General features: G+C 39.2%; 2 protein-coding genes and 1 long non-coding RNA gene across 12 annotated transcripts; all 3 read right to left on the bottom strand.

Annotated features, from left to right (window-relative positions):
- Positions 1–47,134: 47,134 nt before the first annotated feature.
- LOC140845755 (uncharacterized) lies at positions 47,135–181,711 on the bottom strand. Of its 6 annotated transcripts, XR_012124627.1 has the most exons (9): positions 181,610–181,711; positions 158,168–158,355; positions 117,875–117,986; positions 104,603–104,676; positions 75,931–76,075; positions 75,038–75,351; positions 69,337–69,503; positions 51,219–51,347; positions 47,135–47,407 (listed from the first exon to the last, which is right to left on the bottom strand). It is a non-coding gene; the product is annotated as an uncharacterized lncRNA (long non-coding RNA). The 6 variants fall into 6 exon arrangements; XR_012124626.1 differs by lacking the exon at positions 117,875–117,986; XR_012124631.1 differs by lacking the exons at positions 75,038–75,351; positions 75,931–76,075.
- Positions 181,712–186,680: 4,969 nt separating this feature from the next.
- Positions 186,681–251,976, bottom strand: SIM1 (SIM bHLH transcription factor 1). 2 transcript variants are annotated; one of them, XM_037012318.2, is made up of 12 exons: positions 251,301–251,976; positions 250,173–250,780; positions 241,110–241,192; positions 237,561–237,650; positions 236,895–237,003; positions 236,680–236,765; positions 235,763–235,962; positions 235,475–235,581; positions 234,698–234,845; positions 212,324–212,492; positions 193,780–194,146; positions 186,681–191,780 (listed from the first exon to the last, which is right to left on the bottom strand). In XM_037012318.2, exons 2-12 carry the CDS (start codon positions 250,345–250,347, stop codon positions 191,050–191,052), a joined length of 2,265 nt encoding a protein of 754 aa, XP_036868213.1. In that variant the 5' UTR covers positions 250,348–250,780; positions 251,301–251,976; the 3' UTR covers positions 186,681–191,049. The 2 variants fall into 2 exon arrangements, with proteins under 2 accessions (XP_036868213.1, XP_073077018.1); XM_073220917.1 differs by lacking the exon at positions 251,301–251,976 and adding an exon at positions 251,112–251,201.
- A 35,721-nt stretch (positions 251,977–287,697) lies between these two features.
- On the bottom strand, positions 287,698–572,977 carry ASCC3 (activating signal cointegrator 1 complex subunit 3). Of its 4 annotated transcripts, none has more exons than XM_073220915.1 (42): positions 572,701–572,977; positions 558,986–559,109; positions 556,873–557,023; positions 550,484–551,043; positions 526,467–526,587; positions 515,777–515,981; positions 514,903–515,044; positions 514,181–514,306; positions 494,118–494,318; positions 493,520–493,660; positions 475,743–475,907; positions 467,365–467,541; positions 460,945–461,016; positions 428,295–428,429; positions 411,586–411,777; positions 411,055–411,279; positions 405,749–405,868; positions 402,979–403,143; positions 401,230–401,316; positions 400,198–400,374; positions 396,994–397,219; positions 395,314–395,468; positions 392,809–392,907; positions 391,673–391,841; positions 388,734–388,954; positions 387,217–387,302; positions 385,649–385,815; positions 385,392–385,537; positions 385,144–385,264; positions 382,921–383,063; positions 368,633–368,770; positions 368,422–368,542; positions 366,925–367,057; positions 363,860–363,985; positions 352,905–353,016; positions 352,578–352,712; positions 314,320–314,544; positions 295,873–296,024; positions 294,045–294,192; positions 290,565–290,774; positions 288,600–288,775; positions 287,698–288,504 (listed from the first exon to the last, which is right to left on the bottom strand). In XM_073220915.1, exons 2-42 carry the CDS (start codon positions 559,073–559,075, stop codon positions 288,357–288,359), a joined length of 6,609 nt encoding a protein of 2,202 aa, XP_073077016.1. In that variant the 5' UTR covers positions 559,076–559,109; positions 572,701–572,977; the 3' UTR covers positions 287,698–288,356. The 4 variants fall into 4 exon arrangements, with proteins under 4 accessions (XP_073077016.1, XP_073077015.1, XP_073077017.1 ...); XM_073220914.1 differs by having other exon boundaries at positions 558,986–559,117; positions 572,702–572,977; XM_073220916.1 differs by having other exon boundaries at positions 391,673–391,775; positions 558,986–559,117; positions 572,702–572,977.
- Between the last annotated feature and the right edge of the window lie 3,739 nt (positions 572,978–576,716).

Here is a 576,716-nt window from a genome sequence, read left to right as displayed (position 1 = left end):
CACTGGCAATATAAGACCTTATGATATCCAAAAAAAAATAAAATAAAATCAGTGAATTATAAATTTATGACATAATCTAGGATGAAGTACATTTCACAAGCAAAGACCTATGCAAGAATGCCAGCGATGATGGACTCACTAGAGACTAGCCAGCTCTTTCACTCTCGATATATGGCCTTGAATCAGTACCCTTGAGCCAATATGGACTCTCTGTCCCCGCTGTAGACTTACTGAATCCAAATCTGAATTTAATATAAGGCCCGGGAGATTCATGTGCACATTAAAATTTGAGAACACTGGCCTAGTCTTTCATATGTTTTTACACATGTGGCAATGAATGAAAAGGAAGACAAGAATTGTTCAACGTGGCAAAAATGAACTCTCAAGTGTCTCTAAGGCTGAAAGCTACAGTGCTTAAAGTATGATGCTAAATAGCTCCCGATAATGGATTAGGTCTAGAATGCCAAGGTCACAGTAACTTTGCTGGTAGTTGGGTGCTGGCTGGCTACCAGCCAGCTTTGGGAAGTGCTTGCCACGGTTATAAAGAGCATGTTGGAGAGTGTGTTGAGGGATTAGTGCTAGCATGCACCCCTCCACGCACAATTACCCTACACCTCTGCTGCTCAGGATCCTTCCATCAGTCCAGTCCATGAGCAGGTGCCAGTATCCCCCCATTCCAAGCCCTTTCTGTACAGAAATTGCAAAAGAAAGGAGATAGCTGTCTCCTCAATTTACCTATTCACTGAACAAAGAGTGAAAATCAGATGTGACGTATCTGTCAATATTTTGAGGAATTTTTAGTGTGGCTACCTACAGCTAAGTGAGGGTTAGGCAAGTAAACAATGGCCCAGTATAGACACAGCTGAGGGCACTTAATTAGTGACAATTCCAACATTGTTCTAAGCTGCCTGCAACCTTGCTCTTTCCCTTTAGATAAACTCTTTTAAGTAAATACAGTGTCAAGAAAATGGACAAGCCCTTTGGCTTGTTCGGGATCCACGCAAGTGGTATATTCTTTTATCAATTGAAACGTGCTTTTTTCAACTGGACTGAATAAGGGGAATTAGACCTAATATACTAAAAATTCATACAGCCTATAATCCCCACATTACTTACATTAGTCATTTAGTGTTAAGTGTGAAGCAAATAGTCTTTCCTTAAAAAAAATTATTATCACATACCAAATCTTATGGTTAGCGCCTTTCAGAGAACAAATACCTATAAATGTGTTTTGAGAAATAGTTTTCAATTCAGTGATGTTTAATCATTTATAAAGGAATAAACAGTTCGGATGCTTTTCTAATTATCATTTTAAGTAAGAATAGTGTCCAGGAAATGTTTTTATCAGAGCATTGTAAAATCCAATAGCGCATGACAAACCTAAAAAGTTTAGCTCCCGTGGATATTATCTCATGTAGCAGTTGTAACAGGTTATATATGCATTTACATTTAAGGCAGTGTTCATATCTGACATGAGAAAAGGAGTGCTAAAAAATAATATTAACAGGAAATTAAAGTTGTGGGTAAGAAAAGGAGTCTAAATGATTTGGAGATAGGGCAGATTTTACAGGATTTACAAAGAAACTTCAAACATTAGTCAAACAATGTGTGTGTGTGTGTGTGAGTGTTTTGTTTTGGAAAAGGGGCTTGAAATAGTTTCAGGTTAGCAGAATGAGACCCCATTTTCCTGGTACCTGGGCCTCATAAGGCCAAGTCCTTTCATAAAACAATAATCAAAGATAAGGTAAATGGTTAGGGCACAGTCCTTAGCTTAACAAACACAGTTATTACTATTTATAATAATATGGATTAAAGAAAATCCATAGTTTCTGGTATGCTTTGGAAAAGTCTCAAATGAATACCTTTATTAGTTCTTTCATTCAAAGAACATTTATTCAGAACCCAGTATATGATTCTTAGTTATTCAACAGCCTTGTCTGGGAATGAATGCATACTAGGTGTTGTAAGGAATAAGACATGTCTCAGCCCTCAGTGAGACAGTCAATAAGAAACGTTACCGTACAAGGAAGAAGGCAACACACACTGTGCATGTGATATACAAGAGCAACTTCATCAGTGAAGCCAACAGCGCTCACAAATCCTAAGGGCCGAGTGTTTTCTCCTCTACCGCCTGCATCAGCACAATTCCCACATCACCTGTCAGAGGCAGGCTGGAGATGGCACGTCCCCGGCCGAGCAGAACCACCCACGCGGGGCAGACACCCCAACCAATGTGTGTCTTGTATCTGTTAGCTTTTCCAGGAACTGTGGTGTCTGTCAACTGACTCTGCTTCCGTTTTGGGTGTTAGGCATTGGAAGTGGGGGAGTAGGAAATGGTTGATTTTTTAAAACATTAAGTATACAAGTTCATTTCTTCCCAACTATGTGTAGAAAAAGCTTCTTTTATTTAACTTGGCGTAAGACCCCAGGTCACACCAGGCACACTCAAGAACTTGAAAATAAATGCTGTGCTGATGGGGCTGATTATTCCCTTCTGGCCTCATGGAGGAAAGGCATTAAAACCCAAGAAAGCCTTTAGGACTCAGTGTTTATTTTTCATGGAACTAGATTTTTACAGTCTCTTCAGAGTAGTCATTTAATGAATGCAGAGACTAACTGAAGTGACTTCAAGCTAGAATTTTACTGCCCTACTATCATATTAAGAAAGGAACATTTTTCTGCCTTTCAGGGTTAGAGAGAAGTCCTCTCCTACTAGTTACCACCTTAAAAATTACCTCACCTCACAGTGAAAGGCTGCTCCAGATACCGCTGCATTAACTCTCCGTTACCAGCATGATCTCACTCTCCATGAAGTTTCCTTATTGATGACAAGCCCCGAGAGCCATCCTCCAAGCTCTGATTCCCCGCTGAGTTACGTGCGGCCCTGGAGCTGAGGGAGGCCCTGGGTCCCTGGCACCGGGCTTCCTCATCCACACACCTCAGGGCTGGAGTGCATGAGTCCGCAGCTCCATTGCGAGCAGAACAGAGAATGAAACTTTCCCTCCAGGGGCTTGTCTGCTTCGTGCCTACCACTTACCTCGTTGAAACCATGGTAAAGCCACAGCAGGCAGGCTGTTCTTGAACTCTCCTAAGCAGGCAATGTAAGAATTGTGGTTTTTCACATCCCTCACAACCAGCAGAGGGGGTGAGAGTGCACAGCAAATCAACTTTAACAAAATGCAGAGTATCTTTTAAATCCTATTTTAACAAAATAAAATTTGCCATTGTGTCTGGGTGAAGAAATGTGACACGTGTGTGGTCTATTTGCTGGCTGGCTGTTAATGTCAGTATGGGAGGTCAAAATTAGGAAGCTCTAAAAGGAAAGAGAGAAAGTCCACCTACCCGCAATATTTTACTGTAAAAAGATAAGCAAAAGGTCGGGTGGCTGCACGAAAGTACAGGAGGGTATCAATGTCCTGGCTGGGAACCTGGCTGGCAAGTCTCCTAATGGGACCGATCCTAGTTTATTATTTCACTCATCCTCCTGAAAGAGGTTTAGGGCTAATTGATAAGCTTCCAAACAGAAGAAAATCAGATCAACCAACCAAGTTCTCGCTGACCTCCATACTGGTCCTTCCATCCAGCTAACTTGGCCCCTGCCAGCTGCTACCTTCCATGAAGAGAGCATGCTCCTCATCTCAGAGGAGGCTGCAGCCTTTCACATGGCCTCCACCACCTAGCCCACCATCCCCTTTCTGACCCCTCTATTACTAGTTTCTCCCATCTCGTTCTTCTACAGCCCCGCTGGCCTCAGTGCATTCCTTGAACACGTCCAATTTGTTCCCAGCTCGAGGTCTTTGCACTTGCTGGTCCCTCTGACTAGAATTTTACTCCCAGACATGCTGTGTGACTTACTCCCTTTTCTTCTGTTTGTCTCCCAGATGTCAACTTCCCTGACCTCCTTCTTTTCATTGCAAACCATCCCTTTTCCACTTTCCCTTTTGCCTTATTTTTCCCCATCTGACATACTATTTTCTATGTCTTACTATCTCTGTGTTTACTGTCCTCATAAGGCCTTTGTTCAACTACTGTTGAATGAATGAATAAAAGAGTGAATGCGTTTTTTGTGTAATTATGTATTCAGCATTTAAAAGAAACATTAGTTTCCTCTAATGAGAGTGGTATGATGTGCATGTTGTGTTTTTTTCAGGCTTATGTAAAAATGATGTGGCTCAGTTGGTAGCTTCAAGGTTGCTAGATTGATCGAAGTTCTTATTATTTGGCTCTAAGAGCAAATGTATTCATAACTTTATCATATGGCCACAAATACCAGTTCCGTGGTAAGATAATGCTCCAGTCACCTCTTTCCACCATAATGTCTAATTACCTCTCTTGGGGTCTCACATTCCTCTGTGGAAAGCTAACATTAGTTGATATATAACACTCATTCATAGTCTTTGCATGTTTGGTATGTGTGACCAAATGCCCTTTAATCTCTTCCATACTAATATTATATGAATATTAGTGAGTAGTCTACTATAAATTTCTACAGGGCCTCATAAGTAAATATGTATTTAGTTGGTTATGTTTTATGCATATTTAGAATTTGTTTGAATTATCCAGCTTCACATGCATTATTTACCTGGTGGGAATATTTAGCTTTGGCCACTCTCCTTTATCCTATGGATAAATTCACATATGTTTTACAACATGCATAACATTGCCACTAAATCATCCTGATGTCTTGTATATTTGTCATTTTTTATGAGGTGCTTATCTACAGCGAGACATTTACTTAATCACTCGTTTTTTTCGTTTGCTCTTTGCTTTTCTTCACTAAAGACAAGTATCTGCTGAAAAAAAAAAGATGGGTGAGAATCCCCAGAAAGCAAGCTTTGCAAGGAAATTCATAGCAGACTTTTCCGGAAGAAAAATGAATGTGTCAAAAATCAGTAAAGCATAATTAATTTCTTGAAAGTTTTGTTTGTTTCCCCAGTTTATAGAAAGAAACCTCTCCTGGATAGTGGCCACAGTAAGTGCAACTGCATAATCTTTATTATTTCCTTCTCAATTTTAATTGAAGTAATTAAAGTTGGTATGTGTGGTGTAATTGCTTTCCATTTTCACATTCTAAAGATCCGGTCATAGATGGTTAAAAGTTAAGTCCAAAGAACTAAAATTGGGAATGATTTTAGAAGCAAAAGGGGGTGGATGGATTATTTAGTTACATTTTCCTGTTCAATCAGCATCTCATGGGAATGTAGAAATAATTCTATTTATTTGTCTTTCTCCTGTGAGGCTAACATAGGTGACCTACCACAGGCCATTATATCCAGCTCATTTGCTGGTTTGTTTGCAGACTATTTGATTATGTTCTTATTTTTCATTAAAATCTTTATGAAGACTAAGTGGCAATTTCATGTTTGAGAAATAAAGCAGTGAAAAATCACTATGATATACCTATCATCTAAACAGATGCATATTAACCACCACAGCTTAATATGCCAACACTTCCAGCCAGTTAAAAAATCTTTAACTAGGGACTTTCTATGGTGCTTAACCTAAAGGAATACACGTGATTGCTGTTAAAATTGCAGAAAATTTTTCTATTTGTTTGAAATTCAAAGAAATTAATTTTTATGGGTTCTCTGTCTTGGAAGACAGATATATAGGATGTTTTTAATTTTATTTTGAAAAGTCTATAGCTCACAAGAAGTTGCCAAAATTGAGAGGTCCTGTGTATACTCAACCCAGTTTCTTCCATGGAAAAAATATGATTACAGAACTTGAATGGGTTTCTTAAGTGAAGAGATTTTTGATGGGCCTCAGCCCTCAGAGGAAGGCCTGTTATAAAGACACAAAATCAAGCTTCACTGACTGCCTCTAAGAGCCAGAAACCAAATGCCATGATTCGCTGGGAAGCACCGGGACTCTCATGGCAATGCCCTGTATTTCTATCTGGTTTACTTATATGAGTCCAGCCTACAATTTGACATATTAGCAATAGAAAAAAGCAGAAAGAAACAAAATACAGGTGCTTCCCTCCCATCCTCACCCCCATATCTGTTCACCTTACCAAAAAGAGCACTTAAGGGCAGATGTTTCTGAGACCTATAATTTCTGAAGGTTATGAAGGATATTAATTTGTGAGTTTCTGGGCTCTTATTCTCCTTGTCCTTCAGAATGGGCTCATTAGGAGCACAGAGACCAAGACTGTCACAGATCTGTCCATCACCTAAGGATTCTTTTGAATTTTATAATCAAGTATTTCTGTGGCCATTTCTTTAGTAAAGTCTGCATATTTTTTAAAAAATCTATTCTTATTTTTCTATCTGAGAAGATGGATTCCACTTTGTCTGATGAACTGCTGTCGGGGGGAGGATAAAAGTGATTCAAAAGTAATCTTTCTGCCCTCTTTTATTTTTCCTCTTTGGTTCTAAGTCCTTCTTGAACGTTTCTGTTCTCTTGGAACAAATGTGGTCTCTTGTCTCATCCTGTGTATAATTTCCTGGGTAGCCCACTCCTGGCGTTGGCATCAGACATGACATCAAAACCCTGTGACTGCTGCAATTAAAAACAAGGCAGCCTCAAGGAAATATGTTAAACCACATTCAATATATATCCATCAGAATAGTATTTCGATGAAAGGAAAAAGGCAGAAAAGGCCGCCTGTTGGTGAGGAGGTAGATAGAGCTCTCATCCATTGCTGGTGTGAGTTTAAGTACGTACGGCCACCCTGGAAACAGGCTTAGCTACCCAGTCTGAACATAGGCACACCTCATCCCCCACAAATTCTACTCCTAGCTCGATGTCCAACAGGAATACGTGTGTGTGCCTGTGGGTATATATCCATATGTATATATATACTTTCAGCAAAAGAGATGTACTAGAATGTTCATCACACACTGTTCAGGATAGCAGGAAGGGAAACTGTTCATTGCCTGTTGGCCGCAGAATGAATGTCCCCACTGAGGACAGGAAGGGGCCACAAGCAGAGACTCTGGGGTGCTGGTCATGTTCTGCTTCCCGATCTCAGTAGCAGCTACACAGGGGTGTTCAGTTTGTGAAAGTTCATCTTGTTATTCACAAGCTTTGTGCACTTGCTCTGAGGCTATTACCCCTGAAGAAAAAGTTAAAACAGAAACGAAAAGAGGGTAGAGTCTGCTGCCTGCTTTTCCCTGATTCCTCACCCCCCTTCCGACTGGCTCCTAGCCTTCTTCTTCCTTTATCCAAGGAGCAGGTGTGGCTCCAGGCTTGATCTCTTTCCAGTGGGCACTTCCCTGCCCTCTGCGACCGCCTGCTGGCCCAGGAAGAGGGCAGTGCCATTGGGGAAGCGACAGGGAAGCCGGAGCAGTGACCTTCTCGGCCCGAGTGTGGAGGTCTCCCCAGGCTTCCAACGTGAAACACAGACTTGACAAGGGAAGAGAAAGAGCCTTCTGTGTGTAGGATTTAAATTATGATAACTTGTGAGAATCTGCTTCAAAATGAAATTTCCCCCAGTGAAAGTTCAAAGGATAAAAATAATCTTTACCAGAAACTCATGTAAAGTCTCCTTGTAATACATCTTTTAACTCCTTAACCAAGTTAGCAATACCATCTCCCTTTCCCTTCATTTTCTCCTCTCTTTAAAAACTGGATTTTAAAAAATGATTTCTCTCCATGTCTTTTCAGGCATAACACTTTTAAGGAGTCTTCTGTTTTCCTTTAAAAGCAGTGGATAGGGCTGTTGAAGTCTTTTTGCCCTTGTGGTATAAAATAGTGTGGCTTGTAAAGCATTTCTCAGTGTCATTTGCCCGGGAGAGGTGCCTCTCTCTTCAGTTTTGTACCAGTTTTGTGTCTCTTCACCGTGACTAGACAGCAAAAGCAGCTTAGAGCACATACCCAGTCAGTACTTCCTTTCCGAGCACCTCTTCAGTGGCAGGCACCATTGTTGCACTGAGGACATAGCGGTGACAAAACATTGGACAGAGCTTATGCTGTACTTGGGACAAAATAAATATGTGTCTGAACAGTAAGCAAGATACTATCCGAAATAAATTGGGATCATGCAGAAAATGAATCAAAATAATACCACAGAGCATACGGGAGTAAGGAGACCAGAGACTTCTTTAGTTGGGTGCAGAGGGCGGGCCTCCTGAGCATGTAACCTGAGCTGAGTCCTAGGGGACAAGGACTGAGAAGCCACGAGATGACTTGCATCTGACAGAGGCTGCAAAAAACATCACGGACCTGCTTTCTTCAGACCAGCCATTTCCCCACCAATAGAGATGCCGGGGCATACATATTGTCTTGCTGACTATTTTCCAAGCAGAGAATTTGACAATTCTATGTCTACATTTTATCTATGGCTACATTTCTATAGATTGATACAAATTTGGATATGTATGTGAATCAGTGAAAAATACTTCTGACAGGCCAACACTTAAGATGATCAGTTACATTGAAGGGAGATATAAAATAAATGAAGAAAATAAGAAATTGTAACAGGGTTAAAATAATCTTACTTGATTAACACTGTGTTCCTATGTTAAATGAAAAGAAAAATATTTCCATTTATAATTACTAGGTACATAAACATAAATACATAGAGGGTAGTAAGCTATCACAGTATTAACTAAGGAGAACCATGAGGGCTATACCTGGATAATAACACAAATTCATAAGTTGGTGACTTTTCTAATTCTCAGTTATACATGCTAACTCAGCTGATTTCTACAGGGGGCATCTGGAAATCAAAAGAAATATTCCCATTTGCAGGGGCAAGACATAATCAACTGGCTAATTGCTTAACAAAACCTTGTGGTTTATTAAAAATCACTAGGAAATAGATCGATGATGAAAAAGGAGTGATGTTTTCCCCCAAATCTCATTTTTTCCGAAAAATAGTTTCATCATCACTATCTGTAACAAATGTGATTTTAAAAAATCCCTTCTTTTTCTCTGAGCTGTGAATTAGAGAAAATGAAATATTGTGGCCTTGGGAGGAACTTCATTCTTGGCCAAGAGGATTGTGAAGCAGAGAAGTAGCACGAGAAAGGAAGTGGGGGTGAATGAAGGCCTCAAACCAAACGTGGCAGAAGAAAGAGACCAACTAGTTGTGACAAAAAGAGGGAGGGCAGCTGCCGGCCGGGCCTCTGACCTTATTTATTACCTGGGGAGGAGGGCTGGCCAATGGCCGAAAGAAGGAAAACCATATCCTCCCTTGGGGACAAGGTATAAAGATCAAGGGCCCCGTGAAGTCTTGCATGTCCCGCGATGATGATGCCGGTGATAATGACCCCAGCAGGCCCTGGAGTGTGACACCAGAGAGAAGGGGAGGGAAGGCATACCCACACGGAAACGAGGGGCATTTTGCAGCAGATGGAAAGCCTCCACTTGATTTCCTGGATTAGAATGGTCTCCCTTCTTGGCATATCCCTGGGGTTTGAACAGAAGTTAGGGACCGTGCATTGGATTTTCTTTAAGGGTCTTAATACATCAGCAGCTCTTCCTGCTACCCTGTGAAATTATACCATCTCTCTCACTCTCTTTCAAAAAAAAAAAAAAAGGCAGAGGAGGGGAGAAGAGAGAGAGTTTAGGCAGAAGTTATCACCAGAATGTGAAAAATATCCTGAGCAAAAGGGAAGTCCACCCTAGAAGTATTTTCTCTTAACTCTACAAGGAGCCAGAGGAAACAGCCGCTCTGCCATTCAATCTTACAGTCTCACCCTCTCTCCTTGTTATCATCTCCATCACTTCTCGGTTGTGAAGTAATGACAGCACTGACCACATTTTACTGTGTTTTGAATTCGTTTCCATGGATCCGTTTGAATAAATATTCTCTGATATATATCATCTTGCACAGAAAAGACTTTCTAAAAATATAAAACCTGAAGCGCAAGACGCAGAAAGGCATGTGGAGAATTTGGGTTCCAGGAATAAAGCTCTTATTTTGCAGTCTCCCAAAAGAAGCTGAGCCACACACACCTCAAGGCAGATTTGGGGTTCATTCTTTTAGATTTTTGCCAAAAAAGTTAACTGTGAAACTGGGTAAAAATTCTTCTCTTGTTTTGGAAACAAGTGTAGCCATAAAGCACGCCAAGTGTGGATGACAGAAGGCCACCCACGCGGTGGGGTATTTTATGAAATGAAGACCCCACAACAAGAGAGAAACTGCAAACGCAAGGGCATAAACAATGGCTGCTGAAAAACTCTCTTGTCCGTAAGGTTTTTAGGACTCAAGATGCTGCTGAGATAAAGAGTTTAAGAAAGACGATCAGAACAGTTTTCTGTTGCCCATAGCAGCTGCCACTGAGTCTCTGTCTGTAGGTGTGAAAGCAAAGCTCACACATGGCTTCCATACTCAGAGCCTCCCTGAAGGGCAGCAGTTGACAGCCAGTGGCATCTGTGCAAATGAAGTGACTCGCGCTGAGCAGAAACAGGGAGACCATGACTCACTGGTCCCTCTCAGGCCCCCTGGCCTCCTTCTTCCCCCTCCCAAGGTAAACCATTTGGAAAAATCTGGGTGTTTTCTCAGTATGAATTAACCTCACAAAAATAGAAAATTTAATTTATCTTTCTATTGTCATTCCATTTACTCTTAGAGGCTGTTATTTTTGGATACCACATTGCCGAAGCCATTCAGAGTCCCCAAATAGAGAATGTCTTTGGAGCTAAGGCACAATTCTACTTAAGTACCATTTCATTTGAATACTAGTCAGATTTTACTGTATTCTCTGCAATAACATTGGGTTTGAGAAGCCCGAAAGCATAGATTTTATTTTCGGATCACATATTAGACATACAACATCGACTATGTCATTTAACCCACATCTCTGTTTCCTGATTTGTGATATAAGGATAATCATGTTTGCCCTGATTACCTACCAGGACTGTTGTGGGTACCACATTGGATAATGTGGAAAGCATCAAGCTAGGTGGTGAAAGCTACTTATAATTAGAGAGATTCACATGAGACTTGCCTATAATAGTGAGATAAATAAAGGGGAGGGAGACGAAAAGAGGGATGAGGGGAGAAAGAGGAAGGAGCCAGGGAGGGTGAGGAAGGAAGGCTGGTTCAGCAATAGGGAAAGGATGGTGTATCTACCATGATGGAATGTTATTCTGTCCTTTCAGTCTAACAGTAGGGGACCTGTTTTGCCTCCTCAAACCAGTCCCTCTGCTTGTCCTTTGGATTTGATATTGTCTAATCCCTCAGACACCTTCCCTTACCAGTAACACCGTCTCTCATAAATTCAATCATATCCTCTCAGATAGACCCTTCCCTTGGCATTTAAACACCTCAGTTCTCACCTTCCTGTAAACAGCTTCTGCCTTGAAGCCTCCTCCAGATCCCTGCTGCCTCCGAGCCAACCGTACTGAAGACGCTCCACACTCAGTCTCCATTTTCCCACCACTATTTATGGTTCCACACGACCAGGGAAGAGAAGCCCCTGGGAGTCAGGGACTCGGCATCTGCTTTGGGGAAGTATTCCCAGCTTCTCAACCATAAATGTCTTCACTTGGAAGATAGGGTAAATCAAAGAGTTAAAACTGAAAGCATTCTCAAAGAGGCAAGACTTCTGTCGTCTCATTTAGTGGGATGATGGGTGATTGAGGTCAGTATTCGCCACATCTGAGCCTCGTGTGCTCAATTCTTGAACCACACTTTGGATGGCTTCATCCAGTCATCCAGACCCCTGGCATTAAATAACATCTATATGATAATGAGTCCCAAGTTTATATATGCAGTCCCAGCCTCCCTGGAGTTCTGGAAGAGTGTATTCAGTTGCCCACTTGACATCTTCTGTTTGGCGTTCCAGGTTTCCAAAACTGAACTCTTAATTTTCTTCTGCAAACCTCCTTCTCTCACAGTAAGTGGCAACTCCACCTTTGTAAGTTGATTTAGCCAAAAATATCAGCCTCATTCTTGGTTTCTTCTCATGGTTTCATCACTATTGACCTGGTCCAGGCCACTGTCATGTCTCCTGCTACACTACTGCAATGATCTACCCGCTTTCCCTCTTTCTGCTCTTTCCTCTACCTCCTTCAATCTAGTCTCTGCACAGCAGCCTTATCAAAACAAAATTCTTGTCACAACATTTCTTTGCTCAAAATCTTACAGTGGCTCCTTATCTCACTTGGAGTAAAATGTAAAATCCTTTGCTACAAGCCCCTGTATGATTTGGCTCCTAGTTACTCATTTTATCTGTCCCTTACATTGCTTTGGTTATTCTGACTTTCCTAATCTTTGGAAACAAAACATCATTATGCTGCTGCTTCCCAGAACCTCCCCCAGATACTGGCAGGCTCACATCTTCAGATCCTTCAGGGCTCTGCTGAACCCTATATAAATGTCCCACACGTATCCCCATTCAGGCTCTAGCACCCATCTTTTTTATAACACGTATCACCACCTTGCTTTTCTTTTCCCTGCTGTATCTCCAATTCTTGGATTCACCTAGTACATAAATATTCTTGAATGCATTAATGAATTAGTGCATTTCTATCTTTAGGGCTCCTTTATGCCATTTCTTGTTTAGCAGTGTGTTTACATTTAATATTCTTAATAGATAAATGTGTTCATCTTATGTCTAACCGTTGCAGAGTAGGAAAAAGCAATACCTTAAAATAGCTGAGGTTGGAATTTCTTTGAAGGATGTACCTGTTTTGGCAAATACTTTATAAGCTGATTGAGTTGAAAAATGGAACCATGGCAGCAAGAATTGTCGGAAGACAAACAACAAAAGGAATGAAATCGTTATGCATTTGAAATGTGGAGCAATGAAAAGACAACAATAAAAAAATAGCAGGAAGAAAAGCGGAGAGAGTAGGAATAAAGGATAGGCGAGTACATTGGCAGGCTGTGTTCTTCAATAAGGGTTTGTGTTCTTCAAAATCTTCAGTAAAATCTGCCGCTTCCAAGCAGGGTCTTTCATTAGAGGATGGAGTCCATATGTGTAAGTGTGTGTGTGTATCTAGATAAGGAAACACACATTCTGTATCTGGGCCACTATAATGTCAGGATGGAGGTAAAGAAGGACACACATGTTGGGAGGACAAGAATGCACCTCAACACAGGGAATGCAGCCAATAATAATGTAAAATCTTGGCATAGTGTCAGAGCATAACTACACTTACTGTGTGAGCCTTCAGTGTGGTATATAATTGTCAAAACACTATGTGGTACATCTGAAGCCAATATAATACTGCATATCGACTATAGTCCAGTAAAAAAGTAGAGAAAAAGGAACACAGTAAAGGCAGGAGGTCAACACCAAAGATGACCTAAGTGAGTGAGACCTTGGGGGTCGGCAAGCCCTTTCATGAGGACGCTGGGGCCTGACTCCATCTTCATGGTACTTAGAGGGAGAGTGGCTCAGTGGTCCTCTGTGTTACGGACCAAACTCCCCTGGCATGTAAAGCCTTGCTTAGTGTTAATCTTTATGGAAATGTAGTGACTTGAAGACAGATATTCCATAGTCACTCTTGAATCCTTTCCAGACTAAAAGAAAAAAGAAAAAGCCAATTTCACCCTGGTCATCTAGAAAGTTCTTCCCTCCTTTCTGTTAAAAAGAGTATTTTTCCCTCTGCTTTTGCTTCTGTACCTTCATGTTCCTTCTATTTTTCTTAAAAAGAAAAGAAAGCTAGAGTTAATGTACCAAAGTTGGTCTAAAACTAAGTACATGAAGAAATAAATGTTCCTCATTGTCTACTTATCTTCCTCCTAATTAAAGGATAACAATGAACTTGATATATATATATATATATATATATATTAAAAATAGATTCACCTTGCCAATTCATACATAACTTTTAGTATTACTCTGATTATTACACCTTTTTCTACTTACAAGTTCAAAGAATTGTTTTCATGAAAATTGGAAGGTGTGAACCATATTAATTTTGCTACCTAACCCATAGCAATGGTTTTCAGCTAGTAACTTCATAGCAACTGCATGGGAAATGTATGGGTGATTCAAACCTCAGGGCAGCAAACTCTAGTTACTGTTTGTAACCTCCCTGTAGCAATATGGTAGGAAACGTTAGTTGAAACATGCATATCATGGTCTGGAGCTAAATCTATTATAGATTTATATAATAGATTTCAGTGTAAAATATTTTGATACCCTAATAGTTTAAGTCATAGTTAAATACATTTAAACACATCACACATCTCAGAATTAGTCTTTATACAGCACGGTTATGCTACTGTTTAAAATACACAGCACAAGTTGCAGAACTCTAAGGCCTAAAGGGGAGCCCCTTGTCTCGGCGCTAATGGTGCTGTCGGGTATCTTCTCTCACTGGGCCAAGAAAGGTCATCACTTAATGTTAGGGACCCCAGAACTTCAGGAGGACTTGACATGCACGTCCTGGGTTCTGGCCATGCCAGACTCGTGCCCTATTGAAGCTGCTGCCCCTTATGCTGTCTGCTCTAGGTTTGGAAATGAAGGAGATGGAGGCTGAGGAAAGGAGGTTTGGGTCATAATATCTCTTTCATCAGACCTTCCACTTCATGTCACGCTAGCCACTGAAGTACCCTCAACCAAAGAAAAGTGATTATTTGAATTACTTAAAGCAGCATCTGGATTTTCCTCATTTGTCTTTATTCTGCAATTGGATTCTTCCCTGATCTGATGTTGGACTGGAACTTTCTGCCCGCCAAATAAGATCAGATTTGATTACCGAATTAGGTTATATGATCATAGAAATAATCACACTTGTTTTTACAGGCAGGCCCTCAAATGTCCAAATGTTAATTTGCAAAGTGTATCTCTTTAATAAATGTTTGTTGATTTGTTTTAAACGGAATGTAATGAGGAAATGCAAACGGTTGTTTACTTATTGCTGCCATCTGTAAACTATTTAGTGTATTACTAAGAGAAAGAGAAAACACACATTCATCATTCTTTTGCCCATTATTTGAAGGGCAAAAGACTTTATTAGTTTATTGTGAACTTTATTATTCCCAAGTAGAAAGATTTGAGTCATATCCAACAAACACATAATCCCACAAATAAAAATTAGTAGGCACAAAAGAAAACTCGATAGTCCGTAGACCCTTCAGATCTTCTAATCAGAAGTTCAAAGAAAAATTTTGTGCAAATTAGAAGCATAAGCAATTTTCCTTTTGCTGCCTAGCTTGGATTTTTTCAGGGACACAAAATAAGGAACAGTCCCACCCATAAGAAGACTCAAGTTATTTAGTGTTTTAGGATGATGAGAGAGAGAAGAATATGCAATTTAAAAAATGGGTTGCCAGCTTCAAATAGGTGTGTAACTGTAACGACCCCAGGGATGCTAGTGCTTCGAAGCAATGTGGCAGCAGGTTTCCTCTGATAATATGCAATGGAATTTGCCAGACTATGTCAACCTGGGGAATAAACTGAAGAGGTGGCATATTAATATAATTCTTTTTAAACCTTTTCATAGTTTCCATACTCACATGTCCCATAATAAAATCACTAAAGCTTCAGCCCTCGCGTCCCTCCCATTCTTGGGAGTAGCTTCCACAATGAGCATTACCCTTTATCCGCTATCCATCCCTTCGATGCTACAGGAACTTAGAGGGCGGCCTTCCTGACTGTCGCCTCTTCAGCAGCATCCTATCCGTCCTTTGACATCGCCTGTTGGTCCCTAGTCTTAATCCATCTCTCCAGGAATGATACTAGTGACCCCTCCTCTCCACTGGGCACTGCTCCAATGAGAACAAGAGCTTTACCCCAACCAGGGGTGAAATTCTCTTACTCAGAGAACATGGAGCAGCTGAGGGTTTTCAGTCTTCTGCAGAGGTGCTATCATTAAAACCCTTTTATTTGGTTCATTCTTTCCATTTATTACAGCAAACCATTTCCCTAGAGATTTATATAGTTCTCTGCAAGGGCCATATCAGAGGATCATTCATTCAATCTGCAACATTTATTTAGAACCTACTATGTGCCAAGCCCTTGCTCACGCCGTTGAAGATTGACAGACACGGACTCTCCTCTAAAGCCAATCTTCTAATGAAGAGAGGCAAATAGGAAACAAACACATGAATTCCAATAGTGATATGGGCAATGCAGGAAACAAATCTAAGTATGGACAGGGAACAGTGGGGGAGTTGTGCCTTTAAATAGATGGACAGGGAAGGCTTCTCTGAGCCCCATCAGCACAGTGGCCTGGAGAAGAGCTGTGTTTGAGAACCTGAAAGTAGGTAGTGTGGCTGGAGGCAGGGTGCAAAATGAGATCGGAGTGGTGGGCCCAGACCGGATTTTGCAGGGTCTGGGAGATCACGGCAGGGAGTCTGATGCCCAACTCTTCTCTCTCACCATTGAAAAAGAAGAGAAAACACAGACACTAAAATCTGGATGTTTATATCACTAATTCATTTGAAAACAGAATTTTCTGCTAGGTGTTCATACCAATGCATGGGTGCAGTTAATGCCACCCCAGAGCAGTTGTCAACGTTAGCAATGGTGACACATTAACAAATTTAAAAAAATATACAGAGATAATTTCAAGCACAGATCAGTTGCTATTCTTATAGAAAAAAAAAAGCAAGGGAAAACATCAAAATGAAGTTACATCATTTTTCAATTTTTTGTTTGTGCAAAAAGATAACATATTAGTTTTTCAGAAGCGATGTCACATTCATCAGTCTATGAATTGGTATATGAAAGGGATTCCTACAAAAGGTGTCATATGAAGTGAGAGTTTCAGTTTAATTAAGCAACACATGTTAATATCACTGAAAGAAGTATACCAACATGTAATGACAGAATATACTCTAACCAAGAAAGCCCTGGGTTATCTCCTCAAAATAAGTAAATCATGATTTCAACTATTCTAACTTGATTAAGAAATAGAGTTTCTAAATAAAGCATGTCATTGGGCAACTTTTGTCCCATTAACTGGTACATATGTCTATGTATAAATGCCTACATATGAACTATTCTTCAAACGTTTGGGAGTAATTAGGGAAAGGGTTCAAAATCGTAAGTTAGTATTTCCTCCATGACATTATGGCTCTTTGGGAAGTCAGTAAGTAACCACAAATACACTGAGGCAGCCTAAGAAACTCTCCCACAATATTAAACCCATGGGTATTTAGGAGGAGAAATGTAATCCACATGTCCTGATTAATTGACAGTTAACTAATCATTTGTAAGAGCCATTTGATGTCCAAAATGTCTCGTAAGATTTTTATAAGCTTTGTTTCTTTGAAGCAAAAAAGATCTATTATTGTAAAGAGTAAACAAAACTTAACCACACATCTACTTTAACAAAACAAACAACAAAGCAACAAAGGGGAAAACCATTCAACAACACGATGAAAATGTTTCACTACTGAACTCTTTCAAATGGTGCACAGCACCCCAAAAGGAGATCATATACCCATTGGAGAACTGTGCACACTGGCAATTCCCTAAAGCTGGCTTGCTGGCCAATCACATCTCAGAGACTCCTTTATGATCTGGTGGGTAGGATATGGAACAGAAACACTGTTTTATGGAACAGAAACGCTGTTTAATGCAAACAGCTGCTATGACCTACCCACCCTGAAATAACTGCACAACTCCTACTCTCAGACCTTGCTTTGACCCTAGATCATAGCGGTAAGGCTAAGAAATGTCTAACAGACAGCTAGATTTCATTTTTCCCAAACAGATATGTAGTAAAAATAGAGTTCATGTTCCCTTTAAACTATATGAAACAAAGTGGGAAGTATTAACTTCACTAAGCAGAGGACTTCACAGTGGATGGGCCTAACCAGCCCTAAAATGTAATAATCTTCTTGTGACCAGTTTACAAATGGGAAGAACATCTTACAGTTGGCACGTAAGTGAACTTGGGCCAAGAAACAGGTATGGATATAAAGTAAGCTAGTTGAATCTTTAACAAATATAAAGAACATGACTGCCAAATGTTTCATGAGTCAACATGTAGAATCTAATGATTACATATGTTTTTTGGTAAAAGATAAATATGAAATGTCTAAATATTCCTGTTTTTTTAAATAAGGCATATAAAAAGGTGCCTTTAAGACCAAAATTTATATGGTATGTGCTGAAAGTATTCACAACCCATTAGAAATCTAATTATTTTCAAAAATTGTTATAGAACAAATTCTTATTCACCATAGAAAAATTAGAAGTTACAAATGAATTTAAAGAAATTCAGATCACCCACAATTTCTACCTCCCTAGAGTAACCATTATTAATGTATGTATACATATACATAGATATGTCTAGACTTTCCATTCATATTTATAAATATAGTTTTCTTACGAGAATAAGATGGTATTATAAATTCTGTTTATAATTTGAATGTGTTTTCCATTTATTCTATAGTCTTTCCACAAATATGATGACTGGAGGCTACCCCAAGCCAGGCACCATACTGAAGAATAAGGTAGATGTAAAAAGTACATAAAATAGACATAATAGTTGTACTGTTATTGCTTAGATAATATCACACACACAGGTAAAGAGTAAATGAAATAGACATAATAGCTGTACTGTTATTGCTTATATAATATCACACACACACACACAGAAAAATCACTGCAATAATTACAAATAAGACTAACTGTTTTTAAGGAATCAAACAAGGAACTTAGGTGGGAAATGCAGGATTTGGGATGGAAATACTTCTTTTAGAAAGATGATCAGGTTAACAGAAGAACTCTATTGATACCCCCACTGAGATCAGATTTCTATATCAATAAACACAATTCTACAATATCACTCTACATATTGCTGGATGACTTGTAAAATTGTACAACACTTTATTTAGTATTAAGATGTCTCTGACTTGTTCATCTTTGTAGCACTGTTTTGTGTGCTTGTCTGATCCTTTCCTTAGGGCAAATTCCTTATGCTACAAGGTCATTCATTACCTTACTACAACTTAGGTGCATAAAAAAATATTAACTTTCTTATTTCCTACTCCTCATGTTAATTTTCTTATTCTTATTTAGCCCTCTTAGAATCGATATGATCTTGCTGAGAATCTCTATTCCCACTCAATAGTTGAAAAACTTTAAATTAGCTAATCAAAGATAATAACCTAGTCACCACTTTAACTCAGTCCTTTTCAAGCATAAATATACTCAACTCAGAAGTCAAGCCACTTACCTAGGCAATATCTCTTGAGGTTTTAAAACTTTCCTTCCTCCTCCCCAAGATAGCATTTGGGTGCAAGGGTAGCTTGCGTACGGGGAGAGCTGCCTGGGAGAAGGTCCTCATCCTACTGGTCTGCGCACCACCAGCACTCGGCATACCCATCTGTGGGGTCTGCAGCTAATAAAACCCTTGCTCTCTTCTTCCGCATGGACCATTTCCAGGGACAGGTCAGGGAGCTCATCCATGCCCCAGCCTCAACTTCTGAGTCCACCGTCGGGTTGTCCTTTGCCTGCTAGGTGTGATGCCCTGGCAGAAGTGTGACGTTCATTCTCAGCTATGCCCGGCATCTTCCCTGGGCTATGACCTATGTTAAGTACAGCCCGTGGAGACCTAACCTCTGTTTTAAGCAAGCCCTGGTGCCATTCCTACCGCCTGTGGGCGCAGGGCAATTTCCTGAGAAGGTAGCAAATGGAAAAAGCAGGGCGCCTGCTTTGGTTTCCCATGCAAAGCACCCCCTTTCTGTTTTTGCAAGGATATTCGCATTCAACTCCTCCCCTTCCCTCCCCTGCCCTCTGGTTTCTCCTCTCTGGCCATAGGAAAGGCTTACATAATATTCTAGATTTTTTCCCTGCTTTATCATCTCTTCTGTGGTCAATCCTTTCAGCTCTGACTCACTGAAATGTACAAACTTCTCTCGTTTCTCATTAAAGTCTGGCTTTTGAAAATCAAAAATACTTGCTTTTAGGCTATTAGTTCACTATGGATTCAATACCCTCTGTTTTGAATTTTAAAATCAAGCCATGATTCCTTTGGTCTTGGCAGCTTCCCATGCCACATCCACATGGCGATGAATTCCATTGATCCATTGGGTGGGCAGCCACCAAACAACACTACAAAGGGGATTGCCAGATAAAACATGGGTTTGCTGGCTCAAATATGCATTCCTGATACCACCAGAAGTGGAATTGTTGAGTCACAGGACATGTATGTTTTATCTTTTGCTTGTAAACTTGCAGGTGTTTTAGCTCTAATCATTTCCTTCCTAATCTTAACCTTCCCCAAAGACTTTTAATACATGTTATTAAATTATCCTCTAGTAGCATGAGATGAGCTCCTCTTAAAATCTCAAAACATTTTAATATAAAAAAAGGATTTAATGTTTTAATAGTTGTCACATTTATAAATAATAAACAGCATCTCAAAGATTTAATTGCTAAAAAAACTGTGAACAAATTTTGTAGACAATGTGATAGTCATATTCATTCATTTATTTGATCAACATGAATAGGGTTCCACATGTATTAGTCAATGGGAAAAAATCCACAAGACATAACTCTTTGATTCATACTCAAGAGGCTCACAGTCTAATGAGAGACAGCTTGTAAATAAATAATTACTTCTGAGCACCAACATGGAGAATGACGGAAATAGACAGCAACATATTGATGCTTTCAAAAAGTTTACGAGTCCAAATTGATATATTAAAAGTTTTTTTTTAGAAAGAAGAAAACAAAAAGCTTTCTTTATTAAAAATCAAAACCCCAGCTCATAAATGTAAAAGGAATAATAGAAACAGAAAGTCATCATTTTACTAGCACTATAAAAATAATTTATTCAGTTAGGATCATCTTCAGATGCTAGAATTATTGGATGAAAGCTTGTTGGGAGCAGTATATGGAGGAATTGAGTTAAGAGATACTATCTTACTATATTATCAAATTTAACAACATTAATAGGAAAAAATGAAACCATGAATTTGATGTGATTCAATAAGGGATATCCAATGTCATCTGTGCAATATTCTTGCCCCAAATTTTAACCTAAATTAATCCTAAAGAAACATTCTAAAAATCAGACACATTCAAATGGAAGGACATCCTGAAAACAACTGTCCATCAAAACATATGTCAACAACACAAAAGCTCCCCCTCTATATACTCCCACCCCCTCAAAAAAGACTAAGAAACTGTTCTAGATTAAAGATGACAAAGAGATACAAGAACTAAATGCAACAAGTTACTGTTGGTTGGATCCCAAATCCAAAAAACAAAAAAAGCTATGAAACAAGGCATTGGGCTATAGGGAGATATTTTAATAGGGACAAGTGTATTCTATAACAGCGTCAATATTCATGTTTTTTCTGATTGTGGTTGTGAAGGAAAATATCTTTATCATCAGGAGATGCATGTTGAAATATCGAAGGGTGAAACTCAGTGGTGTCTGCAAATAATTCTCAAAGGGTAGAGAGAGAGATGGGGATGGAGGGAAGAGAAAGAAAATACGGCAAAGCGTTAACAGTCCACCGATCTAGGCAAAGTGTATGTGACTGTTCATTGTACCATTTGGCAACCGTTTGAGTCATTTGGAAATACATACTTGGGAAAAATATTTTTAGTGATTGTAAGAAGAAAAATAAATAGCTGCCATATATCATGCAAAGGCCTCAAGGAAGGCAAATGGGAATGCTCAGTCATGGCACAAAAAATGGGGGGGAGGCACAAACTCCTTTTTTTCTTCACACACACTCTGTCTCTTGGTGACAGTCCCCATCCTGTGGCTTAAATACCATCTGATGCTAATGACTGCCAAATTTGTGTCCCTAGCCCATTCTCTCCCCTGAACTTTTACAGCTGAATCCCCGTTTCCTGGCATCCAGTAGGTACTCAGTAAATACCTGAAGGTGGATGAGTATACTCTGCATGGAAGAGCGTGGGGCAACGGCATAGAGTAGATTCTTGATCTAGACCTTTTACAATGAGTAGATATTATAATAAGGTAAATGGGAATGTGGCCCGGCACATCCTTGTCCTGCTCTTTCTCCAATACCTTTCGGCCTAGACAGCAAACTGGATCATCAGCACAAGCTGGGGCAGAGGGGAAGGGCAGGTGGTGACGGGGAGCAGGCCCACCTTGTGTCACAGCAATAGCAGACCTTCAGCTGATTCTTGTCTGTGGTAAAGCAGACTACATATTGTCAACTCTGGTTATGTAGAAGAAACTGGAAATCTACAGCTTTCTGTAAAATTGCCCAATTTTTAAAACAGTCTTCATGATCAGATGAAACACATCTGCTAGCTGAATTATGCAGTCTGAGGTCCCAGTTCCAGAGCATGATATAGTAATAAGGGATGAGAATTGGGGCCAGAGGAAAGAGTCAGATTTTGGAGACTTTTGTGCAAGATGTGCTAAAGATAATTGGGTTTTAGAAGAAAATTACATGTGTTTGACAAGAGGGAAACTAGAAATGATCTCTAGTCAAGCAAGAATAAGGGAGACAAAAGGACACCATCAGCAGAACAAAATGGCATCCTACAGTATGGGAGAATATATGTGCAAATGACATATCTGACAAGGGGTTAACATCCAAAATATAGAAAGAACTCATATGCCTCAACACCCAAAAAGCAAATAACCCTATTAAAAAATGGGCAGCAGATATGAACAGACACTTCTCCAAAGAAGAAATTCAGGTGGCCAACCAGCACTTGAAAAGATGCTTCACACTGCTAATTATCAGGGAAATGCAAATTCAAACTCCAATGAGATGTCACCTCACACCAGTTAGGAAGGCCAACATGGAAAACACTAGGAACAACAAATGCTGGTGAGGATGCAGAGAAAGGGGAACCCTCCTACACTGCTGGTGGGAGTAAGCTAGTTCAACCATTGTGGAAAGCAGTATGGAGGTTCCTCAAAAAACTAAAAACAGAAATACCATTTGACCCAGGAATTCCACTCCTGGGAATTTACCCTAAAAGACAGATGCACCTCTATGTTTATCGCAGCACTGTTTACAATAGCCAAGAAATGGAAGCAACCTAAATATCCATCAGTAGATGAATGGATAAAGAAGATGTGGTACATATACACAATGGAATATTATTCAGCCATAAGAAGAAAACAAATCCTACCATTTGCAACAACATGGATGGAGCTACAGGGTATTATGCTCAGTGAGATAAGCCAGGTGGTGAAAGACAAGTACCAAATGATTTCAGTCATCTGTGGAGTATAGGAACAAAGTAAAAACTGAAGAAACAAAACAGCAGCAGAATCACAGAACCCAAGAATGGACTAATAGTTACCAAAGGGAAAGGGACTGGGGAGGATGGGTGGGAAGGGAGGGAGAAGGGGAACAAGGGGCATTACGATTAGCACACATAATGTAGGGATGGGGAGCACGGGGAAGGCAGTACAGCACAGAGAAGACAGTAGTGACTCTATAGCATCTTACTAGGCTGACGGACAGTGACTGTAATGGGGTATGTGGTGGGGACTTGATAATAGGGGGAAACTAGTAACCACAATGTTGCTCATGTGATTGTTGTATATTAATGATACCAAAATAAAAAATAAAAAATAAGGGACAAAAGTCCTAAGCAAGAAGAAAATATATATGTAAGTTCAACAGACACTCAAGATAGCTTCCCCTGCAGCACTGAGCACAGTGCCTTTCCAGCTTTGGGAGGCCCTCTGCACTGGCTGTGCCTGGGCATGTGGTGAAGGCTGGCAGAAGGGGCTCTGCAGCAGGGATTGCGTGGTGGGGCCTGTCTAAGTGGATCTGGGGCATAAACATCGTGTTGACCCTCTGTGGGTTCTTACAGATTGTTCTAGGAGTCCTGCCTTCCTAGGTGAGGACAAGAACCCCAAAGCATAGGTCATGGGTACCAAAGCTACTGATACTGACAACATATTTCCAACTCTGTACTCTTTCTTCAGTTACCTGTTTCACCCCCTTCACATGTTTTTCTACTAAGAAACATAAGACATTTGCTAGCTTGAGGAAGCATTGATAGCTTCCTCATTGATAAATATTTACATATACATATAATTTGCATCATTTTGTTTCTCACGATTTTTTGTCTCCATATTCACGATTATGCAACAGCTGTTCCCTGTCCCAGGACTATCCTTGGTGCTTGAGATACAGTGAAGAACAAAGTGGACAAAACCACAATTCTGCCCCCTGCCCCACCCCGACCCTCATGGAGCTTGGATTCCATCGGACCATATAACAAGTAAGTGAATGATGCTGTAGAAAGTGATAGACGCTATGAAGAGAAATCCAGCAGAGGTGGGGGAGAGCAGGAGCTGGGCGGGGAAGGAAGGCTCCCTAGCTTCCCGGGGCCCTACAGTCCCACTTTGCTAGTAGAGGCTGCTTCCTAGGTGTCTGATGAGTCCAGGACTCTAAATGAAATTTCAATAAGTCTACCCACTTATTTATCCTTTTAGAATTTGAAAATCAATATTAATCTTTCTCAGAATGAGAAATAACTAATTTTTGCAAATGTCTGACTTGCAGCTTTTGAAACTTGTGTCTCTGTTCACGGACGCTGACCAACTGGCGCTCAGGGCTATTTACTGAGTGTATTAAACATACAACCTGATCTAAGCCTGGGAGTTGACAGAAATTAAAGACGAGACTGCAGGGAGGGCCTAGGACAGACAGCACAGAACATGGTCATGGCGCTGATCGTGGAAAACTTGGTGGCCGAAATGGACAGGACTCTGAAATCCACGGGGTCTTCCCCTGACCTCATTCTCTTTTACAAGCCGATGTGTTATGAAGGGTGCTGAGTAGTGTAGCTTGACTCTCTTCTAGCTCACATGGCTGTGTGGTGGACATGGTAAGAAATGAAAATGAGGTGTAAAAAATAAGAGAAACAAACAGTCCAGAAATCCCATGAAAAAGATCATCCATTTCTTGGAAAATCTGGCAAGGCACCAGTTCAGGGTCCCTTGGCATCACACAGTCCAGTGAAAGGTTTTTCTATTCTTTTCCCTTGTCCTCTTGAGTAACCAAAAAAAAAAAGAAAAAGAAACAAAACATAGATGTGTTGTTTGTGACTTTCGAGAGATCATTTTTGTCCAGATCATCCAAAGCAGTTATCACCTCCTCACCACCACCAATAAAAGGACCTTTCCTCTGCTATATATTAATTGTGTATACATCTATTAATAAAAATTTTTTAAATATAATTTTGTTCCTTGTTTTCTTTATCCTGAAATAATCATCTTGGTAAAAGAATGCAGCTTTAAATCAGCAACTTCTGACAAAATATGCTATTTCCTCTTCTACCCATCATTTGGAGTATGTTGTGTGATGAAGACTGTTACAAAATGAAGACTTGTCACTTTCACTGGCATCATTTCTTTGAATCAGCACAATGGGGTGTGGGACAGATGCCAGAAACTAAGATCGCAAGAGGTTAAACAATCAGCTTAAGATCACACTGCTAGTACTGACTTGAAAACGCATCTCACCATTAGACACTGAATGGGGTAACCTAAAGTAAGAAGTGACAATTTCCCATTACATTTTGTGTTCTTCTCTTATTCTTTCTCTTCCTATATCAATTTTAACATTTTCCATTCCTATAACCTTACTTCTAAGATTACTACAATTCCTAATAAGCTTCCATCATTTTAGATTCGCTTTCCTTTCTAATCCATAGACTAACATTACTAAAATATTGCCTTTCGTCTTATCACCCTCTTCAAATATGTATAGTATGTAAGAAAAAAATCAAACCACTTAACTTCATTTAAGAATCTCCAAAATCTGAACCCATTTTACATAGTCCACTATTGGGAACAGAATTCCTTCACCACCAAACAATACCCATTTTTCAGGTACTGCTCTAATCCTATTTCTTAATGAAATACTATCCTTATTTTCTGTCAAAAGGTGTAAAGGCCCTAAGATGTTACCATGCAAGCTAACAAATTAGCTTGCCATAATTTCATAGATACTGGCAAAAGACATGAGACTCTGGGATCAGAGATGAAGGACTGTATTATTCATGACCCAGCAAGCATTGTATTTGCATTAGTCTTCTCGTCCCCAGGTTCCCACCAGGGTCCCCCAGGTTCTCCCAAGAGAAATGGATGCCTCATCGTGCAGTGGGTTACATGAGTGAAATCTCGAGTTTAGGAAACCCAAATCTTTTAATAGGTGTAAAGCATGTCTGCCCTTTGCCCCAGAGGAAGACAGTAGCTTTATCTCCCAAGGGTGTTCACTAGCCACACATCTTTGAAAAGACAATTCAGAACAAAGTCAGTCAATGCCTCTGCTTGCAAGACATGCAGAAGCTTCAGGGACCATAGAGAATCTTCTCCCAACACTCTCTGGTCCAGGGTAGTACAAAGTACCTGTACCACGTGACTTAATACTCTTCTCCTCTCCTGCATTGTTCTCAAATCATTCCCTACATGTGCCTCTTGTAACTAGAAGTATTATTAGCCTTGTGGGAAGACTACATCTTGCATTATTTCACATTTCATAGCTTCGAATTGATGCTGTGTCTGTGGCTATTTCTTCAGGAAAATGTTCAGATGATAATAATCACTCAAGTATATCACAAATAAAGACCGGGCGTGGCACTTTCTCCTGAAATGTATTACCAGAAAAATACAAAGCCTCTGTCAATGAATAAGCAAGACCTATGAACAAAGAGTATTCATCTTAAACAAAATATGATTTTTGCATTCAAATGCATTATGCCTTAAATACCTGTGAGAAAAAAATATGTGTTTTCTTGGTCAAATCAGCCAACATTGTGGTCTTTTGTGTTCTGGTTCATTTCCTCTCTCTAATTCTTACGTGAGTCAGTAGTTGCTGTTACTTGATTTCAAAAGCATGAAATGACTTGTACCAATCAGTACCATTTTGGGTGCTGTACTACATCCAAGCTTCTGATTGGCAGGGACTCAACAGTTCTGACCCCACTGCAGGTAAATGAGTGGAATATTTACATGACAGGACAAAAATGTAAATAAATCATATATAAGCCAATCTGTGATTTTTTGAGGAAAAATGGGAGTGTATTTGGAAAAAAATCTACAGCACAAGAAGATTGCAGTTAGTCTCAGACAACACCAACTTATATCTTCATTCATTTATTCATTATTTTCACAGTCATTTATTAATCACCAGCTATGTCTCACGCTATATAAGATGTTGGAGAGAGAGAGAGAAAAGTGTTTCTTAGAGTTCACATCTTAGGGAAAGATCAGAATTTATATATGAGAAGTAATTATGATAGTTATGACAAAACCTACAGGTGTTAGAGCAAAATGTTTGGAATGTCAGTGAAGGAAGGAGGTAATTCTCACTAGGCTTTCTGGGAAGACATCTCTGAAAAGTAGATTGAGGAGTTGGGATTTGTTTGATGAAATCTGGATTTGTTTGTTGTACTAAGAAGCTAACATAAATTATAAATACAGAAGAATACATTCCAATGATGCAAGAGAAAATATATGAGAGAGAGCTGCAAAAATTAAAAACTGGAGAGGGGTGGTTCTGTGATGCATATAACGAGGAAGGAAAGAGGATGTAGTTGCCAGAGGTTGGGGATGAGGGGAAGACAGGGAAAATTAATACATGTGTGAGGTGGCAGATGTGCTAATTAACTAGATTATGGGAATGTTTTCATACTGCATATGTATATCAAATCACTACAATATATACTTTAAATATCTTACCATTTTATTTTAAGCATTCCTCAATAAAGCTGAAAAGTCACATTATTACCTACCTGCAAACTTCTCTAGTAAAGACATGAAGCAACTGTATATCAAACGCTGTGGGCCAAAGAAACAGAGTTTAGCACTTTCCCGAACATGGGTGTCTTCAGACAACTTCTTGGTTTCCTAGAACTCATAGACTCAAAAGTGAGAGTGAGGAGGCGAACTCATAAAAATTAGAGATTTAGTGGAACCTGAGGATGAAAATTTTGTAAACACCGGCAAATCCCTTTGTAAAACTCTCCCATGTAAATAGAAGATGTAAGAGATGCCCTCGAATAACTCAAGTTATTATGATGATACAACTCGCTCTATTTCTTGCTGATTGTAGGTACTTTTTAATCATAGGAGGGAATTCAGGGATCCTTTGCATCGGTGAGAATGCTTCAGTAAATCACTCATGTGAACTGTAACAGACTGAAGGGGGACGGAGGAGGGACAGAGTTGGATGCACAGCTGCACTTCATCCTCAGGGAAGGGCATCCAGAAAGCTCCGTAGGCTGTACTTCCCATCACAACTTAACACTCTCGTGGACATGTTCCTGTGTTCTGTGTCTGGCCACTTGTAGCAACTACTGGGGATTATTAGTCAACTCAAAACACTTCCAAAGGTATAGTTAAAGTTTGCAAGATGTGCTTTCAAAATTTGCCTTCCTAAGGGAGAAAAGAAGCAAGAACAAGTAACAATTGTCTATGGCCCTATTTAAGAGCTGTTTTCTGTCACTAGTTACATGCAGCCTTGAACGGACAGCTTTGCTTTGTCAGTACACCCCATGACTTAGGTGTGCATTCTACTTGAAGAAATATAGTTAAATACTGGCAACCAACCCATTTTGATTTTTTCCATCACTGAAACTTCTCGATCATTCTTAATTCAAGGGTCCTGGGTTGCTGCTGTCACTCTACTACTAAGAATAATAACACCAGTAATGCATGCCACAGTTTTAGACAGTTTTTAATGTATTTAGGTAAATAGTCTCCTCCCCCAGACTCCCTAGAATAGAACTGGAAGTGATACTTCAGGTAATCAGACCTGGAGATACACATATTGAACCGCATGTGCTTCTACTCCCACACCAACAGCAGACATTACTAATCACTCTTTTCCACTAAGCACGGATGCCCCTGGGGTCTTTCTGAATTTTCAATGGATGTTTAGGAAGCTGCTATCAGGGTTGGCATAACAAGGAAGAGACATTGCTCTCCCTGAGATAGCACCACCCATTCTCCTACAAAGAAATGCTCACAACATGATCGCACAGCAAATCAGCAGCAGAGTTCGGAGGAGGCCGTCCATCTCCTGTGCCTGCTTCTCAGCCCAGCGCTTTTCACTGCTCCATGTGTAGTTTGCAGGAATATACCACTCAAATGACTAATCGGATTCTGATTTCAAAATTACAAAGCTAACACTGACTTTCAAATTTCATCATTCAGACAGCTATTCTAATAAAGAGACAATATACTTACTGCCTCAGCTGGCCACCATTCTTTACATAGCAAGTATGATCCGTTATCTCTGGGGGGGCACAGGGTGACTTCAGCAGTTGCTGAAATCCATGTGTCTATGAAGACTGCTAGCATGTTCACATCCTACAAAAATGCATGCAATCAATCTCAAAACATCACCAGCCCTTCAGATGGAAGGATGCTAGCTACACATGAGGGGTAACCGAGCAGAGTCAGCTAAGGCTAATAAATATGAACAAGACTCAAAGAGAAAGGCAGATGCCACAAGCACTTCTTACCACCGAAAACAACTTATAATTCTAACCATTCAGCTAAAAACAGATGACGGACTGATTGCTATTGTTTTACTGATTAACTATTCTCTCTGCTTTTTCCCAAAAGGCACCCTGGCAAACTTTGCTTAGTAAATATTGACACCTGTAAACCAAGCTGCCTAATGCTTCTGGTTCTCCAGCTATCTTCCCATCTGTTGCCTGAGAATTTTAAGCAACGTATTTTGGGACTCCCACTCTCCTTCCATTGTAAACTGTAAAAAATGCTACCCAGAAGCTAATCCGCAAGCCACATGGCCCTAATAGGGGCTTGTGGTGAGTAAAGGGAAATGTAGTCTAATATGTAAAATGCGTATCCCAGTGGCCTCCTCGGCCACCCCGTCTTTAGTTAATGGCATGCCGGGGTAATCTGCTTAGTTACCAAGAGGGGGTTTTTCCCCTCTTCCCCATGAGATCAGCCAGACCACGATCAAAGCCCAAACACACTCTCTGCCAGCTCTATTGTCCCCCAGAGTGGGATTAGTGACTAATTATGTCAGGTCACTCATCCAGATGGCCTCTCAGATGTGCCTTTGTCATTGTCTGACCTTCCATATGCCCCTTTGACCTTGAGGTTTATTTCCATGGAAACATGAAGCCTCAGTTTCCTTGCTGAGATTGCCAAGAATTGGCCAAAAGGAGGGCTATGGGATAATCTACCCATACTTTGTATTCTGCTTCCATCTCATGCCTTGTTAAATCCAATGAATAGATAAAAAATGCTATCTGGTCCCAGCTGAGTGATGACCATGGTCATGATTCTATGTTACATGCTATGTTTTTTAAATTAGCAGACAGCTTTGTACAGGAAAACGTGCATTCAATTTGGAGAACATCAATCGCCATAATGTGATCTTTTTATCTCATTAATGTTAAGCAAGGGTAATAGAATGGAATTACAAAATATCACTGTGAAAGGAATACAATTCAGAGAATTATAGATATCCCCCATTAAAGCCCTAGAGATGCTTGGATAAGTCAACTTGTTCAGTTTCATAAATTAAAGATTCTTTACTTACTACCTTTTCTGGGCTTTAATTTCTAGCCTCAGATGTTGATCTTAATTTGAGGAAGGATTTTAAAGTGGTTAGTGAAATGGAGACATTTCCTTCAGAACTACCAAATAAGTAAATAAAAATAGGAGACTGACTCATGAACTCAATTAAATAAAAAAGGTTGAATGTATATTTGCATGCGATGAAAAGTATGTCCATTTATAGTTTAAAGAAGACTACAGAATAATTCAAATGTCTCAAACGTGGAGGCTAATACACCTCTTCTGAGTGCATCCGAGAAGAAACGTTTCTGCTCTCTACGTGAATTCACACGGGCACAGAGGTCTCCCAGGAAATGCAAGCAGCGTGGGAGGTATTCAGATGTGCCCAACCTTCCCTGGCAGTGTGGCAACTTATAAATCTTCCCTCACCAATAATTAGGAGGCTGCAGATTCAGCCTGAGAAGGATCAGTTTATTTAAGAAGGAGATTAGAGAGGTAGGCACATGAAAGGGTTTTGTTCCTTGTATTGTGTTTGATGGGCCATTTTGCCTTCTGAATTCAGAAAGGAGGGCTTGGGTCCAGAGGAGAACTCACCTAACGGTAACTAGCCCTATGGCTCTAAGGCATTTTGGATCCTCACCACAGTATCCACAGCATCTCCAGCGCCAGGCACTGTGCCTGGCATAATCTAAGTTTCTAAAACCTTGTTGAATGAATGAATGTGGAAGGAACATTAGTGCCAGCCTACGTACGTACCAGATAGCTTGGCCTTTCTCTTTTGTTTTCTTCCAATAATACAATCAGGAATTGTGTGCTTTAAAAAGCATACGGTATATGCAAATGCAGCTTCAAGGAACACAAATTCAACATACAACGGAGAACTTCTTTCCTTCCACCCCCAGAGGAACAATTTCAAGGGTGATAGTTGCATAGTAGATTTCCACAAGTATAAAAAGGCCAGCAAGTTCCTCATCCTTCGAGAATGTGGCCAGAAACCTCCTGCCACGTTGCAGACAATGTTCCAGGCCTTCTGCAGTGGCTCCATTCCACACGAGACACTCATTACATCTACTAGGTTTGCCATCACCACTCCCAGGCAAACAGCCTCTCCCTTCTCAGCGTGGAACTGCTCAGAGACTTGGCCCACTGATGGCCCACACCGTGGACACGGAGGGGTGGCAGCTAATAGCAGCAGTGGTAGCTATAAATCTACTTACCTTCCAGATTATGCAATAATGTGATTAAGTGTTTATTATTTCCATTGCTAGAAGACAGGTTTTTCCTAGGAATGAATCTAGTTATATAATTTTTTTTTAATTCTGAGAAATGCTTTGTCTTTCTTAAGACTCCTAGACAAAGAATCTTAATTAGCAACTTTCCCCAAATGTCGATATTCTGTCTCAGTGGAAATAGAATCTGATCATAAATTCCAATCTCCCATTAACTGAGGCTTTTCCCAATGGCATCTGACACCCATCTGCAGGTGAGGTTGTAGTTACCTCACCTGCAAATCACACTGCTTTATCCCATGAGTCCTTTTGCAATAATAGGAATGGAAATAAGTCTCCTGGCAGGAGGGACTTGGAATTCTCACGTACCAGAACTCAGATTCTCATGGTTGCCTGAAAGATTCATGAGAGTCAGCTAGCATGTTGAGAATATTGCATCAAGAGGGAAGTCACTGCATCAAAGACCAGGAAACTGGAGATCAGTGTCATCTAAGTGCTGCTTGTTTGGTTTTTACGGTCCTTGTAAATTGCCTTGTAAGCAGTTTGAAATCAATGAAAAAATACTTGTTAAGAGTCTACAATGTGCCAGGTCCTAGCTTTGCTTCTGGAGATACAGTGATGAAGGCCTCAAATTGCTCTTAGTGTAGTACGGAGTCTGAGGAGAAACCTGGAGTACCTTGGGGAAGCCCAGGCCAGCTTCCTGGAGGAGGTGCTGTCTAAGTTGAGCTCTAAGTAAGGGAAGACCCAGAAAACAGGGGAAGAATGAGAGAAAAGGTATACACATGGAGGGAGCAATTTACGTCAAGTCCTGCAGGAAAAAAGCAGACAGGCTAAATTCAGAGATATGCACGTTGTTCCTTGTGAGGAGGTGTAGGGTGTGAGGGTGAAGCTGGAGGTGAACAGGAGTCCCATCATCAAAGGCCTTGGGCACCGTGTTAGGGAATCTGCAGCCCCAAGGGGTCCAAACAGGCAATGCTAGGAAATCCCCCATGAACTGCGTCGTCAGGTAGCTGGGCCCCAGACTCCCGGCTGGAGTTCACAGGAAGGATTCCAGTCCAGAAAAAGAGGTGACCAGGGCAAGCTGGGGCTCCAGCCTCAGAGGGACTAGGTGATGAGACAGTCCAGGCAGGACCTGGGCTCTGGGAACACGAGGTCGAAGATTATCATGTGCAGACTAGTTTTAGGGATGAGAAAGAAACCCAGAACGCTTTCGTTTCTCCCAATCAAGAGTTGGAGGCAACATGGGGCTGCGTTTCAAAGTGCTGCACAAGAGTTTCTTGAATTCCTTTTTGGAGGGAGGGATTGGCGGGGTTGGTGGGACATGCGGAGCCTTTCAGAGTGAGGGGCCTGCCTGGGCTTTGGAATGAGAAGAGGGGCAGAGGCGGGAGCTCAGGAGGCCTTTCTCAGGCAGCAGAGAGACGGTAACAGATCTGGGGCTGAGTAGCTGGAACGACTTTGAGAACATCTCCCTCTTAACCTCTCTGAGCCTCTCTGTTTCTTCATCTATAAAATAGGAACAATGATGCTTTCCTTGCTGGACTGCTGTGTGAATTAGAAATAACAGAAGCCAAGTACCTGACACCTAGAAGGGTCGCTGGTTATTGGTAGTGAGGTATTTATTTCTCCACTTACTCCACACATATTTACAGAGTAACAATTTGTACCAGGTGTTGTGTCAGGTCACCCTACCCATTACTGATCCCTAATTCTTGTATGAAAGCTGTCAGGATTTGTTTTTATTTTATTTTGCTTTTCACTAATGCTGATTCCAAGGAAAGACCAGTTTGTGGATTTTTTTTCAATATGCACTTGTTAGAAACAGCCACAAAGGCATCCCTAATCTTAGCTGTAAAAGTAAAGAAAGGATAGAAAAGTGTCTCCTTGGGGTGCTATCATATGAACCCCAATGGCATGGGACATCAGGGATGTAAGCAACCCATGAAAACTCTTAGGCAATGAGCGTTTCCCAGCACTCAGCTCACTGACCTTGTCAGGGTAGTATCTTTGCTTCAGATTCTTTAAATTTGCTCTATCACAAGCTCAGAACGTAGCCCAGAATAATTGTTTAATGAACTGACTTTCCGAAGGGTCAGAACAAGAACAATCAGCCCAATAAGGCACATTAAGAGACATACATTTCATTCCATATTAAAATACCGATGTCCTTCATCAATGCGGGAGGTGTTTTTAAGATGTAATACAATTTCATAAAAATCCTCATTAGTAAGATAAAAAGTATATAAGCAAATACTAACTTAAAAATACATTCACCAAGTTAAAAAAAATGCAAAGTATCCAGGATGGTCTTTTGTTTGATGTAGTAAAATACTAAAGGAAATATGATTACATATTGCTGAGCTATCTTTTTTTTTTTTTTTTTTAGTCTATTTTCTCATCTTCAACAGTAGGGTAACTTTTGAACTCTCCACAGCTTCCCAGACTCTTAATTGGTACATTATTTGCTCTTCTGTCTAATCTAAATAAACAGATTAACTTGTATTTGAGAGAAGAGGAGATGGAGAAATAGCAGAAAGAATGATTCAAAAGTAAGCTTTAAATATACAAATGGGATAGTTCCTTTATGAAAGCATTTCCATTCATAGCTTTGCTAAAGCCCACATGCAAAGATGCCCAAAATGCAATACGATAAGTTTTGCTGCTGTGTATGTAATCAACTTGCCGATTTGTTATATCTGTAACCACCATGAACCATACCCAACAGCACCTACCATTGACTGGATTTCTGTTAAACAAAGTTTGCCTCTGACATAGAAAGCAACTAATGAGCAACCTAATTACTGAGTATTTCTTTGCTTTTCAGGTTCTTGTTTTTTCAGGATACAGCTTTGATTAGTTAAAGACAAATGCCATGTTTTAATGGTAACACCTTTAGTGACTATAAACATTTAATACAAAAGAAGAAATAGAGGAATGAATGGCCGTCAAAGCCTCAAGTAGAAAAGAATCTGTGAATTTAATATTCTAGAGCCTAGAGATAGGTAACACATGACTAGCATGTTTAAGCTAAACAGCTTAATAAATTCCACCACATTCCACGCTGAAGGGGGGAAAAAAAACTTGGAATGTTAAAAATAAAACATGTGAAATTTCAAAGGAAAAGAACTATAAGCTGGACAAAATTGATTATTTGGCAAACTTATCATCATATCTTTCATTGAAATGTGCAAAACTTGCAGATAGTTTTTTTCTTTCAGGAGTAAGACTATCAAATGAGCTGTTGATCATCAGGAAATTTTAATATTTTCTAAGATGAGCTGAAAGCAATGTGTTGCAATTAAACATGTGCTTATGAAAGGATAACTCTTCCCTTACCACCTTCTTGTCTCTGCTCTGCTCCTTCAGTCACATCTGCTTTCCTTGGGCTAAAGAAATAAGCCTGTGAAACAGAGGAGCTTATACAGCTGTGGAGGAGAAGTGCATTCCTTTTTGTCTGACGCATCACCCACCGACCTGTCGGCCACATTCCGAATGCAGAATCTCTACTTTGCACGATGATTCTAGGAGGCAGAAAGCACAGCTTGGCTGACTGAGCCCAGGTGGAGTTTGAAGTGCTGACAGCAAGAGAACTAATGTTTAGACTTACAAACTGAGTGAAGCTTCTGTGGAAATCATTGCAAATGAATAAATATAGAGCATTGCATTATCATTTTTATCAACTCTCTTTGCTCACTATAACCCTTCCTATGTAATTACTTGCAATGAATGTGACCTGTACCTACAGCAGACATACGTACCTACAACTGCCACACATGTATGAAATACGTAGTCTCTCCAAGGGAAAAAACACACCAATTTATTCAGCATACAGATTGCAAATACAAAAGGCAAGCCAGCATCCTATGTAATAGGGAAGGAAAAGTCCACTGCTGGTATAATCCAGCTGGCATAATCCATACCCTTAACTGAGTCAAGCAGTATTCATACCCAGAAGTGAAGATAAAACCTGTATCTTATTTATGACATTTTATAAATGTTAAAATGTATGTATTTCATATACTAAAAAAGGATAAGTAAAAGCTAAATCAAAGAAAAACTGGGTTGTTCGTATAGTGCTTTATCTTTCATATCGCCTGAAATATATATTAAGCTGAGCTATTGAAATTACACTGACATTACTAAAGCGGGCACATTTGAGCAAAATACGTATTTACTAATATGAATAGGTTTTATCTGTTGATGGTTGTCAGTCTTATCTCTCATTTGTATCTTTTGTTTCCATGAATTAGTATATATTTTATTCTTACAAAATTTCAGTATGACTAGTTTTCTATTTTTTCATGCCTGGATAAAGTCACTGGTGACCAGACTTCATCAACAGCCCTTTTGGCGTGAGAACAGAATCTAAGCATAGAGGACAACACCATTCAGATGCCACTGGATCTCTGCCACTCACCTTGTGCCCATTTTTGTTGCTCTCCCTTGGCGACTCCTGGTTGGGAATGTCATGGCCAGAGTGCCTGATAGCATGTGGCTATTAGGGGCAGATGCTAAGTGCCCCAGCCTTCCTGAAAAGTGCTTGTAGGTTGTTTGAAGGTACATCCAGGGACATACTTTGTATACACTAAATGCATACATAAATGCATGTGTAAAAAATCACTTCTTTTTTTTAATGCATGGAAATAGTAAGCAGAAATATTTAAAACATTCATAACATTTTAATATAAAACACTCTAATTCACTTAGGATGACATAAGCTTTTATAGATAGATAGAATCTTATATATGAAATATATATGTTTTTTCATGGCATATTATCAAAGGATCTCAATACTTTATGAGTGGCATAAAAGAATTTTATAGAATTTCCTACATAACTCATTAAAATGAAATGCATGTTGTTTCCTGAGGCATCCCTTGCTAGTTTTTTTTTCCATTTTTTATAGGTACCATTATTGTATATTTCTAATATTGTAAGTTTCACCAAAGTTTGTACTAAGAAACTGTAATTACTAATAATGCATTAATATGAATAACATTATAACTTATTTATTTGAAAGTGATATAATACTTAATAGTCACTTTCTGGAGAATGAGAATATATTTGTTTTTTCTCCTTAACTAAATTAAATTTCTTTCCTGGTTTTCAAATTATAAAATCCTACTGGATTTCATACTGTTGTGTCAAAAGAAAATAATGTCACACCAGTTAGGAAGGCCAACATAGAAAACACTAGGAACAACAAATGCTGGTGAGGATGTAGAGAAAGGTGAACCCTCCTACACTGCTGGTGGAAATGTAAACTAGTTCAACCATTGTGGAAAGCTGTATGGAGGTTCCTCAAAAAACTAAAAATAGAAATACCATTTGACCCAGGAATTCCACTCCTGGGAATTTACCCTAAGAATGTAGGATCCCAGTTTTAAAAAGACATATGCACCCCTATGTTTATTGCAGCACTATTTACAATAGCCAAGAAATGGAAGCAACCTAAAAGTCCATCAGTAGATAAATGGATAAAGAAGATGTGGTACATATACACAATGGAATATTATTCAGCCATAAGAAGAAAACAAATCCTACCATTTGCAACAACATGGATGGAGCTAGAGGGTATTATGCTCAGTGAGATAAGCCAGGTGGTGAAAGACAAGTACCAAATGATTTCAGTCATCTGTGGAGCATAAGAACAAAGTAAAAACTGAAGAAACAAAACAGCAGCAGAATCACAGAACCCAAGAATGGACTAATAGTTACCAAAGGGAAAGGGACTGGGGAGGATGGGTGGGAAGGGAGGGAGAAGGGGAACAAGGGGCATTACGATTAGCACACATAATGTAGGGGGAGCACAGGGAAGGCAGTACAGCACAGAGAAGACAAGTAGTGACTGTATAGCATCTACTATGCTGATGGACAGTGACTGTAATGGGGTATGCGGTGGGGACTTGATAATGGGGGGAATCTAGTAACTACAGTGTTGCCCATGTGATTTTATATTAATGATACCAAAATAAAAAATAAACAAACAAACAAACAAAAATAATGTGATATCTTAAAGGTTTTTTCCCATTCCAAAAAACCAAGTCAAGTGGGTCCAATGCTTATTTATCCAGTTCAACATGGAGCTAGACCAAAATCTAGGATGCTTTTCATTTCTAAGACCTAAAAAAAAGAAAACTGGTTCAGTGAGTCATCTGTAGGTTTTTCTGATTCTAGAGATAAGTCCAAGATCAATGAGGGATGCAGTAATGAAATGTAATGGAAGAAAGTTCTACTAGCCTGAAAGGGAAGACATTACAGTCCTTCTCCAGGTTTATTTAAGAATGTGACTTTGGGTAAATGCTTGAACCTTCAGTGTCTCAGTTGCCCTTGTATAAATGTAAAAGCTGATAAAACTGTGGTCTTCTTCTTCTTCACAAGGTTTTAGCAACATTTAAATCAAAATACTGTGTAATTACGAAGCATTGATGTCTTTAAACAACTCAGAATATTTCTCAGTTAAGAGTCTGGGTAGTAAATTAAAACTCAAGCCAGAAACCTAAAAGTCTCCTTAACCCTTTCCTCGTCTTCACCTTCCTCCCACATATGACCAGTCCCCAAGTCTGGTTGGTTTCAGCTTCTCAGACCATCTTAAACATATCCAGTCTTCTCCATCCCTTTATCCACCCCCTGGGCCGTATCCTGTCCTCTCCCACTGTAATAGAACTCTTAATAGATCTCTCCACTCCTAACAATTGCCCCCTTGAATATATTCTCCATATAGCTATCAGATAGTAGATTTAAAACATTAATTTTATCAGGTCATTCTGCTGATCTTAGAGGAAAAAAGCCAAAACATTTCAGTGTTCTTGAAATCATTTGTGACCTAACCCCTGCCTACCTTCTCAAAACCATCTCACTCCTCACTCCTAAAGCTCTTTAGGGCTTTAAGTGACTCTCTCAACTGGGACTGGTCCCCCCACCTACCACCCTCAGCCCCTCTAACCTGGGTGGCCATCCCACATCCTGCAGGTCTCAACTGAGTGTCCTTTCTCTTGAGAAGGCCTCCTTCCCTGATCCGCAGCCTTGGTTGGCCGCCCACCACGCTGTCTGAAAGCACGTTGCATTTCTCTTGAAATCGATCACATTTAGTTCTTACCTGTTTTTTGGATCATGCCTGTTTTGTTCCTTGCTGTGTCCCCAGTAGTTAGCACACTACCCATCGCAGGGGGAGCACTTCATAAATACAGATTGATTAAGTGAATGAAAAACCTAATTGAAATACTGATGTTTTTAACTCTTGGCTAGAATATCTGTAGGTTGCATTAAATATGCTGCACATTTTTAAATTATTTCTTTTTCATATTAATTATATTCAGTAGAAGTACTAAAGTAGTGCTTAGCAGTTAGAACTAATTAGTTTCCAAAAAGCCTGGAAATATTCCATTCACAAGCTTTGGGAGAGTTGGGGGTGGGGAACAGAGGATGGGAATTGCCTCCAGTTGGGCTTGAAGATCAACTGGAAATGTACAGTCTGGGGAGGCAGGCCTCTCTTATAGGACAAATAGTCAAAGACTAGGTTGGAAAAGCATTTCTTTGGAGTAAAGGGAGGCACCACAGTATATAAAAGGTAAACTAAAGGGACTGTAAATAAAAACCTAGGGAAACAGATTAGAAGTGGTACATGTGTGGTGAAGAGTAGAAGTTAGTTTCCAGTTGTTTCATCTTTAAAAGGAAAAAAAAACAGGTATCTGACATTAACATGACTTACAGCACCTTCTCACTGCACCTTAGAAAAACTTTTGCACGGTGCACCAGAAGGCAGACATCAGTGTTCAGAGTAGCAAAAGAAAAAGGAACACTGGAAACAACATAAATTTCCATCCACAAGAGAATGGATAAACACACTGCGGTGTAGTCGTATGAAATACTTGTACATCAGTGAAAATGAATGGAACTGTAGCTACCCATGTCAAAAAGATGAGTTTCATAAACATAATATGTAAAGCAAGTTTCAGACAATACATTTAACATAACACCACTTTCAATATTCAAAACCAAAGGAAATACATTGCTTAGGAATATATACATACATAGAAAAAAGGAAGCCAGTGTTTTTCAAAATTAGGTCACTGTTACTTCTTGAGCACATACATGGGACCCAAGAGAAGTACAAAGATTGTTTAAACCATACTGGGATCATTCTATTCCTTAACTTGACACTCATTTCATTATTAATGCTCCATAATTTACACATGCATTATATATATCCTTTTGAACATGTTGAATACTTCATACTTTTTAAGTGATTAAAAACCAAGAAACTCCAATGTATAAAGATTAGACCCAAAATTTCTGACATAAAATATATGAATAAGAACACCAAATCTCAAAATGTAAAAATAGAGGATTGCCAGTTTAGCATAGTAGATAAAATTGCTACTTATAAATTCCAAGTGCTATAGTGCATTGAGGAAGTGATATCTATCATGATCATTCAATAATATTTATAACTAATGAAACTTTTGCCCCCCTATAAAGCCAATGCAAAAAGTATAAATAAGATTCAAAAAAAATTTAGAAAACTCAGAAGCAATGACATGTCTTTAAAGGACACTGGTTTGTAGGAGTTACAGCTCTAACCACTGACACAGACATTTACCATTATCATGGCAATCTGTGTGGACAGCAACCACTTAGTAAATATTTGTTGAATGAAGGTTAAAAAGTAGAAGTTGCGACTTTTCTTACTGTGGACCCCCAAAGCAGTAGAGGAAGCTTCTAGTAGGCAGAACCCACCTGTGCGCATTGGAAACCTTACTCTGGAAAACTGACTGAGGTCAGCATGACCAGTTCAACTCCTTGCTCATCATTCCCTTCCAACCTTGCCCCCAGGCTGCCAAGAGCAGTATGGGAACAAAAATATTTCCTCTGGTCTGAGCCTCCAAAAAAAGGAGCAAAAATGCACCATACATTCTCTCAAAACCATATGAAGCTCATTGATATCTCTGGGTCATTGAAATCTCAGTGATATTAAGGATATTCACACTGTTGTGCAACCATTGCCACCATCCATCTCCAGAACTTTTCTCATAGTCCCGAACTGAAATTCTGTACCCATTAAAAAATAATTCCCCATTTCCCCCTCCTCCCAGCCGCTGGCGCCACCATGCTGCTTTCCATCTCTATGAATCTGGCTACTCTAGGGACTTCATATAAGTAAAACCATATAATATTTGTCCTTTTGCAACTGGCTTGTTTCACTCAGCTTATTTAACCTCAGGATTCATCCATGTGATAGCCAGTGTCAGAATTCCTCCCTTTTGGGGGCTGAATAATATTCCATAGTGTGTATGTACCACATTTTGTTTATCCACTCATCCATCAATAGACCCTTGGGTTGCTTACACCTTTTGGCTACTGTGAGTAATGCTGCTATCAACACAGGTGTACAAATATCTGTTGGAGTCCTTACTTCCAGGTCTTTTGGGTCCATGTAGAGAAGTAGAATTGCTGGATGGTATTTTAATTCTATTTTTAACTTTTTGAGAAACTGTCACACTGTTTTCCATAGCGGCTGCACCATTTACATGCCTACCAGCAGTGTACAACTCTCCCAATTTTTCCACATCCTTGCCAGCACTTGTTATTTTCTGATATGTTTTTAGTACCATTCTAAGGGATGTGAAGTGATTACTTTAAGTAATAGCCAATCTGATAGGTGTGAAGACTCCTAACCAGTATTCTGTAACATTTCCTCATCAGAACCCGTTCCCTTCTTGTAAGCATATAAATTACGCACGTATGCTTCAGCTAATGACTCATCTCTGCCTTTTCATCCTGATTAATCACCCGTCCTTCACGGGATAACGGTTAAACCATCTACTTGAACCAAGTCATAGTCCGCCTGCTTCAGCCTTCAAGAATGTAACCACTTCTGAAGGTCTGGGGCAGATGAAGCCCCTGAGTGTGAAAGCAGATAAAAGGACGTCTTTCACCCCCACACAGATGAGGGGCCCTATCAGGCTCTACAAGTTTGGTTAAAGCCAAAGGAGATTCTAAAACACATTCCCTTCCAGCCTCACCCAACTTCAAACTGAGGCCAAACATCAGATTAAGTCTTTAGTATTAACTGTCATTAAATTTAACATGAGGCAAAATAAAACAGGTTAGAAACTAAGTTGATTAGAATATGTATATCCTTTAGTTGATGTTCAGGGTGTAATATACTCTAACAATTATGTTCATCAAATCACTTAAGATTTTGTTTCCTTTCCCAAGAGAAATAGCCACAAATTCCTGAATGAAATAGCCACAAATGGCTGAACATGGGCAATTTCTTTTTTTGCCCGTTATCTTTCACTCTTTTTCTCAGTTCTCCCTGCAAACCGAATATACAAAATCAGACACAGTAACAAGCAAGAAGCTTGCCCTCCAATGGTTTCTATTTTAAATCGTAATGATCATTATCATTCAGAGCCATGCAGCTGGTTCTTCCTGGAGAAATACTTGTGGTGCTATCATGTAAAGCGTCAAATTAACAACACCGCAGAAGAGTGGAACAATGTCAGAGGCGTTAAGGAGCCACACTGCAATAGGGGGTTTATAGCATTATAGTGACCTGTCTTGCATTTATGAGATGTGGGATATTCTTAACTGTTCTAGTTAAGTTTGGGATGAGCATGGAGATTAATGAGATGGACTTTACTGCATGTTGCTCCTTACCATGGGTGGAGGTAATCCCTGATGACTGAAAGAATTAATTTTATAGCATAGACTATTATGTCATTACACTCTACGTCACTGTAGGGTGGGCTTTCGGCTTCATCAGATCCCAAAGATCTGTCATTTACCTTCAAACTCTCACACCGGTGAAGTGTTGGGTTAGAGTCCATCAACAATACATGTGTGACTTCATAGTTTCATATGCTGCGATACTTAGAGAGAGCTTAGCTCTTTCACTGTATATCGCTGGCTTCCTGGGCACACCCCCGCCCCCCCAAAGTACCTAAGAACACAGAGCAGGACTTCCCACCGGGCAACACGGTGAAGGAACGGGTCTGAGAGGACTGACATCGCTGTCATCATTGCAAATCAGCGGCTTCCTCCAAATGGAAAAGTAGTTGTGGTGAAAACAGCATTCGGGGTTCTCCATGGCATTGAATTCGCTTTTTGCAGAAACTAACGTATTAAGGTGTACAAATGGACACGCACGAAAATGCATGTCAAAGGGGAAGATCTGCCTATGGCCCCGGTGCCCACGCGACCCTGGGGCACCACACAGGGCGTCCCAGCAGACGCTGCGCTCCCTGCCTGCGCCTCCGCGGAGTGGCCGCCCGCGTCGCCCTGCAGCCCGGCTCGCCTGCGCCCCGGGGGCCCCCTCGCGGCCGTGGGGCTCCGCCAGCGGCCCCGCCTCCCCTCGCCGCCGGCTGCCGCCCTGCCTCCGGCCGGGAGACCTTTCCGGGCGAAAAGTGACACTGGAGAATTCAGACTAATCGGTTCAGCCTCCCTGAGGCGCCGGGAAAAAAGGGTTTCTTAAAAGGAAAAGGATTAAGAGGGAAAGTGAGCCGGGCTTGCCCGGCCCCCACTTAGGGAATCAGAAAAGAGCATAATCACTGGGAGAAATGGCTCCTCTGATCAGGGGGAAAGCAGGGCAGGAGAACCCTCGGCGTGTGTGTGCGTGCGTGTGTGTGCGTGTGTGCGTGTGTGTGTGCGTGCGCGTGCGTGTGTGCGTGCGTGTGTGTGCGTGTGCGCGTGTGTGTGCGTGTGCGCGCGTGTGTGCATGTGCGTGTGTGTGCGTGTGCGTGTGTGTGCGTGCACGTGTGCGCGTGTGCGTGTGTGTGTGCATGTGTGTGCGTGTGTGTGCGTGTGTGTGCGTGCGCGCGTGCGCGTGTGCGTGTGCATGTGTGTGCGCGTGTGTGCGTGTGTGTGCGTGTGTGCGTGTGCGTGTGTGCGTGTGCATGTGTGTGCGCGTGTGTGCGTGTGTACGTGTGTGCATGTACGTGTGCTTGTGTGTGCGTGTGCATGTGTGTGCGTGTGTGTGCGTGTGTGTGTGCGTGTGTGCGTGTGTGTGCGCGGGTGTGCGTGCGGGTGTGCGCGCGCGCGTGTGCGTGTGCGTGTGTGTGCGTGTGTGTGCGTGTGTGTGTGTGCGTGTGTGTGCGCGTGTGTGTGTGCGTGTGAGGGCTAGAAAGTGGAGGGTACTGTCTTCACCGCATCCTGGTCTGTAATTTTCTTTTTCCTTTTTTTATGAAACTGCCCTTTTCGTTGCTAGCCACTATCCTGCACTCTGTGTGCATATGCACGCGCACACACACACACACACACACACACACACGCCGATGTAGCTCATTGTTCACCCATTCTGAGTCTGAAATAAGTAAAAAAGTAAGTTACCTGAAGCAAAAACCTTAATTATAAGTTCTCTTAAAACAAAAGTGGGATCTGGGAAGACATACATGGTTTTAATAAAGCTCAAGCACCATTAGATTCTATTCTGAAAGAGCTCAGGTTGGGAATCTATTTACCAGAATTTTATTGGAGAAATATTAGTGACTATTCTGGCATTCTTTGTGGCTGCTCTTTTTGATATTTACCTGGGTCTTTCTAAAACTTCTCCAAGCTGTTTATCTCAACTACCCACACACCTGCTTCCTCCTGAATGAAATCTGCTTGGAAATTAGTGTCCCAGTGCAATTGCTTGCTAATTGTAATTTAATTTGTATCTCACTTAAAAAAGTATTTTCTTTGTGTGGGGGAGAACTCTTCAACAAAAAAAATTACTTTCAGGTCTTGATTTGTGTAACTAACCCTTTGCACTTGGCGGGTCATTAGATCCCACTAGTTTGTAATGTAATCAGACTCAGCATTCTGCTCTTAAGGGCTGCTCAGTAATTTGCTTGTTAATATATTAGCACACAGCATTGATAAAATGGCTAATCCAATCACATGCTTGTTATTGATCCCTTATTGATTACCGGGCCTGGTGATCACTTTCATTGGGTTCAGTCAATAGCGGATGCCAAGTCGCCTTTCACACACCTAATTAGCTTATGAAATAAACCAAACATTTTGCTTGGCCCCGAAAGGGAAGATCAATGGAAAGCTTTGGGGCTGAATGCAGGTGATTTTTCCATCGACATTTCTTCTCCTCTTCTGCAGCCCCTCAAGTTCACATTAACACTCTCCCTCCGGTTCTAAGACATCTGAAAAGCAGCTGCCACGTCTGAGACGCCGAGGCAGCTGTAAGCCATAAATCACAGGGGTGAGGGATTCTGGGTCCCACATTGGCATGTGGTCTGTCAGGCCAGAAAAATAGAGACATGAAAGAGCCAGAGGTCAGAGGCATGTAGAGTTTGAACTCGTGCTGTATTTCAAGCAAGGAAACCTTGGCATTGGCGGTGCTTGCCGAATGCTCGTTGGCTTTACCTTGCTGCCGGGGGACTGGATTCCACCCTCATTCATCTGCATGAGCTGACTCTGGCTTCCTGCAACCCACCCTGCTATTATCAATCTGATCATGTGCTCCCGTGCCAGCATCCAGGGGGCATGCCAGCCTCCAGTCCCTCCAAGGGAAACGGGGACCGATGACAGCTTTCCAATTGCATCAAAAAACTCCGACCCTTCCAAAACAATGCACGCACTCCCTTAAACTCAAAATGTAACAGTATTTGAGATGCTTTGGCAGGTGCTTGTCACATGCCTCTAAAGAATCTGCTGTCATGAGCCCAGTCCTATGCTTCCCAGGCTGGGCCTCATCATAGAGACATATGACAGGTGCCTTAGTAATGACAGACCTGTTTATAGGTTCAGAGCAGGGACGGGAGTAGAATGGCTTTCCTGGAAAACTACTAAGACAGATACAGAGTTGATTTCCCAGAGCAATATCTGGCAATGACTCCCAGTGCTGGGCAGTTCCAAGTTACAAAACACACCACCAGGTTGGGGGAGGGTGACCAATCTCTACTGGCGAAGTCAAGTATGGAACTGAAGCATCATCCTAAATTCCATCGCAAAATGTTTCTGTCTTAAGTTGGCATTTTTACCAAAGAGAATTTACCAATTTCTTTCAGTTTAAAAAGAAAAGCAAATTTCCAGAAGCTTCAGTTGGCTTAAATGCTCTTGGCACATTTTCCTGAGGATTTAGGAGAACAATAGATTTTCAGTCCAAAAATCAATCAATCAATCAATCAATCAATCAAAGAAACCCACATACATGGTGGGACAGACTAAGCATGCGTGTCCTTTTTTGTCCGGGCACATGGACACAAGTATCTTTCCTTAGGAATTATCTGGATAATTTCACCAACTTTTCACTTTGTCGTGAAGATAAGATCTACAAAAACAACAATGAAAGTGGTTGTTTAAAAGTTTACCTGTTTTTAAAGGATGTTTTTAATTTCCTTCTCCACACACTTTTTATTTAGTTTTATTTGGACCTACTTAGCTTTTTTGGTTGTTTCCATATTAAACAAAAAACAGTTTTCAAACCAATGGTATGTACCATCACACAGAATGATTACTTCATATTTAAAAGTATTTATGCTCCTTTATGTTCTTTTGTAGAACCAATTTATTTGTAACTTAGTCCAAGATAGAGAGAAAAGATAAACTTATCCCAAATGGCAAGACTTAGAGCTGAAATAAAACACAGATTCCTGCTTCTGGGAGAGGGCATGAGATCAAGACTTTCTCCTCCATGAACAGATCGTGAAAACTGATCTGAAGCGAAATTGAAATTTGTCATTTAGCTTCTGCAGCTCCTACAGTTCTTTTCTGGGTGCGTCCCCCCTGGAGGCTTCCACCCCCAGGTCTTCATTGTAAGAAACCAGGTGATTAAACGGTATTGCTTAAGCTCTGGAACCAGGCTAGCTGGGTTCTAATTCCCAGTCTGTCACTTATTGTGACCTTGGGTTATTTAACTTTGTGTCAGTTTCATCATCTCTAGAGGGGGAATCATTGTCGAATGTACTTTATAAGGTTTCTAGGAGAATTAAATAAGCTGGTATATGTAAAAACCCTGAGGACAGTGCTAGGCACCTAGTAAGCACTCTAGGATTCTGGCTGTTATTCTCTGTTTAAAGTGATCCCCTCCTGATATTTCTTTAACCCCTCATGTTACCCCCCTCAGGATCCCCTGAAGGTAGATCATCCCCATCCAGTGCCACCAACAGGGCTTCAAATTATCTGACAGTTTATCTAGGGAACTCCACTTTAAGGAAAAGATGACCTCTGAACAGCTCAATGTGGCATCCCCTCCAGGACTATCTGTGAAGCAGTTGTGAAGCCCCTTTACATTCCTAAATTGAACAGGTATGGATGTAACTATTCAATGCCTGGTCTCAAGCCTGACCATCGTTAGGGCTGAAATTTGGCATCAGTGCATTGGGGCGCTTGTGGGAGAGCTGCAGACTCATCTATCGCGGACTGTATAACCTCCTTCATCTTAATGCCATGTTCCTCTGAAAAATGGCCCACTTCTGGAGTGAGGAGAAAGTACTGGATGTAATAAAGGGATGGATTTTCACTCCTCCAAAAACAGTCTTACAGGGCAACTGTTGTATTTTGTCCAGACTAGGGGAAGCCAAGCGGCAAAGAGTCTGTGATTGGATGGTTCTGTACCCAGTTTTTCCCGCACTGAAATCAGAGTGGACATAAGCAAGTCCGATATAATTGTTAGTCTTGTTGGCACTTTAATTTTAGTCAGTGTCACCGGAAGGAGTAAGTTATATGATCTGTTTCTGTTGGGATCTGTAAAAATAGGACAGAGCACTAGCTTTTGGAGCCTCGCATAGCTAAAACAGGCCCGACAGGTTTCTGGGGCTTGTATCTCCTTGGGCTGTAAGTCTGTGTTTCTGTCATTTACAGGTTTTGTTCTTCCAGTTTTTCATTCACTGCACTGGTGAATATTCAAGCTAGGAAAAAAAAGAAAAAGCACACTACCTTTTACGACTATTTACGACATTTAACCACCCAGCACTAGCCGTAAGTGAAGTTGTAAGGGTGTTTCATCCTGTAATCACAGCCTGCAGACCACTGGAAATAATTGCTGATTCTTTGGTAAATTACATGTTATTTCCCTCACGTGGAAATACCATTCTCATAGACCACAAGCTCCTAGAGTATAAGAACAGCCAGTCATTTGTAAAAATATCAACAAAATTTAGTGAGCCTGTCAGAGATAACAGGATCATGAAAATCTGTTTCCCTGATTTGTAGAATCAAAGATATTGTGGCTTCTCAAATGTTCTTTTATACACAAAATAAATATAGAGGCTTTTTGTGGTTGTTTCCAAGTTTGAGTTAGATTCTTTTGAAATGTAACTACTACTGGTGGATTTTAACTAATTTGGTTCATGATAAATTTAGACAATCACTTAAATACACTCAGGAAAATCAGTAAACTTGAAAAGCATAATATTTGTAATCCCAATGCCAAAACTTACATGTTGTATAAATACTTCTTTTTAAATGACATAATTTACAGATATGAAGTATATACAGTATACTTGATAATTATGAATGACTAGAAGAATGTATAAAATACATACTATACATTTACACACCAGTTATCAAATTATAGTTTCAATCATTTTTTAAAAATTAAGAGTGTGAATGTCTTTCTCTTCCATAAATATAAATGAAAAGTAAATCATGAGATCTGTGTATATTAACTACAAAATGCTTTATCATCTAGTTTGAGTTTTTGGGGGGAGGTGCTTTGTTTTTTGTTGTATTATTAATAAGTTAGCTCTGAAGTTAAATGATGGAAGCATATCTTAACTATTAATTGAAATGCAAAGAAATAAGCATTAGAATGTTCTAAAAGTTAAAAGCAAAACATTTTGTATTCATTTTAGTGAAGCGGTATACCCTTGTGTATTTAAGTTGTAAGCGGTATACCCTTGTGTATTTAATAAGATTAAAGCAAACACTTTCAAAGCAATAAAAACTGGCTTTTAAGTGGGCAAAACATAAACTTGATGTTTATATGCGTCAACTCTTTGATCAAACTGTAGACTTCTTTCACTCAATGAAATTCAAATAGGCTTCCTAAATAAGTTCGTTACAGAGAACGTTCATGAACTGTAATCTTGTTTTAGTGCATTATTTAAATATCATATGCTAACAAGGAGCAAGTCAGTGAATTCTAGGTTTCTGCTGTGCTACTGTATCGCAAATATAATTTCAACTTTTAAGAAAGAAAATTCTTGAAATCGGACTGGAAACATACTTCGACCCTCCTATAGTGCTTGCTTCTAAAGAGCACATATTTTAACCAAGAAGGAGGTGGCACACAGCATCTAGTTGGCCAGATCAAAAGTTCATAAAAGTGACACCTGATCTGGTGGCACTCTCTGGAAAAGTGATTTGGCTGTGAGGTCAGAGTGTTTATGGTAGGGGCCTTGGAAGGTGACCTTTGTACATCGACCTTCCACCATGGAGGAGATGGCCAAAGACTGGGACCAGAGTGGACAGATTAGCCTTTTCCTATTACCTTCTGCATGCCCATCTAGGGGAAGAAGGTAGAAAATGAGAAACAAGCAGACCATCAAATTAGGTGCAAACTTCAGCCATCAGCCACTTCACTCTGCAAAGCCATTTAAATAGCAATGCAGATCATTATTAAGGCGCTTGTTAATCCAAAACAGGTATTTGAAATTCCTATTGTTGAGTGAGCCAACCGGTCTGCCTTATGTTTACAGATGCTTTCATCAAACCAAACCAAGTTATTTTTGCTCTCCATAACGTAACTATTACATCTGTTAAATTTCACAATATGTTTTATGTGTCTCTAGTCCAGAGCTAGCCTGCTACAGTAGTTTTTCCTGTGCCACAGTTAAATTCTCTTCAAAAGAAAAAAGGAAATGGCAAGAAAACAATTTGATTTACGTGGTATTTACCCAAAGGAAAGCAATATGCTGAGTATAGGCAGAGGTCGGCAAACACTGAAAGTTAAAGAAGGCGTGCTGTTAATGATAGCTAAGACTTCCTCAGGACTCGCATTCTGGTGCTGAGATGGGATGCTGAGACAATAATGTGCATCAACTTGTCTAATTTTCACAACGCCCCTTTGAGGTAGTTATTATTCTTTTTGCAGATGTAAAAACTGAGGCCCAGAGAAAAAAAGGCATTGCCCCAGATCAAATAGTATGTAAGAAGATGGAATTGGAACCCAAGTAAGGAAGGACCCAGAGAGGCCAGGCAGAGGATAGTCCAGCTGTCAGTTTGCACATTTCTCCCCAGGAGCTCGTTGGGCTAAGGAACTCGGCCCCGAGTTGCATTACTTTGCATATGCTGCATTCACACATCACTTTTTAAAAAAGATTGCTCCGTTACTTAACCAAAAGGCTTCCCGCACTAACTCTAGATTAATCAGAACATTGGCTTAATCAGAAGCCCTCTTCCTCAACCATTCTTACAATACAAGACTTGGTTGCTTAAGAACTCAGTAAAACAGTATGGGGAGAAAGAATACTTTATGCACTTGGAATACTTTTCAAAGTTGTAAGCGAACAGTTTCAGCAGATGGAGTATAGTTACCTTAGCTAAAATGTAATGCCACGTAGCATTCCCCTACATAGACAAAATGCTTTGTAAATACAAATGCTGCTAATTGCAGGTGGAAGGGAACACCCTGGCACCCTTTAGCACTGAGCTGGGACAGCAGTTCTACGCCAGCTTTAGGAAGAGAGGCCCATGGGTAGTCCTGATGAGACCTTCTGTTACAGAGAAGTCATTATTCATGAAATCAAAGGCAGTTGAAATATGGGCACAAAATAGTTTGTTCTCTCTGAGACAAAAGATTAAAGTTGGCTATAAATTTGAGGATGGGAATAAGAAGGGTAGGTGGGAGAACATGACCCGGATCACGCTATTAACAGATTTTCATATTTTAAATGAAATTTCAACATCTTTAACCACAGCTATTCCAGTTTGTAAAAGATAAAGTGCTGGCAAGTTTATTCTTGCTCAGTAATGAAATGCAGGCACAGTCAAAGCAGGGTGTTTGGTGGGCATCGCGGTGGGACGTGGCTGGGAGACCCAGCCAAGTGCAGTTTGAGAGCCTTCCCACAGTGCTGGCCTGACTGAAGCAAGCCCCTCTGGGGCAAGCAGCTGGGCTTGACTGACTAACATAGGGCAAATTTCATGCTGGCTTGAACCTAATCCCTCTCTGTTTGTATTGCACTTTTTATTTACAAAGAGACTTGTGCAAAAAACCGAGAATAAGAGTTCAAAGTTTTCTGAAGGGTGAGGGTTTGGCTACAAGTTGTCAGAGGAATGGAAAACCCAACACACAAGGCTTGGCCTCATTCTGAGTAATTTCAGAAGAAAACAGGCCCTCTTGGAAATGGATGCTGGTAACAGGCCCGGCTGCCATGCTGGTGACATGGATTTGCAGGACCTGCTGGAACCAGGCAAAACACACCTGAGTGCCTGGCACACTTCTGCTCTTTGTTGTGTAACCTTGGAACATCTCTGCATTCTTTCATTTCCCCCACCTTAAATGGGCTTAATGAGACCGATTACTTCATAGAAGAGGGATAATAGTGACACAAGGTGTGGAAGGCACTTCCTGCAGGGCCTATAAGGTAGTACAACAAATGCCAAATATTGTTCTAATTGTTTTATAAAATTGGCAATCTGGTTGAATTTCATGAAGATTCCAAAAGATTCTCTCCCTCTTTCTCTCCCTCCTCTTTCCCTCCTTTCTGTCTCTCTCACCTGTTCCAGTTCTATTCTTTACCACCGTATGGAGAATTTGACAGCACGGATTCCAGCCCGCTTCACAAAAGGATGCATAAGGGATTCTGGGAAGCTGAAGTGGTAATCCCATCAGAACTGGCATGTTCACTGGAAAAATGAAAAAACTAAAAGATAAGAGATTTGAGGGAAATATGCAATGGAATTTGAATTCTTAATGGGATCAAGCCATTTTAAGTGTTTTCATAAGTTAGTTTCAGGCGTGACTTGGAAAAGAGTAAAGACAAATTTAATAAAATTAAGGTGTGCCACTCGCAAAAAATGTTTTTTGCTTTGAGACATTTAAAATGATCTCATGAAAAGATTTTTGGATTTTACGTTACATTATTGCTCACGAATTTGCAAGTAAAAGGGAGATGGGATGAAAATATAATTTTCTGTAGAGTGAAAATTAATACAAATTAAAGAGTTAAATTCTTAGGAAATGTGCTTGACTTCAAAAGAGTTGTGTGATTCACTCACATACCCACATTTATTCAATGAAATGTAACATGCTACAGAAACATTGCTTTCCAACCAATACTTTCTGCCAGAGTTCAAGAAAAGCTGAGGATTAATAGCTGAGAAAAACGGCTTTCTGTTTGGCTGAATAAACATTGTGCAAACACTGAACTCTGCGTGGGATCATCGGTTTTTTCATCATACTATTTCTAGAATTGAAAAATCACAAATCCCTCTCCAGCTTAGTTATTTTATGCAATGAAAGCATTACCCAGGCCAGCTAAGATGTGTTCTTCAAGATTCTAACATCTCTGGAATGTCAAACAGGTTCAGTAGACACCAAATACAGATTCTGTCTTTCATATGGAAAGGTTAAGTAAGAAAAGACTTCATGTGAGGAAACTGCCCCATAATTCAAGGTTATTTTTAATTTAATCGGAGTGTGTTTCAATTTACATATAGACCGGAATGCAGTCTCAGAGAAAAAAAAAATCTATTTTGAGTAAATCAACATTTGGAGGGAATAAAACTAACCATTTTTAAAACTGATGCACATTTCAAAACTCTATATGTAGCATCAATAAAATGTAAGATTGGCATTATTTTTAAATGAACTATCCATAAAAACATTATGAGGATATTCTTTGATTAAAAAATTGGTTCTTCAACTTTCTGAAATTTTGAAAGACTTATGGTCTTTAATATGCTTTTAAAAGCTTTTAACCAGACAAGCATGTTCTTCTGGAAGATATTCCTTCAGAAGACTATAAATTAACCACAGACACAATGAAATGGTCAGAGCTGGCAAGAATGGGAAAGAGCTGGATGACATTAGAAATTAAATGAATAAAGTATGGTGGACCTTTATCAACAAACATTTAACCGTAAAGTTATTTTTTATTGTAACCTTGAAAGAGGAGAAGATGCTAAGCAATATTTATATATCTGTTCCTTCTTAATTACAATTATTTAGACTTCACCTCATTGACATGTAGCAATGAATGTAACATCATATATTTCCTGCACCTCTTTAAGAAATGATTGTAGGCACATTGCTTGAAAGTTTCATTCAAATCCGGACTAATTATTTCAGTCCCTTTGAGAAGTCTATATTAAATGACTGTATTTAATTTAACCTTTAGCACAATTTGTGCTGATTCATCATAAGCAGAAGTCCAGAGAGCACTATAATTAATATTTAGGACATAAATATCTGGATAGAGAAGATGAGGGGTTTTTTTTTTGGTTGTTTTCTTTTTCCACAAGGTCTGAAGTCAGCTTCAGGCACAGGTTAATTTAGCATCTACTTTCACAAATCATACCAGTGAGGCACCTTCCCAATGTCCCCCTGGGACTTCCTTAACATTTGAAAGTCCATCATTAAGACTTTATTTCTTTTTCTGTATTTGCAGATTACTTGATTGTCCATGCAGAAAATTCTAAGAAATGTAGTAGAATTAATAAGTGAATTTAGCAAGTTCACATGATCCAGGGTCAATACAAAAATCAGTGGTATTTCTATATATTAACACTGAACAATTGTAAGTTGGAAGAAGGAAACAATACTGTTAATGATGACATCATCAGAAAGTAAGAACTACTTAGGAAATATTCTTTTAAATATGTACAGGACATCTGTATTGAAAAACTGCTACGTAACATTACTAAGTGACATTAGATAAGAACTAAATAAATGGAGAAGCAAACTGTATTCATGCTTGGAAGCTCAACATTGTTAAGATGTCAATTATTTGAGATTGGTGGACAGATTCAATGCGTTTCCAATCAAAATCCTTAGAGGTTTTTAAATTAAAAGTGACTAACTGATTCTACAATTTATACAGAAATCCAAAAAACTTAGAATCACTTAAATAACTTTGGGATGGGGGATGGGAAGACAAAGTTGAAGAACTTCCATTGCCTGATTTCAAGATTACTTTAGTAAGCAAGCTAATGTGGTAGTGGTATTAGCATAAACATACAGACAATGGAACAGAATAAAAAATCCAGAAAGAAATCCAGACCACTATGGCAAATGAGTTTTCAGCAAAAGCATCAAGGTAGTTTCAATGGAAAAATGATAAAATTTTCAAAAATGAGTGATTGGGTATCTATATGCAAAAATTAATATATTTCATGTGGTAAACAAAACCATTGCAAAGTATCTCAGCAACACTATACGACTTCTAGATAAAAATGGAGAACAAAAAATCTTTGTGACTTTGGGTTAAGCAAAGATTTCTTAGAACACAAAAAGTATGAACCCAAAAGGAAAAAAAAAACAATAAATACAACTACATTAATATTAAAATATCTTGCCTTTCAAAAGATACTGGGAAGAAAATGAAAAGGCAAGCCACAGACCAGGAGAAAATATTTGTGAAGCATATATGTGATAGATTTCCATTGAGAATATATAAAACCCTTTCAATTCAGCAAGAAAACAATCAAATTTTTTGGGGTGTATAGCAAAAGATTTGAACACACACTTGACCGAAGAATAGATATTTATGGCAAAAAAAGCATGTGAAAAATGCTTAAAATGCTTACCATCATTAGTTACTAAAGAAATGCAAATTAAACCAGAATGAAATACCACACTACAGACCTATTAGAATAGCTCCATTTTAAAGATAAGAACAAAACCAAAGACCAAGAATATTATATCTTATTCTTGAGTATGCATAAGTAACTGCAACTTTCAGAAACTCTTGGTGGAATGCAGAGTAACTGGAACTTTGGTGGAAATAGAAATGCTATGGCCCCTCTAGAAAACAGTTTGGTATTCATGATAAAGTTAAACTTGCCCTTACCTTGTAGCCCAGCCATTTCACTCTTAATAACTTATTTAAGAGAAATGAAACATATATTCATGTATTGATGATACTTAGATTTTTAAAACAGTATGTTTTGTAAAAGCCCCAGACTGCAAACAGCCCAAATATCCAACATCTGGCAAATGGGATAAATAAATTTTGACATATCCATTTGGGGTAAGAATACTTAGAAATCAGAAGGAATAAGCATGCAAATATGTGGCTGAATCTCATTAACATTAGGCTGAGCAAAAGAAGCCAGTTGCAAAACATTTACACTATATGATTCCATTTATATGAAATTCTGGAAAGGCAAAACTAAGCCCTGGTGTACTTTGCAAAAGAAAGGTAAACACATAAAAGCAAAAACATCTTGTTCTTTATTGGAGTTATTAATACTAGGCGCTATAAGAGATGATCCCTGAAATTTCAGTGCATTAGCCCAAGCAACGTACATTTCTTCCTCACACAGAGTCTAAAGCAGTCCACAAGTGCCCTCAGCTACTCTACTAGTCAGAGTCAGTTTCTCTTCACCGTGGATGTTGCCATACCAACACATGGTTTCCAAGGTCCCTGGAGCAGAGGAAGAAAGCATGCCAGCTTGTAAGTGCCTGGTCCCAGAAGTCATCCATGCCACTTCCATTCAGATTCCATTGGTCAGCCCTAGTCATCCAACCCTTAACTCCAGGGAAGGCTGGGAAACTTAGGGGCCACAGTGGAATATTGGGTGAACACTGACTGCTACATAATTTTACCAAATTCAAGACATGGGAAAGGGTGAAGGAAGCTTAAAACTTGAGGCAAGAAGAAAAGGGCAGAGCTCTACATAGGAAACTGGAAGGCAAGGAGGTCAAGTAGGAGAGCATTGAGGACAGTCTCAAAACTGCCCTCCATTATGCCCAGTTCACCCCCAATTCACCCCCAATCCCGTCTCTTCTTGGAACAGGTACTGACCATCTCTCTACTCAGTTTCCTCATCTGCAACATAGTAACAACTCATTATTCTACTAACATATTTGAGCAAACATAATAGTAGCACCACAGGGATAAGCTGGCATTAACCTCCCCATGGTGCTATAAATGAGATCTGAAAAATGCAACCCCGGAAACTTGGTATCATGATTTTAAGACTAAAGAACTGATCAGGATAAGCCTGCTGTGAAGGAGCTGATTGGCCATTGTATCAAAGCCAAATTTGTGTTATAACAGGATATGTGCACCAGGATCCTCTGTATGTAAATGAAATGATTATCACCATTGATTTTTGTGGGGAAGAAGCCAGTCTATGAAAGATCATTTTCTGATGTCATATTTTTGGATATATTGACTTAGAACAAACTATGGGATGTGCCATGATACAAAGCTATGTCCGTGCAAATTCAATTCAAATAATTAACTCTCAGTAAACTTAGTATTCAAATTCAACAAACATTTATTGCATGCTAATAAAGTTCCAAGTATCATACTAAATGTTCACATGTGCTATCTCATTTAGGTGCCACAACTCTTGGAGTTAGACATGACTCTCTCTTGTTTCCCTTTTTGTACAACCAAGACTAGGAGAAATTATTTGCCAGTAGCTCAGAAATAACAGAGATAAGCTTTGAAACCAGATCTTCTCACACTTGCACTGTGTCTACCACACCTGTAACCTCAGGTGAAATAATGAAAAGGTCTTTCTTTTTTAATGACCTCTTTTGACCTTCTCATTGTGTTCTTGATTTTTACTAAAAGTAACATATCTGTAAGGAATTGCTAAGTAGCAGAGGAAAGTGTGTTGGGGTAAACTGGAAAAGGTATTCAGGATAAAGTACATTCCTCACAAAACAGGTACTTTGACCCATTTTGCAGAAACGAAGACTCAGAGAATTTAAGTGACTGACTTAAGATGACACTTACTCCCTAGACTAGCCAGGATTTGAACCCATCTGTCTGAACCAGTTCCATTTTTGTGGTACCCAGAGCCTCTTATTAGTGATAAAGAAAAAGAGAACAGCCTATACGGCCTCCACTTACATATCTGATAGAATTATCTCTGGGAGGGGTTAAATTTTATGACAACACAATTAGCTAAAATGATGCATAGGCTCACGTAAGACATGTCATCACATTCATCCCTTACACCGTGACCTCACACATTCGGGCACCACTGAAGTATGACACTACGACATAAACAAGAAAATAGTGTGAATAAGAGAAAAATTCTCCCTAATCAAACAACTGTAAAAATAGTCACGTAATTATTATAATAAAAAGAAAAGTTTCTTTAATAGATGGATATTAGCAGAATATTCTATTAGCATTCATCAAATGTTCCTAAAATATGGAAGGTTGTACATGTTTTGCAGAAGACTGTCAGCCAGAGATGAGGTCAGCCGCCAGCAATTGACTTCTCTTCATATCAGGCTGACCTGGCCTTAGCTACAATTTCTGATGAAAGAACCAGAATCATATCCAGTCATTTAGATACTTGGCAATCCTGTCTAGTCACTAGGAACATCAAGGCAGCTAAATGATCCCGGGGCAGGATGCCCCAGGGGAATTCACTGCATTCTGCATCTCACCCAGTACCCCATGACGTCCTGCTGGCTTGTGAGGGGCCGGGGTGGGGGGCAGCTCCAGAATTTCCATGCAGGATGGCTTAGGGGCAATGGGGGTCTTGGTCTGCTGCACTGGCGTTTGCCTGCATTTCACATTCGATTGAGGAAGTGTTGGCTGTCCACATCAGAGGAAGGGTGGAGTCGGGGACCAAGACTTGTGGAAATTATAATGAAAGGGGCAGGGCCAAGTTTTCTACCAAGAGAACAATTCTCTTCCACCTGAGACTAGAGATTCCCCCCCCCCCGCCCTCCCACAAGGTTTTGTGATGCCCCAGTATGGCAGGAAATGAGTCTGTGCCCTCTGGCATGTTGGTGGGACCTGCAGGAGCCTTGTGCCTGGGGATAAGCGGTGGCTCTACAGAAATCAAGAGGCCGCCTGGAGGACAGACTGGACTGAGGGTAACTCAGCAGACACCACTGTGAACACATGGGCTCATGCCAGATGCCCCCCCACACCCTGCTCCTTCCCCTGGCCCACCATGGCCCAGGTATTATCACACCACATGGAGCTTAAATGTTTTGCCACCCGGCAGGGGATCATCACAGCAATCTAAATTATATTGAATATGATTTATAAAAATAATAAAAAACTACCTTTCATGCACATTTGTGCTTGTGGAGTGAGTTTTGTCCCCACACATTCGTGTTAACCTGACAGTCTATCAGCTGCACACCTAGAGCTGATGCACACGGGTCCTGCCTGCTTCTGCCCTGCTCTCAGGAATGCTGACATGCTCACCTCTTCCCGGGCCCTTCCTGTAAGTCCAGCCCACAGCTCTGTCACTCAGAGGCTGTGAAACCGCTAACTAGTCAATCTCTCTTGGTCTTCGTTTCCTTTTTGAAAAATATAAATAGTGTTAAGTCCCCTCTCCTCCTGAAACTCAAGTGCCAGTGTTAATCCTGGTTTGGCTCTAAACCAGCCCTACCTGCCCACACAATAATCCACCTCCAGAAAGGCAAACACAGACTTCCACTACGGTTTTGAGAACACGTCCTGAGCCTCACCTCTGGCCCTCAGTCTTAAGCTGCTTCCCTCTGGCTCCTTTGCTCCAATCTCATCCCCATCTGGTCTCAAACTCTTGACCTCTGACCTGGCCTCAATCATACCTCTGGCATTGTGGACTTAATGTTTCTACATGGTCCCCCTGGGTGTGACCTTTGACCTTTTCCGATGGACTTTGACTTGACCTGCGCTGCCTGCTCTCTGGGTCTTATGCTGCCCCAGGTATAAAATTCCCCACTCCAAGTTCAGCCCTACTGAATGCAAGCCTTCACCCTGGCACTTCAACAAATGTCTAGTCTGGCCAGGCTTGGACTCACTCTAAATGGTGGAGTTTGGCAGATAAAATAGAGAGGAAATTGCTTTGAAAGGTTTTGAAAATAAAGGCACGCTGTTAGGGGTCACCATTTCTCCAGTAAATATCCTACACCTAGAAATGGCCCACTGCCTGTCTCTTCCCATTGCTGCTCTAAAATCCTTGGACTGCCACCCACTCTGATCTTCTTCCAGTCTCTCTGTTTACAGTCATGTCTCCATATAGTAGCTCCTAGAGTTCAAGAAGTTATTTTAGGCATGGATATCTTATGACTAATATGTGGTAAAAGGATACCATGGACTCCAGGGGGAGTTCAAATATTATCTCCACAACTTAAAAATTATGAGCTGTGAAGCCAAGAAACAGAAGCAACCTAAGTGTCCATCAGCAGATGAATGGATAAAGAAGATGTGGTACATATACACAATGGAGTATTATTCAGCCATAAGAAGAAAACAAATCCTACCATTTGCAACAACATGGATGGAGCTAGAGGGTATTATGCTCAGTGAAATAAGCCAGGCAAAGAAAGACAAGTACCAAATGATTTCACTCATCTGTGGAGCATAAGAACAAAGCAAAAACTGAAGGAACAAAACAGCAGCAGATTCACAGAACCCAAGAATGGACTAACAGTTACCAAAGGGAAAGGGACTGGGGAGGATGGGTGGGAAGGGAGGGGTAAGGGGGAAAAGGGGCATTACAATTAGCATACATAATGTGGCGGGGGACACAGGGAAGGCTGTATAGCACAGAGAAGACAAGTAGTGACTCTATAGCATCTTACTATGCTGATGGTCAGTGACTGTAATGGTGTATGTAGTGGGGACTTGATAATGGGGGGAGTCTAGTAACCATAATGTTGCTCATGTAATTGTAGATAGATGATACCAAAAAAAATTATGAGCTGCAATTTCTTCATCTAGAAAGCAGGATGATAATGTCACTCACAGGGTTACTCTTGAGTATCTGTATATGTAAAACACTTGACCCAAGGCAGGTACCCAGTAGACAGTCAGCATTTGTTTTTCTCTATTCCCACTGTCCTTCACGTGGTCTTAACAATTGGGTCACTTGGGTCTGGAAGGTCTCAGTCTGGAAGGCTCTATTTTGGAGAGAACCGAGCTGGATGGGTGACATCAGCGGGCAGGTAAGGACAGCCACATCTCAGTGATTCGCTGTACCCCTTTAATCAATCCACTACTGCCTGTCTGTGAAGTAGCCCATGGGTTGGGCTGGGCAGTCACGGGAGGCCAGTCACAAAGGCCAGGTATCGACCAGGCCTACTTGGGTGCCCCAGCTCTGAGATGACAAGCAAGCAATGACTTTGTTGAAAAGAAAAACAAAAATCAACTGAGTAAATCTGAAGATCTAATTGACTTCATTGAGCGATTCATGAATTGGCGTATCTCATCTACAAAGTAGATGCTCTGAGGAACTATAGAAATGGAAGATTTTTATAGGAAGGAGGGTGGGGTAAGAAGTTACTAGCAAAAGAAGAAGTATTATTTCCAGCAAAGTCATTTTCCCATAGGGGGAAGACCAAGGGGTCTTACTGTGGAGAATACTCTTTGCAGGAGGATGGAGTGGGTCCTGGTGGCAGACTACCTTACAGGTACTGACCAGAAAATTTGGGGGGCAAATGACTATTTGGGTTCGCTTTTTTTAACAACGTGAAAAACCTCCCTGTCCTTTAGTTCAGACTTGGATGGGCTATTGTATGGCTGATAACTGGTCCTCCCAGCTCTCCCACACAGAGGGAACCTAACACCCAAATACAATAGACTATTGAGTCACGGCCACATCCAGAAAGCAGGGCAAAGGGAAACGGGTTTGATGTTCTTCTGAGGTCACGTTACCAGTGTACCTACTGAACAGCTGCAAGGGGATTCATTGTATTTATGCGACCAAAAATGCAGTAAATGAAGAAAAGCACAGGCTGGCTTATCAGCCCCAGAGAGATTAAGAAGCAACATTGTGCTCCTGAAAATTCAGAATGAAGCCTTCTTTCTAGTTTCCCCAGTTTGGGGACAAAAGGTCAATCTCTCTTCCCCATCTCTGGGGGCTGGAGTGTTTGCCTTTAGTCAACACAAAGAATCACCTCGAGGTGATTATTATCACACTTTTATCACCTCGGACAGCTGCCTACTACTTAGGGGACAGGAACCCCCAGGGGTGACAAGGAGCTGGACCATCACAGAGAAGGAATGTGAGATGGTTGGAGGAGAGAATTGAAATGATTCCAACACTTCTATCAGTTAGAGAAAACTCCGAAATAGTTCCTTGCTACTCTTGTTCTAAGGGTGTATCTGACATATTTTGGTTTGGTTTGACGGTCTTGTAAAAAAAAAAAAACAACTTCCAATTTCTGAAGATGGAAAGAACCCAGTCTATAAGTGTATGAGACCTCAGCTGAGCATATGGGAGGGAAAAAAAAGTATATCTTTAAAAACATTGTATATCTTTAAAAACTAATTGTAACCAAAAAATATAGTGTGAAGTATAGCAAAGTTCCTGTGGCCATGTCCTGAAAGGTTGAAATCACCTAAATTATAAAGTGATAGAGGTCCCTATCGAGAGTAGATAATTTATGGTGTTTGTACAGGGAGAAACATTCGGCAACTGCAATTCATGCTAAGGAGGATTTTGAACAAAGTCCAGATGGTGTTTCAGCAGTAAAATGCAGTTATTCCGGGACCCTCTGGTGAACAACAGAATCATTGAAGTCAAGCTCACTGTCCCTTTCAAGAATCAAGTTCAACAGAAACAGAGACAGAAGAAACAATGGGTGACAGCTGTATGATATTTTCATGTTAGGAATGGAACTGTTATCTTTATTGCAATACCTAATTTTGATTTAATGCACAAATCATATTTTTACTGTAAGGAAAGGCAACAAAAGGGGGAAATTCCACAGGCCCATCATCTTCATACACATAATTACAAGCACACGAAACTCAACACACAGAAATCAAAGCACAGCTTCACTCTGTCCTTTGTTTTTTTCCATTTACCTAAATATTAAATATCCTTATATATCATTATTTTTGGCAGCTCCGTAACATTCTGCCTAATTTATGGACCATAGGATGCTATTCAAGTCCCCTCTAAATTTGCCAAGCAGGTTGCCCGCAGATATTTTTGTTCTTAGAAGTAAAACTACAAAGACCGTCTCAAGCAAGTGACTATTGTCCCTTTCAGAATTTTTTTCTCAGGCACCATAGACATTGTATTGTCAGTTTTCAAAATGTGACAATGTAACTCCAGTATTTCCTTCAAATGAATTTTGGAACTTTTAAAGAAAGACAAATTGTTGGTTTTATGTTTAGTGTCTCTCCACATCTGTGCTAATCTTTTCCACCTTAAAATTTTACATTTCATAAAGCTGTTCCCAAATTCTACTGAGCTCAAATGACTGCTCACAGCAAGTTCCATTTTACTTGGCTCCAATCAATTACAGGAATATACATGATTTACAATCCAAATCATTTAGACTCATACATTTCACATAGGGTAAAACGGGGTAGACAACCTCACTTGACAAATGTTAAAAGGGTGGTCCATGTTTTCATGCTCTAGCAAGTGATTTCTCAGTTAAATATGAATGAATTTGAATATGTAATACAGCCAAAATAGCACACGGGTCTGGATTTGTGAGATGCACAGCATGGAATCATTTTTATACTGAGATTAAACATTTCATTAATTAGCCAAGTCTCATATCTATTTTCCCTTTTTATTCTTGATCCAGAAACAGGCTACTGCTTCTCTTCTAGAAAGAGGAAGAGAGAGGAATATTTTTCTAGAAAAATACTAACAGGTTTATTTTAAAACTGCTAAAAGAAACCTGCTTGTGACAATACCGTATAATTTCTGGATTGTCTGACAATTCATCGCCTCCTTAAATTTCTTTTCCCCCTGTCCTCTCCTGTGACTGTTTACTGAAGGAGGGTGTAGGCAGTCAGAACACACCTTGTTACTCAGGATAAAGGGATTGGGGCCACTCTGGGAGAGATCAGGCACCACAAGACAACCTCTTCTGTGTAACTGATGAGCTGACTCAATTCATACGGGTATTAAAGAGGAGTTCATACTGAAGACCTTATGAAAACAATTCATGCCAGAATCATTATAGAGTCCTCAATTTCCCTAGCAAAGCATGGTATGGGAATGATGAAACTGAGTTTTTAAATATTAAAAAACATCATATAAGACATACTTCCAGGAAGGTGGGGTGTTAGGAGAGAGGCTTTGGGTTTTAATTTGGAGTAGAAAGAACAAAGGAATTCAATCAATGGTCACAAATAAACTTATAGTTCAAAATCAGTCATTAGAATAAAACTCACTAGAATGAGAGGAAGAAAAAAAGATAAACACATTATACCACACATTCCAGAGCTAGATGGGAATATCATTTACTAATGTGGGCTGATGTTAGTCTAATCTTTATGATTTTATTCTCTACGATGCTGTCTTACGTGAACTAGAAGACTGAGCGAAATCAGATTCAGGAAGAAATGTGCCTAACAGGCCAATCACTTGAAGAAATATATATCATTTCACATTAAAAATGTAATGCTGGCTCATTCTACCCCAAAATGAGAAGGAAACAACTGGCTTCACTCAGTGGCAAGTTAACAAGTACCATGAGAGCATTACGAATAGCAAAGTGCTTTAGGAAAGACTAAAAAATATATATATATACATATATATATACATATATATGTATATATATATGTATGTATATAAGCTTATATTCTCTGACTTTCTCTTAGTATATACTTTTAGCTGCTTCATTTTTGTTTTTTAAGGAAACAATAGGTAAATACACTACAGAAAGGTGACATGTGACATGCCTAAACTGATCTAAAAGGCTGATCTTGGTTTTGTAGATTTCCAACAAACTTAATGACTTCCAATAAGAATTAAAGATCAATAGGTGTTTATTAATTCCCAAGCTTGGGTGTGGAAAGAACTGTGCTAGTCCTATGGGGAATAGAGAAGTTTAAGACACAGTCGCTCTCTCAAGATGAAGACTGAGCTCCTCTGAGTTTCTAGAAAGAGAGATAACACTTGGAAAGGTAGGCTGGCAATTTTGATCGACACATGGCTGGGGCTGGTTGCTACTGGCATCTAGAACCCCAAAGCCAGAGGTACACAATGTCCTCAAGGTCCCAGATGACTGTACACACCAAAGAATTGCTCGGCAGAAGCAAGGAAAGAGGTCCAGGGAAAACCCTTAATTCAGCAAGTTTTGCCTAAACCTGTAATTCATTTGGGGATTATTACAAAATGTTTCCAAGAAGAGATAACACCTAAGAGCATGCGCATCCAATGTTCACTTATTTCTTCACAAATATGTGATGAGTGGCACACTGTGCTACACACTGGAATCGGAGCCCTGAGCAAGACAGAGATGGTCCCTGACTGCATGGAGCATATATTTCAGTAGGCTTGATAGTCAATCAAGCGTTAATGGTGTGATAAATGTCACAGGTGAAGTCAGTTGTTCTGGTAGAAAATACTAGGGGTGACTGTGGAACTACTCTGAAAATATGGTTCCAGAATGCTTGTCTAAAAAGGTGGTATTTGAGCTGCGCATAAAGGATGAGAAAGAGTCAAGTGAGGTGGTGAAGGTGGAAAGGATTCCAGAGAGAAGCAACTGCAGGTAACGGAAAACAGCTTGGCCGGTCTTAGGCGGTGAAAGGCGGTCCGAGCAAACTGCGGCGCACTGGTAGGAGAGAAGAGTGAGGCGATTTGGGGAAGGGAGGTCCTTTGGGGCATTCATCTGATTTGCTTTTCTAAAATGTTATTTTGGTTGCTATTTGGAGACCAAATTATAAAGAGGCAGAAGTGGAAGCAGGGAAGCCTGGTGAGAGGCTATTTCACGAAGACACAGGAAAGAAGATACGGGTTGAAGCAGGAGGGCAGAAGGGCAGCGAGAGGCACTGCAGACCCGAGGTGCACTTCGGAGGTAAAGCCAAGGACACCTGTTGATGGGTTAGAAGCAAGAGATGGTTCAAACCATGGTTGATTTCCGGCTCCCACCCTGGGTGGTCAGTGGTGCCTCCTACTGGGGTGGGAAAGAAAGAAGCGGCAGCAGAGAGAAAAAGGAGGAGTTTGAGATGTTCCGCTTTGGACCGGCTCAGTTAAGAAGCCAGGGACACCCAAATGGGACATGCCAAAGGGGCATCAGCTGGAGATAAGCGTCGCAGCCATCAGCGGATGGTGCTGCGGCATAAAGCCGTGGAACCGGGTGAGGTCTGCAGGAGAGAACTTAAAGAGAGTGCCAAGCCTTGAACAGCACCAAGGAGGAGGGGAGAGCAAAGAAGCCTGGGGAGGAGCAGTCCCAGGAGGCTGAGTGACACCTGCGGGAGGCCGAGGGAGAACAGACCAGGACAGTGTTTCCAGGGAGAGAAAGGGCGTGGAGAGGAGGCGGCAAGGGGAAGATATCTCAAGCAGAGACAGGAGATACGACAGAGGGAAGGGCAGGTTTGGGGGTTCAAACTAGCCCAGCAGTGCTGAAGGAAAGGGTACATTCGAGGAGATTCTGGAGATACCTGGGGCAAGGTGAAGAGGCCTCAGACGACGATGGACCATATTTTACATCCCAAAGAGTTTGAAACTTTTTCATGATGGCATTAGGCATCTAACAGAGGATTGGAGGCGAGGAGGTGACATAGTTTTGATGTATGTTTTAGAACAAACCCTCTAGAAGCAGAGAGGAAGAGGGGGATGAAAGGACAGGAAGGAAGCCCAATTTTAGGAATTTGGTTTAGTGACTCTTTAGGAAGACTCAAATTAGAGAGGAGAGAAATGATTGTGGGTGTTTAGGAAGTAGAAAGGAAAGGATTTGGAAATGGGGGTTAATGGGGGAAGTCTAGGATGATTTTTCAGTTTTAGCTTATCAATGATTCCAAGATTTCTGCTGCTGTTGGGGGTTGTTGTATATTTTCCTTGGTTCTTATCCCCACCTCAACAAAGAATTGAAGGGCAGAGACATAGTAGTGAAGCTGAGTAAAAGTTTTATTTAAAGTTACTTAAAGAGAGAAAATGTACAGGTGAGCTCAGGAAGGAGAGGCACCCTGAAAAGCTGGAGAAAGGAAGTTTAAGGCTACACACTTAAAAAGCGTGGGGAACCTCAGAGAGGTGCGCTCAGAAAGACTGAGAAAAAGTCAGTTACCCATTTACAAAGTGCCGGTGACCCCAGAGAGAGGTGTGTGCTGAAAGATTGGGGGTTCCCTCCTTTAAGGATTTTTCAGGAATGTGACAAAGGGGTGTGGACTTGTTTAGTGGTCTCAAGATGTTTATCTTTGATGAGACATTAAGTTTCTTATCAGTCCTCCGGGTAATTCTGCAAAAATTAGCTTAACACAAGAAATTTACTGCTCTGGTTTCCTCCCAGGACAGCAGCTTCCTGGTCTGGGAGCATATCAATCAAGACCGCCTGTCCTGCCTCCAAGGTGGGCTGAGTTACTGTCCATTTGCTAAACAGTATGTTAAGAATCTTCTTAACTTCTTGGGTTTTAAAATGCAGTTTTAGCTTTAAGGTGCAATCCTCCTGTGTTTACTGGGCTGTTTATAGCTGGGCCTTTTAGCAGGCCGAAGTGAATCTTATAATGGCACGATCTAATTGACACAATGAAGACATAGGCTGTGCTCAGATACTTCTCTTTGGGGAATATTCAAACATTCCAGGCCAAGTTGCTCCTGGCCCTTTTAGCTTCAATGGATTAACTAATGAACTCTGAGTCTTTTCTGGCTTTCTAGTTTTAACTGGTTAATATTTGGAGTCCCTTTTAGTGGGCTTTTCTGGCCCTACTCTTTCCAGCCCGCTTATACGTATTTTCCTGCCCAACAGTGCCATTAACAGCTCAAGAGGAGCAGATGTGCTGGAGGAAGATGATACACTTGGTACATGTGAGTTTGAGGTGCCAATGGCATATCCCCTTGGAAACACAGACCCAAAGCAAAGGCAGGTGGCCTGAGGTAGATGTTCCGTTTAAGAATCCTGGGCTCATGGGTGGTACGGAAAACCTTGAAAGAGGATAAGAAAGGAAAAAAATCCAGAACTCAACATTAGGTCATCCTGCATTCAAAGGGTGAGTTAAGGAAGGACTGGTCAGTAATGTTGGAGAAGTGTCAAGAAAAGAATGTCATAGAAGTTAAGGAAAGAGAGAAAGGAGTGGCCCATAGTATTAAATGCTACAGAAAGGCCAAGAGAGAATGGGTATGAATGTACGTGGATGTACACATGAGAGATGGATATGATTAATGTATGGATATAGATATACACTGTTATGGATTGAACGTTTGCGTTGCCTGCCCCTCAAATTTTATGTTGAAAGCCTACACCCACTGTGATGGTATTAGGAGGTGGGGCCTTGGGAAGGTGTTTAGGATTAGATGAGGTAATTAGGTCACGTGAGTATCAGTGCCCTTTTGAGAGTCACAAGACAGCTTGCTTTCTCTCCCTGCTCTCTGCCAGGTGAGGACTCTGTGGAGAGACAGCCATCTTTGAAGCAGGAAGCTGGCCTTCACCAGACACAGAATCAGCCTGCATCTCCATCTTGGACTTCTCAGCCTCCAGAACTGTGAGAAATGAATTCCTGTTTATAAACCACCCAGTCTATGGTATTTTGTTGTAACAGCTCAAAGGGACACACACACACACACACACACACACATACACACACACACAAACACCCCTCCATTGTTCCATTAACATGTCTTTGGAAATAAATGACCTTCCAGGTTGTAGAAAATAAAGTAGGAGCCGAGCACAGATGATTTCAAGCATGGGCAAGGGAAAATAAAGACACTGTGTGTGGGAGTCAGCTTCCTGCATTGCTGTCATTTAATGAATATGAGTCTGGAAGTTTTTTAGTATGTGATATGAATATTGTATTATTGTATCAAGGAAAATCAAACATTGCTGCCTATAAACTACCAAATAACAGAGAAAAAGAGAGCAGCTATTGTGATCTGCTAACCATTTCATCTATAAAACAAAATTATTTTGAGTAATGATTATGTAATAATCAGTAATCATTATTTTGTTAGTTCTTCTTTAATTGTAAGGCAAATAATTTTAAAAGGATAAATTTAAATTTTAAATGTGTAGGTTAAACTGCAGTATTTCCAGAATATCTCAGCGGGCCTTAGTACATCTCCATGCCAGTAGGTGTTTCCAAGGAGTAGAGGTGGCCATCTCCATATCAATAGGTAATTACATGGGTGCGCAAGCCTTATTTGGACCAGAAAGGTGGGGTGGAGTCCCTTTTTTCTGCAGCCAGGTTGTGAGAGCCGTGGAAAAGCAGAAGTGGATGATGGCTTGTAAGTAATATATGGGTTTCTCCCACTTTATTTTTCCCTTTGACTGATTTTGGTGGTATTTTGCCCTGGGATTTCCCCTGGAGTTACAAAATGTTATTAACATTCAACGAAATACTGCATGCATGAGCTAACATTTTTACTGACCAAACAAAAATATCACACTTCATTGTTCAAACTCGGTTGTACTCTTAAGTTTTAAACAGAAATAAGAACTCCAAGGAGCCAGTTAATATGACAGAATTGAAGTGTCTTACCGTCGCTGGCTGACTGTGAATTTTCTATGTAAATACAGGACTACACCCAGACTGGAGACGCTAACTGCTCCTGGGGTGAGCTCAAAGGTTTGGGAACAATTTTGAGCTTACTCCCTAAAAGAAGCTGTACAGTAGCCAAGTTGGGGAGTCAGGTGACTGTATAAAAGGGGAGCTCTTCAAATTAACTTTCATGTAGACTACAATGTGTATTAAAGAATAAATACTTAAAATGTCCTAATTGGAAGGTTAGACATATAGTTAAAACTCAATAATAATCACAATGCTGTTTAGAAGATAGATAACGAAGGAAATTTTTTGAGGAGTATGAGTATCTACTGATCGTATTTAGAATCGCTAGCACATGGTGGTAATAAAAAGCAGGTTGACTTCTATTCAGTTGTCTTATTGTTTTAAAATTCTATACTGAATACGAACACCCTTACTGTTTGCCCCCCAGGGCAGACCACAGCCACCCACTCTGGAGAGGGTAACACCTGGCCTACCTAGTTTGGTAAAGGTCCCTGATTACGACCACCATGCTTCACCCCACCCTAAGATAGCCCTTCTGGGAACCGGTGTGTGACAGGGCTTCAGAGAGTGAAATATCCAAATTAGTGACTGTGGGTAAAATTGCAGTATTTCCAGAATCTCTAGCCTGGCTTTAGTGCATCTCCATATCAACAGGTAATTACAAGGGCCAGGAGGGCATATATGGGCCAGAGAGCTTGGGTGGAGGCCCTTCTTCTGCCGCTGGGAAGGTGAGAGATATGGGAGAGCAGAAGGGGACAAGTGTGTGTGAGCAATAAACGGATTTCTCCCACTTTATTTCTCCCTTTGACTGATTTTGGTTTCAAAGGTATTTTGCCTGGGGAATCATTCACCCGCCCACCCCGCCCGAGTTATAGGCACATAGACAAAGTGGGCTCCCAGGAGGGCACTGGTGACAGGTCAGGTGAAGTCGGAGGACTCAAATAACTAGAGACTTGTTGTGTAAGCAGAGGGAACGTTTCACAGCTGTGGAACTTGGAAATAATACAAGTTGCAGTCACAGAAGTATTAATTTCAAGATCATGGAACTAGAGCCAACATCAGCTGGTGATCTGGCCAGAGGGGATTCCCAGCCCTAAGAAACATCTGCATTTGAAGGCTGTGATTAGGCAAATGAGTAAGTGCTCCAGAGATAGGCTGATGAATCAAGCTAGCAGTCGGAGCCTAAGGTTGCATCTGATAGCACACTTCTGAAGAGGGTGCGGTGAAGGGCTTTTCAGATGTCTGCTAGACTATGTATGGGATTTTGAATATGGCTATTGTTATACCTTAAATAGAGGATATGTAGAGTTCAAGGTAGTTTTCAGTGAGATGCAGGTGTCCAAGTCCTCAACGCTTTTTCCTTATTATCTTTAGCGTAACTACTTCTGCTGGAGATGAGATGAGGTTTTCAGGATGAAACAACACCCCAGAGGTGGACCAGAATTCATGAAGCCTAGAAGGAAGGCACTTACTATAATTAACTTTGCCAAGGAGTTTTTCCTTATTTTTCTCTAATTATAAAAATAAGGCAATCTCAATGAATAAATTTTGGGAAAATATACAAAAATGTAATAAGACGAAAACAAGACTTTTCCTTAACTTCACTGCTTAGAGCCCAACATTACTCATATTTTGCTAGAGATGTGTGTGTGTGCGTGTGTGTGTCTGTTTTAAAGATGATGGCTTTGGAAAATCATGGTACTTTGCTTGGTAGGCCTTAGAATCTCCTCTAAATACAGATATGAAAAAAATTGGTAAGGGAAACAAGAATTCTACTCCTTGTCCTCTTGATTTGTAAATTTCTGGGTTTTAACTTAGTTTGCATAGATACTGTCTATAATTGAAATCGAAAAGTTTGGTTATCATCTTATATTGCTTCTGATTTCCAGGCATTAATACTTTAAATGCTATTTAGTGTTCAAATTATGGGAAGACGGATAAACTTTTCAAAACCCTTAGAAAACTAGTTTAGGGATAGATAGCTAGTGACCAGAAAGAATTAATGAAGATTTTCAAAGGATCCAACTTAATGTTTACTTTTCTCATTGTTATAAGAAGAAAAATATCATTAAAACAAAGGTGAAAATAGGTGAGTTCCCTTGGAAATCAGGAACAGCCCCAAAGCAAACTGGAACAGACAGGAGCAAGGCCAGAGATCCTCAACTCATCAAGGTCCACAGATTAAAACACTGAGCACTATTTTAAGCAATAATACTGCATTTTTGGTTAATGAGCACAATGGGTAAACTTGCAACAAAAAAATCCCCATAACTTCTCAATTCCTCCTACCTTAAGTGAACAAGTGTGAGTATGTTGCATAAAGCAAAATGCACAGACAGTGCAGTTATATGAGTTACTCAGGAAGGGAACGCTAGAGGGAAAATTTGCACCCGGTGAGCTACAGAAACAGAGACAGAGGAGAGGATTTAGTCTAAGGGGTTGTCAAAGTGGTTACCCAAACTCAACTCATCAGAATTAACATGGAATATTTTATTTTTATTTTTAATCCATTATTCTCCATCACACATCAAAATAACATCAGGCATTTACTTTTACTATTTTGATGAAGTGCGAAAATCTGAGTCCATGGGAAATGTTATCAATAAAACCTTTTAACTCAAATTGGAAGAAGTAGACCGACCTTCATTTTATTTCATGTTAACAGCACTGGCTAGCAAAATTTATAGCTAAAAAAACTGGCTTGTTCCTTCAGACCGGATCTCACCATTCCTGGAATAAAGCTAACCACCCATGTGCTGTCCAGGCTGCCTGACTTCAGCTGTTTATTTCACAGGTAATTAGTAGAGATCTTTTATATTCTGCTAAAAGGTTCATTCCAAGAAGAAAAAGAAAAACATCGGACAAAGAAAATATGAGTTGATCTTGTCAGCATGAAGGATTTCTCTGCAGGAGATCCTGCTGTGGCTTCATTACAACGACTGATAGATGTTGCTATAGAAACTATACTATTAACAAGCTAACCTAGCAAGGAAGAGCCAGAAAAACGATGAGACTGAAAAAAAAAAAAAGAGGAGAAAGAAAAGACTTGCAGATTTGGTTCTTGTAAATGAGTCTCTTGCTTTACAACTGTACATTATCTCTCCTGGTATTCCCATTATGCTGCATGGATAATATATGGCCAGTAACAGGAACAGTCTAATAAATTCATACAGCCCTCTTTAAGCAAGGTCTCAGAGAGCTTTATAATTCAAAATGAAATTAAAAGCAACAATAAACCAATACCTTTAAAAATTAGAACTTTAAAGTCCAAAGAGATCCAGGCAAGTAATGAGGTGTCTCATAGCCCTCAAGGATAGACTTACTACATATTCATTACCTATGCATGCCAAAGGTATTTGAGAAATCTAGTCAACCAGGCAAAAGCAAAATACAGCATCTCCGTGCAATTGTTAATTAGGTTATCAAAGAAGAAAATGATTCAAGGATTTTTTTTAAGTATATCTACTTGGACTAAAATGTTATAAAAATCCATGTGAAACCTCAGTCTCAGAGAGTATAAAGATGTTTGAATTTGACCTCTCCCCTCCCCCGACTCTTAACATTCAGGTTAGACAAAAGGTAAGGAATTAAATCTAAAATATAGATGAAGTACAGTTTTATAAATCAAGTCCTCTGGGATTGCCAGCTGAAATTCTTTCCACATTTCTATTCTATAATTGCTTCCTTATCAAGCCAAAAACACTCCCAGCAGAATTTTCCACTTTCCGAAAGATTTCTGTGTGTAAGGACAGGAAGAAACCAGCCATTCCTTTTTAACCCTGTTCCTCAAAGGAAAAAAGAAAACAGCTAGCCAGCTGCCAAGCTTCACCAGCACAAGTCCTTCAACAGCCTGTGAATGTCATTAAGGTTGTATTAATGCTCAATGTCCAAATCCTAATGTCTCCTCCCCTGACTGATTTTTGTGCCCCCACAAAGTGTCTCCCAGTTTCTGGAAGTGTCCAAAGAGGTGATCATGAGTGCTGAACAAAGGTTCACCCCCATCACAGGCAGAGGGCTGCCTCTGCCCTCTTGTTTTCTATTTTTCTGGGTCTCCCTGCCCTCCAGCTCCCAAGTCAAAAGGAATCCTTACCATGTAGCTCCTGTAAATCAGTCTCTTCATAAGACCCATGAGGTCTTATGGAAAGTCCATGAGGTGTGGAAAGTCCATGAGGAGGTGGAAAGAATGTCCTAGGCCCAGGCTCCCGGCCTGCTTTCATTGATTCAACAGATAATTTTTTTAGCAACCACGCCCTAGAGTAGCCCTACTGTGGCCAGAGCTGCACAAAGTGCTTTTAAGGGAACAACTTCAGCTTCCATGTCTAAGCTCTAGCTGGACAGTCCCTGCCTTTTAAAAATGTTACCTGTTTCTACAAGTAGTGACAACATTATTTAGGCACAAAACAGTCTCAATGCTGCTTAGAAAATAAAATCAACCCAGAAGCAGTATTTGCAGAGATGTGACTCTCCTTATCACTCAGACAATACGGTATGTTTTTATCTGGAGCTCCTTGGAGCCACTGATCTCAAGCAATAGGATTGATAGTAAACACTACTTTGCAAAACTAGTGGTGGCCCAGTTTCTCTTTCCTCTCTTCTCTCTTGAGAAGCAACAGCAGCCTTCTCTGCTTAGGCCCCTTGTTGTCTTACTCGCTTCTCCACTTCCTTCTGATCTTTCAGAGCAAAATCCCAAATGCCAGAGACACACTCTTCTTTGGAGGGTAAAAGATGGAAAGAGACTGAACCCAGCACAAAGGAAAGGAAGCCTGAGCTCTGAATGCAATACATTGCACCCCACCCCTACCTAAAAGAAGCAGCTGTTTCATTTTGCAAAACTGAGACTCTATACCCATTAAACGAGGACTCCCCTTTCCCTCCTCCCCACAACCTTTGGCAGCCACCATTCTTCTTTCTGTTCCCATGAGACTGACTCCTTTAGGCATCTCATGGGAATGGAGTCATGCAGTAGTTGTCTCTTGGGGCTTGGCTTATTTCCCTTAGCCTAATGTCCTCAGAGTTCATTCATGTTGTTGCACATGGCAGGGTTTCCTTTTTGGTGGCTGAATAATATTTCATCACACACACACACACACACTTTCTTTAACCACTCCTCCAACAATATGCATGCAGTTTCCTTCTACCTCTTGGCTATTGTGACTACTGCAGTGAATGTAGAAGTGCATATATCTTTCCTGTGTCTTGTTTTCATTTCCTTTAGATATAGACCCAGAAGTGGGATTGCTGGAGCATATGGTAGTTCTATTTTTTAACTTTTTGAGGACCATCCATCTTCTGTTCCATAGCAGCTCCATCATTTTACATTCCCACCTGAAAGCTATTTTTTAAGATACTTAAAGAGCATGTTGTTTTTGCAAGGACTGACCCTCTTCTCCCAGGACAGGAGTGACTGAAGAGAACACAGGCCCCTCCACGCCTGCCCTGGTAGAGGGAAAAGCTGGAAGGAGCACAGAACGTCTGAACCCCAGGGGTGACCAGCAGTCTAGGAAAAAGGAGAGAATCACTTCCCAAACATGAGAAAGTCCAGTTTTCATCACCCTCGGGCCAGAACCTAGCAGTTCCCTTAACATCCCTACTCTGAGCAACAAACCTTTTGCGGGCTGTTCCCCAGCACCCGACTCCACAGCCAGCCCTAGCTGAGAGCCAGCCACTCTGGGGACAACGGCCATGCGCAGGCACGGACCTCAGGGAGGACCATGGCACGGACACTGGGAAGAAATCCTTTCCTGCCTTCCTCCACTTGATCCCTTACACTGCCAGTCTGCTCAGGGAGAATTTGGCCAGTGGTGGAGACACAGCAATAAGGCTTTCCTTCTAATAGTCTTATATTTGAACAACAGCAAAAATTTTGTGTGGCAATATTCAAAAATATATTTGAGTTAAGAAAAACCTGGTTATGTGTGTGTTGGGTTTTAGACTCCCAAGTAGGCAGAAAGATTTGATTTATTGTGCCCGTCAGGACCCCCTTTGCCAGGGCGGGAAATCTCTAAATCCCAGCTTAAGAAGAGAGGGAAGGAACGAAGGGGGGGCGGGAGGAATAGAAAGAGGAGAGAAGAAAGGAAGTCAGCCGACACAACCCCGAAGGAGGGACAGTGGAAGCACGGAGTTGGGAAGTCCCCCTCTCGGCTCTCTGGCTGCTTCTGTCAGCCTCACTCTCCCTTCCGCGCTCCCACTTTGGGCACACGGTGGGAGGCATGCCTGGCGTAGCTGGCACGCTCCTATCCTCGAAGCTTCATGGGCAAAGAGGGAGAGCTTTCTTGCCTCAATTGTAGTTTGAAAGAATCTCACAGAAGAACCTTGACCCAGATAAACCAATCACGGTTGGCAGGCAGGTAAGATGTGGTTATAATTCGCTTGCCTGGGTTGTGTGCATCCTGCATGACAAAGCATAGTGGTTAAATAATAGGGTGATCTAATAAAGAGTGTCAGAGAAAAACACAGGAATAGAGTGGAGGAGGAGTGTATTCTTAAAGACTGGGTCCCAGATAAAGTCATTGCAGAATCCCTGTGAGTCGATCAGCGAAGGCAGAGTAAGTCTACTCCACCCGAATTATTTTTTTTCTAGTAGAGGCCATGCCATGTGAAAAATCTAAATGCAGTAGGCCTAGCAAGAAAGTATGAGGAAAGTTCTTGAACAATTGACTTGTTTGACATACATTTGTTTTTGGCAGCAGGGAGAAAGACTGTTTATTTAGAATATAGTTTTAAACCTATTCTTTTTAAGGATGGACACTTCAAACATAAAAAGGAAAGAATGAATTCCTCCACATACGAAGTGCAGAATGAAGACTGCTTTCTGTGGAAATGCAACTTTCTTTATATTAACTTTCTATTTCCTGTAGATATATGCATGGAGTCCTTTTCCTTTACTGCCCTGAATACTGGGATCCATGTTTCAGAAGGAATATTCTAAGGATCTGAGTTACGGAAATTGGGCCACTCTCCACAAAAGCATACCTGAGTTTTTCTTACCATAAGGTTTGAAGAAAAATCAAGACTGGAAAATTTCTTGGAGCCATTGTGACACTAGATCCACAGGCATCCCCCGAACACCCCCAGTGCGAAAGAAGACACAGGCTTGCTGCTCAGTCTCCCTACAAACCTTAAGTTTCATGGAGGTAAAAAATGCAAAATAAATGCAAGTACATGCTCATTTTCTTTTGTTTTTTTTCCTTCTCAAGTTATCTCTACATTATTACTCAAAGAAGATGGGCTAAAAAGCAGAGGAGCTGAGTTGTAGTTCTGGCTTGGGCGGGCCACTCTATCCTCCTCGACAGTGTGTTTGTCTACAGCAAAGATGGAAAAATAAATTGTAAATGACTTCCAACTTTTTATTTGATAATCCTATATGGTAGGAGATCAAAGTGCATAAGTAGTGTCTACACAGAGCCAGGATTCTCACGTCCAAGAGGGTGTCAGTGTCAGCAGAAGATTCCAGTCTTTAAGACTTTATGTGATAACATGGACAGACCTAGAGGGTATTATGCTAAGTGAAATAAGTCAAACAGGGAAAGAGAAATACCATATAATTTCATTTATACATGGAATCTAGAAAATAAAACAAATGAACAAACAAAATAAATAGCCTCATAAACATGGAGAACAAACTGGTGGTTGCCATGGGTGTGGGTAGGGAGTGGATGAAACAGGTGAAGGAGGTAAAGAGGAACAAACTTCCAGTTATAAAATACATAAGTCATGGGGATGAAAAGTACAGCACAGGGAATATTGCCGATAATATTGTAATACCTTTGTATGATGACAGATGGTAAGACTCACTTATCACTATAAGAATTTTTTAATGTATGTAACTGTCAAATCACTATGCTGTGTATCTGAAACCAGGATGATGTATATCAACTTACATGAGAAAAAAAAGACTGTGGGACTCATAGATAAAGCCTTGCCTCTCCAGGTGGTAGAGCTCAGGTCCGCAGGTAGATGGTGGACAGGAGGACCTGAAGCAGGACCACGAGGTCTGAACATTCACTTGCAACATAACCGGATTCACTGTAGGATTCCAAGGACACATTGATCAGAAATGGATTTCAAAGCAACCTCAAAAGTCAGAAATGTAGCCTAGCTCACCCAGGGGATCTTTTAGATGGCCTTTTATGGGACTTCACTTTGTCACTGTTCAATTATGATTGAATTTTCTCCTTAGCCTTAGCTGTCTCCTCAACCTCTCCCCCATCACCCTCCACCTCCAACAATTTCCCATTTTGCTTTCTGAACGCCAAAAGTATAGGATAGAAGCAGTCATTGGACCAGTTTGTTTGCATCTACAGAATAAGCCAAATATGGTTTTGGAGTAAAAAACACAGCAAAACGGTGAAGCCATTGATTGATTCATTCATTCAACAATTATCCATGTGCCACGTACTTTCCGAGGACACACTGACAGCAAGAGTCCTTCTCATCATGGAGGTTTACATCCTAGTCAAGTGAATTAACAACAATCAGATAATATTATAATAATAGAGTGTATGATATCATAGTGCTATGGAGAAACATAAGAAGGGCGAGGGGAATTGAGAGAGCTGGGGCTTAGGGGGAGAGTTCTGTAATTTTGAAAGAGCTGATCACTGGATTTACTGTGAAAATATTAGATGAGGCCTCTAGACTCCTCCGTCCTATGAGCCCTTTCCAATACTTTGGTAAAATTTGCAAATGCATGAAGTTGTAACTGAAACTGGTTAGGCAGCTAAAACCACTCCAGCTGCCCCTGCATCACACTGTGTCTTGTGTTGGGTGGTGCTGGGGTGGGTCTTGGGCATGTTTAGCACATAGCTGAGGGGGAAACTGAGCACAATGTGTTTGGTTTGGGTTTCATGAGATGTAGTTATGTGGTCCACTGCCGTGTCTGCTTATAGTATTGGCTAAGAAAGTTCACAGACCAGGAAGCATTAGAGCTAGGATTGAAATTGAGGCTTTGTTCAACCCCCATACCAATTTCAGTTTCAGCTCAATGCATATCACTTTTTATATGCTTAATTTTCCATTAGGAAGCCTTCCATTTCTTAAAGGAATCAAACTTAAAATATTTCTCAGCCATTTACCAGAATTTGACAATTGTCCCGCCTGACACCAAGACATCTTTCTAGTCTTCTCTCCTGCCGCAGCACCACCTGTCCACTGCACTCCCCCTCACTGGGCTCCTTGCCCTTACTGAACCCCACATCTGCCCATGACCTTCTCTCAGCCTGTTACAGCCTTATTGATTACTTGATAACAGGAAATAAAAAGCTGATATTCACAAAGACAATATAAAACTGTATACAGTAGTTCCCCCAAATCCATGGGTGATACATCCCCAAATCCTGGTGAATAAACCCCAAAACCACAGATCCCCTGAAAACACAGATAGTATTGAAAACTATTTATACTATGATTTTTCCCATACATGCATATCTATGAAAAAGTTTAATTTATAAATTAGGTACAGTAAGAGAACAACAAGATAATAAGAAAGAACAATGATAACAATATACTGTAATAAAAGTTATGTGAATGTGGTCTCTCTCTCTCAAATTACCTTACTGTGCTGTACTTACCCTTCCTCTTGTGACAGTGTGAGATGCTGGAATGCCTATGTGATAAGAAGTGAGGTGAATGATGTAGGCATTGCGATGTGGTGTTAGGGAACTATTGAATAAGTCAGGAGGATCATCTGCTTCCAGACCAAGCAGACAACTGAAACCATGGAAAGTGAAACCTTGGCTAAGAGAGGACCACTGTGTAATACTCCACTACAATAAGGACATCAATGAGAAACAAGTTAATGAGTGTTTCTTTTTTTTTTCAGAAGCTATGTTTAATTATCATTTGATCAGCAAATGACTGATATTTTTAATTTCCCTTGCATTGCATCTTTTTTAATGAAAAATCTTTACACCATTTTTGTACGATTGAGTAAGATTGCTCAGATTTTACTTCTGTAATTTAGTGTGAGTCTCTCATACTTATTTTAACATTGTTTAGTGCAGTGTCCTATATTTAGCACCTGTTACATAGCTCTGGCATCTTCATTTTCCATAATGAGTTTTTCAATTAAAGACTACTAAGTAACTCTTAGTCAAGGCATAAGAAAATTTGATATTGCCTAAAATCTTAGAGGGTCAAATGTTAAAAAAAACTTCATAGATGTCTTCCCAGATTTGACAACAATCTTAAAATCTTCATGATATTACCAGTACAAGTTGTTTAGAAGCTGAAAGGAACTTTTCAAGACTACAGACATACCTCAGAGATATTGTGTGTTTGGTTCTATTCCAGACCACAGCAATAAAGCAAATATCATAATCAAGTGAGTCAAATCAATGTTTTGGCTTCCCAGTGCATATAAAGGTTATGTTCACCCTATACTGTATTCTATTAAGTGTGCAAGGCCTTATACCTCAAAAACAATGTGCAAACCTTAATTTAAAAGTACTTTATTGCTAAAAAATGCTAACCGTCATCTGAATTTTCAGCAAGTTGTAATTTTTTTTGCTGGTAGTATATATGTCTTGCCCTAATTTTAATGGCTGCTGATGGGGCAGGGTGGTGGTTGTTGAAGGGTGGGGTGGCTGTGGCAATTTCTTAAAACAGGACAACAATGAAGTTTGCTGCCTTGAGTGACTCTTTCTTTTGCAGATGATTTCTCTGTAGCCTGGGATGCTTTTTGCCTACAGTAGATTTTAGGATGAGAGTCATTCTTCCCAAACCTACTACAGCTTTATCAATGAAGTTCACATAATAATATGAATCCTTTGTTGTGATTTCAACAGTCTTCACAGATTCTTCATCAGGAGTAGATTCCATCTCAAGAAACCACTCTCTTGCGTATTCATAAGAAACAGCTCCTCATCCATTCGAGTTTTATCATGAAATGCAGCAATTCAGTCACAGCTTCAGGCTCCACTCCAAATCCCAGTTCTCTTGTTGTTTTACCTCATCTGCAGTTACTTCTGCAACTGAAGTCTTGAATCCCTCAAAGTCATCAATGAGGGTTGAAATAAATTTCTTCCAAATTCTTATCAATATTGGTATTTTGGCCTCTTTCCATGAATCATACATATTCTCAGTGGTGAATCTAGAGTGGTGAATCCTTTTCAGAAGGTTTTTAACTTACTTTGCCAATTCAATCAGAAGAATCACTGTCTATGGCAGTTATATCCTTACAAAATATTTTTCTTAAAAAATAAGACTTAAATGTTGAAATTGCTCCTTGATCCATAAGTTGCTGCAGAATGGGTGCTGCAGGCATGAAACAACACCAACCTCATTGTCCATCTCCATCAAAGCTCTTGGGTGACCAGACACTGTCAATGAGCAGTAATATCTTGAGAAGAATCTTTTTTCCCTCTGGACAGTAGGTCTCAATAGTGGGCTTAAAATATTCAGTAAACCTTGTTGTAAACAGACATGCTATCATCCAGGCTTTGTTGTTCCATTTAGAGAAACAGGCAGAGTACATTTAGCATAATTCTTAAAGGCCCTAGGATTTTTGGAATGGGTCGATGAGCAGTGGCTTCAGCTCAAAGTCAGCAGCTGTATTAGCCTCCAACAAGAGCGTCTGCCAGTCCTTTGAAACTGCAGCCAGCAATTGATTTCTCCTCTGTAGCTATAACAATCTTAGATGGTGTATTCTTCCAATGTGAGGCTGTTTTCTCTACACTGAAAATCTGTTGTTTAGTGTAGTTGCCTTTGTTAATTATCTTAGCTTCCAACTTTCAACTTTTCTTCTGCAGCTTCCTTACCTCTCTCAGCCTTCATAGACTTGAAGAGAGTTAAGGCCTTGCTCAGGATTTGGCTTTGGCTTAAGGGAATGTTGTGGCTGGTTTGATCTTCTTTCCAGACCACTAACACTTTCCGTACCAACATTAAGGCTGTTTTGCATTCTTATCATGTATGTGTTCACTGGAGCAGCACTTTCAATTTCCTTCAAGAACTTTTTCTTTGCATTCACAACTTGGCCAACTGCTTGGTACAAGAGGCTTAGCTTTCAGTCTGCCCCAGCTTTTGACATGCCCTCCTCACTAACTTAATCATTCCTAGCTTTTGATTTAAAGGAAGAGGTGCCTTTCATTTGAACACTTAGAGCTCCTTGTAGGGTTATTAATTGGCCTGATTTCAACAGGTTGTGCCTCAGGAAATAGGGAGAACTGAAGAGAGGAAGAGAGAAAGAGTACGGCCAGCATGGCAATCAGAATACATACAACATTTACTGATAAAGTTCACTCCCATATACAGTTGCAGTCTATGTTGTCCAAAACAATTACAACAGTAACATTAAAGATCACCAATCATAGATTACCATAACAAATAATGGAAAAGTCTGAAATATTGCAAGTTACAAAAATGGCGCTGATAGACTTGCCTGACACAGGGTTGTCATAAACTTCAATTTGTAAAGAAAAAAACACAATATCTGCAGAGTACAATAAAGCCAAATGCAGTCCAACAAGATATGATCATATCAATGACTTTAAAGAATGGTTTATAAACCATACTACCAGAAAGACTGGGATCATTTTCCTACCCTCTTACAGAAAATATAAAATTGTTAGTTGAAGAGGGGATCAATGAATGTACGGTCAAAAAACTGAGGGAAAAAATCTTTAAAGAGGTGTGTCTAATCACTAATTAACAAAACATGTTATTCTTCAGGATTTTACGATATTTGTAGTAGTTATAAGCCTCTCAGTTGTACAACTTGTGGCTTCTCATGGGAATATTCACTTTCCTATGGAAGTATCCAATTTGGTATTTACAAATTTTTACAGAAATATTTGATATTTTTAAAGAGGCCTCCCAAATTGTTTAAGCTTCAGACTTTGCAAAACAGGGTCCATGCCCTGGTGTCAGGGAAGACCTCACTGATGAAATAAAATTTAAGCAGAGACCTGAATAAAAGTGCAACACCCTGGGAGAAGTGCTTTCCTAGCAAAGGGAACAGAAAGGGCAGAGGTCTCTAGAAAGGAGCACACTGAGCAGTCACATTTCCTAGTGTGTCCTCGGAGAAGTTAAAATTACCCTAAAAGACACCTGCACTATGTAAAACGCTACCCTCTGGGCTTGGCACTCTACTGTCATTTGTGCCTTATAAACCACAGCTGTGGCAAAAAGCACTAACTTGTCTATTCAAGGGTTCTTATTAACAACCCCCTGATATTATTTGTATTCAATGTGCCTAGCTAAAAATCTGTTTTTCCCAGCCTCCTTTGCAGCAGGTCATGTGACAAGTTCTTGTCGATGAGATCTAAGTGGTAGCCGCTGGGTGGCGCTGCCGGGCAAGCCCTTGAAAGGGGCTGACTCAGTTGGAAAACTTCTTGGCCTCAATATTCTTGCCTGAAACTCAGCTGTGAGGCTGGAGCACGGGCAGCCGTCCTGAGCATGTGTGAGAAGAACCACACTGCCTACGTAAGGACGGCGGAACAGCCAGCTAGAAGGGTCCTGGGTCCTTGGAGACACAAGGGAGCCACCACACTAGCCCTAAACTTTGAACTTCAGGAATTCTTTTACATGACAAAGAAAAAAAGCTCTGATTTATGTCATTCTTTTGGTCAGCTCACTGTTACAACTGGCTAGATGCAATTCCTAACTGAAATGCTAAGTAACACAACAAAGAGTGTGTGTGTGTGTGTGTGTGTACGTGTGTGTGTGTGATGTATATATAGTACAGTTACAACCAAATTAAGTAATACATTATAATAAATAATTTCTAATAATATAATATTGTATAGTAATATTCAATATATGTATATATAGTGTACATATTTATTAGTATTAAAAACATAAAATGCAGTGCAAACTTGCACTTCCTAGTCACATACTGCTCTAATGAAAAACATTTTCTTCCACACGTACTTGTTTAAAACAGTCCCATAGTTTCCACGGAAGCCTTGGTTTGAAAATTTTAGTTGAACTTTTAGTGCAGGCAGTGAAGTAAGATGTTTCATCAGATCGCTGAATAGAAAAATGCTGATACCCAAGAATTGTAAACATTGGTCCCCTTTTGCAAAGAATGCAGAAGTATTTATCATTCATATTACCTTAGACAACAGCATTATCCAAAAAGAAACAATGTGCATTTTATTTGCTTAGTTGCTTATAAACAGTTCTTGCTGTTTGAGATTTAATTATTGATGCTTAAAAAATTTAGCTACAAAAGAATGTCCCTGTTATCCCAATGCAGAGCTAACAGTAAAGGCATTTCTACTGAGCAGTCATAAGTAGGCAACACACAGAGAGAACTAAGCCTGGGAATGGATAAGTATTTCTGGATGCCAACACCAAAAAGAGATAAAGAACAGGTTTCACAGAGGGATTAAAGATGGCGGTGTGAGAGGTGAGACAGAGACCTCCTCCTAAAACCACATGTAATACGAAAATACAATTAATGCAACCAATCCTGAAAGGACAGGCTTCACGCATACACAGCAGAGAACGAGACTTGCTTTCATCCACCACTGATCAGTAACATAACAGTGAAGAGAATCAGTGGTCATAAGGAGCATGTCTGATAGCTTCTAGAGAACCGCAGACCCAAACACCTGTATGGCAGAAAATGTCTCCCTGTCTTAAGCTGTAAAGTAACTAAATACCATTTATTGTGAGAGCTAGGGAGCTGGCCAACGATATGCCTTAAGTGACATGCCTTATGAGACACCCTCTCCCTGCTGAGGAGGAGTGCCTTCCCCAGGAGCAATCCCGGCTGCCGGGCCTCTCACATATGGTGTCCTGAAACGGTTAAGGAAAAATGAGAAGCGCTGTGAAAATACATTTTTGGCTCAGCATAAACCAGTCATTGATTTGTGGGCCGCAAGTCCTCCAGGGGGTGTTACGAATCCATATGATAGCTAGATTTCTGCATTTGGATCTTTTCTTTAGCTGATAGATGTGTGAAATTTCATGTTAGCCTGGTTACCCCCTATTGGCTACACATCTGAGGAGGTTCAAGTGTATGAGTTATTTCTTCCAAAGTCAATTGTAATTTACACTCACTAAATTGCCTCCAGATCCACCTTTTAAAGATAGTAGACTCCAAATTGCATTCATTTTGGCCCGCACTGCCCATTTGTGTTTGAACCACAGCTCTGCTTTGGAGAGCCGCCATCGCTAATGGAAAGACATTATGTGGCAGAAGAGCCACATTTTCCAGAGGAGAGCAGGATGCTGGCAAGTCAAATGGCCAATGTACAAGCAGTTTTCAGTCCAGTGAAAACTCTGCTTTAACCAGGAGCAGGCAGGCTAGGGGTCCGTGGGGATGGGAGCCCAGGAGATCAGGACTGTAGTCTAGAAAGTGAAAAGCTCCGCAGTTTCACACAAGGAAAAGATTTGCCTCTGGCCTGAAAATGGTCTTGAGATGAAGGAGCATTTTACTTTTCTTTGTGCCCTTTTGCATTGTTTAGTGTATGCTTCTCTGTGCAACACACTCATGAGCTTTATTTTACTGCGCAGTTTAATGCATCTTACTGACTGGCCTTTGAAATTAGCACTGCTCACGGTTCTCCATGTCTTTGCAGTTGCACCCAGAAAATAATCCAAGCAGCACACCTTCCTTCCCTCAAAAGCCCAAACGCCAAACTACCACTGTGAGGAACGTTTATAATCCTTAGCTGCTCTCACCAATTTCTTCAGTGAGGTTTTAGCAGAATCTGAAATAGGAGTGTAGAGGGCTCGCTAGAAAGGACTGTCTGTGTTTCAAGACCAAAAAAAATAAAATTATGGAAACAGCCATGGATTAATAAATCATCAACCTAAAGCAACTGCACTAAGCTCAGATGTAAGCCAGTGTGTACTTGAGGAGATTAATTCATACCACGGCATTGACCCCGAGGCCCACATACCACTAAGATGGGATGAGGCTGTGAAAGGATTGGTTTTCAAAAATTCTGATTCCGTCAATGGCTTTTGAAGTAGGCTTTCTCATTTTAAAACCAGCACTTGCTGACTGAGCTCCAAATGCACATTTGGGATGGCGAGCAGAGTAAATGAGATCAACAATGAACTTCATCAAACCCAACACCTGATGACTCTCTCCACCAGCCTTCCGTTTTTTTCTCCTGGCCGAGTCTCTATTATGAGTCCTCTTTAATTCAATTAGGTACCATCAGTTTCGTACTGCAGGCTCCCCATAACCTCCTTCTCCTCCCCAGCCAATTTTTAAAATGCATCTTACTGATAAGAATACCTCCATGCGTTCATCGGCCAGAGTTTTCAGTGTTAAAATTCACGTGACCCGCTTACAGCATCATATAGAATATGTTTTCTAAATGTACTTACATTTCTGACTGCTTTCCCTGGCAGTGCAAGTTGATGCTCTGGATCTGTGAGACCTTCTGCCTCTGAGGGACCCATGATTAAATTTTTGGCAGTGCCATGAGGTTAAAATTTTGTTTCCAACATGAAGAGGACAGGACCTACCACTCAACCGTGCTGACATTTACTCCTGGGAGGTCCAATAGTCTTGAAAAGAAGTAGAAACATCTGGAATCTCATGGTCAGCTTGTTTGTTATGTTCAACAGCAGGGGACCCCGGATCCGCACCCAGCCCCACTGTTAAAGGAGCCAGCAGTCAACAGTCACTCTTCAATTCAGGATTGGGGGAGGGGAGACATTCCATGTTGTATATAAGGCATTGTATGAAAAGAGGAAAAATTGTAGCCAAAGCCATCACATTATTTCAGCGAAATTCAGAACTGAAAACTCCATTTTCATTTTGGAAATTCAATAAAAATTATTTCCTTCTAATGTTTCATTATTAAATGTAATTATAATTTGTATTCAATGTTCCTAAGATATAATTCACTTATTGTACAGACACATACACATCCTATGTCACATGGGATCTTATGTGAAAGGTCAATTGGAATAATATTATGAATGGAAGTGCTTTGGATATTTTAAAGTGCATTACAAATATTTTTTATTCATTAGTATTATTATTAAGAAATCTGACAGCATTACAGCATAAAATGTGATTCTTGTTCTTTACTAACGTATCATTGATTTGCCCTGGCCGAATGATTGTATAGGTATACTAAACAGTTCATTTGATGGGTGGTATACTACAATGGATGGAGAAGCTGTCATATATCTATTTTCTTTCTCTTTTTTTCCAGCATAAACAGAATTTTGACATCCCAGAGTGTCCTGGGATTTTTATCTTTCTGCCAAATGAGCTGGAATTTATCAAATTATCCAGATTTGTCCTTTGTCAATTAATTTTTCAACGTCTACCTGGTTTGGCATGTAAAGTTGCAGTTTAAATGCTTCCTAATCTTAGTAACAACACTGCTCTTACCAAATGGGGTCTAGTCTCAAAGGAGGAGGAACATGTGATAGTGCCTAAGAATGTAAAGTATGAAATCTTGAAGACCCGAGATAAACACAGAAATCAGTACAGCCATAGCAAACGGAGAGACCGCTAAGGCTGGGAAAGGGCAATGGAAAAAGAAAGAAAAATAAAAACACTCAAAATTGTTTTTTTGGACTTGCTTCACTTGGTATCAAACTATACTATAAACTTATAGTAATTAGGATAGTGTGATACTGCCACAAAAAATACAAATATATCAGTGGAACAGTATGGAGAGCCCAGAAAAAGAACGGTGAATATATGTAAATTTATAAATATAAAAGCAGCATTTTAAAACGTGGGAATAATATGGATTTATTTAATTGACATAAAATTATATTTGTTTACTAAGAATAAATAGATAAATGGAGATCCCTACTTCAAAAGACACACAAAATAAATTCTAGTTAAATTAAATTGCCAAATGAAAATAAATCTAAGACTGTCCTAAAAGATAAAACTTTAGAATTCTTTTTGTCTTTTGGGATAAGAAAAGACCCAAGTCTTAGAAAGTCATAAAGGAAAGATTGACAGACTTAATAACATAAATATTTTAAGCTGCTATGTAGTTGAAAGGTACTATAAACAAGTCAAAAGACAAATGACAGACTGAAAACTTTTGCAACCCATTTAACTAGCAAAGAGATACTATCTAATATGTAAAAAGAAAATAATCCATTAGAAAAAATAGTAAAAGGCTCAAATCAACAATTTATAGAATAAATATACATAGCCATAATCCAGTATAAAAGCACTCAGTTTGACTACCAGTCAGGGAATGCTAAATAAAGAGAACACTTTAAGCCATAAGACTGGCAAATAGTGAAACACCGAGTGCTTGTAAAGGTGTGGAGAATAGGCAGGGGCTGACAATCTTAAAAGTGGTGGAAATGGGTACGACCTTTTTAGAGGACGTGTTGGCAGACCACTTTAAAAACTCTTTAAATGTACATATCTTTGAAGAACTCTCTCTATGGAAAGACTAGCATGAATACCCACATTCCTACATGCAAGATGTTTGTAAGAGAAAAATTTGAAACAGCATAAATGCCCATCAACAAATGATGGCACACGGAATCAAAACTATGCATTTATTAAAAAGAAAAACCAATGCACTGACTTGGAAAGATGAACAAGCTATATGAAGTGATATCTATATATACATATTCAAATATGTATCTTTGAGTAATCACAGAGGAACATCAGGAAGAAAGCATATCAAATGAACTCCAGTGATTTTCTCCAGGGAAATGTGTGAGGGCAACTGACAGATGTTCTCTTCTTATTCTACACACTTCTATTTTGTTTGATTTTGCTACTATAAGCATATGTTACTCTTATAATAAGAAACACCAATCAAGAATTTTTAGTTGTTTTTTTTTTTTTGAGAGGGCATCTCTCATTTATTGATCAAATGGTTATTAACAACAATAAAATTCTGTATAGGGGCCTCAATGCATAATCATTAATCAACCGCAAGCTTAAAGGAATTTTTAGTTTTTAATGTGAAGGTATTACCTTTGTCAGATATAAAGATTCATTTTCACAGACAGCCATTCATTCAATTAACAAATTGTACTCAAGCATTTGGGGTGCATCAGGCAGCAAAATGGACACAAATCCTTGCCCTGATGAGTTCACACTCTAGTGCAACACCAACAATAAAAAATAACCACAATAAGTAAAGTAAATTATAAGGAGTTCCCAAAACAGGACTGGTGGGTGGTAGGTAGTTAGTACCTACTACCTATTTTCAAATTTCAAAATAGCTGAAATTTGAAATAGGATGGCCAAGGTAGGTTCACTGAGGAGAATCTGAGCAAAGACTTACAGAACGGAGGGAGTTAGCCTTGTGGCTATGTGGGGGAAGACAGTACCAGGTAGGAAAAGCCGAGAGGACAAATGTTCTTTGGAGAAAACACAGGAAAGCAAAGATGAGGGAGTCATGAGATGGAGAGCAGAAGGGGCTCAGCAGGTAAGGGGCCAGAGTCGGGGCCAGGTCAGAGGCACAGATACCACTGCAAGGACTTGGTAAGGACGTGCTGTATTCTTCGAGTACATCTCAACAGACTCTCTATCTAACCTACGACTTACCACCATCACAATTATTCGCCACCAACATCCCTGCCCAGCCCCCTGAAGTTTAGCATCGGAAGGGACTATGTAATTTTAAGCTTTCTTTTCCTGTAAAAGCTTTTTTTACGTTTTCTGGGGAGTCTTATGGGCATGTATCTGTACTTGTAACACCCTTTTCTGAGAGGTTAAAGTATGGCAACTGGGACTATTTGCAAGAAAACTAGTTTCTCACATGTGATACATAGCAGAGACAAGGTCGCCACCGACTGCCGTGTCTTCTCACGCCAGAGAACGACCTTCCCCGTGGGCCCGCCAGTCACCCCGACATGCAAACTCGTGTGGCTCCAACATATGACTTTGAAATGAGCTTTTAAGACAACTTTCATCCAAGGTCCTTGCCAGGCGAAGGGACCTAACAGAGAGAGAGATGCACCTGCTCCCTCAGCAGTTACCAGATGGTGAACGTTAAGCTCTTCAGCAGAAGAGATTCAGGTCTCCTGAAGACATCGTTTATTCTGGTCAAGCTTGTAGGGGGTTTCTGTTTACATAAAAACATTTACCCTGGTTTTATTGAGATACATAATTGACATGTAACATTACATGTGTTTAAGTTACACACTGATATGTGTATATATTGCAAAATGATTATCACAATAAGTTTACTTAATATCCATCAAACCACATAGGAAGCACAGTTTATTTTTCTCATGATGTGTATGTTTAAGATCTACTCTCTTAGCAACTTTCAAATATACAATACAATGCAATATTTTCTTAAGGTATGATTCTGAGATTCTTAGCCTCTAAAATGTGCATGTGTGTGTGTGTGTGTGTGTGTGTGTGTGTGTGTGTGTGTGTATTGTAATAAAAAAGCAAGACAGAAAATTAGGGAACTGTGTGCTGGTCCTAGCACTTGCCTCTAATTTCTGACATCTTAAGGAACTCTGAAACTCAGTTTCTCAGCAAAAATTATAGGACCAGCATCCTGCCTACAGTGTACACCTGCTGTAAGGATAAATGAAATAACGTGGAAGAGCTCTGCACAAACTATAGTACAGGCGTAGAGTATTCTAATCATCAGAACCCACAGAGGCAGCTGCTAGCCCATCTACCTTAGTTTTCTTTTTTAAATGTCTTTTAATTTTCATTTTATTTACTCTTTTAATTTTCCTTTAAATTTGTTTGTCATAAGACCTAAGTAAAATACACTGCACACAATTGTATAATCTAATTACCCGAAGCTTTTATAAATGTATTGTGAGCCTGGCAATAGAACGTGGAAAAATGTGATCATGTTAGAAGCAGTTGCATTTTAAAATGAAACGAGCCGACGCACGTGGCGTCACTAACCCATCCTGATTTGCCCGGGACTTCCCCGATTTTAGCTCTGAATGTCCCACATCGCAGCGAGCTCATCGGTCCTGGGGAGACTAGACTGGGGGGTCATCCTTGATGCACAAATTAAGAAAATCTCAAAAAGGGATGTAACTCAGATTACGGAATTTTAGAGAGGAATGATAGTAATTTCTCTCAAAGATTTAAAGAGAATTTAGTATGTTGAAAATTTTCTGTGAATGAGACAGAGAATATAGACTGAAAGCCATGCTCACTTCTTGGAATATTTCTTCGTGTCAGAGAGAAAGAAAGTGTTCAAAGACAGATGGAGACAGGCCGGACATTTACAGGAGCCAGCCTAATGCAGGACAATGTGACCACCACAAATAATGAAGATGGTGATGGATTATAGAACATTTGATTCCTTTTCATCTATAGCTTCTAGGATAGTAACAAGTAAAAAATTGGTGTTGGGGGTAGAAGGTCTGTGAGGAGAAGCACAGGAATGCTAATAAATTGGAAGGAATGATAGAATTTATGAAATCACCAATTTATACCCACTTGTGTAATAATTGATTCAGGCAAGGACGGCTACTTGACGCTAAAACAATTAGTTGCAAGTTTGCTGGGAAAGTCACTTGCTGAAGTCACAGTGCCACCCCACACAATACTTGCTAATTACAGAGGGAAAGGTACGTGTGTGTTATAGACAGACACCAGCCTGAAGACAGAACTGAGGACCACCAGCCACTGACACTTCGGGCCTCCTAAGAAGGAGCACAAACATTATCTAGGCAGTGCCCTTGACAAAAATGTTTAATCTGAATCTAATCATGAGGAAAAAATAGATGAATCTAGCTTGTGACAGTTCTGCTGGACCACTGGCCTGGGCTCTTCCAAAATGTCAATGTCCTGAAAGACATTTAAAAAGGAAAACGAAACCAAACAGAACATAAAAAGAAATGACAGTGCGTATTCTCTAGGGACGGTCGCCAACAACTCGCCCTCCCAGGATTGTGGGCTGCTCCTCCCATCAGGAGGTAAGTCTGTTCTGCATCCTGGGCTGGCGCTCTGACCTGCTCGCACCCGCGGCAGCCAGGGCACTTGGGCGGGTCACCGGGCTGGACCCTAAGAGGTGTGCCTGCTACTGCTTTTCACCCCTGGAGACCCCAGCTTCCCTGTCACATGACAGTCCCTGCTGCTGGGGCAAGAGGCCACGTACAGAGGCCGCGAAGGATGAGGCGCACGTGGAGAGAGAACACACAGAGGAAAGAACTGAGAGGCTGAGCTGCCAGCACCCATGTCTCAGGCACGGGAGGGGGCTCCTTGGACCGACCCAGCTGCCTGCTGCTGTAGTTAAATGAGCAACCCCTGCCGATTCCACGTGGAGAGCTGCCTTCTCAGCTCACAGAGAGCCACGAAGTAAATAAATATGTAGTTATCATGTTAAGCTGCAAAATCTCTAGTTGCTTTGTTACACATTGATAGGTAATTGGCACACAAACGGAATAAACCTATAGACATAAAGGATATTCTCCGACAGTGGGGAACTATGAAAGGGACTGGATATAAGACAATATTATTATGCCAATGTTAAATTCCTTAGCTGTAATAATGGTATTGAAGTTATGTAAGGCACTATGTTTGCTTTTAGGAAATGCATGCTAAATACTTGGAGATCATGATGTCTACAACTGTCACATGGTTCAGGAAAAAAGTATCTCTCTCTGCTCTCAGACATACATACATACATACATACCTGCATTATGTACTATATAAGCAAATACGGCAAAACAATTGATTAATGTAGGTAAAGGGTTATACAGGTATTCATTGTGCTATTCTTTCAACATTTCTATAAGGTTAGAGATTTATGAAGAATTTTGTAGTTTTAGATATGACTTTATTTTCAAATGAAAAAATGCTCCCTTAATTAATAATCTAAATGAATCTTGAAGACAGAATTTTAAATGGCCTGGATATGCAAGAATAATGGTTTGGAACAAATGGCGTGCAGCTCAGTAGGACGCAGTTAAGACGGAGCAGTGGGTCTGCAGGTCAGGAGCGGTGGGCCAACAATTAGCTGTGGGACTTCGGCAAAGTTACTCCCCCTCTCTGAACCTCAGCTTCCTTTTTGCAAAATAAGAACTAATGGATGTTTACAGCTGTTTTTAGGTTTACAGATCTCCAAATTGTTACAGTGTAATTTACTTAAGCTTCAAGAAGAAAGGAATAAAATTTCTAACAGAATTGTAATATATATATATATATATCAAGAACAAGCTTCTTAAGAATAAAGAAGGAATAACAATCTCAGGACACAATTTTCCCAAACATGAGTGTCCTTGGAAGAATGCAATGTCATACAGAGGCAACTGGTTAACACAGCAATTCATGCTGATGGGAAATGTAATAAATGTGGCACAGCAGGGTATGAGTCAGCAGAGGGGGTCAAGGACATGGAATTGAGGACACCCAGAAAGAAGCCTCATTGAAATTCACCTCTCATGTCCAATACTAACCAGATTCTTCTGGGTGAACTTTACTCAAAAGCTTACTGACAAAATGTCTATCAAAGTTTATTCAAAGGAATTCTGTAACAATTCCTACAGTAAGATACATCACACACCTGCTTTATACCAGTGTAATGCTTCCTATGACAGCTTTACTGTAAAGGCATCTAAAACATGGCCCTGGCATTTATAGAGTGCCAGACTTTATACCAGGCACTCTCACACATTACTTCATCTTCACCAGCCCTGAGAGGTAGGTGCCAGTCATCTCATTTGGAGTCAGGAAAACATAGAAAACAGGGTAAGACTTGATAGTCAGCAAAACAAATTATACCAGAGACTCTATGTCCTACTAAGGAACCTTGGTAGAAACAAAACAAAAACCAAATAGTCTTTAATTGTGACCCAAGAGGGGTTGGTTACATTGTATGTATTAAAGAATTTCTGTGGGCATCACCAGGTACTAGAATTGGCTTCTACAGAGGTTACAGATGTCCTGAGGTCTTCACAGGCAGGACCGCAAAGGTCAAGGGGCAAAATGGGAGGCAGTGGGTAGGAGGAGAAGTTCCCTTGGGCTGAGTTAGGAACCAGGATCCTCCTTGTGACTCTCACCTATGAACTGAGGGACCCAGAGCATGTCAGGCGGCCTCCCTGGGCCTGTTTCCTGTTCCTACAGACGGAGTTAGGACTTGTGTCCTTGATCCCCCTTCCATGTCTAATGAATTCCACTGCCTCTTGGGCGTGGCCCACACCCCTCCATTTATGAGCCATTGGTAGTTCAGTTTTGCTTTCAAATTTTTTTAATAACACTGGGTTTTGCAAGTATAAGTAGGTTACATAAAATTAACATTGGAAATTATTTTTCTTCATGGGAATTCCAATCCCAAAGAAAGGAGACAGCCGATAGGTAGGAAAGAGCAGTTTTGAGGAACCTCATTAAGAAATTAAGATCAAGGCCTGAGCCCCCAGTCATACATTCACTCCACACACTCACCTCTCTCTCTCCAGAGCCCCCTCTCACTAGGAGTAAAGGGACAAGGACACTATAAACTGTTAAGTACACAGAGAGCTAGAGGAGTGTTCTGTACACAAGGGCTTTCCGTGAATATGTGCAAGATGAAAAGCAGAGCAGAGGGGATACCAATGGGAAGCCAGCCAGTTCACCCAGGGACCCCAGAGGCTCAGGGATCAGCAGTGGGGTGAGACACATGGGTTGGAAGGATGCACGTGTACAGAGCAGCTGGGTCCCAAGTGCCTTCTCAAGCCCCACACAGCTTTAGCCAAACAGGGAGCCAGCAGAGAACAGGATGACATGGGATCCAGGGGACAGGGGCTCTGACACAGAGGCACACTGAAGGAATGTTCCAGTAAGACAGCTGTGCAGCAGATTTGAGGGTACCCCTCCAGACTGAAGGAGGAAGAGAGAAGGCCTATAAAGAAGGTTTCCAGAACAAAAGGGGTAAACATTTGACCTGATACATTTGTGTGTGAGAGAAAGAAATTCAATGATTGCTGTGTATCTGCTCTGAAGAAACACATAGAAAAAAGTAAGGTTGGACAAAGAGGAAAGGATACAAGTAAAATTAAATGGAAGCTATATGAATATTCATAACATTATTCACAAAGTCAAAAAGTAAAAACAACCCAAATGTCTATCAGCTGATGAATGGGTATTTACATGTATCTGCATGATGGAGTATTATATGGCAATAAAAAGGAAGGAAGTGCTGACACATGCTATGACCTGAATGAACCTTGAAAACATTATGCTAAGTAAAAGCAGCCAGACACAAAAGGTCACATACTTTGTGCTTTCATTTATAAGAAATGTCCAGAATAGGCAAATCTATAGAGATAGAATTGATTAGTGTTTGCCTGGGGCAGGTGGGGTGGAAGGGGAGAATGCACAGAGACTGTTAATGAGTTCTGAGTTTATTTTGGGGGTTGAGGGGGTTATTTTGGGGAGTGTGCAGTGATGAAAATGTGACAAAATTAGACTAAGGTGATGGTTGGGAAACACTGTAAGTCTATTAAAAACAAATTGTATGCTTTATTTGGGTGAACTTTGTGTTATAGCTAAATAAACCTATGAAAACAAATACACAAAAAGGAAAATCAAGGAAATCTTGACTCCAAGTTAAAAAACGAGGCATTCAAGAGAGCAAAAATAACTGAACCACACGAATATAGATGAACATGCGCAGTTATCATAATGTATGTTACTGATTTAACCAAAAATGTCTGTATAGTAGGAGAGAGCATGGGGATGCGGAAGTCAGGAGAGGTGTAAGATACTCTCTCATCTTCCATAACAAGAAGTTCATAATGGATTGTACCTAAAACTGGCAAATCAAGAAAGATGAGAGAGAGAGTGTATTTCTTAGAAATTGGAGGACACTATGCCGACGAAGCTCTAGAATCCAAGCGGTTGCCTCTGGAAAGCAGAAATTTGGACAGGCTCAGAAGGAGCAGCAACTATCAGTACAAGCTTTTTAGTGCTGTCTTTTAACTATATGCTCTATTATTTTAATTCAAATTGAAGTTAAACGTAGGCCAAGTCCCTTTTTTTTTTCCTGCCAGCCTAGCCTGTAAGTCACCCCTGCTGCAGCCTTTACCTGGAAGCAAAGCGACCACCTCCCTCCACGTGGCCCCAGAGCCGCAGTAAACGCGTGTCCCGGGCAGATCCCGGCACCGACGCACCTGATGGGGCGGAAGCCAGAGCAGGATGACGTGATACGTGTGCCTTCAGTGGGAAATTGAGGAGGACCTGATCTCTCTTGGGCTTTGAAGAGCAATGTGGCCGGGACACAGAGTGTAAAATTATGGGTCCTCCCAGAAAAGAGATGAAATAGATGAAAAAAACCATTTTGACCTTTTCATCCCACATCATGTTGATGGTGGTGGATCATTCTTGGTCCTGCTGTTTCTAAAGATAAGAAATGGAGGCCTGGGAAGCTGAATGGTTTATCCAAGGCCACAAAGTAAAGAGGAAGCAGGACCCAGATAAACTCTAAAGACTTAAACTGCTGCCCCCACCCCCCACCCCAGCACAGCTCGGCACTGTGAGCGCCTACACTCCGACACCACGAAATGTACACCACGTGCTCCTAGGCGGGAAAAGTAGCTGGTGCCCAGCCTATTTCACTCACTTCCTGCATATCTTAAAATACGTAGGGGAATGTTTTCTAGATCCTTTCCAACTCTGAAATAAAATATCGAAATAAAATTGAGCCAATCCTAAATCATTTTATGTATCCTCTTCTCATCTCTTTCTCTCTCCCCCTAATTAGTTTTGATCGCCATGTCATGTAAAACCACATTTGTGTGAATTAGATACAGGTGTGGAGAATTTGTCGCCAAAAAATGAGTTATTAAGTAAAAAATTTTAAGCAATGTTCGAGCTTAGAAAAACTCACACATCAATTCCTTGAGTTCCAAGATCCTGCCTGATACGTTACTGTATCAATTTCACAATGACATACTCTTTTGATATCGCCAGAATGAGTTGTTAGCATCCACAGAATAGTATTTAGTCTGAGTCACGTAAGGAACATCAGCTATGTGTCTACAGATGTGCCTGTATCAGCTCCATAGATAAGGATCCCCATTTAGCGGAGGAAGAAGCAGGCACAGGAGATGATGGATAAATGAATGCACACTGACTCCGACTGAGGCACCTCTCCACACAGCTTACATTTGCATGTCTTTATTTCAAGCAGCCTTCAGAAGGATGCCGAAAAATGCTGTACAGACCCAGTGTTCTGAAATGACTCTGAGCAGCAACGCACGTCCATTTACACGCACAACAGAAACAACTCAATTTTAGATGCTAACTTTGTGCGCATCTGCAGCGATAACTACCTTTTTTTTTTTTTTCTGTTGACAGGTGGCTGATTAAGGAGGAGGAATGTGTCTTTAAGTTTGCTATCAGGAAAAAAAAAATACCCGCCACCCTCTCCAGCGGTTCCGCACCTCGTGATTCCTCGTGGTGCTCTACCTTCTGAGCAGTTCAATTAGCGGGAAATCTCTGTGTGATGGGCTGAAGCAGCTTGAGTGAACGCCCGAGCGCTCAGCCAATTAGGCTCATTTGAAGTTGCAGAATTGCCTTCTTTGGTGTTAAAACCCCATGTCAAACACTGGGTCTAAGATCATTTGTGCTTCAAAATGAGATTGACAGAGCAGCTGCAACAGGGGGCATGCCTGCTGGACGACTTAATTGTGCAGCCTGAAGGGCCATCATGAACCGGCGTGCGGAGAGCGCCTCACCACCGCTGCATTACAAATGCTCTTTATTAACAGCGATCTGTAATCAATGGGCTCAGGCTTTTTGCCAGAGCCCCCAAATCAGCCCGGCGGGCCTCTGCGTCAAGGTGGGTGGAGCCACGGGGCCGGCTCTAAGCCTGTGGAGAGAGAGCTGGGGTCCCCGCCTGACTGCGGGGCGCCTGCTAAATCAGAGGGAACCCTCGTGACCATGCCAGCGGCACCCTCCTCTCACCGCTGCTTTAATATTCATTAGCCCGGGTGAGCGTGGCTCCCTATAGCTACGATTACACGTTATTGATGTGAATGGAAAGTATTGCTTTTGTTTCCACAAAGGCAAATGTTCTCAATTAATTGCACATTATGTGGAAGGGTAACTTTTGATCAGAAATCTAAAGCCTTAGAAATATGCATCCATAGGCAGATACATAGATGGGGACCCACAATTCGTAGGTGCCAGGAGACAGGAGTTAGGAGGGCTTTTGTTAAATAAACAATAGGTTAATTTTAAATCTGTTTATTTGGAAACAATCTATAAATTCCAGTACGGGTTTCCTTTCCTTTAAAAGAAATGACAGTGACATTCTTTGTGACAGTGTACAATGGGGAAAACACTAGGCTAGAAGTCAGAGACCTGTGAGCTAGACCAAGCGCCACTGCCAGCAAGCTGTGTGATCTTGGGCAAATCATCGAACCTCTCTGGCCTGCCTAGCCTCATCTGGACTATGTGAGAGATGAGTTGTAACACCCACAGAGTTCATTTTCTATGCACCTCCTCCTTATTGCATTAGTATTACTTCTTTCACTCTGTACTCCAAGAAAGCCACTTATCCTATTATTAAAAGCAGAAGAAAAGAAGAATACAAATGGGGTGGTCAAACCAACTGGCCAAGTCCCCTCACCTTATTCTCAAAGAAATACCTTTCGCAGATATTCTTGCTGCAAAGTCCTGTGTTAATTGCTATGCAAGAGAGGGCAGGACCGGCTCCACCTGCTTGCCAGGAACAGTCTACCAGAGGAAAACAGACCCACATAAACAACTCCCTAGTCCCTGTGTAAGGCTGCTGTCCAGGCTGGTAAGAGATTCAACTGCATTTTATCCAGGGCCAGTGCATATGCCCACCCTATCTGTGCACAGCACAACTGCAGGGGGCCCCATTCACATCACCACCAGTCAAACGGATACCCTCGGTAGTTGTGCAACATGACAGCTCTGATCCTATTAGATCAAATCAACTCGCATCACATTCTCCCAAGTTCTGAGCAAAATAGTGCTAGTTCCCTGATCTCTGGTTGTTATACTTTAGGAATAAGCTCATGGAAAGTATGTGAAAAAAATGCAAAACTGATTATGTAAAGAAGATAGAAATTCTAAAAGGAATAACTGAAGACAGCAATGAAGAAAGTCAAAAGCAGTAGGTGACTATTATTAAGATTAAGCCATGGTCTGAAATGAAATGAACTCATATATGCAAAGTGCCTAAATTATGCCTGGTATGTATGCAGCTTTTAAAATGTTAGTTTTTCTCCCATCACTTGTGCAGTTTTTGCTGCAGTGATAATACTTGCTGAAAGGGAGAGATTGTTTTAGTTCGGGATACTCAAGGATTTCTAGAGAAAGCTGGGTTTGAATTGAATCTTACAGGGTAGGGGAGATTCAAATAAGCAATATACTAAATGATGGTTTGAATTCAGAGTCCCACAAAGTCTGCCTGAAACAGTGGGACATCCAGTTGAAACACCTTGAAATGTTGAGAAATGTTGGCCATTTCACACGGTGAGATTCTAAAGGGTTTAAAGCGCCACATGCATCACCGTTTACCCAGTTGCCAATAGCCTCTATTGCAACAGCTTGTCGCAAGTGTCCATGTCACCCTCATCTGCCCCATTTTATCTTCAGCCAATTCCAGTCCTTCAGACCAGAAGGCCCCACCAAGCTGATTCTAAATCTTCAAAATCACCGACAAGTTTCCTTTAAGCTGACTTGACTGCTAGCCCATGTTCTCAAAAGTAGATGGAAGAATTTTGAGTCGAAGACTAGAATATTATGCTTTCCGCTGGAACCTCTGTTCCCGTGGCTGACCACTGCTTAGCAGATCTGTCAGGTCCAACTAGAACAAAATAAAACCACCACACTGCAACCAATAGACCATGGAGATCCCAGCGTAGCGCACTGGGGAGGAACAATAAAGATGTCATTGTGGCCTATATAGCAGTTTTGGTGACTTGCCCATCAGCATTTCAGTCCAGCCCCGTGATGAACCTGACCACTGCATCTAATTGCCTACTGGAACCCTGACCTTTCTTGCTCCTGCCAATGTCAGCACATTCAAATAGAGCTCACTGTCTCCCTACTCTTCCCATCACCACCCTTCTAACCTGCTCCCCTCCAGAACCTCCAAGCTCAGGGAACGGAACCAGAATCAACCAAAGCCAGAACTCAAGAGTTATTCAAAATGTTTCCTTCCCACATTCTCCAACCAGGTGCCAGAATGAAACATTCATAGCTGAGCATGTTACTCCCCTCCTCGAAATGCAAAACATGCTCTTACTTCCGGGATGTAATCTAATCGCCTTGCAAAGCATACAAGATTTTGCATGATTTGATCCCAGTCTCCCTGCATATCCAACTCTGTGCTCCAGACCACGATGGCCCCCTGTGTATAATCCCTAGCATGCCATCTTTGCTCATAGCCCTCTTCTCTGGCTTCCCTGTCTAGCCAGTTACCCCCTCACCTGCCTGCTGACCAATGCTTCCTCATCCTTCCAGTCTCCGTGCAGTGTCCTCCTTGACACTCCCCTGCACGCACCAACTCTTACAGGCAGATTAGTTGTCTTGCTGCCTTTTGTATGTGATCCCTGTGCAGAGCCGTGAGAGTATACTACAGTTCCTCTCTCTCCACTAGCACAATGTGTTTTAATTCCCAGCATCTAACCCCTCTAACTCTTTCATGTGCTCTTGGTTTTCATACTCAAAAAGCATTTGCTACATGAATGAACTGGGATTTCTAGAACTTTAAATTGTGATAAATACCTTTGTCCTCAATTTATCTTAGAATATAAATAATATAGGTAATAGTACTCCGTCAATGGGGAAAGCATGATAATGAAGTAAAATATTATTACTGCATCCCCTGATGAATATATTATAGCTTTTTCACAAGTACTTGAAGAAGAGACTTGTGGTTCTATTCTTAAAATTGGGCTAAGAAATTGGAATCCAAGAGAAAACCAACCATCTGGGATTTTATTCTATTCAAATGAATTTTTTCTATGAAGTGTATATTTAACATTATATTAGTTTCTAAAAATAGGCCATGTAAATGAGGATGTTTTTCTTTCAAATAATTTTCATTTTAACAGAAGACTTCAACTCTCTAATTCCTTAGAAGTCCCCAAAATTAATATTGAACTTTTTTTTGTTCATCTTGCATCATCATTTGTGCTAAAACATGTGGTTCTGCCAAGGAGTGAAGGTAACTAGGCTTCTTTGGAAATAAATTCTTTTAGCCTGTGATCACCAAAATGAGCAAATTTGTTTTGTAAGACACATGGAACAATTTCTAAATGTTACATTCTGATTTTATTCAACAGCTGCATCCTCTGTAATTTTGCACAAGCAGAAGAAATCTGTGATTGGACATATAGCTGTCATTTTTCTAGAACTCTCTAGAACTTTCTCCTCTCCAAGGACACACCTTAGCTGATTACATAGCTGTTTTTCAATCTCTTATATCTATCACCTAAAATAGTTGAATGATTGCTGTTCCCAAATTATGTCACAGTAACAAGAGAATTAGCACTGATACTTGACACTGTTCATGCTAATATTCTACGCTCTGGATTTTTCCACAGTATGAAACCAAACTGCGCATCCTGAGAGAAATGCACACATGCCATATTGTCATGCACAGCAGATCAAACTAATGTAGTAAAAACCCTAAATGGAAACCTTCTAAGGAATTTTAAATACACAAGCTACATCTGCAAGATATTTAACTATTGTGCTTTCACTAAAAATTAGTGAGATTTAAATTCGGCTTGAACAATAGAACAACCAGAGTTTAAACTGCATGCTCAATTTGCATGTGGGTTGGTCCCTCAGGACTCGACACAGGCTGCTTTGGACAGAATATTGCAAGTTTGGAATAATGGTGGGTGGGGGTAGAGACCCAAACTTCACTCTTTTATTTGCTTATGACCTCAACACAATTCTATATGCCTTTCGAGCAATGTATTAAATATCTTGGCTTATTTGTAAGGCATACATGAAAGGGGAGATTAGCACAGCTACAGGGTACTGGTCTAGTCTCACACGCGTGATGCACACTTGGAATTTGTCAGCTACGAGAGAATACGGGCAAGACCGGTAAGACTAGCAAACCCGGGGCTGCTCCACTTTAACTCATGCGCACTTAGGTCATGAAACTCTGTCACAGGGGTTTTATCCCATATGGCTACCAAAATCACTTCAATATCTACCTCCAGAACCTTAGACATTAAAGGAACAACTTCTAAGTATGCATACTAAATTATATTTATATCTGTGTTTAGAAGTGAGAGCCGAATAAGTGTATTTATCCCCCTTGCTCCATAGCATCTTTTCTGTTCTTGGAGGAAGCAACTGAAACTACAGTCATCCCTTTTGGAGAATTCCTGTAATTGCAACTAAACACTAAAGAATACACAGGCTCGCCAAGAAATCCACCAAAATATTCAGCTGCGCTCTTATTTCTTTGGCAGCTGGTGTTTAATAATTTAATTCAATTCCAGTAGCTCAGTTCCTGGCAACACCTTTTTTTGAACAGCAAACTGTGTGACTGTGACATGGAAGTTGTAATGGAGTATGCGTTTGCATGCTGAGGTATCATTTTCTTAAAACGGCATTTTCACTAGGGGCGTACAAGACAAAGCAGTGTCTTCAGATCTGATACTGAACAGTCATCAGCCATCAACTCATTACAATGCTATTTTTCTATCGAGGCAAATTATGACTTGCAAAAAATACAGAAAACGGGTTTACATCCAAGACTGTTAAACAGGGGCACTAGAATTTAAAAGCTACTAAAATACCAAATAAATACAATTTTCGGGCTGAGCATCCTTAGACATATCCACAGGTGTGAGCGTTTTCAGTTACTGACATTTTTAAGATAAGACAAAGCCACAGGGAATGAAAATGAAATATATTCTTAAAAATGACGCTTTGGCCTATTTCTGTTCAATGTAAAAAGGCCTATGCATAAAGTCAAAAAGACCATGTTTCATTGACTTATTAGTGTCATAAGTCTGCATCCTATTTATCATAATAAATGGAGGGTAAAACATATAATAATCACTTACAGAAAAATCTTTTCACGTTCTCTTTTCATGTGCCCTAGGCAGAACAGCGCATTGAATCAGTGTTCTTTTTAAACCATTTGTAATGCCCAGCACCTGAATGAAACATCTATGTGATGTTGACTGCAGCGATCCCGACCAGCCTTTATCACCGGCTATTTCCAAAGCCTTCACTCACTGTGTTCCCCTTTGTCAATATCGCCTGGCAGTGGCCAATATCTGGTCTCCTTCTGACCTCGAGAGGCCCCTGCGAGAGGGTGGGGGCAGGGGGGTAGGAATAAAAATGGCTGTTCGCCCAGATGACTGGAATGGAAGCCAAGACATTAGCTGCTCAGAGGAAGTATCTTTTAAAGCAACTCATGGCCTCTCGTTTTTCTTTTGTTTTGTTGGTTTTAATGATTCACATGTGCGAAAATGCTGGCACTGATTTACCAGTGCGATATAAGGAATGCCCTTTTTTTTTTTAAGCGCTAAGCTTGTATCTGGGGAAGCTACCCATTTGTTGCGATGGTAATTGTTTTGACTTTGATGTCCCTTCCTTTGCACATCTGTTTCTGCTCTTCCACCAGCCGCACACACGGATGTTTCATCTCTGCGTATGCTGCTGGGTGAGGACTGCCTTAGTGACAAGGGTACGTCAGGAAGTCCCACTGCTGTGTTAAGTTTGTTCCTGGGTTTGTCATTAAGAAGAGTGGTTATTACCTGACCAGCTCACACTTACAGAATGACGAGATCCTAACATAGCAGCGTTTGGCACTGATCTTCCAGCCCACGCCAGCCCGGGTGTTCCCTCCTCAGTTCCGTACTTTACTGTGTTATCAAGCACATTGTTTATTACTTTTTGTCTGGAAGCCTCAGCCCTTTGATTATATAGGATATGGCTAGAAGCATGTCAGAATACGGCTCATTGTTGCATGAATTCATCTCTACTGTGGATTAAGTATTACTTTTCAGATCTCACTATGTACAGTAAAGGCCTGATGAGCTCTGAGTCATTCCTCTTAACATGGGCATGTTTTATAAAGGACACTACATTGATCCCAATAAATACTAGGTTCAAACCTTGATTCTATTAATTACTGCTCGTATAGGTAGCATACAATTGTCTTTTGTAAAATGGGCAAAAATCATACCAACCCTTCAAAATTCTGCTGAGCAACTCCCACAGAGTAGTATTTGGTGTCCTTGAGCAAATTATGTCCATATTGAGTTCTTAAATTTTTGAGGCTTTTAATTAAAGAAAAACTGTGTGTCTATGACATGAAGGTCATAATGGAGTAGAAATTTACATGCTAGGAGTCAGTGTCATAAAACAGCACTTTCAATAGGACCAGACAATGCAAAAGCAGTCTTTGTTGTCAAAAAGAATAAACATTATAGAAGAGTATAAGACAAAAATTCCTCCTCCCCAGTCTCCTTTTCCAGAGTTCCCTAGTATAAGAATGTTTATCTTTCTGGATCTTTCCTATACCATTAAAGTTATTTTAGACATATATGTATATGATTATTTTATAATTTTGCAAATATCGAACACTTTTGTTCTGTACCTTGCATGTCTTCATTCACTATATTGTAGACATCTCTCTGTGTTGGTACATGTAGATGGGGCTACATTATTTGTATAATAACAGAATCATAGTGTACTTAGTCTGTTCCTGACAGACATGCAGGTTGTTTTAATGTTTTGCTGTCACAGGGAATGCTGCATCTGTGTATGGCCATCTCCGAACACTTACAGGCATCCTTCTATATGACATATGATTGCAGATCAAATAGTATGTGCATTTTTGTATTTACATGTACTGTTAAACTACCATGAAAAAAGTTTGTACCAATTTATATTCCTCGAAACAATGTAGGACCACCTGTTTGTCCAAATATTAGCCAATACTCAATATCATCAAACTTTTAAACTTTTAATTTGATCAATAAAGCAATAATTGCATTGTCATTTTAATTTGCATGATCACTATTGAGATTAAACATTTTTCCCATTGTTTGAGTTTATTCTTATTCAGGGAATTGCCAATTCATCTCCTTTCCTATTATCTGAGTGGCTTGATTCTTTCTTATTGACTATTTAGCATCTCATAGTTTATTATTTCTGTTAGCACTTTGAGATATAGATCTGTTAATACTTTGAGATGAAGGAGATCATAGATTAGATAAATAGATGACAGATATATGAATATATGGATTATATAAAGATGGGAAGATAGGTAATATTTTCTCAAAGTTGCTTTTGTAACATGTATTTATTACTGTCTTTTCCATACACTTTTTAATTTTTAAGTAATTAAAGCTGCCAATCTTTTCTTTCATAATTTCTGGTTGAGAAAAATTTTCCCTACTCTACGATTATTAAAACATTCTACTCTGCTTTTTCTAATAATATGGAGGGTATTTATTAAACTTTCAATCTTTGATTTGCTAAGAATTTTACCAAGGGCCTCAATACATAATTTCATCAACTAGGCATAATATGGAACTGACTTCTGTAAATAGAAATTATTTTTTGCAAGTGATCTCACTAGCTCCTGATAACATGACAGCTGTGTCAAATGAGGTAATGCAGGTGAGAATTAGTAAATGGCAAGGCACAGAGAGGTTTTTTATTAATAATACTAGTAAAAAGTGCTAAATGCACAACGTGACATTTAGAGATCCTGCTATAAAGGGAGATTTCAAGAGTAATTTGAGATATCTTTATAATGTGGAACACTGCTACTAAAGAGAGCCACTTTTGTACATAAATAATGTTTAATCCTACTGTATGTAAATATGACTTTAATCTTCTATTCCTGTAATTATGCCTTGATGCATATCATGCTGAACTCTACTCTTTAGCTTGTATATTGCCAAAGTAATAATATTTATACTTTTGGTAACAGCACTGGAAAACCAATTCTGATGTACAAATTGAAATCAGGTAAGTGTGTTTTATTAAGAAGTCCTTTGGCACCAATTTAATGAAGTACCTCTCCCCCGAGGACTGATTGTTTCACTATTTTACTTTGTTTTTGCCATAATATTGTTACCTGAAATGCTTACAACAGGACTAGTGGGTGCCAGTCTTGTGGTATTCATTGTGTTTTTTTATGGAATAAATATGTCTATGTGCCTCCCATATGTAAAGCTCTAGGATGGGTTCCTGAGGAATGTAGAGATGAAGACAATCCAGCTCTGCTCTTCAAAGGCACTTGGGGGTCTGTAGTGGGCAAACATACATGCACAAACTCCTCAAGGAAGAGGTGATAGTTTATGTGCAGAGCTGTATGAAAAGTAGCCAGCTCAGGTTCCAAATTATAATTGTATGAAGCTATGACCTTTAAACCTCCTATCAATGTCAGAAGCCTAAATGGGAAGATTATAGCTGACTATGAACTACAGATGTGATTTGTTTCTCATCACTGTGTTTTTTTTAAAATTTGATTAGTTACCAACATTCTAAATGTCAAGTATTTTACATTAAAATATATTAAAATTTCAGGCTTATCAAGTTAAAAATGAGAAGATCTGGCAACATTTGGCTCCCATTAAAACTTGGTAATAAATCAGATGGTGTTGAGTATTGGCATTCTCTTTTAGACAAAGTATATACCCTCCAGTTTACCACAGTCCGCACCACTCCCTGTTGTCTTACCTGCTCCTCATGTTTCCGTTACTTACCAGCTCCCTATAGTCATTTAGGTGTGTAACCTTTGAAATACAGGGTCAGGGTTTATACTGGAGGGACCTGGAGACTGAGAAAGAAATAATCTATGGAGTGGTATGGATCAAAATGTACAAATCAAATGAATTTTGAACAGAACACTGATTAAAATGACCTTGACCAGTGGGTTTTTGATCGTGACTGCTTAGCAAAACTTAAAATGTCATTTTGTAGGGAAAAAATACACAAATGAAACAACATATCCTGAGTGTTGCACCTTTCCATCAAATATACATCTTTGCCAATTAGAACACTTTAGGACAGTAAGCCAAAAGGAAGGATTTTGCCTGAAATTCTTATCATCTTAATATAAGCTGTGATCACCGCTCCCGTGCAGGGGACAGAGTTGACTTACCAAAGACCTCAATCTATTCCAGGGGGCTCTGGTGCTAGGATGGCCTTTCAGGGCTTCACTGTCTTAAGACAAAGGAGTTTGCTCTTTATAACCACTTGTTCACCAGTCACTGGACGTGGGCTGCACTCAGCTATGACCTTGGTCACGGGATTAGCTTTCTGAAGGCAATTCCATGAGAGTTTCTCGGTGAGAGTTGTCAGCCAGCAGCTCACCCCAAGCTGCAGGAACACGCACCTTGGACTTGAGTGGGGACAGGGGGACATCCACAGTAATTGCTATAGTCTTTTGAGGAAGGCCTTCCTTAGCCACTTTAACCAAATTTTAGTAATTTCACCTTGCAATATTTTGTATTTTTTGTTACTCTCTCATTTTTTCTCTTTAGCTCTTATTGCTAACATGTTATGTACTTTCTTGTTTATCTTATTTATGGGGTCTCCTCCACCAGGACATCAGCTCCTTGTGCCTGTTTTACTCTCTGATACATGCCCACTGATTGGAAGATGGCCTGCCTTGCACAGAGGAGAGCAAATGAAGGGTCCCCCTACCCTGGCAGGGGAGCGTGCAGAGCTCCGGTCTGGAGTGTTTCTGTGTTCTGAGAGCTCTTCTAGAACTGAGAGTGATGCCCTCTTGAGGAGGATCTAACGGTGGGTCATGTCGGGCACTTCCAACAGCTGAGACCCTGTCCCCCGCGGCAAGTCAGGAACTGCAGAGAGAACTCACTTGCTCTGAAGGAAAGCCACATTATGACATATCCTTCAGAGGTCATCTCAGTTTAAAGGCAGATTGTATCACCTAATAACCCAGAGATGAGAGACACATGAGGAGGGATTGTTAAGTGGCTTTGTTTCCAAATATCTTAACGAGTCCTTAGTAATTTAGTCCTCTCACAAAAGAAGCTGCATTAAAATGAAGGCATGTGAGACCCAAATAACACACTTGCAGTCACCATATCCTAAATCTACAGGGAGAGAAACTTCCATGGAGATCAGATCAGGTCTTTCAGTCATGCTGAGGCAAGAAATCTGAGGAGGTGGAGGGCACTGGCAGGTGTCTTCACAGCTGTACAGCTAAAACCTGCAAGTTACATGTTGTCTGCAAGTGTTAGATAACATTACATGTTGGGCCTAATTCTTAATGGGGCCCCAACCTTCCTTCCCAGATTTGTGACAGCCTGGGTGGAAGCAAACATATTCTCATGGTTTTATCCTTCCTGTACCACCCAAATTTTTAAATTCTTCTTTTCTTCGCCTTGTCTTCTCCTTTCCCCTTCCCTCCCAAGGTCCTTGCTGTTCCAATGTGAATACCCTGATTGGCATAAAAGAATGGAAACTACTTAAGGAATTTTTTCTCCCATCTTAGATAAATAAATGACTTGTCTCAGTTGTTACACATCATAATTTTTTTAATTGTCCAAAGGACTTGGGATTCACATCTGCCTCCAAAGTGGACAGCTACCAGCATGCAGAATAAAGCCACCCCTTTGCATATTTTTTTCATTGAACAAAATTGATTTATCTTGGCAATTTCAATGCAGGGCTTCATATTATCTTTTGTAATCTGCTTAGTCGTTCCTAATATTTCTTGACATTTCACATTTAAATAGGAATTTGAGAATACAATGAATGTTAAACATGTTCAAGCCCTCTTACCCACTCCATAAATAAAAGAAAACATTTGGAGTTTTTATCATATTCTAATACTATTGTTGTTATATTTCGAAGTTATAACCAAACACACACACACACACACACACACACACACACACACATCAGATGTGACTACTCCATCCAGGCTCTACGACAATCTGCTATTATATTAATTTTAATTCGTTGTTCTCTTGAACTAACTCTTGAAACCTCAAATCATATCCTCCTTGAGTAACTTCTCATCTCTGCAGAGCCACTATTTCCTCAGAACTCCATAACCGGCAAAACAACCCAGAATATGTTTTTTCCTGGTGAAATCATTAGTGCTCCATTTGCAAACTAGAAGGCTCAGCTCCCTGTAGGTGATGAGCTATGGACACTGTAGTGTGGTAAAACCAAAGAACCTTCATTGTTGGCAAGGGTGTTTGGCATTTCACTGAGAGGGGGCACAGAGCATGGTTTGAGTCTGTGGCGTCACAGCCCCCTTCCACGGAGGTGCCTCCTAAATGTTTTAGCCTTCTCACCCTTGTGTTTCAGGTAGTCAGCCCCAGGGAAAGGACCCCAGGTGCCCTTTTTCTTGATTTCTAGATTACGCTCAGTGCACATCAATTTCCTCTCCCTCTCTGGGAATGACTCTGCCATGTAAGCTCCAGATTTATAAATATTCAAAAGTCTTTGAACCATTAAACCAGGAGCAGGAGCTGGGACCACTTTCCCCACATCTCCAGGGTCATTGGCATAGAGAAATAATTAAGAATTGATCTATATATCTTTTTCTTAGAAAGATATAAAACATTCAGCTCATCTGCTTTCTAAATAAAGGCTAACAAAACAAAAATTTATTCAAGGAGGATATTCAAGTAAAAGCAATATTTTTAGAAGTCCTCTCAGGCCCATTTTATGTCCAGTTTGGGGCAAAGAGAATGGCGGGAAGTGATAGTGAAGAAAAAGGTGGTGGGGCAGCAGGGAGGGGAGAGGCTACATGAAGAGTGAAATTGGGATGGAGTAAGAAGGACAAAGGGAAACGATAGAAAAAGAAGGACAAAGGGGAAAACATAGAAAAAGCAAAGCAGTCGCTAGGGGACAGAGAAAATAGAAGGCTTAGTGGGTCGTGAAGTAGAAATTACAAGCTGCCTCTCACTTAGACCCTAGATTCCAGAATACCATCATCGTGTACTTAATAACTCACTCACTGGGCACCTGCTGCACAGCAGGCCTTCTTCTAGGCACAGGGTGTACGGTACTGAACAAAATAAAACAAGCATCTCTCTTCTGAAACATACACATGATAAACAGGAAAATACCTGTTAAACATATTCTATTAAGATAAAAAACAAACCGATGTTTAGGACTGAACCAGCTATTTTAGACTGTGTGGTCAGGAAAGTCTCTGAGGAGGTGGAATTTAAGCTGAGATCTAAGTGGCGAGAAGGAGCCAATTGCACGATGATAGGACGATCATTCCAGGCCAAGGAGATGGTGATACAAAGTCCTTATGACAGTTAGGAGCTTATCAAATTCCAGGAACAGACCAAAGGTGAGTGGGGCAGCAGGGAGAGGCTGGGGCATAAGGAACAAGGGTGGGTCATACGGGGTAAAGCAGAGGGATAGACAGAGCCTAGATCATGAACTAGTGCAGAAAAGAGTCAATTAACTGGCTGCCGGATTGTATATGGATGAGGAGACAAAAAGAGGAATCAGAGATGTTTACTGGGATTTGGGGTTGAGGATTAGGTGGCTGAAGATGCCATTTACTGAGCTGAGGAAGCATAGGGAGGGTGGAGGTTTTCAGTTTTTGACAAATGTCAAAATGTTGCATGTGCTATTGGGGTGGGTGGAAATCAGGAGGTCTTTTTTGGATATCATAAGTCTACAGTGCCTAGTAGGCACCCAAGTGGTGATTTTTAGCAGATAGTTGGATATAACACTCTAGAGTTCTTATTCAAATTCCTTAGTACTGAAATTGCCTTCTCTATAGATTTTTACAACTCAGATACCTTAACAGGAAGAAAAGGAACAGGAAAACTGGTGGAAGAGGCTCTGGGCACTATCATGTCAGCAACCAAAACAATGACCAGCCACAGCATCCAGAAGAAACCAAATTTAGGGTCAAACCAACCACTGATTCCAGTGGTCCCTTGTCGCAGCAGAAAGGAAATGCATTCCATCTGGAAAGCTGAGACACTGGGACACTGCTAATGCCCAAGATCCTGTCAGTATAAATCCACCCAAGTGAAGGAAAATAGAAAAGGAGGTACCTTAATTTGAATTAATTAACTTTGGAAATACTCTTCTCAAGGATAAATATTTTCTGTATTGCCTCAGAATTTAGAGCACTAATTATTAGTTACAAAATGTAGAGATGTCAAGCATATTTATCATTTTGGTCACATTGATACACAAAGCTGATGTATATTTCTGGTGAATTATTTTATTAATATACAATATTGAAACTATGGGAGGAAACTCAAAGTCACAAAATTTTATTGTGAAAAAGTTACCTATATCTGATTCATAGAACATTTCACATCAATAGCATCTGATCTCTACAAGGTCAATTACACATGTGATTGACAGATACAGCTTGTGCCCAATGTACAATGTCCAGCTTAAGACAGAATATTCTTTTCCTAGTCATATTGTCTTAGCAGTCAAAATAAAATATTAACATACTAATAGCAGCTAAAACAGGTCTATTTTATTTCTTTGGTAGAAATGCTACTCCACGTTATTGGATTTAAGATGACTTTTGTAAGCTTTAAAATAAATTTTCAAAATTTTCCCCCAACACTCCACTTCATTGAGAAACTTTGCAGTTATGAGAAATGCAACGCCTAGTAACCTTAATACCTTGTTTAATGTCTATATTAAAACAACCCAAAACAAAAAAACAGGCAATTTTTGGCAGTCAACATGCATATAGTCAAAAATAATTTCCTTAAATGCAGGGAGAAAGTGTTTCAAGGTATTTGAAATGAGATTAGTTTGTTTGAGTTGAAAATAGTTAACTTAAAAAATTTATTTCATTGCATTCAAATCTCTTCCATTCAATTGTTCCTAAGTTGTATCCATTTTAGCAAATCAGTAAATGTAAGCAAAGTATTATTCTGGGTCTTATGAGTTGTTAGAGGGAATTATCTAAGGAGCGGGTTGTGGGAACCTTCTCAGATTTGTAGGAGGCTAGGCAGTTGTACGGGAAACTTGGGCATCCCATTTGCAGCTGGTGTCTGAAGTGGGACAGTCATATGTGACTGAGACCTTAACCTGTGGAGTGTGTTAACTCCAACTAATTGGTGGCAGAATTGAATTGAATTATTGGATACTCAGTTGGTGCCAAAGAATAGAACAGCCTTTTATATTTACTATCATTTGTATGGATTTGATGTAGGAAAGGGAGATTATAGCATTTGTCCTCAATATGCCTTAAATCCACAATTAATTTTTCCTGTATATAGTTTACTATAATTTGATTTATTTTTAATGGAAAGATTTTTGCAAATTACTTGTATAAATGAATGATTGAACAAATCGCTGTGTGGTCAAGACTTTTTAATGTAGTATTAGTTTGCCGAAGCCAAAATTAAAAATCAACCCAATACGTAATACACACATGCATATATACATATATACATACCTAAGTCAATGCCATCCCTATCTAAAATATGCATTTGAAAACTAAAGAAAAAAGCAAAAATCTGCCTTTGCCTTCAGCCAGTCCCCATTCTCCTCTCCTCAGATAACTACTATTATTGATATGGTATCTATCATTTCAGACTTTTTCCCTGTATGTTTATATGCTTTTGATTGATTGTTGAGGATAGAGATAGGGAATAGATAGAATCTAGAACCACAGAGCATTGTTTTGTGACAAGGAATAGATGTGACTGAGTTCATAACTATATAAATTATTCCACAATTTTATTTAACAATATATTTTGAAGCTCTTTCCATGCCAGGATACCATGATCTTATTCTTTTTAGCTGATAAGTAGTATTTCATAACATGGTTATGCCATATTTTTTCAGCCATTTCCCCATTGACAGAAATGTAGGTTGTGACTATATGGTTCAGTGTTATAAACAAACCTTTCAGTCTCTTTCAAAGATACTTAAAATGCCTCTTTACATACATATCTAAGTAATTTTATAATCTAAAGATCTAGATATAAACTAAAATTGCTAGGTTGAAATACATATTCATCTTTAATTCACATAGATGGGATTATGAAAATGCTTTCCAAAAATGACTGTTCCAGTTTATATACCCAATAAAGTTACGGAAGTACTGTAACAAATTTTGCCAAATTGATGAAGATAAAATATATTTTTATTTTAACTTGCAATTCCTTAATTACCCATGACTGAGTGTATTTCATTTGTTCACTAGTCATTTTCATTCTTTTATCTATGAAGTGTCTTCTCCTAACTTTTGCTCATTTTACTGCTTGGTTATTTATCTTTTTTACTGATTCACAGGAGGACTTCACATATTCTGAATATTAAATCTTTGTATTATACATTATTATATATTCTTTTGATCTTGTCTTGCTTTTTAACTCTGGTAACCTTCCTTATACCAAAGTGTTTTTTAATTTTGATATTAAAATTTCTTTAATTTAAAAAGATTTTGCAAGGCCTTTAATAATATTCCAAGACATGCTTTCAGCACGCTACTCATCAGTAAAACGCCAAAATTAATTTGCTCATGTTTTAGGAAGACTAAATTACATATTTTCTAAAAGTTATGAAGGCATTCAAATTGTTTCAGTTTCAATAATAACAATAGCTAAATTTGTATATGTTGTGTTTAGAGGTAAAGAGGCACCAGGAATTAGTTTGAAAGTCAGGAACAGTTACATGCCAATGAGAGAAAATTCTATTTAGATCTTTGCCTCACACCATATCCAGACATACATTCAGAAAAATTAACAAATTAAAAGTGTAAAAAGTATCAAACCATAAAAACATTATAAAACAGATTAGTATTTATCCAATCTTGGAATAGGGTAGGATTTTCTAGGATTAAAAGCTATGGGACAAATTACCAAAAAAGAAAAAAAAATTAAGACTAATAAATTTGACTTATAAATGACTCTTAAAATATTAAAGTAAACTAAAAATTTTAGTAACTATAATAGATGAAAGAGTAACATTGGCTTATAAAAACCCATGTAAACTGATAAAAAGATAAAACAACACCCAAGGGATAACTGGGCAAGAACTTATACATATATATAATTCACACAGGAGAAAGCACAAATAATGAGAGATTTCTACTTAAAGTAACCAAAGATGTTAAATTAAAACAGCACTATCCCAATTTTTGCTGGACGTAGTTTAAAAATGAACCAGTCCTGGTTGGAATGAGAATTGTAGTTGAGATAAGTCAGAAAAGCAAACTCCTTCACAATTAATATAAATGAAACAACCTTTCCCAGGAGCCAAATTGCTTGTGTCCAGAATCTTAAAAAGTAAAAGCCCTCTGGCCTGAGAGTTTTGGCCTAGGAGTTTTCTTTCTGATAACCAATTTCAAGGAGATAATCTAAAATGCAGATAAAAATGCAAGCACAAAAATTTTTTCATAAGATTATTAACAGAAATAATAAAGAAGGCAAAAGAAACAACCTAAAGGTTTGATGATATTATTAATTCATTTGATAAATATTTATTGACCACCTACAATGTCCCAGACCTATTAAAGGAACTGGAGAGTTAGTGTGAAACCAGACAGACAAGGAGCTCTTGTTCCAGCAGGACCTGGGCAAAAAGTGAATGAATGACTCCACCAGTCATTGCCCCCAAAAACCTACCTAGGGCCTGACTCTGCAGATCTGTGGGAAGAGATCTGTGGGCATAGGAGATGGACATGCAAAGGTCCTGCATCCCAGGACGGAACTTGATTTTCGAGTATTTGCACAAAAAGAAAAAGAAAGAAAGGGAGGGATAGAGAAAAGAGAGAGAGAGAGGGAGGGAGAAATGAAAGAAAGGATGGAGGGAAAAAGGGAGGAAGACAGAAAAGAAAAAACAAAAGCCTATGTGCCTGAGTAGAGTAGCAGGACAGTGACCTAAGAGTACACAGCTGCCGTGAAACACTGTTTAGCACCAGAAAGAATGTATGATTGCTAAGCGTGTTTAGTAATATGAGATATGCTTATGATATAAAGTTAGGCCAAAGAGAAGGCACAAAATTGTATGTATATATTATATTGCACAACTGTGGAAGAAAGTGCATAGAAGACCCACTGGAAAGAAAACCAGTGTTAAGAATAATGGCTTCTAAGAGATGATGGTAGGATTTTTTTCCTCTTTTTTGGATTGTATTTTATTCTCTTCAAATTCAGCGTAAGGAGAACACTTTCATTTAATAAGCCAGGAATGCTTAAAACTGGAGAATAAAGAAAATATACCCAGTGAGTATTTCATTCCACTCACCAAGAATCAGCTTAAAGCTACTTCTCAGCATTCCTTCATGTAGACTACAGAGATTTTCATTACCTTGTGTTAGTAGAACACCATTTCACTACTTCTAACTGCATGGCTTTTTTATCTTGCTGCCTTATTGATATATTTTACTAAAGTCAGATTTACAGAGGTTTTGAAACAAGATATTTAGCAGATTTCCCACCACTATGTCCCATCTCACTCCCATCTATCCTGCTCCCACCCCACTAAATTTAATATGCTGAAATATGAGGGAATTTGGGTGCCAGCTTTGCTCAGATGATGGAAGATCTTGACAGCAGCTCCATCCCCTTGTAAAAACTCTCAGTCAACGTGAAACCTGCTTAGCATAATAAGCACCACAGCAGGAACTATTTTTGCAGGTGAGCGGTCCTGTGGGCAGCCCACCCATAAATTAAGAGGACCGGCTAAAACAAGAAAAGTGGCTTCAACAAGATGGGGATATGGAGTCTGGCCTCGAACCCCCCACCAACCGCAGGTCACGGGACCTGTTGAGACTGACAATTCATTTTAATTTATTAGTGAGAGCATTTTTCCTTAAACCAGCAGGAGCATTTGAACCTGACAAGTTACTTTTAAAAACTCAGTAGAAACTAAGAAGGATTTCGGAGGATATGAAATGTATAGAGGACCAGGAAGGGGGGAAAAGTTTATGGCCTGTCAACCAGACTGATTTTCTCAGGAGCAAAAGAACTTTCACAATGTTATTAGTGGAGGTGATAACAGTGAAATTGTAAGGCAGCAGGAGCCCTCCTTTTACAGTTGATATTCAGAGTTTCTAGCGTTAGTTACAAAACATTCAGCAAAGATTAATAGCTTTTATCATTCTTAATGTGAGTGGGTCCGAATCCTATTTTCAAATCCCAATTTGAACCCACTCCACTATAATCTGATTTTAATCTGGTGACTATTCAACAGATCTTCAAAGAGCATTCTTAGAAAGGTATCCCTTGTAATTCTGATATCTGGATGGCATTCTGCACAGGAAGAAAAAGGATTCTATGGTCAAATGAAATTGGGGAGCTGCTGAGTACTATACCTCCGTCCCTGTCCTTCCCCCCAATTCTCAATGCACATTAGCATATTAAAGGCTTTCGGGAACCCAGAAGTAAAGGAAACTGCTTAACTTTGTTTAAACCGCGACTAACTCTCTGGAATGTGTTTGTACAAGCTATCTTTTAACATGAATGCCCCAGAGACATTTGAAATAAACTTTCTTAGAACAACTCTGCCTGCTTATCAGAATTACAGTGAAGGAATAAAAACGTTTCTAAGGCATGCATGGCCCAAATACCAGGTGGCTGAGAAGACAACGGAGGGTATGTGTACTATTCTTCCGTGGTATTTGTGTTCCTCCCAGGGACACCAACGTTTGTTGGTTCTAAACGTGACTGGGGCCGCGAGGTAAGATGCAGGAGGGCTGAAGGCTCTTCTCTGCCTCTCCTTCCCGTCCATAGGAGGCCACATGAAGTAGAAGGGCACTCCGACCTAGTGCAGCGGGCTCCGTGATGCTCGACATGAGCTTCCTTGCCAGGGTGCCCCTCATAGCTGATCAGTGAGACCAACAACCCATCCATTATTTTATTTCAGAATTCTAGAGTTCCTACGATATGCAAAGTCCAATGAGAACCTGCTAAATTTTGGACATTTTAGTTCCTCTGGCTGATTTTAACCTGACTTGACCCACATGACCTTTGAACTTTTACCAGGATTAATAATGGTTCTTGGTTCTTTCTGAATTAAAATGGAAATACAGTTGTGGTGACACAGAGCAGAGGCAGAAATGTGATCCAAGGACGAGAATCATTCATAATGTGAGAATAGTCAGCTTGTGAGTCAATGAGATGTGATTTCCTAGTTCCGCTTTCAAAGGACATTGATGAAATCTTTTTAATATGAGGCTATAGTACACTGCCTACAAGAAAACGGACTGGAGGGGAAACACATGAAAGCATTTAAATATACTATAATTATTCCAATTAGTAGAATGATTGTTAGTGTTCTAGAGTTTGCTCAACACTAGAGCCAGTTTGTTTTCCTTGTTGTCCTTTCTAGGTTTAATACATCACCACGATTCCTAAAGTATTTCCCTCCTTAAGGCCCTGAATAGCCTCAAGGGCTTCCTCACTTGTGGGTCTGCTGAGCTGTGGCCATAGATTAGGGGAAAGTAACATCTAGAACTTGTTCTAAAATGTAATATACTTTCCCTGATGACAAAGAAGGAAGAAAACCTCAATTCTGGATCAGCAAAGCGTTTGACAAAGCCTCAGGCAAGGAGAGAGACAGAATGGGGCCCAAAGACGGCTGACTGATGGCTTGATTTTATACATAGCAGGAGGCACATGCTCATCTTTCTCCTGAGAGAGAAAAAGGGAAAAGAAGAGGTGACAACATAGACTGCTGTGAGCCTGACTTCAAACCCTGCCTCAGCCTCTCACTGGCCGCGTGGTCACTACTTACTCTAAGATTCAGTTAGTGAGGGCACTTATGGGAACTAGCTAGTAAGATTACTGCTAATGGATGCGGCCATTCACGTAAGCAAAGAATGGAGACTGGCAGGTGGTTGGTCTTCAATTAATATTCTTTACCATTAAGAGAACCCAGTCCTTTTTCACATGTTCTGTGGAAGGGGGTGTAGGTTCTGCTCGGTACCTCTAAAGGCAAAACTTGGACTAGTAAATCGGGTTACAAAGAGGCAGAGGACATTCAAAAGAAGAAAGAAATCCATCAAGTTTGAAAGTAAATTTGTGAATGAAGAGTAGAATGTGTCTTTTCTGTTTCCAACTCCAGTTGGTGTCGTCTGCCTCTGGAACGTGGTGTCTGCCAAGCAGCGTGACAGAGATATCCCAGCGGAAGATGGCACTTGCATAAATGGATGTAAAGGAAATTTCTCCATTTGTTAGTGCATTGGCTCTGCGTTCTACTCTAAGGTTTTATGAGCAATCAACATCTCTGCATTCTAAAATCACTTCTGAAATCAGTACCTCCAGATTCCTCAGAGGGGACGAAAGCACAAAAATGTTATTAGCAGACAGGTTTGATGTGATTCACTAACAAGTGCAACAAACACACCCACAGCCAGACTCAAATGACTTAGAAATGTCTTGCTCTCTCCCCTATGAGCCCCGCTGTAAGCATCCAGCCCGGCTTTGCTTGGTCCTTCCCGCCTGGGGTTCCCACATCCACGAAACTTCCAGCTCGTGGTCTCAGACCCAGATCACTAGAGCCACTGCGCACCTTTGCAACACAAGTTGTAACAAGATCTTTCAGGAGTTCAAGCTCTTACTGTTGCTAAAATACTGAGCATTCTGCAGAGACATGGCTCTAAAAGACTATCCTATGTCTTTCCCTGGTATCCACATTTCTATCCATTTTTGGGGATTCAGAGGTAGAGGCAGAATGACTAAGACTGATGTGAAAAGGAAAAACAAAGTTCGGGAGAGGATGAATAATTGGTCCACTAAACACAATATTTGAGGTCAGGTTTGGAACCTGAGGCTTCAGAATCCTTCTGCGGTCAGAGACGTCCTCTCAAAGCCCCAGGCTGCCTCGGCTCTCTCATCAGCCTCACTGTGGGGACACCTACCACCCATGGTCTAAGTTTCAAGAAGCACCAGCCTTCACCAAAAGACTCTAATGGATAAAACTGTCTCCAGGCAGCTGTAAGCAGCTGCCCGCTCGACATAAAATAAGACATGTGGCAGCTGGGAAGACTGAATAGTCAAAATAATGCATTTGACTTTCATTGCAAGAGGTACCTCTCCATCAAGAGGGATTATGTAATAGGGGCCCCTATCATGCTCAGAGCCAAGGCAAAGCCTAATATGGAAGTCCTGTTGGTCTGCAAGCTATTGCATAGGTTTCCCAGGTTCTTCTCAGAACACCCAGGGTGTCATATAAATGAGATTCTACAGTAATCTGTATTGACTGCCCTTGAAATCCTGGCTTGAAGTGTTACACACATTCTGGCAAAGGATGCAAAGGGAAGCAGGTGTGTTCTCAGTTCAAAAGCAGGCCAGTGGCCTGGATGGCTATTACTCAGGATTAAGCGTAGCCGCATTACCTCTTTGTATTCGGACACACTTAAATATTTACTATACTGTCCTGATGCAAGCAGACTATATTGCTATCTCCAGCCCACATTTCTAAATGCCCAAGAAAATAACCAAGACACTCTCTCAAATGGCTTTAATGCCCAGTTTAGCATAAGACCACTTCTGGAAAGCAAATCATTAATTCCATGTGAGATTGTCCTAGATCTGCATAGGGCCAAGTTTCCAATGCAATGCAATTTTATCACTTAATCTTACACAGATATGAAATGGGAGACCAACACTTATACATGGCTCAGATAATTTCATTTCAGTTTAATCCAAGTGATATTAGTATTGGTCAATATGATTTGGATATTCTTTTATTCCCTAAGGAAATGTCAGGGGCAAAATATCAGGTAACTAATGGCTCCTTACAGGAAAATTATATTGAGAAAAAAAATTAATGCTATTTTCCACTAAGACCAGACATCCCTAAAACATTGCCCTATTAGGGCAAAAGCAAGGAGAATCTCTTAACAACAAGGCATTTCAGAGAGAAGAAATACATAAAATTCCAGATAATTTTTATAAACACATTTCATCGTTATGTAAAGAGAGATTTTTTAATATATAAAATGATACCTTTAGAAATCAGATTTTCTAAAATATTCAAAGTCACAATAGCCTAAAAGTAAAATCTTTTAAACAGGTGGAACAGAAGCTGCTGCTTACCAGCAACACCGGTGGCTTTTATTGACGTCTAGCATCTCCAAGTGACACCTCTCACGGTGTCGCTACCAGCCAGTCCCACTATACCGCATCATCACAAAGCATTTCTCTCCAGCTAAGAGAAGAAGATGAGTTTAGTTACCTAGGGTCTGGAAGTATAATTAAGAAGGTAGTTTGAAATACAAAGTTAGCATGCAACTCTTAAAACACTTGAAGTAGTCAACTTGAGCTTTTCAAAAAGTCACACAGTTGCATTTTGGGACTGAGCTTAGAAATCTCTTCCAGCCTGAAAATTTGGTAGTTCTGATTTGTACAAGGTCATCTTTGGGCAGATCTGTTGTACCCTAACAACTATGATGCCAGTTGGGAGCTAGAGGGTGCCTGCTTCATAAGCATAAAAATATAGTTGATGCAGGTAAATGTATAAAACTTATTCTTTTAAGATCATTAGGAGTTAAATGTGGAAAGCAAAATTTTCCAACTTTTGGAAGAAAGAAAAGGAGGGTACATTTATGATCTGGAAAAGAAAGGATTTCTGAATGCTCACAGTCTGCAGACCATAAAGGAAAAAAATTGATGATTTCAGCCAAGTAAAATAACTTCTTTTCATCAGAAGACACCACAAGGAGATAAAAACAAATAACAAACTGGGGAAAGGTTTTGCAACACATATAACCAAGCAGAGAGAAAGCTGCATCCCAAAAATATTTTTTAAAAATCAAAAACTCACACAAATCAGTAAGAAATAAATAACCCAATAGAAAATGAACACAAGTCACGAACAGGCATTTCCAAGGGGAGAAAATCTGAAAATTAGAAAATGACTAATCGATATATAACATATACTAAAATATATGTAATGAAATATATTACAACTTCACTAGAATTAAAGTCACATTAAGATACCATTTAACACTCACAAGTTTGGCAAAAATTTTAAAAGGGTGAATATATGTGGAGCAAGCAGGGTGAGAATTCACTTCAGTGAGAGAGAAACTGGTGCAGTCACTTTGGGGAACTACTTAGCCTTACTGCAAAAAGCTGAATTTTAAATAACTGCCCGGAGTCACACAGTCAGAATTCACCCTAAGTGGTGTGATGTAGTGCTTGGGCCGGTCTTTTGTTTTTCTCTTGATTGAGAAGATATTTAACATGTGTTTTAGTTTATTAACCACAAGAGCATCTGCTTACATTTGCAGCTTATCAGCACACGTTTGTGATGCCAAATAGTCAGCAGAGGGCTTGCAGCCTTTTTAAATAAAGTTTATTTCATTTATTCCACAGTTCCTCCAGGGCCTCCTGCCTACAGGTGGGAGCTCCCCTTTGTGCCAACCTTTGGGGAACTGACACCGAAGAATGTCATTGTTTCCCTACTCTCCCTAAAGGGGAGGGAAAGAAAAAGAGTGAGAGATCGTTCATCCACTCACTAGGAGCTAATGTACCTGATAAATTAATAGTCTACATGCCATGAAGTCAAATGAGAGTGGATGTCAGAAGAAATATTTCAGTAAACACTCCCAAGAACATGAAACTTTCTTTCCCATGTTCCCTCCCTGGTCGATCTTATAAATACCCACCTGATTTTTTCCATGTTGTATGAAACTTTCAAAAATATACACCTTCATTTCAGCTGCAAAATTTCTCTTCCTCCGACAACCACACTTACTTAGTATTCATTTCTCTTCCTATGTTACATGTTAAGCATGTAAGTGGTGATATTTAAAAACAATTTAAAGTTTTTGCACTAAAGCTTTCAGCAGAAAGTTAGATGGGTAACGACATAAATGCATAATACAAAGTGTGGCAAGTTCCATAAAAGAAGCCACAGACACAGTAACAAAGCCACACCTCCAGGGAGGTCGGATCCACCCCGTGATGCAGTCTCTGAGGACGAGCCCTATAATCTGAAATCTAAACGGTGAGGAGACGTCACCTGGTTCAGGGGCGTTCAGAAAACCTGCAGCTCGGCTTGGTTTCCTGATGGCTCTTAAATAAACGTATCGGGACATCGCTCAGGGCTTGCTGTGGACGTCTCATCTGATGCTTTCCTCTGTAAGGTAGCATCAGGAATGGAGGGCTAACTTTCTGTCCTTTAATTGTGATAAAATTTAATATTTTCATAACAAAAAATAGGGACCCATTATTTCATTAAGCAAATTAACACCCCCCGACTTTCCCTCAGACACCCTCCTCTTCCCAGCTCCTCAGAATTCCCCCTCACTCCCCACAGGCGCCAAGCCCTGTGGATCTCTTTTCCTAGATCTCTCACATCCACCCTCTCCGTCATTCCTGCCATTAAGTCCACTCTCTCCCCGAAGGCCGTGGCTTGTCTCCTAACTGGTCCCTTAACCCCCATCTCTTCCATTGTGCAGGAATCATTTAGGTTTCTGCGTCCATCTTCTGCAGTCACATCTCTTATCCTACCATTCCGCTGATGGCATTTGTGAAAATTAATTAGAGGAAGCCTCGCTGACATGGTGTCGGGAGGCCTGCATCACTCATAACCCTTAGATCCCTTGCAAGAGACGGATGCCACACTGTTTTAGCTCCTGTACCACCCAGCAGGAAGAAGGCTTTGCCCCTCTGCTTCCCCACTACACCCCAGCCAGTGGGAGACCGCCTTAACTCAGCCAATGAGAAGCCAGGATCTGTGGGACTCCCAGTTTGCTCCACTGGAATTTTTGCTTGAAACAATCCTTCCAACTCTGCATTTTCCTCTATAAACGCACATTCCCCCCTCCATTCTCTGGACAGGCTCATGGTTCTGCTTGTAACTTGCACGTCCCAGATTTCAATTTTCTGCTACTCCCAAATAAACCTGTGTTTGCTGGTGAGATAACTGTTTTCTATTTTTTTTTTTTTTTTTTTTTTTTTTTTTTTTTTTTTTTTTTTTTTGAGAGGGCATCTCTCATATTTATTGATCAAATGGTTGTTAACAACAATAAAATTCAGTATAGGGGGGTCAATGCTCAATGTACAATCATTAATCCATCTCAAGCCTAATTCTCGTCAGTCTCCAATCTTCTGAAGCATAACGAACAAGTTCTTACATGGTGAACGAATTCTTACAGAGTGAATAAATTCTTACATGGTGAACAGTACAAGGGCAGTCATCACAGAAACTTTCGGTTTTGATCATGCAATATGACCTATAAACCATCAGGTCAAATATGAATATTCATTTGATTTTTGTACTTGATTTATATGTTGATCCCACATTTCTCCTATTATTATTATTATTTTTATTTTTAATAAAATGCTGAAGTGGTAGGTAGATGCAAGATAAAGGTAGAAAACATAGTTTAGTGCTGTAAGAAGGCAAATGTAGATGATCAGATGATCAGGTGTGTGCCTATGGACTAAGTATTAATCCAGGCTAGACAAGGGCAGCAAAACATCCACGGATGCAGAAGATTTCTCTCAAAGCAGGGGGGGTGAGGTTCTGAGCCTCACCTCTGTTGATCCCCAAATTCTCACCTGATGGCCCCCCTGCGACTGTGCCTGTCTTAGGTTGTTCCTCCCTTGAGGAATCTTACCCGTCTCTGGCTAACCAGTCATCTTCCGGGGCCATACAGGGAAATGTAAAGTTGGTAAGTGAGAGAGAAGCCATATTGTTTGCAAAGGTTAGCTTTTTACTTCTTTGCAGATTTATGCCCTGTGGCTTCTATGCCCAGCACTTGTCTCGAGGTATCTTTACCACCTGGAGGAATTATGATACTCGGTAAATTCGATATGAGGCACGAATTCTATTTAAAGTTTGTAATTAGGAAGGAAGAAGAAAAGCTATAGATGTAGCATATGAAGGAAACTTGGGAGGATTGATTATTTCTTTGACATATCTTCTTGTATAGTACCTTAAGTATGTATAGGTTTTAAACTACTAACTAATTTGCACACACATATTGACATAATAGGAATACAGTGACATAAACAAAGCAAATCTATAATTACCAACCATCTCCAGTGAAGCCAAGAAAACCATTTAGGCACCCTAGGCATTTGTGAAAATTTATCTATGATATGATGGATATTTTCCAACTGTACTTGAACCATCAGACAAATTAAAGCAGCCCATTTCTGGGATCTGTTCACATCCCATATGTTCTTTTAACCATAGATAGTCTATAGTCATGAGATTTTGGGGTGCTACAACTTGCACCCCTCCCAACTCCTGGTTGAGTTCCAACAGTACAGATCCAGTCAAATTCGTTGTCTCACTGTATGCACATGCCAGCCTAGACATCTCCCTCCTCCTTCTCATGGCAAGTCCAGGAGATGGTGGGCTGGATGCAGCCACAACCGCAGCATCGTCCGGATCCCTGTGGAGGCTTTTTGATGATCATCCCCCGGCACGAGTCCTCCAGAGAGTGCTGATGCCGGAAGCTCCTCCTCATATCGTATCTTAGTTCATTTTCTGGGTATCCAAGCTAGGCCTTGATCTTCTGCGTAGAAACAAACAGACCCTTTGCCCACACTTTGACATGCCCTCTATACCACTGTGCAGAACTCATTGGAGGTCAGCACACAGTAACTGCTTTTTTTTTTTCTTTTAATTAAGAGAAAGGAATATTATCAGAAAAGAGTACCTCCATAGCTGATCATCTGACACCCTTTAAGTGATCAACATTAAGGATATTTAAAGCATGCGTTGATCTTTGATTTACCAATAGTTTTATCCTGTTAAGGAGTAATCCCCCTTTTTTTTCTTTCTTTCTTTTTTTTTTTTTTTTAAATATTTAATCTACACTTACCTGAAGAATACTATGTTTACTATGCTCTCCCCTATATCAGGTCCCCCCTAACAACCACATTACGGTTACTGTCCATCAGCTTAGCAAAATGTTGTAGAGTCACTACTTGTCCTCTTTGTGTTGTGCAGCCCACCCTCCCCTTTCTCCCTCCCCCCCATGCATGCTAATCTTAATACCCCCCTTCTTCTTCCCCCCCCTTATCCCTCCCTGCCCACCCATCCTCCCCAGTTCCTTTCCCTTTGGTACCTGTTAGTCCATTTTTGGGTTCTGTAATTCTGCTGCTGTTTTGTTCCTTCAGTTTTTCCTTTGTTCCTATACTCCTCAGATGAGTGAAATCATTTGGTATTTCTCTTTCTCCGCTTGGCTTATTTCACTGAGCATAATACTCTCCAGCTCCATCCATGTTGCTGCAAATGGTTGGATTTTTCCACTTCTTATGGCTGAGTAGTATTCCATTGTGTATATGTACCACATCTTCTTTATCCATTCATCTACAGATGGACATTTAGGTTGCTTCCAATTCTTGGCTATTGTAAATAGTGCTGCGATAAACATAGGAGTGCATCTGTCTTTCTCAAACTTGATTGCTGCGTTCTTAGGGTAAATTCCTAGGAGTGGAATTCCTGGGTCAAATGGTAGGTCTGTTTTGAGCATTTTGATGCACCTCCATACTGCTTTCCACAATGGTTGAACTAATTTACATTCCCACCAGCAGTGTAGGAGGGTTCCCCTTTCTCCACAGCCTCGCCAACATTTGTTGTTGTTTGTCTTTTGGATGGCAGCTATCCTTACTGGTGTGAGGTGATACCTCATTGTAGTTTTAATTTGCATTTCTCTGATAATTAGCGATGTGGAGCATCTTTTCATGTGTCTCTTGGCCATCTGTATTTCTTTTTTGGAGAACTGTCTGTTCAGTTCCTCTGCCCATTTTTTAATTGGGTTATTTGTTTTTTGTTTGTTGAGGCGTGTGAGCTCTTTATATATTCTGGACGTCAAGCCTTTATCAGATCTGTCATTTTCAAATATATTCTCCCATACTGTAGGGTTCCTTTTTGTTCTATTGATGGTGTCTTTCGCTGTACAGAAGCTTTTCAGCTTAATGTAGTCCCACTTGCTCATTTTTGCTGTTGTTTTCCTTGCCCGGGGAGATATGTTCAAGAGGAGATCACTCATGTTTATGTCTAAGAGGTTTTTGCCTATGTTTTTTTCCAAGAGTTTAATGGTTTCGTGACTTACATTCAGGTCTTTGATCCATTTTGAGTTTACCTTTGTATATGGGGTTAGACAATGGTCCAGTTTCATTCTCCTACATGTAGCTGTCCAGTTTTGCCAGCACCATCTGTTGAAGAGACTGTCATTTTGCCATTGTATGTCCATGGCTCCTTTATCAAATATTAATTGACCATATATGTTTGGGTTAATTTCTGGGGTCTCTAATCTGTTCCACTGGTCTGTGGCTCTGTTCTTGTGCCAGTACCAAATTGTCTTGATTACTATGGCTTTGTAGTAGAGCTTGAAGTTGGGGAGTGAGATCCCCCCTACTTTATTCTTCTTTTTCAGGATTGCTTTGGCTATTCGGGGTCTTTGGTGTTTCCATATGAATTTTTGAATTATTTGTTCCAATTCATTGAAGAATGTTGCTGGTAATTTGAGAGGGATTGCATCAAATTTGTATATTGCTTTTGGCAGGATGGCCATTTTGACGATATTAATTCTTCCTAGCCATGAGCATGGGATGAGTTTCCATTTATTAGTGTCCCCTTTAATTTCTCTTAAGAGTGACTTGTAGTTTTCAGAGTATAAGTCTTTCACTTCCTTGGTTAGGTTTATTCCTAGGTATTTTATTCTTTTTGATGCAATGGTGAATGGAATTGTTTTCCTGATTTCTCTTTCTATTGATTCGTTGTTAGTGTATAGGAAAGCTACAGATTTCTGTGTGTTGATTTTGTATCCTGCAACTTTGCTGTATTCCGATATCAGTTCTAGTAGTTTTGGAGTGGAGTCTTTAGGGTTTTTTATGTACAGTATCATATCATCTGCAAATAGTGACAGTTTAACTTCTTCTTTACCAATCTGGATTCCTTGTATTTCTTTGTTTTGTCTGATTGCCGTGGCTAGGACCTCCAGTACTATGTTAAATAACAGTGGGGAGAGTGGGCATCCCTGTCTGGTTCCCGATCTCAGTGGAAATGCTTTCAGCTTCTCGCTGTTCAGTATAATGCTGGCTGTGGGTTTATCATATATGGCCTTTATTATGTTGAGGTACTTGCCCTCTATTCCCATTTTGCTGAGAGTTTTTATCATGAATGGATGTTGAATTTTGTCAAATGCTTTTTCAGCATCTATGGAGATGATCATGTGGTTTTTGTCTTTCTTTTTGTTGATGTGGTGGATGATGTTGATGGATTTTCGAATGTTGTACCATCCTTGCATCCCTGGGATGAACCCCACTTGGTCATGGTGTATGATCCTTTTGATATACTGTTGAATTCTGTTTGCTAATATTTTATTGAGTATTTTTGCATCTACGTTCATCAGGGATATTGGTCTGTAATTTTCTTTTTTGGTGGGGTCTTTTCCTGGTTTTGGTATTAGGGTGATGTTGGCTTCATAGAATGAGTTTGGGAGTATTCCCTCTTCTTCTATTTTGTGGAACACTTTAAGGAGAATGGGTATTATGTCTTCTCTGTGTGTCTGATAAAATTCCGAGGTAAATCCGTCCGGCCCCGGGGTTTTGTTCTTGGGTAGTTTTTTGATTACTGTTTCAATTTCTTTGCTTGTAATTGGTTTGTTTAACTTTTGTGTTTCTTCCTTGGTCAGTCTTGGGAGGTTGTATTTTTCTAGGAAGTTGTCCATTTCTTCTAGGTTTTCCAGCTTGTTGGCATATAGGTTTTCATAGTAGTCTTTAATAATTCTTTGTATTTCTGTGGAGTCTGTCGTGATTTTTCCATTCTCATTTCTGATTATGTTGATTTGTGTTGACTCTCTTTTTCTCTTAATAAGTTGGGCTAGAGGCTTATCTATTTTGTTTATTTTCTCAAAGAACCAGCTCTTGGTTTCGTTGATTTTTGCTATTGTTTTATTCTTCTCAATTTTGTTTATTTCTTCTCTGATCTTTATTATGTCCCTCCTTCTGCTGACTTTAGGCCTCATTTGTTCTTCTTTTTCCAGTTTTAATAATTGTGATGTTAGACTATTCATTTGGGATTGTTCTTCCTTCTTCAAGTGTGCCTGGATTGCTATATACTTTCCTCTTAAGACTGCTTTCGCTGCATCCCACAGAAGTTGGGGCTTAGTGTTGTTGTTGTCATTTGTTTCTATATATTCCTTGATCTCTATTTTGATTTGTTCATTGATCCATTGATTATTTAGTAGCATGTTGTTAAGCCTCCATGTGTTTGTGAGCCTTTTTGTTTTCTTTGTAGAATTTATTTCTACTTTCATACCTTTGTGGTCTGAAAAATTGGTTGGTAGAATTTCAATATTGTGGAATTTACTGAGGCTCTTTTTGTGAGCTAGTATGTGGTCTATTCTAGAGAATGTTCCATGTGCACTTGAGAAGAATGTATATCCTGTTGCTTTTGGATGTAAAGTTCTATAGATGTCTATTAGGTCCATCTGTTCTAGTGTGTTGTTCAGTGCCTGTGTGTCTTTACTTATTTTCTGCCCGGTGGATCTATCCTTTGGGGTGAGTGGTGTGTTGAAGTCTCCTACAATGAATGCATTGCAGTCTATTTCCCTCTTTAGTTCTGTTAGTATTTGCTTCACATATGCTGGTGCTCCTGTATTGGGTGCATATATATTTAGAATGGTTATATCCTCTTGTTGGACTAAGCCCTTTATCATTATGTAGTGGCCTTCTTTATCTCTTGTTACTTTCTTTGTTTTGAAGTCTATTTTGTCTGATATTAGTACTGCAACCCCTGCTTTCTTCTCACTGTTGTTTGCCTGAAATATGTTTTTCCATCCCTTGACTTTTAGTCTATGCTTATCTTTGGGTTTAAGGTGAGTTTCTTGTAAGCAGCATATAGATGGGTCTTGCTTTTTTATCCATTCTATTACTCTATGTCTTTTGATTGGTGCATTAAGTCCATTTACATTTAGGGTGACTATTGAAAGATATGTACTTATTGCCATTGCAGGCTTTAGATTCGTGGTTACCAAAGGTTCAAGGTTAGCTTCTTTAGTATCTTACTGCCTAACTTAGCTCGCTTATTGAGCTGTTATATACACTGTCTGGAGAGTCTTTTCTTCTCTCCCTTCTTATTCCTCCTCCTCCCTTCTTCATATGTTGTGTGTTTTGTTCTGTGCTCTTTTTAGGGGTGCTCCCATCTAGAGCAGTCCCTGTAGGATGCCCTGTAGAGGTGGTTTGTGGGAAGCAAATTCCCTCAGCTTTTGCTTGTCTGGGAATTGTTTGATCCCACCATCATATTTAAATGATAGTCGTGCTGGATACAGTATCCTTGGTTCAAGGCCCTTCTGTTTCATTGCATTAAGTATATCATGCCATTCTCTTCTGGCCTGTAGGGTTTCTGTTGAGAAGTCTGATGTTAGCCTGATTGGTTTTCCTTTATAGGTGACCTTTTTCTCTCTAGCTGCCTTTAAAACTCTTTCCTTGTCCTTGATCCTTGCCATTTTAATTATTATGTGTCTTGGTGTTGTCCTCCTTGGATCCTTTCTGTTGGGGGTTCTGTATAATTCCATGGTCTGTTCGATTATTTCCTCCCCCAGTTTGGGGAAGTTTTCAGCAATTATTTCTTCAAAGACACTTTCTATCCCTTTTCCTCTTTCTTCCTCTTCTGGTATCCCTATAATACGAATGTTTTTCCTTTTGTATTGGTCACATATTTCTCTTAGTGTTGTTTCATTCCTGGAGATCCTTTTATCTCTCTCTATGTCAGCTTCTATACGTTCCTGTTCTCTGGCTTCTATTCCTTCAATGGCCTCTTGCATCTTATCCATTCTGCTTATAAATCCTTCCAGGGATTGTTTCACTTCTGTGATCTCTTTCCTGACATCTGTGATCTCCTTCCGGACTTCATCCCACTGCTCTTGCATTTTTCTCTGCATCTCATCCCACTGCTCTTGCATTTTTCTCTGCATCTCATCCCATTGCTCTTGCATTTTTTTCTGCATCTCTGTCAGCATGTTCATGATTTTTATTTTGAATTCTTTTTCAGGAGGACTAGTTAGGTCTGTCTCCTTCTCAGGTGTTGTCTCTGTGATCTTTGTCTGCCTGTAGTTTTGCCTTTTCATGGTGATAGAGATAGTCTGCAGAGCTGGTACAAGTGACCGCTGGAAGAGCTTCCCTTCTTGTTGGTTTGTAGCCTTTTCCTGGGAGAATAGCGACCTCTAGTGGCTTGTGCTGGGCAGCTGTGCGCAGATAGGGCTTCTGCTTCCTGCCCAGTTGCTTTGGGGTTTATCTCCACTGTTGCTGTGGGCTTGGCCTGGCTGGGGCTGTTCCTCTAAAATGGTGGAGCCCCGTTAGAGGGGGAGCAGCCAGGAGACTATTTATCTCCGTAAGGGGCCTCTGTGCTCCCTGCTGCCCAGGGGGTTAGAGTGCCCAGAGATCCCCAGATTCCCTGCTTCTGGTCTAAGTGACCTGTCCTGCCCCTTTAAGATTTCCAAAAAGCACTCTCCAAACCAAAACAACAACAGCAACAATGAGAGAGGGAACAGAAAGGAAAAAAAAAAGAAAAAACACGCGATTTTTTTTTTTTTTTCCTCAGGTGCCGGTCCCAGGCACCCGCGCACTGGTCCTGCTGCCCTGTCTCCCTAGCACCAGGGTCCCTGTCCTTTCAAGGCTTCCAAAAAGCACCCACCCACCGGTCCCGCAGGGAAGGAACGCTCAATATTCTTTGTCCTCAGGCACTGGTCCCACGCACCCGCTCACCAGTCCTGCCGCCCTGCCTCCCTAGCACCGGGGTCCCTGTCCCTTTTAGGCTTCCAAAAAGCACTCGCAGAAAAGAGAAAAAAAAAAGGGGAAAAACGCGCGATTTCCTCTGTCCTCAAGTGCCGGTCTCAGGCACCCGCCCACCGGTCCCGCAGGGAAAAACGGGGGATATTCTTTGTCCTCAGGCGCCGGTCCCAGCCACCCGCTCACCAGTCCCGCCACCGTGCCTCCCTAGCACTGGGGTCCCTGTCCCTTCAAGGCTTCCAAAAAGCGCTTGCCATAAAGAGAAAAAAAAAAGGGGGAAAAACGCGCGACCTCCTCCGTCCTCAGGCACCGGTCTCAGGCACCCGCCCCCAGGTCTCGCAGGGAGAAACGCGGGATATTCTTTGTCCTCCGGCGCTGTTCCCAGGCACCTCCTCACCGGTCCCGCCACCCTGCCTCCCCAGCAACGGGGGCCCGTCCCTCTAAGGCTTCCAAAAAGCGCTCGCCAAAAAAAAAAACTGCTCCGGTTTCTCTCCACCCGCCGGGAGCCGGGGGGAGGGGCGCTCGGGTCCCGCCGGGCTGGGGCTTGTATCTTACCCCCTTCACAAGGCGCTGGGTTCTTGCAGGTGTGGATGTGGTCTGGATGTTGTCCTGTGTCCTGTGGTCTCTATTTTAGGAAGATTTTTCTTTGTTATATTTTCATAGCTCTATGTGTTTTTGGGAGGAGATTTCCACTGCTCTACTCACGCCGCCATCTTGGCTCCCTGAGAGATGGTAGCAACGGCATTCCTGGAAGCAGAGGCCTGGACCAAACCATCTTTTAAAGGAAAATTCACCAACGACTTTCTTACCAGCCAAAAAGAGAGAGAGAGAAGAAAAACCTTTTCTAAAAACTTTCTCCCTAAAGCCTCTATGCCAGCGACGAAGCTTTGATGACAGCTGACACCCTGCGTCTTCTGCAGCAGCTGTCCTTACTCAACTGTTTTCATTTTAAGGTCCACACTTTCAGTGAATCTCTACAGCATGTCCAGCGAAGTTCAAGCTCTGTACTCTGGCCTTCAGAGAGGCCTTCAGTGACCCGGCTCCTCTCCCCGAAGAGGTCCACACTCATGTCCCCCATGACTGCTGCTCAGTTCTCTGCACACAACTCCCTCGCACACGCCATCTCTGCCTACCGTCTCTGCACAGACAGGCTCAGATGCAGAAGCTAATAGCAGAATTTGTGGGAACCTCCAGGGCACTCGATTTGTACTTTGTAGTATTTATCACATTCCCCCTTCCAGTTTACTCATCTGTATGTAAATCCTGTTAGTTCTACTGGACTGTGATTTTCAAGGGAGCAGAGATGGTGCCTTCTCACCTGTTCATCACAGAGCTTATTTCTGTGACTTTTTTGCAAGCATAGAAACCTTGACTGAACCAAGGTTGTAAGTTAAAAAAAAAATTGCGTTTCTCAGATTCAAGATTTCAGTGCACTTGAATAGGGGGGCATCTTGAAATATAAAATCTATTTCTATCTGAGCATTTCTGTAGTTATATGTGTCTTTTGAATTAAAAAAAAGGACAATAGCTACTTTTTCTCTAGGAATTTTCCTCTGAGAATATACTAAAGGTAAGACTTCTCCTAGTAATTATCTTTACCTATGGGAAATGTGCATATCACCTTTCACACAATAAATATTCAATAAATGTTGTTAACTCAAAGTTTCTATGTACTAAATATTGATGGTGTGTTCTTCTCCAATGACATAAACACACAAGTTGCACAAAAGGTCAAACACAAAGAGCACAGGGTGGAGAATGAGTTATGTGGGGGGTAACTGACTTAACTTTTACTTTTTATGCATTCTTTTAGAAACACTGTCAGAAAAGTGTCTCGTGCATAGTCAGCATATGCTACACTTGCGACACACCAAAGAACCCTGGGTATAGTAGGTTTGTTGTTCAATTACCCACTGATTCCAGGTTGTTAGTGTACTATTCCAAAGGTATACGAGTGAGATATTAAAAGTAGAAGTAGAGGAGAAAAAAGAACAAAAACATCTATGGATAAAAACATAGGTATTAGTAAGAGAGTGAGGTGGAAATGGAAAGATACTAAAAGAGAAAAAATATGAAGAGAAATCTGAGGTACGTCAGCCTCTTATCCCTTCTATAATTCTCTTCCACATCTTAGGCTCAGTAGCTAAGCTGTAGATACTGTTTTCATTTTCCCTCTTTCTTTTCATCACAACTATGCCTCAAGCTCTGGGTCACTGTTATATTTCTTTGTTCTTTTCCTAAGTTATTTCAGGCATCATTAGCAATGAGCAGTCCGGCCCCAAGAACACTTCCTTCCCATCAGGTGTTCATCTGGGACAACTGGGCTCATGGTGCCAAAGGGGTTGCTGCTCAGTCTCTTTTATCCCTCATTCTTCCCCATGCAGTGTGCAAGGAACCATCAAGCTAGCTCCCATTTTCTGCTGCCCAGCACCTCCTCCCTGTAACAGAGCATGCTTTCATTACTAATATTTCTGATGTGCTCAGAAAGTATATGCAATGGTCCTATAAGAAAAAGAGGCTCTTTTCAAGCAACTATTAATCATGGAATCATTGCAATATTTGTGCATCTTTCAAAAAGGAAGTCTCTTTACAGTAAGATTAGGTCTCCCTGGGCCAAGTGATGTTTCTAAATTAATGGTACAGACAAGGCTAACTTCAAAATACACCAACCCATGCTGGTTGTGGCTAGAACTCCTGCAATTGTTTGATTAATGTTCTTATTCCTCATTAGGTGATAAATAAAAGAAAAACAGAGACAAAGTCTGTTTTGCTCACCGTTATGTGCTTCCAGCATCTAATATATTGATTGACATGTAGAAATTACTCAATGAAAAATGTGTCAGATAATGAATGAATGAATAAGAGAAAGTGTAAAGTGCAGATTGTCCTGAGATGTATAAAGCATTGACCTAAAGACCTGGATTGGTAATACCAGAAAACCTTATCAGAGCTGAGTTTGGAAGGGAGGGAAAGGAAAATGCAAAAAAGACCCTAGAAGGTTGATTAAAAGAAAGAACAAAGAAAGCTGACTCCAAGGGAACTAAAATCAAACTCACAGATTTTAAAATCTAATTGGTGGGGCCTATGCTGCATAAAATCCCATGAAATAAATATTATTCTGGGACTAGACCATTAAGAAGTGATTTATGAAAGAAAAAATGTCCTTGTTACTGAAAACCATTATAGACTGGGTGTTAGTACATTTGAGTGGGCTTTCAACTTCCCCCACATAGAGAATATATTGATTTTCCAAAAAGGTCATTGAAACACTCTAACTTGCCAAGTCTTCGTTTAATTTCTCAGGTCACTGACTTCCTGCATTCATCCCAAACTTCATTATTTAAAGTCAACATAACTTAGTTATTTCACAGCTTTTTAAGGAATTTTTCTCATTAAATGTTAGGTGAAAATCCTAGTAACAGTATTACTTCTATCTGTGGCAAGCTAATTTGCTGAGATATTAATTTCCATTTTGCTACCTCTCTATTCTTTTCACATTTCCGAGGAGGTGGGGAGATCTTTTGAGACCATTAAAGGAGAGAGCAGAGCAGCCTATACTGGAAAGAGTAGCTAGAGCAAGCGACATGGTATATTAGTTTTCTACTCTATGTGGAAAATCGAACATAGTGGCTTACTGTCTACACTTGAACCACCTATGCTTGTTATCCCACAGTTGCTGCGGGCCCTGCTCAGCATCTCATGAGGCTATAGTCCTGGTGTCAGTTGGACTATGTTCTCTTTGGCTCAGCTTTGAAGAATCCGCCTGCAAGCGCATTCAGATTATTGGCAGAATTCATTTCCTTGCACAGGGATTGAAGGCCTCAGCTCACCGGTTGTGTACAGAAGGTTGCTCTCTGCTCCTCGAGGCTACCCCCAGCTCCCCGCCACGTGGCCTTCTCACCTGCCCTCACACAACACGGCGCCTTCTTCCTTCAAGGCCAGTCAGTGGGAGAACCTCTTTCACTCCAGTCTGCTGAGACAGAGTTTAGTCTGTTCATCCAACTAAACAGAATTATCCAAACTAAATTCATGGGAGTGAGAGCCAGTCACCTTTGCCATTAGCAAGCAAATAAGTTCCCTCTATTCAAAGGAAGGGAGTTATGTAAGGGCATCATTCATTGGAGGTCACTTTAGGGTGTGTCTGCGACAACTACCTAATTTCACCTGATGCCAAAATTTTCAAGCTGAATATACAAATTCCTCTGGGGAAGACATGTTCTTATAGTCATTGACAATTAACCATTATAGTGACTTTAAATCCCAATCCTAAAGTTCCCGCATTGTGACCCAATTTTTTGACTAACTCTAGAGTTTCTTTGCATCTTCTGAGATAAGAGAACACCTAGGAAAGGGGAGGAATGATAAAGACAATTTGGCCAAATGGCTAGGAGCAGCAGTCATGGCGGAGGGGGTCATCAATGCCAATCTTTTACGAAGTAGTGGGGATTACAGCCTTCTGTATTCTATAAGCAGTGTGCCATTAATAATGTGGGGGTTTTTTTTTAGATTATTCCCAACCTAAATCTAATTTTTTTATATTTTTTCTGCTTTAAAATTTTTGGGGTTATGGTTCCCTTCTTCTACAACTATTTTCTCTGAATTCAAACAATAGGGAAAGTCAATTATCATCTGCTCTTCCTATGGACTTTATCCAAATAGAAAAAGTTCTTCAACTTCCATGAAACAGAGTAGTTAGGCAGTAGACTCAAAACCCAGGAAACAGACGAGCCCCTAAAAATCCTACCCCATTACCAGACCACCACCCCCAGCTTCTGTAATTCATTTTTTTCTCTTTCTAATGCTAAAAATCCTTTTACCAATGTTTCACTAGTTTTATTCCATTGTTTAAATACTGTTTTGACACACAGTCTTACCCCATTATATTTTGAAATTTGGGCAATAGGCAGGGAATGCGAGAGAAGGCATTTTGGGTAAAATCAACATTAGAAAAGGGAAACAAACTCATCAGACATCTTAGACTTGCTTCTAGCTTTTGAACTTGTTGAAATCTAGAATAAATTTTCTTCAAGTATGCTTCCCTTATTTAGAATCAAGATCTGTTTTCTTGAAGATGAGTTCTATATGTTTTATTCACTTATGCTTAGCTTGTTGGAAATACTGTAAAGATTATTTGAGCTCAAGTCTTGTTTGAGTCTTTTTGAAATTTGTTAAACTTTCAGGCCACAAGTTAAAAAGAAGAGCAGCAAACGACTTTCTTCCTTGACCCTGAACACCGCACTCTGGGCGGGACTATTTTATTCCACACAGAACTGGACAAATTGGTTTGCCAGCCAGAATCATCATCAAGGCAGAAAGTATTTGAATAAAACTGCTTGATTTCATTTTAATATTAGAATTTTTAAATAGTACAGAAATGGAATTAGGAAAACTTTTGGTATAAGGCTTCTCCATAGAAAGAGCAAAGCACATTGTTTCAATATGATTAGGATGCTTCCATGAAAGGGCTTCATGCTTAGCCAGTATCTTTAAGGAACTTTCGGTGCCCTTACTCCTCATCTCACAGAAATTCCTCAAGTTTCTGTAGCGGCATTAGAAAAATCTGGTGATGATCAGACTTTGATAATGTGTGCGTAAGACCTCAACTCCTGAAGAAGTACATTGGCGTCATATGTCCCCATAGCTGGACGTACACTGGTCAGTACGTCTTTGACACACTCCGTCTTTGCCTCCGTTAAACGAGTGCTCTGGAAATGTGGCCAACAGGAGGGACCCTACAGGAGGGAAGAGATAGCAAGCCGGCCACTGTTGCTACCCACACTTTCTCAGAGAACCTCTTTGTTTCCTGAAAGCTTCACCATCACCCAAGACTTCAGTTTGAGACATATCTGCACAGATCTCAGTGAGATGAAATCTTCCCGTAGCAAATATTCTAAAAGCAAAGGGGTGGTGAACTCTATAGAGGGTAATCCACCATAGATCAACTCATTCTCCTTCTGGTAATTAGAACTATATAGCTGAACAGTTTCACAAGTTGGAATATGGCCCAGTGTAGGAAGAGGTCCTATGAAACATTTTAACTCCTGGATCGTCTGTGATCAGTCATCTTTGATGTTACTACTGCAATTGTTTTGGGGCACCATGAATTGCACCCACATAAGACAGCAAACTCATTCCATGAATGTGTGTGTTCTGACCGCTCCACAGACCAGCCACTACCCCATCCCCCTCCCTAGCCCTGGGCCTTCCTCTACCCCGAAACATGACAATATTGAAAGTAGACCAATTCATAACCTCACAATGGCCTCTAAGTGTTCAAGTGAAAGGAAGAAACATGTCTCTTACTTTAAATCAAAAGCTAGAAATGATTAAACTTAGGGCAAAGGAAATTCAAAACCTTCTGAGAAAACCATTAGAGATGCCATTAAGAACATTTGTGATTCATGAGAAGAGGTCAAAATATCAACATTCACAGGAGTCATGGAAAAGCCAATTCCAACCCTCATGGCTGAATTTGAGGGGTTCAACTTCCGTGGAGGAATGAATTGAAGGTGTGGTGGGGATAACAAGAGAACAGGAGCAGGAGGCGACTGAACTGCTGCCGTCTCGTAATAAAACTTGAATGGATGAGAAGTTGTTTCTTGTGAATGAGCAAAGAGAGTGGTCTCTTGGGATGGAAACGCCTCCTGGTGAAGATTCTGTGAAGACTGTCGAAATGACAACAAAGAATTTAGAATATGACATGACCTCAGTTGAGAAAGCAGTGGTAGGGTTTGAGAAGAATGACTCCAAATGTGAAAGAAGTTTCCCTGTAATAAGGTATTTTTAAATAACATTTGTATATTGTTTTTTAGACATAATACTATTACACAATTAATAGACCACAGTATAGTGTAAATATAACTTTTATAGGTCCTGGGTGACCAAAACATTCATCTGATGCACTTTACTCCAACATCTGCTTTATTGTCATGTTCTAGAACCAAATTCACAGTATCTCCAAGGTAGGCCTGTAAACAGAATTCAGAAATCCCAAGGCTTTTTGTTTGCTTGTTTTTTGAGTTTGTGCGAAGAGGGGTGCTTTCATGAATGACTTTTCAAAATTTACCATTTGTGTCAATAACAAATTATTGAACTTTTCCTACCGATTGTTTTAAATTTAATCCATTATTTCAAACATCCTCACAAGTTCCAAATTTATATCCAAATATCTTCCTCATATACATCATCTCAAGTATATACCTTAACTGGGGCAAGCCTTAGATTTTCTGACCATACTTACAACTCTAAGTACAATCCTAGAAACAGCATTTCCCCTATTCCAGCAACTGTTTCCTCTCTTATCAAAGTGTTTAAAATTAATTCAATAAATCTCAGGGTATTAGGCATTCAGTCTCTGGAGACAGACTTCTGCATTTGAACTCCGCAATGTACTCATTTAGGTAAGTTACTTACCTTGTCTAAGCCTCAGCTTTTCTCCTGTAAGACAGAGATAAGAAGGGCACCTCCCTTCTAGGGGTCGATGGGTGCTCAGTAATGTCATCAACAAGGTGCAGAGCCCCATGTGCTCTGCTACAAAGCCATCCAGTGCACGCTGTGTTTGTATGGCTGTCATTAGGAGCTCTACCCTCTAGCTTGCCCAGAATCAAACTCTCCTAGAGCTGAGGCTAAGTAAAACGAGCCTGTCTGACTACAAAGTTCCAGAGCTTTGGAGAGCATGTGCCGTATCTGTGGTTTCCAATTCAATTTCTTTTTCACAGTAAAGCCTACCATAGTGGCCAGAGCAATGAGAAGAGTCTGGGAGGTCCAGTGATGCCCTTGGCCATGAAGCAGGACAGAGCCTTAACCAGCAAGGTAAGCCTATGACCAACCAATATCCCTGGAGAAAGGGATCTTGTCAGACATGAGTACGGATAAAGCGTTCCTGATACTTTGAAACTCACTCTTCTCCGATCAGTTCCTCTCTGACCCAGCCCACCTTCCTCTGCCCTACACATGGTCTCAGTCTTGAGTAATCAGATGGGGATCAGACCCTACTTGCCGTGGAATACTTTATCCTCATTTACTTCATTTGGCCACCTTACAAATAATGAGGAAATTTGGAACTTAGCTGGCTAGTATCCAGCGCAAACCCTTTTGGACCACATCTTATTTGCAGCCCCATGACTCAGTCACTTAATTCACAAATCCCTCCTCACAATTTTATTTGTTTGTGCGTGGTGCCAACCACTCACAGCATTTCCTAGCTTTAAAGATGCAGTTAAAGATAGGTCAATAAATAAATAAAAGAGGAAGATACGTTTAGAGAGAACGGAGGAAATTCTAACTTGCACAATGCTCCCCCAACTAACACTTTTCATTTAACTACCGCACTTGGTCATGACTACGTCCCTAGTGGATTTGCTTTGGAAGTGTTTTTAGGAGTATGTTTTGTTGTAGGTGAAATTTATAAAAAAAGATTTGTCAAATTAGATATGTTCATATATTATAGGTTTACCTCACTCTACTATCTATAAGGATAATAAAGGCATTAACTAAGAAATGTTAAGTTCAGTTGAAGAATGAAGATGATGCCAGAGAGAAAATGACCTACAGGGCTAAGTTTAAGACCACCTGTGAAGACAGAGGCTTGGTTATTTGATGGAATGGGTGGGGATCCCCACAGCCAGATGGGTTAACAAAGCTATGAAGTGAGGAAACAACCTTTTAAAGAAGACTTTGGATTCTTTCTCAGATTTCATCTCTAAGACACTGGGGAAAACCCTGTGTGTTAAGAAGGAAAATAGGAAGAACATGAACTCTGATATTGGAAATTCCATCCCAACACATTTTATAAGAGTGTTTCTTGCAAAACAGTATAAGGCACAGCTGCCCAAAAGTGTGACCAAGATGTGCTGGTGGCATAAGAAGGAACTATCTATTTTGTCCTATAATCTAGGACAACAGTAAGAATGAATATATGTGTGGTCCTTTGTCTAGCATAGTAGCTATACTTCATACTTCTTTTCTTGAAAAGAGAGATACCCAAAGACAAAGATTAATCCACAGAGTTTAGACAAAATGCCTTTTTGCCAAACTACAGAGTTTAAATTCTAGTAAAGCAACCAAATGGGAAATGGATCTGCTCACTTGGTAAATGAATTAATAGAACATGTCCAGATTCTCCAACAGGGGGGATACAATTGTTTTTGTTTTATTTTATTTTCAGGCAAGAAATCATAGATTAATTGGTCTACAGTCTAGCAAATTGCCATTGTAGAGATTTAATAGATACAACTGGTAACACAACTGACCTGGACAGAGAGAAGAAAAATTCAAGAACAACATAAAACTAGCAGGAGGGAGAAAAGCTATAACTGTGTGTGGTTCCACAGTATCTGCCTGGAATACACAGCCCTCTTCAGGATGGCAGCCCTATCATTCTGTGTGCTTTGTGATCATAATGACACATGTGGACTGCCATTTGTCAAACTGCCTGGTAAATTCAGTGTTCAAATACCAAGGCATTGTATTCATGGTGGCTTTACCAGTGCTCCAAGCTGGGAAGTGACTTTCCATTGTGTGTGAATTACCAAATGAGTCTAAGGCCTGTTCGGGAGTCCTGTCTTCAGAGACCTGTTCACTTCTCATCTTCCCCAGCTTCTCTCTCCACCAGTATCAGCAGCTTCTGTAAGATACTTTCACAAGCCTAGACATGTGTCATGGAGACCCCAACTGAGCAACTGATCCCAGCTAATCCCAAAACATCAGATCGCAGAGTGAAATGTGACATGAATTGTTATGTGCAGTCCCCTCCTCCTTGCCATCTGCTTCAGCTCAGCCCTGACCACTTATCAGACAGCATATGCACTAACCGTTGCATCTTTAACACCTTCGTCTTAATTCCAAGCACTCCTTATTCCAAAGCCTTCTCTCTGCCAAAAGAATAAAAAAAAAAAAGACTGCTCCCAACTTCTCTCAGCAGAGATTACACGTTGCTGTATTGAGATTTCAGGATCTACATCCCATCTGCTGCCTGGCAGAAAAAGACCCTTCAGAACGTGTGACATCATCTGGAGTGAAGTCCCACTACCCTGGACAAATGTAATGGTGATTGTAGGTGATGTGTTTATCACCCAGTCTTCCCAGTTCTGCTAATGTTCTGGCCGCTCACCTTCCATCTCCACTTTATTCTGCTATGCAAATTTATCTTGCACCTTATAATCAACAAAACTGATGGTTAGCCTGAATCTTCAATACCAGCATTCCACACTCTAACCACAACATCCTAGCCTCAGAATGTCCTATTCTCTCATATGCTCACTTTGGACCAGATTGAAATCCTCAACTCTTTGAGCCTCCATTTCCTTCCAATCTACCTTAGCATTCTAGTCTTCATTTCTTTCGCTATTTCGACTTTGTTGACCCTTGTCCTTCTGCTGCACCACCAGTAAAATTTCAACCATAGATCACTCCAAACATCTACTTTCTCTGTTTCAAACCTTGGCATAATAAGTGGGACATACACACACACACACACAAATACGGTATTGTTCCATTATAAATTTCTTAGCAAGCACTTTATCAATTTTAAGTAATGTTGAAGATACACAAACTATAAATCCTAAAATTCTATCAGTACCCTTGAACATATAGACAAGGAGACATTCAACAGAGTTCAGTAGAGCTCTTTTTTATAATGACAGAAAGGCAGAAACCACCCATTTGTCTTTCAGGGGCATGGATTAATTCTGTTGATATATTCAAACAATGTAATACTATATAGAAGCTAAAATAAATAATCTAGATGCATCAACATGATATACCTAAAATATAAAAATTTATGCTTACAAGTTATTAAATGATAGAGTATAACATGTATGAAAAATTCAAACACAAAGGCAATAACATGTAGTGTTCATTAATAGATACATTTTAATAACACTTCAAATCTCTATCACAATGATGTACACTGTATATAGAAAAATGAAGAGGGAAGAAAAGGAGGATAGTGGGAAGAGAAAATGGTTAGCATTCCAGTAAAATTTTATCTCTCAGAGATCTTATACAAATACGGGAAAATAATTACAACTCACACTAGACGGGGCATATTTAGGCTTCTAGAGGGTGTGTGTTATGTTAATATACATAGTTTCTATATATCTGAAATATGTCATGATTGAAAATAAAACTAGATTAGATTCAATCTGTGAGGCAGCGCTAATAGCCATGGTAAGTCCCCTCTGATCCCAGCATCCTTCACCACTCACTGCTTTCCTCCCGAGAAAATCAAATAACAAATCCCTCGACTCCCTGCCCCATTTCACACATCTACAACTGTAGGCTTGCACCTCCTCATTTCCATCTTTCCTGCTCAGTGGAATAAGGGTGATCTCCCTGCATCGACGTCTCTTCTCTTACCTTTATCTTCATCAGCTCCAGTTAAGTCTCTCGTTTGACAGATAAATACTGAATGTTCTAGTCCTCTGTTAAGTACTAAGGACTCAGCTAATCACCATACAGCTGCGACCCCTGCCCTCACGGGACTCCAGCACGACGTCGTATTCTCTGACGGCACTTCCCTTTCAGTCTGTACAGATGCTCAAGTCCTCCCCTTCACTCTCCTGAGAGCCAAGCTTCTCAGACAGTTTGCACTTGCTCTGCTCTTTAACCTACTGCCCTCTGACTTCTAAAATCTATCTCGCCAAAGTCACTCGTGAATTTTTCATTTGATACAATGGACATTTGGGAAATTTCTTCTTTCGTTTTGACTTTTTTTGAACGGCTGACACTCCAACCTTTCTTTGAACTCTTTCCTTACTGTTATGGATATTATCGTTTCCTGTGTCTCCTTCAACATTGACGGCCACTCTGTTGCCCTGCTTACCCCCAAAATGTGGTAAGTGCAAGATGACCTCCTCAGCTGTTTTTGCCCCTCCCATATTTTCCTTGGGCAACTCATTCACTCTCATAATCTCTAGGAGCCCCTGTGTTATACTGACTATTACTCCATGGCCCTAATATAAATCCCAGTCCTGAATTCCCTCCTTATATATATACTGCCTAGTAGACATCTCCACTCAAATCAACATATCCAGGCTAAGCCAGTAACCCTCCCACTGGTAATAGTTATAACAATCAAGAAAATACCCCAAAGAAGTTATAAAATAACTAAGAACAACCAAAGCAGCCAGGATTTGGGGTGACAAGGTCCTGAAGAGAAGGGTAGGATATTGAAGTGAACCCTGTGTTCACAGCAGCTTTCCTTGGGGGATCAAGATCCTGGAAAGGGGGCGACAGGCAAGCATAAACAATCGTTGGCAGTAAGTGTGAATACGCATGTGCAGGGGAATCTCTGGGAAGCCAAGCAGAAAGCAACTCGGAAGAGGCTTAAAAGCTAGGCAGACATTTGTGGCACTGGTTAGAAAGGTAAAACTTGGAGCTCAGGGCTCTCCAAAGGAGTGTTCTGCTTTTGTTTTCTTTTGTTTTTAAGATCTCTGAGAGGCTTACCCACTGACTAAAGGCAAACTGGAAATAGTTCAACCTTAACTAGGTAATCTCTTACTGCATCATCCTTCTGAAGAAATATAAATCATCTTTGAAGGAAGATAACATCATGCAAAATCTCTACAATTTGTCATAGATAACATACATCATTTAATAAAACAGTACAAGTAGGAAACAAAACAGAACTCAATGACTGAAAACCAAGAATTAAAAGCAAGCAATAAAAATGAATTGAGAGGCAATACAAATATTCGAGTTAAATAAAACAGACATTAAAATAATTATGATTAGAATTCTTATTGAAAAAAAAATGAGATGGACAGTTTCACCAGAGTACTGACATCTATAAGAAAAGAGTAAAACAAAATTTGTATAACTGAAAAATACAGTTGAAAAAATAAGAATTCAGTAGATGATTCCTGAAGACAAATAGGCAAAATAAAAGAGGGGAGTTGATCAGTGAAAATAAGATATCAGGATTGATACTCAGAGGGGAAAAAAGAATAAAAATGCATATAAAAAATAAGAGATCTATATGACATCAGTAACATACATATAATTGGATTCTTAAAAGGAGAAGAAAGAAGGGTGCAAAAGCAATATTTGTAGGAATACCTGGATAAGAATTTACCCACAGCTTCCAGAAACTCCATGAAGGATAAAACATCCAAGCAAGAAAAATGCCAACAGAATCACATCTAGGCAATCAAACACAAAGGGAAAAATCTAAAAAGAGTCCAAAGAAAAAAAAGACACATTTTCAGAGAGGACCCCGGGACTGAAAGCTGAGGTTCTAGCAGAATCAGCGGAAACCAATGCCGAAGGGAAATAACCCCAAGCAAGAATTCTATGACCAGTGAAAACAGTCATCTAAAGGGAAGACAAAGATGTCTTCAGACAAAAAAAAAAAAAAGCCTGAGAAAATGTACAGTCAGCAAGTCTGAACTCAGAGAAATACCAAAAGGAAGAATACAATTTCATATGCAAGTGTGGTAATGCAAGGAGGAAGGAGAAGCTCCCAGAAGAGGTAAGCATGTGGCTGATTCTAAGTGAATTTTGATTGTTAAAAGCAGTAATACCAATATACCAAGGTTTGTAACAAAGGTAGAGCTAAAACATATGATAACATCACAGAACACAGGAATGTGGTAAGTGAAATTAAAGTATTTAAGGTCTTTGCATTGCTTGGAAAATTATAGCCTAATTAAAACTTATACTAAGGTAGGCTCTAAGAAGATAGGAATATATGCTAGAGGCTAGACTAACCATTTAGCAATGTATTACTAACAAGCTAAAACAGAGGAAATGGCATAATAAAATTCATTAGTAATCTAAATAAATGCAAAAGAAAAGAAAAAGAGCAGAGGAAACATATAGAAAATGTGTATAAAAATGGAAGACAACCCAAACTATGCTAGCAATTACACTGAATACCCCAATTAAAATGCAATGATTGTGTTTAGTATATATATATATATATATATATATATATATATATATATATATATATATATATATACACATACATCATATGCACAAATATATATAATATACATTATACTTAACAAAAGTCATACTTTAAATATGACACAAAAAGTGTCAAAGTATATGGACTAAGAAAGATATATCATGCAAGTTTCAATCAAAATGAAGTTCTGTAGCTATAATTATATCAGATAAAGTAAGCTTTAGGACAACAAGTATTATAAGAGATAAAGAAGGATACTTCATAATGATAAACGGGTCAATTTAACAAGATGTAACAATCCAAAGTTTGTAAGTGCCTAACAACGTATCATCAAAACATGTAAAGCAAAAGCTAACATTAAAAGGAAAAATAAACCCATGATCAGCAATGAGATAGTTTACATGCCTCTCAATGATTTATAGAAAAAACAGGAAAAGAAATGATTAAAGCTGTAGATTTGAACATCATTAACCAAAGAGACTTCCTTAAATGTAAAATGCACAAGAAATATTTACCAGAATGGGCCAAACACTAGGCCATAAAGCAAGTTCAGTGAATTTCAAAGTATTGAAATGCAGAGAGTATCCTACCAGACTAGATTATAATCAAGCAAGAAATCAATAGCACATGTGTAGAATTTAAACAATTTTCTTCTCAATACCGTGGTCAAAGGAGAAATTGCATTGAAAATTAGAATCTACCTTAACTGGAATATCATGGAAATGCAACACAATATAAGAAACATGAAGGAAGCTATAAAAACTATGTCTGTATCTGGAATTCTTAATCCACGACTAAAATTCAGGAGATCCATAAAATTGGAAGGGAAAAATATAGTTTATTTTACTAAACCCAGATTGAAAGAGAGAAGTTATTTCTGTTATTTCCGCAACAACCTATATTAGTAATAGTTGGTTTGAGGAAACTTACTAGATGATTATAAAATTTATATGGAAGTGTTTAAGTGCAGAATGATTAAGAAGAAAATTTGGAGGACATATGCAACTAGCTATCAAGATGTAAATCCACAGTAGTAAAATAGTGTGGTATTGGAACAAAGATACCCAAAAGACTAATGGATAAAAATGGCAAGAAAATAGACCTACACCTGTATGGCCATCTGATTTATGATAAAGGTGACACTGTGATGTGATGAGGAAAGGACAGCGTTTTCAATAAATGGGCTGGATCCACTGGATATATATATATATATATTAAAAAAGAAACAGAGGGGAGGGGAGGGAAGGGAGGAATCTGATCCCAACCTTACAATATAGAGAAAAAGCAATTCCAGGTTATCACAGATGATGTTATAGAGGGAAATATAGGAAAATAGAAGTTACAGAAGAAAGAAATAGTAAAAAGTAATTGAGATAGGCAAATATTTTTTAAACAGAACACAAAAATCATTAACCACAAAGGAATAAATTGATAAAGCAGACTCTATTAAAATTCAGAACTTCTGTTATTCAAAAGACATTAAGAGAATGAAAGGCAATCCACAAACCAGGAAAAAGATATTCCCAACATAAGACCAATAAAGTATTTTCCAATAAGGGACTCATATCTAGAATATAAAATCAATCTTCCCAGAAATCAATTAGCAAAACATGGACAACACTATCTTTAAAAAATGGGCAAGAAATTGAACAATTACTTCACAAGAGAAGATCTCTAAATGGCCAGCAAGCATAGGGAAACGTGGTCAGAATCAGAAGTCATCAGTGAAATGCAAAATAACACTATGAGATACCACAACACAGCCATCAGATTGGTTAAAATGAAAGAATCTGAAAATCCCAACAACTGGTGAGAGTACAGAGCATCTGTATCGCTTCTTGATCAGTATTGATAGCCATGAAAGCTGATGCAATAACTTTGGGAAAACTGATATTTCTACTAATGCTGAACATACTTAGAACCCATTTCTAATAAAAATGCATGTATATGTTCACCAAAAAATACATACGAGAAATATTCATGCACCATTAATTAAATTAACACAAAAAATTAAGAAAACCCAAGGGTCAATCAATGAGACTAAATTGTGACATATTCACACAAGGAAATAAAATTATAGCAATGAATAAAGAACAACTTACTGCTACATGCAACAACATAAATTTTGAGTAGAAGAAACCAGACCAAGAAACAAACAAACAAAAAAGGATACTGTATGATTTTATATAAACTTCAAAAACAACCAAAACTAACCAGTAGTAACAGAAATCAGAATAACTGTTACCTTTGGGAGATATGTAACTGATCACTCACGTCATCTCCAAAGTAGCTTTTAAACCTATCCTCTCTTCTCTGTTTCCATTTCCTTTGCTTTAATTCAAGTTCTGATTATATCTCACCAGATTTTTACAGTCATGTACAACCACCTCCTACCTCCACTGCATTGCTCCACTACATTAAAACTTCCGTTATGCGGTTGAAGCAATCCTTCTAAAACACAAATCCAATTCCGTTTTCTCCCCTGCTTAAAGTCTTTAAATGATTCTCCATGACCTTCAAGATAAAATCCTACGTCCTAGAACAGTATACAAGGCAGTTTATTTTACAGGGTCTGTTTCCCCAGTTTCATTTCCTATGCTCCATAGCCCATGCCCTAGACGTGAATTTCCAAACCACACCCTGTTATACAACTCTGTAATTTTGAATATGTTGTTCCTATGTCTTCAAGGTCCTCCACTCCACCCCTTCTCTGCCTGGAAAAGTTTTACACATTTTTTACAATTTATACAGCTCAAGGATCACCTCCTCCTGGAAGCCTTCCCACTCTCCCTCAAACTAAGGAAAGTAAGTGATCCTTTTCTGTGAACTTTTCTGTGAATTTGCCTCTGACCTAATCCTTCTCATACTACATCTAATTATGTATTTACTCAGCTAATTCCACAAACAAATTGTAAGGAATTAAGAGCAAGAGGTATGCCCTTTGCTTCTAGATATGATAGATCACACAATGCGAGCAATAAAGAAATGAAAAAGGATTCATCTCTATTTGTTTAATCATGCCTCAGTTAGTTACCAACTGCTTCTTTATTAAATCAAAATAAATCACACAATTTTTTCTCTTTAAATGTAAATGAGTACCTCTAAAAAGAAAAAAAAATTAACCAAAATCATTTTTCAAAATTTTGTATTTTTTGCTCATAAAATCACATTATTCTATAAATCAAAACTAAAATGGAAATCCAAAGTCTCAGATTGATTTGAATCCCATATCTATGGATGTTAAGGCACAGGCTCTGGCATCAGGCCACCCTAGCCCCCGGTCCCGACACTGTCACCAGCTAGTTATGGAACAATGGCTACGTTACTCAGCCTCTCTCTGCGTCTTGGTTTCCCCATCTGTAAAATGAGGTAGGGGTCTCTGTCTCATTCACTTGATTAAAGTATTAAATGGGATAATACATATAATATAGTAAGCATAATACCTGGAAAAATTTAAGTGTTTGATATTGTACTGGTAGCAATAATAGCTACAGCAGTAGTAGTAATTTAGACAAATGCCTTTTTTCAAAATGGAAATGTTCTAAAAAATGTATGATAGAAATTTGTGGTTATACAATAAGAAAAAACACTCTGTTGATGCATTACTTTCCGAAAAAGCTCCAACCAAACGGTCAGTGCTTTTAAAATCTGAGAACGATGTTCTTGTAAAATTTGTTGACTCGCTGGCACAGTAATTATGCAAAGCAAGATACAGATGTCTCAAAAATAATAACTTATGCTTTAAAAAAAAAGATGATGGTGCCAATTTACCTTCATAGATTTTTGACTATTGTGTTTTCAAACATTTAAGTCAGTACCTATCTTTCTCAGTAGCATAACATCAAAGTTTTGGAAAATATAAAACCCATTATTGATTTGAAATTAAGACAATGCTAAAAATGCTACTCCACAACTTTGATTCTTTAAGAATAAAAATTATTTTACTTAAAAAATTACTTCCCATGGTGCTTGATTAAAGGGATTGGCAAATAACTTTCTAAATCCTGAATCATAAATGCCTTTTCCCTCCTGCACTTAACAGTAAGCTTTGTGTCTCTATATTGAATAGCATTTTCAAAGACCAAAAAATCTTATGGCAGTTACAGCAACTGAGGAGCTGGACTTCATTTATCATTAGGAATGCATAATAGTAAGAAAAAAGCAATCTTGGTGACACCATAGTGTCTTCTTAATGGTAAATAGCCTTAAGTTTTCACTGTCTGAATCTCTGTCGTAACGTCATCTGTCAGATGTGTAAAGGACAGAGTGGAGCATTGTTGTAAGGGAAGCAGAAAGACTTCATAAAATTTTCAACAAAAATGCATGAAAAAATGAACCTGTTTTGATGACCTTGAATTTGATCTGTTTATTATTTCCCGGGGCTTTTTATGACATACAAAAAGTTGAGTACAAGATACAAATTTAATCTTTGACATCCTCATGATATCTATACACTGAAAAGCAAATCTTCTGTCTCAAAATCCAAGTAACAATTTTACCACACCCTCGTCATCTAGGATATGTGAAATTCTTCCACCAACTATTTTCTGTGTTTGGACTGAGACAAAAATAATTATCTTATTTTCACTCATTTTGTAGTGCAGATTAATATGGAAACATTATTTATTTGTTTTATTATTGCTTCAATGTGTAATACCAGAAAAACTCCTTAAAAATTGAAATATTCAATGGGTCAATTGTTTTGACTACAATTTTTCGGACAGTTGTTTTAAATGATTTTGTTATTAAACTTACTGTTTCCGCATTTTTTAGACACAAGCTAAGACTACATAATTCTGTTCTTTTTTGACAGCAGCAGAATATATCTTGCAAGTAGATGAATTATCATCTCATGTGTACAGTTCTAGCTGTAGGAGTTAATGAGTATTATCTTTGAAAGTTGACATTGCTTTCAATTTTTAAAAAATCCCATTTCAGTGTATGGCAAAATTAAACATTCCTTCCAGATACTAAAAATATAAGTATGAAATGGAGAAAACAAGAAACAATAGTACACGTTATTTAATTACACCCGAAAGGATGTTTAGAACTGAAAGACACTTTATGGCATCCACTACAGACCTATCATATTGCATGCAGGGTCAGAGTAGAGTGAAATGCCAAGAAACATCAAATTCCAAATGAAACGAGGTTGAGAGGGAAAATCCTATCTCTTTGAAGAATCCAGAATACAGGCAATTCCTACGGACTTACACATGACATTCCACTTCCGCCTGGCAGTGAATTCACAAACTCGTGACTGGCAACTAGACAATGTCACAGAAATATCTCCATATTTTTTTCTGAGAATATCAACAAAAAAGCAGCTAACTCTGAGTTTAGCAAAGCTCTGATCATCCACATATCCAGATACGGAACTTTATAGAAAGAAATAGCACTTCAGCAAGTGACAAAATTAATTTGAAACATATTTTGGACTGAGTGTAACTTTTCTTTAGCCTGGTCCTAAAAGCCAACTAACAAGGCTGCTTTATTTGAAGCGTTTTCTTAATGTGCTTAAACCTCGCTTATTAAAAATAAAAATAGTCAAAAAAAAATTTAACATGGGAAAAAATGAAGAAAAAAGTAGCACATAATTGCATCTAGCATATTTATTTACATCATTCACTTTAAAAAATGAGAGTAGAACACACAGAAAATTCCAACTGTTCAGAAGGACATGAAACAGAAAGGTAGAAATCTGCTTCCTTTCACCACCACTTGCCTCAGTCTCTATCTAAAATTATTAAAACTTTTTAATATATACATCCAGAAATGAATGTTCATATTTGTAACCACATGTTGCATATACTCACCTACCATTATACACACATGTTTATAATGTTCTTCCATTTCAAAACACAATGCAAAACCGATTCCACTCCAATTGTTAGAATACCGGTATAGAAGAACTCAAACATTATCTTGACGATATCTCCACTACATTTTATAAGAAGCATGATTTTGAAATCAGCTCATCGATTGTATCAGTTCATCAACAAACTGTATCTGTTTCATGTTGTCTCCAGTCCCTGTAACTATTTTTAATGACCCATAATTTGCAACACATCCAATTCTCCCCAACGTGATAGGGAGAAATATCCACCTAATTCTACAGAGGCCCAAAGGAAAATGGAACAACGACAACAAAAAAGCTCCAAATATTCAGATTAAAAAAAATAATAAAAACCTTAAAAAAGAAGTAAAAAAAAAAAATCCTAACCTAATTGTAGGATATAAAATTTCTTTTATAAACTACTACTTAAAAATCTAAAAAACCTTACTTCATCCACCACTGCTTAGATTGAACATAAAAAAGGTACAGAAATTAGGTAAGAGATGCAAACTTTTAAAATTCGATATTCTAACATTCACATCTATTTTATACCACAAATACATGAAAATAAGTAAAACTCTTTCAAGTTCTACATAGATTCTTCTCAAAAATCAACCGAGATTAGTAAAATGTCTCAATTTTGTAATTTGTTTTGAAATCTTATCAAACTGAAACTTTAATATCTACCTGCTAAATCTGAACATATTTTTAGTGTTTGTTATTAAACTAATCCACAGCTCGGTTCCTTATTTTTACATCCTTAAAAAAGAGTCTCAATTCTGTTAATTTACATGAATAAGAAACTGTTCCTTCATCTCAACATATTCTGACCTGAAATAGAATACTGACCTATCAAAAATTTCATTTTTAATTAGATATAAATCATATCATTTCATTTTAATTCTTTTACAATACAATTTAGCTCATATGAAAAAATACTCTCCAAGCAGATCTGTAATTATTAAGTCAGAATTATTGATCAAGGCATCTCATAACCCTGTTGCAGATCTTGTCAGTATCAGTCATGTGACTCATCACGGAGGGATGGATAATCAAACATTATTGGCGCTGATTAAGAATCGCTTGGACAGGAAGTTATCATTCAAACTGATCATGTCATGGATGAGACAACTTCTGTCAGAGAAGGATACAACTCTTCACTTGGAAGAGATCCTCTGAAATTTATCATAAACAGACAATCAAAATAAAAACACTGTTTTGTAGAGATTTTTAGGAAGTAGGTTGTGTGCATTTGCTCTGCATAGTTCAGAAAGAGACTTTGAAATCTCTTTCATGATTAGTATGGCTTGCCTTCTGTTAAAATGCTGTTGCGGTTTGAATACAAGCACATTTGAAAATCAGAACGCTTTTAAGAGTGCTTTTTCTCTCCTCTGCCTCGTTTCTTTGATAGCCAGATCCAGCAGTTCCCTCTCATCCCTCCGGTTGCTGCCATGGGGGGCCACAGGGAAGAAGGAAAACACAATAGGCCAAATTATTCTATCAACTTGATTCCTCTAGACACATTCATCATTCTGAGTCCTGACAACCTCATATAATTAACGTTGTCATTTGTGGTCAATGAAATCAATTCTTTCACCACCTTCAAAACCTTACAAAAAGAAGACCAAGGGATATACAGGCTTTGGGAGGTAATTTGTCTTTTAAAATTTATAGAAGTGACGAAGAAATTTAGCAGAAGACAGGAAATATTTACCAGTAAGTTAGGGGGCTTCTGTTATAAGGCAAATTGCATCAGCGGGTATTCACAAGTCCCACACTGATTCTGACTAGTTCATGCCAAAATATTTCCAATTTGACCCCGTCTCATGCAGATTCCCTGCTGTATCTTACTGCTCACGTTTCTGGTCACGTTTCTGGTCAATTCAGAGACTCTGCTAATTATTTGTAATGAGCTGTATGCTGTGCGTAATTTGTCGTCATAGTTTAAAGACATCAAATTCCTTGGCTTCTTTTGAGTAGCATTTCGAGTTGAGAGAAAAATCTCTCACACCATAAACCAGTGTTCTTTGCTGATCATGTGTTTGTTAGTTAAACTAATAACAATAAAGCTTAGTGACCCAAAGAAAACAACTTCTCCACTTGTAAAATTAACTTCCCCTCTCACCTCGGATTCTTCTTTGGGGACATAAAAATCTTCTCTCAGCTTTAGAGTTGTTCTCAGAAATCAGCCCTTAGCTTTATTCCTTTGCCTTTTCTCCTTTTTTGGCCTGAGTGAAAAATTCCTCTGGAAAACGACATTTTCTGCCTGAATTGATAGCCCAAGCTTTTAATTCTAACATTTCAACCCATGGTCTAAGGGAGATTATATATGTGTCTTGTGTTTCATGGACTTAGGGTTGTGATAATTTAGGTCTAGATTGCTGGTAATATTGGGGCATTGTACAATATATAGTCTGACAGTGGCCATAAAATGGACATTTGTTACTGCACGGTGCTTCGCGTTTCTTAATGGTGTCCACAGATATTTGCAAAACATAAAAAATACTGATATTTTAATGATGCAGTAGGGTTACATCAAATAAAAAGCACTTTAGCTATCGCTGTGTGACAACAGAATTTATTGCACCACAATGGCAACAGAATTTAAATGAAAAGTTCTTTGGAAAAAAAACAAAACAAAACAGAGCCTGCTTTCCTGAGGTTTATACGTGTGTGTGTTTTTATTGGTGTGCTAAATTGATTCTGTACAGTAAATGGCATCATTGCCTTTACATAGCATGTTGATCATTTCCAGATGGTCTGTGTTTTCATTTTACATTGGGAATTATGAACATAGAATCATTTTCCAAAGTTTTCAAGTGTGACAGGTGTCAAACCTAGGTGAAACACCATGACTAGGTGAGAACACTTTTTCCATATAAATGTACCATTTGTAGGCAGATTCTCTATCCAGTGTACAAAATCACTTTGTCCCTCAACTAATGCGGCTGTTGGAGAAAACCACCCTCAGTCGGGCCGTTGGTGGTCGGCCGCCTATGTCACACCCAACCCATCACTATCTCTTTGATCAAAGCGAAAACTGCAAGACTTGTTCTCTCTCATTCTTTATGCTCTTCCTTCTCCACACAGGGCTCTCGGCCTGCAAGGACTTTTCCCTGTTGCATCTGGCTTCCCAGAGGTCCACCTCCACAGCGTATCATTTGATACTGAATCGCAGTGTTTCTCCTGCCCACCCCGCCCGTGGCGACCCTGTCCCAGCTGGCCGCACCGCCTGCATGGCCGTCCATTCGCCACGCATGTCCTCCTGGGAATCCTGCGTGGCGGGCAGCTCGGCCACAGCGCAGGCCACCGGCGCAGGTCCGGGGGGCAGTGTGGGGATCCCGCGGAGCCTTCACGTGGGGCAGGGGGCGTGGGTGATGCTGCAGGGAGCGCTCGAGAGGCCAGATGCGACATGTAGCAAAGGCTGGACGCTGCCGTCCTGCCGGAGGAATTCCGTTCTGCATGGCACTGGATGCCATATACTGCTGTCTCACCATCTCCTGTCTCACAGAACACTGGTAGCTCCAGCTCTTGATGTGCTTGTCTTTGCAGAGGAAACTAATCCAGGTAGTAAAATTCACACCGTGTCTGTAATATGCTAAATAAAAGCATTTGTTCCATATTTGCATTTTAAGTCATAAAAAGCCTCTGCTTCCAACAAAGCAAAAACATTTATTCAACTAATTCTTCTTGAACCCCTGCTTTATGTTGGACTGGTGCTAAGCAGGAGGGATGGAGCAGAGAGGAGAGGCAGCCTACAGTTTGTCACTTGCCACTGGATCCTGTCTGTATTTATTTACTGTTTCGGTGAATTGTCTTGGCATTAGAGAACTGATTCCAGAACAGTCTTCCCTGGAAATTTTACAGACTTAGGTAAATACCAGTATCATATAATAACGTTGAGCTGGCTGAAGAGGCATTCAAACCATTTCTTTTCTTGTTTGGGGTACTATCATACACCTCAATACAGATTTATAAAATATTCAGACACAAAGAATCACAAAAGGACAAAACATGTTAATTACTGGTCCGCTGCTTCTCATGCCACCTGCCAAACACACATACACATTCCCACACACATGCACATGCTCACACACTCACCTACTCCCCCCAAGAAGTAACCTCTGTCAATAGTTTGGTACTCATGTCACGCATCCACATACGTGTATGTTCATATCACAGCTAAACTCCATATCTTTTTTGTATACATGAGATCATATAACATTATTGTCCCGTGCATTTTTTCACTAAAAATACATTGAAGAAACCTTGGCAAATCAGTATGTGCAAGTCCACCTCTTTCAACAGCCGATTAGTATTCTTTACAAAGAAGAGCCCATATTGGATGTAAACCAGGTCCCTCCCTATTGATGCACTATGGAATCTCCTCAGCTTGAAAAAATAGCACTTTATTGCCGTTTTTTTCCCTTTTAAGGAATTTTTGCAGAAAAGCTACACCATACATATGATCTCCATTTTCAATACGCTATTCTTCAGTGTTTGAAATGTATCAAAGCTCCATAAGAAAATTCTGGGTCTAATTCTCTCAACAGCTTCTCTGAAGTACTCCTTGCCCGGAGACTTAAGTTTCAAGTTACACATTTGGTGGCATCAGGAACCTTACAATTGTTTCACACTTTGCATATTTTTAAGAAAATTAATTAGTTTATAGTATTACAAACCTAGCGTTGGAATTTAAAACCAAACTTGGGACAAAAAAGATAAAGTGGCCTTCATGTTTTTGTAAGTCTTCATTTAGATGACTCGGAAAAGAGCGTATATCACAAAAAACTGAGAAGCATGGTACAATGCATTATTCATTTGATGGAATTTTGAAAATCTGGTCCCAGTAGGAACATAGGATGGGCTGGGATCAAATCTATGTGCTTTGACTATAACCTTCACATAGACCAAGACATAATTTGACCCCTCAAATTCCATTCTGGCAAAGATTAATCCTTTCATCCGTACTGGCTGTTAACTAGTTGAACTTTGTCCCCTATCACAGATGATAAGTTGCTGAAAATCTCAATTCTTTGAGAATCTCTCTCAGGTTGTGAGTTGCTGATATCCTGTCAGGATGAAATAAATAGATCAGTACACATATAGGCCCGGGTGATGTTCAGAAGATGGGAGTATTACTGGTTTAGTGAGAATTTCTAAATTGAATGTTGTTGGGTTTTTTTTATCATCTTGTGCTTATCTTTAAAAGATCACCTTACTGAAGTTATATCCCCTACATGTCTCTACATATTTTACCAAGTTCTGCATCAGGAATAAATTTAATTTCCATAGCATGGTAGGTTAATGTCAAAAGGTTTTGTACTGGTGAATAAGCCCCTGACTGTGTATGAAGCACAGGAGAGACCAAGGGCTTTGGGCATCATCAGTGTTGACCCAGGAGTACCATCCTTCCCTTCACTGCTGCTCAGGTGAGCCATTAGGCCAGGGTTGACCTGTCTATGATAATGCTGTATCTATGGTAATGCCATCTCAGCACACCGAAGCCCAATCAGAAATGGAAGGTGATGTAAATGTGCACTTCCATCCCCTTTGTCCCTGGGTTTAGGAAGCAAAACAGTGAGTAGTCAACCTGGGAAGTGGCATTTTAGGTTCATGAAGGCAACCCCTCTCCGCACGGTGAGAAAAGCAATCCTTCAGCCTCAGGGCACTTTCTGAGGAATGCCTGCCTGTGTCTACAGGCTAACAGTGGGCGCTCTGCCAGTATCAAGGCTTCTAAGCAGCTCGTGACCCCAATCTGCCTCCATGGCTCCACCTGATGATGTCTGGGGATCTCCTCATTAAAAACCAATCAAAATATCCATACTTCATGAAATCAGAGTATGTAATAAAGTCTATTTAATGTCTACAAAGTATGGTTTATTTTCAGTTCCTTCAACCTCCCTTTATTTTCATTATAATCAGAGAGCCTAAGTTTCTACTATTTTTTTATTCCATTTATCCTTATTTTCCATATAAACTATAAATTATATTTTATGGCCTGGTTTTTACTCAAAAGTTGTATTTAATGCTCATATCAAATTAAATGACTTGTCACAACAAAATACCAGTTCACACCCAGTAGCAGAGTTAAAATTAAAAAGACTGACAACACCAAGTGTTGGCAAAGAAATGGAGCAATTAGAGCTCCCCCCTGTGGCTAGTGGGAATATAAATTGGTAAAACTGCTTTGGGAAATAGTTTAGCAGTTTTCTACTTTGCATATGACCCAACAATCCTACTTGCCCAAGAGAGATGAAAGCATTATTTATCCAAGAGAAATGAGAACATATGTCCACACATAGACTATAGGCAAATGTTTAGATCAGCTTTATTCATAACACCCCAACTCTAGAGTCAACCCACATATTCAACAACATGTAAGCCAACTGAGAAACAAATTCTGATATATATACACAAGGGAATCCTACCCAGGAATACAAAGAACCAGACCACTGATACACACAATACCATGGCTTATTCTCATAATCTCAAAAATATTATGCTGAGCAAAGTAAGGCAGACACAAAAAGTACAGACCATATGATTCCATTTATATGAGATTCTAAGTAAAACTAGCAAAACTAATTTACCAAAAGCAGATCAGCGGTTGTGTGGGGCCAAGATGGGGGTAGACTAACTGCTAAGGGGTAAAAGAACATTTTGAGGAGTGATGGAAGTGTATTATAGCTTGATTGTGGTAGTTACACAGATGTGTACAATTGCCGAGATTTACTGACTTATACACAGAAGTGTACATAAAAAATGTACATGAAAGTGCATTTTATTAGATGTAATTATACCTTGATAAAGCTGATTCTTAAAAAAATCAAATGCCCAGCATTTTAAAAAGAGAATTCCTGAAGCTAGCAAGAGGACCCTAAAATGAATAAACAAACAGCCACTCTCACTGCTGGTGGGGATGTACATTGGCAACATTTGGGGGAAACAATTAGATTCAAAGAAATGTTTATGCCTTCAAGTCAATAATCCTATTTCTGCAAAGACATCCTAAGAACATTATGTGATCATTAAAAAAATTCATAAACAGAAAAAATGTTAACTCTGCAGCAAAAATAAATGTTATTTACCATAGCAGAAGCAAACATGTTTAAAAGGGATCATCTAAATGCCCAACCATGGGAAAATTATTATAGAAATTTTAACACAACTCAATAAGATAGTATTCAATCATTAAAAATAACTGTGAAGACCATGTGACAACATGAAAAACATGCTGATCATGTAACGTTAAATAATACAAGACTATGTCTATGCAATATGTGTCAAAAATATTTTGTTTATATGTCGACAAGAATTGAAGGGAAAAAATTGAAGGGACAAAAAAGAACAGAAACATGGAAAAATAAAGAGTCATATTTGTAGAGGTAGAATATCACAGAAGGCTATTTAGTTCTGTTAATGTTACCATGATATTCTTAGAAAAAGTGACAAGCACGCTAGACGGTCCGGGAGCACCTTCTATGTGTCCTAAAGGCATCGTAAACTACTCTGGACTCCGTGCTGCTCAGAAAGCTGAGAAAGAGACAAATCAATGTCCGAAGGAGATTCGGGTACAACTGCTGCACATTCACCTGTGAGGGAGGGTGTAAGTCAGCCCCCTCTCTCCATGGAGTCTGCTATCAATACTTAATACCTCTCTTGTTTCTTATTTCTCTTCTCTCGTTTATGATTTAATGGTAATTGTATTCACTTTCTTTTGCCCCATGACAAATTATCAAACATTTGCCAGTTTAAAACAGCACATATCTATTATCTCTATTATCTCGTAGTTTCCATGGGTCAAGGGCATGGCTTAGCTGGTTCTCTGCTCAGTCTTACAAGATGGTGATCTAGGTGTCGGTGAACCGTCTATCAGGATCCACCATAACACTTGTGTCCTTCATGAAGTCTTTTTGAGTAACTAAGTTTAGATGTGGACGATGTCGACCGCAGCTAACCCTCATACCTCTTATGTTGTCCGAGCCATCTATCAATGAAATATTTATAGGACACACAAAGTATTTTCCTTTCTGGAGTTGGGATCCTCCTCCAGCCTCGTGTGTGTTGGCAGAACTCATTTCCTTGAGATTGTAGGACTGAGGTCCCCACTTTCCTGCTGGCTCTCATTTGGGGCCACGCATGGCTCCTAGAGGATGCATCACTTCCTTCCCCGGGGACCTGGCACAACAAAGTGACTTCCTTCTCCGAGGTCAACGGGAGAGTGTCTCTCTGCAGGGAAGGTCCAGTATATCTTTTGAAAAAATGAGAACCCAACCCAGATGGTGTCTCTTTGGATTAATTCTATCAACTGAATTTTTTTTTTTTTAAGCCTAGATCACTGGCTCTGACTCTCTTTATAAAGATTTTTTGTACAATCATGTTACTTTTATAAAAAGTTGTACATGATGAAATAAGCAGAAGGCATATGATATTCCAAAAATGGCATGAAAAAGTTGTGAATGGCACCAGCTGGGTACATCCAGTGCCTGGGAGACACAGAGAGGTTTGCCGAGCAGCCAGATACACTGAACAGCGCTCCGTGCACTGCAGGGAGAGAGGTGTGTTCAACTCTGGACATTTTTTCTTCCTTGGCATATGGACTTTGAAGAAAAAAGCAGAGAGGAGCAAAAAGAATGTCAATTGTTCCAATAATTGTCATGAGTGTGGGAAATCCTGCATTTGTGATAGCCCCGCCAGTGGAGGGACGTACAGCATATACCATACAAACTGCCATACAAAACTGATTTGGATCCTTGATTACATCAGCCAAATCCCTTCATCCTTGCCAAAATGTAACATAATCACCAGAACGATGCCCCTCGTGTTCAGTCCTGCCCACTCGATTACACAGGGGCATGTGCACCCAGGGGTTCTGCCCACCACGGTGCCTGGTACCATTACTTTATATCTGCTTATTTATATTGCTATGCTATATTCCTACATTACATATATTTATTATGGTAAAAAGATAATCCCTACAGATATTAAACCTACCCTATATGTGTTCACTATATTTCCCAGAAGAAATATGCAAAATACGCACATAGGAGAAAGCAAGCCAACCAACAAGAAGTGTTCCCCTTGCAGGGCTGACTTACACATAAGCGGGGCAGCCACTCCCCTTCACATGTGAACATAACCGGCCTCCAGGGAACTTCCAAGTCCTTCCATGCAGGTGATGTGTTCTTGGGTTAAGGTGAGGATGACTGCTGCCAACAGTAATTTCTCCAGCCCCTACCCCGTGTCTCTGACTGCGTTGCTGGTAGCTACAGCGTCCTCTCACACTACGCCCAGATGTGGTGATCCCTCCGACCTCTGGCTCAGTGTTCACATTGCCTTCTTTCTCTTTCCTCATCCTGCTTCCCTCTTACATGGACCCTTGTGATTATCCTGGGCCCCCTCATCTAATCCAGGATTATCTGATCATCTCAAGATCCTTAACTTAATCACATAAAAAAAAAGTCCCTTTTGCCATGTAAGGTAACGGATTCCTGGTTCCAGGAACTTCAATGTAGCTGCCTTTGAGGAACCAATTATTCAGCCTACCCCACCCCAACTCCACCACCATCAGAGCCCGTCCTTGGGTCTGACACAAGAATTCTGAAAAGGCCCTTTTCTGTATGGGAAGCCTATTGCCCCTTAATTCTTCTGTTGAAATCCATCTTGGAGACTAAATCACAAACTGGATTGCAAGATGAGACCCCTGGGCTGGGTGTGGCTCCACCCTTCCAGTAAGTACCCAGGGTCCATGTAATTTAAGAGATTGCTCTGTTCCATTTACGTCACTTTAGATTTTCATTTAAAACATGTCACATTTTTATTTGTTGTTTATAATTATACCCCAATGCTGCTAAATATTATTGAGTCGAGAGAGTACCTGTAGCATGCACGGATCTGGGGCCAGATGCTAGGTTCAGGTAGAGCTGGGAAGCGGAGCTTGGTCTCCAGTGGCTCACAGGGTGAGTGTTCATTTCATTCTCTGAGACTGTGTTAGGATGAGAGAGTCAGCTCCTACCCTGTGCAGCCACGTTTCGTCTTACGGTCATCATCAATGCTTTGCTGCTGCTGCAGGGGAATGTATAAATAAATATTAATAAACATTTAAATGGGTAATAGACTCTTTCTTGCAACTAAAAAGTATATGACCCATGTGTATGGTTTTCTTCTGCTCATATTTAGAGTGTATGAATAACAAATGAAGAAGTGATAGTTCTTGCTTTAAAGGAAGAAAAACATTGCTCCTTATTGGTGCCAGGTTCTAACAGGTTATTAGTCTATATGTTAATCTACAATCTATATAAATGCTGTTGCCACTTAATGTTCTGTTCAACTCCAGGACAGCAGGTGGAGTGTGCTTTCCCTCTTCCCCACCCACACTCACACCTGCATGCAGTAAGGTCCCAAGTGCCCTTAGCAGCAAACACACTCTCTGTTTGAAAGATGATAACTCAGTTATTCCAAGATAGGAAGCTCTCCTTTCCCCTCAACACCTGCATAAACGTGCCAGGGGTATTTAAAACCAGTGGCCTGGTATTTATTTGCAAATACCAACAGTATTACTGCTGCAGCTAGATAAATATCACACGGCATGAGGGATAACAAACATTCTGCCACACCTTCCATACATCTGAGTTAACAGAGATGAAGGCAGACAATGCTGAGAAAATCAGGCAACCAAGGAACTAAACGTGTGACTTCATCCCAACCATGTAAAAAGCAGTGGAAATTTTTTTTTTAAGTGAACATCGGAAGCTTTATAAAAAGAACCTATAGAAAATACTAGTATGGCTATCAGTATTGAAACATTTCTGGAAGTGGATTTTGACTCAGACAATGAGCAGAAGTGGATTTTGAAACTGAGGTCCTCAAGACCAGTATTTCAAATGACCAATCTTTAAACTGGCAGTAGCAGGCTTGGGGCTTGTGAAATTCCAGGGGCATTGCTGGCTAAAAGGACCTCCCTCATTTGCTGATAAGTAAAATTTTTCTATCACAGCTTTATTTCTATGGCTTATAGTTTGTCTCTTATCAAAGGGCCTATGCCCTGAGGAAAGCATTATTTACACTTCAGTGAAACTCATATTGTTATTTCTTCAAGATAACTTTCAATGCAGATATGGAAAAAAAAGCAGGAAACCTTGAGAGCTGTTATTTAAGTAAAAAATATGTCTATTTTTACATAGAAGTCCCCCAATAACCACCATAGTGTAATTATGGAAACCTATTTCCACCAAAGTTTCAGTTCTTACTAGAGATACATCCACAATTTCCACTACCACTGGGAAGATATAATATTTAATGGAATGTAAGTGCAGAAGGGAACGAAAAAGGCAAGAATACATTTGCTAGAGCTCTCAGATCGTCAGAGGACCACAACACAATTTAAGGGGGGGAAAATTCAACATTGGCAGTTGGGGCTCCTGGTCCCCAATTCCAGCTTTGTCTCAAGATGTAACCACAGGAAAGGTTTTTTATCTCTCTGAGGCAGAACCCTCTCTGTTTAAAAGAGAGAGAGAATCACATGTCTTATCTGCCAAGCCTCCCTCACAGGATTGCTGTGAGAATAAAAATACAGGATCACAAACTTTGAAAAATTAAGAATACTATCCACATAAACATGACTTTTACTGAAGTCCAAAAACCATGAGTTGGAGATCGTGCCCCTCACACTGTTCTAGAAGGAGATTTCGCCTTTCCTGTTCATTCCTTATTGCCCAAAGACAAAGATAACAATAGTTGCATTTCAATGAATTTTCATCTATACTTATAAGAAAACTGAGGCCCATATTTTCAGAACATTTAGAGATGGTTCTCTTTTTGAATCTGTATGACCAGAAAATCTAAGATACTATTTTTGACTCAAACTCTTGCAATGTTTTAATTTACATCAAAAATCTATACAGAGCACGGCTTTCATTCTTTCAATAAATATTTTCTGAATGCCTCCTGTGTGCCAGCCTTGATGCTGGGCACTGGAAACTCAAAGCTGGTGTAAGAGGCAGTCAATGAGTATTTTTGTTGCCAACTATTTGAATCAAATTGGAATGAAATGGGGGTAAGAGATTCTGTTAGTAAAAGTCTTCATTGCAGACTACTTGGAAAAATGTTTCACTGTTTTCAAATGGGACAGTAACTCAGCCTAAGCTAACAAAATTAACTGTTAACAAAATTAAAACAGAGAGTATACCTAATTAGGGGCTTTATTTTTTCATGTACATATGTGCTTCTGAAATACTCATTTTTCTCTCAACCACTTTACTCTTCTGGCATTTTGTTCACACTTCAAGTTTCACTGTTTTAATTGGCTAAATAAAGAAAATTTGCAACTGTTTCTATCTAAATAATCAAAATGTCTATACAAGGAAAGCCCAAATCCACAGATTTTGTTGGGCCACTGTGGCACTTCTACGTGCTGCTATTCGATGTCATTCATATCACATTTAGAACTTTCTTCTTCTAGGTACGGTCACAGTTAACCCCGAAGCTCCCTGACATGAGAAGTGTACAGACATTCACTGCTCCCATTGGAAGGTTCCCTCACAGGCCAAATTTTAAACACCAACATTCTTACTTGGAAAAATAGAAGACCAACAGTGGGGAATGCAGCTGATAGTAACTCAATGCTTTCGGGGATTTTTAAATGTTTAGGAGTTTCAATCATTATGTTAACAGAAATCTGTAAATTACATTTACTTCACACCAAAGGAAATCCTGCCCTATAACATCGTTATCCTTTTATTAATAAACTTCTGTTTCTTGGAACTTTTTGTGTACAAGTAATTGAGACACCGCAGGCCATTCTTGATATTAACAAAATTATTGTGCTGGTAGGAGCTTCTGCCAGGATGTTACCTGCATGTAAACCACAAATGCATTTTTTGTTACTAAAGGAAGAAGAACAGACACCATGCTAGGATCACCTTCTTAGAGAGCGCAAATAAAATACTTCTCTGTGGCCTTAGCAATTTGAATGCTGGTGAAACACGCTTTGCACTCCCCAAAACACTCTTCTTGTTTAGAATACTATGCAATTCAAATTTGCTTCCCAGAATATAAAATCAGATCATTTAAGAGGTGGGGGGAAACAATGCAAGGAAAAAAGACTGAAGGCAGCCATGTGTCATTAATTCGGTTATAAATTATTAGCCAAAAGCAGCCTCTCAGCATTTGTATTTGATGAACAAAAATTGATTGCTTCAAGGGCATTCCAGCCCTTTTGATGTTCCCATCTTTTAGGCCACCACAAATCTGAATCCTTAACAGAATGATTATAGCATTATAGTAATCCTGAGGGCCAATACTAAAGGATTTGCAAGAGCAACAGAGATCAATAGTTTGAAAAAAAGAATGTCTTTTTGAATTGACAGCGCTGTCTCGCCTGATCTTGAACCTGAACAAAATAAGTGAGGCCTGAGTACACAAGCAATCGCGCAGGCCAAGCCGAGCTACTGCGAGAGGCCGGGGCTTGGCGCGCCTGAATAGGCCTGAGCGCTGAATATTTCTGAAGGATTAAACCCCAGCTAATGGCAACCCAAAGATATTTTGCAAACAATCAGCCTCTCTCCCCAAATAGTTAAGATAATACATTATGGGTCTCGGTTTGGTATTCAAAAGACTGGATTCAGCTACACGTTCAACATTTGCTTTTGCACAGTTTGAGATTATGGGAAATTGGATTAGAGGTACCGTTGTCTTAATGGCTATCTCCTTTGGGCCACTTTGAAATTGAGAACCTGCCACAATATTTCAGGACGGACTGGAGAGAACCACGTCCTTAACATATAACATAGTAGAAAACTCAATGTGCCAGAATTGTTTAAAGACACAGTCGCCCACGTCTATGGGATTTCCAAGTTGTAACATCATTAGATACCTCAAAAGACGGAGAAAGGCAGCTGACTGGTAAAGGCTCCTTGAACAATTCGAGGATTAGCATAAAATTATACACAAAGGACGGTACCTACGGCCGAGGTACTTGCTCTCCACAGTAGGGGCATTGTTAGGAGACACAAATGGACTCCGTCAAAGTGTGAAGGCATCTTAACATTGTCTGAGGACCCGCATGCTTTAACATTGATGTATATATTTTCCAGGTCTTTGTTTCCTCAGCAAGCAGCCAGCTTATCCGCTGCAGAGAGGCGTCCGGAGGCATCAGATGGCACACATCTGGAGAACATCCCACGGAAAATCGTGAATGGCTAAGTAATCTCTTTCAGTACCAAGACAAGGAGCGGTAATTTATGGCTTAACAGACTACAAAACCTGCCATTAATTCTAACATAACAAACTTTAAACCAAATGACTTGGGAGGGTAAAATATCCAACCGCAATTAACAGAAGGAAAACAAGGATTCCGAAGGACAGGAGTTTCACGCGGTCTTTCAAAGATGAAACAAACTTCTCTCCGACAGAGCTTGTATTTTCGGCCACTTCGTGGGATAGCCTTTCGCTGGCATCACACCGCTGTGGGGGGCGCTGATCCTCACATTTCTGGCATCTCAAAAAGTGGCCCAAATTAAAAGCATGTTAAAGTCACGATCCTAGAGAGTTGTGCTGGAGCAGATTAAACATTTTATTTGGAGGCTATGCCTGATAGCATGTGAGCCTTAAAGTTAACCTTTTTCTCAAGCTGTTTAAGATGTTTTGTAGCTGTTCTTGTCTAAACGAATCAAAAGAAGGATAAGCAGGAACTGGCATAAATAATAGCTCCCTTAAAAGCAGGGCAGCAAAATTGATGGCTCTACAAATGGCAGCCACCTGTACCAGGAAAACACAAAGAAAGAGAGTATTTGAAGAGAAAGAATAATTGGAGATGTGACAGCAAAGAATAGAAATCACTCCCCAGAAGGTGTTTAAAAGGCTCGTCTCTCTCCTACTTAATCATTGTTCCCTTAAGCCCATAAATTAAAATGCAATGTGTATGTTATATGCATTATGAGTATGAATACTCATGTTATCTAAAGCATCTTAACTTCACCCAGCTTGTTTTCATATTGCCAGAATCAATTTCATTAATGATATAAGAACAACAAGATCTTACAGTGGAACCGCTCTGTATCACATTTTCTTACACATTTATTAAATTATTGTATTGATGGTCTGTTACTTACGGCCTTCTTATTAGTGCCTAACTAAAATCTTGATTTCTCTGTCTAATAACATTTTATCAGGCTTTCCTTTAGCAGAGGTAGAACAGATAATTCAGTACATTTGGAAGAAACTTACAAAAGATAAGGCACTTGCTGCCAATTTATCCCTGAGAATTAAAATGGTGCCACTTGATGTAGCCATTCACTTGTTAGCTTTGTTTCATTAACATAAATGATTTAAATGGGTCTATTGTTGGAGAAAGAAGTGCATGGCTTCCCAGCTGTTACAAGAATGAAAAACATTTCATTCTAACTCTTCAGCAAGTTCAGTTCATCCAATATGCTTGGCATCCACAGGCCTCTGAAGACAAATGAGGCGCTGAGGATTCTGTGACGGTAGGGGTAATCTATGTGCCCCAAAATGTGCCATTCATAGTGTTGTTTCCTTACTGCCAACATCATCAGAAAGCTGGTGCTGATAAAAATACCTGTAATTCCTAAGGGATTTTTGGCATCATTTATAAATTAAAGAGCCATACGTAAGCAGTAAGAGAGCAGGCAAGCCAAGCGACAGCAGTCACACTGACCTTCCCCAAGGTCTTCTCTTAGGACAATACACCCAAAGTATGTTCCACAGAACACTTGTCCCAAAACATGTTCTCTGCAGAAAACAGATTCTATGGTCAATTAGTTTAGGAATTGCCACAATGGTACACAAATTGGAGAATCACATAGTGTATCATTGTATGAAGTCTTAAAAAAAATGCTTCAATAATGAAAACAGTTGAACTGAGCTTAAATTCAGTTTTTTATGGTATATTTGAGCACAGAACCCCTTTATTCATTACACTCATCAGCATCTCTGCAAATAAGAGCTCTAAGGAACACACTTTGGGAAATTCTTCTCTGGGCCATCCTCAGGGACTAGATTCTAGGCTAGACCAAAGTGAGGATTCCTCCGCTCTGAGATTCAACTTCAACTGATACCAGAAACATTACACAGTTTCTTTCATAAACATAAGTCAGCACTAACTATTAAAAATAGTCTTTATAGATTTTGAGGTCCCTCTCAAACACTGGGTTAGAAATAAATGAGTTTGATCAATCATTTCCTAAACTGTCAGCACCATTATAACATTCGACTACTTCCAAATTCACAGAACTAAATCAGATGAAGTACTCCATGTTCCAAGTGCTTAAAAACTTAACTGTTCGAAACACACATGGCTCTCAAGTACCGCTGCATACAAAACAAGAGAATGACACAAGTCGTGGGGGCATGGCAGGGGGATGGCAGTGGAGCTGGGAGCTTAATTTGAAGTCATCACTGATCAGAATCAGAAATTCGAAATCGTCACTTGGCAGAGTCTTTAAGGTATTTGGTTGCTACTTTGCCACCTTAAGTAAAAACAGAGAACTAAATATATAGACAGAAGATGCTTCATGAAACTGAAAGGCAGGAATGCGGCCGGGGCTGCCAAGTCACCAGGACTCCTATAGGTCAGCTCTCTTCAAATCTCTATGCATTGTACCTTGGCTTCTCCTGTCTGCACCATTTTTTCTCTTTCTGCAGACAGACCTTCTCTACTTCTCTGCACCAGCAGCCCAATATGGCAGCCCTCTGGCCACCAGATTCACGTTATGGTACCAGCCATCGGCAACCAGTCCCAAAGCCAAATTATTGGGAGAAAGAATGCAACTGATCCATGTGAGGTCAGGTGTCCTAACAGACTTGGCTAAAGAGACAAGTAACCACACATAAAGGTGAGTTCCCCCAAACCCATAGAGAGCTCGGGGGGTTAGGAGACTCTGCAAAAGTGTCCGCTGCTGGCATTGTGACTGCGGCTCAGCAACCTGTGTCTCGAGGAAACAGGTTTACAGGCCTACAGATGCAGATGTGGGAAGATTGGCCAGTACTGCTGCTGACACTGAGAGTGCAGTGACCCTGGGAGCCCATGAGCAGGGCAGACCCGCAGTGGCTTGGAGAGTTTCAGTCTTGCTGCAGACTCTTCAGACAAAGAAGACTTTTTCCCTTCTTGTCTGACTACCTGGGTTCGTTTTTTAATAAGGAAAACACTTTTCAGATTATCTTTCAGATACTATCCCACTTTATAATACTCGCTAATGTTTTCTGAGATGCCGTTCTAGGTTTTTTAGGTGTGCGTCTCCATTAACAGTCTTAAGAACCCTACAGTCGGGTACTGGTTTCATTCCCACTTTACAAACTGTGGAGCTGAGGCTCAGAAAGGGGAAGCAAAGTTTTAAAGATCACACAGCTAGTAAAAGGCAGAGGCGGGGTTTTGACAGAAAGAGTCACAGTGGAGCCCTCAGTCATTAGCCTGCCCAGCCAAGAGCCCAGGAGGTGGGTAAAGTGCCCTGCAAGGGCTGCACTGTCCCCAGCACTGAGCACCGACTCAGGGCCACGTAAGTATCACCCACCTTTCGTAGGGGATAAAATAAACATATTCGAACTTAAAACTGCACTGTAAATTCATGCAAATGCGGGGAAGGTTGAAGTTCACTAACAACATACGACTTCAAAAATTACTGCCTCCAAAGACAGTCGGGCACACATCCTGCGCACCATATGTAGAGAGATGCTCAGTCCACACAGATCCCGGGAATTACATTTTTTCCTTGGTTCATAAGAATGGAGAAAGAATTAAAAGAGTTCGTTTTGGGGGTAAAAAGCTTTCCAAACTGGTTTGCTCACTGGAGTTAAAAGACAGTCGATTTTAAAATATGTGCACTTAAGGACAGCGTTTGATCTGCCAGCAAGTAAACCAAGAATTCTCAATAAAATGGAAAAAGTTTTAGAGTCTGGAAGTGATATAAAATTGTCATGAAACAGAAAATGTTTCAGTTGTGCGATAGCAGCTTGGTGCCGGGTCTGGGAGGCACAGTAGGGTCCAGGGCTTCCAAACCAGGCACGTGGGGCAGAACTGCTACGTACGCCGGCGGGTCTGATACTCCAGCAGCCTTTCAAGATGCAGCAGTGAGCAGATAATGAGGATCCGTTTCCATTCAGCCTTGGCTGGAAGGGAGGGAAGTCCAGGCGGTCCCAGCGTGGTACCGGCGGTGCTCTCCTCCGTGTTTTCCAGTCCTCGTTGCTACCTCGGGACACACACCAACAGGTGACTGGGGCGAGTTCTCTCCTGGACGGCCTTGTGTTGCTCTCAAGCAGCACAGACCCTCTCAGTTAATGCAATGATTTTCAAAGAGGTGAATCTGCTCTCAGCTGCACGGTTCTGTTTATGGGGATGCAGAGACTGAGAAAGCTTCAACGGGAAAACAAAAGTTGAAAGATGAGGCGAAGCTAGAGCCGGCAACCAGCTCCAGGAGAGTCGCGTAGACCTCAGCACGACCATCAGGTGCGGGCAGAAACCTGAATGGGATCTTCACAGGTTTCCTAAGGCAGGAGCCTGGCTGGACCTGCAAGGAGAAGAATGCGCAAACAGAAACCCTAAAACATCCGCTTCCTCCCTGGCCCTCAGCAAGCTGGCCTCCACGTCCACCAGAGACCCTAACTAAGTACCCCAAAAATGTCCACTTCAAGGCAAAAAGAATACGAGTTAGAGAAACTCAGAGATCGTGGAGTATAAACGATTCACAGCCTTTTTAGAAATGAAATGTCCTGGTGGATAAAATACTGTTTTTACATATGCCATATATGGATTATCCGTTTTCAAAGAAATGGACACAAAATATTAAACTCACTGCTTTCAGTGAGACAACCTTACTTCCGCTCATGGTGGGGGAGGCCCCGGAGGATGGTCCTCTGCTTCAGGCGCAACCTAGTATAACACTATTTATCATTCAGCTGGAGATGTGTGAAATTGCTAGTTAACACAATTCCCTTTGACAGTCTGTCAGCTTAAAAACCAGCTTTTACTGTTTGCAATATGTGCTCTATCTATAAATTAGTATATTATAACTGAAGTCAAAACCACAGTGAATACTGACATGGCCGTGTCATTAGGCAAAGGTGCATTACGTGGTCAGGAACTCTAGATTACAGCCTGGCGCAGATGACATTCCCGTTAACCAGCCCCACAGTCCCTTCCTCTCTTGTCCTTCCTCTTCATGAGTGACCCTTTGAGCACTTGGCTATTTTACTTCTTTTTCACTTGGCTTGCTTTCCTTATGATGTCTTTCTTACATCTTCCAGGATTGTGGCACATATTCTCCAAACCTGAATGTAAAAAATCAGTCCAGAAAGAGTCGTTGGGTAGAATTTGATGGAATTACTACTGGAAAGCCCAGAGGTTGGGGCAGGGGAGGGGGATGATTTAATGCTTTGCAGAAATAGCATCCTCTACAACAGAGAGCATAACCCATTAGCATTCCAAACAGGCTGTTCAAAGCTTGCAGAGGGCCGGGCTGAGCGGGCCTTGCCCTCTCCCCAGGCGTACACATCCCGGGGTGCCTCAGACCTGGAGCCCCCACCCAGGCGGCTGGCACAGCATCTAGGATTTTATCACCACTGCCGAGAGTGAGTCAGGACAGACCCACTGCTGGTTCCTCCAAATTTTTTTCGTGACTGAACAGTTTGATATGCATTAGCTCACACGGTATTCTTTGTAGCTGTTTTTTGCAGATATTTGCTCTTTCGACACATTTGTATTACAAAGAGGAACATATGGCCCCCAAAAACCTATTTTTACATGTACAGGTTCCAGAGTTTCAGATCTTTTTGTTTCTAATTCAACTTAAAAAAAAAACAAAAAAAAAACCTTTTTTTTTTCCAGTTTAAAGGTGATTTTCTACAAGGACCACGTACAATCATACTTAAAATTCCTAAAAGGTCAATGGAGTTTGAATGTGTACATTTTACTTAGGAGACACAATGATCTTCAGGAGGCTTAACAAAAAAAGAAATGCAAGGAATAGATCCCCATGGAACAAAAATGTCCCATCCCACGTCTCGTCTGGCCTTTCTCCTCACCCCTACCCACCAAACTCACACAGATGACCTCCACCACAGCTAGGACTTACCACTGGGATTCAGACGCTATACTCCCTTGCCAGCTGGCGTGCAGAGAATAATGATGGCGATGTGAAACTAATGGAATAAAAAGTCATCCTGCCAAATCAAAAACAGAAAAGTGGGTAGGCCTGTTGTGTCATTCTGACCCCGCTGGGAAAGAAAACTATAAAGATGATGCATATCTGTTTATATTATTCTAAGTGCAGTAATAGGTACACAATGACCTAAGGCCTGAGATCTTCAGCTAGGAAAGTTATAGTTACTTCTAGCTACTTATTACAACATTTCTTTAAATGACAACTAGAGCAAACATCTAGTTGAAGCTCCCTTCACCCCATGATTTACTTCTATAAGGCAAAAATAATGGTACTCAATGCCATCTTTCATAGACAAACACCAAAACAAAATGATTAAGTGCATGAACTTCAAGGTCATTCTGCCCAGCTTTCCATCCTGGTTCTATCACTCATTAGCTTGTGACCTTGGTCTGGTGATGCATCTTCTCTAAGTTTTGGTCTTTGCATTTAATTAATATTTGCTGGAGGCTAGTAACTCATCATTTTAAGTCATTTCTGTGTTAGTAAACAAGCATTATGCTAACCCTTTTAAGCAGGGGAAGCAATGTTAGTGGCTATAAAAACTCCAATGTTCTGGTGATTTTAATACAACAGTGTTTTTCATTCATGTCGCAGGGCAAAGTGTGTGTAGGGGGTACTTTGCTCACCAGCATGGGACCCTGATTCTCCTGTCTAGTAACTTCTCCATAATCTATGGCTTTGGAGCCATCACTGGGCCCCCTCCACCCAGCCTGCAGAAAGAGAGCTCAGGAGATTCAGAAGCCAGGCCTCAAAGCAGCCTACATTATTTCCACTGGATGGCCACTGTGTGGCCCCACTTAGAGGCAAGGAGGCTGGAAATTGTCGTCTGGCAGCATGCTCCAAGGAGAGGAGGACATGGTTCTGTAGTTAGAAGACGTCCTCATTCTTGCTTGGCCTCCTTGACACAAAGGGCATTTGTAGGAGTGTTACTTGAGAAGTAACGATGAAAAGAGAAAGTAACAATGAAAAGTCCATCCAAGCAAGGATGATGTAGCATTTCGTAAGCACTAAATAAAAGAGTACACGTAAATCACTTGGCCCTTAGTAGATGTTCATAATTGTTAGCTCTTTCATTATTCTATATGAATTTACAAATCTTAGGCATATTATACACCAAATACCCTGTGTGAGACCACAAAATATCCTTTCCACAGGCCTTTCAAAAACTGTGTATATATTTCACACTCTCCCTTTACTTGACTCAAAGGAATACAGAATATCCTTTGCAATCAGAAGACAAAATCAAAGCCCCAAAGCAACCTCAAGTTCTGTAGTGTCTAATAATCCTCCTACTTATTTCACCTAGACCTCATCTCAGCTTCTCTTACTTAATTTTCTCAGATTGTAAGAAGGGAAACGAGTAATGGTGTAAGGATATCCATAGAACCTGATAACGATATCATGTCATCCATCAAGACCACGATCTTCCTCACAATTTCTCCAACTCATTTAAAAGTGATCTAGAATTCCACATATTTTGCAGAAGTTCCTGAGAACCAGTCAAATTAAGAGTAGCATTCTGTGGCATCTTGCTGCACTGATGGACAGTGACTGCACTGGGGTATGGGTGGGGACTTGATAATATGGGTGAGTGTAGTAACCTCATTGTTTTTTCATGTGAAACCTTCATAAGAGTGTATATCAATAATATCTTAATTTTAGAAATTTGGAAAAAAATTTACATTAAAAAAAATTAAGAGTATCATTTTAAAGAGTAATATACTTTGTGCTAACTCACCTTCACAAAAAAATAGGCCAGTTAAAGAGAAACAAAATATGTAATTCAAATCTAAAGCGGGGTTGCATCTGTCAGGCTACTGAAATACACTAGCATATCATTTCTTCCATGGTGATATCCTATGAGGTAAGTTAGAAATATCACAGGAATCATGTTTATTTTACAGAAGTCATAGTTATGAATGGGGGGGAAAGAATTCGCTCCAAAAAAAAAAAGCACAAGTTGGCTTTTGTAGAAAATTGTACTTTTTGAGTTTAAGAGAATTTGTTCAATTTTCTGGCAAGAACAAGCTACCTATATAATGCTGACAAAATAAAATCACAAAATAAAATGAAATAAAGTTTCCTAATAGCTTATGATGAGAAAATAGCAAAGAACACATTTTGAATATTTACAACGCACCAGATGGTGTTCTAGACCCTTTGAAGTAGTTTCTATTATTATCCCCATTTTACAGATGGGAAAATGGATGCCCAGAGAAGTTAAGTAACTTATCTAAAGGTCATGCTAGTTTGCGGTAAAGCTGAAATTTGAATAGGGAAACTTCTGCAAAGTCCAAGTTCTTAACCCCTTCCAGGCCTTAACAAACAAGAAGTGGTAAACTCTGCGAACCTGAGGTCCAGTGAGATGTTTCTCTGCCTTTCCTGTGTAAATGAATAACCACTCGGTATTCCAAGCCAATGGCCGGTGCCCAGTCCTGAACGGAGGGAAAAGGGGCAGGGGCGAGGAAAGGCAGAAAATTGTTTACGATGTATCTCTCGTCCCCTCTCCTCACCAAAAACACCTCCCTCTGAAAGGGACTGTGTGTTACCAGCATCAGTTTGAGCAGACAGCATGGAAAGCTGGTGAGGGCAAACAGAACCCGAGAAGCCAGCAGTGTGGTCCCCCAAAGGGGGCAGGAGAGGATGACGGCCCCAGCGCCTCCGAAGTTCATTGTCACATGCATCTGGAAAACAGCCTCTCCTGCCCAGATTCGTGGTCCTGATTCCCCTGGGGGGGAGCTGGCTTTGCAGTGAAGCTGCCTCGCAAACAGCCCAGGGTAGGAGCCCCGCACAGCCGGCCTCCTGGAGGGCCGGGGTGGGGGGGTGCCGCTCCACGGGGCATGCTGTCCTCCTCGCACCCCAAGTGTGAGCAGCGCGCGGGGGTACTGGGAGCCCCGAGGGGACATAGCCACTCCAGCCCGCGCAGTGCGGGATAAAGGGGTCACGCGCGGATGCAGGAGAGGATGTTCAAGGGTCCTCGGTCCTTCTGGCGCTGCTCAGTGGGTGTGTGCCCCGCAAAGGGTGGAAACGTGCTCCTTTTTTGTACAGTAAACGGTTCACGGGGAGGAGGCGGCTCGGGCTTTTTGAAGTGCTTGCTTTGCTGTTATCGTTCCGAGATCAGTTCCGCGGTCAGCGGGGCTCTCAGGGTGACCTGGGAGGCCAACGGGGCGTCACGTTCCCCCTTCCCGAGCTCCAGACCCAGCCAAGAGAAAGTCGGGGACAGCTCAGGTCCGCGGGGCGCCGCGGCGGGCCCGCAGCGCGGACGGCACCCGAGGTACCGCTGCGGCCCGGGGCTGGACGGGCGCCGCGCGGAGGGGCCCAGGCTCCGGGGGACGCAGGTGGGCGGCAGGGAGGCGAGGCCCCGGCCGCACGGGGCCCGCCGCCTCCACTCGGCCCTGCCCCATTGCCGTGGGATGGGGACACCGGGAAACCGCGTCCCCAACGCGCCGGGCCCGCAGGAGGGGTAAGCGCCGGCCCCATCGGCCTTCTCACCCCACCTGCAGGCTGAGCACCCGAAGCTCCCCGAGGAGACCCGGACGCGCCCGGTCCCCCTCCCGCACCCCCCACCCCCAGGACACCCCCGCTGTGGACTTTCTCTTCGTGGCAGTTGCACAGCTACTGGTCTCTGGGCTCACCCAGGTTCTCCCAGCGCGTTCAGGGCACAGAGGGCCGCGCCCCTGATACAGGCCCTTCACCAGGTCGCCATACTTCGTCTGTACCACAGAACGGAAAGCCTGGCTCTGCCCCACCTTCCCTAGAGAAAACCATTAAAAAATATCCGAGTAATTTCCAACAGAAACATCTCGGCCAAGGCCCCAGGCCTGCTGCAGGGCCTCTGCGCCCATGGCCTGGTGCTGACCGTCATGCTCTGAGCGCAGTGGGGTTCTCCCCGCACCCCGACAGTAATCCAGCCCCAAGGGTTTGGAGCCACGAAAGACACGCCACAAATCACACATGTTCATACGAACCTAACTGTTTGCTCTTACATCTCTTACAGGTTATTATTTCAGCAATAGAGGAATAAATAATGCAAAGATGGAAAATGGGCTGAAGACAACATTACGCCAAACTTTACCCCCTCAAAGGTTTTATGCAGTGATGGCCTCTTGACCAAAGAACAATGCGTCCTTCAGAGCATCAAAGAGAGAAAAGGGGAAACTACTAAGTGATGCACTGCCACCTCGCCACTTTTCCTGCAGGGTGGCCCCCTGTCCAGCTTTGGGTAGGAAGCTCCTCTGGGACCTCGAGTCAAACCCTTCCAGTAGAGTTCGAAAACAGTAAATTTCTGTCTCCATCCTGGGCAACAGAACAGCATATTTTATAGTGGGCTACAGATGCTAAATTATTTGAATCTTCGTTCAGATGTTCCTAATTTACATTGTCTGTGGCAAATAAAAAGATAAGTACAATCCATATTGCAAATGCATCAGACCATGATAAATCTGTAGCCTTCTCTCTGTGGGTCTTCTCCACCTCGTGGAATTTATATTGCAGTCATAATAATGTCAGGCCTACACTATGAATATCTTCCTGCTAATTATGCCTAGTTTTTAAAACAGTGCCCATTTATGAAGACAGTATTATGGTATTCTTGATTATACCCTAAATAATTCTGTAAACATAAAACATGCTGAATAATATTGGCATTCCACTAAAGAACTACAATAAAAATAAAACTATCACATACATTCCAGCATTTTTTTTCTTTTTACGAAGAATGCTTTTGATGAGATGCACAATCCTTTAAAACCTCCTGAACTAAAACTATCCATAAATATTAATTCTGACTTCACTTTAATCCTAGAAACAGAATTACAGAATATAGCTCAAAGAGTGATATTAAAATACTAATGATTATAATAGAGTACTAATCATAGCAAATAGTATTTACTGAGTACTGAGCTAATTATGTCCTACGTCCTAGGCTTCCATGATTGGAAAACATTAATTTTTTAATCCTTTTACCAACCCTTTGAAGTTGGGACCCTTCTATTCCCCATTTTATAGTTGAGGATACCAAGGCTTAGAGAGATCAAGTACTTTGCTCAAGGCCACACTGCTGGTGTGATGGAGTGTGATTAACAAGGCTTTGGCTCTGAGGTCACATTTAAACCACTTGCTTTTATGAGTTCCCAGATTCCAAAAAGCCAGAAGCAGAAATGGCAGAAAATTTCTCCAGTGAGTCTTCCAGCCTATCTCACCAACTCTTTTTTTTGCATGCCTGTGAAGACCTACAAGGCCGACTGCTGTTGGTGGGTCCTGCAGACAAACTCCCAGTAGCTGTGTAATGTCAATGTCCAACCATCACTCGGGTTGGAGGTCAGGTGTGTCGGTACACGGGACATGACTGGTTTCCTCCTAACACTCCGGACAGCCCGGCCCTGCCTTCCTTCACACCCCGTGACTGTGTTCACAGCTTCTCCGCTGAAAGAGCTTCTCAGAACCATGACAGTAACAACAGGTTCCCCTTTTTAAAAATGGCCTTAGCAAAAACCTCTTAGACATAAACATGAGTGACCTCTTCTTGAACATATCTCCCCAGGCAAGGAAAACAACAGCAAAAATGAGCAAGTGGGACTACATTAAGCTGAAAAGCTTCTGTACAGTGAAAGACACCATCAATAGAACAAAAAGGAACCCTACAGTATGGGAGAATATATTTGAAAATGACAGATCCGATAAAGGCTTGACGTCCAGAATATATAAAGAGCTCACAAGCCTCAACAAACAAAAAACAAATAACCCAATTAAAAAATGGGCAGAGGAACTGAACAGACAGTTCTCTAAAAAAGAAATACAGATGGCCAACAGACACATGAAAAGATGCTCCACATCGCTAATTATCAGAGAAATGTAAATTAAAACTACAATGAGGTATCACCTCACACTAGTAAGGATGGCTGCCATCCAAAAGACAAACAACAACAAATGTTGGCGAGGCTGTGGAGAAAGGGGAACCCTCCTACACTGCTGGTGGGAATGTAAATTAGTTCAACCATTGTGGAAAGCAGTTTGGAGGTTCATCAAAATGCTCAAAACAGATCTACCATTTGACCCAGGAATTCCACTCCTAGGAATTTACCCCTAAGAATGCAGCAATCAAGTTTGAGAAAGACAGATGCACCTCTATGTTTATCACAGCACTATTTACAATAGCCAAGAATTGGAAGCAACCTAAATGTCCATTGGTAGATGAATGGATAAAGAAGATGTGGTACATATACACAATGGAATACTACTCAGCCATAAGAAGTGGAAAAATCCAACCATTTGCAGCAACATGGATGGAGCTGGAGAGTATTATGCTCAGTGAAATAAGCCAAGTGGAGAAAGAGAAATACCAAATGATTTCACTCATCTGAGGAGTATAAGAACAAAGGAAAAACTGAAGGAACAAAACAGCAGCGGAATTACAGAACCCAAAAATGGACTAACAGGTACCAAAGGGAAAGGAACTGGGGAGGATGGGTGGGCAGGGAGGGATAAGGGGGGGTAAGAAGAAGGGGGGTATTAAGATTAGCATGCATGGGGGGGAGGGAGAAAGGGGAGGGTGGGCGGCACAACACAGAGAGGACAAGTAGTGACTCTACAACATTTTGCTAAGCTGATGGACAGTAACCGTAATGTGGTTGTTAGGGGGGACCTGATATAGGGGAGAGCATAATAAACATAGTACTCTTCATGTAAGTGTAGATTAAAGATTAAAAAAAAAAGAAAGAAAGAAAGAAAGAAAAGGGGGATTACTCCTTGATAGGATAAAACTATTGGTAAATCAAAGATCAACGCATGCTTTAAATATCCTTAATGTTGACCACTTAAAGGGTGTCAGATGATCAGCTATGGAGGTACTCTTTTCTGATTATATTCCTTTCTCTTAATAAAAAAAAAAAAAAAAAAAGCAATCCCTGTGGGCTGACCTCCAGTGAGTTTGCACAGTGGTATAGAGGGCATGTCAAAGTGTGGGCAAAGGGTCTGTTTGTTTCTATGCAGAAGATCAAGGCCTAGCTTGGATACCCAGAAAATCAACTAAGATACGATATGAGGAGGAGCTCCCGGCATCAGCACTCTCTGGAGGACTCATGCCAGGGGATGATCATCAAAAAGCCTCAACAGGGATCCGGGCGATGCTGCGGTCGTGGCTGCGTCCACCCCACCGTTTCCTGGACTTGCCAATGGAATGAGGAGGGAGATGTCTAGGCTGGCATGTGCATACAGTGAGACAGCGAATTTGACCGGATCTGTACTGTTGGAACTCAACCAGGAGTTGGGAGGGGTGCAAGTTGTAGCGCTCCAAAATCTCATGACTATAGACTATCTATGGTTAAAAGGACATATGGGAGGTGAACAGATCCCAGAAATGGGCTGCTTTAATTTGTCTGATTTCTCTCAGACTGTTCAAGTACAGTTGGACAATATCCATCATATCATAGACAAATTTTCACAAATGCCTAGGGTGCCTAAATGGTTTTCTTGGCTTCACTGGAGGTGGCTGGTAATTATAGATTTGCTTTATGTCACTGTATTCCTATTATGTTAATATGTGTGTACAAATTAGTTAGTAGTTTAAAACCTATATATACTTAAGGTACTCTACAAGAAGATATGTCAAAGAAATGATCAATCCTCCCATGTTTTCTTCCATATGCTACATCTATAGCTTTTCTTCTTCCTTCCTAATTACAACCCTTAAATAGAATTCGTGCCTCATATCGAAGTTACCGAGTATCATAATTCCTCCAGGTGGTAAAGATACCTCGAGACAAGTGCTGGGCATAGAAACCACAGGGAATAAATCTGCAAAGAAGTAAAAAGCTAACCCTTTCAAACAATATGGCTTCTCTCTCACTTACCAAGTTTACATTTCCCTGTATGGCCCCGGAAGATGACTGGTTAGCCAGAGACGGGTAAGATTCCTCAAGGGAGGAACAACCTAAGACAGGCACAGTCGCAGGGGGGCCATCAGGTGAGAAATTGGGGATCAACAGAGGTGAGGCTCAGAACCTCATCCCCCCTGCTTTGAGAGAAATCTTCTGCATCTGTGGATGGTTTATTGCCCTTGTCTAGCTTGGATTAACACATAGTCTACAGGCACACACCTGATCATCTGCAATTGCTCTCCTACAACACTAAACTATGTTTTCTACCTTTATCTTGCATCTACCTACCACTTCAGCATTTTATTAAAAATAAAAATAATAATAATAAAGGGAGAAATGTGGGATCAACATATAAATCAAGTATAAAAATCAAATGAATATTCATATTTGACCTGATTGTTTATAGTTCATAATGCGTGATCAAAACTGAAAGTTTCTGTGATGACTGCCCTTGTACTGTTCACCATGTAAGAACTTATTCACTATGTAAGAATTCTTTCACCAAGAACTTGTTCGTTATGCTTCAGAAGATTGGAGACTGACGAGAGTTAGCCTTGAGATGGATTAATGATTGTACATTGAGCATTGACCCCCCCTATACTGAATTTTATTGTTGTTAACAACCATTTGATCAATAAATATGAGAGATGCCCTCTCAAAAAAAAAAATGGCCTTAGAAGCCAAGGAAGCTGGTGGGACAAGGTGGCATTCCAAACTGTTCTTCTGACACTTTGAAACCTTGGTTGAGTCCAAAGCTTAAGCATGTGACAGAGTCAGTGGCGTGGGGATGAAGATTGTTATTCCTGTGTTTATGATGGTTTCCTGTACCTCTGCCATGCACGTGAATCTGGAAAAGACCCATGGGTTGGTGGGAAGGTGGAAAGCTGGGTTCAGAGTACTTGAAATAAAAGTATTCTATTTTATTCAAATGAACAATCCGAAACATATTGAACAAAGTTAATAATTAAGATACACATGTGCTAGGGACACTGAAATATGATTTACTCATTCTGACATGCAAAAGCAGACAGATCAAATTTCCCCATAATTTAAACTTCAAAATCTAATGCTATAAAAAGCAGAAAAGCTAATAGTTCATTAGAAACCACACTTCTCTCCACAAAAAATCATCTCAAATCTTAGTATAATTAAGTGATCTGGCAACATTATATGAAGCAATCTGAAATTGCATGAATAGGCTCTGTGTTACCCCCACACTCCAGGACATCACCACCAACACAATCTCACACTTAACAAAAAGAAAATGACTCCATGTGCCTTGGAGAAAATTGGAAACATTAGCAGAGATCTGTGCAAATGAGTATTTCCTGATCAATTATTACTTATTAAATGGCACTTGGTCTGAAATGAATATTGCAAGGTTTGGGGTACACTGATCTATTTAATATTTAAAAGGTTTCTATTCTTTACATCCTTCACAGACTCTTTTTTCCAGGGATAAATATAAAGGAAAATTCAGTTCAATTCATTTCCTCCAATACAGCACCCTAGGACTTACTCATTTAAACCGCAGACAATGTCCCCCTGCTTCCTCCGCCCCTGAGCCTGAATGGAGGGATACTCTCTCAATGTATGCTCAGCCACCAGCTATCACAAGTCACTTAAGTAAACACAGAGGCACCTTGGTGAAAGCAATTGCATGGTCTGAATACCATCAACGGACACTTCTACTCAGTGACCCTCTCAGGTCTCAGAAATGGTCTTTTCAAATTCCAGGTCTTGAGGTATTGATTTCAATCAGCAGCTTTTCCTAAGAGCATCATTTCAAAAATAGCCCTGTCACAATTTCTACTATCTCATCTTAGTTCCATCTGCGCTTTGTATTCCTATTTGAAACCATTCAGCGAACTGACACCAGAGCGTTTTACTGAAGCATTGATTCAACGTCATGCGTAGGCAATGGAATTTGTTCTCCTGTATATGAGAATACATTACTACTTAAGTGTGGTGGAAGGAGGTGTCATGTGTAAATAGTCCAGTTACTTTTTCCCCCTCTTCTGGTAGAAATGAAAAGCCCAATTAGGCCACTCTCATCAGAAAATTCTCAAGCTTACTGCTAAACTGCTGACAAAAAAATTGGCATCGATTCCAACCAGATTAGGAATCGACTTAAAAAAAAGTGTACATTTTACAGTATGTATCTCAATATAAAAAAATTTTAAATATAATATAATAAATTAAATTTCAAAAGAAAATTTAATTTAATTTTCCCCAAATCTTGTATGGTGATCTAGCATCGGGGAAGTAAGCATTACCTACTTAGTTGAGGTTCTCCATTGTCCCTACTAAGAATAGATCAAAATAAAAGATGAGAAGGGTCAAAAGAACTATTCATAAAAATGAGAGAAATTATTTTTAAAAAGGATATGTGGCACGTGTGTACACATGTGGTTAAAGAAGAAAATATGAAATAATGAACTAGGATTCCATTATAAATTTCTTAACTAATTGACCCCTGATATCTACATGCTATTTCCTCAAGTTGTAACCATAGGCTACCTAACAGATACTTAATGCCAGTGATCTAAAGAAGGCTGACATCCATATTTCACTTTGCAGTGAAAATGTGGAGTCCACAGTTACAATCTCATCTGTTAAAAAATTCTTGGATTCCCATGACAGATAAATTCAGGTTTTCTATGTCAAAGGGAATAGAAAGGGAACGAACCTTAATTACTTTCTATGCCCTAAACACTGTAATAAATACTTCTCAATGTTCTTTCATTTAACCCTTACATAAGCCCTTTGAGAAAGTAATATTTTACAAATGAAGAAACATGACTGATATTAAGTGACTTGTTCCCATCCTTAGTGAGAAGCAGAATTGGGATTTAAATTCAGGTCTTCAGAGCACTAATACAGGCATAGTTCTAACATCTAATATATTCCAGGTGTTATGTGAGATGAGGGGCATTTGCAGAAACATCCTGTGGTTTCTGACTTCAAAGAGCATGTACTCAAATAGGGACAAACAAGAAAAATTGGTTACAACTGAAAATGTAAAGGAAAAGATCTGAAGTTAAACATCAACACACCAAATAGAGTACATTGAAAGAATAACTTGACTGAGCAGGTTTTGGCCAGGAATGCAAGGATGTTTCAGCATTAGGGAAGAATGTTTCAAATTAGGAAATTAGGAAAGAAATGTACTATAATCTTGAACACTAAAAGAGCATTTGATAACATTGAATATCTGTTATTGATGTGGTAAAAGTTACTAACATAGAACTCAAAAAAGAAATGATTGCAAATATTGGAAAGTATTATTGTGTACCCAGAAAATCCAAAGGAATCAACTAAAAACTACTACAAATAACAAGAGCTAAATAAAAGATAATCAGCCTAAGATAAACATAACTAAACCATGGCACATCCATACAAAAAAGTATCACACATCCATTAAAAAGAATTTAAAAAAATACAGAAACTGAGATTTAAGGACACCCATGATACATTGCTGATGAAAAAAGAGACCTGGTAGGATCATATGTATTCTCTTCGTCACTGCACGCAGTTCTGTATTCTGTCCATTTTTAAACCAGACTATTGTTTTTATAATTTAAAAAAGGATCCTACAACTCACAGTACCCTTTATAAATATTATAACAGAAACATGAACCAAGTACTGTGAAGCGGTCAGAAAGGAAATGTAAAACTTTCCCAAAGGGAGTTGGGCTTCAGGCATCATGTGAGGACTCTGTGCCGTGAAGTCATGATGAAGAGGGATTTTCCCACTGAAGAATGGCTGTGGAGCAAGTGCTTCAAACGGAGAGCACCCCCCTGACAAGGCCTAGGAGAGAGGGAGGGATGACACATTCCAGAAGAGAGCAAACTTTAGCGCAGCAGAAGCCTGGGGAGCCTGGGGTGGGGGGGGACCAAACGGAGGGAGGCCAAGGCGCTGGTGCGCAGCTCAGATGTGAAGCACCTGACGTGACAAGCTAAGGGATCTCAATCTCCCTCGGATGCGACAGTGACACAAAAGGGCTTTTTAGCAGATAAATGGCATCAATTCTGTGGGAAGAAGATCCCGCCCACAGTGTGGGGGATGTATCAAACAGGAGGAGGGAAATTTGAGGGGAAGAGAGGGATTTGGGGAAGAAAGGAAGGAAGTCAAATTTGTGGTGGTATCTCACACGATGACAGGGTAAGATCTGGAAAAACTATTTTTGAAAAATGGATCTGCTATAATACAATTTAGAAATATAGAATACGCATTGGAAATGCAGAAAGACACTTAGGGGTAAATTGGGGGACAAGGTGGATTTGAGAGGGGAGGTGAGATGGGGCACAGAGCTGCTCACACCTGCCATAAGCCAGGAACTTCCCGAAAGCATCACGAGCAGATCACGTCCTTTAGTACAAGTAACGGGGGAAAACCGTTAACATGGGTGTGAAATCAGAAGGTTGAAAGCAAGTCGCAACCCCTCCCCAAAAAAGACAACATGAAGCGACTATCGTAACTCTTATAGAATCCAGAGTGTTGCCTGCAGTAGCACAAGACAACAGGAAGTTTTATAAACTGACCGGAGAATAAGATGAAATGACCTAAAACACAGCGTCATCGCTGATGAGGGACGAGCACTCATTCATCCGACATGTATTTGTCATGTTTCCGTCATGCATCGGGCAATGACGTAGTGGGGGCTGGAGGTAACAGAAGGACAGGGAACAGTCCCTGCTTTGAGGGTCTTTGCTGCTAAAAAGAGAGTCCAGAAAGACATTAGCGGACAGGGAGGAGCAGAGGCCAAGCTGGCTCAGAACATCCACATGGGGAGCTGAGAAAACTTGAGTCCAGAGGCAGCAGGAGGAGGTCCGCCCAGGGGAGGCCGCCAGAGGGGGCTTCTCAGGAGGAGCGGGGGGGCCTCTGAGGTCACCGTCCCCTCCCCCAACCGCGAAGCTCCCAAGTCAGGGGCCACAGGTGTCTTTGCCTTACCAGGGGCTGGCGGAGTGTGGGGACATGGAGGCACCGGAGAAGTGGTCCCTGACGGGGAGGGGAGGTGGAAACTGCGTGGCCGTCCCAGAGGCCCGTAACACCGAAGGCCAACGTCTATGGAGCACTTGCTAAACCCTGAGGCACTGCTTCACTGAACACTCACAACAGCTCTTTGAGATACGAAGCCTTAGCACGTTCACTTGACAAAGGAAAACTGTCTCACCTGAGGGTTTCCGCCCCCGGGGAAGTTCACTACGGATTCAGAAAGACTGAGAAACGGCAATGGAACGTTCTTGGGGTAAAAGGGTCTATACCTGGCTTTGATCTCCCGGGGACAGGTGGAGCACTAGAAGCATGTCTGCAGCCTGCAGCCTGCAGGACCGTCATCCTTGTCTCGGCCTCGGCCCAGAGCACTGGGCGGAGCTCTTCACATAGTGACTCAGTCATAATAGCTCATTGCCCACGGGTGTGGAAGAGGTTGCCTAGCAGCAGGCCAGTGACATCATCAAGGAGTTTAGGGTCCGTGAGGATGCTGGCCACAGGAACTTCCATTTTCCCCGCAGAAAGTCACCTGGTTCCTGAGGCAATGAGGCAGAAAAGAAGTGCAAAGAGAGAGAAATATTTTGAGATGTTGGGAAGATACAGAGATTGTTAGGGAAACACAGACCGCCGGGCAGTCAGTCTGCAGCTCAGGGTAGGATTCCTGCCGCTGTCAGGAGCTGGACCAGGAGCTGTGAGGATCGAGTCAAGAGTGAGCAGAAGCGAAGGCTGATGATGACCTGGAGGCGGGGCACAGCTGGGGCTGTGTGTGTGCACGTGTGTGTGTGCACGTGTGTACCTAAGTATGTGTCAAAGGAACACCCGTGTACTTAGAAATCGCAAAGGAACACAGAGGAATCAAGAAGGAGCAGAAGGGGATGGAAGAGAGCTGTGGAAGGGCTGAAGGCTGGGGATGTCCCAACAGAGGCATCAGGACTTTAGCGCACAGGACAAACTTCATGCCTGATCTCAACCTCCTCGTTTGAAAAAAGCATCACACCTTAGATTACAAGAAATTATTGTTAATACTTGTGGGGTAGGAGTGGCACAGTGGTTATATATACATATTTCTTTAAGTCCTTCCCATTTAGAGATGGCCACTAAAGTAAAATGACATGATATCTGCAGGAGGAGGGGAGCTTGAGAAAAAAGTAAACTTTTGGAGTAACGCAGTATGACAGCATCTCTAATGAAGGAGAGCTGGTGGGGATAAAGTGAAGGTTCCTGCGGCCAGGATTCTCACCTGGCCCTGGTGGGCTAGCTCACTACACACATGTGGGCAATACATTTTTATTGACTCTATATAAAGAGCCCCACTCAGTGCTCTGGGCAACACGGAGGCCTAGCTGCAAGGCCGCAGGAGAGCAGAGACGAGACTGGAGTGGTGGCGGCGCCAAGGACAGAGGCCTAGAGGTGGAGACCAGCTTGCTGCGTGCAGACTCGCTCTGAGTGGACGGGACTCTAGTGATTGACCTGCCACCATGGGAATAAAGTTGGGTATAACCTTTTCACCCCAAGGACGTTCTACTGTCATTTCTTTGGGCACATTGAACCCATAGTGAATTTGTCTGGGGCTGAAACCCATTTGCAAGACAGCTGGCCATAAACCAACCAAATGGGATATGGGAGAGTGGTAGAATTCTTTAGCCATCTTATTTCCTTTTGGGGCATTATGTAGAACAACAGGAGTGTCTGGGGAAGGAAAATGAATTTCAAAAATAAAACATCCTGTCTTCCAAAACACACCTCCTATATATTTAATTTTATGCAGAAAAAAAATCAGGGTTAATTATATAACAGGTGTGGGTATTTAAACACCGTGACTGAAAGATGCATTTGAGTAAAAATCTTCTAGCCTTCCCACCTCTTCTCCCTACCCTGAAAAGAATTTTCTTGGCTATTGATAACCTTTAATTATATAACTGAATTGCGAATGTTTTTAAAAATGTGTCTCTGCAAGTAATGACTCTATCGCATCTTACTACGCTGATGGACAGTGACTGCAATAGGGGGTGAAGGGGAGGACTTGATAATATGGGTGAATGTTGAAACCACAATGTTGTTCATGTGAAACCTTTATAAGATTGCATATCAATGATACTTTAGTTAAAAAAAATGTGTCTCTGACCTTTTAAATTAAAAAACAGGTTTGCATGGCACCATAGACAAACCCCACCTAGCCTAACTAACGGGGCATGTGACTAACACAATGGCTGAAATGAGAAATGTAGAAATGCACCGAAAAATGAATTGTAATTACTGTCTGGATGCTTCTCCTCCCATTAGACCCCAATTACCCCCTCCCAAGTGACTGGAGATCTTACCCATAAAGAAAGTCTTCAGGTTCAGGTTTGGAGTTATTTTTTATTTTTTGTAAATATGTATGCCACACAAAGCTATCAGAAAATCCTCACCACAAACCGAGAATTAGTTCCTTATGGTTCAGGGGATACTGCCAAGAATCCTGGTTTACTTAGATGGCCCTCAAATAAGATTCCCATATGGAATTACTCCCCACACAGGAGCCTGACCTGGGGGTAGCTGAACAAAAGAGAGATTATTCACAAGCTCCCAAAGCAGGGGCTGTTTTATATTTCTCCCACCCTGGATCTAATTCTATCGGCAAATACAGCACATGGGAAGTTATAAAGCATAATTATGAAAAGACCAAGAAGTGCTGCAGAGGATGGACTCTCCTGACGCTGTGAGCCAGCGTCCAGGGGCCCGGATGGCTGCGCAGCTGGCTGGGTAACTCCGGGAGTTACCTGCTCACGGAGCAGCCGGAGGCCGACTGATCCCAGCAGGCTCCTGCCTTCGCTCAAAGGCACCTTCTAGGAAGCGTCTGTGTTCCCAGGGGCAGCCTTCCTGTCAAATGACTTTCCTTCAGATGAGAAAGACATGATGTGGTGGTTTTAGCAACCACCTGAGCCCCTCCTGCAGAGCATCCCGGTAACCGGGCCTGAAAGAATACAGGCTGTCCTGACACAGGGCATTTCTCTGTGGGGTGACTTTGGTCAGTCTTTATCCAAAGAAGGAAGGAAGTTTTCCCTGAAACAAAGCAGTTTTTGATGACTGTCATGAAAAAGGAATACGTTTGTTTTGTATCATGTCCTGAAAATGTTGAGTGAAAGATGCATAGTTTTTAATTACGATTTAAACCACGTGTCTTTCGCTAATCCAGAAAGCCTCAGAAATGTTTCCAGTACCATGGGGCTGCTGTTGGGTTAATTTGCTGGTAGCTTATTGTGCCCTAGACTCCTCCTGGTATCATGTGCATGTGAAATCCTCATGCTCCCTCAGCAGGAAGGCAGTAGCATGTGAGGGGGTAGCAGGCTGTCTCCCTCGGGCTGGCCAGCACCGGTCCGGGTTAAGAATGGAGAAATAGCAACCCCTGCCCTCCAGATGTGTATGGGCTCCCGGAGCCACCCTTGACTGGACTGAGGGATCTGTCTTACACAACCACCATTCAGACAATGTTTTCTTTCCTTCAATTATGTCTTACTACAAAAAGGAAGCAGAATGAATAGAGGTAAAGTTCTGGAGTAGACCTGCCTGGGTTTCAAATTTTGTCTCCACTACTTTCTAGCTGTGTCGCCAAGTTGCCTAACTGCTGAGTCTCTTTCCTTCTTAATGAAATGGGGCCTGTTGGTGTCCTCTCTGTCATGCCCTCCACGCAGATTTCAGTGATAATCCGAGCTTGATTCAATGCCTGGCACATGATGATTCAATAAATGCTTGTCATTTTTATGATTTTCTGAAGAATTTACACTTCCAAAGCACATACGGGAAGCCAAGACTCTCTGTATGTGCTTTCTATAACCTCCTATAATGAGCAAGATTCCCATTTGGGGCATATAAGAAGTATTCCATAAATGTGGTGGATTAACTTGGAAGGGCACATATTTTGAAGGATAAATTAGGTGAAAACAACTTTACTTTCCAAAACAAAAGCACTCCAAGTACCTAAAGAATCATGTTGGAAAATATCTGAGAAATGCCATATTATTAAGGGCAATGATATTTTGTGCAGCTTTGTTTTAAAAGTTCATTGAATACAAACTGCATTTCCACTGAATTAAAAATATGTAATGTTGATTTGCTGAATTGGTTAAGGGTCGACAATTTCTGGGATGTATCCAAGTAAATCAGAAATCCCTGGAGAAAAAATACAAATACGTTGGGTGCTTCAAAAATGTTTAACAGAGAACCACGTGGAAATCTAGTTTTAAGATTTTGACTTTAATTCCTAAATCTAAATTTAAAAAATACTTGGGATTCCAAAATAAAAACTATGCAAGATGTGTTTTTGAAAGAGAGTAAACTAAATAATCTCTGTATTGTTGGTTTTCGTTCCCCTTGGGCACCAAAAATGTAATCTATATTTTCAGATATCTTGCTTTATTTTAACAAAATGCAGACCCAAGGAGTCCTACTTAAGATGTTCTAAGGAAAAATTGAGGAACCATTTTCCAGTGTCTAATGAAAATCAGACTCATTATTTAATAGTTCAGTGCATATATGTAAGCTTCGCTTGCTAGGTCTCTTACAGTGTGCGAGTGTGTATGTGTGAATTCCAACACAACCCAGAGCTAAAAAGATCCTTATTTCTTTACAGTTCTAGTTTTCTAGTTGTCAGTGTTTTATTCTACAGAGATTTTTCTTTCAATGAGTAATTCGGACTCAAGCTGTATATTGGTAACTGTATTTTAAACCAAAAAATTCCTCACATAATAAATACATTTTATGCACATTAACTTCAAATTTACTTCAGAAAGCTATTTACAATATAAATAATTATAAATGGGAACACTTTGCAAGATATCATTGACATAGCTAGTATTTTCTACTTTACATTCCAAAGTAAAACTTCAAATTACAGATTTATACTACGATGTCACTAAAAACTATACATTGCAAGATGGTATTTGAAATATTGGCAATCATTATCTTCTTTCACAAATATAATCCTTTTTATAGCATGTCAGTCAAAAGACAAACATAAAATATTTTCTCTTTTTTGAAGTGCCTACTTATAGTTTCATTTTTTGAAATATTTCCTCTTGGAAAAGAGGGTACAGTACCTCTTAAAGTTTTCCCATGTCAATTTCATGTCTTTTGTAATGTAACTACACCAGGGTTGTTGGGTGTAAATTCAACTGTGATTAGATGTGTTCCAGATCAGTAAATTAGGACAAATTCACCACTGTATAGGTTTATGAAAGCAAAGTCCCATGCAGCAAAACTGCAATAAATAAAACTATGAATGTTTGGTTTAAAATTATTAATTAGGATTTCCTGTGTGAACCACCAGTTTTTAAGGAGCATAGCAGAAAATAATCTTGTTCCTTTCTTTACAATCTGTGTGTGTGTGTGTGTGTGTGTGTGTGTGTGTGTGTGTGTACACATACAATCTTTCTGCTTACAGCCCTAGAGAAGGAAATCAGAACAAACCCGTTTGGATATGCGCACAGTCACACCTTCTGATTAAGCACTACCCGTTCAACTCTTATGCACAAGAAATGAGCACCACACAGAAATTCCCCCCAGAACGTTTTCTATGTGAGATGCTCTTCGCGTATGTCCACAGTTGCTGTCCCCCATTTAAAGTCTAGAATGACAATGAGTATTTTATCCACAATACATTTCCCAGTAAGAACCAACCAACAGATTTTGATGTCTTAGAGTCAAATTGCTATTCCCCAAAACTGGCATGTACCTTAAAACGGAATCATTTATTTGGAGAACCAGAAGATTGACATTCTTTAGTCATTTGGAAAATAGGTTGCATGTTTGAGTCCTCTGATTGGAGTGAACTGGGGATCCAGATCTGGGCATCAAACTTTATAAATCAAAGAAAGCATATTAAAGTGTAAGTGATTCCACAGGGCAAGGTTAAGTGAACCCAAAATGGCCACTTGGTTTTCCAAATATCGGCGTTCACTTGGTCACTTCCAAATTCCACTAGTATTAAGAGAATTGCACTGAATACCTTAGTAATGTCCTGCTCTTGGAAGAGGGAGAGAGACATGTATAAAATACCATATTTGTATCCAGAGTGTCTCTATAGCTCTGATACTCTTCGATCAAACTTATTTGGTGTAGGTCTTGGGGGGAAAAAGCCTTTCTATGCATTTTTTCCAAATGACCTTTTATTGAATAGATCTTTATCCTCCATTAAAAAAAGAAAAGAAAATGGAGCACATTATCCTTTTCTAAAAGATCCCATTAAAGCGTATTTTAAGTGGGGTTCTCTGCCTAGAAGTAGCATATGGCAACAGGGTGTAGAGAGAATTAAGAATAGTGCCCAGTGGAAATAATCTAGTCCTATACAATACAATCAAGAATAGTGCACTTGCTGTATGAACACTGAAGGCAAGTCACTTGTTGCACCTTGTCTCATTTTGAATGTCACATCAGGACTATGTCCTATTATCCTAAATCAGGCAATTATAGTTTAGAAAAGCTAGCCCATTACATTCAGCAGAGTATGCCAGAAGACTTGTGGAGCGGAAGCATACCTCAATGTCTGACGTGTCATGACTGTGACATTAATATTATGCATCCAAAAATAATACATCAAATCCATATATTCTCCATAATAGTTTTTTAACAAAAATTTTCCAAAGAATGTTGGAGAAATACTCATTGATTTCTTTGGTCATCCAAATTTTTTAATTGGATAGGGCAGGCAGGTAAAATGGGCAAGAAAGATATTCTTACTAGGAGGCTTTAGCTTTGTACCATCTAATGAATTGCTACATATCATCTGAGTAACTGGATATGAAGCCCCAAGATGATATAAAAATCATGATACAAATATCATGACGCTCAGCATTTAGCAAAGTTATGGAAATCAGGGATTACAACTAAAGCCAATTTTAACCAATGAAGTTTTGGGGAACATACACATTTTATATCCTATATTTTAAAAAGACACAGCAAGATCTTCATTATGAGGAAATATGTTCTTGCACAGAACAAAATAATGTAGATTACAAATACATTTTAACACATCTATGTGTACATTAAAAAGGTACCTTGTCATAAACTGTCTCAACTTATACTGGGTCCTTTTGTAATCATCATGCCACATTGCAAAAAAAACACATAAGCTATATAATACTGTGGGCCTGTAAGGCATTATATGTAAGGTAATAAGTCTGCTACTATAAAATGATTGACATGTACATCAAATGAATGGTTTGTATTTAAAACTGGGTCGATCTACCCAAATTTTTGAGATATGATTTAGTTAAACCTGTCTTCACTTAAAAATACTGGTCATTTAAATCTTTTAAAGAGCATTGTTTTCCTTCCAAATACTCCCTATTCGTAGAGTTCATAATTTATTTCCTTCATCAATTAACTAGCTTCCATATAAAATTTCTGCTGAAATTTCTTTAGTGAGTCTCTTCCTTCACACCAATTCATTTTCTTTTATTCTTAAGATGCTATTTCTTTTATAGCATCTGTCCCCAGCATTTTTGACAGACCGTATGTCCATCAGTAAAACCCATCTATATAGATTTCCTTTCCAAAATATACCATGAATTCTTCAGATATTTGTCTATGAACAATTTATCCATCCAGAGAATTCCGCTGAAACTTCGGCACTCCTAAAACCTTACTTACTCCATGTTGCAAATTGACCAAAAATCCATTTTAAGTATTCTAGGGGTTTCTCATTAACATTTTTCTCAAAATTTCTGAATACTTTCGCTTGTAGAGTTCAAAATTCAATTTTTATTGTTCTTTGAGCTTTCCTGAAGGTATATGTGGAAATCACTAACTTTCTCACTTACTTGCACTTTTTCCATTTACGGCACAAGTGTTACTCTGCCCTTCCCAAGAAATAGTTATTTAATTTTATGCGGCCTCTTTTCTCATGCACAACAACCCAGTATTCATCTCTCAGATTATCATCATTCATTGTCACCTCCCTATGGACTGCCAAATAACTGTGATAAACCATGAAAATATCATCGTAATCCCTGAGTGTTCAATGTCATGTTCTGCCTTCAAAATGATAAGTCAAGTCCTTCGATACATTCCCCTCCGTGAATACAGCAGGTTTCGGGTATAGGGACTCCCAAGAAATATTATCTATGAAACTTCATATGTCACTTTGCTTTGATTACTAGAAGACGGTGTATGAAATAAATCCTACTTATTTTTCTTCTCCCTCATCAGTTTCCACCATCTACATTCTGGCTGAACTAGAAAGTTGACTGTAATTGTACAAGCCTAAAAATCGCCCATGCACTTGCATAAGTTACAAAGCATCTAGATGTCTGCATGAGGGCAGAGAGGCCAGAACGATCAGTCTTGACAACTCACAGCAGAGCGTTACCTGGTTAACAAGTCCAGGTCTGTAGCACCCATGACCGCTGAACCCTGGAACATTAGAACTGCCATACAGATGAAGAAACTGGGGCCTCGGCTGGTGAGGGACACATCTTTGTTCCCAAAATAAGTTTCAGGCTACGGCAGAACTGGAACCCAGAGACCTTGACTTCTAGTCTGCTGGTTTCTCTGCTCTATCACATGACAACCAAATTCGTTGTTTTCTTGTTTACAAGGAAGGACAATGAGCTCCTTGCCCATTCCTTCTGTCAGAGTATTATTATTCTTGCCCTTTTAACAACTTGTCTGTCAGCTCAAGCTTTTCCCCTTAGACATTCTTCTGAGGCTCTCCACATGTCACACTTGCACATGTGTGCTTTGAAGTGTTTTCAAACACGCTGCTGTCATGGAGTACTTCACTAGTTTTCCTTAGTTAATTTTGCACTGATCAACCATTTTTCATGGTGAATTGATTGAAATTTTTTTAGTTTGTTTCATAAGCCCCCAGTATACTTAGTACATATTCTGAGCCTTAAATTGTTTGTTTTGAGATGTCATCTCATTTCTCCCTGTTCTGGTCTTTCCATCTTCACTAAACTATTTCCAGTTGGCCACACCAGGTTTTTGATGTGTGTCCCAACACCTCAGTGCTTTTGCTTAGAAAACCTTTACTGCTATGTCAGGGTGATCCCGTTCCTTGTGTAACTCAAAAGTAAGGTGAAAAACCACCACTTTCTGACTGCTTATAATGGATACCAGGTGAAAACTCATTCTTGTACCGTATCCAGAAACATTTCCCTAAGTCATGCCTGAAACCAAATGAACTGACTGGTTGAAACCACAAAGAAGAAACCAATTTACAAGACATATCTCTGTCTTTCTAAGTTATTTTGGGAATGGAAATTTCTTTGAATTGCTAGGGTAAGGCACGTTATCCATTTGGGGTGTATTTATGCCATATAGTCTGTATTTCAGCATGTAAAGTATGGACAGCCGTTTGTGGATATTTAAGCAGGGGTGGTGTGTGTGAGGCTCACTGCATCATCCCTGCAAGCTGGTCATCCATCCATCTTTTCATGTGGTGTCTCTGCTCACTTAATCTATACGAGTATTTTTCAATTCCACATTTACCTATGCTGGTTTCCATCTCACTTGAGGGGCAATCTGTGCATTCACTTCCGCTCCATTACCTGTGTAATACCCTGAATGCTAGTGCTAATTGGTGTGATTTCACAGGAACACGTGCATCAAATACCCAGTAACTTAAATTATCCTCTCCCATAATCTGTGGTATAGTAAATGCTGGCAATGGGGCATTAAACTATAAATATGTTTCAGAGATCTTTAACGAACAAACTATTTTAGAAAACCATCAGCTTCCATTGGTGATTATAACAGACGTTCCCTTGTGTCCTTGTGCCGGGTCTGGCTGCATCCTCAGGTGGGAAGTTACATCAAAGTGTGAGCCATTACAGCCCAACGAATAGTTCCTCATGGCTTCACTGTCGTAGAAGTGCTCCAGGGCATATCCAGTTAACGTGTAAGCATGCTTATCAAAATACTGCCGGTGAGAGCTGAAGCAGTTTGGAGAGATGGCAGGATGGTCTCCTGCTGTCTGGTGAGGAGATATCTCAGAATGTAGATAGTCTTTCGCTAGGATCAAACTCGATTTTGAAATGCGATCCGAACTGGGACTGCTTATCCGAGACAGTGCAGTGGGGCTGTTGTCGTAATCGTTCTCGTGGGGGCTCAGCATCTTGCCCTCCCTGGGCTGGATGCGGTCACACGGGGAGCTGTTGGCAACGACAGAGACGTGGCAGGCTTCGCCCGTCGGTGGGGGCTGCTGGTAGTTGGCAAAACAGAGGGAGTGTTTTTTCCCAGCTCCATTGATGGAAGCCAATTGATCTTGGGGGGCTTTCCTTAGCTGCAATCTGTTCTCTTCTTCTTTAATCATCTGCTGGGTGGCTCTTATCAGAGTTTCAATTTTGCTCGGTTCGTGTGGGCTACTTTGATACTGCTCAGTGCGATAGCGGTCGCCTGATTCGCTGGCAGACCCGGGGTCTGGAGAGCTGACCACACTGTCTTCATCCCAGTGACCTCGCCCTGGAAATTACAAAACGTAGAAGTAAAGTGGTCTCAAAATTCACCGCATCCCAAATGTGAAGACGTTTCTTTTTCCTACTAAAAGAAACCTTTTATCTTTCATTTTTAATATGTGCACCAATATTTGAAACAGACACAGGCTCACGTGTCAGTGTCAACATATTATAACTGGATTTCATAGTTCTAAGTGGCTTTTAAGTGCAGACGAAGTTTATTACAGAATTTTTAGGAGGCAGACCTTGTTCATGGGCTGTGAATGCCAATTAGCAAACAGGTACAGTGTTTACACTTCTCCATGTATGCACATCATGGACCTGCCTGGCTGGAAACAAGAGGAAAATGTGTAACATTTGGTCTCTGTTATTTTCTGGAGAAGTGTTATGTTAAATTGATGCTAGAAAGTGCTTTCAATTGGGCTTGAGGAAGACAATGATAGAGGCAGGACTATTTTCTCGATTCCAAACAAATCATCTAAAATATTAAAATTGCTAAAACTTAGAGTTACAATAGAGCTCTGATAATTCGTTTTTAATTATTTGAGGGCTAAATACATATGTATGTGTATATATTTATAGAGAGGTATATTGTATTGCATAGGTATGCATGGCTATATATGTACACACACACCTCTACCCCATGTATGATATATATATAGAATATTGTCTTATCAAATGTAGTAGTAAAAAATCTCAGTTTCACACATATCATATAGTAACTCAGGTATCTTAAATTGTTTCTAAAATAAGGTGAAGAATATTTTAAATGTTAATAACAATCTGTTCTGAACCAAGGAGAGATTTAATGTGGAAGAACAGTGCATCCAAAATATATTCCATAAACTACATTATTCTTGAAACAGTCTGAAGTCAATATAAAAAGAGACGTGCAAAGCAGGAAGGCACCTATCAAAGCTGTAAACTACTTAGTGCAGCAGACAAGCCCTGGATCACACTAGTCATTGCTTTCCTTTTCCCTTTTCTTCTTATTTTATTTCTAATATCTTCTTCCAGACCATGTAGGTTAAGCCAGGATTTCACTTCACTCCATCCTTTGAGGCAAGCCATTGCCCTTTGCCCTGGGTTTCCACTACCAGTCCATAAAACTAGGGAAAAAACTCCCAGTAAAGGCAGAAAAATGAAAAGCAAAAATGGAAACAAATTCAAATCACTCCTGGAAGGCAGGCAGTGCGGGGGCGGGGGGGGGGGGGAGGCGGGGGGTGCATTTGCCAGGGCATGCTGGGTGCACATAGAACGCACAGCAGGAAGAGAAATGCCTCGGCTGTTGGATCAGTCTTAGTAACACTGACTTTTAATGAAATAGGGAGGGTTTCAAAGACCTGCCTGGACCGAGCTTGGAACGGACAGAGTGGCCTCTCCTTGACCGGTTTAGTTGGCAGGCAACAAAGGGCGTTGCTAACAGATGAGGCTTTAACTGCAAGGCCTGTTTATGCGTGTTCGTAAAACCACCTACTAATCCCCAGATCTCCGTGGGTCCTACACGTCACCCCATGCCTTACTCACGGGGGCACTGTGGCTTGCCATCATGATGGAGCAAAGTTATGGGGGTCAGGGAGGTCAAGCTACCTGTGATGGGAGCCACAGCCCAGAAGCAAAGACTGGCTTCCCCGCGGGCCCGCCGGCCCGCCACCCGGGGGCATTGCTAAATGAGCCCTGAAACTGTTTCAGTCCGCAGCTGAAGCCCAGGAATACAGAAGGTAATAAAGGTACATGCGCAAGAAATGTTCCGTGCACACACACACCACAGGTTCAGTGCGCTCACGCAACCATTCGCTTTAATTTGCATCCTTTCTGCGAGGTTTACAACGGGAATCATTTCACTCACCTGTCCAAAATGAACGCATCTGGCCACCATCAGCCAAGTCAACGCCCCTGACAGAAGCGGGGTGCGCACGCTCCGAGGGGCGCGCGGCCTGCCCGGCTCCCCCCAACCCCGCCCACCCGGGCCCCCCCGCCCCGCCCCCGGGGGCGCCCCGCCTCACCGTGCATCCCGCGGGCCGCGGCGAGGAGGGGCGCGCCGCCCTCGTAGGCTGCTCTGCTCTCCGGGGACGCCTTGGGCGCGGGCGGCGCCGCGCGGGGGCCCCACCACGGCTCCCTGCCGGCCGGCGGCGCGCCCAGGAAGTACCGGCCCGCCTCGCAGCGGCCGCGCGCGCAGGCCTGCGGGGGCGGGGGCCGCTCCCCGGGCGCGAGGCCGTAGCAGAGCGGCCGGTAGGCGCACGCGGCCTCGGGCGGGGCGCCCGGCTCGGCGGCGTCCAGCAGCAGCGGCGGCGACGCGGCGTCGGGCAGCGGGCTGCCGCCCCACTGGCTCTCAGCGTCCGACTCCGCTCTCTCCGTGGGGAAGCCCGCGTACTGGAACCGACAGGGGGACAGAGGCACTGCTCAGAGACCGCGCGCCTGCGGCCTGTTCGCTCCGCGAGCCCCCGGGGGCCGTACTGGGGCCCAGGGCACCAAAAGGAGCCTCGGCCCAGCGCCAGGCCGGGCGCCCCTCTGACTCGGGGTCACTCGGTCGTGAGGCCCCCAGGGGAAATCCGTTGGGCTGCCCAAAGGAGGAGATGAAGTAGTGACAGCAAACGGACTGAACTAAAGGCGAGGCCCAGCTGGCACTCCTTGATGGGAATTACCCCACGATGGTCCTTGTTGCTGTATCAGCCCTTTCATGGGGCTATTAGCAAGCAGCCCCTTGCACGGGCAGAGAAACTAAGGCCCCCAACAGGAAAATGACTTGCCCAAGGCCACAGGTTAGCAAGTGGCAGAGACAAGATTCAAACCCGGGCCCTCCAGCACTGCTCAGTGGTGCTGCCCAAGGGACGGTCTAAGAAAGCTCCGGGTTTGTTTCTGTTTGCCTTTCACACCGTTTCTTATTTCAAAAACAAAATGTTTAAGGCACCACCGTGTTGCACCTTAATGCTTCTCACAGGACTGCCGGCTCTGAGGGCCGTGCCGGAGTCACGGCCGGATAGTTAACGATTGCTGACCTAGTTCAACAGAAATATAACTTGTAAAAGAAAACCCTTGCCCCATATAACTGGCCCTATTCACTAGGATGTATTTCTTGCTTCCTGAAGTATAACCTCAAATATGCAGAGGGTCACCGTGACAAGAGAGCTGCGGCAACACCATGCCCGGGAATCGTGCTGTTCGCCTGCGGCCAGCATATTCGGTCTGGCGCTGAAAGTGTAGAAGGCCTGGCAGGCCTCTAGGGTTCCGCTCAGTTTGGAGTCAGTCATGAGCCACCAAAATCAGTAACATAATTTCTACCAGTTTTTCTTTACCTAATGCCAAACACAAGTCTAGGTAATATATACAGATTACCTGCTATGATGGTAATAGATGCCACTTGTTGAGAACTTATATGTGCCTGGCAATTGCTAATGGTTGTGCATATATCACTGAATTTTCACGTGATCCTGGACAGTAACACGTCTTGGTTTTACAGATGTGGAAGCTGCATCACTGAGTTTTAATAAGATATGTTGATAAGTTTGGTGAGATGGTATGGCTACCCCACAGTCTTATTTGGTCTCAAAGCCTGCCCTCCACTCTGTTTTACCCTTGAGAGAAAAAACACAATGTAGGAAGAGAGAAGACGGGGGGATTCCCAGGAAAGCAGCAGAAACTACTTGACTGTCTCAGGAAGCAAAATATAAGTCCATTTACATTTTCTTAGCCCAGAATAAAGAAGGATGGGTGTGTGAGATGGTATGGGGGAAAAGAGGAGAGATTCCTAGGCTCTGTTGTCCACTTGTTACACACTGGCTGAGCAAATTTTACCCACGATAAGAGTTTGTGAGGATAAACAAACTCTCCCCTTCACACCAGGCCCACCCTGAGCAGAGGAAGAACCTGACTGCTCCGGAGCCAGTGCTGGCACACGGCTCCTGCGTGTGGCTCTCGGAGGTGGGGGTAGGGGGTGTGGAGTGTAGCAGCTCCTTGGAGGGCAAAGCATGCTCAGGGCAGAGTTCCATGCAAATTCCACGTTCAAGATTTTTCTGTCACCATTTTTCTAATTATTCTCCAAATGTATATAGGGACTATCAGTATATTCCATCAAGAAAAATAATAGTCAATCAAACTTCTCTCCGTGCCAGACTGTAAGACGGGCACAACAGGGCACCCTGAGCTGCTTTTTCCTGCATCACACCAGCAGATGCCATCAGCCTTTTCTCCCTGTGAACACCAGCCTCTTTTCACGAGAAAGTCTCTTTCCCTTCCCCGAGCAATGGCTGGCACCCCCTCCTCTTACGGAGTGGGGATCGGAGGGCTATACATCTGCCCTTTGGTAACGCCATCCATGTGCTTGCCTAGGAAGAACTCAGATCATCGGTACATTCCAAGCTAGGAATTGCCCAGGCTCTGCTTGTTTTGATAAAAGTATAAACTAGGCCTATTTCTGAAGTACTCTAGTCAAGACTTTTGAGCCCTGTTGAGAGGGAAAAAGCTTTCTCTGAGTGTATATGGGAAAGTGTTATTGGCGCAGCAGAGAAGAACATTCTGTCCTTGGCTCACAAAGAAAATTCAACATAAGGCAACCCTGGCATAGACGAGGTACACATTTCAAGAGCACCCAAAGAAGAATTTGATAGATAAGCCTCTTGTCAATAGTCAGGCATCTACTGCAACAAGCACCCTGCCCTTCAAGCGGGCCGAAGTTGGGTGGGAGAGTTAGACCAAGACCTCACACTGCTTTGGGGGTACAAATGCAAAGCCTCTCTGGAAACCTCTGTTTTTCAGGCCCTGTAAACTTGCACCTCTCTGCTCCCTCAACCTCTGAGCCACATGCATCCCTTTAAAATGAACTGCACTAGATGTGAAGTCTGCTGGGAACACCGCAACCCCATAACTTGGCCGGAAGTGTTTCAGGTGTTCATTAAGTATTAGTAGAAAGAGAGCAGAGAGCAAGCAGGGCAGGCGGCCGATACATGCGGCCTGAGCAACACAGTGAGTGGCGACTGCAGAAGGCTGCTTCTGGCTGGCCTCACACCAGCTTTTGGTTCTTACTGCAGGTGCAATTGGGGGCAAGCGATTTCATTTCTTTTGTCCCCACAGGAAAAGGTCATGATGATATTTAAGCTACCAAAGGCTGAACCAGAATTGGGGCCCTTTAGGACCCAAGGGCAGGGAGCCAAGGGAACTTGGGCACAGGACCATCCCTGCTTGTAACTTTTACCCATGATGAGACTTTGTGAGGACAAGGTCTCATCTGTGGAACGACATATTGGATTAGATTAGACTGCCTCTAACTTCTTTCAGCTCTAAAATTCCATATGATACAATTAGGATTTGAGATCCTTCTTAGTATTGAAACATAGGATTTCTATGCCTGTCCCTATATATTACTTATTTAAAGTAGATGAATTATTTAAAACTATAATCCAAGTGCAAGAATTTCTATTGTCATTGATGATAAAAAAGAAAGTTTCTTTATATAAAAGTTGTAATTTAACTGTAATGTCTGTTTTTCCCCAAATATCCCACAATGGCACAGATTTTATAGGGATTCCATGATGCTTTTTGCTCAATAAATTATCACATTCTATAGATTTCTGAGTATGAAGGATAATGGCAGCCATTTGAACCTGTATCTTTAACACATCTTCCCCACAGAACCTATAATGTCATCAAGCAGCACGAATTAAATTACCCGTGACCACCCATGCCATTGGCATTACTAGGAGGCAGAGAATATGCCAAACTTCACATTATTCATAAGTAAAAAAATAAATCCAACGGCAGCTGCTATGGGCCCACTATGTGGGCGCGGGAAGTAGGGTAAGCTTCCGTGGAAAAGAAAAAGAGAGAAGGACTTCACGACAACACGGGCAAAACAGACAAAACCATGCCTAGAGACAAAAAGTACAATATGAGTCAGTGCCAGAATATGACCATAAATCAGTCCCTGGGGGTTCCGGGCACAGGCACAGGAAAGGAGCTCAGAATCAAGCCAAATTCCAAGTGGCAGCCTCAGGCAAGGGTCATTTCCCCAGGAGAAAACTCAACTGAGCACAGGTTGTGTCCTTCAGAGACACAGCAGGGAGAGTAAAGAAGGAAGAAGGGGACGTTAAGGATCCAGCAGACAGGAAAGCAAACAAGAGGTAGGCGAATCCAGTCTTTCCTCCTTCCCCTCTCCACCACCATCATCAAATGCTTGCAAAACACTATCTCACAAAGGAGACAGGCAAGGGTGCTCTTTAAGTCATAATCAGCCCATGAAACACCAAGGAATTGGGAAAAGATTAAACTTCCAATAAAACTCCTGTAGAGAAAAAAGACCACATGAAAATGGAGATACAGTCATCTTAGTTGATATGAAATCCTCACCAAATAAGCAATCATGAGAGAGGAAAATTGTAAGACAATACTCTGAAGTGAAGTAAATATCCTCGACCAGCATTTATATACACACACACCTGGTATCAGAAATTTTAAAACTAAGAAATGGACAAGACCTACCCAAGAACAACAGAAAGGAAAAAATGCAGTAACAAATGACCCCATTCAAAGAAATTGAGTAAATGAGAAATAAATTATAAATTGAAAATAGACTTGAATGAAAATTTAATAAGGGAAATTGAAGAATGGCTGGAAGACATGTAAGGAAACAAAAAATTGGATAGAGGATCAAAGAAAATGATTTAAAGAAGATAAAAAAGGTTTATTATGTGTGTTATATTTATAGGGAAGGCAAAGAAACCAGAATTGTTCATTTTGATTTTATAATTTTATTTGAAAAAGAAGAATAAAGTGGGAGAATCCGTCTACTGAACTTTAAGACTTACTATAAAGCTATAGTAATCATAACTGTGTGTTATTGATGAAAAAATAGATGCATAGATCTTTCAGAAAACAACAAAGAACCCAGAAATAGACCCACACAAATATGCCCAACTGATTTTTGACAAAGGTGCAAAAGCAATGCAATAAAGGAAAAGCAATTTCTCAACAAATGGTGCTGGAGCAACCAGGTTTCTATAGGCAAAAATTAAATGAACCTCAACCTAAGTCTCAAATCTAATATAAAAATTAATTGAAGCAGGTCACAGATTTCAATGTAAAAGGTAAAATAGTAAAACTTTTAGAAAATAGAAGAAAATCTTCAGGATCTGGACCCATGTAAAGAGTTCTTAGACTTGACACCAAAAGCACAATAGATAAAAGAAAAATACTGATGAACTAGACTTGATCAAAATTAAAAACTTTTGCTCTGTGAAAGACCTTTTTAAGAGGATGAAAAGACAAGCTCCAATAGATAGCGAGAAAACATCTGCAAACCACATATCCAGCAAAGGACTAGTATATAGAATATATAAAGAACTACCAAAACTCAATCATAAAGAAAACAAAATGAGCGAAGGACATGAAGAGACATTTCACCAAAAAGATATGCAGATGACAAATAATAATGTGAAAAGATGTTCAACATCGTTAGCATTTAGGCATAGCAAAATAACACCACAGTGAACTATCACTACATCCCTATTAGACTGGTAAAGACTGAAAAAATAGTGACACCACTAAATGCTAACAAAGATACAACAAACTGGATCACTCATATTGCTGGAAGGATTGTAAAATGGTACAGCCACTCTAGAAAACAGTTTGGCAGTTTCTAAAAAACCAAAATGTTGGAACTACCATATGCAATCTTGGAGATTTTTTTCAGGTGAATGAAAAATAGTCTCATAAAAACTATAGGTAACCCTATACCTATGTACTACTAAGTGACTTGTACAAAAGAACACTTTCCCTGGCCCTTGATTTTTCCATCTGCAAAATTGAAACAAACTACCTGCATTACAGGATTGCAGTAGGGATCAAGTGACTAATGTATATCAATGCATCCTTAAAAATGCAAACATGTTACAGATGTGTATGTATCATATAAAGGTCCTTAATTAATGGCTTTCATTTGGGTAAACAGAAATGGTTATCATATCACCATCTTATGAAAATGATTTTTTGCCCTTCACTCTATTATGTAGAGGTCATATTTCTAGTCCCATCCTACAGGCATGTTAGAGATAAAACATACATGTTAAAGGAAAGAAATCAATACCCCAATGGCTAAAAGAGATCAGGCCACTGGCCAATCACGTAAACACTAGGAAGAAAAGACCTTTTCTCCCAAATAATCTGAGTTTCAAAGCTGAAATGCACTGAGATACCATGGATTCTCACCACTTAAACTTTGAGTAAAAGTTCACATATGTGTTTTAAGGGTGGAGAGAGAGTGAGAATCATGATGGACTGGAATATACGTGAGTCCTGTGGATGGTCCCCCAGTGATCGCTGGTATCCATACTATCTTCAAGTAAAGCAAAATCATGTCTCAGGAGCTATCAAGTATCTGGTCTTCTTTCTTTACCAAGGTAACAACACTTTCTTTTCTATTTGAAACTAAGAAACTGAATGATTTAATTCCCTACTTTAATCAGGTTATATCAGTCAACTAAAGAAAGTTCACTGAAAACTAATTTTTGGTTAATTTTGCTGAAACGTGTGTGTTTCTTTCTTAGAAAATTTGTTGTCATTTTGAATACTCCGCACTTAATTTACCCCTGTTTCTTATATAAAACTTAAGTTTCAAAAAACGCATTCATGTTGGCAACTTAAAAAATGAGTCAGATGGAGGAAGCCCTTGTTTTCCTAAACATCAAACCAAATACCACCCACCAAAGGTGGGTAAAGGGGGCAGGCAAAGAGCTTGGGTGCCCGCCAGAAATGGGTGTCGGGTGCTGTCCACATCCCCCACCTCCCCTTTCGGATCATCTCTTGGAAGAACCATTCCTTCTGGAAGAGGCTGATACCTCATCTGAGCCATCAGCTGGGGGCTTACAATGCATCCAGTGGGAATTATTTGCAGCGATTCATTCTGTTATTCATTCTAATATTTATTGAGTACCTACTATTTGCAGGGCAGCGTGCCCACTAATATGAGAACTACAGCCCTACCTTCAAGGTGTTCACATTAGGAGGGGTATACATACAAAGGCTTGAAGAGAAAACCAGCACAGTTTTGGAGTTCAAAGAAGGGAGCCATTACTCTCTCTTTTAACACTGTAGTTGCTTAGGGGGAAATTAACTCTGCCTGATTAAGAAGCAATTTATTCTATGATCTGTATATGCTCAGTAATACCCATAGCAACAATAGCTACCATTATCAAATACTTGCTGTGTGCTAGTCTCTCTGCTGAGATCCCACAAATATTATCTAATTAAATGCTAAATCTTAAAAGTATTACTAATTTCTTTACAGATGTAGCAAATGAAGCTCAAAAAAAAAAATCTGCCCGAGCTCACACGATTATGAAGTTTAAAAGGGGAGATGCAATTCCAGCGCCCTCAGTCCTTTCGGTACCCCAGACTCATCTGGACTTAGGTATTTAGGTGACAAAGACCAGCAGTGTCCTCCCCTCTCAACAGTAATGGACGCCAGGTCCCCAAGTTTGTTTTCACAAAGGGGCTTTCTCCAAACTCCACTCTCCAGTGGAGCTATCCTCACGCAACCCTGGGTGATGTCTTTGCATCCCTGGAACGCCCCTCCAGTCCAATAACCCCCACCAATATTCTCCTTTTGATAACAGTCATGAGATTCATTCTTGCCTCAAGAGCATGTTCCTGACAGGTGCTCTACATTCATCTGGACGTGGCAGCAAACAGCCCGACTCAGGAAAAATGCCAGATGTTCCAGCTGTAGATATTACAATTATCTATTTTTATTCTGGCAGCTCATTGAGGTTTTTATCATTTTAGCTGTAAAATATAGAGAGAGACCCTCTTGTGGTAAAGTCCTGTTTTCCATGAAAAACTTTCGCTCTATCAGCCATGAGCAGGTTTCCTCTTGATTTGTGTCTGAACCATGAGAAAAACCATCACAGATGCGGACAGCGCTGTACACAGAACATATGCATGCTTTTAAATCACTTTTATCTTAGTTTTTACTAATGTAACCCTGAAACATAAAATATGTTCTCTTTTTCATTCACTGCTATGGGAAGAGCAGATGGTAAAAGGGTTAGATTAAAGTAATATGCATGCCCACTAAAATAACCCTCACTGCTGGGGATGCTTCCCTCAAACGGGAGTCGCGTTTACTGTAAAGAACGGCTCTGGCTTACACGAATGGGAAATTGCCAGGAGTTTTCTCCAGGATAAACGTATGGGTAGGAGAAAAACTAACGTTAGAATCAAATGCACTTTAAATGACAATTATGCAAGTTATTTTGCTAATCTCAGAGGCTGACTAAACACATGTGCCTCTGATAATGTAACTGAGCAGCAGTCGAATAATAGAATCTATTTCTAACTTGAAAAGTTTTGCTATGCAGAAATCACAACTGAAACTGCAAAGAAGATACCAAGTAGGCATTATCTTCCACATTCCTGCACTCCTGCTAATGGTAGGTAGGAGTTCTTGGCTGCCATTTCCTTTGACATGTATTGTTTTATTTATCAGCAGCAAGAATAATTCTCTATAGACGATACATTAAGAAATTTTAAGTATAAAGTGATTTCTACACAAAACTCATTTAGCATGGAAAAGAAGCCTCATGAAATTCTTAAATGAAATTCAGTTTAATTACAGATAGCTTCAAAAGAGTTAAGCTTTTAAAAACCTCAAGAAAAATGAGAGAATGCATTTTAGAAGGAAAAAAATTCATCTCGAGTCACATTCCAGAGTTGAGCACATTTTCGCTAAACAAACGGAGCAATAAATATTTCCATTTGCGCTATAAATAATTAGAAAGCAAATACTGAGTGAAAACACAATTATGAGAAATTTTAAATATTTGGGCCATTTCTTTCTTCACTTAAAAAAATGATATCAATTGTCAGCTTCTTAAAATCAATGTTTAAGAACGTGTTCACAAGATTTTTACTCATTATTATTATGATTTGCTCTGCTTATAACCTCTTCATTGTGACCATGTTTTTAGCTTTAATTGATATATTAGTTACTTTTAGTTCAAAGAAACTTCTGGTGAGAAATTTTTCATATGTGTAAGCTCCTCGATATGTATCATGAAGGAGAAAATGGGAAGTTTGTAATGTGCCTCAAATGTGGTTGGAAATGTCAGAGGTCTTCTCTCAGTCCACCGCCAATAGTTACAAAAATGTTTTGGGGATTTGGTTCACCTATTTTTCTCACAGAAGAGTGACCATAGTTGGCATCGCACTGGCTGTTAGAGCGAAGTGCCGCTGACACAGCGTCGGCGGCCAGGTTTCCCCCAGGGTGACTCTATGAGGAACCTCCCGTAGGTTCCATACGGAGATGCTGTTCCCAGACCGGGAAATCCTTGAAGCGCATCCTTCTATAAATCCAGAGGCGGAGTCCTAAAGACTTGCAGCCATTTTCATGGCGCTGAAGATTTTAAACAGGTAATGAACATAGAATAAACATTTAACTAAGCCCTTTATGTCATGGAATACACACAGGCGTAAGGGAACAAGAATATCCCAACTTGCATAGACAATACAGATACAACCCTAGCCCACTGGGTAAATCCTGGGGTTCCAGGACCAACAGCTCTAGTTTGAGGGATACTTTTCTTCTGTGATGGGCTCCGAGCATGAGCCAGACCGCTGCCCTCCTTTCACTGATGCCCCGACTCCCTGTCTGATTTTCACACGGGCATGAATTAGATGGGTACAGCAGAGCCCCCACTTGCCCTGAGCCCTTACTGCAGCTTTCTTTGGTCTCCCACTGGTTGATTCTGGGCCTGGACAATGGACAGGCTGCCCTGGCTGCTCTTGGCAGTGTCCTAGAACTGGGCCAAGTTGGGCAGGCGTACTACCAGCCCTCCACATGCTGAAAGAGATTCATAAGATTTGTAATTATGTGGGGAAAAAAAATAGAAACTTGAAGTCCCTCTACGAAGTTAGTAAATTCTAAACAAATGTCTGTAAATGGAAGGATGAATCTACCTTTTGTTCTTCTAAGCCAGGTGCAGTGAAATACTGAGGAAAACTAAAACAGCATAAACTATCTATTAAACAATCCACATCAGAACTTTGACCTTCTAAGAAAACACAGCAATTTGATGCACTGTAATATTGTAAAGGAGTGTCCTAAAAATCTGTGAAAGAAGAAAGAGTTAACAAAATCTTGATTTCTTAGATATCCAAATCTAACTTTCTTAACCTTAGAAGGTTCCCACTGTGAGTGGGTCAGATCCCACAGTGAATGGTCCAATAAGGCGATGTTCACTTTAATTTCACTATTTAGTTTTAATAAAATTTGATTTTATAGATTTTGTTAAAATAAATTTTCCTGAATACATTTTGAAGGTAGATTCAGCCATTCCCCTCTTTTCCTCTGTGCAGGTTGTACGGCAAAATCCAAATTACAGCCATCTTGTCCCTTAAGCCAGAAGCAGACGCTTTCCATTTGATTGAGCATAGTTGCTTCACCTGCTGCCCAATTTCTTTTGTGACACTACCTCTCCCCCAGCTCCAAACCAGCCTATGCCATGGAATAGAGACAAGTTTAACAGGAACTAGGCTGTATAGACAGGAGTCTGTGGGGATGAGGGGCAGACCAGCAGCCATGTTTTGTGGGTGGGTAAGATTTCAGAGGCTCAACCGGAAAGGTATCCTCAAGTAGCATATACAGCAGATTCTGGTTAGAGTCAAGAGCTGATGGGGGGGGGGAGCTGGAGAGAGTGGGGGCAAGGCAGGCAGAGATGTAGTCTGGGCCACACTGTGGAGACTGGACATCATACTATAGCCAAAGGAGCTTCTGCAAGTTTTTAAGTATGTCCAGGGCTGGGGGTTGATGAGGGGGCTACGTGGTGAAAATGGTATTTCTGGCAGGAATGATCAGAGACTGAAAGATCAGTAAGGAAGCAGATAAAGCACCCTAAATGTGATCTATCCCAGAGAGACTCGAACTGAACAAAGACAGGGGGAACAGGGAGAAGAGAGATCCTCCCAAGGCTTTTTGTGTCCAGAAGATGAAAAACCAAACCAAGCAAGACAGTATTTTAAGAGACTTCCCCCCTTTCTTATCGAAGAAATCTTCCACTCATATAGCACAACACTTCTAAAGGTACAGGACAAAAAAATGCATATGGGTTATTAAAAAAAAAAACAAGAGAGCGATCTAGAAAGTGGCTACTGATCATAGGAACCGAACTCTGGGACTAGGGCTGAATCTATAAATGATGACAGGTTCTGGGGATGGCAGACAGAGCCAAGCGGAACTTCTTGCACAGACATTCAAAGGTCAATGCACTTATTTTGTAATTAAAAAACACCCACAGCAAATACCTGCTGTGAGATCTGTCCATTGCAGTACTGCAGATGACAGTGGGGACATGAAGACTGGAAAGCCCACTTCAGATGTGGGTGCTTCTCTGCCCCTCCAGTGAGACGCAGAGAGTGTTTGTTCAAAAGTTTACTCTTAAAAGAGCCTGTAGTTTCTACCACATCTCGTTCTCCTTCAGCACCTAGATATTTGATTTGCCTGGCAAGATTTTGCATTTGTGAAACCACCCTGGATTGTTTTGCTTGCATACCTTTTGTCTCTTTACATAGATGATAAATTCCTTAGTAGAAGAATTTTCTTCCTCCTTGGGGTTTTTATATCTCTACAGACAACTGACAAAGTATTCCACCCCTTCTAATGTAATTACTTACTTATTTAGTCATTCTATTAACATTTAGTAAGTAAATATATGGAAGACACCTCCTGGATGTTGGGGTGGGGTGCAAGGTAGATAAGAAATAGACATGGTTACTACTTTCAAAGAGATTATAATCTGAGAGAAGAGATCAACATACAGAGAAGCCAGTTGAAGATAAATTATTCTAAATCGGGGTCAAAAGGAGAAACAGCTCAGTTATATTTCATGCAGTGGGCAGCATTCATCTAAGCCTTAGAAGACTGGCAAAATGTTGAAAAGTAGAGGCAGTGCAGGCAGAAATGAATGCCTGAGCACAAGCATGGAGGCGGAGAAGGACAAGGCCTTCAGCAAATAGCAGACAGGTCTGGTGGTGTCACAGTGCCCGGTAATTTAGGGCCCAGTTATAAGTGACCTTGAGTGACAGCAGGGGCCATGGCAGGTCTCCAAGCACTGACATGATCAGCGGTCTCTTAAGGTCAATCTGGGCAGCAGAGCAGACTGGAAAGGGAAATTTCCCAAAGTGAGGAGGAAATGAAGAGGCTGTTGTGATTCTGCAGAGTGAAGGGCTTCACCAACGGCATCCCAGAGCCCCACCGCGGACCTTGCAAATGGAGTAAGTTTGAGCCCACTAAAAACTCCCATGGCATGCGAGGTCTCCAAGCCCGAAGGCCACTGGTTCTCTCCCTGTGAGCCCCCAAGTCTCACCTCCAGCCCAGGGCTGAGCGGGCAGGGCAGCCCCAACACACACCACCACCAGTTACTCCCACTGCCACCACCACATGCCTTTGTCACATGCATATGACACTGTGTTTAAATGATCTGTTTACATTCCCACCCCCCCCACCCACTGAATCTGTAAGCCCTCTGGGGCAAGGACTTATTCCCCAGGACTTAACACATCTGTCTCATCACACCCCTATTTCTTTCTTCACCTATACTATCACCTTCCTGGGCTCATCCATGCCTTAATTCATGCACTCATTCAATATCTACAAAGGACTTTCGGGTGCCCAGGGCAATCTGTTATCAAGAGCAACATCTTCTGTCCTTGTGGACCTCAGAGTCCCCCTTTACTGACCCCAATTTTCTCCCTTTCACCTTCTCATTTTTGCTGACCTCATTTATGCCTTTCTTCTTCTCATTGGTCTTTTCTTATTCAATAATATCCTGCTGCCATATTAACAAGTCCAGGGTGACTAACTCCAGCCATCTGCTCATTTAAATTTTTGCGAGGTTTGTCGTCATTCGTTTTTCACTCCTGGGAATGTGACATATGTCACCGTGTGTTGTAATGTCATAAGGTAGTAAACATCAATGAAACAGTCTACTCAAGTTATCCACCCACTTGGGTAACCTATTTAGCAGAAAAGCATACGGTCCTATTTCTAATCCCACATACCCAGTTTATCCACCATAAATACCTACCTTTCCTTTATCCCTATTTTATACTATTACCATGCTTTGAAGCAGGGTGAAGGACAAAGGTATTCCCTACCAGGTCTCAGGCAGACTGTGCAGCCGCCTCAGCCTCTCCCCGCTGTGACTTCTCTTCCACCTCATGGTCCGTCTGTCCGGCCTATCTCCTAAAACATCCTCTTTTCCTGTGCACTCCCTTCATTAGTGTGCTCCTTTACCCTGACATCCCCTCAGCACGCGTGCGTCCTGCACAGCGGATCTCACTAGCTTACTTCAGATACGGCCCCCGGGCTCTGAATGAGGATGGAGAAGCCAGGAAGTGACTGGAAAATCTGCGAGTGTAAGGAAGGTGACTGATGGGGAGTGCATGGCTAGAGCGATCCCCTGGAATGATAACGGAGAATCAATTTGTGATCGCGGAAGGACGGGCACCAGCCAGCAGACTCGGATGCCACTGTCTGCCCTCCTCCAACCACGAGCCAAGGGACTGGAAAGACAGAAGCTGTGGCCTTGAGGGCCCTGACTGGCCGCGTCTCACGATTCCTCTCTGAAATGTTGATCTTGCCTCCCCAATAAGAGATGGGCTCCTTAAGGACCTACCTTTAGCATTTTAGTGCATGTAATAGGTATTTAACTATGTGAGAATTAGTAAAAATATATATATATATATAAATCTGTAACACAGAGGTCTCGCCTTACTGAGCTAAATATTTTCTCAAATAACACTCAGAGGTTCACGTATGAAGACAATCTAAAAGGAGCATACAGGCCCACTCTAATAACCTCCAGAAATTTCTATAGGAGCAGGAGACTAATCCCAAATTTACATGTGGCCAGAAAATATAAACAAGCTTATATAGTGTAAGAATTTCTAAGAAGATAATCTCATTTTTCTTTTTGCAAGATCCATTAAAAATGCTTTGTTGTTAATGGTCAAGGATTATAGTTTTCATGTTACGTATAAAACCTGAAATAATGGGATGTCAATCCTGGTGATAAGAACACTAGGCTCCAGAGATCCTCGGGCCTTCTCTTCTCCAGAACTGACCAAGTCAGGCTGTTGTGCGGCAGACCCTGGTGTATTTCTGAGGCCAGAAAGAACTTTTGCAGAGTTTCTTCCTTCACCCAAAGGAAGCCAGATTGTTGGCAGTGAAAATTAAGAGGGTTGTGTGGGATTAGTTAAGGTAACAGATGTGGAGTAAAACCCGCAAGTATTACAACATTATCTGTAGCCAGTGATTAAATACTTTCAGATTTCATAAGCATATAGGGCTTATGCATGCACTGTTGTTAAAGAATTAACATAGTGCATTGGTTATTAGTGGCTAGGGAAAAATCAAGAGGAGGGCAGGACGATGCAATAAAAAAAGGGGGCACGCACTGCCTGTAATAAACGTAACAACCATAAACATGCCAACATGAGAAGTTTAAGAGGAAACTGGAACTGGAAGGCAATTTATTCATGATTGACATGACTAAACCTTGGCGCAATAACTGCTAGCTGTGTTAGAGTAGCCATGCCTGGTCCCTAAGAATAGGTGGAAAATAGCACAGCAGTCACTAGCAGAGAAGGTCTGAAAAATAAATTCTGTAAACTCAATATTTCTAATTCAACAGAACTATGAAAAAAATGAGTTGTCATCTTCCTGAATATAAATGCAACAACAATAACACACAACTGTCATTATGTATCCCCAGGACCTAAGGGCGTTGCTGCTCTACAGCAGCTCGGTAGCTATGCACAGAATCTTTGCACGGTACCTATAATACTTTTTGCAATTTTTCCAAAACCATTCAAAACAATTCTACTTTTGACCTGGGTAATATATAGAGGTACAAAGGTGACTGAGTCATTCATTAAGTGACTATAATGTAATCAAGTCTAAAATCATTCCCAAGCGTATCGCATACCAGGAGAGGACCTGAAGGTTCATCTGCTACTGCAGGCCGACTGGGTGGTGGCAGCGAATTACAATGTATGTGTGCCTCACGCGTTCAAAGAAGAGGGCCTGGACACCTCCAGAAAGCCGTGCTGTGGCTTGCTGCTCAGCACACATCTGCTAGAAATTTCTAGATATGCCTAATATATAATGAAGAGCCTAATAAATCTATTAATAAAATTGTTAAGTAACCATTTGCATAACTCAAAAGAAGGACAAAACATTACCCTGCAAGCTCAGCTTTGCCCTGGAAACTCCCTCTTGAAAAATCTAACAGGGATTGACCTGCTAAAAATATGTAACCAAGGAAACACCAAAAAGAAGCTTTCTTTTTTTTTTCTTTTTTGAGAAAAGAGGCAGAAGGATTTAAAATGAAATACGATTAAAAGCCTGATCATTCAGTAACTAAAAATACATTTATTATGCATCTATTAATATATAAAGGGAAATCCAACCAAGTGTGTCATTAATCACAAAAAGTAAGCTTGTGATATAATTTCGAATAAACCTATAATGGTCAAGATATATCTATAATGATGAGAGGTGCAAGCCACCGAGGATTAATAGAATTGTACTCATCGTTCCTCTATAATGCCTTTTACGTCAGTAGAGAACTTTAGTTCAGACGTGCATAGATTCAGAGCAGGGCTGTGAAATGAGTAGCCGGCCCTGCTTCAGCCACACTCATGCTCTCATTTCCTGTTCAAAAATCTTTACTTGTTCCCATAAAACAAACTCTAAACTCCTCGGCCTAGCAGATATTTGGCACCAATCAATCCTTTCAAACTCACTGCTCTTGGTCCTCATTCACAGGGACCGACCCTGCCCCAGTTCCAATCACACTAACAATCCGTTCACGCATTTCTTCATCATCTTGTGCTCCTCGAAGTGCCTTCTCCTTTCCCTGCTGCCCATATACCTGAAATCCACCCTCATAGCAGGTCAGCTTCCCTAACCATCCAGACTAGAGTCGCTGCTGCTGACATCACTCATAAAGCCCTTTGCATACACCATCTCCTACACACTATTATTCTACTGCGTAATATGCCACTTCTTTATATTCTAGCGCCTTCTACCCAACTCCTACCCTCATTTACCACAATGGCCAGTGTAGCATCTTTTCAATGCAACACTTGGCTATCAGCTACTGAATCAAAAGACATCTCATGGCAATGATGCATGAAAATTAAAAAGCTAAGTGTCGCTTAATAATACAATGACAATTTGGACCAAATAGTACTTTTGAGAAGCTAATTACTTTTCTCTTTAAAATGTCTGAGGATTTACTATCCATGGCGATGGTACTGTGGTTTTCCTTCAGCAGAAACACTGGTGACTTTGCCCTGGAGGCCGTGCTGGTCTGGTGTGACCCCAGAGGGCCCTCTGCTCACCCCACGCCAGTTCACCACAAGTGCCTGTTCCCTTGTCTGTCGACATCAGTAACTCCTCAGAAGCAAAGACAGGGTTTTCCATTTCTGATCCCTACATAGCAGTAGCCCATGTAGTAGGAACTCAGTCAATGGTTGACCTGGCACCATGATTATCTAAAGTAAACACAATTAAAAAATAACCTTTACCTGGCACATAAATGTTAAGTACTTAATTCATGACTGTGTGATTTCAAATGGCACAGATGGCCAAAATTCTAAGGACTACATTTATATAAGTATTAACCACAAAAATGAACACACAAACATCAAGATAAATCCTATGTGGATATATATGCGTACATGTACATGATTTTTATACGTCATAGAATACTTCTAGAAGAAAATACAATTTTGGAGAGGGAACATGAGAAAATGGTGGTTTTCTACTTTCCACACTTCTGTCTTGCTTTTTTTAAGAACTTTGGAACATGTAGAACTTTCAGATTAATTCCTCGCCCCCCCCCCACCCACACACACACAAGCAATCTAATGGCAGTTAAAATATTTTTTTAAATAAGTAATGTTAGTCTACCATTAGAATAAACTAATAGAAATTTTAGACATTATAAGTTGTGCCTGAAAGAAAACAGACTCAGGCAGCGAGGTTTTGGAAGTCCAATGGGGAGATTTTGTTTTTGAGGATTAATTTCTATATATAGATCGGTTAAACTCCTTCTTAACTTAGTATTTCCTAATTTAAATTATTCTTTCATTTAGCATCCAACATTCCTATATATTTAGGGATAAAATTACCCCAAGGAGTAATCCATCTTTTCAAGTAGTTGAAAGAGATAGTAAAACTCTTTGCAAGATCTGAAATTGTAACATGAAAAGCTTCTCAGATGTTCAACAGGAACTTTAACTAAGGTGCACTTTTGAAGTGCTCAATCCTCATAACAAAAGGTGTGCATTGAAAAATGTCAAGGCATCACACATCTGCTCCCCTCCCTTTTGCCAGAATAAGGAACCCTGGTCTCCTGTGGGAGATCGCAGACCATGTGGCCTTACGCCCTCAGGTCCACGGTCTGCCCACCCTCATATACCACGCCACTGAAATAATCCAGCAAACAGCAGCTACTCAGTGAACCCTTAGTTCAATGAGTGCCACTTGCTCAAACGATACACCCCTGCAGAAATCAACAGAATAACACAGCTCTAATAAGTAAGGAAACATTTGCCATGTCCTTAAAAAAATATCAGCTTTCATGAAATGACTCCTAGTCCAGTTTGGTTTTATACGAGCCCAGGACTCATCTGCTGAGCTACTCCAATTAATGAACCGCAGGAAGTTTGGTGTGGAGGCCTTCAAGAAAAGGATGGAGGTGAGGTGGTCACAGGCTATTGGGAGTGAGGAATCCCCAGTTCTGTCCTACTTTCTTCAGGCCAGGACAGATGGGTGCACACACTTTGAGATGGTCTAGTTTTTTGTGTTGGTTTTTTTTTTTTTTTAATCTCAGGGATTGGTTAGGAAAAAAGCTTTTTCCTTTCAAGAATCAGAACTCATCTTTGTACCTTGCAGTGTTTCTGGAATACCTCCTCTGGGTCTCATCAGCTCACCACCTTGCAAAGATGAGAAGAGAGTTGCTTTTTCTACTATTCCTGCCATCTGGAAGACCCGCTCTATTTCATGCCTCCCCATAAACAGTCCATCTGTGCTCAAATCTCATGTCGAAATGCATCCTTGATCCTTTACCTCCACCTTTTAATTTCCTTCTACTTCACTTCCTGTCCTAAGATTGAATTTTTCTACATCAAGCTCTTGCTTTCATATTTTGCTATGAGGGTTACAGCTTTCTGGTTAATCACTGTGGGGGTGAGGGAGAATTTAGGATCAGTCTCCTTGAAATCACAAAGTTATGGTTCTGACTGCAGCTGAGACATTCATGACCTTTATACAAAAGCAGGAAACCACAGGATCATTTCAAATTTTTAGCACAGTTATTTTAACGGAAGACGAGGAGGGAGAATATAGCTTTAGAAAACTTTCCAGATTTTTAGAAGTTTTCAATTTATTAAAAAACCAGATAATTAATGCCAAGAGCTTTAATACCTCCTCAACTTCCAGATAAAACTAGGTCACAAAAAAAACAACAGTTTGCAAAAGAGCAGCACACCCACCTGAGGGTAGGGGGAAGCTCTGGATTTTGACTTGGAGCTGGCAAGCCTGGACTTTGCCCCCTTCCTGTTGTCCGTCATGGTAGGAGTGGAGCTGGTGGTGTAGGAAAAGGCTGGTTTGGTGGCTGAGATCTGATCCAGGGAGAGCTGCAGCCCTTTGTATTCCGTGTCCCTGCAGAATGAGAAGACACAGCCCCTCATCAGCTGCCGCGGGAAGCGGACACATGGTTCTCTCACAGGAAGGGCGAGAATGCACATTCGAAAAGGAAGTAAGCAAAAGTCAGCCAAGTGAGCCGGTGCCACAAATACCTCAATGACTTTGGAAATGCCGAACATTTAACCAATGTGTGTGAATGTAGCAGCCACAGTCAGATTATTAGGATATGCTTATGAAAATGTCTTGACTTAAAGATATATTTTTCATCATTTATGTAAGTAGAAAATAAATCCATAATTCAACTCCTCTGAGCTTTTGTGTCCTCAGTGGTGTGATATAGATTATAAAATCCACTCCAAAAATTTTCTGTGTGGGGAGAACTCAAGAGACAACTGACTGTCTCATGCTATCTGATTATTGGCAAGAAGAAGGTCTTCTATCAACTGTTCTAAGATCGATCATTCTAGTAAACATTCTCGATATTCTGTTAGCTAGACAACTAGTGTAACCAGGATTGTAAGTAGTTAAAAGTCTCTTTCCACAAGCTAACGGAGTCAGTTACCTCAGGATACATTTTATCACTGGTTCTTTCCGTTCCTTTGTATTTATGGAAATATTCATTAAGCTCCTAATATGTACCAGACTTTGTGCTACATGGAGATGTAGGGATGGATAAGACACCTACAGTCCCACCCTAGTGCAGATTACAGTCTGGGAGGAGAATTGGTAAACGTAGGGGCTGCGCAGTCACATGAAGGGGATACTGAGGGCCCCACAGAGAATTCGTTGCAGAGGTATTGCTTGGAGTATTCCGGGGCTGAAGATGACAACTGGGCCCTGCCCACAGCTGCCAGCTCAGACTGCTTCCAGCAAGCCAGGAAGTCTGCCTGACCCCTCAATTTTCACAAGAAGATACCGACCCTTTCCACTGGCAGCCAAAATAAAATGTTTCAGAGTCTTCTTTACGAGGACTCATGGGAGGCTTTTCTCTCAGGTTCCAGAAGGAGCTGGGCTGCTCCTGGGTAATTGATTTCTTTTTATCTCACAAACACTGTAAAAATAGAACTGTTGTTTCCCTCTTTGCCCTGGAAGTCAGAAAGCTCAGCCTGAGCCCCAAGTCCCATTTGCAGCCACACTAGTAAGTGCACAAGTCCCCACGGCAGGCACTTGGTGGCCACAGACCTCACTGGCTCCCTTTATTTTTCTTATTTTTCCTTTTCTCTAATGGGTTCACCTTTTAAAAACTTTTATACACATTTGTGATACTCTTTGGTTTAAGATAGATCTATGAAATACAGTAAATTAATAAAATGATATATGTAGAGGTGACTGGCAGCTTTCCATGGACCAGGAAATATTCATTTGTCTTCTTTTCCTTTTCCCTCTTTGTTCTTCTACAGAGATCAGACAAAAGCAAAAGTATAATTCAGGCAAGGAGCCCTCAAGTGACAAGGAATAGAAATCAGCTAGACAGGTCCAATAACATCACTGCCACAAACTACAGTGTGATGATATCCGTCAGCAAATTACAATGGCTTCCTAGCAAATTGTCCATCATCTGAAATTTAAGAAAATCCTCCTACGTGAAGAACAAAACTGTAGAAGGTGGGCATGCGATCTGCTTTTCTGGTTTGGGAAGTCTGATCCCATTGCACGTCTGCTTTGCTGCGCCAACCAACTCATAAGGACAATGCCCAACATATAATCTGAGCCTGCCCTGTTCAGATAGTCAGTGTCCTCCAAAATGCGGCTTGCATCTGTTTTTCTGACAGTCTCTCACAACTTTCCTTCATTAGCCCTTCACTTCAGCCAAAGTAGTTCTCCCTAAACTTGTACTTTCCTGACTCTCTCCGTACTCCAACACATACCAAAAAAACACCCCTTATAAAGCACTTTCTTAAATCCCAGTTGCCTCTGTGAAGCCCTTCCCAACGGCTAGATACGGAAGCAACAAACGTGTCCATCAACAGATGAATGGGTAAAGATGTGGTTCATATACACAGGGGAATACTATTCAGCCATAAAAAAGAGAAATTTTGCCATTTGCGACAACATGGATGGACCTAGAGGGTATTTTGCTCAGTGAAATAAGCCAGGTGGGGGAAAGCAAATGCCATATCATTTCACTTATTTGTGGAATCTGAAAACAAAGCAAAACAAAAATGAACAAAATAGCAGTAGACTCACAGACACTGAGAAGGGACTGATGGTTGCCATGGGGGAGGGGCTGGAATGGGTGGGTGGGAAGGTGAGTTGGATAAAGGGGCACACAAATCTCAATCTTAATATGAGTTGGTCCTGGGGATGGAAGTGCAGCATGGAGAATATAGCCAATGGTTCTGTAACATCTTTCTTTGTTGGCAGAGAGTAAACGCACTGTTTGGGGTGAGGATTTAATAATGTGTGTAACTGTTGAACCCATGCATCATGTACTTGAAGCCAATAAAATGTTGTATATCAACTATAATTTTAAAAAGGAAGGGATTTTTTCCTCAATGACTTCTAAGAACTTGCAAGCCAGCAACCTTTCTCTGTAGGAAAAGACCCCTGTGGCCTATGAGTCCCTTGACCCCCTGCCTGGAGAGCACATGGGTGCAACAGTGAGCAAGCCAGGCTCTGACAGGAGGAAGAACCCCCATCCTTGAGCAAACCCTGTGTCCAATGCTCTTCTGTCCAGTGGGCAGCAGAGTATCCATTCAGTCCCTGCATAAAAGATCCTAAACTGACAGCAAAAGTCATGCACCCCTGAAAATACGGCCAAATAATTTTTTAAACTCATTTTTAATGCACCATTTCAGCACAGAGACTTTGCATACAAGTAGAGAGAGTAAACAGGATTCATTTTTCTCGTGCACACTATCAGACCTCCAAAGTATCATCACAACTACTGAAAAAGTCTGTCCAGAATTTTTGCATAGTTTCCAATGTTAGAAATACTCCAAGTTAAATAGGGTTAAATAAAATGTTAAAACCAATAAATTACTTGAAATTCTATATAGTCACATGAAAATACTAACAAACATAAGAAAAATTACCCAAAACTCTTGATACACTAACACAAATATTGTCTTGGTGTACATCAAAATATTCCAAAAAAGAATTCGCCAAAATTGAGCAGAAGTCCATGCAGTCAGGTAGATCATGGTTTAAGCCACTTACTCTGTAACAATCTCAGATTCCCCTTTATAACTCATGGGGATGTGCTGAGGTTAAGGTGAAATACATGAAAGCCTCATAGCACAGTGCCTAACACAGAATAAACGCTCAAAAATAGGGAGTGATATTTCTTACTTAAGTAAGTAAAAAACTGTAATGTGTTGATAAGATGTGGCAAAGTCAACCATCCTCACAACAGGGATTGTATAATCCCTTTGTACAAACCCACTCTGTGCCATGTTGTGACACCTGATTCCCCCAAATAGTAGTTCCACTTTGGTAGCAATTATAATACACTTCATTCCAAACACCTCTCACTATTTCTTTCCCTTCTACCCCAAACTCATTTTAATTTGATCTGTTACTGCTGAGCCTCTGAACTCTGATGCGCTATGGCCAAACAGTTACCTGCTAAGGTAGGTCCTTCATTGCTAAGGCAGCAAATGGGACCCTGAGAGCTGTGCAGAACTGACATCCTGAGAGTTCAGCCTTGCTAGCTCTCTGTTCGAAACTCCAACAGCCTAAAAGATGTGCTAGGATGAAAAGCACAATAAAAAAACACCCACTGAAAGACATTTCCAGTGTGGTTGATGTGTTGCCAAGAGCAGCTTTGAACGGCGGGTTCATGGAGAACAAAGCATTGGCTTTACTTTTAGGGTTCTATTAAACTGTGGGTTTCGTTTGTGTAGATTAAAGGTCTAGATGCTGATGGGAATCACATTATGAGCTCCATTCCCCCCTCCAAACTCAGACACGAAGAAGGGTCTGGCCCTCCCTGCCTCCTTCCCCGACGTGACGCACAGTCTGGCATCACACACACGTCCTCGGTGGAGGTGGGCGCCGAGGCAGGTTGTTCACTGCGTCCCTGTGGAGCAGGGCAAAAGGAAATACTTGGGTGCACAGAACTTAGACTCAAATGAGTACGGTGAGGCACTTGACTCAGCTGCTTTGATGAAGAAAGGACACAGCCCTGCTCTACCTCTAAAGCTTTCCGGAAAAGTGCGGCCCAGACCATGCTCAGGACCCCACAGGGAACTCTCTCCAGCGCAGCTCGCGCCGTTCTCCCAGACACGATCGGCATAGCAAAATAGGAACTACGCTCTATGCCATTTGGCATATTTCTCAAAGTGGCCATTGATTCCAATTTGCATTTGTATTTTTCTCCTTAATAACTTGCACCAAAGCGGCTGACATCCTCAGGTACCTCGGCTCTGAAAGCAACGTGGGAACGGGTAATGTGCAGTCACCAGCAGTCACAGCTTGTCAATCTCACCCATATTTGCACAGACCTAAGTAATCCTCTTATTCCATTATGGACAGTCAGAAATCATTCAATTTGCAGAATTAGCCATCTGAGTCTACTCTAAACCTTATAATATTCATGTACATATTTGGAATTGCTCCAGTTCCAGTGAAATAAAAGGGGCCATTTTCTCGTCACTGGCGTTCTCGGCCTTCCCTTAAGCAACGTGCCATGCCTGCTGGTGCGGTAAAGGCCGACTTGCCACACGGGAAGCTCGGGGTGATGTCCTCGCAGAGCAAAGGAAAGGTGTCTTCGCTGCTGAAGGGTACCGCCAGCTCCGGAAAAATGCACCAGCCAAGTTTCCATCATTTTGACTGGGAGATTGGTGTCCATGATGCCAGGAGAAGCACAAACATATTCACGACCTTCCACTATGTTGGAATGAGCGCACAGAGACGCAGTAGAGGTACAGTTGGCCCTTGAACAACTCTGGGGTTGGGGCATTAGCCCACATGCAGTCCAAACTCCAAGCTTAACTTCTGATTCTCCCTAAGCTTAACTACTAATGGCCTACTGTTGATTTTATGGTGGTAAATGACAGACCATACTAGTATCTACACAAATTTTATGCACTCACAACATACCTAATTTTCCTTAACTTTTTTTTTATATTTCTAGGTTATCAAGTTTCATCTGTATGTTTCTTTAAACTGTCACAAATTTCCAAACAATTTCCCAATATAGGTAATGAAAACCATCCGTGTATAAGGGGATCCTTGCAATTCAAACCCGTGTTGTTTGAGGGTTAACTGTGTTTTATCAGGTCCTGTTGAGTCAAGATTCTTCACAAAAATTTCCCTGTTTGACTCCTCCACACTCCATTTTACTTCCATTTCAGATAACGGAATTTTTGCTGCTGTCCTATTAATTTTGGAGCTGGCCAATCTGGACTTTCTTTGTTGACTTTATGTTACGTGGCAATTCTTAAGGGATGTTGCCAGATTTCCCAGCTGAGCGATTTTTTTTTCAAACAGCTGAAGGTGATCAAATTACCGACGAAAACGTGGAAACAAAGACATACAATTGATTTGGCTCCAAAGGCGCTGGCTGGAATAAGCAGAGGATTGCATTAAACCGTGATCGGATTAAGTGGGAATGACTGCGCCTTATACTGAACTTTTTAATTGGATTCTAGAGTCACTGTTACACGAAGTGCATGACCTTCTTTACATTCTGGCAGAGGGACTGCCTGGCCACCGGGCAAACCTCCACGGCAGGGAGACCTAGTCTCTGCTTCAGCTTCAGGCTCCCAGGGAGCCCAGCGGGCACAGCCGATGAGGAGGGCTGCACCCTGTGAGGGGCTCGCAGACCCGGACAATCTGCTGGGAAATCAGGCTACAGCACCCTTGGAAATGCAATAGTCTCGGGCTAATAAGTGGATTTGTGTTCGCTTCTTGTGGCTTTCTCCATTTGATTTGGTGATTTTAGTAGTTCCCCCCAAATCTGTCTCACAGTGACGTGAATGGCAATCTGATAACAACCTCCTAAATTTCTTACTGTCTAGCACAGTATCTGACAGAAAACAGACACTCACTTGCAAGTGATTAACAAAATAATTCTCATCACAACAAACTTTCACCTCAAACCCCAACAGACAAAAATCCAAAAAAACTAGCAACCCTTTCTACATAAATGAGAAACACCCAGTAAGTAAGCAAGTTATGTGAGGGATTTTTAAATTCCCCAACTATAATTAATATCGATCACTCTGAAATTCTGTGAGATTGTAAATCAAAGAAAGAAGGCATATGTTATTACTTGAGTGTTATGTATATTAATAAAATGCACTTATTTTTTATTAAGTTATAATTCAGGTGCAACATATACAGTATGTCAGCAAGCTAGAATAAAAAATTAATTTCATCCTCAAGCATTTATTTGGAACTATTACAGGTGTACTGAAGGAGGGAGAAAAGATAGTGCTTTAAGCCCCCAGAGAAATAACTTCTACATATCATTGATAAATACAGTATCTCTGCAGTAGAAAAAATATGACAAGGATGTAATCAACACACAAATTTCTTAGAAATAATTTTTTTAAAGGTTTAGCCTCACTAATAATAACTTGCAAGAATTAAGGCAGCTCTCACATGTCCTTTTTGACTTTCAAATTAGCTACGATTTTTTAAGTGACAATAAATCTCAATGAAGACAAGGTAAGTGAGTGGGTCTCCTTGTATACTGCTGGCAAGGGAGTAAACTAGCAGTGTTTATGGAGTCTTAAGCATGTCCATACCTTAAATCCAGTAATTTCACTTCTAGGAATCTGTCTTATAAAAATAATCAGAGATAAGTATCAAAAGTCCATATACAAGGTGCCTATCAGCATAATTTCTTTAGTTTAATTGTAAATAGGCAAAAAAGAATAACCAACAATAGAAGCATTACTTACTTATGGTATATCCCCATGTGATAAAATATTGTGCGATCTTAAATATTCTTACTCCAGTAATGTGAAAAATAATACTGATAAAGTGAAATTGTATTTTTAAATGAACATGTACTGTATATGCATGTGTGCGTATATGTGTATGTGTGTGTGTGTGTGTGTGTGTGTGTGTATACATGTGGTAGAAAGCACTAAAATCAAATGTTAACAGTGGATATCTGGAAAATGGATTAAAAATGACTGTCACCTCTTTATACCTCTGCATGATCTTAATTTTTCCTGCAATAAAAATGTATGATTTTTATCATCAGAAATATATTTCTTACAAAAGAAACTCTAATTGAGGCATAACTCCCACCTCATATTGAAACAGTTGCCCAATTTCTTTCCTTTCCATTTCCAGGGTTTCTTCTTTGTGAGTAATAATAAGTTACAAAACAGAAATCACTACCAGGCTTCTTTTCCCATAGGTTCAACTTCTCATGCACACCATTTATAATTTTTTAATGTCCAAGTGTCCATAATGCTCTTACAATCCCTATGCATTTCCCTTACTTTCTGGCCTATTTTCCACCCTTCCTAACCTCCAGAATTGTCTGTCTCTGAAGACATTCACGTGAGCTATATGACTTTATGCTTCCTTCGTTGGAGAATATAACTTAAATTACTACTTATATTTGAAAACCAAAAGGAAGTCTTGCTATGTAGTTTCTTGTGAAACACAATTTAGTTGCATTTCACAAGAAGTATAGATGGCATATTTTGTCATTGTTAAAATGAGGTAGACCCTTCTTTGGGGCCCACATTTCTTGTTCTGAGGAACTTATTTTTTGAATACTCAGAAACTCATCTAGCTACTAAAGTTATGGACATATTTGTGGAGCCTCCAGGACTAAGTTCCAAATTCTATTGCTCTTATAGCTTTTCTGTTTTGTATTTTCTTGAGGTGGCAGAGGGGAGGGATGGGGCGGGTGGAATGTTGGTCCTTACAAGTCTTTAAAAGTGGAATCCAAACAAATTAAATGCAAAACGTGCTGCCTCTTTTATCAAGGCATCAATTAAAAGTTGCCAGTCTTCCCTCCCACAAGCAGAAGCCCACTTCTAGTTAAAAAAAAAAAGTCAAATATAAAGAAAGAAAAAAATAATACTAATATCAGCCGAGGTTTCCTTACCTTTGAAAATTTCCACAAATAGAAAATAAAATGCACACATGTTATTCTGGCCCCCTCTTTTCATTCTTTCTCACCCAAACCCCGTGTCCATCCATCTCACCTTCATTTATTAAGCTGATGTTTTCAGATGTATGTTCCGTGTAAATTCTTCACATACCTAAAATAGATAAGTAATGGGGGAACCCATCACCTAACCCTTACGTTTGGTGTTCTACTCTCACAGGGATAACTTTCTCACCTAATTCTTCTGACGCTTACAAAGCTGATTCTTAAAGCCTCAAACTATCCTCTGGCAGAGAAGGTCAAAGGAGCGTGCCTCCTACTTTCAACCCTACACAGACTCCAGGAAGCAGAAAAGATACCTGCAATCACAAAGAAATAATCCCCCACAACACTGGGAAATTTGCATCCCATGCTCAAGGCCATGGAGTCCCCAGATTCCCCAGGGTGTGCGGGGATGCCCCACAAGACCAAGCATCATGGCACTGTTAGAAGCACTGCTCTTTGCTACACAACATGAAGAAGGTCCAGCACTTCTGTAGATAATAGAACCATAGAACCTCAGGCTTTGATCTCCCTAGGAAAAGACACAAACATGATGGTGCGAGGCAATGTTTCCAGATGCGCAAACCTTCCTTTGTTTAACTTAAATATTTTTAAATATGTCCTATAGCATTTATTCTTGATTAAGCCTCTTCTAGATAGTTAATCATTAATGGTGTCTTTACAGTTGCTGTGCAAACAATTCATTCATGCCTACGACATAGCAAATCTCACAGACGTGTTCTTTAATTGGATTCATTTATTTCTAATCTCCTTAAGCCCTTACTACTGTAATGCTTGACTAAATATACATTAAACTCTATTATTTAAGGAGCTAAAATAAATTTGAGGTATGTTCTATGAATAAAAACTTATAATTCAACAAATGCTCATTATTATTATGAGCCTTGGTATTCAGACAGTATTTTAAATTGCCTGGTTAAGGTAAGTTGTGTTTAAGGAAATTAAGTTCTGAATTGTTGCTAGAGATTTTGGATCACCCACTAAAATGCCAAAACTTTCATTTTCTCCATAATTGGAGTCAGAGGGTTTGTATAATATTATAAATATATATTATTATCTGTAGAGCCCATTACCAAAGACAGAATAGGAAGCTGCCTGCTTTTATGATTTTCAGGGCTTAAGAAATTTAACTGGTCCCCACAAAGATGGCTCAGTAATGGTCTACTGGTTGAGACTTCAAATCTACTATTAGGTATGTATTTCTTTGGCTATAGACAGATGGCACAGAAAATTATAAGAAAGTATTATCTTTTCTGTCATCTGTCAGTGAATGAGTTTGTCAGCTCCTTTCCCTATAGCAGAAGTTCTCAAACCTCAGCCTGCACCAGAGGCACCCTAGAAGTTTGTTAAAACACAGCCTGCTGGGCTCTGCCTTTTAGAGTCTCTCATTTGTAGGTCTAGGATGGAGCCCAAAATTTGCATTTTTTAACAAGGTCCTGGGTGGTGCTGATTCTGCCAGTCAGGGGACCTACTTTGAGAATCGGAGGAGGTGTCAATCTGGGAAGAGCAAAACCAAAGGAACTGAAAAGGGAGGGAACACACCCCGGGCAGGCCGTGCACTTTCCCCAGGGCCTGACCTCACGACGTGTCTTTCACCAAACGACTCCCCTCCCCGCCCCCGAGTGCTGGCTTCCTCTCGGCCCCCTTTTGGGGACTGTCTGTCCCCACAGACCCATAACACTGGAGAGCCGAGGGGCCTGGTCTTCAGGATGCTTCTGTATTAACACCCACTCTTTAGTGATCTTATCTGCAGTGGCTTTAAATTCCATATGCTCTTGACCTCAGTCTCCAGCCCAGATGTTCCCCAGCTCCAACTGCCTCCCCGACATTGCCACTCTGATGAATGACAGGCGTCTCAACTAGACATGCTTACACGCAACCTGTGATTCCTGCCCCTGCCTACAAATCTGCCCCTTTCCACCATTCAACCCTACACACACTCAGGCTGAAAACCGAGGTGCTAGTCTTGACTTCTCATATTTTCACAGCTCATATCCAATCCATCTGCAAACCCCATCTGTCTACCTTCAGAACATCCTGAGTCTGACCCTTCATCACAACCTCCCTCCTCCAAGCCATCATCTTCCCTCACCTAAAGGATTGCAATAGTTTCCTAACAGGTCTCCCTGTTCTCCACACCAGTCAGATGATCTTTCCATGGTTTAAGTTAGTTCATGCCATGCCTTTGCTCAAAACTTTCCAGTGGCGTCCCAAAGCCTTAACCCAACATGATTTGACTCTCTCTCTCCTAGTATTATCTTCTGTTCTTTGATTCCCTTTCTCTGCTCAAGCCACAGAGAGGTCTGCTCATTGACTTACCAAGCTGGTTTCCACCTCAGGGCCTTTGCACTTGCTTCCCACTACTGGAAATGCTCTCCCTACAGCTCTCAGGATGGCTGCCTCGCTCCCTTCACTCAGGGATCTACAGAAAGTCCTTCCCTGGCCACTCTCATATCTTTATCCTACCTAATTTTTTTTTTCCTTTCATTTCCTGATGTTATGTGACCATTTGTTTGTTTATAGGTAATGATCTATTTCTTCCCACTAAAACTGACCCTGTCTGCCTTGGTCACGCCATAGTCCTACCACAGAGCCTGGCATCCAGTAGGTGCTGGAGAAATACTTGTCAGGTGAATGCGAGAACTATCCCTGCTGTGCCATAATGAGGTCTACACTTAACAATTCTTGCCATCCTCTTAATTATAGCAACAGAAATTAAACTGATTCTAATGATAGAAATTTGTCTGTAATGAAGGTCCTATCGAGTCAACCGAGAAGTGACACAAATAGAAACAATATTATAATGTAAATGCCATGGAGTATCTCTAAATATTTTCCTCTGGTTTTCAATTAGCCTTCGCAACAAAATGCTCCCCTGCACTCTGCTATTTCTTTAACTGCTCTAATTGGAAGAATGAAGCTGACACCCCCTCTGCCCCTCTCTTTGCAGGCTTCATCCTTCCAGCATTCCTGAGCTATAAGCTGCAGGGGTCCATTACCTAAAGCCAACACAACAAATACTTCACTTTGCCAGGACTCTAGTAAGATTTCAACAGCTAATGGAAATGCTGTGACTTCCAACACTATTCGTCTCTTAACAGCCTATAAAAATTAAAATGAACAACCCTGTGGTATGTTTGGTTAGTTCTGAAAAAAAAAAACAGCTCTTTTCCTGTCATATAATTGGACACCAATATCCATTAAAGAGAGTGTTGACAGAAGTAAATCTTCTTGGTTCTTACCTTCAGCCACCAGAGCACATGACAGCCATGACAAGCACCAGCGGCACAATGCGTGGCTGAGGAGCAGCAGGCCACAGCCACCTAAAATTGCCCCAAAAGGAGAATTCCCTTTTGTAATGGTTTTCCATGGGAGGAGGTGAGAGCACGTTCCTGACTGCACGACCAGACAGTGTTGCTGTTCTCAGAGATGTAAAAAGTGGCAAGGGACTTGGGTTTAAAAGTACAAACACAGAGAATCCCACCTTAATGGGTATCATTATGACATTCCGTTCGATATAATGAGGCTATTTCCAATATCTGGCCAGCAGCCCATATTAGCATGGCTTTACTGATGTGGATACAACAAATTCTATTTGAACAAGAAATCCCCAGGAAAAAAAGAAAAAGAGAGATCCTTTCACAGGCTCTATCCATTTAGCGATCAATCAAAGGAAAAATTTCCTTGTAGTGAAGGCAGCAGTGCCCGTTTGAATCCTGGTAAAACATCAGATGTTTTAAATAAAATATCACCTATGGGTGATAGGCATGGATTGCTGGTTTGTAAAAATGTCGTTATGTTGATACTTGAACTGGTGAAAGGGATGTGGGGTCGGGCCTGGCGGTGGGGGCGGGGTGGCGAGTGCATTGCATGGCGGCTGACTGCATTCCAGGCACACCCAAAGCGTGTGGTGATTGAGTCACTTTGTGAAGACCCCCATATAGAACAAGAGAGTAAACTATCCATAAACCTTTACAAAATCTCTGTATGACATCATATTACTTCCTAAATACTAGATGGAATCACGTGAAATTGCCAACATTGGACGGCTTTAACATACAAAAGGGGCAATTTCATATGGTTCACCCTAGGACAATGTTACCAGCTTAAAGACAGCATGCCAAAGAGGAATGTGGGTGGCCTCTGCAGGCTTAGCCCCGCCTTCGTAGGCCCACTCATTAGCTGTGTTGCATTGGCTAAGTCACTTGGCCTCTCTGAGCCTCTGGCACCAAATAGCAGCCCCTCAAATGTGAGTCTTTAGTTCCCAAATTTTCTAAGTATGGCAATGGACAGAGCACACTCCCACCCCTCCGTCAACTTGGAGCTGACAGTCATCTTCCAGTCTTTCCAGGGCAGGGCAGAAATATCTGGGAACAACCCTTTACAAATGAGAAGTTTTAAATACTACAAGTACCTTAAAGTAGTTAACAACATTTTTTTAAAACATAATAAATCTGCAAAGGCAGTTTTGACTCTAGAATGATTTTTCAATTTAAAATTTGCTGAGATTCACAATCCCACTGTAAATCAGCCCCAGAAAATATTAAGAAATCATATTCAAAGCAGAACAAAAATCCTCTCAGCCTCGTTCAAACAGGACAAAAATCAAGGTGGGTACAACTGCTATCTCTGGATGAGGCAATAAGATACCCAGCACCCACCCTGGGCAGTGTCGCCCTGGTGAGAGTTAACACCGGCCTGCAGCCCATGCCTCTGCTGCCAGTCATGATCCCGCTCACCACTCACGTGCACACACGCACACATGCACACATACACACACCCCCCTCCCCAGGCCCCAGCTCCTACTACTGCCTCCAGCTGGCAGAACGGAGTCTCACACACCTGCAGGCCTGCTCCTCAAGGCTGACCCCCACAGAGCCAGGCCGCTTCGGGCCCTCCGCTTTCTAAGTGTGATGGAAGCGCTTCCCTCCAGGAAGGATGCTCAGTCACCAGCAAGCCTACAGGGAAACCAAGCTAGGAGACTGCTTGAAGTTGCGCTTATTTATTTTCTCTGCAGTTACTGTCTTATTTGTTGACGTTCCCAGACCTTGGCTTAGCGCCTGATACACGATAGGTGCACACTACAACCTTGACGGTTGCTGAAGGACCTCGTAATCCTTACCAACTAGAACAAGGTGGATCTAACTGTCCTTTCCAGATATGTCAGGATGACTGGTGGCCGCTCATTCTTGGTGCTTTCTGCTGCTTTCCTAAGACCCGTGCTTTCCCGCCTTCAGCCCAAGGGCTCACAGACATCCACTTTGCCCTTATTAGCAAGCCAAAAGTTATTTTACTTAATTTCACTGAAATCACCAGCCTAATGATTCACATTTACTTGATGTTACTCTGTGTCAGGCACAGTGCCAAAAACCTCACATATTATCTCATTTAATGTCCACAAGGGCTCTATAAGGTAGATAGTATTATTATACACGTTACAGATGTTTGAAAAAATGCATCACAAAGATAAGCAAGTCTCCCACAGTCACAGAACTAGTCAGTGGCAGGGCTTGGATTTAAATAGCCGATAGGCCCTGAGCCCAGGCTATGTTACATCATAAAATGTAGTGAGATCTCATTTCATAACATGTTTTCCAAATAGTATGCAATGTATCCCTCTGGTTATCAGGGTTCAGACATGTAACTAGGAGGCCTGGGGTTAGACTGCATTGTGGGCTAATAGCAGGACTATGGTGTCAAACACTGCACTGGAGGGGGTGGGGTCCTGGTCCTGCCGATCTGGAGCCCCCCAGATAGGCTCCTTGCCCCTAGCTCTCCTTCAGTCCTCTGCTGTTTGCTGTCCTAATGATTACCTCACCTTTGACTTCGACAAATAATTTTTAAAATACCACGATTATATATGTGGTATCACCGTGTATTCATTTCAGTAAGATTTTACATTAAATTCAGAGCACTGACATCCCTTGAAACTTGAAGAACTGTTTTCTATTCTCAGATGCTAAAAAGCATACTACTAATAAAGTGGGGTGAACATACTGAAAATATGCCAGTACTAATTTGAGAAAGGCAAGAGGCTTAGGGAAAAGAGCTTCCAGCCCTGATGAAACACGCTCAGTTCCAACAGAAAGGTCCAGGGACGAGCAGCACAAAAAGGAAGAAAACCAGCCCAGCTGGGATGCAGACAGTGGGACAAGCACCACTGAATCTCATGTGAAGGGGACGCGAACTGTGTTACCGGAAACACTTAGGGAAAAAGAACAGCGGGACGATTGTGGATCTAAGTCACTGTTCCATCTGCTAATATTATGCCTTCTCCTAGACAGAACTGATGCAAGAATCACCCGAATACAATTTTGTCATCTCTGAAAATTGCTCTTACAAGGTCAAAGTTTGCCACTCTTTAAAAAGAACTAAATAACAACCAAAAGACCCTGCCTCTACTTTTGACCCTTACAATTCTACCCCTTTCCTCATCCAACCTCATTTCAAGCTCGTTTGAATTCTGTGTCCTCAGCGAATAGTGATAAAGTGTACCATACCATTTCGAACCATGCTAATCTTAGTTCTTAAATATTTAAGGGGAACTCCTCTATTTTGCTAACTAAATTGTAAACTCCTTGAGAGATGCCAAGACTCCTGCCTCACGTATTCATGCAATAAATCATTGCCATCTGCCATCCTCTGTGATACCCTGGCAACAGAGCTCCACCCATGTCATGTGCAGAAACGGGGAATATACAAAAGGGTTCATTGAACACCATCAAAACTGCCAGTGTTGCATGTTTGATTCACTTTGCATTGTAACTACTGACATAGGTAAATTCTCAAACACCAGTTCCAACTAAATGAATCTTAGAAATTTGATAAGAACTTAGTCTCTTAGAACCTTCTTTTTCCCTGTAAAGCGCATTCCAGCATGTAAAGCGCCCCCCACCCTTACCAGGCACTAGCCATGCACTTGGAAACTGCTGCCTTACCTTCCTCCGAGCAGAGGTCTCTCAGTTCCCCGCAGGGTACACAATGACAGCAGTGAGGACCAGGGTGAACAGACCTGGACCACAGAAACCGCTACCCACAAGTGGCACAATGCTTGGAGGTGCGTGTGTGTGTTGAGGGACCGGAGGGAGGAAGGCAAATGAATACTTCATTTGTAGATATGAGAATTTAGAAATTCAAGTTGAAGAGGGGAACTATTCATCCTCTTCCAGAGTATGTCGGTTGATATCATGTAATTGACAAGAGCTAATTACAACAGTGAAGATATTTTGAGCACCTGCTTTCTGCAAGGTACAGAGCTATAAATACATTATCCCATTCAATCCTCCTCAGTCCTTAAATGGTGGGTACAAATGCCCCCACTTACCAGACAGGAAAAGAGAAGGTCGAAGTCTCACAGCTGTTATGAGGCAAAGCATATTCAAACTCAGACCTGTCTGACACCAAAGCCTGTACCTTCCCTTGCAGGTTGCTTGGAATAATGCTGTGGGCTTTTATAAAAAAAACCAAGTCAAGATCCGACTGCAATACAGCTCCCAGAGTAAAAGTCACAGATGGTAGACAGATGGCCCAGACTCAGCCCAACCTCAGGCATTGTTAATGCCCTACAGAAACAAGTTCCCCCTCGTGTCCCTCCACCCCGCCGTCACCATAGACCACCTCTCTCCCCTGCCAGCCCCCTGGACCTAGGAATGCCAGAGGCAGGGGGAAGAAGGTGGGGAAGTTACTCCTGCAGACAAAGTGGAATGTCACATTCTTCCATCCATGGGCACTCAGTTATTTCCAGGTTTCTTCTGAACTCCAACCAGTCCCTTCCGCATGGCAGCTTAAGCATAGGCACTAGCGCTTCTACCCAAAGGAATTTCCTATCACCACCTGCTCACCTGGAAGGATGTCACAAGCCAACGGGAACGGAGAGCAGATAGGAAGCACAGGATCAGGGCCTTTTACTATAATCATCAAGCTACGCCTGACCCACCCGCCCACAAACACACGTCTTGTACCAAACGTAACAGTGTTTGCCACGTGAGAGACTAAGTCAGAAAATGAAAACATGCTTTCCTGGAGTCCCAGGAAAGCCTTATTTGAATTTGTCTATCCACTCACAATAACATGTATGAATCCCTGCCTTCAAATAAGGTGATCATCCATGTTTTCCCATGATGTGTCTCAAAGATCAGGACCTGTTCCCTCCCAGCACAGAAGAGCGGTCAGACTAGTCATGTGGCACATACCACGTGGTCTCCATCCAGGAGGTAAAGGGGAGGTCCTGCCAGTCAGTGCCCCCCAGGTCAGGGCAGCAAGAAAGGAAGGGGTGGACGCAGAGAGGTCTGCGGAGGGGGAAGCGGCAGGGCAGCAGAACTGCTGGACGGCCAGAGGATCCGCACCAGCCCAGAGCATGCTGGGAAGCTCTCCATCCCCAGCCCCTGACCAGGGACCCCAGCGGACAGCCTTTCCTGCCATTCTCTCTCACAAGCAGAAAAGGGCCAACGCCACCTCCCTGTCCACACACACACATGTACACACACCATCTGGGAAATGCTGCCACAGGAGGTAATGTGAGCATCTTCTGATAAAAAGGATGCCTGGCTTGACAATCCAGTGATGTTTATTTTAACACTTTGCTTAATAACAACATAAAATTTTAGATCTGGTGGCAGAAATGATATAACTCGTAACAGCAATAATGTGTCTGTGTAAACTAAGGGCAGGCCATCCGGTAGAAAACTAAAATATTTGCAGGCCACATTTTTTCTTATAAAATGTCCTTAGTGAGATTTATAGAGGGAAAAAAGATGTATTTTTATTTGAATGTCATTGAGAAGATAATATGACCAAGTTTAAACCACTGAACTGTCAATATCTGTACATACTTTTGGAACAGCAACACAGAAGCAGCTTTTTAATCGTCATGAGATCAGATGAGAGCCTGCTCAGGGTCAGGAGAGCTGAACGCTGTGGGCCTTGCCCACCTATAGTCACCCCTCTCTCCCAGGCATCTTCCCCACCCCATGCAGAGAACCCCGGATGCAGCTGGACCTGACACCCCCGGCCTTACTCCCGGCTTCACCACTTACTCAGTGTATCTGGCCTCAGTTTTCTCACCTAGAAAATGGGGAGCATGGTCTCTACCCCAACTGATATACCGAACCGTCAAAGTAACAAGTTTGGTAAGGATTTGAAAGAACTGTGCATTACATTTGTTTCTTGAAAAATTATAAAGTCTGAGCATATTTCACAAATCCAAAACCAAATACAGATTACTATGATGAAAAAAATTACAGTAAGGGGAAAATGTAGGGAGGGTAAGATTAGTGAGTACTGGCATTACACACTACAAAACAGACTAAATCTCCCAGCTCTTTCTTTTAATGAAGTGTTTTAGTAGTTATGAAATTACTATTAATAGTTTCAGTTGTTACAAATTACTGTTCATACAATTGGGCCTTCAGTTCATTGCTGTAATCATTCAGTTACACAAAAGATCATTTGGAAAGGACACCTGGGGCTTTGATGTTTAGTATTGTCATAATAAAGATGAAACACAATTAAGGACCCAATCTAATTTATCAGTATACATTAGTGCATGGTTATTATTTTTAATGATCAAAAAAATTAAACCTATGCAACAAGTATGCCATGAAAGGCATGAAAGTAAATTATTTTTTCTATCTTGCTGTAACTCACTATGTCAAAAGATACTTCATTTGACATTATTTACAATATAAAAGTAGTTTTCCTAACAAGGAAAATAAAATACATTTCTGTAACTATACCTATTATTAGTCAAGTTTTCAAAAACCACTTTCTAAAATTTCCTAGTAGTAGTAACAATAATATCACTGGGCCTTTTATATTAATAAAAAATTTAAGTTTAAATGCCCAAATTAATTCAGCACTATTAATATACTTGAAAGAACAAACTAATATGAGCATATTTTAATGCTTGCTGCTTTATAGAAAGGATATATAAGGGTTTATATTCACAGAATATGTTAACTCTTAAAACTCTTTTTGTGAGAACAGCAATAGTTTCATGCAAAGAAAGAACAACAAAAATTATGGGATCTGCAATCACTACAATGTAGAGACCCTTTTTTTCTTTTTACATGAAGTAAATGTGGCTCTTTTGGCATTAACCCTAACTTTTCTACAAATTCAAAGGATTATTTAATAGATAGCAAGTATTATATAGATCACTAATGTAAATTGTCTCAATTTGTTCTGCCTTCTGTAACACTGAAGTAGAAATTGTAACACAGAAAATTACTTTCTTCTATGTGTTCAGTCACTCTAAAATAATGCCCTATCCTAAACTTAGGAATTAAGCAGAAAAGTCTTTACCAACAAAGGAATGGTTGAAAAATATTAAATTAGTCTGATTCCAAAACTACCATATCACTCTTGGTATCTCTACTTTCCAGGCAAAATATCAGAATCCTATTAGCTTCCATTCTCATTAGAAGTGTAGTTTAAAATCCACTAACAATTACAACTACATTCTATACAAGTCCTCTCGTAAAAAGTTGTCTATCAATCAGCCTGAGGTCATACATCAGTGAGTACTTGAATTTCAGTGGCATATTGTTTTTAATGGCATCAGTAAACTAGATCTCGTGTATATTCTTGCAACCTTCTACACACAGTAATTTTAAACACTTTAAATGTGCCATCATAAATGTGGAAGAATGTTATTTAAGGATGAAGTATCAGGATGTTTGCAGCTTACTTTGAAATGATTCAATAGAGGGAAAAATGCACATTCAAATAGACACACATATAGGTAGAGGGAGACATAAAGCAAATATGGCTTAGACTATAGGTTATAGATACAGATTATAGATGGATATTCATTGTACTATTCTTTTAACTTTTCTGTGTTTGAAAATTTTGTGTTTTCAAGTATTTTTAAATGGGATTTTTATACTTCACTGGTTTATTTTTAAAAGTAGATTTTGAAGGTTTTATTTTCAAAGCATATGAAGCTTAAAAACATAAAGAGAATCTAGACTTCATTTTTCTAGAAATTACTTTTCATAGTTTATTGGGTGTTCCACATTTTCAATTTTCTTCATATTAGGTACTAATGTTTTCAGTCTGGACAGGCTATGAATAATTAATACTACTAACTGAGAAAACTCAAAGAAATATGAACTCAAGGAAATTACCTAGGTTTTATACAAAATGCTTTCCTTTAATCCTCTGTATTTTTCTGGATTTTCCCCAACATTCCGTGTTACTAGACACTAGCTCTATTCACCTATCCTCCTGAAAATTATCAGAGATCAGGGCCTGTCCTACTTAACTCTTATTTCAAACCCTGTGGGCGCTCAAAATTTGTAACAGTTCTTTTTTTTTTAATGTGGGACATAAAGTTAACAGGGATGTGTGTCAAAGAACATCATAAATTGGTCAGTTTTCTGGTTGGTTTTTGTGTTCTTGTTTTGGGATTGAGGGTTTCAATGAGGAGCTATAGAAGCTTTAAGGTACCCCAAGCATCCAGAGAGCCTGAGACCTTTAGAAAATCCAATCAGAGTAGCCACTCCCTCTCCTGTCCAGATTTCCAGAGCACCAACATTTTGTATCATGGCCATCCAAAAGCCAGTAAAGCACCACTTGCCCCTAAAATTCCTGTATTCACTGTTGCAGCTGCTTTTTAAAACAAGGCTGCTGAATATTTCAATCCCCCATTTTTTTAGGCACATTTTAACTTAACAGTAGATTTAACCACCAGGAAATGAGAAAAATGAGGTTCTTATGACTATAGCTTCCACCAAAATGTCATATCTTCATTTAAGCAGTCCTTATTTAAAATTCTCTCTACTTTCATGGCATGAAAATCCCTTCAAAATGTATGCTATTAAAATGTCTAAATTTGGAAAACATCTGGCTTGTCAAATTATTTGGGTGGGGGGAGGGCTGTGGTTTTAAGTACATGGTTTGAGGTGGTATATTTGAAAAGAATTCACTTAACATTCTCTGGCTTCCTAGAGAACTGGCCGGGAAAACAAATGCATGTGGTGGTAGCTCACTGCTACCATAGAGAATCAATAGCCATCTATTTAATTTGCTAAGACAATGTAAATTAGTAACTCCAGCCAGATGTGTGATATACACATCAAACAAACTGCAACCTGTTCATTATGAAAATCCTGTCAACACACACAGAGCCACTTGATGATATTTCATGTAAGGCAGTTTCCACATTTGCAGTCACAAAGATTGTCCTAAGAATTGTTATACAACGAACTGGAGCTGAGACTCATAAAAAGGTAATCAATTTCAGCTTTTCATCCTCTGTGCTTCTGTGTGTTTATTTCTATTTTCATTCAGAGGTATAAAACATTCTGAAAAGTGCATGTCATGCTATTTTTCCTGCTGTAAATCACTTATCCTCATTACATCTCTTTAATCTGATGGAAAGTTGGTAGCCTCATCTTGCAGCTCCTAAGAACTGTAAAGAATGAGAGTTAACAGAAGGAAGAAAAGTACACTTCTCCACCAGAAAACAAAACAGAATATTTCAAAGTGACTCCAAACATAAATTAACTTTACCCATTGGGAGGTCGAACTTGCATTCTGATCATTGATATGGGTCTGTGTGACTTTATACCCTGCTGTTTGATAAAAAATGATTACTAACCACAGGCACCACAAGAGAACAGAGTGCATGCATAATGCTCATGATGTCTCAGACATACAAAGCACCTTCTTAAAGAATGTCCGTTTCCTTTCCATAGCAAGAAGACATAATTTTTCACTCTTTAATATGTCTGCTTCACAGTGGCTTATTTCATGGATTACACTTTGTCATTTTTCTTTTACACTTATTTTAATAATATGAAAAACTGCATTCGTAAAAATAGATGGTTGTGTCCACGATACCCAAAATATTGGTATGTTTTCGGCTCTGTATTAAAACCCACAGCTTTCTTGCTATTAAAAAAACTTAAGATATATATTTTAATACTGTTTACTAAAATGAAACAAAGAAAAGATTCTTCTTTATAACCAGCTATTGTTCTTGAATACTGAATTTTCACCTAAAGCAAGTCCATTTTCCAAGTCCATTGAATTAAATTTTCTTGTGAAACAGGGCACAGAGCAAATAGTCTTACTGCTAAGCATACTTCCAGCTACTACATTTTTAATTTAGCGATTTAAAAGGAGTGGACTGAATTTACCCCTCATGGCCTATAGTGTAGTTGATCCCAAGCAGTACCCCTTAGGTAACTTCCTAATGTCAAAATGGCATTTCTACTAAGAGCGCGGTGTGTTCATGCTTCCAGAGTAAGGAACTCCTGAGGTCCCCCCAAATCACAAGAATTTCAGCCTCTGCCAAAAAAAGGCAACTGCACACAGAAAAGGGTTCTGCATAAAGGCGTCAACCCTACGCAGTTCAGCTCTCACAAACATACAGAAGGTACTTTCTGCGCGAGGAGCCCACCGGGCCACGTGACCAGCCTGCCTGGCCACACAGGCAACGGGAAATGGAGATTGTTTCTAGAAAGCAAGAGGCTCCGATGCGGGCCCCGCGGCCGCCCCACCAGCCGCGTCGGCAGGTGGCACCGCGACGCCAGCTCCTCACCCAGGGATGCGGTCGCACAACGCGCAGCGCCTGGACGCTGGCCAAGACCCTCAGCGTTGGCTCAGGTCCCTGTGCTGCCTGGAGGTTAAAGCCAGGCCCCTCCTGGTCACTTACACCCTCTTTGTGGCTCAGGGAAAGAATCACTCTCTCAGAACTCTTTAACTTGGATTGGAGCCTCTGGTTAAAATTAAGAACTTCAAACCCAGATTTGAAAAAGTGAAACAGATGTCCTGTTTGTTAGCCATAAATGGCTCCGTACGTCGGGCCCTTTTCTCTCTTTTTTTCTTTATGCGGCATTAAGTTTTATTTAATGCAGAGTTCGCTTAAAAGGTTAAAAGAGAGAGAGTAGAAAGCAAAGATGGGCTGTGGATGGAAAAACTCCTAAATCTTCCTCTAGAATATAACGAAGGAAGGCTCTTCATAAAGATGAAAGTGCTCAAGCTGCCGTCTCCCAGGGCAGCCAGCACTCGGGGGGCAGAACCGGCGTTCCCAGTGGACTCCAGCCTCGCCCGGCCGTGCCCACTACCTGCACCCGCGTGGAGACCAGGGTCGCCGGGGTGGGCGACAGGGTCACGGACTCGCACTCACGTGAGGACGTAGTTGACGCTGACGATACAGTGCGGCCTGGAGGAGCGGCTGTTGTGCACGATGGTCGCGTAGCTCTGCACCCAGACCCAGCCGCCGTGCTTCGCCAGGAACCTGTAGTACTTGGTGGTCACCTGTCCCTTCACCAGCACTGAAGGGGAGACAGAGGCCGCTGGTGGGGCAGGAGACCGCTCCGGGTCCGGCCCAAGTGCAGCCCCTGGCGCTGGCGCGCAGGCCCCCTGCGGGCCCCGATAACCGCGCCCGGGCGGGCGAGCGGGAGGATCCGCACGTTCCCGGGCCAATTGATGACCCTGGTAATTTGCATCGAGTCCTGCGGTCCCTCGCGATTAGGAAAGGGCGAGGAGACACTCTCGGGCCTGCCCCAGTTCAATACTCCACCTACCCAGGGCAGGGTCTGGGCGGCTGAACCGACGCGCACGGGCCCTGCCCCGGGAGACTCAGCCCGAAGCAAAGCTACGGCAAAAGCTGACGCCGGTCATGCGCCCACGTTTTTGTTTTTGGTTTTTTGCCCCCATCTTTGGTGAGGTTTGCCGGGGGTGCTGGGGCGGGGGAGGGCGGGCTGGGGAAGCGGGAGGGCGTATCAATAGGAGAGTAAGATTCCTCCGGGGCATTTTCTGCCACAACCTCAGTCCGTGTCCCTCCTCCCGGGCGGGGGCCGCGGGTGCGACGGAAACCAGGTGCGGCCCCGCGTGCTAGCGGCCGCCGGCGAGGCCCCGCCCCGCGCCCGCCAGGCCGCGCGCCCCGCCCCGGGCGCCTTACGCAGGTGGTGGGCGCAGCGCAGGTGGAAGGTGTCACAGCCGTGCACGTGGTGGTACAGGGTCTTCTCGATCAGGTCCTGAGGTTCGTACCCCGTCAGTTCGGCCACCCTGCGGAGAGGAATCCCAGCGGGCTGAGCACGGGGTGCGGGGAGGCCCCCCCCACCCGGCACCGCCGCCGGAGGCCTGGCTGCCATCCGCAGAACGGGCCCAGAGGGCAGCCGAGGAGCTTCGGTCACCGAGCGGGCGGCCCTCGCGCTCAGGGTGGCGCCCCCCGCCCTGGATCCCCCACCTGGCGTCCAGGAAGATGAGCTTCATGTCCAGGCTGGCGCGAAACATGAACATGTTGCTGTGCAGCTTGATCTCGGTGACGGCGCTGGGCGGCAGCGAGTGGCCCACGGCCACCAGGCCCACGTTCTGGTAGCAGCCGTCAAAAGGCGACATGTCCAGGCTGTACTGGCGGATCTTCAGGTACCCGCTGCAGTGGATGACCTGCGGCGGAGGGGCAGGCGGGGAGGCTCAGCCACAGCCCGCACACCATCCGAAAAGGCGGGGAAGGGATCTAAACATGTGAGACTCCTCAGCCGCAGGCGCCACGTGCGCCGCGCCCCGCACTGAAGCGCCCCAACTTACTGGTGCTCCAAGACATCTCAAGGGACCGGCTGTGTTCCCACACTGAACTCCCCTGGGGCTTGTAGAAATGCGGAGACCTGGGCCCTGCCAACCCTAACGCATCCGGAATCGCCAAGTGAGGCCCTGGAACCTGCATTCTAATCATGTCTGCTCTCATAGAGCAGGAGAACCGTGGCTTGGGGCCAAAGCTTCCGTCCCTAACCTCCCCGCGGGTCAGAATCTGACGCTGGGGGTCAACTAGGAATCCACCAAAGTCACCGACCGTTTCAGACGCTTTGCACACCCCTAGGGCCCATTATGGGTTCCACATTAAGAGTCCCAGCGGGCGGGCAGTACCCGGTCCCAGTGAGACTCAGCGTTAAAAGGTAGTTCCCGGTATTCGCAAAGCTCCAGGACGCCAGGCGGACGTCCAAGCCCGCAGCACTTTGACGCCTATGGGAGACGCCCCGTCGGGAGGTGCGGACAGAGACCGTCCCCGCCGAGCTTCACAGGCCTCTGGTCCCAATGCCTCCCCCTGCACCCCGCTAGGCGGCCGGAGCAGCCGCGAGGCGTAAACCTTGCCTCTCAGCCACACACCTTGTACCCGCCGCAGGTGAGGCCCGCGTTCCTTTTGGCCAAGACGCACTTCATCCGCAGGAAGAAGGAGCGCTCGATCTCGTACTCTGGGAGAGAGGAGCGGAGGGAGGCGCAGGGCATGAGGCCGGCGGCGTGGCGCCGCGGTCCCGGCCTGGCTAACCGGGGAACGGTCACTAACCGACTGTCCGAGTGCCGCAGGCACGCGTCCGCCTTACCCTGGACGAAGTGAGAGTGGTACGGCTGATGGGCCGTGAGCACCGCCGTCATCTCGTCGTGGTCGGCCGGGTGGATGTACTCGTAAATGCTGTTCCCGGTCAGCTCTACCTGCAAAGAGGAGGGTATCACCTTCTCGGAGGTGGTGGAACGTCCCGTGGAGGGGCTGGAAGTTTGGATCAGGGGGTCACAGGACGGACTGTGAGGATAGGAACCAGAACCCCAGAGTCGGCACTGAGTTCTAATTCCAGTTCTGATGCCTGCTACCTGTCTCAGTCTATCTGAGCCTGTTCCTTTATTTAGGAAAGGCAGCAATGATAACAGTAACTGTAGCAGTAATAGTATAGTCACAGTGGCTCCCCAGCAATGCTCTGGTGAAGACATTCTGACAGAAGTGCGTAACTGCCTCCCACGATGTCTGGCTTATGGTAGGCGCTCAAAAAGGTAGTTATCCTTTGGACTTGGAGTGTGTGCTAGAGGATGAGGGTGCAGAGGGACAGGGAGATCCAGATCTCCTGTCAGCTAAGAGGAGAACTGCACCCCCAATCCCAGAAGTGCACATAGACAAGCTCTGGGAAAGCCCCGCCACCCCCGTCCACCCCTGTCCCCCTCTCCCTCCAGCTCTGGCTGTAAATATTGAAGGCTGGAGGTGTGGACCACTCACCTACCTGAGAAAGGCCCAGGTGCACTGAGGCTGTTTCCGAGATGTACATGATCTTCCCATCTGGGGCCACCACAAAGATGAAGCCATCCAGGGTCTGTGGAGAGAGCAGCAGAGCTGATGGAGAGACCTCTGGGCCATCAGAGAAACTGGGTAGGAGGCAGACAGAAGTTAGAGATGTACAACCAGAGAGCAGAGACATGGAGTAGAGGGGCTGGCAGGGAACAGGACCTAGCAACCCAGCCACAGGAGCCCCTCTTGTGTTCATTCCAACTTTGCAAGCCCCTGCATGGAGCATACATACTAGGAGAGACCCAGAGGAAGTGGTGGATGGGGTCACCTCCCTCCAAGACTCAGGATCCACCAAAAAAAGACAAAGCAGACAGATCCGTGATACACGCACATCAACATTTTGAAGATGGGGAACTCATGGCCTGTGATTCGAAGTGGGTTAGGTTTTTGGGGTGATGGGCATGGAAGAACCAGAACCCTCATGTGCTAGTCTTGGAGGACACCATAGTTGCAGCATCCCGTAATGGAAAGAGTACTAGCAGAGTTCGGACAACAGCAGGCAGTGGGTGATGTGGAAGGGCTGGAAGTCTGAAAAGTTTGTGGATAGAAGGCAGCTGGCCAGTGGCTGGACAAAGATCCAGGCAGCAGATCAGCAGATGCATAGAAGGGTGTGTGTGTGTGTGTGTGTGTGTGTGTGTGTGTGTGTGCGCGCGTGCGTGTGTGTGTGTTTACACTGAGGCATCAAACTGTGTGTGTCTGTTTACACTGAGGCGTCAAACTGCAGGCTCTCCAGGAAGCAAGGTCTTAGGCACCCACTGTCCCTTTATCTCTGTGAATGAGGCTCTAGTCCAGGCAGTGCAGACATAAGGAGGAGTCAGACCCTGAGCAAGGAGCTGGAAGTCCAGCAGGGGCGACTGGCCGGAAGACGACAGAAGGGCCACACCTCTGAGTCGGCAGTGCTGTGGGGGTCCTGAGGCTGGGTGGCCAGAGGCCTGGGGGAGAATCAGAGGGGCCTCAGAAGAGCTGTTTGAGCAGAGCCTTGAAGAGGAAGCTTGAACTGGAGAAGGAAGGAAGCTTCTCCTGAGCAGAGGGAATGACAGGACAAAGCAAGGGCTGGGGGAGGGCAGGCCCGGCGCACCCAGGGGTGATCAGTCTAGTGTCCCAGAACTGGGGCTGAGGACCTACACCAGCGCCGGACTTGGAGACTGTGAGGTGCCCATGTGGGGAATTTGGAAATGCTCCTGTAGGTATCAGGGTTCCAACAAAGTTCTAAGCGGGGGGAATAGCATGCTTAGTTGTGTGTGTGTGTGTGTGTGTGTGTGTGTGTGTGTGTGTGTGTTTCTGGAAGAATGTGAACAGTGATCTACAGGAGGAAAGAGTGGGGATGAGATTGGAGGTGGTCAAGCCTGAACTGGGGTGGCTATGGTGGAGATGGGGAATGCAGAGTCTAAGTCAGAGATGGTTCTGGCCCCAGAATTTACGGTATCAGAAAGAAAAGCTGAGATTGACTTCAAGATCATTAAATAGGGGCTAACACCATTAACCAAGATTAAGAATTTAGGGATACATGGTGAGCTTCTGTCTGAGTAGAACTCTGCAGGAGGGAGATAGTGAGTTCTTGCTTTGGAGATGCTAAACTTCAGCTGTATGCGGATTTCCATTTGGACATGTCCATTTGGCAGCAGGAAATAAAGGTCTGGTTCTCAGGAAGGGTGTCTAGACTGGAAAAACCATCTAGAGTCAAACAAATGTGGGGAAAGGAGTTGAAGTAGTGGTGGTGGTGTTGGTGGTGGCTGAGATCACCCAGGAGGCCTTGAAGCTGTGACAGGAGCAACAGAACTGAAGCTTTGGGGAAATGCCAGCATTTATAGGCAGACAGTGGTGGGGAAGCAGAGGAGAAAGCAGAGAGAGAGAAGAATTCAGGAAATTGTGCTACTTGAGAAACTGAGGGAGAGTGACAATGTCAAGTACCACCAAGTGCACCTCCATTGGGTTTTGCCCAAATGCCATTTGCTTCATGCGGTCCTCCGCAACTGTCCTCATTTTAAATGGCATCACTCAAACACAGCCATCTTCCTTGGCTTATTTTTCTCCATAGTACCTACACCTTCGGTTCTACTGTGCAGCAGACCTGTGTGGGTTTGCAAGCCTGCTCTGCTTAGACTGTAAACTCCGTGAGGGCAGGGCTTTCTGTCTGGTACACAGTTGGCCCTCCCTTAATTTTGGAATGAATGGGGTCTGGTCAGATAAAAGGTGAGCATCTCAGCTGGATATAAAAATGTGATGGAGCCTGGGCAGAGCACAACAGCTGGGAAAGATGCCGCATTGCAAGGGGGTAGGAGGTAGGAAGGCAGAGTGAGCAATGAAGATGCAGAGTGTGATTAAGGCCTTTGAGATGCTGGGATGAAAAAGAGGAAAATGATTGATCAAGAGCTAGGAGTGAGGGACTGCTTGGGTTTTGTTCTCTTGTTTATACTGAAGAGGGATATTAGCTGGGAATATGGGAAGATTCAGGGAGGAGGGTCAGTTGTTGGGACAACTAATGGAAAATACCTGAGAAAGAGGACGGTCAGTGACTTTATATTTAAATGCAGAAGTGTGGAGGCCAGGCCTGTAAGGGAAGGCTTGCACAAGGCCTCTGCTCTGTGAAACTAAATTCTCATGGGCCTCTGGGATTGAGGGACAGAGAAGCAGGGGGCAGGCAAGGGGGAGCATGCCAAGAGATGCTGCCCATGCCTAGCCCACCAGGGAGAACCGAATCAGATTCCCCAGTGCTGCTTAGGTTTGGGCTTCCACGTGAGACGCTGGAGGCAGACTTGAATAATAATAATAATAATAATAATAATAATAATAATAATAAGGGGATGCAGGGTGGCAGATGAGTGTCACGTCTAAAAATGCCACCGGGAGTTTTACTATTTTTAAATATTTGCTAGGCTACTTAAGCGGGCAACGGGCAATTTCAAACAGTGTACACTGCAAACAACGCGGTAATGGGAGCCTCCGCATTGGGTAAACTCATTACCTGGGGAGGTGCCTGTGTGTACGCGAGGGGCTGTACACGGCCTGGGCTGGCCTGGGGTGAGAGCGCGTGCAGAGAGGGGAGGAAACGAGCCGCAGACGCAGCTGGGGCCGGATGCGTGGGCCTAAAACACTGACGGGCATTTCTACCAGATTCCCGTTCTGGCCTCCCTAAATCCTTCGTTTCGGACGGTTTTGCAGCCCGACCTCCGCAGCTCCGCCCGCAGCGCCCAGGTTCCGTCCGGAAACGGGCGTCGGCTGGCGCCCCCTCCCTCGGTTCAGCGGGCCTGATCCGGGCCCGGCCGGGTTCCCTTGCGAACACCACGTGCGGATTGTCACCTCGCCCCCCCGCCCGGTTCTCGAGGCTCCGTCAGCACCCAGCGGGGCTAATAAGAGCTGAACTTCTTAACTTTGGGGGGAGCTGCAAGGGCTGCGCGACGGGCCCATCCCATTTTGGTGGGAACCCAGAAGCACAGCGCGGCGCCCGAAAGCACAAGCGCCTCCCGGAGGCCCGCGCCTGTACCTGGAGCAGGTGGGACCCCAGCTCGCGGCCCACGTTGTCCAGGGGGCTGGTCCGGCTCGAGTGGCCCCATGCCTCGCCGAGCCCTGTGGAGACACAGAGACACGCTTTAACGACGGCACTCGGGCCCGGCCGACGGTCCGAGACTAGCCCCGCGGTTGGGGCGCACGGCAAGCCTCGCACGCCGGACCAGCTACCCCCCGGCTCGCCCTCCCTGCCCACGGAGGGCGGGGAGGCCCCTGGCACGGCACCCCTTGCGGGAGCTTTTGCGTAGTTCGCTGGTGTATTTAGGGGGGTGCGGGGCACGATTTCTCACCCAAAGTTTCACCCTGGTGCTTATGTGGAGGCTGTGAATGTCTGCACACCCAGCGCAGGCCGCTGCCTGCCTGGAGCAACCTGAGGCGGTGTCCCGCTGGTCCCTGGCAGGCTTTCTAGTTGGCGGCGGGTCTCTCCAGCCATTTTCCTGCCCTCTTCCTCAGACTTGCATCCCCTTTGGAAAAATCCGTTTGCTTGCGGATGGCTTCCTCCTTCCTACGCCTCCCCTCCTAATCCCGCCTTACACATCCTCACCTCACGTCCCCAAAGAAGCCACATAGCCATTTTCGTCCTAAGTCAGTTCCTTTCCGGTGCTAACATCGTTTTTGCAATATGTTCGATCCCTTCTGGATAGAGAGAATCAGTCCGTTTCTCTACTTTTCAGGTTTCATCTATTACAAAGACGGCCCCTTCCTGCCTTTGATGCGACCATGTTAAGTAAGATCTTTCCAAGCTTTGCCACAAATCATTTCTCCGGTGATGCCTCAAAAATAAAACTCTCAGGGCTGCCCGTGGCTGGCTTTCAAAAAATTAATAGGGAGTCGGCTCTAGATACCTGTTTGGGAAAATAAAATGAAAAACGAGGCAGAAGGACCTTCCCCAGACCAAAGGTAAATTACTTACGGGTAGTATCTTTTAACAGTGTTGCTGCTGAAATTAATTTAACTAGGTAGTTAAACTCCTTTATGCTTACATCATTAAACGAGGTTTAACATGACAAAAAGGGTGTGTGTGATTTACTGGTTTAGTGCATTAGGGGGCAAATCACTACGAACTACACAATGACAAACACACTCGTCTGGTAACATGGGGGTGGGGGCGGATCTTTCAGAATTAAACGTGGAGTTGGACTCTTAAAACGTGTTGGCCAGGAACTGCTTCCTAAGCAAGCGATCAACCCCCCCGGTAACGAGTAACCGTGAGCCCCCCTTAAGCTAGAATCGGGTCTTTCTGGGTGTTTGCACATCTAAATAAATCTAACGATTTCCCCAGCGCTCTGCAAACACTGGGGCCCCCGCCCGCGCTCGGACCCCCCTCCCTCCCTGGCGTAGAGCCCACCCCTCCGGCCTCCTCAGCCCGCCCCGGTTTCCCTCCCTGGAGTGACTCCCGGGCCCTGATCGGGGGTCCTCGCGGACCCTTCCGGAGGGCCTCTGCCTCAGCCACCGGGACACAGCCCTTGGCCTGGTCCCCGTCCCTTCGCGGCGCCCGTCTCAGCCGCGCTGTCTCCTTGGGTTCTGGCGCGAGGTGCTCCTCCTTTCACCCCCGCTCACACGGACCCACCCAGAGGTGGCCGGGGGCACGGGGAGAAGGGCTGTAGAGGCCGAAACGGGGAGAAGGGCCACGCTGGGGGCGCGGGGACGCGGGGGCGCTGGCCCTGGGGCGCCGGGGGCCCGCCGAGGCCCGAAAGCCCAAAGCCCCCCAGGGGCACGGGAGGCGGCGGAGGCCCGGCTGCCTCTGGCATCCTCGGCCGCAGCTCCCCGAAGGATGCGAAGCCCGCAGTGGAGGCCAAACAAAGTCTTCATCTGAAACGATGAAGTTTCCCCAACCCTGCTGGAAGACGCCCGGGAACGGCCTCCGCCCCGAATCATCTGACAAGGCCCCGAGCTGGGCTCGGGGTTAAGTGCCGGTTCCGAACTCCCCGGCCAGCCCCGGCTGTTTGTTGTGCCGGGTTGCGGCCTCATTAGTATGCGTCTACGCGGGAAAAATAAGACTTCCCGGCAGGTTAATAAACAACCCGCCCGGCGCTGGTTACCCAGCCCCCCCACACACACACACCTCTCCTGCCCCCTTCCTCCCAGCCCCCACCCCCCCTTTTAGGGAACCTTTTGCTTTCACGGAGCATTGCCTTCTCTTTATGCTCCTGGTCGAAATCTCCGTCCCACGGTTCTGTCTGGGTTAATGTTTTATAAAGGGCTGCCTGCCCTGCCCGGGTCCACCTGGCGGGCGCTCCTGACCTCATACTAGGGCAGAGCTCGTCCTTCGGCCTGCCAGGACCCCTTCTGCAGCCCCAGTCACGGGCTCTGCCTCCGAAAATCCTGGAGTGGGCCAGAGACCCCTCTCCCGGGACCCCCTCTCATGCTGCCTGCGGTGACGCGCTCCCGCACCCAATTTCGGTTGGGGGGGTGGGGTAAGCTGAGATTTCGTTTCTGCACTTGACCTACCGCAGAAAATTCGCAAATCCTTTGATTGTCTGTCTAAAATGAGGAGGAAACCAGCTCTCTTTGCAGCAGGATTACAGTGGGAACAAGATCTAAAGATTCTCTTGTAATTCGGGGAGGCCGAGGGAGCGGGGTTTTGCAAAGGAGAAAAGGAGCTCCGCGAGGGAGGCGATAACTAAATCGGGTTTTAGACAAAAGGATTTTCCCCAGCTAAAGTGGCCGAAGACAAAGGAAAACATAATCTATTTTGGAAGATTTCCAAGATATGCCACATTAACCTCAGCAGATAAATTTTGCTTCTCCCCACCCCCCATTTTCCCTTAAAGTCTGGTTTATCATATTTATATAAGTAGTATTAGAAGGGATGTATCTATTATGGATCTAAAGGGCTAGCTCACATTTCATGCGAAAACCGGGCGAAGTTTCACTGTTGCTTTACCCCCAGTGCGCGGTTGAGCCATTTCCATTTAAATACCCCCTGACCCAAGGATTACCTCAATGGACTGACTGCACGGGTTTTGTAATTTCCTCAAAATGAGATTTCGATTTATAAAACAAGAAACCAATTAGTAACCAAATGAGGCGAAGTAGATCCACTAAAATTGACCTAATCCCACAGGCACAATTTAGGCCCGTTCTTGGCGAATGAATGATGAGCCCCAGTCTAGCTGGAGCTCAAAGCATCACCCAGCTGTGTTATTACAAGCAGCAACAATAAATTGATCGAGCTCTTCCTTCAGAATGAGTTTCATACCCTTGACAAAATACAGATTACGGACCGGGCTGGTCACCACCCCCTTCACTCAGACAGGAAGAAGAAGAAAGGAGCTTGTTCTACTTTTTTTTCTTTAATAAATAAACAATATCTCAATAGAAACGTGCCCTCTTTGTAGTCGTTGCCGGAAACCTTCATGTCTGTGACAGATCGCGATACGCCTTTTAGGAATATAGGGACGGGGGTGCTGCACGAGCCCTTGATTCGACCACAGCTTGGTGGCTGGGGCAGGAAAGGTCTTCAGGGACCGCGCTCCTAGCTTCGGGTTCCGAGGGGGCTTCTCCCAGCCCCCCGGGTTTCCCGTCGGGCCTGTGCGTCCCGGCCGGGGGCTCGCGGCCCAAGCCTCACCGGGCCCGGCAGCCACGCAGCCTTCGTTTCCGGGCTCCGGGAGCCTCCGAGGCTGGGCTCTCCGGGGTAGACAGGCGCGGAGACGGGCCCCGCAGCCGAGAGCGCGCGCCCGAACGGTCCCGGGTGGGAGGCCGCTCCCCTCGCGGGGGGCGCGCGCACCCCGGCCCCGCGCTGGGCCCCGCCCCGCTCGAGGCCCGCGCGGGCCACCTGGAGGGCGCGGCCGGCCCGTCGAGGGTGTCCCGCACCGCAGCCCGGACCCCACGGTGTGCCCCGCCCGCCCCCGCCCGTCCCCGAGGCCCCAGGGCGGGGAGGCCCCTGCCGGTGGCGGGGAATCTGGGCTGGGGACCGACGGGCAGAGCGCTGACCTTCGCGCGCGCTTGCGGCACTCGTCGCCCTCCGGACCCAAGTGGGCTCCCGAGGGCGCTGCGGGAGAACCCGAGCTGCCGGCACGGGGACAGGCCGAGGTCAACAGGTCCCCCCTACCCGAGGGCGACAATGCTCGCGGGTTGGCAGTGCTGCCCCGCGCGGGGGCCGAGCGGCACCCAGTGGCGTCGCCCCGGGGCCTCCCAGTGCGGCCGGGCGGGGCCGAGCCGCAGCCCAGAGGCGGGCGCTGCCGTGCCCGCTGCGGTCCTCCCCGGCGGCCGGGCTCCCAAGGCCGCGCCAAGGCCGGCTCCGGCGAAGTCCCGGCCTACGGCGGGCGGGGATGTCCCGGAGGCCGGGCGGGACAGAGAGCTGGTCTGGCGTGGGCACCAAGCAGACACGGTGCGGAGGCCGCGCTGATCCCGCCGCGCTGCGGCCACGGGGGTGGCGCGGGCCGCCGCGGTGGGGAGGGAAGGGGCCGGCGCAGCGTACGGGCCTCTCCCGCTGGGCGCTCTGCAGGCGCCGGACACGCTTCCACGAGGTCTCTGTTCCTGGTCTGGTCCGAGTCACCGAGGTCGAGCAACCAACTCCCCGCAGGAACCGCCGCCCCGTGGGGCTAGCTGCGGAAGGCTTGCCCCTGGGTCTCTGATATTGCGTTAGTACTTTCTAATTAGCAGTCACATTTGCTAAATAACTGAGGGTTCCTCTCCCCAAGATTTTAAATTCCATGTATCAGACTGGTAATGGGTGGACAGCTAAAAATCACGAGGGTGTTAGCTGGGTTTAAACCTCATTCTCTTAATAAAATACCTGGGCCGACAGACAGAGAAATGCGACAAGACTCCATGCGCTCGAATTCCCTGTCTGCACTTGTGTCTGCAAAAAGCTCTGAAAAATAACTTCCCTAGAAACCAGGTTTGCCCCTGGAAATGTAGCCTGATTTTAGCTTCAGATGAGTGAGTGTACACTGCTTTAAAGCATCCCACCATAGCTCATGACCCCCTGTTTATGTTATTGTTTTGTATTGCTTTTACTTGTGATCACTTCTTTAAAAGAAGGATTTTTTCCATTGATCTGATCTACAATTTCTAGCACATAAATCTGCCCTGCAAATGCTGTGTATGGAGTTTAGTTCTGCACTCCATGTTTTAAGTCAACATCAAAACTGGAATTAAACAGAGAAAACCAGCGTGGAGCGTAAACTGGGCTTAAAGGCTTTTAAATGAGAAAAACTTCTGTAAGAAAATAAACATGGAAACCTAATGCTCAATCATTTCCCGGAGCAGCAAGAAAAACAGCCTTAAATCACCCATCCACGTGGGAAATGGGGCCTTTTTTTTTACCCTTTCAGTCCTAGGCCTCAAAAAAATATATAGGGTGATTAAGGATTTCAATCTTGAGGTGCATATTATAGGAAGGGTCTGTGGAAGTTTGTTTAATCATCTTAGTCCTTCCGGCCTTTCTAGAGATCTTCTTTCTCCCACATAGTTACTAATTTCACTTGTCATTATTTTAATTTTTCCCAAGACATCTTGACAAGGAAATAGTAGTGTGATGTTACCAAGATTCTGAATGACTATAGACTTGAAAACATGTCTGATTCTTTCAAAGGTTATTCTTCAAGTCACCACGCCCCCAGCCAAAACTGTATTACAACTGGATAACACATATATATTTCTTTCTGGTTGAATTTGTCCTGTTTTTCACACAAATAGTCACATATCTCTTTCTTTATCCTGCCTTTCTGGCTTTGATAATACCAAAGAATTGTACATTTCTAGATATCTCAGTTTCTACTGTGCAGGACTACTTAAAATAGATTATATGTTGCCAATTGGGAGATGTGTAATTTTAATGATTTCACAGTAATATTCCCTGAGATTAAAAAAAACAGGAAATCTCTGATCTACTGCTTTATTTTTAATTATTCCAAGCACCCATATTCCATTGCTCTGTTCTCTCTCACGATCCCTCTCCCCACCTCTCTCTCCCAGTTTCTCATTTTTCCCCCGGCAGCTCAATGTTATATACTCAGATAAATAGAAGCTGTAATTTGGTCCCAGACAAGGTATCTACTAGACCCTAGGGGGAAAAAATTGCATTCAGCAATTGAGCAGGAAGGGGAATTAGCTATATTTTAAGGATTAAAAAATTTTTTTCAAATAGAAGCATAGGAGGATTTTGTTTGTTGATTTAAGCTTTTTTGACATTATAGGGTATCATAGAGGAAATGTAATATGAGCAAAAACTGGACTTTTATAGTCATTGTTACACCTATAACTAAGATGTCATCAGATTTTTAATTAATTTAGATTATATGCCTTGCAAAATCCATATGTCACAAGTGATAGAATGCTTAAAGATGAAAAATTTTTATATCATCTTTAAAACAACATTTTCTTGAAGACCTACTATGTGCTAGGATGCCATGTAGATGTAAAAATCAAGTTCATCTGCAAACATTTCTTTCCATTTCTCATCAGTAAAAAATATTACCACCAAATAAAGCGCTTGGTTCCCCCCATTGCCACTGGACCCCATCTCGTCCAGCCTGTCTTCCCTCAATAGCTGAACCCATATTTGGCGCCCTCTGCAGGTTGCGCCTGGTTCTGCGGCTTGTGAATTTTAGTCGTTTGAAATCTGTTGTGTTTTTGTTTTTGTTTGTATTCTTGTACTTTAATATCTGTAAGGACTGTGTTTGGGCTTTGGATTTTTGAAGCTAATCTATCCTCAAATTTAAAATTCGTGCCTAGGAGACAGCTGTTGCGATGACCCTGTCTAATTCACTGGGTGGAGGCTGCGGGTGAGTTATGAGCTCAACAGTAGCTGGAGAAATAAATGATGGGCCCAGAGTTCACACATCGCCCACCCCCTCCACCCCATAAACTCACACTCGTCCACAGAGGAAGGGAGAGGAGGGAGGCGCGGGGCCTCGGGCTTGGAGAAAGGTGAGGGGCTGCGGAAAGCACAGTCGCCTTAAAGTAGCCGCAGGAGACCGGCCTGGCCGCCCAGGGGCCCCCAGCGGGAGTCTCCACCAGCACTCTCTTTAAAAATAACGAGAAGTTGGCCAAGAGAGCTTATTTTTTGTTTCTCCTATTTATTTATTATGCGGTTTATAATTGGTGGAGTTAGCACTTAATTAAACAAGAAAGCTTGCTCTCTTAAAAACAAAATCAAAACAACAAAACCCAGCTGGATCGCTCCTGGCCGCGCCTGCCCGGGTCAGCACGACACTGACCAGAGCCGCCGACGTGGCGGCTCCCGGGCGCCCCCGTCCCTCTCTGAGCCCGCCCGGATCGGCGACCCGCTATTCTTCTCCTCCCGCGATGAGTCGCAGCCCCACAAGCAGCACCATATGCTGCTCCTGATCAAACACCAGCGACATTGGCACGGATAATTGACGAGACCCGCTCGAAATCACGCAGAAAGGGAGCCCACTGAGACCGCAGGGGCGGACAAATCACTGCTAATAATCCTGTTAGGGGCAGCGCGGCCCGCGGAGTGCGCAGTAGCTTAATTTTTATAAAGTAGGAGCTGACAGTATAAAAGACAACGAGATCGAGATCTCTTTTTTTTTTCAACAGAAGACAGTGTAGCATAATTGTAATTTTCCTACCAGCAATCCTCAGCATATTTTGAATGGGAAATAGGGCTTTTAATACTAATTTGCCCTTCTTTTTTCTTTCTTTCTTTTTCTTTTATTTATTTTTTAACCTTTCGGGTACTTTAAGCTTTGATTCCTCTCCTGTGCTTTCCAGAATCTGATGAGATTGCTCAAGGAAAGGCTTTAAGAGAAAACGACTATAACCCTATAGTTTTGGGATAAAACTGAACTGTAATTTCAAGTTTGCCTTTAGTACCCCTGACTAATTGAGGGCACGTTTAGCAAAATTTCAGTTCAGATAATAACTTTTAGTCAAGATCCAGGAAAGTGAAATCCCAAAGCTAATAATGACTATTTTCCTTGCCCCTATTTCCTTAAAAGAAAACAAGTCCGAAACACCCAAAATCAACAATAACAAAAACCGCTGTGGGTCAAATGAGAAGTTTTGGTTTGTAAATAAACAGGATTCTTTCTCTCGGGTTTTTGTTTGTTTGTTTAGTGTTCTCTCTTTCACATTTCCAAGTTTCCTTTCCCCAGCAAAGATCCATCTATTTTTTTTTAAAGTTTTCTCATTTTATTTAAGTGTAGGCCAAGGAAATGATTGGGGAAATGGAAAGAGAGAGGTGACCTCTTCCTAGCCGGCATAGGTGACTTTATACGGGACAGTGTTCTCTGAAGGCCGCTTTGTCCTCACACAATGAAGCTTGATAATCTAAATACTCCTCCTAAATCACGTCAGCAGCTCAGCTCTTCTAACTTTTAGGCCTTATAAGACAATTTTCCCAGGATCTGTTTGCCAACCTGCCACCTAGAAGATATTTTCTCAGCAGGGGAGCATTCTTAATTTAATCTTAGGTATTTGGGGGCCTAGCCTCTTAGTTCAGAGATATTATCAAGCCCAGAGTTGCAAATCACCAAGTCCCAGAGTTACTTTCAGAATCTTGTGGATGTCTAAAAAACAACTCAGACTAAATTTGCTACAAGCAGTCCCGAGACGAGGTAAATTCAGGCCATATTTGTCCATGACTACACCTGCTCATGTGTAGAAATACGGACACAGGAATTATTACCTGTCTTAGCTACTACATGTACATGGTTCTCTCCTCATGGAGCACAAATACGAGAATTTGGCAGTGTTCCTGCTTTCTACTAGATACAATCTAACAAGAGGAGTAAAAAAAAAAAGAAAGTCCTGTTTGTATTAGTAGTACTTTGACTTGGGCCCAGTTTCTGAAGCGTTGACAAAAGCCCTATTGGGCGGCTTCCCAACCAAACATATCCGAGGGACTGAAGAGAAAGCATTAATGGGGCAGTAGAAGGAGACTCAAAAAGTCGACGGGAATTGCAGGGGCCTTAGACGCAAAGCTAAACTTCCCTTGCACGGTGCGTCTGTGCCAATGCACTCACTCCTCTGCCCCGCGGTGTATGCAGGCTCACGGGCTGCCTGGCAAATCGGGTAGGAACCCCTTCAGCCTTTGCAAGTCCGTCTGGGCAAAGCCACTTACCTTCTGGGAACACTACTCTCATTTTGAGGTAGCTGGTGGTGAGCCTGATGATGGATGCTTTGTCCAGCTGCGAGGTGATAGCCGAGGGCAGAGGCAGCAATTTAGCCAGTTCATAAAACTCACTGTTCTCCTTCTCTCTCCTAGTCCGGGCAGCATTTTTGGACTTCTCTTTCATTGTGTCTCGTTCCCCCTTTCTTCTTACCGCATAAGCTCCACAGATTCATCCAAAAGCAAAAATAAGCTTTCAATTAGAGATCATATTTGGCAAAAATACAAAGCATACTTTGAACGAAGAGACGGAAGTCTTTGCTTCAGCGTATCGATGGTAGCAAATGACCAACGCCTCGAACGTAAAGGTATTCTCTTTAAAAACGTGGGATTCGGGGACACGAAAGTGGCTGATCCACGCAATCGGGGCAATCCTCGAAGTCTCAAATGCCTGCGGGGCTCCTGAGGAGCCAGCCTTTTCTCCGGTTCGGCGCCTCGTACCCGGGTTCTCGGAAAGTCGACATCATAATCCCCGACGGTCGGCTCTCCAGTCCCGGGCGTCTGGCGCGGCCCCGAGCCTCCGGGAGGAGCAGGAGCGCGGGACAAACTCCTTCAGGCCTCTGTGAAGACAACCGCACCGGGGCGTGAGGGACCCGCGGCTGCACAGTCCCTGCTGCCCCCTCCGAGAACCAGCCCGCGAGGGCCTCCTGCGCGTGCTCGGTACCGTTTGTTTTCTAAAGTACCGAGAAGTCACCGCGAGGCTGAGCCCCCTGCAAAGAAGGCTCGCACGCCGTCGCCCAAGCTGGCCCCCGGGAAGCCGCGCGAACTGCACGCTGCCTCCTTCTGGAGGCCCCTAGGAGCCCTTCCGTCCCCCACTCGGGCAGACCTGGGCTGGGCTCCCTCTCTAACCGGGGTCTCAGGTCCCCGGATTCCCCTGAAAGTGGCACTTACACATCAGGTCCCTCGGGACTCGCAAGGCGACCCAGCGCTCTCGCTGCCCAGCAGGGGCGGCGGCGACTCGCCGGCCGGGCAGCGCCAGGTTAACAGGTGGCACGTTCGCGACAGCCCCTCGCGGGCCCGGGGGGCGGGGGAGGCGCCCGGCCTCCTCCCCGAGGCAGGGCTGCCCTCCGCGTCACCTACCTTCAGTCCCCGCGGGCGGCGGAGGGTGCGGAGGCGCTCCCCTCTTAATGGCACTCATGCCCACCGTGCAGCAGCTGAGCAGCTCCGCCGGCCCCCCGGCCTCCCGCCGGCGGAGGGGAGCACAGCGCGCCCCCGGCTCGCTTCTCTTTCCTTGGTCATGGATTGGGGAAGGGGTGCGCGGAGGCAGGAGGGGGATGCGGGCTCTGGGACGGGAGAGGTGGTTCAGACTCCTCCTCAGTAGCCGCCACGAAGCCGGTATTAGTCCTAATTGGAGGCTGAAAACGCCCCCCTGGAACTTCTTTATAGCTTAGGGGGTTTAGCTCCAACTTCACTCCCGGCCTCCTCTCGCCAGCCCTCCCTCAATGCCACTCACAGACCTTTTCGCCTCCGATTGGCTCGGCGCGCCCGGGACGCGGCGCCCATTGGCCGGCCGGGTTGAGTGGCGTGGCGCGCCCCGCACGCCCCCACCCCAGCACGCCCCAGCTGCGGACCGGCTGCCCGGCTACCCGCGTGGATGCCGCCCTCCTAACGAGCCCCTGGCACTAGGGTCCACGCGGCCCGGCGGCCACCACCGCTCCCGGCCTCCGGGGCCTGGCGGCCGACGTGCAGGACCCGCGGGTCCCGCGCTCGCTGGGGTCGAGCGGCTGCGCACTCAGCCCGGAATCCCGGCCGCGCAGTGCCGGGAACGCCCGAGGCGCAGAGGAGGGGCCGGGGCTGGGGCTGCCGGCGGGTGGGGGGGGGGCGCCCCCAGGCGGACCCGGCGGCCGCCCCCTTCTCGTGGGCGAGTCACGCGGCCCACCGCTGGCGCGGGGCCGGTCTGGGCTTTTATTTTCTCTTTCACGTTTCTCTTGAAATCACAGCGACACCGCATTCATCGCCAGAGAAGATAAATACACCTGTCATTAAATTAATCCCAAAGAGGAGAGTCTTCTTCGAAATGGGTCCATTTTGGGGGCTGATTTGTTCACGGTGGAAAGCTCAGCCATGGGGTTTTTTCTTTGGGGAGCAGATAGGGGACGGTCGTGAAAAAGAGGTTACATTTCAGGCCAAAAGAGAGTTAGGCTGGGTGACACGTGGATAGCTATCTCACAGCGAACCATCCGTTATCTTAAACGTGAACGAAGACTTTTTATTGGGTTTTGTTTAGGGAAGCTGAAGTCCAACCTGAATATTCCTTCCAGAAAGGATACAGTCTGCACAAATGAATTTACAAGATTCACAATTCCCCACCAGGAGCCGTTTAAGCAAAACTCTTGTAAGTACTGCTGCAGACAAATTATATTTGAGGGATCCTCCGATTTGAATCGCCTTCTCTCTGCCATCTGAGGAAAGACCACAGACAGCAACGGGAAAAGGTTGACTTGCCCCCGAAGATGCGAATCATTCCCTGCAGACAACGACTCCCTGCCTGGTTTTGGGGACGCTGTGGCCGCCGTTCCGCGGAGGCGCACCTGGAGGCGGCTGTTTCAGGGGCACGGTTGCCCCGCTCCTGTCCTCTGTGGCATTAATTGCCTCCGAGAAAACATACACTCCGAGGAGGGGTGTGTGGCTTTCTTCCGATATTTGGGACAATTTTAAGGGTGTTTGTTCAAAAATACAGACATCTGCTCCCTCCTTGCTGCCCGCTGGCAGAACGCTGGAAGAGCCACAACGGGTCCCTCGTGGGGTATTTACACATCAGGAGAACACCTGTCAAGAGGAGGTGAACGTTCAGGATAGAAGAAAGAATGGGACGAAGAACTAGACATAGAGATTTTGTAGGTGTTTCAGAACCGGAATCCCGCTGAACGGTGTCCAGTCTGGAAGGGGGGAGTTAGTTCCCGCAAGGCTGCAGCCAGAGACCCGGCTCCGGGCGCGATGCAACCGCCAAGTGATGCCTCTCCGCAAAGACGGGTGGGAGCACAGAGAGGTGTGCTGTGGCTCCCTGTGCAGGACGTTCTCTGGCTCCCTGGTCCAGGAAGACCAGATAAGATCAAGTTAACTACTGCCTGTAAACTGGGGGTGGGCGGGGGTGTCTGGAGAGAGGACCCTTCTTTCCCCCGCCACGCCCCAACCTGGACAGAGCTTTAGGGTGAAATGGAGGGGCCAGTTGAAGCAATGGCACTTCAGAGGGTAAGAAGCGGCTTTCTAGGTCGGACAGTGTTCCAGAAAGGATTTCAATTAAGTCAGCAGCTACTATAAACCTTCTCTCTGCGTCAGAAAAAAATGCAGGGGCCATTAGTGTGTTTCTGGCACCTGAAACCCTTGCCCAGAGCAGGGACTCGTAGGCGGCGGGGATGGGCGGCAGCAGCGCCTGGACCCCACGCCGGTCTTGTTCCACGCAGAAGAAACGCAGTATTTTACTTTAGAAACAAGATGGGCAAAAGAGTGGAAAAACTTCACACAGGAGACGAAGTGCTGCGGAGCCAGGCGGGCTGCCCCAGCGTCCCAAGGAAGCTCGGGAATGGATGGACCGAATAGACGTCGTTTAATAAAAAAAGTGAATGCACGGCCATGTGGCGACGGCCCCGCGCTAAGTCCTGGGCACACAACTCTCTGAGCCGCGTTTACTGAGGGTGAATTAGCATGGCTACGGGACACCTGTTTTTCTGATCTTTGAACCGGGCTGGAGCAGGGAGGCGGCCCCTTCCCTTGCACGCCGGGCGCAGGGACCCTGCCTCATGCCCCCCATCCCCGCGACCCCGCCCACCGACCCCGCAGGAGCCCGGGGCCCGCTGGGGGCGCGAGCCGGAACCTCAGGTGTCCCCCACGCGTCCTGGCAGTTGTTGTTGGCCTCCCGCACGGGACATTGAAAATTTTTTTCTTGAGGCAGAGAGGCTAATCCCACCCGTCTCTTTGCCAGTGTAAGCGGAAAGCCCCAGAACGGACAGAGACGGGCACACGCGACCCCACCAACCCCGCTGGAATCCTGCGTGTCTAGGCCGCCACCCCCTGCGCGGCCCCGGAACGCTATCCGCACGCAGAAAGACACCGGAGACCGTCTATGAACAAACACCCTGCTGCCTCCCACCATGGAGGGTAAGCAGCCTGGAGGGACCGCCGCGCAGCATCCCCGGGAGCCTCTCCCACCTCCGGGGGGCCGCGGACGCTGCCAGGGGCTGTGCCCAAGGGCACGTCGTGCCCGACGCGGCGCAGCTCCCCGACTCGCCTGTGCGCGCAGGGCCCCGCGCGCCTGGGGCAAAGAGGTGGGGGCCTCCTGACCCATCCCAGCATAGGGCGAACGCCAGACCCGAGAAGCTCAGCTCCTGGGTACTAATAACGCGGGAGCGGCCCGCGGAGTTCCGGGCAGGCCGCCGAGCTGGGCTTCCACGCAGCGACCCGACCTGGGCGCGGTGGGGCTCCCGGCCCTGCTCCGGCGCAGGCCTCCGTCCTGCCTCCTGGGAACTTCTCCGGGTCCTGCGCTGCAGCATTTTATCAAAAGCCGAGTGATTGCTGTCTCCCCTCCTCGTCTGCCATAACACACTTTTTTAAAGACAGACTGTTAGAAACTCACACGTGCACTTCTACACGCTTTCACATCACATGTACACAATTGCACAAAGCACTTAGGCACGGATCTTACTCAATGGCCAAGGTCAGGATGGATATATGCGTTATCAAGATGCGAACATCTGAAGATGGTCAGCTAAATATCTCTATGTTACATCCACACGTTCACTCTCTACCACTGTAAATGAGAAATTCTCTAGGGCATATTAATGTCTAGGTTGATACTAACATTTACACATTTAACCGTGTAAGTGAATCCTGCTCTAGCCCTATTTTATTACCCCATTTAGAAGTCGTGATGTTGAGGCACAAGGGCTCCTTACAACACTGACCAAGTGGGGCAAGTCTACTAGAAAACAAAGGAAAGCAAGCAGCTCTAAAATATATAGCTCTATTTAATACGTTAAAAATTACGGTATTGTTTGTTTGATCAGGAAGTTTTGGGAAGAATAAGATATTTTATGCAAAAAACAACACAGCCCTCTTCTGAGGCACTGCCTCTCGCGTGCCTGCCTGTATAGCCAGTGGAATGTCCAAAAAATGAGCTTCAGTGGAAAAGAACAAAGAAAACGTACCAACGTGCGTAATGAGAGCGGCGAATGCAAGTAAGGGTTGTCTGTAGTTTTCCTAAATCTACTGGATAATATTTTCCACTCGGGTTTTGAAACCATACTTGGTCACCGAGAAACAAGAGGGCTTCTTAAACTGTACACAACCTCAAAAGAACTGAATTGTTCAAACGTTATCGGTAGCTGAAAAAAATCTGATGGCGGGCATTCTGAGGACAGAAGCGGGGTGGGGGGTGCTTGCCGCTTGGGGCGCAGCTATTTCCAGACTTTTCTAGAAATCGAGCCGGGCACGCTGCGATGTGTGTGTGTGTGTGTGTGTGTGTGTGTGTGTGTGTGTGTGTGTGTGTGTGTGTGAGAGAGAGAGAGAGAGAGAGAGAGAGAGAGAGAGAGAGAGAGAGAGAGAGAGAGAGAGAGATTCAGAAAAGCCGGGTTCAGGAGCACAGCCAGGGGGTTCAAGAGCTGAAGATGGACGTTGGTGTGTGACTTTGGGCTTCCGATTTTCAGGCCAAGTGGTGCGCGGGTGCACTTGAGACGTGCATGCCAGGTCCGGGAAGGCGGGGGGCCGGAAGGGGGCGGAGTGTGGCCAGCGGCCTCCCAAAGGGCGGAGGGGCATCAGAATTGGGTGGATTTGGAGGGCGTGAGCCTCTCCCCCGACCCCCTGGCTGTGACGGCCTTTGGATTAGGTTTCTGGGGAGTTTGCCCAGAGCCTAAGCTTTGAATCCAGCCCGTGGACCAGAGGACCCGGGACCCTGCCGCGAGGGCCTGAAGAGACCCCTGGCCTGCACTCACAGGCGAAGGGGGTAAGATACCCCCTTGGGGCCGATCCCTCTAATCCGCACACGGGTGACCGGCTTCCAGACCTGCCCGGGCCTCAGGGTCACCTGCGGTGGAGGTAGCAGCGGAGCGCGGCTCTCACATCCGGATCCACGGGGCCCCTTTGGTCGGGGCATCGGATATCCCGCGGGACCCCGGAGCTGGCGTTCCGCGTGGCGCGGAAGGGACGGTGGGGCGGGCAGGCGGGGGTGCGGAGGGGTAGGGGCAGGGGGAGCAAGCGCCGCCCCCGACTGCGCGGTCGCGGGGGAATCCCGGGAAGCACCTGGGCGCGCGCCGGGGTCCGGCCCGAGGGCCTGGGGCGCAATCCCGAGTCCTACCGTTGCTCCACGCATCACCTCTGGGCGCCAGGACAAGGCACCGTGCCCTTGAAAATCTTGACGCTCTCGCTCCTTGCTGACGGTTTGCATCTTGAGCTTGCGTGGGAATTGCCTGGAGGGCCTGTTAAAACACAAATTGCCGGTCCCCGCTTCCAGAGTTTATGATTCAAGAGATCTGGGCTGGGGTCCAGTAGCTGGCCTTTCGAACCTGTTTCGGGTGATGGTGGTCTTGTCAGGGAACCACACGTTAGAACCGTGGCTTCAGTCCGCTTGTTCTCAGCTCATTTTTGGAGAAGACAGTGGGAGGGACAAGATTTGAGGTGATAACCCTGCTATGCAGGACCGTGGGCACATGGCATAAAATGACATGAGTGTCTAGCTGAGGTTCAGGGTGAGACCCACGCCTGTTATAGGTGGGACCTCTGAAGATGGGTCATTTCTGCCTCCTTAGGACCGAGGATAATGGCCTCAAGATGAGAGAGCTCAGCCAGGCTGCCCTTCAGTGGGAAGTTGGACCTCAACAGAGCAGGCAAGGTGCCCGGGGCACCTCAGAAGGTTCCAGGCCTCTAGCTCAGATACAGGGGAAAAAGTCCAGAGGGTTTGGGTCAAGTGACCAGGTGCAGGACACATTGGAAAAAGAGCAGATAAGCACTGGTTCTCCTTGGGCCCCCAGACCATTCTCTAATTTTGCGGAGTACTTAGGCATAAAGGGCCCCAAACGTTTGCAGTGTAGGTGCGGGGTAGCCGTTCCTGGGGGAGGAGGCCCTGCTGCGCCCAGGGAGCCCGGGAGGGTGGTCTTCCCCTCGGGTGGTGAGAGCTCTCTCCTGTGCCGGCCACCTTGGGACACTATGACTTTTGGTCATGTCTTTATGTGCCCTTTCCTCCATAAAATACATTAAAGGTTGTATTTTACGATTGTGCTGGTATGAAGATGAATGGAATTCAGGCTGGATTCATCATCATATATTCATTATTCTTCTGAGTGTACAAGAAATTGGAATTAAAGTTAAAACACTTGGTGGGCCCCCAAAATGATCAGGGCCCCTAGTCACTGTGCCTGTTGTGAGAACAGGTAAGTCAGGGCTGCTCCTGAACACACCTGGGAGGAGGGGGCGGTGAGGCATGCCTTTTCCCAGGGGCAGCTCTTAAACCTCTTCAAGCAAACACGGAGAGAAGTTTGGTACGAGGCTATCTACCCGTGAGTCACAGTCCACTCCTGTTACAAAACCAGTGGACTCATCAGAGGCCCCCGCGGAGTCCCCCACCCTGCTTTAGTTCTGTCTGAGGTGAGATCCTCCAGCCTGGTGGAAAATCCAGACAGATGAGCTTCCCAGTACCATTTCTTAACACCTGGCTTGCTTCACATTTTTCCCCTTACCTGGATATCAGATTATTTAGTGAGATCCAATTTTAAAACACTACACAAACCAAGCAAACGCATCTTTGGGCTACCAGTAGGTTCTGCTGTGGTACTACTATTTAATTTCTTATTATCTTTCTAGAGCTGCTTTATGCAAATTCCAGCAAATACTGATAAAATATCATACTGTTCTTCATTTTTTTCAGTTTCTAGGACAGCTTCATCCTTTCTTTCCCAAACATCTCTATGGCATTCCATTTTAAGAATATTTCAGTATTTATTTATTTAGGCTGTCACCCACTGAGGGTATTTGTTGTTTATCATCATTACTATCACAAACGCAACAGTGAGTTACACTGAACGCATGTCATTAACTTGGGTACAAGTGTGATCACAGGACAGATTTCCTAAAGTGGAGTTGCCAGGTCAAGGGTACATGGAATAGATATTGCCAGATTGCCCTCCATAGGATGTGTGCCAATGGACATTCCCCACTGTGAGGAAAGTCACAGCCTTGCAATGAAGCATATTATAACTTTTTTTTGATAGATGAAAAAGTCAGTCTATTTTTAATTTTTTTTATTATGGAGGTTGAACATCTTTTCATATGCCCAAGGGCCTTTTGAATTTCTCTCCTGTGGATTGTCTTTCCAGAAACATTTGAGGATGGGTTCCTCTTGGCTCTGAAGAGCTGAGACCTGGCTTTTACAGAGCTGAGCATTTCTTGAACCCCTGGGGGCAAGCTTCTTGTGAAGGGAGACCCTCAGAAACACAGGGTCCAGGTTCTGGAGTCAGCTACCTACACTTTCTTTTCTCAAATGAAACATCTAACACTCTTTAATGCAAAACAAGAAGATAAACATGTAAATATTATTTTGATGTGTCTTCATTCCAGCAGATCTCCTGACTCATTATAATCAATTAGATCGTACATATATGTTAAAACAGTGGTTAATCTGTGGATTCTGTATGTTTTGGAATTCAGTTGTCCCAAGTTGATATTTGATCAACCTGTTTTTGCATTTTACCTACAAACACATGGGGACTTAACTGCAAAAACGACTCAAGCATTAACATATGCCAGCCAATCACTTCTCATGCTTTAAACAAATACCTTGGAGGAAGCGAGGGGATAGATTCGTCTTGGCAGCAGTGTCGCAGGAGGGAAGGTTGTAATGGTCTGGTGAAGAATCTGATTAAAAATGCTACATACGAGAAAACAGAAAAACAAGCATGCTGCACGTGTGCAGTGTAGGCGTAGCTCTGCTTTGATATCTATTTCCACTCCTGGAGATCCAGTATCTCGTTTGTGAAGATAAATGTCATACGATAAGCCATCCCTGAATAATCAGAAGTCAGTGTGGTTTGTCTTACTCCAAAGAGACAGCAATATAAATGTAAGTTAAAACTGATATTAACTCTCCTTAAAATTTTAAATACCTTATGCATTTTAGGGCTGGAGTGTATTAGAATTATTGCACAGTTTTCTATTCGATGGGGCTTGCTCTCTCTCTGCTCCTCTCCCCAACTTAAGACAGACTTGGTAATGAGAAACTATTCCAGCAGGAGGAGCTGGTTTAGAAACAAATGGATTCCATATCAACTCCTGACTCCACATGACTTCTAATAACCGGCATTTCAGTTGGAAACTGTCTATGTGATATTCTGTCCAATGCTGATTGCTTTCTGTGGGGTTTTCCCCAGTTTACATCTCAGAAATGGAGTCTTAACCTCCAGTTCCATGAATTAGCCGCAGCAGCAATGTGTCCACCTGTAACCAGGACGTGGGCTGTGATTTGTCAAGTGTTTCTGGGTCTAATTTTCAGACTAGGTGACAGAGATGAGCACTTAATGAGAAATGTCCAGAGCTGGTACCGCAGCGTGTATGATATCTGGGAGGTGTGTTCCATGCAGATCGACAGAGAGAGTCAAATGTTCTTGTTCCACTGGAGAGAGTGAACGCAGCAGGCCCGACAGCAGGTCATGAATGCTGGGCCATGGAGTCACACACCACTGCGGTGGAAGAGGGAAATGAAACAAGGACAACGATAGCCAGAGATTCCCTTTTCTCAGTAAAACGGTGTGAAACAATGGCCTGAGGCCTTCCTGGAGCTGAGGGATCTGCTGATCTCCCACTGAGTATTGGCACCACCGTCAAGGTGAACAGAAAAGAAACGTGTAACGGGATGGGTTTGTAAATGCCGAAGTATTTTCTACCTCTTACAGTGACTTCAGAAAAAAATTGTGTCACAGAAGGATCAGGGGTGTGCTCTTAGCAACACTGCCAGGCGATGGAGGCAGCGTGAAGGTGAGAAGCTGGGCTTGTGTGTCTGGCCTTGTTCTAGGCTCCTGGGCAGGTGAGGGAGGCCGTGCCCCACCTGGGCAGGTCAAGGGGGAAATCCTGCCAATCCTACCCTCCTGGGTGATTCTAGGCTGTGTGACACGTGTCAAGGATGTTTATTAGGATGCGGTGGCAATAACATGCAGGGGGATGATTAATTCTTGGTTAATGAGTGACCAGCAAATAACGTTTTGTTCCAGGGGAGTGTACGAAAGGAAGTGACACAGCAGATTTGTTTAGTGAGGGCGTGTTCCAGAGAAAGCCGGAGAGTGAAAATGGAAGGCTACCTGTGGGCGAGAAAAAGAGGCATGTGTGCAGGTGGGATGCACAGGGCCGGGGGAGGGGTGGAGTTTTATAGGAAAGTTGACGTACCGGAAAGTTTGAAAATCTCTGGCCAAATTCAGGGGACAAAATGCTTTAATCATAGACGAATATGTTTATTCTAAAAATTCTATTTACTAAACAATTAGTTTAGACATTTTTATAAATTGACTTGAAGACGCACTCTTCCTTTGACCAACTGGAAAGTCAGGAAGGATGTGAACACAGGGCAGACCCATGTATTTAATAGTATTGTTCGCCACCAGCTCGGCCAGCAGCGCAGTGGCTCGCACAGGACCTTCCCACCTTTCTAGAACTGACTGACACCTGACCGATGAGGCCGTGCTTCGGAAGCACTTGCATGGTGAGCCGCACGCAGGCTGACGGTGCCGGTCACCCTGCGCTGCACATGGGATGAAACTGCAGGCAAGGTGCACTCAGCGGAGGGGCGTGCCCACCTCGTGCTCACTTGCCCCGTGGCTTCCGCCTGGAAGGGGTCCGCTAGGACTCCTGGGCGTTTGCGATCCTCAGCATTCCTGTGACGAGGGGGACAGGTGGCATTTCTCCAAGTGTCCAGAGGGACGGCTGAAGAACAGAGACCTGAGCGGCTTCTCCAGAACCACACAGGAATAATTTTTACCTGATTATTTCCAGATTTTCCCTTGAAAAGTGATTGGAATTTTTTTAAAAGACCAGGTAAAGAAAGGTTATGTGTTATGTGTTGGAGGAATCCAAGGGACAAACCTCCTTACAGAATCAAGGATGAAGCAGCCTCTCTAGCCTAAAAGAAGAGGAGCTGACTAGCGGACCTAGATTTCTTCTTGAAACTTTTCTTAACTGTTCATTTTGAAATAATTGTAGATTTACAGGAAGTTGCAGAGAAATGTATAGGAAATCCAGTACACCTGTCCCAATGTTAACATCTTTAGGTATCAAAACTGCAGAACATATCAATACCAGGAAATCAACATGAGTATGATCCACAGTGCTTATTTAGGTTCTTCCAATGACATATATGTTCTTTTGTGTGTGTGTGTATAATTACATGCAGTTTTGTCACATGTGTAGCACAGTGTAACCATCACCATATTTAAGACCCACAGCTATAACATTGCTACAGGTCTCCCTCATACCACCCCTTACAGCCACATCTGCCTCTCTCCTCCTGTTCCCATCTGTAAACCCTGGCAACCACTCATCTGCTTTCTATCTCTGTAATTCTGTTATTTCAAAATGTTACATAAATAGAATCACGTGCTATGTAATCTTTGGGATTGGCATTTTTACTCAGCCTAATTCCCTTGAGGTTTGTTCAAGTAGTTACATGCATCAATAGTTCATTCCTTTTTATTGTTGAAATAATATTCCTGGAAATGGAGGTGCCATGGTTTGTTTAACATTCAACCATCAAAATATATGTGGGTGGTTTCCAGTTTTGGGGTATTATGCATAAACCTACTGTTAACATTTGTATACAAATTTTTGTGTAAATATATGCTTTCATTTCTCTGGAAAGATGCCCAAGAGTACAACTGTTGGGGTGCATGAGAAGTCCAGTTTTAAGTTTTAAAAGAAAATGCCAAGCTATTTTCCAGGTGAATGTACCATTTTACATTCCCAGCAACAACATGAGTGATCCAGTTTCTCCACATCCTTGCCAGCATTTGGTGTTATCAATTACTTTTTATTTTAGTCTTTATGATAGTCCTGATATCATCATGGTGTTAATTTGCATCTCCCTAGTGGTTGATGTTAAACATATCACGTACTTCTTTGCCATGTCTATATCCTCTTTGATGAAATGTCTTTTCTTGTCCTTTGTGCATTTTTAGTTGGATTCCTTGTTGTTGTTGTTGTTTTTTTTTGCATTTTGAATTCTTCATGTACTCTGTATATATAGGTACTTTGTTGGATGTATGATTTGTGAATATTTTCTCCCCAAATTGTCTTTTCCCATCCCCTTTCCAGAATTTTTCACATAACAAAAGTTTAAAATTTTGACGTCCAACTTTTTATTTTTCCCTTTTGAAAGTTATTTTCAAAAAACCATAGAATAACATCATCCACAGGGAAATGTCTCAGTGTCAGAACCACAGCTCTTTGGAGCTGTTTCATATCTGCAACTGGGAGGAATGGCAATTCTGATTTCATATTTATTAAGCAACTATTGCATTCCAGGTACTGCCCTGTTTACTGGGGATTTTCCAGTGACTAAAACAGCAAATACCCCACTCATGTGGCACTTACATTCAGATGGGGAAGATAGACAATGAACCTAATAAAGTTAATTACATAGTATGGAAGAGGGTTGTAAGTGTTGTGGAAAAAGAAAAAGGGGCAAAGAGAATTGTCTGTTCATATCCTCTGCCCATTTTTTAATCTGGTTATTTGCTTTTTGGTTGTTGAGGCATGTGAGTTCTTTATATATTTTGGATGTTACCCCTTGTTGGATATGTCATTTACAAAAATATTCTCCCATACTGTAGGATGCCTTTTTGTTCTGATGATGGTGTTATTTGCTGTACAGAAGTTTTTTAGCTTGATGTAGTCCCATGAGTTCATTTTTGCTTTTGTTTCCCTTGCTCGAGGAAATACGTTCAGGAAAAAGTTGCTCATGTTTATATTCAGGAGATTTTTGCCTATGTTATCTTCTAAGAGTTTTATGAGGATATGAACAGACAGTTCTCCAAAGAAGAAATTCAGATGGCCAACAGGCACATGAAAAGATGCTTCACATCGCTAATTATCAGGGAAATGCAAATTAAAACCACAATGAGATATTACCTCACACCAGTTAGGATGGCCAGCATATAAAAGACTAAGAACAACAAATTCTGGCAAGGATGTGGAGAAAGGGGAACCCTCCAACACTGCTGGTAGGAATGTACACTAGCTCAACCATTGTGGAAAGGAATATGGAGGTTCCTCAAAGAATTAAAAATAGAAATACCATTTGACCCAGGAATTCCACTCCTAGGAATTTACCCTAAGAATACAACTTCTCAGATTCAAAAAGGCAGATGCACCCCTATGTTTATCACAGCACTATTTACAATAACCAAGATATGGAAGCAACCTAAGTGTCCATCAGTAGATGAATGGATAAAGAAGATGTGGTACATACACACAATGAAATACTATTCAGCCATAAGAAAGAAACAAATCCTACCATTTGCAGCAACATAGATGGAGCTAGAGGGTATTATGCTCAGTGAAATAAGCCAGGCAGAGAAAGACAGGTATCAAATGGTTTCACTCATCTGTGGAGCATAAGAACAAAGCAAAACTGAAGGAACAAAACAGCAGCAGACTCACAGACTCCAAGAAGGGACTAGTGGTTACCAAAGGGGAGGGGTGTGGGAGGGCGGGTGGGGAGGGAGGGAGAAGGGGATTCAGGGGTGTTATGATTGGCACACATGGTGTTGGGAGGGGATCAGGGGGAAGACAGTGTAGCACAGAGAAGGCAAATAGTGACTGTGGCATCTTACTACACTGATGGGCAGTGACTGCAATGGGGTATGGAGGCAACTTGATAATATGGGTGAATGTAGTAACCACATTATTTTTCACATGAAACCTTCCTAAGAGTGTATTATCAATAATACCTTAATAAAAATTACAATAAAAAAAGGGGCAAAGTGTGCAGGTTACCACGGGAGGACATTTGCAGGTTTAAATGGAGCATTAGGGTGTCTTTGCCTCAAAGGTGCAACTTGAAATGACTTGAAGGAGGTGAAGGGGTTAGTCAAGTGGATGTCTGGGCAGATGGGGCTGCTGGAGCCCAGATCTTAAGGTAGGGAGCTTGGCCAGTTCAGAGAACACAAGAAGGCCAGTGGCTGGAGCAGAATGGAGTGGGGAGAAGGGGCAAGAGGGACAGGTCACACAGCGCTCGGAGGCCACAGTAAGGTTCGCACTCTGAGTGGAGAGAGGAACGGCTGCAGGTGTTGAGCAGAGGGGAGCAAAGGTCTGACATAGTTTTCACAGGGTCAGTCTGGCTGCTGGGCGGAGAACAGTTTGAAGGAAGCAAAGGCAGCGGAGTGTTTAGGAGGCTACCGCAGGGACCCGGAGCCAGGCTTGGACCAGGTCACAGCAGTGCAGATGGGGGGAAGTGGGTGGACTTCGGACATATTTGAAGGTAAATCCAAGTAGGGATTTCTGGTGACGTGGATGTGGGAGAAACAGGGAGAAGGCAGGCTTCAGTTCAACGTGAGAACATGGAATAAAAGTGACCCAAAGGATAGGATGAAAATAGAAAGTCAATGAGAAAGGAAAAAGATGGGTTAAGTCAACAAAAAAGTCAGTTCAGCCTTCATGGGGGCAATTTAACAGTATTTATAAATTTTAAAAATGTATATATGCTTTCTTCTAATGATTTTCACTTTTTAGGAATTTATCCTTCAGGGAATCTTGCTCATGTGCACAGTTATATGTAAAGGGATTTCACTACAGAACTGTTGGTAGTTGTAAAAGACTGAAACCACCTAAATATCCACCAGTAGGGGAATGATTTATGGGCTATGGTACATCCAAACCATAAGTCACCCCATAAACCGAGTGACCCATACCTACATAAAGTTCTCCAAGGCACATTGTTAAATGAAAAAAAGTGGCAGAATGATATATGAAGTGGGTGAAAACTCTATGCACACCTCCATATCCACATACATGTGAAAATTAATTAAGGGAAACCTCACTGACATGGCGCCAGGAGGCCTGCAGGGGGAGCTCTCACACCCACCGCTCCTATTTCAGATCCCGGTGGAAAGAAAGAGGTGATGGTGGTGGGGCACCTTGCAACTCATACTATTTTGGCTACTTTACCATCCAGTAAGAGGATGGAAGACTTTCCGCCCCCCTGGCAATAGTCTGCCAATGAGAGATGCTACAACTCAGCCAATGAGCAGACATGACACATGGGCCTCCAGGTTCCTCCAATGGGCTTTTTACTTAGAACAGTCCCCCAACTCTCCTTCTTTCTCTATAAAAAAGCCTCCCCTCCTTTATTCTCCAGACTTGGTGCTTGTGCCATAGCTTGCTTCCCCTGAGCTGCAATTCTCTGCTGCTCCCGAATAAACCTGTTTTTTTTTTTTGTAGAATAACCAATAGCTTATTTTTAACAATGCAAATACATAGAAATAGGTTCGTAATGATACACAGTCAACTCGTGAAAGGAGTAAGGAGTGTATTTACTCTTTGTATGTTTTAAAAGGCATTTAGGACTGTTAATTAAACACGTTTAAAAAGATTGAATTATATTCAAATTTTTTTTTTTTTAAGTAGGGCAGATGGATTTTTTCTTGTTAATAAATAAGATGCCTTACTACCTTCCTTAGAGGCCCCAGGAGGTCCAGACCCCACCCTGGGAAGCACACTTACCTCCCGTGGTTAGGCAGTGAGTGAGGCCGGGTTAGCAGGGGTGAGGGACAGGGTCTGGGGCAACCGAAGCCACTTAATTCAGAAAGGGTCTGGAAGAACCAGCGGAAGCTCTTTTGTGCTTGATGACCCCCCAGAATTAGTGCTACCTCCAAAGCCTAGATCACTGTCTCTTTCTGCCTTACGTTGGGGGCAGCACAGAGTGGCAGACAGAGCCTGGAATCCAATGAGCTGGGCTCCAATGTGGACGGCCACTCCCCTCCCCACTGGTGTCTCTGAGTTGGTTTCCTCATCAGTGAAACAGGAACAGCAGCTTTGGGTAAACGGGAGCTGCCGCTGGGAGTGCGAGGGCTTTGCATGTTGACGGCCACCGCGGTTAGGTCTCTGAGGGCAGAGACGTGCGTCTTGTCCACCCTAAACCAGGGTGTGCTATGCTGCAGTGTCTGGAAATATCTTTCCAATACATGCATTTGGTACAATTTCGTGAGGTGTTTTTGCAGATGAATTAGACTATTTTGTGAACATATGTGGGGTTCATTAAGTTGTAGGTTTCTGTGAGAATGCTATTGTTGGACCCACTTAGGTATCCTGTTTACTTTCTTTTAACTTCACTTTCCTCTTTATCCCCTGATCCGTTGCAGGCGCCCAAGGGCAGAGTGCCAGCAATGTAAGTCTGCCACCTATGGGTGAACATTTTCATTACAAGTGTTTTTCTGCGCCCTAGATAGTGATCTAAATAACAATCCCCCCCAAAAAACGGTCACGCACAAAACACTCCCATGACTTCAACTCCATCTGTACTCTCCACATATTTGCTTTCGTTATTCCCATAAGCACTGGTATTAATTAGGGTCACCAGCAATGATTTTTTGACTATGCAACAGTATAACTTTTGCTTTATGAAAATTTGTCTTGAATATTTCAATGTATTTTCCCCATTTGATTAAGGTAGTTTGGATTTTATAATATAAATGCTGTATTTCTTCAGAAAATTAAAAAAAAAATAGATCAGCTCACTCTGCCCCACTGCTTGTAATAAACTAACACGAGACAATAAAGCCCGTGCAGGTTTGCACAATCATCTGCATGCCTGAATAGTATTGGGCAGCGGAGGAAAGAACACAGGCCTTGTTTTATGATATATGAGCTCCAACTGATCATGGCCTGATCTCTGAGCGTGCATTTCCACATTGATGAAAAAAGTAATTGGACTAGACTTTCTGGGAAGGTCCTTCTAGCCAAGTATGCTAGCCTCTAGGGGCTAAATGTAATTATAATGGTGATGGCTAATGTTCACCAAGGCCTGACTACTTGTCAGGCCCTGCAATAAGCACTATCTCATTGGATCTGCTTTACAAATCTACGAAGTAGGTGCCGCTATTACAAGTAAGAAAACTAAGACTTAGAAATATTAAGTAATACCCCAAATTACAAGGGAGTACGTGCCAGGGCCAGATTTGAACTGGACAATCTGTGAGCCTGCTGTGCCTGCTGTGCCTTTAGCCACGCCACCTACATCCAAATAAGTGCTTCTCTTTTTATATAGTTCTTTTCTAATAATGCTGCCACCTCTATTTTGGAGCACCATTTCTAGGAATAACAAACTAGTCCAAACTGTTGGACTATACTTTGAATCAAAGGAGAATGTTTGGCCACCTCCAAAATAACTAAGTGATTGAATCAACTATTTTTTGACCCATTTACATCCAACATACATGGAGCACTTTATTCTCCAAAGGTTAATAAGTGAAGACACTTAATAAATGGAGACAAAAGACCCTGGCCCTTTAAGACAGCATGTGCTGTGTGGAAACTATGCAGGGTCCGGAAAGGGAGCCATCACCTAGGCCAAAGCATTGGCATAGGAGTGGGCCATGGGCAAGGCAGGTGCAGAGTGTGGGGAAGGAGGGAGAGCTGGGAAAGTGCGGGAAGGTCTAACTGGAGGGGAGGGTTTGTCTCTGGGATCAGTGAGGAGGAATGTTGAAGCATGTGGGGCCCAGTGAGGGGGGGCCTTGCATGCCAACTAGCAATACGGAATTCCTTCAAGTCAGGAGGAGCTGCTCAGTGCAGGCATCATGGGAGGCCCTGCCTGGGTCCTGTCTCATCTTTGCTCAGCAAGCTCCCTAGTGGTGTCCTTTACCCCAAGGTGGTAGCCACCACCCCACCCCCATAGCTATCAACATCTCTTTCTGGCTTTGAGGCCTCCAGATACTCCAGGTCTGTGTCCACACTGCAGGCTGACACATCTACTGGGCGGTCATTTACGTTAGGGGCCTCGGACTCGGCGTGTACCCGTGAACGAGCCTCTCCTAGGTTCCCCTTTAGTTCAGGCCTCAACAGCATCAAAGCCAACAAGGCTGACCTCCAAACACATGGTCAGGTCTCCCCCTTCCTCCTTTCCCAGGTCCCACCAGAGCCCAAGGCCTTCCCCAGGTGCTCCTTCCCTGAGTAGAGTGCACAGGCTTTGGGGCTGGACAGACTTGAGTTCAAATCCAGACTTGTCATTATTAGCTGTGAGGCCTTGGCCAAGACACACAATGTAACTGAACCTCATTCCCCATCTGAAAAATGGACAAATGAGATAAAATTCATAACAGCAACTTGCTCAGAGTCTGGTGTGAATCAGAAGTAATAGTATGGCAATATGCATCTTTGATAGTCAGTAAATGTCCACTGGATTGAAGGTTTCTGAACAACCACGTAGAGGCTGTGTGCTGGTTATTTTCTACTTGCGCCACCCCCTAGACCCATTCTTTGCCCTCTCACCCCCTCTCTGTGTCCTCAATGCTGAACCTCTGCAGAGTGCTCCCAGGGGAAGCTGGGCTCCCTCCAGCTTCAGGTTGAGGTCAACCAGTGGGCAGCCATCGGAAAATGGGGAGAGAAAGTTTGGGCTGTCGTTGCCTTATCCTCCTCCAGCCGTGGCTTGGACGGTGGTCATATTCCCCCTCTTCCACAGCTGCAGCTCTCACTGACTTAGAGACCCTCTATCGCCCCTTGTGCTTTCAGCCCTGGAGGTGGCCGGGGCTTCTCACTGTGGCTGGTCCCTGGTTGCTTTGTCATCTTTGGGTGGTGCCTGTAACCCTGTTCTACTTCCCCACCGGCCCTTCGCTAAACTCTTCGCAAGAAACCCCTGTGAGTATGCTGGCTGTTTCTATCGAGTCTGCCTGGGACAAGGTGCAAATGGCCTTTTGGATAAAACAATCTGGCAGTGACCTGCAGGGTGGGTAGAGAGATGGGGGCTCCATCTGGAGAAAAGGTGTAGGTGAGGGGCTGGGCTACAAGAGGCAGTGAGTGAGGGTGGGAAGAAATGGCTGTTGGAAACACACCTCTTAGTGTGCCAAGTGCCTGCCTCTGCTACAGCTACTGTCCAGGTGACGTGTGTGTCCACTGTCTGCGTGGAAAGCCACATGCTGCTTTAAGACTGAAGGGGAACTGAAGACACCTCCATGGAACTGAGCATCTGATGGGCAACTGGAGCCCCAGTGAAGTCCTCCTCTTGTCTGAGCCGCTCCGGCGCTGCCCCGGTCTAGGTGCGGGTGACACGGTAGTGGGGCCTATGGGTCTGTTTCTGTCCCACACATCGGACGCGCTCCCTCCGCATTCCTGCAGCACCTCCCACCTTGCTGCCTCTGCCGTTGCCTCCTTCCACGGTTCTCAACCCAGCAGCCTGAGACTCTGTTAATCCCAAGTCACACTGCATTTGGGACTGACCACATTGACTGGAGCGCAGGGATGAAGCATCTAGGTCCAGCCCAGAGCCGTGCTGAGGGGGACCAGCTGGGCGCCCAGGCTGGGGGGCTGTTGGGGTGGGTGTGCATGGGAGTGGAGGGCAGTGAGGTCTGAGCTGTGGCAGAGCCCAAGTCCACTGCAGGGCCTGGGGCCGAGATGGCTCTGAAGGGAGTGGCTTGAGGGACAGAGGCGGCGGGGAGGGGAGCTGCAGGCAGAGGCTGGTGGGGTGGGTGCACCCCGTCGAGATGCCATGGCACCCACAGAAGGGGGGCAAAGCTCACTTCTTAGCCTCTCAGTCCTTGGTGTAATTCCTGCCCGGCAGAGGTGTACAATACATGCTATGTGGGTCAATAAAGGACATGTTCGTGATGTTGAATGGGCCAAGAAATTGTTTCCAAAGAGAGACACTGGAATATTTATTCAGCAAAAAGAGACACACAGTGTTGAGTTTTGTCTCCTGGTCTCTTTTAGGAATTTTTAAGGTAGCTGGCAATATCCGTTTTCATTTGGGCAAAATCCAAGACGGCTCATCGCTGTTCCTGTGACTGCTGAGAACTGTCAGCATCGCCGAGATGCCACCCCATTATGAGTCCCATCAGAAATGTGAGATTTGGCTTAAATGAGACTTTCCTGACTGAAGGGTACTTCGCACTCCGTTCCATTCCCTCTGGCTCGACTTGGCCTCCATCCTGCCCTCTTTCCCTGCGGCAGAAGCCGACGCCTGTCCTGGAAAGCGTGTAGGCAGGGCAGGGGCCGGGGGGCGATGCCGGCCAGTGTGGATTTTCTCCCGTCCTTCCCCTGGCCCGCCCGCTGCATGTCAGGACTAGGAAGTGCACTGTAAAGACGGCGCCCATCAATTCCTGGATTAGAAAGGATGGCGTGGTTATGCCGTGATAATCGCAGGAGGAGGGCGAGACCCTGCCCCACGTAAACCCTTTCCTTTCTGTTTTTCATGTTCTGATCTTATGAGCCTCGACTAGGCTCCATTGAAAACAATGGCAACCTCTTCAAAGGGGACGACCACGCCCTGTGTGTGGGCAGATTCTGCCCCAGGTCCCCGCCGTCCATCTGCCCTTGACAAGCTCCAGGAGAAAGTCAACAGGTGGTCGTCCAAATATAAATGAGGAGGCTTAACTCTAAAACATCACCGTCTGAGGGGATTTTTAGAAGACTTGACGCTGTGGGTTTGGCAGTGTCCGTGTGTTTCTTTGCCAGCGTACAGAGAAACGTGACCTGGGTCACTCAGGAATTAGAGATTTTCATACCACCGTCTCCAGAGAGGACCCACTCACCCCTTCTCCCCCCACAACAAACCAGCGGTCTCAAAAATAAAAAGTGACAAGCAGACAGACAGGCTGATAGAGACAGACAGACAGACAGGGTGAGGAGACAAAGCAAAGGGAGTGATACAGGAATGTTTGGTGAGTTTGTGTTTTATTCCCTGGTTAAGTCATGTTTATGTGAGTCAAAAACAGAGGGCATTTTGATGGGTGGGCGGAGCGGGAGGGGCTGTGTTTTGCAGATGGATTTCTCTCGGTAAAACTTGCCCCGTGCTGATGGGACTGTGAGTTATCTGCACAAACAATGTATATTTCAGCTATAGCCACCTTCTCAAACGAAGTTTGGGGAATAAAGCAGCAGGGGGTAGAGGAGGGAAGGACCCTGGGGTGCGATCTTTCTGGCTTATCCTTACTTCTCTTTGGTACTTTCTCCTTCTTTACCCCTTAGCCAGCCAGCCACCAGAGGCAGGCCATATGGTCCTACAGGACAATACCAACTCCCGGCAAAACCCATCTTCCAAAGCAGGCTTTGTATATTTCAAGGAGGCAGTGCATTTGCCAGGAGAATCTACCATATGGAAACATTATTGTGAATTTAGGGATTCCATTCAGAGTCGAACTTTATACTCTTCATCTTGAACAAATAATTCACTTGATACCAGCTTAGAAGAATAACCTGTCTTTACTTCCCATGTTGGGATGCCGTTGTGGGTGTTCAGTAATTCCAAATAACCACTTAAAAGGGATAAGTATGACAGCTTTTTCTAATTTAGAGGTACAAAGCTTTGATTATATAAATAAAAAATATATACATCGGAGCTCAGCTTACATATATATTAATAACTAAGTGATATGAAGCAAATAAAAATCTGCAGGTAAACATCTCCCAGCAGACAAAGGGAAGTACTCACCGTAACAGCAAGCCGGCACGGAGTCCTGCATCTTCCTCCCCGTCCAGGGCAGGAACACCTGGATTCCCCAGTCCCCAAATACAAGGTCGGCTCAGTAGTTGAACACCTGCCCTTGGGCGCTGCCCTGTGAAAGGCTCTGTGCAGGCTGCTTCCTCCGAGTTTTCTAAGGTGCCCAGGCTCCTCCTCCGAGCGCTCTCCTCTGGTACGGCCCAGGGGAACACACACCCTGCTTTTAGCCTGATGCCAATTGCAGATGGGCTCGTGACAGCTGACCTCTGTAGGATGGCCACCCCTGGTAGCCAGGGTGACCCGCTGTATTCCCAAACACCAGGACCCTGCCTCAGCCCACTGCAGCCAGAGCCTCAGTGCTTGGTGGGGCAGGAGGAAGCCCATGGGCTTTCTTCTCGGCTGGCTGAGCGGGGCAGGTGTGGACCACAGAGAGGTGTGCAGGTGCTGCAAGTGAGTCCAGAGAGAGCATCATTTTGAAACGACTTTATCCGTTCTCTTCCCATAGGTACCAAATTTGATCTTTCCCCAGAATATGGAGAAGTTGCCACAGGAACTAAGCAAAAGGCATTTATAATAAACACTATGGGAGTAGAAAGATTTTATTCCTCAGCCCTTACAATGGATGCCAGAGATTAGCAAGCACTTGATAACCTTGATGGTTGTGCACTTTCAAAATAAGTAAATGTGTTCTAATGAGCTTCTGAATTAGAGAGGACAGGAGGCCCTGCTAACCTGCACATGCCGTCGGCATCAGAGACTTGGGAAAGCTACGACTTAGCACTAATCTTAACAGCTATGAATGCCAGAAAATGTTGTGAAGTAAAGAATAATTCTACAGAGCTAACCCACAAGTGGCCCCTCTACTAGCTAATTAGTCCTGTGGGTTCTAAAAGAACTAAATCTCTTTATCAAAAATGGAAAAATGAGATCCCAGGTGAAAGGGGAGATTGTATCATCAAGTCGTAAGTGTCTAATTAAAACTTCGTGAGAAGCAGCTGACAAATTACTGAGTTCTGTGAGTTAGGCTCAGAAGGAGAAGAGAATTACTTTTTATATGGCTGAATGAGCATCATCTCGGGACAGCAACCCTCTATTCCAACAGGCTGACATTGTGCAAAACGCCTTTCCGAAACCTGTTTGGGAACTGGTTTCAAAATCAGGTACTCCATAAACACAGTCTCATCTTGTTTTTGACCAAAGCTGTTTTCACCTAGACTGACTGTGTTAATTCTGGGGCCATTTCCCCAAGTCAAATTTCCTCCCTGAGAATAACTGTTTGCCATCACTGAGGAGAAACACACCTCACATCTGAAAGGGAGTTAAAACGTGCGGGCAGGACATTGAATTAAGCATAGTTCTGCCAAGATGATTACTTTGAAGGAAATAATACTCATTCAGGTACTATTTGGGGGATCTACTAAATTTCAAATCCTCCAAAATTAGATTACTTTATAATCATTCCTCATAAATTTGAGTATTGTATAACCAAATTCACTAGATCATTTTTAGCCAAAGGAAGATTGTTGAAGTTTGTACAACTTTTTTGAAGGTAGACAGGAAAATACAAATCCTTTCTTTTCCCATTTGAAGCATGCTGGCCTGTTAAGAATTCTGCTTTTAGGTTATTAGTGTTTATGCAAAGACCTAGCATCACCTTCCATGTCTATAAGTATTGGCTAATAAAAATTATTTCCCCATTCTTATTTTTCATTCATTCTTGTCCTCTGTCTTCCACAACCTATTGCAATCTATATCTTAGATTTTAGGGATTTTAACTGACTTTGTTTGTCTTGAAATCCCTTTCCTGATGACAGTTCTCAGGCAGCCAAGAAGGTGGGGCCCCTGTTGGGCAAATAGAACAAATCCTAAAAGCGATCAAACAAAGTCTGAAGTCCTATGGGATTCTGTTAGTCCTGTTATCAAGATCTTTTCTGATAAAATTTCCCAGATACCTATTAACTGTAGTAATATGAGGACATAATGGGCCTGCGCTTGAAATCATTCTTCCCTCATTCCCCTTGCTACCCTCACACTATTGTCCAACCTCTGAGAGGCACACTGACATCTTTGCAACCACTGGAAAAATTTCAAAGCCCCCAAGTTTTCCAAAGTGCTGACTTAGGAAGTTAGATTGCTTGGTGTGCAATTACTGAACTTTTCCACGACTTTCCTATTCATGTGGGGAAGCAGTTGATGTGGGTGCAGTGATCATGTGGAGCTCTGAGCCTTGCCTCGTTATGAAATCACCAGCTTAGCCACACCCGGATCGAGCACACCTGGGCTTTCCCGGCACCCAGGGCAGGAGGGTACCTGGCGGTTTGGAAGTCCTTGGGGTAGCCAGGCCAGCAGGGCAGTCTTCTCTGACGGTGCTGAGGGGCATAGGGCTCGAGGCAGGGAGAAGATGGGGGCCCAGGTCAGTTTCGCTGCCCTATCCGCCTCCTCAGATGGACATTCTGAACCCCGAAGGGCAGAAGGCATGAACAGCACTGTGCTCAGCACCCACATTTTTCAGGGTTCACACGCCATGGGATGGTGGGGTGAGCCTGAGGCAGCTGGTCTTCAAGGTCAGCGTGCTTGGGTGGACAGTGCGGCTGAGCTGGATGTTTTGGGGTCAGAGGTTCAAGTCCTAACTGAATCATATATTGGTTGCATGTCCTTGAGAGACTTACTTAGCTTCTCGGGGTGTGTTAGCTGCAGAATGAGAAAGGCCAGCCTCACAGTGCTGCTGACAGGACTCAAAACAGCAGGGAAATAACACGTGTGAGCACTTGCTTTGTACCAACACACTGAACCCCTACGACTGCGGGGAGCTGAGATTCCGCTGAGCTGCACAGTAAATGGGGAACATGCGGTTCACCACCAGGCTTGTTCTGACTCCAAATCCTGTGCCCTGCCTGCTACCCCCAGCACTCAGGAAATGTTACCTTCTCTTCAAGAAGACCCCTTAAAGCTAGAGGGAATGGTGGGGCACTGCAGGAGCAAGAGGCTGGGGGATGGACACAGACTCAGTCATGGACTGGGGAGCTTTGTGCGGACGTGCTGGCAAAGGAAAGATGTGTTTTCAAACTCATGTCCTTAATACCAGCCAAGGTCAACCCAGGAACGATTTGCAGTGGAAAATTACACCGGCGAATTCTGCAGCCTAATCCTAATTAGGGGCTAACCTTTCTCATTAGGTGAACTTTTTCTTTATTCTTTCACTGTGGAGAATGGACTATCATTTATTAATGAAATAGCATGCTAATGTACATTGTCTTATAATTTGTGGATGACCAAGAGAGAATGTTCTTCATTAGGAAAATAGGGCATTAATTTCCCAGTTCTCCTTTTTATTCCTTTAAAATCATGAGTCCTTTACATTCTTTTGGTGTCAGAATAAAGGAGTGGGGGAATGAGACCACCTACTTTTTCCAGAACCTTCTTTCACATCTACCCACTTGTTCAGTCTGGTGGTTTTGCAGTTTCGATGCAGCTCTTGTTGATTTAGGTCCCAGAGGACACTGGATGACATTTCTGAAGAGGAGGCCACAGTCCCAAAGGAGCTTAGGGCCGAGCGCCACCAAGGCAGACGCACACGCAGACAACAGATAACGCGGGTAAAACTGCCCCAGACAGGGCGGATTTATATGACCCAGGCCCGGTGCCATTTCTGGGGCCCCATTTGTTGCCCTGGGCTCTTTTATCTCATGGGGCCTCTGAGTGGGGATGAGGAATAGCTACAGAAGCTCCAGCAGCAGACCCGATGCCCTGGTTTCTCCTTGTCATGGTGTCTCTCCTTTCTAGCCCCCCACGAGGCTGCTGAGATTCCGGGTGTGGGCCCTTCCCGTGGAGGCGGGTGGGGTGACGTGCCTCTCCGGACAGTGTCCTTGCTGGTGCCATGAGGGCAGCTCAGCCCGGGCCGAGCCTGCCGAGCTGTGCCTGGCCCTGGGGCAGGCCTGGGAGGGGAGATGGAGACGATGGTCGCTGTCCTGGGGAGTGCCACTGTCCCCTGGGCTGGGCAGACTCACAGATGGGCACGCTCGGTATCTCACGCCGGCGCAGTCCCGGGGGGAAGGGGCAGGGAGGGGGGTGTCTCAAGGTCAAGGACACTCTCCAGGCCGGGAGCTGAGCGTGCCGGAGGGGTCTGCAGTGACCGAGCCGCGTGGTGAAGGCGAGGGCAGTGCAAGTGGGCACAACGCAGGCACCGGCTTCGGGCGCAGGGCTACAGGCTCCGAGGCCTGGCAGGGGTTGCGGAGGCCCTGTAAGCCCAGAAGGTACAGGGGGGTTAGACTCAGTGTCCTGGGACTCCCTTACCAAAGCGCCCAAACGAGGCGGCTTGGAACAGCGGAATCCACAACCTCGGCTCTGTGGCCCGAGGCCCGCCCTGCAGGCCCGGGGGCCGCACTCCCAACCCCCCTGTGGGGCGGCACCCCTGCTTGCCACCCCGCTCCCGGCAGGCCCCCACGGCCCCCGGCATCCTTCTGTATCCCCGCACTGTCTTCCATCTACATGTCTGTCTCTGTGTCAAATTTACCTCTTAACAAGGACACTGGTCACACTGGACCAAGGCCCACCCTGCGGCCCCAAGTTTAACTTGATTACCTCTGTAAGGACCCTGTTTCCAAACAGTCACATTCTGAGGTATTGGGGCTTAGGACTTGGGCACATTTTTGTGGGGACACAATTTAATCCATAGTAGGGATGCAAAGAGAGAAATCTCCTGAGATTTTTCTCAAGTGCAAAAAGCACAAAAAACCCCACTTCCCCAGAAAATAAAACACTGGGCCTGCCCTTGTTTCAGTCGTCGTTTAATGGAGACGCGGCCCTGGTGCCTCCTCCTGGGCTTTGGGTGCCGCAGTGCCGTTTCCACATGGCCGCCGATGCTGCAGAGGACCTGGGCCTGCCCTGAGCCGGGACCCCCCACGGGCGTGAGTGGGAACCCACCCCCTCCTCCCAGAGGGGCCCCACTGCAGGGGATTGACCTCTGCGGAAGCCCTCTTCCCTCGGAGGCACAGCTAGTGACTCAGTTTGTAAAGGGGCCCCAAGAGCAATCTTTTGGTTTGGTTTTCTTTGAAGCAGGTTAGAATTTTGAGGACTTTTCTTCCTTAACTTTTTAAACCAACTACTTCCAATGGAAAAACATGGTGTAAGCGCACGATAGAAAGAAATGGTGCAAAACATTAACCATTAAGTCTCTTCTCAGTCCCTTCCTTGTGGCGCCTTCCCGGGGTTCTTTTATGGAAAGCCCCGATTCTTGCTTGAGGCAGCGCACATGCAGTCGGACACACGTTGAATGAACAGCGGTCTGGGGTGGAGGCTGTGAGATACACTCCCGCAGGATCTGTGGCGGTCAGGGACTCCTAACCTGAACCCACTGCCTGAAACCACCTTGATTTCCTAGATTCTGTTCTCTGTTCTCATTCCGATCGCCTTTCCCGCCACAGGAAGGCGTCTGTCCGCCTGAGGAACTGCACCCCAGAAGGACATTCGGTGACCTTTGTTCTGTTGACCTTCACTGGGGACACCCCAACCGAACCCTTTAAGAAAAGATGGACAAGGGCACAGAGGGTGCTCAAGAGGCCTTTTGAAAATTCACTTTTCCTCTGTTAGTTGCACTGTCTGTATTAGACAGTCCTTCAATCTATTATTTTTAATGTGTATTAAGTGATTTTTATGTAGGAGGCCGTGTGCTATGCAGGGGAGTGTACGAGGTGAATGGCTGCCCGAGGAGCCAGGCTGATGCTCTGGGCTTGGGCGGGAGTGGGGAGGCAGCATGGACGGGAGGCCAGAAGGCCAGGGAGGCTGTCAGTGGCCGATTTTTGTTGCTTGTGTTCTGAAGCATAAGCACAGCCCGATTTTGAAGGTTGTGCTTAGTATGTAGCTCTTCAATTAATGCACTTGAGATAAAACGTGTGTATTCTGAGAGATACTGATTGCTTCTGAAAATAATGTGAATAATGAAGAAATGTTCTATGTGACCTTTTTGTTCTTGAATAAATCTTAAGTTGTAGTGAAATGGTTCCTCGAAAAGTCTGACATCTCTTTAAGTAGATCACCCATTCAGTGTGCATCCCAGCAGCCACTCAAGGTGGTTTATCGTAGGGTTTAATTATATTTGTGTCTCTCATCAAAGCTGGCTTTTCTCCATTTAGTACTTAAATGTCTTAATGGGGATAGTAGTAGTATTGGGGGCAGTGTGCTCCTATTAGCCTGGGAGGTAACAGATGGCAAGATTCTCCTTTCCTATCAATATGTGATAGAAAATGTAAAGAAATATATCTAATTCAAATAACCAAGCCTGCCCAAAAAGTGGCATCATTTGACCTAGTACACTGTGTGGGAGGAATAATTTTTAATGTTGGCTTTCAAAAAGTCTTGTAAATCAAAAATAGAAGAGAACTTTTAAGACCTTTGTCGGAGCACGAGGCATGCAAGCATGCTTGTTAATTCATGATGACATTTTAGCCAGTTCTGCTCTGCCAGGAGAGAGATGACAGGGCATAGTCCCATTTCTCAGGTTTCAACTTCAGCTTAACTCCTGCGTGTGAGAAGAGGAACTGGGTGCCCAGCAGCCTCGGGTCAGAGCCCGCTGCCTCCTGGCAGCAGAGCAGGGCAATTAGGGGCTCTGATTCTAGACTTTTCTTCAGGTGAGCCCAAGACAATCCACCTGTGAGGAAACCTCCCCCTGAGTTATAGAAGCATCCACTGGGCAGAAAGCAGAAAAGGAACAAGCATGCTAACCAGCTCCGTTTTGACAATTTCAGCGATGCATGAATACTGCTGCCTGGCTTCTCTCGGCCGGGGCCTGGAGTATGGTTCCATGACTGTTCATGTTCTGTTCTGCATTTTCAATATCACCTACTAGGTATGTTTTTGTGGAGACATCCATGGTAGATTAAACTGCTCCCTAAAAATATAAACATGTCATACTAGTCTAGGGAAATCATAAATTCTTTGTGTCTCATGTCTCTTGGTTGCTGAACTAAACTCTTGATGGGTATTATTTTAACTATGTTCATTTTTATGAAATTAAAGGTAATTCAGTGAGAAATGGGAAATACTTCTTGTAGCAATTCTTTGTAGTAGCACATATTGGTAACATATAAAAGCCCATCAACTTAAAATGAATAAAGTGTGATACATTTATACAGTATAATAAACTGTCAACATGGATAAATCTCTGCAACGATGGAGAGCCTTTTGATAGCCTAATCTTGCCAGCGATATCCTGTCACTTCTGCCCTATTCTGCTCATTAGAAGTTGATTTTTAAGTCTAGTCCACATTCAAAGGGAAAGAGTTGCCCAGGGTGTGAATTTTTAAGTATACAGTTCAGTGGCCTTAAATATATTAGAATTAGGTATATTTGTATTGTTATGCAATCATCATGTCCATCCATCTGCTGAACTCATTTTATTTTGCAAAACTGACACTCTATACCTATTAACTCCCCACTGCTCCCGGTCCCCCAGTGCCTGGCAACCACCATTTTACTTTCTGTCTCTATGAATTTGATGACCCTGGGAATCTCACTGAAGTGGAATCAATACGGTGTTTGTCTTTGTGTGACTGGCTTAGTGAACTTTGTATTATGTCCTCATAGTTCCTCCATGTTGTAGCGACTGTCGAAATTTCCTTCCTAAGGCTGAATAATAGTCCATTACGTGTATATGTACCCCATTTTGCTGATCCGTTCACTTGTTGATTAACACTTGGGCTGCTTGCCTGTTTTAGGTGCTGTGAACAACGCTGCTGTAACGTGGGTATACAAATACTTTGAGAACCTGCTTTCAATTCTTTTGGGTCTACACCCACAAGGGGAATTGCTGGATCATATGGTAATGGTTTTTTATTTTTTGAGGAATACTGTAATGTATTTTAAGGAATTATTGTAATACTGTCATACTATTTTTTCCACAGTGGCTATACCATTTTACATTCCCACAATGGTGCACAAAGATTCCAATTTCTCTACATCCTCACTAATGCTTGTTATTTTTTGTTGTTTTTCCCATTTAATGGTTATGAGGGGCATCACTGTGGTTTTGGTTTGTTTCTCTAGTGATTAGTGATGTCAGACATTTTTTCATGTGCCTATTGGCTACATGCAGATATTCTGTGGAGAAATGTCTGCTCAAGTCCTTTGCCTATTTTTGAATCAAGTTGTTTTTGTTACTGAGTTTTAGGGTTCCCTACATATTGTGGATATTAATGCCTTAACAGATATATAATTTGCAAAATCCCATTCTGTGGACTACCTTTGTACTATGATAGTAGTGTCCTTTGATGCAGTTTTTAATTTTCATGAAGTACAATTTGTCTGTTTTTCCTCTGTTGTGGCTTTGCGCCGACAGTGTCCAAGCCAACATGAGACATTGACTTTTAATTGTAGTTGCCACTTCTCTGTCCCTCACTGTTCACCAGTGGAACAGATCTCAATTTTTTTGTCTACTGAACCTACAAGACATGTATGTAACCACAACTTGGGTGAACTTTACATTCCTTTTTTTTTATTTTAACACATTGTCGTGTTACATTATCTTTATCTGATTTTATTAAAACATTTTTGTTCTGAAGCATTTCCCAGACAGTTCACTACTAAAATTGGTAATGTCTTTCTGATTCTCTTGTTAGCTGTTTTCCAACACCTTAAAGGCTCTGTTTCTGTTCCGATTGCTGATTCACGGATTTGTGGGAATGCACGTGCATATGGCATCTCTGGGAACAGTTATTTTAAATATGTCAGAATTGCCCCTAGAAGAGTTCCTAAATAAAAGCTGATTCCAATCAATTTACTTAAATTCATTCTGAATTACCTCAGACCCTGTCTTTAACGCATTCAATATTTATGCAATGCATTCTCATGTGTGTTTCAAAATACATTGTCTGGGGATAAGATGAAGCATCCCAAAATAATTAACACAGTGGGCAAAGATAACGAAATGACAAAACTGAAATAGAAGATGCAGATGTATAATCATCTTCAGCATGAAAAATAACAATCAGTTGAGAGGAAATCTTTCTGGGGTGGAGAGCTGCAAACAGCAGCAGCCCCAATGTGTATGAATTACAGCATTTTACAAGATGGACAGAAGCCAGGATCATCCCTGTGCTGTATTATATGATCTGGGTACAGTTATGTTTCTATAATTGATTAGAATTGCCCATGGAGAATGTTCTTTGCTGCAATCCAAGGATTTCTTCAATGTTTCAGTTTCTCCAAAGGCCACTTGAAGGGTAATGTGTTTTTAGAGGAATGCATTTTTCTAAAGTATCAGAAAATAAGATTGAGGTTTTACTAAGATGTCTCTATCACTCTCATTGCTTCTGCTAAAGACCGCACTGTATGAGAAGCCAGTGGCATATTTGTTTCCTCCTTATTATTGGCTAGAATTGTGTTTCAGAAGTTGGATTAAATGGTGTAAAAACAGTTACTTGTGAAAGAAAAATCAAATATTTGCCTTTATAAGGAAAGCGTTTATGTTTTTACCGAAATGCTTGAAAATTGAGTTTTGTTCTGCAGGCATGTGAGCAGCCAGTATGACTCCAGGGAGATCAAGCAGAGGAGGCACTGCTTGCAATATTAATAAAAGTTCAGAAATGCTTTTAGGGAAATTTTAGAATTGCTTAAAAATGTCCTTTTCGTCTGGGTACAACATACCTTGTGATCCCAGCACCTGGCGGAGGTGGGAGGTGCTCCCACGCTGCTGTGCTTCCAGAATGTTCCCTGTTTCCGCTGATTTGGACCTCAGATACGGCCCTTGGCAGTTTGTGGAGTGCCGAAGTTTGTCCTCAGAACCTGGAAGGGATAGAAATGAGGCAGTGAGACCCCCTCTCCACTGCCTGGGGCCTCCATGCACCCTTCACTATTCTGCGAGAACAGGTTTCCCGGAAGCATCCTCCTGTGAGTCCCGGGGAAGTCATTCCCACTCCCTTCTGGGTGCTGAGCTCTAACTGGAAGTGTGCGTCCATTTGCACTTGGAGAGGTGGAAATACTGTAACATGAAGGAATGGGACGCAAAGGAATCCCTCTCTGAGCACAAAGGTTTTGTTGTTTTTGCTAGAGGGAGAGGCAGTGGGGGGGGGGGGCGCATCCTCCCGCCCGCTGACAGTCCTCAGGATGAGTGTCTTTACAATTTATCACTTCAGACTTTCACTTCCCTTTTATCTCCTCTTTACAGCTCTTCACCGTTGCCTAAGCGTTTTCACGGAAATGATCCAGTCAAGGAAGTGGGCAGAGCCCCTTCCGCGCCAGGCACCGTGCATACAGCAGTGAAGCCCCCTGCCCTTCCGGCCACCATGAAGCAGCTGCTCCCAGAGGAGGCCTGCGAGTTACGGCCTCTTCTTTGCATGGAGGCCGGGAATGGGACCCGAAGACGAGCTGACCAGGCATCTTGTCCTGAATCTGCCAGCATGTGGTTGGATCACCAAACACAGCACAGGGGTAGGAGAGCTTTACAAAAACTCATTTAAAACGAACAACTCCAAACCAAAAAACCCAACTGCCTCTCTTGACATGGCAAGCCCAACTTTTCCTTCTGCTCCATACTTTTTCCTTCCAGATCCCTGGGGAACCTGTTGTAACAGGAAATAGGGCATGTTTCCTGATGAGTTCCAGCTAGAGCGGCGCAGGTAAAGAGGCACCTTTCTGGTACACAAGCCCATAACTGGCCTGTTCTTATATTGTAGTTAGAACAGCTCATTTGAAAGGGTAATTGAAGTTACTGGCATTCTTTTTTAGAATGACTATTAGACACTTTCTCGTAGCATCAATTTTGGATGTCTTAAACAATTAGGCAATGATTAGGGATTGGAGTCTGTGGGATCTGGAATTGATGGGACGACAGCTGTAATGCTGAAGCAGATAATGTTTGATTAATGAAGATCTCCAGTGGTAGCCTCCCTATTCATTATTTTACAATACTGTTGTGCATTTTTTATTCAACCCACACTTTCTCTTCTGGAATTCACACCCACTTTATTTTTTGCTGGTCCACTCTGGCATTTTGCTTGTTTTTAGTAATAACCCTTGCAGTATTGACTAAAAAGCAGGTACAAACGTAGGGACTTACACATAACAAATAAATTTTATCTTTTTGGAGAATACACACCAATTCCGATGTGCCGCCCTGAAGGATATTTCCAGTCTCTGCTTTCTGATCGCCTCAGGCGCTGATTGACCAGTCATGAGAAAAGCAGTTTCATTTCCATGGTGTCAGCATTACTCAGCGGCAGCCTTCTCAGCTGCAGGAACCGTTTGGTGATTTCAGAAGCTCCTTCCCCCGAAGGGTTGGCACCTCTGAGGCCATTTGGAAAAACGTGCCCTCGGCTGTCAGGAGTTCCGAAGCCAGCTTGGGCAGTCCACATCCTGCAGAACACAGTCTTAAAATGGTGTCAAGAGTCATCGGAGCTGAAAGCTCAGGAATAAAATTCATCTTCGATCAGTCCTGCAATCTTCAAATCACTAACGGGTGCTTCCAAAAGAACTTGTAATCAAAGGGTGCAGGCAGTCATCCAAAGTGACTATATATTTATTTTTAATAGACAGGCATGGCATCTACGTAGCTCAGCAAGTCCAAATAAAATTGAGGACACAAAATAATAGCAGTTACAAGCAAGGAAACATGGGCTTGGGACTCAAAGAACTTTTAATTATTCTCTGAATTGCAGGCCAATTGAAGAGTAACAAAACAATTTAAGTGGCATTCACATGAGGCTGGTTGGGCCCAAAGCTTGGCCTCGGGTGAGACCCACCCAACATCTGAATCATGCCCTGAGATCTTTCTCAAATAGACGTGTGGATCTCTGAATCTCATTTAAAAAATTCAAATCTGAAGAGCTTTACTTTCCAGACATAGTACAGAATGCTCCATGATGAAAAGTGAAGGAGTAGAGGCTCAAATTGTGGGAATAACTTTCTAGAAGTCATGGTAGCCGTCCTGTTACTTGAAAATCAGGCTTCCAGGACAACCTGGAATCAACTACCATTCTCAGCGCTTTTGAGGACCTTGAAGTAATACAGTAAGAATTCATTAAATAAACATTTTTATCTTCTGTGTTGCTTAGATTTAGAATTTAGATTTCTGAAAGCAGGTAGAGCAAGCTAATTTAAGTCACATCTTTGAAGTCAAGTTCTTTTTTGGTAATACTCAACTCAAAGATTTAACACTTACTTCAGATTTTTCTTTCTTAAGAAGCTAATTCAGGAGATAATTTTTGCCTAGTCATTTGGGATTGTTTCTGAAAGAGACAAGGCCGAAAGTTATCAATCAATCCACATTCTTCAAACATATGGGATTCCTGTTTGGGGGGTCCTTTCACTGCAAACAGCTGGCAACAGTGATAGAGTAAGAAAGGGGGTCTGGGGAGAGAAGCCAGAGAGCTAACACCTCAGGCTCAGAAGGTCTCAGAATAATTTGAAGTTTTAAAATACCGGTAATACTAAAAGATCCACTGCTGTATAAAGCCATTTCATTCTTCATTTCCGTAAGCAATAAGTTGTCATCATAGTAAAACTATCTGTGAACTTGAGAACCCGGTTGCTGTGTTGACCAGATATAAGAGGATCAGGTAAGTTCCCTGCTCCCCCTCCGTGAGGCGGGGGTGGCGGTGATTTCTAGGACAGCAGGCGTCCACTGAGGTGGGTGTGGGTGTTTCAGAACCCGTGTGTGTCTGTGTTCACTTGGTCACTCAGCAGGTATTTATTGAGCATCTACCATATGCCAGGCAAGGCGGTAGGTCCCGGGAATGTAGCCGTGAACAAAAGCAATAGAGGTCCCCGCCTTCCTGAAGCTGTCAGGAGAATTCACAATAAGCAAATATTGTTATAGTGGGAAGAAGAGTAGAGAAAAACAAAACAAGAAAGTGGGATGGGGAGGCCTGGTGGGCTTGCCGTTTAAACTAAGATGGTTAGACCTGTGGGTGTCTGGGGGAGAAGCCCCCCAAACTCAGGGAGCAGAAGAGCAAAGGGTCCACAAGCAGCAGGGTGGCCCCGTGGCTGGCCTGGGGTTCAGCAAGAGGGGGAGTAATGAGACGAGGCCCGGGGGTAGGTGTGGGGTGCGGGCACAGGCCTCGCAGCACCGACTGGTCCTTCATTCTGAGACAGAAAGGACCTGGAAGCTTGGGAGCAGACGGCCATCAGGCTTAGGTTTCAAAAGGCTCTTCGTTGTGATGTGAAGCCACAGGGGGGCCAGTCAGGAGGTGGTGTGATGAGGGTGGGAGCAGTGGGGGTGGCTGGGCCCTAGAAAGATGTTAAAGGTAAAGCTGGAGGGGTTTGCTGGCAGATGAGATGTGGGCTGGGAGGAGGGGAGCTGAGAATGATTTCAAGGTTTCTGGCCTGAGCGACGGGAGGTATGTGTGGAGAACATGCTCGGGATGTGCTGTGTTCCGAGGCTGCTGGGGTAGTTCTCCGGAGGGGATGCCCCCACTGGAGCGGGGCCGCCAACCATGTCTATTTCCACTCTGTCATGTCCTCTGTGTGTAAAGGGAAGAGGAAACATGTTTTTGGTGACTTAACGTCCCGTGTCACTGTATCCTCTTTTTATCGAAGCTTCCCATAGGATTTGGGAAGAAGAGGAAGAGAAGGGTGTCTTATCCATGTCACGGAAATGGGCATGTTCCTCTTTACATGCTGCAACTCACGTTGGGGCCGAGGGTCCCCAGTGTTCTTGTGTCAGCAGCAGTAGGGCTGCGGGGTTGCTTCTGACAGCTGAATCCCACCGGTCCTAAACGTAACAAGGAACAGGGGGGCCTATTTGCAAGGGAACTGGAATCCACTTTTCCCTGAGGGAGAGCACAGGGGTTAAATTGAGGGGCAGCCCAAGTATTTTTGGGGGATGCGTGAGGAATTTTAGTTCAATGGTGGTAATGGTGATGGGGGACTAGATATACATTTGTAAGTGTGCAGGAACGGAGGTGGCAGGGGAAATTGCTGGAAGGAAACAGGCTTTCTCATTTTTGCCAGTGATTGCCCCCCGTCATCACACACTTCAAGGCCTTAGAGCTGTGCTGAGTGAGGCCTGCATGATTCACTGCCTCCCCCTCGCACCGCTCACCCAGGTCCAGAAGGCCTGAAGTCTAAGCTTCCTCCTTTCCTTTCAGTGTTTTGCTGAAATCACTCCTAATGACCATCAATGACCCACTGTGCACCGAGCCGGGACCTGACGTGGTTCTCACTTCCTGGACTTCTTGTATTAGTTCGCATTCCCCGCCGCAGGCATGGGCGCATGTCTGCCAGGCCCCTGGCATCTCATGCCCCCACTGGCTCTCTGAATGCTCCTTGTCATCATGTTCTCTGGTGACCTGTCAAGGAATCCACTGCATACACCTCACATCGGGAGTCCTTACCTTCTATTTCAAGGTCACTTCACAGACCTTTCCATCCCTCTTGCCAGTTGATCCCTTTCATGTTTCTGAAAATGTAGATCAACTGGACCCCCTTGGCTGGGCCACCTCAGAGCCTTCACTAATGCTGGTCTACCTAGACTACTCTTTCTTCTTTGTCCTCACAATTTTAACAGTCTTCAAAACTTGGCCTAAATGTCCCTTCATGATTTTTCTAAATAATATTTCGCTGCTGCAATTACTTTCTTTTATGATAATTATTAACATCTTTTTTTTCTTTGATCATCAGGCTACCTTGTTTGAGGTACTTTGTCTCTGATTCACGTGGGTATCAGAGTACTTAAGGTAGTACCTAGAACAAATATTGGGCACTTCAATCATTGGGAGATGATAAAATCCGGAGGAATATCAAATGGAATATGGAATTGATTTGATTATGCTGGCCCATGTCCTATTAAAATGCACACTCAACACCACAGTTTTGGTGGAGTAATGAGTGAGGATAAAGTTGCAGACAGTGTTGGTTACACATCGGAGTGAGATGAACGTTTCCATCTGCTTTACCAGTGTTTTCTGCAGCTTATTGCGAATGTTAACCCCTTGAAATTTTAAAACTAACTATTCACATTACTTTTCTTCCCTCTGATGGATATAACAGGACTCCTTCCTTACTGACCCCACAGCTTGGGCTGCATGTCCAGGGAAGCAGATCTCCCACCTCCCCAGATCTGCTTGTTTCCTAACAAAAAGCAGTGATGCTGATGAACGTGAAGGCAATGAGACTGTGTCTCCTCAGGTTCCTGTAGGGACTGGTGACTGTCTATAATCTTCATTTTCTTTTAATTCCACTAAAATGGTGACTAAGGTATGAATTTCAATTAGGCAATAAACTGCCAAAGGAAAAGTAGAAAGAGCTCTTCATATGGAGGAAACTTCTGACACTACAGCCTGCAGACACTTCACTGCCACTGGACTGGGTGTTGGCATTAGTTATTTAGATCTAATTTTGGCAAGTAAATGTCTGGTCCCCTTATTCCACTTCTATTTTTTAGCCTGGGAATGGAGGTACACAAAAGCAATACATTCCAGTTTTAGAAAAACTTTTAAAGTCTGGTACTCGCAGTGGTTATACTGAAAAGTATTTAAAATTAATCACAGGACCAGGAATAACTGATATTAAAGGCAGGATTTCATTCCACTACAATGTAAATTATATGGACATTGAATTCTAACGTTTTAGTTTGAAAAAGGTCTTTTTCAAGATGGAAATTATATGGACATTGAGAAATCTCCTTTACCCCAGGTGATTACCTACCTGTAGTGTCCAGGTGCCAGGGGTCTGCCTTGGACCTGGACTGCAGAGCCTACAAAGAACTGTAGCGCATGGTCTGTACACGTTACTGCACGAGTTGGCCTGTGCTTCTCTCCTCGTGCCAGTGAGTGTTGGGAAGAGAATGCAAGTGCGGGCTTGAAGAAGGGAATAAACAGGAGGATAGCAGCGCGAGGGGGCACAGATGGGGAGGAATAATTGGGTCCGCTTGCCTTGAGGTGGCACTCTGAATATTTTATTTCCACCAGTTACAGTATCTACATTTTCTGTAGGATCAGTATATTCTGCTTTCTTTTCCATCATCGTTGGCCTCTGCAATGTAATTTTACATCATATATTAACATTTTTGACTATAAGAAGTTCTTGAAACTACTCCTACATGGGATCCAATAGACATTTTGCTAACATGAGACACAGTGTGCCGCCGTATAGATTTGCCTTGTGTATTTCGGGCTTCAGGGCTAGGAATTCTTTGCAACAAATCCTGACACGGGTACGCCCTGCCTGTAGTTTTCCTTAGAAAAAAGAAGTCAGTGTTTGTGAACACGTTACCTTGTGAGATGTAGACTTTGACAATTCCTAAATATCATCCCTGTGTACACACATGAAAGGAGTCTCCTGCATTCTCCTCAGTGTACCTGTCCAGAAACCCACGAAGAGGACATTATAAAAGGCAACGGTGTTGCAGGGCCGCGGAAGCTCACTTGGTCCTGCTGGAGTCGTGCCGCGGCCCTTGCTGGTGTCCTGGGCGACCGGAGGCTCGAAGGTGCTTCCACGAAGGGAAACATGAGGTAACTCGAGTTTGTCTAGATCCTGAACAGCCAGACGTCTTATTCTTAACCACTTCTTTCAAAGGGATTGTTCGGATCAGGCTACTTCACTTTCAGGTCGGTCAAAGCGTCAGAGGCCCCCTCGCTAACCTGCGCGGAAACGCTCGCTGGCGTGACGTCGAGATGAATGTCGTACTGCTGGTCCAGGCCGAGGTAGCAGTCGCTCATGAAATACAGCGTGTAGATATACCTAAAATATAAAAATAGAACGCAAAGGTAAAACCACCTCTCTAATCACAGCCTTGCGTAAGTCTTTCAGAACTTCGGTGCTAAGATTCTGCTTACCTTCCAGGTACTTCAGGGGTATAAAAAGACATGCAAACGACCTGATGATTTCGAACAAAGCCCACTCTTTTCAAAGCAAGAAGCTCTCTCTTATCCACTTCTCCTAATATCAAAAACCATCCTTCATCTTTTGATTTTGGAAATCGAGGGGTAACCGCATGGCTGTCTTGTTTTCTCTGTAAACCACACATACACAAAAAAACAGCATCAATGTCTAGACTTTCTACACCACTTGGTTGTGGTTAAGAGGCTACTTTGTTATATGCAAAGGCTGTAAATCTACCTGGTTCAGTGTATCTACCTGGGATGTTTTTGATTTTCTGGTTTGGTGTCTCTGATATGCTATTGCCTGTCTGTTTTCAAGATTCTCAAAGCACATTCTAGACCCTGCTTTGTGGCTCTAACCACCAGAAAGAATATTTGGCTCAGTTAGGACAGGAAGACTTGAATCTTGACATCAAATTACCAAATTCTCACACCATTCTTATAAATGATATGAATACCCCATGTACAAATAAACAAATTGAGTTGTTATCATGTTACCAAAACGCCAAAGATTTGTACACAAGAAACTGATACTTAGGGGTAAAAAAGGCGATGAAGAGTAGACTCTGGACCTTAACACGATATGCATCATATCACTTAAGCACCCAATAATAAAAATCAGAGGAAAAAACATGTATTCTGATATGGTAATATTAAAAAGTTCTTTTTCTGAGCAGTGGGAATTGTGAGACAAGCAATTTGTAAAATACATTAATCAGCACAATCCAAGATTAGATATCACCATAATGATAGCACTTGAAGTCTTTTAGATTGACTTTACAAAATACAAGATTATTCTAGCGATTCTTTAAGACAATGACTTTATGGCATAAAATGTACCAGTAATGACATGTTCTAATAACGCCTTGCTCTCATATGCTAGTGGGAGATGTTTCACTTAAGGCATTTTAAGAGAGAAGTCACAGAGTGATGTATTTTTACTGCATTCAGAAATAAAATGTAGCTTTTCTAGCATGATTAAAACTCATTTTTAAATAGTAATGTTAAGAATAGTTTTGTCCCATGTTTTTATCTGTATGATGATTACTGTATTTTCCTTAATTTGGATGCATTAATATACCTAAAAATGCCCAGATGAAAGCCTTGAAATGCCAGAGGTCAATCAGTTCATACATCGATTTTTAGCATTAGAGATCAGATGAGTGGGGCTTGAAGACACAGTGCTGAAACCACATTTGAACAGTACCAATGACCCACAACCTCACTCCTCTGAGGGCTGTTCTAGATATGGGGGCGCCTGACTGAGAGAACAGATGCTGTGGACTAATGTTCTTGGAGGGCTGGGTCACAGGCAACAGAAAAGATCACAGTGACTTCAAGTAAAAATACTGTACATTTTTGGCCTGTAGAACATTGACAAAGCTCTCATATACATTCTAATGGAGGCAGGCAGATGCGGCAACTGAGGTGCAGAAAAGATTTAGGGTCTCACTCAAATTCAGAGAGCTGAGTGGTACAGCTTTGCTCTCTCCTATGTCGAGCCCAGTGTGAGCCGTAGGTACCAGAGTGTTTCCGAGACAGCGCTTCTCAAACGTTAGTGTCCTTGATACTCATGCCGGGTGCTGGGTACAAGTACAGATGCTGAGATTCTGACGCAGTCAGTCTGCTAAGTAGGGCCACGGAATCTGCACTCCAGGAAATTCTGCCAGACTGCGTCTAGAGACCACGCTCTGAGAACAGTACTCGAGGAAATGTGTTATTGGTAAATATTCTGGGGTTGAAAAATGGCACATGTGGAGCACTGATTGACTTCAGAAGACTGACTCTCACTGCCTAAAGCCCGTTGAGAAAGTGGGATTCATAAATGACACGGACACATTAGTAATATAAAAGATATGTGTGGTGGGGCATGCTGGTATCTGGTGTGAAGCCTTTGGGAACAGAAACCAGACACTCTACCTTGTGGAACCCAGTGTGGACTCTCTGCAAGCTGACTTGAAGCACATACTCTTGATCAGCATGCAATCTGATCCAACTGCTGTCACTCCGCTTGTCTGAAGCCAGAGTTGTGACAGAGAGTTCACTATGTCCCTCTGCTGAGTCATCCCACCAGCCTCTGACGCTTAGGTCGACATCGATCACTGGCAGGTGAGACAGAAAATCCCATGCCTGAATAAGAAAAGAAAGAAAAGATAATAAAGGAATGGTTAATGTGAAATATAGCGACCAAGTAAGAAATAGTGTGAATTTAGAAAAAAATCAAACAAATAAAAATACATCTCTGTGTTTTGAGATTAATTCTGGATTCAATGCAGTTGTAAGAAATAATACAGAGAGATCCTGGGCACTGCTCGCCAGCTTTCCACAATGGTGGCGTTTTTCAAAACTGAGTACAATATTAATACCATGATATTAACACTGATACAGTCTACAACTCTTGTTCAGATTTCCCAGTTTTTCTTTGTTGGTGTATAAAGATAGTGTGTTCTTAATCTTTGTAGTTGAAAGTCCTTTTAAAAGCAACTAAAGTACTAATCATTATCTAAACTTGTGATTCCTTTATTGTGAATCCCTCTTAGATACTGGCTATTGACTACAGTAAAAATAGATTTAAAAATGTCTGTTGTTGAACTCTAACATTTACGTGACTTCTAAGGCGAGAGCATTAATTAGGGATATAAAGGCAACTTGAAAACAATGGTATGATGCCATTGCTGACATCATTCAGCATCATACATTGAACACTCTTTCTACAAAATGCTTTTTTTAGTCCATATTCCAAATGTCTTCTGAAAAGAAAACATTTCTTTATGTCTGTATAGCATAAGGAACCCTGCAAGCCTAGGGTTCCTTTTAGAAACAAGCATGTGTTTTTGCATTATCAAGACTGAGAATACCTATTGGAATGATACATATTAAAGAGGCAGAAAATATTTTACCGATTTTATTCTTGCACTTTAAATTCAAAGATATTTGTGAGAAATCACACAAATAGTAAGTGCTCATCTTTGCCGCATGAATGCATGAGTGAATTCCTAAGGAAGGCGCCACCAAATAAACTTTTTGTCCTCATGTGACTTTCACGTTTTTCTAACACTAACAAGTTATGTGGTAATATCACTAAAAATCAAGAAAACTTCTCCATACCTTGGTTGTTTTTTTTAACCAATTGCTACCTCCTACCTTAGTTTAAAAAATGCATGAATACTTCAATTTTGGTGTTCCTTTCTTCTCTCAGGTACACCTTTGATTTCCTTATAGGCTCTCATTTCCTGCTGGCTAAGACTTCAGCACTGCTGAGCACACCTAACTGAAATGAAGTTGTCCTGAGGAATCAAACTACCCTTAGGAATTAAAAAAATGTAAATCCAACGCAAATTTCAACCCAACTCCAATCCTAGAACTTGTTTTTTGGATGTGAAGTTATGCGTGGAATAGACCTGAAAGTAGGAAAGCTGCAGAATGTTCTACACTGTGCTTCACGGTGACAAAGGCTGGCCTATCCCCTGCCAGAGCCAGCGGTCCCTGAGTGTCAAAGCTGTGCCTCTTGATGTTCTAAGGATGGCCGGAGTGGAAAAGTGATCAAGGGGACACTTACATACACAATTTCTGCAAAGCATTTAACTTTGAGACAACACAAGGGACATTTATTCATGAAACAAAACTTCGTATGTTTCTTGTACCATTAAATAAATTACCAACACGTACCTTCAGTTATTAGTAACTTGCTGGAATCTTACTTTACAAACCTCCCCAAGGCAAATCTGGCTTTTATATATAGGTAATCTTTTTGTAGCACTTAACATTATTATTTTTCATTCTCAGTGTGTACACATATATTTGTTAGGTGTGTGGTACACACACACATATATATGTATAGGAAACATAAGCTATTTTTAAAGAAACTGCTAAGACATTTCAATAGCAGCCAAACATATTTATCTGAGGATTAATCTTCATCTATTGAATCAGGCTACAGCACTGCCATGCATACAATTATTTAATTAGCAGCCAAATCCTCTGCCAGTCAGCAGCCGTTCCAGGCATACTGATGGGGTAGAAGATGCAAATCTCACAGTCGTACTGCTTTTTCTCATTACTACTGCAATTAGCACTTAAATTGATGCTTTAAACATACTAATTTCTGGAATAATTCAGGATTTGTATGTTACCTGGGATCGCCTCACTGCAGAGCCGACACCAGATTGCTCTGCAAATTGAAGCACTTTTGAGCCAAATAACCATCATCATATCAGACTGAGCCAATTTGCATTTGGTTTTAAAGATAACAGAACGGCAATTTATGCAAATAAATTAAGTAAGTTTACTTCAGAGTTCTCCCTGAACTAATTATAACAATGTTCTAATTTTTCATCACATCTAAAACTTGGCTTGAAATCAATGTATGTTGCGTTAGAAATCTGTTGTTGCTAACAGAAGCCTTGTTTTGATTTAAATATATTGTTTTTATTCATAATTTCGATGGTAATTTAGCTAGAAAGGTAGGCACTTATTATGAATATTTAAAAAGTGTTTGGTGCCAATTTTGGGTCAACCAGAAATTGAACAATCAGACTTCAGTGCCTGTTATACTTTTCCTAAGCCTTGCTCAAAAATAAGCTGCACTGGGAAAAAAAAATTGACATGGTTTAGAAGTTTCTTCATTTCAATATCTGCATTTGCATATCAATATATTAATTATGTTATAAATCCTGAATGTTTACTTTGACATGTTTAAGATATAACTGCTTAAGATTTAAAAGTCTAGATATTGCAGCAGATATTTCTGGTATCACTGATTCATTCTTTCAGCTTTCCCACGGAGGGTCTGGAGATGACCTATGCTGTCTCTCACCCTGTGGATTTAGTTTTCTATCTAAGTTATATGGCATACAAGTAAGATCTTGTTTATTTGAAGGAATACTTAAGCATCTAGAAAGACAAAGTGATTACAATAAGGGAGGGGGCATACAAGAGTAACTGACGGAGAGGATGAAAATACACCCAAATGGAAAAAAGAGAAAACCTTGGAAGAGAAAACCTAGGAGGTTTCCTACCCTGAAGAAAGGGATGCGAAGCGGGCCTAGGCAGCCTAGGAAGGGCAGGCTGTAGCGGCCTCCTTCTGCAGCCAGCTCAGCTGAATTACGCTGAAACCACTTCTAATAATGCCAGTGCAACTGCTAAATATTGCTTCTTCCATTATTTTTAATATCACTACTGAGTTCTTATTCTCTATCAGGAATTGTATACAACAGTTAACATAATAACATCCTGTTTAATTTTCTCAAGAACTTCGCGTGCAGGTCTGAGGTTTTCATGGTCAAGATCATGGTTGGTGAGTGGCCAACAGAACGGAAAGCCAGGTGACACCGAAAGCCACACTCTTGGTGTGACTTCCCAGAGTAAGGGAGCTTTGGGGCATGGAGGCGATCGCTTTACCTGCTTCATTTTTGCAGCTGGTAGCTCGTTTTCTAACATGGAGCTGAATACATGGTCTTCCCCTCCGCAGGCATGGACCAGTTCAGGGAGGCACTCGAGGAAGCCACGGCAGCCAGCACGCGGGCCCTTGATGCCCGAGCTCCACTTCCTAAGGAAAAATGTCAACACCAACCAAACAATTCTTTCAAAGCACAAATGAGAACTGCTGAAAACGAGGGTTTCTCTAATTAGAACATTAAAAAAAATTAAGATTACCATTTACTTAGAGGGCATTATTAAGTTTAGAGGCCATTACTAGCCAGTATTCTCTACGATATCAATCCAAGACAGTATCACTTTTAAGACATAAAAGGGTGTTGACATGTGAGCTCAGAGAGCACTTAGGGTTCCGCAGACAGGGGTGCCTTCCTACAGGGAGGCAGTACGGGGCACGGACACTTCCATATGGATAAGGCACCACAATGGAGCCTTGAGATGTTTTTCATGGGTGCAGGGAATGCCTCTAATATGATCACAGGAATAAAGTTCTCATTGTAAGTTGCTGGGAACATACAACGAATAGTACATTTTGGGAATCTCTGAGAGTTATAGCATAAATGGTGCCAGATCCCTGGGAATGTAGTGAACCTGAATCTTACCCTTTGTTTCCTGTTTATACAGCAAAAGAAAAATGTAATAGAAATTGCACAGCAATTTTCAGGGTGGCAGCAAAGAATGGGATCAATCTCCCAGGCCCCACACAACTTCCCTAACAGCCCTGCAGGCTGTGCCGGGATTGAGCCCTTATGTGCCTGCTTTGCTGCTGAAACCCAGCTCCCACGGCCTTTGGTGCCACGTTGGAAGGGTCCCTGAAACTGAGCTGCAGACACAGGTGGTATCTGCTTTTCCTCTCGTGCCACCTGCTGCTGGCGTGGCTCACTGTCTGAGTGTAGCTTTTAGTTCCACGGACGTCCCATGGTCGGGACTCAAGCACCATGAAAATAACTGTCCTGGATCTGAGGACACTTGCGCCAAACTGCAGGACTATCCTGAGGTGGCCCAGTGTGTGTCTCAGGTTGTGGCTGGATCTGCATCGAGATGCCTCAAGGGACTGCCACTCCTAGTGCAGCTGCCAAGAGGCAGAGGGGGCATGATGGCAACCTGCAGCCAGGCCGCACTGCTTGGCTACGGGGCCTTGACCCAGCACTCTGGCTGCCAAGGGCCTCTCGACTGGTGTGCGGCACTGGTGCGGAAGGAACGTTTAGATTTAAACACTGCCAACCTTGTCTATAATATGTACTGTTCTTTTCCTTGCTGAAATATTTGCAGGCTTGTACACCAGACCTAAGAGTTAAATGATTTGTTGCTAAGATAAACTCTCCTTTTAAGTACAGGTGGTATCTTGAGCCACCAGAATATACAGCTATCCAGTTTTGGACATCAGGTGGGTGCACAATCTACCTTTGACCATGGATTTCAGATCCCTCAAATCTTTTGTGCAATAATAAATTGGTAATTTAGATCACAAATCATTTTAGTAACATCTTTTAAAATGAAGGCTGATATAGGAAAGGACTAAACACAGTTAAAATAGAAATGTATTCAATGTTGCAAATGAAAAGCAATTTAATAGAAGGTTAAAATGAACTGTGGTTTCAGCTTGGGACAGATAATCAAATCCCAAGTGAGAATGCTGCATCACCGGGGCGCTTCTCCTTCTGGGAGACTGGCACGTTCCTGTGAAGGGCCAATACTCCGGGCACACTGTGAAATTCAAGTCACTGCACATGTAAAGAAAATATTTTTTGAAATAAAAAAACCTGATTACATTGAGAATTAGAACAGCTACCTGAAAACGTGCAGATGGTGAGGTTCTATGTTGGGGACTGTAAGAAGGGAGGAGTCTTTTAGCCACCGGCCCTGGATCACCATCTGAACCAGGTTGGTTATATTGAGGGCGGTCACCAGCCAGCCCTGGTTCGCAGCCACGTCCAGCATTGCCTGAGCAGGGAAAATGCACACGTTACAAGAAGACCACGGTACATGCCCTCCCAAGTGGGGCTCTGGCACTGGCCTTCACAGAAAACAAACAAGGAAAACAAGGATTACATCTCTAAATTACCATTAATCAAAATAGAAAATAAACTAGTTGGATTGGAGGAAACAAACCGGATCTCTCATGCTATTTATTGCCCATTACTTCCTACAAAGGGCCAGATATTTAGCTTTTTAAATGGCAGCAAATGTAGCCAGGTGACCCTGGTACCCAGTAATAAAACAAAAATAACTCAGTGTCCTTCGAGAGCAAATACCTATGAAATTCACTGTATCAAGAGCATCAGCAGCTGCAGAGTCAATCTCAGGCCGTGTTCTTCCAAATTTAAAAATCAATAATGGTAAGATGATACGAGATATTTTTTGCCAAAAATGTATTTTCCCCAAAGAGCAGGCTAAAGACAGAGGCCTGGTTTGCAGTGACAGCAATGCAGCACACATTTATAAAGGGGCAACTGCCAGTGGTACATGTGGGAAGATGAGAAGCTGTTCATATTAGTCTATACATTTAATCTAATGTTTTATGGACAAACAAATGGCTGCATTTGCTTAAGGCAAAACTAAACAGTGAAATCTTATTTAAACAAAGGAGAAGTTTACACAGGCAAAGCTATTTCAATTAAATTAGATTCAGGAGAATGTTGACTTGAAGACACATAAGTTAGTATCATGATCTGAGGCCGTTACTTTACACAGTTTTAGGAGTACACTCTTGTTTTGGGAAATGAAGAGATAAGGGTAAGATAAACTAGATGTGCCTAATAAATGCTTAAAATAATATTTTAATAATAAAGATCTCACCGACAGCAAAATATTTATGAAATGTACAAAGTCTATTAGTACATTTTTAGAAATAATTTTTAAGGTATATTATGCTAGTAAAATTAATTTGCCGTACTACTTAGTATTACTGAGGTAGACAATTTTCCTTCTAAGTTTTGATTTTACTGTTCTGTATTCTCTAATGTACAAAAAATAATATGGGTTAAAAAGAACATCTGGCTAAACCAATCTGTGGTCTTTTTTATACGCATTACAAGGAAATGGATCGACTTTTTTGGATAGCATGGTTAATGTGAGGGAGTGGCCACTTGGTCTTTAGCACCCATGAGTCTACTAATTATACATCAATAAGCCTGAATATTAATACAACAGATATAGTTATCTAGGTGTATATGAGTCTGTATGTATATAAATGTGTATACATGTATGAATATACATGTTTGTAAATCTAGGGAAAATCTACTTCCATTCTTCCTGTTCTCTGCACAGCTGATTAAAACACTGCCTTTCTTTGAAGTAAACAACACGAGCAGGTCATGATGAACAATAACTATTCAGGAAACATTTTGTTTTGTGAAAGAATATCGGTAAAAATCCAATTACAATGATTATAACAACATTCTGCCTAAGTTACTGCATGTCAGCCAAAGGCAGACCAAAAAAAAGAAAAAACAGCCATTTGTTCCCAAGTCACAACCCTTGAGTTCTGCAAGGGAAAAGGACGAAAAGAAATGAGTAACCACCCCACTGCAGCGTCACGACGATGTTAGAAGTTGTAATGTGGAGTAACTACGGCGATTTTACTTGATTTTGCATTACAACTTGACTGGAAATAAATTCCAGACCAAAAGCTCACATATGAGAAGAGTGGGACGGATGGACCATATGTTTTTAACTTTGAAGTTTTCATGATGAAGTTGAAAGATTTCATAGAATTTATGGGAGTTCCCAACAATGTTTCATTGCATGATCCAGATGTGAAAATGTAAAAAATCATGCCAAGTGATTGCTTACATGAAGTCAATGAAAAGCTATGTCATGAATCGAAAACTATCATTTCTCTTGCTTTCATTTAGAGAAAGGGCAGGTAGGGAGATTAAGAATCTGGGATGATGAAGGGTTTTGTCATTACCTGAGGGTGGACAACCAAACCTGCTACATGTCTCTGCTCAGTCACTCCCTGGTTGATCCCGTGGTCTCTGGCCCTGACTGCCACTCCCCGACCCCCGGCCTTACGCAGACTGTCATCAACTCTCACCTGGATTATAAATACTGCTTCTCATTCTCACCTAATTTTTCTTCAATCCGTATTTTATATTGTTACCTAAGTGAATTTTTACTGTCATTCCTCTGCTAAAATTTCTTCAAGGGCTTCATACCGTCTAGAGGACAAAAGCTGACACTCACGGCCGACAGTCCACACTCGGTTCTTATCCGGTCCTGGACTCTGAGGTCAGCACACCTGCCTTGCCCTTACCGCGCGCTCTTTACAAATACTGCTCCCTCCACCTCGTCCACCTGGGAAATTCCTAGCCACTCTCGAAAATGCCCAACTGCTGCTTCTTACTGTGAAGTCTCCCTGATTCTTCCGCATGGATTTTAGGTGTTTTTTCCCTATGTGCCTGCTGCTCTTGACACGTGCCGCCAGTATTCTATTGTGGTTCTTTGTTTACACATCTGCCCTTTAGACTAGGGACTCTTTGGCGACCAGAAACTGGAAGTATTCTTTGCAACTCTAGCCCTAGTGGAGGGCACGCAAGAAACATTTTGTTTTGTGCAAGAATATTGGTAAAAAGCCAATTACAATGATTATAACAACACTCTGCCTGAGTTACTGCATGCCAGCCAAAGGGCAGTGCGGTGTAGGGAACACATTACAGTTCTGACATCAAACAGACATCGTGCTTAATCCTACTTTTGTCCTACTTATTATGGGTAAATTTGGGGAAATCATGTAACCCAACTCTGCTACACTTCTCATTTAGAGAAGGGGGATTATACCTCCTTATAGGGGGTGCTCAGGGCAATGTACTATGTAAGGTATCTAACAGACTGCCTGGAACACAGATCTCAACGAACAGGTGCCTGTTTCTAAAGCTTTTCTATGATAAGATGAACAACTAAACAATCCATTCTAACAGGGATTTCTTTTGGGTCTGTTGGTATGCATTTCTGCACTGAGCGGTGCAGGACTTCATGAGCAGATGCATGGAGTGGGCAGAACGGTTCATCAGGAGACGTGTGCAATTACAAGACCACTGGGGACAAGGCCTAAGGCCGCCCCTGAAGCTCAGGCCAGACTGGATGATGAGAGCTTGGTTCTCGGTCTGAGTGGACAAGCCCACGTTACTGGTCAGATGTACATACTAAAAGGGGCTGAGCCCAAGGGGCAGTCCAGGTAAATGGGCTTGAGGGTTCTGGTAGCTGGTACTGACATATTTATTTATAGGTGATGAGTTTGCTTTGGAACACTTTTTAATTGAGATGCCACTGCCAGGTGACAAGTCCAGGTAAAAGTGAGCTTGAGAGAAGGTATGGGCTAGGGTCGTGGGCTCAGAAATCCTGGGCACAAACTGGGCAGCCACAACAGTTGCAATGCGCAGCTCTCAAGCAGAGGCGAGGATATCAGAGAGGTTACCTGGAGATGAGATCTGGAAGGGCAGGAGAGGATAAATGGGGGAGGGCCCCTAAGGTATTCTCAAGGGCACTACTGACATAGTCATGGTTAGAATGATTGTTTATTAAGCATGGCTTCTCTGTAAAATAATCTGATAATCACTTTCAGTAAGTTACTGAATTGAAACCCATTTTATAAATGAAGACACTGTAGCTCAGAGAGGTAAAGAAACATGCCCAAGGCTACATAGCCCTGGTAAATGGGTACAGCTGGGACACAAATGATCAGAAGCTCGACTCCACAGTGCTTGCTTTTAACTGGTACGGTATACTGTCTGTAAAGTTCAAGATACCAGGAAGGTATGTGGAATTCCAATGGGAGCCATATTAGAGTAGAAGATTCTACGGTGAACATATACACAAGATAAAGTGGGACTTTGGAAGGTTTTGTGACATGACAATAAGTTTGGATGAAGTGTGAAAAGATATATATAGTTCATGAACACTTGATACAGGTTTGGAGATGGTGTGGTATTAGTAGAGAGAGACTTCGCCTGAAAGGAGTCTGTGCCTTTGAATTAACTGTAAGAACACCAATAAAATGCAAACATACTCATACTATTTTATTATTGTTTTCATAAAGTTCACTTTCTCTCTTTCCAGGTGGATAAGTAGTATCCTTGAAATGAGGGTGAGAAAAACCTACATTAATAAAAAAAAAGCAGTATATACTAAGCACAGAATAAGCTGCACAGAGAAAAGACCCTCTTGGGATTACAGGAAGGTGAGGTGGGCAACACCTCAGAGCAAAGAGAAGCTTCCACTGGCCAGCGCAGACCTCACACACACAGTCACTGGAGAGGGAGAAGCTCCGCGGTGAAGACCGGGAGACCGAGAGGGGCTCCTTCATCTCTGGAGGACGCGTCTCTTGCTGGGGAAAAGGACTGTCAAGGAGCATGAAAAGGTCTGCAGAAAGTACCGGGGGAATTCATGACGTGAATGAAAACTGGAGCAGCAGTGAGTTCCAACAGCATGACTGTGAGACAATTAGTACAGAACTCAGTAGAGACGATTAGCAGTGTTCCGTGACGGTTTCCAGCTACAATGAGTCTGATTGATTTGGCTATAAAAGAGAAGGCTGACAATTCCCCAGGAAGGTGAGATTTTAGGTTACATTTCAGTGACTTGTTGAAACGGCCCGCGCTAGGGCCCGCTGTTGAGGGTGGCAGGTGAAGTCCTAGGGGACGGAGGACTGAACTGATGATCAGGAAGAGATTCCAGGTCTAAGAGTGACAGAAATGTCCAGTCATGCCGACTGGTAAAGATGCTACGGTCAAGAAGAGACTCAGAGGTGTGACCACGGGTGTGGTGGCTAAAGTGGCTTGGATACAGTAATTATTAGAGGGGAGGAGTCTGGGATGCAGGCAATCACGACGTGGAAAAGGTCATCTGTTGAAGCCACCGTGTAACTGGAAGAGCTGGGAGGAAGCTGAAGACTATGAGACGGTGTTTGATGATGGTGGGAAATTGGTATAGTTTGGAACATAGTTTGGGAAAAAAAATCTCGGACATTGAAAATAAAACATAACCTGGAGAAAAGCAGCAGAAATCTGAGAAGAGGTGGTTTGAGAGACCTGAGGAGGCAGACTTTATTACTGCAGAAATGAGAAAAATTAGGCAGCTCAGGAATTTCAGAGGGAATGCAGAAAAGAGGTGGTGTGTGTGTGTCTGCCTGTTTGACTGACATGCGAGGGAGCGAAGGAGAGAGGAAGGACGGAGAGATGCATGAGGGCAGAGGGAGGCAGAAGACAAGGAGAGGCTACCCATCCCGTGCACACCCCAGACCTCATCCTCCCGTGAAGGTCAAGAACTTGTGAAGCACTTGGCTTTATCCACAGGAAAAACAACAAGAACAGCCATGCAAAACAACCCACTTCTCACCGTCACAACAAAAAAACCAGAATTTAGGAAATGGACACTTTCTGGAAGGAAATATTTTAGGCCATAAGCGTTCTGAAGCCAAAGGGTCTGCTCTATGACCTGAATACACTTGACGTCCTCAAGATTTATTCTGAATCAATTTCAGAAATTTGCTTAGCATATCAAGCTTGGTCTTAGCATTTAGATTCAAACCCATTTTCATAGTGGTGTTCTATTTCTGTAAAGGACAGATTTACCCAGATCTAAAGATATTTTTCTTCTTATTTCCTGCTATTGGAGATGATACTTAAAAATGCAAGTAAAATCGATGTATTTTATCTGAAATAAAATTTCACTCAGTTATTGTGAAAAGCCCCAAACACTGAATTAGAAAGTCAAAGTGCACACACAGCATGCATATGTGGTGCAAGCAAGTATTTGTATAGCAGTTCATGGGCTCCAAAACACTTTTGTAAATAGTTCTGATTTAATCCTCACCAGTACCAAATACAAGGCAGGCATCAGCAATATCCCCTTTCAAAGACAGGGAAACAGAAGCTCACAGAAGTGCAGTGACTGTGTAATTATACTAATAAAACATCAAGTTAAGACTTGGTCTTCGTTCTCCACTTCCGTATCTGTGCTCACTACACTACATTCCACACTACTTCTGAATGTTTGACAAGCCATTTCAAGAGGGATTTAAAGTGGTTTGCATCTGTCCTTTTTTCCCTCTATTACAGAGGAAGACAAACTCTAGACAAAATTATACATTTAACTGATTATTGTCTCTGAACAAATTTCATCAGCATGATTTTTGAAAACCTAAAATCTAAAAATTAATTTTAATTCATCATTTGGCTATAGTGACATCTTAACTATTTGATATCTGGGCATTAAATATCTTTTGAAACTCAACTGAATTCTGCATTTAAATCATCCGAGGGAATATAGGAACGCTGCGTACCGTAGCCAAATTAAGGCAACTTCATTGAAAGAAGAGAATCACTGACTTAGGCCACTTAAAGAAAAACTGTCATTCGATGTACAAGAGGAATGTTCAGATGGATAAGAAGATGTAGGTCTGAGGTCCATTACTAAAAATTTTCTAAGCCTCAGTTTTAAAATTCTGTGAATTTAGGCCTACGTGGCGTCAAGACTGTGGCTGTGGGGGTACAGGTGGGGCGGGCCGGCGATGCTCCAGCCCTTCTACCCACTCTTAGCATCTGATGACTCGAACCCTCTTTTCTTCCTCCCTTCATCCTTTCTCCTCTCCAAGGAACCATCTCCCCTTTTCCTCACATCTCTCACAGTCATCCTAATGTACCTAGGGATAGTGCAGAGACTGGAACAACTAGATGAAAATAAGAAAATGACAAAAGGTTGAAGTGGGTAGGTAATGTGCTACATCTTTTCAAATTAAATGGCATAAAGATAATATGCTGTCAGAGTTTAAGAGAAAGATTAACTTATTTAGGATGAAAAAAATAATTTCACCGATTTATAAAAACCAAGTTGTTATTTATGGACTGTGATGAGACTGCAAAATACAATGGAAAGAGTGTCAAAAACAATGTAAGTCTGAGAAACTCACAGCCAGGAGAAGCTTAAGGAGACACGGCAACTAAATGCAGTGTGGTATCTTGACATTAACTAAAGAATTCCAGGGAAGTTTAAACATTAGTTAATAATAGTGCATCAATATTGGCCCATTAATTGTGACAAATGTACCATATTAACGTAAGACTCTAATCACAGAGAAAAATTGGGTGTGGTACATTATAGGAATTCTCTGCACGATTTCTGCAACTGTGTCGTAAGTCTAAAACTATTATAAAGTTTATTTTTAGAGGAAACTATGGCAATTCATCCAAGATAGCTTGTCAAAACATTAGCTGTTAGACATCTGCTGGAAAATGCACTATTTAGCTCAAGAGCTCCTAGAAGTTTTACAATGATGGGAAAACCTGACAAAAAGCTTTCCTGACAGGAAGGAGCTCTCTTCAGGCGCAGGTCAGTTCCCAGTAAGGATGCAATATTTTGTCAATAATTAAAATGCTGTAAGTACATTTATAAGACTCTGTTTCAATAGCAACAGTTGCTCATCCTAACTTTCTCCTGAACTTTTACCCCCAGAAGGTCAGCATTCAGGAAGCTCAGCTGCTGTCTAACCAACTTAATTAATCAAAGAGTCATTTCCGAGCTGTAACTATGAGTAAAAGCGCTTCAAGTGTGCTAGCAAGCCTGCAAGTTAATCAAAATGCTAATGCACTACAAATTAAAGTTGTGATTAACATTTCACAGTAGCTGCTTAAGTGACTTGATCACACAAATGGGTTAAGCATTACTCATTTCCTCCAGCCCCACCCGGGAAAAGGGCTATTATGTGGGTATGAGGAGAGGAGCTGGGGGTAGAGGGATCCTGCATGTGGCATCGTATCATCAGTAAACCACCCCCAAATTGTCATACAAAAGCTTACAGGTAGAGTCACCCAGGGGGAAATAGCCTTCCAAATTACATTACAGTCCTTGAAGGGAGATTGCCTGGAAATCCACAAGAGTAAGTAAAGGTGTTTAACACCTCAAAATCCACACATTTGTGTTGGTTTTGGAAATGTTAAATGCATCAGCTCTGTGTTGCTTCTGGAATGGGGAATGGTGCTCATTGTAGGTGGTATTTGGGGTGTTCTGCTGTGGAATTTAAACGTAGCTTTGATATAGTAAAATAACTGCTAACGGGATGAAGATTTTGCACTCATAGTGTGAATCTTTGCATTTGGAAGAACAATCACTCAGGATTAAGTGCACTTATAATTATTTGTTTTTAGACAGACATCCATTAATAAAGCTTCGTCAGGCTTCTGGCGAGATATGAGCCCCTGGCTATCAGGAAAGCAGCCTGAATGAGACTCCCTTGTCTCTATGAATTTGATAAGGTCACAATAATGTTTACAACAAACAGACTGCATTTGTTGGTAGACAATTCAGATTTGGCAGATAATCTTAGAAACATTGTGAGAAGCCATACACAATAAATCCCCCCTTTCAATCCTCTGCTAAGAAAGAACTATAAAGGAAAATGGGAAATGTTTATTCACCCCATTCACTCATGATATACTGAGATCCACTATGTGCCAAGAATTATGCCCAAGTCACCTTGCCAGTGACATGATAAATAGTTACTGACAGGTTCCAGCAGACCTTGGATGACAAAAAAATCCTCCAAATGTATGCTCATACTATGAATATTCCTTGAAATATACCCACAAAACATATATATATTTAAAACTTAATAGTGTATTCTTCATTTCGGGGTCCTCCAAAGACTTGAGTTGCAGCAATTCACTCTAAATTGTAGATTGCTAAATGTGTATAATCCATTTTTGGAAGTCTAAGAGTTATTTACTTATATTCTGCCCATCTTTTCCTCAAAATGATTTGAGGAAGCTTTCTGAAGCCTATTGTGCCGTACTGTCCACATGAGGGTTATCTTTTCATTTGGTCTAATTATAAGCATTTAAAAAATGTGAAAGGATTCTAATAAGAATATACAGAAGAGCTGATCTACCATTTGCTATAAAAACATTTCTTACAAGTATTGGATTAAGGATTTGACCAAGCACTACTTTTGTTAAGCTCCACAATACCTGGACTGTTTTCACTGCTAACTGTATTTGACTCTATGATTCTAAAAGTTGTTCATTTAATTGACATGGACGTTCCTCAATCCACTGACAATCCACTGAGCCTGCGCGTGGTCCACCCACAGGTAAATACTCCTCAAAGGTTACATTAGCCCTGCTTCAAGGCAGTTCTATCTTGGGGTATCATCAAACATTTTTATGCTTTTTAATATACTACAAATGGGAACCATTTGTTAACGGAAAATACAGACCCAGCTATAGTCACTGTATTTTCTTAGTTAAAAGAATTAGGTCAATGAAAAATATTCATATCAATGTATCTTCTTTGTTTTCTTTATCCTGTTCCTTCCTATTTCAGACTGTAGTATGTGCATACATACCTAACTTATGTTTATCAATTAAAATGCTTTTAAAAATAGATTGAAGATACAATGTGTTTTCAGAAAAGCTGTGGGTCATAGAAAAAATACAATATTGGTTATTTGACATGTAATACACTTTAAGTTTATCAGAGATTTATTATAGAGATAAAGAGGCCAAATTATGGTTTTGAAGTTTGGGGTAAAGAACAACCCCACCAATAAACATTTAAGATTTATTTTTACGAATTTCAGAAGGTTCTTTGAATGCAGGAAAGTATACCACTTTTTTCTCTTTTTTCTCTACTTATGCAGCTTATTGAAGTTATTTTTTGACCAGCACCTTTTATGACAATTAAAGCCTATCAGAACATGTTAACATTAATTTGAGTGGCATATGAGCTACATATTATCTCATGTGTGAAAGAGAAGGCTGGAAACTTCATAGCTCAAAACACCTTGGACACTGAAGGTAACAGTGTAAAATGACAGCTTCTGTGGTGAAGTTATGTAAGAATTAAAATTTACCCACCCGGACGTAGCTCCTTAAATGTCTCCCTTTCAGGCCCTGAATCACCTAGATGATTACCAAGACAGGTCCCCTGGTTCACCCTTCTCAACGTCCATTAGGGCAGCAGGACATGAACTTGATTTGTATAAATACATGCCTTGTTATGCAGGATATATGACTTTACACTCATTTTGTCGTAGTGGCCATATGTTATCTATTACAGGGCTATCTTAGAGTTATGGTGGCCTTCCTCCTCCCCCCTGTGGTTGTATGAGCAATCTGCTCTTTCTTCTTTATTTCCAATTATTGTAGTTTTAGGGAGAAGGACAGAGAAGTGAGGTTAATTCAATGGTCCATCTAGCATAATATAAAAACCTTGAGAAGGATCATAAGCAGTTGATACAAAAAGGTAAACAGCATATCAACGGACACTGTAGAGTGCTATCATAAAGCAATTACAAGTATCAATCATATTAACAAGCTCCTCTTAGAAACTGGTTAAGGTAACTGTAGGCACACTGTTGAAAAGGGAACTAGAGTACTTAAAGAGAGGTGATGTGAGTAGGCACTGAAACAGAGGTAGCCATTAAGAAATATTATTCATGGTCTAGTGGGGATTCTTGGTTTAAAAAGAAGTGGAAATTCCTGTGATGTTCCTGATTTTAAGACAAATTCTGACTAGACGATGGGAACAATTTTTAAATCATCTTTACAGGACAAAAGGAACCCAGGGAGATACAGTTCTATTATAAATCCAGCTTATGCTGAAAGCTTTTGTTCTTTCTGATGTGATCTTGGGAAAATTACTTAGTATTCATCTGTAAAATGAGGATAATTCTATCACTTCTTCGGACTATTGTAACAAATGAGCCCACGCAAAGCAAGCAGGACAGAGCCCGATAACCAAGCAAGCCCATAACAAACGTTCACCACCATCACTGGCGATGATGGCAGCCTTACGGGCTTCATGGAGGAGTAATTTTTTTGTATGAGGTGCAGGGATACTGTGCAGTTCTTCAAATATTCTGGTAGAAGTTGGTATTTAACATACATTAATTCCAACTTAAATTAAGAAGCGCAAGTCTCCAGAGATCTTTCTAATCAACCTACCCTGTCACACTTCTTTGCGTACGTGCGTGTTCTCCTTCATGGGACGATAGCATTAGCCTGTAGTCTTTAAGCGCCCTGCTGCTGAAGTCCTTCAGGTTGCAGGTGACATCACATCACATCACATGAGCTGAAGGGTACATCTGGCCTCTACTATATTTGAAAGAAACTCTCCCAAATGAACCCAGCAAACTGACAGCACAAGTACACTTTGCAGCACACAGCCCTCTGGCTCTTAGCTCACTAAGTCAGCTCCTTGAACCATGGTTTCCCCTTTTCCACTAAACTTCTAAAAGCATTCAATTACTGGGAAGTTTTGCTGTAAATACAATGCAGGAGGTAGTGGGAGGGACTAAGATATAAACCTGTATCTTTATGCTATTTGGCTAAGTCTTATATTTAGGTATTTTTCATTTATTTGAAGATGATTTTAATGTAAACACTTCAGGCATTTCTTAGAGAAGATCAGCAATGCGAGCGCCGGAGTTGGTCCTGACTCACCTTCATCTGTTTTCAGTATGGACCGTCTCAACAAATCACTTTTTTTTTTTCCTTTTAAAGGATGCGATGCTTTTTTATTTAATTGAAGTATCATTGATATACAATCTCATATTGGTTTCAAGCATACAACACAGTGGTTCAACAGTTACTCATATTAAATCCTCATCCCAACCAGTGCGGTTACTGTGTCAAGACAGAAAGATGTTACAGACCGACTGACTATATTCTCCATGTTGTACTACCATCCTTGTGACCGACTTATGACTGAGATTTTTATGCCGCTTTATCCCCCTCATCCTCCCCACCCAACAACCCCAATTCTTCCCCCATGGTAACCCATCAGTCACTTCTGTGTTTATATGTCTAAGGCTATTTTGTTCATTTTGTTTTTATATTCCACAAACACATGAAATTTCATGGTATTTGTCTTTCTCTGCCTGGCTTATATCACTGAGCATAATACCCTCTAGCTCCATCCATGTTACTGCAAATGTCAGGATTTCCTTTTTTTAATATCTGAATAATATTCCATCTTGTATGTCTACCACATCTTGCTTATCCATTCATCTACTGATGGACATTTAGGTTGCTTCTATAACTTGGTTATTGTAAATACTGTTGTGATAAAAAACAAATCACCTTTAACAAAGTTATTTAACTTTCCTTAAGATCAATTTGTCTCTTGATAAAATAGCAGAGAGCTAATCAAAATACCAGACACCACCAGTTCTGGCTTTGCCATCAAATTTGGAACATTTAGACCACTTCAATTTTTGATATTTCTTATTTGTATTTTCCTATAAAAGCTAACAAAGGTTTTTTTTGACATTTAGCACAGAAAGTATGTCACACCATTTACTGCATTTTACAAATATGTTTTACAGTTAATATGATCAAGAAGAGGATTTCAAAGGTGCAAAAAATCAATTCTCAATTTACAAATTACTCAATTTACAAATTAGAAAATTCTAAGCAGATTTAAAAAACTGAGATATGTACAGTGGGTTAGAAATGAAAATGCTAATAACAGTAAAATATTAAAAGGAACCAGGAACAAAAGCTTCAAACCAAAGAAGGAAACAAGTGACCTTGACACACAATTTTAAATAAGTACTAGAAGGGAAGGCAGGCTGCACGGGGCCTTCTGACGTCAAGCCAGGGGGAGCACTAGAATTTCACCTGTGGCTGCAGAACATTTCCCAGGACATGGGCAGTCAAGACTGTAGAGTTTTTTTTAACCTAAATGATGGCTCATATAAAAGGTATGTTTTTTTAAAGGGAACAAAAAAAACTTTAGAGTTAAGTGATTATGATACAGCAAGGAAATAAAAGAACTACTAAGAATGAGGATGTGAAGATAAACCTATATCCTTGAATCCTCAAACTGTTGTTTACTTTATAAGCACTTAGTAATGGCCCACTCTTGTGGTGGTATTTTTACATATACACCAGGGGTTAACTGAGCTGCGGCAGGCCTAACACTGACACAGCAATGGAGCTGAATTTATAGCGAGAGCCAGTGGCACTGGTGCCATACACAGACCACAGGGGCATGCCGATGTCCCACGAGGGCAGTAGTGTGATTTTTAATGAGCCGGCAGGGCTGCAGCTGGAAGACTGTTGGAACCAATGGTTTCTAGGACCGACAACATCCATGTAATCAAATGAGGACAGGGCGCAACAATTACGACTGTCAGTCATGGAAAACTACACTGACTCTTGATTTTCTCCCCATATTTTCTATTGGCAACCCTAATATATTTTTCCTTTTCCTGTCTTGTTTACTGTCTTCACAATCTTATAAAAAAAAGTGCAGGAATGAGAGGATTTAGACTCTGAAACTGGCTGCCATCTCATTACAACTAAGTTTCATGCTAGGTGGCTTCTGAAAAGCCAAGCTGACATATAAGGTGATCATAACTAATGCTTCTAACTCAGAATAAAGGAAAATTACACCAGAATGTCTGATAGCAGGGAACTCATTAAATGAAGTAGGATCTTCATATGAAGGAATATGGTATAGCCATTAGAAATGATGCATGAGAAAAATATTCAATGTCAAAGGATATTCAATGTTATGAATTATCAAGTTAAAAAGATATAAAATAACATGATAAAAATTTGCAAAAGAAAAAAATGAGAGAACAAGTGCATACATGTGTAAATACATGAAGAAAGAGCACCTCTGCCTCTACACACAAGAGAAAACTCTACACAGCCACTGTGCCCCAGTTAGTGAACCTGCTTGTCAAGGAGGGCTTAGTAATTCTAAAACTACACCAGGAGTGTGCTAGGATTGAGGAGATGAGTAAATACGTTTTCATTAATGAGCCAGGTTTCTTACAGGTAGAGAAAGGAGTTATAAACAAAAAAGGGGGAAGACCAAGGGTTTTGTTTAAAACCCTTCGGTGTTTGGAGTTGGATGGATCAGGACGATCTCATGGTTTTAGGAATACAAATGTTTCACACACCCAAACACACACATATAAGTAGATACACACATTGATAGAGATGTCTGTGTGTGCATGCTTATATTTCCTAGCTTTGTCCACTGAGAGGACCTAGAGACAGACACCCAGTTAGTGAGAGTCAACAAGCGCCCGGATTTTAGTCTCTAAATCCATCCCTGAGTGAAAAGAACTGGGGTGCATTTGAAGAAATGGCTGATTCCAGGGCTGGGGCAGGGGAAAGGACAAGATGCCAGAATGCAAGGTGGGGTTAAGAAAACAATGTGGGCATGTCGAGGGGATACCGCGGGCCGCATGGGAGGCTCTACTGGTTGACTGAGACGATCTGAGCAGTGAAGTAAATAAAAATAGCAACGGGTTTTACCCAATAGAATAAAACAAGCACTAATGAGTCTGTACGTACTTACAAATAAGTGAATAAACTAAATAAATAAATGGAGAAGGGAAAGTTTTTCTTTATAGTAGAATTCCAGGGATTATGGAAATAGAAAACCACAATAGTAGTATTTATTTCAAGCAAAAGTCACCAATGGATGCTGAAAATAAGGTAGGAAACTATGATGAGAAACAGGATATTGGTTCGAATCTCAAAGTAGCTCTCCACAAGACACCTATTAACTGCAAAGGAAAAAAAGTAACTTTCAGACACCACCTCAAGCGTACAAAGTTAACATCGCCAGCAACGAGACACACCATGTCACAAGCCTCCTGATGTGACCCACTGAGAGCGCAAAACATCGCTTCTGTGGTATTCCTGCCAACAGTATGTGTCTTCAGGTAATTACAAGGAAACTTCAGGCAGACCCAGACTGAAGGGCAGCTCTACTGAGTGACTCCCCAGCGGTCTCCAGAAGTGGCAAGGTCATGGAAGGCAAGGAGGCGAAGGAGACAGCTAAATGCAGCGTGAGGTCCTGGAGTGGGTCCTGGCCCAGAGAACGGGCATCAGTGGGATAAAATTCATATTGACTAAGTTTGAGTGAGGTCTGGAGACCAGTTCATAGGCCTGGCTCAGTGCCGAGGCAAGATGTTAACATTAGGGGAAGGTGGGTGAAGGATATATGGAAATACTGGTGTATTATTTTTGTAGACTTTTTGTAGGTCTGAAATTATTTCAAAATGAAACATTAAAAACAAGTTTTTAAGTTAAAACATTTTAAATTCATTAACAAAAAGAAAAGGAGGCTCATATTCATGGGGGTGAAGAAACAACTACTATGAATGCCTTTAATTTTAATAGGTTGTTTTCCCAGATTTTCTATAATGAAGTGTATTGCTTTTTAGTTAAAGAGAAAATCATTGCTCTTTAGATGCTATTTAGAAGGCTCAAAACATATTCAAGAGACATAGATACCACCCCAAGACATTGTATGTAAAAATATCTAAGAGGCTAAATGTACCTAACAGAATCCTTTTCCTTTATAAGATTTTTGGAAATTGCTAATTTCTATTATTATACAGCCTTCCAACCATTATTGACTGAGTCGTGAAGAAAGTCTCAAAAAGTATAATCGTACATGATAATTTTTACATATGGTGCAAGCATGTACATCTATTATCTGTAAGGATAAAAATCTAATTCCTCCTGCAAGTTCTCTCCACCCCTTCCTGACCGTTGGGTTCATTAACAGGTCAGTATTTCAAGGGGGAGAAAAACAGGAAACACGAATGAGCATCCAGGGTCACAGCTACAGCTTCAGGAACTTTAACCTTTGTTTATAAGGTGTGACTAATGAGGAGTGGCAAATCATCTTCCTAAAGAGGTAAAACATGTGTTAGTTACAAAACGGGGCCGAAAAATTTATGTGTTTATTATAGCCTTACTTCCCTTTTAATTCTTGATAGTTTGGGATTCCTCTGTTTTATGAAACATCCCTCTTCTTTTAATTAATAAAACTTAAGCATTTTTCTCATGACAAAAATGTAGGAAGCTCATTTTAAAACATTCAGCAGTTTGGAAAACACAAAGAAGAGATGAAGAATCACCCCAAGTCCTGGTACACAGAGACGGCTACTGTTAAACTTTTGGTGGACGCTACTGAAAATGGTTCTACATCCTTGTACACGTATCTTCCATACCTTCACAGATTCATTTACTCTACCTTTAAACACATCTTAAGTCTTCTGAAAATTTAAAAAATGTTTTTTTATTACAGAAATGTCCAAGAAAGGTATAACTGGAAAATCAAAATCTCTCATACTCTCCCCACCCCACCCTGCTCCTCTCGCTCATTTCCCAATAAATGGAGCTCCATCCTTCTAGCTGCTCTGGAAAAAAAGCTTGGGACCACCTCTGTCTCCTCATTTTCACTAAAAACCCTTGTCTAATCCATTAGCAGACTCTCTTAGTTCACCTTAAAAAATATACAAGATGCAAGCAGTTCTTACCAATTGCACTCAAGCCAACCTGGCCCGGCCACCAACACTTCCTGCCTACCCCAAGCATGGGGGGTATGATGAGTTCCCTGACGGAGTTTCAGATCCCAAGAACCTTCCGGAAATACCACATGTCAAGGTTTCACGTAGGATCCAAAATTATCTGAAAAGACTATAAAAATACTCTTCCCTCCTCAAAGTACATATCTCTTTGGGGCTGGATTTTCTTCATATACTTCAACTAAAACTTCCTATTGTGACACACTGATTGTAAAAGGAGATACAGGAATCTAGTTGATATCTATTAAGCTGGACATTAGAAAGAGCTGTAAAACAAAGATAATGTAAAACAATGCCACACTATTGTTCTGAAAAATAGTTGTTTTCCTAAAAAAAAAAATTATTTATATTAACATATAATGGATTTATTTTTTTCAATGAAGTTAATATTTGAGAGTTTTTTTTCAGTTTTGATTAATGCAGTAAATATTCATAGATATAGCCAATATAACCACTAGTGAACCATTGCTCTAATGCCTTCCTCTCACAGTAAAACCCAGAGTCCTTACTGAGGTTTATAAACTTCCTACGTGACCCCGTTTTCTCTATAAATCTCCCTACACACCCCTTTCTGACCTCTTTTCTAACTACCTCTTTTCACCTTTTTTATAATGGCTTCTTAGATTTTCTTTGAATATACCAATTAAGTTCTTGCATGAGAGTCTTGGCACTTAGTTTTTCTTAGTTTTCTGGAGTGCACTCTCCCAGCTAATCCTATGGCTCACTCCCTTCCTTTAATTTTTTCTTAAATGTCATGTTATAAGCAAGATAGTCCCTGAATACCACATTAAAAAACAGTGCAAAACAGCCCCCCTCCACTCAAGAAAATAAAACTAGAAATACCATTTGACCCAGTAATTCCACTTCTAGGAATTTACCTCAAGAAAACAAAATCCCTGATGTAAAAAGATATATCCACCCCATGTTTATTACTGCATTATTTACAATAGTCAAGATATGGAAGAAACCTAAGTGTCCCTCAGTAGATGAATGGATAAAGAAGATGTGGTACATATACACAATGGAATATTATTCAGCAATAAAAAATCCTGCCATTTGCAACAACGTGAATGGATTTAGAGGGTCTTACGCTCAGTGAAATAAGCCAGGCAGAGAAAAACAGATACCATATGATTTCACATATTTGTGGAATATAAATACAAAGCAAAACAGAACAAAAAAAACATTAGTAGACTCATAGACACTGAGAAATGACTGGTGGTTAACATGGGGGAGGGGTTGGGGTCAGTGGGTGGGCTCTTGAGGGGGATAAAAGGGCACAATCATAATGTAGGCTGGTCACAGGGACAGCAGTGCAGCATGGAGAATAAAGCCCGTGATTCTGTAATATCTTCCTATGTTGACAGATAGCTGTACTAGTGGGGGGAGGACTTAGTTATATGGTTAACCGTTGAACCAATGTGTTGCACACTTGAAACTAATGTAAGACTGTATATCAATTATGCTTCAATGAAGAAAGCAGCCCCTCCATCTTTCTCTGTATTTCCTTTACTATACTTCATTATTTTTTTAAGTAGCAGTTATTACCTCTTGACTTATACTTTTTAACCGTCTATCTTCTCCATCTCCAGGGAAAGCCGGTAACAGCAGGACGTCTTCTGTCCTGTTCACAGCTCTACATTCAGAGGCTACAAATACACCTGGTGCTTAGTTTGCTTTCAATAAACTGATCAGGTGGATGACAGAAATCATCATCTTATTGCAGTTATATTCACTTTTCCTGTGAAAGTTCTTGATTTGATTCCTTTGAAAATTCTTGATTTGATTTCTCAACAATGCTAAGATAAAAATTTAAAAATACAAGTACGTTTTATCTTAAGACAAAGATGAGCAGACATGATGGGCAAAAAGTACCAGTATTAGAAACGACTTCCGTACCTGACAGACTCTGAGCGCCTGGTCCAGGACGGTTTTGGTGTCGGTGTCATAGTCTGGGCAAGGCAGCATGGTTCTGCTGAGGTGCGCCTGCAGCAGCAGATGGGCCTTGGTGTGAGGGCTGTCGAAGGAATGAGGATTGGACTCAAACGGAAGACATTTGGCCAGCTCACTGTTCATATGATCTTCATTGTGTCTTACTGGCAAATCTGTGTATTCTTCTGCATCCTGAGAAAAAAAAAGAAAAAGGCACATAGAAAATAATAATGTGCTGGATCAAAAGTGTAATAATTACTTTACTTTTCAGATTTAACTACTGATATCAAAAACATGATTTAGAAAAACGATATGATAACCAACCATAGGCCCTTCAGAATTTTGCTTTGTTCAATATTATTACTCATACATAAGCAAAGCTATGCACAACAGATCCAAAAGTCATTAATGCTGGGACATCACACGTTATGCAGGACACCGGGGCCACAGCGGTGAACCAGACTGAGTTCATTAGGGACAAACGAGTCTACAAAGCGTAATTGTAAGTACAGGGTGCTGGAGGGAGAAAACCTGAGCGGTAATGACAACCGCTGGAAGATCCCTGTGGGTAACTCTGAGAGCTAAAGACTACAGGAGGGACCCCAGAACACTGTGAAATTTACCCCTGGAGCTTTGACCTGGGAGAAGGGAGATATCCCAGTTCAGCCCACTCTAGTCATCCTGTGCCACCTAAAGAGAGAGAAACACTTTTGGGCGTCACAATCCGGAGGCCCTAAACGAGTGAGACCCAGTCAAAGGACTACAGGACAGAGTTGAAGATCTAGCACTACCTAATTTCCAGACTTAATATAAAACTACTCTAGCCACAAAAGTGTTGTATTGGAATAAGAGTCCAGAAATAAATCCATTTATATATGGACAAGCAATTTTTGACAAAGGTAAAAGGCAAAACAATGGAGAAAGGATAGTCTTTTTGAGAAATGGTACTAGAATAATTGGGTGTCTACATGCAAAAAACAAAACAGAACAAAACCTTTAATGCCTCCCTTGCAGTGTATACAAAAAAGTCACTCAAAATGAATCACAGATCTAAATCTAAAATGTAACACTATAAAACTGAGAGAAAAATGGGACATTTTTGTTACCTAAGGTGACAAAAGATTTCTTTTATAGACTAACTTAAAACATGAGCTATACAAGAAAAAATAGATAAATTGAGCTTCATCAAAATGACAAATTTCTGTTCTTAAAAAGGCATTAAGAGAGCAAAATATAAGCCACAGACTGAAAATTTTTACAAAGCATGCATCTAATACAGGATAGATAGTAATTGGATGAAAAGAGAAGCAAAGAGTGTTCTACGAACAGTATATGCAAAGGCCCTATTGTGGGAGGGAAAATGGTGAGTCCAGGAGGCTAAAAAATATTGTCTGAAAATAACTGATTTAATATAGTATGCTGAAAAAGTCTGAAATGAAAACTGAAAATATTCTGTTTAATGGAACTGGATGTTTCAAAAATTATGCCTCAGTCTTACTACATTTTGCAATAGTAAAAAATGTCACAGCTACTCTACACTATTTTGAACACTGCCGCCACCCTTTTGGACTGCTTTATGTAAGAAGTGTATACTGACACATGAGCAGCTAATAATGTTTTGCCCCTCTGTGTCATCTTGGTTTTCTTTTTTTTATGTCATTTCAGCTCTTTCTTTTTTTTCTCTAAAGTCACACGACAATGAAGATGGCCAGTTATATATAACAGTGCTGTTATTTTTTATTTCAGGTAAATTTCAGGACTGGCACTACCGCCTGCTTGCTGACCAATTAGGTTAATATCTGGGCTTCACCCAACTGCTTATCAACATCTGTTCAGCTGTCCCAGACTTGCCAAATGACTTAAGAAAAGTGGGACAGCAGGTAAGGGAGGAAATGGTTCAGAAACTGAAAACATGATCTTTTCCTTCAAGGACATTAAAATTATACTGGAGGAAACAATTTATGTGAACAATTATATTTATTATATTCTGAATAAAGTAATGTTATTCAGAGAAGAGTGTGGAATGAATTGGATGTGTTGCAAAGTTTCCCCAAAGAGACAGCATTTGCTCTAGGCTTAGAACAATTTGTAGAAAAGGAGAGAGAGAGAGAGAGAGAGAGAGAGAGAGAGACATTCCCTGCATTCCAGGCAGAGAAAACAGCATGAGTAGATCCCTAAGAACAGATAAGGAGGGGTCTAAGGTTTAAAGCCTCAGGGATGAGGAGAATGATCATGCTAATAATAGCAGAGAAGCTGGGAACACTCAGTGAGCAGGGGCCTTCTGTCGAGCATGCAAAACACTTAAAGAGAGGGCAATAATCCAGAGTTGAGGTGGAGGGAGAAGAACCAGCTTTAAAGCTGCTCCATAGACTAAGATGTATTAATAGTCTAAAAGTGCATTCCCATTTAGATTTCTTTCTACTGTTTCTGAAATACAACTTCTGATCTTTTACCAGAAGAAAACTGATTAGCTATTTTAATACTGCAAAGTGAACTGGCTCTCCAGGTTTTGAATACGTAGGAAATAGGATTAGATTTATAAATTATATGGAAAATTCAATTAAAATTATATGCAAAGTATGAATTTGGCTGAAATTAATGGATATCAAAGTAATGCACTGCCCTCAGTATAATCTTATTCAAATTTGATTGTATACATTATACATCCCCTTCCCCATGTACAGAGGGAGATTGACAGATCGGCAACCATATACCCTGGGCATTTCCCAGTCTTTGTTCCCAAATGCCTCTGGAAAATAGGATTATCTTTCTATGATGTGTGATTCTAGTATCCCAAGATGCTCATTTCTCACAAAGCATGACCTCTAAACGCAAGCCAACTACTTCACTCGGTGCTGACCCAAAGAAGCAGTGATCTGCTACAGCTCTAGAGTCCCTATGGTGTCAAACTCACCGGGAAGCAGCGCACCGGACCAGGTCTGATTACTTGCCATCGTGTGTATTGTACTTCTGGGGTTATTTTGAGGTAAATTTTAATCATTAGTGCTTTTTGTTTTATTTGCTTACTTTAGAATCTAAACTCCATATAAGAAGTGACTTCACTGTTCTCCAAACCATGCCAATTCTGCTTGAATTACCCGATTTATTGCTTTAAATCCCCTGCTTCACCAGGATTGGGAATTTGCTCACTGCCAGCAGTATCAGTATCAGACGACTATGCTAACAGCTGAGTACATTGTGGGCTGGAAAAAAATGCTCTGCAGAAGAGAGATCCCTCTAAGTCTAGTAAGGGGGCCATCAGACTTTAACGTAAATTACCCCAAAACAGTGACCTTACTAAAAAATTTAATTCAGTGGTCCCTTTTCTCAGGGCAGGAAGCAATCTTTTGAAACTAAGGGCTTCTTAATTTGTTTGCAAAAAATCATACACTTGAATAAAAATTGGAAGTATTTTAATAACCACAGTGGACAAGGTCATAGAATGCTGAGTCATTTGTTTACCAAATACTTATTCAGCATGTTATTGCTGGGCATACTATGGTGCTCAAAAAGAGACACGACCCCCACTCTCACGAAGCTTTACGGTCAAGTGGGGGAGGCAGACTTTGATCAAAACTGACCACGATGTTCAGTGACAGGTGGACAAGTGCAAAGAGGGAGAGGCACAAATAATAACAGTGGGTCAGGGAACGTAATTTTGGGGAGGTTATTATTGAGTTGAAAGAGAGTAAAAAATCTGTTTTTTTTTAGATAAAGAAGGGAGGAGTGATAGGTTAAGGTCCAAACTGGACCGGAGCGGGAGGAATACTGACTCCTACTCTAGGAAACCACACTTCAGAATGCCTATGTAAGTTTTATTATTTAATACATGCTTTTGATAAGTCATGTCATTTTCATTATTAAATTGGACACAGGCCATGTTTTTGAGATCTTCAAAAGAGTTGGTATTTGATTTAGGAGTGTTTCTAAACTATCAAATCAAATTTAAGTTTCATAATGAACTGAGGTCTTGCCAAAAGCAATTGCTTCCATCGAGGATCCCTCTTTTTCTGCTTCTACTGTTTGAATTAAGGGGGAATCCACAGCGTGTCGTAAGGAATTCACCCCCTTAGAAATGGTACAGCTCGTGAGGGCGGCACGGCGTGGTGTGAGTGGTCAAGAGAGCACTGGGTCTGGGAACCGATATGACAGGTGGATTCACAGCTCTGCCATTTACACTATGTGACCTTGTGGGAGTGACCAGATCTCCCTAAATCCCAAATTCCTTACCTTCAATTGGGATTTGATATGAGGAATCAGTGTGATAGTGTTTATGAAACACTAACTCTAAGACTTGTTATAAATTCTAGGCATTATTATTAGAATAATAATCCCCAACTCTGATACTGTCAGGATGTTAGCTGAGGTTTAAGATTCAATTCTTTGAGTTTTGTTTTACAGTTTTCAGCTGTATATCTGTTTATAATTATGTAGATACACTTCACTCCCTAAAATTACATTTAATTAGCACACTTTAAAAAATATCATGATTCTTAAATAGTATTCAAAGAAACAAGAGCATGTTTTTACTGATGCTTAACTAGTAGTGGCACATTCACTTCCTCCAATAATCACACAATTTTTATGTAACTCTGTTACAGAAAATATTGGTTCTTTGAAAGACAATGTTTTCATAATACAAGAGACAGTCAAATTAAGATAAAATATTCAGGAATTGTATCCTCTTGAACTGTGTGTTTGATATTGCAAGCTTTCATCTCCAATCTCCAATTAGGTTTTTAAGAAATGCATATTAATTACATGTTCACAAAAGCACATCAGTGGATGATAAGGAAATATGCTTATTTTCAGTGTACCTCAGCGAACGAACTCAAAGTACTGTGGAAAGATGGGGAAAGAACGAATCATTTCTATGACACACTTGGTACAACTTTTCTGAAGAAAAGGTACTGTGGATGGTTATATTACTCTGAGACACTACAGCGTTCTCTAATTGAAAGTCAAGTGCTATGAACCATGAGAATCAAACAGAAATGCCAATTTTAGATCCATTAGAATAAATACAAAATGTTGGCTATGGACTTGAGATGCAATTTAAAATGAAGACTGACTGAAGACAACTGTTACCTAATCCTCAAGTGCTGAGCCAGACCCTCCTGTAGAAGCCACGATCATGTATGTGTGGAATTCCAGTTCACAATTTTTCCAAGCTCTTTGGAACATGGCATGTTTGCCTCACCAGGCTGCTTGGCTCTTACCCCCTTCAAGTATTTTATTCTGGATGTTTCACAATACTTATAAAGGAGATTTTTTTTTTACTCAGTTGAGATTGATTAGAGGAGCAGCAATCCCAGGATCAGCTGAAAGAGCTAGTAAAGTAATCAAAATCTCTGCTTAAAAACAAGCAAACAAATCCCTTTCTAGCCACTTCTTCCTCAGTAGGACACTCTATTTACCTCCAAATTACTCCTCTAATTTTAAACAACTTGTCTGGTTAATTTCCTGTGTGTGATCACTGACTATAAGTGAGGTTCATTTTCTTATCTACATCATGTAGGTAATTAAAGGAAATTGAAGGTGGGCAGTGAAGCTTTTATGCAACTGGGATTGAAGCTGAATGGAGGGCAGTGAGGTCAGCAGAGTCCATTATATTTTTATGTGAGAGGCTGGTTTGTCTGCCCTGTCGCTGTTTATTTAGTGTGGTCTGGACCGGCTACTAACTGCAAATCTATGTCTCTGATTTGCCCAGCTGTCCTTGAATAAAGACATCTTCCCCTGCAAATGTTAAATGACAGTGATTGACAACCTATGATGAACTCTGCTTGCAACCCCCTGCTACTGTTTTTAGATTGCAAAAGGGAAAACAGAATAAAGAAACATCTTTCATAAGCACATCACATGAGCCCCACTGTTCACTCCACAGTTTTCATTTTGTTTCCTTCATTACAAACCTCAATCAGTTCTACAAATGACATAAACTCAGCTACTCCAACCAACGCAAAAAATAAAATAATTATATACATATATATATTTGCAACTATATTTTGCTTGCATATTTACATTGATTTTAGTTTGTCGGGACACAGACTCTTAAGTAGTGGTTTATTCACACCATTTTATCACTAACTCCCTTGCTTGTTCACCTGTGAACAATCTGGCGATCTGTCCTGCGGACGTGTGTGTGAGTGATCAGCAGGCACCTGGGTTTGGTTATGGAAGCTTCATTCAACATGGAAGTCTTTCGTGTTCTTATGGCCCTTAAATATGTTGACTGTACAGCTTACCTTTTAGATTTCATTAAAATAAGAAGTTTATTAAACACTTATAATCTCCTTTGGCTTTTTCTTTAGTGAGTAAGTGAATGTTGTTTGAGTTAAGTGTGTTTATAGGTATATATTTTTTCTAGGTGCAGTAGCTGTAAGAACCTTCTTTACCTAAGCAAATTACTGAGGTAAGCAGCAGCCAGAGTGGGCTCATGCTTGCTGTCCTACAAGCATCACACAACAGGAAACTAGTCCTTCTCTATCCCGGTGCACATGGCTGCCTCGGTTGAACTCAACAGCCAGTGAGAGGCGCTCATACGGGGGCTGGCAGCCCGATCAGTATGAGGAACTAAAGAAGCTTTATGTTATAACTTAATCTCTGTCATGGGAGAAGTAAAACTTATAAAGTTAATGAGTTCTAGACTTTAAGTAGCGCTTGATTAATTTGTAACATTCTGGGGTGTTAAAACAAACCAAAATTAGTTTCTCACATTCCAGTGCTGTCTTTTGGCCACTGAAGTTGCAGAAAAAAACATTTCAGTAAATTTCCTTGATAGGAACCTAGTTTAATCTCTGTGCCTTTCCAAAGCATTAATTTCATATTACATGTTTTATTGTAATATTTGAAAAATTATCTGGCATCTTCCAAGCCCAGTCCAGATACATTAAGGGATAAGAAAATATGCCTTATGTTTTTATTACTTAGATTACTTTTATTCCATCATTAATCTAAAAAACTGTGAAATAACTTGTTTTTTAATTCAAATATATATACTTAGTAGTTTCTAAAACTTATGATTCATACTTTTGTTAAAATTATTCAAGCTTAATAAATCCTATATTATATCGAATAAAATAAATCTCTAAAATAAAAGACAGTTATAAACAAGACTTAAATGGAATTGATAATGACCTCAAAATTCGGTGAAAGGTATACTTGGAATGAACTTAACAACATTCCAGGTTAAAGGAAACAAAACATTGGTTATAAAGCATTTATTGGAAAATGACAGAAATAAGATCTAGTTAATTAAGCAATAATAATTTTTCTTACATGGAACATAATTTGTTTACTAAAATAAAGGATCTAAATAATTTTACTATATGCAGAGGGCAAAAATGTAAGTACTGATGAATATACTTATAATTACTCATAGATCTGCTTCCTTTCAGGGCTTATGGGACTATATATGTATGCTTTGTAGCAATGCCTTAAACTTATGGACATATGTTTGGCTGGCCTTCAACCAATCGGAGCAAGCACAGAATCATTTGCCAAAAATAAATACGAACAAGAAATAATACTTTATTCTTTCTGTTGTAGGAATGACCACCTGGTCGACAGCTGGATTTTAAGGGATCTTACAATAGTGGGTACCAGCAGGTCTGTTGTACTTAAAATAATTTCAGTGGTTAGAATTCCATCAGACACTTCTATTTCTCAGGATTTATAGCTAAGTCCTTAAAAAATTGCTCTTTGATGAAACTTGAAAAAAATTCCTCAGTTTTCAAGGATGTAATAAAAAATGCCTTAGAGCTTAACAATGTTTAGATTTTTTTCTTTTAAGAAAGAGAAATCTTGAGGCTATCAACTTTGAATCCTAAAAGGTAGTAACGGATTAGTAGCAATATATAATAATCATGTATGGTTAAATGTCACACTTGGCAATCTATCTTTAAAAGCTAAACAAACTTTTGCTTATCACCTTGCTTCTGGCCTTTAAAATTTCATTTATTTATTAGGGTGACTTTCTTTATAATTTGCATTTCTATAGTTTAGGAGAGTATATAAATCATAAATGAAAAAACTAAAATGAGAATAAAACTCCAGGTGAAAACCTTAAATACTTCTGATCTCTTTAACATCTAATGAATATTCTTCTAGGAGTTAAGAAATACATATCCAGAAAGTAAAATAAATATACAAGTGAAATATTAAAGTAGGCCAATACACAACATACCACAAGACAATACAGGAGTGGGCGACAAATGAAACAAACGCTGGTGTCCTGAATTTAGCAGGACCAGTAGTCACTAAGTCTGAATTAGGGGATATTTTAAGAGGGAGCTGAGCCAAGATGCATGGACGAGTGTTGGACACATTGTCCAGGTGGGGATCATAAGCAAAGACGTGAAGTTGCGTTATAGAGCATGTTTAAAGGTGAGAATAAGAAAGTTAATCAGGAGAAAGGGGGAGGTAGACCTGTAAGAGTCTGTAAGAGTCTAATAGAAAGTGTAGGTAATAAGGAAGACAGTGGAAGACTTTGACAGCCAGGCTAAGGAAAAATGATTTATTCTGTCCATAGTTTTTTATTTTGAGGGAAGATATGATCCAAATGGTGTTTAAAACATAAATTGGCAAGGATGGGTTGGGTGGATTAAAAAGGAGAGAGAAACGGAACTAGGAAGGTAACTTAGGAGACTGTTTAACACAGTTGTTTAGGAATGGGGTTATGAGGACCCAGGGAGGGACTGCAGTCATGGGAATGTAATGTACAGCCTGGTGACTATGCTCAGTAATACTGGTCTGCAGATTTGAAAGTTGTTAAGAAAGTACATCTTAAAAGTCCTCATCACAAGAAAAAAATTTTGAAACTATACATGGTAATGGATCATTTCTCAATATACACAAATACTGAATCAACATGATGCACACCTAAAACTAATATAATGATCATTGAACTATATGTCTATCCTTTTGCAACTACCACACTATTTTGACTATGCTAGCTTTCCAGTAAGTTTTGAAATAAAGAACTCTGAGTCCTCCAACCTTGCCCTTCTTTTTCAAGATGGATTTGGCTATTCTGGGTCCCTCACATTTCCATATGAAATATGGCATCAGTTTCTCAGTTCTGCAAAAAAGTCAGTAGGGATTTTTACACGAGTTGTGTTGATTGTGTAGATGAATATGGACAGTATTTAATCTTAGCAGTAGTAAGTCTTCTGATTAGTGAACATTCAGCAGTGTTGTGTGGTTTTCAGTGTATGAGTATTATACTTCCTTAGTTAACTTTATTTCTAAATATTTCATTCTTTTTGAGATTATAAATGGAATTTTCTTAATTTTATTTCATATTGTCATTTCTAGAATACAGCAATACAATCGACTTTTGTATATTGATCTTGTATCCTGAAACCTTGCTAAACTTGTTTATTAACTCTAATAGTACTCTGGTGAATTCCTTAGGCTTTTCTATACACAAGGTATGTCATCTGCAATTGGAAATACTTTCATTTGCTTTTTTGGATGCCTTTGATATATTTTTCTTCTCCAGTTGCCCTGGCTTGAGTCTTTAGTACATTGAATAGCAATGGTGAGAATGGATGTCCTTGCCTTGTTGCTGATCTTAGAGAGAAAGCAGCAGTTCTCATCATTCAGCATGACAGCTGTACGTTTTTTGTAGATGCCATTTGTCAGGTTGAGGAAGTGCTGTTCTAGTCCTACTGGGCTGTTTTTGCCATGAACGGGTGTTGGATTTTTGTCAAAGCTTTTTGTGTGTATTGAGAGGATCGTGCAGTGTTTGTCCTTTATTTTATTGGCATGTGAACTACAGGAATTGCCTTTTGGGTGTGAAACCAACCTTGCATTCCTAGGACAGATCCCACTTGTCATGCAGTATAATGCTTTAACTCTGCTGCTGGATTTGGTTTATTGTGGCTTTGTTGATGATTTTTGCATCTATATTCACAAGGGACATTAGTCTGTAGTATTCTTGTGATATCCTTATCTGGTTTTTGTGTCAGGGTACTACTGGTCACATAGAATGAGTTGAGAGGTGTTCTCTCTCGTATTTTTGAAAGAATTTGTATAGGATTGGTATTAACTCTTCGATCGTTTGGTAGCAATCACCAGTAATGCCATCCAAGCCTGAGTGTTCTTAGTAGGAAGTTTAAAAATTATTAATTCAATCTCTTGTTGGATGTCTAGTTAGATATTCTATTTCTTCTTGAGTCAATTTTGGCAGTTTGTGTCTTTTTTAGGAGTTAGTCCATTTCATTGAAGCTATACATTTTTCTTACATACAGTTGTTTATAGCATACCTTAGAATCCTTTCTACTTTGGAGACATCACCAGTAATGTTCTCTTTTTTATTACTGATTCCAGTGACTTGAATGTTCTATTTTTATTGATTAGTTTAAATATTTTGTCAATGTTGCTGATCTCTTCAAAGAACCAACTTCTGTTTCAATGACTTTCTCTACTGTTTCTATATTCTCCATTTAATTATTTTCAATGCTAATCTGTATTGCAGGCTTCCTTCTGCTTGTTGATTTTTCAGCTTCACTTACAATTATAAACTTCTCTCTAAGAACTGCTTTAGCTGCATCCCATAAATACTGGTATGTTGTGTTTTCATTTTCACTTATCTGAAAATACTTTCTGATTTCTCTAGTGGTGTGAACCACTAGTTATTAGGAATGTGCTGTGTAACTTCTACATTTGTAAATTTCCTTTTGCTATTGATTTATAACTTAATTCCACTGTGGTTAGATAACTTCTTATGATTTAAACTGTTTTAAATTTAATGAGGCTTCTTTATGAATTGACTCTGTTATTATAAAATGTTCCTTTTGAAATTTTTGTGTTAAACTCTTTTTTGTCTGCTATTAGTATAGCCACTGACATTAGTATAGTAATCCAGTTCTTTTATATCTTTTGCATGGTATATCTTTTCTCATCTTTTTACTTTTAACCTGTTTGTATCATTGAATATAAAGTATATCTCCTGTAGACACATAGCATGTCGTTGGGTCTTTTACTTTCTCCAGTTTGAAATCTCTTTTTTAATTGTATTGTTTAATCTAGTCATATTAAAGCCATTACGTACATGGTTGGATAGCATCTGCCACATTTCTTTTTATTAATATCTCATGTCCTCTTCGTCCCTCTCTTCCTACTTTAACATCTTCTTTACATTATTTTCTAGTATAACATTTATATAGAATGTATCTTACTAGAATATATATATTTAGTATACATATGTATATTATGTAGAATAAATATAACTCAAATATTTTCTAGTGTAACATTTTAAGTCCTTTAATGATTTTTGAATGCATTTTATGCTTTAATTATTTTCTTAGTGGTTGCTCTAGGGTTTAAAATATGCATCTTAACTCATCAGAATCTACTTCAGACTTGTACTAACTTAATTTCAGTGAGACACAGAAACATTAGTCCTATATAGCGCTATTTTCTCCTTCCCCCCTTTTTATTGTTATACATATTACATCTCTATATGTTACAAATTAAAAAATACACTGTATTGCTTTACATAATGTTTTTGATAGAAGTTGAGATAAGAAAGAAGAGCAAGGAATATGGACCCAGCAAGGGAATCAAAGAATATTTTTTTGAAAATATAAAAAGCAACCTAAAGAATTCATGATATTATATTTCCAACTGTACTATTTTATATTTAAAGAGAAGCATGCCCACTAATCAAATAAAGGCAATCTCAATAATAAAAAAAGAAAAAAAGAAAGAAGAGCAAGAAAAATTCATTTAAGTTTGTTACATTAACATTCTTAGGCATGAACGCCCTTGTATGTTGTTCCACACGATCATGAGGGTAAGCAACCGGATACACGAAGAACCATTATGTGTTTCACTTTCAGTACAGCATTCAATACACTACATGAGGTATTTAATACTTTAATATAATACAGGCTTTGTGTTAGATTTTGCCCACCTGTAGGCTAATGTAAGCTTGAGCACATTTAAGGTAGGTTAGGCCAAACTATGATGTTTGGTAGGTTAGGTGCATAAATGTATTTCGATTTACCATATTTTCAACTTATGAAGGGTTTATTGGGATGCAACCCCATTGTAAGTTGAAGCAGATCTGTATACCAAGCCTTTAGTCAACAGCTGTGTAGGTGTCTAATTGTATAAACCAATTCAACAATATAATGTAAGAACAATAAAAAAAGATTGGGAAGTGAAACTAAACATCTTGGAAAAGATACATTTCACTAAATGGATAAAAACGATGCTTGAATAACATGTAAATCCACTGGCAAATGGGGATCAGGCTGAGTCATGCTGATTAACGACTGAATTAGACAAATACATAGGAATGATACTAAAGGTGCTCAAAAGCAAATGATTTGAATATCAAAGTATTAGGATAGGTTATTGGGAAAATCAGTGATATCTGTGAGTAGGTTTTTGGAAAAAATTATTTTCTTTATAGTTACATGCTAAAAGTTAAACCCAAAGTGAAATATCTTTAAGTGCTGCACCTAGCCTAAGTAAGAAACCAAAGGCCCCACAAATCTGTAGTTTCTTTGTTTTACACATGTCCACCATAACACTTTTCTTTTTCAGATCAGACTTACAAAGAATGTGATTAATGCTATAGCAGAATCTGGCTCTCCATAACAATCAGGGACATATTATAATTTTAATATTATTATTTTATTTTATAAAATATTTATACTATTTTATAATTAATATTATAAATGATAATTTATTAAGGGTATATTATCCTGACATAATGTTAGAAAAACTGTGCCTCCTCAAAGAAATCACTACAAAGTCAATTTGATTCAGCCTTTCTTTTTAAAGAGTTTGCAAACAGCTGAGATTAAGTTCAAATATTGCTGAATATAAAAATAAGTGAACTTTGCCCCAAAACTCTTATTTTCATTTTTAATATAAAATCTTCAATAAAACTCTCTTCTTCCTTCACCCTACTTACTATCAAATATTACGCTCTTTCTTAATAGATTAGACTTAAGTGTCTTTTGCGAGGGACCAATACCCTTAGTGCTCTGGGACTGCCTCTTGGACTCTCAGTCTCAGTGCAGTGACATAACAAGGCTCCCAACCAATGAGGTTTGTGTGTGATACAAATTCTGTGCCTTAATAAAAGCACAGCTATTTAAATTCACAAGTGAGTAATTCTATATGCATTGAAATGTTATGCTAAATCTCTGTTTCAATGACCTGAAAGTCTTAATATAGTTTTCCAAGAGGGAGAACTTGAGACCATCGGTAAACATCTCAATTTCAAGCAACAATGGGGTATATAAATCTGCATATTTGAATATGTGGTGAATATACTCAAATGTATCTCAGAATTCTGTCTGGATAGTATTGGCATTACTATTATAAGCTTTAATTTTTATAAATGGTCCTCCTCGGGGTAGTATGCCAATATCAGAAAATTAAAAACTACATAGAGCACACATAACAGAATACAGTAAAACTTGTGAAACGCGTTAATATTCATGTAAAGTCTCATAGGTTTAAAAATGCTCTTCCTACATGTATAATCAGCAGACACATCTCTTAAGTCCAGAGTTTAGAACTTGAGACACCTGTGCCATGGTGTCAGAAAGTCAGACCTACCTGGTACAGCTCAGGATATTTCCTCAAATGTATTAGATTTCTAGTGCTTTTTATTCACTAAGAGGGAAGTTCCTTTTCTGCAAATTCTGATAATTATTCTAGTTTTCTATTTTGATTTGGAAATGTATTGCTTAAAACAAGGATTGATTGAACAAAGGATTTCTATTCTCTCTTAAAACAATGTTCATTATGGAGAGTCGAATCCTGTTGCAGAATCAATCACAGGATGGACAAGCAAGGTTTATCTGTAAAAGAGAAGGCTGGAAAGTTACGGCACACATGTACACGGTGGACAGACTACAGACCTGTGGGCGCTTTGGTTTCCTATTTAGGCTAAATAGGTACTTACAGATGTATTTTCTTCTGAGTGGGGCAGATAACTGATAACAAGAGCTGGCTTTTTTGGTACAGTCATTACTACTTCAAAAATTATTTTAAAAAATGGCTCTGGAAATGATTTTATAACATCTTCCTGTGTTGACAGATAGTAACTGCACTAGAGGGGGTGAGGATTTAACAGTGTGGGTAATTGTCAAACCACTGTGTTGCACACTTGAAACCAATATAAGATTGTGTATCAATGATTCTTCAATTTAAAAAAAAATGGCTCTAGACTTCACCCGAACTCCTCAGTCAGTTCTCTAGCCCCTGTGAGACTTGTTATGCTCACCCCCTATTACATCCTCTGGGTATTTTCTCAGAACTGGAAAGCATTCCTGACCTGACTCACCAACCTTGCTTTTTATAAGGGGCTTCTTCTATGAACTGTTAGTTTTTTAATTCTACTTAATGCCTTTAAAAACATATATCTCCTTTTGGACTACAAAATGCTCTTGGTAAAACAATAATGTTTGAACTCATTCTTAACAAAAATCCAAAAGTTAATCAAAAGAAAGGTATATAAGGTGTGACTAGAGTCACAGGAGGGAGAAATTTTAAATAAATATCTCACAACATTTGTATGTCATGCTATTCAAAAGAAACAACTTGAGAGGTTATAAATCCATTGCAATAGGGCTGGAAGCAGCACTCAAAGAATCGTGAGACTTCTCTGTTGGCACTGCTGTCAGAACAACTTTAGACACTGCAAGTTGTCTCCAGTCCTACCCAATTTTACAACCAAAAGTTACGCTGCCTGACTTAATCAACAAATTTAGTTTCCTAACTTGGCTTCAAACAACTTTCTTGTCATTTTCTCTAAGCAAAAGCAAACATCCAAACAAAAAAGTACCATTAATGGATGACATTTTATGCCAAAAATAATCAAAAGAGAGAGCCATAGGCTTGGAAGAAACTGTTATGTTTTATAATCAACTTCATAAGCAGCTTTTAAAGATAATCTTAAGACAATAGTTATTAGATATATAAGTTCTGTTATGTTTGTTAAAAAAGTCACCTAACTTTATTTTGCAGCCTATATTAACCAGTCAACATGTGAACATAGTAACAGATCACAGAATAAGATACAGGAAACAGGTGTCATACAGAAATCATAAATTGGTAGACTAAAAATAAACCATTAAAAAATAGACTGATAAATACTAAAAACAGGAACTTGCCAATCAGATTACTCATGCCCTATCTTTCTTTTAATATACTTAAGTGGGTATTTTAGGCATCTTACTTTTGAGACTATATAGGCAGAAAGCTTGCTTTTGTTCAGGTTTGTAAGAATTAAATTATTATTAATTCATAAAATTAATTATTTCCCCATATTTTGGCATCAGGGCAAACTTTTAAGAAGTTATAGTTAAAGACAACAAAGAAAAATAGAGATTTCCAGTACCAGATGTCTGGGAAGATCCCATTTGGATTTGAGCTACTTAAATTTGCAATCATGTATTTATACATCTAACAGAGCTTCTGTTTCCCCCAGAATCAGAAAATTAACTAGCTTTGTAGCATCTTCCTTGATCTGCCACCCGTGCCCTGAGGATTAGAGACTCCACCTGAGCTTGTTTTACAAGCATAACAGAAAAAATTAATCTCTGCTGGCAGGGCTCCCACTGGGACACTGATGAATAATGATATTCCTCTTTGGCCGCCCTCTCAGTCCACTAGAAAAGCCACTCTAACCCGGCAACGTGGGGACCGCTGAAACCATTCCAGCTGTGGATTAGCGGGCAGTCAAGCATCCATCTGTTCTGTGTGAACCAAGTGAAAGCAAACATGCATTCTTACGGCGAAAGTCATATTCAAACCCCCCAGCATCTTATATGAATGTATATGTATGTATGTTTTCCAGATGATAATCCAACAGGATAAGAGCATGTCTCAGAAATTTGCTTACATCAGGAAGTTATAGATAGATAGGTATAGATATATCATCTACACATCTCTGTATATCCATCCATCCATCCAATAATACGCAATCATATACTGTAAGCTAAATTAACCCAATTTCTCAATTTACTTTGGATTTCCTTGGTACTTCAAACATTAGAAAACAAAGTACATGTTCAGAGGTTAAAAAGTATAGTGCTTTTTTAAATTGAAGTATAACTGACATTCAATAATCTATTAGTTTCAGATGTATATCGTAGTGATTTGTTATTTTTCATACATTACAAAATGATCCCCACCATAAGTCTTGTTACCATCTGTCACCATACAAAGTTATTACAATATTATTGACTATATTCCCTATGCTGTATATTGCATCCCCATGACTTGTTTATAACTGGAAGTTTGTACCTCTTAATTCCCTTTGTTTGCCCACCTACCAATACCTCCCCATTCTGGTAAAAAACAATTTGTTTCTTGTATTTATGAGTTTGTTTCTGTTTTGTTTTATTTTTTAGATTCAACATATAAATGAAATCATATGGTATTTTTCTTTTTCTTTCTGACTTATTTAACTTGGCCTAATAACCCTCTAGATTCATCCATGCTGTCACAAACGGCAAGAAAAATTTACCTCCTAAGTTTGGTCCATATAGGGTTCATTAACTCAAAATTAAACTTCTAGAGTGAAATACGAGATTACATCAGGCATATATACACACTCCCGGACTCAAATGTAGCACCTAACTACTTGTTTCAAAGACTAAGACTCTTGAATCGGTTTCTAGTCATTGGTTACACCGAGGAACCGTGCTTTTAATTTCACTTGGCTTTATTTTACTGACACATCGATGTAGTGGATATCTGTGGATGGCTGCCTTCTCCAAAAAGGAAAGAACCATTGCTTTTGGTCTACAAACAACAAATCGAGTCTATCAGGACTCTATCAGCTCTTCCTTAATGAGCTCTCTACCACTTTATTCTGCCCATATTGTAATGATGACTGCTGTTTATAATGACAGCTTCAGGATTCTAAAAGATCTTTATGGATCTTCTGAATCACCGAAGAAAAAAATTTTCAGCACAGTTCTAAGAGTATTTTAGAGCATTTAAGTCCTTTAAATTCTGAAATCCATATGTAATATGTACTTAGACATTTTATTAAGAAAAATATCTTGGGTAATCATCCCATATTTTCAGCCCATAAATTAGTAATAATAATAATAATTGTGTTAATACTAATAAAAGCCTGCTCTGCTGTGTAAGTTCTAGTCTGGTATTAGGCACATCATTTTGATGTGGGTTCCAAGTGAAAACTTATTCATTTTTCCTTTTTTTACTGATTTTAGTTTCACTTACTGATTATTCTGATGTCTTACTGATTCTTTCCTCTCTTCTTTTCCTCCTTCACTAATTAAAAAAGTAAAAATAGTTCAAGGTTCCAACCCTTTCTGTGCTTCCAGCTCAGTCACTGGTTCTGCAAGGCCATTTATTTGTTCATCTGTCAGTAGATGACACCTGTTTGGCATTTGTCTTACAAATTTGCTGAGACTGTTTAATAAATAACAGAAAATACCTGCAGAGATGGTATGTAGGGCCTAAATCAAATAAGTTGAAACAAATATATCCAAAAATTCTCCACTGCCAAAGGAAATACTTTAAAACTGAGATTTTAGTGCTTCTGCCAACTGCCTTGTTCTTCTGAATTACATACAAGATAGTGAAAAGAATGAAAGAACGTGTAGGATTTTACGTATATGAGGAAAATGACATTTGGAAATCCCTGTTTATTACAGTTTTTTCTTTTTTTAATCAAAGAGAGTTCTAACTTTCTGACAATCAAATTTCTGAGACATACTTCTATTCTACTGGATTGTCAGCTGGAAAACATTGTAAAATAAGTGGAGTTCTTTTTTAGGAGAATGTAATGTAAAATAAAATGCAGATGGTGTGAACAATACTACTGTAATGAAGAACATATCTATGTATTTTACTTAGTAGTAACAATAAGAATTTTCAGAATACATGTAAGTATGAGAATAAGGCACATTCATTTCTTTGGGTTGAGAAATCAAAAGATATTCAGCTTGTAATGCATCACTGGAGAGGAAATTCCTCTAGGCTTCTGCCATATGTGCAATGCAAACGGCTCAGCATAAAAGTATTCATTTTAATTCTTCTTTGCTAAGAATTTTTAATCACTGGTTTAGATCTTTTCTTGAAAGCGCTTTTCAAAACTATTCAGTTACTTAGTAAGTGATCCTCTCTCATCTGACAAGGCATAAATACCTCAATATTAGAATGTGCACGCCCATGGGGCAATGTGAAACCAAACCCAAACAAAAAACCCTTTTGCCACTGATTCTCTTTCAAAATCTTAAATTCACATTTAAGCGATTACAAATTACTTATCCTTAAAGAGATATCGGTCTTTTTAGAAAAGTTTTCCAGTTTTATTTATTTTTTGTTATTATAAGTAACACTGTGATAAACATCTGTGAACCTATACCTTGACAACATATTTTGTTTCCTTAGGACAGATTCTTAGAAATGGAATTGTAACACCAGGGAGCAGAATGTTTTTTAAACTTTTTTTTTTTAAACTTTGATAGATATGATCAAATTTCTTTCTAGGAAGATTGTGTCAATGAAGATACTGTTCAGCAGTGTTGGGAATGTTACAACTCACAGCGTTCTCACCATCAATGAGTATTAGCTGTCCTGAATTTCTAACAATTTAATAGACTAAAAAGATTGGAATTTTTTGTTTCAGTGAATATTTCCTTAGTCACTGAGAAGGTTTAGGTTTTTTTTTTTTTAATATTTTTAAAAAGTGAACTTTCTCTTGTGTAAGTTGTTCTTTAATGCTAAGTGCTTGTTTTTCCAAATTTTTTTTTATTGAAAAAATGCATATATGTAATATATATGGCCTGTTGTCCATCATAATTATGACAATTATTAATGCTTTAAAAATTTTATGTATTGAGACATGCATGTATTTTATATTTTTATTTGGGCAAATTCATCCGTTTCCTTTTGAAATTTCTTCAATACTTTCATGCTTGTTTCTGTTTGTTTGTTTCTTCCCCTCTCCCTCTTTGAAGTTTTAGCATTATACTTGGCTTTCAATGTTAATCTAATTTATTCTGGTATATGCTATAAAATTAGAATTTAACTTGAATATTTTCCCAGAAATGTTATACAATATATCCAGTAATAGTTGTTGAATAAGCCATCCTTCAACCAACGATTTTATGTTTTCTTTTTATGTGGTTAGCTCCTCATGCAGGTAAGTGAGATGGGTCTTGACCAATGTGTAAAAACTGTCCTAGCTGAGGTGGAGGTGGAGGCATTCTTGATATACAGAACAGCATGAGCTCCGTGGAGCAGCAAAACCAAAGGGGAAGAACAGTTGAAGAAGGAGGCTGTGTTCACTCCAGCCTGTACCACCGCCAGACTCAGAACACGCTATGGCATGCTAAGGAATCTGAATTTATCTTGTAAGGTTTTTTTTCAATAGAAGAGGATAACAGTATTTGTCCTATGTAGATATGATTTATATAAATTGTAACACATCAATTATTAGTGCTTATTATTACTTAAAACTAGTAATAACAGATATGAGTGACTGCCATATAGCAGGTAATATACTGAGGCTTGACACACATTATTTTATTTTAATCTCCCTCTTTTATTTTATAGAGGAGCATGGAGCTTGAAGAGGTCTGGTGACTAACCCAAGGTCACAAAGTCAGAAAGTGATGGAGTCTGGTCTGTGTGATTCCAAAGCCTTTAACTAGACTTCCGGCATACTCCAGACATGCTGATACACTTATGTTTTCCAAATCATTAATATCAAACTATAATTACTTCTTAGACATAGAGATCTTCCCTTCTTAAAGGCAGGGACATATCTTAATTATCATTGTTCTCTTTTACCTAACACAATAGATGCTAAATAAATAGTTGCTGGATTGTTGAAGATGGTTATCTGCAGGATAGTAATAGGAGAGTAAGAGATAATGTAGGACGAACGAGAAAGGTAACTAGTAAGAGAGGCAGAGAAGAAACTGCAGTAGAGGAAGAAAGATTAGAAAAGTATAGAATAATAGAAAGAATGGACATTTATTTCCTCATTAGAAATAAAAATGAAATAATGCTTTGCCTATCTGTGTATCAAAAAAGCTGATTTTTGAAAATTTGTATTTTGCAAATACCTAGACTTTAATTTTGGCTTTTCCTCCCCAAGTATTATATCAAATAAGGTAATAGTTGCCAGGAAGAGAAACTACTGAATATCATAGCTCAATTTAGAGCTGGCATTACTAGTGGAACTAAATCGCACTGACCAGAGCTTTAACTGCAATTAAATGAAGAGAGTTTTTCCAGATGAGTATATGTCTAATAAAATGACGGATTTGATTTGCCTGATTTTTCTCTCAGCTAAGTTCCCAATGGCTTCCTGGCTGTTCCACAGCTTTCTGCTTAGTCCCCAAAGAAAGAGCATTTACTAACAGAGCTTCCTCATAGATTTCAAGCCCAAGTTCTTAATTCAAAGAAGTGCTAATCCATTTGCAAAGCATCTTAGTGAAGGAGTAATCACCCAGCCATAATCACTATTACGAATCATAATTACTTTATGATTTCTTCTAATTACTCAGTGGTTTTTAGCAACTATAAATAGATGAGCGCTCTCAAGAGCACAGACATTGGTCTGGAAGCCAGGGTAACGTCTCATTAACGAATCGTAGCGCTTTTTTATTTGGAGGTATAGGATGACGTGGCAGTGGGGAATCATTACTTTTACAGACTTTGTCCCTCCTCCATGGTACCCTAAAACCCAGAGCCACAGTCTCTAGTAAAATATTAGCCTGAGGAGAAAGGAGCACAAGGGAGTAGTGGTAGAGCGACCCACGAGAGAAAAACTCGGAAAATGACACTGCGAGCAAGGAGACCAGGTTCTCGCAAATGACGTCACCATGTGTTCTTGAAAACACACAGATAAAATAAAATAGTACTTACTAAAGGACACATGCCAGGGGAAGGGCAAGGCTGTACTTGGATCATAAGGGAAGCAACGCTCTGTACTCTTTATTCTTTCAAATAGTACAACATAAGTTTTTAGTGAGTTCAATAAGGCCGTCCCTTCTAGAGAATAAGTGTTCTGAACCGCTGAAAAGGGTAAGGTGTCTAGAGTAAGGCAGTTTTGAATGCAAAACAAAAGCAAAACACAAATAATAAATCTAAACTAAAATGTAACACAAGACAAAAATACCTGCCTAGATCAGTCAGGAGATATGTTTGAACACATATGTTTCACTTCATTTGACCTTGACTGCACATTTTTTAATGAATGGAGAAAAAGAGACTTGGAGAGATTAAATGATTTGGCACTTACACAAATAAGTTAAAATGGCCATGCTGAGATTTGAACCCATGTTCCCTCCATGTAAATACCACATGCATTCCACCACACTAGAGCCACCCACCTCAGTCTATTAACAGCTTTTGCCCACATTTACAGGTCTCTCCCCACCTCCTCCGTTGCAGCTGATGATCTTGCTTTTTATTTATAAAATAATTAAAGCAAGTGGGGATTTCCTCACTATCCTATCACTTGATACCAACCTCCTTGCATCCATACCCCAATAATCTGTTTCGATGTTACAATGGATAAATTGTCTCTGCTTCTACCTATAGCCAGTGTTCCCATTTATGCATTGATTCCTATTTGCCTTTTGTTTTCTTAAGGACTTTGCCCTTCATGTATCATTTTCTATCTTGTTATAGGATCATTTCTATCAGCAAACAAATATGCTATAACATCTTAAAGAAAAAAAAAAAAACGACACTGGTTCCATGCCATCCTCCCTCCCCATCTCCTTAGCCGTATTTGCCCTCTCGCCTTCCTTAAAACTCATTCTTTCTGGAGCCCTCTCCAGTAAGACTTTCGTCTGCTGCCACTCCACTGAAATTACTCATTAAAAACATTTAGAATCTCCACCTTATCAGGCTGAATAGTTGGTCTCAGCTAGCCTTCAGTCCATAGCAATAGGCTTTAACTCAGTTAATCGCCACCCCCTTCTTACACACTTCTTACCCCTTGGCTTCAGGACAGTGCCCTCCCCTGAAAGTTTTCCTTCTCCCTTACTGTCCCTCACCCTTGGTTTTCTTTGCTGACCACCTTCTCCTCCTCTCCCTAACCTCAACACGCTAGAGCTCCCCACGCTCAATCTTCAGACTTCTTGTCAGGATGTACTGCCTGGCTGATCTCAACCAACCTCATGACTTTGAAATTTTGGATACCACCCATAGGTCGTCACCAGTTCCCCTGAGCAAACACAGGCTCTGCTCTTCACCGAGTCTTCTTTGCTTCAATAAATGGTTTTCTCTCTCAGAGGTGTTCAGGGCAAACACCTAGGCATCATCTTTATTTCCTCCATTTACTTATGATTAAGCCATTAATTCTTTTTGGTTGTACCTTCAAAGCATCCTGAGTCCATCAACTACTTACATCTCACTTATTATCTGCTTGCAGTTATACTGCATGTTTGCTTGCTTACCAAGCCTACTGGGAATTTAAGGTCCATGAGTCCTGGAACTTGATGAGCCTAGTTTGCTGCCGTACCCTGTGTGTCTGGGACAGAGTGTGTGCTCAATAAGTATTATTACTAAATATAATAATGTTAACATTTACTGAGTGCTTTAGATGAGCAAAGGGAGATTCTGTGCTTTACCCATATTAACTAATTTAATTTTCCCAATAACTCCAGAGGCACCCCTGGTGATATTGCAGAAGTCATAGTCACGGCATCATTCTGTACTTGGACTGCAGGCTCTTTCCTTACAACAGAGGGACTGTACCAAGAACTGCCCAAGAGGATGAATGGACAAGAAATTGTTTTGTGAGAAAACAATCAGGAGGTACAAACCTGTATACAGACTCAGTAGTGGCTAATGTGGAAGTCTAATAACCAGCTTAGGTGAGAGAACAATATATTACTTACTAAATATAAGGAAGTACAGCCAGGAATACCAAACTAAGGAAGGGTAATTACTTCACTAAAAAAATCCCCCAAATTTAAAAACGTACCATTATCTGTAAAACATGATTCAATAAAGATTCATAAGGAAAAAGCCTGGCATGTTAGATAACCTAAAAGTCATTATGTCCCTCAGCAACAAGGTGTTTTTCTATGATTATTTTCTCCTCTTAAAATTCCATGTTTCCTAAATAATGTAATATTGCATGACTCTGCTTGTATCAATTGGGGGTATGGAAGAATGTTAGGATGCTTAATTTTTCTTTTGCTCTGTTACACAGAAATGTCTCCAAACACATTCTGTTGGCGTAAAGTATTTACCTACTTGACACTTTTCTGAGAGTGAAAGGCAGAATGCAACCTTTTTTAGTTTATACCATGTGTTGGCATTATTTGTAGTGGGAAGATATTTAGGACAGGAACTATGAATCTTTGGAATATTTCTGCTCACCAGTATTAAATGAGGAATGAGCTTAGGTTGATTTCTGAACTGCTCCCCCTGCTGGACCAATGAGACTTCAACAATGACTTTAGAATACTTAAACTTCACTGGGAGGAGATCAGAAACACTTTGAGGAGAAACCAATTTCTAGCATACGAAAACTACATTTTAAAATGTTTCATCGAATGTTAAGGGTTATATTTATTTTCTACTTAAAGTCTAAAAAATACTGCGCTTACTCAAAGTAGAATGAAGTGACAAATGGTTGGGATTTAGGGAAGAGATTTTATTCCCAGTAAAATAAAAAGTCTTCAATGTTGTTTTCATTATATTTTTATTTCCCCAATGTGACCATATGCATATTGACAAATCTAAATAGCTGTGATGTCATTAAGTTAAGCAGAGAGTTACTACCAATGATAAAAATATCTTCAATACCAAATTAATAATGTTTTACTTTGCCAAATGATTCATGGCAGGACTCCCTGAGAAGCAAACTACCCCAGAATTTTATAAATATAACAATTCATATGAAACCGTCTAAGGTTGTATTTGTCATATAGAAATGTATAAACGGAGTCACCCTTTGCTCTCATAGGACTCCCACGAGTTTGGTGATGTAATCTGCCTATAGGCCAGGCTGGTAACTGACTTTTGGTGAGGACACGGTACACACCTGTCTTTTGCTTTGAATTTTGTTTTGTAAGGAAGACCGCACACCTCCCATGCACGGGGAAAGCTGCAGGAAGCTCCAACCGGAGAGGAGACAGACATAGTCAGCACCTACTCCTTTGTTTTTACTGGGCACTTTGGGTTCTAGTTCAAATCTCCTTAAAATAAATAAGCCAGGCAGAGAAAGGCAGGTACCACGTGATTTCACTTACTTGTGGAATATAAAAACAAAGCAAGACAGAAGAAACAAAATGGCACTAGACTCACAGACACTGAGAAGTGACTGCCAACAAGGGGGGGCGTTGGGGCAGGTGCTACTGGGAGGAAGAGGGGGATAAAGGGGCACAATAACTTGTGATCACAATAAAAGTTGACCACGGGGACTGCTGAACCACTGTGATGTACATTTGAAACCGATGTAAGAATGTACATTAACAATACTTAAAAAAAAAGAGACATGGATTTGTCTTCTATTTCTTTGGTATTCCTCCAAGTACATTGGTTAATGGACACTTAGCAACTCTTAATAAATACTGACAAGCCAAAAGTATTCTTTACAGATGGCTTAGGCTGAGAAGGTTAATGGTGTGTCCTTTTTATGCATCTTGCTTTGTAAGTTTAAATAAACGAGCAAAATAAGAGGCAAGAAGAGGAAAAAGAAAAGTGCAAAACTGCAAAGGGGAAAAAAGCAAAGGGCGTTTCAAAGGTTGCTGGGAGACAGGAATTCTAATTCCAATTCTGCCCTTTCCCTGGCAGGAACTGAGTTTTTATATTATTTTTCCATGCTGATTTTGTCACCTGGGCAAGACTGGGTCTTTGTTTTTTGAAAAAACGAGAAAGTTAAACTATGTGATAAAGGAAATACTGAAGTTCTCTATACTTTGGTACCTAACTCTGCTTAATTAACAACCCTATTTAATCACCAATCTTAAAAATCCTGAAGAATTGACAGTTGTTGTTATGTGGGACAGTTCAGGAAGTCGAAAGTAATTTAAAAAAAAAGGAATAGAAAATTTAGAACAGGATAAACTTCAGATGCCACAAGTACATTTTTTGCTCATCAGAATGTATCAGCTTAAAAATCTTTAGAGTAATTCAACAAATCACAACAGACATATCTGAGACTGGGGCCTTTTTCCAGGAAAACATTTCCCTTTTCTCAGTGCTGTGGAAGGCTTCTAAGTACAGAAAGCTAGGAAGAACCGAAGGAATAATGGAGACTAGGGAAAGTCTCGAGGGAAAGAGACCAAGAGGAGTAGAAAGGTAGCAGTTTTTTTCAAGACATTTGCCATCTGCGCCTCTCCAAACAGTGGCAGGCAGCTCCCCGGCCTGAGGGTCAGAGAAGCTCTTCTCACGAGCTCTGGAAGCTATCCCATTAGGTTTCCCCACTAGGAAGATAAAGAGCAGCAGATGGGATCCTGCGATTGTCAGGAGGTTATTTGGAAATGGAAGGCCACGAGGTTGGTGGTGTTCACTGTCACCCAGTTAACCTTCCCTTCCTTCCATTTTTCCTTTAATGAACTCTTTAATTTTACATGCTGGGTTCCCTACCGATGCTATTCATACCTGCTTTGTCCTTTTTATTTATTTCATCTTAAATTTCTCTCTTACAAATGATTCTTGCTTATTTTTCCAATCTCATACTTAAGAAAGATGTATTTACAGTTTTCTACCACATGATCCACAGTTGTGCCCCAAACAGGACAAAATTCAAGCATTAAAAACAGTATATTACTTAAAATGTTCTATTTGTGGGCAGGGCAAAGAATCCGTGTGCTTTAGAGAAAGGGGACTGCAAACCTGGAAATTTACTAATACTTAAAAATCATATTACTCAAGTTCTCTTCTAAATTTGGAATGGTTCCACTTTATATTAACACATGAAACCTACACTCTGAGCCAATATCTAATGCTTTGTGAAAAAAATAAGAGTTTTACAAGTTTTCAAATTGGATATTTGATAGATAATCTCATGTTTCTGTGTGGTCACAAGAACCATAACAACTGAGTTTATCTTTTAAAAAAATTTATTGAAAATGCTAGGGACAGAATACATTTGAGACATATTCTGCTTTCTTTTGAAGCCATGAATACTGCAGCAAGCGTATTCTTAAATCTGTTCAAATACATTTTCTCTATCTTTGCAATCTTTTCATTTCTGTTACCGTTTTAAAACAGGCTGCCTTCTAGAAGTCCACAGAACATACCGAACCACAGTCCTTGTTTGCCAGGATGACAGGCATTTTCTACTCTAGACTTGGGCTTTCAGTGCCAACATCATTAAGAGAGTCTTCAAATTACTTTCTAAATGTCTTTTTCTCTCAGGATTCTCACTTACGGCTAATTAGACTACTTGCTCCATGCCATGCGATCCCTGTTGCCAAAACTGCTAAATGCTTCAATAAGTGGGAGGAGGGCACCCATGGAGCAGGACAGATGTGATGTCCCTGGTTAACAATACAAGCGTGGAGCAGCTGCCTTAATTATGAGGCTTATTAATTCATGGTGTTAAAAAAAACTTGGCAAGAGTTCGTATAAAATACCTGACCTTTCCAAATAGCATCATATTTTTTAAAACTTAAAATATATGTTTTCAATAAGGAATGTTTAAGTATCTTGCCTGTAATTAACATTTGCATTTAATACCTATAATTCTAAGTTACAAAGTCACACATAATTTTAAAAGTAACTCTACTTCTTAATTGGCTTTTTAAAAGAATATGCCTTTACATTTTAGTGTTTCAAAATTTTGTTTTGCAGTTGGAATTAAATCACAGGGTAGGGATAAACTATGTCTAGGAGAGGAAGTAAGGTGTAGAGAAAAGAGCTCTAAAGAGCTATTTCCTACAGTATCTGGATAAAATTAATCTCATTAAACTTCAATTTTGTTTCTTTATATTAATATGCATCATGAAGGGTTGTTTGATGATTATAGGTAACATATAAAGTGCCTGGCATGTCATAGGTGCATAATAGAAAGCAGTTATTATTTTTTAATGGATGTATTAGAAAGATAGAATTTAAATAAATGGGTTTCTGTCATAGAATAAAATTAGTGAAAAGAAATAGTCTTGATACAGTATTTTGCCTTATACCTAGACCACAGAGTATTTCATTTATTTAAAGATAGTGACATCTAAAAATGTAAGCCAGAAACAGTTCAATTACTTAGAAACATGAGTCAGTGAAAATGAAAGTCTTAAAAGAGGTGTTAGGAGGAGGAAAAAAGGTTAGCAGGAGTATATTTTCAGTGTTGACTGAAATAAAGACATACATATACTGAGTACTAATCACCAGGAATCAGGACCTGAAACTGTAACAGACTGCCGCATTTAAACGAATAAGGAAAAGTGGCGAAAAGATGGCAGAGTAGGAAGGCAAAGTGAAAACGTCCTCCTGTGTGTGCTCTAAGAAGCAACTACAGTGAATCCAACCAGCCCTGATGGCACGCTGAAGACTGCAGCACATACCGTCTACGCCTGGGGGAGAGCAGTGGTCTGCCATGAAGGGCAAAGGGCAGAGCCACGGTCAACTGAGACTCAGGCCCTTCCCCAGCCGCAGCCCACAAGCAGGAGAAAGAGGAACGGAGCGGGAGGGGAGAGACATTCAGGAATCCTACACACCGGGCCTCGGAGACTGGCTCTGGGAACACAGTCCACACTGCACAGAGCTCCGGTGACAAACGGGCTGCACTCCAGGGAGGGCTGGAGCACTCTGGGAGCCGGAGCCTCCTGGCCCTTGGAGGATCAGTACCCTGTGCTGGTCCCCCTTAGAGCCAACACAGAGGCTACAGTTTGAAAGATTTACCAGCAGCAGGAAATGTACAAGAGGGGCTGGGGTTGGAGGGAGCTCTCTCCTGAGGAGGAAGGGCAGGTAGGCCACAATTCCCCAGCCGTCTCTCAGCCCAACTGCTCAGGCAATTGCAGGAGCCAGCCCTCAGAGATCCACCGCCCTTGCTGGTGACTCGGCACCGCAGCGGTGCTGTCCTGCCATCTGCCTCCCCTGGCCTGCTCAGTTCAGCAGCAGTCCACTTTTGCTGACAGGAAGATGGAGGGCGAACCACACTTTCCCAGCTTTCTCGGCCCTCCCTCAGCCCAACTGGCCAGACACCCGCAGGAGTCGGCTCTAAACTCTCTACCTGCACCACTCGCCCAGCCCCAGCACCCTGTGGCATGCCTAACCCACCTGGCATGCTTGGCCCAGCAGTGGTCTGCCATTGCTGACTGGCAGGCAGAAGGCAGCCCTGCCCACAATGAATCCCAGCAAAAGTGCCTCATGGCACACAAAGGGCACTTAGAAGTGAGCTGTGGAATCAGCCACTGCCAGCAGACAGGCAGAAAGGTGGCCCTGCTGACAGCCCACAAAGAGAAACTGCAGCTCAACTACAAAAGAGAACCAGGCACTAGTGAGCAGAGTCTAGAGCTTCTGGGCACCACAGGATGCTCACTTCAAAAAGCCATCACTTTCGAGGCTGGGAGACAGCTGATCTACCTGATACAATGGAAGAGGCATAGAGACAAAATGAGGAGGCAGAGGAATATGTCCCCCAAAAAAACCCAAGATAAAACACTAGAAAAAAAGGATTAAACGAAATTAAGAGATTAGCAACCGTCTTGATAAAGAATTCAAAATAACAGTCATAAAGATGCTCATTGAACTGGGGAAGAGAATCAATGATTTGTGAGAACTTCAACAAAGAGATAGAAACAAAGAAAAAGAGCCACTTGGAGCTGAAGAATACAGTAACTGAAATGAAAAATACAAGAGAAGGAATGAGTGCAGACTGCTGGAAGTAGAGGAAAAAACAGTGAGATGGAAGATAGAGGACAGCTAAGCAACCGAGCTGAGGAGCAAAGGAAAGAAAGATTTCTAAAAATGAGAAGATGTTAAAAGAGCTGTGTGAGAAGTCCAAACAAAACAATATTCACATAATAGAGGTCCCAATGAAAGAAAGAGACAAAAGAGTAGAAAGTCTATTTGAATAAATAACAGCTGAAAACCTTGCCATTCTTAGGAAGGATATCCAGGCCTTGGAAGGTCAGATAGGCACTAACAAGATGAACGCCAGGAAGACAACAACAAGACACACAGTAATTAAAATGGCAAAGGTTAAAGATGAAGGGACAAGTTTAAAAGAAGCAAGAGAGAGGCAGACAATTACCTATAAGGGTAACTCCATAAGGCTGTCAGCAGATTTCTCAGCAGGAAACTTTACAGGTCAGAAGAGAGTGACATGAAATATTCCAACTATTGAAAGGGCAGAAACTACAACCCCAAATTCTCTACCCAGCAAGGTTATCATTCAGAATTGAAGGAGAGATTAAAAATTTCCCAGATAAACGAAGTTTAAAAGAATTCATCACCACTAAACCAGACTTAATGTATATGTTAAAAGGACTTCTTTAGATAGAAATGGTCATAAATCTACATATTTTTCATCAGTGAAAATAAACCTACAGTCAAGGTAGTAGACTAATTATTTTCAAAGCATGTATAAAGTTAAAAAAACAAACATAGTAAAATCAACTATGCATAAAATTAGTCAAGGGATATGCAAAAGTTGTAGATTATGACATCTTATAAAGTGTAAAAGTGTATACATAAGAAAGTCATACATTTAGAATATGTTTGAAATTGAGTGAAAATCAACTTAATGCAGACTGTTATATATTTAGGTAACTAGTTATCAACCTTACAGTGACCACAAACTAAAGCCTATAATAGGTACACAAAATAAAAAGAAAGAATCGGAGGATAATGCTAAAGAAAACCATTAAATAACAAGTGAAGAGTATAAGAGAGGAAGAAAGGAACAGAGAGGAACTACAAAAACCAGAAAAAATTAATAAAAAGGCAGTAAGTCTATACCTTAAATATAAATGGACTGAATGCACCAATCAAAAGACACAGGGCAGCAGAATGGATAAAGAAACAAGACCCATCTATACGCTGCCTACAAGAGACTCATTTTAGACCTAAAGATATAAAGTGTAGGGATGGAAAAATATATATCATGCAAATAATAGGGAGAGAAAAGCAGGAGTAGCAGGACTTAGACAAAACAGACGTCAAAGGAAGTAAGGAGACAAAGAAGGACTACATAACGATAAAGGGATCAATCCAATAAGAGAATATAACAATTATAAACACCTATGCACCCAACATAGGAGCACCTAAATATGTAAAAGAAATACTTACAGACATAAAGGGAGAAATAGATTGCAACTCATATTACGGGATGTAACACACTTATAATGGACAGATCAACCAGACAGAAAGTAAAGGAACAGAAGCACTGAACAACACATTGGATCAGATGGACTTCACAGATATCCACGTAACAGTCCACCCAAAAGCAGCAGGATACACATTTTTCTCAAGTGTACATGGTATGTTATCAAGAATAGGTCACATACTAGACCACAAAGAGTTTTAATAAATTAAAAAAGATTGAAATTGTATCAGGCAACTTAGACCACAGTGGTATAAAACTAGTAATAAATTATATTAAGAAAGCAAAAAACCCCACTAACACAGAGAGGCTAAACAACATGCTTCTAAATAATCAAGGGAACAATAAACAAATCAAAGAGGAAATCAAGTAATACATGGAGACAAATGAAAACACATGGTTTAAAATACTTAGAATGCAGCAAAAGCAATTCTAAGAGGGAAGTTATATAGCAATACAGGCCTACTTTAAGAAATAAGAACAATACCAAATAAAAAAATCTAAACTAACAGCTAAAGGAACTAGAAAAAGAAGAACAAAGGCCAAAGTTAGAAGGAGGAGGAACGTAATTAAGATCAAAGCAGAAATAAAATGGAGACTAAGAAAACAATAAAAAAAAAATCAATGAAACTAAGAGCTGGTTCTTTGAAAAGATAAACAAGAGACAAACCCCTAGCCAGACTTATCAAGGAAAAAGGAGAGGACATAAATGAACAAAATCAGAAATGAAAAAGAAGTTACAATTGATACCACAGAAATACAAAGAATTATAAGAGCAGTCTATGAAGAGTAATATGCCAGTAAGTTGGACAATCTAGAAGAAATGGACAAATTCCTAGAAATGTACAATCCTTCAAGATGGACCCAGGAAGAAACAGAAGATCTGAACAGAGCAATGACCAGTAATGAAACTGAACTGGTAATCAAAGAAATCCCAACAAAAAAAATTCCAGGACCAGATGGCTTCACAGGTGAATTATACCAAACATTTAAAGAAGAGCTAATACCCCATGATTCTTAAAGTATTCCAAAAAGTAGAAGAAGGAATACTTCCTAACTCATTTTGTGAAGCCAGCATCACTCTAATACCAAAACCAAAGATACTACAAAAAAAAAAAGAAAATGACAAACCAATATTCCTTATGAACATAGATGTAAAAATCTTCAACAAAATATTAGCAAAATGAATTAAAAAATATATCAGAAGGATCATCCATCATGACCAAGTGGGATTTATTCCCGGGATGCAAGGATGGTACAATATTCATAAGTCAAACAATGTGATACACAACATTAACAAAAGGAAAGATAAAAATCATATGATTATCTCAATAGATGCTGAAAAAACATTTGATGAAATTCAATATCGATTCATGATAAAAACTCTAAACAAAATGGGTATAGAGGGTATGTACTTCAACATAGTGAAGGCCATATACGACAAACCCACAGCTAACACCATACTCAATGGTGAAAATCTGAAAGCTTTTCCTCTAAGATCAGGAACAAGACAAGAATGTCCACTCTCACCACTCTTATTCAGCATAGTACTGGAGGTCCTAGCCACGGCAATCAGACAAGAAAAAGAGAGAAAAAGCATCCCAGGTAGTAAGGAAGAAGTTATACTGTCACTATTTGTAGATGACAGGATACTACATAGAGAAAAACCCTAAAGACTCTACCAAGAAAATATTAGAACTAGTAACTGAGTTCAGCAAAGTTGCAGGATACAAAACCAATTTAAAAAAATCTGTTGCATTGCTATACACTAACAACAAACTGGCAGAAAGAGTAATCAAGATAATAATTCCATTTTCAATTGCATCAAAAAAAAATACCCAGGAATAAACCCAACCAAGTAGGTGAAAGACCTGTATATCCTGAAAACTATAAGGCACTGATAAAAGCAATTGAAGATACAAATAAATGGAAATCTATCCCATATTCATGCATATGAAAAATTAATATTGTCTAAATGGCCATCATACTCAAAGTAATTTATAGATTCAATGCAATCCCTATCAAAATACCAATGGAATTTTTAAATGAACTATTGAAATTTTATGGAATTTATATGGAACCACAAATGACCCTTAATAGCCAAAGCAATCCAAAGCTGGAGGTATCATGCTCTCAGACTTCAAGCTATACTACAAAGCTGCAATAACCAAAACAGTACAGTACTTGCATGAAAACAGAGCAACAGATCAACAGATCAATGGAACAGAATAGAGAGCCCAGAAATAAATCCATGCATATATGGTCAATCAATAAATGACAAGGGAGGCAAGAATATACAATGGGGAAAAGATAGTCTCTTCAATAACTGGTGATGGGAAAAGGGAACAGCTACATGCAAGAGAATGAAACTGGATTACTGTCTAACTTTATATACAAATGTAAACTCAGAATGGGGTAAAGACCTGAATGTAAGTTATGAAATCATAAAAGAAGAAAACATAAGCAAAATCTCTTGAAAATAAGCATGAACAATTTTTTCCTGGACTTATCTCCTTGGGTAAGGGAAACAAAAAAATGAACAAGTGGGATTACATCAAACTTAAAAGCTTCTGCACAATAAAGGACACCATCCACAGAACACAAAGACAACCTATAGTGCGGGAGAATATAGTCACAAATGATTTTTCTTATAAGGGGTTAACACCCAAAATATATAAAGAATTCATGAGACTCAACATAAAAAAAACACAAACAACCTGATTAAAAAATGAGAGGAGGACCTGAATAGTTATTTATCCAACGAAATATAGACAGTCAACAGGCACATGAAAAGATGCTCCACATCACTAATCATCAGGGAAATGCAAACCAAAATCATGATGACATTTCACCTCACACCAGTAAGAATGGCCACTATGCAAAAGACAAGAAATAACAAGTGTTGGTGAGGAGGTGGAGAAACTGGAACCCCCGTACACTGTTGGTGGAAATGTAAATTGGTACAGACACTGTGGAAAGCAGTATGGAGGTTACTGAAAAAACTAAAAATAGAAATACCAAACAACCCAGTAATTCCACTTCTGGGAATTTACCCGAAGGAAATAAAATCCCTGATTTACAAAGATATATGCACCTTTATGTTTACTGCCACATTACTTAACAATAGCTCAAATATGGAAGCAATCTAAGTGTCCATCAACAGATGAATGGATAAAGAAGAAATGGTACATAAATACAATTGAGTATTATTCTGCCATAAAAAAGAAACAAATCCTGCCATTTGTGATAACATGGATGGACCTAGAGAGTATTATGCTAAGTGAAAAAGCCAGGGGAAGAAAGAGAAATACAATATAATTTCACTTATTTGTGGAACCTAAAAACAAAACAAAACAAAACAAAATGAACAAAATAGCAGTAGATTCGTAGACACTGAGATGTGATTGGTGGTTATCATGGGGAGGGGTGGGATGGGTGAAAAGAGATAATAGTTGAAATAGCTGAAGGGGTAAAGAGGCACAAAATCTCAATCATACTATAAATTAGTCATGGGAATGAAAGTACAGCATAGAGAATATAGTCAATGGTTCTGTAACATCCTTCTAGGTTAACAGTAACTGCACTAGTTGGGGTGACCATTTAATAATGTAGATAACTGTTGAATCATTATGTTGTATGCTTGAAATCAATATAACATTGTGTATCTACTATACTTCAGTTTAAAAAAGGAAAAACAAACAAAATTCCCCATAATATTCTGAAGAATAAAAATATTCCAAGTCAAGGAGAAAAGAAAATGCTAATGTCACACAGGTCTAATCCCAACCTGCCTTCCCTGGTCTGTAATGAAATGATCATTATCTAATACACTAAATATGATAGGCACAATTCCATCTTCTCTCTTAATTCTTTAGTAGTTTTACTGTTAATAAATTCATTCCATTCCTTTTTGAATCTATATATTTGGCCTATATTATATCCATCAATTGAAGTAATATATTCTCTGATTTTATTGCTTGTAGGATTTGATGGAACTTCCTACTAACTGTTACTGTATTTGAGATCTAAAGAGAACCTCTATTCATACAGGTCATGGTTTTAATTCGAGTTACACTGATTCAAAGCCTTTGCTTTTCTAGACTGACATGCCCTAAATAGCGTCTGTTATCATTTGAGCAGCTCACTTCGGACCACTGAAACTTTCTTCATGATGTTCTTCTAATGTGGGGCCAGCAGAAATGTAGAGCAAATCTCCTGCACAGGGAAGATTAACATGCAAGATAGAATATTATGACCTGTTATTCATTCATTCATTCATTCGTTCATTTGTTCGTTCATTCATCCATTCATTCATTCATTCATTCATTTTTAGGGACTCTTTTTGATGATGGGCAACATTCTGCTGCCATTCTTAAGAGCATCACACTGAGCTAGGTGGCATCTGTCAGTAGCAACACTGAAGTGTCTTACATAGTTTGTTACCAAGGTCTGTAGTTTATATATGTATTAACACACACACACAACAGTTTCTCAGTAACGTTCACTATTCTATCTCCTACCCTTAGAAGGAACCTCACACACTGGAGGCACAAAACAAATACGTTTTGGATGAATCAAGATATGGTCTGCGGGTAGGAATGGGACCAGTGGAATTTAAGATGGACAAAGGTAGCATACCATATTAAAGATAAAACATCTAAAGTAGGCATGTTTCATTATATGATTAAGATCTTTCTTGAGACAACTGGATTTAGCTTCACTCCTTCCTGTTTGGAAAAGCTATTTTTGTCTTTAAACTGGTGACTCCATTCTTTAGCCAAAAGGGTGATAATGTCAGTATAACACCATTTTTCTAAATACCAGACTGATGCCAACTATCCTACTGGGAGAAGTGAAGAACAAAAAGAGTTCAGAAGATAGGGCATAAATGTAGCAAGTGTATGACATTTTTCGGTCAAAACTGCTAACTTCTGCTATGGACACTGTGGAAGAGGGAGGTCTTCCAACAATACTGTGAAAGGAAGCATATCATGAAATGACCTAATTAAATGTTTCCTCTTTTATTTTTGAGAGAAGATGGCCTTTCTGGTAAATATTATGCAGACAAAAATTATTTCCCTACTTAAAAAGAAATTCTAATTCTTATCAGAAAAGTTAATAGCTATATACAAAATAACTGGAAAAGAGTAAGAATTCCAATTTATTTAAATAAAATAAACACAACTCTATGGTCAAGTATGAGACTTTAAGTACATATCTTCTCTAAAGGAATGAAAGGTCTAAAAAAGGGTACCTATGAATACATAAAATCAAGAGATCACTTGAAACTATGTTTTGGTGTTAACTGAAGAGAAACAGTGGGCTTCTGTATTTTTAAATGCTTGGTGAAAATTAATTAATGTTTTATCACTGATTTTGTCATTCTTTGGTTACATTCTAGTTTGTTTTCTCTGTACCAACAATAATTACATTGTAAAGAGGACCTGAAATACTCTCTGACCACTTCTTCTTGTTTCAAAACCACACGGAGAGTAATAATGCATTTCTGGACGTGACAGCAGGGAGATTAAGGAGGCTCTGTGGGCCATCTAGGAATCTGTGGGTGCTCACAGAAACATTTAAAAGCAGAACCTCTCAATGACAGGATGATTTCCAGAAATTGCCCTGTTAATTATTTCAAACACAATCAAACATTATTATTTAATGTTTCTCTGTTAGTTACACATATGTTCTCTAGTGAATAAACAGTAATTCTTGAGACAAGAAATTAAGAAGACAATGGTGCCTACAGATGGTGTCCATGTGCTTGCTGCAGTTCTAATGCCCCAGTATCCTCACTCATGGCGAGGTCTCACTGAGGTACTACAGACACGGACACAATCTAGCAGAAGCTGAGACTTTCTTGGGCTAAACACCACTGGATGAAGAGACTGTATCATTGTTGTTGTGGAAATCATTAAGGGGGTACATTGAACAATACCTGTATGAATATACTGTTGTGTTTTCCATACAAATAAGCAAATAAATAAATATACATGCACATGATTTGTTTAGTTACTCACAAAAGAGCTGGCTTGCTTTTAACAAAAATATACCATGAGATCAGTGGAACTGGTCTTAGGCTGTGTAATGCTGGAAAGCAACAGGCCGCTGAAAGGCTGTGGACAGGACTCTCGGTCTGGTCCATGCCTTTTCATGGAGATGACTGAGAGGACAGTGATTTAATTCCCCTGGTACTGTTTGGGGCTTTTTAGTGGGGTGGAGGAGGAGGATACAGAATGTAATGGCATATGGTTTTCAGAAACCTCCTTTATAAACAATGTGCATCCAATCTTAACATGATATACTGTGTACCTCCCATGCAGTACCTTCCACCTCGTGTGTGTGTGTGTGTATGTATGACATGAAAGGCAGCACAGTACAGTGGTTAAGAACCCTTATTCAGGTGCTACACTGCAAACTACTCACTTGCTGTGCAATCTTGGATGAGTTGGATAATCTGTAAAATGGGAATAATAATGGGGGGGTTATCAATATCCAATGAGTGGTGGTTTTGGGGATTAAATCAGTTTACCAATGTCAAGTTCCTAGAATAGTGCCTGGCACATGAAAAGTACTCAAAGATGTTAGCTTTACTGTCTGTGTTACCAAGGCAGACAAGTACTTAAAAATATTAGATTAAGTAAATACAAGGTAGGTAAATATGAAAGAAAAACTATATTCTTAAATATAACAGATACGAGTTTAAGATGCTTGCCCAAATTAATTAACCATTATTCTACTATCTTTCCTCCAGATAAATCCTGTTTGGATGAATCTGCAACTAGAAAATTATAAAAACCTCATTCTTAGAGATCTAAAAAACTCATTGTTTTTTTAAAACTCTTACCTCAGAAATGAATTTTTAATTGTACAAAAAATTCATTTTTTTGATAGCTGCCTCATATATTTTCATCCTTTACTTTTCTATAGAGAAAATAGTAGCAGATTCATACAGGACCCATCCATCCACCAATTTACTAACATCTCCTACTCACTACATGCACTTGGCCCCATGTTTCACACAAAGTCTGTACACTAATTTCTCAAAGGGAAAACACTGAAACATTAGAAAACGGTGAATGGGATTTTGAGGCTTGCTGAGAATGATAAAGCAATTAGGAAAGGTGGGAAAATAGCTAATAAATAAATGGACTACCTCAGAATCAGGAAATTTATAAGAGAAGGACCTTAAAGGCATTATAGTCCAATGGCTCTTACCTTTTTAAAAAAGCACAAACACACCTGAGGAATGAGGTATTTGTAGCATATAACCTCAGGTGCCGATGAAACTTTGTGGTAAATTGTTATACTTAACAAAGACAAAAAAATAAATGCATATATAGTATTCAGAGAGGAAGATGAAGAAAATTTTAATAGTAATTTTAACTTTAATATGAAATTTAACTCTTATTCTTGACAAAAAGGCAAAAATGAACACAATATAGATTTCTTTTGTGTGAAAATCTGGTTGTAATTTGTCTTTTTTTTTTGAAGGGGGGAAGGAGAGAGTTGAACAGCTTTTCTGGCATTAAGTCTAAGAGAACTTAATCATGTGGATCCTTATAAAAAGAAACTTTAGTGAACATCACTGATTATTCAAATGAAGCAATAAGAAAGCTTCCAATTATAATCCAGAGGGATTATTATACTTAAAAGATGGTAACTTGGCTACTGAGGACGGTCCAGCTTATATCTGTTAACCTGGCTTAAATATCATATGACCCCACTTCATTCTCAGAAGGACCCAAGTTCGGATGAGCGATCACATGGTCACTTCATCATTGGGGATCTTGGTCCACACATGTTGCTCTGTAATGAGGTCTTTTGACAGAAAAGGGCTTCATAGGCATTTTCTGCCAAATTTCATGAGGAACTGGATGGCAACAATTTGCGACCCCAATTAAAATAGAAGCTTGGAAATATAATCTCTTTATGTTAAAATATAATGTGATAATATGGAACTCACACTCAGAATTGAAAGCAATTCTTCGGTACCGCACTCAGGCTTCAAACGCTCCTTGAACATTTTAACAGTTTGATGCTTCAAATAGTAGTAAGAGGCGATTCGGCCATACGTCAGAGGTTCGATGCTCCGATTATCCTATTTCAAGAGAGAGATAGAACAACATATATAAAAAGTAAAATAGAAATGCATATAGTCATAAAATTAATGACTCATACTGCAGGTTGCTATTACAACTATTTTGTTAAAAGTTTTGGTTATTATCAGAAGCAAAGCCCTCGTGCTGAAACGCTGGGCTGTCTTTTCAGTCAGAACGTGTATGAGTCATACCTCTCCGATTTCAATACAGTAAGAATGTTCCAGGTCAGCCAAGGCCTTCCCAACCAGACTGGACAGAAACTTGTTCACAGAATCATGTGCCACGTCACTCAGACTGTAGTAGCTGGGAAACAAGCAGATGATTATTATTTGTTTCAAGATATTTCCTATTAAAATGGTCACTTCAATTGCACATGGTTCTTCTCAGCATTTCAAAAAACATTTACATTTACAATATAGCAAAGAAAGAAAGCAACTGCAATTACCACTTCTATTTTACTGATTCAAATCCCCATACTAAAGTTTGTCAACACTGATGACCAATGACAATACGTTAAAAATATACAAGATAAACAGATATAATTCACCATCACATTAAAAAGAAACAAATATTCCAGTGTTAAAACTGGTATCACTTCAGTTATCACATGTACAGCAAACTAAATTTATGCACTAGGTTTAGAAAGGGTGAGAAGCATATTATATATAATATATAAAACCCATCCTCAGTAACTTTATACAACTCAAAGAACTATTGATTTGGATGGCAGATAAATTCTTTCAGGAAATTTAGTCAAGTATTGCTCCTCTAATGCTTAAGGGAGAAATGTCACCCTAAAGACTGGAAGGGACATCAGGCTAATAATAAAGCATTCTAGCTAACCTTCTACATACCCAAAACACATAGGTTCAGCCCCATATATTTTCCCACTAAAAAGCCTAAGGACCAGCAATTTACCAGAATGATCCTCCCTTAACTTTGACAGGTTCTCGGCAAGTCCCTAAGATCACTAGGCACCTGTGCCTGGAAATAGACCCAAAAGGCGAGGGAGTACCCTCACAGTCATGATCTCTAATTCCTGCGGGGTGGCCCCTGTACCCTAGTCAGCACAGACAATTTATACGCCCTCCTTCCAAGCAAGCAACAGGAGTGGAAAGTGGCCTCAGAGAACACACTCTTATCACTGATACCCCAGCAGGAGGGTTTTAATCTGTACAGGATTAGAAAGGGATATGCATAGCTGGGAAGAAAGTGTTAACAATTTCAGATGGGAGAGGCCTGAAGGAGCCACAACCCGTTAAGGATGGTGATTTTCTTTTCTTTTTTTCAGAGGGAAAAGTTTAGGGGCAGTACACTACAAAATTTATTTAAAAATACACAAAGTGGGACTTAAATCATAGCAGGACAGATTTATGCTAGAAAGAGACGTTAGCACAAATGGCTAAGTACACCCAAATACAAGCATCTCCACTGAGAAGGATTAATAACTGGCTATTTATTTGGGATAATAACGGAATCATAATTATATGCTGAGGACTGTAATTTTCACCAGAGAAATATACTTTTAATTTCAGAGAAATTAATGCTTTTCCTGGAAAAGTTCTTTCCAAAGACCAAATAAAGGAGTATTTATCAATGAAACAGATTGAAACCAGTGCTGTTATTAATTTGAGCAAAATCCACAACAAATTGTTATCTAACCAGGCATACATGAAAGTAAAAAGCCAGCATTAGAAACCATGAGGAAATATTTCCTTTGCCCTGAAAAATGACTAAGAAGAAGTATTTATTTTGTTAGAATAATGTATTCTGCTTTACAAGTGAAAATAAAAATTCTGGACATTCAAAGCCCCATAAGTTAGATCCCCAAAGCCATTCCAAATTATTGACAATAATTTTTTCTTTCATTTTTTTTCCAGCAAATGAAATTTATCAGCCATATTTTCTGCAACATAAGTACTTGCTTTATATTTCACATTCTTTTGGCTTGCTGAGCCAATATATTTTTCAAAAACTATTTTCAGCTGTCTGAAATCATATATAGTCAATAAATTTATTTATAAATTGAAAAAACTAGTGCAATTGTGCCCAGGACACTGAGTAAGTAGTATCATTTTTAGAGCAAGGCTCAAGCTATTCCTTACGCAATTAAAATTACAGGAGGAAGACATTATAAGAACAATATTATCATGAAAAACAACAAGTTAAAATTACATTTTTAACTATAAATTTATTTGGCTATTTGAAGACAAAAAAGCCTCATGGATGCTGCTACTGATTACCACAAGTCATACTCCTATAAATACATCTGGGGTGCCAGTTTTACCATTTTATGCTTCAATTAACAAAACCGGTATGCTTAAAAACATATAAAACCACTAATGATAACTTTCCTTCAGAAATTATAGGTTCTTCTTTTGTATTTATTTTATTCACAGCCTTAGGTATTTACAAGATATATTTTGGTGGACTAACATCCTAGTATTTGTTTATCTAATTATATTGTTAAATTTTTTAGACTAATTTGTGGCTTTTATCTAGATAGTTTTTCCTTTTTTATTTTTAACATGTGTACACTCAAGTAACCATCCGATCAACCAGTCGGCATTTCTTAAACGATTAAAATAAGTTGCAAATAAGAAAAAAAAAAACTGAAGTCATGTCTTTGAGACTGTAACATATTATTCGATGATTACACTAAAATACTATTCATAACCTTGCTAAACATTAATGTATTTTTTGAGTAGAAAAACTTAAAAACTTCCATTGATATATCTTAATATAGTTGTATTTCTCTAATGTGCTCAACAACATTCTTGATTTGCATAAGAGAAGAAATGCAAAATTCAATTTATATATTAGGTACATACAATAACATGCACAAATCGCAGTGTATAGATAGATGAATTCTGACATGTGTACACAACTGACTAAATCATCACCCAAATTCAAGTGAAGGAATGGAACTGAAATTCAATCTATTAAATATCAATACTTTCATCTTTATGATATCTTGGGGGGGTAATCTAGAATTTAAAAAAAAATCCCTAAAATTGTTTTCTTCAGGTATTCTGGCATATGTAAGTGATGACTTTATATATTTATTTTTAAAAAGTGTCACCTTTTAAAACTAGAGCATGCTATAGTATTATATACAAGAATATATTTAAACTCAATCATTAAAAAACTTGTCCCCTATACAGCCAACACAAATACTAAAGTGTACCTCTTTTTGTTAGTGCTATAACTGCACTGATTTTACCAAATATTATTATTAGTATTTGAACTGAGATTCTAAGAGTACTTAAAACATTTCAAATCCTTGTAAAAGATACTGCTACACTTTAATTAGGTATGTAATTTACAAGACCTGAAAAATAATAACATTGTAAATGGAATTATTTTTTAAGGAACATAAAATTTTGAGACATATTATATTTTGACACTTTTCTTTGAATAAAGGATGGAGTTTATATTTACACGACCTTCATCAGTAGTATTACAAGGCCTTCCCTATCATATGAACTTTTCAGTCACTGTAATTTCTAGCCTAAATAATTATAAGCATTTAGTTTAGTTTAAAAGATTATAATCATTAATTTCAATAATCAGTTCAGTAACTTGAAAAAGCATGCAACAGCTAAGTAAAAAGGTCTGTTTTCATGTTGTACTCACCACAGTACAAAACTTATAATTTATTGGTTATTAAAACAAATATTACACAATTGTTTAATTACAGATAAAGGATACATTGTAGTTTCAGGCTCGCTGCATTGAATCATCAAGTCATTATCTTCCTTTTGCCATAAACAGACAGCCTACCTTTGTGTCAGCAGGCTATTTCATTTATTTCACAGAGAAACCCAGTTTCACAATAATTGACTTGTCAGAAGCCCTAATTTATGAGGCTGAGCTCTGTAAGATTTCTCTATATTGGACTCAACCTGCACACAAGCAGGGTTGAATATTTACAATGCTGTTAACAGGTGCTGAGTTGTTTAATGATTCTAATAGCCAGAAGCGTACTGAGAAAGCCAGCGGGATCACACTTACAGGCTGTTTGAGCACAACAATTACTAGTCCCCTGAGAGGTGTGAAAGTCAAAGGCAGTTTGATACTGACAGCATCTAGCACATGGGCTAGACAGGCTAACTTCTATTAGCAGTCCATTGGGAAACAGCCTCTCCCTATCGTAAAAATTTACAAAGTTCATTAAATGTTAACAATCAAAAAGTAAAACTTTAAAAAATTACCTTTACAAGATCTTATCAAAGGACAAACAAGAGTATAACACGTAAAATCTCAAGTTATCTTTTCCCAACCTTAATAAGGATGAAATTTCACCAGTTGAGAATGAAAGCGATTTTATTGCAATCTAAAACACAGATAAAGTTACACCCAACAGTTTGGATTTAATGTGAACAGGGGCAGCCATTTCCTGTTTAGTTACCGTAAACCTGGCCAGAGGTCCTGCTGGGAAATGTTTCATCAGTATCACAGTGCCGCCGCCGGACTGTCAGGACTGCCCACTCATTTGTTACAGCACCATGTTTTTTTATGTTCAGATTATGCAGCAGTAATAATGACACAAATAATGAAAGTGGTTGCAGGAACAGCTGAAACTACCACAACATTTTTGTCCCAGAAATATTTAAAAGCTTTCTCAGGGGAAAACAGAGAATAAAACTGAACACACAAATTGAATCCAGAATTCAATTTGGAATATATTATATTTCATGATGCACCAGTGTTTATACATATTGGAGCAAACCAATATATATGTATGTGTATGTCTACATACATATATTTCTACATGTAAGTATGTATCTTTATAGGCACATATTATTTGCATATGTATATATACATATACACACGTGTACATATGTATACACATATACATATACCTCACACACAGACAGACACAGAATATAGAGATACAGGAACAACCTAGGAACTGTGGCTGAAATCTTTATCAACATTAAGATTTGGTTGTGGTGGTGTGTGGTGTGAATTCAAGGTCATGAATAGGGTCATATTTATCCATCTATATGTGACTGCATTTTGGAAGTGGTCTTTGTCTTTTCTATTTTAAATAAACATCAGTTTCTCCTTGTAACACACACGCACACACACAAGCATGCTTACATGCCCATCTTACCCACCCAAAAGTCAAATCTTAACTTATAGCACTGAATGATAGCTTTAAGGATAAATTAGAACTATATATAATATAAGCTCTTCATTCGAGAATCATTTTAACCTTCTTTAAACTTTTACCAGATCTAAAAATAAGTAGAAAATTTTTTTTACTAATTTCCTGACCTTGTGTCATGTTTTTTTGTTTCCAGATTTCAGGAAGGGGGATTTTAATTCAAACAGTAATAAAAAGATATAACCAAGGGCCACTCAGAGAGAAAATTGCGGAGCATGACAATAATGGACTAAGTAAAACGCGTAAATCATTAGAACAGATTTAGGCACATGTTCCCATTTTTATCCAGATATGAAGGTATTAAATATAAAAAAATAGGTTTTTTTTAACATCAAATGAATAAAAGAGCTATAAATTCAAATTAGTATGGTATGGTTCCCATACAGAACACATTTTCCAGCACAGCACTGGAAACAGAAGTGTACAGGGAGCGTAGGTATTTGAGTTCTGGACCCGACAACGAGCCCAGTGATGGAGAATATGGGTCCTGGACCCAGACTGTCTGGACTCCAGGGCTGCGTCTGCCACTCTGGGGCTGTGTGACTGTGGGCAAGGTGCTCAACCTCCCTGTGCTTCAGTTCCTTCACCTATAAAATGGGGATCCTAACAGTACTAAATGAGGCAGGCTTTTGAAACAGCATCTCAACTATAGTAGACACTCAATAAAGTATCTGAGTGTAGTTTTGTTTCCCAGTTTACTAATTTCAATTTTTATTTTTACAAACACCCTTCCTGTATTGATGTCGTGCTAATGTTCTTCATCTTGTTTCTAGGGAGGAATGCTTAGTTATTTTATTACTGAGCATTCATGCTATCTCATAGGGGCCCTAAAGATATGAATACTCCTTGGAATTATGCTTTAAAGTTCACAGGTGTTATACAACGCTTTTATTTTTTTTAGCTCCAGTCTATACCTTTTTAAATATTTCATCTTTCACTAGAATAACAGTAAAATCCCAAGCAGTTAGCTTTTTTTGCCATTCTTTTTCTCATTTATTCCTGGTTTTATTGCATTATACACTGAGCACGCAGCCTGATGGTCTCTACATCTTGAAATACCGAGTTGTTCTTTGTGGTTTAGTAGAAGGTACGTTTTTATAAATAAATTTCCACAGGTGTTGTCAAGTATGACATATTCTTCTTTGAAGGTATGTATAGGGATACACACACATGTTCAAGGATTCCGTTCCTCAAATTCTCTTTGACACAACACTTTCTAATCTCTTGGGGCATGCTGATTCTTAAGAGATGTGTTAAAGTTTCTCAAATGACTCATTTAATTAATGTCTTGGACTTCTATAGGTTTTTGCTTTATATATTTTGATGCTATGTTTTTAGTTACCTAAAAATATGTATTCAACTGTAGGTTTTTAGTGATTGTGCTTGTTATCAGTTTGAACCATCCTTCTTTATCCTTTTAAATCTTTTTGCCTTGAACATCATTTCGTCTCATTTTAATTCTGCAGCTGTTGCTTTCTTTTTTGTTTTTCTCCTTCGTATCTTCTTTCACTCCTTAATGTTCAGCTTCTCTGTGTCAGTTTGATTTGATATGTTGTTTACAGATCATGTTTAGTTGGATTTCAAAAAATGGACCTGAGAATTTCTTTCAACAGTGAAGCTTAAATCATTTATAACATTTCTGATTATAATCGACCTGACTTATGATATGAATAAATCCTGTTAGTCCTCCATTCAAAACCTTGCAACGGTCCCCGGTTCACCTAGAATGAAGGTGCAAGTCCTTGCCGTGGTCAGTAAGGTCCCACGTGAGCCAGCAGTACGGCCGCCCCGGCCCGCCTCCTGACCCTCATCTGCGCTTCTGCCCCCGCCTCCCCTGCTCAGCTGTGCCTGCTCCTTGCTGTGTCTCAGCACACCACACGTGCCCGCCTGACAGCCTTTCCTGTTCCCCTTGGCTTGAGATTCTGTCCCTTAGATATTCATGTGGTCAACCATTTTACTACTTTCAAGTCTTTGTTCAGACGTCAGCATCTTGGTTTTCCCCAACAACACAAATTTTTATCTATAGTCACCATGCTGCGTATTAGGTCTCCAGAACTTATTTATAACCTTGACCAACATCTCCTCGTTTCCCCTTTAGCGCCTTTAATTGGGCCCGCTCTGTATTTAATACTGCCACTCTGACTCTTTCTACCCTCTGACTCTTCCAGCCTTCCTTCCCTTGCTCTTTTTTTTTCAAAGCACTCAACGTCTTCAACAAGGTATTACATTTACTGTCTCTGCTAAAAGAATGAATGCTGTAAAAGCAGAAATGTTTTTGTTTAGTTTACAAATACATCTTCAAAATGCCTAGAATACTGTGTGGTACATAGTAGGTGCTCAATAAATGTTCACTGAATTAAGTAATACAGATTAAAGTTTTAAATGCTTAGGCTGTAACCTTTTAAGGAGATATTATGGTTTTTGAGACTAGAGATCATTACTTATGTTGCTACCACTTTCCAGTAAAACCTAATACAGCTGTTAATCAGAGCGTTTTCTTGGGATATAATTGACACATAACATCCTACTGATTTTAGGTATACAACATAGTGATGGTCATCAGATAAGTAGGTGAGGCAATGTGAACTAAGGAATATTTGCTCATTTACATGCGCTTCTGTCACATGAGCAGGAGACAGCCTAAGTTGTCAGTACCCAAGAAATCCCTGGTCTCCGAGGCTCCAGTGTCATTTAAATTATAACCCAAGTACATCCCCTCAAGCTTTCGACTTTGTCCATGGGTTAAACGCCCTAAGTTTCTTGTTCTGTTTTCACTAATACTGTTTATTATAGCTGCATGTGGATTTTATCATCATAGTATTATTAAATAGAAGGCAGTTTGCAACCAGAGCAACAGGGAGTGATATCTACTCCAGTTTCCCTACCGTGGGTCCCCCGCCCTGTTCTGACTGGCGTCTCCAGCTGAGCCTTTGGGTCACTGCACTCTCACGGTTGGAAATACATAAACATTAAATGCATTCCACGTCTACTAACTAAACCTTACCTAGTTCCCACCTCTAACATAATACATTTAATTTCTGATCAATACTATCTGACAGTTTGTAAACTAGGCTAAATCAGGGACAAACTAAACTAGTTTAAACAGTTGGAGAACTAAGGAAGGGTGAAGAAAAATTAAAAAGCAAATTTGAGGTCTGAAGTCAGTGTAAATAGATGTAGAGTGATAGCATGAAGAGAAGTAAGAAAGATTAGAGGAAGATACTGATACATGATTAATTCAGTTCTAGACATGCTGTGTTTGAAATGATGGTGTGAAGTCCAAGTGGCAACAGTCAGAAGGCAGGTGGAGAAATAAGACTGTAAGTTGATACCAGATTGGAGTAACATGTTTTGGGGTGCTCCACACACAGGTGATTCTCTTAAATATTGAAGAGATCGCTAGAGAACTTAATATTATGCACTAAGAAGAGCATGACATCACTTCTACAGCATGTTCTCCAGAGAAGGCTGAACAGGGATGAGGAAACTTGAGCCAAACCCAAACTGAAGGACATTGTACAGAACAACTGGCTAGTATTCTTCTAAAGTGTCAAGGTTATGACAGACAAAGACTGAGGAAATGCCACAGATTGGGGTGAACTAAGGAGACCAAAAATTACATGCACTGCAGGATGCTAAATTGGATCCTGGAGAGAAAGAGGACATTAGTGGGACAAGAGATGAAATCTGAGTAAAGATGGCAGATCAGTTAATAGTGTCACATAAATGTTTATTTCCTGGTTTTTCCTAATTTTACTATAGTCAGGTCAGATGTCAACACTTGAGGAAACTGGGTGAGGGGCATGCAGTTTTATATATACTACACATTCCTTTTTTGTCCGAGTTTTGCAATTTTTATAAGTCTCAAATTGTTTCAAAATTGTAAGTTAAAATGTTTTTTAAAACATTTAAGAAAAGGAGATGCAATACAAAGTTCAGCGTATCTGTAGATTCAGGAAGGGACTATCATTCGCTAAAGAATTTTTGCCTCAGAGAATGATTCCCTCATCTGCCAGTCAGACAAGCTGACAAATGATTAGTTTCTTAGTCTCTAAGCTAGACTCTTAGGATGGTAAAAGCACAGAGAGAACAGGAGTAATAGCTACTAATCAAAACTAATTTTGTTCTTCATAATAAATAGAGATCTTAGAAAGCCTTCAATTCATGTATTTGAGTCTCAACAGGACCCTGGGAGGGAGGGAGGCTTTCCCTCACTTTCCAGATAAAGAAGGGGAAGCTGAGAGAGGTGAAGTGACTCAAGGTCAGAGGGTCAGTAAAGGGCAATGCTCGATCAGGAATCAGTGCTCTGATGCCAAATTCAAAGCTTTATCTACCATGTTAATTGCCTGAAAAATGAACATATCGACAGTTACACACCAAGCTGTCCTCCCCTACCCCTCAACTCCCTTCTAAAAATTAAGGGTTGTGAGTCAGAAAATTTAGGTTTTCAAGTTCTGGCTTTATCACAAAGTATTTCTGAGACCCAGGGTAAGTCACTATAAATTTCCAACCTCCCTTTCTTCAATGTCAAGCAAGGTGGTTGGACTAGAGGACATGTAAAGTCTATCTCTGTACATAATTTCACAGTTCTAATCCTGTGATCAATTTACTATGGTAAACTTGCAGTGCTGCAGTCATGTTTCCAAATGATATTTTGAACCTAATCCAGGGGCCCTAACAGATGAGGGAAAATGCCTCTGTATTCTCAAACTCTTATCTATGTAAGTGGAAACACTGGCTGAAGAGAAACAAATTACTCAAGGTGCCCACAGGTAAGAATCAGCAATAACGTTTTCATCACCTCTCTGTTCAAGACTTCACAATGGCTGAATATTTCTTCTTGCTCATATCAGGAATGTCCCTCGTATTTCGCCATCCTTCCGTTTGCTCTGCATTTGCTAAGGTCCTATTCATCTTTCCCCTTTTATTAAACAGCTTCCTAGCTGGTTTTCGCCTGTGAATGTCTCCCCATTCCAGCTCATTCCCTACCACAATACCGTATTTGGTGAGGTATTGACACATTACCACATTTGGTGATGCCAACCATATCCAGAGCTTCCAATGGCTCACCCAGCCCACAGGATCAGATGCAAACTCCTCGGCATGGCATACAGGCCCTTCACTCCCTGATGCTTGGCCTACCTTCTGTCAACACGATTCTCTTGCCCCCATACTCTTTAAGCTCTGGCTGCAGCAAGTTTCTTGGCATTCTCTGAACGCTCGTTCAAGCCCCGAGGGCCTTTGCCCAGACAGTATTTTTGTGCCTTCTACCTTTTCTACTTCTGTTCCAGATGTGAAATCTGGTTGAAGTATCACCTCTCCTCGGAAGCTTTCATTCTCATTGGCTTACAATACAGTTCTGCTAGAGTGCTTATGCTTTACATTCCAGTGATTTATGTGTCTTTCTCCCCGAGGTAAAAGATCAGCCCTGAAGATAGAGGATGATGTACACTAAGCCTTATGCCTCTGGGTCTAGTATAACATCTGACAAACAGGAGCTGAATGAAGATCTAATCTGTAATATCTGAAGCAAAAGACACTCCGGCACAACTTCCCCAGTGGCATTTCCAGTTGCAACATTCTTATTAAACTTTACAAATGCCTCACAAACTCTTTCAGCCTCACTCTTCTCTGAATTCCCACCGCTCCTAAGTCAGTTACCACCATGGACTTGGGTACATTTCTGAATGACTTCAGGTGTCCTGTCTTCCTAACTACAGACTAAACTCTGAGGATAGCCTATGCTAATTAAGATAAGCTAAGTAATAAATGCATACAATTATTCACTTTCTGATATATCGTAATATATTGTGATCACATCAGAGACATCGTCTGATCTCTGGAGAAATTCATATACCTACCATGTCCAAAGTTCTGACTTTTTTGTTATGTACCTGAATTTAGAGATTATTATTTTCAAACGTATGTTCTTTCAGTACAAAATAAAAAGATAAATAGTTGCCCTTTCTTTACCTGGGGTTCATGATGAGACGTCGGAAAAAGTAGGTCCAGGTGATATAATCCATTGCATCTTGTTTAGATGTTATTGTACCGCCAGCGATCTCTGCATTTAAATGGTCAGAGAGCACTCCTAATAAGCTACGGGGGAAAACACATACGAATGTTAAATGAAGCACACTCTGCTTTATCTCACAGAGCAGGTGGACAGGCAGCTGGTCACTTTCAGGAGAAGATAAAAGCCAAGAAGAGAAAGTTAAGAACAACAGAAGATACCCCTTGGAGCTAGGGAAGAGCATACTTACTACGGAGTAACACCGAGGTAGGAGAAAGAAGAGGCGGCAAGAAAGGGATGATAGTCACTGTAAAGGGAAGACATCCCCTTGATTTATTCAGGGAATACTGAGTTCCCGGTCCTAGAAGGCGACTGTGCTAGGTGCTGTGGAGTGTGCCAAAATGATCAGATGTGTTCAAAAAGTGGGATAACAAAGTGTTCATTTAAGTTTATGTGAAATACAAAAAAGAGGAAATGATGTCCAATAAAAGGAGAGGCTAAATAACTGATACATGCAATGATACGCAGGTATTAACATATATAACATAGATAACATTGCAAAGGATGTTTTAAAGTCATGAGAAAATGGCCATAATGAGTTGAATGAAAAAAATGAGTTTCCTTATTACTCTCAATTCACCAGTGACGGAGTATAAATCTGTAATAAAACTGTATAGTCAATTTGGGGGGCCACTTGGCAATGCCTATTTGGGTAATTACTATGACCCTTGGGATTTCCCTTTGGATTATCACCTGTTCAAGCAATATTTTTATATTAGGATAGGGAAGCAAAATCTTCACTGCAACAATTTTTTTTAAGAGGAGAAAACTGGAAACTCTAAATGCCTATTAATAGAGAAGTTAATATATAAACTGTGGAATACACTGTAATAGATAAAATATTAATAAATAGGCATATCAAGGTACACGAGTAAAATTTTTAGATAACTATTTACTGAAATATATATACAGAAAATTACACAAGTTATACATATAAAACACAAGAGATTTTCCCAGTGTGAATACATCCGTGTAACCGATACGAGTATCAAGCATTACCGGTTCCCTGAAATCCTCCTTCTGTGCTGTCCAGTCACTATCTTTGTTGAGTAGGACCTACTGACTTCTCCCTCTTTTCCTTACCTTACAGCACAATGCCTGCTGGAAGTGGCGAGAAGAACACTCCTTCATCATTCCCCATCACAAGGGGAGAAAGTTCAGTATTTCATTATCACCTATGTCACCTGCCATAGATTTGTTGTCAGTTCTCTTTATCAGATGACGGACATTTCCTTATATTCTTGTTTGCTAAGAATTTTATTATAAATGGTTATGGCATTATATCAAATGCTTTTTCTTTTTGTTGTATCTATGAGAGATAATCATACGATGTTTCTCATTTGTTTCCTGCTAACGTGGTGAATTATGTTAGTTTATTTTCAAATAATAAATCATCTTTGCATTTATGGAATATACTATACTTAACTGTAGTATGTCACCTTTTTTTATATTGCTGGATTTGATTTACTAATGTTTTGTTTATGATTTCTGTATCTATGTTCACGACAGACACAGATTTGTTATGCTTTGTTTCTGTAAATTTTTTAATCAGGTTTTGGTATCAAGGTTATTCTTGTCTTATAAAACAAGTTGACAAATATTCTTATCTTTCTCACATTAGGAAGAGTTCATGTAAGACTGATGCGATTTCTTCCTCAAATGTGAAGAGTTCACTAGTGAAGCACCTGCATCAGAAGAGCTCTTTGTGGAAAGATTTTAAATTTCAGATTTAGTTGCTTTGATATTGAAGACACTATTCAGATTTTCTATTTCCTTTTGGGTCAGTTTTCAGTTATGTTTTTGTTTTTTTTAGAATTTCAGCATTGGATCTAAATTTTAAAAATTTCTGTATAAAAAATTTTTTATAACATTTTTTTAATGTCTTATGGCATCTTTTCATTCCTAATATTATTTTGGCCCTTCTCTCTTTTTTCTTGATTAGACTTAAATGTTTATCAATTTTATTCTTTTCAAAGAATGAACTTTTGGCTTTATTGATTCTTTTCTAATGTATGCTTGATTTCAATTCTTTAATTTTTGCTCTTATCTTTCTTATTGTCTCATTTCTTTGAGCTCAATTAATTTTTTTGCAAATTCTTGAGATACTCAGATCACTGAGTATTCATTCCTTCTTTCAAATATACATATAGTCATAAATTTTCTCTTAGCACAGTGTTAATTGTGTTTTTTATTTTTCCAAATTAAAAAAAATGGACATTATAGCACTTACTCCAAAGACTATACTGTAAAGTAGAAATGTGTTTTGTCTTTTGCATTGAGAATATAGTAAAGAGGATACAGTGTATTCAGAAACACTATGACAACAGTTAGCAGTTCATAACTGTTACAAGTGAAAAGTAGATATATCTGAGGGAGAATAGGCTATTTTCAGCTGAGAAAATGAGGGAAGACTGTTAAATGGGTAGTAGTTATAGGGCCACAAAGTATGTGATAATTCTGAAAAGGGCCATCAGCCTAAAGTACTCATTACAAGTCCCTTTATTTTGTGTATTTACTTATCGACTATACTACAAAACACCAATGAAACTAATGCTTTATTAAATGCTTACTTTGTGGCGGACACTATTATAAGCGGTATAATATTTGATCATGAGATAGTATTGCTATTATTTGTGCCTCACAGATAGGTGCACCAAGGAATGCATCTGAGGAATCGAATGACTTGCTTAACCTCAAGCAAGGGGAGGAGCTCAGATACGAATCCACATTGTGTGGCCCCAGGATCAATGTGACCAAACATCGTACCACAATGTTTCTCTTTAAGTTTTTTTTGTGAAAATTATAATAGAATGTTGTCAGGCAGCAATAATTATATTCAGCTTTGCTTCACATAATTCTTTTGAACTAGATGTCTTGATGATTTTTATCTAACAAAATGTTAACACCATAAATATTAACTTGCTATTACATGAATCCATTTAAATTGATTTAGAGTAAAATTTACCTTGATTCTACTGGGAAAGGCTCATAAAGAAATTTTTTGTAAAAGTCTTTCTTTATGTCGTGAACGAGAATGACAGCTTTGCCCTGGTCGTCGAACTGAGGCCTCCCGGCGCGCCCCATCATCTGGAGTACATCTGTAAAACAGAGAGCGACAGGTGTTCTGCAAAGGGGCACACAGCACAAGGTGCATTTACTGGCTGTGGCAGGTCTCTGCAACGGGACAAAACAACAAAGGAAACAGTATTTTAAGAGCCTGTCTCTGATGCCTGCAACTGAGTCTCCTAATAATTAAATAATTCATTGTGATAGAAAATTGAATCCTCAAAAGAATCTCTTACTGTTTGCAAAACTAAGAAAGATGAAATGTTCCTTTAGGTAATGCTTAAAAATGCTATTTAAGAGTCACCACTTTTTTAATTAAACAAGAGACAGTAAAACATGTAGGAAAATTTCTCCAGCCGACTCATTTGGTTAGTTTTGAATACTGGGTCCATCTTGGCTTCACTCTCTCCCATTCACAGTTTAAAATTTCTTTCCTTTACACAGTAGTTCCCCCTTATTCACAGTTTCGCCTTCTGTGGTGTTAGTTACCTGTGGTCAGCGACAGTCAGGGCAGAGGATTCTCCTGACATACTGTCAGTTCACTAGCAGCCTAACAGCACATCATGATACCTACATCATTCAGCTCACTTCCTGTCACCATGTAGGCATTTTAGCATCTCACATCCTCACAAGGGTGAGGACAGTACATATGTCAAAATAAGGTATTTTGAGAGACCACATTCCCGTAACTTTTGCTACAGTATATTGCTGTCCTATTAGTTATCGCTGTTAACCTCTTAAATCTATAAATTAAATTTTATCATAGGTATATAAGTACAGGAAAAAACTGTACTTTTTTTTTAGGGTTCAGTACTATCCACTGGGTTTCAGACATCCACTGGGGGTCATGGAACATATTCCCCACGTGTAAGGGGAGACTCCTGTACAGCAAGAATCTGAAGCAATTATTTGAAAGATAGAGTTTTTATAAGTAATAGTCATTGAGTAGAAATACACACTGAGTATATTCCCTTGTTCAGAACCCACTGTTAATACTTCCGTCAAGTTTTAATATATGTTAATAGAATGTTCATGCACAAATCTCAGCAACAGTACTGTAGTTCTAAAAGTCCCATAGAAGTGCCATTTCTACTGAAATAGATTTAAAATTAAACATCATAATGTTTATACTTTAAGTCAATAAGGGCTACTCATCAGTACTTACATCTGTTTATGAATTTGAAGCCATTAATTATGTATTTGATGTTTATTAAAGTGGATTAATAATAGAAAATAAAACAGCTCAATATTTTGAGTAATATTTGAACTGAAAAGAAAAATTTATAATTTTCTCATATGTGTAAATGTGATTAATTCTCTACAATTTAAATGCAAATTCCAATTATTAAGGCTAAAACAGAGGCTTAATGTCTCTTTAAATTAAAAAAAAAATTACCTGTAATGGGAAAATCCACATAACGTCTTGTTTTTCCATCGTAATATTCTGTTCCCTTGATAATTACTAAATGAGCTGGAAAGTTTACACCCCAGGCTAATGTGCTTGTAGCAATGAGAACCTAAAAAAATAAAAGATGAAAATCTTGTATCTAATTAAAACATAACTTTTAAGTTACATTTAAATACCTGTTCACGGAAAAGAAAAATACCTGAACTTTACAGTTTACAAAGAGCTCTTCTACTGTTTTTCGGTCCCTCTCGTGAAGTCCAGCATGATGCATCCCTATCCCGAAAGCAAGCGTCAGCTTCAGGTTGGAATCTCTTAGCGTGGCAATGATGTTCTCCATCTGCAAATAAAAACACAGAACACCTAGTGCATTGGCTTAACATTTTCATATGAGGACTGATTTGATTCATTCTGTGTTCTGCTTTTTATGGTATTCTATGAATATAAAAATATAGGCCCTGTCTACAGTTATGATTAAATTAATTGAAAAGACCATCTATTTAGTGAGGATGTATATTTTAAATGAATTAATTTAAGTACTAATTAAATAAAGTCTAAATATTATCTGTCTTATGTTTATGCCTCAAGGGAAAAAGAAAATCTGTGGATAAAGAGAATATCCCCTTAACAAGAACTATTAAAAGGCATGTAATGTTGACTGAAATGTTTCTGTGTCTGTTCATCTCTTGTAGAAAACCTATCTTTTTTTTTTCCTGGCTCAGTGCTAATAATTCAGAATATATGGACAAAAAGTTAATATAAAAAAGTCAGTCAGTCCACCAGAGGGACAGGAATCATTCAAATTTAGGCTTTCTCACTGAACCTAAGTGACCCCAGGGCATGTCACATAACCTCTTTGAGCCTCAGTATTTTAATTTAAAAAATCAAACTGATGTAACTTTGTTTGCTTCTCATTTCTTTGATCAACAGTGAAGTTAACACTTTTCATATTAATTGGTTTTAAAAAAATTCTTTTTTCTAGTGGATGTGACAGTTTTTTTCTTACTGGATTTTGATTTATATTAAAGGTATCAACTGCTTGTTTATCATATGCTATAATACTTTTATCCAGTTTTCTATTTGTACTTTATTTACATATTTTTGTTTACTTATAGACTTAAATGTTTGCTTGCCTATTATATTTTGCTGCTCAGAAAACTTTGCCTCATTTTAGGAGCAAATACATATTCATCCACTATTTCTTCTACTTCTATAGATTTTTTTAATTTTGGTATCATTAATCTACAATTACAGGAGGAACATTATGTTTAGTAGACTCCCCCCATCACCAAGTCCCCCCCACATACCCGATCACAGTCACTGTCCATCAGCATAGTTAGATGCTGTAGAATTACTACTTACCTTCTCTGTGTTGCACAGCCCTCCCCGTGCTCCCACCCCAGATTATACATGCTAATTGTAATGCCCCCCCGCTGCTCCTCCGCTTATCCCTTCCATAACTGTCAGTCCATTCTTGGGTTCTGTGAGTCTGCTGTTGTTTTGTTCCCTCAGTTTTTTCTTTGTTTTTATACTACACATATGAGTGAAATCATTTGGTATTTGTCTTTCTCTGCCTGGCTTATTTCACTGAACATAATACCCTCTAGCTCCATCCATGTTGTTGCAAATGGTAGAATTTGTTTTCTTCTTATGGCTGAACAATACTCCATTGTGTCTATGTACCACATCATCTTTATCCATTCATCTACTGATGGACACTTAGGTTGCTTCCATTTCTTGGCTATTATAAATAGTGCTTTCTGCTATAGATGTTTAACATTCAAATTATTTATAATTTACTTTGTAATAGTAAGCATTACAGAAATCTAAATTTATTTTTTCTAAGTAACCAGTTATTCTAGCAATACTAATTAAATAATTCCTTTCCTCAGTTATTTTTAGTGGTAAGTTTACTATATTCAGAATTCTTATATATCCCAGTTTTGCATTTTAAAACAGACTTCATTTCCAGCTTGTTTAGCTCACTAAATTTTCATATGTCTAAATGGTTTCTGAAACTCATGTTTTGTGAATATTCTCTGAATATTCTATCACTTTACATTCTACATGGAAAATACTAAATGCAGCACAGAGTTTTATGGCGACAAGCAGTCTTGTTTTCTTACAAGACTTACTCCTTGTAAAGAACTAAATAGAAAAGTCCAATCTCTTTCTGTCTAATGATAGACCTCTACTCGTCCTTAAAGCAGAGGATGACACAGGTGCAATTTGTGGAACTTCTTTCGGAGCAACCCCATGAGAAGAGGAATGCAGAGGTCCAGTGGTTTGAGAAGACACAAGCATTTAAAAGAATGACATATTTTAATGATATCTATAGCTTCACCACCACAATCCAACAGTAAACAATAGTGAAAGAGGAACTTGGGAACAGGTTCACTCACAAAATCTCCATCTAGAGAAACCTGAGCTGGCCTCTGCAATTTAAATATGCCTGAGACAACATATCCATATGATAAAGCACTCCAGCCGCTGTCAGTTTTACGCATTTTATTTGCAATGGTCAGAAAAGTTTTTCATGTTTATTTTATGTGGGAACACCTTGTTTTATATTAATAATCCAGAAACTAGGAATATGAAGCTTGGCTTTACAATAATTATTAATGTATAAAGAGTATTGCATAGAATAGGTCATATTTTAATGACACTCATACCATGCTATTTACAACTTGCCCTGAGCTGGAAGTAATGTATCAACAGTTCTGTCTGTTTCATAGTTACAGTATACTCACCTGATATTTCTGAATTATTTATTTTTTAAACTACTTAGCAAGAATACAGAAATGTATTAACAAGTCCTTCTGAACTTTACAATTAGCACAGGCTACAAATGCATGCTATGAAGACAGGTGTTCATCTTGTCTCATAAATTAGGTGTTGGCCGTTCTCAAGTGACAGCCTATATCATCCATTTTTTGTTCAATAGCTCAACAGCATAAAAAAAGATTCAATTTACACTATCAAGAATTAATTCAGATATTTTTACATGGACAATTAGTTTTAGGGATTTGTTTTTTTTTTTTTAAGTTTCTAACTTAAATTTAACAGTGTAATTTTATAACTCATATAATTTATGGTGTTCTACGGCAATGCCAATCATACCCAAAAAAGCGATGTACTCTTTACCAGAGGAGAACTGAAGAATCCTATGGCAGGGGGTGTGGTGAGGCATTAATATCCTCTCCTTTCACAACAAGGAAGGCTGGCTGTTTCTCATTCCCTCTGCCCCACTTTCACATAAATCAATGGATTAAAAAGAACTATTTGCCTCTCTTAACTGGCAAAGATCTAAATTCCTCATGAGGACAATCACAAAAAACAGCTTCAATTATTACATGGTTATTATGGATGAATTTTCAGTTATTTGAACATCATAAAAAAGCAAAATTTATAGTAATGTCACTCAATCATTAAACATACTACTAAAATAGCCTGTATAAGTTCAAAAATATAAACTTTTGATTAAATTATACATCTTTATTACTGTGCTTAAAATAAAAATAAGTTTTATCTTGATCACAATGTAACACCAGCAAAATTTTTCAGAACTTAGGATAATGAAAGCTCAAAATACTGCAGTATATATTACTTGTTGAGTAATTATTATGTGTCAGGCATTGTGCTTAACACTTTACAAAGATTATCACATTTAATCCTTCACATAAAGTAATATGGCTCTAATGTAACACCCAATTCATTTACATAATCCAGTATATTTAAAATTAAGACTATATGGTAGCCTTTCTCAGCCTGTTTCTATGAGGGAATGAAGCTCCACAAAAATATATTAACTACCATGTTCTTAATTTTTCCAAAGACAGTTAGCACTATTCTAGATGGTTAGGAGAAAAATTCATTTATTACATACAATGGAAACCGTAGGACATTAAGGCTTAACGCTTGTTAAGGAAGACTGTTATAGAATTTAAAAAAGAATAATTATTATAATTAAAATACTTTAACAGAGGGAATTTTAATTCCATAGTTCACTTCTATAAAACCAATATTTGGTGTAATGTGTGAGTATCTTTCCAATCAACAGTCTTTGAGTATGTCTACCTGATAGTTAAACCAAAAAAATTATTTGATATTATAAATAAAGGAAAAACAGATCTATATTCCTCTAAGTAATGGTCTTTTTTTTTTTTTTAGGGTGGTGGGGGAGGAGGCATATATGTAAACTGTTGAACCAATTACTTTAACTTAATAGAATTTTTTTTAATATTTTAAATTTATTATACTCAAAAAGCTTTTGTAGAAAGATAGGATTCCATTTAAGTAGATGCATTACTCTGTGCCTGAAATACATTCCAGTCGGAATATAATTCAGTGAGCTGATGACAATAGTGGCTCCAAAAGAAAGGAGGAAACCAGATTGGACAAGAATGAGCCAACAGATTGCACAGCCCAGCTCTGCCCCTCTGAGTGTGATATATTGTTTCAAGATGCTAAAACCCATACTTTCTCAAAGCATATCTGTTGTGCCGGTTTTCCCATTTTCACAGAGTCCTCATTATCAGAACTCTGTGCTCTTTTCAAAGGACATCAGACTCAGACCATATGCCACTGAACAGTGCTTATCAATTATCCAAAGCGCTCAAAAAGAGATACAGCATACAGATGAATAATGGAACTTAGGGAGGCTTTTTAAAAATAAAGATAATTAAATATATCACATGTAGTACAGATGTTAAATTAAGTTAAATCATTTCTTTGTAATTACCACCTATTAATTTCTTACAATACACTTCTGTATGATAAACCCCCCAGATGGAAGGGGAAAACACTAAAATGAAAGAAACACTTTAGGGTATTCTATTGACCTACCTGTAAGAGGAAAGAAATAAAAAACAATACAAATGAATTAAAGCCAGCAAGTTGCCCAACTTTACCAATACTCCTTATACCATATTCCTTGAAGCACCTTGTGAAGCCCCAACAATGGTACTTCAGATGGCTCATGATGCTGTGGACACATTTATATTACATGTGGTTAAATACGATTGTATGTGAATTACACATGTGTGAACCCCAAAGAGTAACATGAAAGTCTTTGCTGTCTGCTAAATAAACATAAAACTATTTTCAATGTTTACTTTTTAGCTTGCCTGAGTCTTAATGACAGCAATATCAAAACTGCATTGTAGGGTGAGATAGTGAAGATTTTTCATTACTGTTTCTAACTTCATTCACTATGCTCTTAGTAGGAAGTCCCAGTGTGAGAGCTTCATATTTATTGTTGAATATACATTTTCTACTCATTTTCATTTTGGGGATTCTAACATATGCTTGGACAGCATTTCTATATACTGAAAAGCTTTTAAAATGCAGATAAAAGGGACATTATAAAATTAATTTTCTAAAGTAGCATAATTTAAAAAGAATAAATACTGTATTAATATGAGTTAAATTTGTAAAGAATCACAAGTAAAAGATTTTAAAAATAAGACCAAATTTTACCATAGAGCTTTCAGCAAAAAGAAGATATTTGCTTATAAGGTATTATTCAATGGTACTGTAGTATAGTAGGAATAAGTTAACATTTATTGAACATTTAACTCTATTCCCAGCCTGTTTCAACTAAATGTATTAATACATTTAGTCTTCACAACAATTCTATCAGTATAGAACTATTATTTCTCTTCTAGAGATGAAGGGGTGAGGCTCAGAGGTTAAACACCCCACTGAGGTCATGTAGGTTGTAATGGGCAGCCAGGACTGAACCCACAAAGCCTGGCTCCAGTCCATCCTCTGAACCACACGGCTACCTTTTAACCACCACATGAATGGTGATATACTTCAAACAACCACTTAAAGTCACAATATCACTCATGTGACTTAGGGCTGGGCCTCACTGTTTGAGAAAATATGCAAGAAAACAGGAAAGATTTGAAATAATCAGTAATGTACTAGACTCACACAGCTCAGGAACTCTATGCAGATATCTGCAAGTCTATTTATTCTTTATTAAGTATTTCTACATCTCTGTGCCTAAAAATGAAGACTATCTAAAATTACTATCTTTTCTAAACTAAAATATCACCTCTTATGATTGAGGAACCTGCTCTTGCTGGTTGCTTGTGTTTGATATTTCAGCTGCTGTCTTTTCTCTATCTTCACTGTACTTCTGTCCACATACACCCCCACTCTAACTCTTCCATCTTCCCTAGTCAGTGTGTCGTCAATGATTCCACTGACTGCATGGCAGAGTAAGAGAACACAAGCTCTGGGTCAGCCACCCCGGTTTTGAGTTCCCCAGCTGTGTGCTATTGGGCAGATGAATCACTTAATTCTTAAGTTTCTGAAGTTTCACCTTCTGCATCTGTAAAATGGGGATCATAAGATCAACCCTCCCAAAATTCATGATTAAATGATATAAGCCTTTGGTGAACCATGAAACACTATAAACATATCAGTTATTACTAAGCATAACGAGACTGTCATCTCTTCTTCAGCAGGACATGCATGTTTACCAACTGAGGCCAAATAAAGCAGAACAGCTCCCTATCTTGCAGATGCTCTTAATTACACAAATACTACACGGGGCCCAATTGAGTTCAAATGTCCAATGCTCAGCAAGTCTGTAGATAACATCTGTTTTGACAGTTAATATTCTTGGCCTAATATTTTTTTTACTGGTCAACTAATTAGAAGTCTGAGGCCTGAAAGAGAATGCACTTGGGGTGGAACTGTAGCATCACAAGCTAAATCTATTTCAGTTTGATTAAAACAAATGAACAGATCCTTTGAGTTGAAAATGTGGTTACCCTGCAGAAAACTCCATTTCCGGTTTTCAGCAATCTCAGTCCATCTTCAAAGCCTGGCACTAACTTCTTAGCTGTAGGAAGATGTATATACATATACTGAATGAGAAAGCAAATGAATCAAAGAAAACTATGTTAAAATGTTATTAATTAGACTCTCCACAGTGCATGAACTTGTGATGATTTTGAGTGAAGCTAGTTCATCTTTGTAACTCTATGAAGGGTTTAGTTGTAATGAAGTTGGATGAGTTAAGTTTAAATTAAAATGATAAACTTTTTTAGCATCTACAAATTCTGTCAGTAGAAGCATGTAAAATAATACCAATCTTCCTTTTCATGAAAGCGCTCCTCTGGTACATTTATGTCAAAAAGTTTTCCTTGAAATCACTTTGAAGCATGGTGTAAAATTATAATTAGCACTTCTCTTTAATAATGTTCAGTGTAATTTACATGAGTCTTCCGGCCAATTACTTTGAATTAACGAGGTTTAACTGTATTTTCGCTCTAAGGAACACTTAGCTTCCGCAGTCCTGATTTCCACGCTCGCCACCTGATTCTCCCACACCTTGCTCTAGCCAGGGCGCTTTCCCTTTCCTGCCTCAGATTCCCCCCCCACCTTCCTTCTGGGATACTAAAGGCTTTAGTACACAACCATTTCGGTCTGGGGCCTTCAGGGCAAAAGGCCATCCAGAATTCTAATCCATTACCACTTATAAGGACAAAAAAAAAAAAAAAAGGATAGCTAATTCTTTTTGATGTTCTCTTTTAGCTGCCTGGACCTTATTCAACAGTGTGGAGGAAGGAAGGGGTAACCCTTCTGCTAACTGGCAAGATACACAGTACACAGAGGAGCTGAGGGGGGCATCGGAGCAGGACTGAGGGATGAAGTCTGACCTTAAGCCCAGTTCGGCCTCTCGGCCCGGCCCGGGAGGGAGTGCTGAAGGACGGGCAGTACTCCGAGCGCCCACTCAGGGACTCCACTCGGAGGAAAGGTGTTCCCTCCAGTCGTCTCTCTCTTTTTGAGGCTGGCGACTACCCAGATCCTAGCACCATTCCACCTTAACATTTGGGACCTGACTGCAGGAGCCTAAAGGCCATACTTATTAGCTGCTAAATTATAACAGTAAATTACACCACAAAGCTTCTAGAAGGAATTGGATATCCTATCTGGTTCCATTTCTCCTCATTTCCCTTCCCACCCATTTACTCCTCAGCTCATTCCAAACTGGCTTCTAGTCATGTATCACTGGCTCTGCTTGCCAGGTTCCCCCAATATGTCCAAGTGCTAAAGCTCTGCCTTCATCTCAGTCAACTCCCATTAACGTTTGATGAGGTCAAGCTCTCCTTCGAAGCTTCATGAACCCTCTCTCTGCAGCATTTTAGAACACTGTCTTTGTTCACTGGCACCACTTTCTCTTTTTTCAAAGTGCCCTTTGCTAGCTCCTTATCTACTACTTGGGCTCATAAGGACAGAGTCCCTCCGGCCTGATTGCCTCCCCACTCTCTGAGGGTCCCAGGTGCTCACCTGGGTTTGAAGGTTCCTAGGCTGATGCTCTCAAGTTCATGTGTTCATCTCACATCTCACCATTGTCTTGGAATCTATACTTGAAGTCTTGGACGTACAGATGAAATCTATCTCCAAAATACAACTTTTTTCCTTTTTCTTTTTAGCTCAAATATTTCTCCTTCCTCTCTCTTCTACACTCTCAGCCCTCCCTATTTCAACAAATGACACCATTATTTACTCAGATGTTTACAGTTAATACCTAGGGAACCATTCATGATTCTTTTTCTTTTCCTAACTTCCACTCCTCAATTCTCAGAAATCTGTTGAATCTAGCCCAAAACATCTTTCCATTGCTATTGTCTCCACCCTGGGTGGCCCCTAGGTCATCACAGTCATTGATTCCTTGCTTACCTGCACTTCAATCCATTTCCCACTAAGCAGCAAAAGTGATTTTTAAAATGTAAATTGGGAGTAAATAATTTGTCTAGCTTAAAACTTCTTAATGCCCTGACCACCCCTTTTAGTATCTGCTTGGTTGGCTTCCTTCCTTCCTTCACCTCCCTGGTCAAAGGTACTCTCATGAGAGAGGCCTTCTCTGTTTATATTAATGCACAACATTCCACTACCACCTTCCTACTCCCTTCACCCAGCTATTGTTTTTCCAGAGCAATTGCCACATATTTGTTTATTATCTATCATTCCCACTAGAATGTTAATTCCATAAGGCAGGAACTTTACTTAACACACAGAGGGAGCCCAATAAATGTGTATTGAATAAGTAAATAAATAAATGATAGTCTTTTCATAGTACTTAGAATAAAAAGCCACGCTCCTCAACCATGGTCTCAGGCCTTGCATGAGCTGGCTTCTGCCTCTCTCCCATACTTACGTCACTTCCTCCTCGCTTACTGTGTCCCAGCTGCACTGATCTCTCAGTTCCTTTAACGTGCTCCACTGTTCCTTCACCTGAAAGGCTGTTATCTTTTATCTTGGCTTTTAATTTGGTTCTTGGCTTAAGTGACATCTCCTTACAGAAATCTTCTCTGATCATTCTATTTAAAGAAGCTTCCCAACCCTTTAGTGTTTCATTTAGTCACTGGTTTCTTTCACAACAATATTTGTAATTTGATATTAATTTACTTGCTTAATCATAAATACATATATATATGTTTTAAAATTTCTATCTTCTTAATTAAGCTCCTTGAGTACTGGGGTCAGCTAGCACTTGGTAAGCTACAGACATTCAGTGAATGCATGTTAAATAAATAAATACAAATTCTGGTAAGTGCTGCCTATTGATTTAAGTTGGAACATTACTATTTTATGGATATTTTTGATATGAGAGAGAAAAAATGCCTGGCTATGTGATATCAGGTAACCGTGCAACCGAAGTTGCTCATCATGCCCTGGATGTCAGCTCGTCTCTCTAGCCATATGCTTGGGTGTGTCAAGGAGCTGTCCATCATTGCAAGAAAAGAAAGGACCAGACACAAGACTATCATGAAAGATGATTCATGGATATTCCATATGTGTGCCTCTTTCTGCCAGATTATCCTTACTTCAACCTGCCTAGGCCCCATGGGGTATTACTTATGTCAGGTCGACTGCGGGGAAAAAGAAAACTCCAAATTCCAAATGGCTTTGAATAAGATGGCAGCACCATATGAAGCACACTGACGTGGTGTCATGGCCCTTTTCAGGAAAGATACTAAGGAAAGGAGTAAATGCTGAGTGGCAGGTATTTCCCTGTCATTTACTGCAAAGTACAGATGATATGAATTGGTCATCCAGACTTTGCTCTGCATTTACTAGACTGGCCGAGTGGTCAGGGGCTTGGCAAGAATGGTCTTGGAGGACAGGTAACAAGAAAGACAGAAGTTTTACATGGATGAACTTTTAGAATGGTCCAGAATAAAAGACTACCTGTATCCCATGAAGATATTTACTGAAAAGTTAAAAGCATGCGGAAAATGCTGTTAATAGTCAAGTAGGCAAAATGACTACCTCTGAGGATAGTAGGCGGTCTCCCTCCCAGACCCCAGTGTTCTGTGCAATGCATTAATGTGCTAAATGGCACCATGGAAAGAGATGAAAACTGTGCATGGGCTAAACATGGACTTCCATTTCCTTAGGCAGCTCCAGCTACTGCTGTTAAGTGCCTAATACGCTACCAATGCAGACAACCTGAGGCCACCTGCCCGCGGGGCCAGACAGCTGTTTGGTGGCAGGGAGACTGTAGTGGACCCTTTCTATCACAGAGAGGATATGTGTTTGAGATGGTGTCTAGAATGGGCACTTTGGATTTCGCTTCTTTTCCTGCTGGCAGCCTCAATGGTAGGATCACGGAATGCCTCATACATCATGACGACACCCCATACAATAGTGTCTTCACCTGAGGAACTCATTTCATAGAGAAAGATGAAGACGGATGCCATAAGATCTCCTGGTCTGTGACATCTCTCCCTACCCAGAAAGGGCTGGCTTTACAGATTAACGACTCAGAATGGCAGCTGAGAGACATGACTTTGGCTAGGTTGGGTGTTACATCGTAGGACGAGATATATGCTCTGATTGGGTAAGCATAAATGACACTACCTCTCTTACTGCCTGAACATACAGTTCTAGGAAGCAAGTAGTCAAGGTGTGCATGTCTTTTGCAATTAGAGCTAATCAACTAGTTGGAAAATAACTGTCTCCTTTCCCTGTATCTCTAGCTCTGCTAGTGTGGAGGCTTCATATCCCAGGGAATGTAACAATTTACTTGGACAGCCACATGGTGGTCTGAGGTTCTCATGCTATGAGGGAACAAACAAAATGTGGTCATAGCGTAGTTCAGAGGACTGGGCCAGTTGCTACACAATAAGGGGGGGAATGGATGGGCCCCTCAGGAACCTTCTCACACTACTGCATCCATCAGAAAAATTGATAAAAAATGTTTAAAACCCTATATAAGCATATACAAAAAGTCCAAATAGTTTATATATACTAAGCATATATGAAAGCCCAATTTCCAATGTCTCAGAAATGTGGGTTTTGGTTACTCCACTGTTTAAAGAATCGTAATTAGCTTAGGGGCTGGTTGAAGAGGAAGTGTACAGCTGATGGATGGTAGAGAAAATAAATCACTTAATATCTGCTTAGCCCCAGTCTGTTACAGAAACAAATACTGTGGGCTCCACCCTTGCCTCTTTGCTATCTCATATACGCACTAACATACATTACACACTTGAACTAATTTCATTGTTTGTTGAATGTAGCATGTGTTGGTTGCAGATACCTTTATAATGTAGTTTACTTGCTAGAAAATAATGAGATAGGACTGCAAAAGAACAAGGGTATCTGGATGTAACCAAGAGAGCTAGGACTAAAGGAGTCAGTGATGATATTTTTCAGTTGTCTCCCTTGGGTTGGGATGAATGAACTTTGGTTATATAAGGGAGAACTGCATTATTAGGAGGAATTTTTAAAACTTTTTTGTAAAGTGTAGGTATGGAGAGAATGGCATATGAATGAGCCTGGGCAGCAAAAAGGGCTGTATGTGGTTCACCTTTGCTGTCCACAGACAGCCAGTACCTGAACATCTCCTCCTGCAACAGAGGCCAAAGAGGGGAAGATATTCCCTATTTCTGCTACAGGTAAGTGACTGAAGCTTCGGTATTCATGATTCCATCTTGGACTTGAAGCTTGAGAGAGTGATGCAAAAACCCAACAACAGTTTGAAGTTAATGGTGAACGTGGTGGCTGTCGAGGTGAGAATCCAATGCTGACATGGCAGCACATGCCCACATAGTTTTGAAGCACTGCAAGAAGTCTTTGTAATGGCAAATAAGAAAGGGAATTACTTCTGGGAGAACCTCATGCTGCAGTATGATTTCCCATCTATGATACACCTGGAAGGGTCTTTCTGCTTCCTGACACTCTGAGACTTCACTGGGTTAAGAAGATAGATGGGTAACTTTTTGCTTTTGCTAAGAAATAAAATAGAGCTCATATGCTCACTTCCCTAGTCATGTTACCTCCATCTTCTTCAGACTTCCTCTAGCTTTCTTTCCTCCCTCCCCTCTCTCCGCCTTATCTAGGGCTACTTCCCAACTTAATACCATTCTGATGCAGAATGATTTTGATGCTGCCGGGTTCCGCAGGCACTGCACCACAGCTCCCGCAGTAATGGCTCCTGTGCATCCCCTGTCCTGAACGGTCACCTGATCAACACTAGAGTCCTGCCCAGAATGCCCTTGTCCTGCCCCAGGACACCAGTCCGACACTGTGCAACGGGCAGCAACAGGAAGCGCCACCAGGCTTCTAGCAGGCTACTATGGTAAGTAACTGGTACAAAAATTAAAGTATTAAAAAGTCTTCCTATTTTAATTATGTAAGGGATTCAACAACTGAAACACCTGCTTTAAAATAGGTTTTGGTGTAATCAAATTGAGTTTGCATAGTAATCAATTGCAAACACTGTGAAATTTTTATTTTAAAGGTGATTGATTTTAGAGGCAGGAATAAAAAACAGCCTGGGTTGTCTTATTCTTGAGAAGGGCTCGATGAAACAACATATCCTAGAAACAACAATTTCTAGCTGTCCTATTTTAGCAGTGAAAATCTACAAAGAGCAGAAACTATACAAGTAAATTCTGTGGTGTCTAATTAGCCTTGATGATTTTTGTGCTCATAAAAAAACAAATAATTCTACACAATGTCTGAGCTGTTCACAGTTTCTTAGGTCTTATACATTAAGACAAAAAATAAATAGTAGAGCTGCACTATAGCTGGGAAGAGCACATGAGGTTGACATGAGGTTAATGTGAGTCACATATGTGCTAAATGCACAGCCGTGTGTGTGTGTGTGTGTGTGTGTGTGTGTGTAGGAACACTGTTTTTTTACTGTTTTTCTTCAAGCCACGAGATGAGAAATAGGAGATACAGAAGGTGAAGGGAGACAATGCAACAACTCTATTATTGATTTATCTATTTTTTTCACTGTAACTTTAGCTAGTAAAATATTTTAAAAATTGGAAAAGCATAAGAAAGGAAAATATATATAAACTATGGAGGAAAGGAGGAATATGTATATTTAGAAGTAGAAGAATCACAAAGGACCATCTTAACAGATTGTACCAGGTAATGTGTAACACCTTCTATTCATATAAAGCTACTAAGAATAAAAAGACATCCAATGAACTAGGTTTTTTTAACTTGGTAAGGTTCACACAATTCTGTAAGAAAAATGCTGTACCACAACCGATAAGAGCCCAAAGGAATGAAGAGACTAAAAAAGAATAAAAAGGAACTAGTAAACAAATACATGAAGAAAAAAAGTTCAACCACACAAGAAAAAGGCATACATTAAGACAGTAAAATAATAAGGAACATTGTATCCTATCAATACATTACAGCACACAAGGATATCGCAAAACTGTTACTCTCATATACCGCGGACAATTCTTGTATGAATGGTGATAACCTCAACTGGTATGGCCCTTTTGGACAGTAATTAGTAGTGTACATGAAAAGCTTATAAAAATGTCCATATTATTTGACCCATTAATTCTTAATTTGGAACTCTATACTGAGGAACTAATTCTAAGTAAAGAAAATCCTATAACAATACATATGCACAATATTTAATTAGAGGATAAAAATGCAGTGAAATAACCACACAATAAAATATAATTATGTAGACATAAAAAATTATAATTGCTTAAAATTTTGGTGATGGTTTTAACATTTAAAAGGTAACAGGTTTTTAGTGTATAAATACTAGTGTTTTCTACATTTTCAAAAATGGTATCATTATAGAAAATGTTTTATAAAACGCTCATTTTGCAAAATTGATTATAAGTTCCATGAGGGCAGTGAACACTCCCATATTATGAAAACTTAGTTGAATATTCAAACAGACAGAGGTGATGACTTAAAGAGAAAAATATGACAATAAATATGGATATAAAAAATATTTAGTGAAAAAATACTGGAAGAAAATTAAAATACTGATAGTGTTAAGAAGGTAGTATTAATGCATTTCCTCTTTCCTCTGTTTTTTTTCCTCCAAATTTCTGTAATGTTATACTAAACTTTCTGTATAGATTAAAACTAAACATTTAGTGTAGATTAAAACTAGGTTAAAATATAATTTCCATTATACTACAATATAAATTTATTTGACATGGATATAAAGTAAAAATAAAATATATTGCTCACCTCTCTTTCATCCATATTTAGCCACTGCTTGGGGTCCTCTTCAGTAGCTAGAAAGGCTATCAATTCCAAAGCAGTAAGACGAGTTTGACGTCTTGATGACACAAATATCAAAACAGGTTTGGCTGGAGAATGACTTCTAATTGCTGTTGAGAAGTTGGGGAAAATAAAATGGTAAGCCACTTAAAACAGAATCTGAATTTCATTAGGATAACAAACGGATACATGAAAGCTAATGCTGTAGATGGTTGAAATGAATTCTTCGCTTGATTATAAAATTTAGCATTTGTTTGAGATATGACATGGGTCTGACAGCATAACACAGAAATGACAGTAAAGGAAATGTAGCTGGCCCTATGGGAGCACACTGCTGGGGACAAGGAAGATTTAACTATGTGAATTCCCAGTTCTGTGTGAGCTGCTGAGGATGGAGGCACTTTAACCTGTGACTCCCCATCACTGGCTGCATGGGGCTCCACGTGTGCAGCTGAGTCTCCTGTTCCCGAGTGCTGTTCTGTTCACAGAAGCAATGACGTTACAGAGTTAATGGGTCCTGGGGTCTGGAGATACAGTCAGATTCTGCAGGGTTATGAGAATTCTCTATGACAAGCCACAAAAAATTGCTTTTATTTTTGCCCTGTTCCCAGTAGATGGAAAAAGTAAGAGTTGGTATCAGTAAACTAGTCAGAGTTAAGTCAGAAGAATATTTTCCCTCTATTTTTATAAAAACATGTATGTAAGCTTTCAAGTCGGAGGAGAAGAGAATGTGGAGGACAGCTCAAGTGAACACCATGCCTGAATCTACACGTGAGTGAGGGCACACGACGAGCAGACACACAGAAGAGGAGTGGCATGAAACTTGGGTACTGAGGCTGAAAAAAACCCTTAATACAGCCGCATAAATCATTTGACCTAAGTCGAAGTGAGGTTTCTTTGTTATACATGGGCTCCAAAATGCTGGTAAGTAGTGCAAATAGAACTTATGTGTACACAGGTCTCTCAAAATAGTCAGAGAAATGTAAAATTTTATATAAAAAAGTTCAACCTCCTTATAATTTCTGGTTTGAAATGTGAATTACAGAACTTCTTTTTATGGGCTAAGAAGCCAGGTTTATAATGGCAGTGGTGACATGACCTTGATGATATTTATACCCTAAGAATGAGAAATAAAGCTATCATAAAACCATATTTCTTAACTCGAAGAAATATAGGGATCCATGACATGTATAATAAATAGTTTATAAGGATAGCTATTGTACTGACACCATGTCTTACGGAAGCATAAGTATTTCAGTTATTTACTATTGATTTACATAACACAAAATACTTTATTTCATTCATTAGTATGCAATCAGCCATTCCTTAAACAGATATAAACAGTCTCAACAATACACACTATGAAAAACAAACTCATTTATCTTACTGTTCCTTCATAGTATATCACAATATTATAGAATATAAAGAGTATGCTTTGATAAATCATATTAGAGGTACAATGTTTAAAATATACATATTAGTACAATATGGGTATAATTTGTACACATAATCATGAATGAATCTGTCTCTTTTTTAAACCTCAACATGTAATGGATTTTTGCTGCTGCAAGAACAGGTGTGGCTGAACAGCTCACTGCAGATTTATTGTTCATTAGTGATTTTGTGCAATGCTTCTGTGGAGGTGTAAATAATCTGAACTGCCAAGACTGGTCTCTAGCTCACAATCAATACTTTGCTTCTGTCATAAGGCTAATTACAGCAGCTAAAAAGTCACCTCGCAACTGTCACCTCACAATCAAGCACAGTTCACATTAGAGAATTTATTTTGGAGGTTATTTTTAATTGATATAATAAATATTCCTTATGCAGCCTACACAAAACATGTTTCAATAAAATAGGGAGCGTTTTTACTTGCAGTTTCTACTTATCATTTGTTCAAGCATCTACCACAGAAAATAGCTTAACAGATTAAATTTATAAATGATTTGAATACTTTTTAAAATTACATATATTTACTCTATTAAAAGGACACTATCATCTATGAAATTTCTTTAATTTTCAATAGTTAATTACCATATATCTATATTCCTTAACAGTTGAGGTAGTTTCAGATTTTGGCACAAGTTGGAACAGAAGCGCACTGTGAAAGAAACCCAAATTATTTAGAATGACCTTAAAAGGCTACCATACAAAACAGTTGCTATTTCACTCCAAGAATCTGAAGCTTACCTTGAAATGTAGGCTTATTCATACTGGCCATACGAGGACAGTAATGCTGGCCTGGGAAGCCCTGAATGTGAACTTCCAGGGGAACTGGACGTACTGATGGTCGGAAGTTGAACAAGCCCATCTACAGGAAGAATGAGACAGAAACCATTTTCCACTTTTATATTTAGGTTTATAATGTAATAATGCCTCCTTAATACAGTCTCCTGAGCCACACTGCTAAATGCCTCGTTTATCAATCTTCCACATACCTGACGAATGTTGAGCCAGTCTGCAAGGTCTCTGGCATTAGCTAACGCAGTAGACAGTCCAACTATTCTAACAGGCTTTTCTGTGTGAGATGAGATGAAATTTGTGCGAGATACAATGACTTCTAGAACAGGGCCTCTTTCCTCCCCTAGGAAATATGAATAATGCATGTTAATCATTTCCCAAGACCTGATGCTGGCTGCTTGTGGGTACAAGAGTCCAGGTTTGTAGACCTGGTTTCCGATACAGTGGTACCCACCAAGCAGATGTATCTCGTCTATGATGAGAATAGTGACTTGCTTTACATAGTTCCTATTTTGCCAGCTTCTGCTGACTCCATCCCACTTCTCTGGTGTGGTGACAATAAGGTCAGCCTTGGCAATGGATTTCATATCGGGAGTCACATCCCCTGTTAGTTCAATAACCCTGGAGGGGAATAAAAATGATCCTTTTAACTTGTCAGGTAACATATGACCTTGGGAAGTCAAAACAATATCTTTCAAAATAACATTTTATAAGGATTAAAACTACATTATCTCCCTTTGATTTCTGACACTTTCTGAGTTGAGTCCAAAATGCATGCTTCTTAAGAATCTAAGAATCTATTCCTAAAAATGAAGAAGGTATAAATTCACATTACTGACAATCTAACTTTCATGCAGATACACAAAGGTGTCAAACTTTGCTTTGATTATTTTTACAAAGTCTCTGCCCTTCATGATTTCAGAGTTGAACTCACAGCTCGGTCTCTGTAAATTGGAATGAACACCTTTCTAACGAAGGAAAGTGTTAACTTATTAAGACAAATAGAGGCATTCATTAAGAATATGATTATGTGAAAGCTTCATTTCTTAATTGAAACTTTCTATAGATATTATAGGTAAATTCAAACATATTAGGACATAAACAAGATAAACTGGGACAAATATATGCCACTTCAGTCGGAGGAGGTCCCAGTTTTACAGTGAGAAAGAGGGAAATGTGAAGGCCAACCCCAAATTTAAAGTAATCACCAAATAATTTTTACAACTGTTTTAACTCTGGTAAAATTAAAAAGGCAAGATTAGTTCCTCCAAGTATAGTATTCCCAAAGCTTTTATTTTTGCTCATTTAAAATTTTTACACTGTATTTATTATTTTGAATATGTAACACATTCATTTGGTCAAAGAATATATAATGAAGACACTCTGTTATAGATCACCCAGTTCTCATTCTGAAGCAACCATGTACTTATATTCTTCGCCATTTTTTTAAAAACAAAATATAATACTTTCCTTAAAATTTTTTTTCACAGTATCTCTCAAGATTGTTCCTTCAGTACATAAAGAGCTTATTCTTTACAGGGTGATACAACATTTTTCATTGTGTGAATGTACCACAACTTATTTAGTGAGTCTTTATTGGACACTCAAGTCACCTGCAATCTTGCTGTTAAAAACAATATTACAATGAATAACCTCGTGCAATTTTTAAGTTTTTTTTTAGAAGTCATGTTCTTTAATCAATTTCCATTTTTGGTAAATTAGTTTTGGTACATGCAAAATGCCTCCTAAGTAGTTTTTGGAAGTTACTCTGAATGATATAAAAGAGTAACTTATTTTTCTTTTGATTTAGAATTTAAAAATTTTGAGGAAACTATCTTGCCAAATACAAGTATTCATTTTAAGTAATTTAATATTGGTGAAATTTTATCAGTAACAACAATACCTTCAAATAAACCATGATGTAAGTCATTGTAAAAACATTCAACAGTTTTATGCAAATCTTTTGTTGGTCCTTTTAGATTATCCAAAGTATATCTTCTGACACAGTAATAACTTACTTACTTTTTACCAAGTTTTTCTTCTATTCTAACTTTCCAATCATCCATTCTTTCACGTACTAGGGCTTTTAAGGGTGCAATATAAACTGCCTAAAGGGAGGGGGAACAAAAAGATCCCATGAAAGTAGTGATATCAATTTCAAATAAAGGTAAACTCCATAAAATTTTATCAAAATATGACAATGTAGCTTAAAACATATCTTTTAAAAAAGGAAGATGAAAAAGCTATTAACTGAGTACTCAAACTACATTTATCCAAAGGAAAACAGGAGTATAATACATCATAAAAATACTGACATAGAAAACTTGAAATATGTTTTTAAAAGCACTGGGGATATTTTCTTTACAGGTATTTTTCTATATACTTCTAAAGAGGTATATCCTTTTATATAAGCATTATATAAAGTTTATTCTTTCATAAACATGCAATTATCTTCTAACATAATATGCAAAAATAGAAGAAATTATGAGACAATAGAGAAAATTAAGTAATTAAATAGAGAAAATTAGGGTTCTGATTTAAAATAGAAGTGTTTCATGGAACTATGACCAAGAGTTATCTGAGTTGTAACTCTGTCACAAAAGAAGTTACTAATTTTGAAGTTCTGAAGAGAAATAATCTGGTTGTTTATATTTTAATGCAGATTTTATGGACGATGCATCATACATTCTAGCTGTTTTATCTTTTTTTTAAAACAACTGGCCTTTACCAACCCAAACTTACATACAAGTTATTCACTGAAAATAAATTCTTCCCTTTATAAAATGTCTCAAATTTAGAGTAGAGCTCGACTGTTGTACTGACATGTCTCCTAGAGGATCAGTTACCACGTAAGAGACTGAGAAATCCAAAGCGAAGCAGGGAAGAAAGAGTCAGATTGGGAATCACTGAAAACGTTTACTTAAAACATCCCTAAAATCACAAATGATGAGGAAAATAGCACACAATTCCAGTTATAAAATACAAATTAGCTTTTTAAAAGATATTTCTGTAACATTTCAAGGAAGCATAAAATCAATACTTATTTGACTTGCCATGTTATTTGAATATTAGCTAATGGCCATCTGAGAAAATATGGGATAAAAGCTGCCTGTTTTGCTGCATATAATCAAACTGTACCGCTCAAGTATAAGGATTTCCTTCACAGTCAAACGAGTTGATTACGAATCACTATGTATCTTATTAGTAAGGCTATAAGTTTGGTATCTTACAATGAAATTGCCTATGAGTTGTAGGTATCTTACAATGAGGAAATGATATGTAAGTACTAACATGTACATTAGAAATCTGACTAGAGGATGACAAAGTTTAAAGTGAATTTTCTTGTGGCCAGTCATTCCAATACTAATCTGCACCCTCTGAGACCCCCTCCCACACTATGCCCCCCTCATCCCGGTAAATTCACTAAGAAAATTAACTAAATCTACTCACTGAATCTTTCTAGTTTATTCAGAACTGGCTAGTTTACAGATTAGGAACTACCTTTCTTAACTGAATGTATGTGATTCTTTCAAACAGACCTTTGAAGTAGGGTACTTGTTGAAGACTCTGAAAATGGCTAGTTCAGCTGCGACAGTCTTTCCCGACCCAGTGGGTGCTCCGAGGAGGACATTAGAGTCAGTGTGATACAGCGTATGAAATATTTGTGTCTGCACAGGGTTGAAGTGACTGAAGTTGTACAGTGCTTCATATGCTTCACATCCCAAAGCAGTGATGGGTAAAGGCTGAAGATCCAGTAATTCTGAAAAGAGGCAACAGGTACTGCCACACAATGACTGGACAACATGCACAACACCGAATACTGTCTCTTAGGAATCAGCTACAACAATCCTTAAATCTTTAGTGGGGAAAAAAAGGCTTGACATAGATTCTTATATACTTGTTACATCTTTACATCTTTTTCCCCCCTGTTACCACATTTATAATTTTCAAGTATTGGACACTTGTCTGGGGGATTTCCTCAGAGGTCAACCATGATGCTAAATATATCTTTCTTTTTCAATCAGGAAAGTAATTTGAATGACAGGTGTTATGAAAATAGGCATGTTTTGGAAGAAAACTGTATCTATCCCAATTTATAAAATAAGGAAAACCATTTGAAAACTTTCGTACTACAGTGGTTACTAATAACAAATTAATTTTGATCTGTTAGTCAATTAGCCAAACCAGAGTGGCTCAGTGAACTCTTGCACTGGTCAATATAAACTGAAATGAATTTAAACTATTTCCAGGAAGAAACTTAAGTGGGAGCTTTAAGTCAGAGCATGACTGGGTAAATAAGAACTGAACTGAGAAAACACTCTGAAACTAGATTTACTTGTATCTCATTATGTAGACTAGAGATCTAAGAGATTTGAAAATTAAAATGATTTGGGGAAATAAAGTTACACTTACACAGCCCTTAAACTTGATAGACACTGCATTTTTCCACAATCTGAGAGTATCCATTAGAATATCAGAGGCACCTTTACTCTCAGGATTATTTCATAGAGGATGACTCTACTTATTTACAGTTTGGAAGGAAAAAAAGAATAAGGGGACATGGTGGTCTGTATCCTGAGTGAGATCTTCATAAAACAGTTTCAAAATGGAAGGTACAGAGAATCTCTTCTAAAAAAATATACTTAAAAGTAAAAAGCTATTTAAAAAAATATTTTCCTTCCTCTACAGCTCCCACTATTGTATAGGTAATTGAGAGGAAAAGGCCTATTTTCTTTACCAGATTATGAGCAGATAAATTCCATACCACTGAAGATCAAGAAGGGGGGAAGTGCTAACAGCAATGCTAAACAAAGAACAGACATTCTTAATAAAGACTAGAAATAGACATTTTGGTATTTATTGACAATGCTAAACTCAGATGCTTAACTTCTGTGAAAGATGAAGATTTTTCTGGATTGATTTGGGTTCAATGTGTGAGTGTGTGTGTGTACACATACAGGTTTAGCCAGGAGTCACTGAGGTTCCATCATGCACTTCTAATTATCAATTGAGATGTCATGGCAGTGCATTTATTGCTTCATAAAATGTGGTCATAAATCAGCTAATTATATAAATAGGATGATATGTGCTTGACCCTTCAATAGAGAAGCCATTAAATGGGTATTAAAATATGTTACTGCGTGTTAAAATCAAGGTATTAAGAGCCCTAGTAGTTGTTTGTAGCATGTATTTAAATTAAAGCACCAAATATTTTATGTATTTTGAGGTTCTAGGTATCACATATAACAGTATTTGATAAAAGAAAATCAGAAAGGTCCTCTTCAATCAGTATATCAGTAGATACTGCAAACTCTTTATTTTTCTGTGTTGACAAACTTTTTAGTTCTGCTCTGTCAAGTTATCAAAATGGTATTAAGCTGTAAAGTATCTTGCCTTAAGATCTGCTAAGATACTGAACAAGATACACACTAGGCAAAGATTAAAGTCACATTAATGTCTTCTTTCATTTTCTAAAGGATTATCAAATAATGTGTTCATCAAGGGTAGTAAGAACTGATATTTCATAAAAAAAAAACAAGTTTGCCTTTGGAAGAATCATATGGAAAAGATCAACTGACTTTCATTTTTCTTTAAAGTAAATTAAGGGTCTCTTGAACTCAATACTCATTAATTATGAATTCTCATTGAGAAGAAATAAACTTAATATACTGATTAACAGATTAGTCCCAGAATATTTTTGAAAGAGAGTATGGGGCACATAAAAGTATCAATGTACAGTTATTCATGAAATTTTGTTTCTTTAACAAGTCAAAAGAGAAAGGTAGTCAATCATGTCATGAAAATCTAAAATGGGTTTTTGTCAGGGATGACAATGAAAAACACGGTTATAGGATATTGCAGATTACCAATATCCTTTTTTTTTAATTTTTATTTTTTGTGTTTATATGACACAAACCGACTTGAGACACACATGAATCCTTTCTGTAGTGGTATTATAACCCGACTCCTTTGTATTAGCACATTTTTGGTGTAGAAGCATACTAAATGGAGGAAAGACAATTCACTTTAATTAATTTAACATACTAGAAATAAGTTTAAGTTAGTAGTAATAAATGCAAGGAAAAGAGGAACTCTCACAAGTTTCACAGAGAACACAGATAAAAGACAAGTGTTTCAAAGAAATGGAAGGAAGGAGATAGGGAGAAATTATGATTACATGTACAACTGGAGACAGAGGCAGAGCAATAAAGAAATAAGGCATCCCATGCTTGTTAAAACTATTAGAATTGAACTAGGGTTACTTTAATGTTTTTGGAACTCTAAAATTAAGGTCCACCATTAAGTTCTACAAAATGTATACACAGATTTGGTTTTAAAGTTTCTCTGCAAACTATATTGATTAATAAGTTGGATTTTGATTCAGATTTAGACAATTTTAAAGCATGGACACTTTTCAACATTAGGTAAAGCAAAAATTTTGGAAAATAAATTATCAAGTTACTATTCAATACGTTACCTGTATGGGGAGGATGTCTCTCTGGTAGAATCAGATGTTGGAAGTTGATGATACAAACGGCCTCAGCTCCTAACCATCGATCGGACACTGCTCGGATGTAGTACTGGGAAGGCAAAGGCTCAAAGATAGGGATTGTAAATACCAGCAGCTGAGCTTCTTTACTAATGACCTAATATGAGATAAAGTCTAAAATAAATATAGACATTCTAATAACATATCATAAAGGCCTTTAATCTATTTTTAAGACAATGGTATCTATAGCAAGATACTAAAGACAAAAATAAAGGAAATATCAGATTTCTAGTTGAGATATTCAGGTACTTCAGAAGTCTCTACTAAGGATACCTGATACTGAAGAAGGGAAAATCTATACTAAGTTTACGTTATTTATATATGCATATCATTATGTATTAACAGGTCACCAATTGGACTCATTATCAGAATTCCCCAAATGTCATTCATTCAATGAACGGTTTACTTAACTTACGATCTTTACCAAATTATTTACATAATGTTTTTCTTTAAATTCTATCACTACTTTAAGTAGAATAACAGAACACCTGGCATAAATGAAGGTAATGATGAAGACAAAACATTGCTATGAAATTCTACTGCTTGTTCACCCTAGGATCACAGTTCGAAGTTTGCTTTCTCTTCGATACAAAGCAACTAATGAGTGAAGTATCCATTTAAGGCCATGCTGGCATCAAACGGAGTCTTTCTCTTAGGATTCACAGATAACCTCAAAAGGAATGCCCTTTTCCAATGTGGTTCAATACTCTTTAATACTCTGTTCATGTAACGACTAAAGTCATTATTATTATTTATTGAATTTAATTCATTTTTTATATTACTTATCACACCCATCTGACATCTTCCACTCCTCTGGGGGCCATGCCTTAAACCAGGTAAAGATGATAGCTTGCTTGCTTTAACTGAGACCACAGTGAATAAATGAATACCATACATTCTATCACTGTTTTCTTTTAAAACCAAACAGAAACATAAAATATAATAAATGAAGTTTTAATGGCACTTTGAAATTATAAAGAAATAGGTAAAACCAGAAATTATTTAGTTTACATTTTCTTCTTTGTGATAGCGACGTAATGATGGAGCCACCCATGCATATTTACCTGTTTCTTTAGAGCTAGAAAATACTCTGAATGATAAATATGGTCATTTGTAGGATCTTCTACCCAAATCCACCAGGGTTCTCCTACTGTCCCATGGACCTAGAAGAAAAAGAATATTCCAATACTATGCATATTATAACTCAAGTAAAGGATACTGTTGTTTGCATACCCAGCACCTATTCCTTTCTCTCTTTTAAACAGCTTTACTGATATAATTTATATTAAAAAGTTTACTCATTTAAAGTATACAGTTCAAAGGCTTTGATATATTTAAAAAGTTGTGTGACCATCTCTATAATCTAATTGTAGAACATTTTCATTACCCTAAAGAGAAACCTTGTACTCATTTTCAGTTAGTACCTATTTCCCCCCATTCTCTCCCCCTCCAACCCTTAACAACCATGGTCTACATTCTTTCTCTACAGATCTACCTATTTTAGGCATTTCATATACATGAAATCATATGACACGTGGTCTTTTGCTTCTGGCTTCTTTTCCCTGCCATAAAGTTTTCAAGGGCCATTCATGCTGTAGCGTCTATTAGTACTTCCTTCCTTTTCATTGACAAATAGTATTCCATTGGATAGACATATATTTTGGGTATCCATCCCTCTTCCTCTTTCTTCCTCTTTCTTTCCCTGCTCATAAAGCTCAGTCTTAGTCATTATTCAGTATTCCTCTCTTTCATGCAACTCTGGAGGAGGTGATTCCATCTCCTGAGATGATTTTGGTCAGCATCAGCCAATCAACTTAACAGGATTCTCCCTTAGAACAGCCTGTGGTTAAGAGATAGGCACATGCCCACTACTGGCCTAATTGGACTGAAGGAAAGGTCTTACGGTCCATGCTGCGGGCTGGTGAAGGAGGTGTGTCTCCCTTTCTCTGTTACATGTGAACAGTAAAGCATGGAAACTGTTGGGGCATCTCCAACAGTGTCAGAAGAGCAAAAAGATGGAAAGATCCTGGACCCTAAGGGATGTCATTAAGCAGAAAACGCATCCATCTTAGAGCCTATTCTACCTGTAGACCTTTTACTGTGGAGAATAATGTATTTTCTTGCTTAAGTCAGTTTGAGGTAAGCCAGGTTTTCTGTTCTTCTGGTCAACAGCATTCTAACTAACAGGGTTAACTATAAAAACAATTATGTGCTGAATTCTACCTTAATGAATTAAGTTGTGGTGGATTTATGATGAGTAGTGACAGAAGAGACAGTGTGAAAAAAAATGAAACTTTTATGCATTTCAAAAACACTCTATGAAATATAAAACTTGAAATATGAGTTTACAGCTAACTATAATTTTATACTTTAAAGTTTTATATTAACAGAAATATTAAATGTAATTTTATATCATCTAGTCCTTACATAAATTCTCTGATTAAGGTAATTATTATTTTTATATATGTTTACAGATGAGGAAACTGAAGGAATTTATGGTTAGGACAGTTTAAGACCAATGGTAGATTTAGGTTACAAAGGACTATAGCTGAGCAATTTTCAAGTACATTGTTGAGCAAAAGGCATCAAAATTCACATTAAATACGTACTAATGTCAGGAAATGCATACGATATTTACTTAAACTTAACTAGAGCCTTATAATAACCATGTAAAGTAGGCATTATCACACTGCAATTATTGATTTAGTTGTCATCCCCCAACGGCTTCTGGAAAGAAAGGACTGAGACTTCCTTGACTTGTGTCTGCCGTCTCTTCTCTACTGTGCTCTCTGCACAGCCACCGGTGCAAAGACAGACCTTAAATAATGCTGATTCACTGAGGACCCAGAGTGGATCTTCACCTATACATAGTAACATCCAAGGTTTGGAAGGAAGAATAGAGGAAGGCGCAAAAACAAACAGGAATGTGATGGGAGCCGAGGGTGTGTATCTGCAAGGACAATGTAGAGCGCTGACTGTTCAGAGAAAAAAACAGCAAAGACAAAGCCATTTATCAAGGTGGCCAGTTGGTTCCTGGTGGTCGCTGAGGAGGTAGTCTCAGGAGAGAAACAAGGGACAGCAGGAAAATGCACAGTACTCTTTCTACAAGTCTTATGGTAGAAAAAAGAAAATGATACAGACACATCATGATTTAAAAAGGCTCTTTCAGCATGGAGAACCTCGAATTTTTAGTAGGCTAAAATAACAGAGTAAGTAGAGCTGACAAAAATGAAGATAATGTGGAGAAGAGAGAATATAGTAAAAAAAATAAATGAAGTTGATAGAATTAAGCAAAGTCCCTACGTAGTTGAATCCACCAAACCACTGGTCATTGTTGACGTTTTAGGTCTCCTAGGATGTTCTCAAGAGGTCTTACTGGTTGACGTATTAATGTATTGTACCACACATGTCTCTTGAGGATAAGTGTAATTATTACCGTAATGCTCTTAATGAATCTTCAATACAGACTCTTTTTAGAGGACTTTCTATATGCCTTGAGGACGGATGTAAAGAGGGGGAGTCAGCCCTACAGTACAAACATTTTTGCGTGACATTGATTCCACTGCTACCTGATCGTTCCAAGTGAAATCAGGACAGATGCTGAGTGTCACTCGGAGGACAGTCCGTGTGATGGGCTGAATGGATGCTTCCATTGTAACAGAAGGAATCTGATGAACACACTGTTTGACCTTGAGTCCGATATTCACATGATGGAGCATATGACCTGTAAGGAAAGCATCACATAGAGGAAAAGTGTCTAGACAGAAAAAAGCAAAACAATCTGACTTGTAAATGGGATTCCAGAGAAGGTGATTTTATTGCTTGTCTTATGATTTGCTATGTAGAATAGTTGACATTCTTGACCTGGCATGTTTGAATATTTTGTAATAATTAACTTGAATTAGCAATTCATAGCTCTGCAAACCAGTACCAAGTTTTCTTCAGCTATTAATAGCGTTCTTAAAATTACTGAGACTTGATAGTGTTTAAGCTACTAAAAACAGTCTCACTTTTCTCCTAGTTGGTTTATAACACGTTATAGAAATATTTAGTATTTTGTGAAAACAGCCATTAATTTAGGCAAGGTCTATTTCAGAACTCGATAGATAGGAATTGCTTCAGTATTCAAATACAACTTACCCATCCACAACGATTTCCAGAAAAAAATAAATACATAAAATATGGTCAATCTAGTATAAAATTAACCACTTAAACATATTTTCATTAATGATCAAGCTCTGAGACACAGATGTGTATGGGACTGCCAGGGTACGGGTGGGGGTCACAAACAGATGTGCTATCAACATTTTCCTACTCTAGTCTCAGCAACTAAGTAGAAATAGGTATTTTATATTATAAATATTTCTTATATGTCTTGGCATTATAATTTTTTAAGGCACATCTATGAATAAATCAAAATGTTTTATGTCCACCCAAATTTGAAATTAAAGTGATCTTCACTATTTTATAAAACACTTATGTTTACCCCAATGCAAATATTCACCTTTCCTAGTTAATATCCTCAATTTCTCTCTATTTTTATTGATACTTCCCTTCTTTTTTTCTCTCAGAAGTATTCTTCCTACACAAGCGAGACAACTATCCCAGCCTCTCCTCGCATCGTCGGGCCTCTGCCGGCAGTAAAGCCTCCCTCTTTGTTCTCTTCAGCCTGACTCCCTCCCATCCAGTGCAGTGTCCGTCCTACTCAGAATCTGAAGCATTACCTAACCATGCATTATATGTTGGCCCAATAATGTTAAGGTACATGGACATGTATGGAGGAATAATTTTCCAAATGCTGTTTGTATACTGATACCAGTGGGTTTACAGACATATGTGTGTGTAATGATGAAGCTTATTTAAAAACTCTAACAAATGTACAGGTTAAAGTTGACATAATTTTTTGCTGCATTTTCCTGATACTCCTAAAAAAAGACTTTGAAATGAACTAAATCTTAATAATAAACCACACTGACTGATCTCATGACTTACAGCTAAGAATCTATCTGTATAAACTCAACTAACAATCTTAAGTAACTGACAATCTAAACTCCATTTTAACTGCTGATTCTTTCAAGTAACTTTGTAAATTTGGAGGGACTTCTGCTTGATTTAGATAAGAGAAAAAGAAATTTCATGTGAATGGTAAAAATTTATCTTCAGTAACGTGAAAATTCACAATTCTTTTACATCTAATGAAATCTTTTCTTTGCACAGAACAATAGATTAAAACAGTCTTGCTTCCTTACCTATTTCATCTTTCCTCATGTCCTTCAGTTTATCCACAGTGAGATTTTTTTCTTCTAATCTTGTTAGAATATGTGGCGGTAAGACTGAAAATTGTCTCAAAGGGCTAGCCCAACCCCAAAGCCTCTTGTCAATGACTTTACTAAGATTCAGGAGCCTGTAGGTCATAGCAGGCCAACGCTTTCTCAGAGCAATTTCAAAAAGAGCACGGACAATTCTAGCTGCATTCTGAAGAATAAAATGGGGGATTGGTGGTTAGGTCCATTATACTTTTAAACTTGTCAATAAATTCACTATTCAAAACTCAGTTGCAAAAGAACTATGTCAAGCAGCATCTTCTAATTGGGGGCAACATCTATTCTCATATAACCTTAGTTATCTTATTATTTTTACATGAGAAAAATCACATCCTTTCTGGGAAGATGTTATCCTTTCTACCTTCCCAGAAAGTAGCTTTATTTCCCAGTTCTTGGAAAGATCCGTCCCACACCCCCTAGGCAGGAATGAGGGAGAAGTGACACAAAGCATGTGAAGTTATTTAGGAGGCTGGTGAGGCTCAGACACAGCCAAGGGCACCCTTGGGTTTATGGCAGAATGATTACATTTATAAGGTGATATGCAGAAATCAGGAAGATCCTGGGGTCCAGTCAGAGAGGAAACTTGGTGAGGGAAGGGTGACAAGGCCACTGATGAGTGCGGCCACCCAGGCTCACGGCTCCTTCTCAACCAAGCAGCATGTTGTTTACATATATCAGCTCATTTAATCTTTGTAACAACTACATTTTGATTGGTCTTGATAATATGATTTTATAGGTGAAGATATGAGCTTGGTGAGTTTATCTGACCCAGGTCACACAGGTGGTTGATGTTTGAGCATCTATTCAACTGACAACTCCAGTTGTCTAAACAACTCCAGTATTAACTCCAAGATTCTAAACTCAATGATCTGGGAAAACTTCATTAATAGACATATTAAAAGCTACAACCGAAGCCTTTCGTCACATCTCTACAGTTAGTTTCCCTTTTTGTTTCGCCTCCTTCCCTCTACCATTAACTTTGCAAACAGATGATCAAAAATGATGATGACGATTAGGGCTTTGGTTTTACATTTTATGTAAAATGTGCATTTGTCTCTTGACAAACTGAACAACTTTGTTTCACTAGTAAAAATCTAAGAATGATATTCATTTAAAAGTATGAATGCAGTTCTGATGCCCATTAAAAATGACAATATGGCTCTTATTAGGCCCAGGGAATGATTAATGAAATGAATATTTTGATTATTGCATCTATCACATAGGTCTTCCTACATCATTCCCAGTTGTTTTTGTAAAAAACTGCAAGGCTAATTTTCCCAACTGTGTTTGAGAATATGCTATTTTTAAATTTCAGAACTTAAGAGTTGTTCCCTAAAAGCTGAAAGAAGCAGAAGGGGAATTCCCACAGGACAAGGTACAGACAAGGCATTTTAATCTGGAATGATATAAACTAGGTGGGAAAAATGATTGAAGTCTCTAATGTGTACAATTTAAATAAGCTAAATATAGGCTTCTTTATAAAATCATAGGATACTTGAGCTAAGGATTTACCTTAGCTGAGAGAATTAAGTTTCATGAAGACAGAAGGAAATGCGCCTCTTCACAGAGCTGAGAGAGTGCTTATGGAGCTACTGGTGGCTAAAGCCTATCATATAAAGTAACTCAACAGAAATTTATTTAATGCATCCAAAGATGATAAATGTGTCACAGCTATTTTAAGAAAAAACAGGGATGCGTTGAGATACATCCTTAATCTTTTGAGACTTATTTTCTGGGCACCAATCATGAAGATACCATGAGTTTTATTATAAAGCAATTCTTGTATCAGTCTCTGGTAATATCTGCATAATCTTGAACCAAGTAGAAATGTGGTCATATTATTCATAAAGAACACAGGAAAGCTTTACCTTTTAGCTAAATTATTAACTGTTTCAATATAAAATCATCAGAAAATATAAAAAAATATAAAATGTTTTTCAGAAAAACATAAAAGTTAAAAACAATGGCTTCTATAGAAGCTATTAGGGTTTAGAGAATATAATTTTCTATGGCAGAAACATACGTTGTTCCAGGATGAAAAAAAAATGTTTTCATCACATCCACATTTACTTTATATAATATACGAAGTCATTACCTGGTTCCTTGGTCACTCTGATTAAATTACCACATCCACTGAAATTGTTTACCAATATATCTTGGTTCATGTTTGTATTTTATGTTCAGAGCTTTTTCAAAGCACCCCTGAGTGCTCATGGCTGTTCATAATAATATATTTAACACAAACATACTTTTTCTATATTGCCTTTGAACAAAATTACAAACATAAGATACTTAGAATAGTTTCTGTATTGAATATAAGATTACGTTTTTATTTCTCCTTAGCCTTAAGGAGGCATTGCTCAATAAAAAAATAATGGAAAAAGTGTTCTTGATAAGTAAGGAATATCTTTTTAAAACATATGTTTGGAAGGGAAAGCTCTAATATGAAAAGTAAATACTGAAAGTATGCAAACAAACAAATAAATAAATAGGAAATAATCCACTTTACTTCCCATGGGAGCTTGAATATAAAAACATAAATATTACATCATTTTATACTATGATATTTTAAAAGACATACTGAATTGTACTGTACTGAACTGTAATTTAGAGAATAATTTTATTTTAGTTCTCAATTTTTAAGTATCAATAGTAGGGAAAAAAGACTACTTTTAAGACAGAGACTTATTATACTGATTATATGATATGAGATATATTTGTTAAACCTTGTTTAATGTAAACATTTTGTTTATATTTCTAACATTTGGGGAAAGCTACAAAGGTTCCACAATCTCTTTTATGGCTTGTAATCTTGTATTATTGCTCTTTGTAAATCAATGAACTTTATCATTTAAAGCAGAAAAAATTCAGATATTTCTAAACTCTAAAAAGGAAATAATAGCAACATGAAAAAGAGCCAATCCAAATACCAAATCTCACCCCCGTTCCTGACCTAGTGGCATAGGTGGCATAAGAAAGGGGCAAATTAAACGGAACCAGTCGTAAGATAAAATGGTTAATCTGGTAGCATGTCACAACGCAACACATTCACAGTATGGTATGAATTACTTCCTTGAATCCCGAAGAGCAAACAAGGAAGAGGTGGTGGAAAGGGAGCGATATTCTTACCTGTGCGACATACGCAGAATCTGATATCAGGGAGAAACTGTCCATCTCCCCTCGGCTGATGTAAGTTTGAAGCAGGATGTTTATTTTCCCGTGACTGTTCTCTGCGCCTCCAGGCGCGGAGAGCTCACAGCAGCTGCTCAACAGGGCGTCCAACTCCTCTACTTCCTCCTCTCTGACCTGGAAGAGTCCATGTTTCCATAGGATTTTTCTGGCTGATTTACTGAAGTTTTTCATATTGAAGTAAAACAACATGGCATGTTCTGAAAAACTTTTCACTTGCTATAACTCAACATTTTCCTTTTATATGCCAAAATAATAGTGATTTTTTTCCACAGGTAGCTAATAAAATACAGTAAGAAACTACCTTGAGGCTGATACAATGACATTTTATTAATCATCACCGGTATTAAAGTTGCCATTGACATCTAAAAATTTGATATGCCACAAAAATTAAATCTTCTGACCTCACCGCCTTTCAGTTGATGAGATTTCATTTTTTTTTTGACCAGAGTAAAAATCTCTGCCCAAATGGATTAGGGCAAACTTGAATTATCTTCAAATGCATTCATTACAGTCATATATTTTTATATGGTATAACGCATTCATAGCTTAAAGCTGTGAAGTACTATGACTCAAAGTATTAAAGTTTTCACTGTTAATAAGATTAAATCATAATATGGTACAGAAATAATCATATCTAAGTTTGAATCATGCATGTCCTTTATATTTTCTTCAATGAAGCTTACATTAAAAGTTACCCAAAATCTGTATGTTATATTATCTGACAATTCTATTATTGTAAAACCTACTTAAATTATATTTGATTTGCAATGGGGAACAAAGAATGATGTCATGTATGACACACTATTATAATCTAGGGTAGTGGACACTGTTGACATGGAAAACCCTCACTAGTACTCCAAATGTGATTTGCAATGCAGCTTATATTGTATCAGGAATAACAATTGTACGTTTTTATAAACAAATGTAGATACGGAATATGCACTTGCTTTAAGCTTTAAGTAATCTTACCTTGATTTGATCAAATTCTTCAGCTTTGGAGACTATAGCAAAAATGTCACTTTCTGTTTTGTGAGCATCAAAGAGTTCATTGAAGGTCTACCAAAGGTAAGTGTTACATTTGATTAGAAGAAAAAATCCAGTGAAATATTTTCAATTAAAAATGTAACTATTAATCACACATTCTTATAGAACATATGAGCCCTAGACAAGAGGGAGTTGTAATGTCTGTGGCATACTATTCCGCATCGTAACATTAAACATCATCAAATTAATCAAAGGCTAAAAAAACATTATTAAAACCTAATTAACAAGAGATAACCTAGTCAAGTGAAGCGACCAATAATACCAGTTAGCAAAACCTACACTACATATCTAAAAAAAGCTCAGCATAGCATTCTGGTTCTTAGTTCATAATCAGCACGAGCATCTGAACATCTGCATCATTCACCACCCTTAAGCTGATCATCTATTATATAAAATTCAGAGATGAACAACCAAAAATATGTAACCTGAAGATGCCAGTGAAGACACCATATTACTAGAGAGGCATATAAAAATTCAGGAAACTGGGAAGAAAATAGTCAGCAAGAGGTCATACAGAATAAAGACAAGTTGAAGAAAGGCTGGCATTCCTGATGGAGCTGCAAACAGGCATGGATGTAGTTTGGCATGTGGACAAGTGAGAAAGGTTACTTGGTAGAAAAGTGAGTGCACAGGAGAGGATGATGGATGCAGTAGAGGGCTAGAATTGAGTTGCTATCAGATTAGAGATGTGAGATAATATATTTTAAAAGACTTTGAAGAAACCTGAAGTGCTAAACAAATACAAGGTTTACTTGAGGAAAGGTGAGGAGAAGCTAGTAAGCTCATGAAAGGTGTTCTTAAACCTGTTGTATGCATAAATACATGTTAGAAAGTAAAAAGCATATTTCATATAGTCCTAGGTTTTCATACTTCTGAATTTTCACTTTAGTGATTTCTATTACTTTTCCAATTTAAAAAGAAATTTAAGTATAAAAACAAAAATGTAAGAAAAATATTCAAACTCTCTCTCTATAAAAAGAATAAAGAGTAAAGACTCACCTTGAGCCACCTCCCTCTCTTTATGTTTAAGCCCTCCCTTCCCAGGTAATCACTGTTAAGTTTTCCCATGTATTAACATATGTACGTACATACATATGTATATGAACACATAAATACATGCACATGTACTCTTTAAAAATGTATTATAGTGGCACCCTGTCTTATATAAGATTATGTTAAAAGGCAACAAGAAAGGCTACAATTGAATAGCCAAATTATCCCTGAAAATCTCATAATTTGCCCAAATATTAGAGCTAGGTTGACCTGATAATTTTATTAGTTTTTCTTACTCTTGTTTAGTTAGTGTTTCTCATAATGCAATTAATTTTTCAACATTTTATTCATGGACAACATAAACATACAACCTTGCAATAAAAATTATTCAAGCATTCATTCCTTTGGTCTCATCAACATGTCCAACTGTTTGAGGATTGGGTGCATCTGCTCTTTGAGATACTCACTGAGCAGGACCGGCAGCAGAGTCCTTCAAATTTAAGTCTTACTTTTTTCTGGTGTTTAGTCTTTACTGAATCTATGTTATTGAATTCATATGAATTAAATGCATTTGTTCTACTAGTTGCTTCTGTTATTTTGCATTAATATATTTTTTAATCTAGCACAAATCTGAACCTAAGAACAAACATGTTATCATATTTGGTCCACTCAGTAGAATACCTCAATGGTGCTGTATTTAATGTAGTAGTGGCTGGCAGTTCTACCCAAATCAGTTGAGGAAAAATATCCAGTTCGCTCCTCAAAACGAATCATCCGAGCTTTGTCCAGTTTTCTTCCAACTTCAATGACCAATTGTTCTCGATGTTTTGCTAATGTTGGGTCAATCTATAGGGAAACAAAAATATAAACAGTTGAGAATTACTTTATAGAGCTTGTTATTTCCAAATACATACCTTTTTATAGACATTAAATTTTTTTGTTGATGCTTTAATTAAACTTTTTTATTACAATTTTTAAAGAAGTACATTTTTATAAATCTAGGACATAACAAGAAAATATTTTGTCTTGGTAAATAAAGGAAACTTAAAAAGTTAATTGAGATTATCAATCTTTATAATATCTTCAGACAGAATCTAAAATCCTTACATGATCTTGCAATCTTTAAGATTACAAAGATTAGAAATCAGAAAAAAATATTTGTCTTCCCTCTCCCACACTAAAATAAATAGGAATTAAAAAATATCAGACCATATTCCTACTTTATCAGTTTTTTGGAGAAATGATGGTGGGTATGGATTTCCTCTGTTAAAGTACGGATAGATAAAAACAAATATGTGACTTTTTTTCAAAAGTCTGATTTGAGTATTCTAGCAGTATTTCTTATTTAGTATTTCAGTATTTCCCATAACTGATGGGAAAACCCATTTTGCCTATAATAATAAAAGGAGCAAAGAGTAAAATGAAGTTGATAATGAATTTTTGAATAGTTTTGAAATTATTATATCATGCCTTTTTTTTTCAGAGAGGACTTTTAACACAAGACATTAACAAATACTCTTGCAACTATGCTATGTGTGTAAATGTATTTATGTTCATGCACACACATACATGCAAACATGCCAAGTACTGAAGATCACTCTCTGGTCATGAGCAATAAAGTAAAATGTGACCTTTATTTGGGGGAAAGGGCAGCATCAAAATACTTTAGAAATCAATTAATGAGTTACTAGTCCTACCATTTGTTCTAACCTACATTTTTATGGCAGCTTATTCATGCTCCAAGTACAGCTAAAATAAATTTACAAAGCAGAAGAATGAGGCAAAGGAAAATCAACTGTTGGGAAGTAAGACGGAGTCAAAAGTCACATTAGCAAACACGAAAGGTCTTAAATATTTGCTACAAGTGATATACTGTATGTATCGGGTTCACTTCATGAAAACATTTTATTAATCAAGTGTTACTAAACCATAAAAAAATATGTTGGACTACATGATCTGTGTTAGCTCACATGAGTTTTTGTGGCTACAAATTCTTATTGACTAATAAAATGAAAACAGAGAAGTAAAAAAAAAGAAATGTAAAGATTCTCTGAACTATGAAGATAACAAAACTATGTATTTTAAGAGAAAAAAAAGTAACTTTTTTTACACTGGAAAATTATATAAAAATGACTTCTGATATTCACCTACTACTTAAAAATCAATTGATGTGTTTATCTCATCCCAAGATTTCATATGGCTTAGTCCATAAAAATGCACACTGTGTTTTGTTTTCTTTTATCCCAATATTTTCATATTGCCATTGACTATTTTCACAAAGTCCATATTGGTAACAAGAATAGACAGTGTTGTATTTTTTCAAACTTAAAAAGATTACAGGTCAAACGGCACCTACAGTTTATGACTGAGGACAATTTGGCTGTGAAAAAAACATCCATTTGAAGATTAGCTGAGAAGAAGAAAGGTAGTTGAATCCAATCTAGACTGAAGCTAAGTATAAAAAAACCTAATGTTTTCAGATTAGCAGCTTCAGAACTAGTGGCTGCTGCTATTTTCTTCTTTCTTTCCTCCTATGCCTTAAGTTTCAAGTTTCCCATGCTGAAATCTACTGCCCAGGAAAAGGAAAAATGAAGACAAAAAAGATTGGCAACTGCTTTGATAACAAGATGGAATATATATATATTTGTGTGTGTGTATGTAAGGTATTATTAGTTTATGATAACATAAATAAGTTATCAGTAAATTGGAGGAAAACTATAATTCTGAGTTAAATTCAGCTTTTCTGTTAATTTTGACTTAACACTAGTAAATATCCATATGATGGTGTAATCATGTTTTCATTAGGTAACAACTGGATTTTATCTGTAATAGAAGCACTTACAGCACATAAAGCAGAGTTCTAAAGACAAGACAAGATCTCAGAGAATCTGCAAACCACGTGCAACACACAGCTGTAGAGTCCAGGGGAAGAGCGGCCACCTACCACATGCACCTGATGCTCAGTCTATGTGCAAAGTATAGCCGATCCCAGCCTACAAATGGTTAGGATAGTAACTCAGTAATGCTATCTTTTAATTTAGAAATAAGGGACTTGATAAGAACTTACTACATATAACATAAGCCAATTATTAAAGGTGATCTGGAAGTTTCCTCATGTCTGGCTTATTCTAAAACCTAAATTTATCACAATTAAAAAAATTCAGAGCAAAATATTACTATCAAATACAAATGTGCCTGAATAATGAATTGACAACAATATAAATATTAACCTATCAGTATCATAGAGAGAAGAGATATAAATAAAGTGAAATAATTACAGGGGCAAATTTTATTTCCTTATTATTTTCTAAAAAAGATTAAAGCTGTTTGCTTTCCTTCCAGGTTCTTAACTATTTTCAGCTGAGGAAGGAGTAGCTAATATTTTACCTCATGTCAGGAAAGGATAACAGAATGAAAGAGCAGGTGTTTTTTTGACAAATGAGTTTCCTACCTGGTAAGCCTTGTGACTGATGCCATATACTAATGGATTTGCTCTCATCCGTACATAAAGATAAGTGTAACTTATCCACTTCACTGCTTCTTCCACATTAGTAACTGTGCCCAGAGCAATCTGCAAGCCAAACATATAATAAAAATCAAACTAATGCATGAAAGTTAAATATAAATATTACATCAAAGGCCACTTTGTCAAAAATGAAGTTTTGAAAATACATCATTATGCTGTATTTGAAAGAAGGTTAAGCATAATTATTGGATATGACATTCCTTCTATTAATTAAAAATCAGTCTTGCCTCATTTAATTGAGAATAGTTAATTAGAAATGCTATCTTCTAAAAACGAATTTACTTATTATGGCTTCTGATTATTTTCACTAAATGGAGTTTAATTCTATATAGCATTAAAAGGTAAATAATATTAAAATGCAACAATAACCTCTAAGATCTGTATACAAAAGAGAGAGGAATTCTCAGAAATGATCTAACACTGAATTGCAACGAGCAGTTTTCTGAAAAACACATTTTCTTAGCCACGAATCTATAGGTCACTTTTTATGTAAAGTGTTCCTAATTTAAAAATTCAGCCAAGTTGTGAAACTTCATAGTTGTATATTTTTTCCTGAACCTGTAGCTGAAAAAAAATTTTTTAACTCTTAAAACTTTAATCAAAGGAGTACAGATGCTCCCTACTTAAATTACTACATTTTAGGAGGAAAAAAAGGAAAACAAACTCTCTTGTTTTAGCACTGAATATGAAAGAAAATAAAATCTTTATGTTTGTTTTATTCCCACATTATAATTTTTATTTACTTACTAATGTGAAATAAATATATGAGTGCTTAGCTATCTTTGGTTAATTGAAGATGGGATATAGCAATATGTAAATATCATTAAAGTATTGTATTATACTGTTTATTATTAACAAAGAGAAATGGCCAAAAGCAAAAAAAAAAAAAAAACTGATGAGGCAGATTCTATATATCTTTAAATTTATATTAACTTAAAATAAATCGGAGAAAGACGAATACTGTCTGATTTCACTTGTATGTGAACTCCGAAAACGTCAAACTTACAGAAACAGAAAGCAGAATGGTAGCTGCCAGGAGCTGAGGGGTGGGGGAAATGGGGAGACGTTGGCCCAAAGGTACACGTTCAGTTAGAAGATGAAAAACCTCCTCCTGTCTACAGTATAGCTTGGTGACCTTCGTTAACAGTGCTTCACTGCATCCTGGAGAGTTGCTATGAGAATAGAGCTTTAATGTTCTCCTCATAACAGCAAACAACAACAACAACAACAGTGTTGCTTTGTGAGGCAAAGCAAGTGTTTACTAACTTTATCATGGCAAATACTTCACAATATTTATGTGTATCAATTCCTGCATTGCATGCCTTAAGCTTGCACAATGTCATATGTCAATTACATCTCCATAAAGCTGGAAATAAATAAATACATTTACACTAATGTATTTACAAATGATTAAACAAGCCACACTATAGGTAAAGACACATGTGAACTGTTAAGACTTGCCACACAACGAAGAGCAGCAAAAACTAAAATATATCTATTGAGGGAGTTGTAGCACACTCCCTAAATATTCACAAGTGAGATAGTTAGATGTTTTCTAGTCTGCTTAGGTAAAGGAAAGTAGTTTAATTATCTGGCTAAAAATCTGATAGTGTCACCGTTTGTGATTCTATTATTTCAAAGCCAAAACAGTGTGAATTCCCCTATAACTTATACAAGTATTTAAAAATAATATACAACCCCTAAGAGGAGAACATTTTATAAAGGAGAAAATAAACTTCCTAATATTTTCAAAATCTCACTTTATTAAGTTAACATTAATTAATAATTATCTATTGCTACTAATGATAAGATTAAAGAAAAGGAAGAAGTACTTGTCAAAGACTGGATCAAGTAATTAAAATCCCTTAAATGTTCACCAAAAGGAACTACTCTGAAAAATGAATGTGAATTTAGGATGATACATCGTATTTTGAGATTAATCCTTGAATGCCACCTAGTGACAAAAATTAAAATTTACTAGTGAATATTTGCTGTCACCTAGTGGCTAGTTAGTACAGAAGCCTTTCACCGAACAAGTATTTTTCACCTATGTCTTTGAAATACATCTTTTCATCTCAGTAACCACACAGTAGAGCAATAAAAAGACTGTAGTATTGTACTAAGGCACAACAGATACGGTGACAAACAGACCACGGTCCCTGGTCTCAAGAAGTTCCCTTGTCCATGCGTAACTAATTAAGATGACATATATGAAACCATGATCCAACCCATAGTGCCTAGCACATAACATGCATTCAAAAGTGATTTTAATTAAAAACACCTAACATGTGGATTTATATAAGTGCCAGTAGTGTACAATCTAATAGAATTCATGTTCAGTTAAGTAAAAGGAAAAAAAATTCACCCCAAATCTGATAATTTAGAAGTAAGACTCAAATTTTCTCTTTATATCTAATGAACTATCTAAACTTCAGTCTTCAAGATTATTTTAATTGCCTATTTGTATGTGTGCTTTTAAAAACTGGTTGTAATCATCTAAATATTAAATATGCAAATAGATCATGCTGCCATTCATTTATTTATTAAAGCAAAATTTGAGTGCTGGCAGTAAGTATAAGTCAAGCCACTATTAAGTGATAAAATCTCCTGAACACCAATTTGGCAAAGGTTCTAATTTTCACAACAATCAAGTGATATTATCTCTGTGTTAAAACTGGGTAAACTGGGACTCCCTAAGTGAGGTGAGTAGAGTGAGAGCCCGTCTAGGACAGAATACCTGTGTTAGAGGAGTCAGGGTCAGAACTGGGAAGCTGGTTAGGCTAAGGAGGCCTTAAATCCAAGGACAGGGGGTTTGTAGCAAGTACAGGTGAGGGGATCTTTATGTAAGAGAGTGTATGTATGGTTGTAGAAAGATGAACACAGTTTAAAGTATGGACGGCAGGGGGCTGGCGCAGAGTAGGTAACTAGCAATGTCCCCTGAATAAATTTTAATAAGACTCAAACATGCTTCACTGTTTCTCTCAGTACAAAATTAAGTGGCTTTCTTCAGGGCTGGGACTTGTGACCTTTTGGCATTAGCACTAGGGAGTCAGCCCATCGGCCACCAGTCAGCAAAGATGCCTCATTAAATGTATATGCTATCTTTATTACCTAATATAATATTTTCTTTTGTTCTTCTAAACTAATGGTAGGACTTGATATTCATGTTATAAAGAAATTAGCGGAGGCAACATTCCTAATCTACGCCCTTTACGTTGATCACTGCCACTGCTCAGTCTTGCAAAGACTTGGGGAGTCTGACGATATAAAAATTCATTACCTTAAGAAAACAACACACATTCACTTTATAAACTAATTTCACACTTGAGTCCCACAGATTACCAAATTTAATTTCATGCTCAACTATAATTTAAAGGAGTTTGTTTCTTTAACAAGAAAATTTACTTTAATTGGAAGTTTTTCAGTCTACCAAAGTAAGAGAGAAATTTTCACAATGGCTGTGCATCAGTATATTAGCTAAAAATTTCAAGGTATATGCTGCATTATCTGAATGCCATCTATGGCATTAAATGGAATTATGATTTCTGAAAACAACATACCTAGAAGGTGCTTGATGAATATGAGTGAATCTGTGGACTACAATTCATTTTTCATTTCTCAGGGCGTGACCAAACAGGTATGCCAATGGTACGTTACAGTCTCTATGAGTTCCTTGAGGACAATAGTACTTATTTAACCTGTGTATTCTTATAATAATATCCATCTTGGGTTTACTATGCCACTTACAAAAAGCTATCAGGGGCAGTAACTAGAAGCTTGCTTGGAGTCTTCCTTGATACGCCTTTCCAGAAAACTGCATGAAAGAGCACTGCTTTTTACTGTAAATCAAAGAAATTCTGACTACCATTTTATTCCTGGTCTTAAAAGAAGACAAATGGTAGGTAATAATGTAGAGAAATGTATTTATCTTTATATTTTATATAAGGTAATATATTTTATATAAGGTAACAGAAATCTAGGCTATAACGAAAAGACTAGATTTGGAGTTAAATATGCCTGAATTGCATACTGGTTCCAAAGCTGGTAGTTAAGTAACTTTTGGGTCAGTTACATATCTCTCTGAGGACAATATTCTCCACTTAGCAGGAATATTGAGAGAAAGAGAGAATATAACAAAAGCACCTGGCAGAGTCTCTGGCATTTAGCAGGTCCTCAGTGCATCACTGTACAATAGATAGGTCCATCATAGATAGTGTTGACCCAGGAGCAAAGAACTAATTATTTAAATCATGTAATCATAGTATGCAATGCAGAATGAAAGTGAACTACAATACTTTCTTTGGGGTCAAAATTTATTTCCCATCTTTTTAAATTTCTTGTAATTATGCCATAGAAACCATGAGTGTCTTTCATGACTTTTTCTAACTTTCAACCAGATCTTCCAAAACTTAGCTGCCTTCTGAACCCACCCACCTTCAGTGACCAAAGCCTTTCTTGATAGCCTGGGACCAAAAATGTTTTCTTCTTCTACTGAATTCTTCTAAAGACCTCACCACTTTGAACATCATTGTGTTTTTGTATCTTTCTCCCCCCTTTCAGACTGTACGCTCCTTAACAGAGGGCACTGCATAATGAGTGCTTTTCCCCCTCTAAAAGCACTTGTAAACAACATGAATAGAATGTAAGTGAAACTTCTATGAAGTGCTTAAGAAGTATATAAGATTTGTGAATGAGTAATATTTGATTGCAAATACTTAGTTTATTCATCCATTTAGTATTTATCTCTTCTACTCCAAGAAAAATTAGTTGAGTCCACGTCAGAGGATCCAGCCAACTAAGGAAGGATGCAGAAGCAGACGAGCGCTGAATGCCGGGGCAGTAACTTAGAATGTCATGAGAACGATGAAACTCCATTGGAATGTCTGACACACAGATTCTTAAATTAACAATGTTTATCCTTTTTACCCATTAAGACGTTGCGAGGCTTCCAGGGTCTGCTATGTAAATCTTAACACAAAATGTACATACATACATGAAACAAATCATAATACTCTAGCTCAATTTAAGCAATCATATTTTGTGTAACAAGTTTAATCAACTGATCTAAGATAAAAGAGCTTTATAAACCTTATAAAAACTTTGTAAAATACTCAATGGCATAAGCTGCATTCCTAAATAACACAAAATAGTAACCAACTCCATCTTATATTTACTTGGTCATTCCTGCAGGTGATGATTCTATCCCAAGCTTTTTGTTCATTAGATCTTACCTCTGCATTCAGGTTATCTGCAAGACTTTCCAGAAACTGACTTTCAATTGGGTTTTGCTGAGTGAGCAAAGTGAGGTAATGGCTGAGTTTATCATGTGTTGTGATAATGATTCCTTCCCCAAATCTGTCAAACTGTGGTCGTCCGGCTCGACCAAATATCTGCATGACATCTAATATTCCAAGGTCAACAAAGGAGCCTCTTTTTGCAGCGTATATCTGTGTTCCCTGGATGAAGAAAAGTTAATAAAAATTTACATAAACACACATAAATATAATCCTGATGAGCTGAATACTGAAATGAGGCAAATACGGCAAGACCTCAAAAGTGTACTTTACTCTTTTCATTATCTGTGAGAGCTAAGTTTTCACAATATAAACTAGACTCTTTCGCAGAAAATAATTCTGACCTTATATGAATAATCTTTAAAGTTAATCAAAAAGGCAAATCACAATATTCTTCTAAATAAATGAGTTCACAGGTTCGTCTTAAGACACACACAAATCTATGTGCAAAGGAAGGGAAGCTCTTACCTTAATGATAACGGCATGAGCAGGAAGATTGACGCCCCAGGCTAATGTAGCTGTACAGACTAGGACTTTGATATGCCCATTAGAAAACAAGTTTTCAACCAAACTTCTGTCCTGCCGAAGCATTCCTGCATGATGAATACTAAAGCCATCTGGGAATAATTCTCGTACTTGCTTATTTCTTGACTTTTGCACCTAGGTTATCAACAAAACACAAAAGAATTTTAGCATTGAAAGTAACTGTTACTTAGCATTTATGTTTCATGAGTTTAGTAAAGAAAGCATAGAATTATTTTAAGCATCTTGAGGTCTTACTAAATTTTAGTATATAATGTTTTAATACTTACTGTAAAACACAGGAATCACAAACATGACACAAAATGCAGAAGGAATGGAGGTAAAAGTGAGTATCTCATCCAGGTATCCCTTTCAATCAATCAGTATTATCTGTTTCCTATTCTTCCAGAACTACTCTAAAATAAGCACACATCTCAGAGGCTTCCAACTCCTTCAGAGTAAAGGCCAGAGTCCCTACAATGCAAGCCTACAGAAATCATCTCTGTCCCCTGACTCCACTTAGCCACACCAGCCACAGGGGCACCTTTTCCTCTAAGTCTCTTTTCTGACAAATCCACCTCCTCCTCCCCTAGTCCTCACACTTTCAATTCCAGACCCATTGCCTGGAAGACCTTCCCCCTCTCAGTGAGATGCCCATGGAGCCCCATGCCTGCCCTCTTCCTCATTTCAATGAGCTAAAAACCTGTCTCACCTACAGGTAAGTGTTCCTGGTCATCTTTGAAGGGAGGGATCTGACCACCCGTCTCAGGTCCTCAACTTTACAACTGCCCTGAATATACTAACTTCACTGCTGGTGTCTGTTCTTTGACCTGGTCTGAGCTCCAAGGTGGGATTTGGTCCACTAATAGGTGCAATAGCAGAAGATCTCATAAAATTCAGCATTAGGTTTCACTATACAATGGAGAAAAGTTTTCTACAAAATTAGACCTTAGGTGAACATAAAATAAGTGTTTATATAATCAAAACTTCTGTTTGCATCATATTCTGTGTTTATTTGCTATTTCCCTGAAGAATTCTTTATCGACATTTCAATTGCTTCTTTTGAATCAACTTTACATTGTTTTTATGTAAGGGGCACTACATCGGCTGGGCGTTGGATTTCAGGGGTCTGGGGTTCTAGCAGAGATACTGTCACATGGATTACCCTTAACATTTACAAATTTTAAACTTCTAAGTTAATAATAATTAAGAAAATGATTTAAGAAAACAGAACTTCCTGAAATCTGCACGTGGAAAATTGGAAGGAAGGTGATATATTAACAAACTGCACCACCTAGTGGCCAGCCCAGTAAATAACAACTTGTACAACTGCGGCGTTTTAGAGTCCCCCGGTGTCCGCACACACAGGAAACCATCTTCTTTACGTTTCACAGAGAGTGTATTCATATTTTATTTTTGTTCAGTGTGATCAGCCTGTTAGAAATAATTTTATACATAGACTTTATTAAGCACGTTTGGACTATATTGCCTCAACTTTCGTCTTTTCAGAGTTATTGCTGTCCATCTTGAAGCAGCTTTTGTGAATACGGGATGCCCTGGGATAAAGCCCATTGTGGAGTACCTGCTAGGAGAGAAAGAGCTCCTTCACTGGCAAGGGTAGGACGAGGGGAAACATTTCATCTACTCCACTTCTTGAATATTCATGAGTGGGCGCTCAGAGCCACCAGGAGAAACTATAAAGCATTGGTTGGAGGCATGTCCTGGACAAATCGTGCGCCGGACTGGTGTTTGCTTCTGGTGAATCTGCCTTCTGTGGCCCTGTGCAGTGGAATATTCCGCTGTGCACGTTACAAATGCATATTCCATAGTCAAACCCCAGGTGAGGTAAGACTTGGCTTGTAACAGCAATAACACAGTAAGAAGCTGGCTGCAGGAAATGTGTAACCGTGGGGAAGTATGTTCTTACAATGTAGCAGCTAGATCTTGGAGTGCTGACATAACACCTTCCACTCTGACCAGGTGGGTTCAAGCAGCTTCACTGTCCTCTACTTGGGTGTAGCCCTCTGGTCTCTGTGAGGAACTCAGAGGCACAAGAGTTTTGTTTCTATTCTTGCTCATATTCTGGTCATTCCTTTCTAATTGGTTCTATACAGATTAATTCTGGGTTGTTCATTCCTAACTATTTTGAATTTGAATCTGCCGTTTGTGGCCAGGCCTAGCTCAGAGTACAAACTACAGTCCTTGGGGATGAGGCACCAAGATGTGCACTTTAAAAAATCTTATTTTAAAGATCATACAATAAAATTATTTTTCCACTTTCGGTGTGCAGTTCAGTTGTGTAACCACCACCATAATCAGGATGCAAAACAGCTCCAGCTCCTTCACCTGAAAATACTCCCTGGTGTTATTCTTTTACAGTTAAACCCTCCCCTCTACAGCTTCTGGCAACTACTGATGTATTCATCCCTATAGTTTTTCCTCACCAAAATTGTTACATGAATTGAATCAGAAAGTATACAAGCTTTTGGGGTTTCTTTTACGCATTCTGAGATGTATCAAAGTACCTGTATGTTAGTCTTCTTTCTACTGCTGAGTAGTATTCCACCAACTGGATGGATATATCACAGCTCGTTGATCCAACCACCCACTGAGTGATGTCAGGGTTGTTCCCAGTTTGGGCAGTCATGAACAGAGCCAGCCTCTGTGAATAGCCATGTACAGAGTGTGTGTGTGTGTGTGCACTTTACTCACTTGCTGTACCATCTTTCATTCTCAGCAGCAGCATATTAGAGTTCCAGCTGATTCCAGCACAAGTTGGTAGCACTTAAGACTGTCATTTTTTTATTTTAGCCACTGTAATAAGTGTATAGTGGTATCTCATTGTGGTTTTAATTTGCATTTCTCTAATGGTTAATGATCTTTTCATGTTCTTGGATGTACATTTCTTATCAGCTCCTCAAGTTTAAGAATCACTGTTCCTTACAGGAAGATACTTAGAGTGATATTTTTAACCATCTATGTACAATACTGCTGCACAATTTGACCTTATGAGACTTAGTGCTAAGCAACTTCATTTTCATTATTGTAGTAAATTATTTATATTTTTAATAAAACTGCCTTCAAACAAATTTATATAACATGAAAGTAACTAACAGAAAAAAAATGCACTGCAGAGAACAAAGAGAAGGTCATTTAAAGAAAAATCACCTATTTATCATGTGCTAATTCCTAGGAATACAAAGAAATTTAAGATAAAATCTGAGCTTTGGATAATCTGCAGACTGGAGAGACAGACCTGCCCACAGATGACTTCTATAATATACGATCTATTTTTAACAGAAGCATATGGACAAGCTGAAACTAGGGGAGGAGCAGCATTATGGTTTACTTGAGTTTGAACTGCGAGCACCTGGCCATTACTTCCTGCAGAGCTCGTACTTCCTGCACACTTCTGGGAGACATGAACCAATGATGTGCTAAACTATCTGCTTTACTTCTGTAAAGTCTATCAAAGAAGTCTTTATAGAAAATGGGAAATGTGGGTCCTGAAGGGCAAGTGACATACTGCTCAACGGGGACCACAGGCAGCAGGACAAACAAGCCTGAAGGGCGGCACCGAGTGAATGGATTCAGTGTGTCTGGAAGGCATTATGTTCGGGGCTTGGGGTCAACCTATGAAAATGAAGCTGGAAAGGAGGAGTGGGGTCAGGCTCTATACGGTCGCAGGCTTAGCTAGAAAAGGAGCCAATTACAGTTTTTAAGCAATATCAGATGTGCTGAGACCAGAGGCTGGACGAGCAGCTCTGGGGCTACCACCATCAGGTGTGGCGGGGGAGGCCGGGGAACTAGAGATCGCACATGAGGTCAAGGTGGGAGGAGGTTATCAGGTAACCATGGCAGGGCGACTGCCAGCAAGGGAGGAGGACGTGACAGGCAGGAAGGAGTTAGGACTGCTGCGGGTTTATCCTCGCCTTGGCGCACTGGACGAATGTCGGAGAAAAGAGGATGAGGGCTGTGCTTCAGGCTAGGCTAGGAACGGCGGGAAGAAGATGCAGTTTGGGACAAGAGTTTGAAGACACCCAGTACTATGAAGACGGGAATAAAATGGGAAGCCGCTCGATATTTCTGGGCAGGAGAAAGAGGTGGAGACCCTTTAGGTCCATTACTCTATTACAACATTCCACATTGTAATAGTGGACTGATTGGACCAGGTGTAAAACACCTAAATAAAATAATTCCTAAGTCTAAACTAACACATGTAGCTTTAAATATGTATCTCTCCTATCTTGGCCTTCTTCAACAACAAAGGGGAAATGAATACTAAAATTGCAGAAGTCTAAAACTAATGAAAATATCACATCAGATTTACATGACAGAATAAAAACTATGATGTCAGATAATATCATACCTGAAAATACTTATATAACTAAATAATTAACTAGGCATCTAACTCAAGAAGTTACAAAAATGAAAATATAACAGAGCCAAGGAAAGAAGAAATGCTCTAATAAAGTTAAAATAGAATCTGATGGTTTAAAACTGTGAAATTGGTAAGTAAACACAAAAACTCTTATTTTAAAAGAAAAAAATTAAATATAGACAATGACTTACTGGCTAGAGCAGGCGCTGGCAAACTACGTGCCAACTGCCTGTTTTGTAAATAAAGTTTTATTGGAATACAGCCATATCCATTTGTTTACAGATTGTCTGTGGCTGCTTCTGAGCTACAGTTGAGTTGAGTAATGGTGACAGGCACCATATGTCCACAGGCTTAAAATATTTACCATCTAGACTTTAAGGAAAAGGGGATACACAGCTATACACAAGCACAATAGCACAAGCACAAAGACACAAAATAAGTCATGTAAAAAAAAAGAAATGTTCAGGAATACACCACAATTTAAAATCATCAGAAAAGAGTACTTTGTAAAATGCAGTACATTCCATTTTAAAAACTGTTTGGGGTAGATGATTTTCCAGGAAAATATGTTGTAACATTTATCCTAGAAGTGATAGAAAGTTGTACAATAATAAATGCAATCGAAGAAACTTTAAAAAGCTACCTAATATCTGGACTTTCAAACTTTTAAAGATGAATTAATTCTAATACTAGAAGAGGCCCCAGAGCATAGAAACAGTACTATATTCCTACAAAATTAATCTTATAGAGGCAGTGTAATAGCACTGATATTAAAACCTGGTAAAGAAGCAGAAAATAGAATACGATAGAGAAATATCTTATGAATATTAATCCAAAGTACTTTAGAAAACAATTCATCAGTGCATTAAAACAATGCACTATAGCTAAGTACGATTTAACCTGAGAATGCAAGGGCATTCTATTTATAATTACATTTATATTAGTATGTTCAAGAAATGAAATTACTTGCCTTGCTTTTGAGATGGGAAAACTTGTTTTGGCAAAAATACCAATTCTCACTAACTTAATCATTGCACTAACTCAACTAAAAGATGAACATGAGTTCTTGGAGGTGATACTAAAGGTCATCTTGAAAAGTAAGCCTATATATTAATTAAGGAAAGATTCTAAAATTGAAGGCTAATCAGAATGCCTATCCCAACCTGGTATTAAGAATATTATAACAGAATAAGCAAAACACTTTGATACCAGAGAAGAAACAGTAAGATCAATGAAACATAAAGTTTAGAAACTGACTCACGCAAATATGAGAATTTTGTATGTTTGATTAAAATGTAAAAATCGACAGAAAAACAAAGTATTCAGAAAAAAGATGATGGGACCATTAGTATATGGACTCAGTTCCAGATAGATCGAGGTTTAATAAATAAAGTTTGATTTAATTTAAAAGGGCTGAAGGAATTCATGAAGTTGGTGTGGTCTTAATAAGTAAGACAAAGCCCAAAGACTATAAATAAATCGATAAAAATTTCTACCAGGTAAAAATATTCATAAACAAATAAAAATTGAAGGTTAACAAGAAAATGTCTGCCAACACATATGACAGTACATGCAATTTAATATACAATGGACCATGGATATGAACAACAATTATAGAAAAAGAAATTCAAAGGTCCAATATAAGCCAAATTCAATGCTCAGCTTCATTCACAATTAAAGAAATGCTGACCAAATAATAATAAGGTGTCATTTTTTGCAATATTAACCTATCATAAACTTAAAAATTTTGACACTGCTCAGTGCTGGCATGTGTGGGCAAAAGTGACTGAGGAAATGTACACTGGAACAATCTCCCCAGGGGGCAATTTGGGACCATTCACCGAAATTTTAAATGCAGGTTCTGTGCTGATGGGTAAATTTCATTGCTAGGATTTTTCTCAGTGGACATTGTTGCAACTGTCCAGGGTATGACCAAAAATGTTTACTACAGCACTCTAAACAGTAAAAAATAATTGGAAACAACAAAAGTATACATTATGATGGGGCTGGGCAAGTGAATTAAGATAATGTTCACACTGTGGCAGATCATTCTGTGCTGATATGGGAAGATCTCTATGATGTATCACTAAGTGAAAAAGGCAAGGGACACAAAGCATATGGAACATAATCAACCTGCTCACGATAAAGCGCACAGGCAAACACCACAGTGGGTAGTTGTATAAAATCTTTCCTTGAAAGAAACATGAGCTTTGTAACAGGAGTTTGCTATGGAAAAAATAAGTGGAGAAGATATGGTTAAGACTATGAGTTATGAAGCTCAGAATGATTGCTGCTTTTCCGCCTGGTTTCCCAGGGTGAACGCACAACCTGGAGTCTAGGCTTTGCTGTCCTCTGAATAGTGCAGAGAGCGAATTCATCTTGTTCACATTCTCGGAACAGAGCGTTGGATTCACCAAGGAAGCCATTGAAGATCCAAAACTATACTCACTGGATAAAGGGTTTCTACACATGGAAATCCAGCATTAAAGGAACACCAGCCATGAAAAGGTACAGGGAGTCAGGTGTGTAATTTAAGAATTGTCTAAGCTTGGTTTCCTTTGACTTTATATTTCCGTATTTCACAAGCAGACTTCCCCTACAGGGTTTTATAGTCAGTAAAATTCTAATGGAACGGACACCTGTTAAGACAATCTACTGTGAGACGGAGGGTACTATATTTCTTTCCCCCAGTGAAAACATGTGGGATTTCCTTCCATGATTTTATATATCTTTTCATACCCATGAAATGGGAAATCAGTGGAACTTTAAAAACGAGTAAGGTTAAAGGGTACCACTTCCCAAAGTTGACTTCCAAACTGACACAAATAGATGGTTTAAAAAAAGGACTGATAGCAAGCAATTTAGGATCTTCAAGGAAAACAAGTTTGTTTTTTTTTTCTCATAAGGGCAAAAACACACAGAGCAACAGAAGAACTTCAGATGCAAACGCTCAATGAAAGAGCATGACAAAACTGCATAAATAATTTACAGTGACCTTTTTAGCCTTCTGAAGTAATTTATCTTGCTCAGGTATGCTTTACTGTGGATAATTTCAAATTCATTAGGAAGGGATAACTTAACTGCCACTATAAAAACTAAAATTTAACCAGGAGGAGGCAAATATCCTCCCCAAATGATAACATTCTTTCCCACAATTAGTGAGGATGCCTTACCAACTTTAGGAAAAAAGTACTATAAAATCTTCACCTTTTTAAGTCTATTTTTATTACTCAATGTTTATAAAGTTAATTAGCATAAGACAGTGGCCCTGCCTTCGTTGTTAGGAGTACAAACCAAAACCTGGCCTCTTCTTGGACAAAGGAGCTTAAGATCTGAGGACGGTGAGGGGCCCTCCTCCCCCAGCCTCTCCCTTCCTCTCCTCCTTTTCAAGCTCTCACTCTCCTTGAAACTACGCCAGGAGAGCCAGTCCTGTAAGGCTCTGTCCCCCCGAGGCTGTCGGATCGGAAGGAAACCCATCCTTCCTCCTGCTTCCTGATCCCGGGGTGAGGCCCTCGGTCATCTGTTCACTGGATCACCTAAACCTGGCTGTAAGTAGAATTTCTGAGGGTCATGTTCAAAGTTTTAGGACCTTAGTTTTGGAGATTCTGATTCTCATACCTGGCATAGGGACAGGGGATGGGTAACCCATGATCTGCTGTACTGCTGTCCCAGAGCATTTGGTATTTCTCTGCTCTTGACGCAATTCCTTACCCTCGCTACTATTTTTCCACCATATGGCATGACGTTCTTCTCTCTGCGCTCTGGAACTGCCACTCAGCGGGCAGCCAACCACATGAATCTCCTCTCCCGCCTTGTCTTAACTGAAACTTGACTTCCCTCCTAGGACTCTGTTTCCATGCATCCCTTCCTCTCCAATGTGGGAGGTAAAGTCTTCCCCACCACCATTTCCTGATGGTTATGGATTTCCTTTCTCCAGCTTAGGCAGCAGAGCCCAACACTTTAATCATACTCCTGCTGATTTTTTAAACTCATCTGCCTTTTTGTCATATCTGATTAGCAAATGCCAAACGGGTGACCCAGTGCAGCGGGTGCTTAAGTGAAATTATATACAGGAGCGAGTTGGGACCACTCTAAATCTAGAATAATGATCTCAACAAGCCCTTAACATTGGAGAGCAATTCTGTGATGTCTTTAAAGTCAGTTTGTTCTCCTACATCTCACAATGTTTACATTAAACATTGTTTTGATCTCTGCATACTTCTGAGCACATTATTATCCTTGACCCTCAAAAAATGATCTTAAGACCTATGTCACAAAGAAAATACATCAGAGGGAACCACCCTCTCTTCCCGCCAAATACCTAAAACTTAATTGCATCAGAACCCATCTTTTTAACCTTCCCTTCTGTTATATTAGAAATATCCTAACTCCTATCTAAGGAAAACAGATGGTTCTTTGTTCTTTGGATTTCATATCTCTTGATTTCTCTTCTTTCCTATATGAATAATCACAATCAATTTTAATCCCTTCTCCTCTCTCTTGAATAGTTCCCACAAAATATAAACCTGTCATTTCCACCTTGAAAAGAACTTTGTGGCTACTGTTTCGTATTTTCCAGATATCATGCATTTTCCTTCTGTATATAAATTAACTTCTCAAAATGGATATCTGTGCTTGAATTTTCTATTTCTACATTCATCTATTCTTTGCTTTCTGCTATGCGAATAAAAAAGGCTCTAAGTAAGGTCACCAATATCTCCCATTTTGCTAAGTACAGTGAGTGTTCTGTAGTTCTCATGTTACTTGACCGCTCCTAGCAGCACGCGGTGCAGGGGATCACTTACTTCCTGCTCTGAAACACTCTCTGCCTTGGCTTCTACGACACCATTCTCCCTTAGGTTTACTCCAGTGTCTTGGACCCTTCTTCGCTGGCTCACTCTCCTCTACCCAGTCATTAAATATTAGAATTCCTCAAGTCCTATACTCTTTAACCACTCATCTCCACTCCCATGGTTTTCCCAGTCCAAAACAGACTGTGCCTCTGATAGGTCAGACTCGTATGTCCATCCAGGTGCTTACTCTGAATCTCTAAGTATCCCAAGCATCTCAAACTCACATGTGCAAATGGAATTCAAGATCTGCACCTTCCCTCTGCACTAAGCCTTCTTTATTCTTCTTTTCCTTTTTAAATCACCCAATTACCCACTTAATAATGCAAGCCCAGTTTCTTTTAGGAGCCAGAAACTTCTGTATTTATGTTCGTCGAGCCTGTATAGCCTATTAACCACTAAGTTCTAGCAGTTTTACTAGGAATCCATATCCCAAGTGAACCCACATCTCTGAGTGGTCTTCCCATACTCTCTTGCCTTCCCTCTGTACACAGCGAGCTTTTTTATAAAGATGAATTTGATCAGGCCACTCCCTTCCTGCAACTTCTCTAACTGTAATTCACTGCATTTGAGATGAAACACCAAATTTGTCACAATAAACAAGGCCCTCATAATCTGGTTCTTGCCTTTAACATTAGACTTACCTTATGCCACAAACTGGCCATCTTTAATCCCCATCATTCTCTGTCTTTTAGTCATTCTTTTATCCACTTCCTTCAATGTGCTATTGTTTTTCTGGTGTCAGAGACTTTTTCTAGAACATTCTTCTGCTGTCCTTTACTTGTGAACTCCTAACCTTTAAATCGCAGCTTAAATGTCACTTTGTTAGCTAAGCCTTCTCTAACTTCACCAGTCTAGATCAGCTCCCCTAATATTACATTTTTCTCCGCACTTCATCACTCTTTATTATCACAAATGCAATTAAAATAAATTATTTAATTGGTTGATTAATCTTTCTGCCTTGCTACAATATAAGTTCCATAAGGGCAAAGGGACAGCTACTTATACTTCCTAAATATATTTCCATTCCCATTTAAAGCAAAGAATGTTTATTTGCACATGACTCCAATCTCCTTTTATGATCTCTCCTGTATTACATGAGCCAGCAGGTAAAACCTGTATTTCCCAGATTTCTTTTGGTCAGAGTACTGGATGCAAAGCCCACTCTGCTGATTAGATGGACTTGAGCGAGATCTGGATGATGGAAATAAAGAGGAAAGCATTTTCCTGCTGTTCTCTTTTGCTGGGAAGCAAGGTCTTAAGAGAAATCAGGGCTGACAATGATAACAGATGTATCATACATTCAAAACTTGGTTTTCCTGTGTGTTTCTGAATCTTGAAAGACGTCTGTAATAGCAGCCATGGCCTCTCAACTTCTGGATCATCATTATGGCAGGCGGATCTTAAGTTCAACAGTTCCACTGGCAACCCACTGACTACTACTGCTCCAGTTTTACCAGCATTCTAGTAAGTCCCTAATTTCTTGTACAAAATTCTTTTCTGTTTAAAGTGGACCTAGAGTGGTTTGTTTCCTCTACTGAACCCTGACTGACACAACACGTCTTCCTCCATGCAATCTAAACAGGTTGACAGCAGCTTCCTCATCGTCACGTTTACTGATCTACCATGTGACTGGTAACTAGCTTACACTCAGTACATATTCACTGAGCGACCACCACTGAAAGTAGCTTGAGGCTTATGTGTATACACTCAGTTCACAGTGACACAGACTAGCCTAATTCCATAACCGATTTCCATGTGTCATTCTGGCTATGCTAATTACTCTCTTTAACTTGGGAGAAAGGAAGTGCTTCCCTCGTTCCATGTGACAACTCTTGCAAGATGGTCTTGGTGCCCACATGGGGCTCCTCTGATTTTACTACAACCCCATTACAGGGAAATAAGTTAGCATTCCGGAAAAAGCACCCTAATTAGAGAAAGAGAAATCTCATCTAAAACTGCATTCTTTATATCCATTTGGCCATCTTTGCATAAATGCTGAAATAAATTTTTTTAAAAATTCATACTGTGAAATGTAATTTGGAGCATTAAATTTATCAATATAAACTTCTGTATCTCTAAGGATTTAATAACCTCACTTATTTAATCTATGTCTTTAGAGTGCTTCCCATATTAAATAAAGTATTTTCAAATGAGAGAATGATATTCCAATTAACATACTTTTACAAAACAGCATGGCTCCTTAACAAAATACATTAATTTGTTGTAAGAAATTTATTCTACGCTTCTAAAATACATCTTACAGCACAGGATCAAAAACTGTTGCAATCAAAATTACTTAAAAGTAGTGACAAAAGAAATAAGGATAAAATTCCAAGGCTACTATGTCTCTTGCAAATAGTTTCAGTTTCTCCCAGTGAGCCATGCGGTGGACTACAGTGAACGCCTGCACCACGGGACTGTCCCCGAGTTGGAGGTAAATGACTCCTACTTGGTCAGCCCTTGAGTTCTTCTGGTCCTAGAACGTGGCTCTTCCATAATCTTCAATGGCTCTCCACTGCATATACAATCTAAGCACTTAAGCATGTAATTTAAGGTCTCCCACATTCTTACTGAAATCTGCATGCCTTGCCTTTTCATGCATCTCGTGTTTTAGTGAAAAGGAAACACTGTCATTCTCCAAATATATCCAGTGTTTCCTTCGCCCATGTGTCTTTCTTCTGACCTTGAACTGCCCTTTTATCCTGACCGCAGCCTATTGAGAGACAGCAACACTGGCTTGAGCTACCCTATTTCTCTTTCGTGCTACCACTGAACTACTGGTTCTTTTTCTCATGTTATTTACCATATTTTGCTTTCTTTACATACGTATTTCTAAATCCTCTGTGAGAGACTGCCTGCGTCTTAAAGGCAGAGAAATTCTGCCTTGTTCAATCACTTATTTTCAGCAGCACATTTGACCAATTGAGTTAAAATTAACAAGCTAATTTAGAACTGGATGTCTTATTCACTCCCAAATCATTTTCTCAATAGGTATATAAGATTTAATTGAATTGCCGTCCATATCTTACTTTAAAATTCGCTTCTTATTGGACATTTATGCTGTTTGTTTTCATTATAATGTGCTGTAGTGAATCTCTGGGTGTATATTAGCTTTTCTTTTTAATCTTTCCTTGGAAAGATTCTCAGGTTTAGGATTTCAAGGTTAAAGGCTCTGAAAAAAAGCTTAGAATTTGAAGAAATTCTTATAATATTAACAAAATGACTTTTAAAATGATTGAACTGATAATTACTACAGGAAATCTAGGAGTATACAAAATGCTCAAATCATCTTCAGAACTGGGCATTATAATTTTTGTTTTTTTATGCTTTATTTAGTTTAAGAGTACACAGTCTGCTAATTTACATATTTTACTAATAATTTTTTTCTTTCACAGCTTATTTTATTTCTTCTTTTTGCTCACTCATTTACTGAAAACTTCATGTTTTATTGAATTTAATAAGTACACATATAAAGATGTAGATATTAACTAGTTTGCTGTATCTGTTACTAATATTTCCCCCAAACTGTTTATTGCTTTCTATAATTCAATATATTATTTTTTGTAGTCCAAAAGATTCAAATTTATATGTTGTCACATCTATCATTCTTCAAAGCTGTCTTCTTTCCTTTCCAAGCTCACACATAATTATTTACAGAGCGTCTACTGTGTCAGGCAAGATCTACGTTACCTCACTTATTACAAAAATCTGAATATAAAGGTATCACTGCTGTTTTATTTATGATGAAATTGTGGCTTGAGGAAGTTAAAAGGCTATGTTAGAGTGTCAGAGTCAAGATTAACACCCAGGTTTGCCTGGATCCAAGCCTTTATTCTACAGGAGACGCCTTCCCTTTGAAAACAGGAATGGCATGCTTCCAAATATCCAATTAAACACTCAGTTCCATTTTTTATTAATTTTCTTTGACTTTATCTTTAAAATATGAATACATTTTCGACATTCTTTCTATGTGGTTATGACAGACATTAGAATTACTACATTAGCGTTTAACAGGAAAGATGGTTGATAAGGCTGAGTAAAGAAGATGATCATATTTTGCATATATTTAAAGTAAAAAAAAATAAGAGAAAGGGGGCTATTAGGCACCTGCTACTGTCTTTAGCTATGAGATATCTATTTCAGGAAGAGAAAATTCTCATTTTATTTGGCTATACTGACACCGTAAAGCTACCAGAGCAGAAGTAAGCGAAGCTGTCAATATTAAGTATCAAACAACTTTTATCAAAGTCAAATTCCTTTAATTTAAGCAAAGGCTAAAGCTGAGCTATGAAAACAAGGAGATGACTGGTAGATCTAGATAATGAAAAAAGTCATAACATGATACTTTAAGGTATTTTGAGGGTCCATATTACTGTTGGATTTTCCTTAGTGTTCTTATTTGTTTAACAGATATTTTCAATAACTACATTCATGAGGCTTATTCATGACAGACCATTTCTACCTACAAGAAAAACTCAATATCACAAATATATGTAAAAAAGTGAACCAATCAGTACCCATAAATGGGAAAACTACTGCACAGAGTGTGGGAAGGAACTCATCCTAGCACTAGAATACTTAAAACCTGTTTAAAATTTTTCCCCAAAGGAAAAAATTTATTTGACTGAGATCATGAGTGAAACAGAATCTGAAGAAATAAAACTGAAGAAATGCTTTTAAAAACTGTGCTTGGTAAGTCAGGAATTGAGATGGTTACATTAAACACTTAGGGGTAAAGTATCACTGTGGCACAGTAGGGACTTAGCTGTATTTCCATTAACAGGAGTCATGAGGCTACATTTCTATGGATTATGATAGCAAATTTACCTTTTATTTTAATGTTTTGACTACTTAATTTCCCATTTTTCAGACACATGTAAAGAAATATTTCCTACCACCATGGTAATAGCTTCCTAAGAATTGCTAGAATATTAACACCATTCAAGCTCAAAAGGCAGTTCAAGGAATAAGGAGAAATATACAACCAGTAATAGAAGAATAATCTAAAGTTCTGGAGCTTCAAGAAAGCATGTTCAGAAAGACTATCATTTAAAATAAACTGTGGAGGGGCCAACTTTTTGGAATCTCACTTTAGGAATCTCACTTTGAAGGATATGGTGAGGCTGAAGAAATGTTCTTCCATTTTATTAAAAACAGAACAAAACCCCCAAACATCTCAAAGCCTTAAAGGCTTTAGAAAGTCCACGATTGGGTCTGCTTTTGGACAAATAGGATGCAGTGTGGTGACGAGGGTAGACTTTGGAATCAGACTGGTTCAAATCACAGTTCCACTGCTTTTTACATGGTAATCTGTTGGAAAATTATTCTCTCTTTCAGTTTCAGTTTCCTTACCTAGAAAATGGGGGTACGAATCTCTAAAGAATAGTAGTATAGATCGAATGAGAAAATTAAACTGAGAACATCTCTTATAATATGTGTCTTAGAGAAGCAAAGGCAAAAAGAAAAAAGTAACTTTGGTGAACCAGAATCAGCTCAATAACCATATGGAAGGCTGGGAAAATACTGGTGAACAGGATAACGTTCCTTCTGTGCTTATTAATATAATAAATGCTTGTGGAATTCATTCTTATTTTAAAAAATCCAATAACAACAGACGGGTTGGATAAAAATCAAGTGTAATAAAGATACTAAAAAAAGGTATAATAAAAATGAGTAGGGAATTTTGAAGTCTACCCAACTGTATTAAAACTCTCCATTCCTCCATGGTTTTTTTTTAGCATAGTGATCTGTGAATATGTATTTGGTGACACTGCCTTAAATAAATGTTTGAAAATGTCTCTATAAATTTTTTTAATATGCTTTAGAATATTTCATGCTATATTTGAATTACACATATGCCATATTGAGGGATAATAACAGTACAAACCTATATTGTAGGTCGTGTAAAGATTGAGTGAGTCATATAAAGCAATGAAAACAATGACTGGAACTAGTCAACATTTCATAAATGTTAAGCATTATTATTATTACGGGAGTTAAATAATAAGCCTGCATTATTTAGAATAGCAACAGCTCTCAGAATCAAGAGGTATAAAGTGACCAGAAATCCACAAGATGGCTCTCAAGGCTTGGCTTTTAAACACAGTAGAGTTGCTTTTATTTCCAGAGAAATGAAACAAGACTTACGAATGCCAACCTCATTTTTCAAAGATGCTAATAAATTTATAATTAATAAATAACTGGGGGAATACAAAGCTGTATAGTACGTGTTATATCACAGAAAATTTTATAAAGTGAGAAACAGGAAAATGAACAGATTTTATAGTTCTAAATTGAAAGAGACTCGGATGTTTAAAACAACTGGCACCAGATAATCATATTCAGAATTTAGAATATCAATATAAAATGGTGAAGTTTATAGTGAAGTCATAATAATTAAAAACATTTTGCTAACACGATAAATGTGAAAGTGGAGAGCACAGTGCCTGGCAGCGAGCAGTTGTTGAGTAAACACCAGTTAAATCTTATGCATATAAAAGATTTTAAAGTTATTATAATTTTATGCCTGATTTTTTAATTTGAAAGTTTATTTTCTAGCTTTAAATCAAGACAAACTTTTTCTGCAAAGGGACAGAGAATATTTTAGGTTTTGTGGGCCACATAGCGCCAGTAGCAACCATTCAGTTCTTCCCTTGAAGGGCAAAAAAGCAGCCACAAACAAAAAAGGAAGGAGTCTGGCTTTTTTCTAATAAAACTACAAAAACCAGTGGCTGTGAATGGACCTTGGGCTGTAGTTTGTCCACTCCTGATCTAGATCATTATTTGGCACAATTAAATAAAACTTTCTGTAAATCTTAGGATACTATTAGTACCCAAGTTGCCTAGAGATGTGTGTCTCAAGTGGGAATGTCACCTGGGGGTTGAGGTGAAATGTAGATTATGATTCGGTAAGTGTGGTGTGGGGCCTGAGGAGCTGCGTTTCTAACAGGGACCTGGGCTTTCTGGTCCTCTGAGTGTACACTGAGTACAAGGCAGCTGTTCTCAAACTTCTTGGTCTCTCATCTTCACATTCTTAGAAAGAACCTTTGCTTTTGTAGGTTATAGCTGTCCATATTGACTTTGAAAAAAGGAAATTCAAAAAATATGTATCTATTAACTCTCTAAAAGAACAATCATACACCTATGAGATGTTAACATATACTATGAAATTTAGCTGTATTTTAAATATATTTAAAGATCAGGACTAAACCCTATAGAAAGAGGTGATAATTGAACCCATCATGCATTTGGATCCTTTGAAGGATCATTAAGTCAAGAAAAAAGTAAAAATCATAACATGATAAATCTGTACAATTAACTTCCTAGAAATATGAGACCATGGATTGTTCATATATAAAATACCTGGTATATCTGGCAATTATGTGCTTTAATTCTTGGCTCTTGCCGCCACTGTGTCCTACCTGTTTTTCTGCATGCCCGTATTCAGATCCTTGTGCAGGCAAAAAGCAGGAAATCTGGCCACTATGTTTTGCTCTTTCTATTAGAGACATAGCTGTTCTTACAGTGGCATTTCGAGCATGTACAAACACCATCACCTAAAATAAAAGAAAACAGTTTATTTAATACTCAAATTCATTAAAAGATGGCTTAATTCTAGTCTGGAAACCATCTTACACAACCAACTATTAAATTTTTAAAATAAAACCCCCAGTTTATGATTCTCCAACATTTCCTTATTTTAGAACAAAGTATATATATAGGATAAAGGCAAGTTAAAGAAAATTTAATAACCTGGCTTTATTTATTATTAGCCTATAAATTGGCAGAAGTCAGACTGAAATTAATGGTTATATAATATGCAGAGTTTAATTTGTGCATTTCTCTCTTGAAGACATGATTCATGAGCACAATCAACAATTATGGGGACAGAGTACAAAAATACATGAGAGCTTTATTTCTTCACAGTCAGTGAAATTTCCAGTATCATAAAGATGTATAAAGAAACTGAAAACAATAAAGAACACACTTCCTTGGACAAAATCATGTCGAAGAATAACCGTTTAAAATAGGGTTTAGTGATGTCACCACTGGTGATGGAAATGCTTCCGGAGAGGTATTTGGAATGTTGTGTTGTGCTCGACCTCCCTGTGGAACTGTTCACACGGGAGCTGTAGAAATGTGAACGAGGGAGAAGTCACGCAGGGGGAAGCTTTGTTAAGGAGAAGCAGGAAAAAGTACTTTCAGGGTCGGTCACTAGGCAGAATGTGAAAATGCAAGTGGAAAGAACTAAATTACGGAGTGAGGAGCGGCCTTCAGGACCAGCCCGTCAGGGCCTGCCTTCTCTCCTCTGTGGTGTTTCTGCTTTGACCTTCATCTCCCCCACATTCAGCTCAACCCCCACCTTCCTGAAGAGCCATTACTTTGATAAAAATAATTTCATTCTTTCATATGAACTGACATTTTTAATTTTAGATGGTATGAAAAGCATCTTTGGATAACCGACAATTTCATCAAAATCTGGGACACACAATCTGAGGACAACCAGTGAGGAGGTTTCAGATGACTTGTAGACAGGCTGGCCCCAACTCCTAAACAAACCAAGGCCTCTGGATTTCTATGGGGTGCCATGGTATTGCCCTTAGACCTCGGCAACTTGGAGGACTTAAGTCTTGCCTCTTCCCAGCAACTCTTCATATTCTTCTGCTAATTATGTTTTCCTAGAAACTAGAACTTTGCTTTATTTCCAGACTACCTATTAAGGAAGATACACATCCAACTGGCCTTAGTCAGGGAATTGACAGGCTCAGGAGTTGACCTAAATAAAAAGAGAAGATTGTTTTGAGGACAAACAAAAATAAAAAAGAAAGGAGGCCTTGGATTGACCAGAAAGGAGGCAGGGTGACTCAGACCTGGAGCACGCACTCCATAATGTGCCCATAGTAATCTTAAGTTTGTAAATTTGTCAAAGAAAATGCCCCACATGTGGGATGCTGATTAAAATTCACAGTAGAGTAAAATCTCAGATAACAATCATTCAAGAAACTGCAATGCTTAAATACCTAGTATTCTTTTTGGGTGTATTCAAAGTTAAGGAGAGCAGATCACCTGGGGAAGACAGGAATCTCAATGAAAATCTTCCAAAGTACTTAGAGACAATGAAAAAAGCATTGCAAGTGGAGAAATTAAACTAAGTTAATCACAGCCTTCAAGAACATAAAGCTTGAGATTTCACACTTTGTCAGAGTTCTAACTTACTTGCTGATACTACTGTATTTTGAAAAGAAATATGATCATAATAATATTCCTAAAGAGTACACTAATAAAATGTATTTCAGTAAGCTTCATAGGTACTTGGAAAATTTTTCTGTTTTCCTTGTTCTCAACTAAAAAAACCCAAATCTGATTTTGGTAAGCTCTCTAGTTTTCCAGGGAAACATCTTTACCTCATAGGACATCAAGAAACAGACATGTCAGCTCACTGCACATGGTGTCGGCTGGATGGAGGAGGCTGCAGCAGTATTTAGGATATTTACCCTTGGTAATTTTAATGCATTACCTTGAAGTACATTCCCTTTCCATGCTTCTCACACGGAGGCCTAGGAACCGCACTTCAGAATCACTAAAACAGATTTCTGGGCCCTCCCCTAACAGAAGCTGAGTAAGAATATCCAGGGGTAGGGCCTGGAAATCAAATTAGTAACAAGCACTTCGATGACCACTGCATATTACTGTGTGAAATCAGTTAATAATTACCACCAAGTTAGTTTTCTTCTGTTGAAAGAAGTTTAAAAGGGAACAAAGCCACCACTACAAAGGTGGTTTAAAAAATTTCTTAATAACCTGTCTTTATTTACCAATTCATATAAAATATCAGGGAATATTAAAGTATTTTATAGAGTTAGTAAAGCCCCAAGATCATTTGCCAGATGGGCTAGGGGTTTATAACGCACCCAGACTTCTATTCTCCATATTTCAAATGCCACATTATGCAAATCCTGTTGAAATAACAGATATGGAGAACATAAGGGAAAATAAAATATGACCCTAAATCTTCATTAATTATTTCAGTCTGATTTGTCAGCTTATCATTTTGCAAATTATTTTCTACTGCAGCCAAGAGAATTATTAGTTACAATTTATAAAGTAGCAATTTCTTTTTATTAAAGGATCCATCATTTCTTGTTCAGTAAAATAAACTCTTATTAAGAATTTTCTGTCTAGAGGCTACCACAGAAGCCATTACAAGGTTCTGGGTCTCTATAAACATACTTGATTTTATGGTTTGTTAATTTGGTTAATTAATTTAAATAGGCTCATATGAAAATTATAACTAACGGAGAGGACAGCAGTTTCATTTGGCAGAAATAACTCCAAATTAATCTTAGAAACAGTGCTGGCAAACGAACAGCAGTTAAATGGGCATGAGTCATTAAAATAAGATAGAACAGTAGATACGAGTCAACAATGTGGGTATAATTTAACTGTTTTGTAAAACTTTATATTTTTATTTGAGATTTGTGAGGTTAATGCATTTAAATTATTTTAGATACTGATTTCTAGCTTAAAAAGCCATTTTGTTTAAAAAACATATAAGGCAATCAGTCCTGCACTAGGAAAGAAAGTATGTGAATTTGAGTTTGGTCCTGTCCTGTTTGTTGAACTTGCCAAAGCGGTGTTCCCCACGTGAGATGCTGATCACATTGATGCAAGGGTGACAGCTCAGAAAATCATTCGACAAACTACAGTGCTTTTAACTAACTGATACTGTTTCAGTGTATTCAAAGGAAAGAAAGACATATTATTTGAAAAACCAAAAAAATCCTACTTTGAAATGTTAAATACCAGTTTGATTTAGATTTAATCTCTAGGAAGAAGGATCTAGAGTGATGACACCCTGAATCCAATAATGAAGAAACTTAGGATGACATGATGTTTAAATCAGTCATTTGCTAACTGTGAGAGAAGGCCCCAATTAATCTCCAGGTTATACTTCTCTTTTTGTTGTTTGCTATGACTGTTGTTCCTTTCCGTATTGTAGTTGTTTATGTAGTGAGTGGCAGATCCGGTGTCTGTCACCTTTCCAGACTCCAGTCCTACACAATAGTAACTAGATAGACACTCCAGAAGTGTGTATTCACCACCTTATGGATTTGCTCTCACCTCTGTACCTTTGGCCTCTGTATACTTTCCCTTAAAATGCATTTTATTTTCTCCTGTGGGACCATGTCTCTTTTCTACTTAAAGCATTTCCAGGCAAACTAAAGCAAAATGTATTTTTCACTTAGATCCAAAGTACCATCACGCTTATAAGTTCATTATTAAATATGTTCTTTAAGTTTTTACCTTGACACCATAAATCTGTAATGCATTTGTATGTTTCCAGGCCTTTAAAGGATGTCTTTTTACTTTATTTAGTTCTGCCAACTTGATCTGTGGAAATTCTACACACCTTTAAGGCCAGTTCTAATGATTCTTCTCCAGTCTCTCCAAGGCAACTTAATCATTCCTATAGTGTCGTTTCATACTTATGCCTTGTGCAATCCCAACATATACACAAGTCATTCCACAGTTGTTAATAATTACTAGGACTAATAATAAAAGACCTGATTTATTAAGTTCTTACTATGTGCTAAGTCCAGAAGTAGGTACAATGCATAGTTATCTTACTATTAACAACACAATTAGGTAGGTATTCTATTACTATTTTACAAATAAGAAAACTGAAGCTCACAGTTTTAATAACTGGCTACTCATTCAATAGTAGAACAGGGAATTAGCCTCAGATCTGACTGTCTGAAGCCTACTTTACATCAGGTTATATTCCCTACTTGGGTGCTGCCTGAGGGCAGGCTCACATATCACTGGTCTTGAGGGTCCCTGGCCACTCCCTGTACCACTCTCCGTGCTTTCACACAATCGGTGGGCTCTCAATAAATGACTGCTGAAATCCAGTGTCAGAAATGGTCAGCTTTCACAAAAAAATGTATTGCTTAGCATATGTGAGAAGAGATTTGAATTTAAAAGTGTATAACTCAGAATCAGATGTAGGCTGAGTTAATACGTTCACTGATACCTTTAATTAGAATATGGGACACCAAGCTAACTTCCAATTATTCAACTAGACAATTAATTTTCCTGGATAGCTTTATTAAAACATATTAGGAAACATTCCACTGATATTTAATAAACTAAAATTGCTATTGATTAGTCTTTTGATATTGTCAGAAAGCTACATGTATGCATGCATTTTCATGCCAGTGAAAGTTCAAAATTTGTGATTTAAGAGAAACAATTTATAAAATAAGCTATTCTGAGAGCATCTTAAAAAAACAACAAAATCCTGGACTTTAAAGTCAAAGGTAGTTTCTAAATGAAAGCGACTAAATTACAATGAATCAAGTTAATCAAATTCATTAACCAAAATGTCTTACTGATGGATACAAATAAAGAGAACTTACATTTTATAATGGTAGAATATTTGACACTAATATATTTGGATTACATCAATAAAACTATGATTACTAAAAGTAGGGCAAATACAATACATTTTAAAATCCTCTATTACATTAATCATGGGTGTAACAACTAGCACTTAACAGCTAGGCATTTATTATCAGATATTCCTGGCAACCAACTAAATTACTGAGCATATTTTTTAGTTTAAAAAGACTTGGTAAAACGTTTATCAGATACACCAAGAAAATACAAACTCCAACAAATAGGATTAATTTATCTTGTCCTAGCTGTATCAGAAAACTGTATTAATTCACTGGCTAGTCTTCATGCATTATGCAAATAAAGCAAAAAATAGTCCGGAGTAGAGAAGAGCTGTTCTGCAGCTACAAGCTGTGTAATTAGATCTACACTTTGCAATTCAGAGCTACCTCTGGACTCTCACGCTGAGAATCTGCAGTTCTTCTCAAGAAACCTAAGCTTTTAAGAGATAAAAAGATTCAAGTTATTATTACTGAATTATATGAGGGCATAACCCTGAATGTGAAATATATTCTTCACCAATTTCTCTAAAGGAATTATTTTTAATATTTATCAGTTCCTATGTTTGAATTGTAGGGAGCTTTAACTGCTATTATTTGGTTAAAAGAAATCCATAGTACTTCATGTCTTCTAAACCCTAAAAGATACTTGTTATCAAAATGTATAATAAAAATAAAAAAACAAACTTCAAGACTTAGTGTACCTTATGTACTCTGCCAGCAAAAATACGTATCATCATTTTCTAACTAAGTCCATTGTAAAAAATATTATCTTACAATTCACCCTATTATCAGTACACTGTACAGAATACTTATAAGCATATGATAGTTGTATTTCAGCAGTCTCTGAAATACTAAGAACACAAAAAATACAGAAAAATGTAGTTTTAAAAATGATAAATATTTAGAGTGCATTTTCCTTTTACTACAAACACAACTTAATTAAAAGCATTGTTTTCTTAAGCACTGCAGGAAAAATGGAAGTTCCTATGGCCAGGATCCTCACCCGATCCTTTTCTACTTGACAATGTAATTGGCCTACTGAGTAGGCACAGGCTTATACACCCATTGGCAATGAGCCATTATTGTCAGTCTTATTATATGAAGAGCTCTGCCCAGAGGCAGAGATGGAGATGGTTTGTGGACTTGCAAGAGACAGATGTGATTCCATCACTCAGTCTGCCACTGTGAGAATAAAGCTTGGTATAAACCCTTTTACCCCCAAAGATCTGTACAATATATATAATGTAAAGATATACATTATTTGCTCTCACTGAATCCAGAGTGAACCTGCCCAGGGGCAAATCCCCCTCAGGTGAGACAAGCACTAATTAATTTCTTCAGACATTAAGTGTATATATGTCTTATGTCATCCAATTGATGTCTTAGTAAATTATTTATACATTCTTAATTGAGGACTTGTTTTATATATGCACTATGTACATTTATGCATTCAATTAGTTTGAGATCTGAATTCATTTTTTGAGCTTATTCATTATATTTATAAACATAAGTAACTTTAACAATATTGTATATGCTATAGATGAAAGTGTATTTTATGCCATAGAATTTTTACACACAAAAATGTTATAATTTTCATCTACTTTTTTATAACACACAAAAGTAAGTAGATATAATCAAGAATATTAATTTTACTTGTTCAAATTACTTAAACAAATTTAAGATACACTCAAACTAATTTTTTGGTTTAGGAAAAACTTCTTAGCAATCTAGGCCAAGCTCTTACCAGCTGAGAAATCACTGTGTACAACATACAGACTTATTTTGAATACCAATGGTGTTTTAGAAACAAACAGACCTATATCTGACTCATAACTAGCATTTATATAGTCGATAAACCCAGGCAAATTCACCTGTGCTTCAGTTTTTACCTGTGAAATGGAGATAACAGTACCTGCCTGGCAAGGCTGCTGTAGAGACAGCAAATAATGGGGAAGTACTGAGAAGCAGCCAAGGTCATTACAGGTTTATTTGTTTTACAAAGGTTTTCCTTACATTCAACCCAAGTCTGCCCCTTACACCAGGACCAAGGTTAGGACTGCTCTCTAAGGTAAAGGAAGCAATTGCAATTATTTCTCACACATAAGAATTTCTCACATATTTGAAAACTTCCACCGTATCTCCAGTATGATTGATCTTTTCTCAGCTCATCATCGGTTTTCAGTGCTGTTTTGCACAAACGGTAGTTCTTATGGTTTGACACTAGATGAGTCCTATGTTCTTTATTCTTTTGTAATACTAAAAAGTATGCACTGAAGTAAGATAATTTGCTGAAGAAATGATTTGTTTAAATGTATATAGGCCTTCTGACTACCGTGTTCTTACCTTGATTAAATAATTTAATATAGCTTTACATTATTTTCAAAGACATCAATTTTTGAACAACTCAAATTACTGAGAAACTTGAAAGAACTTGGAAGGCATACACTGGTATCCATTTCTCAAAAATACGAAAAAAAGATTCTTTAATAGTTAAAAGATAATATGCTTTTCTGAAAATATTGAATCTTAAAACATTTTTTTATCATTGAAAGTTATTCGGCTGCTATATATGTTTTGCACATACAAGTAATGATTTCCGCAGGCCAGATTTCTCAGGTGAAATTTACAAACACATTCTCTGTATTCTCTTCTCTTTGGAGAGCAATAATAGTTAAATGAAAATGTTGACTTCATGGGGGTAAAAACATTGAAAGAGAAGTGAAAAGGCCCAGGGTCTAGTTTCAATTGCAAAGTTTATTAGCTGTCCAACTTTGGTCATGTAATTAGGCTTAGTTTTGTCATCTGTAACAAGAAGGTGGACTAATGAACCTCATGTTTTCATAAATTCAATGTCAAAACAAACACAATAGTGATCTACTATTTACCCAAATCAGCAAGATGACAGGTATTAAGCGTTGGTGAGTAGAGTGAAAACAGCACAAACCGTGCAACTCTGTGGGCAAAATGTTCACAATTAATGAGGATAACCCACAGCACTGAGTGGGTAGGGGTGCTGTGGAAAGGTGTGCTCTCTATTTTCTGGCTCAGCCCTACCTAGTTTGTAGAGCTGGTGCAATTTTCAGCTATATATAGGCCTGTCGTAATGCAAACACATGATTTTGTATCAGATTTGAATGATGGAGGTGAATAAAAGACAGTGCATTTGAAAACTTCTAGGCTGCCGCCTTTAGCCAGAATACCCAGTAAGTATTCAAACTGGTATTCAAGACCCATAAGGGAAAACTACTGTTTTGCTTGGTCCAATGTAAATATGACAAAGTGGAAGACCAAATCCCACCTCTCCATGAAAAGCTAACTTGATATTCCGTATGTGAGACTTCAGTCTACTTGATATCTCCACAGAACAGAAACTACTAATCCTTACGTAAATTACAAAAAACTAATACTATAGGACATTGGTTTAAAAACTTATTTTGCCTGTGGAATTCTTTCTCCCAACAAACTCTTTTGCAGCACCTGGGTATATATAAAAACATTAGAGCTACTGAAGTGGACCTGAGAGATTCAAATCTCATTTCTCCCTCCCAAAGTGCTCATCTCCCCCTGCCCCAACTTCATGACAGCAATTCCTGTGGCACTTCAGAGCACCCTGGAGCAGTCTGGAAATACTAGCTGTAAGAGGAACTCTTCTAGTTGAAAGGAACTGCTCAAAATTGTATTTACTTTTTATTAAAAGGTTGAAAATTGTGAAATCCCATTATCTCTTTCATTTTTCTGGATACAATATTTTTGGGAAAGAAATCAGTGAAAATGCTCATTTAAAAAACAAAACACTTTCACTGATTTCTAAATACCCATGCTCTACTGAGAAGGAACCAGGTTTGCTTGCAGAAATGATTAATCAGAAATGATTAACTCCAGTTCTGGGACAGGGGCATGTCAAAAGGACAATGAAGCCAACTTGAAGGTGCTTCCAAATGCCAAATTTGGGTTAATATGATCATCACGGTAAGTAGCATAGTGATGGATTACAACACTATGAGTAAAATAAGAATCCAAGTTGATGAAAAAATGAATTAATAAATAGGGGACAGGGGAGCTCTTCCTTACATACAGTGGAATGGAAGGAATGATGGAGTTAGGAAACCATCAATAATGCTAAAATCAGTGGATGAAAATTTATTATGGAATCTGTACATTTCATGCATAATTACTTGGTTAGCCTTGGTTTCCATCATCAGATTATAAGCACGATAATGCAGAATGTCTGTTTTCTGTCTTCAGCACAGTCTCTGGCACATACTGGGTATTCAATGAATATATGCTGAATATTGCAAGGATTGCCTTAGATTAGTCTTAAAAAACCGTCTCCATTCTGCTCAATACCTAGACTGATGACTCTTATAGAATTCACATCCTAAAAGTATAGTTTCTATATTTGGCACTCTACCCCCTGTAGCACTTACCTTAATAAGGCAAATAGGCTACAGGAAGAGATCCTAGATCATGAACCACTCTCAATAATTTGAAGTTTGTACATCTAGAATTCTGTTTCCATTTTTAAATTTCACTCTACATTATAAGTATTAAAGATCATAAGTATTATTAATTTTTCAAAGTTCACAGAGACACACACGAACAAAACCTGTAAGGAACATATATTGAAACCAGCCTACTTGTAATGAGTAATTCAATGATGAAGGGATTTAATGATTAAGTTCTAAAAGTCTAAACACTCTGAATCAATGCCATGTCAAAGATGTCCTCAAATACAAAATCTGAATGATGTGACCCAAGTTACATGGCTCCTAGTTAGTCCCTCTAGTACAGGTGTGGATCATCTTAATTCATTGCTAAACCTGGGTCAGTTCAATAAAGTTGGTAAGAGAGGATAAAGAATCTTTAGTACATTAGAGTATCACACACAGAAGAATGTTTTACTGACATCCACAGCAGTCCAAAATGCATTGACATTTGTTACTGAAAGCCCCAAAATTGCAACATATAATCTGTAGAGCAAATTAAGTGAGACCAGTTAGTCTATTACTATGCAAATAAAATTCATTAGTAAGCTAACAATTTCATTTCTACAGATGCCTTGAAGGCCTATTATTATTCAGCATTATAGGATCTTCTGGACTGAATCTAATTTCAGTAAAATAACAACTTAAAAAAGTATTTTTAAGACTTGTATCAGCATTTTTCATTTCTTTTCTTAGACAATAATCACTATTTATAATTACTAAACACCCAACTGTGCATTTAATATTCTCAAGTAACATACTTGAGGAGAGTCTCCTTAAAAGAATACTTTTTTAAACTTACTTGAGCAGAAGAAATCCTACTAAGCCAATATTCTCTCAACTAGTTAGACTAATTAAAGTTGTACTGCTAAAGGGAAAAAAGAAAATTACAAAATTTTAATTCCTCTTAGATTGGCTCTTAACTGTTTGCATTTTTGGGGGGGGCAAAATTTATAAGCATAAATGAAAACACCTCGATTCTCCACAAATCTTTGTTGTACTCTTCAATGGACTCTACTCATTAAGAAAAACGGTAAGGAAAAATGAAAACAAAAAATTATTTATCTACAAACCCACACTTCAAGTAGTTACACCACACTTAAAAAAAGGGACATTGCCATTTGCCCATCCATTAATCCATTTACACTTATTTGGTCTTTTTCCCTATGAGTTCAAAAGTATAGGTATAAGACAAAGTAAATCAAATGCCACAGTCAAAAAATTGAGATCTAAATACCACAAAACTCAGTAAGTCAACTTCTGGGAATTTACCCAGAGCAATCAAAATCACTAATTTGAAAAAATATATGCCTTCATATGTTTAATGCAACCTAAATGTCCACTGATAGATGAATGGATAAAGAAGATGTGGTATGTATATTCAATGGAATATCACCCATAAAAAAATGAATGAAATCTTGCCATTTGCAGCAACACGGATGGACCTAGAGAGTATTATGCTACATGAACTAAGTAAGACGGGGAAAGACAATAACCATATGACTTTACTTTTATGTGGAATCTAAAAAAATAAAGGAGCAAACAAAACAGAAACAGACTCATAAATACAGAGAATAAACTGGTCGTTGCCATAGGAGAGGGAGGTGGTAGGATGGACAAATAGGTGAAGGTGATAACAGACGTACAAACTTCCAATTATAAAAAGTCACGGGGATGAAAAGTAGAGCATAGGGAATACAGTCATTACTACTGTAAAATCTTTGTATGGTGACAGTTGGTAACTATACTTATTGTGGTGAGCATTTTATAATGAATATAATGGTTGAATCACTATGTTGTACACCTGAAACCAATATAATATTGTACATCAACTAGACTTCAGGTAAAAAAAAAAGTGAAATACTTGAGTTAAAAAAAAAAACTTCAGTAAAAAAAAGTGAAAAAAATAGTAAGATCTAGGTCCGTGGAGAAGAGGACAAAGAAGTGCAAAGTGCAGGAGAGCAGGCAATGTGGGTATGGTTGGAAAGTTTTTGTCTTTTCCTATTTTTTATTTAAAGTAGAAGGTAGCAATACATAGCAGACTACTGCCTTACTGGGATGGTTTATTACAGAACACGACTTTTCCAGATACCTTTAGGGTTTATTGGAAAACAACCCTCCCTTAGGTTCTTGGTGTTCCTCTGTGATCAGGGCCTTCTGGGCAGTGGAAACTGAGGTGGTTTAATGCAGAGAATGTCTCTACTCACCCAGAGACACTGTCTCCCAATCTAGGGGTAACAGAGCCTACAGACTCCTTTCTTATCTCCCAAGGAGACACCTGCTCATAGTCCAGGGCACAGGTCTTCCCGTCCATCCTCAAGAGATGACCTGTTTATATTCCAGAGCAAAGGTAAGGTCCTTGGGCAAGTCATTTGCTCCACTGCTGTCCCCATTCCCTTCCTCCTTCCCCACCCCTCCTTTCTCCCTCTCTCTCTTCTCCTTCCTCCCTCGCTCCCTCCCTCCTTTTCCTTCTCTCTTCCCCTTCCTTCTTGTACCCCCAGCCCCACCCCCAACAGAGGGGAAGACGGACAGATGTGCCAGCAACGACTCCATAAGCCTTAAGTTTCACAACGGCGGCTCAGCTCCTTTGGTGCACTGCATGTGCACGGAGGTAACGGGTCTCACCATGCTGCCCTACGGGACGCTCGGGAGGGCCAGCCAGCCTGATGTTCCGTGAGTAGATGTAAGGTCTGCTCGCTGACCCAGGTGTCTCCTGTTTCTGTTCGTGAGTGTGTAAAGCATATAATCAAGCGAGTCTGCGGCAGGCTGGTGTGCAAGCGGGATGATTATCTCGACCTCTTCACGAGACTTAGGAGACCTCCAATGATACTTCAGAAGCAGCCATTAACTTGATGAATGCTGTGCGATTTGGAAATGCCCACTTTATTTGCCATAATGTAGTTAGATCTGAATTTCCCATCTACTCATTTATAAAACCAAGAAAAAGGTGAGATGAGATTTGAAACTGCTGCATTATTCTCTTAAAAACAGAACCCTATTTTCTAATATTAACTTTGGAGACATGATATCTTTCCTCCCACTCCTCACTTAAATTTGCTACTATGACAACAAAAAAAATCTGATAGGAACTCCAGCTATACGTAAGGCTGTAAAAATCTGCAGTGGTTAATGAAGTTTAAATATTCAGCTCCCTTGTAAGCACTTCGAGCAAATAGGAAATAGTTGTATCAGACTTCCTTGGGACACAAAATTTCATACTTAGATTTAACAAAAAATACTGTTTATCCCATTTTATCAAAAGATGGCTATAAAAATGTAATCAATAAATGCTTGTGGTGTTAACTACACTTCCAAGTCCAAATATCAGCTGGAAACCACTTAATAAAGCGATTCAATATATAATTTTCTAAAATGAAATAAATAGCTGTCAATTCACTTCTGACAATTTAATGTAAAATATTCTTAATAGCTGTGTAGGGAATTTCCTACAGTTATAAATGAAAAATGATTACAAGCAGTTAAAAACTGTTCCATGTCTACAGTACTGTTACTTAAACAATATAAATAATTCAAAAAAACACCATAAAATAAACATATATGGAAATTAGGTTTTCAACAGAATATATGAAATGTTTGACAGACATGAATAACATAAAAGAGACTTAAGACCTCTTTTAGATTATTTAACATGATAACTATGTGTATACTATTATTTAATACTGTAATTACAGAAATCATATCAGTAAATTACCAAGTAATCTAATAAATTCACCTTATAAAGCTGGAATATTTTATTTCAATCAGCTATGGGTTTATATGAAATCCTTCAAACAAAATTTATAACAAATTATATTGTTTATTTTTTATGTAAAACATGCATTTATGTCAGAAAATAGGCATTAAAAATTTAATAGCTAGTAAAGGGGCAAAGCAACTTGTACTACCTCCAAATTTTGCTACTTAACACATGAAGGGGGCACCAAAGAAGGCACAAGGAAAGAGAAAATGCATAGGAAAGCTCTGGAGGGAGCTACACTGATCAGACACACAAATACAGAGCTAACATGCAAGTATATAATGGATGTGATGGGCGGAGCATAAGCTTCACTTTCCAGGTTTGAATCATTACATATGTTCCTTGATGCTCAACAATGTATCTCAAATAAAGAATATACTTGCAGGAAAACAAAATTACTTGTTTCACTTCCAAATTTTTCCCAAGATCATGCACAGCATTATTGTTTGGTATGGTTCTGATTTTTTGGCTAAATATCTTGGACTGTAGAAAGGTGTTAGCTAAGCTTAGCATATATCACCTGAATTTCTAAACATTATTCTGAGATAAATTGCCCACTAGGTTCTGTCAATTTGTGTTGTAAATTCCAGAAATCATTGATTACCAACTTTAAAAAGCTCAGGTGCCTAAATACATGTACATAATTGCAGAAGCCAGCATGTGCCGGGAGAAAACTGACTATACTTAAGGGATGGGAGTGCTGGGGTGAGGTGAGGTGAGGGCAAAGTAGTTCATTAGCCTTTTCTTCCTACACCTCTGTGTTAATTTATTCACTTGTTAGAAGAACATATTATTTCAGTAACTTGAAAATCCTTAAATATAGGAAAAAAGTAATGTTAATAGCAATGAAGGAAAATACAGTACTAATATTCCTCATTAAAAAGTATTTCCTTTGCAAGTGAAGAGAACATTATAGGGCTAATAAAGAAAATGTTTTATATAAAATTCCAAGAAAATAATTGTCAGTACTCTTAATGTTAGCTATATTTCAGAAAAATGGATTTTTTTCTGTTCTCTTAAAAATGTAAAATTTTAAAAGGATTCAGAAGTTATCCCTTCAGGGCTTAATGAATAGAAATAAAAGAAAGAAGTACTATATTAACTTCAAATAGCTGGTGGCACAAATGATGTCTAAATCATGAAAAATAGCTAAGTCAGATGGATATCTTAAATTAGGAGAAAATTAGATAATTTAATACTTTCAACAGAAAAGACTATAACCAGATGAAATAATATTAAAAGTAAATTTATGTAATGAAACATTTTAAAGGAGAATACCAACATTCTTTCATTGATCTTTCCTGCTTACGGGGGGCGGCGGGGAGAAATCCTTTAAGAACATCAAAGCAATCTTTGAAGTTACTCTGCGCCTCCAGGTTGTATTCTCTGCCTGGATGTTCAGCTTGCTTACTGTGGGATCAATGATTGTCTTCTTGATTTTCCTTGAAGATGGTTGTCCCCTAGTCCTTTAAGAATAAGCTCAGACTGGGGCGGAGCCAACATGGCGCCGTGAGTAGGACAGTGGGAATCTCCTCCCAAAAACATATACTTTTGAAAATACAACTAATCCTAAAAGAGAGACCAGAAGACACAGGACAACAGCCAGACTACATTCACATGCGCGAGAGCCCAGCGCCGGGTGAAAGGGTTAAGATACAAGCCGCAGCCCAGAGGGACCCGAGCACCCCTCACCCCAGCTCCTGGCGGGAGGGAGAGGGAGCCCAGGACTGCTAAACACCCAGCCCCAGCCACCCGCACCAGAGCACAGACACAGTGCATGCGTGGAGGGCTGGAACCTAGGGAAACAGGGCAGCAAGACCTCTGAGCAGGTTACAAAGCTGATGCCCCTGTGACAAAGAAAAGCAAGTGCTTTTTGAAAGTCTTAAAGGGACAGGGACATAACAGCTGGACGGAAACGACAAAGGTCACAGCCCAGTGGCTGGAAATTACAGGGAAAACCGGGCGCACTAACCCCCTGGGCAACAGCTCTGAGACCCCTCACGGAGGTATAAATAGCCAAACAGCAACCCCCCCCCTCCGCCAGGTCCATTACCCCTCCGGGTGCTGCTAAAGCAGAGAAACAGCCTAAGGCAGGCCTCACCCACAGAAAGGGAGATTCCTTCATATCAGCCGGGCAAGACACAAAGACCCAGTCTACATGCAATTACCCAACACAAGCCACTAGGGGTCGCAGTTTTTCCAGTAAAGAAAGGCCAGTAGCAAGTGGAAAGTTTGGCCCTACCAGCGGACAGTCAATAGCACCTGTCAACATGAAAAGGCAAAAAAATATGATCCAGACAAGACTAACCCAGACAGCTTCGGCATCTGCTACATCTTCCCCTGAGAAGGAACCTGGGGAGATAGATTTAACCAGTCTTCCTGAAAAAGAATTCAAAACAAAAGTGATAACCATGCTGATGGACTTGCAGAGAAATATGCAAGAACTAAGGAAGGAGAATACAGAAATAAAACAAGCTCTGGAAGGACTTCAAAACAAAATGGGTGAGATGCAAGAGACCACTAATGGACTAGAAAACAGAGAAAAGGAATGCAGAGAAGCTGATGCAGAGAGAGAGATAAAAGGATATCCAGGAATGAAAGAATGCTAAGAGAGCTGAGTGACCAATTGAAACGGAACAATATCTGCATTATAGGGGTACCAGAAGAAGAAGACAGAGAAAAATGGATAGAAAGTGTCTCTGACGAAATAATTGCCGAAAACTTCCTCAAACTAGGGAAAGAAATGGCCTCACAGACCACAGAGGTACACAGAACTCCCAAGACAAGGGATCCAAGGAGGGCAACACCAAGACACATAATAATTGAAATGGCAAAGATCAAAGACAAGGACAAAGTATTAAAGGCAGCCAGAGAGAAAAAAAAGGTTACCTACAAAGGAAAACCCATCAGGCTATCATCAGACTTCTCAACAGAAACCCTACAGGCCAGAAGAGAATGGCATGATATACTTAATGCAATGAAACAGAAGGAATAGAATGGATAAAAAAGCAAGATCCATCCATATGCTGCTTACAAGAGACTCACCTCAAACCCAAAGACATGCACAGACTTGAAGTCAAGGGATGGAAAAAGATATTTCATGCAAACAACAGAGAGAAGAAAGCAGGTGTTGCAATTCTGGTATCAGACAAAACAGACTTCAGAATAAAGAAAGTAACAAAAGACAAAGAAGGACATTACATAATGATAAAGGGCTCAGTCCAACAAGAGGATATAACCATTATAAATATATATGCACCCAATACAGGAGCACCAACATACCTAAAACAAATACTAACAGAACTAAAGCAGGAAATAGAATGCAATGCATTCATTCTAGGAGACTTCAACACACCACTCACTCCAAAGGACAGATCCACCAGACAGAAAATAAGTAAGGACACAGAGGCACTGAACAACACACTAACACAGATAGACCTAATAGACATCTACAGAACTTTACATCCAAAAGCAACAGGATACAAATTCTTCTCAAGTGCACATGGAACATTCTCCAGAATAGACCACATACTAGGCCACAAAAAGAGTCTCAGTAAATTCCAAAAGATTGAAATCCTACCAACCAACTTTACAGACCACAAAGGCATAAAACTAGAAATAAACTGTACAAAGAAAGCAAAAAGGCTCACAAACACATGGAGGCTTAACAACACGTTCCTAAATAATCGATGGATCAATGAGCAAATCAAAATGGAGATCCAGCAATATATGGAAACAAATGACAAAAACAACACTAAGCCCCAACTACTGTGGGACGCAGCAAAAGCAGTCTTAAGAGGAAAGTATATAGCAATCCGGGCATATTTAAAAAAGGAAGAACAATCCCAAATGAAAGGTCTAATGTCACAATTATCGAAATTGGAAAAAGAAAAACAAATGAGGCCTAAGGTCAGCAGAAGGGGGGGGCATAATAAAGATCAGAGAAGAAATAAATAAAATTGAGAAGAATAAAACAATAGCAAAAATCAATGAAACCAAGAGCTGGTTCTTTGAGAAAATAAACAAAACAGATAAGCCTCTAGCCAGACTTATTAAGAGGAAAAGAGAGTCAACACAAATCAACAGTATCAGAAACGAGAAAGGAAAAATCACAACAGACCCCACAGAAATACAAAGAATTATTAGAAAGTACTATGAAAACCTATATGCTAACAAGCTGGGAAACCTAGGAGAAATGGACAATTTCCTAGAAAAATACAACCTTCCAAGACTGACCCAGAAAGAAACAGAAAATCTAAACAGACCAACTACCAGCAACGAAATTGAAGCGGTAATCAAAAAACTACCAAAGAACAAAACCCCCGGGCCAGATGGATTTACCTCAGAATTTTATCAGACATACAGAGAAGACATAACACCCATTCTCCTTAAAGTTTTCCAAAAAATAGAAGAGGAGAGAATACTCCCAAACTCATTCTATGAAGCCAACATCACCCTAATACCAAAACCAGGCAAAGACCCCACCAAAAAAGAAAACTACACAGCAATATCCCTGATGAACGTAGATGCAAAAATACTCAACAAAATATTAGCAAACCGAATTAAAAAATACATTAAGAAGATTAAACACCATGACCAAGTTGGATTCATCCCAGGGATGCAAGGATGGTACAACATGCAGAAGTCCATCAACATCATCTACCACATCAACAAAAAGACAAAAACCACATGATCATCTCCACAGATGCTGAAAAAGCATTTGACAAAGTTCAACATCCATTTATGATAAAAACTCTCAGCAAAATGGGAATAGAGGGCAAGTACCTCAACATAATAAAGGCCATCTACGACAAACTGACAGCCAACATTATATTGAACAGCAAGAAGCTGAAAGCTTTTCCTCTGAGATCGGGAACTAGACAGGGATGCCCACTCTCCCTACTGTTATTTAACAGAGTACTGGAGGTCCTTGCCATGGCACTCAGACAAAACCAAAAAATACAAGGAATCCAGATTGGGAAAGAAGAAGTTAAACTGTCACTATTTGCAGATGACATGATACTGTACATAAAAAACCCTAAAGACTCCACCCCAAAACTACTAGAACTATTATCGGAATACAGCAAAGTTGCAGAATACAAAATCAGAATCAGCACACAGAAATCTGTGGCTTTCCTATACACTTACAATGAACCAACAGAAAGAGAAATCAGGGAAACAATTCCATTCACAATTGCATCAAAAAAAAAAAAATACCTAGGAATAAACCTAACCAAAGAAGTGAAAGACTTATACTCCGAAAACTACAAGTCACTCTTAAGAGAAATTAAAGGGGACACTAACAGATGGAAACGCACCCCATGCTCATGGCTAGGAAGAATTAGTATCGTCAAAGTGGCCATCCTGCCCAAAGCAATATACAGATTTGGCGCAATCCCTATGAAACTACCAGCAACATTCTTCAATTCAAAAATTCATATGGAAACACCAAAGACCCCGAATAGCCAAAGCAATCCTGAGAAAGAAGAATAAAGTAGGGGGGATCTCACTCCCCAACTTCAAGCTCTACTATAAAGCCATAGTAATCAAGACAATTTGGTACTGGCACAAGAACAGAGCCACAGACCAATGGAACAGACTAGAGAATCCAGACATTAACCCAGACATATATGGTGAATTAATATTTGATAAAGGAGCCATGGACATACAATGGCAAAATGACAGTCTCTTCAACTGGTGATGCTGGCAAAACTGGACAGCTACATGTAGGAGAATCAAACTGGACCATTGTCTAACCCCATATACAAAAGTAAACTCAAAATGGATCAAAGACCTGAATGTAAGTCATGAAACCATTAAACTCTTGGAAAAAAACATAGGCAAAAACCTCTTAGACATAAACATGAATGACCTCTTCTTGAACATACCTCCCCGGGCAAGGAAAACAACAGCAAAAATGAACAAGTGGGACTATATTAAGCTGAAAAGCTTCTGTACAGCAAAAGACACCATCAATAGAACAAAAAGGAACCTTACAGTATAGGAGAATATATTTGAAAATGACACATCCGATAAAGGCTTGACGTCCAGAACATATAAAGAGCTCACACGCCTCAACAAACAAAAAACAAATAACCCAATTAAAAAATGGGCAGAGGAACTGAACAGACAGTTCTCCAAAAAAGAAATACAGATGGCCAACAGACACATGAAGAGATGCTCCACATCTCTAATTATCAGAGAAATGCAAATTAAAACTACAATAAAGTATCACCTCACGCCAGTAAGGATGGCTGCCATCCAAAAGACAAACAACAACAAATGTTGGTGAGGCTGTGGAGAAAGGGGAACCCTCCTACACTGCTGGTGGGAATGTAAATTAGTTCAACCATTGTGGAAAGCAGTATGGAGGTACATCAAAATGCTCTAAAGAGACTTATCATTTGACCCAGGAATTCCACTCCCAGGAATTTCCCCTAAGAACGCAGCAATCAAGTTTGAGAAAGACAGATGCACCCCTATGTTTATCGCAGCACTATTTACAAAAGCCAAGAATTGGAAGCAATCCGAATGTCCATCGATAGATGAATGGATAAAGAAGATGTGGTACATATACACAATGGAATACTACTCAGCCATAAGAAAAGGGCAAATCCTACCATTTGCAGCAACATGGATGGAGCTGGACGGTATTATGCTCAGTGAAATAAGCCAAGCGGAGAAAGAGAAATACCAAATGATTTCACTCATTTGTGGAGTATAAGAACAAAGGAAAAACTGAAGGAACAAAACAGCAGCAGAATCACAGAACTCAAGAATGGACTAACAGGTACCAAACGGAAAGGGACTGGGAAGGATGGGTGGGTAGGGAGGGATAATGGGGAGAAGAAGAAGGGGGGTATTAAGATTAGCATGCATGGGGGGGTGGGAGAAAGGGGAGGGCTGTACAACACAGAGAAGACAAGTAGTGATTCTACAACATTTTGCTATGCTGATGGACAGTGACTGTAAAGGGGTTTATAGGGGGTACCTGGTATAGGGGAGAGCCTAGTAAACATAATATTCATCATGTAAGTGTAGATTAATCATAACAAAAAAAAAAGCAGTTCCTGTGTGGTGACCTCCAATAAGTTCTACACAATGGTATAAAGGGCATATAAAAGTGTAGGCAAAGGGTCTGTTTGTGTTTATACAGAGGATCAAAGCCTAATTTGGCTACCCCAAAAATGAACTAAGATACGATATGAAGAAGAACTTCCAACATCAGCACTCTCGGGAAGACTCATGGCAGAAGATGATCATCAAAAAACCCCATCAAAGATCCACGTGCTGCTACAGGTGTAGCTGCATTCATCCCACCAGTTCCTGGACTTGCCATGGGAATGAAGAAGGAGATATCTAAGCTGGCCTGTGCATACAGTAAAACAACAGATTTCACTGGATCTATACTGTTGGAACTCAACCAAGAATTAGGAGAAGTGCAAATTTTAGCGCTCCAAAATCTTACAACTACAGACTATTTACTGTTAAAAGAACATATGGGATGTGAACAGTCCCCAGGAATGGGTTGTTTTAATTTGTCTGGTTTCTCTCAGACTGTTCAAGTTCAGGTGGACAATATCCATCATATCATAGATAAGTTTTCACAAATGCCTAAGGTGCCTAACTGGTTTTCTTGGTTTCACTGGAGATGGCTGGTAATTATAGGTATGCTTTGGTTATGTAACTGTACTCGTATTATGTTAATGTGTGTGCACAATTTAATTAGTAGTTTAAAACCTATACATGCTGAAGTTACTCTACAAGAAGATATGTCAAAGAAATAATCAATCTTCCCATGTTTTCTTCCGCCTGCTACTTCTATAGCTTTTCTTCTTCCTTCCTAATTACAAGTCCTAAATAGAATTCATGCCTCACATTGAATTTACCGTGTATCACAATTCTTCCAAGTGGTAAAGATACCTCAAGACAAATGTTGGGCATAGAAGCCACAGGGCATAAATATGCAAAGAAGTAAAAAACTAACCTTTTCAAACAATAAGGCTTCTCTCTCACTTACCAACTTTACATTTCCCTGTATGGCCCCGGAAGATGGTTGGTTAGCCAGAGACGGGTAAGATTCCTTAAGGGAGGAACAACCTAAGACAGGCACAGTTGCAGGGGGTCATCAGGTGAGAAATTGGGGATCAACAGAGGTGAGGCTTAGAACCTCTCCCCCTCTGTTCTGAGAGAAATCTGCTGCATCTGTGGATGTTTTATTGCCCTTGTCTAGCTTGGATTAACACATAGTCTACAGGCACACACCTGATCATCTACATTTGCTCTCCTACAACACTAAACTATGTTTTCTACCTTTATCTTGCATCTACCTACCACTTCAGCATTTTATTAAAAATAATAATAATAAAGAGAGAAATGTAGTATCCACATATAAATCAAGTATAATAATCAAACAAATATTCATATTTGAACTGATTATTTATAGTTCATAATGCATGATCAAAACCAAAAGTTTCTGTGATGACTACCCTTGTACTGTTCACCATGTAACTTATTCACTATGTAAGAATTTGTTCTCCATGAAAAAAAAAGAATAAGCTCAGACTTATGAAGGCTGCCACATCTCCCATTTCCTTACTCAGCAAACACTGCCTGAGCACCAGGTGTGCACTGGGGGCTGGGCAAGGCCATGACAACACGATGATAAGCAAAACCATAGACAAGCCCCTTTTCTTATTGGACTGATGGTCTTAGAATGAAAAGTGGCCTTAATCAAAAATAGCTAGAAAAAAAGTATAAAACTAAAGCTAGAAATAGGAAGACATATGCCATGGTATTCTATAGTACATAATGGAGAGGTAAAAAGGTCAGGGAGGTAAATAAAGGCTTCTCAAAGAAAGATGAAAACTAAAGGATTACTTTAGTAGAGATAACCAAGCAGAGAATGAGGAAGAATGTGTGAGCCAGAGGGAACAAGTTATACAAAAGGTCAGAGGTAAATTGAAGAGCATCTCTAAAACGATGGACTAAAAAAAAGTCCAGGGAGGTGGGAAATGAGGGAGTGAGAGGTGTGCGCTGAAGAAGGAAGGAGGTGATGGCCAAAGCAACACACAGATACCTGGACCCTTTCAAAAGAGCTTTAGCACTGATGTGTCATTCTTGAGCTGCATTTCAAAAAGATCTCCCAGCCAGCTTCAGTGTACAGAGCAGCTGGAGAAGGGGCACAGTGGCCGCAGGCAGAGCAGGTAAGAGGTAGCTGGAACAGCCCGCGGATGACGTGAAGGCTGTTTGCATTAGGTGGGAGAACTGATGGCGCAGGAGGAGGACGGGATGGAGAGAAACAGATTTGAGAGACACTTGGGGAAAATGGAGTAGGTACTAATGAGGATTAGAGATAAGAACGAGGGAGGATTGACAAGGGTCAAGAATTGACTCTATAGTCATGCCATTCACTGAACCAAGGAATTAGTGGAGGGAGTACCACTGGCTAAGGGGAAAATGGTGAACCTGGTTGGGAATACTATGTTTGAGACAACCAAGAGGAGAGGTCAGGCAGGATGATATAGGTCTGTAGCTCAGAAAAGAGGCCCGCCCTGGAAATATAAATAGAAGAGTTATTGCTATAAAGGTTAAAATTGGCATGGGATGAAACAAGAAAGAGTGCTAAATTTCTAAAAAGGGTTTAGGAACAAGCCAGGTAAAGAAGGAGAAGCTATAAAGTAAGAAAAAAGGTATCTAGAGTCTAAAATATAGAGAAAAATAAGGAGTTTTGCATCACAAGACCCAGAAAAGAAAGGTTCAAAGCCAAATCAGCATTTTGCATGTACTTCTACTTCTAGAACCTCTAACTCTTCACCATCATTTTCCATGTTCCTGAATTAGGCATGGCCAAAATATACAGTATAGTGATCACAGGATCAATTCAGTAGCTTACAGCACTAAGAAATTATTGCTCCTAAACTATCATGTCCAAATTTTAAAATTTAACTACTAAATTCATAATTATAATGGAATTTCATTCATTATTTTTTATTATATTATACCAGAAATTCCTTTTATGATGGTGATACTCTGTTTCAACCAAATGTTGATGTCAACTCTTAAACCTTTGGCACTTGACCAAAATGGAAAGTTAGGGCATAATAATAGTTTATTCCAAGTACTTAACTGACAGAATGTCTATAGCGAATGACTGTTAAATTAATAAAAGAATGAATAAATGGGTGAATAGCCTCAATGCTTTTCCTCCTTACCATATTAAAAAAAAATCACTGTTAATGAAAGGAAATTACATAAAAGAAAGTATCAACTCTTATGCTTATATAATGTATTAGCTGTATACAGATACAAAAATAAATTATATGAAGAAAATAAAAAATTCTAAAGAAACCCTAGTAATACTGATTAAAATGTAAATGGAGAACACTATCAAAAACTAGCTGCTGTCTGTGAAATGTAGAGGGATAAGGACATTTCAATTTGATAATTGATAATGACTCATCAGATCATTTTTTTTGGTGGGCAGGAGAGGGCTTTGCTTACAAAAGCAGAGGTTTAGTGAATGTTTCCTTTAGATTTTCTTGTAGCTAAAAAACACCTGAAATATTTATTTAATAGTACCATCTTTAATGGTAAAGACGAAAGAGAAATAGTTTTCATTCTTGTGCTCAATAATTGTTAAAATTATCAAAATTATGTTAAATTCTTAAGAATTGTGTTTTTCCATTCCTTTGGCATACATCTCAACTGGGTGGAAGCAGGGAAGCAAAGAAGGCAGAAAAGAAAACAACACTCAGATAATTCACAAAAATTATGATAGACAAATTTGATGTGACAGAAACACTGGTACCAAGAATTAGAGATGCTTGTATCTAGATGAAGAAACTTTCCTGAAATAATAAAGTTCCAATGGAATAATAAAGTTCCATTACTAAAGTCAGCTCGGCAAAACTGGTTTCAATGGCACATAATTACTTATATATAAACTACGAGGCAATGTTAAACAAAAATAACTCCCTTCATATAGTAGTAAGTTAAATTAATCCATAATCATCAATTTTTAAAGGTGGTTTCTTATTAGAAACAGAAACATCTACTAAAAACTGATAAAACAATGAAGGAAGAGAAAACAAGACCCATGTCTGAAAATGGAAAGGCTGATGTTTAGCACTAATCCAAGGCTGAAGACAACTTTTTCTGTCTGTTTAAAATTGCAAAGCCTTTTATTCCTGAAACTATTGGTAGATTTTGAGTCAGAAGCTCCTAAATAAGGATCTTAACTTTTTTTGATAATGTGAAAAATGAACAAGTTAACTTACTACATATGCCATAATCTCTAAGGCAGTTTCTAATTTCTTTTCTTATCATTGTAACAAAGTTTGTATAACAAGAAAAATCTCAATAGGGTTAATGCATCAATTATTTTCCCATTCTGCAAGTTACACAGGAGGAGGGGAATTATTAACAGGAATGATAAAGCTGTACTTGCACTTGGTAATGCAAAGAGAAGCTTACAAATGAGACGTCTCATTAGTTTGAGCAGATGGATCAAAATTAAAGGCTGAATCGCCAACTTTTAATTTCCCAATAGCCAAGAAGAGCTTGAAGTCTTGCAGAGTATGACTGCTGAAAAGTCAACACGAAGAGATTTTCTCCATCTGTCATCACACATGCTTGAGTGGAACACAACTGCCTCTTACTGTTTTTAATACTTTTAAGGCAAAGCTGCACATCAAATCTATTAAGAACACGAGCACATAAGTTTAGATGACTGGCATACTGAAACCCATGGAATACTATGATCAGAGAATATTACAGTATCAGCATGGCTTTCAAACATGAAATTTGCTCCATTCTAATTTAATCTAAATGGAGAGAAACAAAGTAAGTTCATTTGTGTTTTTAAAAGGTAATTTAATTTTTATAATGAAAAGTACTTACTTGACTGAGAGTTACAGGCTTTTTTTAATGAAAATTTATTTCAGTTTTCTTAATAATGATCTGAAAAGTAGCCACTCTTATAAATTATTTAAAGAAACCACAGCTAAGGAGAAAAATCCAAAATATTAAACCACCTGAAGGCAAGAAAACAAACAAGATCAAAGAGTGGTCACTGGGAGCATTTTTTTAACTAGTTGGGGGTAGGGGCAAAAAGTGGTAGTGGGGAAAATTTAATTGGTTTCCCTGGATTAGAATAGACTGACTTACAATATCTTATTACTACACACAAACTGCTAAGATATATTTAAAAGGCAACAAAATGAAGCTAACATTTGTAAAGTATACAGCCCCACATGAAATAGCTTATGTTCCCTTATGTAGCCCTGGAGGGAAGGGGGGTTTCCCACTCAGGGTGAGTTCCCTAAAGTGAGAAAAGGGGAAGGACAGGTTAGGTTAAAGGGGTTCATTCCTCACAGCTTGCTCAGGCTCGCTAGCCAGGCCCTGCACCGACCACCCCCTGCAGCTGGGCCCGCCCCGCTGGGAGGAGCTCCGTGGGCGGGCCCCTGGTGACTGGCCCGACTCGAGGCCAATTAAGTAACAGGACCAGAGGGGAGGAGAGGATGGCGGGTTTCTCTCCACCCCCTGCCCCTGATGGACTGAGAGGCGTGATAAGTATTCATTGGTATGTAAACGGACTAAGGCTAAGTAGCAGATTCTGGAAATTCTGGGTAAAAACTTCCATTTACTCTACACCTTAACAACAAGAGAAGGCACATTTACTGAATATGTGGGCTCCCTGATAACACTGTGCTAATGTGCAGTTATCACTGTAACTGAATTCCAGAATCAAAGCTCTCTCTCTGTTTCTGTTCTGTTCCATCCACGCTCTGTACACACACACACACACACACACGCACACACACACATTCTTTACTTATATAGACAACAAACCTTTTATATGTTAGAGTCTTTTAGAATGAAGCACATATAGTTAAACCTTTCAGTCATCAGAGTCAGGCAGAATAATATATTTGAAGAGTTAATTTGGCTGTTTTTTTTTTTTAGATAATAAGGTGAAAATATTGTCAAATTACATGTTTTTCATTTCCTAACTGATGGATTCATTTCAATTCATTTGTTCAAATTCGTCACTTGGAAGCTTACATAAAGACAGCTAGTGACCGTGATAATGTTATAGCCAACCTCAGTTTTGAGGGGGAAAAACACAACTCAAACTATTCTATTGGGAAGTTCTCTGGGAACCCCCTAATAAAAGCAGAGGAACACAGTTTAGTGAAGGTATTCTTCACGGAGATAAAAAAGGGAAAACAAATAATCTAGTGAGGCATTCTAAGCTCCTGGAGACACTTCTACCGGAGTCTCAGTAATCACGAGTACAGTGAAGTAGCGACTTCCATGTATGGAATGGATGAAATCAAGGACTGCTAGCCTCGCTGAAACAGGTGTCTGCCTTAGCGTCCTAAATCAGATTATATACAGTCCAAGTATCCACACTTCAATCTTAGTTCTGGACATATTACCAAGGCAGTCACAGAAGCTGCCACTCAATAGGCTAAATGAATCTATAGGTCAAATAGTACTTGGTAGAGCAGCTTCCGAATAGAAGACTTAAAACAGACGATCTCTTTGCAAAGACTGAAATGGAGATTTTAGTTTTTAATAACTTTCCCAAAGTTATACACATAATATAGGTAATTCAGAAAATGAAAAAGAGTTTTGTTCTCAAATTATGTTGCAAAAGATCTCTTAATTTGAGATGATTACATTAATGTAAAAGACTAAGGAGCTGTCTTAACAATTAGTACTTATAATCTGAAGGCCTGAGCACTTACTTGTAATGCTAACAATACTAGAGGCAAAGTTTCAACTAGTGGGTCAGAGTCCTCATACACTTCATATTTCCCATCATCCCCATCACACTGGGGATGTCATTAAATCTTTGAAGATGAGGCAATTTACTACAATCAAATCATATTTGCCACAGAATCCTCATGCATGTGAAACTCTACTAGGGACTTAACCAATAATATTTCCTTATACCCCAATCTTAGTAGGATCTGTCCTAATGGAATACAAAACCTAAAAAGACAACATTGCATAAAACACACTGATTAATTTTTTTAAATATGATATCTTTAACCTAAGTATTTACTTACTTTTTAATGTTGTCATTTCTATTTATGGAAAAAGGCTGGGATAGTGTAATAAATATACTTAGAGAACAATTATAAACAGCATGATAAAGGCTGTAACTCCACAAAGACGAGTGACCTGGAGTCCCTACAGCCTCAAAACAGCAATAGTACTGGCAGTAATGGCATTATTAATCTATTTACTTTTATCAGTATTTACAACTGTGTGTGTTTACATGTATGTTTATACATGGATATGTATTTATCAGTCTAAAAAAGAGTTCACAAAACTGTTCTTTTTTTAATTTTAAAAAGTGGTTTGCTTTGATGAGAAGCAATCCTATGTTTCATAGTAATGTAGCAAGTATACACTTCCCTGGTCGTTAGGTGCTAATTGTTATGGAAGAAAAAAGTCTGTTTCAATATCTTTATTTCTAGGGGCAATACAAGTAACATTCCTACCAGTGACTTCTTAAATATTGTCAATAATAAAAAGCTATTCAATTACAAAAGGAGAGATGTGTTTTCCTGACTAGTGTCAAAATACAAAATATCTATTTATACATTCCATATGTAGTAAAATATTTACATTTTAATTTCCATTACTTAAAAAGAGAAAAAAATCTTTAAGGGTTCACATTTATAATGAAATCTATCATGGATTAGAAAAAGTTCCTTTCTGATAGAAGAAATTCTATCACAAAAATTCTAAAAAAATGTTATTAGCCCACAGTTCAAAATTAATGAATAATCAGAATAGCCAACAGTGTTGAACAACAAAGTCTGAGGACTGACACTACCTGACTTCAAGACTGACTATAAAGCTACAGTAACCAAAACACTGCGGTATTGGCTAAAGGGCAGTCAAATAGGTCAACTGGAAAAGAATACAGATCCCAAAAATAAGCTCATATAAATACAGGGAACTTTTCTTTGACAGAGGAGCAAAGGTAGTAAAATGGAGCAAAGAAATCTTTTCAACAAATGGTGCTGGGGAACCACTGCTTATCCACATGCATAAAGATGAATTTAGACACAGATCTTACAACCTTCTGCAAATATAAGTCAAAAAGGCTAATAGGCCTAAATGTAAAGTGCAAAATTATAAAACTCCTCGAAGACAACAGAGGCGAAAATCAAGGTGACCTTAGGTATGTATGGGGATGCCTTTTTAGATCCAATACCAAAGATACACTCCAGGAAATAAATTATTGACAAAGTATATTTCATTAAAGATAAGAGCTTTTTCTCTTCAAAAGACACTGTCAAGAGAATGAGAAGACAAGCCACAGAATGGGAGAAAATGTTTGCAAAAGACATACTTGATCAAGGACTTTTATCCAAAATATACAAAGAACTCTTCAAACTCAACAATAAGAAAATAAACAACCTGACTTAAAAATAGTAAAAAGACCTGAACAGACACCACACCAAAGATTATATAGATAGATGGCAAATAAGAATATAAAAAGATTCTCAACACCATATGCCATTAGGGAAATGCAAATTAAGACAATGAGATGCCCCTACACACCTCTTAAAATGGCAAAACTCCAGAACACTGACATCACCAAATGCTAGTGAGGCTGTGGGGTTAACAGTTACTCTTACTCATTGCTGGCGGGAATGCAAAATGGCACAGCCACTTTGGGAGACAATTGGTTTAGTTCCTTACAAAGCTAAATATACTCAATGTCTGATCCATAATTCCACTCTTTGGTATTTACCCAAAGGAGCTTATGTCCATACAAAACCTGTACACAGATGTTTAAGGCAGCTTTATTCACAAGTGCCAAAACCTGGAAGCAACCAAGACGTTCTTCAGTAGGAAAATGGATAAATAAAATGCGGTACCTTAAAGAGTGGAATATAATTCAGTGCTAAAAAGAATAAGCTCTTGAGCCATGAAAAGAGATGTAAAATACATATTGTGAAAGAAGCCAATCTGAAAGGGCTACATACTGTATGATTCTAACTATATGGCATTCTGGAAAATGTAGTTCTGCAAACTACAGAAAGAATAGAATGATCAGTGGTTACCAGATGTTAAAGGGAAGGAAGGGTGAACAGGCTGAACACAGAGGATTCTTACAGCAGTGAATATACTCTGTTTAACGCTATAATGGTGGATACGTATGGTTACACATTTGTCCAAACCCACAGAATAGACAACACCAAGAGTGAGCTGTAAGGCACCCTGCGGACTTTAGGTGGCCATGATGTGTCAATGTAGGTTCATCAGGTGAAATAAATCACCACTCTGGTGCAGGACGCTGACAGCACAGGAAGCTGTGCAGGGGGTGTATGAGAACTCGTTCTACTTTCCCTCCATTTTTCTGTGAACCCAAGACAGCTTTAAAAAATAAAGGGTACTTTAAAAAATTTAATGGAGAAAACATTTAAATATTTTTAACATGAAATATTTTTAATGTGTGACATGAAAACATAGTATTTTTAATATAGCATGTACAATTAGGTTTTACGGACCCACAGCTATGTTCCTTAGCTAATAATAGAGTTTAGATCTTCTATAATACATAAGTTTGGAAATATATGTCCATTTTGGATATATATATATCCAATTACACAGAATTTATTTGGTTCTTTTCTAAGAATTGTATGTACAAATTATGGTGGCTATACAGGACACTACTTTCTTTGTAGGACTTTCCCTGAAATGAGGTCAGAAGTTCCTCTAGAGAGCATTCATCATCAGACATTCACTGCAAGTAAGTCTCACTGGGCGATGTAGAACAGAGGTCGGCAAGCCAAATGCAGCTGCCACCTATTTTTGTGAGTAAAGTTATATTTACACACAGCCACGCCCAGTTGTTCATATATTGCCCTGCACTGCAACAGAGAACATAAGGTTCACAAAGACTAAAATGCTTACTATCTGGCTCTTTACAAGAAGACTTTCCTGGCTCTTGACCAATAATAAATCGCTGTCATTTAGTAATATTTTTTGATTAAAGAAAGAATATTGGTCTCTTAATTTCTTTATTTGCACATGATAAACAATGCAATCCACAAAAATCAGGATCAAAGGGCAATGACGACAAAATAATTGCAAATACAGTGATAATGACAAAATGGTTAGCAGAGACTATGGCCCCGATTTGCAAATGTTCTAGTAAAATGATAGGACCATGTTACTTTATTTTGCACAGTACCTCCTTTTTTTCACCTAGCAAATGAGGATAATAGTACCTGCCTCATTGGCTGGTAAGAGAATTCAATGAGTTAATAAATCTAAGATAATTTTAGCAGTTTCAGGCATTTACTAACCCCTAACAAAGTCACTAATATTAATACAATATAATCATGGTTTCTTTTCCTTAACAGTTATCTTAAAACTAAGGACATTATCTTGAGATTAGTTAGAAACCTGGTTTTAAAACTATTTCTTAAAAAGGGGCTAAAATGCATCGAAGATGCTCAGTGGGCACTGTTCTATGCTCTCAAGTTTAATTCATCCTTGATTTGCTTTATATTTTAGGGCCCCAAACAAGATTTAGTACAGAAAAAAGGATTCCACTACTCATAAAATGAATCTGCAAATCAAAGGACCAGGTAACAGCTCATTTTACATGTCATAAAAGGCTAATAAAATATAGGGAACAAAAATTCCATAATAAAATAAAGTGATCCAAAGAACCAGATGATGAAGTCTTATGTAAGCAATTATTAACATTACACTTTTTTTTAAAACAATCTTACTTTAATAATCAGGAGCATTTTGAACAATTGAGTTTAAAAATAAAATTTCCAGGAAAATAAGTGAGACTACATCAAACTAAAAATCTGCACAATGAAGGAAACCATCAACTAATGGCAACCTAATGAATGGGCGAATATATTTGTAAATAATAGATCTGATACAAGATTAATATCCAAAAAAACATAAACAACTCAATAACAAAACAAAAAAAAGAATCTGATTAAAAAATGGACAGAAGACTTGAATAGACATTTTCCCAAAGAAAACATGCAGATGATTAACAGACACATGAAAATATGTTGACATCACTCATTAGGAAAACACAGATCAAAAGCACAATAAGATACCACTTCCCATCAGTCAGAATGGGTAGTACCCATAGAAAGAGAAGAACAAGTGTGTGTGAGGCTGTGGAGAAAAGGGAACCTTGTACACTGTTAGTAGGAATGTAAACTATGCAGCCACTATGGAAAGCAGTATGGAAATTTTTAAAAATTAAAAAATAGAAATACCATATAATCCAGTATTTCCACTTTTCTGGGTATTTTCCCAAAGAAAACAGAAACACTAATCTGAAAAGATATATGAACCCTTATGTTTACTGCAGCATTGTTTACAATAGCCAAGATATAGAAGCAACTTAAGTATGCATCAGTAGATGAATAGATAAAGAAGATAAGGCATATATACACGGTAGAATAATACTAAGCCATAAAAATGAAATCTTGATATTTAAAAACAATATGGATGGATCTAAAGGGCATTATGTTAATTGAAACAGGTCAGACAAAGACAAATAACATATGGTTTCATTTAGATGTGGACTCTAAAAAAACCAACCAAACAAAAAAAAACAGAGATAGACTCATAAATACAGAGAACAAAATGATGACTGCCAGGGGGATAAGTGAATTAGGTGAAGGGGATCAAGATTTCTAGTTATAAAATAAGTCATGGGGATAAGAAGTTCAGCTTAGGGAACACAGTCAATAATATTGTAAAAAGTTTGTATGGTGACAGTTGATAACTATAGTTAACCACGGTGAGCATTTCTTAATGTATATAAATGTCAAATCATTGTGTTGTACATCTAAAACTAACATAATATTTTAATATTTTGTTAACTATACTTCAATAAAAAATTTTTTTAAATAAAAATATAACTGCTTAATTCCTAAACACTGTAAAATAACACAAAACTTTATTATATACATTTCAATTGATACACTTCAAGAAAACAATTAGAATAATATAACATTTAAAATGTTTGCATTATGTAAAAAAATACAATTTAAAATTTTTGAGATGTGACAGAAAATTGGTGGTTATTTAAAAGATTTAAAAAAACAGATATGTCAAAGATGAAATCCTTATCTCCCTTGCCTAGTTAATAAAAATGGTAAACAAAATAGCATAAATAATCACTATTCAGATGACATTATCTATGAATATTTTATGACTTAGATGGCTGCTCATTGGAGCCAAAATATATTAAGTAATAAAAACTGAGTTATTACCTCAGAATTCAAGAAAAATTTTAAGAGCATAAAAATTAATCATTCTAATCATTAAACATTCTCTAAAAGATAAAGTGTACCTGGTGTCCAGCCTTTACTTGCTTCAGAACACTTTCATAGCATACTTCATCCATGTTATTCAATTGCTGTACCTTAAAATTTTTAAAACATGAAAAATGTCAAATGGAGCAATTATGAACTTTCTTACAGGCAACACTTTGACAGTTGCAATGCACCTTTTTTTTTTAACTTTCAGACTAGCTAGAATGCAGAAACAACAAATCCTTTATAAATATTAAAATATAACAACACAATAAGAAACAAACAAAATGTAATTTAAAAATACAAATAAAACACTTCATAGAATACTTTCATAGTACTAACTTTCTAAGAGCACCAAGTTTTTTAAAGACAATAATTTTAAGGATAATACACTGGATATAGATATTTTAGACTACTTTTAACATGCCTCTTTTCTGCTTTCCCTGTAAAACCCCATTCTTCAGGCTATTCTTCATATTTTTCATTCTATACACTATAGAGCTTTCTTGTGCAATTCTCAAAATCACCAGAACACTACCAGTAGAATGTCATGGCATATGAAGCTGAAATCTAAGTAAGCACAGTGTTTCCACAATATAATACAGAGAGTGGTAGATACTTTTCTGCAGTAACACTTTTCATATTAGTTGTAAATATAATGCCAAATTCATGAATTAAGAAAGGGTCTAAACAGTCTAAACTCACAATTAAGGAAACTAGAAAAAGAACAAACAAAACTCAAAGTAAGCATAAGGAAGGACATAATAAAGATCACAGCAGAATTAAATAAAATAGAGAAGAATAAAACAATAAAAAAAAGCAATGAAACCAAGAGCTGGTTCTTTGAGAAAATAAACAAAATAGATAAACCCCTAGCCAGACTTATCAAGAAAAAAGGAGCATATACAAATAAACAAAATCAGAAATGAAGAAGGAATAGTCACAACAAATATCAAAGAAATACAAAGAATTATTAGAGAATACTGTGAAAAATTATATGCCAATAAATTTGACAACCTAGAAGATATGGACAAATTCTGAGAAAAATACAACCTTCCAGATGTGACCAAGGAAGAAACAGAAAATCTGAACAGACCAATTATCAGCAATGAGATCGAACTGGTAATCAAAAAACTTTCAACAAACAGAAGTCCAGGACCAGATGGCTTCCCAGCTGAATTCTACTAAACATTTAAAGAAGAGTTCATATCTATCCTTAGAGATTTCCAAGAAGTAGAAGAGGAGGGAATACTTCCAAACTTATTCTGATGCCAGCATCATTCTAACACCAAAACCAGGCAAAGACAGTACAAAAAAAGGAAATTGTAGACCAGTATCCCTGATGAACATATATGCAAAAATCCTCAACAAAACATTAGCAAACCAAATTTAAAAACACATCAAAAGGATCATCCATCACAACTAAGTGAGAATTACTCCAGTGATGCAAGGATGATATAATATTCATCAATCAAACAATATCATACACCACATTAACAAAAAGGATAAAAAATACATGATCATCTCAACAGGTGCTGAAAAAGCTTTTGACACAATTTGACATCCATTCATTATTAAAACTCTCGACAAATGTGTATAAAGGTTACACACCTCAATATAATACAGGCCATATATGACAAACCCACAACTAACATAATACTTAATGGCAAAAAGCTGAAAGCTTTTCCTCTAATATCAGGAACAAGACAAGGATGTCCATGCTCATCACTCTTATTCAACATTGTACTGGAGGTCCTAGCTACAGCAACAAAGAGATAAAAGGCATCCAAATTGGTACAAAGAAGGTAAACTGTCACTATTTGCAGATGACATGATATTTACATAGAAAACCCTAAAGACACCACCAAAAAACTATTAGAACTAATAACTGGATTCAGCAAAATTGAGGGATACGAAATTGTACACAGAAATCTGTTGTGTTCATATATATTAACAATGAACTAGTGGAAATAGACATCAGGAAAACAATTCCACTTACAATTGCATCAAAAAGAATAAAATACCTAGAAATAAATCTAACCAAGGAGGTGAAAGACCTGTACTCTGAAAACTATAAGACACTTATGAGAGAAATTAAAGAAAACACAAATAAATGCTAATCTATCTTGTTCTCATGGACAGGAAGAATTAATATTGTCAATTATTATGGTCATCCTGCCCAAAGCAATTTACAGATTTAATACAATCCCTATCAAAATACCAACAGCATTTTTCAATGAACTAGAACAAATAGTTCTAAAATTCATATGGAACCACAAAAGAACCTGAATAGCCAAAACAATCCTCAGAAGAAAGAATAAAGCAGGGGAGATTATGCTCCCCAACTTCAAGCTGTAATACAAAGCCACAGTAATCCAGACAATTTGGTACTGGCACAAGAACAGACCCATTGACCAATGGAACAGACTAGAGAGCCATGATATAAACCCAACCATATATGGTCAATTAATATATGATAAAGGAGCCATGAACATACAATGGGGAAATGGCAGACTCTTCAACAGCTGGTGTTGGCAAAACTGGACAGCTACATGCAAGAGAATGAAACTGGATTACTGTTTAACCCCATACACAAAAGTAAATTTGCAATGTATCAAAGACCTGAATGTAAGTAATGAAACCATAAAACTCTTAGAAGACAACATAGGCAAAAATCTCTTGAATATAAGCAGGAGCAACTTCTTCCTGAAAGAATGTCCTTGAACATGGGAAACAAAAGCAAAAATGAATTCATGGGACTACATCAAACTAAAAAGTTTCTGTATGGCAAATGATACCATCAACAAAACAAAAAGGTATCCTACAGTATGGTAGAATACATTTGTAAGTGACATATCCGACAAGGGGTTAACATCCAAAATATATAAAGAACTCACAAGCTTCAACATCCAAAAACAAATAACCCTATTAAAAAATGGGCAGAGGATATGAACAGACACTTCTCCAAAGAAGAAATTCAGATGGCCAAAAGGCACATGAAAAGATGCTCCACACTGCTAATTATCAGGGAAATGCAAATTAAAACCACAATGAGATATCACCTTATGCCAGTTAGGATGGCCAACATAGAAAAGACTAGGAACAACAAATGCTGGAGGATGTGGAGAAAGGGGAACCCTCCTACACTGCTGGTGGGAATGTAAACTAGTTCAACCATTGTGGAAAGCAGTACGGAGTTTCCTCAAAAAACTCAAAATAGAAATACCATTTGACCCAGGAATTCCACTCCTGGGAATTTACCCTAAGAATGTAGGATCCCAGTTTCAAAAAGATATATGCACCCCTATGTTTATCACAGCACTATTTACAATAGCCAAGAAATGGAAGCAACCTAAGTGTCCATGAGTAGATGAATGGATAAAGAAGATGTGGTACATATATACAATGGAATATTATTCAACCATAAGAAGAAAACAAATCCTACCATTTGCAACAACATGGATGGAGCTAGAGGGTATTATGCTCAGTGAAATAAGCCAGGTGGAGAAAGACAAGTACCAAATGATTTCACTCATCTGTGGAGCATAAGAACAAAGCAAAAACTGAAGGAACAAAACAGCAGCAGACTCACATAACCCAAGAATGGACTAACAGTTGCCAAAGAGAAAGGGACTGGGAAGGGTGGCTGGGGAGGGAGAAAGGGAATAAAGGGCATTACGATTAGCACACATAACATGGGGTTGGGGCATGGGGAAGGCAGTACAGCACAGAGAAGATAAGTAATGACTCTATAGCATCTTACTATGCTGATGGACAGTGACTGTGATGGAGTATGTGGTGGGGACTTGATAATGGGGGAAATCTAGTAACCACAATGTTGCTCATGTGACTGTTAATGATAGTAAAATAAAGAATAATAAACGATATATACAGCCTTATGTTTATTGCCGCACTATCTGCAATAGTCAATGGAAGCAACCTAAGTGTCCTTCAGTAGATGAATGGATAAAGAAGATGTGGTACATATACACAGTGGAGTATTATTCAGCCATAAAAAGAATAGAAATTCTGCCAAGTGTTACAACATGGATGAGTCTAGTGGGTATTATGCTCAGTGAAATAAATCAGGTGGTGATAAACAAATACCATATGATTTCACTTTCTTGTGGAACCTAAAAAGAAAGCTAAACAGAATGAAGAAAACAGCAGCAGACTTACAGACATTGAGAAGTGACTAGTGGTTACCATGGGGGAGGGATAGGCATGGGTGGGTAGGGAGGGCGAGGGGGATAAAGGGGCATAAAAATGCTCAATCATAGTAATTGGCCACAGGGATAGTAGTATAGCATGGAGAATGTAGTCAGTGATTCTGAAACATCTTGTTTTGTTGACAGATAGCAACTGTACTAGAGGGGGTGAGGATTTGACAATAAGAGGTAAACTGTTGAACCACTGTGCTGTATATTTGAAACCAATATAAGAATGTACATCAATGATAATTCAGTAAAAATTAAAAAAGTTAAAAAAAAGAAAGGGTCTAATTTTCCCTACTAATGTTGAGAAAGCTTCTAACCAAAAAGATAAGGTGGTTAACCTAAAAAGGAGTATGCGTGTGACCATATCTCTCTAATTGACATTTACTAAGAGAGTGGAAAGTGGTAAAACAGCATATACCTCTGAAATGACTATAATTCAGATTTTTCGTTTTAACAAACACGAACATTATGAAATTCTTATGACATAAGTGAGTAGTGAGATAATCACAACATGGTTTACTCCTTAATAAATGATTCAAAAAACAACTCCTCCAAATAAAACTCCCAATAATATTTTCAGTGTATTTTAGGTTGAGTTCTAACCAAAAAAATTATTTCAAATTAGACAAGGCATGCATACCATTTTCCCTTGTTCTTGTGTAACAACTGAATCCCATCAAGTTTTTGAATGCAACTCTGAGAAACCTACAAGGATTTCTACAAGAAATAACTTATCAACAACTGGTTAGAAAATATGTTAAACAGGACCCTGGAGAAATGCGTAATGGTTACCAACTGTGTATTTCAGCTGTGTCTAAAAATAATAAACTTTAGTGAGGCAAAAGTCTATATTTAAACTAATATAATTAATTTTCTATTTATACTTTCTAAGATATGTAAGTTTTTAAAGTTCTGTCAAATTTATGACCCTTCAAAATAATTATGACAGTTCCTCATCTAATACCATTTCTTTTATGATTATAATACTAACATGTTGTAGTGAAAATACTTTGAATTTAATTAGCCTTAAGTATCTTATCAACTTTTATGATAAAATAAAAATAAAATAAGATTTAAAATGACTATCAAGCACCTAAAATTTTTCTTCCCTATTTCTGTGATAACCATCTGCTATCATTTAAGTTATAAAGGTGAAAGAATCTAAGGGTATAAAGAAACAGCTCTACATCTGTCCTAATGATACATTAAACTAAATAATGAAATGTATATTAAGACTTGAGTGAAAAAAACAAGCAAGTCAACAGTGAAAAGCACTTGAAACAATTAATGAATGTAAAATATGCATATCATAACTATTACCATATCAAGAACTATCCTTTTGTGCATAAGTCTGAAATGTGTCCCTATAATTCTGAAGATATCTTACTTTCATGCAATGTAGATGCAACTGTTAGAGTGACAATTGCTTCTGATATTTTTTAGCTAAGTATTTTATTTGTAATAGTGTTAAGGTAAAAAAATGTCCCAATTTTACTAACAAAATTATTTTTAGACAAAAAAGAATGTAATACATTAAAGACCAAGGTTGGTACAGTTACACATAATTCTATTTTGCTTTCTTTTATAAAAAGTCATATGGCTGGTGAATCTTCTCCTAATTTTATTTCTTCTACATTATGAAATGTATTATTAAACTGAATGATGAATATATAAATTTTAAGGAAAATATTCCTTCTTGATATATTGAAAGTCTAAAATAAGCAACATAATACTGCAATGATACATGGTAACACTGTTTATAGAATTAGATAAACTTTTCAGGCATTATGAAGAATTTCAGAAATGCCATATATATATATAATTAATATGACAATTATAAAACATTATAAGTGAAATAGGGCACCCACCTAAATAGCTGCTATTATGAAATTATTTTTTAATTGCATAAAAGACATTATTTATTCTAGGTGATCAAAGTCTGTATTACTGGTTTAATTAACAAAGACATTTCTCATTGGCCTTCAATCACATCGAAATAACTTTTTGAAACATTCTTATATATAAGTTGTATTCTTAGCTAAGAATACAAAATATAAATTGCAACTATAAGCAACTTTCTGGAGGATTTACTCTACTACATACAGTTGAGGAAATGTGCTTGATTTTGTTTAGCATGTTATATTTGTAACGTTTCTGAAATGGTCTAATCCCAAACGAGTACTAAACAATACATCAATAAAAATTTTTTAGAAAAGTATAATCATTAAAATGAATAGTTACCTTATTTGCACTTTTAACCCCCAGAAATGTCTGCCCAAGAGGAACTGGTCGAAAACGGCCATCAAAGTAGAAAAGTCCAATGCAGGGATTAACATGTAAAAACGTAGCAACATCGAGGTAGTTGGGTAAGGTTGCAGAGAGTCCAAGAATCCTTATCATACTCTGGGTGGATTCAACCTGTATGGGTTATATTATTTAATGCATGAGGTATATTCAACCTATCTGTATTTTTACTAAGTTTGAAATACATTTTAGTTTAGTATACAGTATAAGATACTCACAATAAAACAAAATCCTCAAAGAAATATGGAATAATAACATATAGTCTAAAAGACAGGTAATATAAAACTAGTCTAAACATGGCATCAGGAATAACATAAAATAATTAAAAATGTAATCTCAGGAGATTTCCTAAAGTTGGAAATTCTTAGCTAAATGTTTTCTTTTTTTTTTCCTAAAAATGTAACAAGATGAGTGACATGGGTTAGGTTTTAGTGTAAATTTTACCAATTTATAATTTCAGGTATTAAAAATATGTACTTTTTATTTCTGAAGTCTAAAATTTCAAAATCATTTTAAACACAAAAACTCAAAAGCCTGAAATAATTCAGATCAATTCCAGTGTTTTAAAAATTTTAATTAAAAATGCATAATTATATGACACAAGTATTTGAAGTATGTAAACTATTATGACACAAATAATTGATATATTGACTACAAATATTTGAATATACATATGTTCAATGAAAAATTATTTCCAGGGAACTAAAATTAAAAAAAACTATTGAGAACCCATTTATAAAATCAGTATTTTTCTTTCTCTTATTATAGATTGCTTACTTAATAATTCTTTGCCTATCATACTATTCTTTTTACTGTGTCATAATAACATATAGTTGAGTATACCAATAAAATAGATGAATTCTTGAGAACTAAATACAAGTAGCTATCCCATCATCACAAAGAATTTTTCAAATTAGTAAGCCAATTATCATCAAGCACATTAGAATCAAATAATTTCAAACTGATAACAAAACACAGGAGTTTGATTGTATGGAACAACAGTCAAAACATGGGAAAAAATTGCAAACCCCTCAAAGAAGGTATTAAGGCCACATTACTTATGTTCACTGGTGTAGTGCAATATTCAGATTTTGTTTTTAAACACTGCTGATAACACTGATTAATTTGTTCACCAATTATTTATTAAGCTCTTAATGACAGGACCAGTGCCAGTAGAGCAGGGGCTGAGAGTCTATGTGTAATAATGACAAAAAACACTGTGATGTGTTTGTACTATTAAGAACAGCCCTTCCATGAGAACAATGACGAGAAATCACTAATTAAACCTGAGTCAGTCAGAGAAGGCATATTGAGGTAATGGTTACCTGCATTCGAAGCTAAGAGAACAGCAGACAGGCAGGTAGGCCAAAAAGAATGCTGAGTTTAGGGTCCCACATTTAGCAAAACTAGTGGTATGAGATGACAGATGATGTGGTTGGAAATGTAGAAATGACCATGAAAGATCTCACATGCCATGGAATTTGTCCATTTTACTGATGATAAACAAACAGTATCCAGTTCTCTCCCAGTCAGGTCACCAGGTCTAATCCAATAATAGTTTATAGCATTCTTCTTTAAATTTTTTTAAATTGAAGAATAGTTGATATATAATATTATATTGGTTTCAGGAATAAAGCAGTGATTTGACAGCTATCTACATTATTAAATGCTCACCCCAATAACCGTAGTTATTATCAGTCAACATACAAAGATGTATAGTATTTTTACCTTTTTTAAGTTCCTAAACATTTAGTAGAAGTTCTGTCTTTTTAAATTTTGTTTATTCACAGGTTTTTTATTTGTGATTAGATTTGTTAGAGCTTTCTTTATCTTACTTAGTTTCTTAAAACCTAGCTTTTAAAAGTACTATTTCTATTGTTTTCCTGCATCATATTTAATTTTTCAACTTTATTATTTTTTTCTATTTGCTTTCTTCAGAATATTGTTCAAAATTATCTACCATTTAAAATTTAATAATGTATTTATAGTCCCTCCATTTGTTTCATGTTAGAGTATGATTCTTACTCTGAATTATAACTCTGGCTCTATTTGATAGGTTTCCATCATTTTCTAAAGAGTACTGAGTCTGTCTCCTCTCTGCTCCTTCCTTGGTCACTTACTGACTTCTAAGTGGCAGGAGACTGGTTTTTCTTTTTAAGTGGTCGGGTTGTAAATCTTCATTTATCAAATATAAATGTGATTGTATGTGTGTGCAGCATTCCTTTATCTTATGGAATTTATTTCTAAATTTCTACTATATGCTGTAAAGACTATGATCATTTCAATTTCTGCTTTAAAAAAATTATCTATGGAGATCTGAGATGAAGATAATTTACCTGTTCATGGGGTATACAACCTACATGTTTGATCCCTTTATCACATTAATTGTCTTCAAATTCTCTATAGTAGCAATACAGGAGTCAGCATTTGCCGGAAGAAGGTACTGTTTTATTCATCTACAATCTTCCCACTTTAGACTGGGTTATGAAATGTTGTTAAGGGGAATAATTTAGAGGATTAGCATGACACACTACAGGAACATTCACACCTAAACCCTAGGGTTGTGGCATTCTATAATATTCCTTCTGTCTGTGTTTTCACATCTCATCTGCTTTCATGTGTGTATATACTAGGCTTCCATGTAGAAGTCTGATTTTAAAAAGTTTCTTAGCAGGAGAAATGTTTGAAAATATCTGAGGTGACTTTAAAAGCACACATGACTTGGAATGAATTTGTCAAGTTAATTATCCTAAGACTAAATTTCCTTTCGAGAAAATTCATATAAAAAGATTTACATTCTTACAATATTATCATTTTTAAACATCTAGGAATGTTTAAGGCATTCTCACTTTCTTCCTCTCATATGGAAATAATTGGAATTACTGGAAGACATATAAGTAAAATTTTAATAATTTTCTTCGGTTTTTTAGATCCCTTCTATGTACACCTAATTTTGGTCAAAACGATTACATCATGCTGCTATCCTTAAGTTTGTACCTAAGTGAGCGGTTCTCAATGCCGATTTTCCTTGGATATTGTGATATAATGCACATACAAGTCTGGAAGTCCAAAAGCCTGGGTACACTCGCTGACACAAATGTTTTCAAACAGGTGCTAATATGAAGTCTGGTCCTGTAACTTCCAAACTCATTCTGTAAGTTCAGAGGTTATACCTGGGCCTATGTGAAGACAAAGTAAACCACAACCTATGAGATCTAATGGCTCCCTAAATCACCATGTAATTTTAGAACCTCAACAGAAGCTACACTGTGTTAGAATAGCTTTCTAAGGTTTTCTGTGCTAGGTTTAAATGTTGACATGCAATGTAAAACACTGCCATCTACTGGGGACATCTGGTTAATTCAAAAAGAATAAATAAATGGCTTTTTAATAAAAAGTTATAAACATTGCAATAACATGGAAATATGAGAAGGATCACGTAACCCCTTTTGTCAAGGAGATGAAAATCTAGTAAGAGGTATAGATGAAGGCAGAATTAATTATAGCAATTTGTGAAATTATAAGGAAGACTGTGATATGCTATAAAAATGTACAAAGGGAGGGAGTGCAGGAACACAGAAAAGCTCTAATTCATTCTGAATGGTGACCTAGGAAACACTTCAGGGTAGATACTTTGGCAGATGGAGGTCAGTAGGTTTTTCAATAGATGGGTGTGTGTAGTGATAGAGATACATAGTTTTACATTTATAATCCTTAATCTCATAACCAACAACATATTTATTCTGTCATAAATGAGGTTGTTTCATCTGTGAAAGAGGGCCAATTGCATTGGAAAGGAAGTGGGAAGGGACAGGTTTTATGCGTCTGGAAGTGAAGGCAGCTAAGCAGTATGCAGAAGTTAAAATCAGACAGACAGATTTGGGCTTCAACAGTCCTTAACATCCCAGTAAGGAATCTGAATACTTTTCTTAAGATAAAAAAATAGCAAATCAAAGATTTGTTAGCATAGTAGTAATAAACTATATAGTTAGAATTTGATTATATTGTGGAGATGCCAATGTCTATGATGAATATATATTTACATATATATAATATATATTTCTATATCATGTATTAAGATGTGTTATATATTTATAAAATGTTACATATAAGTCTATAATATATAGTATTTACATACATTATTTTCACATATTTTACATTATTTTTACATCTATAATTTTAAGGTAAATATGGAAAATATACATTTATAAAATATTTGGTAATGATTGCTTCAAGATATGTATGATACACAGTATTGTGTGTTTGTGTACATAGACACAGAAAGTGTTAGCGGCAGGCCTGCAATCTGTCTGCCCCTTCAACTGGGGGTGCTCAGGAAAGAAAGATGTGCTGATCAAGTACTCTTGTAAACATGCTGATGACAGACCTCCTGTTAAATGTACTACTGACATTTGCTTGGCCTCTAATGTTCTGTAGTTGCAGGCAAGCCCTTATCTGCTCACTGCTTTTGGCTAATGGGGGTAGTTGCTTAGGTGGCTCAAAGGCACGCACGCCTAGAATGTATGCATTCATGTGGCATGACCCCTGAAAAACATCACTGAGCTATGTTAAGTATCAGGGTATAAAATCAAAACATTTGTAATCAAATAATTCTCTTTTGTGTAAATGGCGCCCTGCATGCTTCTTTTAAGACTTCATATGGAAAATCTGGGCTAGAGCAGATTCACTGAAGCAAGAAAGGAGCTGGAAGTAGTGACGGCAGTTTCAGACTTCCCCACGCTTCACCTTTGTCTCACAACTACCTGTGACCTTGAAACTATCTTAAGTTGGATAGTAGCTAAATTCTCTGATTTTTGTGTACCTGTTTTGAATATTTCAACCCTTTGTGTTTTGTGTGTCTACATGTATATTCCACATATTTTTAATTTATGTGGTAAAAAGTAAACATGTCCCAACCAACCCTGTAATACCCCCCAAATATGTTGTTGGTTATGAGATTAAGGATTATAAATATAAAACTATGTATCTCTATCACTACACACACCCATCTATTGAAAAACCTACTGACCTTCTCCGTCTGCCAAAGTATCTACCCTGAAGTGTTTCCTAGTTCACCATTCAGAATGAATTAGAGCTTTTCTGTGTTCCTGCACTCCCTCCCTTTGTACATTTTTATAGCATATCCACCCCCACTATAAAACCAGTTTTATAGCTTGCTGCATGTCCTTCCAGGTAAAGGCACCCTACTTTACCCCAGCCTAAAATCCAAACATAAGCAAGAACTCTGTTAACTATCTCCACAGCACCTTGAACTAAGTGGCTGGCACAGAGTAGTTGCTTAATAAATGTTCACTAAATGGATGAATGATATTCTATCACATCATTGTTCTTTACACAAATGAGATTGTCATATCTATATATAATAGCTTGCTTTTTCAGTGAAGAATATTACAGATATCTTTAAAGCCTGTTTACATAGATCTACCTCATTTTTTTTAAGAGCTGCAAAGCAGCATTTAATTATATGACTGTTAATATCAATTTATTGAACTACTTCTTTTATTTTGGACATTGGAGTTGTTTCTAAGATATTTTGCATTAACAAGAGAGCTTCATATGCTGTTCATATATACATGTGTTCATACTATTATTCCAGATTCCTAGAAGAGCAAATAGAGGTGACTCGAGAGTGGGCCCTTTCAAACTGCATTCTTTTTTCACTCTGGCCAGTCTGACTAAAGAGAAATGTCTCATGTTGATTTGGATTACTTTTAAGCATCTTTTCTATGATTATTGGTATCCTTATTTCTAATGTAAAGTGTTTTCCCCAAGTTTTATGAATGTATGTATTTCTTATTACTTTATAATATAAAGGACATTTAAACATCTAAATAATAATAATAATAATAATAATAATAATAATAATAATAATAATAAAAGTAATACCATATATTTTGTTATTCTTACACTTTAACTTTTTTGGAGGTATCTTTACCAGTCATCAGTTTTTAATATTTACATGTCTACATTCTACTTGTGTCCTCTGTATAACCTTAGGAGCTTCGCATTTTCCATAGAACTGCTCTATCCCAAGGTTATTAAAAAAAGCTCTCTTATATTTTCTTTAATGTATTGAGAGTTTTGCTTGATAACAGTTAAACTATTGTCCTATCTAGAATTTTATAGTATAATTTACCAGATTAAAACACATTACTTTAAAACATTAAAAAATGTAGTATAATTTCCTAAAGTTTTGTACTGCTTTTTTATATGAAGCTCCCATACACAGATCTGGCTCAGAGATACATACGGTATGAAATATAACAGAATGGATGCCTAGTCACTGGGGTGAGGGAGACTGCCAGGTAGGAGAGAACACCTGAGTGTGACTCCCAGTGTTTGGGCCCGAGAACCAAGTGGTCGTGATGCATATGTAATACACACGGAAGGTGACAGAGGCATGTTAGCAAGACATGTCTATGGGACATCAGCATGGAGACTTACAAGTGAGTTTGCTATACCTAGAAGTCACTGGGGAAGATGTGGACTACACAGAGAGATTCAGGTGACACAAGCAGAGAAATGTCATTTTCCCAGGGTAAAGATATAGAAATAAAAAAGAAGATGGCGAGTCTTGGAGAATGTAAACATTTCAAGGGTGAGAAAATGAGACAGCAAAGGAGCCTGAGAAAGGGCAGCTAAGTAGGTGAAAAAAAAAATTCAAGTGAAGAAAACCAGCACAGAGTGGCATCTTGGAGTCAAAAGGAAAAAAAGTTTCAACACTGAGGAAATGAAGCATCATATCAAATATCAAATATGAGTAATATTAAAAGGTTAAAGAAAGGAATTGGTTTGAGGACTATCTTTTGGATTTGGCAACTGGCAATCCAGGTAAAAAGATTTTATTATCTATGTTGGAACAATACGCAGACTGTAGTGGCTGAAAGTCAGAAGGGAAACAGTGGTGAGACGTTAGTATTTCCAGAAGCTTGGTGGTAAAAAGAGCCTCATTCAGAGGAAGTTACTGGAGAGGGCCAGGTGTGAGGGAAGATTTTCGGTAAAGATGAGAAGGATTTTCCAATTCTTTTATGCTGAAGAGACAGTGCCCACTGAGAGGGAGAAATTAAGACACAAGAGGAAGAAAAGGGTACCTTACAGAGTGAAGCGCAAGGGAACAAGGGGGTCTCGTCAAGGATGAGGGCTTAAATGATGAGTGTGGATTTGGGGCTGGCCTTGAGGTTTTTGTCTCGGTGGGGAGAGCAAGGAGAAGCAATGGAAAGTGAAGGAGTTCAAGCATGAAGGACACTATTTCCATTCAATAAAAAGTATTGTCATACAGGAATGAGACATGACAGTGGGAAGAGTCACTTAAGAGAAACAGAAGAAAAGTTGCTTAGAAGTTAGAGGGTGATCCCAATGGTCCAGGTAAATTCAGAGTCTATGAACGTAAGTGACTCTAGTCTAACTCACTGTGCAGTCACCTCTGCTAGTGCTTTGTGGTCTGGCTGGAGGCGCAGACACTGTTCAACTCATGCATGGTTGGAATTTTGCCAGGTACGGGATAAGTAAGTTAAGGTAATTGACAAAAGAAAACCTGGTCATGGAGTCCTGGCTGTTTCAGAAAGAAAAAAAAGCCAGGAGAAAATGGACCAAAGACAGTAACAGACAGGGAGTTAAGAAACTCAAGTTATTGATTAGGTTGAAAAATCAGTATTCATCTATTATCAATACATGTACAGTCTACCAACATCATTATCATTTTAATACTCATAAGTATTGTAAGATAGCTTATCTTTTCACTTAATGAAAAGAGGAGCTGAGAGAAAACAATCACAAGACATTGGTAAATTTACTGATATTGGTATGGACTATTTATGAATGATTACCAGGTCCCTTTTTAAAAATAATGATAAGGACTATGCACATGAGGTGATTTTATTCCATTTTATCTAGTGTATCAGAAAAATTATAAATCATATTTGGATTTTTCCAGGGGGGAGAGGTGGGGTGCAGTGAGGCAAGAAGTAGACGAAGTCACTAACACGCGCCTGTGTTCTGCCACATCTTACTATTATGGCCTAGTCAGTATTAGACCTAGCTTTGTAGCACAGGTATAGAATATAAGTTTTCCTGTATTTAGTTTGGTTAATTTAAAGAGACTTCAGTATACAATTAAGACTTGGAAAGAACAAAGTGTACTTTTAATATGAAAACGAAATGTGGGTTTCTCTGTACTAAAACTATCTTTATCCCCATGACCAATACATGTTACTAACATTTATTTGAGTGCTGTATTTGAGTTTGAAAACTTACTCATCCTCCAAAATAAGCTTAAAAATAACTCCCCCTCTTACCTGCCGTAAAGTACGTGCCACTATGCTTTCTAATACTGGTCCTCTATCTTCATGCAGTAAATGAACTTCATCAAGAATAAGGAGTTTTACAATTTGAGAAAGAGCTACATCCCCAACACTCTTTCTTGTCACTACATCCCATTTTTCTGGTGTGGTCACAAGCATCTGTAAGATAAGAAAAGATAATCAAATTTTAAAAGGGGAAAAAGTCACATAGATTATTTAAATTTCAATGGTGTCATTCAAAAAGAAATATGACTGGTGACTTCTATTTAGATCTAATAAAAACTGTTAAAAATAACCCAGAATGATATCTGATTCACTGTAGACAATGGTCCTTTGAAGAGTGGTGTGTCACCTCACTGAAGCTGTGATATTAAACAGTTATTTAAAACTCAGTGAAGGATGTCTCTCAGTAAATTGTAGAGTGAAGTGCACAAAGTACACAACTTTTTAAAAAACTATCTTACAATGTAAGAAACAAATGATCCTATCCTTGGAACTAACATGTACTAATAGTGGCCTTTATTTTCAAAAGGACAAAGAAATGAACAAAGCTTTCAAAGGAAATGAAAAAGAAACCAAGATCCACTCTATGAATGGTCACTTGTTTTTACCTGTTCAAATTTGGAGGAAACTTTACTATCGATACACAGTTTTTAAAAACTGTCCTTTAATGTCAACTAGTTTATACAGTATTTAATGCTGAAAACTAATATATATAATACAGGATGCCTGGAACATAACAGCAACTCAAACTATGAGTCCTGGTGGTCCTGGGCATGTAGAGCAGGAGACAGGCTCAGGGTATGTGTATAAGCTTCATTTGACATGAAGGTGTGATTACAAATCTATTTGCTTTCTACATATTGAATTGTTCGTGTCCTTTAAAATCATGCTATTGCAGAGAAAAAGATGACATGCTTAATAATTTCTTCTACTACAGTAACACTACTTTAGAGAATAAGCCCATAAGGTGGACAGTTTAAAGAACACATGAGGTAACAAATCAAAACTAAAGCTTCTCCTAGCCAGGGTATCAGATGTAGAGACTGATGACAATCACAACCCAGCTGGGCTTTTTGAAGGGGTAATGGAGATGGAGGTCACACTGTTCTCTTGGCATTTTTGTTATGTTATTTCACATCTGTTTAAGTCACCTCTGGAGATGACAATAATTCTATTGTTTTTACACTGGTGCAAATTATATATAAATTCTCAACAAATGCACAATCCAAGTTTGCCGATATGATCTGTTGCATTATTACAAATATCACTGCTCTCATTTTGAAATGAACTATATTAACTACAAAATTTATTAGCTGTACTTTAACAGAACATTAATGAACAAACCGTACCGCAGCAGATTAAGGAATTCACATCTCAGCTGTGAAAAGTGCTATCCAAACCTGAACGGCAAAACACTGACCTCACATCAAATTTTACAGGAGAGACATGGTACTGGAATCAACCACAGCAGATGTACAATGAACTCTGAGATCTAAAATGCTGTAACATCTCTTTCATATTCCAGTTAACTTAAACAGAACTTTTACTTTGAATAACGTCAAATTTAAAATAGCCCAAGATACATTATCATATATACACCCAGGGCTCACTTACTAACAATCCTCTCCATTAAAGTTTAGAAAATCATGCATAGCTGTTTTCAAAATAAAAACTCTCCTAAAATATAAATTAAAACATATAAGTTTAATATGTTAACATCACATTAAAACATATAAGTTTATTATAAGTAAATGTTGGGAAAGATAAAAAGTATATCATTAAATTATAATAATAAACACAAAGTGTGGCTTCCTATTCACCATGAACTTAGAATACTGTGCTAACACTTCTTATAATTTTCAGAGAAAGTAGTTTGGCAACAATTAAGTTGTAATATTAAAGTTTTCAGATAACAGAAAGCTATACCAAGCAGATCTTAAAAATCCATTCTAGCATTTTGTTTATTATGCTTTACTTTCAGCATGGGGCAAAGTGGCTTTATATACTTCATCACATCAGTTCCCTGAGCTAAAATGGCTAGAAAATAAAGTGCCACATTTGCTTAATGAATTGGAACTCATGCGAAACCTTTCTATTTGCTCTTGTACTGGGGCATAGGCTAACTGTCAATATTCTTCCTGTCAACTTAAATTTCTCTCAATACATGTACTTATTCCCTCAAAGTATAAAAATCATTATTTGAAACGATTCCAATTTTAGCCTGTCCGCCAGGAAAATGGCACAGCTGAGGTGCTGTATACCACAACTGTGCCAAAAATTTGGTGTATTCAATTTTAAAATGCTCATTCATTTTGACAGAAAAACCAAAGGACCTAAGACTTTCTAGAACCAATTCATCTGGTAATTCACTTAAACGTCAACATTAACATTATTATTATTATTTGCCTTTTAGAACCTTGTGACCCAGGGGAAATCATTTTATCTCTCCTTTTTTCCTCCCCAGTTTTACTGAAATACTGACACACAATGTGGATTTAAGGTGTACAGTGTGATTTGATGCACACATATGTTGCACAGTGATTACCATAACAAGGTTAATTATTACCTCCATCCCCTCACATAATTACCTGGTGGGGGGGGGCAGTGAACAATTAAACATTTAAAATTGACTCTCTTAACAACTTTCAAGTACATAATACAGTATTGTTAATTACAGTCACCAGGCTGAGCATGAGGTCACCAGAACATAGTCCTCTTACTAGACCAACATCTCCCCACTTCCCCCAAACCCCACCAGCCACTGGCAACCACCATTCTCCTCTCTCTTTCTCTGAGTTTGACTGAATCCCACATTAGGTGAGAACACAGTATTCGCTCTCTGTCTGACTCACTTCACTTGGCATAATGGCCTCAAGGTCCATGCACGTTGCTGAAAAAGGCTGGATTTCCCCCCTTGTTATGGCTGACTAATATTCCATTGTACACATATAGCACATTTTCTTTATCCAGTTTTCCGCTGATGGACACTTAGGTTGTTTCCTTGCCTTAGCTATTATGAAAAATGTGGCAAACAACACAGGGGTGTATGGGGATGCTGAATTTTGTCAAATTATTTTTCTGTATGTATTAAGATGATCAGATTATTATTCTTTTCATTCTGTTACTGTGGTGTTTGTTTATTCAGAGTTTCTATTTCTCCCTGAGTCAGCAGGCTGTATGTTTCCTGGAATTTATCCATTTCTTCTGGGTCATCCAATCTGCTGATGCAGAACTGTCCACAGTGATCTCTTAGGTCCTTTCTGTTTCTGGGGTGTCAGCTGCAATGTCTCTTCTTTCGTTTCTGATTTTATTTATTTCAGTTTTCTCTTTTTTTTGCTGTCTACCTAAGGCTTTGTTAATTTTACTTATCTTCTGAAAAACAACCAGCTCTTACATTTGTTGACCTTTTCTTTGTTTTTCTCTATTTCATTTATTTCCACTCTGATTTTTGTTATTTCCATCCTTCGCTAACTTTGGGCTTAGTCTGTTCTTTTTTTATAGTTCCTTGAGGTGTAAAGTTGGGTTGTCTATTTGTGAACTTATTCTTTCTAATGTAGGCTTACCACTATAAACTTCCTCTTAAAACTGTTCTTGCTGTATCCCATAGGCACTTAAACATTATTATTAAAAATTTTCCTTACATCTGTGTATAGTAAAATTACAATATTTAGTCTTCCATGATTGTTTCATGACTACTCAATTATTATTTTCTCTAGGTGAAATATATTACCCTTCTTGGGAGGGGGTTGGGGGAGAAAGGTAAACTTCTACTATGAACTTTTAATAATTATTGCATAATCCACTAATTGGACACTACGGTAAACTCTTTATCAAAACACACTAGAGGCAATGCTTTATAGAATGAAGAATGTTGTGCCTGAATCCAAGTATTCATAGACTTGTCCCAAAACTGAATTCTTTAAATTTCAAGGTAAATAATGCTTCCTTCAGTATATTTTCTGTGGTGAAAACAGTCAGGTTGGAGTCATTACAAATCGCCATTTTGATGCTATAAATGTAGACCAGGCAATAGTTTTCAGGATTCAGGAAGTTTATCTTCCTTTTTAAAATATATAATCCATGCCTTGTCAACAAACAAGTTTATAAATTATATGTATGTTTTACTTTAAAGATTAAATCTACGATGTCACAGTTAGATTCCATAAACATACATAAAATTTCAGTTTTACTAACCTCTGCTATATAAATGTCAAGTCTGATTGATGGCAACAGCCCCATAATGAGATCTGACAGATTGGAAATTATACCTGCCCCTTAGGACACTACAACAAATCAGTTAGTTCCAACTACTTGCTTTTCTAAGTTTTTTTATATTCCTTCCTCTTCTATTGGTTCACATGCATGAGTGCCATTCACATATACAGCAGAAGTCTTCTGAAGTATCTACAGTAGTTATAGTCATTATGTCAAGGACCAGAGCTTTCAATTATAAAAACATAAAAATAAATTGGAAACATCCATTCATGATAAAAACTCTCAACAAAATGGGTATAGAAGGCAAGTACCTCAACATAATAAAGGCCATATATGACAAACCCACAGCCAACATCATACTGAACAGCGAGAAGCTGAGAGCTTTTCCTCTAAGATTGGGAACAAGACAAGGATGCCCACTTTCCCCACTTTTATTCAACATAGTACTGGAGGTCCTAGCCACGGCAATCAGATAACACAAAGAAATAAAAGGCATCCAGACTGGCAAGGAAGAAGTTAAACTGTCCCTGTTTGCAGATGACATGATATTGTACATAAAAACCCTAAAGAATCCACTCCAACACTACTAGATCTAATATCTGAATTCAGCAAAGTTGAATGACACAAAATTAATGTACAGAAATCTGTGGCATTCTTATACACTAACAATGAACTAGCAGAAAGAGAATCAGGAAAACAATTCCATTCACAATTGCATCAAAAAGAATAAAATATCTAGGAATAAACCTAACCAAGGAAGTGAAAGACCTATACTCTGAAAACTACAAGACACTCTTAAGAGAAATTAAAGAAGAAACCAATAAATGGAAACACATCCTGTGCTCATGGATAGGAAGAATTAATATTGTCAAAATGGCCATCCTGCCTAAAGCAATCTATAGATTCAATGCAATTCCTATCAAAATACCAACAGCATTCTTCAACGAACTAGAGAAAATCGTTCTAAAATTCATACGGGGGCGGAGCCAACATGGCGGCGTGAGTAGGACAGTGGGAATCTCCTCCCAAAAACATATATATTTTTGAAAATACAACAAATACAACTAATCCTAAAAGAGAGACCAGAAGACACAGGACAACAGCCTGACTACATCGACTAGTGCAAGAGCCCAGCGCCTGGTGAAAGGGGTAAGATACAAGCCCCGGCCGGCGGGACCCGAGCGCCCCTCCCCTCAGCTCCCGGCGGGAGGGAGAGGGAGCCCAGGACTGCTAAACACCCAGCACCAGCCACCCGCACCAGAGCGCAGACACGGTGCATGCGTGGAGGGCTGGAAACTAGGGAAATAGGGCAGCAAAACCTCTGAGCGGGTGCGGAAGCTGATGCCCCTGTGACAAAGAAAAGCGAGTGCTCTTTGAAAGTCTTAAAGGGACAGGGATTTAACAGCTAGACGGATACAACACAGGACACAGCCCAGTGGCTGGAAATTACAGGGAAAACTGGGCGCACTAACCCCCTGGGCAACAGCTCTGAGACCCCTCATGGAGGTAAACAGCCAAACAGCCCCCCCTCCGCCCCGAGTCCTTTACCCCTCCTGGCGCTGCGAAAGCAGAGAAACAGCCTAAGGCAAAACACGCCCACAGAAAGGCAGAAAGGAAAATTCCTACACTTCAGCCGGGCAAGACACAAAGACCCAGCCTACACGCAATTACCAAACACAAGCCACTAGGGGTCGCAGTTTTCCCAGTAAAGAAAGGCCAGTAGCAAGTGAAAAGTTTGGCCCTCCCAGCTGACAGTCAATAGCACCTGTCAACATGAAAAGGCAAAAAAATATGATCCAGACAAGACTAACCCAGACAGCTTCGGCATCTGCTACATCTTCCCCTGAGAAGGAACCTGGGGAGATAGATTTAGCCAGTCTTCCTGAAAAAGAATTCAAAACAAAAGTCATAATCATGCTGATGGACTTGCAGAGAAATATGCAAGAACTAAGGAAGGAGAATACAGAAATAAAACAAGCTCTGGAAGGACTTCAAAAGAGAATGGACGAAATGCAAGAGACCATTAATGGTCTAGAAAACAGAGAACAGGAACACAGAGAAGCTGATGCAGAGAGAGATAAAAGGATCTCCAGGAATGAAAGAATCCTAAGAGAGCTGAGTGACCAATCAAAAAGGAAAAATATATGCATTATAGGGATACCAGAAGAAGAAGAGAGAGAAAAAGGGATAGAAAGTGTCTTTGAGGAAATAATTGCTGAAAACTACCCCAAACTAGGGGAAGAAATGGCCTCTCAGACCACAGAGGTACACAGAACTCCCATGACAAGGGATCCAAGGAGGGCAACACCAAGACACATAATAATTAAAATGGCAAAGATCAAAGACAAGGACAAAGTATTAAAGGCAGCCAGAGAGAAAAAAAAGGTTACCTACAAAGGAAAACCCATCAGGCTATCATCAGACTTCTCAACAGAAACCCTACAGGCCAGAAGAGAATGGCATGATATACTTAATGCAATGAAACAGAAGGGCCTCGAACCAAGACTACTGTATCCAGCACAAATATCATTTAAATATGAAGGAGGGATTAAACAATTCCCAGACAAGCAGAAGTTGAGGGAATTTGGCTCCCACAAACCACCTCTACAGGGCATCTTACAGGGACAGCTCTAGATGGAAGCACTCCGAAAAACAGCGCAGACCAAAACACCCAACATATAAAGAAGGGAGGAGGAGGAATAAGAAGGGAGAGAAATAAAGAATCATCAGACCGCGTGTATAATAGCTCAACAAGCGAGTTAAGTTAGACAGTAAGATAGTAAAGACGCGAACCTTGAACCTTTGGTAACCACAAACTTAAAGCCTGCAATGGCAATAAGTTCATACCTTTCAATAATCACCCTAAATGTAAATGGACTGAATGCACCAATCAAAAGACACAGAGTAACAGAATGGATAAAAAAGCAAGATCCATCCATATGCTGCTTACAAGACACTCACCTCAAACCCAAAGACATGTACAGACTTGAAGTCAAGGGATGGAAAAAGATATTTCAGGGAAACAACAAAGAGAAGAAAGCAAGTGTTGCAATTCTGGTATCAGACAAGACAGACTTCAAAATAAAGAAAGTAACAGAAGACAAAGAAGGACATTACATAATGATAAAGGGCTCAGCCCAACAAGAGGATATAACCATTATAAATATATATGCACCCAATACAGGAGCACCAACATACCTGAAACAAATATTAACTGAACTAAAGGAGAAAATAGAATGCAATACATTCGTTCCAGGAGACTTCAACATACAACTCACTCCAAAGGACAGATCCACCAGACAGAAAATAAGTAAGGACACAGAGGCACTGAACAACACACTAAAACAGATGGACCTAATAGACATCTACAGAACTCTACCTCCAAAAGCAACAGGAAACACATTCTTCTCAAGTGCACATGGAACATTCTCCAGAATAGACCACATACTAGCCCACAAAAAGAGCCTCAGTAAATTCCAAAAGACTGAAATCCTACCAACCAACTTTTCAGACCACAAAGGCATAAAACTAGAAATAAACTGTACAAAGAAAGCAAAAAGGCTCATAAACACATGGAGGCTTAACAACATGCTCTTAAATAATCAATGGATCAATGACCAAATCAAAATGGAGATCCAGCAATATATGAAAACAAACGACAACAACAACACTAAGCCCCAACTTCTGTGGGACACAGCAAAACCAGTCTTAAGAGGAAAGTACATAGCAATCCAAGCATATTTAAAAAAGGAATAACAATCCCAAATAAATGGTCTAATGTCACAATTATTGAAATTGGAAAAAGAAGAACAAATGAGGCCTAAGGTCAGCAGAAGGGGGGACATAATAAAGATCAGAGAAGAAATAAATAAAATTGAGAAGAATAAAACACTAGCAAAAATCAATGAAACCAAGAGCTGGTTCTTCAAGAAAATAAACAAAATAGACAAGCCTCTAGCCAGACTTATTAAGAGGAAAAGAGAGTCAACACAAATCAACTATCAGAAAAGAGAAAGGAAAAATCATGACGGACCCCACAGAAATACAAAGAATTATTAGAGAATACTATGAAAACCTATATGCTAACAAGCTGGGAAACCTAGGAGAAATGGACAACTTCCTAGAAAAATACAACCTTACGAGACTGACCCTGAAAGAAACAGAAAATCTAAACAGACCAATTACCAGCAATGAAATTGAAGTGGTAATCAAAAAACTATCAAAGAACAAAACCCCCGGGCCAGATGGATTTACCTCAGAATTTTATCAGACATACAGGGAAGACATAATACCCATTCTCCTTAAAGTTTTCCAGAAAATAGAAGAGGAGGGGATACTCCCAAACTCATTCTATGAAGCTAACATCACCGTAATACCAAAACTAGGCAAAGACCCCACCAAAAAAGAAAACTACAGACCAATATTCCTGATGAACGTAGATGCAAAAATACTCAACAAAATATTAGCAAACCGAATTCAAAAATACATCAAAAGGATGGTACACCATGACCAAGTGGGATTCATCCCAGGGATGCAAGGATGGCACAACATTTGAAAGTCCATCAACATCATCCACCACATGAACAAAAAGAAAGACAAAAACCACATGATGATCTCCATAGATGCTGAAAAAGCATTTGACAAAGTTCAACATCCATTCATGATAAAAACTCTTAGCAAAATGGTAATAGAGGGCAAGTACCTCAACATAATAAAGGCCATCTATGAAAAACCCACAGCCAACAATATATTGAACAGCGAGAAGCTGAAAGCTTTTCCTCTGAGATCGGGAACGAGACAGGGATGCCCACTCTCCCCACTGTTATTTAACATAGTATTGGAGGTCCTAGCCACGGCACTCAGACAAAACAAAAAAATACAAGGAATCCAGATTGGTAAAGAAGAAGTTAAACTGTCACTATTTGCAGATGACATGATACTGTACATAAAAAACCCTAAAGACTCCACCCCAAAACTACTAGAACTGATATCGGAATACAGCAAGGTTGCAGGATACAAAATCAACACACAGAAATCTGAGGCTTTCCTATACACTACCAATGAACCAACAGAAAGAGAAAACAGGGAAACAACTCCATTCACAATTGCATCAAAAAAAATAAAATACCTAGGAATAAACCTAACCAAGGAAGTGAAAGACCTATACTCTGAAAACTACAAGTCACTCTTAAGAGAAACTGAAGGGGACACTAACAGATGGAAACACATCCCATGCTCGTGGCTAGGAAGAATTAATATCGTCAAAATGGCCATCCTGCCCAACGCAAAATACAGATTTGATGCAATCCCTCTCAAATTACCAGCAACATTCTTCAATGAACTGGAACAAATAATTCAAAAATTCATATGGAAACACCAAAGACCCCGAATAGCCAAAGCAATCCTGAGAAAGAAGAATAAAGTAGGGGGGATCTCACTCCCCAACTTCAAGCTCTACTACAAAGCCATAGTAATCAAGATAATTTGGTACTGGCACAAGAACAGAGCCACAGACCAATGGAACAGACTAGAGAATCCAGACATTAACCCAGACATATATGGTCAATTAATATTTGATAAAGGAGCCATGGACATACAATGGGGAAATGACAGTCTCTTCAACAGATGGTGCTGGCAAAACTGGACAGCTACATGTAGGAGAATGAAACTGGACCATTGTCTAACCCCATATACAAAAGTAAACTCAAAATGGATCAAAGACCTGAATGTAAGTCATGAAACCATTAAACTCTTAGAAAAAAACATAGGCAAAAACCTCTTAGACATAAACATGACTGACCTCTTCTTGAACATATCTCCCCGGGCAAGGAAAACAACAGCAAAAATGAACAAGTGGGACTATATTAAGCTGAAAAGCTTCTGTACAGCAAAAGACACCATCAATAGAACAAAAAGGAACCCTACAGTATGGGAGAATATATTTGAAAATGACACATCCGATAAAGGCTTGACGTCCAGAACATATAAAGAGCTCACACGCCTCAACAAACAAAAAACAAATAGTCCAATTAAAAAATGGGCAGAGGAAATGAACAGACGATTCTCCAAAGAAGAAATTCAGATGGCCAACAGACATATGAAAAGATGCTCCACATCGCTAATTATCAGAGAAATGGAAATTAAAACTACAATGGGGTATCACCTCACACCAGTAAGGATGGCTGCCATCCAAAAGACAAACAACAACAAATGTTGGTGAGGCTGTGGAGAAAGGGGAACCCTCCTACACTGCTGGTGGGAATGTAAATTAGTTCAACCATTGTGGAAAGCAGTATGGAGGTACATCAAAATGCTCAAAATAGACTTACCATTTGACCCAGGAATTGCACTCCTAGGAATTTACCCTAAGAATGCAGCAATCAAGTTTGAGAAAGACAGATGCACTCCTATGTTTACCGCAGCACTATTTACAATAGCCAAGAATTGGAAGCAACCCAAATGTCCATCGATAGATGAATGGATAAAGAAGATGTGGTACATATACACAATGGAATACTACTCAGCCATAAGAAAAGGGCAAATCCTACCATTTGCAGCAGCATGGAAGGAGCTGGAGGGTATTATGCTCAGTGAAACAAGCCAAGCAGAGAAAGAGAAATACCAAATGATTTCACTCATCTGTGGAGTATAAGAACAAAGGAAAAATTGATGGAACAAAATAGCAGCAGAATCACAGAACTCAAGAATGGACTAACAGGTACCAAAGGGAACGGGACTGGGGAGGATGGGTGGGTAGGGAGGGATAAGGGAGGGGGAGAAAAAGGGGGGTATTAGGATTAGCATGCATGGGGGGTGTGGGAGAAAAGGGAGGGCTGTACAACACAGAGAAGACAAGTAGTGATTCTACAACATTTTGCTATGCTGATGGACAGTGACTGTAAAGGGGTATATAGGGGGTACCTGGTATAGGGGAGAGCGTAGTAAACAAAGTATGCATCATGTAAGTGTAGATTAATGATGAAAAGATTAAAAAAAAAGCAGTTCCTGTGTGGTGACCTCCAATGAGTTCTACACAATGATATAAAGGGCATATAAAAGTGTAGGCAAAGCGTCTGTTCGTGTTTATACAGAGGATCAAAGCCTAATTTGGCTACCCCGAAAATGAACTAAGATACGATATGAAAAAGAACTTCCAACATCAGCACTCTCAGGAGGACTCATGCCAGAAGATGATCATCAAAAAACCCCAACAAAGATCCATGCACTGCTACAGGTGTAGATGCACTCATCCACCAGTTCCTGGACTTGCCATGGGAATGAAGAAGGAGATATCTAAGCTGGCCTGTGCATACAGCAAAACAACAAATTTGACAGGATCTAAACTGTTGGATCTCAAGCAAGAATTAGGAGAAGTGCAAATTGTAGCGCTCCAAAATCTTACAACTACAGACTATTCACTGTTAAAAGAACATATGGGATGTGAACAGTCCCCAGGAATGGGTTGTTTTAATTTGTCTGATTTCTCTCAGACTGTTCAAGTTCAGTTGGACAATATTCACCATATTATAGATAAGGTTTCACAAATGCCTAAGGTGCCTAACTGGTTTTCTTGGTTTCACTGGAGATGGCTGGTAATTACAGGTCTGCTTTGGTTACATAACTGTACTCCTATTATGTTAATGTGTGTGTGCAATTTAATAAGTAGTTTAAAACCTATACATGCTGAAGTTACTCTACAAGAAGGTATGTCAAAGAAATAATCAATCTTCCCAGGTTTTCTTCCACCTGCTACTTCTATAGCTTTTCTTCTTCCTTCCTAATTATAACCCTTAAGTAGAACTCGTGCCTCATATCGAATTTACCGAGTATCATAATTCTTCCAAGTGGTAAAGACACCTCAAGACAAATGCTGGGCATAGAAGCCACAGGGCAGAAAATATGCAAAGAAGTAAAAAGCTAACCTTTTCAAACAATAAGGCTTCTCTCTCACTTACCAACTTAACATTTCCCTGTATGGCCCCGGAAGATGACTGGTTAGCCAGAGATGGGTAAGATTCCTCAAGGGAGGAACAACCTAAGACAGGCACAGTCGTAGGGGGGCCATCAGGTGAGATAATGGGGATCAACAGAGGTGAGGCTTAGAACCTCCCCCCCTCCCCCGTTCTGAGAGAAATCTTCTGCATACGTGGATGTTTTATTGCCCTTGTCTAGCTTGGATTAACACAGTCTACAGGCACACACCTGACCATCTACATTTGCTCTCTTACAACACTAAACTATGTTTTCTACCTTTATCTTGTATCTACCTACTACTTCAGCATTTTATTAAAAATAATAATAATAAAGAGAGAAATGTGGTATCCACATATAAATCAAGTATAAAAATCAAATGAATATTCATATTTGAACTGACTGTTTATAGTTCATAATGCATGATCAAAACCAAAAGCCTCTGTGATGACTGCCCTTGTAATGTTCACCATGTAACTTATTCACTATGTAAGAATTTGTTCTCCAGGTAAGAACTTGTTCGTTATGGTTCAGAAAATTGGAGACTGACGAAAATTAGGCTTGGGGTGGATTAATGATTGTGCATTGAGCATTGACCCCCCTATACAGAATTTTATTGTGGTTAACAACCATTTGATCAATAAATATGAGAGATGCCCTCACAAAAAAAAAAAAAAAAGTACACACTTCCAATTGTAAAATAAATAAGTAACCGGGATGTAATGTATAGCATAAGGAATATAGTCAAAATATTGTAACAACTTGGTATGGTGATAGCTGGTACCTAGAATTATCATGTATATAAATGTTAAATCACTTTGTTGTACACCTGAAACTAATGTAATACTGTGTGTCAACTACCCTTCAATAAAAAAAATAAAAAATAAAAATTCATATGGAACCACAAAAAATCTCAAATAGCCAAAGCAATTCTGAGAAGGAAGAATAAAGCTGGGAGGGATTATGCTCCCCAATTTTGAGATCTACTACAAAGCCACAGTAATCAAGACAATTCAATACTGGCACAAGAACAGACCCACAGACCAATGGAACAGACTAGAGAGCCCTGATATAAACCCAACCATATATGGTCAATTAATGCATGATAAAGGAGCCATGGACATACAATGGGGAAATGACAGTCTCTTCAACAGCTGGTGTTGGCAAAACTGGACAGCTACATGCAAGAGAATGAAACTGGATTATTGTTTAACCCCATATAGGAAAGTAAACTGAAAATGGATCAAAGACTTGAATGTAAGTCATGAAACCATAAAACTATTAGAAGACAACATGGGCAAAAATCTCCTGAATATAAGCATGAGCAACTTCTGCCTGAACGCATCTCCTTGAGCAAGGGAAACAAAAGCAAAAATGAACTCATGGGATTACATCAAACTAAAAGGTTTCTGCATGGCAAAGGACACCATCAACAGAACAAAAAGGCATCCTACAGTATGGGAGAATATATTTGTAAATGACATATCCGATAAGGGGTTAACATCCAAAATATATAAAGAACTTACATGCCTCAACACCCAAAAAGCAAATAACCCAATTAACAAATGGGGAGAGGATATGAAGAGACATTTCTCCAAAGAAGAAATTCAGATGGCCAGCAGAAACATGAAAAGATGCTCCACATCACTAGTCATCAGGGAAATGCAAATTAAAACCACAATGAGATATTACCTCACACCAGTAAGGATGTCCAGCATCGAAAAGACTAACAACAACAAATGCTGGCGAGGATGCAGAGAAAGGGGAACCCTCCTACACTGCTGGTGGGAATGTAAGCTAGTTCAACCACTGTGGAAAGCAAAATGGAGGTTCCTCAAAAAACTCAAAATAGAAATACCATTTGACGTGGGAATCCTACACCTTGGAATTTACCCAAAGAATACAACTTCTCAGATTCAAAAAGACATATGCACCCTTATGTTTATCACAGCACTATTTACAATAGCCAAGAAATGGAAGCAACCTAAGTGTCCATGAGTAGATGAATGGATAAAGAAGATGTGGTACATACACAAGTTTATGGAGTAAAACAACAAAGCAAAACCGAAGGAACAAAATAGCAGCATACTCAGAGACTCCAAGAAGGTACTAGTGATTACCAAAGGGGAGGGGTGTGGGAGAGAGGGAGAAGGGGGCTGAGGGGCATTATGTTTAGTACACATGGTGTGGGGGTTCATGGGGAAAACAGTGTAGCACAGAGAAGGCACATAGTGGATCTCTGGCAACTTGCTGCACTGATGGACAGTGACTGCATTGGGGTATGGGTGGGGACTTGATAATATGGGTAAATGTAGTAACCACATTGTTTTTTCATGTGGAACCTTCATAAGAGTGTATATCAACAATACTCATTCTTGGAAAAGACGGCAGTCAATAAAATCTGACTCTGAGTGGGCCAGATGCTGTGTTCAGCAATGTCTTTAAAACAACTATTATAAATAGGGTAAAAGAATTTGTTTCAATTTAAGGAAAATGTCATTAATGAATGAATAGGGAGTGTCTACTTATAAAAAATGCAGATTTTAGATCCAAAAATAAAATAACAAATAGACATCTGCTTTTAAGCCATATTAACTGCTTTTAAACTGGCAAAGAATCTGTGAACATTGACAGCAAATTTGAAGAGCAGAGAGAAAAAAGGCTGAAGAATATAAACAGAAATTCAGAGAACTGTGGGACAATATAACGCAATCTGCCATATTTGTAATTAAAATCATTGAAGAAAAAGACATATAGGCAGAAAAATACTTAAAGAAGTAATGGTCAAAAACTTCCCAAATTTGGAATTGAGATCATCTGTTGAATTCTTCTTTGCATTTTCCTGCTTTGCTTGAATATTTTATACTAGGGTTGCATGATTTAAAAAAAAAATCATCGTTCTTTGAGCGAAAGCAGGCAGACTAAAAGGAGCGCATATTGTATGATGTCACTTATTTGAAACTTTAGAACACACACAAAATAAGGTATAGCGATAGAAATCAGAACAATGCTTGCCTCTGGAGGGCCAAGGAAATGAGGACTGACAGAAAAAAAAGATAAGAGCGTATTTCTGAAATAATGGAAATAGTTTTATCTTGATTATGGGGATTATAGGATATATATGCATCTGTCAGAGCTTGTCTAAAATCTGTGGATTTATTACATATACATTATATCTCAATTAAAAAGTTATCTAGAACTCATAATCCTTTAATCACTGGATTACGAGAGCCTCTAGGACATATTTTTAGCCCTTAGGCAAGTGTACTTGGTTATCCTGACTGTAAATGACACAATTGTTCTTCTTTCCTATACCATTTCTGATCTCCAGAACTGAGAGAATCAAGGTTCTGTTATTTTAAGCCACTAAGCTTGTGGTAATTTGTTGTGGCAGCGTTGGGATACTAATAAACCCTCCAATCACATTTTATTTAAATCAATGTCCATTCATTGTTTCAAAAGCTACATCACTTATTTCCCATCAAACTCTCCTGAATTACTCCATTAGTATTTGGTCATCCATTGTTTTATGTTTTTTGTTTTGTTTTGTTTTTTAAAAAGTAAAATTTTTATTGAAAGGATTGGTCTTCAATGAATCAAAGCAGTAAAAACATTTATGGAAAATCTTGTCAAGCAGAATAGACATCAATTGGTAGAAAATGAATTAAAGCTTCTTTTCTAAATGCAGAAAATTCTGTTTCTAAAAATGTTTTTTTTTAATTTTTTAATTTTGATATCATTAATGTACAATTACTCGAACATTATGGCTATTAGACTCCTCCCATTATCAAGTCCCCACCACACATCCCATTATAGTCACTGTCCATCAGTGCAGTAAGATACTATAGAATCATTACTTGTCATCTCTGTATATACTGCCTTTCCCGTGTCCCCCCGCTACATTATGTGTGCTAATTGTAATGCCCCATTTTCCCCCTTTTCCCTCCCTTCCCACCCACCCACTCTAGTCCCTTTCCCCTTGGTAACTGATAGTACATTCTTGGGTTCTGTGAGTCTGTTGCTGTTTTGTTTCTTCAGGTTTTTTCTTTGTTCTTATACTCCACAGATAAGTGAAATCATCTGTCTTTCTCTGCCTGGCTTATTTCACTGAGCATAATACCCTCTAGCTCCATCCATGTTGTTGCAAATGGTAGGATTTGTTTTCTTCTTATGGCTGAATAATATTCCATTGTGTATATGTACCACATCTTCTTTATCCATTCATCTACTGATGGACACTTAGGTTGCTTCCATTTCTTGGCTATTGTAAATAGTGCTGTGATAAACATAGGGGTGCATATGTCTTTTTGAAACTGGGATCCTACATTCTTAGGGTAAATTCCCAGGAGTAGAATTTCTGGGTCAAATGGTATTTCTATTTTGAGTTTTTTGAGGAAACTCCATACAGCTTTCCACAATGGTTGAACTAGTTTACATTCCCACCAGCAGTGTAGGAGGGTTCCCCTTTCTCCACAACCTCGCCAACATTTGGTGTTTGTCTTTTGGATGTTGGCCATCCTAACTGGTGTGAGGTGATACCTCATTGTGGTTTTAATTTGCATTTCTCTGATGATTAGCTATGTGGAGCATCTTTTCATGTGCCTGTTGGCCATCTGAATTTCTTCTTTGGAGAAGTGTCTGTTCAGCTCCTGTGCCCATTTTTTAATTGGCTTATTTGCTTTTTGTTTGTTGAGGTGCATGAGCTCCTTATATAATTTGGACGTCAACCCCTTATCAGATATGTCATTTATGAATATATTCTCACATACTGTAGGATGTCTTTTTGTTCTACTGATGGTGTCATTTGCTGTATAGAAGCTTTTTAGTTTGATATAGTCCCACTTGTTCATTTTTGCTTTTGTTTCCCTTGCCCAAGGAGATATGTTCACAAAGAAGTTACTCATGTTTATGTCCAAGAGATTTTTGCTTACAGTTTTTTCTAAGAGTTTCATGGCATTATTTTATGTTTTATAAGCACTATGAACATCACCTTACATCTTGCATCTATTAATGACAATCGAGGGGTAGCTCTAATACAGGTTTTGCAAGGATCATTATAAGATCTTTGAAGGCGGGGCCTGTATCTTAAATGTCTTTGTTGTCAGGCATCTTACTTAATATAGTGCTACATACAATGCATGATTTTGTAACTTATCATTTGATGAAATACAAAACGGCTAAAAGCTTTTATCATATGTTAATCCATCCTTATGGAATAGTTTAGAATACCAGTGGATTCACTTAAAGAACTAGATATTGTCCTGCTCTTCAAGTTGTAGTCTGGTCTTATCCACATGCTCATTCCCTACTGTTTTAAAAGAACAGTATCTACTGTCAATGGACTTAACATCTACACCAGGAATCTAACAATATTGAAGATACAGCAAGAATCATGTCAGTTGGAAGGAATACAATAGAACAAAGTATCAGAAAAATCTCTTTTGTGGAAATAAGATATGGTTACAAATGAAGGTCATTATATTTGTTTTACAGTTACTTAAGGTATAGTTACTTAATAATTTTCACAATTACCTTAAAAAAAAGAATGGCACTAAACAAAAATACCTAAGGATACAACATACCTGAGTTCGTAAAATTTCATTTTTTGACAACTGCATATCACCAGTCAATTCTTTCACAACAATGCCCAGTGGCTCTAGACGTTTGCTGAAGTAATTTGTCATTTCAGCTGCCAAGGCTTTCATAGGAGCAACATATACAATCTGTGCCAAAGAAACACCAGCTTGATGAATGAGCAAACACTACAATGTGATTTCTTTCACAGCGGCCAATACAAGTCACAGTTTATTGTGAAATTTGATTCTAGCCACTTGGAGTGAAAAATCCTAATAGTGATATATGAAAAGTACTTATCTCTGTTGGATAAGTGTGCAGCTGTTTAAAGGACAGTGGAATTTGTTTATACAGCCTCATCACTCTGAAAATTGATTCTGCTTCAAAGCTAAATGTATTTTCATAGCCCTTTACAAGGGTAATGGGATTTTCATAACACAAATAGGGATTGCCTTAATAGTAATGAAATAGATCAAGCAGCATTCTTTACATGACCTCAAGTATAATAAACTTGAAGACCTCCAGATTTCATTTAACATGCACAACTGCAAAATGATTTTAATTTAACATTTTAAAAAGCACTTGTCTGACTTGTTAATATCCTACCTTAAATTCATTCTTTTTGATAACACCCAGTTGAAAGTGTTGGCGAATTTCATGCAAAACTGTAAGCATTGCAATGTTGGTCTTTCCAGCTCCAGTAGGGGCACAAATCAGCATGTTCTCATTGGTGTTATAGGCAGTCTCAAACACAATCGACTGGATTCTATTGAGTCTCGTCATTCCTTTAAAAGCCAGTTGCCCAATCTGAAAAAAGAAAATACATGATCCAATACATGATGATAATATAAATGATCCATATAAAATACTAAATGCAAACATTTATTTCTTTTGATTAAAAAAATGACCACCAATTTGTTCAATCTCTCAATATGCCCTAGATTTAAACTGAAGCGTGAGAGAACAACTCACAACTGTTACATACTTTTTTAAAGTAGTCGGGAATTACAACTCACTACATCTGAAAAATATGATGATGAGACTGTACCTTTGTACACAATCCTAAATTCAAATGATAAATTAAAAATGTAATAAAACAAGATAAATAAAACACAGGTATTATTCGAGTTCATATGATACTTTAGTTTATTTAGACTGAAGATGATTAATTTAGACTGAAGATGATTGCAAACAAGAAACTCACTGATGAAATAAATCAGTAAGAAATTGTTGTGGTATGTTATGGGTTTTTAAAAATACTTTTTTGAAAAGGCAGTCAAAATAGTAAGAATAACAGCTTCAGATTACATTTGTCCAGAGCTTACACTGAGCAACTGCAAGCACTTTATTTAATCCTCAAAACAGCTCTATGGTATAGGCAACTTTCATTATATCCTTTTAATACAGAAAAGAAATGAAGGCACAAAGTGGTTAAATAATTTTTCCTTAAGTTTTCAATATGCAAAGTCTTTAGAGATGAAAACTACAATGCCTGAGAATAAACAAAACACTGGATAGGATTAATGGCCAGGAAATTGGAATGGTTCTATTAATGTCAGAAAAAATAGGTTTCAAAGCCAAGAATGCTACCAGGAATAAGGACAGTCATTTCATAATGACAAAAAGAATAATTTATCAGAAGGGCATGAGAGTTCTACAGTCTTAAGTGCTTTTATACCTAATAACAGATCTTCAAAATGCATGAAGCAAAACTGATAGGCAGGTGAAGGGAAGTAGACAAATCTGAAATTATAGTCAGAGATATCAATATCCCTCTCCAACAGCTGACAGAACAGGTAGGCAGGAAAATCTGCAAGGCTGCAGTAAACTGGTAAAACACTATTCACCACTCTGACCTGGCTGACATGTATTCATCTAACAATAGGAGACTACACGTTCTCTTCAAATGTCCATGAAACATTCACCAAGACATACCATATTATGGGCCACAGGAATAATACTCCATTTATAATACTCCATTCAATTCAACAATTGTCTGCTGACACTTGTGTAAATATTATAATACTCAGGACCTACGCCGGTATAAATATTCATTTTCTTAACATAAATTAGAGAGTATCTAAAATGATTCTTACAATGGAATATTTTGTGGATTAAAGGGAAAAAAGGGCATGTTGAAATTATATTACATCATTTTAGTTTTTTTTAAATAAAAACAAATTGTGTTGGGGTGTACAAGATGAGAGGGCGTCAGTAGGAATGGCATTTCAGGTAGAAGGAACAGAGTATTAGAAAAGCACTTGCAACTTGTTAGAAGTTAGAAGTGGTGGGATAGATATGGAGAAGGGGCAGCAGAGATGATGAGATGGAAAAGTAAGCCTTGACCAGGCTGCGAAGACCAGACTATTGTAGAGACTCCTGTACTTTTCAAGTTTTTCCTGAAAGACAGCATGAAGAAACTAGCCGAGGAAACTGAGGCCTAGAGAAGGCAAACACCTCACCCAAGTCCACCATGCTGATAAATTGTAGAAGAGATGGGACTTGAACTCAGCTCCCAATACAGATTACCCCCAAATGCAATTTAAAATATGATTTATTTTGTCAAGAAGTCTCTACATTCATTTCAAAAGAATCATTGTAAAAGAATCCTTAAAATATTGTCGCACATATGTACTTACTAGTAATAGAACATGCTGATGAGAAAGGACAAGTTACAAAAAAAAAAAACAAAAAATGTCCACAGATTTATAAATTCACACAGCCCATGTTCTGCCCTTTTCCCCAAAAGTTTCTTTCTGTTTTTCATTTTGAATTTAGGAAAATGAATGGAATAACTTTCAACAATAAACTCGTTGGTAAAAAGTAAAAGGAGTTTGCAGACAGCAATTAACAGTTATTGAAAACTATGACTACAGGACTCAGTATATCTCAAACTGTGTTTGTGAGGCACTAGAATATGAGAAAATTAAGCTAAAGTTCATTATGCCTAAAAGATTTCTTGTAATTAAATGATATTCAAATTATATTCACAAATATCTTAAGAAAACAAAATATTAAAGAAGAAAAGTGGGGTTATATCAGAAGTTCTATTTTATTCAAATTTAGAACTATGTAGTAATAATATTCATTGCTTCATTTGTATGTCATAAATACAATAATGTCTAATTCAGTGGTGCTAACAATCATTGCTTCTAAATATTTGGTAGTCTTCTAACTTAAAAGAAACATATATATTGATTTTATACATTAATGAATGTAAAAAAGTTAAACTCCAATTATTTTTCTTAGCATGTTAGCATTTACTTTTAAAGAGAAAACTCTCATAGCTCACATATCATAAAGACTTTATGTTTAGTCCAAGTAGCCATTCTAAATATATACAGTTTTCCTTTTGAATTAGCTTTAACAAAGCATTTTCAAAACATATCATAAACAGATCAAAGATATTTTAAATGTTACAAGCTTCATACTAAATCCACTTGTTTATATGTATTTTGGATTCAGCAGACTACTAATTTTACAGAAATAACATTACTTAGTCATGCAATTCCATAGAAAGTAACTATGTTTTGAATATCTTTTATCAAACCTGGCTACACAGGCAGGCTGCTGTCAAATGCATAGTTTACTTTAAAAAAGAATCTGGATGATACTATTTGCCTGGAAGAAAAATGTACTCTAAACATACTGCATTAACTGTTTATACTAATCAAATGTAGGTACTTATACTGCCAGTCTATTAAAATGTATTAACTATGTATCTAAGATGAAGTCAGGACCACGCTGTCCCTTCCAAGTTAGCGAATGTACTGTAAACACAGGTTTAAAGTATTCTAATAGTAAACATTGCAATTACAGTATATATTTAGGAAAAAGCATATAGATACCAAAGATATACACTGTATAATTTTCACAGTTAGTTTCCTCTGGCTCTAGATAGTATTTGGCTTAGGCTCAAAATTTCAGCAGGCAGGGCACTCAGCCCAAGCTTTACACAATGAAATCCCACCACTCCAATATTCCTCACTAACCATACTCCACATCAGAAGCTATTAACAGCCATGGGATTAAAACTAAAACAGTTCACATGACTACTTATTTAACATCTTTGAGAACTCATTAGATAATTTGATAATTTTCTTTTAGAATAATAGGTAATTGTTTTCATTTAAAGGTCTTTATTCACTGCTATGTGTGTATGTATATTAAACTGTTTTCAGTAACCATTCTAAAATAGATGACTTTGGGCCTTCATTAAGAGGATATATTAAAGAAATTTCATTTTTCATTCATGGCTGGAATCATCCATTTATTTGGCAAATATTTATTAAGGCTTTATGTGCCATAATTTGTTTGAATGGGCAAAAAGGAAGTTATACAGCTTACATTGTAATGAGAAAAGGAGACAAAAAATCAATATACTCACTAATTAACAGATTATTTCAAATACTGATACGAATAAATTTTCAATAGATGGTATAATACACAGGAGTGGGATATGTCAGTTACTTTAAATTAAATCTCTGAGAAGGTGCCTCAAGAGAAGTAACCTTAGTTGAGAACAAAATGACAAGATAACAGGCCGTAAGAAAATATGGAAGCATAGGGTATTCTAAGCAAAACAAAGACCTAGAGCTAGACCACTAAATCAGAACTAAGCTGATGTGTTCAAGGGACTGTCCGGGGATCAGTGAGGCTGAGTGAGTTAGTGGTCAGACGTAATATAGGAAAGGGAGATATGCGTCATATTATGAGGAAATTGTAGATCACGGCAAAGAGCTCGGATTTTTGTTCTCTACTCAATGAAAAGTCTCTGTTTTAAGTAGAAGAATGACAAATACATTTTTTAAGGCCCTGTCAGCTACCATGTAAAGAATAGATTGTGGAGTGACAGAAAGCCATGCTGTAGTACAGGTGAGGGATTTTGCTGGCTTATGTTAGAGCACTGGAAACAGAGGGAGGTAGGATAACACAGACTATATTTTCGAGGTAGAGGCAATGGGATTTGAAGACGAGTTAAATGGGAGAGAGTGGGGAAAAGGAAATCAAAGACGACCCTTTCTATCTTGAGTGCATGAATGTCAGATTTTTGATAATGAGACGAAGATTAAGAGGACAAACAGAGAAAGAAAAAAACACTACATGAAGGGTCTAGTGTATGTCCAAGTAAAAATTTCAAACAGGCAATTAATTGCATCTGATTTTGGAAATTAAAGAAGTTAAGATTTACAAAAATAAAAGAAAAACTAAACTAAAACTCATTTTCAGACAGGTACAGTGACTTTCCTAAGGTCACACAGTTGTACCAGACCTAAAATAAAATTTCACACCCTACTAAGAATAGAATATTCTATACTAAGAATAATAGAAGACCAAACATCAGAAAATCTAGTGGAAAGGCCTACAAATTAATAAACAAACTAGTCCTACAAATAAAAAATAAACAAATGAAAACAGTATTTTAAAAATGTTTAAATGTGTCTTATATGTATCAATACTGTTCAACAGAAATACAATGACAGCTATAATATAAATTTAAATGTTCTAGCAGAAGCATTAAAAAACATTTTTAAAAAGTAAAATTAATTTTATAATAATTTTATTTAACCCAATGTACCTAAAATATTATCTTTTAATTATGTAATAAAATTAATAATGAAATATTTTACTTTATTTCCTCATAATACTAAGTTGGAGGAATTAGTGTATTTCACACTTACAGCACATCTCAGTCCAGACAAGCCACATCTCAACTGCTCAACAGTCATATATGGTTAGTGGCCACCCTATTCAACAGAGACCTCTAGAAAGCACTTAGCTAACTTATATAATGTTTTAACATTGATTAAAATACTGTCATCACATCAAAGACTGCACTGCAGGAAGGCTCCTAGGGTAACTTCCCAAATCCTCAATGTTTTTGAGAGGCCTTGCCATAATGTGAGGGGTAAACGACATCAAAAACCGTCAGTCTTTGCGGATGTTTTGGAGAAGAGAAAGAACATTCATTTTTATGTGACTTCTTATTCTCTATAAAGTTGTCCGTAGTTAGCAAAGAGACAGGAACACATGTGACCATTTGATGACCGTTCTACAGAACAGACCCAGTGTTCTCCTCCCACTCTGCCTGAACCACTCATCCTGATTTCCATATTCCTTTTTTTTAATTTCCATATTCCAACAAAAGGGCTAAAACAGGTCTGAGCATCCACCACATACTAACCTGCTCCCAAATGAAGCCTTATTTCTCAGCTTCACTAACAGCTTTCCAATAGTTCACTGATCAAATGAAAATCACGTATAGCCTGGAAAATGCTAAATGATAAACATGAGGAGCTATTTTCCTCAGGAATATGAGGCTACTAGGGGTTGGGACATGCGTATTTCATCTTTGACTTACAAATGCCCCTGGCACACAACAAATGTTCAGGGATTTTTTTCTGTATTTGCTTCAGCTAAGTTATTTTAATCAAATCCATTACCATCTGTGAACTGCATTACTGATGAATTTTCCTAAGTTAAATAATTCTTAAGACACTCCATGTTTTAAGCACAATGACTATCTCTAGAAGATTGGTATACATTTTTTCTGCTCACATTATTTAAGTTTGAAAATCAGGGATCCCCATTTACCACATATAACACCTGGTCAATTAAACTCTAGGGCAGTGTATTCCACACAGGAATTATCCACCACAAGTAGGTTATGAAATCAATTTAGTGGACTGTAACCAGCATTTTAAAAAAATACAATAGAAAAGAAAAATAGTGCAATGTGTGACCTATGATAAAGGCCAATAGTGTTACATGAAAACTTTGTGCTTGGGTGTCCTGGATCACAGCATGAAATGATTTTCTTAAAGTGAGCTGTCATCAAAAAATGTTTGAAAGCCACTGCTTCCAAAGAACATGAACATACTCTTCCAAATATGGCTTATTTCATTTGGGGAACACAAAAATCTGTCTCTCACAAATGTATATAACCCTGGGCTTAGCAACTTCACTTTTCTAGAATGTATCCAAACATACTTGCACATGTGCAAAATTATCTATGTATTAAGATTATTCTTCACAACATAAATGTGGTATCAATTACTAGAAACAATCCAAATGTCATTAATAACCTGAATAAATTATGGCACATCCACACAATGGAATTCTATACACTCATAAATCAGAATGTTTTCTATTTACTGAGATGGAAAGATCTTGTTATGTGAAAAAGCAAGGTGCAGAACAATAATATGATATGCTATTTTTTTCAAAGTTGGTAGGAGTGGAGAGCAAGGAATAAGAATCTATATTTGTATCTCCTTATAGACATTCTAGAAGACTATACGAAATATTAATGCAGTGGTTATTAATGGAAGGAAATAGGGATCTGGGAAGATGGGGGACAGGGATAAAGAGACTTTTCAGCATTTAAAGGTTTTTAGTTTTTGAAATGTAATGATAATACCTATGCACAAAGAAACACAAAAAGAAATACAACTGACTTTTTTTCAAATTGGAAAAACTAAGGAAGTGTCTGATTAAGTGGAGAAGCCTAAATGAGTTCTCAAGTATTACAAAAATCTCATATTTAAAAGTTCTTCTTATTATTCCTTTCATCAGAGACAAAAGGTAAATTCTTCTGAAGGCCCTTCAAATTATTTGATATCATACAATATTCCATTCATTGGTTTACTCAACATTCTCTTTTTTTGGTCTTAATATACCTAGTTCCTCAAAAGCTTCTCTCAATTAAAGTTTAGGAATAGAAAAAACAGCAGCTTCTCTCCTACGTCCAATACCCATAGCATTACACTGTGGCCTTAACTAAAGGCCAAAGTTTCATCAGAGGACCAGATCTGTTATTAAATGCAAAGCATAAACTATATCCTGCCATCATCCAAAATGTACCCTCCCAGTTTTGGTCAACGTACACTGAACACTATCTGCCAAGTGCCAAGCTATAAGGACTTACTCTCTGTCCTCAAGAACTCAGGGTGCAGCAGGTGAATCTGGACTCCTAGGAGCTTGTTACATGGGCCCCAAACATACCTCTGCTTCTGCGCACCCCCACACCCTAAGCTTTAAAGACATACATGCTATTTCACTGAACATATCAATCCCAAACTCGATCATCTGTGACCAAATCAGTAGACTAATAGGATATAACACAAAGACTAAAATGTTAAGTTTCTTTTAATGCTCCTGAATTATGGATAAATACATAAGATAATACATTTCTTATTATTTAAATTGGCAAGTAAATTATTCATTAATCCACTGAATAATAGCAACAGCTAGCATTACTACTGAGCACACATAGGCACAGGCTCTGTTTTAAATGCCTTAAGGGGATTATTTCATTTACGATTCAAAGAAAACCCATGAGGTTGGCCTTTTAATTTTCCTTATTTTAAAGATGGGGAAACTTGGCACAACAGATTAAAATAATTTGTCCAAGGATAAGGGGCCTGAGTAGCAATACAAGGTTTCAAATGCAGGCATCCAATTCCAAAGTTCAAATTTGAAAGTCCACAGTAAAAACTTGTAGAGCTTATTGATTTCTTTACTTTTCACTTGTATTTCTTAGGCTAATTTTTTTTTTAACCAAGTAACTTAGTTTTATAAAAATAAACATGAAAATACAAAGTTAACTATAATACTGACGACACTAACAATAGGATAAATGCAAAATGGAAGATTTTTTAATTTAATCTGTTTAATAAGAGTTTTAAAAAATCAATTATTCTTGGTAACGGTTACATCTTCATATGCATCATCTGCATGGCTTGTAAATGAGTAACGTTAACACATTTGCATATCACTTAACCCACAAATTCCATTTCCAAAAGTGCATCTAAGTTAAACTAACAAGAGTGCCAGGTAAATAAATAAGCACAAAGTTGTTTGCTAAAACATCATTTGTAACAAGTAAAATAGATACAGGTGGAATGTCCATAAATAAGGGTTTGGGTAAGTCATTTTTGATACATTCCTCATAAATTACAGTAGTTGAACAGAATGAGGAAGATACATATGCTTATAGGAAAATGTATCTGAGAGGGAAAGAAAGCATGCCACAGAACGGTAACGTAAGTAATTCAATAAATGTAACTTTCAGAACAAAAGTTTTTAGAGCTGGGATTATAAAGGAACTTTCATTTTTTGTTTTATGTATTTATATACTATACTTCAGATACTGCCTTTTTTATAATCAATACAACATTTTTTTTAGATTTTATAATCAGTCCCACAAAATGGTATTCTGTATAAAGATATTTATCTTAAGAATAAACAAAAGGGGAAGACCTATCCTACATTGTCTTAATATATTAAAAATAACAATAATTTATTTCCCTAAATATAAATTTCTTATTTTTTATGTTAACACAAAGAAATGGATTATCCCTATTTTCATTATGTCATATAAAGAGTCCTACAACCTTACCAAATTCCAAATTTCCAATTTGTACTCCCACTTGAAAATGCACAGAAAAATCATGGAATTCTGGTAATTAAGAGACAAAAAGGACAGCATATGGCCACTTTAGTTTCTCTTCACTAAAGAGTCATGCGCTTTAATGTTTCATGATAATACTTCATTTTGAATCAGACAATGTGGGTAGAGGAAATTAAGTCTCAGCAACAAAAGACCTCAGGAGAGTAATCTACTATTAAATCTTTGAGGATGTGAGATTGTAAGATTTTGTGAAAATCAAGTAAGTCAGCACTTTTCTAAAATGAGACTGAACCAAATTTTATTACATATGAAAAGAGCAATAAGAAATTACAATGCATAATTCATAATCCTTTCCTATTAGTGAAAATCCTTTCACTGAATGCATTTACACGATGTAACATAAGAACCAGAAGTACACAATATGCCCATTAATACCAATTCCTAAGAATTCTCTCATACTGAAAACAGTTCATCTAAGAAGCATAACAACAAACCCAATTAAATAAATAGATGGGCCTTCTGAACATACTCTACTACCTGACGACAAAATGATAAATGAGAAGCTACTACTGCTGTTCAAGAGAAAAACACAAAGAGAGAAAAACAAACAAAAGCAACACTACATTTAATGAGAAGTTAGGTGTCATGGGAGGCAGGGAGGGGCGCTAACCTCTTCGTGGAAGGGAAGGTACCCTCCGTGTTCCCCAGTTTGAGCTAAGGCGTGAATGCTGAGGAAAAATGAAGAGAAAGTTCTCACAAGAGGATCTGAAAAGACAAACCTTTGGCTGCACAATCATACCCAGCTCCACTGAGAAGCCACTGAGATTGCACGTTGGGTTTCCACCAGCACGCTCTTAACAATTCAACACTTCAGGTGTCACTCTAAATAACACACCGTCACCAAGGTGCTGTGCCAACAGTCACATTCACAGGGCACAAGAAGATAGTAAAAGACATGGTTTAACCTTAGTTATGGGTTTGATTTGGCTAGGTTTGTTTGCTTGTCTTTAGACAGCACCACCATAATAAGTAAGGGTGTTTTCATAAAACCAATATTATAATTAAGTATAGAAAACTCCAGACACTTAAAGCAGAAGTAAAATTAAAGACTAAGAATCTGGTATTTTCTATGAAGTCAATATATGACTTTCATTAGGGAGATGAACTCATACTGATGGGTATCTAAGTATCCTTCCAGCATATGGTTGTATGTGTCATAGCTTAAAAATGTAAGATACCGTTATTTATTCAGTATTACAAACAATCTTTCTGCCCCAAATTGTGGGAACAGCTTTCTAATAAACAGCTGCAGTTCTAATCATGACAATTAGATAGAAGCAAAAGAGTCTCTGTCAAATTCTGTTGGATCTTACAAAGAAAATGTCATTTTTGGTTTCTTGGCTGACATTTATAGTAATAACTGGTTTCATCTCTCACTTTAACCTTTAAATTATTTCTGCTAGTTTGCTTGGATTTTTTAAAGAGGGTAAAGTATTTTGGTACTTATGTGGTCAAGCTCACAAAATGGTATAAATTTTAAATCATGGGTAATTTCTTGATTTAAATTTTATTACAGTTCATATGACTTTAAACTTTCCAAAACTAATTAAATAAAGCAAGGATGTCATTTTAAACATACATATCCTTAAACAAGAAAATTTTATCATTAATAGGCTCCTCAAATGAATTGTTTTGAAAGATAAGAGACTTCCACTTGCATTTAATCTAAGACCATGGGAATAACTTACTATGATATCAAGCCAAGAATTCATTTAATATAACAACAGCAAAAATGTGTTATATAAATGAAAGTATTAGTGACTTATTTAGAAGGGAGAGTACAATATACCAATGTACATATATGTATGTGTGTGTATTTCATGTTCAATATACTTGGTATTGATTTCCTGAAGAACAGAAACTTAGAAATACCTATTTAAATTGGTATGTTTTAATTTTATAATATTTTAAATATACCATTTAATGTCATTAACTCATTTCCATAAAATGGATGACCTAAGAGTTATTTATTGGGAATATAAGCAGTAAACTAGACTTATAATTTCTTCCTTAAATTTACTGCTTGCTTCCCCTCATGAGATACAAAGCTCAGAAAGAAGGCTTCCAAACACACCGATCCCACCATTTAAGAGAGTCGGGGAAGGACCTCATCAAAGGCTGGTGGGGAGTTCAGTGGAGGAGACCAGAGCTCTGAGAACAGGTGCCTCATACTTGGGGAGGGTGAGCGCATACTTTTAAAAATGACAAATTTTCAGGACTCAACCCTTGAGATTTTCATTCATTTGCCTACTGTAGGGAATAGCAATCTGTACATATCTTAACAGCCACCCATGTGATTATCAAGTACAAGCAAGATTGAAAACTGTTACCCTGATTTTCCCTTTCTACCCCCAACATAGTAATTAGGTTTTCTATCACCCATTTTTTAAATAATTTAACACAACCTACTCTGCAAAGAACAAAGTACATTTTGCTTATAAAAACTTCTATTTAAAACATGTATCAAGTTAGAAGGGAGAAGTTTAGTTAAGCAATTCCCTATAAGAAAAATGTTCTACTTGGCCTTCTCGTGTAGTAGGTAAAGATTTGAAAGGACAAGCAAACATCCAAGGAAGAGATCATATGTATGTAATGTAATAAAACATTATATTATGTGGATTGCTTAAGAGTTCAGTGAGATTTCTTTCTCTATTTCCTCTGATACATTTAATACTGTCCAAAATATATAATAATTTTCATACAACTCTGAAATTTATCAAGAATGGAAGATGTTGAGAGTGTAAAAAACAAGGTAACCTCTGTTTACTTAGTTTCTCTTTGATATTTGCACCATCAGACCCAATTTAAACTTGTCCTCTCTGACTTGTTATTCTTGGGGTTTGTACAAAGGGATTAAGTTAAGTAATGCAAGATAAGGTGCCTAATGAAAGGCAGAGTATCAGCTAAAGAAATACAAGTTCCTTTGCTTTATCTTCATTCATTTAAAGCTGTCATCTATACTACATCAACATTATCTTTGAGGAATTTAAATTATTTATACCAAAATAGTTCTGTCCTTCAGTAACTCTTAACAGAAAGATTCAAAGTGTACCCTATCCAGATGAAAAAGCCAAAGTCACCTATCGATGTGTAAATAGTTTACATAAGCCTTATCCAGGTTGGGAATTTACTGATCACCTAAAATGTATCACAGAGACTGCTATAAATTTTCTGTGTGTGTGTTGACTAGGTTTATCTTCAAAACAAAAAGTCTGATGAAGAAACTGAAACTTAGAAGCACTGTGTGATGTGATCCATCACAAAATGTGTGACTGGTGAAGAAGGAATTCAACATCAGTTCTGCTTGCCTAACTGGAAAGGAAGTTCCTTAAAGGCAGGATCATAATTCTAAACCTCTTTGTACTCACCATATCTCTTAGCACAATGCCTCCGATCAACCAGGAGTTCAAGAAATAATTATTGATGACTGATAACCAATCCATACATATTTCCAGAAACAAATAATGAAAACCTATAAATAGCAACATAATCATACCAAATACTTTTGTTTTTTATAAAAGGCTTGTGCAACTACAATACATACATGTATTGGAAGATACGGACTAAATTCATTTCTAAAGCAATTTGACATTCCCACATTATAAGTTCATCTGCTTTTCAGACTTCTGAATTCAGGTTCTCTCTAAAATTATCATTCTGCGACAGTTCAATGTGCCTTTAAACTTTTAATCTTCTCTCTTCTAATTTCCTGCCATAAAATCAATAAAATGTAGGTTGTAAACAAATTTATTTTGTTAAGATTACTCCTAGCTAGAGGCAGATGTTAGCTGTAACTCTCTCTCTAGCAGGTTTTGTTCAAGCAGCTGGTGCCCTTTTCCTAGCTAGCTGTTCGCAAGTGTTCCCAGTAGACTTTATGGTACTGCAATCCTGAGAAAGTTCAGGACATACAGACATTATTAATTCTCCCTTAGAAGGGAAAGGATTTCCCTTCGAATGAGACCTAGCTATTTCATGTATTTAACTATTGGGCACTTTTATAAGAAGCAAACATTACTTTTTAATCATAACAGATAATTACTAGGAGTCACAAATAAATATAAATCTCTTATTACTTTATAAGAAGGCTTTCCAATGGATCAAATTTTAACATATTAAACATTTTTACTGGCCCCCAAAACAGAAATAGTATCAAAAGCATGCTTTTCACACATAGCAAACTTAATGTATCAAAATTCCTGATTATTTTTGAGGGTAAGGTGAGAAAAACTGATAAACTAAAAACACTGCTGAAATAAGACAAATGACAGACACTTTAAGAAGCTAGACTAAGGCTCAGAAAATTTTGCAAATGTTTGCTGACCTCTAATCTATAGAAATGATTGTGTACAATCACAAGACATGAAATAAAGAGACATTTTTTAAAAATTGAACTTCTAGAGATAAAACTACAATGACTCATCCAAAACACTGGATGAGATGAACTGTATTTTAAACACTATAGAAGAAAAGATTATTAAATTTGAAGACAAAGTGATAGAAATAGAAACCACCCAAAATGAACACATGATGAGAGAAAAATATCAAAAACCAAGACAAAAGTTAATAGAACATCAGTAAACTTTATGGCAACTTCAGTAACCGTAATATACCTGTTGTAGGAGATCCATTTGAAAGGGGGAAAGGGGAAGGAAATATTTGAAAAAATAATGGCTGGAAACATCCCATATTTGATGAAAATTATAAACCTACAGATGCTTAACCAATGCTGAGAACCTGAAGGAAACCACACCAAGGCAGTTTTTAAGTTGTCTCAGTATTTCCATCTTGCCCCTGAATTCTAAGTTGGCTCTCAAGATTTCCTTCTTGATCCATGCCACAACTCCACAGTATAAACACCCTGCATAAACCCCAAAAATGTGAATGTGATGGATGTTACTTCGGTACTTAGGGTATGGTATATGGAACAGCTGACCTTTTAGAAAGGTATCTTACCTGGGTGGATCTGACGTAATCGCATAAATCTTTTCAAGTCCCAGAGTTTTTTCAGCTGCCAAGAGAAGTCATAGATTTGGAACGCATAGGCAATTCAATATTCCCTGACTTTGAAGGTGGAGTGGGCCACAAGCCAAGGAATGTGGGCAGCCTTTAGGAACTAAGAATGACAGACAACAAGGAAACAGACAGTTCCACACCTGCAAGGAAATGGATCTGGCCAACAAGCTGAATGAGCTTGCAAGAGAATCCTTCCCCAGAGCTTCCAGATAAGAGTTCAACCTGGCCAACACCATTATTTCACCCCTGAAACCCTGAACAAAGAACCCAGTTAAACCCACTTGAGTTGGACCTCTAGAAATCTAAGAGAATAAATGGATGTTTTAAGTCACTAATGTTTTGGTAATTTATTACAAAATAACAGAAGGCTAATACAAAGTCACATCATAATCAAACTGCCTAAAACCAGTGATAAAAAGAAAATCTTAAAAATCAACTAAAAAAAAAAGGCCATATTACACAGAAAGGAAGATTAAGAATGAAAGCATTCTTCTTGTCAGACACAAGGTAAGCAAGAAGACAGTGCAGCTATGTCTGTAAGTACTGGGAAAAAGAGCTGTCAACCTAGAATTCTATATCAAGTGAAATATGTTTCAAGAGCTAAGACAAAATGAAGAATTTTTTCAGACATATAAAGCTGAAAAAATTCATCACCAACAGACCTGCACTAGAAGAAAAGAATCTGGATCTGTAGCTACACAAAAGCATTAAGGTACTAGTAGGTGTAAAAAGCATAAAAACATTTTTCTGTTATTATTTAAATATCCTAAACTGTGTATATGTATTAAATGGTATTTTTATAAGACCCTTACAGCAACAACAAAAAAACCCTGACATATTATGGGATTTCTAACAGATGTAAGAAGTACCCTGCATCTACATGTTTGCTTCTTTGTTTGTTTGCATGATTTTAAAGTCTGACAAAAGTAGTAGCAACAAGAATCAAAATTCTCATGCTTCCAATCACCAGGTGAAGTCAGGCAAGTACTAAGAGAAATTAAAATCTGTTAAAATCATTAGAAATTTAATCTGTGCTATACTGTTTCCTTCCTCATGAAATTTATGAATCTTCTTTGCTAAGACTGCTATCAAAGGTGTGAAAAACACTTTTCTACTTTAAACTTTTAGTTTGTTATTTTCTACTTTAAACTTTATAGTTTGTTATTTCTCGATACCACTTCTTCAAAAGGCAGCTAGTGATTCAAGTGATTCAACGTGGCCATATTCAAGGCCACATTTCTGAAGACTGATAATGTGCTCAAGAGTGAAATAAGAAACTTGTTAGATGTTCCAGAAAGGCTCTTTAATCGGGGGCATGTCCACATTTTACTGACATTTCATCTTTTTCAAATTGATCTCATGAAAAATCCAGTCTGGAGTGCCTGTTGGGATGCTTCTTTAGTCTTCTTGCTTTTGTAATTTGAGTGAAACACTGTGTCAATAAACTCTTCAGTGTTAAGTTCCCCTTGGGTTCAGAGAACCAAGTAAAACCAAAGGAAAAGTCATATTTTTAATGTCTACTTGACTTCCAAAATGCCAGTCTTGAGCTAACCACAGATGACAGTAATTAAAATGACTGGTTTCTTTAGTTTCTATCAATTAATTAGAAACAACTCTAGAAGTCTTATGTGACTATGACATATACAGTGAGTATGAATTTAGGTCTTCCTGATTTTGTGTGGTAATATCCAATATTACTCCACATATGTTTGAATGAAAGAATAGCTGAATAGCACAAATAAACATAGAAATAATTTAATAAATATAATTTTCAAAGGAACAGTAAGTCTTTTCATGTTATCCATACTATGATCCATATCATAGTTTCAGTTTTCATCATCATATTTATCACTGCAGGCTAACATTTTAGTTAAAATGTGTTTAGTTGAAATTTGTGAACTCTTTAGTCTGCCTTCTCTGTGCTGACACAGAACCTTGAACAACGTACCCCTACTATATCAGTTATTTCCAAGGAAATGGTGTGAAGCAGACACACTACCTGGTTAACTTAAGATCAGGGGTAATACCCTATTCATTATTTCACCCAGAACCTAGCCTATCAGGATAGGACTCAAGAAGCTAGGGTCACAGAAATCCTCAGATCCTCTCCATTCAGATTCTATAGGACTCAGCATTCTTAACTCCTGAAATGAAACATTACATGCATGTTGTAAACTACCTCTCCAAACTGACCCCCAAAAACTGGGTCAGTACTACATTTTTGCTGAATAACACTATATTTGCTATTTAAAAAATATAATTCTCCTAACCATGAAAACGGATAAGAGCCCATTTATTTAACACTAGCAAATAAAGCAAGTCTCAGTCTTTCATCAAAATATCAAAGACAAAGTTCTGTGTGATTGTCATCTTTCTCACTGTCCTTTTGAAGGTAGTAACAGCATCCACCGTTCTCTGGGGGAACTCCTGGACTCCTGGTGGCTCACAAGTTGCCCACAAGATAAGGATACACAAGGGGGTGGGCATGGCCAATAAGAACCCCCCACTCCCACCACGGGGAGAGGAATCGGTTCAGAAATGAACTGGTGACCCAACTCAGGCAAATGAGACCTTACCCCAGGAGGTTTTTCTGTGGGGAAACCCCTCTTGCTTTTAGGATCAGTGTGTGGGGAAGCAGATGTGCCTGCAGCTGCTGTCTTATACTTGGATTACACAGAGAAAACCATTCTGGGAGCCAGAGGATGAAGAGAACCAAAGAACTAGAAAGAGGGAGGACAGGGAGGAGAGGGAAGGGAAGAGCAAAGGTGGGTAGGGAAAGAGAATAGAGAAGGAATAAAGAGATAGAGAGATGGAGAGAGAAAGAGAGAAAGACAAAGGACAAGGTCTGATCACATCACTTAAACCTATATACACAGCTGGGCACGTCAACAGCTTTACTCCTGGACATCCCAGTTAGAAAAGCCAATAAACTGTCTTCTTCGCTAAAGTTTGCTTCGACGTTGATTACTCTCACTTCCAACTACATGAGTCCTAATACAGAAACCCATTGGAATTTTTTTAGATTATTCCCTTTCCGAGGAAGTATAAAACCCATTCAACGGCATTAACAGCATTTTTACACATCATGTCAGAGTCTTAAAATTCTTCTTACCTTTTTACTCAAATTACAGAAGTAATTTAAGAAGACAGGACAAATTTATCTGGTGTGACATTCAGTGAGGGAGAGGACATAAAAGCATTTTTATCTATAGTTAAGCAGGCCTGTGAGAAATGGGATGCAATTACGATCTCAGTGAAAAGAGAGATACCATCTCAAAACCACTTTTTCTTTTTTCTGATATATAAAGTTCCCACTTTGTACAAAAAAGATCTCAGCCACAGAAGCATCTACTAAACTAACATTCTGTTAACATTCATATTTTCTCCTGAGGTCTGTGTTAACTACTCACACTAATGATATCTGCTGGGATCATTATCTAAAGTGAGATGACATCAAATGGTTCACTCATGTACTTATAATGACACATTGCATGTGACTGTATTATTCCCCAATTATTATTACCTCTATGTAAGCATAAATTAAAACCACAATGAGAAATCTCTACATACCCTCAGAATGGTTAATGTATAAATATAATATATATAAATACAAATTAAAATGGCTAAAATAAATAATAAGAAGCAAAAATAGTGAAAATACCAAATACTGGCAAGTATGTGAAGAAACTAGATCACACTAGATGGGCTCGTGAGAATATGTTACTCTAGAGAAAAGTGTGTTAGTTTCTTAGAAAACTAAACATGCAACTACAGTATGACCCAGCAATGGCACTCTTGGGCATTTACCCAGAGAAACGAAAATTTATGTTTACACAAAAACCTGTACAACAATGTCTACAGCAGCTTTGTCTATGTTACAGATGGAATTATGTCTCCCCAAAATTCATGAATTAAATCCCTTACTCCCAGTGTAACTGTATTTGGAGATAGAACCTTTAAGAAAGTAATTAAGGTTAAATGAGTTCAGCTGCGTGAGACCCTCCCTGATCAGAGAGGGTGGTGTCCTTTTAAGGTGAGGAAGAGGCACCAGAGACCTCTCTGTGCACACAGAGAAGAGACACCGGGGGACACAGTGAGGAGAGGAAGGAAGCCAGGAAAAGAGTCCTCGCCAGAAACCGAATCTGCCAGCGCCATGATCTGAAACTTCAAGCCTCCAGAACTGTGAAAAAATAAATGTCTGTTGTTTAATCCACTCAAGTCTGTGATCATGGCAGCTGGAGTAGACTTGAACAATTTGTACTGGCCAGAAAGCAGACAGTACAGATGCCCTTCAACAGGTGAATGATTAAACTGTGGTCATCTGCAGCATGTGTGGAAGAGAGAACAGTGATCTCCAGTGATGCCCATATCCTAATCCATGGAACCTGTAAACTTATTAGGCTACATGGCAAAGAGCCATTAAGGTGCAGGTGGAATTAATCCATTTAGAAAAACTTTTACTCCTATAATTTAAAATAAAATGAAGTGTTCACTTAGAAATGAGTATGAAAGAAAAATAAGAGCCTAATTCATTCACATCACATAGATACTGTCAATGATGCTTTAACATGAAAAATGTTAATGATTATATATAAAACTAAACCTTAAGAATGATAATCCTTATAATGATGGGTAAGATTTAAAAAAGAATTATGTATATAATTATTTAATTCTATAGACTGTCAGCCCTGGATGAATTTCAGAATCGTCTACAGAGCTCCAAAAATCATTTTCAGAATATAGATATCTGAGCACCTCCCAAGAGATATCATTTAATAGGGGCCAAGGTATTTGAATTTTGAAAAAATTCTATGGTAATTCTGATGTGCAGGATGAAACCCTGTGCATTAAATAAAAGATTTAATTACAATTTTAGTCTACTATAGAAACTCATGGTAGAAAACAACTTAAAATTGTACCAAAAAGGAGTTGGTTTAAAAGTAATAGAGGCATAAAATGGAATACTGTATGGCAATAATTAAAAATGATGCTGCAGGCATGTCCACTGACATAGATAGATACATATACCAACACACAGAACAGTATGTATGATATAATTCCATTTTTTTATTATGGTATCATTAATATACAATCACATGAGCAACACTGTGGTTACTAGATGCCCCCCATTATCAAGTACCCACCACACACCCCATTACAGTCACTGTCCATCAGCGTAGTAAGATGCTATAGAGTCACTATTTGTCTTCTCTGTGTATACTGCCTTCCCCGTGCCCCCCCATTTTATGTGTGCCAATCATAATGCCCCCTACCCCCCTTATCCCACCCTTCCCCCTATAATTCCATTTTTGTAAAATAAAATACACATGTGCACATACTTATTGAATGGAGTTAATTTTGGTTGGCTTGTTTATTCTTTATGCTGCCTTATGTTGCTAATTTTGCTTCCCTCTTTTATTTGATCTTTCTGAATAACTACATGTATATATATACCATATATATATAAAGCAATTTCATTTTGGTGATGAACGAGGTTAATTTCAAGTATATGTATATTTTTAACTGAATTAAGAAATATTTTATCTTGAGATAGAGTGAATATGGCAAAAGTTTCACAAATGGTGAACTGAGACAAAGTGTATATAGATAGTACTATTCATGCAACTTTTCCATAGGCTTGAAATTATTCAAAACTAGAGATGAGGGGAAATAAATTTAAAATATTAGTTTAGGGGGGCTCTCTTGTCCCCTCCTGGCATTAGCTGGGAGCTCTGTCCTCTCCTTTTCTCTCTAAATAAAAGCCTCTCACAAAAAAAAAAAAAAAAAAAATATTAGTTTAGGATTCAGTACCCTCACCAAATAATACGCTATTATGGGTTGACCATTTGATATATCAATATAATATACAAATCCTTTAAAACTGTTTATTTAAGCCAGCATACATAGGTTAAATCAATTATTAGCTGAAATAAATAAAATAAACATGACATTATAGAAATATAGACACAAAAATACACATAAGTATGTTTAATGTGTGAAGGAATATATGTATATATGCATTTTTTAAGATTTAAACTCCCCTACTCTTTAGTAACCAACTGCATATCCCTCCTTACTGTATAAACTGATTACTAACTTTTCAAAATAATTTTTCCAATACAAATCCATTCGAAAAGACATACTAAGCATAAAAAATACCAACTTTATAAAATGATCATCTCACCTCATCTAAGTCTTCAATATAAACTGGTTTTTCCTCAAAGCCAATTGGCATTGGGTCACTGTGGGGAATCTTTACTTCCTCATACATCTTGTTATTCTCTCTTTGGATTCCTTCTGGCAAGATCATCTATAAACACCAAAAATTAAAATCCAGTAATAATAAAAATAAAACAATTGCTCTGGTAAAGATTCTTTAACTGAAGAGAAAAAGAGAGAGAGTATGAACACTACTGGTTTTATGACATAAATTCAGCTCATTTAAAAGAAAACATGCCTCAACAAAACATAAACAAACCACACACACACAAATCATTCACATATCAGATATATAACACATGGACCATATCATGCTGGTGAACTTTAAGGATATATCCCATGAGATGGTATTCCTGAAGACAAACGTGCTCACACAGCCAGGCAGGGTGTGCAACATACAGTATGAAGTCCAAGAATAATGCAACTGCTAAAACTAAAAATACAAGTTGAATAAATAATGAAAGGGAGGAGAACAAATATGTTTTGAATATCTATGTGGCAAGAACTCTATATACAGTGTATACTCTATATACAGAGCATTATCTCATTTTCCACAGTATTTTTTAAATGCAATTTAGCATAGAATAGTCAACTAGTACTAGAGTCACAAACGAAACAGGGAAAAATCTATGTGTCGTTTCCTCAGAATAGACATATTATCCAACATGGTTATGTACCATGACATACCTTTGCACCAGCAATGAATGCTGATGTTTTCATGGCTTCAGCCTGGGAATCATAAACATGGGGATAACGTATTTTTTCAATGTCCATGTCTCTCTGCCTGCTCAGAAGTGGACTGCTTCTAGCATTCAGAAGTGCCTGCTCTCTGTAAATACAAAAAAAATAAGCTAAATCTAAAAATTTTTCTCTTACAAAGAAAAGAATATACTAAAACAACATCACTGTAATAACTATTTCAGGTATCCTTCCATTATAACAAAGAAGAAATTAAAAGGAAGATATTAGCAATCCTGAAATTTTCTGTGTAACCACATAGGAGTCAACACAAATTTAGCTGCTATTTTTAGATAACATCACCTAATAAGTTTGACTTAATGTTCCTTATTTATAATTTTGTCACAATGCAAAGATGTTTAGTTCTTTGAAGAGCTATAAATTCCTTTTCTAAAATGGGTTTCAATATTTAAAGACCAAATATAATAATGTCTTTATTTCATTCTCCTCCTTTTCACTTGTAAATAACAACATGGGCAGAGTACTTATTAAGCTAGGTAAGATAAAAGAGGTCTCAAAAGAAATTTGGACAGTCTTCATAAATCTTAACTTAGTGGAATGTGCACACCACCTAAAAATAGTTTACCTCTATAATCTAAATCTCTCACCTATCTGATTCAACCAAGAATGTTCTAATTAAGCAGATCACTGCTTTCTTATCCCAGAAAATTAGGTTTCAGTACAACAAAATTCTACTCTTGTAAGAAAATGTGAGTAGAAGTAAGAATCACCTAAATTGTTAAGACTATAACTACAAAATTAAAATGATACATAAAAGTAGCAATTATAACACAAGCATTTTTTGGCTCCTAGCTCTTATTACCTTTGTATCCGCAATTCCTTAGGATCAAAGCACGTAAGTCCTTCAGAAACTTCTCCATCTTCTCCAGTCTTTTTTTCTCGTCTTGCTATTCTTTTTTCTTCACGGCGATATTGTTTCATTAACTGTTTCTCTTGTTCAGACTGAATAGTGACTTGACAACCATAATTAGGTTTAGCATTTTCTCCCAAAATTTTTTTGCAATTGTCTATAAAGCAAATTTAAGAAACAATGTTTTACAAGTTTAATCATTATGAAAATGATTTTTCCTTATCACCAAAACATTAAGATAGTATACTGTTCTAACAATTCATTTTTAAAAACTGGTACATGCAATTATGTTTTAAGGAGAGCTTTTTATAAATCTAAACGATATTACTAGTGGCTTAAGAAAAGTCAACAGATATTTTCTTCCTACAGATTAAAGTTTAATGTTATAAATTCTTACATATAACATCAGTTGTATATATATCAAATTTGTTTTATAATTTTGAAATAATTTGTCTATATTTCAGTTTAGTAATTTTCAGTACAAATTAGCATTTACTATTAACGTAACAATGAAATATATTCTTAACATATTCGATATTCGATACAACTTTTCCCTATGTAATAGGCTTTACTCTGTTAAACAGTAGGTTTAATGTTACTTCTTATTTGCATATGAAATAAAATTTATTAACATTTTAACTCTGGGTATATTTAGAAGATGATCAATGCAAAAAAAGAAAGAGTATGGTCCATCTTTCCATGGAAATACAGTTTTTTCTAAAAATGGAAGAAAGCCACAATCACTAAGAGGAAGCAGTCAATCAAAGCTCAGTGTTTACAAGTAAAATTTTAACCTATGGTTTGTTCAACTCAATATCTGGAAAAAATTTCCTTCCCAACAGATTTCCTTTTATGTTTAATTAAATTCTTCTAAATAGTAGAATCTTTAGAATCTTGGCTCATTGCAGCCCTAAAGGAACTGGCAGGAATGTACTGAAAGCAACCCAAGTCAATACACACGTACTGTACTGAGGACCTGCTGGGTTCTAGGCACTGCTGCTGGGCAAGGGGACACTGGATGAATGAGACCTGGCCATCTCTGAAGGAGCACAGTTCCAGTTATTTTATCCAATTACAAAACACAGTACAGAACAAAGAAGGAATTAAGCACAGCATCAAGATGGAAAAATTAGCTTTCTAATTCATTCTAAGCCAAATCTTCACATTTCTCAGGTATTTGTCACTATCTCACGGTGTGATCCTGAAAATGTCATTTTAAACTCTCAATCATATGAAATAATTCCTCTGTATAATAGCTTTATAAGTCTCAAAAAGGAAAGTGAGGAATAAAGATTTATGACATCTCAAAATAAAATTATGAAATAAACTATAATCCCACCTATACTAGGACTACATTTTACAGTTCTGAAAAAAAGTATTTTTCTAAGTAAGTCATATACTTCCTACTTTCTGGTTAAGTCTTATACACCTATTATATGAATGAATTTATAATTAACTTTAAGTGCTAGAAATAGAATGCAGCAAACTGACAATCTTCACATTTATTCTGCAATACAAAGAAGGTAAACTGCCTGCAAAGTCACAGAATCAGCAGCACAGGTATTAAGCAGAAGTCTTTGAACATGAATGATGACATGTACTTGCTGGAAATAAATGTTAAAGATTTTCTGCATGAAACAAAATACTTTGGGTGATATGCTGAATGCTATGCTAATGTCATTAACATTTTAAACAAATGTGATAGTAACCAAATACTACTGTACAGACTTTTAATCACCCAAAGAAGGAAATAAAAATTATAAGAAGAAAATATATCATCTCATTGACAACTTTACAAGGGTTCAATCAGAATATATGAGAATCCTGAATATGTATTAAAAAAACGGTAATAAAAATTTTAAATAAAAAAATAGGTAATACACTAAGTTGTAAAGCAGCAAATGCTTAAATTTTTGGTTCTTGATGGGTTCAGCTAACTGTAGAAACTGACAAGCAGAAATGAAATGAATAAGCTTAACAGCAACTCTAACATAAACTTCTACTGAAGAACGATGTAGAGACTTGCATTCCTTTAGAATGTAATCACTACAGAAGAGGTCCTGTATAATTACTAAAAACACTCACTTGACAGGCAAAGGCTAACTTAATTTTTATTTTATGATACACCTTGCGCTCAACATTTTCTACATCAGCCCTGAAAACAGAATTTACTTTTTAACTATGCTCAACTTTGCAGATGTACACAATACCCATCTACTTCTCACCTATCTTACATTTCCTGGTTATAAGAACAGAGATAAAGCAGGTGGATGTATATCTGGATAAAAAGACTCAAAGAAAGTCAGCATGAAAGCTAGAAAATGCTAAAGGCAAGAAGCTACTACTCTCTAAGAGCATGCTTTGCAGGGGATAAAGAAAGGATGGATATGATTGTCATACGAAGGTAGGATGCGAATACAATTTGGTAGTTTTGGGATAATTTTGAAGAATCATTAACACAAAAGTACAACAAAAGCTATAAATAGCAGAGAACAGTGATAAAGTAACAAGAGTCTAAAGATTCTTTTCTTCCAGAGTATCTCCTTCTACCCTCAAAAATTCAAAGAAAATTATTTTTAATGCATATACGCAAAAAAACCCTACCTTAAAAAAAAAAAAGTTAGCCTATTTGTTTAAATGTCCCAGATTTTTCTATACTGTAATTGTTATTCTTAGTAGCAATATTAATAATGGCCCAGCATAGAATAAAAGTAAATATAGTTTGAGATTGAATAAAAAAGATTTCAAACAAATGATTCATATATTTTTTAATAATTTAAAGTTAATATTTTTTTGGGTTAAAAAATGTATTTCTGCTAAAAAATTAGCCTAGTGAATAAAATTTATATATAAATGTGATACAAAAGTGAACATAATGAAAGTATAGGACAACACTAACTCATCACCCACAACTTCCTAAAAAAGTATGTGAAGCTGGACTCATTTTGAACTTTTTGTTAGAATAAGCACTATTAAAGGGTGGAATTGTTATGTTATCTCTATGCTAACACTTAGGAGGCTAACAAAATGAACAGCAAATTCTCAGAATTTATATAGCAAGACTAGATATTTAAAGCCATTCCTTTTCTTCTGGCAAATGCCTATTTTAAGTGCTCCTAAACTCTGGTTTACTACAACCTGATTAAGCACTGTGTAACAGGTGGGAGCCCTCTGAGAGCAGGACAGTTCATGAGTTTAAGAACCAAGAGAGGGGTAGACGGGACGATGGTGTGAGTAGATCAGAGGAAATCTCCACCTCAAAACATATATATTTATGAAAATACAATAAATACAACTATTCCTAAAAGAGACACCAGTAGATGCAGTACAATAGCCAGGATACATCTACATCTGCAAGAACTCAGCATCAGACAAAGGGGGTAAGACACAAGCCGTGGCCAGGCGGGACCCGAACGCTCCCCCACCCCAAAACCCCACGGGAAGAAAGGAGTCGGAACAGGGAGGAAGTGAAAGCCCAGGACTGCTAAACAACCAGCTCTAGAAATCCGCACCCAGAACACAGACACAGGTGCACAGGGTGCTGGATATTAGAGAAACGGAAAAACAAAACCTGTGGGCAGGTCCCCACAACCGGCGCCACTGAGACAAAAGAAAAGCGAGTGCTTTCTGCAAGTTTTAAAGAGACAGGGACCCCATGGCTGGACAAAGTTGTCCCGGCAGCTGGGATTACCAGGGAAACTTAGGCACCCTAAATGGAGGCAGTGCAGCTCTGAAGCCCCTCACAGGACTAGGCAGCCTGCCAGTCGTTCCTCCAACTGGCGTGGACACCGACACACGGGCGCAGTAGCAGGAGAGTGGGAGCATGCGCGGGGGGGCGGAAGCGCTAGAAGGTACTGAGAGCAGATCCGTGTGCTGCAGGGCTAGCCCGCAGCGGCACGAACAACAGCCCAGGCATGGCTTGCGCACACCGGCGGCTGTGAAGCCAGAGCCCGGTAGAAGCCTGTGCGGAAGAGCCCCGAGTGCACCTGCAGTGGAGCCAGAGGGAGCAGGTGTGCTCGCAGGAGCCAACCGGAATCCTAGCCCAACACACATCTGCCTGGGCCAGACCCAAAGGCTGTTGCTGCTATACAGCTGCCCGGCAGGGTCGCCGCTAGCACGGAGAAGCGCACCTGACATGCCTGCCACTCCCCGCAGGGCTCCACGCTGCTCTGACGGACACCCTGCCCACAGCAGCTTAGGAAATTAACCCGGTGGCTGCTCCAGGAGTGCAGGTAGCCGTCACAGGCAGCGGAGAAGGCAAGGCATCCAGCAAGCAGGAAAGGACTTTCTTCTCCCAGCTGACACACCCGCAACCTGCCTACAGCCACGGCAATCACCATGAAAAGGCAAAAAATCTGGTCCAGTTCAAGATAGTTACACCTGAGAAAGGACCTGCAGAGGCAGACCTACCCAGTCTCCCTGAAAAAGAATTCAAAATAAAAATCATAAACATGCTGACAGAGCTGCAGAGAAATATGCAAGAGCTAAGTGATGAAGTCCGGAGGGAGATTACATACGTACGGAGGGAGATCACAGATGTTTGGAGGGAGATTACAGAAGTGAAATAAACTCTGGAAGGATTTATAAGCAGAATGGATAAGATGCAAGAGGGTATTGATGGAATAGAAACCAGAGAACAGGAACGCATAGAAGCTGATGCAGAGAGAGATAAAAGGATCTCCAGGAATGAAACAATATTAAGAGAACTGTGTCACCAATCCAAAAGGAACAATATCCACATTATAGTGGTACCAGAGGATGAAGAGAGAGAAAAAGGGATAGAAAGTGTCTTTGAAGAAATAATTGCTGAGAACTTCCCCAACCTTGGGGAGGAAATAGTTGCTCAGACTACGGAGGCACACAGAACTCCTGAGAGACGGGATCCAAGGAGGTCAACACCAAGACACATAATAATTAAAATGGCAAAGATCAAGGACAGGGACAGAGTATTAAAGGCAGGCAGAGAGAGTAAAAAGGTCACCTACAAAGGAAAACCCATCAGGCTATCATCAGAATTCTCAACAGAAACCTTACAGGCCAGAAGAGAATGGCATGATATATTTAATGCAATGAAACAGAAGGGCCTTGAACCAAGGATACTGTATCCAGCACGATCAACATTTAAATATGGAGGGATTAAACAATTCCCAGACAAGCAAAAGTTGAGGGAATTTGCCTCCCACAAACCACCTCTACAGGATATCTTAGAGGAACTGCTCTAGAAGGGAGCACTCCTAAAAATAGCACAGAACAAAACACCCAACATATGAAGAATGGAGGAGGAGGAAAAAGAAGGGAAAGAAATAATCATCAGACTGTGTTTATAACAGCTCAATAAGTGAGTGAGGTCAGACAGTAAGGTAGTAAACAAGCTAACCTTGAATCTTTGGTAACCACAAATCTAAAGCCTGCAATGGCAATCAGTACATATCTTTCAATAATCACCCAAAATGTAAATGGACTGAATGCACCAATCAAAAGACACAGAGGAATAGAATGGATAAAAAAGCAAGACCCATCTATATGCTGCTTACAAAAGACTCACCTCAAACCCAAAGACATGCACAGATTAAAAGTCAAGGGTTGGAGAACGATATTTCATGCAAACAACAGAGAAAAAAAAGCAGGTGTTACAATACTAGTATCAGACAAAATAGACTTCAAAATAAAGAAAGTAACAAGAGATAAAGGACATTACATAATGATAAAGGGCTCAGTACAACAAGAGAATATAACCATTATAAGCATATATGCACCCAATACAGGAGCACCAATATATGTGAAACAAATACTAACAGAATTAAGGGAGGAAATCAAATGCAATGCATTCATTTTGGGAGACTTTAACACACCACTCACCCCAAAGGACAGATCCACCAGACAGAAAATAAGGAAGGACACAGAGGCACTGAAAAACACCCTAGAACAGATGGACCTAATAGACATCTATAGAACTCTACATCCAAAAGCAACAGGAAACACATTCTTCTCAAGTACACATGGAACATTCTCCAGAATAGACCACATACTAGCCCACAAAAAGAGCCTCAGTAAATTCCAAAAGACTGAAATCCTACCAACCAACTTTTCAGACCACAAAGGTATAAAACTAGAAATAAATTGTACAAAGAAAGCAAAAAGGCTCACAAACACATGGAGGCTTAACAACATGCTCCTAAATAATCAATGGATCAATGACCAAATTAAAATGGAGATCCAGCAATATATGGAAACAAATGACAACAATAACACAAAGCCCCAACTTCTGCGGGACGCAGCAAAAGCAGTCTTAAGAGGAAAGTACATAGCAATCCAGGCATATTTAAAGATGGAAGAACAATCCCAAATGAATAGTGTAATGTCACAATTATCAAAATTGGAAAAAGAAGAACAAATGAGGCCTAGGGTCAGCAGATGGACATAATAAAGATCAGAGAAGAAATAAATAAAATTGAGAAGAATAAAACACTAGCAAAAAATCAATGAAACCAAGAGCTGGTTCTTCAAGAAAATAAACAAAATAGACAAGCCTCTAGCCAGACTTACTAAGAGAAAAAGAGTCAACACACATCAACAGAATTAGAAACGAAAAAGGAAAAATCACAACAGACCCCACAGAAATACAAAGAATTATTAGAGAATACTATGAAAACCTATATGCTAACAAGCTGGGAAACCTAGGAGAAATGGACAACTTCTTAGAAAAATACAACCTTCCAAGACTGACCCAGAAAGAAACAGAAAATCTAAACAGACCAATTACCAGCAATGAAATTGAATTGGTAATCAAGAAACTATCCAAGAACAAAACCCCCGGGCCAGATGGATTTACCTCAGAATTTTATCAGACATACAGAGAAGATATAACACCCATTCTCCTTAAAGTTTTCCAGAAAATAGAAGAGGAGGGGATACTCCCAAACTCATTCTATGAAGCCAACATCACCCTAATACCAAAACCAGGCAAAGACCCCACCAAAAAAGAAAATTACAGACCAATATCCCTGATGAACGTAGATGCAAAAATACTCAACAAAATATTAGCAAAGCAAATTCAAAAATACATAAAGAAGATCATACACCATGACCAAGTGGGATTCATCCCAGGGATGCAAAGATGGGACAACATTCGAAAATGCATCAACATCATCCACCACATCAACAAAAAGAAGGACAAAAACCACATGATCATCTCCATAGATACTGAAAAAGCATTCGACAAAATTCAACATCCATTCATGATAAAAACTCTCAACAAAATGGGTATTGAGGGCAAGTACCTCAACATAATAAAGGCCATATATGATAAACCCACAGCTAACATCATACTGAACAGCGAGAGGCTGAAAGCTTTTCCTCTGAGATCGGGAACAAGACAGGGATGCCCACTCTCCCCACTGTTATTCAACATGGTACTGGAGGTCCTAGCCACGGCAATCAGACAAAACAAAGAAATACAAGGAATCCAGATTGGTAAAGAAGAAGTCAAACTGTCACTATTTGCAGATGACATGATATCGTACATAAAAAACCCTACAGACTCCACTGCAAAACTACGAGAACTAATATCGGAATTCAGCAAAGTTGCAGGACACAAAATTAATACACAGAAATCTGTAGCTTTCCTATACACTAACAATGAACTAATAGAAAGAGAAATCAGGAAAACAATTCCATTCACAATAGCATCAAAAAGAATAAAATACTTAGGAATAAACCTAACCAAAGAAGTGAAAGACCTATACCCTGAAAACTACAAGACACTCTTAAGAGAAATTAAAGAGGTCACTAACAAATGGAAACTCATCCCATGCTCCTGGCTAGGAAGAATTAAAATCATCAAAATGGCCATCCTACCCAAAACAATATACAGATTCGATGCAATCCCTATCAAATGACCAACAGCATTCTTCGATGAACTGGAACAAATAGTTCAAAAATTCATATGGAAACACCAAAGACTCCGAATAGCCAACACAATCCTGAGAAGGAAGAATAAAGTGGGGAGGATCTTGCTCCCCAACTTCAAGCTCTACTACAAAGCCACAGTAATCAAGACAATTTGGTACTGGCACAAGAACAGAGCCACAGACCAGTGGAACAGAATAGAGACTCCAGACATTAACCCAAACATATATGGCCAATTAATATTTGATAAAGGAGCCACGGACAGACAATGGGGAAATGACAGTCTCTTCAACAGATGGTGCTGGCAAAACTGGACAGCTACATGTAAGAGAATGAAACTGGATCACTGTCTAACCCCATATACAAAAGTAAACTCCAAATGGATCAAAGACCTGAATGTAAGTCATGAAACCATAAAACTCTTAGAAAAAAACATAGGCAAAAATCTCATGGACATAAACATGAGTGACTTCTTCATGAACATATCTCCCCGGGCAAGGGAAACAAAGGCAAAAATGAACAAGTGGGACTATATCAAGCTAAAAAAGCTTCTGTACAGCAAAGGACACCATCAATAGAACAAAAAGGTATCCTACAGTATGGGAGAACATATTCTGATAAAGGATTGACATCCAAAATATATAAAGAGCTCACATGCCTCAACAAACAAAAAGCAAATAATTCAATTAAAAAATGTGCAGAGGAGCTGAATAGACAGTTCTCTAAAGAAGAAATCCAGATGGCCAATAGGCACATGAAAAGATGCTCCACATCGCTAATCATCAGAGAAATGCAAATTAAAACCACAATGAGATATCACCTCACACCAGTAAGGATCGCCATCATCAAAAAGACAAACAACAACAAATGTTGGCGAGCTTGTGGAGAAAGGGGAACCCTCCTACACTGCTGCTAGGAATGTAAACTAGTTCAACCTTTGTGGAAAGCGGTATGGAGGTTCCTCGGAATGCTCAAAATAGAAATACCATTTGACCCAGGAATTCCACTTCTAGGAATTTACCCCAAGAATGCAGCACTCCAGTTTGAAAAAGACAGATGCATCCCTATGTTTATTGCTACACTGTTTACAATAGCCAAGATACGGAAGCAACCTAAATGTCCATCAGCAGATGAATAGATAAAGAATATGTGGTACATATACACAATGGAATATTACGCAGCCATAAGAAAAAAACAGATCCTACCATTCACAACAACATGGATGGAGCTGGAGGGTATTATGCTCAGTGAAATAAGCCAAGCGGAGAAGGACAAGTACCAAATGATTTCACTCATATGTGGAGTATAAGAACAAAGGAAAACTGATGGAAACAAACAGCAGCAGAAACACAGAACCCAAGAATGGACTAATAGTTACCAAAGGGAAAGGGACTGGGGACGATGGGTGCGAAGGGAGGGATACGGACAGGGAAAAAGAAAGAGGACATTATGATTAGCATGTACAGTGCGTGGGGGGCACGGGGAGGGCTGCGCAACACAGAGAAGACAAGTAGTGATTTTACAGCATCTTACTACGCAGATGGACAGTGACTGTGAAGGGGCATGTGGGGGGGACTTAGTGAAGGGGGGAATCTAGTAAACATAATGTTCTTTCTGTAGTTGTAGATTAATGATACCAAAAAAAAAAAATGGTAAATAAAAAAAAAAAGAACCAAGGGAGATGCAGAAAGAGACAAAGTGGCTAAATTCAGTGTTTCAAAGTTTCTAAAAATCTCAAAGCAATTCTAGGCCACAATCAGTAATCAAAGTATAGGATAAATGAAATGCCTAAGAACATTTTCATTTAAGTCAAAGCTGTTTTTATAATTTCTTTTAGTGCCCTACTCATGAATATAAGGGAAAGGTGACATAACTTACATAGAGAAGAATTAATGTTGACTAGTTTGAAGAAGAGTGTCTAATTTCTTATGCTCATGAAATATTTAAAAATTCCAAACTATTTATAAGTCTGGCAAAGAACATCTGGGTAAAGGTAAGAAATTCAGTTTTTCTGCTTATGACCTAATCCTGAGTTTGGTATCAATTGTGTCATATTAATCAGGTATTTTTTTTAATAATTTGGGCCTCCTAGAATATTCTCCTTAATTCTTCTGGAGTTTTTAAATACATGATATACATGATGACATAAATGTTCATATTGCTGAGTGTGATAACTGTATTGCAGTTAAGTAGAAGACTTACTGTTCTTCGATGTTGCTTAAGACTTTTTAGGTGAAGAATTATTGTAATATCTGTAACTTCCAGTCATTGTTTAGCACAAGTTTTAAATGTAGCTGTGTGTGTGTGTAGAGAATAATAAAACAGAAAGAGAAACACAGGAAGCAATCTGTTAATGACTGGTGAATCTACATGAAGGGTACACAAGTGTTCAGTGTACTATCCTTGCACCTTTACTATAGGGTTTGTAAGTTTTCAAATAAAAAGTTGGGAAGAAATTATAACACTACGTGGCCCAACATAAGTACTGTACATATTTGCTTAAAAAATTTTTTTTTGTCAAGCCAAATCAACAAAAAAATACTGCCATCTCTAAAAATAACAGAATCTCTGCCATACACTCTATTTAGGGCACTGATACTTGTTTCATCATCTGCCATATCTAAAATTTACTTAAAAGAATGGTATAATATATAATAGAACAGAGGATATTAAAAGTATAATTTCATTAAAAAGTTTCACATTAAGATAGAATTACCACTGAATATTTTCTTACCTTGAAGAGCCTGAAACTTATGATCATTTGAAGAATTAAGAAATCTATCCACAATTGTAATTCTGTTCTGGAGGAGCTTCTCAATAAGTTCAAGTCCATCAGGTCCCAGCAGTTCAAATAGCTTATATGAGGAGGAAAATCAAAACCAGTGTGTTACCCTCAAATCAACTTTTTCAAGTTTTTAACCCCCTATTCAACTATTCAACAGAGGTGTAAAGCCAACTAATACAGAAGTATCCAAAATGTACTTAGAAAAGAAAAAAAAAAAGTAACTCAGAAAAGAAAAATGACTCTTCCTGTTGCTAAAGAGCTTTTGGTTTAATAAAAGACTATCTGCAATTATATAATTAAAGGACACGATTCAATTTTTTAAAATAATTATGATTTACATGTAAAACTCTAAATTACAGAACAACAAACTATTACACTTGTTTTTCTTACACTCATTTAACCAAATGAAATTCTAAAATTACTTTGCTTTTTAACATACTGTTCTGGTTTCCCAAACAGACTCTACAGTACCATTTTTCTTACATAACTTTACTATGTAACAGCTATCATTTTAGAGTTAAGGAACCATCAGAATGTTTCAATGAATCATGACATGCCAAATTTTTAATGGTTAATGATTTTATCATTAAGTTTATTTTTACTAAATTTTATTATTAATGCCTAATTAATAATTTTAAATCTTAATAAATCTAAAATCTAAAACACAGTACTGCACAATGCTTTACATAATTTTACAAAAAGTTTCTATTCATATTCTACTCTCCTCCATGGAGTGGTTGCCAAAGATTAAGTTGATTCCAGAGTCAAGAGAGCCAGTTTCAGGAGAGTTTCAATATGTAAACTGTATGAAATAACTGTTCCTGATAGCTTTTAGGTTTCCTCAAATATGGTTCAGGGATACATACCTTGTTATTTTCCAGAAATGCTATACTCTCGATTTTACATGTGAAGATTTTACATTAATCAAATCCTAATTGTTCTCAGAGAATCTACACAAGTAATCTCATAATTAAAAGTAGGCATTTATGTTGAATACATACAAAGCATTAAATACTTAATAAGTATGGTTTTTTTGCTTTCCATTTTACTGACATTATCTACATATAAGGCCACCATTCTTTCACCCAATCCCGGGTCAGAGAACAGACCTACTTTTGGATGAAACATCATGGACAATACTGGGGCCCCAATCACTTTCACCCTGGCTCATAAGGCAGTGATTCCACACAGGGAGAGACAGGCTGAGGAGAATTTAGGCTACTACCTCTTCCAGCAAGTACTCAGCTCCTAAAGCAGAGGCGTCACTCAGAAAGATGCTTCCCATTGTCCCCACACCTAGCTCCAGTTCTGCTTCAGAGATTTTGCCTGCGGGAAGAACTAGGCCATAAAACAGAAAGATCCCAATCTCTTCCAAAGGAACTGACCTCATCTGCAAAAGGCATGGCGTTGAAGCAGAAGGGCTATCTTAAAAACAGCAGAGGTGGTGAACCACAGTTAAGAGAAGACTCACAGATTCAACAAGTACTTTGGCAGGAGAGACCTGGAGAAAAAGACAACTGGGAGGAGCCTTCTTTGGGTAAGAATAAATATCAACACCGACCTCCAGTTATGCCTTCAAAGTGGCCACAAATTTATAGGGTTAGTTTCTGGAGCAATTTATGCCCACGGCATTTTTGAAAACAACAATGCAACCATGTGATAATGAGTAAAGTTTAACAGCTAGATATGGTCAGGGAAAGAGAAAGAGAGGGTCCTGTCAGAACTACTTGTATCCCTGGGTGGGTGTCGGTTACCCAAAGGTGTGCCTCGCTAAGGAACAACATCAGAAGCTAAATACTGTAGGGTGAGGATGGGAGGTTCTGGCTGTACTAAAATAATCCAGCTAGTCACTAGACACAGGAACAAGCATATAACAACAAGCACTTGAGGTGGTAGATGAGATGAAATAGACAAATTCCTGGAAAGACAGACTACCAAAACTAACTCAAGAAATAACAGACTATCTGAATAAACCTATTAGTCAGACAGAAGCCCTAAATTTAAGATTAAGGGTGATATTAAGGAACAAGCAGATTCAAAAGATGGTAACCGCAATATACATACCTAAATAGTTATATTCCCCCCCTATTACAAACAAATAGTAGTAGGAATGCTTTCTACATACAGTATGAAATGTTCTTTATATCCTATCAACTCTCAAAGAATGTGTTAATTCTTAACATAAGGCTATTTCTTTCATAAGAAAATAATTTCTCATGGCAGAGTTAACTCTTAGCTACTCAAGGTTACTTAATCTGAAGTAACAATGTTCATACACAATAAACTAAAGATCAGAAGTTTTTAGTCCAACATAATTTTAAGAAACCACTAGTATACTTGAAAGATAACTTTCAATGTAACATTTAGGTCTAGGATCACAGCCTGAAGAATACATCATTTCTTAAAAACTAGCAACTAAAGACCTAACAAAAGAGACAAGAAGGCTATTTTCCTATGAATAGCAGGACTTCTGTAACTCCAAGATGAAGAATCCCCAGCAGAATTCTGAGATCAGCTGCCATCAGATTTAAAGCAATCCCAAAATTATGCGTTCCTTAACATTTGCCATTTTCACCCACATTGAGAGCAGGTGCAATTCTCTTGCAAGATTTGCACTGTAAACTAATTTGGCACTGAGAGTGACTGTAAAGGTACAGCAGTCTGGATCACGGCTCTGTTCACTAACACAAGTTCCAGAAGCTATCAAAACGAAAAAAAGGAGGAGGGAAGAGTTAGCTGTGGGTATAGGAACAGACAGCAAATACAGAGTTAAAAACAAGAAAACGCAGTTCTTAAACAACAAATAGGCATGTTTCACTATCTTCATGATAAATTAAAGATATGAAATTTAAAGGAGACACATTAGAAATAGGTAACATTCTTCTGTTAGATGTTGTTAAAGCCATTCTTATCTATTTAGGTACTTCTCAATAGACAAAGGTTCGTAGGATCCTTATCATTATTATAAATCCTTTTTAATTTAATTAAATTAATTTAAACTAATTCATTAAACTAATGAATGAAAAGTCAAAAAAAGAAACCGATACATATAGTTTGAGATGCAAAAAAAATTATCTCAGGCCATGCACAAACTGAGTTTAAAACTAAAAAGCATTACTTCCTTGTTTATTAGAACACTTTTAACAGATGAATGTAGTTTATGAATCAATTAGAAGACATGTATCAAATTTGTTTTGTTAAGTGTTAATATGGTAAATGACAGAATCAAGATCAAAAATTTTTCTAGTCTGATATAATCTGGCCAGACCTAGGAGAAGTAATACAGGTAAAACTGCACAATTTGGTTTCAAACTCATGCATACTTGTACAAGTCAGAGAAACCTAGTCCCACAAGTAAATTCCTAAGGAAAATCCTGAAAGAGTAATAAGAGTTTGGTTATTTGCAGGCTCAATAAGAATAAAAAATGCTACGAAGAATAAGAAAAAATCTACTGTATTAATAGTATCTCAAAATCCTATTATTATTCCAAACACCCCATTTAGCATTTCAAAGAATACTACATTGAGTAAACAATATTTAGAGTACTGAGTTCAATTCTAATCTATACTTAAGAAAGTTACAGTAAAAAATTAAAGTGTAGAACATAAAAAACAAAGTAAAAATAAGATATATCTATCTATATAAACTTTTTCAATAGTAGATCTATTATTATCATCCATTCTGTTTGAAGAACATTCATTCATTGATTTAGTAAGGATAATTCATTATTTTTCTGGCCCCATTTTTTATTTCCTCATGCATCACTGCACATTGCTAAATACCTCTTATTTTTGAAACACTTCTTTCAATATACTTGATGTGTCACTCTTTCAATATGTATCCTACTACTACTGCTGCCACCTTCCTGTCTCCTCTTGAGGCTCACTTTGGCAATTGAATGTTTTAAGTTCCTAAGGCTTAATCCTAGGCTTTCTCTTACTTTCACTCCATATTCTCTCCTTAGCTGTTCATTTTCAAGCCCTTAGCTTCCATGAACAAGCACATGCTCAAAACTCCTAAGTTTTTACATCCTTCCCAGAACTCTACTCTGAGTCCCATATATCTAATTACCCAGTTATCATCTCCACTTGGAGATCTAAGGGCTCTCACAATTCTGCACGTCCAAATTTGTCTTGATTTTCCCTCCTCTTTACCTTCTTTTAGTTTACCCTATTTCCATGAATTGCATTGCCACCCTTCCAGTTACACAGGTCAAAAGTCTAACTAACTAACCCTGCCCCCAGCCTGCTTGGGCAGCATCTGAAGAGCCATAGGGCTCCCACCTCATTCCCACCCTGAGAGTTCTGGGAGCCAGTCTGCCATTCTAGGAGTCACTGGACACTTTCATCCTAGAATGTAAGCAGTTTCATTTACATTCCTGCCGACCATCAGTATATTGCTACTTTAATCTGTTACATACTAGAACCACATGAATCTTCCTCATAGTCAGCTTTCACATGCCACTTCCCAAGAAACTACAATAGGTCATCTAAGCTCAGTTTGTGAAGGACCTTACAGGACATCTAAAAGAAGCTCCCATTAAAGCAATACTTTATGCTGTGGGAGCTGTTGAGAACATGGGCTTGGAATCAGAGAGAACTAAGTCAATTCCCAGTTATGTGACTATGGGCAACTTGCTTAAGCTCTCAGAGCTTCAGCTTTCTCTCTGTTAAGACAAATTAGTAAAGTGTCTAAAAAGTGCTCAATAAATACTTACTGGCTGTTATTGACAATTTTTTCCTGGCTGATGAACATCCAGCATACTTCTGCCAGCAGGAACAATCTTATAAGAAGGCAACTCAAGCCACTGCAATTTGAGCACAAATTGCAAAAAAACCCTTCCTCTTATTGAGCCCAATCAATCCCACTACAACTTTCACCTATCACTCTGGCTGTGCCCTCTGGGGTTACAGGGAACAATTTTAGTAACATTTCTACAAGAGCCCTTCAGGTATTTGTAGATAAGGCTAAGAACTCAGCACACTTCATTCACAACCTCTTTTTTCTCCAGGTAAACACATCAATTCCTTACTACTAGTCATACAACTTGGTTTCTAGATAATTCTTTACCCAGTTTCCTTTAAATATGTACCTTTCACTGAGCACATTAAAAAAAAATGACATCCAAAACTGAACATAATATTTCAAACGTAAATTGATCAGGGTAGATCACAGAGATTATAACAACTTTGAACTAGATATTAAACTTTTCTAAACAGCTTAAGTTGGTAACAACATCGCACTGTTGGCTCAAAGTGAATGTGTAGCTCAAGTAAAAACATCTGGCATGAGCTCTTGTCTGCACAAATTCATAGCAGACCAAGACTCCGATATCCTGTGCTTCATATATAATTTTTAAGACCAGAATTTCAAATGGATCCCTTATAAGGTTCACTTTCTTCCTTTTAGTCTTTTGAGAGCTTTCCAAATCCAGATTCTGGCATCCATCCTATCAGTTAACATTATCAAGGTTGAATCTGTCCTGATCACAAGTTCTATAGCCATGCCTTCATGCATGTTGTCAATTAAAGTACTGAGGACATGATAAAAGTAAAAAAAACACAGGATAACGAATGACTTACACACATGTCAAAACACATTGAGCTGTACACAGTAAGATTTATGCATTTTATGTTCCTCAGTTTTCAAAAAAGAGATAAAAAAAAAAGTATGAAGGCCAGACTCCAAATTGGCTAAGAACCAGTATTTAGGATGTTTTTCAATCAACTATTAACTCCAACTAGTAACTCCATCAAAAGATCAGCTGATATTTCTCCATCTTGTCTAGTTTAAATACTTCCCTAATATTGCAGCCACTAGCCATATGAGGCTATTTATATTCTAAGTAGTTATAAAAAAGCAAAATTTATAAGTACAAATCTTGTCACATTAGCCACATTTCAAGAGATCAACAGCCACATGTGGCTGGTGGTTACTATGTAGGAAAGAAAAGAGTATTTCAATCATTACAAAAAGACAGCTTTGTTCTAGAAGATACTTTGATTCTACTGTAAAATTCTCTGCTGAGATCTTGATAGAGTATGTTTATATGTCATAATTTGTCCAGTTGTATCATATTACTACCAAATTAATTTAAAAAGCCAGCTGTTTTACATTAGACTCAACCTTTGTGTTATACATTCTACAGGTTTTGGCAAATGTATAATGACTATAATGACATATATCCATCATCAGTTTATCATACAGAATAGATTCACTGCCCTAAAGGTCCTGAGCTCTCTACCAATTCACCTCTCTCATCCTCCCCTAAGCCCTGGCAATCAGTGATCTTTTGACTGTCTCCAGAATTTTGCCTTTTCCAGAATGTCATATAGTTGGAATCATACAGCACAGAGCCTTTTCAAATCGGCTTCTCTTACTTAGCAATATTCATTTAAGGTTTTTCCAAGTTTTTTCACGGTTTGGTAGCTCAGTTCTTTTGTCACTAAATGATATTCTATTATATGAATATACCATAGTTTATTTTCCATCCCCTACTGAAGGATACCCTTCATTGTTTCTGAGTCTGGAGAATTATGTTTTTATTCTTCATTTCGTTAAAATCTGCTCTTTACATAAATTATCATATCCATAAAATATGCAAACAAGTCCTATACAAAGAAATGCTGAAAAAACTACTCTAAATTGTACATTTTCATTATTCCTTATTTTTTATCTTTTGCAGTTTTTTAAATAATATATTACTTAATCATAAAGGCTTTGTTTTATTTTTAAATAATACAAACCAGATTCTGATTAACCAATTTTTACCTTTTATCTGCTAATGACACAAAGCATCCCTCATATAATTAATAAATAAAATAGGTCTTCACCCATTTATCATATTTGGTATGAACACCAGAAATTATATAAACATAAAAATCCCTTATCATGTAGACAAATCAGCTGATAACAAAGATTACAAGGACCAATGATTAGACAATGTGAACTTTATTTCCTCTGACAAATCTTATTTTTCAAATAGAAAACCTTTTTCTATTAAACACAATTTAACTACATGGGAATCGTGCGGACATACCACATTTTCTAAAAAGTCTTGTCACTGAGAATTATTTTAGTAATTTTAATAATATTAGTAACTATTAGTCATAATAGCAGCAAATATTTTAACAATTTAATCATTTGAGTTAATAAGCAAATTTCTTTTCCTAATACCTAAGTGGGAGTAGTTAAGAGGAACAGAGATGCCGTAAATGCACAGTGTCTTATCTTGAACTAAGCGAGTTAGGAAAAGGAGCAGCAGCTTATACACAGAAATTAAGAATTTGCTTGACCATCTAAATGACCATATTTATAAAATGGAGCAGGTTGGGTGAGATTACTTTCAAGCAAGCTTATTTCTTTAAATATTAAAGCAAATGAACATTTGTCAATACCTGCAACTCCTCATATACACATTTAATATTTGTATGAAAATTATTGGTTATGCTTCATGACAGACTTAATGTGCAAGCAATAATGTCAAGCCTTTCCTTACTGGCATACACAGTAAGAATCACAGCATTTATCAGGGGACCTTTCTATTTAGGGGGCTTGCAAGGCACTAAACTCTGTACACAGAAATTCAGTCCCAAGAATATTATATCACATATTACTTTCTCTGGGGATCAGCTGAAATGTAAAATGCATGAGTAATGAAGTTATGAAAACCAGTACTCAGATAAAACTAGAGACAGGGTGAAAAGTACCAAAACAAAGCAAACTTCAATATGGTTCAACAATAATACAAGTAACAATGAGTTCCTGGTTTTTACATTTTTTTTAATTTCTTAATTTTTTTGGAATTATCAATATACTTGTAAAGGCTGTAATTAAGCTAATCTTTCTAAAACCATATAATCATCACGACTACTTTTCCATTACCTTGAGCACACTTAAGACTTCAATTTCAACCCTAAGTAGCAAGAATAGTTGAGTGCTTGCTGTTCACTGATTGTGACAGGGTAATTGGCATGTGCATTCTATATACTAAACGTAGTTATTCTATTATTTTCAAGTTTTAGAATGTTTTATAAATAGCTAGACCCCTAAACTGTCACAATAAAAAGCACAATGCTCCTAAAAGGATAAAAATAGTCATTTCTCTTTTTAGAAGAAACATTAAAGTATACTTTCCTTTAAAATTTCTTCTTGAAATTATCTTGAAATGGGAAAAAAGCTGTCATCTGAAAGAACAAGTATTAACAATTAAGATGAAAGAAGATGGCACAAAATTCATGCTTTAATGCACTTCATCAGAAAAAAGAAAAACCTAAAAGATACTTCAAACTTAAAACAAGAAAAATATTTCCCTGCACAAAAAAACTGGACAGTAATGGCAAAGCATTGAGTAAATCTGAAGTGGTCGTTCTGGACAGCACGGCCAGGAATTCGGCTCCTGTGGGATAACCCCGTTCTTGTACTGTGAGAACTGGAGCGAGGCTTAGCTGAAGCCAGGTTACGGGCCTGGGGCTCTGCTGTTCATGAGAAGGTGCTGATACTTGGAGCTACAAGTACTACTGGAATTTAAGACGAGGAAGAGGGGAAATGTGGAAGAGAGTTACAAATCAACAGCAGCTTAAGAATTAAAACTCTAAACCTGCTAAGAAATCTTATACAAAAAGTTGTCAACAAAATCAACAATGGAAAAAGTTCACTCCAGAAGAAAGTAGTGTGGAACAATGTGACAAAGACTAAGTACTATTATGAAGCTCAAAGAGGTCAATAAGGCAGTTGCTTCCATTAAAAGAATTTATGAAACACTATCCTTTTTGTTCAATTTTTCTGTAAACTTAAAACTGCTCCTAAGAAGTCCATTTTTACAAAAGAAAAGATGATAGATGATTCAAGAAAAAAACATTATAAAGCTATTATCAGAGTAATTATTCTCTTACTGTTGATAAATATTTGTACAGTTGAAGGATTATCCACTTACAGTTAAACAAAAACTATCCAATAAATACCTTATATATAAAAGATGCTTAAATCTTTGTGAAGAAAATGAGGAAGCAATGAAAAGAAGGAATTAATGACCAATATGTGGTCATTTTCTATCAGCATTAGTTATCAGCTTATAAAATACACATCGCTTTTGGAATTCTCACTGGGATCTATTTTTCAGATACATTAAATATCCTTGAGGTCACCTTCTATTTTTAGAGTATTTCAAATGTTATCATGATTATTACTGATAATGTAAGAGAACAAGCAGAAGTAGACAGATTAAAAATATTAAAGAGGAAACCCATTTCTATTGTGAAACAAATACATCTGTTATAACTAGGAAGCTACCAGACTTGTCACAACCGCTTATGTATCTAAAGATTGGAAAACTGCCAGGTGTCTTATTAAAACTAACATGTATATGAATCAGTCTTAAAACATACATGGGGAAAAAAGATAAAGTGAAGAGAAACAAAGTCAAAAGAGGGTTCTCTGAAAACAAAACAAACTCTCCTCTGTCGAAGAGAGAAATTAGAGAAAGGCAGAGAGAATGAGGCCACACAACTAAAAGCTAGTGTAAAAACATTTCTTTTTTAAATAAGAGGACACTGTGAATAACTTTAGAGCAAAAGGCTTGAGTACAGATGAAATATATGGCTAATTTCATAGAAGAAAAGTAATTGTCAAACTTGATTTGAGAAGAAATAGAAAAACTGAGTTAGCTAACAACTATGGGAAAATCTGAATTGGTAATGAAAGTCGGCCGTCCAAAAGGACACCAAGCCAGAGAGTTTTAGAAGTATGCTAGTATCAAACTTTCATGAAAGGAATAATCACTTTCTTAGAGAAACTTTTTGAAAACAGAAAAAAAAAGAAAGCTCTAGAAGTCTATTAAGTCATGACGTTAAGTATTAAAACAGGATAACTTACAAATTCTCTACTCAGGCTAAGAATCTAAGCATAGTAAAAGAATCAAAAAGCCATACAATGCATGAGTGTTTATTCAATAAAGCCCCAAGAGAGGAGGCATTCTAATTTTCATGAATTAAACTAATGCAAATCCATGAATCTCCTTTTTCAATTAGAGATAATGCATTTTAAAAATTAGAGTTGTATCTGTACTTCTACTGTGTGTAATAAATGGCATACATTAGAGTAAACAGACGATCAAAATAAAAACTATTCATGTTAGGTAATGTTTTCCTTTGAGATAATAAGCTATTTTAGATTTGCATGTGAAATAAAAAAGATGTGCATAATGAAAACTATGATTCATGAAGTATGATAAAAGAAAAAAGTTGAATCACTCTGAAAAAAGTTTTGTATTAGTCCTTTTTGAATTAAATATTATAATAATTACATAAAGCAAAGCATTATTTATAACACTGTAAATTATTCTTAGTTTTGTTTGTGGCACAAAAAAATTACTAAATATGTGTAGGTTCCAAAATAAAGTCTTAAATGACATAAGAAAATGACTGTGAAAATTAGGACAACCTTTATTGAGCATTTATTTTTCTCTCAAGAAAAATGTGCTACATAAATTGTTGCATTGCAGAGAACTAGATAATATTTTCAGAGTAACTACTGCTTATGTACAGGTACTTAATCTAACAAAACAATTTAATAAAGTTAAAACCAAGGTCACTTGCAACTTAATTAAAAGTACTTGGAATATGAACACTATTTGTTTCTCAGATACTATAATTATATATGTATTAAGTAAGGTTAAAGCTAAGTACCACTGTACATTTCAAGCTTATTTTACATTTTCATGTACATGACAAACTGATAGCTTCCTTGAATCTCAGAAAGAAAATTCATACTGATTTTAATTGCCTTAGAGAAAACAAATTTACAGTCATCACATGTGTGTATGGTGTGTGTGTATATCTGCACATGTATATATAAAGACGAACAAAATGTATTATATTTTAAATATTTAAGTGAATACTTACAATTTCTAAATTCTAATAGTCATATTTGTTTATAGTTCAAACACGACCCAAAATCATTTTATTCATCTCACATACTATTAAAACACAGAAATTTATCCTTTATTTTGCTAATAAAATGTACTTATTTCTTTCCCATATCAATTATTATAGACATTTCTCAATTCATAAAATCCTGCTCCTGCAAATCAGTCATAACATACATTATATCAAACACCATTTCCTTCCCCATTCTCCTTTTAAATATATGTATTAAAGTTCCAAGAGTAGGAGACTTAAGAAAGCAAGATAATGGGAGTGGGTTGATTACACTTTGTTATATTTCCTTTTTTGTCTCCCCAAACCTAAGAATAGTTAATACACAGTAGAGGATGAATGAACGCTTGAACGAACAAGTGAACAGTGCTAAACAGAAGAATAAGATGAAAAGTTCTAAATTTGGCAAAATATCTTACTCCTCAAGCAACCACCCTAATTAAGAACAAAATAGTTTGGAATCTGTTAATTGTCACAAATTGGAAACAGCAAGGATTTTTATGTCTTCCTTGTGAGTTTAAGTTAAACTCAGAGGTTTATTAACATGTGGGAGTGGGGTTATACCCAGTGGATGGAGGATGGACACTCATGTATCTGCAATAGCTTTTCTTTTTTTTTAAAGTAAAACAAATCATTGAGTATGACATTCTCATTTTCTTACTCATTCATTGTTTAATAAAAGCCCAACATTTAGGGAAAACATAAAGCAGGAAATAACCACTGGCTAATTTTTTTACAAATGCAACTGCTAAACCAGATCTTCCTATCTGGAATTGAAGTATTCCTGGTTACAAATATATGAGCTTATATTTGTCTATTTTATCATATTGTGTTCAGCCCATCATTCTAACAATTTGAGCCACTAAGAAGGTAATAAAGCGACATACAACCAAGGCAAATAAAAGTATGGCTAGTGCTTTCCCACACAGATTATAAAGCTTAAGAGACCTGTAATAGCAGGTGAAGCACTTCAACTAGCTCAACCTCTCCTAAATTTTACAGATAGCTTAAAGTAGAACAAATGATCACTGAGTTTTCCTCATGAAAATTTTATCCCTTATAAAGTTAAAGTAGGAATGAATAACCTAAACTAGTGGACAATGTGGAAGGAACAAGAACCTTGGGAACACATGGCTATATCACTTCAGAGTATGCAATATGGACATATTCAGATACATATCCGTAAGTTAAAAACAGAGAAGATACATGTGATCCAAATAGCATTCTACATAAGGCCAAAGAAACTAAAAAGGAAAAGAGTTAAAAAAAGATGGGAGGTTCAGTCATGTCTTTGGGATTACCTTTCTAATAAGCATAGCACCAAAGGAAGATTCCTGAATGAAAAGATGAATAGACTTGTCTACTTGAACACTTACGACATTACGCAAAAATTTTAAGTGTTATTATAAATTCTCTTACAAATAAAAAAACTAACTCAATTTCATAAAATGAAAAATTGGCAATTATCACAAGAAAATAATAAGTTGCCTACAAAAAAATGGAAAAAAAACTTTAACCTTTAAGTAGTAATAAAAAATGTAGTTAAAAAACAGTGTGCTACCATTTCCCCTCTACTAAACAGAAAGGATTGTTTTTTTAAGTATGATATATAGGACTGGCAAAAATATAATTAGTATAGGGACACTCTTACATACTACAGGTTAAATCTAGAAAAATGGTATATTTTTCTAATTTCAGGAAAGTATTTTTCAATACTTTTGGATACAAATATTCACTGTGCAAATATTTAGTGTAACATTCTTTATCGCAATTTATTTATAATAGGGAAAAGCTAGATAAAAGTTAAATCTTCAATAGCAGAGCACTAATTTAATAAGCTAGGATATGATGATAAATGTCATAGTCTACAGACATTAAAAATTACACAAAATATTATAAAAACATGCACACAAGTGTTAAAAAGGTTCAAAATTATATATGCTATATGACGCATTTTCTAACATATTCATGTTTTTAAAAATATATACTCCAAAATATTTGAAAATATCACGGTTAGATAGAGCTAAGATTATGGATGACTTAGTTCCTGCATTTTATGTGTAAGTGTGCTCTAAATTTTCTACAATGATATATTTTTAAAGTAGAGAAATAGTGTAAAAATAGATAATGGCATTAAAAATGAAATGGCATAAAAAAACTTGAAATTTTCACCACCATCCTGAAAAAAGCAACAGGAAAAAAACTGCCTGGATTCTAAAGAAACATTGAGCTTACACACTAGAGCTTATACACATAAACTGAAAAAATTAGATGGACATGACAGAAAAAATGGTAGCAAAATTGTACACTAAAAACATATATTTACACATAAGCTTTTAAAAACTGTAATACATATGTAAGGTTAAATCTCTAAAAAAATATGTAGGCATAAAAAAATGAAATAAAAAAAACAGAGTCCTTTCATGAATGTTTTTAAGAAAAACAAAATCAGGACATTTTATTCCTTGAGGAAGAGGGAAAAAGCAAGTCCCTTCTCACTGGGCTTACATCTTCTCCTGCAGAGAATGTCAGCTTCAACAGGAAAGGGCAACACAAAATACCATAAATACTGAATGTTTCTGTGGTAAGGGAGGAAGTATGAAGGAATCATCCAGGCTCTTCAAATAAATAAGTGCGGGTATTCAGACCCTGATGCATCATATCCCAAGGTTCAGGAACCACACAGACCAGTCTCAGAATTACTGCCTCTCTCTGCGAAATAACTGAGAAAAATGTAAGTGCCAGATGAAGGCAAAAATTCCCCAATTTAAAAGAAGAAAAACGATGGGTGGTGAAATGACTTAATTGTAAGCTTAATATCATCACACGGTGTCAGTATGGGAGAATATATTTGTAAATGACATATCCGACAAAGGGTTAACATCCAAAATATACAAAGAACTCATACACCTCAACACCCAAAAAGCAAATAACCCTATTAAAAAATGGGCAGAGGATATGAACAGACAATTCTCCTTCAGATGGCCAACAGGCACATGAAAAGATGCTCCACATTGCTAATCAGAGAAATGCAAATTAAAACCACAATGAAGTATCACCTCATGCCAGTTGGGATGACCAACATAGAAAAGACTAGGAACAACAAATGCTGGCGAGGATGCACAGAAAGGGGAACCCTCCTATACTGCTGGTGGGAATGTAAATTAGTTCAACCATTGTGGAAAGCTGTATGGAGATTCCTCAAAAAACTCAAAATAGAAGTACCATTTGACCCAGGAATTCCACTCCTTGGAATTTACCCTAAGAATGCAGTTTCCCAGTCTCAAAAAGACATATGCACCCCTATGTTTACTGCAGCATTATTTACAATAGCCAAGATATGGAAGCAACCTAAGTGTCCATCAGTAGATGAATGGATAAAGAAGAGGTGGTACATATACACAATGGAATACTATTCAGCCATAAGAAGAAAACAAATCCTACCATCTGCAACAATATAGGTGGAGCTAGAGGGTATTAGTGAGGGTATTAGTGAGGCTCAGTGAAATAAGCCAGGTGGAGAAAGACAAATACCAAATGATTTCAGTCATCTGTGGAGCATAAGAACAAAGCAAAAACTGAAGGTACAAAACAGCAGCAGACACAAAGAACCCAAGAATGGACTAACGGTTGCCAAAGGGAAAGGGACTGGGGGAAGGGAGGTGGGAAGGGAGGGAGGAGGGGAATAAGGGGCATTACGATTAGCACACATAATGTAGCGGGGGAGCACGGGGAAGGCAGTATAGTGCAGAGAAGACAAGTAGTAATTCTATACATCTTACTATGCTGATGGACAGTGACTGTAATGGGGTATGTGGTGGGGACTTGATAATGGGGGGAATCTGGTAACCACAATGTTGCTCATGTAATTGTATATTAATGATACCAAAAAAAAAATCAACACATGGTGATACAACAGAATACATCAATTCAAGTCATGACCAAGTAGTCTTAACTCTTTTTCCTTTTAAGGGAATAGCTGTTCTTAGACTGGCAAACCAACTGAAACTTTAATATCTTTGAAGAAAAGATGTTGAAAGTATTCTACCTGTCAATACTGTTACATCTATGGAACACTGAACAACTGTATTCAAATTAATGATAATTGATTAATGTCAATGTAAGAGGAAAACTGAAGGAATTTTACACTTAAAAAGAAAAAAAACTAAGGAAGAAAAATATAACTGCCATCACATGTCTAAAATATAGTCATTAAAAGAGTAGATGTCTGCAGCTTTGTTTCCCCACTGTAGAATATAGGACTAAATGGCAGACATACTAGGAGTAATAAATATCAGTTCAGCAAAGCAAAAGTTACAAGAGAACTACTCAAGAAAGATACAGGATTCCTTCTGAAAAAAAAATTAAGAAAAGAAAAGAAAGGCTCTTCATTAGAGTAAGTAGACCTCATTATCTGGACATCACAATTTGAATAAATGCTAGACACACAAGTACTATATTGGGTGAGAAAATTCCATGATTCTAAACATCCTCTAAGTCTTAAAGTACAATTTTAACCAATGGCGGCTCTCTATTCAGACTTGATAGAGGAAAGGTTTCTTCTGATTATTTGGTGAAGAGACCTGGAAAATCAACATACATTTGGATCTCATAAAAGGGACACCCTTAATTCCAACCTGGTTGATGCTGGTGTCCTCCTTATTGTTCAGCAGTGCTAAGTCTATCAAAAAGAATATATAATGCCTAACAGATGGAAAACCTTTTCATAAGGCATTAATGTTAATCACCAGCACAATATTTTAAATACCCTATTCTAGGTACCAAAAACATCATCATAGCCTCTTTGCCAAACTGCAGTATAAACACATTAAATTAGTAGTTCTCAAAATGTGGTCTGAAATCTCTAAGATCCTCTCAGGACGTCCATAAGGTAAAAGTTATCTTAATAGTAATACTAAAATATTATTTTCCTCCTTCATTCTCATTCTTCCCATGAGTATAATCTGAGGGGAGTTTTGCAGAGGCTACCTAATGTGTGATAATCAGAACAGACTAAATACAGAAGCACATATGGGAATCTAGCTGTCTTCTAATAAGCTAGCCATTGAAATGATTTTTAAAAATTTAATACAGTGTCTTCATATTTTTTATTTTAGAAAAGTTATTTTTCATAAAAATGTTACTAAATGTAACAACTTCATCAGTATGAATATAATAGATTTATTTATATAACAGATTTATATTAATGTAATAGATTTAGTTTTATTTTAAATGATAATACCTAGTTTAATACAAAAATTTGTTTTAATTTCTAATACAATATCAATAGAACATATTAATAGACAACATAAAGAATACTTGCATGAAGTCCTCAGCAATTTTTAAGAAGTTCTGAGAAGTTTTTAAGAAGCAGCAGTTCAAGAACCACTGTATTAAACCATGCTAAATATTCTACATCAAAATTTCAAAGGATGCTGGAATCATTTACAATACAAATAGATACTAAAAAATACACACTTCTCTCATATGTGATCTAACCAAATAATTCCTACTTCTTAGGATCAGGCACATTATCTGGCATATGGTTAGGTTCAGAAATGAACTTGCTTGGGTCAAGTAACACCATCTGCAGAGAGTCAAGAGATAATGCTAACAGCAAATGTCAAATCACAAATGCTATAAAGAATGAGCCCCATCTGCCCACAAGCAAACTATGATCCTATCAATACAACTCAAAATTCACTTTTTCTAAATTACACAGTAACTCCATCAATATTTACATTAGCATTAATAACTCTGCAAACAGCATTTAATATTAAGTAATACCAAGAGATACATATACTCTAATACATCTGTAATATTCTCAAGTATTTTTCTATTAACACCTTTTCTATTTTACTACAAGCTGAAAATCAGAACCCACTTCGAAAGTAAATCCAGAAGATTTTCTTTAGGATTAACAAGACCTAAAAAAGCAAAACAGAAAAAAACAGTAGTAAAAATAATTCTCTGAATTAAGACCTAGCCTTTAAGCATTATTTCATTAATTACTTGAAATTTACATATAATAACATATAGAAGAAAATTTACAGATTGATTTGTAAGGAATACACTCTAATAAAACCTTGTAAGTACAAATATATGATGCTTATTAATGTGGAAGGCAAGAAACTAACATTCGAGATCCTACAAGTTTGTGTAACATTATGCTAACTACTTGGTATATATCACAAATCTTCACAGCAACACTGTAAAGCAAGTATTTTACAAATTAGGGAATAGCTGTTTACAAGAGCTTAGTAATTTGCTATGGTCAACAAAAGGCAAGCAGACAGACAAAAGTTGCCTTGGCTTTGTAAGACAAGAAATTCCTTCCAAGAGCCTTGTCACTAATGCCCTTCTCTTCAAAGAACCTGATGGGGCATAATCCATAGGAACAGCAGGGAGAGGCTGAAAAAAGTCCCAGAATTTCTACCAATGTCTTGCTTTGTGACACAGAAACAAGTGGGCCTCAGTTGTTTTTCATCTTTATAGAGAGGATACTCCCCCTACCTTGCAGGAACATAAAGAAAATGGTAATGTCAAGAGCACATGAAACATGGTAGTTTTGCTGTTACTAATACTACTACTTTTTAGGGGAAAAGTTTGTGTTTAAAGTTTTATTAACTATATAATCCCACCATTCTTGTTAGGGAACAGCAGCAACAGGAACCTATCTGTACCAATACTGGGTGGGTGCTAAGAAAACATGGAATGTTCAACTATTATTTGTTTCTGGTAGTTAAAATGTACTAACTTTAATAAATATTTTTAAAAGTAAGTTAATCTCAAGAGCATAAAGAACCTTAAAGCCTACCCAGCCCAAATTCTAAGGCTTAATCATAATGACTACAGCCTTAATAGAGAAAATACGAGAGGTTAAAAGAAGAAAAGCCTTTAGAAGATAGTAACTTGGAGGTGCAAAGCAGGGAAAGAAAAGAAGATGGTATTAAAAAACCTAAGAAATGAGCTGTTTTATTAGTTCAACATCCACAGAAACCTAAAATTCTCTGCAGAAATATTAAAACTCATCTTTAACAGGGTCTCGAAGTTTCATTCTTTCCTTATTCAACCAATTCTGTATTTGAAACTTACTAAAAGGCAAAGACATTGTTTCTAAAGAAATTGCAAATTAAGGTAAATGCCAAATATTCCTCAATATACTTAAAATGCTTGATGTTTCAAAGCATCAAATACAGAAAAATGTACAGACCTACTTCTTGGCAAAGAAAGTACACACTGGCGTCAATGTCTGAATTTAGATCCCAGATTCACCACGTACTCTGTAACTTTGGGAAAATTTCCTAACATTTCTATAAAATGCTACCTACCTCCTGTGAGTAATAATCCATGAAGCCAATGAAATATTTCCTTATGGTCCCAGCAAAGTGGAGGCACCAAAAAAATGAGAAAAAGTTTTTTAAAGTATTTGATGCTTAATGATAAAAACAATTGACAACATAGGTATACAGGGAACATACCTCAACATAATATAAAGGTCATATATGATAAACCCACAGCTAGCAACAGTCAATGGCAAAAAGCTGAGATTAGGAACAACACAAGGATGAACACCCTCACTACTTTCATTCAACATAATACAGGATGTCCTAGCCAAAGCAATCAGAAAAGAAAAAGAAAGAAAAGGCATCCAAATTGATACAGAAGAAAAACTGTCACTATTTGCAGATGATGTAATTCTATATAGAGAAAAAAAAAATGAATTCAGTAAAGTTGCAGAATACAAAATCAATATATAGAAATCTGCTGCATTTCTATGTACTAATAATGAATAGCAGAAAGAGAAATGAAGAAAATAATCCCATTTACAACTGCACCAAAAACAGCAAACACCTATGAATCAATTTAACCAAGGAGGTAAAAGACTTGTATTCTGAAAACTATAAATATTGCTATAAAATAACTTAGAGATGATACAAGTAAATGAAAAACATACACCATGCTTATAAACTAAAATAATTATTATTGTTAAAATGTTCATATTACACAAAGCAATCTATAGATTCAATGCAATCTCCATCAAAATATCAATGGTATCTTTCACAGAACTAGGATAAATAACCCTAAAATTTGCATGGAACCATAAAGACCCTTAATAACCAAAGCAATCCTAAGAAAAACAAAGCTGGTGTATCATGCTTCATAATTTCAAACTCTACTACAAAGTTATAGCAATCAAAACAGTATGGTACTGGCACAAACACACACACACAGATCAATGGAACAGAACAAAACAGAGAGCCCAGAAATAAACCTATGTTTATATGCTCTATTAATGTATGACAAAGGAGGAAGGAGGTATACAATAGGGAAAAAATAGTCTTTTAATAAATGGTCTTTTTATTAAAAAATAGTCTTTTAATAAATGGTCTTTTTTATTAAATGGGAAAACTGGACAGCTACGTGTAAAAGAATAAAACTGGACCACTGTCTCACATTATACACAAAAATAAACTCAAAATGGATTAAAGAACAACTGAAAGACCCAAAACCATAGAACTCCTAAAAGACAACACAAGCATTAAACTCTTGAACATTGACATTGGCAATTTTTTTCTGGATATGTTTCCCCAGGCAAGGGAAACAAAAGCAAAAATAAACCAGTGAGACTATATCAAACTAAAAAGCATATGACCACAAAGAAAACCATCAACAAAACAAAGACAATCTATGGAATGGGAGAAGATGTTTGCAAATTATATATCTAATAGGTATTAATATCCAAAATATAGAAGGAACTCATATAACTCAATATCAAAAAAACCCAAATACTCTAATTTAAAAATGGGCAGAAGAATTGAACATACATTTTCAAAAGAAGACATACAGATGGCCAACAGAAAAATGGAAAGATGCTCAACATTACTAGCTGTCAAGGAAATTCAAATCAAAACAATGAGATATCACTTCACACCAGTCAGAATGGCAGTATAAAAAAGACAAGAAATAACAAGTGCAGAGAGGATATGGAGAAAAGGGAACCCTCATACACTGCTGGTGGGAATGTAAACTGGAACAGCCACTATGGAAAACAATATGGAGTTTCCTCAAAACATTAAAAACAGTAATATCACATGACCCAGTAATGTCACTTCTGGGAATTTACCCGAAGAAAATAAGATCACTAATTCAACAAGATATACGAACACCTATGTTTATTGTAGCATTATTTACAATAGCCAAGAATTGGAGGCAACCCATTGGTGTCCCATGATGGATGGAGACAGAAGATGTGTGTATACATATACACATGAAATATTGCTCAGTCATAAAAAATAATGGAATCTTGCCATACGTAACAACATGGATGTACCTAGAGAGTATTATGCTAAGTGAAATGATTAAAAGACAAATACCATACCAGTTCACTTAACTTTATTATCTAAAAACTAAAACAAGTGAACAGACTAGAAATAGACTAATAAAAAAAGCAAACTTGTGGTTGCCACAGAAGAAAAGGGTAGGAGGATGGGTGAAACAGCTGCAAGGGATTAAGAAATACAAGCTTTCGAATATAAAATAAGTAAGTCACAGGGATGAAAATTACAGCATAGGGAATACATTCAATAATATTGTAATAACTCAGTATGGTGAGAGATAGTAACTATTGTTACTATCATGGTGATCATTTTGTGTAATAATTGTTGAATCACTATCTTATCCATGTGGAAGTAATATAACACTGGATGTCATATATACTTTAATAAAAACTTAATTAAAAAAAAGAATTTGATGTTTGAAAAAGACATCAAATTATCCACAGTGGTAGAAATCAAATTTTATTAGGCTTTCTTTTATTTGCCTTAGTATTTTTTTCTTAATCACTCACGGGAGGGGAGAGGTGCCTCAGAGTGTAACCTCTTGAATATTTAGGAATTCTAACGGTTTTTAACCCAGCACTGCCTAACTCAAAGCATTGCTGTTAAGGATTAAGTGAAACAGTGCACATAAAACACAACATAATGCATTATGTCCTACAGAAGGCACTCAAATGTAGCCATTATTATTACTATTATTAATGTCATTAGGATTATTTCTCTTTCTCGCCACATGTTTCAGACTAGAATCTCTCTTAAATCTTTGTGGTAAATGTCATCATATGCATACACTTTCATTCTCATACTTCCAACACTAGTTCAACATTAACATGAAGGTCTTTAGGAAAAAAAACTTTAAAACAGCCAGCCCTTAAAAACAACTTTGTCATCAGTCATTAGGTCAATAAACTAAACTCAGAACTGAAGGAGGAGGAAAAAGACCTTCAGCATAGACATAGATTTCTGTGGATTTCTTTTAAGTTTATCTAAAAATATGTTCCTATGTTTCTGCTAAGTATCTGGAGCAGTAACTCACTGCATGGCTATTTAAATATTATTATTCCATAGAGTCAACAAAAAGCTCAAAAAGAAATGGAAATTAACTATTCTATCACATTAACTGATTACTCTTAATTACTCTTTCCATGCTTAAGGGAGAGATTTAAAATTAATGGACAACACATAGAGTATAACACACGTGACATTGAGAAAAGCAGTGGTCAAGAGAGATTGCACTGAAACATTTTTCTATTATAGCATTACTTCAAAATAATAGGATAAATTTGCTGTACCACAATATAACTGCATAAGAAGAGATCTAATATATAAAGTAAGAATAATCTATAATGTGAAACAAAAAATTATCATGACTATTTCTTTTCATTCACAGAAAATCCAAATCACTGACAAGAATGACCATTTTAAAACTCCTGACTCAAGTCACTTGGCAGAATGTGAAACATGTTAAACCCTAGTTAAAAATCATTGAACCAGACCATACAGGGTATACTTACAGGTTTTAGAGTGGCTTACAATACACCTTAACAAGGTGTACAAGGTTTCACCTTATTTGGCCCTTTACCTATCTGCTCACCCTTGCCTCCTACGATACCTCCCTTTGCATCGTGCACCCTCACTACATAGAGGGCAGCTCTCTAAACACACCGTGTTCTTTCTCACATTTAAAATATGTTCCCTACCTTCCTGGTCCACTTAAAGAAGTTAAATCTAGTCATATTTAAAGACTTGACTTAAGCTTACCCTTCTCTGGGAATACTTTTCCTACAACACTAACCCCTCTGAGGAATCTATGACTTGTTCTTTGATGTCCCCATTTTCTTAGCATATTGTATCAAACACCTAAGGTATTTGGGTATACCTAACTATTGACAAGTTTTCTCCTACTAAACAATTAATTCCTTGAGAGAAAGTTTGCTATCTTATTCATCCGTTTCTGCCCAGTAACTAGCACTGTACCTACTACTTATTAAGCATACAATAAATATATGAAGAATGGATGGATGCATGGATTCAGTTTGACTTTGCAATGAGGTAGATTATGAAAAAAAAACCTTGAAAACTAGAAAACACTCCCTCCAACAATCAGATTCAGTTACATACTTAAAATTATGGTGAGGAATTTTATTCCTCTGGATACACAGAAGTAAAAAGAATAGTCTTATGTCTACTCAGAAAATAAAATATCCATTACTCTGACATTTACGAGTTTCCATTTACTATAATTATAATAGGGAAATCTATGTATTTGATTACAATAAGTAAATACCAGTAAGATCTTGTTTATAAATAACTATTTTTAAACAATATTATTATTTTTAGAATGTTAGAGAAAATCCATTCACAACGGTACACATCTGATATAAATTAAACTAAGTGTAAAACACTCAAGGTTAATAAGACTTGAGTACAGAATGAACAACATAATAACTTACTTTCAAGTTAATCAGCAAATACCTATCACTACCATGAGTTTAGTCCTCCAATACCAGTATAACTAATTCTCCAAATTAATTTTTATCTGAAGAACATGACTAGTGTTTTTATCTGTATTCCTAGTACTGTGTGATTTAGAAATTCTTAATTCCAAGAAAAATAACAGTAACAACAAAAAATCACAGCTACCATGTAATGAGTGTTTGCTAAGTGCTACTTATCAATTCACATATAATACCTCAATTAAGGCATATACCAATTCTATAATCTTCATATTCATAGCCCCTTGAGAGAGCCCCAAAAGACCAGCCTCTGGGAGACTGAATTACCTGGAGTCTCACTCCCAGTAAGTGGGAAAGGAAGGACTGATATCAAAGACTTTGCCCTTCTGCCCTTTCTACAACTGTATGACACCTTTCTTAATCCTTCATCAAATATGTTACTCTTCCACTTTATCCAGTATTAAAATCAGATAATTTAAAATTTATAATAGGAACTTTATTTTCAACTTCTAAGAGGAAAGCAATATAATGCCAGTATTAGTTTTGGGAACAAAACTCATCCTTCAAGACAAACTTTTCATGTGATAGATAGTAAGAGTAATTCATCATTTTGAATAACATAACCAAATTATGGCACAGAAAGGAATTAAAATGTTTTCCTTTGTGTGATATAAAAATTATGAGGACAAATTTATTTACTGAACAAGTAATATAAAATAGTCCAATTATTTCTAGACCAGTCTGTTTTTTAATGTTCATTCTTTCCAAAATAGAAATTACTCAAAAATGCTTTCCTAATCAGTAAGTCACTCAGTATGTTGATAAAATTTCTAATATTTTTAAGTTTATTATATTTTCAGCAAAGACCTTTTAAACATATAAAATGCTATGCAAATGTTAACACTTATTAGAGTAATCATGTACTTTGTCATTCAAACCTATACACCTTCTGAGGAAGGGCACTACTAATCATTACAATGTAACAACACTTAACCAGGACTGCCCCTTACCCCAGCTACTGCTCTCTGACTCTTCTGCGATTTCTTACTCTCAAAGTCCTCCTATAAGGACCTAGTGGAAAGATACACGTCTACTAGGTAAAACCATCTGGCGACATACTTGATGACTATAGCACAAAATTAAAGAAGTACTTTCTTTGCTAATCACCCATGTTTAAGAAGACTATTTCATTAGGATAATTCACATAAATATAAAACTTCAATAACTCCAACTATACCTCATTCTGAAGTTCATCACCACTTTTAACAGAAGCAAGCATATCATATAAAGTACAGCAAAGATCTTCTATTCTTGTTGCTTCAGCCATTTCACTTAAAGTTGCATTTAAGTACTTCTCAACTTCACACCACAAAAAGGAGTCGTTCGTTTTTTCTACAGGCTTGAGCTCTGGGGTGGACTGCTCCTGCAAATGTTCATTCAGAAACTTCTTGTAATCTAAGCTTATGGTTTTCTGGGATTCACCATTTATTGGCAGTTCATCCAAGTAGTCCAAATCATGCATGTCAAATGAAAACGCTAAATTTTTACCAAATAAAACTCTATCACCATATTCCTCCTTTGTCATCTGGACAAGAGCAGCAAGACTGTCTTGATGAAAATGAGAAATAATTCGATTAGTAGCATCACAAGCTGCAGTGGCAGATGATGATGGAAAGGGACCAAACATCTGTTTGATAGCTTTTGTCTCCTGGTGCCCAACAGAGTCCTTCAAGTGAAATGTCTTAAAGAGAAATGCAGCTGCGCTTTCAATTGCTTCTTTCCCACTATCCACTCCAACTATTCAAAAACAAAACGAACAGTATTAGGTCAAATGAAATCATGGTTACCATTAAAAGAAACAAAACAAAAAACACGACCATATTCTTCTGAGTAAATCCAATAGTGAAAATATACTGATAAAGATAACCAATTTAGGAGCAGAAAAATCCTTTTAAGTCCATTTCCAAGTTCACACAGAACTATCTTAGGTAAAACAAAAACAAAAACAAACAGTAATTATTCTATGCTTAAGTACAGAAATTACCTATTAACAACTCTTCACCTCTTTCTGAAGGCAGTAGCTAAAATTTATTTAAAACCACAGTTTAAAAACTGATTTGATGAGCTAAATTAACCAAAATAAGGTATAAAAAACTGTTAATTACAGACTTTTGGAGCAGGAAGGAAATTTCAGAGGTCTATAACTGTCTTTCCAATCTGTACTGTAAATCTGAGATGGCAAGGAATAGATTTATTTAATTTTTATTAAAAAATATTTAACACCATCAAGGATGGACATAATAGAATCTTTAAAAATAAATGTAGGGATATTATACAACATTTAAAAAGAAGTTTAGTAGAGGCCAAAAGTAAATCCCTTGCCAAAGTAAGAAGTAAAGGCACAGCCCCTGATTCCTTTAAGTCATTAATTTCTCATATTTGATTTTCTGATTTAAGAATAGTCTTAGACAAGCAGTGATTCTATAGCATCTTACTATGCTATAAGACAGTGACTGCAATGGGGTATGTGGTGGGGACTAGATAATAGGGGGAGCCTAGTAACCATAATATTGCTCATGTAATTGTACATTAATAAGAGCAAAAAAAAAAAAGGGAATAGTCTTAGAGCAGAAAAAACGAGTTTCAATTTTCAGAAGTCCCAAAAAGTCAACATGACTTACCTAAAGTAATATAGAAAAAAATCTGTAATATAATTAACACTAGTTTCTTTCTGAAACTCTGGCTCCAGTCACATCACAAATGCTGAGCACCTTAGTCAAACTTGCTAATTCAATCCAAATTCCTACAATTAGTTTTCAAGTCACTCCAGGATCCTTTTTTGCCAGCTTTACTAACTATTAAACATTTCCTGCTCCAGCCAACAAGGATTTAACATCCAAATCCCAGGTCCTATCCTATTTCCATGCCTTTATTTAACCTTCCCAAGGCCTCTGTTCAAATCCTACCCATGTTTCAGAATCCAGATGAATTAATTGCCTCTTTCAAGTAAGTGCAGTATTTTATACATTGCTGTATTCTCTCACTGCTCCTAGCCCAAAATAGGTGCTTCAACAGATTTGAATTAAAATGAACCCAGGCCTCGATAACATCAGACTAGTGTTTTTTACATTATACTGTACTGCCTCAGTTAACTTTTTATTGTATCTGATATTTACACATATGTGTAGAAGACTAACAGTTTATATGAGTGAATATAAGCAATTTTATAATGTGTGCCTATTATTTCTAATTTCTTCAAGTATGAAACCTACTTTTAAGATTATAAAGACTTTAAAATAGCATTTGACATATAATTATTCTTTAAGTATTTAGGAAAATACATGACAAAATCTTCTATAAATTAAATAACGCTTTTTAATAAATTAACGTAATAGCATTTATGTTCATTTTGGTTGTTCAATCCATATATGATGCTTGGAGAACTTAAGTTATGGGTAATTTAGGGACTGTGCAGTCCCTAATTCCACAGATAACTCAACAGGGTTGGGACTACTAAAGTCTGAACAAAAATGGAATTCATATTTATAAATTCATTCTATATCTAATGTAAATATGTATTCTGTTATAAAGGCATTATTTTGCACCTTGGGATTATTCTTAAAGAACTTATTAAGAACTTCCACATTATCTCAATTCTTCCTCATAAAATTATCTTCTTCTTACAGATGCTAAAACACGGAGACTCCTAATTAAATAATCTGGAGGAGATCAAACAGCCATTTGCTTATTAAACAAGATTCCAAGCATTCTTCTTAGTCGTAAAGTTCTTTCTACTACACCACACTGATTACCTGTGAATTCCAAGAAAGTAGATTTATCTCTAATTCTCCTTTACTAAATAAATAAAAATCACCTTAGGAAATATAGTCATAAATGAGAGAATAACCTTAATTTAATACCAAAAGTGGAATTAAATAGCCATTACTAAGTGACTGGTTAAATTATAATACAGCCACATACTGTGTTCATTAAATCTAAGTAACAGAAACACATATCTTACCATAATATAATATCTACAATATAGTGGGAGAAAAAGTAAGTTGAGTTCACTTTTGAAGAAAAAGAAAACAATTGCAGACTCAAAGAAACATCTACAGAGATCAAGAATATTTTTTCAGGGTTTCAACTTTTTAATGAGCAAGAGCTTTCATCTATAGAATTTCAAACATACAAATACTTATAAAACATTTAGGTACAGTTGGATAACTGCCCCATGAACGTTAATACTCTTGCCTAACTACTAACTGTCCTGCACAACATACTCCACCACACCTTGGGTTGGCTGCTAAGCATGGACACGAACTCACAACTGCACAGCGGTTTCTCAAAAGTGAATCTGCACTGCGCTACTTGGGAGTCCCGGAGTTCTCATTTTTGAGAAGCACTGATACACATCATTTGTGATAACGGCTCAATACCCCCATTTATTTATTGACCATCTACTGTATGCCTTGCACCATCTTAGGCACCAGAGTACAAAAACCTGTAATCCCTGGAATCCCTATATCATCTAGGCTTTCACAACATCAGCGATAAGCAACTATCAATGAGAAAGTACTCTAAAAAGCACAGAATAGCTGACAGTCCAATGGAACACTGTCTACTAAGATCAGAAAGCAATAACAGGAGGCATGAATGAAGCCTAAGCCATTTCTTTAGAGATGAGAAGCATTTCCCCAGGTAAGCACAATGGGATAAGTTACTTTAAAGCATAAATGACAGGAAAAAAACAGTAAGCACTGTTCAGGAAATTAAGATAGTAAACACTACGTATGATAGGAGTAAAGGCTGCATGTGATAGAATGGCAAGGAGATGAAAGGTAAATTGTTTCAATTCATAAAGGAGCTTTACTGGAAATAAAACTGAGCTTTGCTTCTTACAAAGATCAGTAGAGTGGCAGTGAAGAAGCTGAATAAGAAGTTGAGAAAGCCTGAGGCAATATGCTAACATATTTCAGATATGAGATGGTAAAAGTGTAAATAAAATAGGGCAATGGTAAATAGGTGGTGGGGAGTGAATTTAAGAGAGCCAAAAAGTACACTTGACAAAACATGACCTCTGACTGCAAGGACAGGAAAGAATTCAGGATTTCCACAATGTTTCTACTTGAGAATGTAGGTCTAGGCACACCTTTACCACAAATCGACAATTCACTTAACCTTCATGGGCCCTGTTTCTTCACATATAAAATGAAGGGACTGGACAAGATGTTCCCTGATGTCCCCTCCAGTTTACAATGCCTACTACTCTACCTCGTCAACATACATGTCTTAATCAAGCACTTCTAAATCACATTTTACTCAATGGAAATGAAAGTAATTCTTTTTTCTTTATTCTGTTGCTCTACGTTTTTAATAGTTACACCAAAATTACCTGTGCTAAAAGAGAGATATAAGAGAAATCACGAACATATTTTTCTCATGAGACTAGTCTTTTTAACACTGTTTGCTTTATTACATTTCCACTATCAGCAGTATTTTCATTCAGATGAGTGGCTGACTGTCCAACTATTAGTTTCATTAAAGCTACTAAATAATTATTCAACTTAAACACAGCTTTAAAAAGTAGCTACAACGGAACATTTGTCAAAATCCAGCCCTAAGATTTTATGTCATGAAAACATTCTTTTGAGACATACATCTCAAAATAATCAAGTCCTTAAACATCAGTCAACAGACAGTACCTGAATATGAATCAAAAGTTTTTCCGACAAGCAAATCTCCCAGGGTTATGTTTAGTGACTAGTATTTAAAGATTTTTGACTTGTCAGAGATATTCAGAGAAATAGTCTAAATAATATCTTAATTTCCATATCATTTATATAAAGAAATAATTTAATCATGGTACTGAATAAGCTTAATATTTTATTACTGCTTTTGCTAAGTATTCTGAGGCATTTTTATAATGAAACTAAAGAAAAGGATGGACACACTACAGATTTTTAAAAGCACTTTAGTCAGACCACCCCCTACTCACCCCAGTGACCCTAACATCTTAGAAATGAAAACAGTGAAGCCCAGAATGGTTAAAATCCTAGCTGAGGTGATCTAGGTAGGCTGCAGACTTTTTTTTTTGCTACAGTTTTCCAATGAACCTAACTGCCTCTATTCATAAAGTATCAAGTGTGATTTAATGCCAAATGCTATCACCAATCTCATCAAAGTGTGCTCTATTCTCCTAAGCTTAAGCAAACTCAATTCTTACTAAGCCCTTGAACTTCTCATCATCCAAATCTAAAAACATATGACATTCATCTCATACCTCCACAACTTTAAACAATAAGGACTTTAAATTCAATATTATACTATATTACAAACCAATGATAATTAAATGATACATCAAAGTCAAATTATCTGAAGAATAAATCTAAAGATTTGATGGTCATGAACTGTACACTATAGAACAGAAACACCCTCCAAAGTTGGTGTTGGGAAGAAAACCTCAAGTAGCATATAGTAAAGTAAGGCTCTAAATTTTTCCCTCTACCAAGAAATCATGGGAGAAACTTTATTTAGCAAGTTTCATTAAGACCCTAAAATAGACCAAGCTCTATTGAACATTGGGGACGGAGTGTTGAGCAAGAAAAATAAAATCCTATTCTCATGAAACTTACATCCCAGTAGCAAAACACAGGCAATAGACAAACAAGAAGAATATCACATGAGTGGTAAACGTTATGCAGAAAATGTTATTGAGGGTTGTAAGGTAGAAGGACTGGGAAACAACTTGAGACTGGACTGTCAGTGACGGCCTCATTAAGGAAATAACGTTTTAGATGAGTTCAGAGTAACAAGAAAGGATTTACCCATTGTAAGAGAAGGATGGAAGAACATTCTCAGCAAAGGGAACAACACATACAAAGTCCCCAAAACAGGCACCAAAACCTGGTGGGTTTGAGAAGTGAGAAAAGGACACACGTCTGAAGCAGTTACTAAGGACAAGGATGATTCGAGGTCTGAAAGAAAGGCAGAGGCTAGATCACAGAGAGCCAGAACAGCAGGCTGAACTCCCTGTAGGTACAAAACCTGAAATTGAAGAATTTAAAACTACATAGTATTAATTAGGCTTTTTAGTTTTTAGTCTAGAATGATGAATTCAGCAAGCAAATTCAGATGCTGTACCAGAATCATTTGTTTTATCTTGTTTTCAAGCTTACAAAAATAACCTGTGTTAAGTATACAGTATTATAGTCTCTAATTATAATTTCCTTCAAATATGATTGACTGATGAGAATTTTAAAGTGCACAGGAGTTGAAACGAAGTCAGCTCCAGTGCTGTCCCCCCTCCCTATGTGCCAGGTAGGCATCTATTAGAGATTGAGCTATATGGTTTTTAAGGTTCCTTCCAGCTACATTAAATTTGTAATTTACCCTATGGTGATTTCAATCAAGACATGGTTTTCAAACTACACATTCCTCTAAGTTACTCATATTTGTCTCTATTATAATTACTAGTTTATTTCTCCCTCCTGACTTTATCCTAAGCCTCTTTACGGTAACACTGTCTTTCATAATTATGAACATATGCCTGAAAATTTTAGTCTTATGATATATAGTATATAGGTTAAAAGGAATCTCAGTAAAAAAAAATAAACAGAACTATACCTATTTGTTTTGCAGACTGCAATATATCTTTTAAATCTTCATTTACACTTTGCATTTCACTCTTCTCCAGTTTTTCATTCAAAAATGTTACTATTTTCTTCCATGTCAGGTCCAAATCTACCATTTGTTCATGAAGTTTAGACCGTTTCATCTGAAACAAACAGCATAATACAGAGACATACTGATTAAGGGTTTTCTCAAATACATCACTCACGGTATCTTGCATTATATTATACAACTTGGCACTACCCACAAAAATTTAGAACTGTATGTATTCACATCCAAATTTACAGCTCCCAAAAAAGCTTTATTTAAATGTAATTTAAAAGAATCTCATCTGTTTAAAAGATGTTTTTAAAAAGCCTATTATTTTTATAGTTTTAATCACACTGAATACTCATTATGAAATTATTTTCATACAGCAAAGTTAAAAGCAAAAAGTCCAATATCTAGATAATAACAACTGGTTCCATCCCATGTACCTCTTGTCATTTTTCTGCTTGTTTCTAACGTAGCTTAGACCATATTGTATATAAGAACTTAATGCCGTGCTTTGATGAAAAGCACTTAAAGAAAATTAGATTCCTATCATGGCCTCAATATATTCAAATCAGCATGGCTCTCCTAAGTATAATTCTAGAATAGATTAGAAATCAGAAGATTCTTATCTCTCACACTCTTTTCTTGAAATTGTAAATCTTTCTATTCTCAACAACTGACACAGAAAGCAATGCATATTTTACCTCAGACCGCTGGCCTTGATCCATGGATTAAATTTCATAAAGCCCTTGAACCAAGTGAAGATGTAATAGGTCAGATAGAAAGCAAATTTTCCTCTTGGTTGTACTAATAATATTGAATAATATCATTAGGCCTTAGTTTTCTAACCTAAAATGGAGCTAGTTGATCTGGATTTAGGGGGAAGAAAACGGGCAACTGTACAGATGAAGTAAGATTCACCACAGTTCGAACTAAGTTGTTACAATGGATGATAAGTGCATAAAGGCTCATCTTCTCTCTCTCTCTCTCTCTCTCTCTCTCTCTTTCTCTCATATATGTCAGCTGTTTCCTAAGATAACAAGTTAAATTAAAATGAGATTCATCTGCCACTTTACTGCCACTTTACTTCAAGAAAAAAGAAAATGTTTAAAAGTCAAAAGAGAAAGTGAAATGACATGAGACAAGCATGTCCTTAAACCCTTGCAAGTTTAAAAATCTTCTGATCTATCTCTAATATAAAGTAACTTGTAAATGACCTTGGTTACGAGAGGAAATAATTCAAATTTAAGACAGCAATATTAATTAATTGTAGTCTACAATTAAAATATGTCCTTATTTTAATTGCAGTGAAATGTAAATTAGCTTCTATCATAAAGAAGGTTTTTACAGGTAGCAAAACTCCAAATCACCATTACAGGAAAAATCTACCTAAAGACTATTATAAATCTTTTCTTCCTAGTATCAATCTTTTAAGTGAAATTATTCATTGAAAAAACACAAAGAGTTTAGGCTAAAATATTCTCACCTACTGGGAAATGATGTTAATATTCTTGACAACAGAGTCAAATAAGGAGTCAGCAAAATGACTATTGTTTTCTTTTTTTTAAAAAAAGCATAGGGCCAGTCCCTTTATATACTGTTTTGTATGTCTCATTCCTTCATATGTACATTTTATACACCTTCAGACCTATAAAGTTCAGAACCAATTATAAGGACCAGACAAAAGTCAGTTATAAGACCAGCTTATTTAAGAGGTTAATACTCATATTTCGCATGTTATGGTACAGACAGTGTTCTGTCCATTCGGTAAGAATTTTACCAGAGACCTAAAAACTTCCTCAGGTGATCCAGAGGTAAATTACTGGATTAAAGCATAAAATCAACTGTGGCAGGAACTTTAGCAACAGATAAATTAACACAGATTTCAGTATCATAGTTCTGATAATTACCTTTGACAATATGGTCATAGGTGCTTAAGATAAGCATTCCCATAGGAAACATCAGTATGCCCATTCCTCTTCTCCGTAAAACACCAAATAAGATAAAACTTACCATTCTAAGCACACAAACTTAGAAAAAAAAGGTCAAATGTTTTCTCATATTCTGTGTTTACCTTTAAATCAGCCACCTCTTCATTATAATTATCTTGCTTGGTGACATTTGAAAAGGAGCGCAAGGCTCCTGTGAGACGAGGTAAAGCCATCTGTTTTTCAATCAGTGATCCATACAGTGAGAAACTTGAAACGGAAACAAAACAAGATGATATTTATCTGTTTGGAGGAGGTGGGAGAGGTAATCAAACAACAAACTGACCTGTACAAAAGAAGAAAGAAACCAATTAGTTAAAAAGCAACTGCTACCAATATTGAAAAATTCTCCTGATGTATTTTTATCCCTGAAGTTTTTTAATAATGCAGTGGCTATGGTTGGAAAAAGGAAAATGAAACAAAAAGCCACTTATTTGTGGGAAATACTATAACATTCCTTCAAAATGAGTTGTACAGATACTCAAGTACAGGCTGCAAGTACTGTATTACTAATGCCAATAATGCTGAGATGGATAAAAACACTTGCCCATCTTTTCTCCACATTTTTTTTTTTTTAAGATGAGTTCATCTCACATTATCCCTTGTTTTCAGTCTCGTTGGCTTTTTCTCTTCTTGAAATATTGAGCATGTTTCTACCTTAATGCATTTGCATTAGTGGTTTCCTATGCTTTAAACTTTTTCATGATATCCTGACTCCTTGACACTCAGTTCTTGGCTTAGAAGGTACCTCCTAAGATGGAACCTTTCTTGGCCACTCAATCTAAGACAGGGCAGCTACCCAGTTACTGTCTATCAGAGCACAAGATGGTATCAGGGAGACAGAAGAGCAAAAGACGAGAGAATGAAAGTCGCTGGGGAAGGGGACAACTCCCAGGGAAAGAAAGGATTCAGATGACCTGATCTAGTTAGTCTCCTTGTTTACATGATGACATCTAAACAACTGACCTTCTGACAAATAAACTAGTACTACTGATGATGAGCGAAGTCCTACTCTCTGGAATACTGTAGAGGGTTAATGGTTTGCGATTGCTGAATACAACAAAACCATTATCTACAGGTTTATACAGCATGGCTCCCTGGAGAATGTCACATAAACCACACAAGCCTCTAGAGCAGTTCTTAAACAGGGATGACTTTGCCCCCCAAGGGACATTTGGCGATATCTTGGGACATTTTGAGTTGCCACAAGTAGAAGGGCTTTTGGTGGGTAGAGGCCAGTGATACTGCTAAACACCCTGTACTGCACAGGACAGTCTCCATACCACAAAGAATGATCTAGCCTAGCCCAGCAAGTCAATACTGCAGAGCTTATGAAATCCCAGCCCACGCGAAGTCTAAAATAGAGATGTTTTATACCCCAGACCTTCCTCCACTGTGAAACGACACACAAACCTCATCGAAGAGACCCCACTGATTATTCTGGGCCACACAGCATGTGCCCAACATGAGAAAGGAAGAACTACAGGGCCCATTTAGGATGTCTCAGACCACTTCCTGCTTCTCCTCTCCTTGATTGTTTATAAATCCTTGTAGTTTTCACAAAGTTTAATACTTGGAAAAATCTTTGACTCTTACATTACAATTATATATAAAATAAATGCTTAATAAAATTTTAAAAAATTTAAATAATGAATAATAAAGTAAAAAAATGACCAGGCAAACTTGAAAATATAACTTTTAGAAATAAAAATATACACTTGCTAAATTTAAAAACAGCCAATGGATAGGTTCAACAGTAGATTAGATAGAGCTGAAGAGAAAAGTGGTGACCTGCAGGGAAGATATCTGAAGAAATGACCCAGTCTACTGTCACTAGACGAAGTACAGAGTAAGCAGGACAAAGAGAAAAAAGATTGAATACTAAACAGCAATCAAACACTAGAGGTACATCCAAAACAGGACAGAAAAAGGTTGAAAGCTAAGGAATGGAATAGGATCCTCCTGTACATAACAATCAAAAGTAGCTATGGCAATATTAAAAATATCAGATCAGACAAAAAAGACTCCTACTTCCTTTGAGATATACTTACACTAGTAAAAGATGATGAGATGGAATTTTTGAGGACAAAGGCAAAAGTCTGACCTTACTACCAACAATAAAACAGGAAATTGAACAAACCATAGAAGGATGTTTCAGATAGCAATGAATGCTCAGCTTATACTGGAAACTATAAATTATAGAGTGGCAACAGTCTGGCAAAGGAACAAAGGTTGGTATGATCCAGGATTAAGGTTTTATAAAGTCTTTACAGAGATACTAGGAAGACAAGGGAGCCTAAATTATGAGAGTGACTAAGTGCTGGATTTGAGGTTCAAACAAAAGGAAAAGATGTTCAATGAGAAGGTCTTAAAGATACATCAGAGTGTTCATGGTTAAAATTTGTGGCCTATAAGACTACTTAGATACTAACTGGCCTACACAGCAATTGTTACCTCAGTAATTCTTATTCCACATTTAGTATGGCCTACCAAATGATAAATGAAATAATGAAAAAGTCCTTAAATGATAAATATTGACACTCAGACTATTGTTCTGAGGACAAATACAATTTCTAAAAGGTTGAAACCCTAAAAGCCAATTTTTGTTGCCAGAAGTACCCACCTATGATTATCTGAATGAATCTTTAGTTTTGATTAGGTGTGCAGATAAAAAGAAAAGGCCTTGAAGAAATTAACTCATCTTTTTAACATTCAAATAGGGAAGAAAGAAATCTGACAGTAATACATTTCCCTTTGTGAAGTGATATTGATTAATACTCAGTGGCTAAAATTCTAGTATACATTATTACGAAGTACCACATAAAAAAATTGTAAGACGTATTCTTCATATTCCAAAATTGTGTTCTAAATTTGATAAGGGTTCTGACTGCTAGATAATAACTTTATGGAAATACAGCTATTGCATTTTTCAATATAAATAAATACCAAAATCTCCAGAACAACCAAGCTTATGTCTTAATGAGTATAAAGTCAGCATTAGTTGTTGGCAATAATGGTTACTAGGGAATTATTAGGGGGAAAAAAAGGCAAGCAGTAAAAATGATACAACATAGGGAAGGGATAAAAATACTGGAATGTTGGAATAGGTTGTAAAGAGAATAAAATCTAGAATTTAAGATTTTAATACTTAGAATTATATGTCCACAAACCATACCTTGAAAAACCAGAATATTTGTATTTTACTTCACTATCTTAAAAAATAAACTCATAACAGAGCACTGCCAGGATCAGAATTCAGAAAACATAAGACTTCATGAACAGGTTACATATATTTATCTCCAACATGTCATTGCAAAAGGGAGTTATTTTTCATGGCAAATCCTATAAAAGAATTTTTATCTTTTATTCCTTCCTTGTACTGTATCTTACTGCCATCCATTAGTTAATGTGGCATAGTCACATCATAGGCACATTAACTACATGAATCACTCAAACACAATAGGCCATATAAAAGGTACAGGCAGACAGAAACAAAAGTACCTGCTATTTCATGTACTCACTACCTGCTCCAGAGTGAATGGGGCATGAGCAACATGAATACGTTGTTGTTTCGATCATTAGGCAAACTGTGAGTATCGTGCTGTACTTCATGATTCCAATGTTTGAAACTATGTTCCCCTATTTAAAAATTTACAACATGGCCATTAAACACAAGCCAACTTTTTCACCTGGCTCCTCTGAAGACACTATGATATGCTCTAAGTCTGGAGGAAAAACATGACTGCAGAGGACATACTAAGAAATAGTAGGTTTTGTCAACCTTGTGTCCAACTAAGGGATTTTTAAAAGCAATTTTAACTATTCATGATTTCTACCCAAGTTCACTTTAGATCCTAACAAATTCTTAAGCAAGAAGCAACTGTTCTTGAATAGTTTCCAATCAAATTAGGAAACATACTTGGAGCACCGAGGACAGAGAGAGTCAAGCAAAGCTAATTAAATACATATGCAGTTTTTACATAAATCAAAAGGGTTTATATACATAACGGTTTCCTACAAGCAAAATGTAGATGAGGTTCATATTCTCTAGTTTACCTCCCCCAACTAATTACTTACGTATATTGAGTCTAGGTCTCCCTCCCATTATTTCATTCAGAAATGTGACCTAATAAATATTGTCCACAAGAATGTTTTCTCTGTGTCTTGTTCTGAGCTTAACTGTCACTTCCCTATTAGACTCTATCCTCTGCTACTCATAGCTTCCTAAACTGAAAGGATGTTTGAAAGGCTAAGGACCATATTTCTCATTCTTTCTGATATTCTAAATTCTAAGCCAGTTCGTACCCACAAATTATATACACTACAATTGAGAGGAAAACCAGCTTTTGTCAAAGACACCTCCTACATTTAAAAAATTAATTAATTACTGAAAAGAAACACGATGCTTCAAAAAGCATCAAAACATTTGACACATATTTTAAAAATTCATTTTTTCTGATATTTTAAAAATTAGAGATTGTGACCTTAAATGTTTAAATAGTAATGTTGTCATTTCTCTAAAGACTGTTAGTTAACAAGTTTTAGAGTGAAGATATTAGAAAATCATATTTGCTGACTGAATAAAAATAACATCTGTATATGTTGGACAATGATGTCTTTTAATGTTTTATAAAAACTTCCATGTACACACAGACAATAAAATAATTGACTACTAAGTAGTGGATATTGCTTTCTGAACTTAAAAGTATTTTTAAAAAGTCTGTACTGTCTTATGACAGTAAGTGTACTTTACAGACAAATTTAAACACTCTTTTTCATACGAATGACTTTAAATAGCATTGACTCCTGTCATGCTACTCCAAGTCTTCTTTTCACCAAACTAATCAGTCCCACATCTTCCCATCAACCCCCTTGTTATGCCTCAGTTTATATCCTGCACACAGAAATATGTAAAGTTATATGTACAGGAACTATATACACCAACATCAAAGTAGCAGATTGAAGAGGAGAGGAGAGAAATGACAACAGGAAAAATAGTATTTTTAAAAGAAAAAGATCTGAAACAAGGCAGAAATGAGTATTTGTTAAATCTACATGGAGAGTACATCAGTGTTTGTTACATTATTTTCTGATATTTCACATATTCTTGAAATGTTTCATAATTAAAGTTTTGATTAAGTTTTAAATACACACAGAAGGCTAATAAGAGAGCTAATAGTTGTGAGAGCATCAAAATGAATGTCTGGTAAATCACAGGTTCTGAAAATACTATCAGAAAATTCTCAGGTTTATGAGAGAGTAAACAGCTAACATTTCACGTCTGGGTGCTCTTTTAATATACCCAACCCTAAAATGTGCTTCAGCTCCATTTACCCCAAATCAGTTCTGCCATTTCTAATCCAAAATCCATTCTCCATTCTCCTTAGCAGATTAAGTAATTAAATAAACCTATTTTCTTCTTTTTAACATCCTAGCACTTGGTCCAGGAAACAGACATGAATACAGCTTAAAAACTATTTTTTGCTAATCTTAATGTTTCTTCAAGGGTATGTATCCCAATTGTCACACATTCTCTTTTCTTTCAGCTGTCCTTGGTCCATGTAACTCTCTCCATGTTCAATTCATACTCTTTTCTTAAAAAATACCAGGCACAGCAATATCAGCTTCTTGATATACCTACACCTTTTTGATCATCAGTCAGGATTACATTTTCAAGAGACTCTGCTGGTCTACCTTCCTGTTCCTATTCTCAGACTAAGAATCACAGAAACCTTTTCCCTAAATTATAATTGCCAGATTTAGCAGATAAAAACATAAAATGCAGAGTTAAATTCATGGAATATATAGGACATGCTTAAACTAAAAAAAAAAAAAAAGTATTTGTTATTTACCTAAAATTCAAATTTAAATCTGCATCCTATATTTTATTTGTATTTATTTGGCAAGTCTACTCTGAACATTAAAATCTGTCTTCCTTCACTCTTCTGACAAATACTGTAACTTCTTATGAACTATTTGCCTTGACTTAAGAGGTCTCAAAATGTTCAAGTTGGTACACCAAATATGTACCAACTTTTTTAAAGTTTAAGTGGGAAAAATAAGCACAAAGTAAAAGATTAGTGGTGACACACTTTAACAGACGATTTACAAGGGCAGCTGCAAAGACTTGAAAAACTGAAACACCAGGTTCACCAGCGTGAAATAGTAAACAAGATGGTAATGTAACCAAGGGGGGCTGAAACCTAGTCAATTCTCATAACCATCTGAAAAAGACGATGTAAATCAGTGTTCTTTATTCCACTTTTAATTAAGCACTGATAAAAAATATATATATACTCCATCTAGTGAAAATAGTTTTATCCATTCATCCACTAATTCATTCATGAAAACTTTATTCAGTGGGGATACAGTGATAAAGCTGCTGGAGTGAAACTGCCCCCTCTGCCCATATTAGTAACATTTTCTTTTACATTGGATCATTTTCAAAGTCTAAAAATATGCTTTCTAGTAGTGGCTGCCGTATTTAAAACCCACTGCTGATTCCACAACCCTATTCAATTAACACCCCACTTTTCTGCTTCCTAACTGTAACAAAAACTCTCCTCCAATCAGGTTCTGACCTCCACTGGTCCACCAAAAGAGTTGTTAAAGGTCACAAATAACTTCACCATTGATTCTTGTCAGTTCTTGGGACTTCAGCATATAGTTGCTTCACTTGGTATCTAGGACACAAAATCTCTTGGGTTTTCTCCTACAGTACTGGCACTTTACTCTCCTGTTGGTTCCTGCTCATCCTCCTATCCTTTAAACAGTGGTGCGCCCCTAGTATCAGAGATCAGAACCCTTCTCTAGCTATACTCATTCCCTGAGGAATCCTGTTCAGTCTCAAGGCTTTAAGTATCATTAATATATTAATTCCAAATTCTTATCTCCATCCTGCATATCTCAGCTGTATTCCAGATTTGTGTACCCGCTGCCTCTGCCACATCTCTACTTGCAAGTCTAACAGGTAGATCAAACTTAAAAATGTCCCGTCTGTCAAAACTCACTTTCCACTGCAAACCTCTTGTGGTCTATCTCACTTTAATAAACCAAACTCCATTCTGCCTGTTGCTTATGCCAAAAACACTTCGGAGTTATGCTTTACACGATTCAAGTCATTAGGAAATTCTCCCAACTCTACCTTCAAAATATATCTAGAATCTTGACCTCTTCTCGCCATTATCATCTTTCCTGGATTACTGCAATAGCCTATCTAGTTTCATTGTTTTCACCCTTTCTCCTTATCACATCTGATACCATATGTTATTTCCACTCGTCCCACACCAAATGCAACAGTGTGTTTTTTCCCTACACACACACACACACATATATAACATTAACAATATTATACACAGCAGAAGTAATAGTATAACTTCATTCGGGCACCCAGACCCGATTCCAGTGTGTGTAAATATGTTGGAAGGGGTCTTCCCACACATACTTACACAAAGCAATTCTCGAACACCAGCAGGGTGCTGGAGAACTCAAATCAATTCTGATGCTATGTGCCTCAAGATGGCACGAGATTCCCAGGTTAAGGGCTCTGTCCTACAAGTCCTCCACCCCCAACCCTAGATGCCTGTCTCAAGCCTCAGGCCATTATCTGTGCTTCTGACCTACCTGCTACAGATTGTAGGTTCCCACAGCCTCCCCCTTAGGTTCCATTAGATTGCTAAAGCAGCTCATAGAACTCAAGAAAACACATTTGCTAGTTTAATAAAGGATACAAGTTAAGTCAGATGAAGAGAGACTTAGGGCAAGGTCCCAAATAAAAGAGCTTCTATCTTCATGGAGTTTGGGGCCTGGCTCGGTGGCACGCAGAGGTGTTCTGGTTCCCCAAAGCATAGAATCTCTCTTCAACCAAGAGGCAGAACCCAACCGAACAGAACAGGCCGAGCAGAGCAGAGACACTGCCAACAAAAAGCTCTTCTCAGAGTCATGATTGACTAAATTATTGGCCATTGGGGGGATACAACCTCCAGCTGCGCCCCCTGCCCTCCCCCGCCTGAGTGGGTGGGGGTCCAAAAGTCTCTTAACATGACAAAACACCCATTTCACCTTTCAGACAGCAATGTTTTCAGGGACTGTGGAAGAAAACCAAATACCTGGGAAATACATAATTGGTCATAAAATGACCAATTATGTATTTCTTATAACTCATTATATCACACTCCCTAACAATCTAGTTTCTACACATAAACAAGAGTGATTCTTTCCCAAAATAAGTACACTGTGGCTCTCCTCTCCTCAAAACCCCCCAAAGGTTTCCCATACCTCTAAATAAACTTCCAAAGCACCCAAGAACCTGGCTTTCTCCTGCTGATTTGATCTTCCTAACTCTCCTCCTCACCCATCTTGGGACAGCGACATCGGCCTTCCTTCCCGTGACATAACCAACCACGCAGAGCCCTCTGCGGGACCCACATGCTATATAGGAAGCTTCTTCACTTCCTTCAAATCTTTATTCAAATGTCTCTTTATTAGAGATTTCCCTGACCAGTCTGTCTAAAATAGCACCCCTTTCTTCATCCTTCTATTGCATCCAACTCAGCTTACTTCGTGGCACTTACTACATGACCCATTTTCTGTGTTTGTTGTCAGCTTCATCCAATGCAGTATGAGCCCCAAGAGGGCAGGGCCTTTGCTCTGTTCACTGCAGTTTCCAGAGTCACAGTCAGGTGTCAATGAGTATCTGTATGATGACTGGACAGGTGGACTAACAGGAGGATAAAGGAAGGCCAAAGCTGCTACAAAAAAGAGGGCAATATTTACAAGTCTGGAATCCTCTCTTTTTAAAACAAAATGTTTATATTATCTTTATTTCAAGACCTCAAAACTTTATTTTCACAGGTCAGTTTATTTGATTACTTTAATTCAGTCCTTCAGAAGGACTAGCAAGTTTTCTCCAACACAAAAGTAATAAAAATCTAATGTGATTTATTCAACTCATGATGCAATCTCCTCAAAGAACTCAAGAATTTACATATACAGGCATTTAATTCTAAAAATAATATTTGGGTAAGCATTTTCTAAATCTCAAGCTAATAAAGCAGAAAAGAAAAAGCAATAGTAAAAAGTAAAGTCCACAGTTGCTAGACAACCTAGGGCAGGACTGGGCTCAGAAGGAAAATAACAGAAGAATGTAGCAATAGTTTTCACACTTAACTGATATTTCTAAACTAGTTTTTCTACTGTATATTAGACTTTAGGCTGCACAGAATATGGTGAGCAAAATCAATCTGATACCTGGCGCTGGGAAGCTCACAGTCCGGTGGGGAAACAAGCCAATTAAACAAGCTATATCAATACAAAATAAGTGTACTATAAAAGAGAGGCAATAAATATTTAGTGTTATCAGAATACAAAGCAGGTGCTCCTAGCCTAGTAAGAAAGGAACTCAAGAAGGAGAAGCAGCTCTTTATATCAAGAGTTCAAGAATGAAGAGTTAGCCAGCTACAGAGGGCACCATATTCCAGCTGAGAGGTGAGAACATTTCATACTCAATGAACTGAAAAGATGACAGGAGTGTAGTGGTCAAGGAGTAATGTGACAAGAGTTGGGAGCTGGAGAAACAGGCAGGAGGCAGGGCATGAAGGGCTTTTTAAGTTATGTTGTTCAGAATTTTTTTACTATTTATTTATTCAAATAGTATCTCCGAAAGAGTTCTGACTTGATCTGTGTTTAATAAGGATTACTATGACTGCAGTGAAGGGAATGGACCACAGGAAGGCAAGACCAGAAGCAGAGGGACACTAGGAGGCTGCTGCAGCAGCCCAGATGGGGGGGGGAAGAGATCACGGGTTCCTGAACTGAAGTCATGGTAACGGTTTAGAGAAAAGTGGACGAATTCTAGTGATTAAGTCTAATCTCTAATCTATCTGCTTAATTCTGATTGTTTTGTGTAGGAAAGGGGGCAAAGTCCGCGGCTGATTTCCACATATATAGTCCAGACTGATGGTATAATTCACTGAAATAGGGCAAAAAGGGGATTTTTGTGGAGAGGCAAGTAATATCATGAGTTCAATCTCAAACGAGGTAAGTTTGAGATGTCTATATACAGTCAAGCAGTGTGGTCACTAGGGACTAAATATTCAGGTGTGGAATTCAGGAGAGAGGTCTGATTTCAGGACATAAATTTGCAAATGATCAGGAATACTATGGGAATACATAAAGATCACCCAAGGATTGTGTATAGATTAAGTAGAAAAAACAGCAGAAGGTGGAGGAACAGGAGCTTTAAGGAATAGATAGGGAGAAAAGGTCAAAAGAGGAAATTCTGAACATTAGGAGGCCAAAAAAGGCCAGAGAAAAACCCAGAAGTGTGGTGTCTCTGAACCCAAGGGGACAGTTTTGAGAAAGGAGTAAGGTCAGCTGTGCCAGTGCTGTCAAGGAAGGCGGTAAAATGTCCACTGGACTGAAAATTTCAGCAATATTCTTCCAGTGTTCTGTTTCTAATAAATACAAAGAGAAGAGCTCTGGAAAACAGGAGTTAAATCAGTTACTTTTCAAACACCCTAACAACTCATTTCTTCCAAACTGTTGGCCAAAATCAGTGACTTAGAATACCAACTTTCTCACTCCTTTAAAAAAACTTAAGTTTCAGTGACAAACTTAACTTCTTTCCTTGCCTCAAGGCAATTCGCTGAACGGACTCACCAGGTCAGCATCTCAGCGGTAATCCCGGACCTCAGCAGTAATCTATGTTTTGCTTTTCTATGATACCTTGCACCATTCGTGGCCTGTGCCATGGAACTCAATAAATATGTGTTCTAAATAAATAAATAAGTAAGTAAATGTGTTCTAGTTCAATAATGTGCACTAAGTTTCTTAAATCAAGATGAAAGTATATTTATTTCTATTCATGCTTTAGAGTAAAATTAAACATTTATATATTCTTCCATCTGATTAGCCTGTTGGGTATTTTATTCAGGAAAGTAAAGAAATAAAAAAAAAAAGACAAACTGTCTCATCAATAAGCAAGAACCTCCTCTCCTGGAATGGAGTATATTTTCCTTTATTAGATTCACATGGCATGTTTCTTAGCTACACACAACTGAGTAACTTACTACTCACTCACATGATTTCAAAATGACCTAGCAAATCTCTGAAAATGCTGGAAAACAACTGCCTCACTGACTACTCCACAGTCCTGAGATAAATTACCTTTCTTCTTTTGAAGTTCTGGTTTAATAGACTAAAATATCCAAAATTAAGAGGCTCTTGAATTCCTATGGTTTAAAATGTAAATAGTCATGAAATAACAAGCATGAACTTTCTCTTCTTCAAATATAAATATTTCTCAGAAAGTATCTTATTAAAACTTATCCTGAGAATGCTTACTATTACCTGTGAATTTCTTAAGTATTACTAGGCTTTTAAATTACCCATCTCTTCTAAATTCCACCCTAATTTTCCATGTCAGTTCAAATCTTTGATAAGAATGCAATTCCTAATTCTCTCTGAAGAATGAATCATGGAAGTGGAGGAAGACCAACCCAAAACTCCAAAACCAGGAAGATAAAATGGGACTCTCTTAATTCACAAAGGTCCCCAAGAGTCTATTCAAATAACAATGAGAAGGAGCAAAATGATACAGTAGGAAGAAGGAGAGTACAAATAAAGAGAACTGAGTTCAGATGCCATTTTTTGTTTGACAGCAGAAAATCAGCTAACTTCTCTGGGCATCAAATTTCTGATCAATAAAATAAACAGGGTTTCAAAATGAGTTTATGCCCCTTTCTGGTTGAATAATCTGATTATCTCACAATACTCAAACATGGATTGAACTGAATTCTCTGAATCACAGAGTTTAGAGGCGGAGTTTCAGAAATAAGGTAGCCTGTAATACAGACTATCATTACCATGGATAGTAAAAAAAAAAGGAAATTGAAACATACACTAACATACTTGCTCATCCACAGTCAAAATGAAGGACTTAAATGGTACATGTTGAATGAACGAACACCTGTATAGGGTCCATCTACGATGTGCTAGGTATTTTACTAGGTAAATGATAGAAGAATAACATCTACTTCCTACTTTAATAAACTTCATAGCATAATGTAGGAGACAGACACATAATGCTGCCTTCTCATGGTTACTAAATTATAAATTAGGTATCTTACTCTCACCTCCATAGTAATTATGCACTTTTGCACATACATGTCTGTGTTTGCTAAAATTTCAATTTCAGGTACGTATCTTCTCAAAGCTGAAAACTGGTGTATTATATCAAGACATATTTTGCATTGAACAAACTGTGCTATCTCCCCATGGAACATACTATGGGGCAAAAAATTTACTACAGTCAAAAAGTACCATACATGTTCCTGATGAATACACTTTGTGCACAGAAATCTTATGAATTACAAGTTATTAACACTAAGAGATCATTCAGACCAATATAAAGACTAGAAAACTAAAGCTTTTTTTTTTCCCTTGCTAGAAACTGTTTTCTAGTTGTGAACTTTGTATTTAACCCAACTTTACAAAAAGAAAAAATTACTCTTTTAACTGGCAAAACACTGGAATGTACCCAATATTTTTGATCGAAGGCAAAATAAAATCATGCTGTTCAAGTAAAATAATCCGCTCCTCTTTTGATGCCAGTTACATATCAACTGACCATAACTTATTCCTGCAAAAAGCCTTGCTTTGGTCAACGAGAGATCCATGACCTTTAAGAGGAACACTACTCAAGATTCTCTATAAAGAGTCCTGGACTATACAAGTTCACAAGCACAGACATTTTCTCTCCCTTATTTCTTAGGCCTAGCACAGTGCCTGGCACATACAAAGACATTAATGAATGAAATAATAAAAGAAAACTGTTTAGCAGAGATCAAGAAGGATAAGCCATGGAAAATTAATTCTTTCAAATAAGATTACTTAGCCTACATTTAGCTGGCATCTAAGGAGCATTTTTCTCATTCAAGACTATTATTATAACCATCATTTAAGATAAAGATACACGAACAGGAACACGATCCAGAGTAGTAACTTTTGGGAACTCTTTGGAATTCAGAAAAATGATCTCAGTCTCAGAAACATGAAATCTGATGGTGAAGTTATCAGCTATTCAAACCAACCTTACTCAGGGAAATACAGACAGAAAATATAATTTCTAGTTTGAACTGCACATACGATAGACAATATTCATGTGAAACTTTTGGCTACCGCTAAATTTTTGCTTCTTTTAAACCAAAGAATATCAAAACACATGAACACACTGCATTCAACAAGTTAATTTTAAGAAGCCTATCTGAAACACACACACACACACACACACACACACACACACACACGCACGCACAATTTACTTATTTCAAGAGAACAGTCTAGACTCCCCGGTTGCTGAATTCACCCACACTTCACCAGGTCAACTCCCTATCCAGTCTATTTACTTTCCAGCATGGGGGCAAAAAATACAAGGAAGCAGATTTCTCTCCCCCAAAAAACGAAAAAGTTACCGAGACTTTGCAACGGAAAAAAACTACTGAAAACAAATTACCCACGCAGGGAAAAGAAAAATGACCACATCGGGTTATCACGACGTGGCCTAACAGCTGGGCGGTGTGGGGCTCGGGTCCGTCTTGCGATCCCCACCCCCACCTACACCCCCACCTACAAATTCCAAGAGGGGGACGGGGCTGTCGGAAACCACGGCAGTCTCCAGGCTCCGGCAGCGATGACAGCCCGTGGCCGGCCTCGGGGCCGAGCCAAGAACCGTCCGGCAGTGCCCGCCGCCCGCCGCCTTCCCTGGGCCGCGGCGTCCCTTCCGCCACCTCCGCCTCCTCACCTCGGGCCCGGCTCACGCGCTCCCCATCACTCGCTCAGCTCCCGCCTCCGCGCCTCCCTCTCTTTCGTTTTTATTTTTACTTCCCAAGCCGGGCGGGGAGCGGAGGGCAGGGCTGCAGATGCCCCCGGGCAGCCGCTTCGCAGCACCGACGTCCGCAGCCCACGCCAGGCTTGCGAGGGCCGCTCCCGGTCACAGCGTACCGGCGTGAGGACCACCCGGCCGCCGGCCCGTGTCACCGACCCGGCGCGGAGGGGTGGGCGGGGCAGGCGCGGGCCTCCACGTCACCCGCCCGCCGCGGCACTAACGTCAGCACGTCGGCCCCGCCCCGCCCCCGGCCCGCGTGCGCCGGGGAGGACGTGCCCCGCGCTCCTGGGACTCGCGCGTGTGGTGGGTGTACCGGCAGAGCCAGGCCGCCTGCCCCCAGCTCACCCCCTGAGAGTTGCCTCACAGTTACGACTGCAGCTTCTCCCCCACCTTCTCCATGAGGTGAAGACGAGGAAGAAATAGTCTCTATTAAAGGAAAAAGGACAGAAGCGCTACGAGTATGAAAAACTGGGTAATTGAAGTCTCCTGCCAGAGCTCCTGACCTGCCGGACACGTTGGCACAGTTCCCGGGTCTCAAGCTTCGCTTTCCTTAAAATTTCTGGACTCTCAGTCGAGTTCCCTCAAGTTATCTCTGCCCTTTGGTCGGAAGACGCCCAGCAAAAAAACAAAAAAGCCGGAAGATTCCCTGGCTCAACTGAAAAGTCAGGAAGACGACATGAAGAATTAACCTACCCCGAGAACTGTGTGTGTGTGTGTGGTGCGTGAGGGTAGAGCTCTTGGCTAAAAGCCAGCCGTGCCAAAATGGTATGAACTAATCATGTATTGTGGTCCCCTGTTTCTCTTGCATTTCCCTTTTTCACGGGCATTTGTCTTCACACCTAGTAGAACGGTCTTTTATAGAGGCAGCCAGCCAGCACTGATCTATCTGCTGTACTCTTCACTGGGTTGACCACATCTGGGGTACTGTGCTCAGTTCTAGAGTGAGCACTTTAAGAAGACCCAAAACAGGCTGGAATTATTTCAGAGAAGAGCAACTCAAAACAACGGCAAGTTAAGTCGTATGAGATCAAATTTGGAAGGGTTCTCATAGAAGAGAGAAAGCTACTGGGACTATTCTCCATGGGACTATGTAAAGACTTCTCATGTGATGCAACTTTGTTTCATATGGTCCCAACAGATGCAAACTTGAAGGAAACATTTGAGATCCTGACAAGATCCCCTTCTAGCATTAAAGAAGTTGTCGCCTGGACCACTGTAATTGACTTTTAAGTGGATTCTGAAGGTTTACTGAATAGGAATTAGGTGCAGAGGAGGCAAATAATCAGGAGAAGAATTAGTTGATAGTTTTGTTGAAGTTATTTCCAACCTTGAGATTCAGTCAGTCCAGGGTCCCAGCCTTAAAAAAATTTACTAGTTTGCTTATGAAGCAAGACGAGTGCATCAAAAGGTAAATAATTCAGGGAGGCCACATGATAATGAGAGGTAAATAAGTGCAGGGAATTCACACAACAGATCGCTCTCATCATAGTTCAGAGGTGTGAGGGAAAAGAAGGAGATTGAAAATAGACTGTGTCTAGAAGTGCCCCGTCCAGCTAATTTAGCCATTAACTAAATATGGCCATTTACACTTGAAATGTAGTTGGTCTAAATTGAGACATGCAATAATTTCACACCAGATTTTGAAGACAGTGCAAAAAATTAACACATGTCAAGTATGTGTTAAAATAGTAATATTTGTTACATATTGGGTCGATATATTAAAAGTAACTTCACATGTTTATTTTTACTTTTTTAATATGACTACTTAAAATTTTTAATTACATAGGTGGCTTGCATCATATTTCTATTAGACAGCTCTGGCCCAGAAGGAAATATACCTCATTGAACTCTAAGAACTCTCTTTGCCTCTTTGTAGTGCCCTTGGGGTTTTCCAAAATATAAATGGAAAGACAGTCTGATGGCAAGATCCCTAATGAAGAGAAGGAAGACTGTCCAGAAAGTATGCCATGAACACAAAGGAACAGACTGCAGGTACATTCTAGAATAATGGGTAACCTGTTGGTCTATAATGGAAGATTCTTACTAGGAGGTAGTGACAATAAAGTTAAAATTAGGAACTAGGTTGTAAGGAGATTCAACTTCGAATTTAGGAATTAGTGCTGTAAGCCATCAGTATTTGGCAGTTATAAGATGGGATTGTAAGATTAACTTGGCAATATTAAATAGGATGAGCTGGAATTTATGGTGGCTGGGAAGCCAATTAAAACTCATTGTTCTTAAGAATGTATTATGACAAAAAACTTTAATAGGGGATTGATTAAATAAATTATAGCACATCTCTAAAGTGGAATACTTAATAGGCTTCATAGGCATTATAAAAGTATGACATTAGTCTGTGTTGCTTGACATGGGAATATGTCCAAGTCGTGCAGTTGGGTGAAATAGTTTGCAAAACTATGCCAAATAAGAACCATACATGTAAAATTGTGTATGTGTGCGTATAGCTAGATCACTTGACTAAAAGTGCCTTGATTATCTCAGAATTGTCTCAAAAACCAAAAATCTCAAGTTAGAAGCACTTCTAATATATTTTCAGTGGCTCAACAAAGTTATCTTGTGTTTTTGGCTCTTTTCATCTCTATATTCCATCATACTTAGCATGTTAGCCTCTCATTCTCAGCCTTGTCACCTCGTGGGTTGTTAGAATGGGTTGACAAGGTCCAGAGCCATTTCCAGTCCATCAGTCTACTATTACCTCCCTCAGTATGTATGTCCATTAGGTCTCTGTTCACCAATGTCCCACTGTCTCAGTTTCTAGGCCTCTCTTGTCGTACCTCTTCTCAATCCATATCCCCTCTTCTTGCTCCCTACCCCGTCTTGCAACACTGCTTCTTAAAATACTCTCTTTGCTGCACCCCAGTTCTGTTGCCTTACCTGGCTGCCTTACCTGGAGCTGACACAACCTCTGGGGGATACTGATTAATAAAAGATTCAATTCTAAAATAAGCTTCCCTAACGTTTTTAGTAAGTGATATTGGGAAGGAAAAAAGTTAGATTACTACTATCGGTCACTTCCCCAACTGCCATTTCTCTCCTCTTCCTTAATGAATAAAATGAATTTGTTAAGAGTACCAAATAACTAAAGAAATGTAAGCTCCTTCCACTATCCTCGAAGTAATTCCAGTTCCCTTTAAAAAAGAACGTTGTAGAGGTAGTCATGTGACCAAGGGACAATCAGCTAGGCAGGATTCTGCAATGTGTTTCAACCCAGATGGCAAAATAGATGGTTGGAAAATAGGGAGTTATTCTTGGGTTACTGTTCAAGATGGTGCATTTGGCATATAATTTGCCTATTATTCTTTCTCAGACACTACTAAAATAAAAATATGGAAGTAGAAAGACCAAGGAAAAAATAAGACTAAAGATGTGTGTTTATATGCATGCATTTATGGCAGGCATGGTAGTGGAGAAGGTGAGAAAAGGAAATGAAATTTCAACAGTTTTCTTGGAAAATAAATAGTAATGATTGGACTAATAATATCATCCCAAACTGTTGCCTAAAAAATATAGTGAAGAAGCTCCAGAAGAGTTAGTTGGGAGCATGGCTGAAGGCAGAAGTGAGAATAAGGGCTGAAAATGGGAGTAACATTCTAAATATGGTACAGTTCAGTCACCACACACATTTCCTTCTCTCATTCACACACATTGAGAGCAGGCAAAGACATCTGCCATTAAACAAAACCAGAAACCAAATACCCCCAAAGTCTTCTCTGAATTCATTGCATAAATAGTAGGGAGGAAATGGAAGCTTTAATGTTGGCAGCAGAGAGTAAAAACGATTCTCATTCTGGCATTCAGAGCCACATTCTATCACTCAGAAAAGGCAGCTACTGGCCTACTCACCCTGAAATAAAACCTGATATTTGGCATTCCTGGCCCTGCCTACCCAGCACAACCACTTATAATTTCCA

Source organism: Manis javanica, chromosome 13 (genome assembly GCF_040802235.1).
Source record: "Manis javanica isolate MJ-LG chromosome 13, MJ_LKY, whole genome shotgun sequence".
In the NCBI taxonomy this organism is placed as follows: Eukaryota; Metazoa; Chordata; class Mammalia; order Pholidota; family Manidae; genus Manis; species Manis javanica.
The sequence above is the reverse complement of the archived record's forward strand: the minus strand, read 5'-3'. Positions and strand labels throughout refer to the sequence as shown.

What these genes read in the sequence shown, in the direction of transcription:
- SIM1 (XM_037012318.2), bottom strand. Translation starts at nt 250,347, where the DNA reads ATGAAAGAGAAGTCCAAAAATGCTGCCCGGACTAGGAGAGAGAAGGAG. An exon ending in TGCACCTGGGCCTTTCTCAG is followed by an intron (nt 237,004 to 237,560) that starts GTAGGTGAGTGG and finishes TCCTCTTTGCAG; the next exon opens with GTAGAGCTGACCGGGAACAG. An exon ending in GAGCTTCCCCCTACCCTCAG is followed by an intron (nt 194,147 to 212,323) that starts GTGGGTGTGCTG and finishes TGTCGGTTCCAG; the next exon opens with TACGCGGGCTTCCCCACGGA.
- ASCC3 (XM_073220915.1), bottom strand. Translation starts at nt 559,075, where the DNA reads ATGGCTTTACCTCGTCTCACAGGAGCCTTGCGCTCCTTTTCAAATGTC. An exon ending in AAGGAATTGCGGATACAAAG is followed by an intron (nt 515,045 to 515,776) that starts GTAATAAGAGCT and finishes TTGTATTTACAG; the next exon opens with AGAGCAGGCACTTCTGAATG. An exon ending in TTCTAGCTCTAAAGAAACAG is followed by an intron (nt 391,842 to 392,808) that starts GTAAATATGCAT and finishes ATCTCATATTAG; the next exon opens with GTCATTAGTAAAGAAGCTCA.